Source organism: Colossoma macropomum, unplaced genomic scaffold, assembly GCF_904425465.1.
Source record: "Colossoma macropomum unplaced genomic scaffold, Colossoma_macropomum, whole genome shotgun sequence".
Lineage (NCBI taxonomy): Eukaryota > Metazoa > Chordata > Actinopteri > Characiformes > Serrasalmidae > Colossoma > Colossoma macropomum.
In genome coordinates, this window is record NW_023494789.1 from 21529322 (window position 1) to 22091836 (window position 562515).

Genomic DNA, 562515 nt, shown 5'->3' on the forward strand with positions numbered 1-562515 from the left:
ATGTCAGCTCAGAGTGAATGATAGCTTGCTGTAACAACTTTCCCACTAGTGGATGACCTTGTCCATGCTAATGGTGTGTTACTCTTAAATCCTGAATCAGCACACTGCCTGTAGCCATGATATCCTGCCTTGATTACAGATAAGCCAACTACCCACACAGCTGTTACCCAAAACCTGCCAGAAATTCTCAGATTAATTTACATAGAAGCAGATTCTCACTGACATAACAAAATGCCCAAATCTATAATCTCTAACATGGTAGCTTGATGAGAAAAAATACCAAGACATTTTCCTAACTTCAGTGTACACTACCCTTTACAAGTTTGGAATCACTGTTTTCAATAATATAAAACTAATATGATGACATACAGTGGGGTCCAAAAGTCTGAGAGCACAAGGAAAATCTAGGACTTCTTCATTTAAATCACTAATAGCAGGAGTTTTAGAAAAAATAGAACAGAAAACTTTTGACAGGTAAAATAAAGAAATATTCAAGATTCTCCACTGTTTTTAGGTCATTACTCAATTTGAAGCACATTTGTGAAACTGACCGTACATACTGAGGCCTTTGTACAAAAAGGTACGTTTTTAAGTCTTCTTTCATTGAAGCTCATATTCAGATGACTGTCAGGTGGATTTGATCTACTGAACAGAGACTTCTGCAAAACTTATGGAGTGCATGCCAGCTTAAGGGCACACTGTCATTAAAGCAAGACTGGGACAGATCAAATACTAAGAAATCCTGAAATTCATGTAAACATTCAAAGATTATACTTTTCACGCAAATTGTTAACTTGACAATATCATTTATAATGAAAAACCTTGTATTAAATTAGACAAGAATGAAAAATAGAAGTGTTCTCAGACTTTTGGACCCCACTGTACATGTATAAAATGGTTTTCTTACAATGTTATACTATTCTACAACTCTATAGGTTTCAACTAGTTTGTAGAAAGCTATAAAAAAATGTAGAAATGTTAGATGAATAGAGATGTAGATGGCTTCACAATGACTGAGAAAGCTATATAACACTGAAACATGGAGTAACAAAATGAACATCAATAATGCCTCACATTTAAAAAGTGGTGATCAAATGAGCCCTGGCAACGAAAAATTGTGACATTTTTTTGCAAAAATCATATAAGCATAGCACAGCACTTTTGATGCACAATATTGAAAATAAAAGGGTCACTAAATTGTAAATAATCCATAGTTTGGATGTTTAATGTAAAAGGTTGTACAAAATAAGGTAGAAAACAAAATAACTGATAATTCAACAATACAGGTGGAATGCTTAATATGTTTCTTGTTGGAGGGGCTCAAATCTCAAAGCAGAGAAAAAATGACACTAATTAGATTACAGTATAATGGTATTATTTATTTTCTTATAATCATACGTTAACCTTTGTCATGTTCCCAAAAAAACATCTTAAAATACCTTCTGATTGCTAGCTTATAGTATTTCAGTAAATGCTGTATTATGTACATGATATCATTGAATTAGATAACAACAATGAAACGTAAAAACAGCAGCTGGCATTTTAAAATTAAATTTAGTTTAAAAAAGGTTTTGTTATGATAGGGACAATATGCTAGATGTGGATGTCCAGATAAGCCCTCTCTGTCAGGTGCAGTGAGGAATGTAGGGATATGAAGTGAAAGCAGGCTGTAATGGCATGTTCTTAATACTGTCTCTCTCCTCTGCATGATGGGCAGTTTTTATGCGAGCCCAAGAGTCCCAGGCCCTCTGGGCATTTTTCCCACATTATTGTGCCCAGTTCTTATGCACACACACTGAACAGCACTGTACCTGTCAGCTGGAGAAGGCAGGTATGCAGGCCCTGAGGACAAGCAGCTGCTGATGCTACAAAACCCAGAAGTCATCTGTGGGTGAGTGTGTGTGTGTGTGTGTGCGTGTGTGTGAGCGCGTGTGTGTTTGTGTAAGAGTGTGTGTGTGGGGATGTGTATGTGTGTGGGTGTGTGTGTTTGTGTGGGTGTAGGTGTGTGTGTACCAGGTTTATGCACCATTGTGGGGACCCGTCTATGTACTCACGTTGTGGGGACCTTTCTTCCTTGTGGAGACTATTAAATTTTAAGGTGAAGACATGTTTTAAGGCTGAAAATGAAAGCCTATGTAATGTCCTCAAAATTTACAGAAACAAGCATTATGTATATGAGTGTGTGTATATATGTGTGCATGTAAATGTGTAAATGTGTGCATGTATGTGTGTGTGTGTGTGTGTGTGCACGTGTGTGTCTGTGTGTGTGTGTTTTGTGTGCGTGTGTTGAGGTGGGGGTGTGTTTGGGGGTTCAGGGTTGTTTGTTTGTTGTGTGAATTCCAGAACAGAAGCAAAATATTGCTCACAGCTGCTAAATAGAGATGATGACAAATGAGAGATTTAGGATAAACAGAACCAAAACATAACAGAAGGCTGATTGTTCCATTTGATAAGGATGAGACTTTATTCCGACAGCCAGCTCCTTTTAGTATAACATTTCAGCACAGACTGGTTTGAACATATTGAACTTGTACACAATGTACATGAGCCAACACAGCACAACTGTATAGTTTTTTAACCACTTAAATTTATGTGTAATTAATAATAAATTTAGTAACAGATTAGTTAACTTCTTCAACTGCAGGTTTATACTCTGCTATTAATCTTAAGACTCAGTAATTTATTAATTCAGAAGCTAATATGTTCATAATGACAGTGTGGATCTTTATATGTGCATTTTCAGTGTAAGAGATTAAACAAAGACAATATAATTTGCACATTGAATGCACAGGAATTTTGTTTAACTTGCCTTAAAATCAAAGACTTACTGTATTCAATAGCTTATTATCCAGTAACTACATGGATTACAAGGCAAACTAGCTGAGATATTCTTAAATTACAGGTGTGTGCAACAGTGATTTAAGGGATTAAATTTTTAACTCAAAAGTAGGCTAAATGAAGTTTCTGAATATTTGTATTGTGACTAACTGCAGCTCAAAACTGGCCACAAATTTCACCTTCAAGACTAATCAGAGGAGGAAACAGAAATCTGTCCACTGTGAAAGGCCGTCTGTCTGATTGTAATCCAAATCTAACAGCTGAGCATGGTACTGTATGATAATGATACTTTATCATTTCCTTGCAGTTGTTATGGATGGAATCGACCAGATTCTACATCACCAGATTCCAGAATAAGACTGACAGAGTTGTTCAGTTGCTTCCAGAGGTAAACATCTGGAAATAAGGCTTCCAAGATCATAGCAGTCTACTGATGAACTGATATACTCTACCATTCAAAAGTTTTGATTATTTGTCTGTTATTTTGCTGTTATCTAATTCAATAATGTCATATACAAAATAATACAGCATAGACTGAAATACTGTAAGCTAGCAACCAGAAGGAATTTTAAGATGTTTAAATATAAAAATGTTTTGGGGAATATGATAAAGCTTAACAAAAAAAAATTTTAAAAAATCTGATATACTGTTATTATCTATTATTTATTTATTTAGTTATGTGGGAAATTATCTGTTCCGATATTTTCACTTGTTTTCAAATCTACAACATTCGGAATGTTAATTTTATTACTTCATGTTTTCTTAGTCACCGTGGAATTATCCACAGCTTTGTTCATCTAATATTTCTTAATTTTTGCAGCTTCTCTCAAATTAGTTGAAACCTTCTAAGTGTCCTATTGTGACACAGCCACATGAAAGGTGTTTTATAGGAAATACATATGTAGCACATTAATTCAAAGAAAGGGTTTAAAACTTAAATGCCTTGCAAGGTTAAACTTTCCTGTGTGCTAACATTTAAAATGGGTGAGTTTTGCTATTCGAGGTCAGGTAAAAAGGGGACCAGAATAAAACTGAAGAGGAAAGTTTGTTTGTTTTTGTGTGTTTTGTGAGTACTGAAGGGATTAACAAACAAAAGCCACCAACTTTTCCTCTTATTCCTCTACTTATGAACTGGCAGACCGGTGGACCAAGCATGTTCAAAAAAGGATCAAAAAGACTCTACGAAAAGTGGATTAACCCTCAGGGATCTGGAAGAAGCTTGGGGATAGGCCTGTCATTGCTGGTGAGATCCAGCTGGTTTATGTTTTTTGTTTGTTTTTGCAATGCATTGCTAAGAACTTGAATTTTTGATTAAAACATTTTTTGATTTTTTGCATTTTGGACTTTTTGGAAACTGGGAGAGGGGCATGGAATATTGTTAAAATTAGATGGTGTGAGGGTTCTGTTTGTGCATTATAAATTGTGTATGTTTTGGCAGATACATTTAAATATATAAAGCATTTTTGGGTGGCAGGTTAAACAGTGTCTATTTTGGGTTTTTTGTGTGCATGAGTTTGTTTGTTTGTACTACATTAGCTCTTAATCGTAAGCAGTGTATCCTCGGACTATAAATGTAACCCCTAAACTTATAATAAGTCAAGGTGATTGTTACAGAATGGTGGCCCGTACGGGGAGACATAGGGCTACACAGTATCTTTAATTTGAGTAACAGCAAACTATGGCTGACAGTATGGATCCCTAGACAGAGGAAGGCCAGGCTGACACACTAAACTTCAACTCTAGGCCCTTTGTGACATTCAGGGAACCTGTGGCTGAAATCTCTTCTCGTTTAAGCGAGATGTATTTAAATGAACAGGAAGACTCTGATACTGATGAAGATGTAAATACCACAGGTGAAGGTATCATGGATAGTAGTGGGGTACAAAATATCAAGGACGCTATTAAGGGCTTACAAGATCGGGTAGACTCCTTAGAGGGAGACTTTAGAGCTTCTCTGGAGAGTGCTGTGAATCGAGAGCAAAGTCTTAGAGACTATGTAGATCAGAGGTTTGCAGATGCTTCTCTCTATGCTAAGCCTTCTGTTCACTTAGAATTTCCAACATTTGGTGAATCTCAGGACACTACTGATGTACTCAATTTCATTGTGGGAACTTTTTATCACTGAGGCCAATGACTGATGGTGAACTAACAGCCACTTTGTCAACTGTGTTGAGAGGCCCTGCTAGGAGTTGGTGGATGGCCGAAAAGTCAAGTGTTCACAACTGGACTGAATTTAAGAATGCCTTTTTGAGGTGGAAGAACAATTGCGCATAAAAGTCCAGGCCCCTGACCAATGTCTAAGAGACTTCGTTTATGACTATAGGGCATTGTGTCTGAAATGGAAACTGGAAATGCAGGAAAGTGAACTGGTCAGACGTATAATGAACAACTGCAATCCGGCTTTAGTTAGCAGTTTAAGGGGGACAGTTCACTCTGTGGAACAACTGGTCAAAGTTGGGTCCATGGTGGAGTGGGACTGGGCGGCCAAGAAAGATTACTGGGCCAGAGTGAACAGCCAAGCCTCCCAGGAAAAAGCCAAAAAGAAACCAGCCAGCAAAAGCTCCAGTGGCTACGGTCTGGAAAACAGGGGGAATCAACATGTGGTTTTAACCAAAGCAGAGACTCCAGCCCTGTTGGTGGTTCCAATTGAAACACGGGGACTTGAAGGGGAAGCTGTAGTGGATACAGCCTGCACCTTCAGTTTGATGCAAAAGAGTCTGCGGCAGAAGATAGTCAAGGTTGGGGAAAAACTGAGTACTGGAGATCCTTTGAACTTTGTTTTAGCCGATGGCAAAGCGCACAGGGCGGAAGGAAAAGCGCAACTGGCTTACACCTGGCATGGAGGTGTATGGAGTTTGGACACCTACATCATGGCAGATGATAACCTAGCCTTTCCACTTATTTTGGGGCTAGATTTTTTAATAAAAACACTTCAAATCAACCTAAGGAAACATGTTTATGGGGTGCAAATTCATGGAAGATGGAGTTTTTTTCCATTTTTGAATCGCACCCCAGACAACCTGACCTGGTCACCATCAGAAGAACATAGGAAGAATGTGAATTTGTATGTAGCTATGACTTCTCCTTTACTTTCCTGGTATTCAGACGCAGCTGGTACATCTGAGGCCCATGAGGCTCTCTTGCAAACCCATCCTCCAGAGATGCAGGAACTGTTCTGGGCGTGGCCTTTGGTGTGTTCGCCAAAGATAGGAAGGACCACCATAATACAGCATTACATACAAACATGGGATCAAATCCCAGTTCGATCAAAGGCATATCAGGTGTCACCACTGAAGAAGAACATTATTGAGGATCAGGTAAAGCAGATGCTTGAAGATGAAGTCATAGAGCCATCTCAGTCTGCCTGGGCCTCTCCTGTGGTGCTGGTGAGAAAACCTGATGGATCCTATCGCTTTTGTATTGATTACAGAAGGTTGAACGCTAAGGATGCTTAGCCAATGCCAATAATTCATGACATCCTGGAGTCACTACATGGGGCAGTGTGCTTCAGTACTTTCAGTACTGCGGTCATCACACCCATGGGACTTTACCAATTTAAGGCCATGCCTTTTGGGTTAAGAAATGCCGCAGCGACATTCCAATGTCTGATGGAAAGGGTTTTGGGGGAATTACGAGGACGCTTCTGTTTTGTCTACATTGACGACATCATTGCCTACTCCACCAGTCATGAGCAGCACTCAAAAGATCTCCATGCAGTGTTTTCCAGACTGCATGCTGCAAAACTAACCTTGAACCTGAGAAAATGCTGCTTCTTCAAGAAAGAGATCAGGTTTCTGGGACACATTGTCTCAGAAAAAGGGGTGGAACTTGACCCAGAAAAGACCATAGCAGTGTCTAAATATCCCATCCCAAAAGATATCAAGTCTCTTCAAAGGTTCCTGGGCCTCGTGGGGTGGTATCACAAATTCATACCTCACTTTGCTGACCCCGCTGCTCCTTTAAACAACCTAAAGGGGAAAGTGGTCAAGTGGGAGTGGACAGGTGAATGTCAGAAGAGTTTTGACCATCTGAAGCAGGCCTTGAAATCTCTCCCCATCTCGGCTCAGCCAGACCTAACTTTGGGGCTGAAATATCAATTGGTAGTGCCCAGGGAGCTGACCAATGTTTTCCTCCACTACTTCCACCACAATCCTCTAGGGGCACACTTGGGCAGGCTCAAGACACTGTTGCGGATTTTAGAAGTTGCATGGTGGCCTACGGTCTGGAAGGAGGTGTGGCAACATGTCCAACAGTGTACTATCTGTCAACAGTATAAACCTGACAATCAGAAACCTGCAGGGTGGTTACAGGCAACAGAGGTGGAGGAAGTACTTGGTCCTGTTAATTATAGGCTTAAATGGCAAGACAACTCAGATAAGTTAGACACTAAATGTGGGTAATCTAAAACTTTATTTTGGGGGTTAAGACCCTCAATACCTTCAGTTTGGGGAAACTGGGAGAGGGGCATGGAATATTGTTAAAATTAGATGGTGTGAGGGTTCTGTTTGTGCATTATAAATTGTGTATGTTTTGGCAGATACATTTAAATATATAAAGCATTTTTGGGTGGCAGGTTAAACAGTGTCTATTTTGTTTTTTTTTTGTGTGCATGAGTTTGTTTGCTTGTACTACATTAGCTCTTAATTGTAAGCAGTGTATCCTCAGACTATAAATGTAACCCCTAAACTTATAATAAGTCAAAGTGATTGTTACACTATGGAATCATAATAAAACCATTTTATATATGTATATGCAACAAAATGATGTCATATTATTGAAAACAGTGATTCCAAACTCTTGAATGTTAGTGTATCTCATACGTTCCTAACAAGAGGCATTTAAACCAGGTTTCCTCAATTTGGTTTAACATCCATGAAAGAAAACTTTACACAAAGCTTCCATTCTCAGAACTTGGAACGGGAATTTGAAGATATCACAGGAAGCCTTAAAGTGCCACACCTGTAGAGCTGATGTGCAGATCTCATGTGCTATACAATTAACAAAGGGCTAAAAAGGAATTAAAAAGGCAGCCAAAATTTAATTGCTTCTGACAGGTTTTTCCCATATGGCAGGCAGGACACCTACAGTCAGCCTTGGTGGGAACCCAGCAGGATCCCATAAAATGTATACTGGCAGAGAATCCAGAGGCTCTGAGGCAAACTCCTGCACTTTGAACAATCATCCAGCACTGAGATTCTCACACACCAGTCTAGAGTTGTGTTAGGAGAGAATGTAAGGTGAGTAAGGGACATGTTTTGCTTGTGGTGAGCCCCAAGACCAAAGACTAGAGTCCCAAACATCTCTCAGGCTGGGGGAGGAAGATGAGGTTTCTCTGGTGTGGTGATGAGGATGAGTGGTGTATGAGGACTTGGGCTGCCAGCCATGACGCCCTCCACCAATCTGCCAGTGGCGCCGTCCAACTGGGCCTCAAATAACTGCTGAATGAATCCCATGTCGAGACTTCAAAGCCATCCTTCAAGGAGTGAGGAGGAAGATTAAGACATTTTGGAAATTTCCTGCAGTCTATGCACCATTCATGTATTGGATTTTATGGATCTTGAACATCAGTTTTAAAAGTCGGATCATGTACTAGAGCTTTGTCTTTGTTTAACCCTTAAAATGGCCAGGGCCCACCGGCACGCCCAAGTGTTTTATTACACCATTCTATAACCTAAAACCTAAGAATAGCTAAGCTAGTTTGCATTGAAGTCCCTGTAGTTACTGAATAATAAGCCTTGTACTAAGTCTGGGATTTTAACGGGTTAAAGAAAAAAAAAGAAAAGTGACCTATCCCTGCTCCACCCACATATTCTGTTAAAGTAATGATTGTGAGGTGAGACATCCTTTACACAATGCTAGCAAATATTCCATTCAACACAATAAGAAATCAGTTTTTTTTGTATTTTGTCAAAATACCTCCTTTAAATTGTTGTTTAGTGTGTCAGTCATTTCAAATGGTGTTTATTTTGTATACATGTGAAACACTACCGCAATACAAAGTATTGACGGTATGTGAAATGCCAATAAAAACAAAGTAGTGATTAGTAACTTCGGTTTGACGTACTAAATTGAACATGTACGAAAATATGATATTTTGCATTTTGTATTTTACTTTATGAACATTATTGCTTTTGTTTGTTTGTTTTTTTGTAGATTTGTGCTTATTCCAAATTTGATGCCTGTAAAACATTCCAAAAAAGTTGGGACAGGAGCATCTTTTTGCACTTTCACTTTTCCTAATAATGACACTTTATCATTTGGGCACTGAAGAAACCAACTGATCCAGTTTTGAAAGCAGAATTTTATGCCATTAATGCTGTATGAAAGTCTTCAGCTGCACAAGCATACAGGACCTTTATTTGACATATATTACACTTCATAATGCGCCACATTTTTTCAATAAGAGACGGGTCTGGACTGCAGGCAGGCCAGTCTATCATCCACACTGATTATGCAGCCATGCTGTAACATGTGCAGGAATTGGCTAGGCACTGTCATGTTGAAATTAGCATGGATGTTCCTGAAAAAGACGCTATCTAGAAGGCAGCATATGCTACATATCGCAACAAAACATATATGTATTATTCAGTGTTAATGGTGTCCCTTTACACAAAGAGATTTTTCCAGATTTCTTTAATCTTTTGATGATGTATTCTGTGGAAGGTGAAGTACCTAAAATCCTTGCAATCACTTGTTGAGGAATGATGTTCTTAAACTGCTGGATTATTCACTGGTGCATTTTTTGGTAAAGTGACAAGTCTCAACCCATCCTTGCTCATAAAGGACTCTGCCTTTATTGGAAGCTTCTTTTATACCCATGATTATAAGGCATGATTACATTTCACATACTGTCCAAACGTTTTTTTTTTGGAATTGAGGTTCGTAGAAATGATGTGTTTTTGAAATCGAGCTACAAGGTGTTTCGATGTTTATCCCTACAAACCTTCCATATGCATACAAAATGAACAGCAACAGAAAATAGTAACATGCTGTAAATTTGGGTGTTCAACAAAACACCTACAATTCAAGGTAAATGGAATTTTAGCCAATGTTCCATAAAGCTTGTCAAACCGTACAAAAGTACCTACAAAAGAGCAAATTTGTGTATAGATGGGTGAATTAACTTGGATTTTGTAGCAAAAGAACATTTGCTAGTGGTGATTTCATCAGCCGTTCATAAACAGTCATATTGAGTTTGCTGAATACCTTTGAGTTATAAATATTATGCTGTCAAGAAGGTATGTTTATGGCCTACTGTTTGTGTATATAACAGTATTGCTTTGAGCTCTCTACTTCACAAGTAGTGATTGACAAAATTGCTGAGCTAATAATTAATCATTATTATACATATCTTGTGCTCAAAACTGTCACACCTGAGTCAATCCACACTTTAATGGCTGTGTTTTAGCTGTTCCAGGTGCACACCATTGATCAATACAAATATATGTCTAGTCAGGAACTGAACCACATGCATATGTCCTTCGCAGATGTCATCATGAGGAAATATGATCAGTTTCTTCTTATACATCAATCAAATTACACAGCACCTTTATCTCTAACAAGAGAAATATTGAAGAATATACTAGCCAGAAATACAATTATATAGCCTACCACTTCTCCTTTGAAGGGGTGTTCTGAGAATTAATTCAATTATTAATTCATTATACAAATACAGTGGGGTGCGAAAGTTTGGGCAGCCTTGTTAATTTTCCTGATTTACCTTTATAAATCATTGATTGGATAAAAAAAATCCGTTAAATATATCATATAGGAGACAAACACAGTGATACTTGAGAAGTGAAATGAAGTTTATATGAATTACAGAAAGTGTGCAATAATTGTCTAAACAAAATTAGGCAGGTGCATAAATTTGGGCACCAAAAAAAAAAACCTTAACTCAATATTTAGTAGATCCTCCTTTCGCAGAAATAACAGCCTCTAAACGCTTCCTATAGCTTCTAATGAGAGTCTGGATTGTGGCTGAAGGTATTTTAGACCATTCTTCTTTACAAAACATCTCTAGTTCATTCAGGTTTGATGGTTTCCGAGCATGGACAGCTCTCTTTAAGTGACACCACAGATTTTCAATAATATTCAGGTCTGGGGACTGAGATGGCCATTCCAGAACGTTGTACTTGTTCCTCTGCATGAATACCTTAGTAGATTTTGAGCAGTGTTTAGGGTCGTTGTCTTGTTGGAAGATCCAGCCCCGGCGCAGCTTCAGCTTTGTCACTGATTCCTGGACATTGATCTCCAGAATCTGCTGATATTGATTGGAATCCATGCGTCCCTCAACTTTAACAAGATTCCCAGTCCCTGTACTGGCCACACAGCCCCACAGCATGATGGAACCACCACCAAATTTTACTGTAGGTAGCAGGTGTTTTTCTTGGAGTGCTGTGTTCTTTTTCCTCCATGCATAACGACCCTTATTATGCCCAAATAACTCTATTTTAGTTCCATCAGTCCACAGCACCTTATTCCAAAATGAACCTGGCTTGTCCAAATGTGCTTTAACATACCTCAAGCGGCTTTGTTTGTGATGTGGGCGGAGAAAAGGCTTCCTCTGCATCACTCTCCCATACAGCATCTGCTTGTGTAAAGTGTGCCGAATAGTTGAACGATGCACAGTGACTCCATCAGCAGCAAGATCATGTTGTAGGTCTTTGGTGCTGGTCTGTGGGTTGACTCTGACTGTTCTCAACATCCTTCGCTTCTGTTTATTCGAGATTTTTCTTGGTCTGCCACTTCGAGCCTTGACTTGAACTGTGCCTGTGGTCTTCCATTTTCTCACAATGTTTCTCACAGTGGAGACTGAAAGCTGAAATCTCTGAGATAGCTTTCTGTATCCTTCCCCTAAACCACGACGGTGAACAATCTTTGTTTTCAGGTCATTTGAAAGTTGTTTTGAGACTCCCATGCTGCGACTCTTCAGAGAAGATGCAAAGAGGAGAAAAACTTACAAGTGCCCCCCTTAAATACCCTTTCTCATAATTGGAGTCACCTGTGTATAGAGGTCAAGGGTCACTGAACTTACCAAACCAAATTTGAGTTCCAATAATTAGTTCTAAAGGTTTTGAAATCAATAAAATGACAACAGTGCCCAAATTTATGCACCTGCCTACTTTTGTTTAACCAATTATTGCACCCTTTCTGTAAATCATATAAACTTCATTTCACTTCTCAAATATCACTGTGTTTGTCCCCTATATGATATATTTCACGGAATTTTTTTTATCCAAACAATCAATGATTTATAAAGGTAAATCAGGAAAATTAACAAGGCTGCCCAAACTTTCGCACCCCACTGTACATCATACAACCACTGGGAATCCTTGAGCTGTCAGCCAATCATGACTGCTAGCCTAGCCACTCAGTTATAGGCTAATAAATACAACTAAGCTAGCTTTAATGTAACTCTTGTGTGGGTCATCAAACAAAATTGTAAAGAAAGCAAAGATATTTGTACACCAGAGACAAGTTTTAAAACAATTAACCCCAGAAAAAAGCCAAACTAAGGTAAGGTATTTAGTTAGCCAGGTAGCTGCTTTAACTTTAAGCATATTGTTCCGTCTCATCTGATAAATCATTCCAATCATTTGAGTAATCCATTCTCTCTATTGTAAAGATAATTTTAGGGCAGTTACCCAGTTATACGGTTGCAATACAATATTTGGCTAGCATTAACAGTAGCTCTCTGGCTTCTGCATGCATAATCTAGTGAAAAAAAATAAAAATAAATAAAAAAATGAAACAGCCTACCCCCAAAAATCCACCCTGAAGCAGTTGTAGTTTTTCAAAAGTCACTACTACTTTGAGGTGGTGTTGGTTTAAACTGGAAAATATCACTCTAGAAACATGTATAACAACAGATGTAGTGACAACTTAATTGTCCATTTTGGCCAAAGTGTCCCTTTAAGCCAAGCTAGCAGGTCTCTTTATTACAATGCTATCTATATAGAAAATGTGTCGTATTAAGTACACTACGCTGACAGAGAACATGCGTCTCTTACATATACACATTCGCACCTGAACCACACCTAAAACACTGATGTATTTGAGTACTCACACACCAACTTACTCACTCACTCACTCATGCCAGATGGGGCTGTTGTACATTCCACTGTAGCAATAAGTCTATTTAACTGTCTGGTGTGTACCCCAGGGCTAAGACTACACTGTAGAACACACACATCTACCCTCTGGAACACACATTCTGTGAAATGTATTTCATACTCTTTAGCAAGCACTAGTCAAAGTATAGTGTTATTTTCTATTTACCCTCAGCTTACTGTCATCAACTGCCAAAAAACTGTCAAACATGCTCAGGCATGGCACCTAGTGTGAGTATTAATAAGAGCGAGAAGAAAGTACAAATGTTTAGTATTATGACTACAGGTTGGCAACATGCTAAGCTGCTAATAAAACATGCTAGTGAGCACACAAATACATGATCTTTCATTACAGACAGGTGAGAAATAGGTCAACACAAAGTGTTTAATGAGGCGTTGGGCCGCAACAAGGTGTCAGAACAGATTGATATAAAGTCTCTGGAACTGTAGGGATGAAAATCCATCCAAATGTTTCATCACAAGATAAAGGTGATCATTCTAAATAACTTCGTATTAATTTGCAGTGATTCAGCAAAATGCCCAGTGGTTAAACAACACTGAACACTCAGCAATTGAGCAATTATGAGCAATTATCTTTTTTAATGAGGGTTTTATAGCCACACTACAATTATTATAATATTCCTCCCTGTTGGGGATTGACTGTTCTCATCTGCGCTTGTCTTGCATTGACATTCTCAGTCACCTAAAGAACAGATGCTTTTCTGCTGTTCCTTACATACCGCACTAATGCACAAGCCCATTGAATGTGCGCTTTGACCTCAATTTCAAACCACATTACCAACTTTTTTCCCATACACCTAAATGCAAATGTCACTTTAGTCACTGTTTCTATTGAAACATTGGCCAGTTGAGCAGTCTTTGGAACTAAAGTTCCTGCCACCCATGCCCCAATAATAAAACCTCTTTCAAAGTCATTTAGGTCCCTTTCTCTTGCCTTCCAAGGTCACGGTCAGCTGGGCCTGCTCTGCATTTTTGTACATGCCACAAAACACTAAACACATGCAATAAATACAAACTTTTCCATCAAACACTACAACTTACACACAAGTACACGAGTAAATTCCTTCAAACGCTCACTAAACAATAACAAAATACACTAAATACAGGTTTCAATTTAAGCCTATTCAACCTTCATTAGTGCTGCATGTCTGTGCTGTTCTATCAACTGACATTGTGCTATAAATAATTTTACAATATGCCAAAGTGCAAGAATATCACAATGTAGAATCTATTCAGTGCAACACAGTATATACCACCCAACTCAACACAGAAAGATTTCACCCAAAATATTTAGAAACATTTTTCCTACCTTTTGGGTTTTTTTCCATATTGCTAGAAGACAGGTGAGAGTGGTGGAGGACATCATTGCCCCAAATTATACCAAACCAGAGGCCTGAGCATTTGTCAGCAGAGGGACAGACTGTGTAAGAGGGGCTCAAACAGAAGGGCTTATATGTAGAGCATATTGAACTGAAATTTCAACAACTATAGACAAGATCATCAATCATAGCTTGTCCATGACAGAATAAGAAAGAAGGGTCAAATCTAAGTCAATACACTGCAGTATTCATTGTACAATTTTTATTTCAATAAAATCTGAACAGGTAAGTCTGCAATTGTGTAAATCATCTTTATAAAATAAACTTATCAATTACACATTCTTTACTGACAAACACAGTCTCTGGCCCCCTGTTTGACATTGTTTAGGACAATTTAGCTTTCCACTGTTCTCAATGATTATGGAAAAATGCAAACAGCAGAAACAGATGTTTCTGAATATCTCAGGTGAAATCTTATTGGCTTTTTTTGGGTGGAGGTGGGTGTGTGGTAAATATCGCATTAAGAATGCATTGTCATAGTGTCTTTGGTTGAATCCATTATCTGAATTTTTCTTAAAAGCGAAATCTGTCATTAAGTAAATTAGTTGTATATAAACACAGCCAACTGTCGTCTATTCCTCCTCTAATATAAACTGTGTACAGTCTCCTGTATCCATGCTTACAGTCAGCAGTTGACTGCTGAGTGAGTTTTCCTCAATTGCTTAGATGCATTTCTTGCACTCTCAGTGCAGTTCTTGCCACAGTAGAAGCATTTATCACAACACTGTATCACCTGTGCAAAAGAACCTTAAATATTCCACATATTGGCTACATGCATCAAAGCACAGAAAGTCAGTCAATCACAACACTTTCACCAAATGGAGAGGATCTTTGACCACTGTGCAAATACTGATGTATTAAATGCTGGATGTATGCATCAGAATTGGACTGACTGCATTATGGAGAGAGAGATAGAGAGAGTAAAACCTGTTCCTGCCACAACGTCTAATTTTGTTCAGATTGAATCCTGCCTCATCCACATCCACAAATGTTTGTGGGCTCTCACTTGCCTCTAGCTCCATCACTCTCTGCAAACCTCACAAATACAAGATATTTCACATTAAACCCAAATAGTGTAGGATTCTTTTACTGTCACATCAATATAATGACAGAACACATATATTCTGTATGCTGTTACTTGGTCTGAAAGTGTACTGAAAGGAAGCATGTAAGTAGAAAAGGCCTTACCTGTACATGCAAGTATCTCTGCTCCTTCACTTCTCCATTATTTCTTTCGAAAGGAGCTCTGTACAGTTGATTCATTGATGCTGCATTCCTCTTGAGTAATCTATCTTTGGTGGAGATTCTCACTGAGGTGATGTTATGGAAGATGATATCATCCTGCAACACAGCTCTTTGAATCACTCAAAGTGTGATGGCATTGTTTGCTTATACCATATTGATTATAAAGTCTCGTGTTCTGGTGTGAATACTGGGCTCCGGCCACCAGAATGGGGCAGTGGTCCATATCTAAAAAGTTTAAGATATATTATTTGGCAGTTCATATCATATAATCCTATGATGAAGTTTATATGGATACATTGTAGTATGTGCGATACTCACACACATTTTCATTCCTGAACATTCATATTATTGATGCCACAGAACACTGACTGAGCTGAGGCTGCACCCTTCGACCTGCCTCAGCCATACTTAGGCCATGGTTAACAACATGGTCTATGATAGAGGCCTGGATGGCAGGGGAAATATTCTGCTGTTTTCTTTCCCTCTTACTATACCACCACACATTCAAACACCTTTACCTCTTGCATGGCTAGGTACTTGTCTAGGTCTGTAACCAGCTTCCTGCTGCATTCTCAGCAACTTTGAACTTTGTGCACTGAAACGCTTTTATTATTATATGTACTTGTGGTTCTACTTTAACAACTTATACCTGTGAGATTGGGCCATGAACAGGCATATGTATTTGCTTTTCAGTTGCTTGAAACTTACTGAGTAACTTAGTCACAGGACACACTTGGGACATATTGCCCTTTTTCTTTGGTACAAACATAATGCTTTCTGTACATTGTATTTTGCTAGCCAGTATTTACGCAATGAATCACTGTGACAGTGTGGGTGTAAAATGTACAGTCAATTGACAAGACTGGAATTTGTCATTTAGAGTTTTGCAAAAAGTACTTTTGCATGTCCACTTTGTATGAAAACAGTGAGAAGTGAAATGCTATGGGGTTTGCAGTGGGCTTTTGAGGCATGGTTTAGAGAATGAAGTTAACCCTTGTGCGGTGTTCATGTTTTTGTTTCTCAGTAGGTCTGGTGGACCCATCGTATTATTGTTTTTTAAAATCAATACAGCCATAACAATTTATGTAAAAATACCAGATGTTTAAAATTTCACAAATGGCCGGCGTAGGTTCTCCTTTAGCAGCTGTAGCCAGTCAGCAGCCCTCACATACACATACAAATATATACAAACACATACACACACAGACACACACATACTAACAGCAGGCCATGTAGGAGGAGAACTGAGTGAAGGGACACAGCACCTCCACATTTTTATTCCCTGTGGGTTCACCACAACATCACATGTGTAATATAAATGTGTAGGGTGTGTACAGTGTGAAGTCATTGAAAATGTGTTATTTTATATGTGCTTCACAAAAAATGAGCAAAGGCCAAGAAATCTGAGATTGAAATAATAAAAATCACATTATTTTTACTTTTGTAAATATTGAAAATGGGTCCCACAGACCCCAACCCCACACAAGGGTTAAAGTTTTGGAAAGTGCATCTAAACAACTGAGAAACTGTAATAATTGTGCAATTCATAGTTCACACAGGCGCTGAAGGTAGGTGTAACTATTGGAGTATTTTCTATATGTTTGGTTTCAGACAGTTATCCAATGAACTTTTGTGTTTTTGTGTGAAATGAGATTGTGTGATATGTGTTAATTGTTGAAAAATTGTGTGCAAAATGAGGGAAAGCATTGCTAAGAAAGAGACAATGATGATTAAGTCGACCCCAGTTTCATTAAATGCGTTTTAGCAACTGAGGAAAACTGTAATTGGAAAACTGTAATAGTATCATGCAGCACACCTGTCTGAATACATCTCCACTCATTATGTTTCTGCACTCATTTATTTAATGTTTTAACTTTTTTTTTGTCATTGTGTTAGAAACTCTTTTCCAACATAGTCCAGCTGTCTCTTTTTCAGCATCAGTTAACTGTCATGTGAAATAAATCTACACCACAACAGATAATATTCTACCGAATTTCATGTAAGAATCCTATGGCTAATCCAGTCAGTCCTCTCTTTGATACACTCCAATCCCTGTTATTACAATCTTATTAATGAGCCACAGCTGGACAGGAACAACTGGATGAGAGAGAGGGCATAAAAGCAGCCCAGTGGAGTTTGAAACTGGAGCAGATCGAAATGCAGTTGGAGTACTGTTTGTACATGTTGCATGTCTGCTGTACGGCCTTTCTTTTCCATTACACTGCAGTCACGCATCAGTCCTACACAAAAAGCAGCCAAAGCCAAACAAGCGTGGCGCTGCGTTAGCCGCTAACAAAGCAGAACGCCCTCCATGAGCACACACGTCACGCTCTGGCGCAGGCGCACTCTCCCCTAGGATGCCTTATTTACACAAGCGGCCTGCAGAGCCTGCGAGAGTTCCCTCCCCATCGCTCTCTGTCTTTTTCCTCACACACACACACACACACACACGTTATAAGACCCTGAGGAGTTCTGCTGCACATAAAGCCACTACTGTAACACACATTAAAATGAGTGATATTAGGCTACTGCTAAAGTCTAAAGAATATTTTCAGTTACTGGGGTTTCATGCAGACTTTCTTGGAGACTAAACATAGTGAGTACTATGTCTCTAAACTGTTTTAATTCAAAAGGTATTTAAACCTTTTGAATTAAGCTAGAACTCCATTTGCAAATTTATTCTCTTTAGCCTGACATCCAGCACTGGATAACAACATCTCGAGTTTGTGGTTTGTTTTTGACTGAAGACATCAAGAATGCTGAAAAGTACAAACAAGTTTTAATATGTCATGCAAAACACTATGGAAAACATTTTTTTGGGAAGAAATTCATTGTACGGCAAGATAATGACTCCAGGCATACTATTAAGACATAGTCTTAGAGTATGATTGGGATTACTTGGAACGAGAGAAGCAGAAAATGCAACCAATTTCTAAGTCTGAACTTTGGAGGTGTGGAAAAATATCCCTGCGGATTTCTCTCCTGAAAAGGATGGAAGCTGTAATGGTAGACATATTAATAAAGAGTAATAATATCTAACATGTTCGTAATCGCTTTTTGACTGGAAATTAAAGAAACAAAAGATTGGCCTTTGGCACAGTACTGTGTTTAGGTAAAGAGAGGAAACAGCATTAAAGCACCTATCCATAAATCTTGAGCGACACCTTGAAGATGGGAGCAGAAATCTGTTTGTGTGTGTGTGTGTGTGTGTGTGTGTGCGCGCATAATAACTGAAGATATTCTCAAATTCTCCGCCTGTGAATAAAAGAGTGTGAAGCAGCCGTGTGTGTGTCTAAGCCTCTCACAAGCAATTTCACACCTACTAACTGGATTTATGGGCTGACTGGACTTCACTGCCCCAGGCTTGTAAAGAATTAAGTCAAAAGACACTGATGTGCTTTCCACATGCAGCACTTAAGACACACACACAAACACACACACACAAACCGAATTTCCCTTGGTTTTTGAAATAAAGCAGTTTGAAGTGATGTGTAAAACTGCTAAAGTTTCAAAACATACCATTCACTACATATTAATCTGAATTTCATTTTAAATATATATGTGCACAACTGCACAGAAACTACCTCACATGGAAATAAATATTTCAAATAAATATTTCAAATACAGGGCGGCACGGTGGCGCAGTGGGTAGCGCTGTCGCCTCACAGCAAGAATGGCCTGGGTTTGATTCCCAGCCGGGCGGCCAGGGTCATTTCTGTGTGGAGTTTGCCTGTTCTCCCCGTGTCTGCGTGGGTTTCCTCCGGGTACTCCGGTTTCCTCCCACAGTCCAAAAAAAAACATGAAGTCAGGCTGATTGGACGTGCTAAATTGCCCCTAGGTGTGAGTGTGTGTGTGATTGTGTCTGTCTGTCTGCCCTGCGATGGACTGGCGACCTGTCCAGGGTGTATCCTGCCTTCCGCCCAATGACAGCTGGGATAGGCTCCAGCACCCCACCGTGACCCAGAAGGATAAGCGGTTTAGATGATGTATGTGAAGAGTATGTATGTATGTATGTATATTTCAAATACATTGCAGTCCATAACAGAATCCATTCCAAACACTAAAATGTATTTCAGAATATGCTGTATTAACCAAATATATTTTAAAATACATTTATTTAAAAATATATGGAGAAGCATTACCCATAGAAAGATACCAAAAATAAATGCATGTAAAAATATTTATCAAATACATTTGAAAATGTATAAAAATAGCCAAAATACTGTCTAATGGACTGTTTGCAATACCTTTTAGAATGAATTTGTATTCCAGTATTAGCACATGAACGGTTAAGCATGAAGCATGAAAAGCAAGTGCGGTAGGTGTTGATACACTGTGAAAATGCAGTTTGATGATTTGATATCTTGTTTATTCGAAATACATTTTGTGTGAGCGCTGTCTTATCACATACATACAATGGTTAATGCAAAGTACAGTGCAAAACACAGAGGTCAGTACCATTCATTCAGTTCAGGGAGATTTACTTGAAAGAGGCCCCAAATATTCCGTTGTAACTCCCGTTTGGATAAAGCAATCTGAACCAAAAAATTATGCTGCATACCTCGACGTATGTGTTATCGATTGCATTACATGCAATGCTGGAAGTGATCTCCGTTTTCTGCCGAACACATGAAGGGGTACAGGGGTATGCACTCAGAAGTTGCAAACGGAGGTTAAACGTTGCAACGGCTGTCCAGTGCCTACCTCATCATTCTGATGCAGGGGCATCCTGGCTTGTTTGAAGCTCCATATACTGAGGAGCACATTGCACGTTGTTTCGTTCAGATTGCTTTGTCCTAGCAAGAGTTATTACAGAATATTCAGCGACTCTTTCGAGTGAATCTCCCTGTACATTTAGTTATATCTGTAAGCTTTGTTAAAACTACATACAACTGAAAAAAATATAATAACAAATGAGTTAAAGTGGACATTGCCAAAGCCTCTAAATGTATTGTATACATTCATAAGTATTGGTCAACACACGTATTGTACACATATATAACATGTACATCAATATGATAGGTAAGATAGGGTTAAAGAGCTTGCAATAACTCTTTCACTATTGTTCTCTTGAAACTTCTCTGGTGAGCTTTTTTGACAGGCTCATGTTACAGTGAAAATGGAGATATTATGAACTGCCAACATCACTTTCATATAAAGGCATTAATTCAGTCCAGCCTTGCTTGAGGGATATACCAGCCCCACTATGGGCTCTTTTCCAATGCCTATATTAGAAATTCTGCCATGTGCAGCCCTTTCTAAAACTGTATCAGATACTTCCCTTATGCCTAGCAAGTTACATCCTTTCATCTTAAAGTCACTTCTTTGTGCATTCTGTCTTCTTATGCTTTCTTTTCTTAACATTGCTCTGAGGCAGGCCCCACATCAGGGGGTCATTTAACTTATCAAAAAGATAAATCATCATGCCCCACTAATTTTTGCTTAAGTAATTTAATTACTTTTATTACATTTTAAATATTACAGGAGAACTATTTTACTCCTTTTTTTCTCAGTTTAATATACTTCCCTGTGTTCTTTGAAATACATCTGTAAGGAGCGTTTCAACCTAGAATTTAGTCTGAGTGTTTTAATCTAGAATTTAGAAATGGTTTGTTTTCTACATTGATTCCACATTCAATTGAGGCAGGGGGCAGGTGCTTTGTATAGTTCAAAAATGGCTCCAGTGGACCACAGCATTGTGAGACCGTATGGCGTCAGATATAAACAAGTTTACATGATATTTGTACAATCTACTTGTTTTAATTTAATGAAATTCAACTTTTAAAATCATTCATCACGCTTCAGTTTACAACCTATCCACAAACTTGCTGTTTTTGTGCTGAAAGGAGGGTGGAAAAACAAAGGGACTAGGCTAGTAACATTAGCTGTTACTAGGTGACGAGGTGAAAAACAAAAGGACTTGGCTAGTAACATTAGCTATTAATAGCCCAGACAGCAAGCATATATCGGTCCGCTGGTTTGAAAAGGTCGGTACCCCACTGACTGTTTGCCACTTCTGGTCCACCCTCGGACCACCCAGATTAATTGTCCTGCATATAAGCTCTAACTAGTTTTTAATCTTCTGAAACAGATTTTAAATGCACGGAGACTTTTATTTTAGAAAATAAACTTAGACAAATTTTACAAACAACCGAGAGAAAAAAAAATGACTAGGCCTGACATAAAATGATTTTATAGAAATTGTTGTTGCTAAAGCTGTGCTAGATTAAAATGATTTACTAATCTAATTTACAAAGTGTAACTAAAGAGGAAGGAAGGAAAAATTAGTGAATTGGACAGTGAGTGGAAAATGAGCGGCGATGATAAGTGGACTTTTGTCTAATACTTAACCGCCAGTGGACTGCCTGGAAAATGCTGAGCAAAATGCCAGTGGACTGCCACCTTTGCCATTAGCAGGCCAACAGTGGACCACTGTCCTCTTGCTATCAGGGAGGTGATGAGATGAAAAACAAAAGGACTAGTCTAGTGAGATTAGCTGTTACTAGGTGACAAGGTGAAAAACAGAAGGACTAGGCTAGTAACATTAGCTGTTATTAGGTGACAAGGTGAAAAACATAAGGACTAGGCTAGTTGCATTAACTGTTACTAGGTGACGAGGTGAAAAACATAAGGACTAGGCTAGTAACATTAGCTGTTACTAGGTGAAAAGGTGTAAAACAAAAGGACTTGGCTAGTAACATTAGCTGTTACTAGGTGACAAGGTGAAAAACAGAAGGACTAGGCTAGTAACATTAGCTGTTACTAGGTGAAAAGGTATAAAACAAAAGTACTTGGCTAGTAACATTAGCTGTTACTAGGTGACGAGGTGAAAAACATATGGACTAGGCTATTAACATTAGCTGTTAATAGGTGATGAGGTGAAAAACAGAAGGACTAGGCTATTAGCATTAGCTGTTACTAGGTGATGAGGTGAAAAACAGGACTAGGTTAGTAACATGAGCTGTTACTAGTTGACGAGGTGAAAAACAAGGACTAGGCTAGTAACATTAGCTGTTACTAGGTGACGAGGTGAAAAACAGAAGGACTAGGCTATTAGCATTAGCTGTTACTAGGTGACAAGGTGAAAACAGAAGGACTAGGCTAGTAACATTAGCTGTTACTAGGTGATGAGGTGAAAAACAGAAGGACTTGGCTAGTAACATTAGCTGTTACTAGGTGATGGGTGAAAAACATAAGGACTATTAGCATTAGCTGTTACTAGGTGACGAGGTGAAAAACAAAAGGACTAGGCTATTAGCATTAGCTGTTACTAGGTGATGAGGTGAAAAACATAAGGACTAGGCTAGTAACATTAACTGTTACTAGTTGACGAAGTGAAAAACATAAGGACTAGGCTAGTAACATTAGCTGTTACTAGGTGAAAAGGTGTAAAACAAAAGGACTTGGCTAGTAACATTAGCTGTTACTAGGTGACGAGGTGAAAAACATAAGGACTAGGCTAGTAACATTAGCTGTTACTAGGTGACGAGGTGAAAAACAGAAGGACTAGGCTAGTAACATTAGCTGTTACTAGGTGAAAAGGTTTATTTTTTAAGTTTATTTTAGAAAATAAACTTAGACAAATTTTACAAACAACCGAGAGAAAAAAAAAATGACTAGGCCTGACATAAAATGATTTTATAGAAATTGTTGTTGCTAAAGCTGTGCTAGATTAAAATGATTTACTAATCTAATTTACAAAGTGTAACTAAAGAGGAAGGAAGGAAAAATTAGTGAATTGGACAGTGAGTGGAAAATGAGCGGCGATGATAAGTGGACTTTTGTCTAATACTTAACCGCCAGTGGACTGCCTGGAAAATGCTGAGCAAAATGCCAGTGGACCGCCACCTTTGCCATTAGCAGGCCAACAGTGGACCACTGTCCTCTTGCTATCAGGGAGGTGATGAGATGAAAAACAAAAGGACTAGTCTAGTGAGATTAGCTGTTACTAGGTGACAAGGTGAAAAACAGAAGGACTAGGCTAGTAACATTAGCTGTTATTAGGTGACAAGGTGAAAAACATAAGGACTAGGCTAGTTGCATTAACTGTTACTAGGTGACGAGGTGAAAAACAGAAGGACTAGGCTAGTAACATTAGCTGTTACTAGGTGAAAAGGTGTAAAACAAAAGGACTTGGCTAGTAACATTAGCTGTTACTAGGTGACAAGGTGAAAAACAGAAGGACTAGGCTAGTAACATTAGCTGTTACTAGGTGAAAAGGTATAAAACAAAAGTACTTGGCTAGTAACATTAGCTGTTACTAGGTGACGAGGTGAAAAACATAAGGACTAGGCTATTAACATTAGCTGTTAATAGGTGATGAGGTGAAAAACAGAAGGACTAGGCTATTAGCATTAGCTGTTACTAGGTGATGAGGTGAAAAACAGGACTAGGTTAGTAACATGAGCTGTTACTAGTTGACGAGGTGAAAAACAAGGACTAGGCTAGTAACATTAGCTGTTACTAGGTGACGAGGTGAAAAACAGAAGGACTAGGCTATTAGCATTAGCTGTTACTAGGTGACAAGGTGAAAACAGAAGGACTAGGCTAGTAACATTAGCTGTTACTAGGTGATGAGGTGAAAAACAGAAGGACTTGGCTAGTAACATTAGCTGTTACTAGGTGATGGGTGAAAAACATAAGGACTATTAGCATTAGCTGTTACTAGGTGACGAGGTGAAAAACAAAAGGACTAGGCTAGTAACATTAACTGTTACTAGTTGACGAAGTGAAAAACATAAGGACTAGGCTAGTAACATTAGCTGTTACTAGGTGAAAAGGTGTAAAACAAAAGGACTTGGCTAGTAACATTAGCTGTTACTAGGTGACGAGGTGAAAAACATAAGGACAAGGCTAGTAGCATTAACTGTTACTAGGTGACGAAGTGAAAAACATAAGGACTAGGCTAGTAAGATTAGCTGTTACTAGGTGAAAAGGTGTAAAACAAAAGTACTTGGCTAGTAACATTAGCTGTTACTAGGTGACGACGTGAAAAACATATGGACTAGGCTATTAACATTAGCTGTTACTAGGTGATGAGGTGAAAAACAGAAGGACTATGCTATTAGCATTAGCTGTTACTAGGTGACAAGGTGAAAAACAAAAGGACTAGGCTATTAGCATTAGCTGTTACTAGGTGATGAGGTGAAAAACAGAAGGACTAGGCTATAGCATTAGCTGTTACTAGGTGACAAGGTGAAAAACAGAAGCACTAGGCTAGTAACATTAGCTGTTACTAGGTGAAAAGGTGTAAAACAAAAGGACTTGGCTAGTAACATTAGCTGTTACTAGGTGACGTGGTGAAAAACCGAAGGACTAGGCTAGTAACATTAGCTGTTACTAGGTGACAAGGTGAAAAACATAAGGACTAGGCTAGTAACATTAGCTGTTACTAGGTGAAAAGGTGAAAAACATAAGGACTATTAGCATTAGCTGTTACTAGGTGACGAGGTGAAAAACATAAGGACTAGGCTATTAGCATTAGCTGTTACTAGGTGATGAGGTGAAAAACAGAAGGACTAGGCTAAAGCATTAGCTGTTACTAGGTGACGAGGTGAAAAACAGAAGGACTAGGCTAATAACATTAGCTGTTATTAGGTGACGAGGTGAAAAACGTAAGGACTAGGCTATTAGCATTAACTGTTACTAGGTGATGAGGTGAAAAACAGGACTAGGCTAATAACATTAGCTGTTACTAGGTGACGAGGTGAAAAACAGAAGGACTAGGCTAGTAACATTAGCTGTTACTAGGTGAAAAGGTATAAAACAAAAGTACTTGGCTAGTAACATTAGCTGTTACTAGGTGACGAGGTGAAAAACATAAGGACTAGGCTATTAACATTAGCTGTTAATAGGTGATGAGGTGAAAAACAGAAGGACTAGGCTATTAGCATTAGCTGTTACTAGGTGATGAGGTGAAAAACAGGACTAGGTTAGTAACATGAGCTGTTACTAGTTGACGAGGTGAAAAACAAGGACTAGGCTAGTAACATTAGCTGTTACTAGGTGACGAGGTGAAAAACAGAAGGACTAGGCTATTAGCATTAGCTGTTACTAGGTGACAAGGTGAAAACAGAAGGACTAGGCTAGTAACATTAGCTGTTACTAGGTGATGAGGTGAAAAACAGAAGGACTTGGCTAGTAACATTAGCTGTTACTAGGTGATGGGTGAAAAACATAAGGACTATTAGCATTAGCTGTTACTAGGTGACGAGGTGAAAAACAAAAGGACTAGGCTAGTAACATTAACTGTTACTAGTTGACGAAGTGAAAAACATAAGGACTAGGCTAGTAACATTAGCTGTTACTAGGTGAAAAGGTGTAAAACAAAAGGACTTGGCTAGTAACATTAGCTGTTACTAGGTGACGAGGTGAAAAACATAAGGACTAGGCTAGTAACATTAGCTGTTACTAGGTGACGAGGTGAAAAACAGAAGGACTAGGCTAGTAACATTAGCTGTTACTAGGTGAAAAGGTGTAAAACAAAAGGACTTGGCTAGTAACATTAGCTGTTACTAGGTGACAAGGTGAAAAACAGATGGACTAGGCTAGTAACATTAGATGTTACTAGGTGACAAGGTGAAAAACATAAGGACAAGGCTAGTAGCATTAACTGTTACTAGGTGACGAAGTGAAAAACATAAGGACTAGGCTAGTAAGATTAGCTGTTACTAGGTGAAAAGGTGTAAAACAAAAGTACTTGGCTAGTAACATTAGCTGTTACTAGGTGACGACGTGAAAAACATATGGACTAGGCTATTAACATTAGCTGTTACTAGGTGATGAGGTGAAAAACAGAAGGACTATGCTATTAGCATTAGCTGTTACTAGGTGACAAGGTGAAAAACAAAAGGACTAGGCTATTAGCATTAGCTGTTACTAGGTGATGAGGTGAAAAACAGAAGCACTAGGCTAGTAACATTAGCTGTTACTAGGTGAAAAGGTGTAAAACAAAAGGACTTGGCTAGTAACATTAGCTGTTACTAGGTGACGTGGTGAAAAACCGAAGGACTAGGCTAGTAACATTAGCTGTTACTAGGTGACAAGGTGAAAAACATAAGGACTAGGCTAGTAACATTAGCTGTTACTAGGTGAAAAGGTGAAAAACATAAGGACTATTAGCATTAGCTGTTACTAGGTGACGAGGTGAAAAACATAAGGACTAGGCTATTAGCATTAGCTGTTACTAGGTGATGAGGTGAAAAACAGAAGGACTAGGCTAAAGCATTAGCTGTTACTAGGTGACGAGGTGAAAAACAGAAGGACTAGGCTAATAACATTAGCTGTTATTAGGTGACGAGGTGAAAAACGTAAGGACTAGGCTATTAGCATTAACTGTTACTAGGTGATGAGGTGAAAAACAGGACTAGGCTAATAACATTAGCTGTTACTAGGTGACGAGGTGAAAAACGTAAAGACTAGGCTATTAGCATTAGCTGTTAATAGGTGATGAGGTGAAAAACAGGACTAGGCTAGTAACGTTAGCTATTACTAGGTGACAAGGTGAAAAACAGAAGGACTAGGCTAGTAACATCAGCTGTTAATAGGTGATGAGGTGAAAAACAGAAGGACTAGGCTAGTAACATTAGCTGTTACTAGGTGACGAAGTGAAAAACATAAGGACTAGGCTATTAGCATTAGCTGTTACTAGGTGATGAGGTGAAAAACAGAAGGACTTGGCTAGTAACATTAGCTGTTACTAGGTGATGAGGTGAAAAACATAAGGACTATTAGCATTAGCTGTTACTAGGTGACGAGGTGAAAAACAAAAGGACTAGGCTATTAGCATTAGCTGTTACTAGGTGATGAGGTGAAAAACAGAAGGACTAGGCTAGTAACATTAACTGTTACTAGTTGACGAAGTGAAAAACATAAGGACTAGGCTAGTAACATTAGCTGTTACTAGGTGAAAAGGTGTAAAACAAAAGGACTTGGCTAGTAACATTAGCTGTTACTAGGTGACGAGGTGAAAAACATAAGGACTAGGCTAGTAACATTAGCTGTTACTAGGTGACGAGGTGAAAAACAGAAGGACTAGGCTAGTAACATTAGCTGTTACTAGGTGAAAAGGTGTAAAACAAAAGTACTTGGCTAGTAACATTAGCTGTTACTAGGTGACAAGGTGAAAAACAGATGGACTAGGCTAGTAACATTAGATGTTACTAGGTGACAAGGTGAAAAACATAAGGACAAGGCTAGTAGCATTAACTGTTACTAGGTGACGAAGTGAAAAACATAAGGACTAGGCTAGTAACATTAGCTGTTACTAGGTGAAAAGGTGTAAAACAAAAGTACTTGGCTAGTAACATTAGCTGTTACTAGGTGACGACGTGAAAAACATATGGACTAGGCTATTAACATTAGCTGTTACTAGGTGATGAGGTGAAAAACAGAAGGACTAGGCTAGTAACATTAGCTGTTACTAGGTGACGAGGTGAAAAACAGAAGGACTATGCTATTAGCATTAGCTGTTACTAGGTGACAAGGTGAAAACAAAAGGACTAGGCTATTAGCATTAGCTGTTACTAGGTGATGAGGTGAAAAACAGAAGGACTAGGCTATAGCATTAGCTGTTACTAGGTGACAAGGTGAAAAACAAAGGCACTAGGCTAGTAACATTAGCTGTTACTAGGTGAAAAGGTGTAAAACAAAAGGACTTGGCTAGTAACATTAGCTGTTACTAGGTGACGTGGTGAAAAACCGAAGGACTAGGCTAGTAACATTAGCTGTTACTAGGTGAAAAGGTGAAAAACATAAGGACTATTAGCATTAGCTGTTACTAGGTGATGAGGTGAAAAACAGAAGGACTAGGCTAAAGCATTAGCTGTTACTAGGTGACGAGGTGAAAAACAGAAGGACTAGGCTAATAACATTAGCTGTTACTAGGTGACGAGGTGAAAAACGTAAAGACTAGGCTATTAGCATTAGCTGTTAATAGGTGATGAGGTGAAAAACATAAGGACTAGGCTATTAGCATTAGCTGTTACTAGGTGACGTGGTGAAAAACCGAAGGACTAGGCTAGTAACATTAGCTGTTACTAGGTGACAAGGTGAAAAACAGAAGGACTAGGCTAGTAACATTAGCTGTTACTAGGTGAAAAGGTGAAAAACATAAGGACTATTAGCATTAGCTGTTACTAGGTGACGAGGTGAAAAACATAAGGACTAGGCTATTAGCATTAGCTGTTACTAGGTGATGAGGTGAAAAACAGAAGGACTAGGCTAAAGCATTAGCTGTTACTAGGTGACGAGGTGAAAAAAAGAAGGACTAGGCTAATAACATTAGCTGTTATTAGGTGACGAGGTGAAAAACGTAAGGACTAGGCTATTAGCATTAACTGTTACTAGGTGATGAGGTGAAAAACAAGACTAGGCTAATAACATTAGCTGTTACTAGGTGACAAGGTGAAAAACAGATGGACTAGGCTAGTAACATTAGATGTTACTAGGTGACAAGGTGAAAAACATAAGGACTAGGCTATTAGCATTAGCTGTTACTAGGTGACGAAGTGAAAAACATAAGGACTAGGCTAGTAAGATTAGCTGTTACTAGGTGAAAAGGTGTAAAACAAAAGTACTTGGCTAGTAACATTAGCTGTTACTAGGTGACGACGTAAAAAACATATGGACTAGGCTATTAACATTAGCTGTTACTAGGTGATGAGGTGAAAAACAGAAGGACTAGGCTATTAGCATTAGCTGTTACTAGGTGATGAGGTGAAAAACAAAAGGACTAGGCTATTAGCATTAGCTGTTACTAGGTGATGAGGTGAAAAACAGAAGGACTAGGCTATAGTATTAGCTGTTACTAGGTGAAAAGGTGTAAAACAAAGGCACTAGGCTAGTAACATTAGCTGTTACTAGGTGAAAAGGTGTAAAACAAAAGGACTTGGCTAGTAACATTAGCTGTTACTAGGTGACGTGGTGAAAAACCGAAGGACTAGGCCAGTAACATTAGCTGTTACTAGGTGACAAGGTGAAAAACATAAGGACTAGGCTAGTAACATTAGCTGTTACTAGGTGAAAAGGTGAAAAACATAAGGACTATTAGCATTAGCTGTTACTAGGTGATGAGGTGAAAAACAGAAGGACTAGGCTAAAGCATTAGCTGTTACTAGGTGACGAGGTGAAAAACAGAAGGACTAGGCTATTAACATTAGCTGTTATTAGGTGACGAGGTGAAAAACGTAAAGACTAGGCTATTAGCATTAACTGTTACTAGGTGATGAGGTGAAAAACAGGACTAGGCTAATAACATTAGCTGTTACTAGGTGACGAGGTGAAAAACGTAAAGACTAGGGTATTAGCATTAGCTGTTAATAGGTGATGAGGTGAAAAACATAAGGACTAGGCTATTAGCATTAACTGTTACTAGGTGATGAGGTGAAAAACAGGACTAGGCTAGTAACGTTAGCTATTACTAGGTGACAAGGTGAAAAACAGAAGGACTAGGCTAGTAACATCAGCTGTTAATAGGTGATGAGGTGAAAAACAGAAGGACTAGGCTAGTAACATTAGCTGTTACTAGGTGACGAAGTGAAAAACAAAAGGACTTGGCTAGTAACATTAGCTGTTACTGGGTGACGTCGTGAAAAACCGAAGGACTAGGCTATTAGCATTAGCTGTTACTAGGTGACGAGGTGAAAAACAAAAGGACTAGGCTATTAGCATTAGCTGTTACTAGGTGATGAGGTGAAAAACAGGACTAGGCTAGTGACATTAGCTGTTACTAGGTGACGAGGTGAAAAACAGAAGGACTTGGCTGGTAACATTAGCTGTTACGGTGATGGGTGAAAAACAGAAGGACTAGGCTAGTAACATTAGCTGTTACTAGGTGATGAGGTGTAAAACAAAAGGACTAGGCTATAGCATTAGCTGTTACTAGGTGATGAGGTGAAAAACAGTAGGACTAGGCTATTAGCATTAGCTGTTACTAGGTGACGAGGTGATAAACAGGACTAGGTTAGTAACATTAGCTGTTACTAGGTGACGAGGTGAAAAACAAAAGGACTTGGCTAGTAACATTAGCTGTTACTAGGTGACGAGGTGAAAAACAGAAGGACTAGGCTATTAGCATTAGCTGTTACTAGGTGACGAGGTGAAAAACAAAAGGACTAGGCTATTAGCATTAGCTGTTACTAGGTGATGAGGTGAAAAACAGGACTAGGCTAGTGACATTAGCTGTTACTAGGTGACGAGGTGAAAAACAGAAGGACTTGGCTAGTAACATTAGCTGTTACTAGGTGATGGGTGAAAAACAGAAGGACTAGGCTAGTAACATTAGCTGTTACTAGGTGACGAGGTGAAAAACAGGACTAGGTTAGTAACATGAGCTTTTACTAGGTGACGTGGTGAAAAACCGAAGGACTAGGCTAGTAACATTAGCTGTTACTAGGTGATGAGGTGAAAAACAGAAGGACTAGGCTAGGAACATTAGCTGTTACTAGGTGACGAAGTGAAAAACAAAAGGACTTGGCTAGTAACATTAACTGTTATTAGGTGATGAGGTGAAAAACAGGACTAGGCTAATAACATTAGCTGTTACTAGGTGACGAGGTGAAAAACGTAAAGACTAGGCTATTAGCATTAGCTGTTAATAGGTGATGAGGTGAAAAACAGGACTAGGCTAGTAACATTAGCTATTACTAGGTGACAAGGTGAAAAACAGAAGGACTAGGCTAGTAACATCAGCTGTTAATAGGTGATGAGGTGAAAAACAGAAGGACTAGGCTAGTAACATTAGCTGTTACTAGGTGACGAAGTGAAAAACAAAAGGACTTGGCTAGTAACATTAGCTGTTACTGGGTGACGTCGTGAAAAACCGAAGGACTAGGCTATTAGCATTAGCTGTTACTAGGTGACGAGGTGAAAAACAAAAGGACTAGGCTATTAGCATTAGCTGTTACTAGGTGATGAGGTGAAAAACAGGACTAGGCTAGTGACATTAGCTGTTACTAGGTGACGAGGTGAAAAACAGAAGGACTTGGCTAGTAACATTAGCTGTTACGGTGATGGGTGAAAAACAGAAGGACTAGGCTAGTAACATTAGCTGTTACTAGGTGACAAAGTGAAAAACAGGACTAGGTCAGTAACATGAGCTTTTACTAGGTGACGTGGTGAAAAACCGAAGGACTAGGCTAGTAACATTAGCTGTTACTAGGTGATGAGGTGTAAAACAAAAGGACTAGGCTATAGCATTAGCTGTTACTAGGTGATGAGGTGAAAAACAGTAGGACTAGGCTATTAGCATTAGCTGTTACTAGGTGACGAGGTGATAAACAGGACTAGGTTAGTAACATTAGCTGTTACTAGGTGACGAGGTGAAAAACAAAAGGACTTGGCTAGTAACATTAGCTGTTACTAGGTGATGAGGTGAAAAACCGAAGGACTATGCTAGTAACATTAGCTGTTACTAGGTGACAAGGTGTAAAACAAAAGGACTTGGCTAGTAACGTTAGCTGTTACTAGGTGACGAGGTGAAAAACAGAAGGACTAGGCTATTAGCATTAGCTGTTACTAGGTGACGAGGTGAAAAACAAAAGGACTAGGCTATTAGCATTAGCTGTTAATAGGTGATGAGGTCAAAAACAGGACTAGGTTAGTAACATTAGCTGTTACTAGGTGACGAGGTGAAAAACAGAAGGACTAGGCTAGTAACATTAGCTGTTACTAGGTGACGAAGTGAAAAACAAAAGGACTTGGCTAGTAACATTAGCTGTTACTAGGTGACGTGGTGAAAAACCGAAGGACTAGGCTAGTAACATTAGCTGTTACTATGATGAGGTGTAAAACAAAAGGACTAGGCTATAGCATTAGCTGTTACTAGGTGATGAGGTGAAAAACAAAAGGACTTGGCTAGTAACATGAGCTGTTACTAGATGATGAGGTGAAAAACAGAAGGACTAGGCTATTAGCATTAGCTGTTACTAGGTGATGAGGTGAAAAATAAAAGGACTAGGCTATTAGCATTAGCTGTTACTAGGTGATGAGGTGAAAAACATAAGGACTAGACTAGTAACATTAGCTGTTACTAGGTGAAAAGGTGAAAAATAGAAGGACTAGGCTAGTAACATTAGCTGTTACTAGGTGATGAGGTGAAAAACGTAAGGACTAGGCTATTAGCATTAGCTGATAGTAGGTGATGAGGTGAAAAACAGGACTAGGCTAGTAACATTAGCTATTACTAGGTGACAAGGTGAAAAACAGAAGGACTAGGCTATTAACATTAGCTGTTACTAGGTGATGAGGTGAAAAACAGAAGGACTAGGCTAGTAACATTAGCTGTTACTAGGTGACGAAGTGAAAAACAAAAGGACTTGGCTAGTAACATTAGCTGTTACTAGGTGATGTGGTGAAAAACCGAAGGACTAGATTAGTAACATTAGCTGTTACTAGGTGAAAAGGTGAAAAATAGAAGGACTAGGCTAGTAACATTAGCTGTTACTAGGTGATGAGGTGAAAAACGTAAGGACTAGGCTATTAGCATTAGCTGATAGTAGGTGATGAGGTGAAAAACATAAGGACTAGGCTATTAGCATTAGCTGTTACTAGGTGATGAGGTGAAAAACAGGACTAGGCTAGTAACATTAGCTATTACTAGGTGACAAGGTGAAAAACAGAAGGACTAGGCTATTAACATTAGCTGTTACTAGGTGATGAGGTGAAAAACAGAAGGACTAGGCTAGTAACATTAGCTGTTACTAGGTGACGAAGTGAAAAACAAAAGGACTTGGCTAGTAACATTAGCTGTTACTAGGTGATGTGGTGAAAAACCGAAGGACTAGGCTAGTAACATTAGCTGTTACTAGGTGACGAGGTGAAAAACAGAAGGACTAGGCTAGTAACATTAGCTGTTACTAGGTGACGAGGTGAAAAACAAAAGGACTTGGCTAGTAACATTAGCTGTAAATTGGTGACAAGGTGAAAAACAGAAGGACTAGGCTAGTAGCATTAGCTGTTACTAGGTGATGAGGTGAAAAACAGAAGGGCTAGGCTAGTAACATTAGCTCAGGTAAAATCTGTCTGTTCTTATAAAAGACTAACTGCGTTTCTCTGATATTGGTTTAGTTTAATGTAGTAATGGCAAAATGTGGAAAACTGAAAAACGCAACATTGCTTGGAGTCCCAGGGCACTCAGCGTGTCAGCATGGAGCATTGGCTCCAGTGCACAAATTTTTGGAGGCTGAGAGCATGAATCAGCTTTGTATCAATGCTCTGATTAAGGTCAGAAAACTCAAAGTTGAAACATCACCCATGTAGCCTAGTAATTGCATGATTTTTAAGAGCTTAACAAAGAACTATCACACAATCACAAAGGGATTCATCCAGAGGGCACATCATATTACTACTTAAACTGAAATACAGAAATTAACTAGGTCTTTACTTGCCTATACATTCTAGGGCTTGAAAACATGACTCACTGGACACCTGGCATCCAACAACGACACATTTATTCTTCTTTATATCCAAAATGGTGTTTGCTATGAAATACCATTGAAAAACTTTCCCAAATGGAATATGTAGTGATATAGTGACAAGTAACACGGGCAAACTGGCAAAGACAATGCAGGTTTCTTTACTTAGTCTCCTTTAAATGCAACCTTTTTTAATTTCAATATACACTCAATGATCACTTTATTAGGTACCTTGTATCTACATCATGTGTGTTGCTAGGCCAGTTTTAGTTGCTAAATGTTATTTAGAGCCCCCTCTCCTCCACCCTCAAGTAAATGTACATTACTATTCCAAATCATGTATAGTTTATTGTCCTTCATAAGATACGGTAATAGCAAGGCGCTACCTGGGGCAGGCGCTGCTACTGCTGCTCTAATGCAGCGTTGTCTCTCTGCCACCAGAAATTGACTAACATAACGTTCAGCCAATCATATCAACCTCATACATTGTAAGCAAATCATATCAGACCTGGGGGAAGCTCTCTTGTTATGCGCTGTGAAATAATCGGTAATAGGTAAAAAAAAAAAAGAGGTTAGGCTAACACTAACATTAGAGTCTATTGTTTAACCTTATTTCACAGTGAGTACGAGAGTGTGAACGAACAAGAGGGATAAAAATAACGTTACTGACAACTCTTTATATTCTTCAGTATTTGGAAAGAGTGACAACAGTATTTGCCATATATTGTTGTTTACAGTAAGTTGATGTCAGTGAAAAAGACGGGGCTAAATTTGTCTTCGCCAGATTCTTGTTCAAATTTTCAGTTGCGAGGCTCCAGAACGTAACTGCTGCAGCATTTAAAGTGTTATGGGAAAATTCAAACAGAAGCTACTTCAGCTTTGTGTGAAGGTCATCATAACAGTTTTGCATCCCTCAATTGCTCAACCTATAGATGGAATTTAAAAGGCAGCAGCTCTGTCAAAGGCCAGGCAGATTTTTACCAGTTAAAACAAACAAACAAACAAAAAAATTCAGTTGATTGATCACTATTTCCTTGAGTTTTGTAAATCTGAGTTGAATAAAAATTAATTAGTTACTAAACACAGGAGGGGAGGGAGAGAAAGAAGGTGAAGGAGACTGACAGGGCAGAAGGAAGATGGAGGTTAGTGATCAAGAAGAAAATGAGGGAGAGTTGTATAAGCTTGTGGTTAAATTTGATTCTGAATTCAATTTAAATTAACTGAGAAAATATAATATTTGTCACCATGACCATTCAATTGTTACCTAGCTTATTAAACATGCCTATAGAGAAAATACACACTCTTTCTAAATGCACCAACTAAGACTCAAGTGATCCATAATCTGTGTGTTTAAATAATATATTTATGACCTTGCAGCTTATCAAAGAGAGGAGATAGCATTGCTTGACTTCAGTACCTTTGCTTGATCTGTGTCTGTTGTAATTGGATGGATTTAGTGTTTGTTATACTTGCTCTGTGCTTAATACAAACTATGAAGAGACAGATCTACTGTGTGCCAATTTGCCCAAATAACTATTTTTTGATATACTTACACAGCTGATGGTCTTGACATTTTCTGGCTGTTCCTACTCTAAAAGTGCATTATAAACATTTTGGGCCATTAAAAAAATTCTCTTTGGGACCATGCTCCCAGACCCCCCAGTACAGGGTTGGCCCCCATCCATGAACCTCTAGTGACTGCTGATCCACTCGTACCAGTGCAGCACACACTAAAACGCCGCCACCATGTCAGTGTCACTGCAGTGCCGAGAATGATCCACCACCCCAATAATACCTGCTCTGTGGTGGTCCTCCAGGGGTCCTGAACATTGAAGAACAATGAAAGGGGGGTAACAAAGTATACAGAGAAACAGACAACAGTTAGACAACAATTGTAAATAGATCTAATAACATGGACACTGAATGTAGATAAAAGGCAGGCCTATCTAATAAAGTGCTCAGTGAGTGTATATGCTATAAACATAAAATACACAACCGCCATCTCTGAAATTTATTTATGATCAGGTTTGCACAGTTTTGTTATGGTACCTAAGTTCTCTATGGGTCAGCAGCTTTAATTCTGCTGGTGAATCAAACACAGTAAGGTAACTAGCCATTAGTTCCGCTTATGTGGAAATATTAGATTTTTGATATTTGACCAGTTAATGATCGAGGACTTTGATCCCAACATAACATTCCTAAACCGATTAAAATAAAATCAAAAACAGGTTAATCCCATCCCTTTCACATAGGCTGGATGTCGGCCTTACATAAAATAGTGTGTTGCAAAGTCATTAGCAGTTTTGTTTGTATTTATGAGGACATGTCTTTAGGTCATTTTTTGTGATTTTTGTTTGCTCTAACATAGCTATGAGAAATTATAATCAAAATATACCCAAATGTAATGTTATATGTCTACAGAATTAGCAAATTATCTGTTTAATGCATAGACATGCTAGCTGGCTGTAACAAGTAAACTCAGGCCTTAAAGGTGGATTCCAAATGCAGGTTTATTGCAGGTAAATGGCAAAACACACTAGTATCTCCAGAAGTTCTGTCAATCAAGAGATTGTTCAAACTAAGGCAACCAATGATCAAAAACACATTCTAAAAATGTGAGTCAAATGCACAAACGTGGAAAAGGGAAAAGGTCAAAACCAGGAAAAAACAATGGGAAAGAACATTAAGAATTGCAGTGAATCACAATGCAAGACTTTGTGAAGATAAACTGTGAAGCCTGATTATACAAAGCCTCTAAATGAGCTAGATGGGGAACAGGTGAGGGAAACAGTCAGTATTGAGGTGACAACAAGCTCTGGAGGTGGGGAGGGGAATCCCCAGACATGGATCTGACAGAATTGTCCTCCTGACAGGCGGTTCCTGATGCTGAATAGATCTTATGCCATGGCCGCCCCCAAGGTTAGGGAGCGGGCAAAAGTCCAAAACCTCAACACCGTTCCACTGGGCCATACCCCTAACAGTCCATAAGGTAGAACATACGCTGGCCATGACGCTGGCAATCCAGGAGAGCCCTAACATTGCAGGCTGGGGAGCCATCCATGTCAAGTGGAGGGGGAGGCTACAACTGAGACCTGAGAAGAGGAAGATACAGGTTTAACAAGGGTGGCTGGAAACATAGGATGAACTGAAATGGCATGAGACCAGTCAATTTTCAAGCATATTCAGCCCACCACAAGTAACGGCTCCAGTCCCTCTGAGAATGACTTCAGTAAGAATGTAGGAATCTGCCCAGACCATTCAGTTTGTCTATTGGACTGTGGATGGTAACCAGAAATAAGATCAAATGCCTTCCATACTCATCCCATTCTTATTCAAGATGTCAGGAGATTTCTTCAGCATTGGCCAATAGTCATTGAAGAACTTGGCAGACATGGTCAACATAGTCTTCTAATATGGTAGAATAGGTCAAAATATTGTCTATGTACATGGTTGCCCATCTGTCCAACATGTACCGAAGAACATTGTTAACAAATGCCCAGGAGATAGAGGGGACAACAGAGAGCCCATATGGCATAACAAGGTACTAGTGACCCCTATTGGTAATAAATGTGGTTTTTCCCTTGTTGCATTCACATATTCTAATTAGGTTGTAAAAGCTACACTTTTAAAACAGATGGATCTTCAATGGTTTTTAAATAAAGACAATGGTTCTATATAGAACCATGAACATTCAAAGAACCATTTGCCTGCTTAAAGGGTTCTTGGCATTGTGACATAGTTCTTTAGATAGATGGAAAATGTGTTGTATATGGTTCTATATAGAACCTTTTTTAAAAGGGTTCTATATAGCACCAACAAGGTTCTTCTATTGTTACAAGCTTAACATCAAAACAGTATAAGAATCCTTCTTGGTTCCATATAGAACCCTTTTGAAAAAGGTTCTGCATTGTTTAGACACTGACTGCCCCATTTAACAATGTTTCCTGTACTCCATGATATTACAGGGTCATGCAATGCTAGCCAGGAGTAGCCAAAAAATTAGGACCTATTGGTTTTTCAGGTCTGAAACTAAAAAAGAAATTGTCTCCTCTTTAAGGCAACAGTAGACACCATAACGGTTCCTTCTCGTATTCCTTTATTCCTGAGTAGTGTTTGAACTAGATGGATGCACAGTTAGGAGCCCAGTTCTTTGTCCAGGAAGTCACACTCAGTTTCAGAGTTCATCAGAAAGATCAGTCCTCGAAGACAAAGATGCTCTTAACACCACAAGAGAAACACTTTCATGATCAATTGTCTATTTTCAATAGATAAGAGGGTACTCTTATCTGGTACTCTGGTCTGGAGGGTACTCTGATGCTGTGGAAAAACCAGGACCTTCTGCGCAGGTAGCACACATATGTGATTTATAAGTGAGATTAATACACTGAAATTGATAACTGATCATCACATTGATTTATCAGTCTACTAAGGCTTTAGCAGAGTTCAGTAACACTGAGATTAATAACTGCTCACATTGATTTATCAGTCTACTCAAGCTTTAGCATAGCTCAGTAACACCGAGATTAATAACTGATCATCTAATTGATTTATCAGTCTACTAAGGCTTTAGCAGAGCTCAGTAACACTGAGACAATTAACTGATCATCTAATTGATTTATCAGTCTACTCAAGCCTTAGCATAACTCAGTAACACTGAGTTTAATAACTAAACATCTCATTGATTTGTCAGTCTTCTCAAGCTTTAGCAGAGCTCAGTAACACTGAGATTAATAACTGATCATCACATTGATTTATCAGTCTACTCAGGTTTTAGCAGAGTTCAGTAACACTGAGATTAATAACTGATCATCACATTGATTTATCAGTCTACTCAGGCTTTAGCAGAGTTCAGTAACACTGAGACTAATTACTCATCACATTGTTTTATCACTCTACTCAAGCTTTAGCATAGCTCAGTAACACTGAGATTAATAACTGATCATCTAATTGATTTATCAGTCTACTCAGGCTTTAGCATAGCTCAGTAACACTGAGATTAATAATTGATCATCTCATTGATTTATCAGTGTACTCAGACTTCAGCAGAGCCCAGTAACATGAGATCAATAACTGATCATCACATTGATCTATTTGTCTACTCTTTACATGCAGTGTGCTTATGTTAAAATAATAATAAATAATGAACAGTTATTACTGTTTCTTTTAAAGAACACATTTTTACATTTAGTGGGTAAGTATTCTACAAGTATTCTTGTAAATTTAAGGTAACGGTTTTCTGAAAAACACCTTTACAAAATCTAACTTGAATGTGACTGGACTGAATATAGATATTTAATTTCTGTACTGTGAATACATTGTCCAAATATTTGTATTCTGTTACATGCCAACCCTAATTATACCTCTCTTCTAGCAGGAGGTGTCTTTAGGATCTATACAGAGCCTTGTACAATTCTGCCTGAAGAACTTTGTTTACCAAGTTATTAGGGGCCCTTATAGCCATTTAGTTGTTAAAAATAACCACACAACATAATTTGAAGCTTTCTTAAAAACCCGTTATTGATGCATTATCGGTGGGATTTCTAGCGCTGAGGTGACGTGTACAGTCATGACAGGTCAAGAGATGAAATCTCTACAGGGTTTGGCTAAGCCGTGTAATGGATCCTGAGAAACTGTGTGAGAATAATTCCATCTCAGTGTCTTCACACTGTTAGAGGTACATTGCAGTACCGAATTGAAAGGCTATTTGTGATTCGCAACATACTTGCGAGAGAACTTCTTAATGAGAACCTCATCCCTATGAAAACTTGAAAAAGTAATTTGTGTCCAGAGGGTCTAGTTGTTCTAAGAAATTTGCATGATGAAATTTGTCAGGTTGCGGTTAGGTATGGACTGATGGGGAATCAAAGAGACATTTTAAAAACTTCAACAGACTGGAACAACAAGACTAAAATCAACAATAGCAACTACATCAGAAATCCAGTACTGTCTGAAGTGCGTGATACATTTTTAATAGGATTATGCGTCCAGTCTCTCTCTTTGAAAAATATCTGCAAGGCAACAAAATGGCCTCATGATATAATATGACATAATGACATAATAGTTTCGTTCCACATATGAAAGAAGTGGACGGAGGATGATCTGATTTGTTTGGCATTTCCAAAGCAGTCGTCCCCAGCCTTGGCTTCAACGTAGAGGTTTGTATAAACATGTCTTTCATAAAAGTATCTAAGCTTACCTCATTTACACTCAGACTTCTTTAAAGGGTGAAAAAAGCTCAGATAAAAATGAGTCCCGTGGCAAAGACTGCCTGGCTGTCTTTAATGATCAAGGCGAAGGTGAACCCTCCCGCTCAGCACACAGGAAGCGTCTTAACTGATCTCAGCAATTAAAAACATGTACTTCTTAAGTGGATAAAGGGCATGTTTCATAACTTTCCGGACCTCCAGAGAGAAAGTTTGCGATTAATATCACATTTATTCATTGACTTATTTCTTTCCGTATGGTACTTTGGACTTACATAAAGCATTGACACTTTATAGTAAGGGTACGTCATCTGACAGTAATTAAGGCATTTACTAAGGAATAATTCATCAGAAAGTAATGAGTCATTAATCAGGAACTAATTAATAAGTCATGCCTTAACAACCATAAAATTAAATTACTCAGCATTAACTAATGCATGCACTAATGAATGAAGATGGAGGTAATAAAGGCTTTCTTCAACATCAGGAATTCATGTGTGAATTAAGCAATCAAAAAGCAAGTGAGAACATATGACCACTGTTAGAAGCGCCAATCTGTATGCGCATTTTATACTATTGCCTGTGTCATACTGCAATGTCATACTGCTGCAACATAAATGTGAACCATTGTGTTTATTTAGTTTATTTACCGAAAACAGGCATTTTATTGAATTTAGAAAATTACCTTAGTATATCATTATTATGAAAAATATATACATTTAAAAATTAGAAATGTGTCCCCTTATACATTTGTTATACCCAAAATTTTTAGTAATGTAAACACAAAATTTTGCAACAAAAGTCTTCAGCTGTTTTTTCTTTGCCAGCAGATGAAAATAATTGCGGTAGATAATATATGTCAAGCAGCCATAGAGTATTGAGTGAGTATCTCTACAAAACCAATTTTGTTCAAAAAAGCATTTTTCTTACTTTGACTGGTGAGTTGGTAAAATAACGCATACTCATACTAAATTATAAACAATTTGCATCGCAGAAGTAATGTTTACATGTGGTATTGCCTAGTTGTCTGAGTCTTGTGAGTGTTATGCTAGTGTGTATTTTTGTGCCTCACATCTTTTCAGAGTAAGGTATAAAACATTCAGCTGTGGCAGTGGTGAAACAATGTTTTTCAGATGCTGTTTTTACTTATATATTATAATATTGTACATTAATGTTTGATTTGGTGCTTACTTATTTCAGTAAACCTTTTTGGTTTTAAGAGTAGTAAGAAGTTTGTGGTTCGCAGGTGCATTGTGTAATTTTGTTAACAATGTGGCAATAGTGTACACATCTTGCACCGTGTACACACCTTCTAGACAGACAAGATCTGCAGGTGTAGCAGACTCGAAACAGTAGTTGAGACCAGGCACGCACACCCAGGAAGTGGAGATCTGAAGATTTATTCCTGAATGAAAGTAGCATGGGGCAGTAGTAAGCTCACGCAGCCAGAGCAGCTCTCTCCCACTCCCCGTACAAGCATCCACTATGCTTCTTATCGTGTACACAAACGTGTAATAAATTTGTACAATATATGAAACAAAATGAGGTGGATTCAATTACAATTTAAACACAGTCTAGGATGAATTCAATTTACAATGTTTAAAGTATTGCAGACACTTCAGCTACTCTTAACTGTGCAGCTTGGTTTCAGCACAAATGCTGTACACAATAAGGCCACCAGATGGCGCTCGGGAAACATAGAGCAAAAAAAACGACATTAGTACAACTAAAAAATACATTGTGACCGCATAGCGTCTTAACTAACATATTAGAACCGAACAGATCTCAAAATATTTAATTTAAACCCATTTACAAACACACAAGACACGGACATACCTGAATGAAAGTAGCATGGGGCAGTAGTAAGCTCACGCAGCCAGAGCAGCTCTCTCCCACTCCCTACAGATAGCCAAAACGTGACTGAGCTAAACATCAAAGTTCCATTCAAATTCAGCCTAAAATTACCACACACCGTTTAAACACATTCTGTGTCTCTAAGCTCTACATTTTATGTGCCGTTTAAACAGAATTCATGGCTTTTATAGGCTTATTAAGACACTTTAGGAAGAGAGCTATTCAGCACGTCTTACCCGTACAAGCATCCACTATGCTTCTAACAAACTGGGTAAAACCGCTGCGTGGGTTTACCCTGGGTGTCACAGTAATTGAGGCCCCAGCTACAACACATGGGAGGAACCAAAAACTGTAAGAGAAAATGTCTAGCTATTTAACTATTAACTTTTCATTACACAAAAACATCAATTAGAAAACCAAAATAGAGTTTTAGTGAAGTTCACATTACAAATATTCCTAACATTATTACGGCAAAACAAATAAAACAGGGAAAAGCAAATAATAAAAAAAGCAATAATACCTCAGCTACATACTCCCCCCTGAACTTCACAAAACTTGTCCAGGACAACCAGTAAATTGTTAATATGAGTAAGTTAGTCACCACCTGATATACCATATCTCAATATGCAACTCATGTTACCCACTTCACAGGGCAAGTGACAAAAGAGGGCTGATCAGACCCTCAAATGCCAGCTTGTTCAAGGGGTGCCCTAAACACCACCTAACACTATATTTTAGTGACTGCTACTGGCAACTGGTTACTGAGCTAATGAGCTAAGCATGTTCAGTGTATGTACTACACAAACTGTCCTAGTTACGAAAGTAAAGATTTAGTAAAATTACGAATGGGATTATATGGGTGTACAGTCTTCTGCGTCATATTTTGAATTAACCGGTTTACCGGTCTCACAACTCTACCCACTCTGGTTCTGATTTGAGCTACAGTATTGCTGGGGCTTGGATTTAAATCGCTTGGGGTAACCATACTAATCCCCTCTTCACCAATGACAGGACTGACAGAATCAACATCCCTCAAGAACTCATGAGTAACGTCTGCCCCTCCAGCATCACAGCCCTTTTCACTTGCATCTTCAGCACTGGTGTCGCAACTTAACTGGGGCTTAGTGGCATTTGTGTCTGAGCCTACTTCAGATGGGTCATCTTCTGGGACGAATGAGCTCTGACCCTCCGGACATGAACTGGCTTCAGCTACCCAGCTGGCAGTTCGGTCAATTCTGTAAGAATCAGGCCCTGTCATAGGCTCATCTGTTGGAAGTTCACTCTGTTCATGGCATGATTCTGAGGCATCGTCAAATGACGGTTCTATCACATCTTCTGTCTCGATGGGCAGAAAGCTGGCTTGCAGAAGTAAATTCCTGTGCACTACCTTTTCCTGGCCTGTAGCAGTGTTTCGAATTCGGAATGTGTGGCACCTAGGGTCTGTAGCGACCACAATGTAGGGCGTGGATTCCCACTTGTCAGCCAGTTTCCTACGGCCACGTTCACCTTTATTGGCCAACAAGACCTGGTCCCCCTCCTTGATGTCACAGCCTTTAGCTCTCCGATTATATAGGTCTGCTTGCCATTGCTGACTGATGTCAGCATTGACTTGGGCCAGGTTGAGGGCTTCTTTAAGGTCATCCCTCATCTTCTTCACATACTTGTCATAATCTGCGATGTCATTGTCTCTCTCAATGTTACTGAACATAACATCTACTGGCAGCCTAGGAATCCTTCCGTACATCAAGAAAAATGGAGCATGGCCTGTTGACTCATGAGCTGTGCAGTTGTAAGCGAATGTCAATGTTTGTAACATTTGAGGCCATTTTTGCTTGGATCTGGGTGGTAATGCCCTGATCATGCTACCTAAAGTTCGATTAAATCGCTCGACATGACCATTTCCCATGGGGTGATAGGCTGTCGTTCGAGACTTTTTCACTCCAGCAACCTGCAACAACTCCTAAATCAACAAGCTCTCAAAATTCGCACCCTGGTCTGAATGGATCCTTTCTGGAAACCCATAGACACAGAAATATCTGTCCCACAGCAAACGTGCAACCTGTTTCGCTGACTGGTCGTGACATGGGAAGGCATGAGCCATTTTAGTGAAGTGGTCAGTAATCACTAGTACATCCACACTTCGACCACTGTGATCTTCTGCGGACCAAAAATCGATGCACACCAGCTCCAGAGGACTTGTAGTTTTGATACTCTCAAGCGGCGCTCTTCCCTCAGGTTCGGGTGTTTTACTGACGACACAGCGTTTGCAACACTTAACATGTTCACGAACATCATGTTCCATACCAATCCAAAAAAACCTCTGTCTCGTTAGATATAACGTTCTGCTCTGGCCCTGGTGTCCGGCGTCATCATGAACACCCTGAAGTACAAGCCTGACAAGGGAAGCTGGCACCATATACTGGTGGCGCTTCTTCTTTGTCACTGGGTCCTTACTCACTCTATACAGGATCCCATCCAGTATCTTGAGCTTTTCCCATTGTTTCAATGTTTTTATCACTTTGAATGTCTCCCCAGCTCTCTCTCGTCTGGAAGGCCTTTTTCTCTGTGCTATATAGGAGAAAACCCGAGAGAGCGTGCTATCATCTTGTTGTCTTTCTTGGAGCTCCTTAAGAGAAAAAACAGGCAGCGCACTCTGGCCTGGAGGTGCCAGCTGGTGCACATCCTGTGCAAGCCAAGAAACAGCTCGCTCTATAGCCCCCTTGTCCCATTCTTCTTGTCCCTCTAGGATGGCAGACACTTCATCGCTAGTTAGTGAGCAGCGCTGCAACTGCTCAAATGAAGACGAATGGCTAAGAGTTTGACAGTTAGCACTGAGTCTGAATGCATCTTGAACCATGTTCTCTCCAACTTGCTTGGCCTCCCCCAGCAAAGCGCCATAAGACTCTGACACTAATCTCTGACCAACAGGACTACGAACAAAAGGCTGTCTACTCAAGGCGTCTGCAACTACATTTTTGCTACCTGGGATGTATTGTATGCTGAAGTCGTAGGGTGCTAGCTTGGCCACCCACCGCTGCTCACACGCATCTAGTCTTGGCTTTGTCAGGATATAAGTCAACGGATTATTATCCGTCCACACGGTAAAGGTGTTCCCCTTCAACCAATGACTGAATTTATCACAAACAGCCCATTTCAAAGCCAGAAACTCTAAGCGGTGAGCAGGGTAGTTGCACTGTGCACGAGTAAGAGCCTTACTTGCGAAGGCAATAGGACGTGCCTTGCTCTCACCCTCAGCAACCTGAGCTAGCACAGCACCAAGCCCATCTAATGATGCGTCGGTGGATAAAATGAATGGGCGACTAAAGTCAGGATGAGCAAGAGCAACAGTTTGTAGAAGAGCTGCCTTCAACTGTTCAAAGGAATCACGATGTTCTTTTCTCCAATCATTGGGGCTTAGTTTCCTGAACACAGCAGCACCTCTTGTATGGCCTTTCTTCCCTTTCGGAACAGCAGTCAATGCAAACAGAGGCTTAGCGATGCGGGAACAATTCTGTATGAATCGTTGGTAGTACATAATCATGCCCAAGAATGATTTAATCTTTCTTTGGGATGGGGTGACCCCATCATCCAGCATGAGATCCGCTTCAGACATGCTGGTGATCGCCTTCACTTTATCAGGGTCAGTTGCTACCCCATTCACGTCAACTATGTGGCCCAGGAATCTCACACTCTGCCTGAGCAAGCAGCACTTCTTTGGAGCCAGCTTCAACCCATGCTCACGCAGTCTAGCAAAGACCATTTCAAGCCTTTTTAAGGCTTCTTCTTCATTAGGTGCGAATACCAGGAGATCATCTAGGTAGCAAAGCAATGTCAGAAAGTTCTGGTCACCAAACACATTCATCATGAGGCGCATGAAACTCGCTGGGCTGTTGCATAGCCCTTGCGGTAGCCTATTGAACTCATGAAGGCCCATAGGTGTTGTGAAAGCAGTCAGTTTTTTGTCTTCCTCAGCCATTTCAATGTTATAAAACCCAGATGTTAGGTCCATTGCACTGAATATGGCATTTCCTCCTATGGCGGCCAGACAGTCAGACTGATGGGGTAATGGATGGGCATCCTTAACTGTGCGTGCATTTAACCAGCGATAATCTACGAATATGCGCAGATCTCCTGTTTTTTTCCACACTAGGACGAGAGGAGATGCCCATTCACTGCAGGATTTTCGTATAATCTCTCGTTCCTCCATCTCTGAAAGTGCCTGTCTTAATTTCTGATACTGCCCTGGAGGAACGCGACGATATGGCAGTCTGAATGGCCGAGTATCGGACAGATGGATGCGGTGGACAAAATCCTTGGGCCTGCCACAGTCTAGCTTGTGTTTCGAGAAAACATCTTCGTACTTGCGAACCAGCTGCAATAATTGACCCTTCCAGAAGGATGACACTTCACATGACTCAATGTCTAAGTCACTCAGGCCAAGCTTCCGTAAAGCAACCTGGAAACTTGAATCCGAGCCATTGCTGGCTGCAGCATGTATTGCCTGAGTTTGCACTTTTATCTCCTCATCTGGTATTTGTTCCATACTTGAATCAAGGTCTTCCAGTGCCACACAGGGGAAAACGTCAGCTACTTTGGAATTCTTCTTCAACGTCACGGGCTTGTCAGATGGATTTAAAATCCGCAGGGGGACCCATCTGTCACCAGTCATGGAAGCCACAACCTTTCCTACAACCACATTCTTTTTATGGGTTGAAGACCTTGGTGGTTCAACAAGTATAGTGCTCCCCGTGGAGACAGGAGAACTTACAGGCAATTTTCCCCACACAAGATGCTCACGCTTTGGGAGCAAGGTGACAGCTTGCATTAACTTAACAGCGCCAACATCAGGAATTTTGTCACCCTTCCACCTTTTAAGGCCAGACAGCATATTCAAAAACTGCTCTACTTCCAGCTCATTCGTAGTCTCTGGCTTGCTCATAACACGCCAATATGTGGGGGTCTGCTTAAGTTGACCAATGAGGTACTTAATGACATTTGTGCCAAGTATGAGATGTTCTTGTTGCCCTGGGACAACCAAAGTGGGAACACTGATGACATGACCATACACCTCCATCTTTAGCTTGGGCTGGACTTTGACACCTCTGCAGCCAACGAGCATGATGTCTGTCTTCACTTCCCTAAGCTCAAGTGACAGCACCGCATTTTGTAATTCTTGTTCGGCTGCTTCGCTCATGGTGCATGTCATGGAGCCACTATCAAGTAGCGCTCGTAAAAGCACTTCATCATTTACCAGCACATCAGTATAGAACAGACTGTTTGCTTTTTCTAATTTCGTTATGTTCTGGAACAAAACTACTTGGTCACCAGTGGCAGACCTACAACTCTCTTCATATGCAGACATCACATTTTCATAATTGAGGGTTTGACTCTTCCCACTCACATTGTCCCCTCCCAAATGTGAGTTTATCAGTTTCCCTGATGCTGACTATTGTTTTGATGTGCAACAGGTGCAGAGGTTTTAGAGCATTCTCGTCTTTGGTGTCCAACTTCTAGGCAAGCGAGACAACGCTTTTCTCTCATGCAGTGTGAGTGAGTGGAGTGTGATTTGTCCCCACAGACACAGCAGAGAGAATGTCGCATCCAAGGCACCTCTTGAGGCCTGACTACCACAGGGGTGGACTGGTTTGTACGTTCTAACACTTTCTCCAGCATGTTGAGCACTCGTTCCAAAGGCTTAAGATCTGACACCATCTCATTCGCTTTAGCAAAACTGCTTGGGATACATGTTGCTGTGTTTACACCTGTACACTCCTCTCGGTCAGTTTCAAAAGAATTAGCCATACTGGCTGACTTTTAGTGCACATGTTGTGCTAGGCACACGAGACAATTTTCTAGAATGGCTCTCCCTCTGATGTTCGTCGATTGCCTCTTGGACATCCGTAACTGTCCATTTGCTGATAGGCTTGCACCTGAAGACACTGCAAAGGTCAGGGTCGGGACAGTTCCTGATGAACATCATTGCAATTTCTGAGTTTATATTCTCCATTTTGCTTCCCTGTCTTTGTAAGTGGCTGCCAGCTGCCTCAGCTGCTATGTTTAAACGGACCCAATAGTCTACAGGACTCTCTTTCAGGTTGGGCCGTGTAGCATAGAAATCGGCCAAGGGCAGGCATGACCCAGGACTTTCGCTGAAATAGCGTTTCAAGACATCATAGATTGTCTCAGCGCAAATGTCTGCATAAGTATAGCTGCTTTTCAGCCCCACTTTGACAATACTCTTGGCTCGACCTAGCAGGTGGCTTAAAATCTCATCTACCTGTTGAGCGTTAGTACAACCACGCTTGTGTAAGTATATTTCCATCATTTCTATCCATTCCTGTATGTTGTACTTATCAGTTCCATCACCACGGAACATGGGTGGCTCTTTAACATCAGATTTGACAACTACATTTAGTTTGGATAGGTCAAGGGTGGTGCTGGAAGGCTCAGCTCTAGGTGTTTCTGATGAATGTGACGACAATGAATGTGTCTGGATTACTGGACTGTGACTGGCTAGCAGGCGGTTAACTATAGAGTCACCTATTTGGGTCCCTAACTCTCCAATTAGCTCAAGCAGTTGCTGCGTAGTGTTATCATTACTGGCGGAAGGGGTTGAGGACATAGGCTTAGCAGGTCCCTTATCAGTAGTGCATTCTAGATCTAAGGGTTCATCATAAGCTAGCACTCTGGTCTTATTTTTAATACTCTCAGCTGTGCTAATTAGCCCTCTGCCCCTACCAATGACTGGTGTACAAACATCATACAGTTCATGCTCTTTACCTGCCATGTCATTAACCGTGTGTAAACTTTGCTTATGAAGTAATGAGCAAAATAAAATAAGAAAATAAATCAAAGAAGGTGGGAAAAAAGTAGCTCATAAGTTGTGGGTGCGCATGGAAGAGAGATTGGCAATGTCAATGAGTCATTTATCACTAAACAATCACAGGGTGTATCCACTGGCCTGCCAATAGATATCTCGGCTGTCACGCTGCTGACCCCGGCGATCGGCAGGGGCTGATCAAGGGCAAATCCGGGTCACGGCACCAGAATTATGTAGCAGACTCGAAACAGTAGTTGAGACCAGGCACGCACACCCAGGAAGTGGAGATCTGAAGATTTATTCCTGAATGAAAGTAGCATGGGGCAGTAGTAAGCTCACGCAGCCAGAGCAGCTCTCTCCCACTCCCCGTACAAGCATCCACTATGCTTCTTATCGTGTACACAAACGTGTAATAAATTTGTACAATATATGAAACAAAATGAGGTGGATTCAATTACAATTTAAACACAGTCTAGGATGAATTTCAATTTACAATGTTTAAAGTATTGCAGACACTTCAGCTACTCTTAACTGTGCAGCTTGGTTTCAGCACAAATGCTGTACACAATAAGGCCACCAGATGGCGCTCGGGAAACATAGAGCAAAAAAAACGACATTAGTACAACTAAAAAATACATTGTGACCGCATAGCGTCTTAACTAACATATTAGAACCGAACAGATCTCAAAATATTTAATTTAAACCCATTTACAAACACACAAGACACGGACATACCTGAATGAAAGTAGCATGGGGCAGTAGTAAGCTCACGCAGCCAGAGCAGCTCTCTCCCACTCCCTACAGATAGCCAAAACGTGACTGAGCTAAACATCAAAGTTCCATTCAAATTCAGCCTAAAATTACCACACACCGTTTAAACACATTCTGTGTCTCTAAGCTCTACATTTTATGTGCCGTTTAAACAGAATTCATGGCTTTTATAGGCTTATTAAGACACTTTAGGAAGAGAGCTATTCAGCACGTCTTACCCGTACAAGCATCCACTATGCTTCTAACAAACTGGGTAAAACCGCTGCGTGGGTTTACCCTGGGTGTCACAGTAATTGAGGCCCCAGCTACAACACATGGGAGGAACCAAAAACTGTAAGAGAAAATGTCTAGCTATTTAACTATTAACTTTTCATTACACAAAAACATCAATTAGAAAACCAAAATAGAGTTTTAGTGAAGTTCACATTACAAATATTCCTAACATTATTACGGCAAAACAAATAAAACAGGGAAAAGCAAATAATAAAAAAAAGTAATAATACCTCAGCTACACAGGCGTATGCGTCTATCACTTTGTACTTTCGTTGTCTAGGGTGTAGGCACCCTTAGGCTCGAAATGTACTTCAGGCAAGAATGCCGCTGCAAACTACGCAGGCGGTGTTTTGCTCATAGTATAAAAATGTGTCACGATGCATTTCAACGCAACGCAAGCGCAGGCTGCTTTCTGAGTGTTACAGCAAGAGGCACTATAACAACAGTCAAGTCTGTCCAAGCAGTCTTCTACCACCAGCGTGCCTTTTCTACTGCCATAGCAGATGAGCAGTTAAGTCTTAAAAAAATGATACATTATTGCCTTTCCATTCCAGCAGAAGACGTAAAGCAGCTCACTCTCCCCTACTTGTCCACATTTAGCTTTTGAGGCTGTTGGAATAACAGTAGATCCCTCTCTGATTTGTCCTCTATCACTCCCTTCAGTACTGAGTGTTTTAACCACTACAGCAACATAAGAACGCACGGTGAGTTTGTACAAAAGGGCCAAGTGTTTGTAATGTGTGCTGGCCATACATTACAAACACTTGGCCAGCACACATTACAAACACTTGGCCCTTCTGTACAAACTCACCATGCGTTTGTAATGTATGCTGGCCATGCGCTGTCATTTATGTTTGCGTACTTGTGTTGAGTATGTTTCTGGCCTTATTCTAAAGGGCTTTATATTTGCGGTGGCAGCGTCTCATGGGGCCTAGTAGTAAACAGACTGAGCTAAGACAGCAAGAGGAAGCGCTAACTGCGCAAAGCCAAGCGCTAGCCTTGAGCTGTATTTTCCCCTTTCCTTTTTTAAGCCCTTCTGAGCCGAGTCCTGGACTCAATATTTCACTTGTCTGAGTTCTTTAGGACTCCCCCAACGCTATAATATGAATATCTCTGTGACGTTAATTAGCATTTCTGCCCGTTTTACTAATGTTTGTGGAATGACAGAACCAGTATGTATTGGCTGTTCTTCATTTTGAGTTTGCTACACTTACATTGTTAAATATTATTTTACTTTATTTGCTTTTATTAGCTTTGTAACTTCTCCTTATTAACTTTGTAACTTCTCTTGAACTTCTCTTCTTTTTCCCTTGCCTTTTGTGTTAATCTTGTTTGCATTTTGTATATCTCTCTTGGGTGGGGGCTGTGGAGAGCAGTCCCTTTGTCATGTAACAACCTCCAATGGTTAGCCAATTTTACATCTGGTTATCTATAGCTCCCCAGTCTAGCAATGCCATTTGTTGAAGGGATATCTCAGAGACATCCTGGCTCCTAGATGGGGGAGACTGTAAATTCCTGGAGGGGCCTCAACACCTCTATTTTAATTACAAAGGTAGAGGCAGTCGGCCATCAAGTAGGGGGGTTCTGGGTCGTTTAGACAAAGGGACAACAAGAAGGTGTGGTTTACATGGTTGACTATAAGTTCAGCGTTTTTAAGCTTAGTTAGACTTGCTTGGTACGAAGATGTGCGTTATTAAACTTCTTTTTCCTCTACAAAGTCTCCACTCCTGTTCTTCAAGAAGCCAACGCTTGCCAGCACAAGTCAACAGATTTTTTGGCGTAGTCAGTGGGATCTGAGCTCTGCAAGGTTTTCCAGCTCTTCAGATGTCTGATGCTGTAAACATCTGCTGCAGTCGGACGGAAAACAAGAATCCGGTGACGGTCTGCTGGTGGCTGATCCTGTGTTGTAAAGACGCTGAACCTTCACCTCTTACACTAACGGTGAGTGAAAGAAAACTCAAAACACAGCACACACAGCCAGAGTAGGAGTGTTGTCTGTCTTATATGTAGTTTCCTCCATATGATGTGTATGGAGAGGTTGCATGACTTATTCCTGTTTGTCGGCCGTAAATCTGGTAGAAAGGTGTTTCTTACCGAGGGACAGTTTTAGAGATTCTGTCCTTGTTGTAGATTGTCTCTTCGTTTATCTAGGAAAGGCACAGAAATATATAGAAATATTTTTTGGTCTTTACACAAGCAACAGTGTTTACTTTGAATTAGGTGTGTCCTAGTTCCTTAGTTCCTGATCAGAGTTCAAGGTGGCGTCCTGACTTGGGGAAGAGTTCAGATCTACTTTATTGTTTTGTGTTGTTTTTGTTTGTAATTGTGTAAGTTTAAAGTGTTAGCACTTACAATGCAGAAAGGAAGCTGGTTTCACTCCAAATACTGCAGAATCCACATCTCCCCAATATGCAGACAGAACTGCATTTGAGGCAGATTTAACAAAGATGCTAGACAAGTTTTGTCTAGAAAGAAAGGCTAAGCTGTGTAAAAAGTTTGACATTCCTGAAAGCTCAGAGTGGAGTCAGGATCAGTGTTTCACAGTTCTTGCTAAATGTGTAAAAAAGAAAGATTTTGAGGGGTGTGCTCAGGTTTTCAGACAGTGGCATGCTTTGCTTTTGGGAGAACAACGTTCCAAAATTGACAAATTAAAAGATGAATGTGCTAATCACAAACGTGCCGCTGTAAGTGCACAGAAAACCTGTGAAAATACACAACGCTCACTTGTTCTCCTTGAAGCTTGAAAAGTTGAGGTTCTAGAAAAAGAGAGAGATAACAGAGCAAAACACCAGTTGTATCCATCTTTAGATGAATTTAAAGATAAGACAGGGCAATCTACCATGTCTTCCAGTGACAGTGAGGACGACACTTTTGATCTTTCTGTACTGGAAGCTGCTCCTGTAGTGATAAAACATGTAAAGTTAAAAGATGGACAGGATAAAGTAACTGAAACACAAGCCCCTTTCTCCTGAGCAAATTGATTGCATTGCAAAAGAATTCGGCCATCCAAAAGTGATGTGTTTGGGTCCTTTTCTGATGCTAATGGCACATAAGACAAAGCTGTACTCTTTACATCCATTAGATGTCTCAAATACTGACAGGGGATGAGATGGATAAATTGTAAGAGTCGTATTATGAGAGACATATAGACAAACTTAATTCTGTAAAGGCAGTGAAAGAATGTAATGCAGGGCTGTTAGCGGTTCTGAAAAACATCATGGGTTCTTCTGTGTGTTGGCAGAAGGTAGTAGAGTGTCATCAGAAGAAGGGTGAGCCTGTGAATCAGTACACGCAGCATTTTGCAGAAACATTTATGTTACATGGTGGGCATGATGAGTGTACTTCTGTTGAGGACGTAGTTAATTCTAAGGTTCCTGTTGCACAGTGGGCTGATGGTCTGACTTCAGAGATGAGGAAGGTTTTGCCTTTGTTAAAGTCAACCTGGCGAACAACCACTGCGGTGGAGTTGTCTGAGAGTCTAGCAGCATATGAAAGGGATTCAAGTGTAAAATTTCCTATCTCTGCTGTTTTGCAAAATTCTTCCCATCAGTCCAGGAAAACTCCCAATAGAAATGATAATACATGTCACTACTGTAAGAAAAAGGGACACTGGGAACAATATTGCAAACGGAAGTATTATGATTCTCAGCGTAAAGAGAAGGCAAGTGAGTGTCAGGACAGTTCAGGAGGTGAAACTTTATCACCTGAGGTAGCAGGTCAGTTGCTTAAGCTTATTCAGCAAGCTACTCAGAAGTCTTCTGGTCACACACAGGATTTGGAGCATTTAAACTGAATATCTCCGCTGGGAGATCCTTTTTTACATCCAGTTACACATGAGCAGGACAACAGATGGTATGTTAAAACCACTGTTAATGACAATGAATATGATTTTTTGGTTGATACTGGAGCACAGGCCACATTATTGTCTACATCTATGGCTAAAGCTTTTGGTTTACCTTTGATTAGCACTACGACTGTCATTACTGGAGTCACTGGGGAATCTTATAACACCTATTAAACAGAACCTGCCTGTTTCTTTTGGTCCTAAATCAATTTCTCTGCCAATTTTGTAGCTCCCATTAAGACAACACCACTACTAGGAATGGATGCTATTTCTCAGTTAAGTATGCAATTAGATTTTGAGACTGAGAAACCTAAATTGTCTGTTCTTGCAGCACAGGTTGCAAATCCACTCATCACAAATCATCCTATTTGGTCAAAAGACAAAGATCAATGTGGTTTGTTGGATATTAAACCTGTACGGCTAACAGGCAAACCACCACCAACTACTAAACAGTATCCACTTTCTAGTGAAGCCATTAATGGGATACGGCCAATTATTAAGGAGTTGTGGAATAAGGGGATTTTGATTAAGGCACCAAGTGACTCATTCTCCAGTTTGGCCCGTTAAAAAGGCATCAGGGGCATGGCGCCTATGACTATTGCATTGCTAATACATATATTGATTGCGTTACTCCTTTGGTAGCAGATCCTAGTAGTATCTTTGATGGGGTCCCAAATACACATTCAGTCTTTTCAGTTATTGACATGGCTAATGGGTTTTGGTCTGTTCCTTTACATCCAGATAGTCAGCCTTGGTTAGTATTTCAGTTTGAAGGTGAGCAATTCCAGTGGATGCATCTGCCGCAAGATTTGCATTTGAGTCCAACTTTGTACCATCAGGCATTAAGGCAGCATTTGGCTGAAGCAGAGTGTCCAGTCAGGGTGCCTACCTTAGTGCAGTATATATAGATGATGTTATGCTAGCTTCACCTAATATGGAAGTATACACCACTGAATTGTTGACACATTTGAGCTTGCATGTCCATAAAGCTAACAGGGCTAAAGCACAGTTAGCTTTACCTTCAGTCCAGTTTTTAGGTCAGTTGGTAACAGCAGGACAGAGGTCTATCCTCCTAGATCGAGCTGCAGTGATACGCTCAGTTTCCAAACCTTCTACAGTAAGGGGATTACAATCTTTCATGGGGCTATGTAATTATTGTTGGCCATGGATAGAAAACTATGCCCAAATAGCTCAGCCATTGTATGATTTGCTAAAAGGATCATTCAAAAGCACAGACAGGGTTCAGTTCAGAGATGCTGCTGAAAGGGCTTTTAAGGAGTTGAAATCTGAAGGGTTCATGACTGCTTGTTTGATGCAGGACCATGGTGATCGGCTACGTGCTGTGTATTATTATTCAGCTAAGTTAGATGTTATTTCCACTGTTTTTGGTCCATTATTGCATGCTGTACAAGCTACATATCTAGCTGTATCTGCTTGTACCCATGTAGTGATGTCACAACCTCTCACAGTGCATTGTCCACATGCTGTTGTGTCTTTGTTATCTTCCACTCGTGTTACTTCAGTGACCGCTCAGAGATGGGGTAACTGGGTGACCACTCTCACAGCTCCTAATATTTGCCTCCAAAGGGCACAGATCACCAATCCCTCATCTTTAATGATGACAGCATTGTCTGAAGGTTGTGATGAGGGTGAAAGTGATGACCATGACTGTGTATTGTTAACACACACACCTCCTTCGGGTATTTCTGAGGTTCCTTTAGAAAACCCTGATATGATTTTGTTTTGTGATGGTTCTACTCAGGTTTTGAATGGATGCAGACGAGGAGGGTGGGCTGTTTGCTCGCCTCATGCAGTTGTAGCTCAGGGCCGTCTTCCTGACCATTTCTCAGCTCAAGCTGCTGAAGTAGTGGCTCTTACCGAAGCATGTGTTTTGACATCTGGTCTTACTGCAACTATATATACAGACTCAATGTATTGTTTTGGAATTTTGCACAGTTTTGGACAAATCTGGCATCCCCGTGGGTTTCTAACAGCTGCAGCAACCCCTACTAAGCATGCTGCTTTAGTTTATGATCTCATGTCAGCTAGTGAGCTTCCAGAAAAACTTGAAGTGTTTAAAGTTAAAGCCCATGGTTCCTCTAACTCGATAAAAACAAAAGGCAATTGTATGACTGATGCTGCAGCCAAGGCAGCAGCAAAATTTGCAACAATCTCCAAACCACCAGAGTGGGGACATGCAATTGTACCAGGTCAGTGGGCCATGATCAAAAATCATGTTGCTGGTCCACTAGAGGAAAAATGGAAGGGTCCATTTCAGGTATTACTGATCACAGATGCAGCAGTTCTATGGACCTTAGGACCCAAAAGGTGAGGTAGGGTCAGACTGGTGGCAGAGAATACAATGTTAGAGCAAACATCCACAAATATGTTCCAAGTAGTTTGTACTGTGATAACAAGATACTGCTGATGGTATTTTTGTGTTTTACAGCTACCAGAAGCGGAAAGACCTCCAAGAACCACACAACCTGAACCAGCCAAAAATACTTCCGGTTCTACTAACAGATGACCATCTGAGTGTTCTACAGAGACAATATCATCAGTCATCAAGACATCAAAGCCAGAAACTCGCAGATGACCAAGATGATCAAAATAAATCCGAACTTTGTTTTCAGGACTGTCGTTTTGTTCACTATGTACACACCATTCCTGGGTAGTCCTGTCTCTAATGTAGACAGTGACAACACATTTCAATCTTTATTCAATCTAACAAGACAAATGTTGTTTCCAGGACAAAATGTTTGTATCCCGCACCCGATAAATGTATCCGCAGGACTAGCATGGTCTAGGCATGCTATTTCTGACTGCGATACATGTGCCGTGTTACATACTAATGTTCCATTTTTCAATGTTAGTTCATGCCACAACGTAACTCGGCCAAAGAGCACTCAGTGTTGTACACCTGGTATGCCATTTTGTGACCAAACATATGCTCCATCATATAATATTACAGATATTATAACTCCATTTAAATTGCCCTGGTGTGTTGAAAAACATTCGGTTACATCACCATTTCTAGGGGAAATCTAGGGGCATTAGGTGGTTTTGTGATGCAGCTTAATCAGTTAAGTCATAGTCATGCCTCCCAAAATCAACCACATTTTACGGCAAAAACAATACAAGACTGCATTTATGAGAATGGTCCATGGATTAATTGGCTGTCAGTAAATGAATTTAGCCGCACCCGGTAAGTGTATCCGCAGGACTAGCATGGTCTGGACATGCTATTTCTGACTGCGATACATGTGCCGTGTTACATACTAATGTTCCAATTTTCAATGTCAGTTCATGCCACAACGTAACCCGGCCAAAGACCACTCAGTGTTGTACACCTGGTATGCCATTTTGTGACCAAACATATGCTCCATCATATAATATTACAGATATTATAACTCCATTTAAATTGCCCTGGCGTGTTGAAAAACATTCTGTTACATCACCATTTCTAGAGGAAATCTAGAGGCATTATGTTTTTTTGTGATACAGCTTAATCAGATAAGTCATAGTCATACCTCCCAAAATCAACCACATTTTACGGCAAAAACGATACAAGACTGCATTTATGAGAATGGTGCATGGATTAATTGGCTGTCCGTAAATGAATTTTGCCGAATCCCTGCACCATCAGGGACATATTGGTTATGTGGTAGTACTTCTTTCAGTGAATTACCTGTTAGATTTAATGGTTGATGTTCATTATTTATTAACAGCAATGAGACCACAAAATTTCATTTTTTAAACGATGCAACATTTACTCTTGAAGTAAATGGAGAGCAATGTCCAACCAAATATCAAGTTCATACACATGCAAAGGGTTTGACACATGCTCTTCAACCTTTCTTTTCGTCAGCAACCAGTGATCCAAATCCATGCATCGAACATTTTACTTGCACTCAAATGTTCTGGTCTCGATTTTTAGGTGCACTCATTCCATATTATGGAGTCATGATTGCTTTAGATCAAATAAAGGAAGTATCTCATGCAATTGAGAAGTTAGCGAATGATACTGCTCACTCTTTAGGTATTATTTCTAACACCCTTCAGTCTCATAGAATCATGATTTTACAAAATAAATTTGCATTGGCCTATGTTTTGGCTCAACAAGGAGGTGTTTGTGTGATAGTTGGTCCTGAATGTTGCTCTGATGTTATTGACCCCACTGCAGATCTTAATGGGTATGTCAATGATCTAAATGATCTACGTAATCGTGTCACCCACATGGATCAAAACAGAGGAGATTGGCCAAGTGTTTGGTTGGGTTCGTGGTGGCTGTACTATCATGAAATTTACTGATAATTTATTCCATGATACGTTGTTGTATCTGTACAGCTAGGAATATGCAGTATGCAGCACCAACAGATGTAGAACTTACCATAATAAGGGATATTTCTGTCGAGACAAATGATTTTCATTAAGTTTGTAACTTCTCCTTATTAACTTTGTAACTTCTCTTGAAATTTCTTCTTTTTCTCTTGCCTTTTGTGTTAATCTCGTTTGCATTTTGTATATCTCTCTTGGGTGGGGGCTGTGGAGAGCAGTCCCTTTGTCATGTAACAACCTCCAATGGTTAGCCAATTTTACATCTGGTTATCTATAGCTCCCCAATCTAGCAATGCCATTTGTTGAAGGGATATCTCGGAGACATCCTGGCTCCTAGATGGGGGAGACTGTAAATTCCTGGAGGGGCCTCAACACCTCTATTTCAATTACAAAGGTAGAGGCAGTCACCCATCAAGTAGGTGGGTTCTGGGTCGTTTAGATAAAGGGACAACAAGAAGGTGTGGTTTACATGGTTGAATATAATAAGTTCATAATTTTGTAAGCTTAGTTAGACTTGCTTGGTACGAAGACGCGTTATTAAACTTTTTCTTTTTACAAAGTCTCCACTCCTGTTCTTCAAGAAACCAAGAAGTCAACAACATCAAGTGTATTATACAGGCTCAGCTTAATGTTATTGCTTACCCTCTGATAACGTAATTTACAGGGTCAAAATATCCTACCTATAGTTTTAAATCTGGTAACATGTTCTGATAAGGTGATTTAGGCTGTCAACAAAATATTTACAACAAAATTTTTATCGATTGTCAAAAAAAGTATGTCCATTTTTGTCGCTTTTTGTTTTTCATTTGCATCATTTGAACACAGTGGCTGTCGTCTACATTGGGTGAAAATTGGTGAATAGACCAATAGAAATGTCTTAACATCACTTGGAATAAAACATTTTTATATTAACTTACATTAAAAATTAGAAGAAGAAGAATTTTGTGCCTTCTCTCATAAAGTTATTATTTTGGAAATACACGTTTTTCCTTGGACAGCAACGATCTCCCACCTGTAGTTCTATATAGGGAACTACTTATACGTATGCGTTTATAGGACATTTTGACAAGGTAGGACAATTCATCAGAACATCGGTTCTCTATGTTTCTCACACATATAAATGCAAGAACGCCCTTGTAAACTGTAAATGACACAGCCAAGTCTACATTTGTACACAGGGCTAAAAACAGAGAAAATACAGTTACAAGTTGGGATGGGCTGCTGTGTATCATGTAATTCCTGGTCTTAAAACAAGCCCCATTTCTCAGAGAAATGAGAATCATCTTAAATCAAACTTTTGTTCCTCTTCCACTCAAGTCAAAGGGCTTGTATCAAAGTGAGGCCAAATTGGTCTGTGTAGGTACACAGAAACATGGTGGCTACAGAATGATTGGCAGTGCTTGACTAGTAAAAATAAATTGATGTGAAAAAGGGTGTAGGAGATATCGAGTTTCTGCTGAATGTGAGTCTCAGCCTTGGTTACATGTACAGTAGTAACCAGTGTTATGAAATCAAACCAAGCATTAATGCACGTTCCTGGCCCCAGGTTCGCTGTGTACTGATTAAGACAACATTCAAACAGCCAGCTGACTCAGCCACACAATAATATGAATTTAACCCTTAAAAGCCAGGAGTTAATGCTTTCATTTTGCTAAAATTTAATGGCATAATTAAATAGTTAATTATGTAGAGAGTTACACAGTAAACACTGTGCATTGTCAGACTCAATGATTTTACTTACCAAAAACTAAATGTACACACAACAATAAGTGTTCACCAAATTGAAACCATAATAAAACATCAGCTTTTCTACTCACAAACTTGATTTTCTGACAGAATTGTTTCAGTGAGCTGCAAGTGAGAAATAATTACACATTTTTTTTGTTATTGCCAGGAATAACTGCAACCTCTGTTGGTTAAAAAGGAAAGGGAGCAAGTAAAGCTGCATGATTTGTCTTTTTCTGTCACTGCCCTGTTGTTTTACTTGGAAGACCATGGAGGAAAGTGGCATGCTGTGGACGTCAACCAAAGCAGGCCAGGTCCAACTTGTTTAATGTGAAGTGGGTCAAATGGAAGGCAGCGTGTGCAAAGCTCCCTCTTGAGAATTGCATTTAGTCTATATTTCACCAGACTGAAGCTTTACAGCAGTGACAAACTTGAATTGACCTGTAAACACCCAAGCAAGGACAGAAAGCTGAGGAAATCCTGGCGCGTTCCGTCCCATGTGTATTGTATTATGCGATTGCATAGCGCTTGCATCATAAAAGGGGGATATGGGATCTTCACATGGTAACACTTATAGGAGGAGGCCATACATGCATGTGTTTTGAATCGCAGATCAGAGGGGCCAGACAGTTTAGTAAATGGGGGACACTCTTCCTCTCAGTGACCTCGCTCTGTTCCTCACACACCCATGCTGGCCCTGCACTGCTGTCAAAACTGGCTGGCTTAGCTGCTCCATTCAGCCTGGAGCTACCCACTGGCTTTGCACTCCAACAGCTGCCTCGATCTGGATCTGGATCTCCTCTGAGTCTGTGTTTGGGTTGGTTCCTCTGGAAGAACTGACCATCTGAAACTTTCTATTTAAGCCCGCAGACCTCTCACACAAACTTAGTGAAAAGGGTACTAACAGGTACACCCAGTGTCACTGATGCAAAGCACCACAAGCTGTCGGGGTACTAACTGAATTTTGTTGGGGAAAATCTTCACCAGTTAAATGTGAGTTAGCGAGTGAGTGAGTGAGTTAGTAAGTGAGGTGCATCGCCACTGAAAAAGGGTTTTATGACTTGTAACATATTCGTCTTTGGTATTATATAGGACCATTTTTTAAAAGTTCTCCTAAAACTATGCTCAACAGTAGGTTAAATGTTCATTCTCTCTCTATATATATATATATATATATATTAGGGGTGGGAATCTCTAGGCACCTCACGATTCGAATCGATTACGATTCAGAGGGCTGCGATGCGATTATAAAACGATTATCGATGCATCTTTTTTTTCTATACAGCGTTTATATTGAAAACTTGGTAGTTTTAAAACAAAGTATTTGTAATGATCCTTAATGAATTTACTTCCAATATATTTTATTAATAAATCAAATGGAAGTGATGTGGCAAGTGAACTAGAAGGCTCTCATTCACTGCTCTTGTTCAGAGCACATGAGACGCGATAAAATGCGCAGTTACGGTGAAATAAGATCCAGTGGTAATGGATGACCACGCAGCACATTACAGCCGTCCTACCCGTTTAATTCAGTGCCCTGTTTCGCAACGTGCAGACTGCAGGTCACATAGCAACGATGCGTTATTCGCATTTATAAGCAGCGCAGTTGGTTTCCTGGTATGTTAAATCTGCAGCGACAGACGGTCAAACACTAAAAAGTTGCGAAGATGAAGTCAGCTTCTCTTTCGAATTTTCCTGTTCCACCTTAAATGGTGCTGCATTTAGGTTACATTCGGCGCTTTAGTCAGAATTTAAGGTGGAACGGGTAAATTCGAACGAGAAGCTGGAGAATGAGAAGAGACTTCAGCCTTGGAAAACAGTCGAACGATGAGAGACATTTTAGAAGAAACTATTGAACTTTTGAGGAAAAGTTTCCTGATGGAAATGGGAGGAAAGCGGCTATAGCTGAAGCTTAAAGCAGAGCGAAGTAAATTGTTTAGCCTATACGAGCACATCAGCACATATTGAGACATACTGGACATTAAATGTTGCGGCTCCGAAGGTGTTTGATTTTTGTTGAAAGGACAAAATGTCTCTTTTTAACATTTGTGTTGTGACCTAACCTGGCTTTTAATGCAGAGGGAGCCGGTCGGATTTCTCGCTCATCCATGTGTGTTTTTGTTACGTGCCACCACAGACTGTTCGGGCGCTGCCCTTACCCACTTCCAAGTTCCGCCTTTTACGTTCTGTCAACATTACGTTATAAATTAAATATTTAGAAAATCGATTTTTTCCCACACCCCTAATATATATATAGTGACATTTGCATTTGTATCTAAGGAAAGACAGTAAATCACTAAATAGAGTGGGAAATTGTAGTTAACATTTTATGACCCTGATGCTCATGCATTAGTATGATATTTAAGGAAAAACAGAAGAGCAACTGTTCCTTAGGTGACTGAGAACATCAACGCAGGACATTCATCCACATAATCATAGAGAGGGATATTATAGTAGGATTGGAGAGCATAAACCCCTCATAACAAAGACATATGCACATTTGACAGTTCAGTGATATAAAAACCATCAACATTGCTCTACAGAGATGTAGAAAAAAGCTGATATGGTCAGATGAGTCATCGTCCACCATATTCTCCACTAGTGGGTGAGTTATTTAGATGTGTGATGCTGTTATGCTGTGTGGGGGTGTTTTTCTGGCATGATTTGGGCCCAATTGTCCCTCTAGAGGGAGGGGTCACTACAAATCCCTTTAAAGTTTTTCTGATTGGAGTGGTCTCGTCCAGGGTAACAATGCCCTATCCACAGGGCATGAGGTAACACTGAACGGTTGGATGAGTATAAAAATGATGAAAATGATTAAAAGTTTCAACTCAGTTAAACACCAATGGAAGATTTTGGACTGACATGTTAAACAGAGCTCCTCAACACCATCATCAAAGCTCCAGTTGAGGAGCAGCATAATCTGAATGGCGCAAAGAATAAGAGCTTCAAAGAGTCATGTAAGCATTTAAATGGTTCTTTAAATTATCATTGTTCTGTATATAGACATTACTTTTATGTAAGAACCCTAGAAGAACAGCTATTTTATAAGTGTACAACAAACAGTTAAAATTCCAAATGCTAAAATACAATCCTCCATTCCAAAAAAGCCTGGACAGTGTGTGAAATGCCAATAAAAACAGAAAGTAGTTATTAGTAAATACCGTTTGGCCTGTATTTGATTGAAAACAGTGCAAAAACAAAATATTTGATGTTGTAGCTTTCAACTTTATTTTTGTGTATATATGCTAATTCTAAGTTTGATGCCTGCAGTACATTCCAAAAAGTTGAGACAGGAGCATGTGTACCACTGTGCTAAATCACCTTTCACTTAATCGTTCAGAAACTAAAGACAACAATTATTTTGAAAGCATTTTTTGGAAAGAATTTTTTGACGTGTTTCTGTTATACAAGTCTTCAGCTGCATAATGGCAATACTATGGAGCCTTCAATGTTATTCTTGATGGGAGGTATGTTTAGATTTAGGCAGGCAAGTCTAGCACCCACACCGTCCAAATATGTAACCATGCTGTTGTAACACATGCTAAATGTGGCTTGTCGTGTTGAAATGAGCATGGATGTCCCTGATAAAAGCTGGTCAGACTCTTGAACTTTCGAACTTTACACTGGTAACAATCTGAATGTTCCTTTTCTTCCTCCTACTTTTTATTGAACACAGCATTCATTATTCCCATGAAAGTTGACTCGTGAGACCACAGTACACATTTGCACGGTGATCAAGCCCAGAAACATTTCTGGATGTTGTTCATGTATGACTTTTGCTGTGCATAGTATAGTCTTAATTTGCATTTGTAGATTTTAAGTGGTGTTTATTGATAACAATTTGTCAAAACATTCCATCACAGAAGCCTGCCAGATTTTAATGCAATGCTGTCTGAGGGGTCAAAGGTCACAGGCATGCAGTTGTGGTTTTTGGCCTTGCCCTTTACGATTACTCTGGATTTACTGACTCTGTTGATGTACTCACACAATTTCTGCAATTGCTTGTTGAGGAACATTGTTCTTGGTATGAATTGTTTACTTATGCATTTTTTGGCAAAGTGGCAAGCCTCGACCCATTCTTGCTCATAAAGGACAAGGCCTTCTGGGTGCCGCTTTTATACCCAAGCCCCACCTGTTTAACCCCTTAAATTGCCACTCTTACACACTTCTCTAACCTAAGAACAACTCAACCAGTTTGCAGTTTGAAATTCCTGTAGTTACTGAATAATAAGCTATAGCATGTAGTAAGCCTGGGATTTTAAGGGGTTAAGATGATTTTCACAACCTTCTAGGTCTTTGTAGGAATGTGATAAAGGCATATATTTCAGAATGAGCATGTAATTGCAAAATTTATGAGGTAAAACATTAAATATCTTGCCTTTGTCCTGTTTTTGTTTAAATACAGGTCTTACAAACCGCTTTCTTATTTTATTTGCATTCATTTGCATGTCACATGCTTTTTAGGAACCTTTTTAGTTTGTATGATATTTTACTTCCACAGCTAAATGTGCTGGAATGTTCTTTTCCATTGCCAAAAAAAACCCATCATTCAGTGTACCCAGGCCTACAGGTTTTAGGAAGCCATTGTTGTCTTATAACAGATGAGTTTCCTACGTTATTCTTCCCATACAAGCCATCAACCCCACTGTGAACTTATTCCACCATTTATTTACAGTTTATTTCTCTCTCTGTCTCTCTCTCTCTCTCTCTCTCTCTCTATCTCTCTCTCTCTCTCCCTCACACACACACACACACACACACATTTCTGTGTTAAAGGATACTAAAATGATGGGAATAAAATCTGTGGCGTCCTAGTGTTTAAACACAGTTGACCCTTACTTAAACTGCTCTGCACACCTGCTAACTGCCCTGCAAATATGATTCATACTGGAGCTGGGAAATTTCCTCTCTCTCTTTCTTACTTTCCCTCTCTCTCTCTCCGAGTCCCTCAACTGTGCTCCAGAATAAATAGTCAAGATTGACGGCCCTGTTGTGCTCTAGCAACTGTGAGCCAATTCCCGCCTCCCACCCCACCTCCCATCTCAAGAAGACCCACACATGCCTAAGCACACACTACACTCGTGACTCGCTCAAGGTGAAGTACCATTATCATACATCACTGAGATGTATTAAGGTTTTTGCCACAAGAGAATCTGATTCATGACACAAAATAGCACTCAAAGATTGCACACAGACAGTTGGCCGACAAAGCTGGAGAGCTATGGCCTGCTCGGAAATCACAAGAAACAGGCATGGAGATGGAAGCGGCTTGGAGGACGCCCGTAGGGTCTCGCAATGGTGCTTGAGTTGTGACAGGAGCATTGAATGTGCAGGAGTCGCGCTGTGTTGGGCTGATTATGGCCCTATAGAGCTGCTTGTTTGCACTTCGGTGCTGCTTGGGGACATTGGGGCTCATGTGTAATAATGCACTCACATGTTTGGAATCACAGTTCAAAAGTTCAGAATTAGGGATTACCATTTTAACCACTTATGCCACAACACAGCAACAACATACAATATAATACAATGTTCAAAGAATAATTCAATTTAATATTAACAATAACCACAACAGCAATTATTCCACCAAGATATGTAGTTTATGTGTTGACAGTAGACTATGGATGTTAAGAAATCATAAACGGTGAAATTCGATAACTATTTTTTACATAGGACTACAAACTTTCAGTCTTTACATATTCCAGTCAAATTATGAACTTTTGAATAATAATAATATATGTAGAAACCTTTCCTTTTCCAAGTAGCATTTTTGGTATATTACCACCTCTACTACAATGCTAATTTTCACTTTGTACCTCTATGGGATTTGCATTGTTGTGATAGCACAAAGCTAACTATGGCATGTGGTGCTACTTCAGTCAATTTTTCAGCTTAAAGCCTAAATCTGAATAGGAGTAAAGATTTTTAGCCAATGCAAAAGAAGTTTCTAACATATAGAAGCAAAGAGTCATATTGTCCTATCATTTGCTGCACTCTTAAATAGGGCTTTATTGTTTTTTTAGTAAAGGTTTAATAGTTTAATGTAAAACCTTACACTTTTTACTGTGGGAATTGGAATAGGATGTTGTGTTAACACTATGCTAACAAAAGCGCAATTTTTAATGCACAATTAGTGTTTCTTTGCTGAATTTAACATGTTGGGGAAAAAAAACCCATAAAATTTGCCCTTTGCAAAAGCATGTTTTATATTTTTTTTATTTTTTCCAATTTGTAATTAGCACATAAATAGAAATTACACACTAAAATGACCAGACAAATAACGTATTTAAGTTTGTTCCCTGTACAGCATGTATTAACTTATTTACATTTAGAAAATCAACAAAGCATGTAATTTGACCAGGGGTGTTGTTTTTTCTTTTGCATACATAGTACAGCTTCAGGCTGATTACTTCATATACATGCTGATTCCTGAACCCACCTATCAATACCATGCAAGCAACATAATGGTGAAAGTTTTTCCATGAACAGCATAATGCATTTAAGGGCACATTAATACAGAACTCAGATGATGTATATATATAGAATATATTGCAATGTCCTAGAACAAGACTCAGCCAATCAGATTTTAAAACCAGAACTGTTCCTCTATATTGGGTAAACAATTATTATGTGTAGAAGTAACAGATATGATTTGTGTAAAAACTGATTTCAAACTTGATTGTAAGTTTATCAGATTGAGACAGGAAGAGACAGAGGTTTGAAAGAGAGAAAGACAAAAAGACAAAAGACAGACAATAGAGTAGGCCTGAAGAAAAAACAAAAGGTGTATGAATCAGAGACGACATGCTGATGTAATGTGCTATCTCATGTTTCCACCTATAAACTCCACATAAATCTATGCAACTGCCTTTTTAATTTCACACTGCAGAAAGTAATCTACTTCCTTGGCTGTTATACCCTGAGTTTAAATGACTTTCTATTAATCAGTGACAGTCGCTAGCTTTGTCTTCGGTACGCCCAGAGAACCATTAACCTCTGTTACACGAACATGCCGTAAGACAAGCAGACGCTATTTTCCACAGGACATTGTTAGCACTCCATAAGGATACACAAATATACAATCCGTGCAACTAAAAATAGCTGGGATTTAGCTGGGCATGACGAATGGAAGGGCGCAACGGAGGCATGGTGTCAGCAACGAAAGGCAATTGTTTTCCAGTCCCTTTCCTCCATGCATAAACACAGCTGTCCTCCGATCTCCTGATACTTCAGCCATCTGTGGAGAATGACCCCTCACCTACTGTATGTGGGAAAAAAAGAGCTCTGACGTGGATGCAAGACGAGTGTATGGCCCGACATATATACCACGCCACAGATTGGGAATAATGGACCTTAGTTAAAGACCAGGTCAAGCCCGGTTTCATGATGTGACATGTGACATTATGCTCACTAAAAGAGCATCAGCTTGACCCTTATGAGCCTGAAGAAATATGCACCAGTTCATTTTGCGTTTCATCGCTTTGTTTGTCTTCAAGTGTTATTGCAGAGCTTTTATAGGCTGGTGGTTGGGGGGTGGGGGTAGGGGGATGGGGATGGGGATGGGGGTGTAGGATTCTCCTGCCAAGTTCCCACACCCTGCCTGGTGGTCCTTCTCAGGGGTCCTGGTCTGACAAACTGTTTCTTTTTCTCTCTTTCTCATAAACAAAATGTGTATTACTACTTTAAAGGAAAATTCAACCAATTTTCCAAAACATCTTCAAGTTAAGCAGTCATTCAGGGTGTTTTGATGTGAGATAACTCACTGTAGAGAAATTTACAGACTCTTCACAAAAGTGGTGATAGAAACCAGGGGTCACAGTGTTTAAAATGCAAATATAGCCATTTTATGTACCATCCAAAATGACAGTGAACCTATGTGTGTCTTTTGTGTTTGTTGTATGTTATGTTAATAAAGGTAAATTAGTGGAAAAAAAACACAAAAAAGGCCTGTGACTGCCAGGGCCTTCGGGAAGCCTCAGACCAAAAGGCCTGAGGTGGTTAAAAGACTAGAGGCAGTCCACTGCAGATGCAAAACAACAAAACAAGCCCAGGGTAGCTCTGCCTTCCTACAGTCTGCAGTTTGCACTTGTTAGGGTGAGTAGGTTTGATTCTAAAATCTGATTGGCTGGGACATGCTCAAAGTCATTGTAAAATAATTTGCTTGCATTAAAAGTTGGACATAGTCAGATTGTTAGCATGTCATTATATGGGGAAATCAGAAACAGAAATGTTTTAATTTGCTTCATAAGAATCTTTTATTATGTTAGTGCCATGCATATAAAGCATATTTAGGGAAAATTTCTTTTCAATTTATAATTAATAATTTGTATATTTATGTTCTTTAATAGCTGCAGCTGGAAACAAATGTGGTGCTATTGATAGGCGTTACTTTTGTAGCCCACCCATCCAAAATTATTACCAGTATCAGCAAAAATATGCAGGTATATTCAAGAAATAATAGGCTGTTGGAGACTTATTGATAATTGAGCATTTTACCTAAAATAAGTGAGTTGCCTGCAAGGATAAAAATGCCCCAAACCCACAGGACTAAACAAAAGCACTGACCAGAAAGCCCCCAGATGTATATCTGCAGTAATGAGCTCCACAGCCCTGGCTTAACTGTGGATCTAAATCACTGAAAGAGGATGCATACTAGCAGACAGAAACTCTTGAGCCTTGATTATTGGGTCTGGCAATAATTTATGAGAGCACTAACTAATAAGGAGTAATGATAAAACAGCATGAGTTGAATATTAAATAGTGTTAACAGTGATTTGAATGAATAATGATTGATGTTCAAGCATTACCTTAAAAAGTGCTAAAGCAGGGGTACCTGAACACTCAGGAAGGGACCTGAGGTTTGGACAGAGCTTTAACTGTCAACCAAACGTCGGCAAGACCCATTCGTTTTCATAACAAAATTAAAAAACATCCACCACTTCTCCGAAAAGTACATCCATCTTGACTTAGGCTGCCAAGGCCATTTTGTGTTTCATTTCAAAATAGTCTCTCGCTTTCTCAGCATATTCTGCCCTAAATTCTTCCCAAGCATGTTAAAAGTTGATCTATGCACTAGTGACAGCTTCTCAACAAGGTTTTCCAATGTCTATCAAGCATCAGCATTTGACAGGACAGGCATGCGTGGAATTCAAAGTGTGCACTATGAAGTGTGTGTTTCCTGGCTTCTTCTTCCATGATCTGGCACCTTTACAGTGGGCTCAGGTTGCATTGGGAATGGATGGGTTCTGCACTATTTTAGAATTATGCTGTTTGTTCCATATTACCATTGAAACGCTGTTTGTATGCCTCTCAAAGTAGGCAAGAAAAATATGATATCGGAAAAGTAGAATAATTCCCGGTGGGCCAGTAGCGTTTTGGGCCAGTTACTGTGAGCTAATGTCTACAGTCACACCTCAAGACCCCCACCTCAAGTAGTAAAGTCTCATTTTGCTGGATGTATCTGAGCCTCATACAGTGGGCAGAGATAAGATGAAACTGAATTTAGCTTCTTATTGTCATTTGCCTTTCCACCTGAAATGATGTACCAGTTGAGATTAGCAAATCAAATTTAGCACAAAGACAAGACAGGCTCTGTACTAAATTATGTGGTGTGCAATATTAAATGTTTCTCGAAGCACAGTTGTGCTAGAGAAAGAATCCATGCGTTTTTAAAAAAAGAATCTTACAATTTACAAAATGCCTATAAATTGTTTAGTATCAAATGTGTGGATCTGGTACTGGCTGACACAACAGGGAGTGCTCTACAGAGTTCATTGTTTGTTTTTGCATTACTGGGATAGCATTCTTCATATGTGAATCATGTAAAGAGAGACAAAAGCTTCAAAAAACCAAGGTGACACCTAGGATACAAGAATGAAAAAGCTCATTAAGGAGAATGAGGACTTATCTGAGCAGGTGAGCAGTGACAAATGCTGACCATCACTTACTTAGCTAGCATTAGTTTATAGCATATTGACTTTCTTTATTATGTCACATTTAGGTCAAAATCTTTTGCCAGTTTTCATTTTATTACTAGCGTGCCACCTTGATTATATGTATATCACATAAATAACAAATAGGGCCCACTCTGGCCCTCTTCAGACCACGTACGATTGGATAGAGCAAAATTCATTGAAGATTGAATAGAGAATGGCTGAAGGTGTTACTAGAGAGAGCATGGTAGCAAACATATTCTTAATGATTGGCTTGCATGTAGCATGTAAAAATAAAGTTTTTTTTTAGATTCCACAGAAGAACCACTTTTCATTCCTTAATGAACCTTTCAATGGATGGTTCTTCAAAGAACTAGTTTTGTAAATAATATGGCTGGGATGATAAGCAATTTTGAATTACTGATATCGGTACAATTTTTATGTATATATTTAATTATTTAAAACCATGGACACATATTAAGTAAATCTAGGACAGTTTCCATTTGCGCTGGAGGAGACAACAAGGTCAGTTTTACAGACACAAAAAAGGCTCACATTAAAACTAACTGCTGTGTATCCAGTTGAAGTAAAATCAGTTAATTAAGTCCAAGTATTTATGCAAGTTTGTTGTCAGTTTTTCAAAGTCACTTATTTGTGAGCTATTGTAACTATGTGGTGTGCAATATTGAATGTTTCTTGACTGCTCAGGTGCACTTTTGTGAACTGTTATGTAGGTTAGGTTCTATTGTTTACAGTAGCTGTAGTCCTTCAGGTAATACAATCACTACAGAATAAATCCAGTTGTTTGTAAGCAAAGAATCTCACAATTTACAAAATGCCCAAAAGTCATTTAGTTTGGGACTGTATTGTCATATTTAAAGCAAGCAAGTTTAAAAGTTTACGGTCTGCTGAAAGGGGTCTCTAAATACAGAGGCACCCCCTGCTGTGACTATTGTTTTTGCATTCTTCAGCCTATATACTGTCTTTAGCTAGTTCTGTAGAATTAACTGATTAAATTAAAATTTATCTTTAAACAATAGACCATTTTGTTTAGTAATTTATGACTCAAACTATATGGCATTACTGCTGGTGTGGTTTCTTGAGTTTTGATAGAGCCCCCTTATAGTAAATCACACCTGTAGTTTTTGACAATTTGTTCCACTTATTCCACTGATGCTTTTTAGAATCATTTTGTTACTGCTAAAACAAATTAATTTGTCCTACAACACTTGCAACTAGCATCAGTGCTAAATGCACAAAATGGTTATGTACAGACCTGTCATGCACACAAAATGGGAAAAAAAGATCAATTCTAGTTTCATGTTCAACAATAACTCAGAAAGTGGTCCCACCCTTGTAAATATATGAGGGTGTGAAGAACATTTTTAATATTGAAATATAAAATAACGTAACTTAATGTAAAGGTTCTTTTAGGGTTGTGCAGGTACTTGGTTAACTATTTGATGTGCCAGTATTTGAATATTGAAATCAGGTATTCTTTTCATTTTATGATGAAAAGTATATTATGTTACACTCTGCTACAATGCCTTAATGTGAGCCTGTTGTGAAAGATACGTTGTTAACAATGTGACTAAGAAGGCAAAGAGAGCACAGCTGTGTATTGGCATTGCTATTTCACTAACTAAATTACTTTAGCTGATGTTAGCTAGGTCCAGAAACAGTGACAGTATATTTCTCTGACAAACTCCCATATTGGCATGTCATCCACCTGTAAGAACACAACGAGTCCTCAACAGCATCCAGTGCTGTACAAGTTTAGCTCTGTTAGCTCATTAGCTCATTTAAAGAGTGGCTTCCATTACTCACTCGATGTGAAAACTTTCTGATTTCCCTCAGCTGATTTTGAACAGTTAAACACATTTTAAACCACTTAAAGGTGAGCTTGCAGCCCTAAGTTAACATCAATCAAAATAATTTTGTTTCTTGTTAGCCGCTTATCTGTTCATTATCTTTTACTGATACTTAAATATCAAAATTAGTTGAAATGCACGTCCTTGATCGAACAGATTTCTTTCCCTAGAACCATACACCCAACCCAAGAACTATTTAGGAGCCTTGTTAAACAGTGTACAGCATTTCCTCACTGGGATTTTAAGCTAAGAAAATGAGATCATGAAACTTTGGAAAGGCTTTTAGTCTGAAGTGCTTTGAATGGCTAGAACAGCAACCGAATGCCAACCTAAAATGAATCCCTACAGCTTAGATCTAGTGCAGACATTCATTCCAAAGTTTTGGCACAAAATCAATCAGCCATTCAACAGCACAAATACTTTAGGTGAGGAACAGGAACAAATAAATATTGAATAATGCCTCAGAACCACACTGATGGAGAAGAACCACCCACCCATGTTATACTTTAATAGTCATGTGCCATGTGCAGGATTGATGTTGATGTTATGGTTGGTATCGTATACCTCCTTAATTAATAGCTTAGTTTGTTTTCTCTCTGTTCCCTTCCAGATGCCTGCACACTGAAAGCCGACACATTAGGTGTGCAGCAGCCATCCAGGCTTGTTTGTGTTGGAAACCAGGGTGAGGAGATATTATTACGTCCAGAGGATGTGCAAATGGTCTGGATAGATTCAGATTTTTTTTGTAAATCTTTGAACAACTTGTCAAGTTGTTTAAGCTGCCACAGTGAAGTGGACAAGCTCTCCAGAATTTCTGCTGCGTCGTTTTTCACAAGAACGGCTGCTTGGTCTTCATGGAAAAAAAACAAAACAAAACAAAAAAACAATATAAATCAGCCCACCCAAGTTTTGGTGTATGCGGAATTACAAGAAGAGGGCTGTTGAGTTTGCAGGGGATTTTGTTTAAGGTGTTTATATCATTTTGTCTATCGAAAGGAAAGGAAAACAAAGGTTTTCACTGGCGAGAAAGACAAGCTCAACATCATTACGATATCCATAGATGAATTTGACATTTTATGAGAAAGATTGCCATGTTCTGCAACAACAGGCTCTTTTTTCACATTTCTGTTCAAACATTACTGGGATTTCCACCCTATTTGTGGACAAGTATGAGTGAGCTGGACTGTCTTCTAAAGGCTGGCTTGACGGTGGCCTGGCTCTCTTGCCCTTTTGATACGGATAAATGCAGTCTCAGTGTGATCTTGGCGGAGTCAGTTCATTTGGCTGTGCGAGCGAGAAGCCAGGTGCAGACCATTAGCCACCATCTGGATAGCATGAGCGTGTGTCCACAGGGAATGATCTAATTTTCTAATAAAGGCCATTAACTTTACGAGGTGACTTACCCCTCCCAGATACCAAACCCCATCCCAAATTTAACACCCTTCAGGCACCCTTAAAGTCTTCTTTTTCTTCCATTGTTTTAGACAAAATCATGTGTCTAAGTACCCTCATTCTAGCATTCTTTTCCAAAGACTTTCAGAGTAATGTGTCTCTGAGGTAACATTCCTGTAAGTAATTGATTTATCTATAGTAGTTATCATTTCATGGTACTGTTTTTAGTAAAAAGGATATTAAAGCATGTAGCTTTTACATACTGTATAAAAAGGTCAAGCCAGGTTGAGAATGTGAAGTATAGTATGAGTCAAATGTTTGGATAGACCTAGCCTTATTTTTAAATACAAATTATTCATTGTTTTCAGCTTGAGGCAAAATCTGTATATTTTGCCTTTATTACAGCTTCTGTTCTTATCAAAGCACTCCTAGAAGTTGGTTGCATTTTCTGCTTCTCATGATTCAAGTAATCCCAATTAGAGGTTTAGACTTAGCAGTTCAAAAACCTTCATACCCAGCTGTCACTGTGTCTTAAGATGTCTTGACAGTATTTATAAGATGTCTTGAGACATTTTCTTATGCCTAGACATCTCAAGAATGTCTTAAGACGTATGAGTGAAGACACTGTCTTTGTCTTGAGACATGAAAGTTTCTTAAGACAAATGTCTTAAGACAAAGAATTATTTTGTGTGTCTTGAAGATGGGGCATGACGTAAGACATCACTTTGTCCTAAGACACAGAGATGTTGTGTCTTAAGACAGTTCAGTTGAGACCAAAGAGTGGTCCATTACGAAAAGTCCTGTGGTATGAGTGTGGTATTCCTGTGGTACTGCCAAACTGAAAATTACAACTGAGGATTACCAGGATTACCACAGCACTGCCTAATGTAAAATATAATAAGAATATAACAAGTATGTCCTCAAGAAACAGCCATAATGTTATAGTTTTGTGTGACATTACTAAAAGAACATTCACTAAGTTTTTACTTGCTGTACTTTTGTGATTCTTTTTTTTGTATGTTTAGTTTTTTGATTATTGCAGAAATGTGTTTACAGTAGCAAAAGAGCAAAAGAAAAAATCAATTTTTAAACCATTTACTTACCTTACTTTACCTTAAAATGTTTAAACTCGTTTCCTTATATCACTGAAGTTAATGGCAGAATAACTTTTAATTTATCTCCACTGGTAAATGTTACAATCACAGTCAGTCACAGCCTTTTGCTCATTTGCAGAAAACATGCTATGATTAACACAACATTGATCTATTTTCAAATGTACAATTGTAACCAGAGACAACAAACTAGGAACCAAGATAAAACAACTTTGAACTAACAGGAAGTAAATGTACTTAACAGCTAACCTGTGTACTTTAGAGATCACACACCGCCAAAACTTAATGCAAAAAAGCACTTGGTTCACTCTCTTCAACCTCTACATTTCTATTTATTTTCTTAAGTAGATTATGGCTGCCCAAAGTTAGACCATTAGGACTTTAATTTGGCCCAACAGAAAGAGAGAACAAACTTTTTATATACCATGTATAACTTTCAACATTATTATCTCCAGGTATTTGGAAAACACAAACAATAATAAACAAATATATTTGAGTAGTAATATAAAGACCTATATTGTTTCACCACGTAAAATTACATGATAAACAGATTTATGTTTAAATGTCCAACTTCAGCGGTTTTGAAGCGCGAGCGCTCTCCGCCGGTCCTCCTTTTAAAGCCAAACGCGACCGTTACGAGCCGTTTACAATGAGTGACTCACTCGCGTCGCTAACGCGGGGAGTTTTATCGAGTTTGTTTAGCAGGTGTTAAACCTCGATAAGAGTCTTTTACATTCCTTACTAAGACAGCGCCGCCTGCCGGGTGACGTTTTCAGCTCCCAAAAACGAGGATTTTCAGCTGCGTAGCTAACTGACGTTAACTGACTGGATCGAGTGGAGTGGCGACTGGAGTTACGACGGCAACGGTCCGAATCTGCTTAGCGGCTAAGCGGCTTGTCTGTTGATGCCTCGCGTCTGCGTCAGATGTCGCTTAGCCAGCGCACTGTAACCATACCGCCCAGCTTCAGCTCTGTACAGCTGTCTGATCCCAGCAGCGCAGCCATGGACGCTCATAAGGTTTGGAGGATGGACAGGTGAAATATTATGCTAGTGTGCAGCAGAATCAGTCAGCTGAAGCATTTACTAGGTAGCTGGAACAAATGAAAGGCTGCCTCAGAATTAAATCTAAGACTGATCACAGTGCAGCAGGGTTAGCACACTGAACAATACAACAGTGAAACTGAACATAGTCCGTCAGTCTGTGTAGTTCAGAGAGGGTAGTAATAATTTTAATTTGCTTAGTTACATTTACTCTAGTAACATCTTGGTGGATTTGTACTTTCCAGAATATTTTTAAAAGATATTATTTGTGCTTTAGATTAATAATCTATGTTTTACTCGGCTACATTTTAGTCAGTAATATATAATAACCAGTTCGTTTTGTGTTTACGTTCATTGTTATGCCCTGCTGTTATTGTTTTGCTGCATTTACATCATGTGTCTGTTTTGTTTTAGATGTTTCTCATCAGAAATCATCTGAAGCTGAGCAACTGGTGAGACTCAAGTTTTAATTTTTTGAATAAAACTATATGAATGTCAGACAGATGTTTAGATTTGGTGGGTATTCCAAACAAATATATTTCATGAAGTATTTATTGTAATACAGAAGAGCAGAATGTTTAGGTAAAGCTGGGTTAGAGTACTCAAATATCTGCGCTTTGTTCATTCAATTTATTAATATGTTATTTGCCATTACAGCTGTGTTCAATATATCGATATGGCAATATCACCAACACTGTATCAATATAAATTTACTTTTTCATGGTACTTTAATGTGTAATACTGCAAGTCTCAGAGCGCTACAATTTATAGCATACAGCATGTGGTACTAAATGCCTGAGTTGACTTTAGATGAGTAAATGTATGTATACTGTACATTATATTCTACTTATAAAGGGAATATATAATGCTTTCCCTTTCATTTATTGTGTTATGTAGCTTTTTGTTGCATGTAAGATACAAAGCTGAAAGTATATGCCAGAGGGAGAAACTCTTTCCCACAGAAACCACTTTTCTCAGCTGCCTGAGGGCTGGAGTTCCCCAGACCTTTTCCTTTGTTACAAGATGATGTAATCCCATAACACAATCCTTATTGCCCACCCACCAGCGAGCTTGGCATGCCCTCACACAACGCAACGCATCTGCCGGAGGCCGTGTATTGGCGGAACCGCTCTGGCCCTTAATCAGTCAGAACCAAGTGATGGACAGAATGGACAGAAACACCTGTGGATTCTTTAGATCTAAAGCAAGAGTGGAGCTTGATTTTGAAATCCAGTTTTGAAAACTCCTTTTCTTTTTCCTTTTCTTATGCAAGTAGATTATCTAACATTTAATCTTCTCAGAAATATCTTCTATATCCATTTTAGATGCACGTGAGAAGGAAATCTAAAAGGCAGCTAATGTGAGTTTATGTAGTTGTCTGTGTGAATGTTGGTGTCTATTTGATGGGGAACACTCCTTTGGAATCCAAGGCTTATTATTTACTAACTACAGGAACTTCAGTGCAAACTTCAGTGCTGTTCTAAGGTTATAGAAGTGTGAAATAAAACTTTGGGCCCACAGGTGGGCCCATGGCCATTTCAGGGGTTAAAATTGGAAGAATGGAAGAGTTACAGTGACAGCAGTGTCCTCAAAGGTAGTTTTCTGACACAACCTTGGGCAAAATGTGTGGCAGTAAACATGCTTCCGTTCTTTTTTCTATCTGATGGATTGTACGGATAGGGAAATCCAAGAGCACAAGCTTTTCTTGGCATGGCATACTGAATGTTGAAAATAATGCCATAAATATCATCAGAAACACACTAAGATCCATTTATCCACTAGTGAACAGGCTACAGGATTTAATAGCTGAGCCTAGCTTGTGCAATAGTCGATATGAATATGGAAACAGAGATGAAAACAAGTTCCCCTTAGGCCTCTTATGCTTGATATTATACTAAAATTTGATGATTTATGCAAACAGGAGTTGTGGCAGAGGGTGATTGTCCATTGGACTTTTGCACAGCAAGCTTCAAATATCAAATCCCAACTGTTAGAGCGCATAGTTTGAGATAACTATTGCCTATTGAAAATCTTTTGGCTTGGACCGGACTATATTCCAGCTTAGAGCCTCACTCTATCTGTTGTGGCTTACCAGTACATCCTGATTTATATGCTATTGGTGGCTTGTTTTTTGGGTTTCATTTTTATGGAACTTTTTCACCTCCCTTAGTTTCATACATTTTCAGTTGGCAAAAAGCTTACCCCCAAAAGCTTGGAAAGGCCTGAGAAAAAGAGGACCAAAATGTTTTGAATGGCAAACTCCGGAGTATAAATTGCTTTGACCCCTTATTAAAAATCTATATCAAACACTGGCTTGCACCTATTATGTGAATGTTTGTTTGAAATTGAAAAGCAGAGTTTAGCCACACGGCTTAGCTGCCAGGCTAACATAATTCCGTTGAGTAGCCAATGATCACATTATATTTTGTTCAAAAGTCTCCAAACCACGCAGCTTAGATACGCATTCATTTCATGGTAATGGGTTCATGTAGTACTAAACGTGGCACTGAAGACATTTGTGGAGAGGACTGCGCTGCAAATAAAGATTCTCATCACAAGATTGTTGTAAGAATGTTATAAGATTGTGAAGACTTGTTTTAGGTCATTTATTGGCAGATAATGTTGTTTCAAGCATTATTTCTTTAAACAAGCAATTTACTCTCAAAAAAAGAACACCTATCAGGGCACAAAAGCTGTCACAGGGGTACATCTTCTGTACCTTTAGTTAGGGAACCTGATTGTACCATATTCCATTGTAATTACATACTTTTTAAATTGCATTGCTTCCATATACCACTCCAGGCTTATTCTTTTATTTTTCTACTTTAAAAATGTATGAAAACATGTAATTTTCTCCTGGGAAAGTAAATGTAGTCACTTTAGGTACACAATTGGACCTTAAGGGCCATGTTGTACCTTTGAGGACACTTTTAGATTGTTTGTTACTCACGGGACAAAAATCTACATGTACACATATCTTTTTTTTCTGGCAGTGCAGAAACAGGACAATTTCACTAGATAATATCCCTTAAAACTTCTAGAAATACGTTGAATAATCTTATAATATTCTGTAACACGATAGTATAGGGGTACATTATAATGCCTTGCTCTTATTAAGCTAGTAGCTAGTAATGAAGTAGCTCGTCATTACTACCATATTAAACATAGTAAACAGAGGTAAATTGAAACTTTCTTAGTTGTAAATGTTAGGTGTAGAAGTGCTCAATTCCCCTAATGCTTATTATCCATTAACAGCTTAGCTAATGGTTAATAAAGTAGTAATAATCAGCTAGTTAGTTGCCAGCTATTGGTTTGTTAAGGCTTAGTACGAGAATCATAATGTGCCCCTAAACTTAAGTGTTATCTAATATTCTTACTACTACATATTAATGAGAAATATGAATTGACTTTTTGGAGTCTGAGATGTTTGAAAGTTTCACATTTTTGAATGTTTACATCACTTTATTAGTGGTCAGTAGAAGAGGACTAGACGTGTCTATGTCCTCCTCCCGCAACTTTTTATAGATTTTACCTTTCAAACCCCCTAACGCAACTTTGGTTCATCACCTACTGAACATAATCATTTTTAAATGCAACATTCTACCAAAATATGTCATCCAAATCAACCAAACAAGGCAAGGGAAAGAAGTGAATGCCAAGGTTGACCTTGCTGAAGCTACAAGCAGTGACCTCAACAAGTCACTGACTTTAGCCAGCCCTCTAGAGGAACACCAAAAGCCCTCTCTGTTAGCCCAGCTTTGAAAGTGTTAACTTTCTTAGTTGTCACAAGCATGTGCAAAATGTAAATAAAAACAAAATGCAATCATGTACAAATCATTTAAACCCTATATTTTATGGAAAATAGTACAAAGACAACATAGCAAATGTTACAACTGAGAAATTTTATTGTAAATGCCCATTTTGAATTTGATGCCAACATGTTCCAAAAAAGTTGGGACGTGGGCAAAAAAAGGCTGGTAAGGTTGTGTAGTGTTAAAAAAACACCTGGTGGTTAATTGGCAACAAGGCAGTAACATGAGTGGGTATAAAAAAGCACCCCAGAGAGGCTGAGTCTTTCAGAAGTAAAGATGAGGAGGGGTTCACCATTCTGTGAAAGACTGCATGATCAAATAGTGCAAAAATTCAAGAATAACATTTCTCAACATAAAATAGCAAAAAACTTTTGCTTTTCATAATCTACAGTACATAATAACATTAAAAGATTCAGAGAATCTGGAGAAATCTCTGTATGCAAGGGACATGGCCAAAAAACAGTATTTGCTGGCCATGATCTTTGTGCCCTCAGGTGGCACTGCATTAAAAACAGATATGATTCTGTAGTGGAAATCACAGCATGGGCTCAGGAACACTTATGAAAACCACTGTCTGTGAAAACAGTTTGGTGCTGCATCCACAAATGCTAATTAAAATGCTTAAACGCAAAGAAGAAACCATATACAAACAGGATCTGGGAATGTTACCACCTTCTCTGGGCCTGAGCTCATTTAAAATGGAGGTGAAGTGGAAAAGTGTCCTGTGGTCCGACAAATCAACATTTGAATTTTTGGAAATCATGGACACTATGTCCTCCGGGCTAAAGACCACTCAACTTGTTATCAGTGCACAGTTCAAAAGCCAGTATTCATGATGGTACAGGGGTGCATTAGTACACATAGCATGGGTGACTGGCACATCTGTGAAGGCACCATTAATGCTGAATGATATATACATGTTTTGACAACATATACTGCTATCCAGACAACGTCTTTTTCAAGGAAGGCCTTGATTATTTCAGCAAGACAATGTAAAACCACATTCTGCATGTATTACAGCAGCATGGCTTCATTTAAAAAAGAATCCAGGTGCTAAACCTGACCGGTCACCACTGAAAACATTTGGCGCATTATGAAACTGTTGAGCAGCTGAAATCCTATATTAAGCAAAAATGGGAGAACATTTCACTTTCAAAACTACAGCAATTGCTTTCCTCAGTTCACAAATGCTTACAGTGTTGTTAAAAGAAGAGGTGAAAAAACACAGTGGTAAACATGCCCCCCTCTCAACTTTTTTGGAACGTGTTGTTGGCATCAAATTCAAAAAGGGGCATATATTTTTATACAGTTTCAACATTTAATACGTTGTCTTTGCGCTATTTTCAACGAAATATAGGGTTTAAATGATTTGCACATCATTAAATTTTGTTTTTATTTACATTTTGCACAGCATCCCAACCTTTTTTTTGGAAATGGGGTTGTATTATTATTCTATTTTCTTTTTTCCAACACTGGATACAAGACGTTTTCTTTGTTAACGCAACTATCATTTCACTGTTTTGGCCCACACCTTAGCATTGACGCTTCACGCATGAGGACTGTTCTGCCTAAGTATAAGCCATCACAAATACTTTAAGTATAGGTTAGCTCAGCTTTGAAAGTGTTAACTTTCTTAGTTGTCACAAGCATGTATTTTGCTCTCTTTTGCTTCGTTTAACAAAGTGCTTATGTCTTTACCCTTCAAATAAAGTGCTAACATACATCTCCTGTGAGTTTGTTTTGGCAAAGCCACTCATGTAGCAATCTTGTTCACTACAGCTGTGTTTCTTCCTCAGGCTACAAAGACATTAATCTTTCAGGGTGATGTCAGAGAAAACAGGACTCCCTATCTCACGGGACATTAAGGAAAGAGAGGTGCACACATTAAGTTGTCAGTACAGTTTAAAGGAATGTTCTAGGCATTGTGGATTCCTCAAGCTTGTTTACCTGTCAGGCTTGTTGCAACCTTGCTAACTGATCATATTTTTACATACTAAAACTGCACCACTCTCTTCATGTTCTTGTGAATCATCATCTTTAAAAAGCTGATGTTTGTTTGCTTTCAGCACATACTTTAGAAAAATGGCAGAAATGTCTCTTAAAAGTTATATTCTCTGCTGTATTAATACACTGTTGTTCAGCTTTTGGTGGATGGGCAAAAATGCTGCTCAGTATAACATGTAAATCTCAATTTTTGCATATCTAACTATATAAGCATACAGCTTAAAGAGTAAATCCATTGTTTTTTTTTTTCAAAATGTCTGCATAAGTAAATCATTACATTGTAAAATTAAATAATTCCAAGTGGTTTAATGTGAAATGCACCATTCTAGAGAAGCTTACTGAGTTAGAATTGTTCACAGTGTGGGTGATAGGAACCAGACATCTGAAGTGTATAATGCCTCTAAAGCTACCTTGCAAAAAATTATTATGGGAAGTTGTTACGAATACATTTTATGATAGTTTTTGCCAAAAAATATTTTTAAATCTGTTTGTGGTGGGGAGGTGCATAAAGGGCTTTATATGGCAAAATAGTATGCAAAGAAAGTTTTAAATTTACCACCACTTTCAACCATTATCAACATTACATATAAAAACTCATAAGACGTGAAGGTTCAGTGGTCATTGTGAATGGTAAATAAAATGGCTATATTTGCATTTCTGTCACTAAAACTGTAAATACATCCAGATAAGCTTCTACAATTTCATATCAAACTGCTCTGAATGACTCTATTTACATCTCAGTAATTGGATTATGCAGAAATGTTGTTAATGGTAAGCTTATCTATGAGCTTATAGGCACTATCCACTACATAGTATGCACAGCTTAAATAAAATATTGTGCGTGCATTGTAAAAATGTCAGTGGTCTATTAAAGACCATTTCATAGAATTGACATTCGCAAAACTTCCAGATCAACGTCCTCTTATAAGAAATCGATTCACGATTGTAAAAAGAAATCCTGTGATGTCATATTTTCTCTGAAATGGTCGTAATGGCCTTTTCCCCCCACATAAAATGCATATCATCACTCGTGCCGAGTGCACTCCCCCGTATGAAAGATACAGCTGCAAGAAATGGACAGGCATGACTCCACATGGCCTTGGCCAGACGGAGTGCTATTTGTCGGGTCACCATGCAACACATCTACAGGGGCTGGGGGGGCCACAGGGGAACACAACAAGTGCGCTTCCCATCTGTACAGTTTGCTGGCCTGTTCGCACACAGGAAGAGGAGAGGTGGAGAAATGGGAGTGAGAGAGAGGGAGGGAGGAAGGAGGGAGTGCACTGTCAGCGACTTGATAGATGAGGCCTTTTCGCTGAACGGAGCCACAAAACACGGGAATCTGACCCAAGCCGCCTATCGGATGGCCAACTGGAATTACGCAAGACCACCACATTGAGTCGGAATAGTGGCCAGAGCTGCTCCAGAGGCCAAGGTGCTGTGAGAAAAGGCTGAAAGGCAGGCTGAGCTGTATTGCGCATGGTTATTGTCATGGGTCAGGATCACAGCTTCAGGACATTGATTACATTTGCCCTGTTCGCCCCATATCAACTGCTTTGAAGAAGTGCCTCTGTCAATATAGAAGGATCAAATGCATATTACATGAACATTTGATGCCTGCAAAAGAGACTAACTATGTGGTTAGCTTGGGTTTATTTAGAAAGGAAATCATCCAACTGCTCTGTGGAGTCTGTATTTGAACGAAACAAAAGAAAAAGATCTGCTGCCCATTCATGCCAAGGGCAATATAATTTCTAAATAAAATCTATGAACTGATTTTGTTGAAATCGCTTTGGACTTAGTTTGTATGCTTCCAAAGACTACGTCATGACGCTCTTGATTTTGCAATCACATCCTAAGAAATGGTCTTCAGGAAAAAGATGATGTCCTCAGGCAACATAAATCATAATAAATGACTTTAGCAAAAGACAACTCAGTAATGCCATAGGTGTTGTTTGGAGAACAACAAAGCGATAGTTTCCCGCAACTTACTGTCAAGGCAGACTCTGTGTGGCCATCCACAAGCTGTCATTTTGTGACCCATACATCAATTTACAACAAAATGTTCTGTTAGAGCACTCATTTACTTGCGAAGTTCAAAAATCTTTATAAACCTGACATTTTAATGTTGTGCTTGAAATCACCAGCAGGGCCACTCTGGAAATAAGGCCGTGGAGAACAATGTGATACAGGGAATCAAATTCAATTGTTTGTCAGCCTGGGAGCTGCCATCAGTCTGTATTTCATCTGCTTTAAGTACAACAGCTGTTGAAATTACAGGAACCCGCATGACCATGTCGAGCGCATTAGTGTCTGAAACTCTTATACATGCTAGCCTGGAAAAGGCACGACAGCTTGATGGCTCTCAGTGCCTTTCATTCTCCAATAAGATCTTGTCGTCATTGCTAACAGATGATGTAATGTTTGGGGGATCTCAGTGGAGGAGGTTAGACAAACAAGAAACAGCTCTTCCACAGTCTCCCTCACCATATATGCGTTGACTTTTTCAACTATTGCATTCAATACTTGCACTAATGTTTTAGACTCTCTGGGTCGGATGAATGTACAGGTGCAGGCACAGCACAAAATGTGCCTTAAAGTGACCGCAGTATGCCCTCACACTGCACCTGAGTTTAATATTTGCACAATAGGTTTAGCCTCCGCTTGACAGAATGGGACACTTCACAGTTCCTTGTCTGGTGCAAACCAACAGCAACAGTGGAATTGCCTAGACTGGTGGTCACCAAGGTTGGTCCTACAAATCTAGTTCCAGCCACACCCACTCCACCTAATTAACTTCGTCAAAAGTTCCTGATTGGCTGGATCAGATGCATTAGTGTTAGATAAGGGGAGTAGCATGTTAGATACAAGTTGTAACTAAACTCCACAAGAGGGATTGGTGACCAATTTCTTCTGCTCCTGGGAACCCACTGTCCTGCACCATTCCCTGCCATTAACTGATTGTCATTGTACCTTCATAAGCAGGTGTGTTGAAGCAGGGTGTGTGTAGTGCAGAAACACTGGTCTATATCATCTAGGGCCTGATTTTACACCTAACTACAATGCCTCTTAGTAAAACTATATATAGACTATGAACTTGCTCTTAGTCAACAAAGTGTAGTTCAACACTATGAGCCTAGAAGTTTGAGGCTGTTGTCTTTGTTGGTCAATCATATACCCGAATAAACTACACTATATGTCAGTATCCCTGTATCCATTGTAATAACTAGGAATGCATTGATACCATTTTTCTTCAGACTGAGTACAAGTACATATTTTTTAGTACTTGCCAATACCGAGTCTGATACCATACTGAGTAACCTACTTAGAGTGAAGTAGTTGTTAGTGTAAATGAGTGCAATGTACCATAATAGTTAAATAATTAAAATCTAGCTGATTTAAAATAAAGTGCATTAGCGCGGAGAGGAACGGGTTTTATTCCAAATCAGAAAAGCACTTCTGTACAGCTATAGTTTTGCTCCTCATCTGTGTCTTTTAACAACAGTCTCTGTAGCTCAGTGGCAACAGGAATCACATCCAGGGCTAATACTTTTCAGGAGCTTATGTTGAGTTAATGTTTTCTCTGAGTCTTTTGTTTGGCTGGTTGAGCTGCAGGACCTAATAGCCGTATTGGTATCAATGCATCCCTACTAGTTAGTGCGTTCAGCTTCTTTAACCTCATTGGAAAACCATGGGAAAGCAAAGCCAATAGATGGGATGCTGAATATGAGCCAAAAATCACCATGTCCAATGCCTGTAGGGGTATAAATCTCCTCAGTATTGGGCTGTGGAGCTTTAAAACTGTGTTCTCTCTAGTGCTGGAGCACCATTAAATACCTTTGGGATCATTGGAATGTGTTTGTGATCCAGAACTAATCATTCAACATCAGTACCTGACTTCACTAATGCTCTCGTGGCTGAATGCAATTAAATCCTCACCGCAGTTTTCCAACATCTAGTGTAAAGCCTTCCCAGAAGAGAGGAGGCTGTTACTAGGAGGAAGAAACAGGTGTCCTCAAACTGTTGGATTTACAGCATATATCTTATGCCAGGCTACAGGATTTTACAAAGTTCCTGAGGAACCTCTTTAGTACAAAACTGTGTTCTAACACACCAAACAAGCACACTGATTTCTTCTTTATCCTGCCCTATGTTTTAAAGCATGGATCATCAAATGAATGTGATGGCTTTTACTCTGATGTCCTGTTGCTTCACTTTTTCTCTTCACATTCACATCTGTATCATTGGCAGTATCAGTGGAGGATCAAGGCCTGTTCACCTCCTGGTGTATGTCTGAGGTTCTCAGACGTGCTGTTCGTTTTTCTGTTTACGCATTTTGGATGAAAGAGGGGATTCTCTTTCTAATGACGTGTCCCTTACAGGACCTGTTAAAGTCGGTGTTGTTTGAGGAGTGGTTGGTTTGTCTGGGACGAGAGCAAACCTTGCCTCATTTGATTTACTGTCAGACAGGAGGACCAAGAGAGCAACTAAACCCAACCCAAAACACATGTACAAGATGAGAGGTTCGAGAGAGTGGAAGAATGGGCTTTAATGAGGATTAATCACTGGGCAGCAACCGCTAACTTGAAAATATGATGTTTTTTTTTTTCCATTAGCTTAGAAATGTACATGTCTTGAAAGTTGAACAAGGGAGCTCAGAAAGAGATGATCCTTACAGAAGGTGACAATCAATGCCATTTGACAAAATGCAAAATGGCACTGCATACAGATGTTTATAAGACCTATTTTTTATACAATTTGAAGACTTTAAGAATACATTTAGTTACATTTAGGGTTGCCACCTCAGCCCTGTAAAATTCCTGGATACTCACTCAGTGGCTTGATTTTTTACTAAATTCGATGGATGAGTAGCTTTGCTCACAAGGCAGTCTTTGGTAGATAGATGTCACCAACATTTCACCAACAGTGCAACAGTTCCCAAACAAATGTCCCAAATGTTGATTTGAACTATAATCACACCTACTTTTTGTATACAAATGGTTTAACTGGATGAAAATAAATAGTTTAAACATACTACGAAATACTAACATATGAAAATGCTTGGATTCCTTGATATTTTGCGTCCAAGAATGGAATTATTTTTTATTTTCCTGGGCAGGCAACAAAAACCTGGAAATCCAGTGAAATCTTGGATGGGTGGCAACCCTAGTTATGTTATATTAGGAAGCTGGCCAAGGAGCTTATGAAGGGAACAGTGTGGGAAGTACATACTTCCATCACTTCAGTAAAAGTAGGAATAACATTTAACTTTTAAAAAGTTAAAGTATTACCAAAGTATCAAGAGTTATGCTTTGCATATGGTGCTAATCACCTTCTGAATGGTTTCTTTCAGGGCTTTTTCTGTTAAAATTTATATATATATATATATATATATATATATATATATATATATATATATATATATATATATATATATATATTTCTTACCTAAAGGGAAAAACATCATATTTTCATTAAAACACAATAAAATGTGCTTCAGTACTAGCAAACATAACAATTACATTCTAATTTGTTGATAAAATCAAATGTTTAAGTTTACATTTAGTGTATCCACCCTTTATTGCCTTTTTTACAGTTTCCAATATTTTTAAGAGGGTTTCTTTCAGTTTTTCAGTGAAATTTGACAGCTACACATCTTGACAGCTACATCTTGACAGCTACACATCCTTTCATACCCATAGAGTTGAGTTGTCTTTCACAGTGGAAGTGGAATGGACTGAAACGTCTCTGGTTTTTTTTTCAGATCTGAAGCAAGACTGGAGCTTGATTTTCTCTCTTAAAGATGAAAGCCTTATGTACTGTTCGTCTGATGGTGACAATTTTGGTGGTCTGCCAGGGCTTGCACAGTTCTTAGGAGTCCCATTTTCTCTACACCCTCAAATCAGTTGTTGAACTCCAGTTTTTTATATTTAATCTCTTCAGAAATATCTCCTGAAATATAAATAACTTGTACTTAATGGCAGTTTTGACTGGAAATAAAAATAAATGAAGGTTGGTGTCTGACTTTTTTTGCATAGTTCTGTATGAAATGATTTATCATGCTTAAGAAAGGAACAATTATACTTAAAGTTACCAAAACATATCCAAAGTAAATGGTATAAAATTAGCAGTTCCTGAAGTTCATTACAATGTTCACAAAATAGTACATAATCAGGTCCACATACTCTATAATGGTGCTTAAGTACAGTAATGGAGGATTTGTATTCTCTGCTATTGTCAGTAATAAACATCCATTTCAAATGGATATCACATGGGCACTCTCACACAATTGTGGCACACGCAGCGGTGGGTCTTAACTGTAAACTCCTCATTTAAGCATTTGTCGTCCCACACAGCAGCACAGAAGTGACACTGCTCTGAATGGTTTGTCTTCAGCTCCCAGTTTAGATTTGATGATGCCAGTAAAGGCTTTGTTGCTAGCATTTGTGGTAATTGCATCACACAGGCTCTGCATTAGGAAAGTTTCAGCCCTGGTTTTTCATTTAGCAAGAATTGGAAGTGCAGCCCAAATGGTAGTTAGGTCATCATAAGGCTAATCCCTTACAACTGCAAAATCACAACTTAGTGCTCGAGGAGCTCAGCTGGACGTGCGCGCTGAAAGTGTGAATAATGGAACAGGCTAGTATTATGAATGCTACAGATGCAGCAATTATGTGAGAAACAACCTGTTAGCAACCTCTTTTCCCATAGGCTAGCACCTTGGGTATTTCTCATTTCCTCAGATGCAACATCTGCCTCACTCTGTCATTTATCTCACTTTACTTTCTCTCCAAATACAGTGCTTTTGTTTCCCTTCATGAAATTTGTCAAATAAATGGATGTGTTTGGTTACGTTTTCCAGTTTCAGAACGCATTATGCAGTCCCTTCCAGCAGTCCACCATTGATGACCTCATGGGGAGTACCCTAGACAGACTCAATTTAGATTTATGCCTGTACGTGCCGTGGTATAATTTATCTAACTGCGAGAACCGGGATGGAAGGATTCATTTTCAGCACAGGTGTGCAGTCCACGTTTCCTTATCACAGCGAGCCAAATACAAATACAAAATTACCTCTTTCAATTTAGGAACTCTCTGGTGTGATCTGTCACTTTTTAACATGTCAAAGTCAAAGTCAAAGTCAAAGTTTATTTATATAGCGCTTTTTACAACAGGTGTTGTCACAAAGCAGCTTTACTGAAAAATCATTTTCCAAGCCTCCAAGAGCTAGCCAATGGCGACAATGGCAAGGAAAAACTCCCTAAGTGCAAGAGGAAGAAACCTTGAGAGGAACCAAGACTCGAAAGAGGAACCCATCCTCCTCTGGTCGACACCGGATAGCAAACAGCATTAGTATAAAATATTGTAATACAAAATGGGGAAAACAGGCAGAGCAATGGTTAATTAGATTAGTTTTAGTTTATGCAGCAGCAGCAGCATCAGGAGGGTCAGTTCATGAGGGTGAGGTTTGCACAGCGTTGTACAGCATGAAGCTCAGTAGTGGTCAAACCGGTCCAGAAGGCTTTTATCTAACAGGGAAAACTAATTACCAAAGGCTTGACTAAGCAAGTAAGATTTTGGCCTAGACTTGTCAAACTGATGCTGATGTCAAACTGATGCTGAGGTCAATCATTCCAACTAGCAAACTTCACCATCTTGCTACTCAAATTCAAACAGGCAAAACGTTCCTCAGTACCAGATGACCAGATTTCCACAAGATATTTTTCAATTCTGCTTTGAAAATGAATATGATGATTTCTAAATGAGACATATTTGTCTGTTTACCAGCAGACTAATCTTGATCTACTCAGTATGGCCCACATAGTTATGTTATGAATTAGGCAGTTGTTTACCAAGCCGCATAAAGCCCATCTCCTTTTTTGACCACACCTTATGTGACCTTGATTTGCTGCAAAGAAAAATGGCCGACATAACCCAAGGAGAAGGCCTGATTCAAAAGCAGTGGTTCTATGGATACAAGCAAGATTGAATGGCATGAGATTCAAGGCCACCTCACCACTAAGCTCGCCAGCTCCATACCCGCAGCACACAAGGCCATCTTCAGCACACTATAAAATGTTTGCATCATATCTGACTAGTCTGGAGGAGAAAGGCAGCTAATTCTCCATGTTAACACCTAACTAAGAGCACCGAGATTGTTGAGAGAGTCAGATAATATCTGGACTTTGTACTGAATTCTACAATATATTAACATGACTGAGCATGGATGGTTGGTTTAATCTGTATCAATGAATGCTTGAGTGTTCCCAATGCAAATCTGTATAAGAACAGAGTGTTAGAGGCACTCAGACCCATGCACAGACATATTGGAGTGCAGGAGCTCAAAGGAAAAAAGGGCAATGTAACCACGAAACATATATATTTTTAATTTTCAACACATGCCAAGCATTTATATTCAGAAGGTTTCAGAAGAAGGCAAATGCAGTTTTAGGAGTCTTACCCAAAGACTTTTATTGGCAGCCTAAAATAACACTGTTTCATATTGATATGAGACCGTTCAAACTAAAGCAGGACACAGAACCAGTAATCTTCTGTTTTCAAAACAGTTGTGTTATTCACTACTCATTCGATTGCCATAAAATGTGAGAAACTGAGTTACAATTACAACAATTACAACAATGCAAGGCAATGAAAGACTTGGTTTAGCAAGTTATTAGTGCTGCTTACTGCCAACGTTATGTTTGGTTGTTTAAAATGACCACACTTTGGGAATGTGGTCATTTTAAATATGTATGTTGAACAATTCACATACCAACTAAGAAGATACTTCTAGAGTCTAAGGGCAAAACAGGCATTTACTGTAGAAATGTCCTACCAACCAATCATGCTTCACTAAACCCTAAAAAAATGTGTACATGCTTCAATATAGCTGGCAGGCAGCTATAAAACAATCAAAGTGAAAACTTTCCATATGTGCCTGGTACAAAAGAACACATTAATTAACCTAGGAGGATTTGCATGCATCTTTTCGTATCGCCTGCATTTTAGGGATGCGCTGTACATTGTGCAAAGACAAATCAGCAGACAGATTTTCTAAATGGATAGATCTTTGGTGATTTGCTATAGATTTCTTGTCCTGTATTTTGGTTACAGTTTTAATTCCTTCAGCATGGATGCGCTGCATGTGCCCCTGTGGTTTTCGGATGCCCTACTTTTGATTTAGTTCTGGGTTACAGATTATCCCAGGACCCAATCTTAACACCTATTTGATGTTATTTGCTGACATGCTAGCACAATACCTTTCCCAAGTCTTAGGCTCATCTCATGCATTTGAAGGATTTCTGTGTTATATTGCTTATTATATTTTCCTCCCACAAAGCACTATATTGATTGTGTTTATAAAGGATTAATTACCTTGTCCATTGTGAGGGACACAATGAGATACAATATCAAAGCAGTCCATACGTTCAGGCTGTAATTTTAATCAGTTTGCAGGACTTTTGAAAGGTCTTTCATTATCTGACAAGATATCCTGAGCCAAGTATTACTGCTCTCAGGCATCTTGTAGTTGCATGAAACATTTAGTGGCAAAAAAAATCCTACTGTTTGTGAGGAAAAGTAATGATATTAGAAATCTCCTCGTAATTTACGACTGAGGTAGGAATGGCTATTGGTTTCTTTTTTTTCAATGTGAAGATTAAAAACCAACAAAAATGTCTGTTGACCCTCAGCATGGAAGAAGATATGGCCTTTTCCTGGAAAGAGCAATTTGAAATGTTTATGGAGTTCCCTTCATAATTAGAGGCAACCATTCCAGTAACTGAAAATGTATGCAAGAGCAATTTGAGGCTGCACCAGCTCAGTGTGAAACTGGCTAACAGACCCTAAGACCTACATGCTTCCAGTAGTGCCTTCAGCAAGACAGATATGTGCATTATTGAACAGAATTATACAAAAAGCTGAGCGCACATGGCCTGTGGGGTATTGCCTTTCCCAGGCTAGCCTACACTCATTATGGAGCAATGCTTTTCCTTGCATTTGCTACAGCAAGAAAAGTTCTCTGTCCCGTTCTTTGTAGTGTAGCAGGCAGCACTCTAATCCTTGCAGTGTGGTGCCGATATGCTCTGTTCCAGCCCTGGTACATGGCAGGCCTTGGCACCAAAGAGCTCTCCATAGGCTGGCTCGGCTCCAGGACCAGACACAGTCCTCCACGATGGCATGGACAACTGGGAGAATTTCACATTTTCATTCAAGCCCTCTCTTATAACAAATACAGTCATAAAGAACCATGACATGGTATATGCTTGTGCTACTTCATTTAGTTGACTTATTATGCGCATGGTTTATGCTACATCTCTCTACGAGGTGGATTTTGAACAGATAGGGTGTTGGTGAAAATTTATACAAGATGTTTGGACATTATAACAGAGTATTTTCTGCTGGGTACAAGCCCTGTGAGTACTTATCATGACAGCATTGTGATATATACAAACAGAACCTAGGCTATATTTTCTAGCTGCATTGGTTTGTTAGCTTTACCCTTGACACGCTGGGGCCAGACATCCTTTCTATTCATCCTCTCTGCATGATATAATAGCTCAGACCACAATTAGGCCTTAGCTCCTTGTGTTGGATAGTCTGTGTTGGAATACATCAGTATGTTTGCATTTCTCTATTCAAAACGAATTTGCATAACCGCACACCTCAGGAACGTCTTAAATTGCTGCTTTACTAGTATCATATGAACCATGATGTGTGACCAATGCAGACCAACCAAAATTTATTTACCAATACCCTCCTGTGACTCCGCACCCTCACATGAGGACATCACATTTCAGCTTCCCTTGCCCCACACACTATTGTATACACTTAAAATTTAAACTTCACTTACAGAAAAACATGAATTTCACATGTGAATAAACGTGTGTTGTTTTTAAAAGTGTGTGATCACATGTGAGAAAACGTGGTAATATGTGAAAAATGTATTGTCACATATGAAAACATATCCACATGTAAAAAACTTGTGATTACATGTGAAACAATGTGTAATTACATGTGAAAATGTATTCACATGAAATAACATGATCACGTGAAAAACATGATCACAAGGGGAAAATTCACATATTCACATATGTTCACATATGACATATTCAGCTGTTGTCTAGTGTCAATAGTATCAAATTTGCTACAGTGCTCAAAAAAGATGTTGCCTATCTTGGTACATTTAACTTAATAATAATAATAAAAATTAATAATAATGATAATAATACATTTAATTTCTATAGCACCTGTCACATACTCAAGGCCACTTTCTCTTTTGGGAGAAGCTCATTCAAAAATATACATTGTACTAAACTAACATCATGTTTTGATACTGAAATTATTTTATTTATAGGTTTTAAGGTTAGTAGTTTGGTCTGATGCTTTTAAGTGATATTTATTAGCCAGCATGACAATAAACATGTAGTACTCATACAAAAACAGTGAACTGTGGACATGTTATAGTAAAGCTGATGCACAATAATAGCCTTGCGAACACATACTAGCCTAATATACCACATATTTCGATCACACAACATCAGCTTGTTTATGTATTTTAAGTTATTTTATTTTGCATAAAATGATTTTTACAGTATGCATTTGCTGTATGAAATGAAATAAAGTGCCATTCTTGTGTTAGCAAAGTGAATGGAACTCTTTATAGCATTTCACACCAACTAAAGAACTGTAGAATGGTAACAACTGTTATCTTATTTTGAATGTATTTTTATTTTGTAAGCTATACTGAGTTCTGTATAGTGTAGAGAAATATGAATAAGCTACATTATTCTGACCAAAATATATGCCTTCTAGTTCATTCTAAACAGATATAAATATAATACGAATAGGTGGGACTTTTTTAATTAGTATGCACAGGACCCTCTGTGGGAAACTGCAGGAAACAACTTGCAGTGTAGTTGTATTTTATACTCATGCCAGCTACATGCTTTTTAAAATGTTACAAGAAAATAAACCCATCGGTTTTGTATGAGAACACAGTTGTTTTCTCCACAAACTATTTCCTTTTGTTAATTTTACATAGTTATCAGGTACTTCTTGTTGCAAACAATCAAAAGTGCACTTCATTCTTAAAAGTAAGGGTACCAGAAAGAGTTCTTCGCATGATTCTATAGAAGATCCATTTTTGATTTTGCTAAAGAACCTTTCAGTTTTTGTAAATGAGAACCTTTTTAAAATTTAAAGAACCTCCACATAAGTCAAGGGTCATAAGGAGAACTCTTAAACTGGTAAAGAACCTTGTTATTTGAAGTTTCTTTTGCTTTTAAAATGTCCTTCACACTCACACATCTCATTTACGTTCATATGCAAAAGTTTGAATGCCCCCTGGTCAAATGGCATGCTTTGTTGATTTTCTAAGTGAAAACAAGTTAATATTTCCTCTACAGGGAAAACCTTAAATATGCCATTAAATGCTGCAATATACTGCAGATTTTAGGGCACACTTTCTATTTTTTTCTGAGTTTGGGGAAAAATAAAACTACAACCCCAATTCAAAAAAAGCTGGGACGCTGTGTAAAATGTAAATAAATGTAAATAACAACAGAATGCAATGATTTGCAAATCTCATAGACCCATATTTTATTCACAATAGAACATACAACATATATCAGATGTTGAAAGTGAGACATTTTACCATTTCATGAAAAACATTAACTCATTTAGAACTCGATGGCAGCAACACATCTCAAAAAAGTTGGGACAGGGCCATGTCTACCATTGTGTAGCATCCCCTCTTCTTTTAGAGAGTCTCTCAGAAACAAAGATGGGCAGAGGTTCACCAATCTGTGAAATAATGCCATTCTATTTTTATTTACATTTATTTGAATTTTACACAGCATCCCAACTTTTTTGGAATTGGGGTTGTAAACTGTGGCCTAACTTTTGCACAGGCCATATTTTACAACTTATCCTCCCACCAAAAAAAAAATTAAATTCTGCAATAAAACATTCATTTTGCACTAAATGTACAGAAGTCTGTTCTCTGTAGGGATGTGATTTATTTTCACTCAGAAAATCAACAAAACATTTGACCAGAGGTGCCTAAACTTTCGCATATGACAGTACAAAATTCTTTAGGGTACTAGAAAGTTTCTTCTTTGGCATACCTCAAAGAATCCTTTGTGGGACTTCTTTTTTTAAGAGTTCTGTGTCTCAGCAGTTAACATACATGATGACCAGGAACAATGTTACGCAATTGTGTTTGTTTAAAAGACTAAAGTCTAAGGGGCTTTATTCTATACAGAACCATTTATTTTCATGAGGCTTTGGTGACACAGGCATGTTTGAAGCCATGTCTATCGTTCAGGCTGGGAATTTCCATTCTGAAATGAAAATGGTCTTTGCTCATTGAGGACTCAACATTGTCTATTGAATAAATACGTTGTTTGGTTTCATTGGAGCAGCCAGCAAAGCCAATCCACCCTGTGATCTGTCTTTCTCTTTCTTTCTTTCTTTCTTCAGGAGAGGACGAGGCAACAGCATCCAGAATAGGGGCTAATAGAAAAAGTTCAAGTGAAATGCAAACCCCCTGATTCAGAACATCAGAGGAAGCAGAGTATGTTCACATCCAAGAGAAGTTCAAGGGAGCTAGCTGGTTCAAAAGTTCACCTTCCTCCTCATTCTTTATTCTTATGCCTTGGCTTGTCCCACATTGTGATGAATGGGGTGGGTGGGTAGATGCTCTTCTCATAAGCAATTAATTACTCACTTGCACTCGGCCACGTGAACTGTGACCTTGTCACCTTTGCTAATCAACACACTAGGCTATTAGCCTTGTTAGTAATCATCATTCGACCCAAGGGAAGCAGTCAGCTGAGAAAGCACTGCATAGGAAGCGGCTGTTTAGCATCATGCATCAGTAGTGTGGTTCATGTGTGCAACAAAACATTGGCTTACACAGCTGTGCCGCTCCCGTCTGTACAGTGGCCACTATCTTCGGGTCGTATCTGCGCCTCCACGCCCAGAGATACTCTATTCTGTCTCTCTCAGCAAACCTGATAACAATCTGCTCTATCTGTGGAAAATCAGCCCTCACATGCCCGACTCATATTACTGCTTATTTGAGAAGTTGCATATTTTCTCTTTCTATCTTTCAAACTTTTCCACTACCAGGAAGGCAAGGTCATACAGGTACATGTCTTCAAGGTGATCACAAAGACAACAAATCAACTGTTGAAACCGAGAAATTTTATTGTTTTTTGAAAAATTTTCCCCTTTTTGAATTTGATGCCAACAACAAAAAAGTTGGGACGGTGGCATGTTTACCACTGTGTTTCATCACCTCTTCTTTTAACAACAATCTGTAAGTGTTTGGGAACTGAGGAGACCAATTGCTGTAGTTTTGAAAGTGAAATGTTTTCCCATTTTTGCTTAACATAGGATTTCAGCTGCTCATCAGTTCGGGGTCTCCTTTGTCATATTTTTCATTTCATAATGCGCCAAATGTTTTTAGTGGTCAGAGGTCTGGACTGCAGGCAGGTCAGTTTAGCACCTGGACTCTTTTAATAAGGAGCAGTGCTGCTGTAATACAGAATGTGGTTTGACATTGTCTTGCTGAAATATGCAAGGCCTTCCTTGAAAAAGATGTCACCTGGATGGCAGCATATGTTGCCAAAACATGTATATATCGTTCAGCATTAATGGTGCCTTCACAGATGTGCGTGTCACCCATGCTAAGTGCACTAACACCCCCCCCATTCCATCATGAATACAAGCATTTGAATTGTGCACTGATAACAAGCTGATTGGTTTTTAGCCCATGGGACACAGTGTCCATGATTTCCAAAAGAATTTCAAATGTTGATTCGTCAGACCACAGGACACTTTTCCACTTCGCCTCCATTTTAAATGAGCTCAGGCCCAGAGAAGGCGGTGGTGTTTCTGGGTCCTGTTTATGTACGCTTTCTTCTTTGCGTTTAAGAGTTTTAATTAGCATTTGTGGATGCAGCGCCGACTGTTTTCATAGATAGCATTTTTCTGGAGTTTTTCTGAGCCCATGCAGTGATTTCCATTATAGAATCATGTCTGTTTTTAATGCAGTGCCATCTAAAGGCCCAAAGATCATAGCCAGCAAATATTCGTTTTTGGCCTTGTCCCTTGCATACAGAGATTTCTCCAGATTCTCTTAATCTTTTAATGTGCTCTAAATGACAAAAAGCAAAAATTCTTTGCTATTTTATGTTGAGAAATGTTATTCTTGAATTGTTGCACTATTTGCTCATGCAGTCTTTCACAAAGTGGTCAACCCCTCCTGAACTTTACCAGCTATTTGTTGCCGCCATCCCAGCATTTTTGGAATGTGTTGCTGGCATCAAATTCAAAATGGGCATTTTCTCAGTTGCAACATGTGATATGTTGTCTTTGAAGCATTTTCAATGAAATATAGGGTTTCATGGATTTGCATATTGTTGCATTTTGTTTTTATTTACATTTTTACAGCGTCACAATTTTTTGGAAATAAAGGTTGTATATATATAGGACATCAGGTACTTTCAAATATGTCAAAAACTGAAACACAACAACATTGGAGATATGAGGTTATGTTCCAACAGCAGCAATATATGTAATTTCCAGTCAAAACAGAAATTTTCCATGATATATTTCTGAGATATTTCTAGATATAAGATAATCCACTTGCATAAGGAAAGGAAAGTCAAAGCAAAATATCTGAAAAAACAGGAATTTCAAAAACTGATTAAATTATGTGCAGAAAATGGGACTCCTAACAATCGTGCAATAACTGGTAGACTGCCAAAATTGTCACCATCAGAGAAATGAACTTGAAGTTTTCATCTTTGAGAGGGAGGAGCTCCACTCTTGCTTCTGATCTGAAAGAATCCACAGCTGTTTCTGTCTACAACTCAACAATATGGATCTGAAAGTATGTGTAGCTGCCAAGAGGCCATTACTGAGAAAAGAAAATAGACAAAAAAGATGACAATTTGCAAATTAAACAAAGAAGCTGCTGGTGTTCTCAGAACAATGAACCGTCCAGACCTCAACATCAGTGAATGTGTTTGGGATTACTTGGATTGTGAGAAGCAAAAAATGCAATCAACTTCTAAGACTGAACTATGAGGAAATGGCTAAATATCCTTGCAGATTTGAAAGCAGGTCTCCGGAAAAGAATGGAAGCTGTAATGTATGCAAATAATAGACACACTAAATACTGAAAAAAATCAGAAATATCATCATTTTTGTGACTTTTGAGGTGTTGTTTTCTGTGGAATATATGTTTTCCGCTGAAAAATGCATGTATTGTACCGTATGGCTATTTTGACTGGAAATTAAATAATTGAGTTGTCTGTGGCTTTTGCACAGTGCTGTATATAAACATGTATTTCTCTATTTAAACTAAAAAGCATTGCTGGGGATGTTCAGGGAGAACACAGAGCGTAAATATAGTACATGTCATGAAAGTATTTTTGCATTTATTTTTGACCACCAGATCCAACCAATCTAAACTGACTCTGTGCATTTATTTTTGACCACCACATCCATTCAATCTAAACTGATGCTGTGTCACAACATAGACTTTAAAGTAAAGATGGCCAAAAGGACCCTAGAAGAATCACTTGGTTGACCAAAGAACCATTCAACTCTGATGATTTTTAAAAAAACAAAAATCTCTTTTCGCCATGTTTATTTTGAAAAATGTACTTTTAGGTTGGATTATCGCATATCTCATCTTATTCTGAAAGATTCTTTGGTTTTGATTCCCAGATGAACATCTCTAGGCTTTATAAATATTGTAGATTTTATGTGTTGTCATAAACCAAACAGAGCCTTCTCTATGCTCTCATTTGTGAAACAAAGGAGAGATTTAGAATTTTATTGCTGCTATAACTGTTGAGGGGCCGATTGAACGCTGCCCAATTTTTTCATTTGCTCCACTTTTTTTAGGATAGCTCAGGTTAACTGAGAGATGGAGGGGAGATAAGAGAGCTGAAACTCATGAAATTGCACTGGCAAATGAGAACCGTGAGAAAGTCATGCTGCACTGTCATTTCACTGGCACAAGAACATCACTAACGGCACCTAATCCAGAGAATTGTAGCATGTGCTCATTTGTCAGCATGTCACGAAACACTATACCCACAATGCGATATGTTTAGTAGATTGTGGGGTGTGAGTTTGTTTTAGGAATTATAGGCGTGTTTGGATTACTGTTAAACCCAATTATGGGTAGCTATTAAATAGATGCACTCCTGCCTCCGTGATGGTAACATTGTGTGTTATCTCAGGCTGCGAGAGTTTGGACCAAGGTGAAAGAGCATTCTTCTGATTTTACACAATGCTCCTGGGTTTGCTGCCTCTTCCAGCGCATAACAGAAAGGCCAATAAACTATTGTAATATGTGATTTCCTCAGGAAAACGTCTGACATATAAAGAAATAAACAAATCATTCCAAATGAATAGTACAGATTTACAAGAGTTCACAGTGACACATTTACTGCCATGATTGCCAGGTTGTTAATTTTTTGTGCGTGAAGGCCTGACAAAGTAAAAGCTGAAGTATTTGGCATGAACTGTATGTGTATGTGAAGAGCAGGCGTCGTCCTTTTGTTCGACATACTGTGGGAGGTAGGGATGGGTGACACCATGAATTATCTTTTTGATATGATACCATGTAATACCAAGGCTTATATCCTGATGTAAATACTCATACTGATTATTTTAAAACAGGGGATTCTTTGTGATTTCTACAGTGAAATCCAGTAAAAAGTGGCCATTAAAAATTACGTTTGAAATCTTTTGCATTAAATATCTGCCATTATGGAGTATTCACTGTGTCTCATGGCCGTCTTTGCAAGGAAAAGTAGTTTCTATCCTACACTATCATAAAAAAGTTTCTGTGCAGGTACATTTTTCATTCATCAAGGTACAAACAATGTAAGCGTACCCTCAAAGGTACAACAGTAGTTTTAAGGTTCAGCTGCGTACCTTCCCAGTGTCTTTTCCCAGAGAAAAGGTACATATTTGGACCTTTTTCTTAACCTAACATTTTAAAACAGAGCAATACAGTAAAAAGGCTGGAGATAAGATGAGTGTATGGAGTCAATACAACTTTAAAAATTAAATTTCAATGGAATTTGGTACAACTATGTTTCTAACTAAAGGTACCAAATATGAACCCTTGAGGGTTCCGCCCCAGTGACAAGAAGGGTACCACCCCAGTGGCAGTTTAGTACCTTTTTTCTGAAAGTGTACATATTTATTTGCTAAGATAGTTTTTTTGAATGTCTTTTCCTCACTATCACTTTCATAATACACTCTTAAAAAAGATGGTTCTCCAAGGGCTGTTTAGTAAAGGGGATTTATTTCTATTCTATTTAGTAAACTATATAGAACCATGAACGATTTGCATGCTTGAAGGGTTTTTTGCATGGCAAAATGGTTCTTCAGATTGATGGAGAATATGTTGTCTTTTTTAAAAGAGTTGTTTTTTTGAAAAGAGTTCTATATAGCACCAAAACGGATTCTTGTGTTGTTATAAGCTTGTCATTGTTACAATTGCAGAATGCTTTTGGGTGCTACATAGAACCCTTTTCAAAAAGGTTCTATATAGAACCATATACAACACATTCTCCATCAATCTGAAGAATAATCTTTGTTAAGCATGTACTGATGCATTTTCAGTTTACTGCTTAAGGAAAACACTTAGTATCTGTGTTGTGATGTGAGGACTGATTCTCAAAAAGAAACAGCAGAATCGGAAGTATTAATATTTCAGTATCATTCTGCCCATCCCTAGTAAAAGGTAGAAGCAGGGGTCAAAAGCAGAAAAGAAAGAGGATATGGAGAAAGAGAGTGGGGGAGAGGAAGAGATTAGGAAAAAGAATGAAGAATGGAGTTTGATGCAGGCAGGTTCAGTTTAGTGAGGTTGTTGTTCACTAAGAAAGTGGGTCATGTTTCCTTCTGCCTTTTGGCACTCAGTCTCTCCATAAAAATTGTAAGACTGGTTGGCCTGAACTCTTGCTCAGCCCTGTCAACTTTAACTGTTCACCTCTAATGCTGCTGTGGTTTTAGCCGGTCTTTTAGTCTCTCCGTGGGGCTGGACTTGTATGTGGCTTAAGCGGCGCTGTCGGGATGACCCAGACGTTATTGTAATGTCTCCCCATGGGACTGAGCGAGAGATGCTGAGAAAAAGAAAAAAAAACAACTGGATACCCATTGAAGTCAGGTTTCTCCTGAGACTCGCTGCGGTTTTCATACACTGAGACCAACTTAAAAGGAGGATTGTGTTTCAGACGTCCTGTTTACAGTGTGCGTGGGTGCGTGTATGTGTATGCGTACTTTTTTTCATACATTTCCAGGACAGAAAAACAGGGGCCCGAGAAAAACAGGGAGAAACTACAGTGTCAGTGCTTTATTCACAAGGCTCTTTCTTTTTGTTCATCAAGGTTAAGGTTAGGCTTTAAACTTACATATATAAATTACATACTGCATGTGGCCCCAAGTCCTGACAATGTATAAAAACAAGCGTGCATGTGTGCATGCAGGCCTGCATGTGGAACTTCTCTGAATGGTAAGGGGAGATGTCTGACCCAGTTAGAAAACCAGCATCACATATACAGTAAATCTTCCTGCTGGCTGGTGTACAGGCTTAATGTAACGTAGAGCGCAGCGTGTATGCTGGTAGCACCTTCAAATTTTGTTTGTACTATCGCAGCATGCTAACATCATCAAATTTAGTGCGAACATATGCTGGTGCTGGAGCTTTTGTCTCACTGTTTCCTGTCCTCTGCATGTATGCTACACAAATTGCTATTAAAAGCTAAACTCCTCGATGTTATTGTGCTTGATGACTGCGCAGAATATCAAACTGGCTCTTAGCACGAGCATGGCTGCACAGACTGGGGGACTTATCAAAAGCAAAGCATCAGTGCTGTTATCATTTAGAATTAGCAAAAACAACTGCTGTTTATTTGCACTCCAAAAGATGTCATCATTCCACACCGCAAAGAGACAGATTCTGGGAAATATCTCCGCAAATGCCCTATCACTCAGCACACTCACAATGCAGCAGCCAACGAGAGAACACGCAGGCCAAGGAACAGCTTGACCCTATCTGCTTCATGTGGGCTCTATTTTCTCTTCATTTCACCCCTCCCTCTTTCTCCCTTGCCTGTAAGAAGAGTTCACTGAGCCATCAAAATCACGCACGGAGAGGATTTAAAGTGCTACGGCCTCAAAAACAAAATGAATTATGAATGTCACTTTGTGCACTGCACTCCGTGATGCCCTGAAGCCAAAACTTAGATAATCAACCAGCAATTCTGGGTCATTTGAGTCTTCACTGTAATGCTGGTATCCTTATTTGAGTGTGCTCACTCCCTCCTTTGCTTCCCATCCCCCTCCAAATCTACATGAAACATGCCTCATGACTTAGTGTAAGCACTTATTTTTGCCACGACAGGCTAGCTGAGAATTCTTCCCTGACAAATGGCTAGATTTGCACCTCTCAGACCTCTTGCAAAGGATCTGCGCGTAACCAATCAGAGGCTGCGGTCGTCCTCATGCATCCTTTGGCGATTCATCAAGCCTTCTCTGATTAGATTAGCCTGGCCGTCTCCGGACTTGGCTTGAAAAGCCATAGAGGAGAACTCAGAATCAAGCTGGCACTCTTTTCTCTTTCACACCAGCGATAGGCACCAACCTTCCCTCCATCTGAATCCTGGCAGGCATAATTGGGGCTGTACGGTATGAAAATTGCTCAAAGCCCTGAGGGAGGACAGATCTGAGGTTAAGGTTAGTGTGTGGTATGAGGTGAAAACTCTTAAAAAGATTCTACAAAATTACAACACGCACTCTTTAAAGAACCACCCTTATAGTTCTTTGGGAACCAAAGTGGTCCTTCTATTGGACCACTCAAAAAAAACGTTTCAGCATCTATATTATTAATAGAGTACCAGTGTGGTTCCCCTTGCAGAGCAGGCTCCCAATGACATCATCCGACTTAGGCTATGACATACTGTTTAGCTACTGCAGTAATAACCTCTTGGTTTAATACCAGCTTATTTAACACCTGACTTTATTCAGGACCTTATTTCATAGAGTGATTGTACCAAACTACCAAGCAAGTTAGCTATTAGCTTTTTGTGTTTCGCTAACATACTCTCATGAAAGCCTCTCTCTGTCATCTTATTTAATGTCAGCAACTACAGTTATATGTAATAGTGCTATATGAAATAATTGCACACACGAAGTACCTGTTAAGCTAACTTTTACCCCAACCCTTGAAATGAAATAGACCTGAGGCTGCTATAATCTTCATATAAAACACTAACTGGGTTTCCATTTAAACGTTTTGCAAAAACAAGTCAATTAAGGTTTGATTTATTAGTTATGTGTATATATTGTCATCTCTTGCCTCATTACAGCATGTTTCAACACATTTAATGTAAATTATCAAAAAAATGTTTTTAAATGCAAATCATTCTGCTTAATATTAGTGTTCAAGTAACATATACGCTGCTTAAAATTTCAGCACCTCTAAAACCCTTTCCCACATCCCACAGCTGTATGTTATTTTCAATCAAAATCCGTTTTTGCTTTTTCCAGTGTTTTTTGTTTGTTTGTTTGTTTGTTTGTTTGTTTGTTTTCCTTTTCAGCAGTTAACCAGATATCTGTTCACGTCCTCTAAAGGATACTTGAATATAAGGATATCGAATCTTATGAATACTCAAAATTAGTTGGAATCACATCCCTACTCTTGATAGAGCAGTTTTAACAGTCGTCTGTCAGGTGTACTTAGCTGTTTCTCCAAAAGAATTTAGACATTTTTGTCAAATTTCTGGCTTTCACATCCAGTCATTTTGAAATGATTTTCAAAGAAGAGGTGGATGGAAAACCCACAAATGTTAGGTAGCTAGTTAATGCTGCTATCTCTGAACTATGTTTGCCTTAGTCCCCACCAATAGCTAATATTTGATAGCAGCTAATACTGCATTTTATTAATAGCAACACTTTGGTGAACACACACACGAAAAAACACTTTGTTAGTCATAATTAAAAATGTTTTTCGGTCCACTTCATCTGACGTTCATGTGAGCAATGTAAGTAACCAGGCGGGTGATTTTAGCCAACAGAACCACATCTGTGGTGCCAGGAGGACTGGCACTGTCACCACTCTGTATTTCTCTTCACACTCTTTTGTTTGTCAGAAGATAAAGTTGAAGATGGAGGAGCACAAAAGACTAGAACAGTAACTGCAGCTTGTAAGGCTTTATTAAACAGCTGTATTTCATGTTTGGAGCCAATAAATGTGTCTTACTGCACCTAAAGTTCGACTAAATACCTGGGTATACTAATTTGATGTTGGCCGTGAAATATGACAGGAGAGGTCAAGCGAAGACGTAAACACTGGAATAGTTCCGTGAAGTCCTCATCAATGCCAGGAAGCCATTTCGAGGAGGCCCAGTTAAAAGGGAAACGCCAGACCTTTCGCTTTAGCTGAGATGGCCGGATTTTATTAGGTTGCTATACATTAAATTAAATGTATTCTTGCTGACACGAGAAATGTGCTCACATGCAGAAAACCATCCCAACCATACATCTGATCCAGCCCTAAATGTCTGAACTCTAGCTTTGAGATGTGGAAGAATATTGCGATTCTGCCAAATCCAGTGTTTCTTCCCACATCCAAAAACACTAAATAAATCAGTTTATGTGTGCTTTCACTGATTCTTAATACAACCTCATTTTCATAAAAGTTGGGACATTGTGCAGAATGTAAATAAAAATAGAATGCAATAAAATGCAAATCATGTAAACCATATTTTTGAAGGAAAATACTACAAAGACAACATATCAAATGTTGAAACTATAAAATTGTATTGTTTTTTGAAAAATATATGCCCATTTTGAATTTGATGCCAGTAACACATTCCGAAAAGGTTGGAACAGGGGCATATTTACCACTGTATTTCATCACCTCTTCTTTTAACAACTCTCTGTAAGTGTTTGGGAACTGAGGAGACCAACTGCTGTAATTTTGAAAGTGAAATGTTTTCCCATTTTTGTTTGATACAGAATTTCAGCTGCTCAACAGTTCAAGGTCTGCTTTGTCAGATTTTTCATTTCATAATGCACCAAATGTTATCAGTGGCAACAGGTCTGGACTGCAGGCAGGCAAGATTAGCACCTGGACGCTTTTAATATGGAGAAATGCTGTTGTAATACATGTAGAATGTGGTTTAGCATTGTCTTGCTGAAATATGCAAGGCTTTCCCTGAAAAAGACATCATCTGGATGGCAGCATATGTTGCCAAAACATGGATATATCATTCAGTATTAATGGTGCCTTCACAGATGCACGTCACCCATGCCATGTGCACTAATACACCCCTATACCATCATGAATACTGGCTTTTGAACTGTGCACTGATAACAAGCTGAGTGGTCTTTGGCCTGGAGGACACAGCATCCATGATTTCCAAAATAAACTTTAAATGTTGATTCATCAGACCACGGGACACTTTTCCACTTCCCCTCGGTCCATTCTAAATGAGCTCAGGCCCAGAGAAGGTGGCAGCATTTCTGGATCCTGTATATATATGATTTCTTCTTTGCATTTTAGAGTTTTAACTTGTATTTGTGGATGCAGTGATGAACTGTGTTCACAGACAGTGGTTTTCAGAAGTGTTCCTGAGCCCATGCAGTGATTTCCACTACTGAATCATATCTGTTTTTAATACAGTGCCGCCTGAGGGCCCAAAGATCATAGCCAGCAAATATTGGTTTTTGGTCAGAGATTTCTCCAGATTCTCTGAATCATTTAATGTTATTATGTACGGTAGATGATGAAAAGCTAAAGGTCTCTGCTATTTTACGTTGAGAAACATTATTCTTGAATTGTTCCAAATTGTTGGAACGTGTTGTTGGCATCAAATTCAAAATGGGCATATATTTTTCAATAAACAATAAAATTTTTCAGTTTCAACATTTGATATGTTGTCTTCATACTGTTTTCAATTAAATATAGGGTTTAAATGATTTGCACATCATTGCATTTTATTTTATTTACATTTTGCACAGCATCCCAACTTTTTTTGGAAATGGGGTTGTAGAAGAAACAAAATCTTTGGGAAAAAAATTATTTGTTCTACACCCATTGGTAAGATACCAGATGCATACACCTCACAGGCTTGCTCCTGAATGGCCTTCTTTGTTTCAAAGAGAGACAGTCATCTAGCCAGATGAAGGGTCACAGAGGCAAGTGACTTTGACCTCTTGACATAAGTGTGATGCGGTCTGAATCGATTTTTGTAGTAGGCTGCTTGTCGAAACCAGATGCGTGTGTCGATAGGACTCTGCTGTGACTTCAGCTGTGATGGGCTACAGGACGCATCTTGTCATGTTGAGGACGAGTGAGGTGAAAAGATCATAAGCAAAGGTCAGTTCATCCTGCCTCGTGAAAGACAGTAGTACTCTGTTCCTTGTGATTTAGTTAAAGTGAAGGACTACCCATAATGTGGGCATTCAATCCAAGTCTGCCAAGGTTTTGTCTTCTTCTGTGACTATTAATTACACCACAATTTGTCCTAATTATAAGAGATGCTTTAACATGGTAGACAAATGCCTTTAAGCATATGCAGTAACAAACTATGATTATTTAAAGAGGAATTACATAAGTTGTTCACATTTTTTGCATAATGAAATTATCATGAAGATGTAAACAAAGTAATTCAGTGTGGTTTGATCTGAAATGCGCTGTTCTATAGAAACTTAGTCAGAAGTCAGAAGTGTTCGCAGTGGTGGTGATAGGAACCATATGTCCAAAGTGTTTAATGCCACTAAAAGCTACAGCGCAGAAAGATATTACATGAAACAGTGAGTTTCTGCCGCACATTGAAATATACCTCAAAACTGTTAAAAACATCCAGTGTCCAATTACTTTTACTTTAGATCAGTTGATATCATATTATATTTAGATACCTAGATAGCTTGTAGTGAATGGCTAACATTAACAATATTCACTGATGCCTGACATGCTATTTTACAATAGTTATGATAATGTTTTGGCCTAAAACATATTTTTAAAATTCATTCATGGTGTAGAGCTATGGGCAGGATGTTGTAAGGCAAAATACTCTACAAAGATTTGCCACTATTTAGGATATCCGTTTAGGACAGTAATAAAAAAGGCTATATTTATGTACACATTGTGACCCCTGGTTCTTATAACTACCACTGTAAAGAAATCTGAGTCAGGACGTTTTTCTACAATGAACTATTTCATATCAAACAACTCTGAATGACTTTGTTTACATTTCAACAATAAATTTATACAAAAATCACAATAATTGGTGGAATTCACCCTTAAGATTGTTCACAAATGTAGCCTACAGTTTCTTAATTCTAACCTTACTGTTGTGTACAGAAACCCTCTTTCTTGTCTTCTATATAAAGCACAGAAAGGTTAGCAATTAATATTGACTTTCACATCATATTGTACACCCACCTCCCCCATTTCTTAATCGATACACCATAAAAGCACAATTTACAGGACCTCATCTCCAGCTGCAGACCGTATTGACGTTTGAAAAAAGACTTTTGGCTTCCGTCTCAAAACAGAACTCACCTCAGCCAAACCCCGCTCCTGAGGTAGGGGGGATTTTTGGAGGAAGCCTCCCTCAGCTGATTTGAGAAATACATTCAGGGCACTGTATGGGAATCTCAGATTTATTGCTAATGTAAAACAACTGGCAGTAAGCTAGAGCAACTGTTGAGCAAGAGAGTGGAGCGTCTGTCATCTCTTTCCCAGAGCCAAACCAAGCAGCTCCCACACCGACTTCGAATCTGATAGCTCACAGTAATCGGGCCCCTGGCTCTGAAATTTGCGGTCGACCGTTCTCTGATGGTGTTTTTTGGGCACAGCTCCCACTTACTGACAGCAAGGGAAAAAACATGGCTCCAGCTCACTTGGCTTCAGAAAAAGTCATGTGTCAAGCCATGTCACGTCACGAGATGGCTGTGTAAAGTTCTGGGCACATATTTTGCTACTGTTCTGTACTGCTCTGAAACAGCAAAAAAGAATAAGCTGTTAGATCCTTCCAGCTGAACGACACATTAACTGCATGGAAAGCATATCAGTTTCGAGTAATGCTTCTTTCCATTCAGTATGCCTAAAGAGTTTAATGACTGTCGCTAAGGGGTGACCTGCAGTGAACCCAACTTAAAAATATGCATGTATTCCAATCATGTCTTAAAAATAAAGGTGCCAATAAGGCTTATGTGAAACACTGCCATAGAAGAACCACACTGGGTTGTTTTTCAATGGATAGTTTTTCATAGAACCATTTTTGTAAACGAGTTATGTGAATGTGAAGAACCTTTGAAAGTTTAAAGAACCGCCACATAATGTAAAAATTCTATACCACTTAAAGATTTTTACCATGAAAAAACATCCAATGCTATATCCATTTAGAAACATTTAAGGGAAATTCCACAAGATTTCTCCAAATTCGCTGACATAAACAAAGTCATTCAGAGTGGTTTGATGTGAGGTGAATCATTGTAGAGGACCTTTCTCTACAGTGGTAGTGGTGATAGGAACCAGAGGTTGCCATGCCTTTAACCCAAATATTGCCCTTTTATTTATTCTATTCAAAATGATCAGTGAACCTACACAGTTTTATATGTAATGCTGATAAGGGTAAAACACTGTTATATCAAAAATGTATGTCTTTTGGGGACTATTTTGCCTCACAACATCCTGTGTGTACCCCCTGCCATTAATAGACTTAAAATGTTTTAGACCGAAATCTTAACTACCACAAAACAATGTCTCAATGTTTCATCAGGCAATGCACTTATAGCAATTTCATGTAAAAACCTTCTGTGTAGTAACTTTCAGAAACATAAAAAGCTTCAGACTTTTGACTCAATAAGTTTCTCTAGAATAGAGCAATTCACATCAAACCACTCTGCATGACTTTATTTACATCTTAATGATTTAATTATGGCGAAACAATCAGTGGAATTGCTCTTTAAGAATGCATCTTCTCTAAATTGGTCTAGTAAGCTGAAGAATTCTTGTTATACTGATGTCTTTGCCTGGAAATGGTCCTCACCTCTGGCAGTCAACTGTTCTTTCAAGAAGCCCAGCCAAGTGGCCATTGGATTCAATGTTGTTAACAGTGTAAAACATAAAAGGAACAAATCCATGCTTCAAATTTGATTCTATCTTTGAAACAAAGCATATATACATTTGTTTTGAAAACAACCTAGATACCAGTAATAAGAGATAAATTCATTAAAGATCACACTTAGAGACCACATCAGTGGTTCCAACCTTCAAGAACTGAAACAGGTAATCTGCAAAGCAGCCTAAACACATTGCTTTTCAGTGAAAAATTTGTAGACTTACTGCTTCATTTCTTACCTCTTTGATAAGCAGATTGTAATCAACAACTGAAGCGTTTCATGCAGAACCAGCTCAACTTAATAAGTGACATATACAGCCGCTTAGGGCCCCATGCCCACCAGAGGGCCCCCGAAAACAACTTTTGGGTTATTACTGTATCAGCATGTCATCTAAGATTCTCAAGTAGGGGGAAAAAAGCAATTAGCTTATCATGTCTCAAAATGTAAGTACCCATCTGGAGCTAAAAAGAAGTAAGAGAAGTGAATTAGTAGATAGGGAATTAGTAGATATGTTTTCTTTTCTTGTAGTGTTAACATTATGCCATTTGTTTTGTTTTGTAGTTGGCCAATAAGAAGTAGTGGATCTGAGGTCTATTTAATGAAGCAGGTTTAAATTAGACATGCTTCCTGACTGACCTTCACAGCCACAGTTAATTACAACAGCAGTAAATATGATTTAATTAATCAATGAATTAATGTTTAGATACTCAGACTGTGATAAATCTAGGTTTAGATACTCAGACTGTGATTAATCCAAATTTAGATTCTCTCACAGTGATTAATCCAGGTTTACATACTCAGGCTGTGATTAATCCAAGTTTAGATACTCAGGCTGTGATTAATCCAGGTTTAGATACTCAGGCTGTGATTAATCAAGGTTTAGACACTCAGGCTGTGATTAATCCAAGTTTAGATATGCAGGCTGTGATTAATCCAGGTTTACATACTCAGATTGTGATTAATCCAGGTTTAGATACTCAGGCTGTGATTAATCCAGGTTTACATACTCAGGCTGTGATTAATCACGATCTAGATACTCAGGCTGTGATTAATCTAGATATAGATACTCAGGCTGTGATTAATTGAGGTTTACATTCTCAGACTGTGATTAATCCAGTTTTAGATACTCAGGCTGTGATTAATCCAGGTTTAGATACTCAGACTGTGATTAATCCAGGTTCAGATACTCAGGCTGTGATTAAACCAGGTCTAGATACTCAGGCTATAATTAACGTTTGTGCATGTGCACATGAAAGTGTGAAGCTTCTGACAAACAGCCAGTTGCGTGAAACATCAGGAGAAATCATGCTACCTAAATATGTAGAAAGGAAAACATTTATGATGGCAAAAAGCAGTGCTGTCTCCACTGCTACCGGGGTTGCATTGAACTAATCTTAAAGTTAGCTAGGAAAGAAAAAAATACTGCATGCTGGAGCAGACCCCTGAATCCAGAATTCAGTCTCTTACAATGTAACTTGTTAGAACCAATCATCAGCAAGACACAATAAGCCAGTTATAAATGTATATAATTCAGACAGTTCGTGGTAGTCATTGTTGTTAGTTAGCCTTCCATTTTACAGCACATCAACTTGCAAGACTAGTGGCCCCAAACAAATCCTGTTTAGGGGCCCTAAAATGCTCGAGCTGGCCCTTATTTGTGTACAACTACCCTTTCACATCCAGTATTTTTGAACCTCCAGTGTTGTGTTTGTGTATTAGAGTGCTGCGCTACTTCAGGGTCCGCCCCAAACACTTTTAAAGTGTAGCTTTAAATGAAGGGAATCCCCCTCAGCCCCCCCCCCACACACACACACCACATGTGCTCGGTGCTCGGCCGGTTTGCTGACAGTTTGCTAGAGCCCAAGCGAGTCTGCGTGCTCTAGGAAACAGGAGGAAGCAGCAGCGCGCTGTTGCTCTCGCGGAGAGGATTAGTGGAGAGCGAGCGCCGCGCGCAGACGCTCAACTTCAACTTGTGGCGTGTTTGACTTCGAGCCGCGGGCTTTTTGTTTAGACGTGAGAATAAGGGCGCGAGAGGCTGGTCAGTTTTCCTCCAGCGCCGGCACTGTGCCATCCAGCTTCTCCAAAACGCCGGACGCGCAGCCGCTGACCGGAACCGCGCAAGCTCGAGCGTCGCCAGCCGCTGCCTTTGCTGCTTTTGCGTCAGGGGACGGATCATGCTCGTGCGCCTGTGCGCGTGGCTGGCGCTCGCGCTCTCGTGCGGCGCTCCCCGACGCCTCCTGCTGCTGGCCTCGTACGTGCCGTGCGAGCCGTGCGACCAGAAGGCGCTCTCCATGTGCCCGCCCGTGCCCGTGGGCTGCCAAGTGGTCAAGGAGCCCGGCTGCGGCTGCTGCAAGACGTGCGCGCTCGCCGAGGGCCACGCGTGCGGCGTCTACACTGGCACGTGCAGCCGCGGGCTGCGCTGTCTGCCGCGCGCCGGCGAGGAGAAGCCGCTGCACGCGCTGCTGCACGGCAAGGGAGTGTGCACCAACGAGAAGGCGTACAAGTCAGCGCACACCGCGCGCGGTGAGTGTCCGGCAGGAGGGAGGGTTGGGGGTGGAGAGGGGGGCTACGCATGGAGAGATGCGGAGACGAGGTTAGTTCACGGATGCACGTGCGCCACGGCTCACGCGCTTCAAGCCTTAGCCTGTGTCAAAGTAGCAAAGAGTGGATGTAAATTCATATCGCTGATAAAGTCTTTCATGAACAAATCCAGCTGAGTTAAAGTAGTGATGCAGTGGAAGTAAGCTAAGATGCGAGTAAAAGCACTGCACTCTTAAAATTGTTCTTCAAGTGTTCTTTAGTAAAAGGAATGGTTCTGTTTCGAACCATGAGTTTTATATATATATAGAACCATTTCATGCTTAAATGGGTTTTTCCATGGTTCTTCAGGGTCCTTCAGATTGATGGGGAATGTGCTGTATATGGTTCTGTTGAACCATATACAGCACATTATGTTGAACCTTTTTGAAAAAGGTTCTGTACAGCGCCAAAAAGGGTTCTTTTGTTTTTACAAGCTTGATGTTATAACAATAACAGACCCCTTTTGGAGGGTTCTTCTATTAACTAGTACTCTAAAGAACCATTTAAGCATGAAATGGTTCTGCATAGAGCTCAAGGTTCTAAACAAATCCGTTCCCTTTACTAAACAACCCTTGAAGAACCATCTTTTTAAAGAGTGCAGTTAAGGGTTACGGTGGTATAGTTAAAGTATGCAAGTACTAGTTAAAGTGTTAAAGTACTAGTTTAAATATTAATGCAGTAGCCAAGGTATTAGTGAAATAAAAGCAGAACAGTTCCAGTATTACAGTATTAATGTACTAAACTGAGCATACTAGTAAAGGGTGAAAGCACATTTAAAAGCAATAAAGGACTAATTAAGTATTAAAGAACTAGTTAAAGTTAAACAACTAGTGAAGGGTGACAGCCCTTCAAAAAAAGTGCTAGTTAAAGTATGAAAGAACTAGTTAAAGTGTTTAAGTACTTGTTAAAGCATTAAATTATACATCAAAGTGTGAAGTAATGAAGTGATGGTTAAAGTACTAGTTAGCATATTAATGTATTCATTACAGTATAAAGTAATAGAATGATAGCCAAAGCATTAAAGTTCAAGTTAACAATAATAAAGTGCTCATTAAATGTAAGGTAACAGAGTGATAGAGCATTAAGGTACTAGTTAAAGTGTTAAAGTACTAGCCTAGTCAGACAGCCGGAATGTTAAATAGTATTATGGTGTGCTGCGTGAGCTTTCAGTTTTTTTCACAATGAAACAGCACAGGCTGAGCTTTAATGGTTTTGAAGCTTACTGCCTCCTCTTCCTTGTAGGGACAAAGTCCACAGTCAAGCATTTGCTGCAATTAACTCTTATAAGGCAGTATGAACTGAATAGTGTGTAGTCATGGTGGCTGTGCTTCCTAATGATTTAAGATCATCATATTTCTGCCTCTGTAATTGGCCTTAGAAGCAGTGTTAGTCAAACATTTTCAGTTCTTCCTTCGAATTCTCTCTCTCTCTCTCTCTCTCTCTCTCTCTCTCTCTCTCTCTCTCTCTTTCTCTCTTTGCACGTATGCAAGGTTGATATTTGCTGTGTGGTGAGGCTCTGTGTGCTGTAAGAGGCTCTGTGTGTTCTACTCAACATGCTTTAAGACGGATGAACTCTTCTTCAGAAAGGCAATCCTTCCTTCCTGCTCTACCCGCAGACTGCGAGAGAGAGAGAGAGAGAGAGAGAGAGAGAGAGAGAGAGAGAGAGAGAGCGAGAGAGCGTCCAAGAGTGCGAGAAGAGAGAAGATTTGGTAGGGGACAAAAAAGAAGGGAAATATGTGATAGAGAAGAAGTACACAGAAAACGGTGTTATTTTAAAAAAATGGTAGAGAGAGGTTTTCTGTGAAAGAAAAAGGCATTAGGATGACCACCATCCTTCACAAATAAGAGAGGAGACAAGAAAGGAAGCCAGAGAGCAAAGAAGGTGCATGCAAAAGATCAAGGTCATGTACAAGTGCTCTCTGGGCATTGCAGAGCTCAGATTAGCATAAATTCCCAGAAGACTACTCCCAGATTAGGAGCTCCACCCTCTCACTGGTGACATCCCTCAAGAACAACAAAAAAAGGAATCATCGTAAAATAATGAGAAAAAAACTTGCCAGATGATACAGCGGCAGATTAAGGAAGAAAGGCGGAAGCCCCCAGCTGATTTATTGCATTGGTTTCTCCGGAATCAGTGTCAGAGGAATAGTCGTGGCTGATTTGCTAGTGATGGCGTCAGGAAGGGCTTGGGAGATTTGCTCATCTGGTGTGACCCTGTTTCCCCAGCCGCTTAGCTCCTCTGCAGTGGACGGGGGAGAAGAGAGGAGGGGGTCAGGCCCTGGGACCTGATTACTCACGCTATACAGCTGGACACCGCACTGACGTGGGAGGCTTGAGTTGCCTGGAGAAATTAAAGTGGGCATCTGTCATTTTCAGCACTCAATTAAAAGGCTTGCACTATATCACTTGCTGGCAGTTTAGGGCCTTGCCTTAATTCAAGGAAGTGGAAAAAGTTGACAGATTACAAATCGTGACACGGCAGTGAAACTCCGGCTTTTCCACAAGACCAGACGACTTTTCTGGGGTGTGTTTATGTTCATGTCATGCAGAAAAGCAGTACGCCAAATGAAACATGCATGTCGACTGTTTCTCTGGCAGGCTTGAGTGATCTCTCCTAATAAAGTTTTACAGCAAGTCTTACAGCTTGCATTTGGCGCTCACTCATGGAGAAAGTGCGTAGCAGCTGGAGGAAAGAAAGAAAGAATGCAAAATAATGTCTGAGTCATATTACTACAAATACATAGTATAATAAACGTGCAGTAAAACTCCTCTTTCATATAAGATCTTATGCTGTTTGCACATAGAAGCTTTGTTTCGTCCATATTTATGCTTAATTTTATAAAATCATTAACCTATTACTATGCCTTATGATAAACCCCTAACATTTATTAAAGAAATGTTGGAAGAATTGCCTAAATATGGAGCCCTGCTGGTGACATCTCCCCACATCTTACTAAGTTGTGGCCATAACTTCATTATCTCATTCCTATGCCTTACTAAGTCGCATTATTTTTATTTATATGGGATGTCACCAGCAGGGCTCCATACTTAAATAACATTGTGACACGAAGTTCATTGTGAAATTTGTCAAACAAAGTAATAAGTTATAATTTTATTGTGTTGTGAAATGGACTGCTGAGCTTGGTGTAATAGGGGAATCAATCATATGATGGATAGAGGAACTACCATTTATTATTTATTTGTTTTGTTTTTATAGAGTCATGTTTCACTATATGAAAGGATCTAAAAATGTAAAACTTGTTCATAGTTACTACACGCTCATCACAATTGAATTGATTACAGTCAAGACGCTTATAAAGTTTTCATTAATATTTTTTTTTCATTCAGAGATGATTACAAAACAAGCTTCTTCAGTGCCTTCCAGTATTGCTGTCTTCTGAGGTATAATGAACATACACCGAAAATGTGAAGGAGGGCTAAGCTTTCAGTTTTTGAAGTAAAAATGACATTGGCACCCCTAGAAATTTTTATGAACAATCTGATATGATATATTTTCATTCAGATAATATAAATGATGTAAGATATAACAAGCATCTGAAGTTAAGGTAAATCTGCCTGGCAGTGGACAGAAGTGTATGTGGTTGCTATGTACAGTATGGGTTGAGAGGCAAAATGTTGCCTGATTGCCTGAGCAGGCTGCAACACAATGAAGGAAGGATAACTTTTCTGGGGTCACTGGTCTTACAGAACTACAATAAGATGCCACCTCCATGCCAAAAACTATTTGGAAGTCTTGACTGAAGAACAGCCCTACTGTCATGAAACACTGATGTAAGCATGTGGGGTTTGGTAAACATCAACTGATTCTATGGTCAAAACATAGAATCTGGGAACAAACACTAGAAGTGGGTTTGGTGTAAAAAGACTCGCACTGACAAGATCCCAGATACACAATGCGAAGTATGGTAGTGGATCAGTGGGACTGTGGGAATGTTTTCCTTCCAAAGGCCTGGGAATCTTATTATGATACGTGACAACAAGGACTCCTTCAAAACCAGATTTTAGATCAAAATCTGCCTGCATTGTCAGGTTGAGGTTGGAATTTCCAGCAGGATGATGGTTCACTGGTCACACAATCAATCTTTTGCAGTGCCCCCCTGTGGGGTGAGCTGAGGAGGACAGTCCACAAGCAGCAATGAAGCACTGCGAAGGATCTGGAGAGTTGTTGTCTCGGATGCCTTTAGTTGTGTTCTCCAGCCTTATCCAGGATTATAAGAGAACACTCAGTACTGTTATCCTGGAAAAGGGAAGGGTGTATAAAATACAATGAACCAGTGCCAATATTTGTTACATGTTTTTTTGAGAAGATATGCTGCACATAGAGATGGATAGTTGTAGGATTATGCATCCTTTGCCATGGTTGTGATTGGCTGTAGTTTACTTCATTGAAAGATTAAGTTCCTTCCTACTTAATAGACAAAGACATTATCTATTGCCTTTTTGCTTGTCTTTACCAGGGAGACCAATAGTTAGGGAGGGTACAATATCATAGTTCCTTCTACCTTTGCACCAAACGCAGTTCTTATTAATAATTATTCTCCATTTATTTACCTTTTGACCAACTGTCTTCCACTTTGGGCAACCGAGAGACAAAGCCTGACAGATACAGAGAGTGGTAGGAAGAAAAGAGTGATCTACACATGACTAAGCACTGTTGGCGACTTTCCAGAGCCCTGGCTGGCTGTCAGATGCTGAACATTAGTCTTTCTAAGCCTCCTTTACAAGGGGGGGCCCTGCATATGGAAAAACTGAGCAGCAGCATCCACTGAGTAGAGGAAGGCCAGTGCTGTGAACGAGGGTGGCAAAAGTGACTGGAATCAACAGACTCAAAAGGCAGAAATCTGACATGTGGTGCAAGATTGATGGCAGGCAGGCAGCCAGAGTGTAGAACATCCTGGTTGTCCTCCTTCGTTTATGCAGCTGGGATTGATAGAGCCTGCCTGGGTTTTAAAGCTATCATTCGTTAACTCCTGAACGCTTAACTAGTTTTTTGCAGCTGCAAGTTTCACGGCTACCTTACAGGCTACAGTCAAGCAGCTAGGCTTATGCTTGCTCAAGGAAACTAGCATAAAGCAGCTTCCAGGCATAGGGCTGGGGTGATGATTATTTTCGGAATCACTGGCAGATCTTTTTTTTAAAAATTACAGTATATCCCTGATATTAACGTTCATATATATCAAATATATAAGATCTGCATTTTGTAATTCAGCTATACATGGTGACAATGAACAGTACTGAGCATATATTTGAAAGAAAATATCTCCACTCTGTGAAAACTATCCTCCTTTGCAATGAATCCTTTGATTACGTTTGCACTTTCATTCTAACTCTCGTGTCTGCACTAGGTAGGTTGATCAAAATCTCAGTCATGGACAGCTTCTTTTATCCTTTTAAAAATTACACAATTAAGAGGCAAAGTTACTCATCACTGTGTCAACACAAGGATAATACTGATGGTCAGGAACACTGAAACTGAGACTTTTGAAGTTTAAACAAGTTCACTTCATGTTCTGCTGTTCCTAATTCACAGATCATGAGTCGCATGAGCTGGTGATTTCGGAGGTGGCGGAGGATTTGCTTCCACATGTCAAGGTGCCTTTGTTTCCCCGAGACCACATCAACAATAAGAAGGCCCACGCCGTTCGCAAGGACAAGAAGCGAATACAGTCCAAGCTCAAGACTGTAGGCCACTTGGACTACTCCACCTTCAGCATAGACAAACATCAGTCTGAAATTGTAGGTCCTACAGATCATGCTAACCAGCTAGCAAAGCTTCCTGCCTTATTGGTGCATACATAGGAAAAAAGGAATTAACGTGCTAAAATCCTATTTGATCACTTCTTTCTCTGTTAGTGAGACCCCAGCTTAAAAAAGATAAACTGAGCATGTTTTTTAGTATGGTTGTTTTCTGCTAACTGCAGGGACCATGTCGAAGAAAGCTGGATGGAATTATCCAGAAGATGAAGGATGCCCCCCGAATCTTGGCTCTGTCTCTCTATCTGCCCAACTGTGACAGGAAGGGCTTCTTCAAACGCAAACAGGTGTCAAGTCATACATAACCTTAGTCTGTGCATAACTGTCCTTAATGTGCTGCACATAGAGACACAACATGTAATATGTCCTTTTCCAAAAATGTATGTGGTTGGCTGAAGACCTCGTAAAGCAGGGGTGTCAAACTGGGTTCCTTGCAGGCCACAGCTCTGCACAGACGCTCTTCTAACATTCTGAATTCAACTAATGAAGGCCTTGCTAAGGCTGAAGGGTTAAATTGGCTGGGTTTGATGAGGTAGAACTAGAGCAGTGCCCCAGTAGGAACTAGAGGTGTGCGTTCTGACAAATTTTGATATTTGAGTATCTGTAATAGTTAGTGAACGAATATCAGGTTAACCACAGAGAAGAAAAAAGTAACAACAGAAAAGGAAAAAAAACGTAGCATAGTGATTTTTACCTTTTAAATGATAGCACTGGTGTTAGGAGGCTAAAATTGGAAAAGATGTTATTAATATAGCCAAAGAAAATTGTGCCAGAGGAGTGCAGCTTCAGAGGAGCTAATGAGCTAACAGAGCTACCTTATCCTGCACTACTGATGAGGACCTGTCATCTTCTACAGGTATTTTCTTCTCAGTGGACTGTGTGCTAACTTGTTAGTTTTCAGAGAAATATATTTTCAGCTAACATCAGCTACAGTATTAAGCCTAGTTAGCAACAAAGCTGTGTGATCTCTGCCTCAATAACAATGCGTCTTTGGCGGTGCACTAAAGCTAAGGCACTTGTTTCATGTTAGAAAAGTCAATCAGCAAATGAGCCAAATTTCACAGTCCTGCTTTGAAAAAAAAGCACTGAAACTTGTTTGACACCAGGAATGTGCACGAGTACTTGAGTAGTAATAGTAAGTAATAGTAATAGTAACTGTGAACGCGCTGCCAAGGATACGTTACAGACATGGTTGTGTCATTTTTTTGTGATTATTATGCTTTTTTGTGATTGTTTTAGCCTCTTGACACCAGAACTATCATAAAAGAGTAAGTCTCTGGCCAATTTCTCCAGCTAATTTCAGCCAAAGTACTCTTTTTCTTACCTGTGGTTAACTAGTTATCCAGTTATTTGAATATCAAATAAGTTGCAATGCCTGTCCCTAGTTGACACCCCTAATGTATGATCTAACTCAAAATTCTTTCCCCATCTTTGATCATATTACAGTGTAAGCCCTCCAGGGGACGCAAGCGGGGCATTTGCTGGTGTGTGGATAAGTATGGGGTAATAATGCCAGGCACTGACTACAGCGGAGGTGACGTCCAATGCAAAGACCTGGAGAGCAACAGCAACAACAATGAGTGAGGGGTCTCTGCCCCCCCTTCCCCATCTTCTGCCATATTTCATCCACTGCCAATCACTTAAATAATCCTAGTTTGTAAGAGCCTGTCCTTAACCTCAGAACAGTTAAAAGTAGACATTAGATTTGTACGCACTTAATTCATATCTTTTGACAGCTCCTGTGAACCCTGTTCTCCTCTGGAACTCGAATGTCAGTCATCTCAGTAACATTTTATATTCATAAGCCTACTTAGCGCACTAAGATATTGCATATCATATCAGAACAACAATGGAGTTGGGTAAGTTTTCACTACTAGTGGTATAAAAGCAATATTAGCAACTATGACGAGGTCTGTATGCTCGTGAGGGGTGGTTCAATTCCATTGTGTTTGTCCACTGTGGAGCACTTGTCCACAGACACTTTCTTTTTGTACTACGAATTTGTTTTTCATTTCTCGGTCAATGTGCAATGTGAATGACTGTCAGTGCTGGTATTATGTCAGTCCCACACTTTCTCCTATAGTGACTGTCAGCAGTAGCTGATTACAGGAAGTAAGCTTATCGTGTTGAAATGCCTTCTGGTTTTTCGAACTCAGTTTAAACCCGAGAGCATAGCACCAGTTTGTAACCTAGTTAATTGTGAAGTGGCATACATATTTTCTCCATCTCAATTAAAGCTGGCACAATCTCTTGAAATAAGCTTCAACTTTAAAATATGCAAATGTGCGGTATATTCCAATGGCTCACCGTACTATAAGGAGACTTAGCTGTTTGAATACAGGATGGAACAAAAACCCATCTAGCCATTTCTCTCTCCCTGGTGGCTGCTCCTGGGGTCTTTGGGTTCTCATGGAAATCTCAGTGCCTTTTTCAACGCATTTGAATTCTGATTTACATCAAGACCACAGAGGAAAAACACTCACTCAAAGCAAACCTCTGCTCTTCATGAGTTCATTCAAATTGAGGAGGATGGCAGCGAGAGAGTACTAGTATGATGGATGACTGGAGAGTGGTACCAAGAACACACTGAGCTTTTATTTTATAGAAGGCATATTTTGTGTTCAATTCTTTGCGCTTTCCCGACATCTTGCTTTGCAAGTATGACATTGTGTTAGCAAGCTGATAACATTGTGCAAAAAACTCAGTTCTCTGATTGTAAATAAGGCTTTAAGATGACCCGAGTTTTTTTTCTATTAAGCCGCTGTCCTTAAAGATTCTGGCACTTTAAGAAGTTCAAATGTGATTTCCGATAAATGCAATCCCTCTATTGTTCATGTTATAATGCAGGACAATTCCACTCAATGTGAGGGAAGCTCACTGTAGCGGGAGATCTGTAGCATGTATAGTAATCTTTATTCTGCCGACCAGTGTGACAGGGTTTATGTGGTACCTATTTTAGAATAAAACAATAACATTTTAGGCCAAATATTAGACCAAATCAAGCATTTTCTTGAAACCATCTATGCACATGTACTGTGCAAGGTTCATGATAATATAAAACAGATCTATATGGAAATATAAGCTTTTGATTTATTTCTTATTACTTCTTTGAGATATTCTGTCAAAGAATTGCTCATTTTCTCCATGTGACCTTGAAAAATGTTGAGAGTCGTAACCAAGTGTGATAAAAGGTTGAATTTCTGCATACGACATCAAAATATTAGTGTGTGGTATTTATTCACTGTGTAATTTATGTACTCTTACCTGTGTCTCTTTTGTAATGAAAAAAAACATTTATTTAAATATAGTTATATACACAATTATGAGAATAAAAATCATGTGGTTATTTCTGTTCCTTGTGTGAACTGCATTTTATATAACTGGGTCAGAATGTCCCAATGTAAACGCTGAAAGAAATTCTGCAAACCGAGAACCAGTTTGACTGCACTTGGAGAGTATTCAAACACATGCAAAGTTGAGCAGTAGGTGTTCTAGGTCATCTGCACTGTCCAAAGACCTGAATAACCATCTTGGAAAATCATACACCTGCAGTGAATTGTGTAATCAGTTTTTCTTATTTATTTAGCTACACGTCTATCTGAAAGAAGGTACATGCAGTGATGTGCGAAAGTCAGATACCACCCTTTATTTAATTTCAGTCAAAACAGCTATTAAGCACACGTTTTTGAGTTTTCAGTATCAGGAAAAGAAGCAGAAAGCTTCAACAACTAAATATGATATCGATTTTTTCACCTGTAGGGCCTATTTAGTGCATCCAGACTTTGTCTTTATTACAGCTTCCATTCTTTTTTTGCTTTCAGTTTTTCAAAGAAATCTGCAGGGATATTGTTCCACACCTCTAAAGTTCAGTCTTAGAAGATGGTTGCGTTTTCTTCTTCTCACAATCCAAGTAATCCCAAACACATTCTATGATGTTGAGGCCTGGGCTCTGGGGTGGCAAGTTGTTCCATTGTTCTGAGAACACCAGCTGCCAATCCATTGTTCTGAGAACAAATGATGTGCAACAGCTACACATCCTTTTAGACCCACAGTGTTCAGCTGTCTTCTTACAGTATAAGAATAGACAGAGACAACTGTGGATTTCAGAGCTGAAGCAAGAGTAGAGCTTGATGATGACAGTTTTGGTGGTATATCAGGTCTTGCAGACCAGTTATTATGAGTGGATCTGTTTCTAACTTTAAAAATTCCTGTTTTTCACTTTTTTTCTCTGACTCTTCTCTTCCTTATGCAAGTAAATGACTTAATCTCTTAAGAAATGTCTCCTACAAATGACTTGTACTTAGTTGCCATTTTGACTTTAAACTAATAAAATTAATAAATGAAAAGAGGTCTCTGATTTTTGTACAGGACTGTAAATGTGTCTGTTATATAGACCTCTTCTGTTATTCATGCATTTGACTGTACCAGAACAACTCTGAGATCATTTTCTCTGTAGTAAAAACTAGACAACTGTCCAGAGAACTGACAGAATTGTGATTTTTTAGCAGTCAGATTCTCTTTAGGCTCTCATTTGATCTAATGTATCCTGACATTTTGACTGTTCTTGTATGTATATTACTTTTGGCTACTCATATTTATATAATATTTACAACTATTAACTAGGCATAATTTAAACACTATGGAGAAATATGCTAAAGACTAATAAGACATCTTGATGCTAATGTCTCAGTTTCTATGACATTATTTCTCTCGAAAGTGTGTTACTACTTATTACATGCAGTATGAATAAAGTCTTGGGAAATTAAGCAGGTTTAGTAAAATGATTTATCTAGTACTGGTCAAACATGATCACTTCATTACAATTTGTTACTTCTTTCACTTCATCACAATGGTCGCTAACATGAATATGCCATATTGTGGTTATAGAGTTTGACCTATTTTATTTTATCTTGCAGAAAGAAAGTAGATAACAACAAAGTCACCTCCATCTAAAACTGTATGTTTGTGTTTTTCCGGCAGATCTAAAACTGAATGTTTGTGGTTTTCCAGCAGATCTAATACTGCATAGTTGTGCTTTTCCAGCAGATCTAAAACTGCATGTTCACCAGATTTCAGCAGATTTACTTTCAGATGACAGGTTTGAATAGCTGTGCATTTTGCAGGGGCCTGGCTTTTTTTAAACCCTGTTGGCTTGAATGAGAAGGCAGTGGACTGGAAGAAATATTACTTAAGTGTTGATTTAAACAGGAGAGAATTCTGGCTTTTCAATGGCATACAAAAACTGAACACAGCGAATCAGGTAACGCTGCTTCTGCTAAAACAATGACAGTAACACTTATCTCAGTTTTAATGGTTTGTCAGCTGGGTTTGTGCAATTAGCAAAGGGATTAAGCGAGTGTTTAGCAAGGAGTAGATGTTTGTTCACTGGAGCCTGTGGTTGTGGGCAGCAGTAACAGTAGCAGTAATGCTAGCGTCCTACTGCCCAAAACCCGTTTGCTGTAGAAAAAAGGAAATATACAGGTATGTGCTTTTTTAGTAAAATACATACTTCTACTTTCTAAAATTAAAGAAAAGTTCTGGGCAAGTGATTAGAAACTATTTTAACTTTTCGTTTTTAGCTGATGAGCTCCATTTACTCCCATTCATTGAGGACTGACTCGCAGGAGCCCTCTTGCGTTTTACAGTCATGTTTTTGATATAACGGGGGAAATAGGAAGTGACCAGGCTCCTCATAAACCAGCTCTGGTTACATGAGGTAGCTAAAGAAAAGGGATAGGCTATTTAACATTAGCCACTATTTTAGTGTAAGCATGAATTTTAAGAAGCCAGAAAGTGAGAGTGTAAACGAGTGAAAGAGACAGAAATTATGTTCTTGACAGCTCTTTATATTCTTTGTTTTCATAGTTCTCTTCAGTATTTGAAGCAATCGCACAAGTAGTAGCCACAGCCTGTTGTTAAGATAAAGTCAGTGAAATGGTCACACAGTGGTAAACATAATGAGAGTTTATATACCTCAGTTCTTCAACCTGTAGATGGATATATGGGGTGATAGCCCTGCTGAAGGCCAGTCAGGTGAGAAGATTTTTCTAGTTAAAATAAAAAAAAAATGAATGGATTAATGTCTCATTAAGCCATGACTTCTTATAAATCTGATTTGTAATCTGAAAAATAATGTGACACAGGCAAGGAAAAGGAAAGAAAGAAGCTGAAGGAGATAGATGGGAGCAGGTCTGATCTGTTTTCTGTATATTTTAATAACATGTTTAGGACTTGCAGTTTTAAGAGAGAGGAGATAGTATTGCTTGACTTTAGTACCGTTGCTTGATCTGTGCCTGTTGTAAGTGAATGGACATTATTTAAGTCATATTAGATCCATGCCTAATACAACAAACTATGAAGAGACAGATCTTCTGTCTTCTGAGTGTCACCAAATAGTCATAATTTTTTATCAACAAATGTTTGCCTGTTGCTAGTCTAAAAGTTCATGGATGAAAAGATATTTTGGAGCCATAAAAGTCTCCTAGTGAAAGTTTAGCCCCCCCTATCCATTAATCTCTAAAATGTGAAAATATAGTATGTTAGTAAAAAAAAATGCTAATCAGTTATATGAGCTACTAAGTTGAGGATCAACAAAAAAAATTCAACTGAGAACTCAAGCCAACTGAATTTATATCAAACTAAAGACAAAGTAAAAGGAAGGTAGAAAACTTTTCCACAGCTAAATAGCTTCTTCGGTATTATCCATTAGCTGTAGTTAGCAATGATGAAAGGATGCATTTGTACTTCCTGCAGAAGGTGGCCCTATCAGACTGTCTGTCAGTTACTGGTGTAGAGAAAATATTTGATGATGTCAAAAGTTGATGCATTAAGCTTCAACTTGTATGTGCAGAGGTTTGTGCAGTGTACATATGACTAAACTTGCATAAAAAGCTGATACTCGCCTATATTGTGGTGCAGCTAAACATGTTTTGTTTAGGCTGGAGAGGACATTATCCTATTAAAAGAATTTAGTCAGCTGACGTGGGACCAAAAAAACCCACTTAATTAACTTTTTTACTGTTTACATTCTGAATGGTGACCAACCTTGAGAATTGCTGTGACATGACTGTATCATTCATCTATCCAACTAGGATAGATTCCTTCCCATTCACAAAGGGAAAAAACAAAGGGAAATCTTTTTATCACTGTGGGTTAAATCAGCACATGAGCTGGTGCTAAAGCTTACAGTTTACAAGAGGTAAATAATTTTCTGTTCAGTGATGTGAAAACATGTTGGCTTGTCAAGGTTGTACATCTCATTGGCCATTTCATCTTCATCAAAGCTGTTAAGGGACTCTTCAAAGACTCTGGAGGCAATTTCTTCACTTTAAATGACAAAGAAATTAAAGCAGGCTATACAGAACATCCAAACATCAACCCTCTGCCCAGCTAGTTAATGACTAAAAACAATTCTACGAATTTCCACCTTTAATCAGGAGAGCAGATTACACCCGTATTGAGGAAAGCAGATTCCACCACCTGTACCAGGAGAGCAGATTACACCTGCATTGAGGTCAGAGCCGTCACTAACCTTTCACCGCAGAGGCGGGAACTGCGCGCCTAGGGCCGGTTTTGGAAACTTCGGAAGGATTCAGAACGCGTTTGGTGAATAAATTATTGGTTTATTTGACGTAGCAATAGTTTTCAATTGGATGTTTATTCAAACCTATTCCTAGAATTTGTGAATGCTGAACTTTACATACATCAAACCGAAAATAAGCACTACTTGCTAAGAGTTAAGTTAGCTGGCTAACGTTAGCTAGCTAGCCATCATATAAAATGTTGGTAACCTCTTTAAGATGACTGTTTGCTCTCTCAAAAAAATTGAGAAATGTGCGTTTTTAAATTACATTTTTAAAGTGGGACTTTCTGATGTAATAAACTGGTGTGTACACTTGTTAGTTGCTAGCTAACGCTAGCGAAATAGCCTAACTAGCATAGTTACGTACGCGCGAGCTTAGGCTAAGTTAATATCTCTGCTGGACGACCGGTTCCCTCTGGCTAACCTGTGGTAACCCATGATGAATACGGGCTCAAATATGAATTGGAGACGTCGAGTGACTGGTGTTGGAGTGACAGAGAAGTAGAAACTAGCTAGCTAGCTGTGCTCTGTGGTGTGTGGGGCTGTTAGCTTGGTGGCCAGCAGGCTAATGGGCTCACACACAATAGAGCAAATTTGATGCTTCACTCACACGAGTTTGGAGAATAAAAACAGCAATCTGAGGAAGAGACGTCGATTGACTAGTACAGTTTAAACAGTAACATTAGGTTAACAAGGTCAACTGAGCTGCGATTCGGTAGTTAACTAACGCTAGCTCTCAAGTGATTTTACATGCTAGTTAACTATCCTGTATCAGGCTAAAGTTTGTAAAATCTGTTCTTTCTTCTTATGTCACTGTTTTCAGGCTTATCCACATCTATTCTTCTTGCTATTACCTACACGTTTTCTACATCTACCACCAGTATTTATAAGATGTGGAAGCAACTTTTATTTACCTCTCTCTTTCTGACATGTTGCTGGTTTGTTTACACTCATTTTTCTAGTTGTAATCACTAAAAATGAATATGTCTGTCTTTCACTGAAGTCAGTGTTTTAAACTTAATAGTTACTAATATGTCTGTGTTTCTCATGACTGACTGTTGACTGACTGTAAAGAACAGTTTTGTGATGTTTTTTAATGTTTTCTCATGAAGTGTGTGTGTGTGCATATATCTGCTTCCTTTGTATACAAACAAACTTTAGTCCTTTTTCAGGGTATCTTTTTGTTCTACTTCTAGCCCCCCTACCTACTCCCCACGTTTGTAGCTTCAGGAGCCATTTTGCCAGGAATAAACAAAGTACAAAACTTCTGAACTTGAGTAAAAGTAGAAATGTACTCTATTAAATATAAAAGTCTATTTGTCTTAACTTACAAAAGTTCTTGTTTATAAAGTAAACTTTGGCCAGAAATTGTAATGCATCAGAACAATACTTTTGGTTATTTTGTATTTTATTTTTTTTTTACAAAAGTCATTACACTTCAAGATAAAATAAAGAATTTTAAAATAAAATAAGAATTTTGTCCAATATATACACACAAAAAAGATAAACATGAACCAGAAAGCCAAAATTCCACTTTGATTTCAGGTTGACTTTAAATGTACTTTATTAAAAGTGTCATAAGTAAAAGTAGTACAGAGTGTTATTGCAGTTGTGTAATTTTGGTGAATACTTTCTCTTAAGGAGTAATGGTATTTAACCCAGAGCATTTCTGCTTTTACTCAAGTTACGAACACCTCTCTTACACAACAACTAAGAAGTTGTGTACTTTGTCCACCCTGCTCCTCGCTGACCACCTACTCCAGAGGAAGCCAGAAAAAATATCTCTAAGGTATGAAAGCAACCTGTTTACTAGATTTGAGAGGCTTGAATGCTTATACAAATGCAGTAAGTCAACATAAATGTGCTTGTATCCATTTCAGTTGTTGAAGCTAGTTTTTTTTAAACCTTTACCAAATGTTTATCTTTTTACAGCCATCCATCTGCTGTTTCTGATTCTCGACTGAAAAGGAATTGTCCCAGGTACTTTGATTTATAGTATCTTTATGGTATTGCTCTTTGTAATTTTAGTATGTTACGCTAAATATTTTATTACGTCTTTTAGCACAAGGCATTGCCAGTATTATGTATTTGGCTTACCTGCTATGCCTTTTCTTATTTTGCAAAACGGTTCTATGAAAGTAATATGACTTTGAAGGTTGTGTGCTATTGTGAAAGACGTAGTACAATGTTATTCACAGTAACCTGCTCTTTCTTGTATTGTTTTGCATATACCTTTGCTTTTTCTTGTCACTTTGTAGATTTATTTTGATACTGTTTACTATTTGTTCAGGATTCTTTATCCTTATGTTTTGTGTGTTGAGTGTTTTGTTACTAATTTTGCTCACTTATTTCTTCATTTTAGATGCAGTCATGAGGAATCCATCTCCACAAACTGCAAGTGACAAAGAAATTGACCAGAGACCTTCACATCTGTTAAAAGCTGAGTATATTTAGCAGGTAGGATTTTGATTTTTATTTACTTGCTGTCTCTCCCTTTCCATACATACTGTACATATATGCTTACTGGCCATTTTTGCAATGTTTCTAATTTATAGACTTTAGTCCATCTGCCTCTCTGTATACATTGTTACCCCCTGTTTTTCCTGTTTTTACCTCAGGGCCACCACAGAGCAGGTATTATTAATGGATCATGCTCAGCACTGCAGTGACACTGATGTGGTTTTAGTGCGTTAGTGTGTGTTGCACCGGTATAGTGGATCAGACAGTGCTGCTGGAGTTTTTAAACACTGTGTCCACTCACTGTCCACGCTATTAGACACTCCTACTTTGTTGGTCCACCTTGTAGATGTAAAGTCAGAGACGATAGCTCATCTGCTATGGCACAGTTTGTGGTGGTCATCCTATAGTCCTTCATCAGTGGACTATTCTCAGGCCAGCAGTGGCACTCAAGTGATTATAACTTTGCTGTATCTGATACACTAGTACCAATACCACACACATGTCACTGCAGTGCTGAGAATTAACCAGTAATACCTGCTTTGTGGTGGTATTGGTGGGTCTTGATCATTGATGATATGCTGAGAAAAAGATCAACTACAATTTGCAATTGCAGAACTACAAAGTGCACATATATATTTAATGGACCTGATTCAATAGAAAAGTAAGTAAATACAGGGCAGCATTACCTAATAAAGTGGCCAGAAAGTGTATACATAGTGATGTAATTAGGGTCCAAGCACGCAGTGCGTAGGACCCTATTGCTTTTGCTAGGATTTTTCTTCTTCTTCTTCTTCTTCTTATTAGGGTTCAAGCATGCAATGCATTGAACCCTATTGAAATTGTCAAGATTTTTCTTATTATTAGGGTCCAAGCACGCAAGTGCGTAGGACCCTATTGTTTTTGTTAGAGTTTTTCTTATTATTCTTCTTATTATTATTATTATTAGGGTTCAAGCATGCAATGCATTGAACCCTATTGGAATTGTCAAGATTTTTCTTATTAGGATTCAAGCATGCAATGCATTGAACCCTATTGGAATTGTCAAGTTTTTTCTTATTAGGGTCCAAGCACGCAAGTGCGTAGGACCCTATTGTTTTTGTTAGAGTTTTTCTTATTAGGGTTCAAGCACAAAGTGCGTAGAACCCTATTGGAATTGTGCGGATTTTTATTATTATTATTATTAGGGTTCAAGCATGCAATGCATTGAACCCTATTGGAATTGTGAGGATTTTTCTTATTAGGGTTCAAGCATGCAATGCATTGAACCCTATTGGAATTGTGAGAATTTTTCTTCTTATTATTAGGGTTCAAGCATGCAATGCATTGAACCCTATTGGAATTGTGAGGATTTTTCTTATTATTATTATTATTATTTTTCTGCCCTGAAACGGAACGCACAGCCCAAACCGTAAGTCCTAGAGACACCAAACTTAGTCAATAGGTAGTAGTCCCTCCCGCTACTCAGGCGCAAGGAATTAGCCCAGTTGGCCATAAGGGGGCGCTACAGCGCAGGCCAACGCGTTTGGGTCTATATCTCCTAAACCAGATTTTTGCCAGACAAGGCATATTTTTTTCCTGGTTCTATGGGTCCAAATAAACCTTTTGGCTATTTTGATTATTTAGCTCCGCCCACTTAGATTTTTTGCAATACTGCAAAATGTGCGAAACCTACTTTTGTGTACTAGTCCTCCAATCTTTGCCCAATCCTCATGCGTTTGGTGTCAAAAAATTCAGAAGAGTGTCCTGGTCAATAATCATCAAAAACATTTCAAGTTTTCCATACAACATGGCTGTCATATGCAAATGAATCCTTCTGGATAAATTCAAAATAATTCAGAATTAATTGAAAAATCTGTAACTCAAGAATCCTTCAGTCAAAAAATTTCAAACTTCACAGGCCATGTCAGTAGCCCATTCTGAGGTAGCCATTCGATTTTTGTGCGCATAAGTAATTAGGGGGCGGAGCAACAAAAACAGGGCATTTTCTCTGCCTCTGAACATCCGATCAAGCTGAAACTTTGCATCCAGCATTCTCTCGCCAATCTACAAGTGTGCATTTAAGGACAATTGAATACATTGAAATTTGTGGTCGCCATCGGCCAATAAGCATTCAGCAGGCCATTTGACAGGCTTAACATTGACCAATCATGACGAAACTTGACTAGTGTCTATATATAGCCACTTTCTAACAACCAGTCGCGTTTCAAAAGATTTGACCACTGGGGGGCGCTATTTCAAAAAATTACACATTATTACATGTTATTACAATATTATTACAATTTTCGCCTAAAAGCTATTGTATTACCATGTGACAAACAATTTTGCCTATACATGTTTATTAAAAATCTGTATCCTTTTTTTGTAAGAGATAAATGTTTCAAAACCCTATTTTTTGAACTAGTCTCTGGATTTTGATCCAATCTTTTCAAAATTGGTCTAGAACAATTCTTTGGCCTCTCTAGGTACATAATTATCAAAAACATTTTGACTTTTCTACTCAGGGTCATGTGGATCAATCAATTATTTCCTGCATACGTGGCATTGTTAGCTCGATTAGCTATAACTCACCAGTCATTGGTCAGATCATGTCCAACCTTTGAGGATTTATACATATTGAGATTCTAATAGAGTATGCCAAGTTTGGTCCAGATTGGCCTTTGGGTGTGCCTTAGCACTCAAAAACACTGAAAAATCAATTAAAATGCTATTACAATGTTATTACAAGGTCCACATATAAACAATTGGTGTCATGTGACTCAGTCCCCTACGATGAACAACTTTCTAATTACATGTTATGTCAAAAATTGCACTGCTTGTCTTTTATTTAGGCTTATTCATTCAAAGATTTCACTATACAAAGATTTACTATACAAAGGCTTGAGGCCTGTTTAGGCCTAATATAATAGAAGGCTTAAAGCCTTTTTAGGCCTAATGGGCTAAACCAAAAGCTTGAGGCCTTTTTAGGCCTAAAGGCCTAAACCAGAAGCTTGAGGCCTTTTTAGGCCTAATGGGCTAAACCTGCAGAAGGTCCCGTACTGCTGTTGCATGCTTGAACCCGCTCATTGCCGCTCGCGGCTATATTTAGGGTTCAAGCATGCAATGCATTGAACCCTATTGGAATTGTGAGAATTTTTCTTATTATTATTATTATTATTTTTCTGCCCTGAAACGGAACGCACAGCCCAAACCGTAAGTCCTAGAGACACCAAACTTGGTCTACTGGTAGTAGTCCCTCCCGCTACTCAGGCGCAAGAAACCAGCCCTGTCGGCCACAAGGGGGCGCTACAGCGAAGGCCAACGCGTTAGGGTCTATATCTCCTAAACTAGATTTTTGCCAGACAAGCCATATTTTTTTCCTGGTTCTATGGGTCCAAATAAACCTTTTGGCTATTTTGATTATTTAGCTCCGCCCACTTAGATTTTTTGCAATACTGCAAAATGTGGGAAACCTACTTTTGTGTACTAGTCCTCCAATCTTTGCCCAATCCTCATGTGTTTGGTGTCAAAAAATTCAGAAGAGTGTCCTGGTCAATAATCATCAAAAACATTTCAAGTTTTCCGTACAACATGGCTGCCATATGCAAATGAACCCTTCTGGATAAATTCAAAATAATTCAGAATTAATTGAAAAATCTGTAACTCAAGAATCCTTCAGTCAAAAAATTTCAAACTTCACAGGCCATGTCACTAGCCCATTCTGAGGTAGCCATTCGATTTTTGTGCGCATAAGTAATTAGGGGCGGAGCAACAAAAACAGGGCATTTTCTCTGCCTCTGAACATCCGATCAAGCTGAAACTTTGCATCCAGCATTCTCTCTCCAGTCTACAAGTGTGCATTGAAGGACAATTGAATACATCGAAATTTGTGGTCGCCATCGGCCAATAAGCATTCAGCAGGCCATTTGACAGGCTTAACATTGACCAATCATGACGAAACTTGACTGGTGTCTATATATAGCCAGTTTCTAACAACCAGTCGAGTTTCAAAAGATTTGACCACTGGGGGGCGCTATTTCAAAAAATTTCATATTATTACATGTTATTACAATATTATTACAATTTTCACCAAGAGCCTATTGTACTACAGTGGGACAAACAATTTTGCCAATACATATTTATTACAAATCTGTATCCTTTTTTTCGTAATCGATAAATGTTTTAAAACCCTACTTTTCGAACTAGTCTCTGGATTTTGATCCAATCTTGTCAAACTTGGTCTAGAACAATTCTTTGGCATCTCTAGGTAAATAATTATCAAAAACATTTTGACTTTTCTACTCAGGGTCATGTGGATTAATCACTAAATTCCTGCATACGTGGCATTGTTAGCTTGGTTAGCTATAACTCATCAGTCATTGGTCAGATCATGTTCAAACTTTGAGTATTTATACAAATTGAGATTCTAATGGAGCACACCAAGTTTGGTCCAGATTGGCCTTTGGGGGTGCTTCAGCACTCAAAAACACTGAAAAATCAATAAAAATGCTATTACAATGTTATTACAAGGCCCACATATAAACAAATGGTGCCATGTGACTCAGTCCACTAAGATGAACCACTTTCTAATTACATGTTATGTCAAAAATTGCACTGCTTGTCTTTTATTTTGGCTTATTCATTCAAAGATTTCACTATACAAAGACTTACTATACAAAGGCTTGAGGCTTTTCTAGGCCTAATATAATAAAAGCTTGAGGCCTTTTTAGGCCTAATGGGCGAAACCAAAAGCTTGAGGCCTTTTTAGGCCTAATGGCCTAAACCAGAAGCTTGAGGCCTTTTTAGGCCTAATGGGCTAAACCTGCAGAAGGGCCCATACTGCTGTTGCGTGCTTGAACCCGCTCATTGCCGCTCGCGGCTATATTTATTATTATTATTATTTTTCCGCCCTGAAACGGAATGCACAGCCCAAACCGTAAGTCCTAGAGACACCAAACTTGGTCAATAGGTAGTAGTCCCTCCCGCTACTCAGGCGCAAGAAACCAGCCCTGTCGGCCACAAGGGGGCGCTACAGCGAAGGCCAACGCGTTAGGGTCTATATCTCCTAAACTAGATTTTTGCCAGACAAGCCATATTTTTTTCCTGGTTCTATGGGTCCAAATAAACCTTTTGGCTATTTTGATTATTTAGCTCCGCCCACTTAGATTTTTCGCAATACTGCAAAATGTGCGAAACCTACTTTTGTGTACTAGTCCTCCAATCTTTGCCCAATCCTCATGTGTTTGGTGTCAAAAAATTCAGAAGAGTGTCCTGGTCAATAATTATCAAAAACATTTCAAGTTTTCCGTACAACATGGCTGCCATATGCAAATGAACCCTTCTGGATAAATTCAAAATAATTCAGAATTAATTGAAAAATCTGTAACTCAAGAATCCTTCAGCCAAAAAATTTTAAACTACATATGGCATGTCCGTAGCCCATTCTGAGGTAGCCATTCGATTTTTGTATGCATAAGCAATTAGGGGGCGGAGCAACAAAAACAGGGCATTTTCTCTGCCTCTGAACATCCGATCAAGCTGAAACTTTGCATCCAGCATTCTCTCCCCAGTGTACAAGTGTGCATTGAAGGACATTTGGATACATCGAAATTTGTGGTCGCCATCGGCCAATAAGCATTCAGCAGGCCATTTGACAGGCTTACCATTGACCAATCATGACGAAACTTGACTGGTGTCTATATGTAGCCACTTTCTAACAACCAGTCGAGTTTCAAAAGATTTGACCACTGGGGGGCGCTATTTCAAAAAATTACACATTATTACATGTTATTACAATATTATTACAATTTTCGCCTACAACCTATTGTACTACCATGTGACAAACAATTTTGCCTATACATGTTTATTAAAAATCTGTATCCTTTTTTTGTAATAGATAAATGTTTCAAAACCCTACTTTTTGAACTAGTCTCTGGATTTTGATCCAATCTTTTCAAAATTGGTCTAGAACAATTCTTTGGCCTCTCTACGTAAATAATTATCAAAAACATTTTCACTTTTCTACTCAGGGTCATGTGGATCAATCAATTATTTCCTGCATACGTGGCATTGTTAGCTCGATTAGCTATAACTCACCAGTCATTGGTCAGATCATGTCCAAACTTTGAGTATTTATACAAATTGAGATTCTAATGGAGCATGCCAAGTTTGGTCCAGATTGGCCTTTGGGGGTCCTTCAGCACTCAAAAACACTGAAAAATCAATAAAAATGCTATTACAATGTTATTACAAGGCCCACATATAAACAATTGGTGCCATGTGACTCAGTCCACTAAGAGGAACAACTGTCTAATTGCATGTTATGTCAAAAATTGCACTGCTTGTCTTTTATTTTGGCTTATTCATTCAAAGATTTCACTATACAAAGACTTGAGCCCTTTCTAGGCCTAATATAATAAAAGGCTTGAGGCCTTTTTAGGCCTAATGGCCTAAACCAGAAGCTTGAGGCCTTTTTAGGCCTAATGGGCTAAACCTGCAGAAGGGCCCATACTGCTGTTGCGTGCTTGAACCCGCTCATTGCCGCTCGCGGCTATATTTATTATTATTATTATTTTTCCGCCCTGAAACGGAATGCACAGCCCAAACCGTAAGTCCTAGAGACACCAAACTTGGTCAACAGGTAGTAGTCCCTCCCGCTACTCAGGCGCAAGAAATCAGCCCTGTCGGCCACAAGGGGGCGCTACAGCGAGAGCCAACGCGTTTGGGTCTATATCTCCTAAACCAGATTTTTGCCAGACAAGCCATATTTTTTTCCTGGTTCTATGGGTCCAATAAACCTTTTAGCTATTTTGATTATTTAGCTCCGCCCACTTAGATTTTTCGCAATACTGCAAAATTTGCAAAACCTACTTTTGCGAACTAGTCCTACAATTTTTTCCCAATCCTCATTCATTTGGTGTCAAAAAATTCAGAAGAGTTTCCTGGTCAATAATTATCAAAAACATTTTAAGTTTTCCATACAGCATGGCTGCCATATGCAAATGAACCCCTCTGGATAAATTCAAAATAATTCAGAATTAATTGAAAAATACGTAACTCAAGAATTCTTCAGCCAAAAAATTTCAAACTTCACAGGCCATGTCAGTAGCCCATTCTGAGGTAGCCATTCGATTTTTGTGCGCATAAGTAATTAGGGGGTGGAGCAACAAAAACAGGGCATTTTCTCTGCCTCTGAACATCCTATCAAGCTGAAACTTTGCATCCAGCATCCTCTCGCCAGTCTACAAGTGTGCATTTAAAGACGTTTGGATACATCAAAATTTGTGATCGCCATCGGCCAATAAGCATTCAGCAGGCCATTTGACAGGCTTAACATTGACCAATCATGACGAAACTTGAATGATGTCTATATGTAGCCACTTTCTAACAACCAGTCGAGTTTCAAAAGATTTGACCACTGGGGGGCGCTATTTCAAAAAATTTCACATTATTACATGTTATTACAATATTATTACAATTTTCACCTACAGCCTATTGTACTACCATGTGACAAACAATTTTGCGTATACATGTTTATTAAAAATCTGTATCCTTTTTTTGTAATAGATAAATGTTTCAAAACCCTACTTTTTGAACTAGTCTCTGGATTTTGATCCAATCTTGTCAAAGTTGGTCTAGAACAATTCGTTGGCATCTCTAGGTACATAACTATCAAAAACATTTTGACTTTTCTTCTCAGGGTCATGTGGATTAATCACTAAATTCCTGCGTACGTGGTATTGTTAGCTTGATTAGCTATAACTCACCAGCCATTGGTCAGATCATGTCCAAACTTTGAGGATTTATACATATTTGGACTCTAATGGTGTCTGCCAATTTTGGTCCACATTGGCCTTTGGGTGTGCCTTAGCACTCAAAAACACTGAAAAATCTATTAAAATGCTATTACAATGTTATTAAAAGGTCCACATATAAACAATTGGTGTCATGTGACTCAGTCCCCTACGATGAACAACTTTCTAATTACATGTTATGTCAAAAATTGCACTGCTTGTCTTTTATTTAGGCTTATTCTTTCAAAGATTTCACTATACAAAGACTTACTATACAAAGGCTTGAGGCCTGTTTAGGCCTAATATAATAAAAGGCTTGAGGCCTTTTTAGGCCTAATGGGCTAAACCAAAAGCTTGAGGCCTTTTTAGGCCTAATGGCCTAAACCAGAAGCTTGAGGCTTTTTTAGGCCTAATGGGCTAAACCTGCAGAAGGGCCCGTACTGCTGTTGCGTGCTTGAACCCGCTCATTGCCGCTTGCGGCTATATTTAGGGTTCAAGCATGCAATGCATTGAACCCTATTGGAATTGTGCGGATTTTTCTTATTAGGGTTCAAGCATGCAATGCATTGAACCCTATTGGAATTGTGAGGATTTTTCTTATTATTATTATTATTATTTTTCTGCCCTGAAACGGAACGCACAGCCCAAACCGTCAGTCCTAGAGACACCAAACTTAGTCAATACGTAGTAGTCCCTCCCGCTACTCAGGCGCTAGGAATTAGCCCAGTTGGCCACAAGGGGGCGCTACAGCGAAGGCCAACGCGTTTGGGTCTATATCTCCTAAACCAGATTTTTGCCAGACAAGGCATATTTTTTTCCTGGTTCTATGGGTCCAAATAAACCTTTTGGCTATTTTGATTATTTAGCTCCGCCCACTTAGATTTTTCGCAATACTGCAAAATGTGCGAAACCTACTTTTGTGTACTAGTCCTCCAATCTTTGCCCAATCCTCATGTGTTTGGTGTCAAAAAATTCAGAAGAGTGTCCTGGTCAATAATTATCAAAAACATTTCAAGTTTTCCATACAACATGGCTGCTATATGCAAATGAACCCTTCTGGATAAATTCAAAATAATTCAGAATTAATTGAAAAATCTGTAACTCAAGAATCCTTCAGCCAAAAAATTTCAAACTTCACAGGCCATGTCAGTAGCCCATTCTGAGGTAGCCATTCGATTTTTGTGCGCATAAGTAATTAGGGGGTGGAGCAACAAAAACAGGGCATTTTCTCTGCCTCTGAACATCCTATCAAGCTGAAACTTTGCATCCAGCATCCTCTCGCCAGTCTACAAGTGTGCATTTAAAGACGTTTGGATACATCAAAATTTGTGATCGCCATCGGCCAATAAGCATTCAGCAGGCCATTTGACAGGCTTAACATTGACCAATCATGACGAAACTTGAATGATGTCTATATGTAGCCACTTTCTAACAACCAGTCGAGTTTCAAAAGATTTGACCACTGGGGGGCGCTATTTCAAAAAATTTCACATTATTACATGTTATTACAATATTATTACAATTTTCACCTACAGCCTATTGTACTACCATGTGACAAACAATTTTGCGTATACATGTTTATTAAAAATCTGTATCCTTTTTTTGTAATAGATAAATGTTTCAAAACCCTACTTTTTGAACTAGTCTCTGGATTTTGATCCAATCTTGTCAAAGTTGGTCTAGAACAATTCGTTGGCATCTCTAGGTACATAACTATCAAAAACATTTTGACTTTTCTTCTCAGGGTCATGTGGATTAATCACTAAATTCCTGCGTACGTGGTATTGTTAGCTTGATTAGCTATAACTCACCAGCCATTGGTCAGATCATGTCCAAACTTTGAGGATTTATACATATTTGGACTCTAATGGTGTCTGCCAATTTTGGTCCACATTGGCCTTTGGGTGTGCCTTAGCACTCAAAAACACTGAAAAATCTATTAAAATGCTATTACAATGTTATTAAAAGGTCCACATATAAACAATTGGTGTCATGTGACTCAGTCCCCTACGATGAACAACTTTCTAATTACATGTTATGTCAAAAATTGCACTGCTTGTCTTTTATTTAGGCTTATTCTTTCAAAGATTTCACTATACAAAGACTTACTATACAAAGGCTTGAGGCCTTTCTAGGCCTAATATAATAAAAGGCTTGAGGCCTTTTTAGGCCTAATGGGCGAAACCAAAAGCTTGAGGCCTTTTTAGGCCTAATGGCCTAAACCAGAAGCTTGAGGCCTTTTTAGGCTTAATGGGCTAAACCTGCAGAAGGGCCCGTACTGCTGTTGCGTGCTTGAACCCGCTCATTGCCGCTCGCGGCTATATTGGTGATTATAATCGCTCGAGTATAATCACAAATTTCTCCGTAGAGCCCAAACCATAAGTCCCAGGTCCACCAAACTTGGAGTTTATGTTCATGAGGAGACTCTGACCTCCTATAACAACAATCACCCCAGTTGGCCAATGGGTGGCGCTACAGCATATATACAAACTTTTACCCATATTTTGAACACATTATTGCCTGTAACTTTTGAACAAAGTGACATAGAAACAAAATTCTTTTTTCTCCTGATTCCTTGGGACCTGCTGAACAAGTCTACCCTGGGTCACTTTTAGCTCCGCCCACTTAGTTTTTGAGCTAATTTGCATAATTTGAAAAACCTATTCTTGCGAACTAGTCTCTGGATTTTTGGCCAATTTTCATCAATTTGGTACCAAACGATTCAGAAGACAATGCCCCTTAATAATTATCAAAAAAACTTTGACATTTGTAAACAATTTGGCCGCCATAAGTCAACAAACTCTTCTGATGTAGAACATAATTTACTTACAGGACTGGAACTCATAAATGCTTTTTCTGATTCTCACAATCCTTCATACACATTTGTAAGAGAATGTAAAGCACCCCACAACATGAAAAAAAAAATTCTTCCAGTTGTCCATAGGGGGGCGCAATTCCAAATGGTTTAAGTTTTCAACACGTTTTTTGCTATAAATTAAGATCAAAGTGGCCTACACATGAAATTCTTTTTTTTGTCTTATTCTTTGGGACATTCTTAACATGTCAGACCATAAAGAACTTTCATTGCTTATTCATATGTTTAGCTAATTTGCATAATGTGCAATCCCTACTCTTGCAAACTAGTCTCTGAATTTTTCACTGATCCTCATACAATTACTGTCACATTATTCAGAAGAGAGCCTTCTGCAATAATTATCCAAAACATTTGGATATCCTTATATAATATGGCCTCAACAAGCTAACAAATCCTTCTGGACTGGAGATGAACTTAAACAGCTCAAACTGACCAATGTTAAGCCTCATTCTCTCATTCTCATGGACAACCTTGACAAACTGTGAACTTTTTCTAAACTCTGACTTGCCTTGCTTGTTTCCTTTCTATTAACAACTTTTGCACATAGTTGCCAGTTAGGCCTGCTTGGGCTGTTGCGTGCTTGGACCCGCTCATTGCCGCTTGCGGCTATATTTAGGGTTCAAGCATGCAATGCATTGAACCCTATTGGAACTGTGAGAATTTTTCTTCTTCTTATTATTATTATTTTTCTGCCCTGAAACAGAACGCACAGCCCAAACCGTAAGTCCTAGAGACACCAAACTTGGTCTACTGGTAGTAGTCCCTCCCGCTACTCAGGCGCAAGGAATCAGCCCTGTCGGCCACAAGGGGGCGCTACAGCGCAGGTCAACGCGTTTGGGTCTATATCTCCTAAACTAGATTTTTGCCAGACAAGCCATATTTTTTTCCTGGTTCTATGGGTCCAAATAAACCTTTTGGCTATTTTGATTATTTAGCTCCGCCCACTTAGATTTTTCGCAATACTGCAAAATGTGCGAAACCTACTTTTGTGTACTAGTCCTCCAATCTTTGCCCAATCCTCATGTGTTTGGTGTCAAAAAATTCAGAATAGTGTCCTGGTCAATAATTATCAAAAACATTTTGAGTTTTCTATACAACATGTCTGCCATATGCAAATGAACCCTTCTGGATAAATTCAAAATAATTCAGAATTAATTGAAAAATCTGTAACTCAAGAATCCTTCAGCCAAAAAATTTCAAACTTCACAGGCCATGTCAGTAGCCCATTCTGAGGTAGCCATTCGATTTTTGTGCGCATAAGTAATTAGGGGGCGGAGCAACAAAAACAGGGCATTTTCTCTGCCTCTGAACATCCGATCAAGCTGAAACTTTGCATCCAGCATCCTCTCGCCAGTCTACAAGTGTGCATTGAAGGACGTTTGGATACATCGAAATTTGTGGTCGCCATCGACCAATAAGCATTCAGCAGGCCATTTGACAGGCTTAACATTGACCAATCATGACGAAACTTGACTGGTGTCTATATGTAGCCACTTTCTAACAACCAGTCGAGTTTCAAAAGATTTGACCACTGGGGGGCGCAATTTCAAAAATGTACATATTATTACATGTTATTACAATATTATTACAATTTCCACCTACAGCCTATTGTAGTACAGTGTGACAAACAATTTTGCCTATACATGTTTATTAAAAATCTGTATAGTTTTTTTGTAATCGATAAATGTTTGAAAACCCTACTTTTCGAACTAGTCTCTGGATTTTGATCCAATCTTATCAAAGTTGGTCTAGAACAATTCTTTGGCATCTGTAGGTAAATAATTATCAAAAACATTTTGACTTTTCTACTCAGGGTCATGTGAATTAATCACCAAATTCCTGCATATGTGGCATTGTTAGCTTGGTTAGCTATAACTCAACATTCATTGGTCAGATCATGTTCAAACTTTGAGTATTTATACAAATTGAGATTCTAATGGAGTATGCCAAGTTTGGTCCAGATTGGCCTTTGGGGGTCCTTCAGCACTCAAAAACACTGAAAAATCAATAAAAATGCTATTACAATGTTATTACAAGGCCCACATATAAACAAATGGTGTCATGTGACTCAGTCCACTAAGATGAACAACTTTCTAATTACATGTTATGTCAAAAATTGCACTGCTTGTCTTTTATTTTGGCTTATTCATTCAAAGATTTCACTATACAAAGACTTACTATACAAAGGCTTGAGGCTTTTCTAGGCCTATTATAATAAAAGGCTTGAGGCCTTTTTAGGCCTAATGGGCGAAACCAAAAGCTTGAGGCCTTTTTAGGCCTAATGGCCTAAACCAGAAGCTTGAGGCCTTTTTAGGCCTAATGGGCTAAACCTGCAGGAGGGCCCGTACTGCTGTTGCGTGCTTGAACCCGCTCATTGCCGCTTGCGGCTATATTTATTATTATTATTCTGTTTCTTCCCTGAAACGGAACGCACAGCCCAAACCGTAAGTCCTAGAGACACCAAACTTGGTCAATAGGTAGTAGTCCCTCCCGCTACTCAGGCGCAAGAAATCAGCCCAGTCGACCACAAGGGGGCGCTACAGCGAAGGCCAACGCGTCAGGGTCTATATCTCCTAAACCAGATTTTTGCCAGACAAGCCATATTTTTTTCCTGGTTCTATGGGTCCAAATAAACCTTTTGGCTATTTTGATTATTTAGCTCCGCCCACTTAGATTTTTCGCAATACTGCAAAATTTGCAAAACCTACTTTTGCGAACTAGTCCTACAATTTTTTCCCAATCCTCATTCATTTGGTGTCAAAAAATTCAGAAGAGTTTCCTGGTCAATAATTATCAAAAACATTTTAAGTTTTCCATACAGCATGGCTGCCATATGCAAATGAACCCCTCTGGATAAATTCAAAATAATTCAGAATTAATTGAAAAATACGTAACTCAAGAATTCTTCAGCCAAAAAATTTCAAACTTCACAGGCCATGTCAGTAGCCCATTCTGAGGTAGCCATTCGATTTTTGTGCGCATAAGTAATTAGGGGGCGGAGCAACAAAAACAGGGCATTTTCTCTGCCTCTGAACATCCGATCAAGCTGAAACTTGGCATGCAGCATCCTCTCGCCAGTCTACAAGTGTGCATTGAAGGACGTTTGAATACATCGAAATTTGTGGTCACCATCAGCCAATAAGCATTCAGCAGGCCATTTGACAGGCTTAACATTGACCAATCATGACGAAACTTGACTGGTGTCTATATGTAGCCACTTTCTAACAACCAGTCGAGTTTCAAAAGATTTGACCACTGGGGGGCGCAATTTCAAAAATGTACATATTATTACATGTTATTACAATATTATTACAATTTCCACCTACAGCCTATTGTAGTACAGTGTGACAAACAATTTTGCCTATACATGTTTATTAAAAATCTGTATAGTTTTTTTGTAATCGATAAATGTTTGAAAACCCTACTTTTCGAACTAGTCTCTGGATTTTGATCCAATCTTATCAAAGTTGGTCTAGAACAATTCTTTGGCATCTGTAGGTAAATAATTATCAAAAACATTTTGACTTTTCTACTCAGGGTCATGTGAATTAATCACCAAATTCCTGCATATGTGGCATTGTTAGCTTGGTTAGCTATAACTCAACATTCATTGGTCAGATCATGTTCAAACTTTGAGTATTTATACAAATTGAGATTCTAATGGAGTATGCCAAGTTTGGTCCAGATTGGCCTTTGGATGCGCTTCAGCACTCAAAAACACTGAAAAATCAATTAAAATGCTATTACAATGTTATTACAAGGTCCACATATGAACACATGGTGCCATATAACTCAGTTCACTAACCTGAACAACTTTCTAATTACATGTTATGTCAAAAATTGCACTGCTTGTTTTTTATTTTGACTTATTCATTCAAAGATTTCACTATACAAAGACTTACTATACAAAGGCTTGAGGCCTGTTTAGGCCTAATATAATAAAAGGCTTGAGGCCTTTTTAGGCCTAATGGGCGAAACCAAAAGCTTGAGGCCTTTTTAGGCCTAATGGCCTAAACCAACAGCTTGAGGCCTTTTTAGGCCTAATGGGCTAAACCTGCAGGAGGGCCCGTACTGCTGTTGCGTGCTTGAACCCGCTCATTGCCGCTTGCGGCTATATTTAGGGTTCAAGCACGAAGTGCGTAGAACCCTATTGGAATTGTGCGGATTTTTCTTATTATTAGGGTTCAAGCATGCAATGCATTGAACCCTATTGAAATTGTCAAGATTTTTCTTATTATTAGGGTCCAAGCACGCAAGTGCGTAGGACCTTATTGTTTTTGTTAGAGTTTTTCTTATTATTATTATTATTATTATTAGGGTTCAAGCATGCAATGCATTGAACCCTATTGGAATTGTCAAGATTTTTCTTATTATTATCAGGGTTCAAGCACGAAGTGCGTAGAACCCTATTGGAATTGTGCGGATTTTTCTTCTTCTTATTAGGGTTCAAGCACGAAGTGCGTAGAACCCTATTGGAATTGTGCGGATTTTTCTTCTTCTTATTATTATTATTGTTATTATTATTATTTTTCTGCCCTGAAACGGAACGCACAGCCCAAACCGTAAGTCCTAGAGACACCAAACTTGGTCAATAGGTAGTAGTCCCTCCCGCTACTCAGGCGCAAGGAATCAGCCCAGTCGGCCACAAGGGGGCGCTACAGCGCAGGTCAACGCGTTTGGGTCTATATCTCCTAAACCAGATTTTTGCCAGACAAGGCATATTTTTTTCCTGGTTCTATGGGTCCAAATAAACCTTTTGGCTATTTTGATTATTTAGCTCCGCCCACTTAGATTTTTCGCAATACTGCAAAATGTGCGAAACCTACTTTTGTGTACTAGTCCTCCAATCTTTGCCCAATCCTCATTCATTTGGTGTCAAAAAATTCCGAAGAGTGTCCTGGTCAATAATTATCAAAAACATTTCAAGTTTTCCATACAACATGGCTGCTATATGCAAATGAACCCTTCTGGATAAATTCAAAATAATTCAGAATTAATTGAAAAATCTGTAACTCAAGAATCCTTCAGCCAAAAAATTTCAAACTTCACAGGCCATGTCAGTAGCCCATTCTGAGGTAGCCATTCGAATTTTGTGTGCATAAGTAATTAGGGGGCGGAGCAACAAAAACAGGGCATTTTCTCTGCCTCTGAACATCCGATCAAGCTGAAACTTGGCATGCAGCATCCTCTCGCCAGTCTACAAGTGTGCATTGAAGGACGTTTGAATACATCGAAATTTGTGGTCACCATCAGCCAATAAGCATTCAGCAGGCCATTTGACAGGCTTAACATTGACCAATCATGACGAAACTTGACTGGTGTCTATATGTAGCCACTTTCTAACAACCAGTCGAGTTTCAAAAGATTTGACCACTGGGGGGCGCTATTTCAAAAAATTACATATTATTACATGTAATTACAATATTATTACAGTTTTTGCCGAAAGCCAATTGTAGTACATTGGGACAAACAATTTGGCCTATACATGTTTATTAAAAATCTGTATCGTTTTTTTGTAATAGATAAATGTTTCAAAACCCTATTTTTTGAACTAGTCTCTGGATATTGATCCAATCTTGTCAAACTTGGTCTAGAACAATTCTTTGGCATCTGTAGGTACATAATTATCAAAAACATTTTGACTTTTCTTCTCAGGGTCATGTGGATTAATCACTAAATTCCTGCGTACGTGGTATTGTTAACTTGATTAGCTATAACTCACCAGCCATTGGTCAGATCATGTCCAAACTTTGAGTATTTATACATATTTTGACTCTAATGGTGTCTGCCAATTTTGGTCCACATTGGCCTTTGGGTGTGCCTTAGCACTCAAAAACACTGAAAAATCAATTAAAATGCTATTACAATGTTATTAAAAGGTCCACATATGAACTATTGGTGTCATATGACTCAGTCCACTAAGATGAACAACTTTCTAATTACATGTTATGTCAAAAATTGCACTGCTTGTCTTTTATTTTGGCTTATTCATTCAAAGATTTCATTACACAAAGACTTACTATACAAAGGCTTGAGGCTTTTCTAGGCCTAATATAATAAAAGCTTGAGGCCTTTTTAGGCCTAATGGGCGAAACCAAAACCTTGAGGCCTTTTTAGGCCTAATGGCCTAAACCAGAAGCTTGAGGCCTTTTTAGGCCTAATGGGCTAAACCTGCAGAAGGGTCCGTACTGCTGTTGCGTGCTTGAACCCGCTCATTGCCGCTCGCGGCTATATTTATTATTATTATTATTCTTTTTCTCCGATAAAACGAATCGCCCAGACCAAACCGTAAGTCCTAGAGACATGAAACTTGGTCAATAGGTAGTAGTCCCTCCCGCTACTCAGGTTCGCGAAATGAGCCCAATCGGCCTAAAGGTGGCGCTATTGCGCAACACAACGCGTTTGGCTCTATAATTCCTTCCCCAGATTTTTGACAGACATCAGTTATTTTTTTCCTGATTCCTTTGTTCCAACAAAACAACTTTGTAATTTGGACCATTAAGCTCCGCCCACTTAGATTTTGAGCTAATTTGCATAATATGCAAAAACTACTTTTGCGAACTAGTCCTACAGTTTTCATCCAATCCTCATGTTTTTGGTGTCAAAAAATTCAGCATAGCCTAAGACTCAATGATTATCCAGCACATTTTCAATTTTGTCACCAAAATGGCTGCCATATGCAAATTAATCCTTCTGGAAAAATCAAAATAATTCTTATTTAATTGAAAAATCTGTAACTCAAAAATCCTTCACCCAAAAAATTTGAAACTTGACAGGCTTGTTCCTAAAGAGACTCTGAGGTAGCCTATCCATTTTTGTGCACATTGGTCATTAGGGGGCGCTGTAAATGCTTAATGTGCCTTAATAGCTGTTTCTCAGCATCTGTACATCCGATCAAGTTGAAACTTTGCAAGTATCATCTACTAGTAAGACTTTAAGTGATTCTTTAAGGACACTTTGATATATTGAAATTTATGGCCGCCATCGGCCAATAAGCTTTCAGCAGCCATTTTTGACAGGCTTAGCCTTGGCCAATCCTCATGATACTTGACAGCTATCCCTATCTCACCACCTTCTAACAACCTGCGACGTTTCAAAACATTTGGCCACTGGGGGGCGCTATAACTGAAAATCAAGTATATCTTGTACAGATTGTCATTTTTGGTCAAATAACTTAGATGCCCTCATGCAGTGCAGTGTTCCAAACACTTTTGTCATTACAAGTCTATTAAAAATGTGCATACTTTTTTTTCAATCGTTAATTGTTTGAAATTAGCACTCTTCGAACTAGTCCGTGGAATTTGAAGCTACCTTCTCAAAACTGGTCTAGAAATACTCTGTAGCCTCTCTAGGTAAATAATTATCCAGCACATTTTCCATTTTTTGCTCATTGTGGTCTCCCTCCATCACTAAATAATTGCGGCCATGGCATTGCTAGCTTAAATTGCTATAGCTCATCAGTCATTGGTCCAATCATCTCAAAATTATATGTATGTTTATAAATTGAGTCTCTTTGATCCTGATTGGCCAATAGGAAGAGCTCTAGCACTCAAAAACACCTAAAATCTTTAAAAATGTTGTTACAACAATACTACAAAGTCTACAGATAAATAACAGGTGTCTTTTGATTCAGTTCACTGATCTGAATCACTTTGTAATTACATGTTTTGTCATAAATTGTACTCCTTCTCTGGTATTTTGAATTATTCATTTAAAGACTACAGCTTATAATACCAAGGTCAAAAGGTCAATCTGAACAAAACTCGGTGAACATCTTTGACAAAGGTCCCTGATCAATATTCATAACATTTGAAGACCTTTGGACCAATTTGACCCACTTTCACTGAGGTCCTTTATGTTTAAAGGGCCCTTATGGGTCCATTGGGTCTGTTTATGTCTTGCTTATCAAAGCCTTTAACATGGAGAAACAAAATACTTTGCCAAGCAACAAAGACAGAAATTTTTACCATTACTCAAATGTGTCTTCAAACCTTTGTAGATCAGTAAATTGAAATGTAAACATATATTAGGTTTAAAGCCCCCTGCTCCTAGTTTATGACAAATGAAGGCCTGTTAAGGAACTCAGACCTTTTTTCAGCCTCTCTGCCTCAAAGTCCCAAATTGCATTAGGCCTCATTAGGCCTTTTGGCTCCCGCTGCTAAAGTTCGCAAAATGAGCCCAATCGGCCTAAAGGTGGCGCTATTGCGCAACACAACGCGTTTGGCTCTATAATTCCTTCCCCAGATTTTTGACAGACAAGCCACATTTTTTTCCTGATTCCTTGGGTCCAACAAAACAACTTGTAATTTGGACAATTAAGCTCCGCCCACTTAGATTTTGAGCTAATTTGCATAATATGCAAAAACTACTTTTGTGTACTAGTCCTACAGTTTTCATCCAATCCTCATGTTTCTGGTGTCACAAAATTCAGCATAGCCTAACCATCAACAACTATCCAGCACATTTTTAATTTTGGAAACAATATGGGTGCCACATGCTAATTAATCCTTCTGGAAAATTCAAAATAATTCTTATTGAATAAAAAAATCTGTAACTCGAGAATCCTTCACCCAAAAAATGTGAAACTTGACAGGCCTATCCCGAATGAGACTCTGACGTAGCATATCAATTTTTGTGTACATAGGTCATTAGGGGGCGCTGTAAATGCTTACTATGCCTAAATAGCTGTTTCTCAGCATGTGTACATCAGATCAAGTTGAAACTTTGTAAACACCATCTACTAGTAAGACTATAAGTAAATTGTTAAGGACGTTTCAATATATTTAAATTTATGGCCACCATCGGCCAATAAGCTTTCAGCAGCCATTTGACAGGATTACTATTGGCCAATCCTCATGATACTTGACAGCTATCTCTATCTCACCACCTTCTAACAACCTGTGAAGTTTCAAAATATTTGGCCTCTGGGCGGCGCTATTATTGAAAATCAAGTACATCTCGTACAGAGTCTCATTTTTGGTCAAATAACATAGATGTAGCTTTAATTGCTATAGCTCATCTGTCATTGGTCTGATCATCTAAAAATTTTTAAAGCATCTATAAATTGAGACTTTGATGTGGCTTGCATAATTTGATCCTGATTGGCCCATAGGGGACGTTTTAGCACTCAAAAACTCCTAAAATCTTTGAAAGTGTTATTTTAATGATAGTGCAAAGTCTACAGATAAATAAGAGGTGTCATTTGATTCAGGTCACTCATCTAAATAACTTTGTAATTACATGTTATGTCATAAAGTGTACTTCTTCTCTGGTATTTTTATTATTCATTTAAAGAATACAGCTTATTATATCAAGGTCAAAAGGTCAATCTGACCAAAACTCAGTGAACATCTTTGATGGAGGTCTTTGATCAATTTTCATAACATATGGAGACCTTTGGACCAATTCTGACCCACTTTCACTGAGGTCCTTTATGCTAAATGAGCTCTTCTGAGTGCACTGGTTCTTTTATGTCATGCTTATCAAAGGCTTTAACATGGAGAAAGAAAACAATTTGCAAACGCAACTAAGACATTTTACCACTCCTCATGTATTTTTGACATCTATGTTTATAATCTTTTAAATGTTCTACAAACCTTTGTCGATCAGTAAATTGAAATGTAAACATATATTATGTTTAAAGCCCCCTTCTGATTGTTCATGACAAATGAAGGCCTGTTGATGAACTCAGATGTCTTTTCAGCCTCTCTGCCTAGAAGGCCCAAGCTGCATTAGGCCTTATTAGGCCTATTTAGCCCAAAGTGCATGAGAGTTTCTTGTAGGTTGACATCTATGTTGACAATCTGTTGCATTTTCAACAAAACTGAATCGTTCCGTACATATAAAATGAAGCACATTTCATGTTTAAAGAGTGCCCATCATTTATGGCAAATAAAGGGCTGTTCATAAACTCTAAGTTTTTAGGTTTTACCTCTTTGCCTTGGAGCAAATAGCATTATATTTTGGTAGGCCTAATTGCCTGAAACTGCACAAGCACTCATTTTGCTGATGTGGACCTCTCTATGAAAATATTGCAAACTTTGATCCAAACTTATTGAAATTTGTTTTGAAATACTGCCTTGTTGCTCTTCAAAAAATGTTCAGAGTCTAAGGACATTTGCAGATTCTGATACAGATTGGCCTGCAGGGGGTGCCCTGGCGCTCACAAGCACTTAAAATGATCAAAAATGCTATTGCAATGTTATTATGCAATATACAGACGGACAATTGGTGCTATTTCATTCTATTCTGTGGCGTAAATAACTTTGCAAATGAAAGTCATATAAAATATTGGACTCTTTGCCTGGTATTTATACAAATTCATTCAGAGACTACAGCTTATTATTCGAAGGTGAGAAGGTCAATCTGAATAAAACTCAGTTTTCAATCTGATCAAAACTTATATTTTTGTTTAAGGCTCCTAATCAAAAAGCATAATATATTGTGACCTTATGACAAATTGTGAGCACCTTTCACTTAGTACTTGTATGACAAAAAGGTTCTGTTTAGGTGCATTGGGCTTCATTATGGCATACACAATAATAGGTTAAACTTTGAAAACAAGTCAGCTTTGCAAATACAATTATATCAGAAATTGTGTAACAAATGGAGTATTTTGACATCAATGTTGACATTTTTTTACATGCTATATAAAGCTCAAAAGATCCGCTAATATGAATTTTCATATACAGGCTCTTGATTCATGGAATATTAGCTTCTTTTGGTTTCTTTTGTGTTAATATAGAAATTATTAAAAGTCCCTTAGAATTGTAATTGCAAATACCTTGAAACAGGTAGGTGTATGAGGATCTTAATGGCAATGCATTGAAGCAATTTATATGCAGCATGTTTTTCAAAATCATTATCTGTACAACCTTGAATACTGCTTTCTCCCATTTTATGTGTTTAATTTTTACACAAGTGTCAGTATCAGGCATTGATCAATTTTAAGACAGTGCGTGTGTGTAATATTTTATGAAATGTTATGACTAAGTTTTTCCTAAATTTAAATGCTTAAAGGCTTAGTTCAAACAGATTTTCAGTTTTCACAGATTTCAAATTTTTGTTTGAGTACTTCTAATAAAAGAGTTCTTATAGTATTATATCACCATCCAGCAAAGAAATAACATTAGAGCACAGATATATAGAAACTTGTTAGCGTCTCTGTTCTGGTAATGTTTTCATTTCATGAAATAGCATTGCCGATGAAATTATATTTATATCCCACAAAGACACACACAATATGCATACTTTCAATGAATAATGTACTTTATTAATGCATTGATAGATATTTCCTTTCCATAATAGTTAATTACAAAAACACCAAAGGTGGGATGTGTAGGGATAATAGAAATATCAGTGATGAATGCAGCATCAACGTTTGATTTAATTTACAATTAAATGACACAAGTAATTGAATATTGAATATTGCTGTACACTATGGCAACCCATACTCAGAGGGTTGTTTTACAGTACTTTTAGTACAAGATATTACTGGTCACTACATTGTCTGTGGAAAAAGGCTGCACACATATTCTGCACAGAAACCAAGCCAATGATTTGGTGGGTAAGTTACTTCATATTTTAATAACTTTTTTGTTGAACTTATAGACACATTGAAGATTATATATATATATATATATATATATATATATATATATATTTCTAACTGTATAACACAAATACATAAAGGTATACACACTTATTTAATAAAATTTGGTCTGTTTGTACAGAGGAGTGGCTAGTGCTGATGTCACTCTGCCTTAGGTTGTCCCTGGCCAGGGGATCTTACCCCTCATCAAGCTGACACCAATGCACCAGTTTGAAATTTCATAATTTTTTCATGTAGCCCCAAAATTGGCATTATTTTGCCAAAAGCAAACAGTTTTTTCAACGTTTTCTGCAGTTCCGAACATTATGACATTCAGTTGAAGCAGAAATGTTAATGATATATTGTGCTTTCATTCATACCAGTGCCAATGCCACTCTGCCTTAGGTTGTCTCCGGCCGCGAGATCTTACCCGTCATTGAGCTGACATCACATTACTGGTGGGGCTACTAAATTTGCTATGTTCTGTGTATAACATAAATACATAAAGTATACACATTATTATGTGATAATATCTGGTCTGTTTGTACAGAGGAGTGGTTAGTGCCGATGTCGCTCTGCCTTAGGTTGTCCCTGGCCAGGGGATCTTACCCGTCATTAAGCTGACATCGATGCACCAGTTTGGAATCTCATATTTTTTCATGTAGCCCCAAGATGGACATTATTTTGCCATAGGCAAAAAGTTTTTTCAAGGTTTACTGCACTTCCTACCATTATGACATTCAGTTAAAGCACAAATGTTAATGATATATTGTGCTTTCATTCATTCCAGTGCCAATGCCACTCTGCCTTAGGTTGTCTCAGGCCACGAGATCTTACCCGTCATTGAGCTGACATCACATCACTGGAGGGGCTACCAAAGTTGCTATGTTTGTAAGAACAGTTTTGGTCACATGTGTACACTTTCTTGATTAATAAATATGATTTTCATATATAAGAACTGAATAAACACATATATTTGAAACATAGTTATGTAATAACTAAAAATGTAGTTATGTAATAAGTGTAACCTCTCCACTATTTATTGCTTCCTGCAGAAAATATAAAGGTAGCTTAGCTGATGTGCACTGAAGAAAATGTGCAGTCTTTTTTCACAAAGTTCAAACACTGCAAAAGAGATGTAAGCATTACATTATTGAATACTTTTTACAACTGAATGGTGTTTTAAAAGAACAATATTTGGACCAATTCATTACAAAAATCTTTAAAATAAGGAACATAATGGATATCCCACACATACACCATATGAACAAAAGTATTAGGGCACCTACATATCACACCAACGAGAGGTTTTATGAACCCCTTTTAAATCAATAGGCATTAATATGGAGTTGGCACGCCTTTGCAGCTCTAACAGCTTCCACTCTTCTGCGAACCTTTCTGCAAGATTTTGGAGAGTGTAGCTGTGGGAATTTTTGCCCATCAATCCAGAAGAGCATTTGTAAGGTCTGACACTGAAGTTGGATGAGAGGGCCTGGCTCACAATCTCTGTTTCAGTTTATTCCAAAGGTGTTCAGTGGGGCTGAGGTGAGGGCTCTGTGTTCCAAGGTATTGTCCCAATACTTTTGTCCATATAGTGTTGCTCATTTTAAAAAGTTTTACTTAATAAGAAATAGAGATGTCCTGTTAACTGGTTCACAGCACAGAAGCTCCTAGTACAGAAATAAGAGGCTTTTGTAAACAAAATGTTCTATTCCAAGCAGCCACTATGCAAGAAATAGTCTCAGAAATAAAGGGATGAAACTGTCACTGGGGCAGTTCCCTTCTTGTCACTGGGGTGGTACTCTTAAGGGTACATCTCAGTACCTTTAGTCAGGGAACATAATTGTACCATAATCCATTAAAATTATATTTTCTAAGTTGTACTGACTCCACACACCCTGTCTCGCCTCCAGGCTTTTTATTTTATTGTACTGTTTTACAACATTAGGTTGTGAACTGTTATTGTACTGTTTTACAACATTAGGTTGTGAAACCCTCTTGTCACTGGGGCAGTTCCCCTCTTGTCACTGGGGTGGTACTCCTAAGGGTACATCTCAGTACCTTTAGTCAGGGAACATAACTGTACCATAATCCACTGAAATGATATTTTCTAAGCTGTACTGACTCCACACACCCCGTCTCGTCTCCAGGATTTTTATTTAATTGTATTGTTTAAAAACATTTGGTTGTGAAAAGATACAAATACAAACCTTTTCACCTGGAAAAACTTTTTCAAGGTACACAGTTAGACCTTAAAACCACTGTTGTACCTTTGAGGCAACATTTACATTGTTTGCACCTTGATGAACGGAAAATGTACCTGCACAGAACCTTTATTTCTAACAGTGTACTGTCAGATCTTCCTTGAACAAAGTGAGTCTTTGTGGCTGTGAACCAGTTAACAGGACATCTCTCCTATATATCTATACCCACAGGGGCCGTCCAGGCTTCTGCAGTACCCCTGTATCCCCCCCAACACGAGCAATGGACGTTTCCCATTTTCTGTACTACATAATTACGTATTAGTGAAGCATATTTAGTACTACGCATTCGTGGTAGCTGAAATATACTGGCATAATGGAAATACTCATGTTGTTGCTGCTGATGTCTTTGATATAAACATGATCAATCAAAGTGCCACTTTCAGTAGTTGCTTCTTTTACAACTTGAGAAAATCCACAATTCTGCATCATTTCATTCAAAGCACTTGCTACAAAAAGATTTTCATTAAAATCTCCCATAATAATTTTTCCTCCAGAAAAATTGTCCATGTACGTAATCAGATCAGTGACTCTGTCCAGAAAAGCTTTCAGATTGTAGGAGGGTGGTCTGTATACAACTGCTGCTGTTGTATTTAAATGAGGTATGATGAATGACAGAAATTCAATGTTCTTACATGGTAGATCATGAACAATACACTTAATTTGCTCTTTATTATATACACCAATACCACCATGTTGTTGCTCCTTTAGATCAGCAAACATTGTGTCACTTTGGTCATACGCAAGACATCTGGGTTTGCTATGAAATGAAAATCCAGGTAATTTTACATCATCAGTGGAATGGATTGATTTTAACCAAGTTTCTGTCACACAAATTATATCAGCTTCCATGTACCTTCTGTCATGTTTTAGATCTTCAAGGTGACATGTTAGTCCTTGTATATTGTGCAGAAGAATCTTGCATGATGGTAGAGATGGAACTGTTTCTTTCACTGTCTCAATAAATGCTGGCATGCTTTGCATGAAAGTATCAATTTCTTCTTTCGCATATATAGAATTCTCTTTGAAATCTTCTATTATGAGTCCTTCAAGAGAAGTAACACGGCTTAAAGCTACATATGCTTGTCCTGCAGCAAATATCTTTTTCAGTGATACGACAGCCTTTTCCACAGTTAGTCCTTGTACTTTGTGGATCGTGCAAGCCCAAGCTAATTTCAGAGGAAATTGATGCCGTATGCCCCCATTTCTTGTCACAGTCTCTTCTTCAGGTTTTATTGGTGTTGCTTTGTCCAGTCCAGGTTTCAAGCAGGGATTTTTGGCTCTTAATGCTTTACCAGCTTTTTCATTGTCAAATGTCACATATATTTGTGATGGAAATTCCTCATCAGTATCAAAACATACTTCATTAACTGTACCAAATGCACCATTTATAAGTCCATCTGAAACATCAGTGTTTTTAAGCAACATCACACGTGCATTGACACCTACTTGCAAAGCTTGCGTCAGACATGTGTTGCGAACATTGGCATGATGTCCATCTTTTTGTTCCAGCCGACCAGTTTTAGCAACTCTTTCAAAATCCTTTGCCCGAATGACAGTAATGTCAGAGGATGTTTTATACAACATGCGCCTGTTGTGATCGTCAACTTCCTCGTTCGTTGCATAAATATGTAGGTCAGCACTGTTCTCTCCTTCACCTGTTTCACGTTCTTTCAGCGTATTGATATCTTGTTCTAGCATTGCATTTCTTTTTTTCCGTTTCCTTAACCGATTGAGTAGCTGTGCAAACTCTGTGTCTTTTTGTCTCATTATATCTGTCAGTTCTACCACAGTAAAATGATTCTGCCACAAATTCACTCCAACAGGCTCTGCAAACAGAGGTTTTCCTTTTACAGGACCAAGCTGATAGAAGTCTCCAACTGCAATTATGGAAACTTTTCCAAAAGCAGAATAATCTCCAGTTTGTTTGATCTGTCTCAGTCTGCCATGAACATAAGCAAGGAGTTTGTGATCGACCATTGAAATTTCATCAATAATTAGTATCTGGAGATTGCCCAACTTAGATCTCAGTGAATTTATTTTTTCATCTCCCAGTGGTTGATATGGCAACTTTATGTCTGTTCCGATGGAGAAGGAAGAGTGGATTGTTGCAGCATCAATGTTGTAAGCGCTAACACCAGTTGGAGCAGTTAATAACACGTGTGTCTCATCTGGATTATCTGACAACTGAGATAAAATGCGACGTGACTCATAATGTATTGCTTTTATCAACACAGACTTTCCTACACCTCCAGGGCCTGATATAAAGACGTAAAATGGCTCAGGATTCTCACCACGTATCTTTTGTAAACACCAATGACGAATTTTATAAAAGATCAGAGATTGTTTTTCATTCAGTGAACGAAGTAAAGCCATTGCTTCTTGCTTTGGCATACAGTGAGGATTATCTTGTATTTTATATGTTTCTTTCGGTAGCAGATCTGGTATAACATCACTGTGTTGTTCTGTTTCTTTTGATTGATCAGATTTGCTGGCAAGACATTCTAAACGTTCATGTTCAGTTTCTGGACATATTTGAGCCCATGCATCTTCCATTGGACCATGTGCCTCTAGGTCTTCTTGTGCTTTTTCTATGGAGTCAGCCTCTTTCTCAAACACTGCCATGTTTGTGTCCACCGTTAATTTTACTGAATGTAGTTCATCATCAGAAAATTTCACAAAGCCAGTGTCATAAAATTCCTTATAAGAGTTGAAATTGCAGGGTTTCAATTGACTGTTTGAATAATGAGGCAAAAACAGCTGCAAAATGCTTTGATAATATTTCTCTGGATCCTTTGTTGATGAAAAGCGAGGATATCGAATGATAGCAGCGTCTGTACGTGACCTTTTCTTTACAAAACCTAATCCTTTGGCCAACTTCACACTGTTAGTGGACGAACTTTCAGATTTGGCCAATATTCTATACTCAGATGCAAAACTTGCTAAGCACATTTCAGCAAATTCTTCTGTTTTAGGTCTCCCTTGATATCTTTCAGTGATACTAGTCATCCAAATGTTCTGACTGTCTTCATCGGCACATTCAGCTCTCTTTTGAATCACATTGAGTGGAAGACTCATCCTAATTACATTTCCAGTTGGGACAAACTGCACTTTCCGAGATCCTTCTTTCAGCTTCATATTAGTAAGGCGATAAACACTTTCCTGAGCCGAAACTTCACGATTATGCAGAAAAACACTGCCAAGTTTGCGTAAAGCTTGCTTAGCATCAACATTGCCTTGTTCTGAAGCCTCTTTCTGAGCTTGTGACAATAGCAATCCCATTTTTCTCTCTGCTTTAGATATGTAGGAGATGATGTAGACAATACAGGAATATGCATCAACCACAAACTGGATATCTAAATTTGCATTCCAAGCTTTTAAAAGATCTCTATTATACTGATTCACCCAGACATCTTGTGGCTTTCTCTTCAAAAGTACATTCGTTTTTCGTGTCATTCTTTTGTAAGCTGCTTCAAATATTTCTTGATTTATATCAACAGAAGTAAACAAAGTATCAGCAGAATCAAAGTTGGTCTGAGTATTCAACAAAGCATCTCTTACTTTTTTAAGTATGATCTCTGCTAAATCTGGATCCATTCGAGGGTTGATACAGTTTGCAGAATCTTTTTCCGATTTCGTATCATCATCTTTTTCACCTTCTTCAGTTTTATATCTTGTGATAAATGTTCTGTTACTTGGGGGACGTGGAAAGTTAAATCTGCATGCTGTTCCCTTTTTTTTGCAGGTTTTTGAATGCCTCTTGCTGTGTTGTTGAACACTTGACACAATATCATGCATTTCTGTGTCATCATCTGGTGGCATTTCACATGTTACATAGCGATCAACAAATGCTGTAACTTCAGCATCATCATCTTTATCAATCTGTGGTGCATCTGCCACCCAGAACAAGCAGTGAGTGTGAGGTGAGCCACGCTGCTGAAATTTAACTCTGTAAAAGTAATCTATTATTTTGCCAATGGGTTTTGCTTCTGACATAATGACATCTTTAAGAAAGCAATGGAATCGATGGTTGAATATTCTAGCAGCTGTCACAGGGTTAGTTTTTAACAGGGCACATCGTTCTGACCAATCAAGTTCATCAGCGGCTATCTCTTTTCCTTCTTGTTTCAGGATTCTTTGTAAGAGCTCTGGCCATCGCAAGTCAGCAGATGAAAATGAGCAAAACCAAGTAGGAATACCCGACTGTCTAACCATTGCAAACAAGTCTTTCTGGACACTTTGCCAGAACACAGGAGTTCCTCTTATGGGCCTCAAAAATGTGTAGCCTTCATCAAAATTCAAAATCCTGTGCAAGGACTCTTTGTTTGTCAACATCTCTGAAGTAATATCAATTTTGTGGTGAGACTCATATCCTTTCCTCATGGCAATTGATACATTTGATATAATTTGATTTAGCTCTGACACGTATTGTGCAAAGAAAATGAAATCCAAGTCTTTTGCAAATCGTCCTTCTGCATTGAGTATTCTTGTATTAAGATATCTACACAGTGTTAGTTTCTCTGGTCTGTTATCATGAAAGGTACCTCTACCATTTGGAAAAAGAACTGGAAAACATTTAGCTTCATTTGACTCATCAGTTAGTAATCTGACTGGGTTGTTCTGTTCTGCAGGGGCCACAGAAAGGATGCTATCAAAGTGTTGATCCAGAATCTCCTGAGCGATATCAACAGGTTGTAGACAAGTATCCATAAACATACCATGTTGCTGTCTGTCATGCAAAGTTTCATCAATGTTCTCATCTCCAAAATTGTTATCAGTATTTTCCACATCGCCGTATTCTTGACATACATCATCTTCAGAGTTAATTTTACTTAATGGATTGGTCCAATCAGTGTTAAAGCGCACAACGCAGTAAAATTTGTTATGCTCTTTCAGATACATCAAAGCATTCTTAATCTTTCTGGATGTACAAATTCATATTCATAGTGTCCTTTATAAGTTAATTTCCTCCTCAGTTTCACACGAATCATGAAGTCAGTATTTTCTGATCTTGGTAGAGCTTCAACAACATCTGTAATGTTAGAAGGAACACATGTGACAGGACCATGAACACCATTTTGCCCTCCTTTTGGTAAAGACACAACTTTCATAAATGGGATATGCAATGCAATGAGATGTTTCTCCAGTGAATTCAGCATCTGCAGCTCAGGAGGAATTGGCTCCAGGGAAAGATTGTTTGTAACACTCTCTTCTGGCATTTTTCCATTAAGAATCTTTCTATGACAAGTGTAGCAGATCCACAGACAACCAGCATGGCCAGATTTCAATTTGCAATCATCATTGCAGACATCAGAGCATGTATGTAAATATGTGTCTGTAATACACTTTTCTGCCAAAATTTTAATCATGTGTGCTCTTCTGACATATTCATCTTTTTACATTTGATTACCTGGTGTTTGAATAATGTATGATGACAAACAGCACATACGTATTCAGGACCCGTGCTTACTTTTTCTCTGAACTGTTCAATTACATAATCAATATCTTTCCTTTGTTCTTTTTCTCTTTTCCTTTTTTCTGCACTTCTGCATTTAGTTATCATAGCATAACTTCTGTCCGTTTTATACCGCTCCATACTGGCTTGTTTTTTAGCAGTTTGGTGAACTTCATCATTGTGGTATAATTCAAAACTCTTCTCTTTAACAGTTTCTCTGTAACTTTCATTTGTGGAATATTTCTGTATGCTCAGTTCCTTCACGTGCTGCCTATGTTCTAGATTTGTGGAATATTTCTGTACGCTCCGTTCCTTCACGTGCTGCCTATGTTCTGGATTTGTGGAATATTTCTGTACGCTCAGCTCCTTCACGTGCTGCTTATGTTCTGGATTTGTGGAATATTTCTGTACGCTCAGCTCCTTCACATCCTGCCTATGTTCTGGATTTGTGGAATATTTCTGTATGCTCCGTTCCTTCACGTGCTGCCTATGTTCTGGATTTGTGGAATATTTCTGTATGCTCCGTTCCTTCACGTGCTGCCTATGTTCTGGATTTGTGGAATATTTCTGTATGCTCCGTTCCTTCACGTGTTGCCTATGTTCTGGATTTGTGGAATATTTCTGTACGCTCAGCTCCTTCACGTGCTGCCTATGTTCTGGATTTGTGGAATATTTCTGTACGCTCAGCTCCTTCATGTGCTGCCTATGTTCTGGATTTGTGGAATATTTCTGTACGCTCAGTTCCTTCATGTGTTGCCTATGTTCCAGATTTACAGAATATTTATTCAAGCTCATTTGCTTCTTTTCTTCCTTATATTCTGCATTTGATTTATATTTATCAGCTTGCTGTTTCTTAATATACTCTCTATAAACCTCATCCTCATGATACCGTTTCATGTTTTTCTGAACTTTATCATCCCTAAATTCTTTATTTGTGTCATAATGTCTTTTCCGACATTCAAGTTCACGTCTACTCGATGCAGTTGTGGATACTCTGTTTCCAATATTGTGAGGACACACCTCAGCACATTCACTTGTACTAGTTCTGACACAGGTGACTACTTCATAATGAGAATCATTACAATGTTTCAAATAAATTCCTGCTTCATTATTGAAACGACTACTGGAACGAGAACATGGTGAATACTTTAACCATTTGTTCTGGGTGTAAGTAAATATGTCCACACCAAATACGTCAGCAGAAGCTTGAATTTCAACCTCTGTGGCCCAGGTTCCGACATACTTAATTCTTGTTTCAGAAATATATTCTGCAACAGTCTGGTGACGTTCTCTGAGATACTTCACATAAACTGTTTAATTTCTCTGCATGTGTGTAACAACAGCCCGTCTAATTTTTCTGTGCTCTTTTTCACTCCCACTAACTGCAAATGCCAACGATCTAAAAAAGCAATTTCCATCTCCTGTGACACTCTGCGTTTGACATGGTTCACCCACTGACACTGGTGTACTCAGAGCCAACTGTTCATGATCATAGTGTACAATGTTCAGTTTCGTACAAATGCTCTTTTGCTGCTGCTCTGCCAAAGGATTGAATTGAAAGGAAGCAGTACATGTTTCACTGATGAAGTCAACTTCATTTCCACTTTCATGGTTTGACCAATTGATAGCAGTATTTGGTATAGTTTCAACACCTGTCTTACTGTGTATTTCTGCTTTGCAAGTTTCTATAGACATTTGCGGACAGCTGTTGCACAAAGATGGAGTAATGGACCTTCACATTTCCAGTAGCCATGGTATGTGATGACTGAGTATTGCTAGGAATTCTTTTTGATTCTTGGCTAGACAATACTTGGGATTTTCTGTTAGTTGAGATATTAGATTGTTGGTCCCTGGTACACTGCTCATAACTGCTTTTTGGCATTGTGGTGTAGTCTGAGTGAACATCACTGTGTTCATGTTGATTTCTGACACTTGCATGTGCTACAACTCCAACGACTTCAAACTGTTTATCAACTCCTCTTACTGACACGCCTAGAGTGGTTACATGTTCCAATAATGACTCAATGTTGGCATGGTAAACTACTAGGCTTCTACCCAAGTCCTCATCAGCAAATGAACCATCGACATTTCGGGAATGTGAATCAATCAATATGTACCAATCTCTCTCTTTAACAATGGCACACGTATTCACAGCAACTGTAAATAAGCAAGCATTGTAATTTGCAAATACTCTCTTTACTGCTTCATCACATGACATGATAACATCTGGAGCATGTCCAAACTGACCGTCATCACCAAAAACTCCAACAAAAGAATTATCCTCATATCTCATACTGAATTCATAATCACACAGCGTATGCATTGTTGGCAAATCACTGATGTACAAATAACCTGAACGATCATGAACTTTGCCTTGAGCTCTCAAACAGTTGTACAATGCATCACCATGCACCAAGATAGCATCCAGATCTTCTTTTGACCAGCTGAGCACATTCTTAACTTGGCACATCATTATGGCAGTCACACTGTTTACTGTTTCTACTAACAGTTTCAAATCGTGCATCACCTTGATGAAAGGAACCTCTTATACTGGACATCTGAGGCAAGTCTGCACACAAGTTTACAGACACATTTTCAGAACGTGTTTCAACCTGCAATGGGAACCGTGTTTGTGAGACTTTGCTTGGCGAGACTTTGGGTTGCGAGAATATGGGTTGCGAGAGTTTGTTAGGAGAGTTTATTTGGGTGTCATTCTGAGCAGTTAGACAGTCACAATCGTCCTCTGACAGTGCCTTTATTTTAAAAGGCGGCACACCTTTATCCGTCTGACTAGCCTGCAAGGCTAGTCTCCTCTTTGCTGCTTCAGACCTCCTTGAAGCTTTAGTACGTGGCATCTGAAAATCACACACAGATCATGCATCATAAATGTAAAACCTGAATATGTATCAGAAAAAAAAAAAACATTACAACAGCATCAAAAAATAAACTTGATAAATAGCAAAACCAGAGATCTATGTAATATTACTGTAAATCAAAAAAAGCATTGTGTTACCACACATAGAGAACATATATATTTATAATATTAGAAATATACCATATAAAATACCTTTGCAAATACAGCTCTTAAGTGCACAAAATAAACAGGTAAAAAATATGACAACATTCTTTATTATAACCATAAGATTAGATATTACAAAGATCACATGATAAACGTTCAATATTCACTTATTTACTGTCCATATTATTTATATTTCACCACAAAACACAAGGACAGTGACATTAACTTTGTAAAATAATAAAACGTCATTTCAGTCTGTGTTCTAACTGAAATGAATCTTGAATTTACATCCTATATCACACACACAAGCAGAACCTATTTACAAACTAACAAATAACAGTAAATAAATCAGTTTATTAAATACTGTATAATTGAATACATAAATCATCAAATAAATCTGAGTTTGTTTTTCTCATACTCTTTTACTAAAATGACTTTTTATTGACCTAATGTATTTTTATAATTTCTGTCACAAACTTTTCATATGTTATTTTACCATTTCACACAAACAGTATTTTAGAAAATCATTTTTAGAAAATCTTTTATTTGCAGCCTGATGTCATCTTTATTCTATGACTTGCATAATTGTATACAGTTCATAATGCCATATTTATAATTTATGTGTCGTAGTTAATTCATAGATAAAAATCAGCCTTGGCCAGTCTAGAAGCAAGTTATACTACTGAAACACTAAGTAATAATTGCTCCAATCATTTCTTCATGTGGAGTGAGGAACAATATCAGTACTGTTTTACACTGATTACACACGCAAATGATTAAAACTGAGTCATCAGTGTAATGTACAGGCAAAATACTGTCTCTGCAGAAACATTAAATCCGGAACAAAGAACTCTGTGGACTGTGTAATACAGGAGTCTATTTGAGTTCGTTTCCTTACCAGCCTGTAAAAAAACGCTGCTGGCTGCTGTGAAAACTCAACCTTTCTACAAAAACCTTTTCAATATGGCCCGCACGGCTCCACAGTCCCGGTTCCATGCAGTAAAAAAACATTATAAACCAACGAGGAACTAAAATCAATCGAAAGGAACTAATATTTCTCACAAACCGCTGTGGAAAAGAGGATGAAGTTGACCTCTGCCAGCCTCTTTAAGCTGTGGCCCGCTAGGCTAAGCTAACACGAGTGCACGATTCCTCCCACCGCTATGAGGGCTCAGTTCTAGCGAACGGATAATTGAACACACCCGTTTAGAGGATAAGGACGCTTATCTGAGAGCACTAACTCAAACGGCTGCTGTTTAAGTGACAGAAATATAGCTGTAAATAACTGTTCTATGTGCTTTGGGCTGTACCCTGCCGGGCGATGCTAATGCTAATGTAGTTTATCAGCTACAAGTAAAACCCACCGCAGTACAGTCTTTACAGTCACTTTCAGTAACAGATGCTCAAAAACCACCCGTTTAGAGGATAAGGACATGCGAATCACCGACAGACGGAATCAAACGTGTTTCGGGGTGGGTGGTATGTGAGCGGCCATTCCTTTGTGTAGTTTCCTCGATTATTTCAGGGTTCTGATTTAGCTACAGACGGAAAGACGGAAACAGACGGAAAGAGAAAAGTACGGCGGGCCCGAGACCGTTTAGCTGGGCAGGGCGAAAGCGGCCATTTTCTCACGGTGCATCACTACAGGTTTGTCACCACTGAAAAGAATCCAACGACATCTCCGTAAGAAACTCACACCAGTAACACTTTATACCCAGCACGGTTCGACATTACTACCAACAACCTGAATCCGCGTTTATTAAAACAAACCTTAGATTCGCCTCGTGTTACTCCGCTCAAACAGTGTGGCTCAGTGAGAAATTCAAGCGCTTTCCAGTACTTCTCAGGAAATGCTGACGTCTTTGATTTAAAATCATTTCAAAATAAAAGCACGGCTAAGGCATAGACTGTTCTGGAACTTCAAAGGGCGTCTTTCACCAAACGTTATTAAATCTCTTCCTAAAAACTACTTTTTCACTAATTTTCACTGAGATTCTGACCTTCACTAATCTATAAAACAGACACGACTTTATGTACATTAAAGATACATGCTTTCAGCAAAAAGTAAGGTTTGCCATTTATTAAACCTTATTGTTAGAAATTGTGTAAATGTTACATCTCTGCAACCATGACTTTTACACCTCTGTAGAAATAAAACAGTGATGCATTCACTCTGTTCAGAAACAAAAAAGGCAAACTAAGACATTTCCAACCACATTACACAGACAAGAATATCTTTACAAAGTTAAATTTCTGTATTACAATAAAAAAACATTTTACAAATTCAGTTTTAAAAATTAAAGCTTTTAAATAATATCAAACGGTACATCAATGTTTTTCTTAAATAACAGCACACATGGGGAGTGTTTCCACAGTAATCAAACGCTCTAAATTGTAAAAACTCTGTAACCTCTCTACGTAAATAAGCATAAATTTTTTTTTACCTTTTTGCTCATTGTGGTCTCCCTCCATCACATGATCATTGCAGCTATTACTACTTTAAAGTGCTATAACTCATCAGTCATTGGTCCAATCATCTCTAAATTGTAAAGCTGTCTATATATGGAGATTCTGGTGTGGTTTGCTTCATCCAGATTGGCCCATAGGGGGCGTTTTAGAACTCAAAAACTCCCAAAATCTTTGAAAATGTTGTTACAACAATACTACAAAGTCTACAGATAAATAACAGGTGTCTTTTGATTCAGGTCATTCATCTGAATAACTTTGTAATTACATGTTATGTCATGAATTGTACTCCTTTTCTGGTATTTTGAATTATTCATTTAAAGACTACAGCTTAGTGCTTGGACCCGCTCATTGCCGCTTGCGGCTATATTTTAATTTGTAATTTTTTGTAAACACCATTGTAACTGTTTAGATACTTAAGTACCTGCTGTTCCACTCAATCTGTGAATTGTGTGTAAGATTTACATATTTTGTTTGGGCAGTTAATGCAATTGTTTCTAAAGGATTTGTGGTGTAACCGATTCATGTATGCTTACCTGTGAACACAGGTGAGCTTTAAGAATTGTTAACTTTTCAAGACATGATACAATATGTAGTGGCTTTATATATGATAATGCATATATCACTTTCTTAGAACAGTGGCAGATTATTGATTCGTCAGCTGTGTTCACCTGTGTTGTACTTCTTCTCCGCTTTGCTCGAGACTAGTTGTACCTAGTACAACAAACATTCTTATGTTAGCTCAACTAAATATTTTAGTGCTGACAGATATCAGGCATTAAAACTAGTGATTGACGGATGTTGAGCGAACAAGAGAAATCTGTATATGTATACTAAGATGTAACAATTGGCTGCTGGGGTGTTTCTAGGTTATTGCTAAGGCGAAGTAATTGGTTACCAGATAGTGCCAGGTGGTCATTTGGGTGGATTAGTTGGTTGCTAAGGTGTCTGGTTGACTGGAGGCATCTGCACGTTTAAGCTACAAGTTGATGGATGTCCTGTTCTACCTTTCACACCCAAACTTTATCAATTATAAACGTGACCGGCAAAACTGTATTGCAAAATTTAGGTTTCTCCTATATATATTTTGGAGCTCAGTTTAACAACAGAAGGCCTTGCATTTATCTTTGTGTGGGCATCATGCTCAAGCACTGCATCAATCTATCTTTGCTTTGTTTCTGTTTTCTGGCTACAGAGAGGGTCATGCTGGTCCATAGTGAACACCTCATGGTCAACGACATACAGAACTGGTGACAGTACATACTGTGTTCCAGTCATCATCCAACATCATGTCCGTGTGAGACTCTATCCCATGTTGAGCCCCTTCTTTGGTCAAGTCTGGACTCATTATGCTTGATCAACCAGGGCAAGTGGCTATTTCTTATGTATGTTTATTTATTTTATTAATGTTTATTAATTCCACCATGGATTATTCTTTAGATATATAGTCAAATGCTGTTTTTTCAACATCTCAGCACTTCTTTGTGAGTATCCTGGGCAAGTTATTGGATCATGCAAGAAAAGTTTCTTAAAGTTGATCAAAATATTCTGTACCTATATGTTATTTATGTATTATTTGTGTTATTTTTTTGTTTCCTTTGTGATTTATCATTAGCTGTTATTGACTGTTAAATCTATGCACACTAATTGTAATTCCTTATGTGTTGTACCGTATTTTTTGCAATGAAACTCTGGCAACCACAGCTGCCGGTAATTTACTGTAAAGTTGAACTTTGCAATAAAATACTGTGAAGAGTCATACGGTTGTACTGTGTTTTATCATTGATAGACTGTAAATATGTTAACAGTATATCTGTTGTTTTTAATGTAATTTACTGTATACAGATTTACAGTATATGCTTTTTTTCACAGTAATTAATCGTAAATGAACAACAGTTCTCAACAGTGAATTTTACGGTTGCCAAAAAAGCATACTGTCTTATACATTGTCACTATATTTTTTACGGTGAAATTCTGGCAACCACAGCTGCCAGTATTATACCATAAATTTCACTACAGTGTAGTATTTAATTATTGTCACGCATTCGGTGAACTCTCTGAAAGAAACGGACTTCATCTCCCAGAATCCTCTGGGAGATCACATGACTCGGCAACTTCCCTCGGACTCCGACACGGACTCCATTGCCCACAATTCTATGGGAGATCACGTGACTTCTGACACTAGCTTACGTTCCAATCAGCGCTCCAAATCACCTGAATATTAACTGGCAGCACCTGTGTAGTTTACTTTATAAGCCCGGGCTTTAGTCTAATTCAGTGCGAGGTATTGTTTCCTGTTGAACTACCGAGCGTTTGTATGCTGACTGCCATTATCCCGTGTTTGAACCTTTGCTTTGTGTTTATCGACTCTGCCTTTTTGTCTTTTCCCTTTTGTGCTTTTGCCTCTACGGACTGATCTGTGTTTTGGAACTTTTTGCCTGTATTTTTGACTTCGTCTTTTGCTCTGCCCTTTTTCGGTTTGTTCGCCTAGTATTATTAAACGCCAGCATCTTTTACTTCCGCGAGCGTCTGGTTTCTGTTGACACGTCACAATTATGTACATGTCATATAATATTTTCCTCTTTTTATTTATTTGCTTGTTTCTCAACTTGTTGCTAACCCTGATAAAAAAAAAAAATATAGAAACCATGAAAAGTTTCTGTTGGTTCCTGGTGGTGTCCAGTAGTCCGTAATAATAATTTGTGTTTCGTGATGAGTTGATATCACAATGTAAAACAATTCTAATGACTTTACAGGTGTTCTGGGACTGATTCCAGATGCTTTTGATCCAAAGGTGTTATACAGGAAACTAGTGGTCTCTAATGGCCATGCCTCCTGCACTCCCACTGCAATATTTATTAAACATAAATAATAATAAATACAAAAACCATATGAATGAAATGGCCTTAATGAGGGGCTGATTAGCCAATTTAGATACTGGATGTTAACTACAAATAATACTGAGCTGCCACAAGAAGAGATCTAGCAATGGTTCAGTGAACCTTACTAGCATACATGGTATGACCACCATTTCTTTGTAGCAACATGATACATTTTTAGGAAAAAAATTGTCCTTAAAATCATTTATCAAACTGCTGCAAATTGGGAGCAAAACCAAAAGCTGGTCTAAAATGTATCTTGCCAAATAGATAAAATAACATTTTAAATGTATGACAATACTAATTAGCAATTTAATCTCAACCTATTTAATGTTTACACTAATTTATTGAGAAAAGACAAAAATAAGTGGATTGGCTGTTGTCTAAAGCCAACACAAGTTGGCAGTATAAGCAAAAATGACAAATGAAATTAGTGTAGTTGAGAAGCAGCATCCAATTTGCTTTGGTGAGTATTGTATGATTTCGTTGAGTATAGTATGCAGGTGAGAAGGGTGCAACTACAGCTGTGCCTCATGGGCAAACCAATGACAGACAAAGAATACTTTGTGCATATGTTTTGCAGAAATCCTTTGTGTTATTTCATGTGATGTGGACTAATACAATAAAAAACTAACATTAGCTCCTACTGTAAATTATTAAACAGAATATAAACAAGATAGATTTTCACATCACACAAAGGGTTATTTATAAAGGGCCTAGAATTTGTTAAATATTAATTAATTGTATACATATCATATAATATTCTCTTCCTTTTTATTTGTCTGCTTGTTCATGTTAACTAACTAGCTTGTTGCGTATTGATATTTGCAAAGATCTCTGCTGCTCCAGCTTATGCTAGCTTGGCAATACTGCATGTAAAGCACTCTACCCTGTTATTTCATCTGACGTGGAGTAGCACAACAAAAGCTCCAACATTAGCCCACTGTAACATTTATTAACCAAAAAACAAGCAAGCTAGATTTCCAATTCTATTTCCAATTCAATTATTTAACAGGTGTTAAACCATAAAAGCCATCGACAGTGTAACAGTGCTTGCAAGAACAGTAGAGTGGAGCTGGTGGTACATAGCTCACAGCTTCACACACAATATAGCAGACAATTTTAGAGGATAGCTAAACTAGTGCTAGTGTGGCAGCAGGCTAACAGCTCCACAGACCATATCAGACAACTATATTGAATCGATAACCTGTTAGCCCCCTAGCTAAGCTAGTGCTAATTGGGTGGATTTGGCATTTTTCGGATCCCAAGCAAAGTTATGTCCAAGGGCCCTAATCAAAGGCATTTTGTTGCCAAAGGCGGGAGGCCCCACGCATTTGCATGGATTGTGTGGTTGTAAAGACTACCACTGGTGCTAATGTGACAGCAGGCTAACAGCTCCACAGACCATATTAGATAATTTTATTGGGTAGATGGAACTGGGATGGTTGCAGAAAGACCCCAAGCTCAGACCCGTGCTGAAAAAACAGCATAGACCAGCATACTTTCCTGCTTGTTACAGTAGACCAACCAGCATCCAACAAACAATACATGCTGGTTTTGCTAGTGATCAGCATATTAACATCCATTGCTGCTGAGTGTACCAGCATCCAAAAAACAGCATATACTGGTTTTGCTGTTGACCAGCTATGTTGGTCTGTGCTAGTTTTTTTTAGCAGGGACATCTCTCATAGGGTCAGGACTGATCTAGGCCCCACTACACTCTCAGTCCATTCTATCACTCTGATGCCCACCAGGATGTATGCAAAAGAGAGACTATGGAGACTGAAAGATGGCAATGATTTTAACATCTATTTAAAGTCTCTTTTTCTATGTTTTATGTTTCAAAACAAAGTTTTTTGGTTATTAGCTAATCTTAACTAACTTTACCTTATTTATCATGCAATATTTACCATATTAACCAATTAAGCATGAAATGGTTCTATGTAGAACTCAAGATTCTAAATAGTACCATTGCCCTTACTAAAGAACCCTTGAAGAACCATCTTTTTTAAGTAAGTAGCTTTGTTTTCAATATAACACAAATTGTGCTGATTGTGTCACTTGGAATCTTGTAAACACTGTAAATTATGAAGTTTCTCTTAATTTATGTAGGTGATTTGTACTTTGCTCTTGCTGCTGTACTGTAACTTAGTGCCGTAATAATGTTCTATTTATCTCTCCAACATTAAGCTACTTTTATCTGATATGACGTATGTTTGGTTGGCTAGTTGGCTAATATTTTCCTAGTATTACCTAACCTGTTGTTAGGTATCTAAATGAACTCATTCATAAATAGACGTTCAACAGTTTTGTGTTGTGTATTGTTTGCCATGGCATTTAAAGCAGCTTATACTTTATCATGAGCATGTTCTTCTGCCACATGACGATCAGAGAGTGAAGCAATGCATAGTGTTTTATTACTACAACAGTTCATCTTGATTCATTCATATTGTTGAATGATACTTATGGCATGTTACATTAAGATACGTTGGGGCATTTCTTACTGCTGTTGCTGTGTTGTAAGGGGAAAAACATCTACTATGGGAGCATTTTGGCCTTTTTGCCTTTTGGCCTTGTTTTTTCCAACAAAAGAAATAGTATTTAGTGTCATTGGCCCTTACACATTAAAGTTGCTTATGGTCAAATCTGATCATAATGAGCCCATGCAAATATCACTGTTAGTTTTGTTATTCATCAGTTTCATCTGTGGCCTGTCTATACAATCAAACTCATATCTGATAAAAATGTGTGTAAATTGTTAGTGTATTATGTTAACAGCCTGAAAATGCCTGCAGGTAAATAATCAAAATTATTGTCAATAACATCAAAAACATCATCGATCACACAAATAAAACATAAAATATAGCTTACCTAGCACAGTAGAAGCCACCACGTAAACTGCAATATTATCACTCAAGCACCCAGTGTTTATGAAAATAATTACACTACAGTCTCATCACTCTACCATTTTGAAACAAAAGCTACAACATTTTGTTAATTTTACATTTTATTCGATTCAGTTGCAATTTTAACACTATATAGCTACTTAAGCTTTGAATTGTGCTATTTAAGCATGAATTAGGGCATGCTTCATATAAATGATATGTATATGAGGGCAAATTAAAGTGTGTCCATTGCAAATGACATTAAAAAAGGTTACTACTGCACGAGTGCTAATTTGCACGCACTAAAGCTGATTCGTCAGTTCCTCAAATCACTGCTTGTTTCTTCGTCAGACAACAGTTTCCTGAATCAGACACGGAGTAGTTTGTACATCATTTAGCAGTTAAATCTGCACTCTTTTCTACACAACTTCTGTGAATTAGGACCATTGTACTGTAGCCTCATATATGTAGACCATAATATCTTTTTTTTCCTAAAAGTAAAAGTACTTACCAGCAAAATGGTCACCACAGAAAACATCCTCAAAATGTCACTGAGAGATGCACAATATGTTTTGTTGTCACGCTCCTGTGGATGGTCCTCAATCAAAATTTGCAGTTTTGATTCATTTGCAGTGAACAATAACATTTAAGTAACAAATAGCTGTATTGGTTAAAATAATTTGTCTTTTTGTAATTTCTCTTGGGATTAAAATGTTCATATCCCTTAAAATGCTTTTCTGCCGATTAACTGATGCCACTCCCAGAAACCAGGAGCCTGTAAGAAATATCTTAAATGTGCCTTTAATTCTTAACTACATATTAGAAAGGTCAAGCTCAAAATAAGTTAAGCTAACTTATTCTTCAAAAATGTTCTTAACTTTTAAAAACTTAAATATTTTCTTAACCTTAAAACAGTCTAATACTTGTAAGACTTGACAAGGTAAATCTCTTAAAGTGTAACTTCTAATGAATTTCACAACATGTAATTGTTAAGGGGGATTTTTCCTGTTGGCTGTTCCCTCCACCATCACTGGTTGTTCTTGTTTACAATCCTTTTGATGTACCTTCATTTTGCTGTCCTCGGGCGCTGATGTGATTAAACAGAATAACCGGCCAATGGAAGTTTCTAGTAATCTGTAGAATGTAACACAATAGTCTACATGACAAATAACTTATAGCCTATATACAAACACAATAAAGATAATAACTTAAGACTTTCGTAAGGGAATATTTGTGGACTTCCTAAGTTTGTTTAATAAGAATAGCATTTAAGAACATTACTATGAACTTCTTAGTGTTCATAAGACTTTTTTCTTAGGATTTTCTGAAAAATCTTTTTTTTTTTTTAAGCTTTTTTCTTAAGAAAGCTTTCAAAAATTCAAACCCAAGTGTCAGCAATACTAATGTACATGTGTAGTAATGTAGGTGTAACAATAATACAACCCCAATTCCAAAAAAGTTGGGATGCTATGTAAAATGTAAATAAATGTAAATAAAACAGAATGCAATGATTTGCTAATCTCATGGACCCATATTTTATTCACAATAGAACATAAAACACATATCAGATGTTGAAAGTGAAAAACATTACCTCATTTAGAACTTGATGGCAACAACGCATCTCAAGGAAGTTGGAACAGGGGCAACGAAAGGCTGGAAAAGTAAGTGGTACGAATAAAAAAACAGCTGAAGGAGTAATTTGCAACTAACTCACATGACTGGGTATAAAAAGAGCATTTTACAGAGGCAGAGTCTCTCAGAAGCAAAGATGGGCAGAGGTTCACCAACCTGTGAAAAACTGCATCTAAAAATTATTAAACAATTTCAGAAAAATGTTCCTCAATGTAGAATTGCAAAGACTTTGGATATCCTACCATGTACAGTACATAATATCATCAAAAGATTCAGAGAATCTGGAGAAATCCCTGTACACAAGGGACAAGGCTGGTCAATATTGGATGCTCATGATTATCGGGCCCTCAGATGGCACTGCATTGAAAACAGGCATGATTCTGTACTGGAAATCATTGTATGGGCTCAGGAACACTTCCAGAAATCATTGTATATAAACACAGTTCACCATGCAATCCAGGAACACAAGTTAAAGCTGTATCATGCAAAGAAGAAATCATATATAAACAGTGTCCAGAAACGCTGCCAACTTCTCTGGGCCAAAGCTTATTTAAGATGGACTGAGGCGAAGTGGAAAAGTGTCCTGTGGTCCAATGAATAAAAATTTAAAACTCTTTTTGGAAACCATGGGCACTGCATCCTCCACGCTAAAGACCTCCCAGCTTGTTATTAGCAAACAGTTCAAAACCCAGCATCTATGATGGTATGGTGGAGCATTAGTGCACATGGCATAGGTAACATGCACATCTGTGAAGGCACCATCAATGCTGAACGAAATATACAGGTTTTGGCAACATATGCTGCCATCCAGACAGTGTCTTTTTCAAAGAAGACCTTGTGTATTTCAGCAAGACAATGCTAAACTACACTAGCATCCACCACAACAGCATGGCTTTGCAGAAGAAGAGTCCAGGTGCTGAACAGACCTGCCTGTAGTCTAGACCTTTCACCAATAGGAAACATTTGGTGCACCATGAAATGAAAAATCCGGCAAAGTACACCCAGGACTGTTGAGCAGCTAGAATCCTACATCAGACAAGAATGGGAGAACGTTCCTCTCCCAAAACTCCAGCAATTGGTCTCCTCACTTCCCAGATTTTTACAGGCTGTTGTTAAAAGAAGAGGCGATGCTACACAATGGTAAACATGGCCCTGTCCCAACTTTTTTGAGATGCGTTGTTGCCATCAAGTTATAAATGAATTTAAATTTATCATGAAATGGTAAAATGTCTCACTTTCAACATCTGATATGTGTTCCATGTTCTATTGTGAATAAAATATGGGTCTGTGAGATTTGCAAATCATCACATTCTGTTTTATTTACATTTATTTACATTTTACACAGTGTCCCAACTTTTTTGGAATTGGGGTTGTACAATTTTAAGTGACACAGTGCAAATACCACACTTGTACTACATTTTATTATTGCCACATCGAGAGTGGTAATGTAGTACTATAATACCAGATCATATTTTAGTACTGCAGTACAAATGTAGTAAAATTTAATACTAAAATAAATTAATACTACATTAAATATATACATTAAAATAATACTACATTAAAATTAGTACATTGCAACTGCAATAGTACTAGAGTGTTAAAAACTGCAGTACAGTGCGCAGTGCTACTGAAGTATTTAGTACTGCAGTACTAGTGCAGTTTGTAGTTCTGTAGTTCTTCTGCATGTTTTAGTGCTGCAGAGCAAATGCAGAATTAAGTACTGCTAGAGTTTTTACTTCTGCAGTACAAATTCCACATTACTTTGCTTTTATTGTCCATTCTCTTCATCTGTCATGTGAGCGAGTTATGCGCTCCAATGACTTGAAGACTGGCTTCCACCTGCAATAGCACAATGTTAGGAAGCAAGCAAGTGAAAAAAAAACAACTAGCCTGCCCTCATGTGGTTGTTGTCCTTAAAAAGGATAAATCATCTGAAGGAGGTTTTCCTATTATTCAGCCTGGGAAATCTCACTGAGACTTCTGTACCATTGCTGCAAAAGATGCATCACTGGGTTTCAATGTTATAAATAAATCTGTTTTCTCACAATTTCATATGAAAGGTAGACCTATACAGTTGCATGCAAAAGTATCCCCACCCAGATTACATATTTTGTTGATTTTTGAAGTGACAGGAAGTAAACACAACCTGTGCAGCAAGCAGTTTTTTTTAAAACATAACATTTTCTGCAGATGCACTTTTCTCCAAAATGCCTCCGGCTAATCAAAATGTTGTTTTGCATACTGTGGATGCTGACTTTGTTATGAGGTTGCAGGTAAGGTTTCCTTCTGATGACTCTTCCATGTAGATCATGTTTGTGCAAGCAACATTGCACAGAAGAATGGTGTGCCATCACTCCTGTCTCAGCTAAGCCTTCCTGAAGTCCTTTGATGGGGTTTTGCTTTATCTCTTTGACCAGCATAGATGTAGTTCTATCTCAAGTGTTTTACTGGTCTTCCAGATCTTGCCTTGATTTCCACAATTCTCCTTGACTGCAATTTCTTAATGACATTTGGACAGTGGAAATTGTGAGGTGGAAGCACTTTGATATCTTTTATAGCCTTCACCTGCTTTGTAGATGCCATTTAGCTTGTTTTCAAATCTTCAGCCAGCTGTTTAAGGAGCGAGTGGTTGTTGAGTGTTTGCACAGAGTTTGAAGAGTCAAAAAATTTATTACACTCTGGAATTATCGTCAGCTGACAGTTCTCAATGACAATTCTTGACCTGCCTAACCAGTCTTTACAAGTTAGTTAAGGCCTAACAGGTTAATTACGCACTGAGACTTTACAATTGGAAGGGTGTCCAAACTTTTGCACATCATGCCACAATTTTCTATTTTTTAGGTTAATCAGATGTTTTTGCAGAAAGAAAAATAAAATAGTTTGCTGCAAATGTTGTGTTCAATCAAAAATAAACAAAATATGTAATTTGGCCAGAGATTTCCAAACTGTAAATGTGTATATTATTATTATTATTATTATTATTATTATTATTATATTATTATTATATAATTAAATTTAAATAATGTGCATAATCATATGCATTATGGTATACGATAGCTCTCTACAATATATGTTAAATATTAGAAACTGCTGGTCACTGTGGCACATATTCTCCTGTATATTAAAAGTGACAAAAATCCATATGTTGTATAATATATTGATATTATTTTGTAAATGTATGTCCGCTGTCATAGTACATTTTACAGTGCCTTAATATTACATTTTGAATGTTACCTTGAATGTTATTGGTGTGCTTTTCTGTTTCAATTATGACCACAACGGATTAAATAGTACTGTAAAACATAAAAAAGCTTAATAGAAATAAAATATTGGATACTGGTCAGTATGGTCATATATTGCCTTTGTATCAACACAAATTCTCAATCATTACAACAGACATGTTTAACCCTGAAAATATGATACAACAAGCTAAAAACCAGAATAGAAAGGTTAATATCCATTTTAATGTCACATTGCAAATGATACCATGCTCTTAAAATACTGAACACTGTTCCTTTTGTATACTTGTACATTCAAAACACAGGATCTGTAAAAGCTTGTGAAAATGGTAGATCAGAAGCAGAAGAAATATGAGCATGAAAGTGCACCTATACTTCACAACGCAGACCTACGACAGTTAGTGAGCAAGCCTAGCTGTCTCTATTAGTTGTGCATTTTAGCGAAAGACAATTGAAGTCTTGATGACCCATTTCAAATCATAATATCTATTAGGTTTTCTCTCCTTGGAAACAACCACCATCTGTCAGGTGCATTTAGGTGGTCATCCTTAACTCAGGAGGATGTTAAATATTGTATATATATGCTTATTTCATAACATTTTTTAGAAAGCATCTTTGCACCATTTGAGTTCTCAAGAACTGTACGTCTGATGTAATCTAAAATGGGGCAGATGTGCTCAGCATGTTTACAACAAAGAAGTTGAAAACCTACTGCATACGGTATCCTACTACACACACTTTTATAAAGCCAAGTGGTTCTCAGATTTGGCGCCGCAGCCCCATAGGGTTGGAAAGGATACTAAATATCAAATCAGAGAGCACCATCTTAATCATTCGGTAAGGCACTATGTCAGAGAGTTATTTATGATCTGACTGCAGAACAGCATAGACTGTGTACAAGCACTGTAATGCTTGTATGTAGGACTGCACAATATTTTGTTTCCGTTTTATAGTCACACAGTATTGGCCTTTGCTGTAGTTGCATCACATATGGCTACAATATGAAAATGAGATACTGAGTAAAACTGCTAAAATTGATCACTGTGTTGTGCTACACTCCTAACCTATTATTTCTGATGGGTGGCTGGACCACTCATAGCTTCTCTGTAATGATACAAACATGTTTTTTGAGAAAATAATGCAAGCCAATGTTCGGTTAAGTCATTAAGCAGGGGAGAGCAGGGTACAAAGTAACATGGGGTAAAATGTAACACTGATTTGTTTGGTCATGTTCTTGTATTCTGTAGCATTGTTATATGCAAATTTTAACAGTAGACAGACATTTCTTAAGAATCATCCAGACCATGTTTTTGTACTACAAAATTAACTTTTTTCCATTGTAAGTGCTTTTTTTATTTGTTGATGCGTGTAAGTCACAGAATTCACACTATTATTATTTTAATCATCACTTTCTTCATGGCTGTAATATAGCACTGATTTGAGACCTGTAAACAACTCACAGTAAGAGCTAGCCAGGCTAAAGTACACCAGGCTCAAAGACACCAATGAGAGAAATCCAGACTTACAACTGAATATAACATAATGTTTCTTAGTATTTACTGTGTCCATCTTTTGCCTTTATTTCAGCATCTTTTCATGAGACTCGCTTTCAGTTTTCCAAAGAAATCTACTGGGATATTTTTCCACACCTCCAAAGTTCAGTCTTAGAAGTTGGTTTCATTTTCTGTTTCTCACAATCCAAGCAATCTCAAACACATTTAGTGATGTTGAGCTCTGGACTCTGTGGAGAAGGCCAGCAACTTCTTTTATTTGATTTGCAAGTTTTTTCTTTTTGGTCTTTCTTTTTCTCATCTCCGATATCAAGCTCGACTCTTGGTCTAGTGCAAGTGTGGAGCTTGATATTCTTCTATTTCTCAAAAACTGAAAGCTTCAAGTACTTTCTGATGGTTCAAGTACAGTTTTGTGGTCTAACTTGTCTGGCATGGTTGGTAGGAGTCCTATTTTTATTTACTCCAGTTTTGGAAACTCCAGTTTTTATTCGTATTTTACTTTGACTTCACTCTTCCTTATTCAAGTGCTTTATCTTATATCTTATCACCTCACAAATACACTATACGGACAAAAGAATTAGGACATCTTATTATGCACATTACACCTACAGGAGCTTTTATGACATCCCATTCTAAATCCATAGGCATTAATATGGAGTTGGTCCCCCTCTGCAGGTATAACAGCTTCCACTCTTCTGGGAAGCTTTCTATGAGATTTTGGAGTGTGTCTGGAGGAATTTTTGCCCTTTCATTCAAAAGAGTATTTGTGAGGTCAGACACTGATGTTGGATGAGAGGGCCTGGCTCACTATCTCCTTTCTAGTTCATCCCAAAAGTGTTCAGTGGGGTTGAGGTCAGGGCTCTGTGTGTGCCGGTCAAGTTCTTTCACATCAGACTCACCCAGCCATGTCTTTATGAACCTTGCTTTGTGCACTGGGGCACAGTCATGCTAGAACAGTAATGAGCCTTCCCCAAACTGTTCCCACAAAGTTGGGAGCATATGGTTGTGCAAAATGTCTTGGTATGCTGAATCTTTAAGACTTCCCTTCACTGGAACTAAGGGGCCTAGGCCAACCCCTGAAAAACAGCCCCATAGCATTATCCCTCCCCTACCAAACTTTACAGCTGGCACAATGCAGACAGGCAGGTAATGTTCTCAGACCCATCAATCAGACTGTCGGATAGAGAAGCGTGATTCATCACTCCACAGAATACGTTTCCACTGCTCCAGAGTCCAGTGGTGGCATGCTTCACTTGGCATTGTGCTTGGTGATGTAAGGTTTGCATGCAGCTGCTTGGCCATGGAAACCCATGCCATGAAGCTCCCAGTGCAGTTTTTGTGCTGATGTTGATACCAGAGGAGATTTGGAACTCTGCAGTTATTGACTTAGCAGAGCGTTGGCAACTTTTATGCACTATGCGCCTCAGCACTCGGCGACCCCGCTCTGTAACTTTACATGGTCTGACACTTTTCAATAATACCACTCTAATGCCACAATTGATCGTGGAATATCTAGGAGGGAAGAATTCCATTGCAACAGTGGCATCCTATTACAGTCCTCTGCTCAAATTCACTGAGCTCTTTAGAACGACCCATTCTTTCACAAAAGTATGTAAAGGCAGGCTGCCTGGCTAGATGCTTTATTTTATACACCTGTGGCAATGGGACTGAATGAAACACCTGAATTTAATGTTTAAGAGGTGTGTCCCAATACTTTTGTCCATATAGTGTATCTCCTGAAAAATGAATAATTGTACTTAATGGCCTTGTTGATTGGAAATTAAATAATTGAAGGGTGGTCTCTGACTTTTGCACAGTACTGTATATTTGTATCTTCCTGTTTCAAACAACTTTAAACAGTACTGAATGCATGGTGTTTGCATCAATTTACCAGGCTTTTCTAGTGACTTGCCCCTCAGTTTATTACAATTAACCCCATCTATGGGGTCAGTTCTAACACTGGATCTTATGCCACTTCGAGCTGCAATGTTCACAAATGGTAGGTAATTGAAATAAAGTTTACATTGTCATTTGTAGTAGAGATGTGTACGTTCCCTGTGTAAAAAAAATAATCATGCTGAAATGTTTTTTTTAATTATTTAGCCAAAACCAAAATTTGTTGTGTCTTGCTCTCCCCATATTCACTCACTGTACTGTAATTGTAAAAAGTAGCAATATTATTGCATTATATTTTGTCCATAACTTGCAGCCCTACTTGAATATACTGTAAATACCCTTTTCTTAGCATTTCCAGTAGAGTCATTATGGCAGGTGAATGTTTTAAAATATGAAGAATAGCACCAAAGAGAGAGAACTACACATTCTAACACATCAAGTTTGCCCGTAGTTCATTCAAAGATGTGGAGGAGAGCTGACTGTAACTTTATAGTCCCATGGAATCAACATTTAAAACCTGGAATGATAAAAAACAGCTTCCATGCATGTTTGTATCAAGTCTTCTGTAACACCCATAGTAACCTCCCATCATATGCTGGGATTCATTCGACACTGATGCTGCTTACATTGCATTCTATGCCAATTCTACAAATAATAATAAAAAAAATCACAAACACACACATACATACACTCAAAGTATATTGGTAGCTTGTTTAAGGGGTTAAAAACACTGACTCTTCAGGGTCCTTTTGGACCTCGGCTCTTGGCGTAGGTATTGCGGTGGGTGTTCGGGATTCAGGGCTGGTTTAGTTTTGGGGTACCGGTGGGGGCTCCACCTCTAGGGTATCAAGGTACTGGCTGCAGTTGGGGTCCCCTCTCACCAGCGGGGAGGTGGGGATAGGTCTGCCTGTGTGAGGGTTCACACACCAGCACTCACCTCGGTGTCCGTTCACTGACATCTTGCACTGAAACACAGTAGACAATCCACAATGGCAACAATCAGTTAATGCGTTTAACTTGAATTCGGTTCATTTCAGGCAGTGAATCAACAATAACAACAATAAGACAGAATATCTGAAAACACTGTAGCTGTTAACATAAGCTTTCCTAAATGTTTATGCATGTTATGGGTGTATTCTTCAATGTTTTACGACTTTGATTGTGCATATGCCCAGCGCAAATGCAGAGAAGAGCCAAGCAAAGCACCTAAACCTGCTAATATGAAACTGACAGAAAGTAAATAAAGAATTCTTTTGCTGAAGAAGACAGTGTTTCAACCTAGACCTAAATAGATCTGACTCAGTTGACTCAGATTTTACATTTTATTCATGAAAAATGTTTAGAGGTAGCTGTTTTTGGACTATTTCAACTGATTAGTTTTTGGGTTTTGACAAATTTAGTCAGTGATAATTTTAATCATCAGAACTGGTTCTGTTTTGTGTCAAAGCCAGGAAGAGTGACAGTATTTTTAAAATGATGTTTACTGTGATTGGCTACTTTTTCTAATCTAAATAAAGTACTGAAAGGGCTACTATGTTTTCTTGTGTCCTTTAAAGTTGGTACAAATATGTATGGGTTTTACACAGGGTATTAATTGTGAGAGAGGTCTTGGGAGCCCCAGTGAAAAAGTCTGTATGAGGTGACCTATGTACTAATAAATGTTTTTACAGCATATTTTGTGAAGTTTACACTTCTAGTTTCATAAGTATTACTAGGCAGGAGTCTTTCAAATGGCCAAGATTAAACCAGCGGGTACAAAATTTTACTATACACTTCTATAACCTAAGAATAACTCAGCCAGTTTGCACTGTAGTCCATGTAGTTACTGAATAGTAAGCCTTGGTTTGTAATAAGCCTGAGATTTTAAGGGGTTCATTTCATATCTGCATCAGGATAAATCATCTTTACACTTGAGGCCACCACCACACACAAATGGGTAAAATTCTGGTCCTATGCTGTTTGTTGTGCAATAAAAGCCCATGCAGACTAATGTGAATGTTACCATTGCATGTTCTCCAACAGCCTAAAATGAAAACAAATTGCTACATGTTTGGTACTTATGGCTGCAATTGCATTTATTTTTTCTGTGTTTTCATGGCTTTTCTTAACTTAAAGACTAAGTTATCTAAAGTATCTCAGCAGTTTAAGATGCGCTTGTGCTTTATGATTCTTCAGTTTTAAACCAGAGCATTATGGCTCTATGCACATCACTGTACAGTTACAAATTTAGGCTGGGCAAGTTTACAGTTTATCCAGGAGAAGGAGTCTAATGTTGAATGTAATGAAAAAATAGAAAAGAAAACAGTCCCCCAGCCCCCCTCTCAAACACCCTCCAATTTAAGCCCTGGTTTTACAGAGTAATGTAAAGTCATGAACAGTGAAAAGTAAAATGTAATCCCACTATAGTTTCAGAGAAGTAATTATTATTGATTTGTAATGCAATACTTTTTTGAGTGACTACCCCATTATGCCTGAAAGGTGCAGCCTCAAAGAGAAAAGTACCTGTTTTGGGTTGTACTGCCCCTTCTTGTCACAGTTAGGTATGTGCAGAGAGTAGAGGTCCTCTAGAGGGCCACGATTATCTCTGAAGGGCATTTTGGTGATCCTCTCCAGCACCTGGTCCAGCTCCTGCTGACACTGACTCTAAAACACAAAAAAGAAATGAGTGTAGTCATACTTTTTCACAAGGGATGGCCTGGCATTTAATGCAAGCTTTTATGTTCATCAAGAGGAATAAACTAATGTATTTCTACTTTGATGCAGTTTGAAGATGTCAGGAGCAGTTAGCTTAGCATAGCATGAGAAAGAGGCCTACAGGTACAATCAGCTAGTTCCTCTTAAAAGGTGGGGGGTTGTTTTGAATTGCTGTCCTTGCAGTCTTGTCAAGAACCTCAAATTACATGGAGGAGAATGATGATCAAGCTATCACACGACCATGTAGACAGAAGTGGGGAAGATCCAAAATTTAGCAAAGGCTCTATCCCTCCCATTCAAAACATGGCACAATCAATGCATCACTGTGAATGGATGAGCATCTACTTCCACTTACACTGTATGGCCAAAAGTATGTGGACACCTGACCACCACACCTATATGAGCTTGTTGGATATCCTATTCCAAACCATGGGCATTAAAATGGATTTGACCCCTCCTTCCCCCTTTGCAGTTGTAACAGCCTCCACTCTTCTGGGAAGGCTTTCCACAAGCTTTTGGAGTGTGTCTGTGAGAATTTGTGCCTATTCAGCATTTTGGACTGATGTTGTACTGATGCTTCCTTCACACCAAACTCATCAACTAATGTTTTTATGGACTTCACTTTGTGCACAGGGGCTCAGTCATGCTGGAACAAGAAAGGTCTTCCCTAAACTGCTAACACAAAGTTGGAAGCATAGAATTGTCTAACATGTCTTTGTATGCTGTAGCATTAACATTACCCTTCACTGAAACTAAGGGGCCTAGACCAATCCCTGAAGAATTGTTCCACATCATTATCCTTCCTTCACCAGACTTTACTGATGGCACTATGCATTCCTGTAAGTAGAGCTCTCCTGGTAGCCGCCAAATCCAGATTCATCCATCACATTGCCAGAGTGAAACATGACTCATGTGTCTATTGGCTGGCATGCTTTACTCCAGCCAACTCTTGGCATTGCACATACTGATCTTAGGCTTCTGTGCAGCTGCTTGGTCATGGAAACCTATTTCATGAATCTTTTGACGCATAGTTCTTGTGTTGATGTTGCTTCTAGAGGCAGTTTGGAACTCTGTAGTGAGTGAGGGGCATTTTTTTTAAGTGTCATATGGTATCTCTGTGAGTTTTGCATGGTTGCTAAGCAGTTGCCCCTAGATGTTTCCATTTCCACCAGGGCAGCTCTAGCAGGGCAGTAATTTCACAATCTGACTTATGGCAAAGCTGGCATCCTATGACAGTGCTGTGTTTAAAGTCACTTACATCTTCAGCATGGTCGATTCTACTGCCAGTGTTTGTCATGGAGATCACATGGCTATATGCTTTATTTTCTACACCTGTTAGCAATGAGTATGGCTAAAACACCTGAATTCAATAATTAGGAGAGTCCATATACTTTTGTCCATGTAATGTATCTCTCAGAGAAATTTCATTTGGTTTGTCATTTCCTACTTTCTCAAGGAATATGTGATCCAGCACAGAATGCTAAAGATGCCAATATTGTTTTATGCTGAGTTAATGCAGGAGAAAATGACAGGCACCCAAGAGCTTACTACTGATCTTTGGAATATCCCACCACAATCTCCCAAAACAAGCCTCTACCATAAGAGAAATGGAAAAGGCCTATGGTGCTTGTTGTGAATGCAGTGATTTAGTGAACATTAAAATGAAGTGTCTCATCTCTTCATTAAATCAAATCTCTTTATTACGGACCACAGCTGAGGTACCAAGTCTGCAACCTGGGTGTGTGTATGTGTGTGGAGTGATTCAAAGAGTTGGACATGTCCTTGCCTGCAGATATCAACAGCCTCTCTCAAAGGGGAATTCCACTGATATTTTCAAATTTTCTGCATAATTTAATCACTGAGATCTAAACAAAGTCATTCTGAGTGCTTCCATGCAAAATGGTTCCTTGTTTAGAAATTTACAGACTCACGTTTCTTTATAATGGTAGTGATAGAAACCGGGAATGCAAGATCCCCCTTGCAAATTTAGCCATTACATTTTTTACTAGTGAACCTGCATGTCTTTTGAGTTTTTATATGTAATGCGGACAAGTTGGTATTGTGATTAGCAAGTCAAAAAAAAAGAGATTCCTTTGAGTGCTGTCCTAAAACACTCTGCATGTACCTCTCTGCCATGAATGGATTTAAAAAAATACATTTTAGGCCTCAAAGCTATCAAAAACAATGTCTCATATTATTCATAACCATTTCATACAATTGTATGCAAAAGTTTAAGCACCTCTGGTCAAATTACAGTCTACAGGCTTAAATATGACATTGTTCTGCAAATTTCACTGCACATCTTTTATTTATTTACTATTTATTAACATATGTGACAAAAAAACATAAAATGTAAAATGTTTTGCACAGGTCATATTTTATGTTTAATTTTTCCATGACATAATAAATTCAGCAAATGCACAATACTTGTGCATTAAAAGGTGCAAAGTGTGTTTTCTGTAGAGGATGTGTTAACTTAGAAAATAAGGGGTGTCCAAACTTTTGCTGTATAAATAAGGTTGCTTTTAGAGGCATTACGTGCTTCAGATGTCTGGTTTGTATCATTACATAGAAAACAGTTCTGTCTTGAAAAATTTCTCTGGAATGCAGCATTTCACATCAAACCACTCTGAATGCCTTTGTTAACATCCTAACGGTTTCATTATGCAGAATTTTGGAAAAATTCCCTGTTAATGGCTTGTTCTAATGGATCTAAACTCTTGGGCCAGCAAACGCAACCATACAGGGCAACTAACATTAAACACTATATCACATTCAGGGCATTCATCCAAGCTCATAAAACCAGGACACTTAGCACGGTCAGTGACAGCTTTATATTAAGATGATATTTATCAAGGTAACCTTCTGTTAAACAGAGGTGAAACATATTTGAATCTTATTTTTTCAATGATTTTAGTGAATACTGCACAAAAGCATATAGATCCTACATTTTACATAATAAAACTGCTGTGCAGATGTGGCCACTAGAGGTCAGTGTTGTATAAGGGTTTAAATGCCACCCAACAGAGAATGTGCTAGGCCACTAAAATTAAAGCCTTTGAAACAAAATGCACTCATTTTACCGTGCTATGCTACACCTACAAACAATCAATTTATTATGACTAATATTGTGAATAAACCACTAAGGACAATTCATTATAGTTATAGAGTACAGATTTGTTTCTGTTGCTCAAAATAACCAGATGTTGCCTCTCAGCTTCTCAATGAATCCCCTCCACAAACTTTATGAATTGTGTTTTGGATGTTTGTCATCTCTTACCGGCTTGGCACGCGGCACTTTAGGCTCGTCCCCTTTGTACTTCATCTTGGTTTTTAGCTGCTGGCGGTGATGAATGACAGCGCTCTCCTTAGGCCCGATCCAGTGGCTGTCCTTTGTGGGCTTCCTTATCGGAGGCACCTCAGTCTGGCCCACTTCCACAGGCTCCACCACCTCACCTGTACCTCGGAGAGCCCAAAGGAGCACTTTTAGAGGCCAGAAAGTGACTCAAGAGATGACGACTCTCAACAGAAAGCAAACAAAGGCCTACAAAATGAAACACTTTTGTCAAAGCCCCTGTTTGCAAGCCATCCAAGAAGACGTCAGAATCTTGGCTTAGGTCTGCTGCTTTCATTAAACAGACACGTGCGTACGGCTCTGTCCCTGTCAGTGTCTGTTTAATGGAAGCCCCAGACCTAGGCCAAGATTCTGACATCTTCTCCAAGATCCCCCCTCTGCCTCAGTGCAGCAAAACCGCTCAAACAAACAGAACGGCCGGCTGGAGCTGCTGACCCATCATGAACGTCATGGAGGAAAAAACAGGACCGGCCACAGCAGGCGCAAAGTTGGCGGGCACAAGGTTTTTTTTCTGCGTTACACAAGAGCAGAACGGGGGGGAGGGGGAGAAAAATGGGGGCAAGGGGTGAAAGTTTGCTCCATGCACCCACAGAGAGAAACTCCGATCTAACACATGCATACCACTGCGGCACAAACACTTTCCTCCCATTCTCCTGCGAGATGGAGAGCTACCCATGTGCTGAGAGATTTACCGGCAGTGAAAACACGCAGGGGAAGGATGCTGGGGTCAGATAGGGACTCATGGGCTTTGTTTTAAAGGGAAGCAGGTAAGAGGGGAAAGAGCTATTATTGTAAAAGCTAAACAGGACCTCGGCTATGCATTTAGTACTCATTCACCTACATCAGCGCACTGCCACCAAACCACTCGGCGGGGGAATGCAGAGAATTTAGGGAATTGTGTGTCTCCTGTGAAACGTGAGAGCCGTCTGATTTATCCACACTGTGAAAGTTGGCATCTTCTGCATCCATTTTTTGGCCTGCATTACACAGAGAGAGGATGTGGCCTTTAATCATTTATGAATCTGCAGCTGCTCGTAGATGGGGTTTGAGACTATCTCTCCCAGTAGAATATCTCTGTCCTTCTGACTGCCTTTTCTTTTTAAACGCTTCTCAGAGCTTCATTGTTTTTTTTTTTTTCAAACTACTCCTTTGAATTCCAAAATCATGTTTTCATCAGCAGTTATTGCTTTTCATTTGCATCACAGTAAATTGCTCTGATATTTGCAAATCTTTCATGAGTCATCATTGCCAGTCATTCAATAATCATTAGGTTACAATCCTGGTATTTGTTATTGTGAGAACAGGAGTAAATAATGCATCTCTGCTTCGCTTCTGTCTTTCTAGCATTTTGCTTTAACTGCGGCAAACAGAGCATTCCAAGATGGAGGATTTCAGCAAGAGGTATGATTGAAAAGAAAGACAGTGAGGGAGGCTGTGAAACAAAAATTCAATTGCACCAAACACTGTCTACAATAGCTGACCAAAGGCTACAGGCCAGGACATCTATAAAAGCATTTTGTTTAATATTATGTAGCAATACAGACCTGTGCACAGTTTAACTGGAACCAACAGAAAGGGGCTGGTATGAATAAACTTGAACTGAGTGTTCTAGATTTCAAGGTAAATCCTTGCTCTTGATCCTAATAATATAGTAAAGATCTAACTGATAACGTTCAAAAATCAATAGAACTGCACAAGGGATAAGGAAGAAAAAAAACAAAAAACACATGTTCATTCTTCCATAGTTTTACATTAACACTAAATTACATGCAACAGCACATTGAACTCGAACATAAGACTCAGACTAAAATGTTTCTGACGTATTCCAAATGTCTGAGACTGCTTGGATGTCATACCAGTAGGAAGAAAAGGGGAAGTTAGTTTTTTTGGCCAAATCATGTACTGTTTAAACAAGACACAGACTCCAGTGGTAGCACAGCACCTCTTCATGTTCCCACAATCTTGGTACAACGTTCTAATCAGAACTCCCAGCAAACTGTGCATGATAGGCTTTGAATAATGACTGTTTTTACACAGGAAAACAGCTAATCTTTTAACCACTGTTTCTCTGACTGGCCTAGCTTGCGCTTGCCTTTGAAATACAGCCCTGAAACAGTGCATGTAATGCATTGACATTTTTCTCATGCACAATCACCATAAACCGATCTAGGAACTGATCCCAAGCTTAGCAATGTGCTGTAGGTAAGTATGAACCATAAAAAGCTGCTCTCTGTTTGATCACGCATTTCTGAACACTTGAGCCCTCAGAGATTTCTATGGTCTGGCCTCCTTAAAGTGGCATCGGGGTGGGGTGTGCTCTTTGAAGTCAGCATCCCAGCAGGTCCTACAGAAGTCAAATGAAATCAGGTGTGCGCAAGAGACGGGTCACAGAGCTTTTTGTTTTGCCTCTATTACATAATCTCTTTTCCACTCCAGAGGTGGCGCATTCCTGCCTCCCCAGAGAGAAACCTGAGACAGAGGGTGTCTCAGTACAAAAGACGGAGACCAGCGAAAGGGGGCAAAGGGCCACCAGGTCTGCACACTGTGTGTGCCCTTTCAAATACTGGAGAACACCTTTGTGTCTGGTTGACTCTGCAGTATCAGAACACTGACATACCATTTGTTTTTAACATGAAATGTTATTAGCATTTTTTTTGCCATCCTGGATAGTTGTGTAATCTGTTGTCGCTGGATTTTTTCCCACTCCATTGCTTACCTTTTTAACCGCAGAAACATGGTTTACCATCGTACATAGAAACCACATCATATTGTTCTAATTATCACAATGCAGCCTGTGTATTCCAGTTTCTCACAGCAAATTTCTGATCTAAGATCAGCTTTCCATATAAAAATGATGAGGGGAGTGTAATCCTAGGCCATTGCTCTTATGCTGAGATGCTACAGGCCTTGGAGAGTAGTTGAACACTGATATTGTGTTCTAAAATGCTTCAGCCAGGCTCCTGTCACATATCAGGTACAGATGACTCTCTGATATTAGCAACTCCACATTTAAATTCATCAAAAAAGAACAGTCCGACTGGCCTTGTCTTTTAGTTTTTTGCTCAGATGTGCTTTGTCATGAGCTAACTTTACATGTGTAAGTGTTTTTAAGCCACTTTCCAACTTGTCCTTTGACAATTACGTAGGCTGTCAACTTTTGACACTTTGGTAATGCTGTTCATGACCTAAAGAAAGATGTAGCACAATTGCTGCTTGGAGCAGTACAGCAGAGAATGATGTCCAAGGCTGTAATGCAGGGCCTCAGAACTGTAGAAAATGGTTACCTGTTTGAGAACCACAGGTGGTCCATCTTTTCATTACATCGATTTTTCCATTACCTCCACGTCCACTGAGAAGAAATAACACCACAAATGCCCTCATGAATTCTCTCTCTGCTCTGCAAAGAAAGACTTGGAGCCATGGGCTCTAACATGGGGCCATGCCCACAACCTTAATCACAACCAGCTTATCTGGCGCCATTCTGCGCAACCTCCTCTCTGGAACCCTGGCATAACCGGCATTGGCTTAATAGAGGACATAGTGAACAAAAGTTTCCTCTCTCTCTCTCGCTCTCTGTCTGAAATCAAAGTTCTAATCCCCGTCCTGTTGGCTGCAACCAAGCCGGCAGCGGAATCGAGCCTGAGATTTATTCTATTGACTCAGCACTGATTGAGTATTCAGGCAAGGATGATGTCTGTGCTTCATTCAGGAGAAGAGAACGCTAAAGATATTGTCTTTGGCAGTGGTGCATGCACTGCAGAGAACTAGCCTTCTGGGCTTGTTCTTACATGAAAGTTATGACACAAAAGGTCTTTCTATGGGAATTAAGAGCTTTGGTAGGACCAGTGAAGAAAAACGAATGAGGACCACAGGCAATCTGTGACATACTGCACTCTATATTATGCCACTGGGGTACTGGATCAGACAAGATGAGCTATTGATCATTTGTCAATGTTTATAAGTAGAGTCTATTGTACTTGAATGTAAACAGTGTTGTACAGTTCTGTATGTGTGCATATGAAGATGCCATTTCCAGGTAAATTAATGCGTTGCTGTTTCTGGTTCCATCCTTTTTCCTGAAAAATAAGTAAATGTGACTTAAAGGGACAGACCGGCCAAAACGAAAAGACTTTGACTACCTCCTTCTGATAATGTATCTTGAAGGTGGTAGGAATGTTTGAAAAACTACAACTGCTTGATTTATAAATCGGACAGTTTTGAAAAGTTTTTTCTCTCTCCACTCTGGCGAATGCAGGAGAAAGGCCGATAACTAATGTTACTGCTAGGAAGCCAAATATCTTATTGTAGCTGTATAACTAGTAATCATCTGCAAAACATAATTACAATTAAGAATATAGATTATTCAAACAAATGACTCAGATGAGGAGTACAACAAGCTAAAAGCTAAAGTTAGCAAGGCACTTGGCTATTTAGATACCTTGTTTCAGTTTGGCTTGTTTTCTCTGACTGAAAGGGTTAAAAACTTGTCTCTGGCATCTATTTTGTGCTGAATAAAGAAAGCATCATTATTTTTCTTATGATTCTATTTGACAAACAAGATAAGAGTTCAATTAAGGTTAGCTTGGTTGCATTTATTGGCCTATAGATAAGTGGCTAGGCTAGCAGTCAAGATTGGTTGACACCACAGGGATGCCCAGTGGTTGTGTTATGTACTTGTGTAACATATGCTTGTAGTGAGAGAACATTGATGAACGAAAACATGAAAATGATATAAAACGATAAAAATGTGTCAAACCAATGAGGCTGAGAACATGACAATTAACATATTAAAGTCCAGTTTAATAGAGAAAGCCTCTATAAAGCTTAAAAACTATAAGATTTTTTCTTAAAATTGAGATAGGTAGTAAATAATTTTTGTGTCTGGAAAAAAAATAACATTCAAATATGGTGTCCGTGCGCTGCAACGAGTCACCCTGTAAAGCCTTACTTAGTAATATAGAAATCACAGGTGTCAGGTCAGATTTCTCAAGAGTCTTTTGGACCATTTCACATGTCTAAAGACTAAGTAAAGTTATTATTATTAACATCACATGCACAGGTTCAGAAAGGAGGTCCGGCTCAATGTTAAGGTCTCAAATATAAAATCAACATTGTACTGATGAAGATATGATGAAAACAGTACATTATTCACTCACATCCTTGGAAGACATGTCCTTCACTAAGTTTTGAAGTTCTCTTTGAATACTCTTTCGCCCAAGCAATCATCAGATTCATCCGCTTTGGGAAGGGGTTCAAAGCACAGCCCATGTTACAAAATGTTCTCCACACATTATTTGCAATTACACATTTCCACCAGTGAGGTCTTCAAATCCCCTGAACTTACATAGTGTACCTCTAAGATTCTAATTCATTCTGACAGGTGCAGAAAAATATGATGATCGTTGCCTAACCTCTGCATAAGTCCAGACCAAAATACTCTTTAAATAAATGCCTATAAGGTAATGCTAAATTACCATTCTTCAGAGCCTTCGATGTCTTCACTGAGTTTCATTAGTTTTTTTAGTATGCTGATGATACAGGCTTGCTAGTGTTATGTGCTTTTAGGAGTTCAACAGTACATTAGATGTTATGTCAAGATTACAGTCCAGACTTCTAGAAAGCAGGATGAAGGCCTGCACCAAACACGCTTATTTCCTTTATTGGACGAACATGTGAACATCTTCACGTCTCAAGCCTGGCCCTGAAAATCCCCATGCGAGGGGATCACGCAAAAAAAGACCACCTCCGCAAATTCTGTTGAGCTCTTAAGACCATCGCCTACTAACCCCACCCCCCCCATGCTCTATGCTCCCACACTCCCTCCTCCTCCCCACCCCCAGCTTCACTCAGCTCAATAACATTTCTGACATTGTTTGTGTTATCTCCAAGCTGCTGGAGGGAGCTTGAGAGTTTATTCTGGAGCCCGACACGGTAAGATTCTTGGCATCCGTGTTGCCGAGCCGCCCTGGGGGGATGGCAGCCATACCCGCTCTTGCAGAAAGCAGGGGGATTATTTTGGTCTATTTCGGTCCGGCGGGCACCGTTTCCCTTTAGCCCTGTACGTATAGCTCATAAGCGGGCCATTTATTTTCAAGCCCTTCTGCCAGGTGAGGGGCTTTGTGAGGCCTAGGAGGTTTTCTTTTTTGGAACCAGTGCAAAAGAGGACAGCATCACCCTCAGTTTCCCTCTAGGTAAAGATGGGTGTAGAAACCTACATCAGCAGTTCTGTCCACATTTCCTGCTCTGGCGTACACAACAGGGCTCTGAACCAGTTTGAGGAACAAAAACAAAAACTGGAAATGAACAGTATTTTCTAAAAACAAAAAAATCCAATCGAGAATCATTCTTAATTGTTCTGAAACAGAAATGTTAATTTCAGATTAATTCTGATTAATGTAACTTAACGCTTAATAACATAGAATGTCTTACCTACATGTAATCAGCATGACATCAAACATGATTTCATTCACTGTACGTGCTAATCACACATTAATGTATGTGCTAATCCGCCTAAACTCTTAAACACTCCTTTCTACACTTTCTGTGAGCAATTCCATAGAAAACACACTTTTGGTTCCCTTAAGAACCATGTTTGAAAAAGAGATTTTTTAATGCAGTGAACCTTCACAGATAAATGCTCTCTATCAGTTTAAGAGTTTTTCCTAGAACTTTTATGTTATATGGAGGTTCTTTAAACTTTAAAAAGTTTCTACGCACTCCCATATCTCTCAAATGACTCACCCATTGAAAGGTTCTTTAGGGAACCAAAAGCCAGTACGTGGACATACCTTATCAATATAAACACAACGGCTGGTTCTAATAGCTTTCCAAACCTACTATTTCAATCAGATTTTGGATAAACAAGTCAACACAACTGTGTCCTCTTAGAAAAAAAAATAGGTACAGGTCTTCTATTATATCTTATGTGCAATGTGAATAGGAGAAATAAAATATAGAAAAAAAAAAAAAACAGCAACCAGAACAAGGCCAAGCATTGCGAAACTGGAGCAAATGACATTGTAATGTCATCGGTCACTCTGTCCTTATTTTTCACCACAGTGTGCTTCATAGCTCTGCTTTTTGGTCCAAAAATAGGTGTTTGTTGTTTTTTGTCAGGAACTCTTGCAGCTCAGTGATATAATAAAATAAAAATTCAAGTTACTGAACAGCGATCAAGTACACTCTTAAAAATAACGGTGCAAAAAAGGGTTCTTTGAAGGAATGTTATATAGAAGATAGAAGAACAAGTTATGGTTCCCTAAAGAACATTTCAGTGGATGGTTCTTTAAGTTCTTTAAGTGTGACCTTTTTAAAGTTTGAAAAACCTCCATATGCAACAATGGTTCAACAGCAATTAAACGTTTTTCATTGAATTATTCATTCTTCATTCTTATTTTTAAGAATGAACATGGCATCTGAGGAGAACTAGCTGCTTTCACAACCCTCTAGCTGTGTTTCATGGGTGGCAGGAACTTTAAATTTAAGGACTTAATTTGAAGGGCAAACAAGGCACAGAGAGCAACAGCAGCAAAAACAAAGCACAATATGTCAGATATGTGTGTTCAGGGCACATCAACAAGTCAAAAGCTTAACAGGCCAAAAAGCTCACACTATGTTAACAACATTGTCACAAAAATGTTTCATTGTTATTATAAGGGCACGGTTATAGTGCAAGCGGCCCAGTTTGTCATTCACAGGAAGTGTGGATTTTCCTGTCTCTCGCTCTCCAACGTGCCCTCCACTCAACAGGAGCTGTAGAGCATTTCAATAGGGATTCCACCAAATGAGCTCAGGCCCATCCTTTGACACATGCTGTGAAAAATTTACAATGAGACAGGGTCAGAGTGCAAAGTCCACTTTGCTAATCATGGGTGCGTTCCAATAATCTTCCTGGTTTTCTTCTAGAATAAGCGAGAGCACTCTGAAAAGAGAGCCAGCCCTGAAAAGATTTTAAAGACAAACCACAGCAGGCTAGACTGAAGTGTGCATACATTTCTGGCAACGCTACAAACACAAGTGCTTCCTTTAAGGTGCCGAGACTGCCTCAGCTGCTGAACGTGCCTTGCATAAAAACGGCCGGGACATGTAGGTCAAATCAATGCTCTGCTTATCAGCAGCCTTTTAACTGAAGACTGCTCTGTTGACATGGTCAGTTTTTCAGTCTTGGTCAGAAATGAAGTGCAAATGCTCAATACAAACTATCAGCAAAAGCGTTCCTGCTAAAACCGCATTGCTTTTGATAAGCAATGTAGTTGTTTCTACAAGGAGAAACAATTCTGGCCTGGCTATACTTAATAAGGCCTACCTTATACTATATATACACTATAGTCTGTTTCTGGCATCATTTTGCAGTCCATTTCAAGGGTCATCACCAGCATACCACCAAAACATGATGACAACACATGTCACTAATGTCAACAAGAAGCCAAGCATGAGCATGAGCAGAGCGGATTTGTGCATTATGGTACATCAGGTTACAGGACAGATTATTAAACTTATGTTTATTCAAGTTTAAGCTGATACTAGTGTATTTGTTCCAAATGCACAAGGAGAAGATGTATGTATTGTAGATGCATTACAGGCCTCCCTGAATCAAAGAATGGCTTTATCATTCTGGATCTAGGACATGTGTGTCCTGTAATACCATATATCCCACTGTCCCTTATTAACCTACACACCCATATTACCATATATCCCACTGTCCCTTATTAACCTACACTCCCATGTTACCATGTATCAAACTGTTCAGTTTATTATTTGCCAATTGTAAGTATAGGACTTCAGCTGCACTGCTGAGTCTACCATAATAGCATGTTTGACAGGACAAGATATTACAATATGGTATTACGACACATAACATGCTATCCCATGATATAACACTGTTCCTTGATACCAAATGGAACAGTGTGTTAAATGGTATCAATGCATATTATTATAATGCACCACCCTATATTACACACTAAAAAAGATGGTTCTTCAAGGGTTCTTTAGTACAGGTAATGGTTCCATATACTTTGTATAACGTTTTTGAAAATTGTTATATATAGCACCAAAAACGTTATGCTATGGTTACAATGTCATGCTTGCAGCAACACAAGAACCCTTTTTGGTGCTGTACAGAACCAAATCCAACGCATCCTCCATCAGTCTGAAGAACCATTTCACCATGCAAAGAACCAATTAAGCATGAAATGGTTCTACATAGAACTCATTGAACCTTTACTAAAGAACTCATGAAGAACCATCTTTTTTAAGCGTGCACCATATGGCACAATGTGTCAGCTGTTGTTATGACAGTGCTCCAATGATATAACATGCGAAAGCTTCTATCATGTGCCTTATTACCACAGAGCACGCTGTCCCTTCTCACGCTTACCGCTCAGCTCGGCGCTCCCCGCGGGCTCTGCGTCCACCTTGCGCGCGCACCGCCCGCGTCCCTGCACGAGTTGCTCGAGCGGCAGCTCTGAATCGGGCGGCGGATAGCAGCGTAGTCCGCTAGAGCAGCGCGGCGTGTACACCCCGCACGGCTCGCCCTGCTGCCGCGCGCACACCGGGCAACAGCCGCAGCCCGGCTCGCGCACCATCTCAGCGCAGGGCTCTGCGAGCGCGGGACACGCCGCCTGGCGCTCAGCGCTGCAGCTCGGGCAGCGGAACGCCGGCTCGGCGCGAGCGGCCGGCGCGAGCAACAGTAGCACTAACGGCAGCAGGGCGCGCGTAATCATCCTCGAGAGAGAAATATAGAGATAGAGACAGAAAGGTCCTCACAGGTACACGCGGAGGAACGGGACGCGCACGCGGAACAGGTGAAAGCGGGGGGACTGTGTGTGTCTGGGGTGTAGAGGGGGGCTGCTGCAGGGCCCTATCAGCGCTCAGGTCGCGCTGACATCACCGGGGCGCGAGAGCTCTACGACTGCGTTGCATATGTCATGTTTATGAAGCCTGCACGCACTCACCGGCCACTTTATTAAAAACGCCTACCTTGTATTTCTAACAACTGGCTACTCTACAAGGATCTACCTTATAGCTTCACTGTATGGACGAATAATCGCAGACTGTCCAGGTGAATGGAATGTCTCACAGGGTAGAAAACACCACTTGCTGAGGGATGGCGTTGAAGGTTTATGTTCCAATCAAGATGCGGTAGCTAGAATAAACATGTTTTAAATTGAAAAATAGATACACTTACCAGCTACTTTATTAAAAACACCTACTGTTTACTTCCACTCAGTGAGCTCCACTTACCATTTAAGTCCACTATACAGATCATCAGTTATGAACTGTAACCGATCTATTTCAGCTACCCTCTATTCCGTTTGTAATTGGTCAGTTTCTGACCACTGTGGACCACATATTATTAAGGCGGTCGTCCATCAGCACAGCAGTGGCACTGACATGGTACTGTGTGCAGTTGGTACGAGTGTATCAGGCACAGCAGTGTTGCTGGAGTTTTTACACCCATCTGTGTCACTGCTAATTTGAGAGCAATTCACTGCTCATAAAAATTAAGCCAAGAGTGGTCAAAAACTGACCACTGATGAAGGGCTCGACAATGGCTAAAGCAAATTGTGCTTGGCAAGTGACTGTCTCCGCACACTAGTAAGGTGTTTCTCATAAAGTCTCCAGAGGCTTCTTTAGTACTGCATTAAAGCTACATGTATATTTAAATAGGACTAAAGAAGCCACTGGAACACACACACATCATCTAAACCACCTATCCTTCTGAGTTGCGGTGGGGTGCTGGAGCCTATCCCAGCTGTCACTGGGCGGAAGGCAGGATACACCCTGGACAGGTCGCCAGTCCATCGCAGGGCACCACTGGAACAATATATAAGAAATACCTTGCTGGTGTAGAGAAGAAGAAGAACTTAGATGCTGTTGCTCTTGCTTTTATGATTCTTTCCAACAACAAGAGACATTGCCTCCTTGTGTGACCATTGTGACATTGTTCTTCAAACTCCACTTTTCACCTGAACTAAGCCACTGTGAGTTGGCTAATTAAAACTGATTAGCCCAGTAAAACAAACGGCACCCCTGGAAACCACTCAGGTCTCACATACTGCACGTTTCTGTTCATGCCATTCCCTCTTTCCACGTCAAGAAGAAGGCATGAGGGTAAGGATAAACAAACAAACAAGCCAGGGCCTCCAAAGGGGCGTTCTGTGTTGTTATGGACCTTGCCAGCCCCCACGTGTCGAAACACGGTTAGGCCGGTACGACTACAGCCTGAATGTTGTTCTCGTCTCTCAGTTGCCTATTGATTACGAAGAGGCCGGGAGCCGAGGTGTCATGCCTGCCGACCAAACAAGCTCCCATTAACCTGTCTGGAGGCTGGGCTTCGGTTGGCCCGGAGACTAATCGTTGTTTATTTAAGGGGTACAGAAATAGCCACCCCCCAAGCGAGACCTTCGCCTGCAGTGGCTGTCCGGGATGCATAGACGGGGATTGTTTGCGCTTTGTGGGTACCCTCTGATTTCATGGCATTTTACGTATTTTTTACTTGGCAGGCCTCCGCTCTCGCCTTGGAGAGTTTTGATGGAGAGAAGGGGACTTTTGAAATGCCAGGCCTTTTGGGGGTAGAGGTGTGGGGGCATGAGGAGGGGTGGAGGGCAGGGGCCTCACGATGAAGCTGGGAGTATTTTTGCAGAACCTCATATGTCACTTTCGAAAAAAGAAACCAGCTGGAGGCCAGGCCCACAGGCTTATAACCGGAGGCCTGTATGCTTGGAGTTTGTACAGCGTCTGGGGGCCTTCTGGGTGAGGTGGCCAAGAAGCCGCAGTATCTCCACTCGGTTAAGAGCAATTCCTATCAAGGACATTTCTCCGTAAACAAGTGAGATAAATTACACCTCAGCGCCGATGCCCCGCGGCACCAACATACTGTATACGCCACTGTACAGACCTGGAGCATACCTGTTAAAGAGGCCTTTTTCTTCATTAGGAGACCATGCCTCCATTAGGATTAGCCAAACATTTACAGTACATAGTGATTCATTCTGTTCCAGTCAAAACGGGCCTGTTAATCAGCCACGGTCGCGCCACACAATGCCGTAACGTAATCGGAGTGCAATAAAACGTGGCTGTGGTTTGATGCTGCTTAATATGACTTGCATGCGATTTCCCCTTCAAAGCTGTACTCTCAGCTACGAGTCATACCACCTATTCTCCATACACTGCAATAATGAGCCATTTGGTTTGCTTTAGCTTGATTTATTTGTGCTACTTGTGTTTAAGGCATTCAAAATAAACTGATCAAGAGGAAAGCAAGTGACTCAAGATAATCTGTTTCCAAACCTCATGGGAGTAAACTGAACTGTTTTGCATTTATAGTGACCTTACAAAGGCCTAGTTTTTTAAAACCCTCAGACTTATAAATACATCCCAGTCTAATGCATTATGGTTCAACTGGCTTTTTTCACTTATTCATTCTTACTTTGTCTCTCTTTGTTCCAAAGGCTAGGCTGGAAAGTGGACTGGGCACTCCATAAACATTATTACTGACTATCTGCCTTCACTTGCCCACAATGCTTTTAATTGTGAAAGCAATATATTCTTTTTAAGAGATCAGAGATAATGGAAATAAGAGGGCTTATTTTCTGGCCTTACTCATCTGTGGGTTTTCCAATCCGGTTGCACAAAAGGGAGGGATTCCCAGGAGCAAACAAAAAGGCATTCACTTGTTTTTGGAAGTGGAAACGAATACCTCTGATTTTCAAACAACACATTTGAGAATACAATGTTGGACTGTTCTATGTACAAGGCTACCATCTAAACCATAAACATTGTAAATATTGTTATTGTTGTTGCTGTTGTTATTATTAGTCATAGTAATAGTAGTAGATATTGTTTTTATTCATGTAATGTTTGTTTTTGTGATTTTGTTGTTTTGGATGTGGTCATAGTTATGAATGCATCCTAGCTATAAAAGGAAGAGTATAGGAAGAGGATATCAGCAGCCTGAAGGAAAATTTCTAGAAACTAAGAAAATATTTTTTTTTATTTTGAATGATGTTCATAATATTTTTGTGAGTCATGTATATGAGTCTTACATGATCCAGTTTAACATACACACAGTATTAATTAATTGATTTATTAATCAGTTAATTTATTTGCAAATCATTGACTCTGTGTTTCCTTATTCCACACTGCACTTCACTTTGCAAGTAGTTTGCAGTTGTTTTGAGAAGATACTTGACAGAGCTTTTGGGAAATAAGGTAATCAAAATAAGTACAACAAAATACTAAAAAACTAAAATAAGTTGGGGGAAACTTTCTTCTTCCTTCCTTAACCATTTGCAAAATTCTGACAAGTACTGTAATGTCCATCACACTTTCAGCTCAGTGTCCTGGTAGCATCCGTACACTTATGCTAACAGACTAAAAAGCAGCATGAAGAACAATGCAGATGCACACAGAGGAATACATTAGAAAACATTTTATTATTCAAATATAAACTTGATTTACATGTCTAACAGTTGAGAATAGGAAGTGATCCCTTCAGATGAGCTAAGACTATATCTAACACCAAGCGCTGAAGGGCATTCTGAGGAGAACTCGGTGTGTTGCAGCTGAGGTCTTTAAGCAAACTTTAAGAAAGCAATGCAAAGGATGGCATGCATATCACTACATTAATGTCTTTTTTAAAACCAAATGTTTTCTAATCACAAATATGAACGTTACACAGCCCATGTTTAATCTCTAAAGCTTAGTTAGCGAACCGGAGTCATTAATTCATATAGTTTGTTCATACATTTTTTCAGGTTCATAGGCCATTATAAGGCTGTATAAGGCTGGCATGTTTTGTCCATACATTTTGAACAATTAACATCAATAATTCTGTGGTATCAGATTTTTTCTCTTTGTTTTACTAAATTTTCTGGCCTAAGTGAAGTGCTCAAACTTTAGGTTATTGGGGGGGAGCATAGACATACTGATTTGTGCAAAATTTTGTCACTGTGACAGGGGCATGTTTACCACTGTGTTTCATCACCTCTTCTTTTCACAACACTCTGTAAGCATTTGGAAACTTAGGCGACCAGTTGCTGTAGTTTTGAAAGTGAAATGTTTTTCCATTCATGCTTGATATAGGATTTCAGCTGCTCAACAGTTTGACGTCTCCTTTTTCATACATTTTTATGTGTCATAATCCACCAAATGCTTTCAGGTCTGGATTGCAAGCAGGCCAGTAGCACCTGGACTCTTTTACTATGGAGCCAGGCTGTTGTTGTACGTGCAAAGTATGATTTTGTATTGTCTTGCTGAAATAAGCATGGCCTACACTGAAAAAGATGTCATCTGGACGGCAGCATATGTTGGTCCAAAACCAGTATATATTGTCCATTAATGGTGCCTTCACAGATTTGTGAGTCACCCATGACAAGCACTAATGCACCTCCATACCATCAGGGATGCTGGCTGTTGAACTGTGCACTCATAACAAGCTAGATGGTCTCACTCCTCTTTAGCTCCTGATTTCCAAAAAGAATTTCAAATTTTGATTCATCGGACCACAGTACACTTTGCCACTTCGCCTCAGTCCATCTTAAATGAGCTTGGGCTCAGAGAAGGTGGCCACGTTTCTGGATCCTGTTTGTACATGGTTTTTTCTTTGCATTTTTTACTTGCATTTGTGGATGAAGTGACAAACTGTGTTCAAGGGCAATGGTTTTTGGAAGTGTTCCTGAGCCCATGCAATGATTTACACTATAGAATCGTGCCTGTTTTCAATTCTGTGCTGCCTGAGGGCCCGAAGATCATGGCCAGCAAATACTGGTTTTCGGCCATGTCCCTTGCATACAGAGATTTCTCCAGATTCTCTGAATTTTTTAATGTTATTATGTACCCTAGATGATGAAATCCCCAAGTTCTTTGCTATTTACACTGAGAAATGTTATTCTTGAATTGTTGCACTATTTGCCTGTGCAGTCTTTCACAGAGTGGTAAACCCCACCCCATCTTAATTTCTGAAAGACTCAGCCTCTCTGGGATGCTCTTTTTATACCCAGTCATGTTACTGATTAATTTAATTAGTTGTGACATGTTCCCCTAGATGTTTTATAGCATTCCACAACTTTTGTTGTCTTTCGTTGAAAACTTTTTTGGAACGTGTTGCTGGCATGAAATTCAAAATGTGCATGTATTTTCCAAAAAACAATACAATTTCTCAGTTTCAACATTTGATATATGATTGTCTTTGTACTATTTTCAAATAAATATAATGTTTAAATGATTGGCACATCATTGCATTCTGTTTTCATTTACATTTTGCACAGCGTCCCAACTTTTTTGGAAACAGGGTTGTACTTAAATGTATAACAGAAAATTATGAGATCTTACACTTTGCTTATATTAATATTATTAAGCACAGAATAAGATTAATCCATATAGATCAGCATAATAGTGTAAGCATTGTTCCTCAGGAGCCGAGTTTCAGAAATCTCAGAAATAGGACAAAAGTTTCATACTTAACCATGTGTAGTAAAGCTAAATAAGATTAAGAAGAGATATTATTTAGAATATTATTTTTTTCCATTGGGGATGCTCTCTGAGAGCCTGTTTAGCAATTAGAGTAAAAATAAGCTTCTGATTTAGTATGAAAAATAATACTAAAACTGGTTCAATTGCAGGTGTCGTTGATTATTTTAATGCTGGAGATGTTTGTAAAGATGTCAGTGAAATTATACAGCTTAAAAGCTGTGAAATTTCTGTGGATGCATATGGCTAGCTAACTGATCTTAATATTGTTCTGTAACATTATTTGTAGTCAGACATCACATTAAAATGAGTGTTAACAACACAGTAACACAGACAAATTTAAGCTAAGCAAATGTAGGTATGCTATAAGCCAGTGGTCATCAAACCTCCTAATTTGCTTCCACTGTCCTTTTTATTCCAGGTTTGTTCTGAGTTCTATCAGCCTGATGAAGTATTGCTTTGAGATGTTTGCTAAGCATTTGCTGGCTGACTGTTAATTATCATTTCACAAACAAAATCAATTAAGTGTGTGACCACATGACACTTTTGAAGTCACATAGAAGTGATGTTAGTTAGTGATAGTGATGTTTCTCTAAAAATCTGGAAGTGCGAACTATTCAAAGTACAAGCATTAAAAGACAGAAAGATCGAGAGAGGAGGGAGAGAGAGAGAGAGAGAGAGAGAGAGAGAGAGAGAGAGAGAGAGAGAGAGAGAGGCTCCACCTGTTGGCCACTGCGCAACATTATTTTTTGGCTGATCATTTTTGGGCTGCTCCATTACCCATATTAGCCTACTGTATTGGTCATACAGTCAATACTTTATTTTATACTATAGTTTTTAGATAGAAAGTAAAAATAAAAAGAATCCTAAATATTTTCTTGGAATATTTGAGTTTTTGTAGTACGGTAAAAAATAGCAGGTGCACAAAATCCATGCCCAGCATGGCATACATATTACTGCAATGCTTCTTCATCCCAATAAATCACATTATAGACAGAAACTTGGTCTTATTTTCTAAATGGACAATTGCACATCATCCAGTAACAGCAGCATGCTATCTCTTTAAGGAGGCTACATCAAGAATATGCATTTAATGAAACATTTTCTAAAAGGAACTTCTGAATATTGGAATACTGACTCTCTAAATAACTCCAAACAAGCCCGTGTCCATTAAAAGCATACACGCATCACTGATGAGCTATAGACATTTAGCAGCTTAAAAATGCAACTTTTAACTTTTCTCATGACTGTATACAGAAATGCAAACGCAAATATGTTTGGCATTTGAATTTGAATCACCCTCATGGTTACTCTTGTTATGTCTGGTAAACTATTGAGTGCGATATATCAACTGTGGAGTTTTTTCATTGCAGAGGTAGTCAATGAAAAAAATTCTAATAAAGTTGATCTTTGAATCAAAACATCCAAGATTTTTGACAGGTATAATTAGTGCAGCCTTCTACATTGTTTAATCCAGATCCTACACTCCCGACAAGCGTGTTCTTATCGTAAAAATCAGCCAGAGAATTTATACTGAGGAGAACTGCCACAAACTGCTGGTTTAGTCAGGCACTGGAGGGTTCTTTTGCGAGAATCCAGAATGAATGGGTTTCTGTAGAGCTTTTCTGCAAAATCTTAATTTCTATAATGGTAAATAAAGTCTTTTGATACACACAAATGCACTCATTTACTAAAAATGAACAGCTTAAAATATTTCAACACTGCTGTCATATTTGAAGTCAATTTGAATCAGAAATCATAAAGCATTTTCCCTTTTATTCGCACCACAACGTATTTCTGAGTGAAATACGTTTCAGAGAGGGTCTCTTAGCTAGCTGAGCATTTTTTCTCAATGATAGGTGGGATGGTCGGGGGTTCAAACATAATATAAATGATAAATATTATTGAAGCATGTTCAAGCAGTGTTTTGGCATGTTAGTTTTAGTATAGCATCTAGCATTTATTGCACTTGGTTTGTTTGCTATGGAGTCCTATTGTGAAGGGTGGGGCTGGGGTGTGTGTGTGTGAGCAGAGAGAGTGTCAAAGATGCAAGCTGAGAAAGAGCAAACTGTTAGAGAAAACTCTGCTTATTTACGACCTGGCTGTGCCTGACAACAGGTGGAAAATAAAACACCAGGATTTGTACAAAAGCAGTGTCTCTTTTAATAGTGGTGAGCACTACATTATTTTTCCCTGGCCTCAAGTGCATGATGACGCAGAAGATATTTTTTAGAAGTTGGTAAAAACGAGTAGTAACTAGGCGAGATCCGAGTTTGAATCACAGTGTACATAACTCATTCCATGTAAGATTTTTAATGTCTAAAACTGTCTAAAAGTCAAGTGGATAAGCATTTGTGTGAATATAGAAATTACTTATTCTACCAGTGCTTTTTCTCTTTTATATTGACTGAACCTAAAAGTGATCTGCAAAGATTTGCATTATTTTCAGATAAACATGAAGACAGTGAGAGCTAGCCTGGCCTGAGGACGGTGTTTTTCCTTAAAGCTGAATTATGGACCGACATTCTGATATCAGATTTTCTCCTGAAAATCCCCAACCTACAACATTACAAGGCCAACATTTCATAGCTTTGAGATATGCAGAGTTTTAAACAAGTTGAACACACAACTTCGTAAAGTGTACTGGGCCCACTAGAGCAGGGGTGCACAACTCCGGTCCTGGAGGGCCGGTGTCCAGCACAGCTGGGAGCTTTTCACTTTTCTTTACAGAAGTGATGATAGGAACCAGGGGTCACAATGTCTACTACATAAATATAACCATTGTATTAACTATTCAAAACCATCAGTGAATCTACAAGTGTCTTTTGAGATCGTATATGTAATGTTGATGATGGTCAGTTTGAAAAAAAATAAGTTTATTTTGCTTTACAACACCCTTTGTATACTTTTCTGTCAAAAATGGATTAAAATAAATTGATTAAAATACATTTGAATCCAAAAATTAATCTCAAAATTATCATACTACAGTGTGACAATCAGGCAGCACATATCTGACCATTTCATGTCATAACTTTCTGTAAGGCAGGTTTCAGAGCCATTAAATTCTTCAGACGTCTGGTTCCTATCACCATCACTGTGAACAATTCTGACGAGTTTCTCTAAAATGGAGCATTTCACATCAAACCACTCTAAATGACTTTGTTTACATCTTAACCATTTAAAAAAATCAAAAAAAAATCGGTGGAGTTCCCGCCTAACCATCATTAGCATAATAGCCTACCAACGCTACTGAGGAAGTCAATTTAAACTGTAAATAAGATGGTCTAGTATTCCATTAAAATTAATAATTCCTCACAGGTGACCTTTTAAAAAAGTAATGTGGACGAAGCAGGGCACTTTAAAACGTGGTGGTGACTGCCATCCTCGGCACGAAAGCTCCGCATTGAGTAATGTATGAATGGGCTGCAACAAAGTCGCTGTGGAGAAGTCGAACCCGATTGGGCCAGCGAGCACCAGGGGGCGCTTCAATACCAATGTTCACCAGTTTGGCCTGTGAGGGCCGCCGTCCGTTTATCTTACATCACAGCCGTGATAGCGAGCGTCCAAATGTCAACAATGTGAGAGGAAGCAGAAAAGAAGCACAAGAACCAAAACAATGGTTTCTAATATTGTAGTTACCGTCCCTAAACAGTTGTTTCGTTGTGTCAACGGGTCGCATTTTGTTTGATACATAAGGTAGTTAAACTAGGCTGTCATTTCAATAACCAGTATTCGCGAAGTAAGTTAATTTAGAATTTGCTTCTGTATAATTTGCTGAGGTTTGTTACCTTTGTACTAGCCACCCTAGCCAGAATTACGGCGTGTATTTATGTAGTTATCCAGTTTAAGCTGTTTGTTTACTACCTAAACACTTAATAGAATTATAACGTTAATTATTTTCTACAGGAACAAATTAGCTAACTAGCTCGCTAACACCAGTCTCCGGCAACAAAAATGACACGCTTGTCTAGTTTAAATGTATCAGACTGCCTTAGCATATCTGGCTGACTGTTTTCTGTTTAAAGTGTTCTGTTTATTTATTGTTGTCTTTCGTGTTTTGTTGCCATATTTTTTATAAGTAAAAACCAACTACGTGGTTTTGTTGACAAGTAGGAAATAAAACGCGTACGGCAGCTAGCTAGGTTATATACGGAATACACGTTTGGTTAACAGCAGTAGAGCAGCCTTGCTGACGAGGAAGCTTTAGCAGTTCTCGTTACCTTGTTATAGCTTGCGTGTCCACTTTAAAGGGAAATTCCACCGATTGTTCAAAACTTTTGATAATTCCGTCGTTGCGATGTAAGCAGTCATACATCATGGTTTGATGTAAAATGTTTCGTTGTAGAGAAGGTTACAGACTCAGATTTCTTTACAGTGGTGGTGCTAGGAAGCAGGGGTTGCGATGTCTACAGCACAAGTGTATCTATTTTATTAATTATCTGAACCCTACTAGAGAACCTACACGTGTCTTCTACGTTTTGTATATAATGTTTATGATGGTTAAAAAGTGGAAAATCTGAAAAGATTTTGGGGGCATTATTGTGCCTTACAACACCTTGCATGTACCCGTCAGTCATGATTGGATTAACAAGAAATTTTATCACAATTATTTTAAGGTTTTATCACAAAACTATGACAAAAGTCTCAGGAATCAGGCATTTGTGTAATACCTTTTGTGAGGGAGATTTTATAGGCAGTTAACTCTTCAGGCTTTTGGTTCCTATCACCACTGGTGTGAACAGTTCTGACTCTGTAAGCTTCTCTAGAATAAAGCATTTCTCATCAAACCACTCTGAATGACTGTTTCCATCTTAACCATTTAATTATGCAGAAACATAGAAAAATTGGTGGAGTTTCCTTTTAAGTTGCACATATTTCAGTCAGACAAAACAGCTGCTCACTATAACCAAGTAGAATATGCCTTTCCCAACTATCACCAACCTACACAGACTTGGCAGACAAGTATTTACACAGTGCATCTCTTTGAACTGTATTTTGAGATGGTTGAGAGATATTTCCCCATATTTGACAGCGATCAATCTGCTTTTTCCTTGTCTTAGGATGCCAGCCACCCGGGGTGGTCAGTCCACTCTTGTGCACAGCCTTGCTACACTGTTACGGAATAATGGTACTGCCCTCCTATTTCAATTTAACCCATCCTGCCTATGCTTTGTGTATGTGTTCGGTGGTGGCCATAATCCACACTGCTTACTTTTAACCATGTTCTGGGCTTTTTCTCTAGGTGACTCGGTTTTGGATGGCTCAAGCACACTCACTCTGCAGGTGGATTGTGTGCAGCATCTGACACGTCTCTTTGAGCAGTACCTCTTATCGCACACACACCAGCATGGCTTCCTGGCACTTCCCTCCCACCCAGCCGACACAACCTCTCTGTTACAGGTGCAGTTCCTTTTCGACGTGCTGCAGAAAACCATCTCACTCAAGGTAAAATCTTTGCTGAAACTCTGTTGATGTCTTTCCATTGCAGCAAACCAGCACATCATTTGGGGATTATAATATCTCACTTTCATGAAACTCTTAGTTTGTGTTTATTGTAATTTTAACAGCAGTTTTATTCTCACATTTAAGGTATTTCCAGCTTAGAATGCACATTAGGTCACTGAGTCTTGATTTTGCTAAATGGTAATTTATGAGAACATCCAAATGGAGCTTTTGTTAACGTTGAAATTATGCCCTGCTGTGAAATGTAGCTCATCAGTCCACCTGGCACACGACTGCAGTCTGTCGTGAAAATCTTTCCCTTCAAGTCGCTCAAGAACTTAGAGGTAGGTCGTCTTCAGTCTTCATAAATAATTTTGCCATTCATTCATTTAGACAATATGTGCCCATATCATTTTTGTCCCCTCTATGCCACTGGCTGAATGATGACTTTGAATTTTGTGTGTATGGATCCAGCTGAAACGAATTCCTCCTCATTGTCTGGAAGGTCTGCGAGGTGTCTACTCCCAGTTGGAGGTCTTCACCTGCTCCAAGAGCCTCAACTCGCTGGAGGTACTACTTTTTTGACAGTAGCACAAATTACAGTTTTGAAGATTGCTTAGATCAGGGGTGTTTAGTTTCAATCCTGAAGGAACATAGCACATTTTGGTGATCTCTCTGCACAAGCACACCTGCTTTAACTCATTTGTTAATTGCCAGGTTTAGTAGGAAATGGAATCACCAAACTGTACTGGACACCAGCCCACCAGGACTGAAGGTGAACACCAGTGGCTTAGATGCATTTTTTTTAAAACATTAGCCTCATTCTCAGAACTCTCAGTGCAGGGGGGGTGTATTTCACAAAGCAGGATTTCTCAGTTTAGACAGGAAATTGAAGACCAAAGTCAAGCCCATCTAATAAGTGAGCATGTGGCATTCCTATAGGACAGTCGTTAACTTTGGGCTTAAATACCTGCTTTGTGAATTACACCCAGTTCTCAAAACAGTAAAAGCATTTCTGACAACACTGTTCCACCAACAGAAAAGAACCTCAAACGGACAAAACATCAGCCACATACAGTCTCAAACTTCATCTCCTGCCGTCCATGGCACAGAGGGAAAAGCCTTCTTGCATGTTGCATCCATCTGCAGTGCTCAGAACTGGCATACAAAGCCTCATCTGGCTAATGGGGCTGGAGATTGTATACCTTCCACCTAATAACTACTCAATAGGGTTAAATAAGGGTAAATAGGGTGGTAGGAGCTCTATCGACGTTCAGCATACAGGGATACAGTATGGTAATACGGTAATATTTTGTACAGTACGTTAAAGTGCAGCACTGGGTGATGTGATGAGTTGTAAATTACACACGCCTGCGTCCATTCCTGAATGTCTGTATTGATGCCACGGAAGACCAGTTGAGCTGATGTTGTGCACTTCGACCAGCCTCAGACATACTTAGGCCCTGGTTCACTACATGGAGTTTTGTAGTGGCCTCAAAGTTATTTTAAATTTTCAGTCACCTTTGCCTTCCCCTGCTTATTCCCCATTCTCACCCTCTTACCATAGCACCACACATTCAGACAGATCTCTGGCCAGGTACTTTTTCCCTGTGTTGTATATAGTATACTACAAGAATTTACACGTTTACAACATAAGGAGGGTGCCAGGTAGTCCCTGTAACTCCTACAAGTGAAACTTAAATTTTAACACCTTTTTTAGCATTCAATTTTAGAAAACATGCTTTTAACCATTCAAATGAGTAAAATGTTGATTTAGCATAGAATTAGCAAATACACAAGATTTTTTAACTAGCATCCATGGCATGATGACATTAAGGACATTGTAATGACTTAAAATTACTTAAATTGTATTTTATAATAAACAATTTACTTTCACTCTATAATTTAGGAAACAGAGTGGAACTTTGAAAGTGACCTTGTCATTCAGTATCACAATAAAACTGAAAACAAAGAAAAAAAAAATAAAAATGTACTTTTTTCCCCTTTAGAAAATTTTAATAATGCAAATTGTTGAACATGTGACTTGTGGAACATTCCAGATATTTCACTGGTGTTAGAAATTTGGCAGGAGGAGTCAGGAGACTGGAGCTTCGGCATTGACTGGAGTTTATTTCCACATACAGAGTAGGGGTACAGCTTGGTCAATCGACGGTCAATCAGCAATATCAGGAGTCTAGTCTTATTCATGTGCGAAAACAACATATATTGAGAATATTTTCTCTCAATTCCCCCTTTGATTCTCCCTAATGGAGAATCACAAAACTGTATTATGACTACAAGTACAAATCATATGTACAATGAGGAGACAAGAAACAACAATTAAAATGGCTATAACTGTACAGAATAGGATAGTGCTTATCTCCATAGGATTATGCCAAAAAAAATGTCCAAAAAGTGAAAAATGCAGCCAATGGTTGGAGCTGTTTAATGCTGCTACTTTGCAATGGAAATATTCTTGAAGAATATTGGAGATGTCTTTAGGATCTTGAAACTTGAACAGTTTGCTTCAACACCATGATGTTGCATTGCAAGTTGAATTCCACAGCAGCAGTTGCTTGGGCAGATCATCCTGGAAGTCCACTTTGAATAGCAGGTATTCAGTTCTTCCTAGCTTAGGTGTGCAGTGTCAAGACATTTGTGTCATGCTGGGCAGGAACATGGGCTCCAGTTTATCTGTAACACACAAAAAGAAATATTTGCGCAGTAAACTGTTCATCAATGTTGAGAAGTTATTCATTCATAATTAGGTTATCTGCTCTCCCCACTATGTGTCCCTCAGAGGGGGCTGGTATGGTTCCACACAGTGTGTTGAAATCTTCACCTACAGGAGTGGCCCCCAATGGCCTAAAAACCATGGTTCTTTCCTGAGGCTCTGTGCTTCACCCACCCCGTCTCCAGCTGTCCCTATATTCAGTTCTGGGGTGCAGACACAACCTTACAATGGGAAACATGTGTTTGTGTTTTCTCCTTTTACACTTAATGCCTGTGTCAGCTATAAGCAGAACCTTAATATGGAGCTTCTCATCTAGATTCTAAAGACTGCTTGCCATGTTTCCTCACCATGACTCATTAGCCTGAAACTATCATACAGATACCTTCAGCACTGAGTTAGTAGTACTGTTTGGAAAAACTGCTTTTACTTACTTCTCAAAATTAGAATTCCAACATGAAAAACTAATTCACATTTTTATACCCCTGTGTGACCCAAGGGATGTGTTTGTGTCACGAGGCAAAGAAAGCAATGCTTCAAATTCAAGTTTTCCCCCTTTGGTCCAAACACCATCCGGAGCAACTTTTGCATCTGAATTCAGCCATGTCCAGTTCCCAGTCTGGACTGTAGCTGAGTTACCAGCAGATCGTATAGTGGTTTTTAAAATGGTAACATAAGAATTCAAGGCCTACTGTAGTTACATAGACTACAAAAAACACAAGGCCCAAAGTTGTTGTGGGCATTAATGTGAGGGCTTCTATCAGGCAAAATTGAACCACTTAGTAGTCAATTTCCCTAATTACTGTACACCAGCACAACAATTCAACTATTTTGCCCTAATATCCATTGCTTACAAACAAAAAAATCAAAAAAATGGTTTTACATCTGGTTTAAGTAATAGTTCAACACCCAGATAAGATAGTTCAACACCCAGATAAGCTGAAGCATCAGAATAATTAGTTAAAAGCAGGAGCAGACGAAACTATGACTCCTTCTATCACCTTCATTACCAAAGACAACTGCTCTGTGACTCCCTGCATGGTTCTGATTATCAAAGATAACTGCTCCTTTGAAATTCCCTGAAAAAGCTTTCCTGCTGGGCTTCCCTGTGAAATTCCCACAATGGGATTTCTTGCTGGGGTCCCGTTCACCCTCTCACCTTTTTTGTGTATTCCTGCCTGCTTTTTATGACAGTGTCTGGCCTGATGACCAAATTTATGGCAGTAGTGACATTCAGATAACTTATCCTTCTTATTGGAAGTAAAGTTCTGCTTGGAGCTTGGGTTAGAGCTACTCTCTGTGAGTACATGTATAGATGCAGGGACATTGCAGAAATCCAAATCACAGTCTAGGCGATCAAGCTTATCTTTAAGGCTCCCCCATTTAGCTTTACGCCAGTTTGGAACAGCAGTCACTAGTGCTTGCCTAAGGTCTGATCGCAGTGACTCAACAAGTTGTCCAAAATGAGGACCATCGGTTGTAGAATCATTGTTATTGTATTTATCAATACCGGAGTAACTGCTCACAGAAATCTGCAGCTGACTCTCCCCTTTTCTGTCTGCGTTTGGTTATTTGCCCCCAGTCAGTAGTTTTGCGACATTTATAGCTGATCCAGTCATTGAAAGCTTTCCATCCCCTTTCAACGTCAATGTCCCGGCCTTTGTCACCCAATGCATCCAGTAGCTTATTAGCAAGCTGTCTACTATCTGTTATGTCAAGTTCTTGGCTTTCTATGGCAACAGCATCATTGGGATGCAATAAGTAGATGGTCCTTTTCTTTTGCATGAGATCAACAAAGTCAAGCCCCATTTCCCTAGGAGGTTTAAATTCTTTGGACAGCTTGTCCAAGGTGGCTGCATCTGAGGGAACATGACCAACTTCTACTCTGGCTTCCTTGACTTCACCTCCCTTATTAAGGACCTCAGAAGATCTAATAGTGATTGGTCTCATCTGAACTGCCTTATCACTAGTAGGTTCAGAATCCTCTTCAGAGGAGGAGGTTTCTGATCCAATGGAATTAATTGCATCCATTTCTGGATACAGCATAGCCAACAGCAGGGGATCTTCCTCCTCTGTGTAGCATGGCTGATCCGGAGGAGGGCCTACAGGTAGAGATTGGCACTGACACTTTGACTTAGATGTACAATTGGCCTGTTGATGTTCAACCCTGGTCAGTTGTTTGTTCTCTGGGCATTCATGGCAGCTATTTTATGCTTTTTACAGTCGCTGGTTAGCTCTAGGATCTTTCCCTCAGCTTCCTCTAGATTACCCTCCATGTATCTAAGCTTATACTTCCAGTACTGCTTTATTACAAAAAGACATTCCTTAACTCAATTATACTTAATACCATAACCCAAAGCTGTTTTACATTCCTGAAGAGTCCATTCTCTATGAGCAGAAAAACCTTTGGATAAAAAGTACTGAGTTGTCTTTTGCTCATGAATGTGTTTCCCTATTGTGTCATCCATTACCTTTTCAAATGCAAATTCAGTCCATTCAGACATTTCAGTTCCTCCCTTAACTAGTGTACTCTTTCTGAAGTTAAGAGGTTTCCAAGAGTCTTTCTCAAGATTCTGTAGTTTTAGGCCTGTACTAGTCGTGGTGAGACAAAAGAACAACAACACAACCAATCTTCCCTCACTGCCTGAGAGGATAACCCATATAAACTACCAGCCTTCACGCTACAGGGTTTCCCTCACTATCTGAGAGGATAAGTTACAAAATCACTGGCCTTCCCAAATGCCAGTCTTCCCACGCTACCTGATAGGATAAGTTACAAGAAACGCTAGGCTTCTACCAGTGACAAAAGTAACAGTGACAGGAGTAACCTTCCCTCAGAACAGAGGGGATAACAGCCACAAAAAAACCCACTAGGTTTCTTTACCAGTGACGATAAGTAACTGTCCTTCAGAACAGAGGGGATAACAGCCACAAAAAAACACTAGGTTTCTTTACCAGTGACGATAAGTAACCTTCCCTCAGAACAGAGGGGATAAGAGCCACAAAAAAACACTAGGTTTCTTTACCAGTGATGATAAGTAACCTTCCCTCAGAACAGAGGGGATAAGAGCCACAAAAAACACTAGCTTTCTTTACCAGTGACGATAAGTAAACTTCTCTTGTTTCAGAGAGTATAACCTTTACTGACTCCACTATCTTATAAAGCCAGAATTTCTCTTCAGTTCAAAAATGGCGTTTTTACTCACGTAGGTTTCAGTAAGCCATCCACGGCATGGCACCAAGTTGTTAGAAATTTGGCAGGAAGAGTCAGGAGACTGGAGCTTCAGCGTTGACTGGAGTTTTTTTCCACATACGGAGTATGGGTACAGCGTGGTCGATCAACAGTCAATCAGCAGTATCAGGGGTCTAGTCTTATTCATGTGCATGCAGACAATCATGCACGGGCACAGCTTGGTAATCAGTGTGTCACCAGTCTAGTCTGGTGACCAGTCCATTCTAGTCTAGCCTGGTCAGCAGTCCAGTCTCCAGTCCAGTCTGACAAGAATATTTTGGAAGGACCTTATATACATTGAAAACTAAGGGGGAGGAAGGAGGAGGAAAAGGAGTTTGAAGAGTGTTTGAGTTTGAGGGAGAATATGAATATAGATGTAGGGAGTAGAGATAAGGAGGGGTGATTGTTATCATCTTAAGTTTGGGAGACAAAGGGTCATCTCAGTACAAACAAAGGAGTGAGTTGACAAGGTTAGAGTGTTATCACCTTTCACCTCATCCCTTTCTGCAAAGGGCGGGGGACAAGTATTACTTTTCTACAACAAAAGGCCATTTGCTAAAACTCTACAGTAAACACGAAAATAACATATAATGGAAAACAACATATATTGAGAATATTTTCTCTCACTGGGCATTAGATGTTAAATGGATTCACACATTAATGCAAAAAATAATAAGATTTTTGAAATGGTTTTAATGTGTAGTTATGTTGAGTTAAGGCATGCAAAATACTGTCTTTTAAGTGCTGTAGATAGGTCATATTTATGTTCAGAGTTATTTATCTGAAGCATACATGTTGTTGCGTCAGGGTTACTACAGGTCAGTAAAGTCTTAAAGAGTTTAAAATCCAAGAACCTAAATTTTAGGCCTTAAAATGTTTTAAATGTGGTTTTGATATGTCTTAAAGATTGATTGGATTGTGAAGGTAACATTACCTTTGTAAAGTTGTATTAATTCTTGCTTTTAAATGTGTTTTTGGGGAAAAAATTTGTGTTGATCACACTGTAACAAAACTACAAAACAAAACCAACATGGAATCAATAAGCACTAATGCAGCCTGTGTAGCTTGGCCGGATGTGGTGTGGTGTGTGGGTTATCGTGACGTCTCCTCTCATCAAAAAAATAGCTAGTTCTAGAACTAATAAGTTAAAATAGTTTCTGTTAAGATTGCTTTCATCTTATTTGGGTAAGTGCAAGTTCAGCAAGATCTGGCTCTAGAACAGCGCATTTAGTGCTTGGTTGAAGCCTGTTAAAAATAAGGAATTTGAAGCCCGCTGCACCTTGTGCAAGAAAAATCTCAAATTAGGACCTTTAGGTATAGGCATTATAGTTGCATAAAAAAAAAAACCCACCATAAAAAGCGACCAGCAGACGCCTGCCATTACCCAATATTGTTCTGTATTCACATCGAGAGCATTACCAAAGTCTGGCCCCAGCATGACCCACTCTGTACTAACAACGTTAACTTCTGCAACTCCAGTAAGACACCTCTAGACAACGCTTGGATCTACACCAACATTAAACGCGGAGGTGCTCTGGACTTCACAAACAGTAGCTACACATCAGTCTGTGGAGAAAGGCTTTTCTGTAAACAAGGAAGTGAAGACTTGCAACATGTTGTTGCACACAGGCTTGTGTGTGATTGTCACTCTACATGGGGGGTTACCAGTGTTCCCGTCACAGAAGAGCTCCTGACTTCTGCGGCATCTGTCAGATCCAGGCACCATGTCCGCCTTGATCAAGAGAGAAGGAAGCAGGAGTCAGATGCACAGGGCTGGAGGAGAAAGGCTACAGAGGATTACAGTGTAGAACTAAAAAAAAAGAAAAGAAGACCCAGACCCTGAGAGGTTTCTGAAAGTCTGGTCAGAGACAGGTTCACAGAAGAGTCTGAGGGCAAGGCTGGCAGTTGGATGGCCAAGCTCATACCAAAGTCAAATGCTCTGAGGAGGGGCTGCAAGGAAAAGTAAGCTGAGCTCAAGAACATTGAGAAGGAGATTGCAGCCAAGGGAGAAGAGCTAAGATTAATGTAGCCTAGTTCATGTATACACATGCATGCACACGGACACACACACACATTAGTCTTGCGTACATACAGTTCTGTGTGGTCGTGTTCAGTTGAATGTTCATGTTGAATGTGAATAAATTAACTTACTTTGTAAGTAATTCTGGGACTCCATGTTTTCCTTTATGTCCTTTGTACTTGCTTTGCCAGTACGGAAGTGAAATAAGTATTAAATTGTGTTCATAATAGTCTTGAAAAAGGTCTTAAAAAGTCTTAAATTTACATTGTTGAATCCTGCAGAAACCCTGTGTGACGTACACTTATGTTTTATGTTTTACTTTAAATACATATTTGTGAATGTAGCTTAAGTGGGACAGAAATGGTACCCCAATTGTGGAATCACCCAGGATTCATTTTACAAACTGTAGTGTAGCATTTTGCGTTTGTTGTTGACACAAGTTTTGGAAAGTGCATCCAAATGAAAGTAAATGAAAAACATATAACCAATACTTATGCAGATATGTAAAGTTTATGGTGTGGTGTATGTATGCGTGGTGTAACAGGAGCTGCTGTCACTCTGTGGAGGAGATCTCAGCTCTGCTCTGCCCTGGCTAGAACTTCACACCCTCAACTTTAACTACAACTCTATTTCCTGTCTTGACGAATCCCTTGTAAGGCACTTTCTCTCTTTCTCTCAGCCAGCTGTATTATTGTCACCATTCATATGAGATGAGCTAAATAGTTTTTTGCCATGTATTATGTCCTTTTTGACTCTTTTATTTAAACATTTTCAGAGTTTATTGAATGTTTTGAAGTCACTTGACTTGAGCCACAACAAGATCCAGGACTGTGCTGAGTTCTTGAAGGTACATTTTACTTATTCATTTTATTTATTATAAAAGAATTTACTACGGATAAATCGTCTTATACATGAAGCATGGCAGTGTTGGTTAATTTCTTCTTTGTCTGCAGCCACTTAGTGAGCTGGAACATCTCAACCTAGCCTACAACAACCTACAGAGGGTGCCAGTGCTGGGCCTGAATGCCAGAGCAAAGCTGATCACTTTAGTACTCAGGAACAATGAACTGGAAACAATTAATGGTGAGAGCAGTGGACAAGAAATATAAAATGTTTTGGTTTGGTTTATTTTTGAAGTTTGGAAGCTATGGCACTGTCAGCTCCGCTGTTCTAAAGATAGCCAGAGCTTTCTTAGAGACAGACAATTTGTCAAGATTATGTTCTTCTACCAGAAGTCAAGGGCGCATTATCGAGTTCGGCTGCTTTGGTAGTCCATATTTGGCCATGGGATGCCCTCTGGGCAGGCTTTCTGTTTGTGTAATCCCCAGCAGGACCACTGTTGCTGTTGGACAGCTCAACACAGGAACTGGAACGCGAGTTGACTGTCAGGGCAACTGTTGCACCTTTTAAACACTGTGGAGCTCTCCCAGTAAGCCTTATTTGGGCTGATTTGTTGCTGATGGCATTGCACTATATGAAATTCCTCATCTTGCTCATATGGATGCTGTTCAGAATGTACTGTGTCTCTGTCCAGGCACTGTGTTGTGTTTTTAACAGTGATCTTTTTAGAAAGTATTCTGCACCAGACTGTTTTTAGATCATTTAGCATTTAGGTTTAGTGTTACTTTCTGTTTATATGAGCATGTGCGCAACTGCATATACAGTGGCCTCCTAGTGTTAAATTACTTAAGAAAACTGAAAAACAGACTGAGAATTGTCCAAGCAAACTGTGTGGTATTTTCCACTGACTTTAAACGTCTCTCACACAGCCATGCAATACATATATATATAATACTAACTGTAATACATGCATGTAATACTAACTTATGTTTTATGAGATCCCATAACAACTGCCACAGATACTCACACATACATTTGTTGCTCAAATTCTGTTTGCCCTGTGTGTTAGGTTACATAACTAGTAGTTGATCTACTGTTTCATGTCTAACGCAGGAGTGGAGCAGTTGTCTTCTCTACAGCATCTTGATTTGGCCTACAACCTTTTAATGGAGCATTCTCAGCTAGCCCCACTGTCCCTCCTTCACAACCTCAATACGGTAAGAAAGACTTGTTAGTGACTCCTTTTGATCTGCATTGGTTTTTCTGTTTAGGCTTCTACTCTTTGATATAAGGCAGTAGAGGGCAGTATGGACAAAATTTATTTCATAGTATTATTAAGATTACTGATGGTTTCGGTATATCATTGTTTACTCTCTTTTTTCAAATAAAACCATTTTGGATGCTTTAGTAAGCTAAACCTTTTTTGTAGATTAACCATGCCATATTATTCTATGTCCTTTCACATTTAATAAGAACCATATTTAACATCTGAAGTAAATTAAAAAATATTGTGGCATCAGTATAGGCCTGGGTTTTGACTGAGTTCCAAAAACCAACACATTGTTTTCTAAAAAAGAATGCGTTGGTTTTTGCTATGACGGTAACTTCACATAGTCTGGTTCGTACTGGCACGTACTGATTCTGTCCAAAAATAGTAAGTAGTATGCAGTATGTGACCAACATGAATTTCTCTAGTACACCACATGTACCCGGATGACGCACTGCTCAGGCAAATTTTTCCAGCACGCAGCCAGAGCCAGAGAACTTGTACAGAGGAAAATTACCACTCCATAATGTCTTTCAGGTTTCTCAAACGCTAGAGAGCGTTCCCGAGCGAGTCCAAAACAAATGGGTTAAGATAGAGCATTTGAGCAAAATCATAGTTTGTAAATGTTTAAATATCTTTATATAGAGGAATACATTTCCTGATCCCAGAACAGCATTAAACATTTTAACATGGCTGTTATATTTTTGAGTGCTTTGAACTCAAGTTATAGGAGTTTAAAACGGCGCTTCATTTATGCTCATGATGTCAGTGAGCATGAACAGCCAATGACCAGTATAGACATACAAAAATAATAAATATGAATGTATATTATAATTCCTTTTTATTATGAAGATTTGGCTAGTAGTTAGAGTTTTGAAGTTGTGAGTGCAGATTAGAGATGAAACGATATTAAAATTTCATATCACGATTATCATGACCAAAATTATCACGATTATCGGTATTATCGCGATATTGTTCAAATGTGTTGAAAAGTAAAATTAATAAAAAAAATAAATACTGATACACAAACTGAAACCCGTTTCACCAACTTTTATATTAACACAAATAGAATTGGCAGCAATATGCACTTTTTGTTTGCATAAACATTAAAAAATAAGGTCAATACAATTTTAGTATTACTTTTGTATTACTTACAATACTTGTAATACTCTGTAAACAAAAGAATAGCAAATGTATTATTATTACTGTTATTATTATTATTATTACTATTACTATTCTTATTCTTCTTATTATTATTATTACTGTTGTAATTATTATTATTATTATTAGTAGTAGTAGTAGTAGTAATAATTACAATAATTAGGGATTAAATCTCGACCAACTCTGAGATGGGTCTTAATGGAAAATGACTACTTCTAAGAAGTGCTGCACTTGGGGGATTTCTGTCCTAACTGCATTTGCAGCATTGTTGTGCCGTTGTGGCGCTGAACCCCTAATCAATACAGTGCACCAGGAAAAAGCCAAAATCACAGAGGAATTGCATGACCGCGCTGTGAGCTGCAGACAGTGTAGAACTCACACAGCGTGTCTTCACCTGTGGAGCTGCTTCTCTAAAAGCATTTTAAAACTAAAACATAACTTAAAATTAACGCGCATCTGAGCTGCGGCAGCAACACTCCTAAAGTTTAATCTCTGAAACTCTGCTTTTCCTAAAAGCGGCACACAGCGTTTACTCGCGAGGTCCCGTCTCAAAGCACACTATCTTCCCTACGCAGTGCACTTCGTGGATCATGAAATAGCAAATCCTTCACCCAAAGAGTGCGTGAAATGTTCGAGTCAGTCATCTATAATCAACATTAACAACAGGTTACAAACTCCTTGTTTAAAACTCAGCTGCTTGTTAATGATGATCGTGTTTGTTTGAAAAGTAGCGCACTACGTAGGGGACATTGAGTGATTTGAGACGGTGTTATTCTCCTCTCAGACAGTAAACACTGCACGCGAGACGAGAAAGGGGATCTGTGCAGATTGAACTTTTGCAGCGTCTCGTTCCGGAGCTTGTGTGACTGTTAACTCAGAGCTCATTTTGGAGACTCTGCTCCACAGAAATGTGTGTTACAAGCTTTAGTTTCAATTCACAGCTGATTCACCGATTGTTCTTTTTTTTGACGCTAAAAGCTTCATTTGACATTATTAACGAACCATAAGAAAAAGTTAAAACACACAAACCGTGACATTTCTTCTATTTCGAAGTCCCCACAGACCCCTACGTTAAAGTTAACCTTGCATTCTCTAAAAAGTAGCGGGTGGTGGTCGCGAAATGACTCGTAAGGTTTGATGTGTTGCCCCCTTTCGCCACTATTTTCTTTCGGCCTGTTCTGCAGACAGGGTGGTCATCTTCAATTAACTTTCCTTCTGCATTCTTATAAAACCCAAAATATGACCAAACGTCAGACTTGGTCTTCTTAGAAGGCTGAAATATCTCCGAATCTCCGAGTTTTTCACACCACGGTAATCGACCGCGGTTTTAACGATACTGTAAAGTTCAAACGGTACTATTAACCGTCATTAATTTTACCGCGGTTTACCGTGAAACCGGTAACCGTTTCATCTCTAGTGCAGATGTTTTGTTGAATAGTTAAGTCACTCTCCACACAGGAGAGCAGCATTCAAGCCCGGCACAGGGAAGCACTTGCTTCCAAGGTGTGAAATACAGGGTGTCTTGTGGGGTCCAAATTAACCTCTTGGACCCCCTAAAAGTCTCAAAATCAAAATTCTAAAGGGGTTCCTGAAAACAAACTTACTATGATGTTATGCTTTTTGTCAGGTTAAAATTGACACTCAAATACAGATTCAGGGAAAGGTAATTGCTTAGCTGCTTCACCCACAATCAGTGTGCTTTTGTCTTTGGTGTTCTTAACTAACTATAGCTGCAGCACTGGTCTGCCTCAAGGTGGTGTTCTAGTAAATTCTGTTGTTTTGTAGCCTAGCAAGAGTAACTATGCCCAGGCTGCCACTGATGAACTTTACAATATACCATTGCATGTTGATTGTTCCTACCGATGTAACTGTGTCATTTTGGTGCTGCGTGTCTGAGGGTAATTTGATCTGTTCTATGATCGCAGCCCTTAATGACATGTTTCTTACAGAAACCCATATCGCGATAATGATATAATGATAAAGCGATTAATTGTGCAGCCTTACTTACTGCTCAGATAATTGGTTAACAACTTTAATTTTCTCAGATGGCCTAAGACCTATATATTAAGTACTAAGGCCATGCTTAACTGAATTCTTTAAACTTGTTTTATCTTTGTTCAGAATCTATTTTGGCATGTTTTTGATGCCTGGTTTAATTTGTGGGCTTGGCGAGATTTAGTAGCTTTGGGGTAGCAAGTCTTTAAAGTGTTTAAAGCATGTGTTTTTTTCAGGCAACACACAGCTATACCAAGTGAGAGGTTCTTTCAACCTCATTTTTCTCTCTCACCAAACAAAGCTACATAATTTATTGGTGATTTTGCTTAAACATAGTTTCCTGATATTTGTATATATGATTTTTTTTTTTTACAGTTGACTCTGGAAGGCAACCCATTGTACTTCAGAGCTACACACAGAACCACAACTGTCTGCCACCTCTCACCACGAGCTGCTTTCCGAGGAGTAAGTCACTGTGTGTGTCTGTGTGCTTGTGTGTTAAATGTAGTTTATGTGCTGTATGTTTTGCTGCTGTTTTCTCCAGACATGTACAATGCAGACAATTATTTAGACAGTGATACTTTTTGTCACTTTAGCTCTGTACTCCAGCTCACTACATTTGACATTAAACAAAGACTATGGTATTAAAGTGCAGAATGTTTGTTTATATTCAAGAATATTTGCATTTACAGTGGAAAAACTTTGTTAGAATTATAATCTGTATAGTTGACGCATACAGTAATGCACCCATTTCCGGGGCATGCGCAATTTGTATAAATTATCTCACATAAACAATCTTGTATAAAATGATCATGTTTAGTGGGCAGTTTGATTGCAAATCTTGTGCAGTCTGCAACCCATACACTTCAGGGAATGCTGTGTATCTTGCCTAGTGATGCTTTGCCACTGCTGTAATGCAAACATTTTCAGGTCCTGCTTGTTTTAGGGACTTTTTGTCTTTCATCATGTCTTCAGCAGGCGAAATACATGCTCAGTTGGGTTCTAGCATATCACCGTGTTTCGTGAATGAGTTGATCACTTTTTATAATGAGCAGATCATTTTTATTTCTCATTTTGTTACTCTGGTACAGGTCAAACTTCATCTCAAGTTTTTAGTAAACTGTAACTTGCGTCATCTTGAGATCACAGATGCTATATCTGGAATCAACTCTAAACCTTTTGTCTCTTGTGCTGGGTGGCACTGTGTATAAATAGGATTGTTATTTTTGTATGGTTTCGTCGAATATATATCATTGCTGTCAGAACAAAACCTTTTGTCTCCAGAATGTTAACAGGTGAAGGAAAAGTGTCTTAACATTTAATGGAATTTAATGAAGCAAGATTTTTTTAAGGTGTATGTTTAACACTCAAGCAATGTAAAGGATAGCTAGCATTTTCAAGTGATTCACAAAATTACAAACATCAAAAATGGGGAGACAAAGCTTTGACCTGACAAAAATGATATGTAAGTCTCAAATTAAATCTGATAATCTGCACTATAACCTCACAATCATTGTTAAATTCAAATGTAGTGAGCCTTATTCATCCAGGTTTGCAAACTCTGATTCACATTTGCAAAATACCTGTTGACAGTGTTCACACAGAATTACCTAGAGGGACAGGGATTCATGTGTGTGCAATTACTATTATCATTATTATTTTGTATTTGTATTGTTTTTACTTATTGTTGAAGAATTTGGATGATTTGAGACTACGCAACTTTAGTAACCCATGACCTGATTAGTGACTTTAAACATTCACACAGTGAAACAGCCAGTTCATGAAATTTTTGCCCTGCTAGATCTGTCCTGGTCAACTGTAAGTGCTATTTTTAGTGAAATGGAAGCATCTAATGGCAGAATCAGCCCACAAAGTGGAAGTCCATGCAAACTCATATAGTGGGGCCAGTAAGTGCTGAAGTGCATTGTGTGTAAATATCATCTGTGCTCTGTTGCATCACTAACTAAAGAGTTCCAAACTGCCTCTGGAAGCACATTCAGCACAAGAACAGCACTTTGGGAGCTTCATGAAATGGGTTTCCATGGCCGAGCAGCTGCACACAGGCCTAAGATCACTGTGTGCAATCCCAAACATTGACTGGAGTGCCACTGACCTCTGTAGCAGTGGAAATGTGTCCATCCTCTGCAGTGATAAACCACACTTCACGTCTAATGGATGAATCTGGGTTTGATGGTTTTGCCGGGAGAATACTACCTACTAGAATGCTTAGTGCCAACAGTAACGTTTGGTGGAGGAGGGAAAATAATCTGGGGCTGTTTTTCAGGGTTTGGTCTAGGCCACTTAGTTCCGCTAAAGGGTAATGTTAATGCAACAGCATACAAATATATTTTAGACAATTATATGCTTCCAACTTTGTGGCAATAGTTAGGGGAAGGCCCAGAGCCCTGACCTTAACCCCACTGAACGCTTTTGGGATGAACTGAGTTGATTGTAAGTCAAGCCTTCTTGTCCAACATTAGTGCCTGACCTCTGGGTACAAATTGTAACTCACACGCTCCAAAATCTTGTGGAAAACTTTCCCAGGAGAGGCCAGGGGGCCAACTCCTTATATGTCTATGGTTTTGGAATAGGATGTCCAACTACCTCATATAGGTGTGGTGGTCAGATGTACACATACTTTTGGTAATATAGTGTATGATACAGGTTATTGTCATATAGTGTGTGTTACAGATTATTGTCAGTCAAGCCAGTTGTCAGCTTTGCTCAACCTTGATGAAAACGTTTTCAATCAGGTCATAGGTTTTGTTTTGTTTTTATTTGTTTTTCTCCTAGCTACAATTGGATGGTTCCGTATTGTCTTCTTCTGAGCTTGCGGTGAGTATTCATCCTTATTTTGCTCTTTTATACCTGTTCACAGTTTCTTTGAAGGCCAGCCATGCAGTGACTTGAATACATCTGTTTGCACTTCTTAAAGTATACACCTTTAGGCCAAGAAAGTAATATAGGAAAATGAGAGTGTTTAACATTATAAATTTAACATTGTCCAAACCATTTGGAGAAATGTTGGAACAGTAGGTAAAAAGCAAATAAAAACAGAAAGCAGTGAAGAAAATAGTACCAAGACAGGATATGTACCTTATCAGCATCATTGTTTGTTTTGGTAAATATACATTCATTTTGAAACAGTTCTAAAGTAGTTGGGATGGGGCGATTTAATACTAGAGCTCAGTTTCTGTTCTTTATTTTTTAACTTGCCCTCATCTACTTCGACTCACCACTTGAATGCGTGTCATACTTTTTCAAGAAAACTCACTTGTCCTTGGTAGGTTAGCATCAGTAAGCTAAATGGCTGGCAAACTTTACAATGCCAAACGGTTTTTAATACCTTTGAGCATTACATATGTAACATGTAATTGCTTTATCTGGCTTTCAATGTGGAGTAGAACAGTGGTGAAATGCCTTTCTTTTTGTGCTTGTTAACTGTGTAGCCTCTAATGTGCTAACTAGCCAGTTAGCAGAGTAGAGTCATGAAGTTGTATCAGCAGGCATGTATTTAGATGGAGTAAGTTGTTACTTAAAGCCCAGTAAATTGAATGTTATAGTTTCGAAACGTTAAGCAAGTAGTTTTTCCCTCAGCTTAGAAACAGCTTTGTCTGCCATTGTTTTCGGGTTTGAAAAATGTTTTTCTGTACATAGTATACATAGTAATATTTTCTGGGTTAGATTCACTCGATTCCTCATCTAGCACCCTTTACTTGAGCTAATAAAGTAATGGCTCTAGGGGTTTTCTCAGAGGGGAAATGATGAGGCTCAGTTGATGAGGGCTTGTTAAAACAGTTGTTGAAATGGGGTAGTAACATTGTGACATGTTCAAAAACCTCTTGAACAGGTGATGCAATCATGCTTTATATTACAATCATGTGATGCAATCATGCTTTATATTACTATATATACTATGTATAGAAAACTACTGAGCACCCAGGAAAGGTCCTTCATGAACAAGGATGTTCAAGGCTCGATTACAGAAGCATGCCGATTTTGCCTATTATCTCCATTACAGAAGCATGCCATTTTTTTATGCAGTGCGGTCTGAGGGGTTGAATCACAAGCATTTATTTGTGGTCTTTGACACACAGAGATTTCTCCTGCTTCCTTGAATATTTGGACAATACAGTGCACTCTAGAGGGTGAAATACCTAAAAGCCTTGCAATCCCTGACCAAGGAAAAAGCCCACATGGCTGCATAATCAGAGAGTGCAGGTGCTAAAATAGATTGCCAGAGTCCAGACCTGTCTCACATTGAAAACACATCTTATTAAGCTCAAAATACAAGAACAAAGACCCTGTTCAGTTGTACAACTGAAAACCTATATAGCAGAAGAATGGCAACAACAATACACTTTCAAAACTAGATCAGTTTGTGTCTTCACTCCCCAAACAGTTATTAAGTGTTGCTAACGGTAAAGGTGATGTCACACAGTGCTAAACGTGCTCCTGTCTCAACTTTTTTGGAATGTGTTGCGGCATCAAATTTAGAATAGGAGTATATTTGCAAAAAACAAAGAAGTTCATGAGGTAAAAAGGTTTCACAACTTTTTTGGAATTGGGTTTGTAGATTACATTCTAACAGATATGTTACTATACATACAAGAGTAGTGTAGGTTATATGTCCAATTGACATCTTGACAGAAACTCCTTCAATGGTAGACATATAGGACATTGATCATTTCAGTCTGTAAGTATAGGTTTTTCGAGTGGCTGTGTTTTTTTAAAAAGGGAACTATACGTGTTTAAGTGGAATGTTCTAAAAAACACGGTAATTCCCCCGTTGCCCTGAGGTTTTATCTTTATATTTGGGTATCACTCTGCAGGTCTTGCCAAAACCTGGGCAACTGATGGGTCAGACATCCCTGATGCAACAAGTCACCACAACACCTGACCAGACTGTACAGGAAGTGTCAAGCGGAGGTGGGGAGTTGAGTGACAGCCTGTCTGTTGGCGATTCGGGAGTAACCAGAGTCATGAGGAAGAAATCCAGGGTGAGACTGTGTCCTAAAAGCCGTCAGTGCACTCTTGTTGCACTGTACTATTTCTAAATTTTTTTATGACACAATGTGGCAGTTCTAGGGAGTAAACAAACAATAGTCCTATGTGTTCTCCCTAGTTCATCACTTCTAAAAATTCTCTGGCAACATCGCTTACAGCAGCTTATAACGCTGTTCATTACTAAAGTAGGTTATCCACAAAGCTGACTAATGCTGTGTTTATTAGTGGAAAACAGCTAAGGTTAATGAGTGGTTGAACTATAGCATTTATCTAATTAATGAAGTCAGCTTTTTGTTCAAATTTTCCTGTTCCACTTTAGATGCTCCAGCAGTTACATTCTGGCGCCTCACGCTACGTTATCTTTTCCAAAATGGACAGTAGCCGTGTCACTGTTTACATGGTCTGTGAGGAATGAAGGAGATCTTATTGCACTTGAAGCCACTGGGCTCGTTTCTGCTTCGTCTCATGTGGAGCTGCATCTCCAAATTCACCTCAGACTTGAGTTACGGAGATCTGAGCCACGAGTGAAAGTTTTAGCTCCTTAAATGAGGTGGAGAAATTCTCTGTTCTCCTTTCACTTTTCCAAAGTGAAAAGCATCCTACACAAATTCAGAGTTTGCCCATTTTGAGAGAAGTATAGGACTCAAAGATATTCTGCCAGTTTTTTGATGAAACAATTTGACGAAATTCCCAACATTTGATGCGAATATTTCATGTTTTCGTGTCGTTTTTTGTGCCATGTTTAGCATGTAACAGCATTGACACACAATGTTCAGATGATTAATCTGCTTAATCATTAAATTCTTTAAACTATAATATGATGGATGTTGCTGTTCATAACACGAAAGTGTATATTCCCAAAGTTGCAAGCTTATGTTTTTTTAAACTGCATTATGACATGTTATCTTGGAGAGGACTCTAACTACACATAAAAGTGTTAGGGAAAATCATAATAATATTGGCTGCTATATCAGATGTTGAAATCCTCAATCATCGAAATCACTATCAGTGTTACAAATCCTACATCGGTCAGGTTTTAGTTTTCACCTGTCAAAACGGACCAAACTAGTTTGATAGGTTGATAGATCTGCACTTTACAAGATATATATAAAAAAAGCACTTACAGTCTGTATGTTCTGAGTCTTTTCATAATGAAGAGTCATGATTTCAATCTGCACATTTGAATACTGACAGCTCAAATGGTTAACCAAGTGCTTGAGTACTCATGAAAATCCTAGATAAAACATTAATGGTATTTATGAAAATCAAACATTTTTATATTGATGTGTAGAAAATTCGGAAAATTCCTACTTCAGCAGTTTGCATTTTACTTGCTGGCCGTGATGCTTTGATGAAATCTAACCATCCACTTGTATTGGCATAAGGATAGGAAAGGAGAGGTAGCTAGCTAGCTTTTGAAATTACGGAAAGTTTGAGAAAGTATTAACCTGCAATTATATGGGGGAAAACATATCATGATGAGGCCTTTGACCATATTGGCAGGCTTCATTTAATTATTTTGTCTCATGTAGGCTCATATCTGTTCGCAGAATAAGGTAAAGGTGAGGAGGGCTAGTATCTCAGAGCCCAGCGATACAGACCATGAATCTAGACCAACTGCTTTACGAGGTAAGTATTGAAGATGTGCCATTTGGGCCATGTGTGATTGGATATTTCTGTTCATGTTTCTTCTCTTTTCCCTAGATATTGTTCTGCACCATCAGAAGGACATTGAGAGGATGGACAGCTTTCGGGAGCAAATGGGGGAGGACTGGCTGCGCTACCAGCATCATCTTGATGGGTCGCCGACGCCTGTGACTGGCCCAAGAGTGGAAAGAGTCACAGCGCAGGTGATCGCCAACAACTGCTGTACCACTTCCCCCACTGCACTCAGAGGCAGTTCTCCCTCACTGAGGCTAGAGTCCCTACCTGCACCACTGCTCTCCTCAGAGCTCAAAGGGGAAGAAGAGGAGATGGAGAGTACAGACCTCCAACCTGAGACTGAGTCTACCCTGCAGTGGACAGGTCATAGCCCTTTGAATACAGAGTCTACACTGGAGACAAGTATAGGAGACCCCCAGGCTCCAGATAAGGCATTGGCTGACCCTTCACCTCCAGAAGAGGAAGAGGAAGACCTTGGAGGTCTGTCTGACATTTAATCATAATTATTGTTTTCTTGTTTGTCAAAGTATTATTTAAACATCTATAATGCTGCAACAAATATTCAGTTGTAAAATTTAGAATTAAAATAATCAAAAATTAAAAAGCCATTCAAATAACAGCCGTAAGCGATTAAGATGCTGTTTCTGCTCTCTGCCAGCACTCCCTGCTGTTCAGAATCAAATCAGGGTTCATGCAGTAGTGCCGAACTGTAATAATTAAACCAACAATAAAATTACAAAAAAATCTGTTCAGTTATATCTGTTCTTATTGTTAGAGAATATTAAAAATAATATTTAATAGCATATTCAAAAATTATAATATTCGATAGTTGCAGAAAAAGATCTGTCCGTTTCTGTAGTTTTAAGATACAAATTAGAAAAATTCAGTCATGTTTTATCATCGCAAGTGTCTATTAAACATTGCTGTAATTCTGCAGTAGAAGTCCTGTGAAAGTCATGTGTTGGGCTTTAGATGGCAGTATTGAATTTTTTTTTACCTGTTTCTTCTATCTGCTCCCATAGTGGACCTCTGTAGGCCTATGCTGGTAGGGGTGCTATCTGGGGATGAGGAGCCTGCCAGGAGGAAGGCCTCGGAGCCGTTCTTCTTGCGAGTCCGCCAGGGTCACATTCTGGAGGTGGACATGCACCAGGGCCGAGTCAGGAACCGTTTGGAGCTGGACAGCCTGCGGCAGGTCACTGCCTCGCAGGCCACCTGGATGGAGAAGGTCAGATCTCGGCTCGCCTGGACAGCGGTCACATCCTCCTCAGTAGCGTGATTCTCAGTTCATTTAACAGATCATCTCTTTATTCCAATGTCAGAACAGCCTAATTTTATCTCTCAGCCTCAGTCTTTTTCTCTCCATTCTTGTGTTCCTTAGTTTACTCATAGCAGTACTACACTGCCAAAGCATTGAAATTGCATTGTAGCATTACATCTCTCTTTCTCTCTCTCTTTCTCTGTCTCTCTCTTTCTCGCTTTGTTAGGAAGAAGAGAGGTCTCACCCAGCTCTAGAGTTGCACTTCAGCTACATCAGTCGGGAAAGACAGAAACGGCGGTACATCATGTTGGATGATGACCCCCAGCAAGCTTTGCAGGTCTGTTTAAGTCTTTTACACATCACTCAAGCTCCCCACCGTCCCTTCCATGATTATAGCAGCAGACCAAGCTATGTTAGATCTATTGTACATTATTATTATCATTATTATTACTATTATTATTTTGTTTGTTTGTTTTCTTCTTTCTTTAATAGGTTAATATGTTAATAGGTTAAGGTTAGTATAGCCAATATAATGACCAGTGCCATTATTTTTATTATTATTTTTATAAGACTTTTTAAGGGTAATGCCAAGACAACCATTTTATTGATATAATTTCACAAAAGGTCATCCTGGGACATCTAATTTGTATATTAACAATGGCAAAAACAACAAAAAGACAAGAGCAGATACATAAAAAGATGAACACAAAGCTCATAAGAACTAAACCTTCTGGTCAGAATTAAAGGCATTTAAGACATCCATCAAACATAATAAGTGTAATGTTATAAAAATGGAAAAAACAAACATAAAATATTCTGCACATTATAATTAAGAAAGATTTCAATATTATTAAATAAATATTAAATGTAAATAGTATATATTCAATAGTAAAAAGCATATATGAGAAAACACTATTACAACAACTTAGGCATTAGAAAGACTTTGACTGAATTACTTTGCAAATAGCTGACAGTAATAATGTAAAAATAAAGAGTTCTTAAGCATCAGAGTAGTCCTGTCCAGTAGTCCAGGGGCCTGATGCTGTTATTAATGGGTTGTTTTTCTCAGGCTCTGGCCGAGGTGCTCTCGAGGGTAGTGGAGGAGAACAAGCGGCAGGTGGAAGAGGGAAAGCCGCAGGGCATGCGACTGCAGTGTCTGAAGTGCCGGGCCGAGTTCTCCCAGCCTGCAGTTGAAAGCCTGGCCAGTACTTTGTCTCAGGGACATCAAGATGAAATAGGGTCAGAGAGAGAACGCAGTCCAGGTAAGAAGAAAGACAGTTTACCGTATCCATGCCCTGTGGTAGAGGGTGTGGACTGTCCTTCACATGCATTCCAGGGACAAATGCAAACATGTTTGCCCTTCTAAAGCAAGGCTGATCAGCAATGCAGGAATAAGCATGTGGTTCTGACCTCCATCTCCAAAAACGCTGCCAGAATTTTATCCCAAGGTGCCATATTTCCTACAGAGGTACAATTTGCCATCATGCTGTGGCAGGGCTAGGCGCATAAAGATATGAATCATACTATTCTTGTTGAAACATGACAGCAGCTCCATTTGATCTGCTTGTAAGGAACATTGTGCACTGAAGTCATGGGGAATACACACAGTCATGTTATAAACAGTTTTCTGCACTTTATTTGTATTTATGTATAATATACAGTACTTTGCAAAAGTCAGAGACCAACCTTCTATTCAATTTCAAGTCAGAACATACAAGTTATTTATATTTCACTGTCTGGAAATAAAGCAGAAAACACAGAAGCCTCAGCAAATAAGTGTATGTTTTTTTAAGTGTTTAGTTTGTCCACACTCTCCCTGTATTAGTTTCCGTTCTCTTTGGGAGACTTGCTTTTAGTTCTTCAAAGAAATCTGCAGGGATGCTTTTACATTTCTTCTTCTCCAGATCCAAGCATTGCATTCAGTAATGTAGACACTCTGGTGGCATGTCCCAAAGGGTATTGCACGATGTATTAAAACTTTTTTTATACATCCTCAGACTTGTGCTGATCCTCTACCATATTTGACTGATGCTGGTACACATGATTTGAAGAGTCCTTCATTCAGCAGCATGCATACCTCCACCTGTTACTTCCAAAGGTCTCAAATTTAGACTCACCAGTCTTTAAAACCTTTTTTTTGTCCATATTCTTTTTTTCAGTAATGGCATCTTCATAGCTACAAATTCTTTCAGACATAGCGTTATCTTCTTACTGTGGAAGGCTGGACAGAAACAGCTGTGGATTTTTTCATATCTGAATCAAGAGTGGAGCTTGATTTTCTCCTCTCTCTCAAAGATGAAAGTACAGTTTTTCTGATAGTGACAGTTTTGGTGGTCTACAAGGTCACGCATGGTTGTTGAGTCCAATTTTCTCTATGTCTTGCAATCACTTTTTGCACTACAGTTTTTGAAATTCCACTTTTTTCACTTGCCTTCTTTGCCCTTACTTATGCAAGTGGATTATCTTCTAAATGATCTCAGAAATATCTCCTTCAGCCATTTTAGATGCACATTATAGAGAAATTTGCAGGGCAGCTAATGGGAATTTGGGTAGTTTAGGCAGAAGGGTGCACAGTAAAGAGAGGACAGATGCTGATTTGATATACTCAGTATTGGAAGCTTCTTCTTTTTTTTATTTTTTTTTTCTGACACTGAACAATAAATAACATGTACTTACTGGACATTCTTTGCCTGTAAATAAAAGGGTGGTCTCTGATTTGTAGCATACAGATCTTTGTCCTGCTCAAAAGTTATTAAAATATGCATTAAAATGTGCTTTGAGATGCATGTCAGGGGATTCGTAAGCCATTTATTCAGCTGTATTGTGCCTGTTTATTTGACTTCCAGCTGCTGTCTTTGGCCAAACGCATACCTTTTCCTGCATGGGGCAGGGATGAGCGAGATTGTTTGTTATCAGAGCTTTAGAGGCTTAAAGGCCCAGTGGAGACTATACATGTTCCTGTAGAGGTTGTGAGCATGAAGGGCTCTGAGATATCACAAGGCATAGCTGTTAGTTCTTTTGATGTCTTTTTGATCTCAGAGTGTAGAATATCAACAGCAACCTTATCCTCATTTCAGACACATGTGGATGACTTTTAACATTCTTTTTTGTTTTCGCCAGGAGCTGAAAAGATTTGGATAGAATTGTCAGTGGTAACCTGTAATCATCATTAAGGAAGTTTATAATAAGTGTAATAAAATGTATGAAAAGCCAGATGAGTGCTGCCTAAGATGTCACTTTTTTTTTGTCTTGAGGAGATGGCGTTTTCTGCCCCGAATGCAACAGTGATCACGTGGTCCAGCTGGCTAATCAAGCAGTTCCCTCCACTAGTACACCAGTCCACTGTGGCTTTGGCGAGAATGGCAACAGATGCTTCAACTTTGATGACACAGACACACCTGTTCTTCCTCATCTACCCCCCAATGTAAATTAACACAGATTAGAGAAATGACAATGCATGTTCAATGCTTTTGTTTGTGACATACATTACTTTTGGTATTTGCATGGCCATGCTTACCAGTACCTATTCCACTTCCAGTCTCTGAGCCAGGATGAAGCTTTGTTGTCTCATGACAGCCCCCTGTATGTGACCCAGGCCTCCACACTGCATGACGTGGCCACAGACACTTTCTTCACTGCCCAAAGTGGTCTCTCCAACATCACTACCAGTCAGAACGAGGTTTGGGTCAGTCAGTCCTTCAGCTCAGCTGAAAACCAGGCACAGCGTGACCCGGAAGGCCAAGAGAGTGAGCTGGCAGGAAGTGGCAATGTCCCCCAGAGCACACAAGCATCCAGCCATGGTGGGTACTGGGGAATGATATAGCTGGGGTATGGTTACAGTGGGCAAACAGCAGGAGGTATTTACTGAGACTAAAATCTGCTAGCATTAGAAGATGGATCTTTCCTTTGATTAGTAATGACTGTTTAAGATGGAATGTTGTGGCACATAAGAGGCCAGTAAACGACACAATGATGAGCAGACTGAGAAAATTACAGACCTTACTGTCATCTCTCCTCCCTATCATTATGGCAGCCATGTCAAGGGAATGTTAGACCACATTGTCTGGCTGAGTTTCAGGGGTGTCTTAGTGTTACCAAGAAATTGAATCACATTTTTTTCATTACAGCGAAGTCTTTGTCATACACAGATGGGCATCATTTCCATCCATTAAAAAGTTGGACTTGAAAAAGACAAGTTTGTTTAACCTTTACAGGCAGATAGCTGCAAGACATGCAGTTATTGTTTGGGGCAAACAAAATGAGCATACCATCTTTGAACTCACTGATCTTCGCTGGGTGCTATGTAAACAGTCAAAATGATAGGGAAGTTGCATTATTATTATTATTATTATCATTATTAATATGGAGGAAAATTGTGAAAACAAGTGTAAATGTACAATAAAAAACAGTGTATGGGATAAAACAGTAAAAACTCATTTAGTCACATTCTGAAAGTTACCACCACAGCACACTGTGCTACATACTCTCATGGATTTTGGTGCACCATAATAGGCCTAGTCTGAGTATTTTGTAACCATATTAAGTACACACCATTAAAACAGCATCTTATGTGGTTTTACTCGCAGGATGTGTCTAAGGGATGGTGATATAAAAATAAATCAGTAAATAAATAGTTTTGTGTGTTTTGGTTATGGTCATTGTCCCAGTGGCATCAAATGAGATCTTTGTATGTTTCAGCTCCTTTTGACCTGTTATCGGAAGATTTTGAGGCTGTGGACCACCGGCTGAAACTCTTCTTGGATGTAGAAGTGTTTGAAGGAGAAGAAGAGATTCACTGCTTCCTAAAAGTGAGTAGACTGACTCCTTACATATACAGCAGGGGTGGGCATTATAAACTGAAATTTATATGATATCATTTTTCAATTATTTACCTCTCTGTAACGTAAAGTTACAGTGATGTGCATAAATCAGAGACCACCTTTCAGTTATTTCAATCAAAACTGCCATTATGTACAAGTTTTGTGCACGTCTTTCTCAAATGCATCTAAATTGGCTAAAGTAGATATTTCTGAATAGACTAAATATTAAATAATCTGTTTGTATAAAGGTGAAAGTAAAAAGAAAATAAGTGAATTAACAGAACTTTCCAAAAACTAATGTTTCGAAAAAAGGGGGTGTCTAACAACCATGCAAGACCTGGTAGACCACCAAAACTGCCAACTTCAGATAAATAGTCCTTGAAGCTTTCATCTCTGTGAGAGAAGGAAAATGGACAAAAAATACTTACAGAACTAAGAAGGGTTGCAAAAACCTAAGAATAATTTGCAACATGTATTTATTTAAACAGTTGTTGCTGAATTATTTGCAATAGTATATATATATATATATATATATACTATTGCAAATAATTCAGCAACAACTGTTTAAATAAATACATGTTGCATATATATATATATATATATATATATATTTACCCAAACAAAGAATCTTCCTTTTTCAAAAGTTCATATCTCCACTAGTTTTCACTTTCTTGCAACCAGATTTTGATTCTGTGAAGTGTTAATATAGTTTTATCACATCTAAAAGTTATTTGGTCCTGAGTGCCACAAATATTGCTAAATATAGCTTCCAAGCTGAATCCCACTTTTTAGGATATTTTGACCATATTTACCCAAGAAGGATCATTTGAATGCCGCTCACAGACTGCTTATAGACGTGAATTAATCTGTATTACGTGAAGAGGCCTGTTGTTGCAAGATATTTTGGAATTTGGTATGCTGGCATACTTTGACATACTTTTACAAGATGTTCTGCATTTTGGCATACCAAGAGCCTGCATCAGCAGGGCATGGGTATAGCTAAAGAGGCCATGCTTAAAGCCACCTAAACCTATGGGGCATAGGTATGGCTGAAAATGGCATGCTTAGAGGCCCCAGTAATAGGCCTACGTATAGCTGAAGAACCCAGATGGACTGGCATTCAGATATGCTTGTTGTGGGGAAGTCTGTCAGTAATGCTTAGACATATCTTGAGGTGTATCTGTTGTTGTCTCTGATATTGACATATGTCCTAACCCATGATAAGAATGGAGGGGGTCGGTCTTTGACGCCAGACACCACTGCTGAGTCTTCTGGAGGTGTCATGGGCTTAATTCCCTGAGACACTGACAAAGGCAGGTGCATACTTGACTTTGTTGTTGTTGTTGTTGTTGTTGTTGTTAGTATTGTCCAGTACCCATGTAATGGCCATAGTGCACCCTGTTGTTTTATACCTAGGCTAGGTTGTTAGGTAAGAGTACTTGCATCTGTGAGTTAACGTAATTTTATAGCCAGCTGAAAAGTATTAAAAATTATTTTTTAAAAAATTATGAAATGATGGAGTAATTTAATTTTTTATGTGTCTGCAATGAATATTAATACCTTCCCATAAAAAAGTTTAAAGCACATTCAAATAATCCTTCTTGGGAAAATATCTTAAAAAGTGGGGGTTCATCTCGGAAGCTACATTTAGGAAGATATGTAGCACTTCATTTTTTGTGCAGGACCAAATAACTTCTAGATGTGACAGAACTATTTGGTTGCAAGAAAATGAAAACTAACGGAAATATTATTTTTTGAAAATTGAAGATTCTTCGTTGGGGTAAAAAATATTTATTTTTTAAATCTAAATACCGTGAAACATTCAGCAACCACTATTTACATGAATACATGTTGCAAATTAGGCTTTCTTGTATGTTAAATACAAGTTTCAGCCCAATCCAGCAAAAAATCAGCAATTGGTGAGGCTTAAAGTGCACATACAAAAAATCACAAACATTATGGAATAGGGCCAAACTTCAAAAATGTATTACTAAAAAAAAATCCTTCAAGTGGAGCTATTGGTTTTTGCATGGGCCCATGAATTTGACAAAAGTTTTCGCATTTTTTTAAGGAAATCCATGACATGAACTAGGAGGGCTGGGTGAGTTGGTATGGATTGACTCCACTGCAAGAAAGAGGGTGTTTTTAATGATTATTTTAATGATTGAATAACATTTTTTTATTTGTTTATTTTTTATTTGTATCGTTATTCATTATTGTTACTATTACGGTTATAATTTTTATTAGTGGTGTTTGTTATTTTTATTGTTTATTGTTAATTAGATTGTTTTTGCATGATTGCTGTTAATTTATAAGTTATAAGAAAATTTTTTAGTGACTTATTTTCATTGAGCGAGGGGGTGGCTATTTCCATGACATGAACTAGGAGCGCTGGGTGAGTTGGTATGGATTGACTCCACTGCAAGCAAGAGGGTGTGAGGTGAATGTGCTTAGAAGCCTTTTGTAATTTAGTGTTGATCCTACCTGAGTCTTGCTGGGCCTTCACCTTTGAGGAAAAAAAGCGGCCTTATCTACACAGCCCCCTCCTGGCTACTCACCGCTGGGAGAGGTGTATTAGTTTCCCCTAGAGCCAACTGGCTTTATCCAGAGAACTAGTCAAGTAATAAATTCCACAGCAGAAAGTGAGCTTTCATTCAGTTGAAGGACTCTGCTCTCTACTAGCCTTAACTTATCTGGAAGCCTTTTAAAGCTTCACATAGCCCTGTCCTACACTTTCACATGCATCTTTCTTTCTTCTAACAGTCATATAAAGTAGTAAGTACACTCTTGCTTTTTAGACCTAGGCCTGATGATACCACACACTCCAGTAACAAAGAACAAACCACACCAGATATCTGAGGTTTAAATAAGTCAGGTTCCTCCTAGATATTCTCTAACAATGTACTAGCCATTAGTTCCTGTTTGGGTGCAACTAATACCAATTTGGAGTCCTGATATATATGTACTTACTTTGTGTTTCTTTTATTTCAGGTATATAAAGGAAAACAAAGTTGTTCCTTTTAAGTGTCACATGTTAAATTATATCACCTTTATTTATCAGCATCATAAGACCATATCTGTTTGTCCAAATAGGTTGAAACTAAACTTTTCTTGGAGTGTACTTACTTCTTTCTTTGCATTATAAACATACACTGGTGTTCGAAACTTTGTAAATAAAATACAGTGGTTATCTGTTCACACATTTATTTTTGTCATGTTATCTGATCGATTTTTGATCACATTTGAAATACGTTCTCAATGTTCATTTTGTTAAAACTTCATTTTACCAGATTAGAATAATTGTGTACGTTTGTCTGTAACCAATTTGGTTTAATAGTGTTGAAAACATTAAAAAAGTGATTTGAAACTTTTGAACAATGATTCTGTGCTCGGATTGTTGTTTCAATTTATGTTTCTCTTTATGTACAGGAGCAACTACATATATGCTAATTTTCTAGCTTCTCTTGCATTCCAGATGTCTGCTGTGAAGTTTGGAGATCCAACAGAGTTCCCATCTCTCATGGTTGTAACTGACCAACGTATCTACATCCTAGAAATGACCTGTCAGTCAGAGTAAGCTGCTACTGTGATGCCACATATCCAAAATATAACAAATTAAAGTGATTGAAACAAATATTTCACTGCAGAATAGAAGCATGTATAGTTCACCAAAGTACTGATCTGATCTATACCAAAGCCTCACACAAACATTTCCAAACTCACTGCACCATGGGTTTTTTCACTGTCAGCAGAACAGATTTACTGGAATAATTCATGAAAACCAGCTATTCTGTAATTTTGGAGCATGTAATTCACAAAAGCAGTTTGGGTTCGATAAGTAAGTGAGACGTCAAGAGGCAGAAGAATGCGGTTTTTCCTCCCTCACATCTGGCTCTGCCTAGACATTTCCAAGCACTATCAACTCTGATCTCTTCTTGGATTTTGCCACATTTACATTACATTTATGGCATTTAGCGAAAGCTTTCATCCAGAGCGACTTACAGAAATCCTTTACTGTCCTATGCTAGCTAATACCAATAGGTTCAAATTTTACCACATTGACACATTACCTTGTGCTTGACTGCTGAATATGAGGCACTCTCTGTTTAACAATATAAGAATATTTCACTGAATAATAATAATGTTATACCCATGCAGGTGCTAAACTCAGCTGTAATAATCTTATTAAGCTCAGTGCAGTTAAAATTTTCTTTCTGCTCCAAGAAAGATGGTTTGCTTGCACACTTTTGTTTACTTTTCTGAAATAAATGCAGTGGAGAACAGCTAGCTAGCAATACAGGGCAGTAGGAAAAGCATTTGCATTGCACACTGCACTGTGTTCTTATACAGACAGTTACGAGCGGAGTCTAGACAGCCCTAACTCTAAAAACTGCCAAACTGTCATTGTAGCTATGACAGGAAAGCACCAGTTTACTGACATGAAAAAAGTATCATCCTAAATCGCTGTGTTTTTGTGACATGCAAGCTGATTATCTTGCTTTCTTTAAATGAGCAGCTGAGAGCTATAAGAGCAACTGTAAGAGGTGATAAACAAGAACCAAAAAGTAAACCATTTTGGGTAGCTTCAGAGCTACAATATATTATTTAAGACTGTGAGTTTTTGTTGTGTAGTTCAGTTTAAGAAGTATGATAATTGGGAACTGGCAGTCATATTTGTATCATAGCATATCTAAAGTGCTGTTTTACTAAAACTATTGAGGTATAAAATTACACTCTGTAATATAAGTATAAAATTACAAAGGCCAATCATATTAGTTACAACATTTTTATCACAAATTTTTCATATTGGTCTGGCCCTAGTATCCCGGGCCTGATCTCATTATTTGTACAGACCACATGACCAGGGTCACTTGTAATGAATTGGAAAAAAATGAAAAAGGTTTTGCGCAGGTGGGGCAGGCCTCAAGTTTTGCTGTTTCCAGTAACACCTTATTCATGCGGTGTTCTGATTAAGGTTTATAGCTGTTGGTTAGTGAACTGTCATTAATGCATTCTGAAATGTTTGTCTCTTATATTACGGCTTTGTCAGTGTGACAGAGCAGAGACGGCTAAAGGCATGAAGTGTTGCGCACACACAATATTACATAATCACATTTCTATTAGCCAGTGCGGTTGCTCACTAGCAGGGCATACAATAGAAAGATTTTCTTAAAAACAGTAAATGTTTTAATTACGTTTTTACTGAGTGCATTCATACTTTGTATTAACACAAAGGTAAAGACTCATTACCAAATGTCTTCTGCCTCGTCTCTCCATGTCTTGCTGCAGTGGGCAGCCCTCAGACTGGCTGCAGAAGAGGTACAGCCATCAGTTATGTGAGCTGAGATACCTGGATGTGGGCCTTGGGTCTCAGACTATCCACATGGAGTTTGATGAGGGTTCTGCTGCATACACATTGTTGGTTCGAGACAGCGCCCGATGCAAACGCTTCTTTAGCCGATTAACAGGCAAGAGCTCGTACACGTGCACGCGATGAATACATTTACACATTCTTACATGCATCACCATCAGTACCTATATAAATGTATGTGTGTGTGTGTGTGTGTGTGCGCGTGTGTTTGAAACATCTCAGATATGTAAGCATAGTGATACTTATCCATATAACACTAGTTGACAATAGGGCATCGCAAACCCTCAAAACTTTGTTGTAGTTACTGCTAGCAGTGGATGAAGGGGGAACACCTGAAATAAGTGCCAGAGGAGATTTTCTAATGTAACTCTATAACTCCCGGCAAACTGCAGAATCCAGGATTCTCTACAACCAGCTGTTTATTAGAAGTTGTAAATTACCACATTACCATTGGACCGTCCTCATCTTTGGGCTTAGGTTTTCTGACTAACTGAGAAATCCTGCTTTGTGGATTACCCCCCAGGTGTTACTATGGGAATCCGATACTCCCACAATGCCGTTGCGGAAGTCCACTGTCAGAGTTCAGTCTACCACTCGTTGTCCTTCATTGTCGTTCTCGACTGGGAAACCGAAGTGTTCCCAAACAGGAGTTCATGTTGCTATTCCTCATCATTTCAAGCAGCTTGGCTATTCAACCATCCAAGGTAGACAAAGTTGAAGTTAGCTTCTTATTTGAATTTTCTTCTGGCAGTGGAAGAATTTGGAAATACCTCCCAGTATTTAAAGCCTGTAAATTACTGTTCAGGCCAGCTCTATTACCTATTAATATAAAAAGAATTGGTTTAATATTAACCGGTATATTAAATGTACCAATTTTTTGTTAAATTAGGTTAGGAACTTTGGTACACGTGAGTGAACGTCTAGTCATGAAAACCTTAGAAATGATCTCCCATGTCTGTATCCACAAGATTGAGACTGTGCCTCCACGTCACATATTAAAACAGAATTTACAGTGTTATAAACGATTGAATGAGTGTTCAAGAAGGACAGATTAGATTGACTGTGCTATCAGTGTTCCTCTCTGAGCTGACCAGATTGTACATCCAGTGACATTATGCTATCTGACTGTTTAGATCTATTCATTGAGATGTTCTGCACAGTAGATTACTGTTGCACACATGCATTTTTGCTGATATTGTGTTTTCATAACAAGCTACTAGATTCTATAATTATGACTCTATGCAGTGCACAGCACATTATTGCTATGTATTGTATTCTACAGTGAGCATTTTTACCAGGAAGGTGCCTAGAGTTTGTCCATTGCCTCAGTTAGGGATGGGCAATATGGCAGTACTCAGTTACATGCAAGAGTTCAAACACTCCTGGTGAAATGACATGTTGATTTTCGAAGTGAAAATTAGTTTACACATCCTGTACAGAGAGCATACTTCTGCACATCTTAATGCACATTTGTTTACTTGCTGAATTTAACATATTTGAAAACAAAATAAAATGTTATGTGGCCTTTGCAAAAAAAAAAGTGTGGTTTTATTTTTTCCCAGTATGTTAAACTTAACAAATAAACTGTGTGCATTAAATTTCGCAGGAAAAAATCCATATTTAAGTTTGTTCCATGTAGAGTGTTAAGTGTTAACTTCACTTAGAAAGTCAACAAAACATGTAATTTGACCTGGGGTGTTCAAACTTTTGCATACAACTGTACTATCATAATCATAAATAATTACATCACTATATATGCTTTTCTGACTATATCATATGTCATTTTCATGCATGTGTACTCCTGTTTTGTTGGATTTAGTGCAGTACAATATATAAAACCATTGTACTCCTAGTTGATACTCCTTTGTTAATTACAACACTACTGGTGTATTTTGCCTGATCCAACTCATCAAACCTCTGAAAAAATCAAATATTTGTCATGCACATTATGGATCGTGAAAATGTGGTGTGATATTATATTTTTGCCTTATTGCCCACCTTTAGCCTCAATACCCAAACTGTTCCTTGCATCAGAACAGTCATACAGCATAACTCAGATAAGGTGTAACCACCAAAGAGTATATCAAGCTGTTAAGATTTGTGTTAGTACAGTGAAATACATACTTATACATAACAGAATTTCTGTTAAGAACTTCTAGAACAGTTTGGTTAAATGTCTTGCGAGGCTAGTATAATCAATCCTTGTGTTAGAACACACCACAACAGTGGTTTTGTGGTTCCGAAGTGGAACTTCAAGCCTCAGAACAATTTAACCACAACAAATCAAACCTTTTCCAGTACTCTTGCATGAATTCACATCTATTGGTTCACTTTTCCCCACTGGAACAATTAAGAATGTCTTAAAATATCCCTTTTCCTTGTGGGAAGGAGAGGTATGAAAGCTGCAGGATTACATGATACTTTGCCTTATGTGTTATAGACAAACTATGAATTGTTGGGTGCAAACTGCCTTTACCATTTCCCAGATACCTTGCTGTCAGGGAAAGAAACCAGAAACAAGTGGCTTCTCCTTGGTATGCACAGATTAAGCACAGTTTGCAAACTTCAAGCTGCTTATCATGTGTAAATTAGTGGAAAAAAATGGTGTTTATTTAGTTCTTCTGGACAGCTGTAAAAATATTTGTCTCAGTGAAGAACTGAAGGATACCTTTACCATAACAAAGCCCATTCCTCAAACCATACAGACCAAACGCTGTTGAGCAAATGGAAGGCCAGCTGAGCGCTGCTTCGCATGCTGGAGCCATCCAGGGTGCAGGGGCTGCTGAAAGGCCCCTAGGTTGTGGTTTTCCACCGAATGGGAAATGGTATTGGAGCCAGTTGGCAATGTTCACAGTCAGCTGTGGTTTTGCAGCGCTGTAAAATGACCTACTGCTGTAAAAAGGGAGATCTGCTCGCGGTAAATCCCCTTTTTTGCTCTGTGTAAGTCATTTAGGGTCAAGACTACACCAAGCTGAATGGTGACTCAGGATTTTTTGGCCCCTCTGTAAAGTAGCAACTGTTTCAAACCTTGAAGTCTGTTTTTACTTAGAGTAAATCAATATCATCTTTGTTTTATCTTATTATTTAGAGTATCACACGAATAGATGCATGTTTGTTTCCATAGCAATAAAAGGCATGTCTGAAGAAGAAAAGGTCATTTTGAAGCAAGTGGCAAATCTTACCCTGTTACCATGTTTGGAATGACGCAAATTGCCTACCCTCAAGGAGAGGGTGGCTCTGGTGTTTTCTTGAGGATTCAGTAAGTGAGCCAGCCGCTGCCAGGCTCGTGGCCAGGTGTGAGTGTTTTTACCTTTCATTCATGTTTCATCCTGTAGGTGGATTAAGTGTACATTATGTGCCTTGCTTCACTGGCATAGTCCTTTAAAACTGGACCTTAATGTGGAAGACTGTCCAAATATTATGAAAGATTGACTTAGATGCTCCTTTCATCTTTAAAAAAAAGTCCTAATGGAGACTTGGAGGGTGTTAACCTTCACCAAATTTCACCTGGATCCATGTATATCTTAAAAAAAATAATAAATAGGACCTCAAAGCCTTTAGCAGGACTGCTGTGATTTCACATGCTGATAGTTCTCTACCCCAGTCCTAACCTGTGAGGACTGGATGAGACTGGCCTGAGCCCAAGGAAACACAGATCCTTTAAACTGAAGTGGTGGTTACATTACACCACATACTGTGATTTAGCCAGAGTGATGTGAGTCTCAAAGGTCAAGTGGACAAGAAGACAACACAGTTCGTACAGTGCTCAAAAGTAATCTTGGGACACCTCTATCATTACGTGTTCTTTTAGAATGATTTGATTTGTTAAAGTATCATGCAGAGTGTTCTTTGTCATATTGAAAAGTACATAATTTCAGCAATTTTACAAGTTCTCACTGAATACACTAAGTCCAACTGAACAATAGCCAACTAAAACAACTTTTATATAACCCCGCATTTTACTTACAAAAATGTTGGGACACTAATCCAAATGCAGACACATGTCATATTCAATCCAGAGATCTCCAACATTATTCCTGGAAAGCCACCATCCAACACACCTGACTCAAAGTTTTGTTAACATTCTGAAAGATTTTGCTTTAGATTTGAATATTGAGTTAATTTGTCAAAAACATTGTCTTTTGTTAATGAAATGTCTTTGGTAAAAAATTGCAGATACATTGTAAATTCCAAAATCACGTTTGAAAAATTAACTGAAGTCTTGGAAAGAAACAGGGAGACTTCAACACCTGCCACACTCTGGCCATCCAAAAGAGAAAATCCAACAAGTCTGTTTGAGCATCAGTTTTGCAAACTGATGCAGTCCATGTTTAGAAGACCATTCAAAAGAAGGCATATACAAAACTAAATAAAGAATGTACTACACTAAATAAGATACTAAATAGTAATAATAATCTTTATTTATAGCACCACTCCTGCCAGTGGCAGCTCAAAGTGCTTTACAGACATGTGATAAAGCTTAACAGCAATAGAAGAAATTATGATCATATGAGAAATCATATGAGACAATGACAGATCAAATTAAAAAGATAAATAGCAAGAGACATTTTAATTAAATGCTAAGTTAAAGAGATGTGTTTTAAATGTTTCTTTAAAGTGTGCACTGACTGTCTAATAAAAGGTGGAATTAAGTTCCACAGTTTAGAAACATAATAACTAAGAGGCCTCTCTATGTTTTCTGTATTGTGCTAGGTCATTTAGAGTCTTAAAACTAGTAGCAGAACTTTAAAATCTATTCTGCAAGATACAGATAGCCAGTGTATTTCTTTCAAAGCAGGAGCGAAATTAGCTCTCTTTTTTTGTTTTTGTTAGTATACGTGCTGCTGCATATAGTATTGAGTTGTAGAGGAAGTATTGTTTTTTTAGGAAGCCAGGTAGAGGAGCATTACAATAATAACTCATTACAATAATAAAGCATTACTATAATAAAATAAATTTTGTGACTTCCACTGAGGAATATCTGACACAGTTGGTAAGCCTGTCTAGAGAGTCTTGATTATCAGAAAGATTTGAAAAGTATAATTGTGTGTCGTCAGCATAGCTATGAAAATTTGTGTTGTTTCCTAATGACATTACCTACAGATTACATGTACAAAGAGAAAAGCAAAGGCCCTAAAACTGAACCTTGTGGGACTCCACAAAAAATGTTACTTTTTTTTTTTTTTGAAGGGCCTACCAGTATTCAAGACTATAGGAATAGAATCTTGTGATCAACAGTATCAAAAGCTGCACTAAGATCCAATAAGACCAGAATAGAAAGATTTTGTGCATCAGCGCTAAGCCTGAGGTCATTAACAACATGAACCATTGCTGCCTCAGTACTATGGTTAGAACGAAAATCTGATTGAAACTTCTCATATAACTTGTTTGTTATTAGATACGCATTTTATTGTTTTAAAACAGCTTTTTTTTAAGATTTCACTTAAAATCTGAAGTAAATACTGAAGTAAGTACTAATCTACATAAAGTAACAGGGACACCTGAAACAAACATTAGTGTCACCTCAGGGACGCTAATATTCATCTATCTATTATCTTATTAATGTTTGGGTACTTTTACTTGCTTTACTTAGGTTTTCAATTATTACCAGGATTATTTTGAGTTTCAGTTCAAACCTGGTCATTATTTCTGGTTGTCAAAAAAAAATAGTAAAATAACATAAAATAAAAAATAAACCAGAAAATTGTTGTATTTAGAGACTGTCCCACGACTACTTCTGATTACTGTACTATACTTTCTTAATCTTATGAAGACAATGCCGGGCTATAGTGTTCTAGACCTATTTCCTCTGTAGGGTAATGAATGCAGATGAAAGATGATCTTTCTGTGTCAGGTGAATGCTCTCTAGTCAGAGATTACCTGTTCTGTTTTACAGCAGCTGTAGTGCTATCCTTAGTGCTATCCTTAACAAAGTGTCTTTTTTTCAAGGTATCCTAGAACTACAACATGCTAGTTGTTTTAAAACTACAACCCTAATCTGATATGGAATGTTTCATGCTTTTTCATGCCATTTCCTGAAATTCTATTCAGGAATATTCATTTCTTTGTCATACCAACAATGCTTCAGTGGTGATTTTCTACTACATGCGTGTCAGAATGATTCTTTACAAAGAGAAACAAAAGCAGGTAGAATCATGTAATGCAAATAAAAATGACCTCGACTGTAATTGTATTCCTTCTCTATTGTTAGGAATCTCTGTGTTCTGAAAAACTGTGGCCAAAAAAGAGATCAGTTACCTTTTTTTTTGAGTTTGTCACGTTATCAGTTTTGTTTGGGGATGACTCTTTGCCGATTGTGGCACGAATCAGGCAGTTTTGAACAGTATATCTCTGTTGAATAAACAATGTTCTGTGTCTGAGTGCCATGTACTGCCCACACAGGTTTTTCTTGGGATATTTAAGCCAGCAAGTATTATTTTACAACAGCAAATGTTATTTCACTGAAGTTTCATTTCACCAGTGGTGGAAAGAGTCCTGAAAAACCCTATAGTAGTGATAATACACTTCAGTAAAAGCATTTATAATGAAAATTAGTCAAGTAAGTCTAAATAAGTTACTTATTGAAAAACTTTACAGAAGTTAAAAAAAATAATAAGAAGAAAACATATAAGCAACAGCTTTAGGTTTAATAAAGAGCTTCTGTGCTTGTTTTTGTAAAATGACAAGTAATAAAAGACCACGGTAGTTATTTAGCTTTAAGATTAGCCAGCCAGCTAATTACTTCATCAGGTTGGAAGCTGAGCTGTGAAAAGTGAAGTTTTTACTATGATTAGTTAATAATTAGTTAATAAATTAGTTAATAAAGTTAAAACACTTGGATCCCTTTATTAGAAACTCAGTCAAAAGTAAATTATAGCAGTTTGTATCTACTCAAGGCACGTTGTTATGGGGAAAATTTAGTCAAGTACCATAACGAGAGTAGTTACTTTCCGTCTCTGTATTTCACCCTAATGAAACCAGTCTTATTGACAATAGGGTCCTGAAAACATCATACAAATAAAATGCAGAGTGCACTATCAGATTCATTTCTAAAATCCATTCAAAACTAGAAGTGCCTAAAAAAAATAATTGCTTAAAATAAGTCATTTTTCTAACTGTCAACCATAATGAAATATAAGGCAGGAGTTTTGTTGAAGGGTCATAGTGATGAATCATGGGTCTATGGGTAATAGAGAACCCATTGAAGAGGTCTGTAATTTGCCTTCATCAATTATTCTCTTTCTTCCCATAAAGGAATAGCAAGGGAACTGGCCCCAAAATCTGACAGTAAACTTAAGGGCATCTCAACCACACGGCTAAATCCCAAACACCATCTTTGGTACGTAAAAGAAATCTCTTAGTTTTTGTCCTCTCTATCATGTCTCTCTCCCTCTTTCTCCCTTTTTCCCCTTTTTCCCTGTTACCCTTTCTCTCTTTCCCATCACCTTGTGCCTTTTAACCTTTTAATTGCACACATCTGGAATCACAGATGAAACATGTGTATGAGGGGCAATAAAAACTTCGCCCCATTTGTTTCAGCACTGTAGTCCCTCATTTGCTAAATTGCTTGGTTGAACCACATGGTAATGTATTTCGTCTGTTGGGTACTAATGAGTGTCAGATGAATGCTCTCTGTTCAAAGATCACAGGCCACTGCTCTCTTTCACAACCACCACACTTTATGGCCAAAAGTATGTTGAACACCTGACTAAAATACCTGCATGTTCCAGTTGAGAATTTCTGCTTTTGAATGCTGACTTTGGCCAACAGTATAACATAACTTTGTCATGGGTAGGGTTCCTGGGTTAACTAAGAAAGTAAAATATTTTTCTGCCTAGTGTCATGTATAAACATCTTGTATAGGAGTGGTCACTTCTGGCGTGGTACTGGTTTCATTGAGTAGTTACTGAATGTCAAAAAATGATAGAAAACATTGCCCTCTCTGGCATCAAACCAAAATTAACCTGAAGACAGTTTTTGGCACAATCCAAGTAGCCAGCGAGAGTGTCCAACACCACCAAAAACAACTTACCAGACACCATTCTTGGCAGCAGTATTCTTTCCTCTGTCTCTGAATGGCTGCACTGGAGTTCTTAACGAACCCACCATGCTATCATCAGATGAATTTCGGTGTCTGTGGGCAGTGTTTTATGGTTCACACTGGCTCAGCAAGTCATTCAGTGAGCACTCATGTCCTCTTAATGGAAAACAGTAGAAGAGATGATTATTGTTAGGATAGAAATTTAGCCGTTGTCAATTTGCAGCAGCTAGCTACATTATATGGTCAATATTATGTGGACACTTCACCATCATACCCATATAAGCTTGTCCCATTCCAAAAGTATAGGCATTAATATGGAGTTGCTGCCCCTGCTACCTCTAGTGGTTATTAGTGTCTCTACTCTTCTTTAAAGGTTTGCCACAAGGTTTTGGAGTGTGCCTGAATTTCTGCCCCTTTAAGTCAAGAGAGCATTTGTGAGGTACTGTTGGCACTGATGTTGGGTGAGAAGGCCTGGCTCACAGTCAGTCTAACACAAGGTGTAAAGTAGGGTTGAGGTCAGGGCTCTTTGCAGTCCAGTTCCTTCACACCAAACTCATCAAACCATGTCTGTATGGACCTCACTTTGTGTGGAGGGGATAATAAACATTAGCATTACCCTTCGCTGGAAGTAAGGGCATAGCCCAAACCGTGGTAAACCCCAGAGCCCCAGACCATTATCCCTCCTCCTCCAAACTATGCATTCTGGTAGGTAGTGTTCTCCTGGCATAGTGATTTAGGGTTGTGGGCAGTTACTTGGCCATGGAAAACTATTTCTTGAAGCTCCCGAAACACAGTTCTTGTGTTGATGTTGCTTCCAGTTTGATGTTGCTGCAGTCAGTTTGGAACTCTCTAGTGAGTGATGCAACAGAGGACAGGTGATTTTTAAGCTCTGTGTGCTTCAGCAGTGTGCAGTCCCACTCTGTAAGTTTGCATGGTCTGCCCTTTTGTGTCTGGGCTCTCTATAGAAATTGCATCACTATGTGATTGACTTTATACACCTGTTAGCAATGGGTGTGGCTGAAACACAACTCAGTAGTTTTGAGGGGTGTCCACATACTTTTGGCCATATAGTGTGTTGTGCTATCTTTAACTTGCCTTTTGCTGCAAGGTTTTTTTGTTTTTTTTTTATCCTAGGTATAGAATTTGTCAGTAGTTTTAAAGCTACAACCGTACCCTGACTTGGAAGGTTTCATACAGCTGTGTAGATATTGACCTGTGCTATATTTTTTTCCAGTCTTTTTTAATATATGTAGTCCTGCATTCATTTATTGCTGAATCAAGCTTCTTCACTGATGCTCATTTTTATGTGTTTGTAATCTCTTTCTGGGCATCTGACAGGCCTCTGGTTTGTGAGGGTAGCGAACCGTTCTCAGAGGAAGACAGCCATCCACCATTCTTTTACCTGCTGGCATTCCTCCAGCTAGGTGAGTGTTCATGACCAAAATGTGAGGACTATATGCTTTTGCCAGCATCTGGAGTAAAACTGAGCTTTCTTATAAATCGGAGGAAACAGCATTGAAGAATGTAGACTATGGTAATTGCAGCATGTAGTGACTCGCCTCTGGCAAGTTGCAGCTGAAAGAGTTGCAGTCTCCAAGTAGAAGGCTTAACAGTAGGACTGGACAATATTTTGGAAAAGTCACATTGTGATATTTTGCTTTTGTGATAAATATTGCAGTATTTGAATATTTGAATACTATTGCTCTCAGCAGTGGTGCTAATTATTGTGATCTATGCCTTTTTCTATGTCTTTGATATTCCCTGTACACCATGCTTAGAGTGACTTATGGACAGAACGTCTGGCAAAGTGTAAAAAGACAATACCCTCACATAGAGTCATATAAATACACACATAAATTGCAAATAATTTTCATTGTTGGGATGCTTGAATCCTTTTGCACCAGTGTTTGGAAACCTGGGAACTACTTTAATCAGAGGATTCTATTTTTAGCCTACCCTAATTGCACTAATAAAAAAATTCACTTAAACGTTTGAATTGTGTGTACACTGACAGCCAAAACCACAAAGTGCACGCCATGACTTAGCAATGTTTAAGAAAGAAGTGTAGAAATTAGGGCTGGGCAGTAAAATGATAACAATAATTAACGTGATATAACTTTCCTCGATAAAAATATAAGAAATGTTCGATAAATGTTCAATATAATATACCATTCTCCTATGTCAGCGTTCTAGCGTCAACCCTTGTGGTAACGCACTTCCAAGTTTTTTGACATGATTCAACGAGGGAGGTTGTGGGAACTAAAATGGGTCACCAAGTATACTTAGGCGCAAGTGTCTGAAATGTGGGGTTATGCCTTCCCTGTTTGAGTGGAGCAACTGGTGGTCTGTTTTCCTGTTGCCAAGTGTGAGTGATAAAACGAGTGGCATACAACTGTACTTGCCTAGAGCAAACTCACTTCTGTCCTAACATCCTAACAAGCAAGTAGTGATGAAACAAGACAAAAAAGATGGACCTTAGTGGCATTAACTGCAATGTGATTCTCTCACACCAAACAGCATCCTCCTTTTAGGTACAACGTTGTTTGTCTGGTGCGAGAGAATCGCAATGCAGGTAGTGCCAGCAAGTCTTTCACACAGCAAGCGTCAGACATATTGCAGTTCCTCCACCCCTTAAACTACTACGACAGCATAGAGAAATCCAAATGTCTGCTAGCTTGTGTTTGAATACTGTGATATGCTCTGACATGGATGCGGTAGGAGTGATGGCAGTAGGGCGTTGTGATTCATCATTGATGTACCAAGCCAGCTAATGTTTGCAGTACGTACTAAGCTGACATTGTTGAGAAACTAAAGAGTTTAGCACCTGTAACCAGATAGCCTAACAAAAAAATAATCTGTTTTCTTTTTAAATTATGAATATTACAAAAATCACGGTCGTGCTGTGAGTGTGAGAGTGCTGCTTCAACCACCTGGTTAAAACAGCTAATCTGAGAAATGTTTTCCTGTTAGCCCATGACAGATTTGCAAAATTGTTCTCTGTTTGGCAAGTGTTTGTCATGTTCTGAACCTAAAGAATAGTTTAAAACTATAATTAACCACCTGGTTTCTTCAACTTTCACTCAGGTGCGAAAATCAGCCTTTAAACTTAATAATGATTTGACATTTATTGTGATAATTATCGATATCGACTGAAATGAATTTTTTATTGTTAATGACATGTTTAGCCATATCACCCAGCCCTAGTAGAAATGCATTAAATCACTGAGGTTTAACCTAAAAAGCACTATGGTAAGACTTATTTCTGCTAGTGACCCTTGTATTTTCACCATAGAGTGTTTAACCAAGGGTTAGCTCACCGCTGTTTGGATTTTGATGTCAGCTGTAGTTTAAATACAGACAGTTTAAGCTTATAATAGACATGAAAAATGACAGAATTTACTTTGCAAGTTTCAGTATTACGTTTAGTTCCATCTTTAAAGGGTTGAGCTCAAAGTCTGTCTTTTTTGGTTGCATTAGCCTCTTAGCTGGTTAGTGTTTTGGTGAGCTGCTCAGCCTACTCTAGTGAAAGCAGTCTGTGTCTAGTCATAAAGAGAACATATGGGTAAATCACTTATGTTAAACTGGCAAGTCATGATGTGGTTGGATTATATAGGCGTAGATTGCAACAATAACAACTGGGCTATTTCGTGGAGTCATTATGAAGCCGCAGTGTCATTTTTTGGTCTTTCTAAAGAGGTTTATCACTCAGCTGTAGTGACAGCTACAAACTGCACGTTGTCACTGAATATCTCAGAAACTTTTAATAGCACATAGGATGGTAAGTAGGTAACTTAAAGAGTAAGCACACTTTTTTTTTTTACTTTACTAAAAACAGTAGTGAACGACTTTTCCCTTCCCTCACGGATATTTTGGCCATAATGAAAAATGTGTTGGATATTAAACACATAAGTAGGGATAATATAGTGAACACATCCTTTACGGGGAACAAACATGACATATTTCAAAAATATGACATTTTTATGCTAAATTGGGTTCACATTTTTCTATGTATTTGTTGAGTTTAACAAATTTTAAAAATTGGATATAAAATACTTTGCCTGTGCATTTTGCACAGGCCAATTTTATGTTCTTTTATTTTACCCCAGTATGTCAACAAAATCATCATCTGAAGAGCATTTGTGTTTGGGCTCATTTGCATGTTGCATACTTTTATAATCAATACTGTGACAACAGATGCTGCTGTAAAGACTTTTTTCATATCTCGTTTGATTTTGTTGTTCTCAGAAGCTAAAATGAAACTAATTCCCTACCACATGGATTCATTACCTGCTGTTATACCCAACCACTGTGGGAACCAGCAGTACTTTAGGTGAACAGAACCCGTGTCCTCTAAACAGCAGAGGTGGTGTTCAACCCTGAGGGCACGCTTTTATTCCAGTCCAGTTGATTTCTTTGGAACGGGACACCCAGATCTGCATGGAGGAAGAGGCTCACAGTAAACAAAAAGCTCTATCTGACTCTTCCTGAGAGGGTGCTCTCACTGTGAAAAAGTGGCTCAGCTTTCAATTGGCCTGACGCCCCATGGACACCCGTCCTTCCCCCCAGCCGCCCGCCAGGCAGGCCTGGGAGTGGGCCGCAGGCATCAAGTCCTGAGCCTTCAGCGTCTGAGAGCAAGCCCAGCCAGAAACCTCCCACTGTGTTCGAAAAGAGACACAAGAACATCTCTCTCCCCCTGTCAAACCCTCCCTCTCACCCACTGCTTGGCTTTTTTCTCTCACTCATTTGTGGACACGTACTCTCACTCTGTCTCTTTCAGTCTCTTCCAATTTCTGTTCTGTTTCTGGCCTTAGATGTGGAAATAAAAAACTGTAAGGGAAAATGTTTTTCAACTTAAATACTTTTCAGGATGGTTTTTAAATGACCTTTTTTCATTCTAAAACATCAGAACCAAAGTACCAAAGAATGCCTGCATTTGTTAAGTGTTTTAAAACAACTAAACACAAAGTAGTTTTCTTATAATGGAGGGTGGGAAGCAACTAACATGATTCTACAGTGGCTACCTGCATTAGCCTATGAATGCAGCACACTGATTTTTTTAGGTGCACCTAACTTGTACCCACATTATTTGGCTGTATAATCAAGTACACCTATAGGTGCACTTGGTAGGTATACAGTTATTGCCTGTAGCACATGTTGCTATGCATCTATAAACGGTGGTCCTTTCTCAGCACAGCACTGACATCAACATGGAGGTGCCTGTACAAGTACCACTTTGCTAGTATACTTAGTAGCTGCTCTGTTAGGCACACCTACTTTTTTTTGTTAAAGGTTGTTTATGTACAGTACTGTGCAAAAGTCAGAGACCACTCTTTACTCATTTCATTTACATTTAAAAATGGCTAGTAAGTACAGGTTATTTTTATTTATTTATTTATTTTATACAGGAAATGTTACTGAAAGTCACCACCAAATAAACAGTACTTTCATCTGTGAGAGATATGAGAAAATCAGGCTCCACTCTTGCTTCAGATCTGAAAAAATCCAGTTTCCAAGTGTTTCTATCTATGCTTCCACCGTGAAAACTCAACTCAACTCAGTGGGTCTGAAAGGATGTATAGCTGTTGTTGAGGATTCTGTGTGACGTTTCTGTTAAATATGTTTTCTGCTCTTTTTCTCTGATGCTGAAACATTAGTAACTTGTACTTTATGGCTGTTTTGACTGAAAATTAAATAAATGAAGGATGGTCTCTGACTTGCACAGTACTGTATCATGTTGGTGTTACCACTGTGCCGAGAGTGGTCTCTCACCTAGATAATATCTGGTCAGTGGTGGTCCTACATTGGTTCATTCCATTAGTAAATTTGGTACAGTTTGGCTGACAAATTGTGCAAATTGTACAGTTGCTGATGGTAGCCCATCTGGTATGCAACAAATATCAACCTTCAGTAACTATATACCTACAGCATGCACTATATGGTAGGTGTAGTTAATAAAATGAGACAATGAGAGGAGCCACCTAAACTCACTGTATATCACAAACAGATTCAAATACAAAGAAGCTCTTGTAACACAGCAAGTGATGTAAGAGAGAGTGCTTTCCTGTGCATTTCTCTCAGGTGATGGTTTGACCTCTGTGACTGTACTGGCCACTCGAGAAATGCTGTGTCTCCTGGATGAAGACCACCAATGGAGCAAGAGCAACTCGGAGCCGACAGGCAGCAAGGAGGGACACATGTGCAGTGGGCGGGTCACAGTTCGCGAAATGCAGCCAATCAGTTGTGTCAGCTCCATCCGTCTGTTCTCATCTGATCCATGCCTGATGGAGATAAAACTTTATGATGAGGTGAGTTTGTGTTTCCTAAAACCAGAGGTTTCTGACTTCAGTTGGGCTGCATTTGCATTACCAGGCTGTGTAGACACGCAAATCTAAACATTTCAAATCAGATCTGAGCCACTTTCATATGTGATCCTAGACCAGATACATATACGATCAGTGGCCATGTGACCCTATTGAGAACAGTCAGATTGAAATTCATGTTCTTTCACTGCACAGACACATAGACACACCCTTTTCGCACTTCCATATTCGACACTGCAGAAGTCGTCATAGTAGGGAAAACATTACAGCAGCGGCAGCACTTGCAAATAAGAATATAGAGATAGTCCCGCTTTATATGTCTCTGATGTAGAGGACTCACTTATTTTAATGTCCATATTTCGGAATGTATCTAATTTTTCTACAAAGGTGTAATTCGTTTGGTGCAGCAGTTTTCATTTTCAGAGATGTGTAAGATTGACAAGGGCTACATGCTTTACCTTCAGAGAATTATCTGCTTGACCATGAAGGCATGTTAAGGACCTCATAAGTTACCCAGTGAGGTTAGCTAAAATTAGCTGTCTAATGTTTACTAGAATATAGTCATATACTGTTGTTCAGGTTGGTATTAAAGTTAGCGCAGTCAATTATACCTCATTGTCTGTTGGTTGTATTTTGTAATTTACCTTCACATTTTTACATTTTCCATTGTTTAATGTTAATGCTGTTTTTTTACAGTGTTCAGGGTTGTAAATGACCAGGTCACTGTTCCTTGGTAAGCTAACTGATATGATAATGTTCAATTACTTCCTTGTTTGAGCAGTGATATCGCTAATGCTAGGATGCTGATGTTAGCTTCTCATTTAAATTTTCTGTTCCACTTTAAACGGTGCAGCATTTAGGCACCAGATTGTAAATGTTTGAATTTGAAGGTGGAATAGAAATTCGCTGACACCAGAATACTGCACAATTTAAGGTGGAACAGAAACTTCATCCTCATACTTCGTCCTCATACTAGCCCTGTTTACTGTGCAGAAGCCTTAAAACATACCGATCGACACAATCGCCACACAGAACCCTGCAGCCAGTCCACACAGTTCACTGGATAATCTACATAACGTTGGATAAGGAAGGTAAAACCACTAATTTTTATTCTCCTGATCACAGACAGGTTTATACCTTCTTTAAATCTGTACCACTCACCTGTCCAGCACTGAAAAAGCATTAGTAGTAGTCAGTAGAAGTCAGTCTATTTTTAAAGAAGAACTTGTCAAGCTTGTTCATCTCTGAAAATGAAAACTACTCCACCTAACGAACGTTTTTTGTTGACAAATTAGGTAAAGTCCTTAGTAAGGATGTAAAAATGTGCAGGACATGTTCATTCTCATTTGTTTCATGCTCATTTATAAATGCCACATAAAAGAGGTCTATTTAAGTAGGGTGTGCACATGGGGGCTGTTTCAGGGCACAGGCTTGTGCACATTAACAATAGATTTGAGTCACTTAGACTACATTAATATCACAAGCCTCATTGCTCAATTCAGATTTTTGCACATATCTGATCTTTCTAATATGATGGTTCACATTCATGTAGGTGACTTAATGTGAATAAAGCTGTGTCGTGAAATGACTCGCATGCACACATCCTAGGCAGTAACGTCATATGAATGAACCACATGCGTCATTAACTTGCTTGTAACGTGAACATAGCCTAAGGCCTAAGACCACAATCCATGAGTCAGTTGAGAAAAGTTCAGACGCTTTCTAAAGCTTGCCGAACCTGATGTACAATCTAATGAAAACAAATGACATACGTATTTTGTTTTGTGTATTTGTGGTTGACAGATGGCTAAAGAGGAGCGGACCTGGCCTTTGAGAGCAGTGGCTGGCCAGGAGATACAAGGTTTAGTTGACTGGGTCAGAAGTCAGTGGGAGGCCATGTTTGGGGTCAAGCTGATTACTGCTATTCAGTAGTACCTCAGCTTATCCACTGTTGAACAATATTGCACTGCTGTCAATGCTTGCACATCAGTTTGTGTGTGCTCAGTCCATGTGGGTTTTCCGTAAGACTTTCAGTTTTTATCTATGCATATCTTATCAGCTGTTCATATTCTGTTTAGTAATGCTGCTTATTGTTATGTTAATTCACATTATTAGGAATGTTGTGGTAGTGTAGTGACCAAGTGCCTTATGTTGCCTTGTTGTCTGTGTGCGGAAGTTAAAGTGTTTTTTTAATTTCTCAGGGTGGAAAATCCTTTGTGCTTGTGATGTGTTTAAATAAGTTTACTTTTTGAGGGTGTTGACGCCAAGTTAAATGTAACATATCAAGACGCACAAATCATGTCACTAGATATCATTTTTGTGAATTCTTTTTACATGTTGGGCCTCTATATATGCAAATATACACCCGCCTTGTGTATGCCATATTTGCAGAATTAATCCTCGTAATGGAATGTGTAAGTTAAGGACCCCTGAGTGTTGAGTGTGTCCAGTACTTGTTTGTGTATATGATTTCAAGGACATGGTAAGAAAACCAGTAACTGCACTGCATCATGTTATTGTTTGGCTGATGACCAACTCATAGACTTTTTTTCCTATGACAGGACGCGCGTTGATCAAGATGCATCGTATATGTCATGTGCCATGTATATTTCTACGCTCATTCATCCTAACTGCACCTTTAAAAGCTTGTATTATTTCTGGATATGCACAGAGTTTGCTTGTTTTTATGAATGGAAAAATAGTATATGTTAAATACTGTCAAAATAAAAGTGTTTTTGGATGTGCTAGAAAGTCATAATGTACAGGCCTATTTATTAATTTATGTACCAGCTTTTTTGAAGGGAATCATGCAAAAAATGGCTTTTTATTTTTGCTATCTAAATAAACAATACCTATCTTGATCCAGTGTCTATATAGTCTTTCACTGTTTTGCAAATTTACTCATGGAAGAATTAATGGAGCTGAATGAGTAAGCCAGTGCAAGCCAGAACAAGCGCTTCTTCCATGAACGTGTCTCATTGTTCACAACACTTGGCCAACTTACAGTTTAACTCAACTATTGTTAATTCAATGTCTTATCAATAGGATCTTAACAATACAGTTATGCCTCATTGTGTTTTGCAACATTTCTCTTTCCTTTTTGTGTTTCCAATTGTATGTTCACAATGTTCTTCCTTCAGGTGTGTGGAACGTGTTGCTGACATTTGTTGTGCTGTGATGTTGCACTGAAATGTGCTTATAATGTTTTACCTTCAAACAGATGTAAGCTTCCTGTGCCTATATGAATCTTCATGGTCCATTAACCCAGCTTCTAACTAATAGTGAGACCTCTCAAAAAGCATCTGTATAGAGTGAAATATATGGACCAAATTTAGTGTAAATCTATCTTGTTTGGTATTCTAAATGAAAAAGTGCACAATATGCATCATGATATTTAGTTTTTCTTAACTTGTAATAAAAGTTAATGTAACATTTTTTTTTCTTCCAAATACTTTTGGACCATTTCTATTGGTCTGTTTATTAAAATTGAAATTTTAACACAATGCAAAGAGTAACTGGAGTTTTCAAATGCAGAATAAAAAAAACACAATAATGGACTATACAATTATACATATATACAGTGGTGCTTGAAAGTTTCAGAGTTTCTATGTGACCTAAATATGATCAGATCTACATGTAACTCATAACAATAGATAAGGAGAACTCAAATAACACAAAAAATATGTAGTTTTTCATTTATTTACTGAATTAATTTAATCTAACTTGTAAGTAACTTTAAATGTCTTTGTTGGCAAAAGTATGTGAACTTCTGCTTTCAGTAACTGGTTTGACCCCCCTTGAGCAGCAATGACTTCACCAAGTAGTCTGTGTAACTGTTGATCAGCCCTGCACACTGACTTGGAGGAATTTTGGCCCATTCCTCTTTACAGAACTGCTTCAACTGTGTTATGTTGGTGGGCTTTCTTGCATGAATTTCTTGATACAATCCAGACCTGATAGGTCCATCAAATGATGGCAAGTTGTCTGGGTCTATTAGCAGCAAAACAGCCCCAAACTGTGATGTTGCCACCACTGTGTTTCACAGTTAGCATGGGGTTCTTAAGCTAAAATGCAGTGTTAAGTTTTGCTAAACATAACATCTCTTATTTAGGCCATAAAGATACATTTTTGCCTCATCTGTTCTCATAACATTATTTCAGTACTCTTCTGGCTTATCCAAATGGTCTTCAGGAAAATGTAAATAAGCAGAAATGTTCTTCCTGGAGAGTAGGGGCTTTTTCCATGTTATCATGCCCATGCATACTGTTTTTGTTCAGTGTTTGCCTGATTATGGACTCATGAACACTGACATCAGCCAATATAAGAGAGGCTTGCAGATCCTTAGATGTTACCCTGGGTTTTTTGTGACCTCCCAGTATATTTTACACCTTAGTTTTCAAGTCATTTTTTTTTGGATGAGCGCTCCTAAGAAGTGTAACAGTGGTGTTGAATGTCCTCCATTTGTACATTTGTAGTGGATCGTTGAAGTCAGAAATAGCAAATAATTTTCGGAGAGCCTTAGAAATCTCATTTGACTGAGATATGGTATGCACTAACTAATGATGTTTCTAAATAGGGTACACCCTTAAAAAGATGGTTCTTCAAGGTTTCTTAGTAAAGACAATGGTGCTACATTCCTGAACATTCAAAGACCATTTACATGCTTAAAGGGTTCTTTGCACTGTGAAATGGTTCTTCAGATGTAACACCAAAAAGGGTTCTTCTATTGTTACAAGCTTGACAATGAAACAATAGCAGAACCCTTTGTGCTATATAGAACCTGTGTAGAAATTTAAAAATATTTGAACACATCAGTAAAATCACATTAATGATGTATTAACCTACTGATACAGGCAACTACCACAACAAATGGAAGCGCATAAGTAAACAAAGAGTAAAGCAGTAAATTGACCTTGACTTTGAGAAATGCACCATATCAATGAAACAAAGATACTGGAGGGTTGGGAAATAACTCACTGTAGACCTCTGCCCTTCACACAGTTTGCCTTGTCTTAGAACTCTCTGTACCCCAAGGTCAGGCTCAGATAATGTATCTTAAGTATCCTATTGTACCTTTTGCTGAGTAGATCTACAGTAGTTAAGGGGACATTCAGAGATGCATTTCAGAGAAAGCTGCTCATTTAATAGTTTGTTAAAGCATCACTGAAAAATGTATTATTGTACCATGCATATACATACATTCTTTGTGTGTTCTTTTTATTGTTGCAGATGTAGATGGATGATATCCTCCTCCGTTATTGTAGGCTTCAACATATAAGTCTCAAAGTTCCTGTCCTGTCCCTGCAAGCAAACATCTTTTTCCACATATACAGCCAACTCCAAAAGTATTGGCACCCCTCAAGAAACTGAGCGAAAACAATTACATAAAATAAAAAGCACATATGATGAGTTGAACGTTCCTCAAAATTGTTTGGAGAAATTGCTTATTTTACTTTAAGAATAGTGTATCCTTTCAAAATATATTTTATTGCTCATAGTCTCCGGGAATTCCATTGTGGTCTATGACCATTTTTTCCTAGGATAGATTTGAGGTCACACATATGAAAAATCCCTCTGTCATCCATCAACATGGTTAGAGATCCATCAATATCATTTACAAGTACAAGTACATCATCTACAAGTTCTTTGGTACTTGCCAATACCAACACCATAATGAATAATTAACTTAGAATACAGTAATTGTTAGTGTAGGTGTTAGTGTAAATGAGTGTAATGTACCAGCTAAATCATTAAAATCTTAATTTTAAATAAAGTAAATTAGCTAATGTAAACTACCTTGGATTGATTAGCATTGCAGTGGAGAAGTGTGGGTTTTGTTCCACATCAGTAAGATGCTTCTGTAAAACTGTAAGTAAAGTACATTTCATAGTTTTGATCCTCATCAGTCTTTTTCATTGAACATCTGAACAGCCTCCGAAGACAGCTCTGTCTATGGACAATTTTCAATAAAGTTATTTTATTCAAAACAACACGGTTTCCCTCGAGTACTGAGAAAACATGCTGAGAAACATATCTATAGCAGCTTTGCTAACTTGTGTCACACTGTGCACTGAAATTAAAACCAGGCGGTGATGTACATAGGTAGGACAGTATGATCTTTCTACAGCCTGTTGTACAAAGGTAATTTTAAAAGATCAACATATTAATGTTTATACCTCACAATTCTATTCAGTCAAACTGCGTCCACTTGAAAACTAAAATCACAGTACAGGGTGATTTTAAAAGAATTATCTGATTTCAAAATTATTTATTTCACTTGTAAATCATTACAGAAAAATGCAGTACATTGTAAATGGTTTAAGTGAGCATAAAGTTTATTATGTAATTTTACAAGTGCTCAATATGACCTGCTCCAGCTGTACAGACAACATCAACACCATAGTCAAATTCATCCCATACTCGATAGAGCAAGTCGGGTGTCACTGTACTCACGGCTCTTTCAGTGTGATTTCAGAGATCATCCAGTGTTGTGGAACCAACGACGAATGCTCTGAGCTGTTGGAGGTTCACTGGCGACAAATATCATGTTGCACAGCTATGATGGATTCACTCTTATTGAAGTGGAGAACGCAAAACACTTCCTGCACCTCGCAGAGTGAAGGGAGCCATTTTGAAAAGCATGAAACAGTTGAAATCTTTGCCAGGAAGAAGATGTGTAACCATACTGCCCCTACGTACAGTGAGAAGGATGGAAAAAGAGGACCCCAAAGATGATATAATGGTATAATGAATGCAAGATAATGACACCAAACACACATCAAAATCCACACTATTGGTTGCTGGAGCACAAAATCAAACTTTTGCAATGGCCCTCTCAATCTCCAGATTTGTGCCTAATTGAAAACCTGTGGTGTATTTTGAAGTGGGCAGCACACAAGTAAGGCCTCAAGAATATCAAGCAACTGGAAGTGTTCTGCATGAAGGAGTGGTCCAAGATCCCTCAACAAGTGTCCTCCAACCTTGTTAAGCAGTACAGAAATGGGCTCAGTTCTGTTATGTCTCACCAGGGAATATTGCCAACATTTTTTTTTTCAAAATAAAAAGTGCTACCAAAAAGAAAATTATTTGGTTCCAAAACACAGTGTAAAAATAAAACAAATATGCAGTTTAACCATTTGTTCAAGCCCGAGATATCACTCATAACATGTCTGCTTTATTACATATATAGATTTTAGCGCATTTAATGCCAAGAATTCTAGAGTTGACTGTAAAGGAAAAGAATTAATAGTGCAGGTTAAGATGGCATATCGGTGTCAATGAATTTCAGTATCAGGCCAATTTCAGCAGAAAATGTTTGTTTGGGTATTGGAAGGGAAAAACAGACATAATAGAAAACATTATTTTTCTAATAAAATCAGTATTAATCATAATATAGCACTGATATTTCTTGTATGTATAAAGCCCACTCCCAACAATGTATAAAAAAAACATTCTTGGATGCAGTCTAGACTGCATTTTAGAATGAAACCCTTCAAATCTATAGTTAATAGATACTAACTCACATTGTGTGGTGTGATGTGATGTTGTTAGCTGCGAATTTCTACGTTATGGTAGGTCGTGCTGTCCCGGCATCTGCAAACAAAGATTCATCCATCAGACTGCCAGATATTGAAACATGATTCATCACTTCAGAGAATGTTTCCAAGTCCAGTTGCAACATGCTTTATACTCTCCAGCCAACACTTGGCATTGCGCATAGTGCCCTTAGGCTTTTGTGCAGCTGCTCAGCATTGGAAACTCATTTCATGAAGCTCACGACATGCAGTTCTTGTGCTGATGTTGCTTCCAGAGACAGTTTGTAACTCTGTAGTAAAAGATGCAACAGAGGACAGGCAATTTTTTGCACTACATGCATCAGCACTTCAGCTCTACCTGCTCTGTGAGTTTGCATGGTGTAACCCTGGCCCTAGCTGTTGTTGCTTCTAGATGGTTCCATTTAACAATAAAAGCACTTACAGTTGATTGGGGCAGATTTAGCAGGGCAGAAATTTTCTAAACAGACTTGGCAATGGTGGCATCCTATGACACTGCCACATTTAAAGTGTCTCTTCACTATGACCCATGCTACTTCCAGTGTTTGTCTATTGAGACTGCATGGCTGTGTACTTGATTTTACACACCTGTTACACACCTGCAATGAGTGTGGCTGAAACACCTGAACTCCACAGCCTAATTAGGAGCAATGTCGACATACTTTTTCGCCATACAGCATAGATGTGCCCCATTACACAGTGCTACAAAGCAGAAAGATTGAGGTTAGCACATGCTTCTTCTGAATCACATGAAACCATTTAATTTTTTGAACTGCCAGACAGCTTAACATGCTAGGAGGAGAATGCTAAGTGCCCAATTTTCTTACATAAGCTAACAGATTCTGGCGATTTGCTAGCATCGTGTTGAATGATAGAGGAAGCAAGGCCATCATTCCCACTCACAAAGAGGAGTGGCAGTTATACTCTCTTGGACTCTCAGTTATGGATGGCTGTGCTATCACCAGGGCTTGAACTCAAATGTTCCGATGATGGGGCAAAATAGGGCAGTGTTTCTTGGGGCCTGGCTAAAAGTCCACACTTGCAGTTTGTGTTCACGTATTTTCAAATTTAGCAGAAGTTCAAAAGCATTGTGAGTACAAGTGTGCGAATATGTATGTATCTTTGTGGGACAAGTAGTTGAAGACATTCTCACAATGTTAACATTCTTCAGTGTGATCAATGCATTGAACTGAGGACATATACACAGACATATGCAAAAGTTTATATATATGTAGTTTATATATATATATATGTATATATATATATATATATATATTCAATGTGTTTAACTCAGCAAATAAATAGAAAATGAGCTAAAACTTGCAGAAAAATGCAGAATTTAAGCTTGTTCATAGTGAAGAGCCTGTTAACCTCTAAACTATGTAATGTGGCTGGGGGTGTTCAAACTTCTGTATACAACTCTACATAGCCCAATACCACTTCATTGTGCTTTTGTCTGTTTCAGAAATGGGACAAGCTGGAATGCTTATGAACATATCACATTAGCACATAAACATACACACAACTACATAAAACTGCAAGTGTGATCTTTGGAACAGGGAGGTTAAGTGGTAGTGGTGGTGGTGATGGGGTTCAGCTATTCACTGCTTCACCAGTTCATCACAAAATAATCAAGCCCTTGATGAGATGGATCAGGTGTGTTAAAACAGTGGACCACAAAGAAAGCCAATCAGAGTAGTCTGATGGGAAATTGTGCATTGTAAAGGATATTGCCGAGTCAGAATTGCTCACCAGTGTTGGTAATAGTTACCAGACTTCTAAAGGCTATCCCACAGAAAACTACCATATGAAATGATCACAAATACACTGCAATCTTAGCCTGAAATATCTTTTTTGCAGTGCATGGCTGAGGGGTACATTTAGGGTGTTTTAAGGCAACAAAACTTGTTTGGATTTAGGACTGAATTTACATTATCAGCATTACATATAAAAACACGTAGGTTCACTGACGGCTGATTGTATGAGATCACGTTGCGCTCAGCTACACTATAAGGAGCTGTACTACTCTGATTATTCTTCAGGTTTACGTTTCTCTTTTCCCCCAGAAGCCACATGAATCTAAAGCAGGCACTTACAGTAAGCCTAGGCTCTCAGCTCTTCGACAGTTCAGCCAATGCATACTTCTTTGACATCTTTAGTGCCAATAAATCAGGATGTTGGCTCTAATGAGGCTGTTATTAGGTTAATATAGTATCATCGTTTTGTTGGGGTCTGGCTGGTTTGGCTTCCGTTCCTGGGGGGTGAAATTTGATAATCTTGTAGTGGGTCTACTGTGCACTGTAATATTTGTTGGCCCTCACAAGAAACACTAAAGGGAGCAATCAGCTGAAACCCTCCAGTTTTCTTGCTTTGCCTTTACTGCAGCTACTATTACTCAATTAAGATTTGATCATTTGATTTAAAAATTACTTAATAAAATGTACCTTCTCAAAGAACTGGCAATGATTAGATGGGAGTCGGCATGGTGACGATGGAGCACATTTTAAATGTTCCACTGGTCTCTCCTACAGTAAGAAACAGAGTCTGACAAACATGTATTTACCTGCCACACAGTGTATTTAATGATTTATTTATTTATTTTTAAAGTTTTCTAGTTCATCTTTTTCCAGTAAAGTATTTTGGAGTTTTTGTATGGTGTGCATTGTTTGTTATTTTTCAGTTAAAGATGATTTCAAAGATTTTTCAAAGGTTCTGCATAATCAAATCTTTAAGATATGAAGAAAGTCATTCAGAGTGGTTTGATGCGAAATGCTCTATTCTAGAGAAACCTACTGAATCAGAATTGCTCACAGTGGTGGTGACGGGAACCAGACGTCTGAAGAGTCTTATGGCAACTTAAGATTAATTGTTCTATTTTATTGTTCTCTCAGGACTCTTTTGAAGCTCATGACACTTAAACAATTTATTCAATAATGTCCAAATTGATGCCAACCAGTTCCTCAGTATTGTCCAGACAGAGACAGTAAGCAGGCCCTGTTTTTCCTCCAGATGTCCTTATTGATTCGACAAATAAGGTACAGGTCTGTTTGGGCACCGCTCTTCCAAAGAACAGTCTACAGGCTTGGGAAAAGTATTTTCACACTTTGCATGGAATTATGAAACACAGTACACTCGTCTGGTGGAACCCCGAGCTTTCTAAGGCAGTTTGATAAAGTACATGGACTTCTGAGTGCAGTAGGCAATGTTCTTTAGAGCCATCCAGCATTACTGGCAGCCTTGAATAATTTCACCTCACGGAAGGGGTGCATTTCTCGCATATTTTTTCAGCGTAAGCTCAAGCTCATAAACAAGACATTTTTTTCATGGCCATCTTGCTCATATATCTACCTGCCTGCTCCTGTTTTGCTTTATTTCACTGAGACAAATCACTTCCAAGTGGGTGGAAGTCATCCGACACAAGCGCATATGGTAAACATTTCTGCCTTTGGCACCTAAGCCACTTTCCGGGCCTCCCCTCTCTAACAATAGCAGACTGTTTACAACTGAAGTCAACTGTGATACAAAGGTGGTTGCATAAGAGTCTTCATAAGCAGGTGTAAACAGTAAGCACAGAATAAGCTTCCTATTCACTCACAGCTTATAGTAATTTTTCTGAAGCTTAACATCACACAAGTTTGGTTTTAAGCAATGATGTCAGGCTTTTCATACCTTTAAATGACATAAATACTGTCATATATTACACAGATCAGCAGCTAAATGTTTTCTGCTGCTGTGTGAATTACACTATGGCAGCAGAAAAGATCAGCTTCATCACTAATATAAGGTTTATTATAATGTTCCAAAATGATGAAAATGGTTCATTTGGAATTAATTATTAATTGCATTAAAGATAAATTCTAAATGTCTGCATAACCAAATCATTCACATGTAAACAAAGTCTTTGAGTGATTTGAAATGAAATGCTCCATTCTAGAAAAAACTGAGAATCTGTCAGAGTATCTTCACAGCGGTTGTGATAGGAACCAGACAGTGCCCAGTGCTTTTAAAAACAAGTTATTACATGAAAACGCTATCAACACACTACCTGATGCCTGTGATTCCACTTATCCTTAGACTACTATTTATTGATATAAATTAAGATAGTTCACATAATGTCACTTGTTTGCCTTTAAGTTGTATAGTGTGACATTGTGAAACCTTATTTTAAAATAAGGTTTAAGTTCAGAAAATATTTTTCAAAAGTCTTTCATGGTGGAAAGGTACATGCAGGGTGTTCTAAGGCAAAATACACTATATGGACAAAAGTACTGGGACACCCCTCCCATTGAGTTCACGTGTTTCAGTCACACTCATTGCTAACAGGTGGATTAAATTAAGCACATAGCTTTGCAGTCTCGACAGACACTGGCAGTAAAATGACTTGTACTGATGAGCTCAGTGACTTTTGGCACTTACATAGGATGCCACCTTCGCCATAAGTCAGTTTGTGAAAGTTCTGTCTGGCTAGATCTTCCCCTGTCAACTGTAAGTGCTATTATTGTGTAATGGAAACTAAGTAGCAGATCATGCAGACTCAAAGGGCTGCTGAGTGCTAGTGCACAGTGCATATCCTCTGTTGAATTACTCACTAAAGAGTTCAAAATTTCTTCTGGAGGCAACATCAGCAAAAGAACTGCATGTTAGGAGCTTCACAAAATGGGTTTCCATGTCCGAACAGCTACACACAAGCCTAAGATCAAAATGCATAATGCCAAGCGTCGGATGGAGTGGTGTAAAGCACACTACCACTGGACTCTGGAGCAATAGAAACATATTCTGTGGAATGATGAATCACTCTTCTCTATCTGGCAGTCTAATAGACTAGCCTGGGTTGGTGAATGCCAGGAGAATGTTACCTGCTTGACTGCATTGTGCCAACTGTAAAGTTTTGTAAAGGAGGAATAATGCTATGGGGCTGTTTTTCAGGGGTTGGGCTAGGCCCCTTAGTTCCAGTGAAGGGAAATCTTAATGCTTCCGCATACCAAGACATTTTGAACAATTTTATGATTCCAACTTGCACAGAGATTGCTAGCCAGGCCCTCTCACCCAACATCAGTGTCTGACCTCACAAATGCTCTTCTGGGTGAATGAGCAAAAATTCTCACAGACACACTCCAAAATCTTGTAGAAAGCTTCCCAGAAGAGTGGAAGCTGTTATAGCTGCAAAGTGGGGACCAACTCCATATTAATGCCTATGGATTTAGAATGGGATGTCATAAAAGCTCCTGTGGGCGTAATGTGTGTAATAAGGTGTCCCAATGCTTTTGTCCATATAGTGTAGTATCGAGAGAGCATTTGTTTCATACTTTCATACTACTGTTTTACCATCATCAATATTACCTATAAAAATCAGAAAACACGTCTAGGTTCACTGGCTCTTTAAGATGGCAAATTAAATACCTAGATTGTCTAGACATTCCAACCCATGGTTCCTCTCAGCACCACAGTAAAGAATTCTGAATCAGTAGTCTATGTTTATCTAGAATGCATCATTTCACATGAAACCACTCTCAGTGTTTTACGTCTAAATGATCTAATTATGTAGAAATTTTGCAACATTGATGGAATCATCCTTTAATAGCATTTAAAGTGTCAGTTCTAAAATTAGCACTACAGAAACATAGCAGCCACTACAGAAATGCAATGCAATCATTAGGTACCAACTAATGGATTCCTGTAGCCACTTCTCGCTTTTGTAGGTCAGAAGTGCACAGCAACCTGAACACTGTTCCAGCCTTACACAGCATGACTTAAAATATAATTTACAGTGTAAAAAAAAAACAACAACAGAAAATCCTGCGGAGAGATTTTGAGTTTAAAGCACTAGCAGAACTGCTAGCCTCGGAGCTGTGTTACGTCGGGGAGGGGGAGGAGAAGGAGGAGGAGGAGGACGGCTGGAGGAATTTGGGGAAGGTTGCCCCTTCTTCTCTGTCTCTCATATACCGACGAGGATGGAGAGGTCACATGATTCAACTTCAACACACCGACTGGGTTATTAGAGAAAGGGGGGCAGATGGTGAGAAACGAGCAAACGTTATACCACCGGGATATTTTGTAAAGCGCCGAAGAGTCTCACCTTGGCTAACCGCAGAGAGCAGGACACGTTAGTGGCTTTCTAAGGTAGGTAGGTAGGTAGGTAGGTTTGTCTGCGGTGAGCGCTTTTAAACCGTAAACACAGAGTGTGTGTGTGTGTGTGTGTGTGTGTGTGTGTGTGTGTGTGTGTGTGTGTGTGTGTCTGTCTGTCTGTCTGTCTGTCTGTCTGTCTGTCTGTCTGTCTCTGTATGTGTAAGTCTGTTTAGACCGGACTCACACTGCGGTTTTCAAGCAAATTGTTCCCGTGGCAAAGTGCTGAGGGGCCTTACAAACTCAGAGGTAAAGTTCGTTGAGAATTACGACTAGAAAGTGAGCTGCCATATGTTGTCAGTGAATTCACATTTGGCTAACAGCTCACCGGCGTTTCTTGCTAAAGTTCATGTTAGGTGTTGCATGATGTCAATTTCTGTCGAATATTTGCCAAAGGCACAGAAAAAGTGTTTTCTGATTGGATTTAGCTTTAACTACCGCCTTAAACTAGCTACACTTAGGTCACTTTACAGAAGAGACATTTTTTTTGAGATTGAGACTAAATTATGTTAAGTCATAAATTATTTTTTCTTATTTTTTTATCTACGTAACTAGTCAATTTTAGCTTGTTTATTTATTTATTTTTTTTTGAGGACTTTTATCGCAGAGCAGCTAGCCGTCACAGAGTAACTACCTTTTGTAGTCTCTCAGGCTTGTTCAGGTAGACTAACGCCTTTGTCATTACACTAATTCATTTACAATATTTATTCATGTAAATTAATATTGATCATATAGCTGATGTCACTTGTGTACTTTTACGTTGACAGTGTGATATTATGACAACGCTTTTGCGGAGCATTCCTTGCCAAAATCTCTGGTTTTCTCCATCACTGATAACAGATTCTGGACACTATTTAAGGTGGTATAAATTAATGTTGCTTTTTTCCCAAAAATATTCATATACTGCAAAGAAAAATACATTTATAATACTACCCAGTATTAAACTCAACAGCATGTGGTGTGTTTTCAGTATTACCATACATTTTACAGGCCCTGTTAAACGTAAATAAATACATACAGTAACCGATACAGTAACTTCAGCTTCTGTTGAGAAATGAAAAGACCCCATATAACTCATATAACCAGTGAAATAGACCACTTCTTTCATGATCCAGGCCCGTTCAACATTCAAGATCCATAATATGACCAGAAACTTTTTTCAAGTTTTTCAAGAAGCAGTCCCTAGAGATCTGCAACTGATAGCAAGTGTCACACCCTGCATTGAAGCTGAAGTTTCCAGTATTTAACTGCTTGTATTGTCCAAGCTGTCTGTGGGAGCCTATTTTTTTCTGACTTTGCAGATCTTGTGGTGATTAGTAATTTAGTTTTACCAGATTCATTTGTCTTTCACCTGTTTTTCATGATGTGGCAAAAGGGTTTAGGTTTCAGTAAATCCAAACGCATGTTGGGTAATGCTTGTAACATCACATTCCAAATCCCAGGTTGTAACTGAGCTGAAGAATGACTGTCTGACCGTGACTGATACTTTCTTTTGAATTTGCTAAAACCTGTATAGTCTGAATAAAACACAAACCTGATATGGCAGGTTTTGGTCTCATGTTTGTGGTTTTTTTTTATGTACATGTCCGCTCACATGTTTTCTGCACTGAGACACTGGGTTCTTGAGACATTTGCCTCCCTTATCCACGATTATGGTTACTGGATCTGGGGGTCATGGTGAGCCTATGTGGCTGCAGCAGTAACCCTGGGTTACCTGTTTGCACAGCAGTTTACGAAGAGTTTGTTGGAACTGAGTCTTTAGAATGAATTTCCTCACTTCTCTCACCACACTGTGAAATATTTATGTGTTAACTCGTTTAGTGAGCTTCACCCTTTCTTGAGCACAGAGTCTTCTCCGTCTTCTCCATTTCTGCTCTGTGTTAGCGGCCTGCCATGACTTGCCGGCCCTGTCTTTGAAGCTGCTGTCTGCTCACAAAGTAACTGATGTTGACCTCGGGGGTGGGGTTGGAAGGGGCCTGTTAAAAGTAGCTTCTCCTCAGCACTTCAACCCCAGGACATACCTGACAGCACTCATTTGCCGCTTTATAGCTGCGTCCTTTTTCTCCAGTATACATAAATGCGAGCTATCTGTTCCCAGTTTCCTAGAGTTACTGGAAAACAGTTGCTGTCATGAGTTGGTCACATTTCTAGTTTGCAGTAGTAAATCTTGGCCTGGAATGTATTTTTGTTTTTCCTTTTATTTATTTTTGTGCACTGTTGTTACAAATCATGTATTCTTAATTTGCATCCATATTTGGGTGATATTCTTCTTTTTTTTAATTTCCTAATAGATGATATTATCATTCATATTAAAATAAAAAACAGATGTTATAAAGGCCTAATTTGACTCCTGAATTTACAGTTTGGCCACAACTATTTTTTTTACAGGGTCTGCTGACAGACAGTTGTGCCTCAAGCATCAAGTATCTTCACTTTTGTCATTTTTCAGCTTTTATCATAATTTGAAAATGCCTGTTGACCTTTTACATTATGTAGAAAGTACCAAAAGTGGCCCAAAAATGACCTGGGAAAAAAGTCTCCATTGAGTTCCATTGACTTATATTAAAAGTAAAGTAAGTTTTTTCCTTCTCCTGTCAAGTTACTATTTTGGAGATTCAATGTTTTGTTCTGACAACAGCTATTTGTTTAAATATCTTGGAAAGCAGCGTTCTCCACTATGCAAAACCTTACCATATCCTATGCAGTGAATCACCTGCATGCTGTGAAGAAGCAGCATTGCCGATCACAGTTATGTTGCAAATGCAGTCTCCTTGGACAAAAGTGATGTTGCATCACACCCAAGCCTATTTCAAGAAAGGTTGAGTGTTTATCCCTGCTTCAGAGCAACAGTCAAAACCACTGTTAGAACTGTAAGAAGTCATACAGGTGCAGTGAATTGAGTAGATATTATTTTATGGAAGTGTGACCTGAGTTTGTACTAAAGCAGAATACCAGGGACGTACTCTTACTCTCTTTGTGACTCATGGTATTTATTGTATTTATTTATATATACTATATATGGTATTTATTTATTGTCTTTAACCTCCTGTGGTTGGAGGCGTTTTTGTAGGCTCTGAAGGGGTGGCTTTCTGACACGTTTCAGACAGATTGCAGAATTGCATGATAACAATCAAAGTAGTTTGCTTTTACTATCACAGAAATGCTCCAGCAGAGGTTTTCTGTATGCTTGTCAAGGCACTGGCTTGTTTGATGTGTGCTGAAAACTGGATGTTGTGACATGTCTCTTTCCAGCATGTTGCAGTGTGGCCAGTTGTTTTCTGAGTTGGAACATTCCAGCAGGCACCTGCTCAGGAGATAATCATATTTAATGAGCAAATTGATATGCCAGGCCACAATCTGCGCTTTCTGTCTGGATTTTAAAGATAAACATTGGAAAGGAGCTACAGACAGAATTTGATAAGTGAATGTTGCTGAGACATGCATATTTTGGTTTAGGGCTGGGTATAAGGCTAGACATAGGGGTGTCATAGAGTTCAGACATCTTTAGCTTTGCAGTATGGGCTGGTTTGAAGGACAAAAATTAGGCTCGGACTAAACACCAGTGTCAGTGGGGAAACCAGCCATATGTGTCCAAAAGTTTCTAGACATCTGCTTATCTAATGTTTTCTCTGAAATCTAAGGTATCAATAGGGAGTCCCCCCCCCCTCCCCCTCCCCCAGTAACAGCCTCTACTCTTCTGCGAAGGCTTTACGTTGGATAATTAGTTTTGGATCATAGATGTCACTCCATCTCGTCCCTAAGGTATTAATGATGGTGTTTCGTCACTCTGGAGAATGCAATTTCATTGCTCCACGACCCAGTACTGGGGGGATTTGTATCCCTCTTGTTGATGCTTGGCATTGGTGAAGTTCATGTGCAGCTGATCCAGAGCATCTCATTCTATTGGCAGTGCTTTTTTATGGAGGTATACATGTGTGTGTGCATGTGAATCCCTGCGTCAGCAATAGATGCACTGGATATTTTTGTAAATGGTGCATGTAAAATCCATAAAAGCTGTGATAGGAAAATACTGCTCTTGTCACTGTGGATAACTTTAGAGAGGTGTGTGCAGTAACAATCACCTGGCCAGTGAAATGAACCACATGAGTCCCATTGCTTTTGTGTTGCTGCAATGCCATCTAATGGTCAGATGAGTCATTATTTGTTAAGGTCTTGTAACTATTTGCACATTTGAATTATTAGCTGCATGTTACTGGTTTTGAAATACGTTTGGAATAAGGTGTGACCTCCAGCCACTCAAGGAAGAAAAAAAGGCATTGTGGCTGCTTAGTCTGCACAAGAAACCTTCGCTACTTGCTTTGAAAGTAATTGTAAAGTTGCTTTGTCTTAATGAAGTCAGAGTTTAATGGAAAAAAAACTTTTATCTAGCGACATCATTCTTGGAGACCTCCCACCCACCCCGATCATATTATTATCAGAAAAAGTGTAATAAATGCTATGGTGCTAAGTGCTAAATGCTAAGACAATAAATCGATAAAAGACTATAGAGAAAATGTATTATTATTATTATTATTATTATTATTAGTAGTAGTAGTAGTAGTAGTAGTAGTAGTAGTAGTATTACAAATTATATTAGACTGTATGTGAAAATAAAATAAATAAATAAATTCTACATGCTCATGGGTTGGCTTGGGAGCCCTAAGCAACTGTTTATATGACCTATAGCAAGAAATAGTCCTGTAAATTGTTTATAGCTCTCATTTGAATGATTAGGTATTCATTATCTTCATGGATATCCATTGTGAGACAGATTTTAGGGTATACGTGTGTGTGTGTGTGTGTGTGTGTGTGTGTGTGTGTGTGTGTGTGTATATACATAATTTTACAAGTGCTCAATATGACCTCCTCCAGACAACATCAATGCGATAGTCAAATTCAACCCATACTCGATTGAGCATTGTCACTGTACTCACGGCTCTTTCAATGTGATTTCGGAGATCATCCAGTGTTGTTGGGAGTGGTGGCACATAAACCGAATCCTTAACGTACCCCCACAAAAAAAGTCACACGGCGTGAGATCTGGTGATGCTGGTGACCTTTTTCTTGGAACTGTTGGTACCAGTGACGCATGCTCTGAGCTGTTGGATGTTCACTGCCATACTGACAGTCAAAAACTCTATGACCCCTTCTTTCAATTGGTATGTGATTAGTTCCTAGGTTGTAAAAATATGGCATTTTGAAATCGGATGAATCTTTCTGAATCACGCTGTGTATAATTCCACACTGCATGGGCAAAAGTATTGGGACAATTACACATTACACATATTTATAAAAAAAAACAATGAAGTTCATAAGGTAAAGCATCAAATATTGTGTATTTGTACCATTTTAATATGGTCAAAGAGAATTTACTAATAAATGCTTTGTGTTTTTGTTAAGATTTTACATACTGTCCCAACGTTTTTGGAACTGGGTTTGTAAAAGGCATTCTTTAGACTATAATGCTTTATTTGTGGTATGTCTCACTGATTTTTCTTATGCTCTCATGCTTTTCTTTTCACTTTTTCTCAGAGCTGACTGGTCCCTGGTCACAGTGGCAGCATGAGTTGGAGCTTTTTAACACGCCTGTTAGATGAGATCTCTGACCATTCCACCTTTGTGGGGAAGATCTGGCTCACGCTCCTCATCGTCTTCCGGATTGTTCTGACGGTGGTGGGTGGTGAAACCATCTACCATGATGAGCAGAGTAAATTCGTATGTAACACTGCGCAGCCTGGGTGTGAGAATGTGTGCTACGATGCCTTCGCACCACTCTCCCATGTTCGATTCTGGGTCTTCCAAATCATCATGATCACCACACCCTCCATCATGTATCTAGGCTTCGCCATGCACAAGATCGCTCGCATGAATGATGATGACTACCTGCCACGGAAGCGCAAACGGATACCCTTGGTGCACCGTGGTGCTAACCATGACTATGAAGAGGCAGATGAGGTGGGTGAGGAGGTGCCCATGATAACGGAGGAGATCGAGCCACCTGAGAAGGACAAGAAGGTAGGGTTGGGATGTGAATATTGATATTAAAATCGAAATGGTGAATCACAAATAGCCCAAATTGGTTTGTCTTTGTAGGTTCTGAGCTTCAGCAAAGAAGTAACATAATGCAGAGAGTGGTAAAAACATTAGTAAGCGTTTTCTCATCCTCAAAACATGTATATACAGGTAGGGCTGAGAGATTAATCATTTTTACATTGAAATTGCAATTTGAAAGACTGCAGTTCCTCAAAATAGCCACGTTTACATGAAGCCTAATAATCTGTTAATAATCTGACTAATAGCTCGATCGGAATGGAATACGTCAATGTATACACTTCAATCGGAATAGTCTTGTCCGATTGAGGCCATTCGGAATACAATTTCTATCCGATTGAACGAGATGGGTAATCCTGTAAACAATCCGCTAAATAGAAGAATAATAACTATGTAAACGCCTGTATCCGATTACATTTGCAGTCGTAACGTGTAAGTACGTTCTGTGCATGTTAGTTCGTGTCATAACAAAAGTTTATAACGTTCAATATGGCGGGAGCGGAAACTGGTCTGCAGAGGAGACGAAGTTAATGCTTTAAACTTTAAAAGATGGCGGTGAGACGGGCGTCCAGCTTATGTGCCTCAGAACACAATGTCTTCCGCTTGCCGCTTCCTTAATAAGTACATGTGAGGTACTTTTTCTGAGTCTGACAAATTTTTAAAACAATTAAAAACACAAACGCGCCAACTAAAAACTCATCTCACTCTGATTGGACTCACGCGATGTTCGCTGTTATGTTAACATTTACTTTAAGTGGTACTCCACGCATGCGTGTCATTTTGGATCGGATTACTTGTAATGCATATTTAAATGAAGATTTTCTATCAGATCGTTGAATGGAGTGAACATATAAACACCTCAGTCTTAATCTAATCGGAATGTATTCAATCAAATTGGCAAAAATCTTTGCATGTAAACATAGAACTGCAATTTTTATTATAGCTTACATTACATTACAGTATTGCCTTAGCAAGTTTTAAGTGGAGCAATGTAACCTAATAACACAGAGCTTGTGAACTTGTTGATTAATTAGACCAAATAGGAGCAACTGAACAGCTATATGATGTGTACATGACAGCACATTTGCAACTAACTGGCATTCTGGTAAAATACGTTCATTGTTCCAGCCTTAAGCCAGAAAACATGGATTTGCTGGTATTCATGGCCAAAAACAGGCCTGCACCTAATTTATAGGAAATAACCATTTAAATCGCAGTCACAGTATTGGTCAGAAAAATTGCAATTAGATATTTTATATGTGCAGTAATAGGAAGGAGCTGCTAGACTGTGTGCAACTGTTTGCACAAAACAGAAAAAAGTAACCTTTCCAGTTGAAGAGTTTCATTTTAAAATGCTGTTTATCAGTTTGTAACAGTTTTGGATATAACGAGTTTTTGAAAAGCCAATGTCACAGTTTGGTAATTCCCCTACTCCAGCACAATCCTGGAAATGTACCACACTGGAAAGTTCAGATCAAGCACACCTGGCCCTAATATTCAGATGCCCCTAAAGGCCTTCATTACCATTACCGATCAGATGTGTTAGAGGTTAGGGTTGGTGCTAAACTCTGCAGGGTTGTAGATCACCAGGATTGGGCACCCCTGCCCTTCTCAAACCTGGCAATTAACAGATGAGTTAAATCAACTGTGTTTGAGCAGGGAAAGCACCAAACTGTGCCGGACACCAGCCCTCTAGGACCAAAGTTGAATACCCCTGTTGTATTTTGTGGTGCAAAAATTGGATAATGATTATAAATTTGTGTTCATATCAATTACCCCTACAAGGCAACAGCTGAGTCCTGCAGCACCCCTGTGAAGCATGACGGGCGGAGGCGCATCCAGAGAGACGGCCTGATGAAAGTGTATGTGCTGCAGCTGGTGTCACGCGTTGCCTTCGAAGTGGCATTCCTCTTCGGACAGTACATTCTATATGGCTTCGAGGTAGCTCCCTCATACGTCTGCACCCGCAGCCCATGCCCACACACCGTGGACTGCTTTGTCTCACGGCCCACAGAGAAGACCATCTTCTTAATCATCATGTACGTGGTCAGCATGCTCTGCCTGCTGCTGACCATGCTGGAGATTCTGCATCTTGGCATCGGTGGCCTGAGGGACACATGCCGTGAGCAAGCCGCCCAGAGGCGCTCATTGTCTGGGCCTCCGCACACCACTGCCCTGTGCCACCGGCTGACCAGCGCCCCTCCGGGCTACCACACTACCCTGAAGAAGGACACCTCAAGCAGGCTGAAGGGAGAGTTCTGTGACTTGGGCGACTCGGGACGTGAGTCGCTGGGTGATCAGGCAGCCAGTCGGGACCTGGACCGTCTGCGGAGGCACCTGAAGATAGCGCAGCAGCACCTGGACCAGGCCTACCACAATGAAGAAGGGGGAGCATCGCGCAACAGCAGCCCAGAGTCTAACAGCACAGCGGCGGAGCAGAACCGACTCAACCTGGCCCAGGAGAAGCACGTCAGCGCTGCGGAGAAAGGTGCGTAGGACATAGGATCAGGCCTAGAACACCTGCTGGGTCATGTGAAAGAGGCCATTTAATGAAAAACCATTTGAAACAAAAAAATTCTCTGTACTGTGTAAACATTGTTAAAGGTCGATGTTCATATAGTCCATGTATGGAAACAAAGCTGAAAAAACAATTCTGAAATCCTTAATTGCAATGTTACAGCCATGAACAGTTTCCCCTTACTTCAAAAGTATTTAGTTAGCCAATACATGTTTGGTGTCCAAAACGTCTTTCGTTTCGCTCTGGAGCTATGAGGCTAATGTAGCTAACAATTAATGGAAGCTACTTATATCCTTAAGACTGTATAAACTACATGCTTAAAACAGTCTTAAAGCTACAGGAACAAAAACAGCCTGTTTTATTTCTAAGGGAATAAAAAAAAAAACTGGGAACATGGCCATGTAAAAATTAATATTGACTGGTTTGGTGCATAAAACCTCATGAAAGTTATGAAGAAAAAACATCAAACACAAGAAGTATGTGTATGGTGTTGTTTGACTATATTTTCAGTAACCTAAGTTGATCTTTTCTAGAGCTAAAGGACAATAGTTTGTTTTTTTTACTCTCATTTTGTAATTCAAATGTATTTGTAATATTTGTTTTATTTCCACTTTGCTTCCAAAGGGGTCCATGCTTGAAGCAAGTGCATTGCTGTTGTCTTGCCTCTCAGTCAATCAAAATGGCCTTCTATGGGACGGACTGCACATATCGGAGGGCAGTCATTGACACAAGTGATACTGAAGATGCGTGTGTGTGCGTGTGAATGCGCATGTGTTTGTATGTTTAGGAGAAAAATGTGCCTTTCAGTATTAAAGGGAGACTCCACTACTTCACACTGTCACGTTTATGTCTCATCTGCTCAGCGCAGGTGAATACTGCTTTATATGCTCTTTAGCAAAATGGTCCAAAGACCTCACTGAGACGCAATGGGGCAAAAATGGCATCAGTCAAGCAAAGAGAAGGTGCTTGAGTTTAAAACCGTTACCTGTTAAGATACTGGTTTTAACATGCCCTTGTCCACTTGACCTCTCCAGTCTACAATGTCACCTCTAGGGCAGTTCCATCATGCTCAAGTGTGCTGTGTTAGATTAACCCTCAGCTGGGCAAGGGACTGAGTGAATGTGTCAACCTCAGCAGCAGAACTCGCCCCAGAAATCATGGCAACCTGACGCATTTCCTATTTTTCAAACCCAAAAAATGGCACACAAAGCTGTTTACAAGCCAAATACTATAAAATGCTTAATATTCAAAACCATGACATTTGATTTGCTGAGCTTGGGGTTACAAACTACTCCATCTGTTACACTGCAAACTACTCTAGATAACAGCGAAAAAAGAAAGGTAATACACCACAGTAATACATCACAGTTAAACTTACAGCCAGACAAATTATTCACAAATGTATGTACACTATGCTTTGCATTGCAAAGTTTGCTTTGCTAGCCATTTAGGGCACTAAGGATAACCTAAAAACCGCTCTTTACTGTCCTTTTCTTCCTCCTATTGTAATGTAGGAGTGATGAATTAAAGTTAGCAGGGGCATGATTAAACTGGCTCATGATAATGCAAATAGGATTGGGTGTTATACATTTAGAATTTCCTGTGTCAAATAATAAATATGCTGTAGTCACATTCTTTGCCATGACAGAGAAGTAGTGGAATATCCTTTCAATGTTGTTTTCCAAGTTGCGATACAGACATGGATGCCATATTCTGTCAAAATGAGGCTGGTTTGTTTCTCAGCACATTGCCATAAGCCAAAACTTACCAAGTCTTCCACTTCATCATTCCAATATATGAAAGCTCTATTGGTGTAAATACTTAGCAAACAAGATCTGTAGTTTGTGGTTTGTAGTGTTTGTGTAAGGCTTTGTAATGTGTGCATGCGTGTATGAGAGGTAACTGTTCATTCCTCTTCTTTGTGGTACTTCACATCTTCCCAGGTTTGATGCTGGGTCATATCAGTGCCTTATGATCTTACAACAGTGACTGCACAGTAGGCTTCTGATCACGCTGTCTTTGTATGTGTTAACAATGAAACTAATAAGAATGCACATTTGAATAACATTACTGCCATTGACCAGATTTGGACAGTACTAAAAACCTGGAGAATGCTTGAATAATGTAAATTAAAATCTTTCATGCTGTTTAACTTTTGACCTAAAAGGTCTATTTTACATTCATCTGAATACATTGAACCAGTTGTTACATTCTATTCCATTTGTAATAAATTCTATACCTTAGTATCTGTTTTGGCTGTAGTACAAGTAGGAGAAGTATACTTTGAATGTGTTAATTTTGTAATTTAAATGATATAAATTAAAGAATAGAAATGAATGCATTTGTGCTGTTTTGATCTAATTGTCGCATTTGGTGAGTTGTCAGTTGTGACAACTCATCAAATCAGCTGTGACTTAACATGTTGTGCCTTAGCGTTTGTCTTTTTTGAAATCCATTTACTTCTAATATTGTCTTGGAATGAACGTACTAACATTTTTCAAACTCTGTGTCTTCAGTTCTGATTGTTTGGATGGATCTGCTCATCAGCACATTTTTCATCGTGGTAAAACTGGATTCAAAAAGATTACTGCATCTGAAAGGTTCAGCTGTGTAATTGTGGCATCTTTGTCATTTGTTCTGTGCCATTGTAGAAATGTGCTTTCAACTGGAAGATGTTCAGTCCTTCATGATTTTTATTTTTTTGCTTTATTGGTGACATGGTACAAAGTCAAAATCATTTCTGTACCATTTAGACAGATTCCTGTGCATTGATACATTTTGTAGTTATTGTCCTTGTTGTTTGCTTGCATTGAAAAATAAAATTGCATATTGATAACCAGTTGAGTAGTTTTTGTTTTTGCCTAAGTTAAAGGGTAACTTGGATGAACAATAATAATAATAATAATAATAATAATAATAATAATAATCAATACATTTGCACAGTATGTAATTAGTATAATCATAATGAATTGTCTTAGTTTATTGGAATGTAGTGGAATCAGAATCAAATTCCTACAAAATTTGTGTGGAGATGTCATTCAGAGTGGTTTGATGTGAAATGGTTCATATGGAGAAAAATACAGACTCTGATTTCTTAACAGTAGTGGTGATAGGAACCAGGGATTATGATCTACAAAATATAGCCATTTTATTTACTATCCAAACCACCAGTGAACCTACACAACATCTTGCATCATCATCTTTTACAAGTTAAACTCACCCAGGGATATAACTTCGCTTTACAGTAAATGGTCTTTTTTTTTTTAAGTGTCTGTAACTTCTGTACCTACTGCATTTAAAAATTAATCACTAAAGAAAATTAGTCAGTACTTCCAAGAATACTGACTAGCCAACTGTCAGTCTGAGTGAAATTCTTTTTTACTGACCTTAAGAGGTAGAACGTTGCTCTCTAGCCATGAAAAGGACAACAACATAGTTTCCATCTCTTTTAATGAAGTCTAAACCCAAAGCATCTTCAAATCTACAGTTTTCATGTAGGCAATCTTTACTGATTGGAAATGAATATGTCAAATGAGAAGATCAAATACCATCAAAATACAAGCTGACTGTATGAGAGGATCAAAAGCAGTTGCACTCCTCAGGAATGATGTTGGGCAGGGTTTCATACTTGAAGGAGAAGCCTCCGTCAGAAGTGGTGGTGAAACGGAGTGACTTCATGCTCTCGGGCACCGGTGCACAGCACTGGTTTATCCCCAGCAAAGTGGTGGTGCGCTCCAGGCTGGAGCAGTTACCATGACAGTAGTGGAAGTTGAATACCTTTGGGTGCACGATCCAGTTATCCCAACCTAACTCTTGGAAGGATATCTCAATCTGCTCCCTCTTGCAGTCGATGTTGATGCCTTCAGATGAAGGCCTCTGGAGCTTCTCAATGGCGCTCGGTGACCAGGGGATGCTCGGGGCCCTGCGGGCTCGGTCAGGCGCATGTGGCCTGGTATGAAGGTGCAGGAAGGGGGTCTTGTCCTCCTCCGAGCTGTAACATCCGCAGGCTGGGCATCGGACCTAATGCGAGACAGGAGAAGCAAAATTTGCCCACAACATTGCCCTGTTTTAGCAACTTGCCATATAGAGCTTTGGAATGAGATAACACAGTGTCTTAAGAGTGATACACCGTTATGGCAGGGTTAGTCGGTCTAGGCTGATGCAGTATAGTTATGAATCTTCCTTTTTTAATTTTTGTTCCTTCATTTTGGCTGATCTTGAGCCCATGGACTCACGGAGTATTCACAGAGCTGACTACCATGTGGATCTGACTACCACCAAAGATCAGAGTAAAATCAAGGAAAGAAGAGAGAGAAGGAAGGTTTATTCAGCTCTTATGGTTAAACAGCACACCGGAAGCATCACTGTGAGAGGTGTGAATAAACAAGTTCCTTTGTTTTTTAAATCTAGCTATGTAGTTTTTACTGAATAAAACTTTCAACATAATTTAGTGGATTCATCACGTCTGTAATCAGCTAACTCTTCCAAAATGCGTCATAAGCACCGGAAGGTAACTGCTGCATCATTTACAGTGGGAAAGACAAAAACAAATAAGAAGCTGGATAACAAAAGCATCCGCTTCGTGGTGAGGTATGCAATGATGCGACCATTTTGTATGGCTCCACGCTGTCATAAGTCTCATTTTAACATTATATAAACATCTGGCATCCCTCTGGAGTTGGTTAAGATGCATTTCCTATTTATTTAATTCAATTTTAAGCATGAGAAGCCCGAACAACTGCAATAAACAGCAATCTCTTTAAGCTCTCACAGTGTATGTGCATATTTGCAGCATGTAAACAAAGAATGAACCCTGCCAATATGTTGGAATGATCCTATAATGCAGTGCGATGTGAAAGTATGTTGCCCCGAGCTATATCAGTAAATCATTAAGTGCAATGGAGTTCAGTTCAGTCCTCGAATGAATGCTACATTTTGAAACTTTTACGGTGTTTATGTATTACGTCATTTTTATAAAATTTTTATTAAAATTTGCACACTGTTAGAAATAAAGGTTCTGTGCAGGTAAATTTTTGTTCAGCAAAGTACAAACAATATAAATTTTCCCCTTAAAGGTACAACAGTGGTTTTAAGGCCCAGTTGTGTATCTTAAGTAAGTTTTTTTCCAAGGTGAAAAGTACATATTTGTACCTCTTCATAATCTAATGTATTAAAACAGAACAATTAAATAAAAAGCCTGGAGATGAGACAAGGTATGTGGAGTCAATACTACTTAGAAAATATCATTCCAATGGGTTATGGTACAATTAGATTAAAGGAGGGGTAAAACAGCTGAAACCAGAAAACATTCTGTCAAGCTTATCTGTCAGAAATGTATCCCTAAAAACTTGATTACACGTTGATTACACCTGTTCATCACTAAATCAGACCTGCAGCATGAACGGCCCATCTGCCATAGCAGCGTGGAGATGGCGGTCCAGTCGATAGGTGGTCCAGCCATCAGGACTGCTCTTTGCCGGTGTTTTGGCCACCTCTAGCAGCTCCTGGCGCGATGTGAGGATGTAGAGGGGGGCAGGGATAGCATCTCCTGCAATGGCCTCACCAGCGTAGAACCAGAAGTGGGCAGAGGTGATGACGGACTCCTGGTTGTCCAGAGACAGCTGGAAGTAATAGGTGAAGTGGCTGGAGGCCTCTGAGGTGGACAAATTTGACGTATGCAGACAGGTAGAGTCTATGAAGATAGGATGAAAGTACAAAAGATGTCAGGGCTTGCCTAACCATTTAGAAGGTTCCACTTAGTCTACGCACAACATGCTCTGTCCTGACACGATACAGGTATTTATGAACTTAATCATCAAACAGCACCGTTACATCAGTTCTGCTTTCTCTGACAGCCAGAAACTCTTGCTTCCAACAAGTTCTTTACCATCTTATACTTATTGAAGGACTGGGAGCACCTTGTCTTCTTTTGAAATGTCTGATTTTCTGTTACTTTTCAATTAAAATGAATTGAAATCAATTAAAAGTAAAAAAAACAACAATATTTTGTTGACAAACATGTTAGGTAAAGTACAACATCTTTTAAAGTTATTGTGGTTTATTATAATCATTTATTATCGCACTTTTTGGGAGCTATTATGTCACAACCACTATGAGACATACACTATACAGACAAAAGTATTGGGACACCTACACATTACACCTACAGGAGCTTTTATCCCATTCTAAATCCATAGGCATTGCTATGGAGTTGGTCCCTCCTTTGCAGCTATTACAACTTCCACTCTTCTGGGAAGCTTTCTACATGATTTTGTAGTGTGTCTGTGGGAATTTTGCCCATTCATCCAGAAGAGCATTTGTGAGGTCAGACACTGACGTTGGACGAGAGGGTCTGGCTCACAATCTCCATTCTAGTTCATCCCAAAGGTGTTTGATGGTGTTGAGGTCAGGGCTCTGTGTGGGCCAGTCAAGATCTTCCTCACCAAACTCACCCAGTCATGCCATTATGAACGTTGCTTTGTGCACTGGGCCACATTCATGCTGGAACAGAAATAGCCCTTCCCCAAACTGTTCCCAAAAAGTTGGAGGCACACAAAAAATGTCCATAATATCTTGGTATGTTGAAGCATTAAGATTTCTCTTCACTGGAACTAAGCAGACTAGGCCAACCCCTGAAAAACAACCCCATTATCCCTCCCCTACCAAACTTTACTTCACTTAGCACAATGCAGTCAGGTCCTGGCATTCGCCAAACCCAGACTCGTCCATCAGACTACCAGATAGAGAAGTGTGATTCATTACTCCACAGAAAGCGTTTTCACTGCTCCAGAGTCCAGTGCCAGCGTGCTTTACACCACTCCATCCGACGCTTGGTATTGTGCTTGGTGATGTAAGGCTTGTATGCACCTGCTTGGCCATAGAAACCCATGCCATGAATCTTCCGGTGCACAGTTTTTGTCCAGTTGTTAATACCAAAGGAGGTTTGGAACTCCGCAGTTACTGAGTTGGCAAAGCATTGGCGACTTTTATGCACTACGTGCCTTAGTGCTTGGTGACCCGCTCTGTAACTTTATGTGGTCTGTCACTTCATGACTCAGTTCAGGTGGTTCCTAAAAGCTTCCACTTTTCAAAAATATCACTCACAGCTGCTCATGGAATATCTAGGAGGGAAGGAATTTTGCAAACTGACTTGTTTCAACATTGGCATCCTATTACAGTACCACGTTCAAATTCAGTGAGCTCTGTAAAACAAGTCATACTTACACAAATGAAGGGGAAGACTGCATGGCTAGGTGCTTGATTTTGTACACCTGTGGCAATGGAGCTGAATGCAACGTCGGAATACAATGTGTCCCAATTGTATTCCCAATACTTTTGTCGATATAGTGTAAGTTAACAGTGTTTCTAAGGCAGGATATTTCATAAGAAGCCTAATTATATGTATTAGTACTTACATTAGGCTGCTAATGGTAGCATAGCTTATTGATGCCTGATGTGTGGTGTAGAGTCTACAGGCTTTATATTAATTAGCTATTGTGTGGAATCATGTAACATTCAACACAATACAAACATTGAATTACGTTGGGCAAAAAAATGCTCTTAAAAGGGAATTCCACCAATTTGTCAAAATGTCTCAATAATTCAATCACTGAGATGTATTCAAACTCATTCAGAGTTGTTTGATGTGAAATGATACATTGTAAAGAAATTTACTGTCATGGATTTTCTTTACAGTGGTAGTGATAGAAACCAGGGGTCACAATGTCTACAATGCAAATATTGCCATTTTTATTGACCAGTGAACATACATGCAGCTTCTGAATTTTTAAATGTAATGTTGATATTAGTGAAATTGTGGTAAATCTGAAAAAAGTTATCTTGGCCTTACAATGCACTACACATACAGTCCCATGGTAAAGTATTTGCCCATTCTCAGTTCTTTCTGTTTTTATATATTTGTCACACTTCAGTGATCATCAAATTACTTTTAAGATAACCCAGAGAAAAGAAAAAATGCTGTTTTTAAGTCATAATTTCAGTTATTGAAGGAAAAATGCTGTTCAGCCCTACCTGGCCCTGTGGGAATAATTAATTGCCGTCTTAGTTACTAAATCAATCAGTTAATCAAATACAATTGAGTACTGGGTTCAATTGCACTAGCCACATCCAGGCACGATTACTGTCTGACTTGTTAAATCTAAACATCAATTAAATAAAACCTGTCTGCTGATGTGAATCAGGGTAGGTCTTTAAAAGCAGCACATAATGCCACATTCTAAAGAGATTCAAATACAGATGCGAAACATCTGAAATCTACCAGTCTGGAAAGAGTTACAAAGCCATTGCTAAGGCTCTGGGATGAATTTCTAAAGAACTACAGGCCTCACTTGCCTCAGTTAATGTCAATGTACACGATTCCACAGTAAGAAAGACATGGGGCAAAAATGGCATCCATGGGAGAGCTGCAGTGTGCAAACCACTGCTGATCGAAGAAAAAACAAAGCCTCATCTTGGATTTCCCAAAAATCATCTACATGACCCCCAAGACTTTTGGGATAATATTCTGCAGACTGATGAGTCAAAGGTAGAACTTTTTGGAAGACATGTGTCCCTTTACATCGGGTGTAAAGCTAACAATGCATCCCACCATAAAAAACATCATACCAACAGTCAAACATGGTGGTGGGAGTGTGATAGTCTGGTGCTGCTTTGCTTCTGCAGAACTTGGATGACTTATCATAATTGATGGAACCATGAATTCTGCTCTCTATCAGAAAATCCTACAGGGGATTCAAAGCACACAAGTAAGTCCAGCTCTGAACGGATGAAAAGGAACAAAATTAAGGTTTTGAAGCTGCCAAGTCAAAGCCTGACTTGAATTGAGTCATTGAGATGCTATGGCAAGACCTTCAAAAATCAAAAAACAATATCTCAGACATCACGCAGAATATTCATAACCATTTCATGTAATAACTTTCTGTGAGATGCCTAGAGGTTCAGAGGCATTCAACTCTTTGGATATCTGGTTCCTATCACCATTGCTAAGAAAAATTCTCATTCTCTATAATGGAGAGTTTCATTTTAAACCACTCTGAATGACTTTGTTTACATCTTAACAATGTAATAATGGAGAAAAATTGAAAAATCAGTGGAATTCCCCTTTGACCCAAAACAGTCAGGACAGAGAGACAAAAAACAGCATAAAGGTAGAGGGATGAAACTTGGAGATAGATCAATGGAAGAAGATTTCTGGTTAGGGATTGGGGGAATTGTAGTCTTCTGAGGACTGTAAGTCCGTGAGAGAAAAGAACATTGAAGAATACAGAAAGCAGACAATCATAGAGAAAGCCAGACAGTTCCTTACCAGTGCATGAAACATGCAGAAGTCTATCCACCTTGTTTTTAAAAATAAGCCAGTTCAGAATATCAAAATGTGCTAAAGTGCTTTGTTGCTGTACATAGGATTTTGCTGTACTTATGCATTATGTGTTTGAAGGACTGTCCTGCTTTTGCACATACACTGTCCCACTTCACCTGAAAATAAAACAGCGGAAGTATCAAAACAGTGCCTAACTGTGTTCCAGGGTCTATAATATTCAAATAAAAACTATATTCAATACAGCCTTAAAGGCCTAATTTTCTATTTTTTTAAGTAATAAAAGTTTGATGTAGTATGTATACATTGTTAAAATTTCAAACAGGAACAAATCACTCCCCTGGACATGCAGCGTAATATGTAGAAACCACACTGGAAAAAAAATAAACGGATAATGGTGACATTCAGCAGTAAGAGTAAATGTTCAAATTTGCCAGTGACAGTACAGCAAACCTCTCTCCAAGTAGATTTTACTGAAACTTCCATCTGTGTAATTTTGACACATGGTACGATCGTTCTGAACTATTATAAAATTGTCTTTGTGTTGTATTTAACGTATTTTGTTTCATTTCTTGCTATGAATGGCATAAGCAGTTGCTTGGGGTGCCACCAGGGGCCCAGAGTAGGTCATTTTTGCATTTATACAATATATGTTGCAGAAAAAGTGCAGTGAGTCCAAAGACTTTATTTTCAAAATTACCCTAACAATTCATTTTCTATTCTCACTTACAAAAGAATATTTTTTGGATGGGGTAGCCCCCATGTAGGGTGCTGCTTAGTGCCCCCACGTTAAAAACTTTCAGATATAATTCTGAGAATTCACTTCTCGTCTGAACGAAGTTCCAAAATTCTCAATTTTTTTGTTGCTCTCTTCATCTGTCCACTTCAGTCCACTGCTGCTCTCACAATTCCCCTGAGCAAGATGGCCCATCTCATTGAGCAAACAATTTGACATATCCCAATAACAAAATCTCACAAATGTGATTATAAAGTGGGTAGCTATGTGATTTTCTGTTCATTTTAGTTTCTGTATGTCACAATGCAATTATTATAATGCTCAGTAACACTGATATTAATAACTGGCTTATCAGTCTACTCAGGCTTCAGCAGAGCTTAGTTACATTGAGATTAATAACTGATCATCACATTAAATTACCAGTCAGGTTTCACCAGAGCTCAGTTTGGTGATATTATTAATATATGAGATAAATTCCGTGTATGTTATCGTGAAAAACACCAAACAGTGCTGGACTGCTGCCCTCTAGGACAGGAGATGAGTATCTCGAACCAACAGAAACCCAACTGGACCAACTAACCGGAGCTGGGGAACAGGATAACTTGCGAGGTCTCCTGATGCTGCCTTTGCTCCACTCTGGTCGCCCTGCTCACTCGTGACGCTCCGTGTTGGGCTGCCCTGTCCACCCTCTCGCCAAGCGGCCTCTGCAGTGTGAGCAAAGGGGGCTCATCTAGCCCAAGCCCCTCCAGGATACGTTGCTTCAACCATAGCAGCACCACTTCCCGAGGCACATGTTCTCCTGGGCAGGCCTGGGACTGACGGTCAGTCAGCACTGCCAACATGATCAGAGTACAGGTGAGCAGAGCAGGACACATGGTGTAGATCCCCATTCTTCTCCTCAAGAACCAGAAGACAGAAGAGAGGGAAGATAATCTCCAAGCTAATAAAAAAAAAAATACAACTGAAATACAACTTTTGCTTGACTAGCCTCTGCAGATTGTTACATATGGGACAACGGGAACAGATTTCTCTAACACAACTGCGTGCTACTTGTCCTCTGTCTGTTCTCTCAGTTCTATCTCTGTTTTCTTCGCTTCCTGTGGTTCCTCCTACGAGTGCACTGCATGTTTGACGCCAGTATTTGGGTTTACGCTATCATTGTGGGCAGCAGGGAAGAGGCCAGTGAGATAGACCAGTCTGGGGAACTGTTATAATACCTTGTTCTTGACCTTGGAAGGCCTGTAATGCCACAATGTATAAAGAGCTCCGTGTCTCAAAACATTTGCCTTTCTCACAAAAGTGTACAGCAAGTTGCATTCAACTGGTGCCTTAAAAAAATCAATCACCATAGCAAATGTTTTTAATTATTGCAGCTGTAATGTATATATTGTTCTTTTCTAAAATTGGCAACAATAGCCTAAGATAATTTGGCTAGCTGTAATTAAAAAACCATGAAACTTCAGCACTAATACGTTTGTCTGAAACTATTTTGAAGATTAATAACTGAAAGCATTAAAAAATCTACAGCACTTAGAAAACAGCATTTTGTAGTTAATAGCATTAACTACACTTTACCTTGAAACATAATCATGAAAATACGTAATAAGTTATATTTTTGTTGCATTAGTGTGTGAATCCCTTTATCTCAACCTTGAAACGTCCTTTTTCATGAGCCATTCATTATAGATTATAAAAATGGTATATTTTAGGGTGTGTTAGGGTGTGGGTTAATTTGCGCCCATGAGGCAGAATTTTTCAATATTTTTTTTCATTGAATAGTAGTTTTGCAACTCTGAGCCCATTACATAAAATCAATAAAACTGTAAGGCCAAACTGAGTTATTATTTCATGTCAAGTGAAAGAAAGTACATTAGTCAGATGCAGATAGTGTAACCGCCTGTTGCCAGTCTTATGATTATGAGTGGCGTATCTAACAAGCATCATCAGTAATGAAAGACAGGCTCTCTGTGGACTATGGCGAGATATTAGTCTTAATCTTATTCACAATGTGTGAATCACAGTCCATCAGTATCACAGCAGGTTACATAAAGGCCATGTAGCACCACAGTGGCAGCAAACTAACCAGTGTTGAATGCATGTCACCATTATTTTTTTAATTTTCATTTCATTTTTTCAAGAATGTTTTTGATGTTTAGACCAAACTGCAAAGTTTGCGGCTAAGAAACTAAACTATCAAACTAAAATAAAAAAACAATAGCGGGATTACGCACACATTAACAAGAACACAGGTTAACATAAACCCAACAGCCAATGTACTGCTTACTAAATGATTAAACATACTAAATGAAATGCCTCTGCTCTCACAACGTTCACCTCGATGACAACAACATACATTTCAACTGGACAGCTGAGATAAACATAACAACATTTTTTCATTTATGTGCTGTTGCAAGTTAAGAAAAAAAACTGTAAAAGTGAGATGTAACGCTGGTTGGAAGAAAAGAGGAATTGTTTTTAAGGGGTTTTATAGTTTTCCAAAAGTTTTGAGTGTTTGTAGAACTGGTAATCAGGCTGAGATAATAATCTGATTTGGCCTTTCTAACTGCAGAGGTACATTTATTACTCAGTTGTCTGAACGTAAGCCAGTGATCTCTCTCCCCTGTGCGTCTGGCATTGGACCAAGCTTTATTTCTGGCTTTAAACAATGAGGAAACTTAGTAGTGAACCAGGGACTTGATCTGTCTTTTATTCTTTGCTGTGAAGTGGACGTTGAAGAAAGACAGTACCAGGATTATGATCGGCTGCAAAACAATGACAGTTTAAAATTAGTTCATTTTTTGCTGTACTGCTAAAAAAGATCTCACTGCAAATCAAAATATCTGTTTAGATTTTGTTGTAATATTTAGTAGAGGCCCCCTCTTAGCCTGGGCCCCTGGGCACACAGCCATAAAATGATGGGCCTGGCCATTTGTACAATTAGATGTATATTTGTAAACAGTATTGGGGTAGCTACTTCAATCCATCACAAATTACAATTACATTCACAATCAAAATCATCCAGTAACATAGGTAGCACATGTGCACACAAATTACACAGATAATCTATACAGAGGAATAGAGGAATATTATGTTTTAAATTAATCTTTTATTATATTCATTATAGGGTGTGTGATTTCTGCTTTTGTTGCTTCTCCTGGCCATTGTCTGGCAACTTTGCATTATATAGATCCAGTCTGTCACTGTAACACTGTTAATAATCATCCATTTTTCATTTGGATTTTTATTAGGATTTAGAGTCTCATTTTACAGTAGCTCTTTGCTTCCAGCACCAGTTTCGCCACAATGCATATTGGAAATGTGAGTAAGACAAACAACACTTTCAACATCATATTTCTCTATTTCTCTCTCTCTCTGTGTTTGTGTGTGGGCACGCTTGGCAGGGTGACAAGGTTCAGATAAGCTGTGTCACAATAGAGAAGAGCCACAAGCAAGCATGTACAGCTTTATTTGAAATCTTTAGCCTAAATGCTACAAAATATCAGATGATACAGCAGCTTTTGGTTTTAACAATATATTTACATGAAGCATTTCACACATTTAAGTTTAGCTGCTTTTGTAATCTGTGGAGACGAACAGTCTTGTCCACGACATATAAACACATTGACACATTAGCTCTCTCGGGTTCATGTCACTGTGGAGGTTTGGAGCTGTGCCAGCGATACCCAGCTGTATTCTGGGAATGCACTCCGCATGGCAACAGCCCATATACTTTCATACAAAAAAGATCTTCATTGAATAATTAAATAACATCCTTATTTTGACTAAATTATGATTAAAATTATACAAACATTCCAAAGTTGAAGTTAAAGGGTTTTGTGTAGTTGTAGTTGGAGTGGTATTATTTAAAATGGCCAGCAGGAGGGGTGAATTAACTGGTTTTTGCAGTGAATACTTTGGTACATGCTGCCTTGATGTAAATGTTTTGGCAGTCATCAAAGCAGTATGCTAAGAACATTAGTTTTGACAAAGTGAAATGATAGAAGAGGTTCAAGACAAAAAGGTCAACGCATCACTCTTGCTCAATCCCAAAAAAGATAAATTATTATATCTTAATCAAAAGAATTAACTGAAAAGAGCAAGTAATGTTAAGCACAACATGACTTGAGCTACATTTAGTACCTTAATAATTCACTAGTTGGAACTAATAATTGAATGCAAGCTAAATATTTCACTACAGCCTCATTGTAGCGTATTGTTTAGTTAGATCACATGTCTCCGATACCTCATGTTCCTTGTAGGCTACTATCTTTGATGGATGAATCAGACAACATTCATTCAGTGGCACTTCCTTACGCACACAGGCTGTGTACACACACAAACAGCGTAGTTATTTGGTTGGTTACAACGACCCACTTACATGGTTAGTCAAGGTGGGGGGAGCTACAGAAGCACAGGGGCCGCCCAAAAAATGCAGCCTATTCTGGCTCCAGCTGTCACTTCAAGGCTAGTGCTGCTCGACTATCACCTCCATGGGGAGTCGGTCAGGGTTAAAGGGCACGAGCAGGAAAAGGACACTTAGAAGTGAGGGAGAGCCCAACTTCAGAGAGGACAGGAAGCTTAGACAGAGCTCGACAAGGAGTAGCCTGCTGGCTTGGGCCCTCTTTGACATTGTCAGAGTTGGTAGAGCGCAGAGAGAGAGGAAGAGAGAGAGAGAGAGAGAGAGAGAGAGAGAGAGAGAGAGAGAGAGCAAGGGTCCGCCTCACCTCACTGGTGTAAACAGAGCTCCTGCTAATGCTGTTTGATCCTTAGAGGGCTTAGTGCAGTGGCCATGCTGGATGGGGGCTCAACGATATGCTCTGCTCTCTTAATTGGCCAAAGGTAAAGACTTTCTCTTTTCAGAGTCTTATTATGTTAATTTGACATTTTCAAGACTGAGGCAGCATGTTTCTCAGTGATGTTTAGTTAGAACTAATTTCTGAGCTATTCTGGTGCTAAATAGATCGATACATTTTACTAATTTGTCTACTATGTCACTGTACAATAGATACACTGCGCATTCAAAATGTTTTAGCATTTTTTCCTTTTCAGTTTGCAGTATTAATCCAATTCACCAAATAGGTTTCTATGAGCTTGTACAATATTTGTATATACTACCCATGGAAATTTTGGAGACGTATCTTTTCAAGCTACACATGGTATCTGATCCATATTCTGGTCAGCTTTCAGAATTTTTTATACTCATATTACAGTTTCTTGTACATCTTACATGCAATAATGATAACTTTCATTCTGTCACTGTTGGATTATTTTGATGAAACAGATCACAGTAAGACTGTAATTCTGAAATATTCATGTTAAATGTCCAGAGATAAGCTCGAAGAAGAACTTTGAGAGAAGCTGGCTTTCTTAGGTCAGTGGAAATGATATCATCCAGCCAAGCTGAAGCTACCTCAGATCAGCATGGCACCCCTGCCCCGCCTGTCTTCCTGCGCAAGCTGAGACGGGCTGCTGTAGCAACAGGATGCGATGTCCGATTAAGGGTTACTGTTGGGGGTCACCCACAGCCCACCCTTCATTGGTACCGCAACGATGACCTACTGCCCTCTGATGACCAGGACTACGGAGGACTGCAGATCTGGGACTGCCACCAAGCCGATGGTGGACTCTACACCTGTGTGGCCATTAACCCCCTGGGGGAAGCCAGGACTAGTGCAGTGCTTGCCGTGTTGGACCTTGGCGAAGGTAAGGTGAAAAAGAATGAATAACAGAAAGGAACACACTAAGCGGGGGGACTGAAGAAGCTGAATTTACTGCCGTGACTTCATTAGCTGTGCATGCTACCAATAAGATCCGCACCACTTAGTGGTATCCAAAAAAGGACTTTAGGACTAAGCAGTTTTTGTCTTTGTGGTAAACAAAAATGTTCCAAAGCTGACTTTTTTGATATAGATTTTATGCATGCTTAGTCAGAGAAGGGGGCTACAGAAAACTGATACAGTTTTCTCCCTGATGTTTCTTGGTCCTCTGAACTACGACGTTGTAAAGTAGTCTAAAATTATTGCTAAATTCATGCTGAAAACAAGATAATTCTCCTGCACATTTAATTGGTGTAATTAAATTACAACAAGTTGCTACTCTAACAATACACATCGTCGATGCTATTATTTAATAGGGCTGCAACAAACGACAAATTTGATAGTTGAATAATCCATCGATTACTGAAACAGATAATCGATTGTTCGGATTGTGAATCACTGCATTTCCAAATAACTCTTTGGTAGCTATCAGCTTTTAAATTTGGCTTTTTTATTTTTATGTATTTGTTAGCTAACAAAGAAGACAATAAAGATGAGTAACTTATTTAAAAATTCACTGTTTTAATTAACTTTCCTGCCAGTACAAAAGATAAACAAAACTCCAGTATCTTTTTCCCATCAAAATTTAAAACCAGTGTGCAAAGTAGCAGCAGAAAACCCCAAAACTAAATCAGCTTTCCCTTAATCAAGTAAATACAAAAATCAATCTCAATTTACATTTAAATGTAAACTGTGCTTTGTGCATTCTGCTGTCCGTCCACACTCTGTTGCAACTTAATTCTACAATCACAGGTCTTAATTGAAAAGGAGGAAAGTCAGTGTCTCTACATGCTCCTGTAAGAGGCCTGATCTCCTCAGAGAGCAGATAAACACCGCTGATGTGCTCTGATGGAGCGGAGGGGAAAGTGGTGAACGTTTGTGGCAAACTTGTTCTCTATGAACAGTTAAATGAGTGATTTCGTGTAAACATTTCATTTCAACGGTAAACCTTCGTCCAACTGCCTGAGAACTACTAAGATATTGAGACAAAGATGCAGTGTTTAAAAGTGTAAACATTATTGCATTTTGAAACAGAAAATGTTAACTGTTACAGCTCATAACATAGAGTAAGATGGCCTTTAACACCAACATTAGCTAACTAGCTCGCTAGCACAAGTATTGCCGTGTCCCAAACCACACATCTTTTGTACTTCTGCACTTCACATACTACACTAATGAGTGCACTTCTAATGGTATATGCGCTATTTTTACACACTATTTAGAGTGCTTGTACGCGGTTTGGGACAGGGTGTATCTTACCAAGATTAATCTTCTACACCCAGTGAGCCGACGAGTTTCCTTCTCAGATGCTCCGACATGGAGGATGTGTTCCCATGCCAGTTGAGGTCGGCTTTACAAATAGCTGACAACCTTTTTTCGGAGTTTAGCGTGAAAAGCTCCCACACTTTCGAGCATTTTGTTCTTGAGACTGACATTTTTTGTCAACTCTCCAGTAAATGGTAATGTCAAAACATTCCTAGTGAGTGGGAGAAAGACGCGTGATGACATCGCCAACTAATCAATCATTAAATTAGTTGCCAACTAATTTGGTTGTTGATTTTAGTCAACTAAGTCGAACAATCGTTGCACCCCTATTGTATAAGACCAACTTCTATTTGAACTCACCTATTTGTGGCCTATAGTGCCTAGAAGTGTTAGCTTGCGTGTATTAATATTCCTGAATGTTTGAAAATGCCATTAATTAATGAATTAATTCACTCACACATTTATTAATGTTTTCACTGATTTCTTAAGGTTAATATAATAAGGACTCTCTGTTCCTAAAAAAATGAATTTAGTTTGAGGGTAACAATATTCTAAGCCAACTATGTTCTTGTTGTGTTGTCAAACAGTTAGAGGAGCACATAAAAATCACACATACATACACCCCCTCACACACACTGAGCCTGGTGAAAGTCAGCTCTGTGTCAGTCGGCTGCCGTGACTATGCAGGGCCTTCAGCTGTCAGAACACTCAGCACCTCTCTTTCTGTCTTTGGTCTCTCTCTTTCTCTCTCACTCCTCCCCCTCTGTGACTGAGGTTATTTACAGCGTGGAATGTGCCATGTCTCGAGTTACAGCTCTACTGTCACTCTGCCACACATCATCCACAATTATAGCTCCTACGCTGCTGAGCTGCCGTTGTGCTTATGGAGTCTACATCAGTGACAAGAGTGGAACATGTGCACAAGCGGGGAGAACGGGCACAACTCAGGCCAATTGATTTTAGGCAAAATCTATTCCCGTACAGCCAAATGAAAACATGGTTAATCAAAAAACACCATGCACTGCATCTTGGTTTAGCTGCAAAGTGAGATGACCATTGATTTTGCATCACAGAGAATAATCTCACTTAGTGTATTTCCTCAACTTGCAAGCCATATGTCACTCCTGAAAGAGTTTATGGATTATAAAATCATGCATAAGCAATGGAATTTCTTTCTAAAAGAAAGAAAAGCAAGCATGTGAAATGTGAGGTGGTTTGCCACCACAGCTGTGTACTAATGTTTTTCACATGGTTTGACATCCATGTCTCTCACTCTTGAAATCATAACACGTTTTCCTTTAGTACTGTGATGTATTTTTGAGTGAAACACAATATCAAGGGGGATCTCTGAGCTCAGAGGGTGTTTTTTGCTTGATGATAGGTGGATGATGGGAGTAGGATATGAAAAATTATATTATTGGTTAACATTGGTTTTGCCAAAGAAACTTTTAAATTATATGATGTAGAGAACCATGCTTAATATGACTGCAAACATTAACTAACAATATAAAAAAAGGTCAGGTTTTTTATGTTGACTGTAAAATGCTGGCATTAGCAGTGATTAGGAGAAATAGCAGTAAAACTGGGGGAAATAAACAGGATGCTGCATGGATGTTAGAGCAGCTTGAAGTATTAGTGTATTCATGACACTATAAAAAGGTAATTTTACATTTTTTTATTAAAAAAGACAACAGTTCAGACTGTACACAGTTATACACGTATCAAAAAAGTGATTTTACTGCAGCATTTTAGAGTAGGTTAGGTTAAATACACTGTAAAATGGTCATTTGACAGAAAATACGTCATACAATCTAAATTTATCAGTTCGGAGTGTCACATTGCGCACATACTAAAAATGTAGTGATTTTACTGTAGCATTAATTGAAGGCACACATAGTATCGATGCATAGTCAACTTTAAAGTATGCAGACAGGAACAGGGGACCAAAAACAGGAGTGTGAAATCCCTAGTGTGTGCTGTTGCACATTAGTGACAAGTGCAACAAACCTTTGAACCCCAGGCTTATTCACTTATTAATCTTAAGACTTAATCAGTAACTACTATGAATTATTTGACAACTACTGTGAAAACTATAACATTTTTGTATGAACTCAGAAAATCTTTGTTCATGCTAGTTTCTAAAGTGTTTCACTGAAGGGCAGTACTAAAGATCAAGTGATCCTCTGCCATAATCTTCTGGTATTAGTGAAAGCAAGGCCTGAGTGGGGTTCACTGGGGTGTATTATGAACCACTCAAAATAGACCACTGGGCTCACCCGTCAGCAAGGAGAGTTGTGGGGTATCTAGCAGATATCCACAATGGGGCAAGAAAGCCACTAGGGAAGGGAAGAATTTTACCAGTTTAGTCAATGGGAAAGCTCACTCATCTCTAAAAAATATACATGACTTGAGGATAAGATAGGCAGATGGGTAGCCATGATTCGGAAAGAACTGTTGGATGCTCAGAAGGCATTGAGAAGTGTAAGGAGGGAAAGAACGGATGCCTCCAGCAAGAAGAAACACAGGGGTGAGTTGTGTTTCTGCAACGCCATCCATGCAAAACTCAGAATCACCAGAAAGTGTGTAACCAAGCTATATGAGCAAACCATGCATGATCATGGATTTTCTACCTGTTTTTAGCTGACACTTGGTACTGTTTAGTAGGGTTTAGGGTAAATGAGTAGTGAAGCACCATTCATAGCTTTTCTTCCTACAAAAAAATTAGTCATTTTAAATTTCCTATGCTATAGGACACAGAATTGCTAAAGTACGTACAAAATTTCTTACGGTATATTGAATGTCACCAGAGATTATATGAATTTATCAAGAATTACAAAGTGTGTATGAATGAGGATTTGATGAAGATTTGGACTAGGAGAATTTTTATCTTGAACTTTTATCACATATCATCACTGACATATTATCCTTGTCACTCCAATTTTTCGTAATTTTCTCTAATTTGAAATGAACAGATCCCCTGTATGTTCTGTGAACTTTTCACAAGGAATGGACAAATAGAAATTACTGTTGTTTTAATGCACATTCAATTGAACACCACTTTTTTTGCTTCTCCTATAACGGTACCATTTTATGAGATTTTGTTATGACAGAAACGATAATATAACCTTCTTTCCTGCTGCAACACAGCACAAAGAACTTTGTGGTATGCAAGGAAGCTCTGTAGCATGAAACTATTAAAAGTGGTAAGAAATCTACTTGGACAAGTGTTCCCAAAACATTCACTCACAAATCTGGACTTTCAGTATTATGTAAATACTGTTCAAGTAGCAGACTCAAGAAAGCAGAGAACAAGAAATTCTTGCAGTGTTTCGGAAATTAATGCACACCAATTTCATTAGGTCTAATAATTTAAGTATCCATCTTGTAATCCACTGTGGTTTCTGTGATTGCTGACCCCAGCACTAATTCAGGATTGTTCCTGCATAGAAGCTGAGCGTATAATGAACCTTGAGTAATGCAAAAATGTGTCACAGTGATGCTGAAATGAATAGGAGAGGATTTCAAATGTCTTAGATGACCTGTTTAGCTAATGCTGGCTCTGTTATCCTCTAGTGTAAATGGGCTATCATTCATTTAGACTTAGCTTTTATTTGAAAGAAACAATATTTCAACATTTCACAGTTAATGATGTATTTTTGTTCTTGAGATGTGTACAACTATGGATAAAAATGCTGCTGATAAAAAGTGTTAGAATGTTATAAGCTTAATGTACTTGGATTGGGTTGTTTTTAATAGACCTTGTAAGATACACTGTTCTGGAATGATTAAAGTTGATAGTGAAAGCCATTTGTGGCCACTGTATTCATCCAACTGCACTGCAGACTGTGAAGCATATTGCTTGATAATACTGTTAAATTCTCTAGCTAATTTGCAGTTAATGCAGTTATCTAAAGTTTTCTAAAGCATGTGAAAATATTGTAACTGTCATTACGGAACTACCAGTGTAGTATTTTAATTGTAATTCATAAAGCCTCAGTAGGTTCCTGATTACAAAGCACCCACTGCTTAACTTTAAAGTCAACCTGAAATCAAAATGCATCTTTTATATCTTTTTAGTTCATGTCACTGATCATGTAGAGCATGGTTCATTATTTCATATTGTTTAAAACACAACAATTTTCTGTAATCTTGCATCAAAATGTATTAACTTTTGCTTGTCTCTAAAATATATTCTGATTTTTGGTTACGCCACCAGTGCACCAGTGGGCAAGGAAAAATAATAATATTTCACCCGGAAATATGTCACGGTATTAACTGATGTTAATTCTGTTATGATTCACATTAAGAAACAGATAGACATTTATTGTCCGCAATATGGAATTTTGTTTTTAGAATTAAAACAATGCATAACAAGACATAAAAATAGACATGGCAAACATCCAACCATCTGAAAGTGAATGAAAATACATTAGAAATTCATAATTATCCATAATTATAAGTGCACAGGTGTCATGTGGCATAAATACATTAATAAATAAATAAATAAAACACTGAACTCTGGGGAAGAAAATGTTATTACCTTGTCATGCCCCTACTTTGTTGGTCATTTAAACTCAAACCTAACATTAACATATTATAATTCAAATAAGCAGGATGCAAAGTTCACAATATTTATTCTAGTTTCTGCTATGAAACAGATTTCTAGAACAATACTCTTTTACCATAATATTATATTGTTATCAAAAAGGATTATGCAAGAATCAAGAGATTCAAGAGTTTATGTTTGGGCGCCCTAGCTAATTAAATTACTGTCTGTAGCCTTATGCTAACAAGGGTAATGTTCACCACATAACTTACAAGAAGAGTCCCATAGCTGAGGTTTATTACATGGTGAGGCACATGCAGTCTTGTTGTCAGCATGTTTATGCATGTGTTCTATTCTAAATGTCACCTGGGCTCATGAGTCTGGTAGGGATTAGTGGCTCTTATACTGTTTCACAGCACTGCTTGCCCTGCTTTCCGATCACACTAGCAGGAGCTTCAGTCCTCTCGTCTCATGTTTCAAACATCCATGTCTCGACTCATAAATGGCAAAACTGAACAAATAAAAAAAATAACAGAGAATTGTATTTGAGTTGGATTTTCTTTGCTGTTACCTAGTGAGGTACTGTGATTTAAGCAGTGATGTGTTTGGGGATGGACCATTGAAATAAACAAGTGATACTCTACTATGGAAGGGCTAGAGGGCTATAAACCTTCCCAGAAAAACTGGGCTATGAAACAGTAAAATTCTGTTTTGAATATCTTTTTAATGAGTTGCAATGACATTTGTTATCCAGAACTAACCATGTTCTTGTGGCTAATTGCAATCAAATCCCCACAATAACATTCCATTATCTTGTGTAAAGCCCAACAGAGTAGAGATTGTTCAGGAACCAGATGTGAGCAGATGTCTACAAACTTTCCACTATACTTCTATGTGTATATTTGATCTTTATGTTAATATTTTGTGCTTTCTCACATGAATACTTGTATTAGTTCTAACTCAGATCCTCAGTGTCAATACACACTTCTGACAAAACGTCATATCATAGGAACCTAAAACAGAGAGGAATAGCATGCAGCTCCTGAGTCGAGCCTTTTTTGTTGAGTAGGCTCCTTTTATTGATTGCCGTCTATTAGAGAGAAACCGTGGGTGATGTCGAGCTGTGGGTGGGTTTTGCGTTTGCTGACTGTGAAAGCTTACGTGCTGAAATGCATTGGTAGCTTGCTGCTGTCAATCAAAGGGTTCATTAATAAGGTTTTTTTGCCATATTTGATGGAAATGTGCCATTAGCGATACACGATGAAAGTGATCTGACAACAATTATTCTTGATTATTCACGTCCAAAATGGACTGCTTATGTTTCCCTTGTTCTCATATCATATTGTTGCTCGTTCTCACAAAGGCAGATACTTGGCATTTGAATAGAGCATGTGTAGTGCTGCTAACAGCTTGAGATGGATTGACGTCGAGTGGAGCAGATGAAAGGAAAGTTGTTACCGCTCACTATGTCAGCTTTCTCTTTCTTTTCCTTAGCCCGGCAGCAGCGGCATCGACCTGGGATTAGTGTGACGTCACTGCCACAGCCAGACAGAATATATAATTGATGCTTTTTGCTGAGAGCCACGCTCCCTCTCTCCTCGCAGTCAGCATCAGAGACAAAGGGAGAGGAGGAAACTGGGAAGAGAAGAACCAGAGACGGAGAGCGAGAGAGAGAGGGAAGGAGCGCCAATACAGCAAAAAATCTTGTTTTAGTTTAGATTGCCCTCAGCTCAGCCACCGTCTTTCTCTCAGTCTTTTTCAGATTTTTTTCTCTCTCTGTTCCTCAGCACTGTTTTTTTTCCACCTCTCTTGTCTCTCCTCTCCCTTCTTTACTCCTTTTAATTGGATTTGGAGAGGAGAAGTGGGTGGCTACAAGCCGAGAAGGTTTTTTATTACTTTTATTCCGAACAGGGGCTAGCTGACCTCCACCTCTTGCAGTGCCTGGAATATCTGGATTCTTTACAGAAGCGTTGTGTGTTTTCTAAGATCCAGTGGATTGTAATTTTTTACGTTGCTGGTGGGCTGCCCCTGTACTTTTGCATGAAGAATATGGGTGGATATTGGTAGCATCCCCCTCCTCTCTTTAGAATCGAAGATATCAACAAGAATATTACTCAGAATTTCCAGCAAAGTAGCAAGCCTTACAGATCCAAACCGCAGGCGCTTTCAGAGACTAAGTTAACTCAGAGACGAGCTCTAAATTAGGTTCCACTGTTCTGCTCTTTGTCCTCAACACATGTAGGTTAATGGGGAGTCGCTCGCACTTTAGAGCAGATTTAGTTCACCTGGGGTCATGAAGAAAATCTGGTCCAAGAAAAGGTTCCAGGTAAGTCGTCTACAGTCTAGGTTCATCGTCTGTCAGAATGAAACCAATCACTGATGTTATTGTGATGTTCTGAGGCTTTATCTTCACACTTTTTTTTTTGCTCTCTACAAGTATCCCTAGCAGTTGCATTTTATTCATTGGTATATTGGATGCTAATCGTGCTATTATGTTCGTTGAGTCATCTAACCTTTATTTAACCTTAACATCTTGTGGAATAAACAACTTCCTCAGTGATTCCGGCAAGCTTGTTTTGATTTCAGTGATGGTGGTTTTCTTCTTAACCAAGCTGTGGAATCACAAAATGATTTAATTATGTTAGGATTAGAGCCAATAATGCTGTAAAAAACTGTTGGGTAATGCAGCCTGTTTGAAGAATAAACATTTTCTCTGGCAGACCGGAAACTGATGGAGCAAGAGAGAGTGATGCCCACAGGGACAATTATAATTACCCTGTTGCCTTGGTAGCAAGATGGGAGGGTGTTTAAAATACTGCAAACCAGCATGACAATTGACAAAGCAAAAACTGATTCCGAGGCAATGTAGCAATCTAAAGTCTTTTTAAATAGAGTCCTTTGTTTCATTATCATATGATCCGTTTTCATAGTTTGACAGTATGCGTTTTATGTTGGTGCCATTTTATGATGTTTGTATTGTGATATGCCTGAGGAGATGAAGCTTTAGATAGCATCAAAATATTGCGCACCCACATATTTACAGCTAACCCGCATTCCTAATACCTCAATTTGTTGTTGTTCTTTCCAGAGAGCTGGACACTCTAGCTGGATGTTTGGAAGACTCACTCATGGTGTGTTTAGTTCTATGAAACAATTATTGCTAAAGATTAAATGTAGTTGTGTGATGTAAGTGGCTTACCTATATGAGGACATGCATGTGTTTTGCAGCTGGTTAAAATGTAGATAGAAATAAAAATGGACATATTAGCTTGAATGCTTGAATGCTTGGCAAACAGCAAAGCCATTAGTGATGAGTTAATATTTTTAATACTTTGCTTTTTTTCTTATTCTAGAATTACTCATTATGCCAATGGATTTTGGAGCACTTTTGATTATGCAAAGATTGTTAGATTAGTGTGTGATGATGAAATGCCATTGAAATTGTGTCTGTGTGTGCGTGTGTGTGTGTCATCTGTGCACCAGCACATGCCTGCAGATAGACATTTGTTTCTATAGTAACAGTGCTCTTTTGTCCACCTCTCTTTTCTGCCGCTATGGAAGTGAAGTTTTTCGCTTGTGCAGGAAGCAAAGCAATGGTAATTGTTGCTTTACTTTTTCATCTCTTCCACGGTTCAGTAGACTTGTGGAGTAATGTTCCAGGTGATATTTATTTACAGGGAGTAAAGGGATCACTGGATTTTGAAAGATGATGCAGTGTCATTACAGAACATCCACAACATGCAGTGTTTTGGTATTGTATTGGCCTGTAGTGTTGGCTTGTAGTATTTATGATCTGTCATTACACATCATGCAGCACTTTGGCTTGTAGTTAAAAAAAAATAATGCTGGCATTATTTATATCATTGTACTTTATATGTACATGCAAGTACCAAATTTAAGGAAACTAGCACTGGTTAAAGCTTTAGTCTTTTGACAAGCCCTCCTTTGTTTCTCTGCAGACTCAGAAAACACAGATGATGAGAACGGGGAGTCCCAGGTCTCCATGGAAACGAAAGAAAGGTCCAGGGCTCAAGCTGTTGGCAGTCAGCTGAAAGGTAAAAAAAGTCTTTAATGCCTTTTCTTACAGTCATTTTACTCATAACTTACAGTATACTTGTTCATAAAGCATACAATACAGCAGGTGTAACCATTCCTGGAAGGCTGGGGTCACAGTTTGGTGATTTCCCTGCACGAACACACCTGATTCAACTTGTCAATTAATTTTAATTACCAGGTATAGTTGGTGTGTTTAAGCAGTGAATTTGGCAAGCTGTGCTGGACTCTAGCCCTACTGTACTGGAAACTGATGACCCCAGCACTGTATGCATAATGTGCTTTTTGCCTCTGTGTTAATACAGCATATTATCCATTCAGGTGGTGGAAAGACAACCGTTGCCCATATTCCCACTCCATGTGATGGCCCCATAGTGGAGAGAGAGATGATGGCCCTGGGCTCAAGAGCCCCAGGTCTACAAGACCCCCTCCAGCCTGGCAGGCAAGCAAATGCTGGGTGTGTTGAGAGCCCCCCTGTAAGACACCTGGGAGTGGAAGCCCTTGTGCGGGCCTCTCAGATCAGTGTGTACTACCCAGCAGTGGGGTCCGAGGAAAGTATGTCCTTAGCCAGTGACTACTATGGCAGCGTGTTCAGCCTCTATCGACAAAGGACGTTTTCCATATACAGTGTTCAGGAGTAAATACTGGCTCTCATGATGACACAGCACAAGGCTTTGTGGTTTAAATGGGCACAAACCAAATTTATGAGAATTTTTTTTCATCTTTTCAATTTTACCATTAATTCTTATTTGTCACAGTCTTTTAAGTTATCCTTTAAGTTCTCCCTTATATATTTTTTCACTTTTTAAAATTATTACCTTCCTTTGACTCCACTTGCTTTGTTAACCTTCGTTGGTGTTTCTGTGTTAGCATGCATCAATGTTTGTCACTACTTGCGTCTTTGCTTTCATGCATCGCTTGGTTTTCTGTTGTAGATCATGGTATTTATAGTACATTTTATTGTATTTGCTTTATTTGTTACTCTAGACTGTTGCAGTTTGACATATCACACCCTTTTGTTTCACTCCAAGACTTCAGTGTAAGACTTCAAAAGTGTTCTACCATTTCATTCTTTCTTTATCATAACATTACATTTCCCTCAATCACCCTATTCCAGGAGGCAGTTGGACTCTTTTACAGGGGAAGTATCCCCACTTGTCTCAAGTCAACCTTCAGAAAATGCCCAGAGCCCCATATCTCCCTCACACTTCATTAGTGGGGCAGAAATAACAACAGCCCACAATGGTAACAAAAAGGTAGTAGATGAAGAACTCCCAGGAAAAATCAAATCCTCCAAATCCTCCACCTCATCTCAGAGTAGTGGTTCCCAAGACCCAGCCTTGCTCCAGACACCCAAACTCCCTCGATCAGGTCCCAAAATCTTTGATAAGGTAAGAGCCTTTGAGGAACGCAGGCACAGCATTGATGCACCACAAGTGACTTTGTCAGGGTGTCCGACGGTTGGTTTCAGCCAAAGTACATCCAGCGGTTCTGAAGATGGGAGTAAAGCGTTTAAGGTCTGTGACAACCCCATGAGCGACGTGGCACTCAGAAGGTCAGTCTTCAAACAAAGAGCCTCCTCGCTGGAGGAACAGCCCGGCTATGCCCAAAAGGTCCAAAACTTTCAAAGCAAGTTCTCAGAGGAACTTCAACGTATTAAAAAACTTGTTGGGAGACCTAATATCAAGGAAGCTTTCTCAACTGAGCATCTCACCCAGACTGACAGGCAGCCAATGGGCAAGGCTGAACTACTTGATAGACTTAATGATGCAGATGAGAAAAAAATTAACAATGCAGAAGTATCTCAAGAGGACCTACCAAACCTACCAACAAAAGAACTGTTGCAGCAAACAAAAGCAGAGCTGTTCTATGAAGCACCAAAATGTGAAGGCATATTGAAAATAGAACCCCAAGTAGAACCTACTGATGAGTTACAGCTCAACCATTTAGTAGAGAGCATGGGCACCTTTGAAAAAGTCAGTGTCCAGAAAGTGTCAGAACAGTGTTCACCAAGGATTACCAGAAAAACCTTGGGAAGTAGATTACCATCCCCTACAAAAGAGGTACCATCTCCAGAGGCTGAACAGGCATTGCCCAAGAAGGATCGAAAGTCTTCAAGCCCTGTGGCCAAAAGAGCACAGTCCTCCCTCCAAGAAGAAGCAACCCGAGCACCTCCAAAGCCCCCAAGGCTTCTTGGTTCAGCTTCCACATTTCCAAGATCATTTAAGGGAAGAGAAGAGAAGAAGTCCCGATCACTCCTGCCTAAACTGACCATACCTACCATTGTAGTTGAAAGTGAGCCTATGGAGGAAGACGAGCAGGTGACAGTGTGTAGCCAGAAAATAATAAAAAGAACTGAGGAGAAGAAAAGAGATGGAAGAAGTAAACAGATGCAACCAATGTCCCCAGAGCAAGGTGAGAAAACCAGTTTAGATACAATATGAAGTGTGATGGAGAACAGGATGTCTCAAGGTTGAGCTAAAAATATTCATGTGGTGTTCTCTTGTAAGTGTAAAAGAACGCACACAGAATATAATGTGTTCTGATAGAGACATTTATTTCTGTGAAAGGGCAGGAATGAAAGTGTTTAAAAATGAAAGATTAGAGAATTTCTTTACTTTTTGTTTGACTTTTTGATTGTCAGTAACTATACAGGTGTTATGATACATGTGACATAAATCGACTCTTATGGGCCTCCTTACAAAAAAATTTGTTTAGTAAATGTTCAAAAATGTTGCAAAATAATGTTCCTGCTATTGCTGTGTCTCAACCAGTATACTTCAGCCACTAGCCTACACCAACTACATTAACTGAAGCTCTTATGTAGGCTAATGGTTGAATGATACTATAAATTTATTGTAGATACCAGTAAGTCATGGGTATAAAATTGCATGAGTATAGATAGAAGAGGTCCAGTAAAGAAATTAGCTATGGGCCCCAGTGCACTGCTGGCACCAATGAATACATATACAGATGACACACTACACTATGACACCATTCTGCCAGACACCGAAGATAATGAGGTTGTTGCTGGCTGGTATGATGCTGTGATTGTCAGTGGATTGTTAACAACCAAAACCTGTGCTTGGCTTTCCCAGAGGACTCCTCTGATGATTCCTACATGTCTGCAGAAGAGGATCCAGAAGGGCTTTCTGCATTTAAACTTCCTCTTAAGGATGCTGTGGTTGCCCCTGGCTCAGAGGTGACGCTGGAGTGCATCATCACAGGAAACCCTTACCAAGGCAAGACTGTTTAAACTTCTTCTTTTGGCCACGGTACATTGCCATGATCTTGAGGCAATGTAAATTGCTAATGTTATGTGCAGCAGCAATGGGAAATGGCAAATGCATGAATATGTGAGGGATAGTAGACAATAAGAACCAAATACATGGGGTAATATCTAAAAATTGCCTCAGAAACCTCCCAGTGTGTCACAGTCTTTTTCTAGAGCTGCCAGATATGGAGTTATAATCAGAAATTTGGTATTAGATAAACACCTTCAATAGCTTCAAAAGCTATTAGATTGTAGCTTTTGACATAACCCTTAGAAGTTTAGTTATTAATGACATTTGACTATGTTGTCTAAATGCAACTGCACAATCAAATAATTAACTGCATAGTTGGTTACATTTACATTGGACTGTCTGCTTCAACAGGTTGAGCCAAGTGCATACTAAATGATTAACCATGATTTTCCAGTCACACACAAATTTTTGAGATCTACGAGGAACCCACTCTCTTTGAGTAAAATATCATGTAATGTGTGAGCCTCCTCTGCAGTCTCTTGTGTAGTGTGTACACAACTACGTAGACAAACAACTGGTTGAAAGGGATAAATATTGTATAGTGTGAGCAGTACAGTGATTCTGAGACTCTGAAAATGTAGTGTCTTGGTATTGGAGTCTTCAACAGGTTTAAGTGTTTACTGTTTGTGTTATTGTCAAGAAAAGCAAAAGCACAAAACAAGACTGCAATAACCAGACAATAACTGTTCAAACAATAGTAACATTTACACAAGTTCACAAACGCGGTATTGATTGAAAGTGTATAATCTGCCTTTTTGAGTGTAAGAAACAATTAATATAATATTAAACCATAATTTCAGATTAATGTTGTTACTGTTGACAATAATTTTTTTCTACTGAAGTTTTGCTCTCTCAGGCTTTAAGGATATGTGAATTAAGAATAAAATTGTTATTTTACTGGGACTAACATTGTAGTTAAAATGGCCTACACATGCAGTGCTCCAGTCACAGCGCGTTTCTGAATCATGACTGGTCTTTGGCAGTGACGTGGGGGAAGGGTGACATGCAGCTAAAGGTTGGTGCGGGGTATGAGGTGAAAGTAAAGGGAGGGCAGCACACTCTCCACATCTGCCAGATGAGACCCAGTGACGCAGGCACCTACTCTGTTATTGCCACCAGCAAATTGGGACGGGTTTCCAGCAGGGCCACACTTTTCATCCAGTCAGGTGAATGGAATGTCCAGAGTTTTTTGCCCTCACAGTTTGACTACCCATTATACTGGAACAAAATGAGCATTCAATATGCTTGAATGCGTAACTGTACTTTGGAGCCTTTTCTCCTTCCCTAAGCACGTGTTCCCTTTTTCATACTAGAGACCATCTCAAATGACGGGCCTTTGAAAGTGCAGCTTAAGCTCCTCACTGGTTGCCATGGCGATTGATAAAAAAAGAGCTCTCTGTCCTAAATCTGAATGATGAAATTATCATTTTTTGTCATTTGTTGGCCTTCATTCTGCTAATGATAAGAGACTTTTCCATTTGCTGTCTTCTTTTTTCGCTCACAAAATGATAAGGGATTCACCTTTAGTCCAAAATGTGCTTATTTGAATCACGTAGTAAACTAGCAGGCATTTCAATAGATTGGTAAAATTTCGAAGATTGAATAATCATGGTTTTAACTTCAAGTAATCTTAGTACTTGGATAAGACTCTAAAAGATTTGAGAAGCAAAATTAGTCCTGCTATTGTTAACTTCAGCTTTTTTGAGCACATTCTAAGCACACATTTTCTGGATGCAGTGGATTAACTGAATGTGCCACGTTCCTCTCCAGTAAAGCTGCAGCTATTTCTCTAAGTGCTTCTGCTATCTGGGGCTAGCTCAGAAGCCAGGCCTGTGTTTCCTTATTAGGCCACTAAGTACACAGTGTATTTATAGTGTCCCTTGTTCCTTGAAGTAATTGCAGCCTGTTTTCATTTCCCACTGCAAGATTAATGCGCCTTTATAGCCAGGAAATTCGACCATGGGTCAGACTGAACAAGATATTGCGCTCCCAACTGCTGCGTACTTGTGAATTTCATGAAACGCACAGGGGAAACTTCAGACAACATGCATGGGACCAAATTAATAATGACAGTGGAGCTGATTGGTTTTGGGTCATAAACAAATTCAGAGTGGCTAGTGATTGTGAGAGGTAGCAAGGGATTGTAGAAGGAGAAATAGAGACAGAAGGAGGGAGGAAGGGAGACAGAAGGTGAGATTGCAAATGCAGATTGGGAGAACAGTAAGTTATAGTTATTAAATAAACCATGACAGGCTGGCATACTGAAGATGCTGCAAGCCTTTGTGTTTCGCTCAGAGACAGCGAGTATCACCTTACATGCTAACTGTAACATTCTCTGCTTTTTTAATCTCTTGCGTGTTACTATAAACACAGAATGCTCCTTTTGCTTCTAGTGTTTATTTATTCTTTTTTTTATTTTGATTCTTATGTTTATATATTATAGTCTGGTTAATACTGAAAGAGAACTATCTATCTGCAATGTGAATTAAAATAAAAACACAAGCTAATTCGTACAATATAGTACAGGGCAATACAGTACAATATATCTGTAATATGTTGTGTTTATCATTGTGTATCAGTCAGTGTTAGAGGTAGTACAGTACAAAATACCATTGCAGTAATGTCATTACTTTGTATATAATGTGTGCATGTGCGTGCTACCTGTATCAGCTGACTGCGTGAATCTGATTCTTAAAAAGAGCAGTGCGAGCGCAGTAAGTAGTGTAAACTCAGCAAACAATCTGTCAAAGCATCTAATGGATAGAAATCGCTGTGTTGAAGAGGACAGAGCCCCAAACCTCACCTAAACAGGCAAGACTTGATTTTTTTCAGACACTGCTCTATAAGTTGTTAGGTACAGTGAGTGTGTTTCTTTTTCACCTCTTTTTGATTCAGAGATCTGGACGATATTAATAACAAGTTTATTTAAGCAAGTCTTTCCTGCCCCTGTTGACACAAGCTGCCATAACAGGGCACATCAGGCGTAATAAGTGCATTGTTGTGTAGGCTACAGTCAGACCTCTCAAAAGAAGTATTTCTGGAATTTTCCGCTCACATAGAGTGTGCACTGCCTCGGTCCTTCCTCCTATGAGTGGAAACATTTTGATTGGGTCAGAGACTGAAGGATTAATCAATTTTGTCTCCAGCTGTGGTCAGTTAGAACTCACTCTCACTACCATCTGCTTCTGCTCATACACCACGACCCTCTATAATCTCTCTCCTTGGTTGCCAAGCTCTGCGGTACCATGGCAACATCCATCCTGGTAATAAAATCAAATACAGTGGCAGTGTAGGCTACATTTATGCTACTGAGAATGCTATCTGTCTGTCTGTCCATCTGTCTATCTATCTTTCTATCTGTCTTGTAATAATTGTCGGGTTAACTGTGACGATCGCATTGTATCTGTTTGTCTTTTCTATCTATATATCTGCCTGTGTTAGGCCTAGAGATATATTTCCTGTTTGCTATACATTAATGTACATTAAACAATTATTGAAATGTGTTTACATTATTTTATAATAAATTACAGTTGGTTAAATCATTTAAATTCAGTTTACAGAATTTCCATTTAATTTCCATTCCATTTATGTTATTTACATTCTGTTTATCAACAGATTTGAGTCTGCATTTCCAGCTTTTTCCTGTTTGTTTTGGAAAGGCGTTGAAAAAATACATTTTTCTGCAAAACAAGAATGAATACGCAGCAATTACTTTTATCTAATTAAAATCATAATAAAATATCTCCTGTTCAACTTACAAGCTCAAATGTGGCATTAATTGAAAGTTCATCCACACTTTTGACAGAATCTCTCTGCTTGTTTTTTTGAGCTACATATGCCATTTCAAGCCATTTCAAGGTGTATGAACCTTGAGGCACATAGGAGAGTTAATTCTTTGTTGTATTGTGTTGTTGTATTGTAATTGCATTGTGTTTAAATTTTTTTTGTATTGAGGGCTCCTTATGACAGTTATAACGTCACAACAGCCATATAACTATCTATGGGTTCCCGTTTTAGAGCCTGTACAGGTGAGAGGTGGAACTTTGAGCTTGCCGCTGGAGCAGACTTGTAGTCCAGTGGCCTCTGATGAGGAGTTTCTGAGCCCCATGGAGGAAGTTGTGGATTTTGAGGTGCTCAACAGGACTGAGACAAGGTCACAGTTAAAAGAACCTCCCAAATTTCAGGTGTCATGTTTTTTCTTCCTTCTCTCAAATGGTCTTGACTAATTTGATCTGAACTTATGTTTGTTACAGTTAATGGATTCATCATACAAATAGCTTTTGTGTCAGCTGATGTCAATATCTGCATGTCTGCTGATGCAAATATTAATTCGTCTTGTCAGGTTGCCCTGGGTGATCAGGTAGTGACCGAGAGAGAAGAAGTCATTATGTGTGTCCAGGTGTCTGGGCAGCCGAAGCCAGTGATCCACTGGTGGGAGATTACATTTTCTATTTTCTATGAATCAGAATTCCGTCTGATCATGAATTACTGTACTTTTACTGTTGAACCACAGTGTATTTAAAATGGATGGAGTGGATGAACTGTGACAGATAATGCAACTGTATTTCTAGGCTTAAGGACAGAGTGAATATCAGAACAGATGGCCGGCACGAGCTCCGTGAAGTGGACAATGGGAAATGTGAGCTGAGAATCAAGTCGGCTGAAAAATCAGATGCTGGAGTTTACGTGTGCAAGATTATTAATGAATATGGCACCAAACAGACTGAATGCCGACTGGAGGTGAAAGGTGAGAGCGAGAAAGAGAGACAGACGTAGACATATCTATCTCATACAAGAGGTAGACATAGTGATACAGATTAGTTATGGAGTGTTTGAATCCTTGAATCCACAGCACTGTGCCAGGCTTGTAATATCCATGGCAACCCATTTGTTTCTCAGCTCCTCCTCCACTGGAGGTTTTGGCCATTACCAGCCCTGTGCAGGATGTGAGGGTCCGCGCTGGCAAAACAGCCCTGTTCGAGTGTCATGTGACTGGTCCGCAGGACATAGATGTGGACTGGCTGGCCAGTGGGAAGCTGATACAGCCAGCCCTACTGGACTGTAAAATGCAGTTTGATGGGAAGAGGTGCCGCCTGTTGCTCAGATCCGTCCATGAGGATGACAGTGGCTGCTATACCTGCAAACTCAGCACAGCAAAAGGTGAGCCTACTGAGTGACTAATAACTCTTCTTTAATGAAAATGAACAGTTCAACTTATAAAATGATATATTAATTAATTTTTAAAAACTGTTTACAATAGTGCTGCAAACCAGTATGTATTTTGCATATATTTATATTTGCATGTATTTAATATCTAATATAGTGGTTTCTAAATCAAACTGCTTGTACAGTAACAACTTATTTTAGTTATTATGTTAATAATAATTTCAATAAAAATCAAAACAACAATGTATCAAGTGTTTGTTGTTATATAAAGCAGAGGTTTAGTATATGTATTGTTTAGTATATGTATTGTATAGTGTATGTATATGTATATTTTTTCATATGTGATGGTCAGAGGAGCTCATTACCAGCGCCAAGCTCACAGTCATCCCATCAAAGGAACCCCTCTTTACACGAAAGCTAGAGGCACTGGAAGTTATTGAAGGTCGATCTGCACGTTTTGACTGTAAAGTCAGTGGCACACCACCACCTGAAGTAACATGGATACACTGTGGTGAGAAAAATCCCACTAAGCCGATTTCATTGTTTTTACTCCAGATCCACAAAATAAAACATTTGGAAAGAGCAGGGTACAACCATACACATTTGGTATATACCTTTAAATATATTTGTGCATGATTTATATACATTTTTTATACAAGCAATCTACATATTTCAACTACAAATAAAAAGCAAAAACTTCAGTTTCTGGTATGTACTGTTCATAAACCATTCAGCTGAAAGTGGCAGGAGTTTTACAAATTACTGCAGACACAATTAAGTCAATGCAGTGTGATGTTTGAACCAGATGAGCTTTCAAACCTAAATACATAAAAATATATTTGTTAAATTAAATATGATTATTGAAAAGAGGAATTTATAATTGAGGATATGAACTTTTCTCATTATTTTAGTTGTAACAGTGTTACAACTAAGCCTACCTTGTGCAGGATGTACTTTAGCTTGGTCAGCTCATATTGTGAATTGGTTACATGTGTCAAAATGGTACAATATTACAGCTACAAAGATAATGATTAAAAAATTGTAAGTGTGACTTCTGTGACTTATTATATCTTAGTAATCAACAAACGCTTATGATGAAAAAAATGACTTGTATGGTACAAAAACGTTTATTGTTTATAGGCTGAATCTCGAGGAATATGTTTGCTGTGAAATTGTGCTGATGACGTTGCTATGGGAAAATGAGATAAAAGTGTTCTACTTGACTCTGTTTAACTACATAAAATGTCCATGTTACATTTAACCCTGCATTAGTTTGTGCCCTGCTCTCCCCTACTTCTCCCAAAAGTCCTGACATGGCTAACTGGGCAAGCTAGGAGTAACTTATTATGATGATTATTTTTGTACAATGCAATAGAGCCTTACTTTAATACCTTAATTTTTTTTGAGAGTTTCATTAAGGAAATGTCTGTTCTTTCCCCTCATTAGAACAACCAGTAGTGGAGAATGAAAATATTCACATTTTCACAGAGGGTCGACATTCCCTGGCCATCTCTCATGCTACCAAGCAGAATGAGGGGTTTTACTCGGCTATTGCTCGAAACACTCATGGTCAAGCCGAAACCTCAGCTGAACTCTATGTGCAGGAACCTCGGCCAGTCATATCATCTCACATGTAAGACATGTTGTCAGTATTCTAGATCAGCGGTTATCCAGCTCTAGCTCTGTACTGCATATTTGGGGGGTTGTTCCTGCTCTTACATATCTGGGGTCTCATTTATCAAATATGTACATGCACAGTTTTGTGCATAAACTGTGCCCATGCACATTTCTACACATTTGATTTAAGAGTTTTTTTCTTATCAGTGAGACTCTGCATATATTTAGAAGTACTTGTAACCATACATATGCAGAAAAATCTAGTGGTAGAAAAGTGTAACCACATGAGACACAAACTTCCAATTCTTGTCAACCATTTCAGCGTAATTGATGATGCTCATATACAGTCGTATGGAGAAGTTTGGGCGCCCCTGGTCAGATTATGTTTTTGTTAGTGTTCTAAGTGAAAATAAGTTAACACATCCTCTACACAGAAAACATTTTAATGCTCAATTACTGTTTATTTTGGGGAAGAAATGTGGCATATACAAAGGTTATGGTACATTTGGTATGTTATGTTTTTTATTTTCCATGAAAATAGAAATTGTGCTCTAAAATTAGCAAAAATTGTCATATTTAAATCTGCTTAGTGTAGTGGATGTTCTAAAATGTTTTCACTTGGAAGATAAGCAAAACATCTAATTTGTCCAGAGATGTTCAGTGTTTTGCATAAAAGCATAGATGAAGCACTGACAGGTGACAATAAAATCAAATAGAAGTAAAAACTGATTATGGTGCAGACAGTAACTAATCTTGCCTTGCTTGAAACTTTGCCATGTGGTTGTTCGGGGAGTATGTTTTATGGCAAGCCAATTTAGTCTTGCTTTTAAATCTGTTGAAATCAGAAGTGCAATGTGAACAAATAATAATGTTAATACTAGTAGAGATGAAGAAGAATTTTGAATTTGAACTAGTAGAATTTTGAAAAAAAAATAATTATAACATCAAAATTAAACTATGGCTACTAGAAGTTATTTTCTAGGGTGTATGAATTCAGTGAGTACTAGTAAAAATTCATTGCAGTTTATTTTAATGGGAGGAACAATGTGGTAATTCAAATGACAAATGCAAAAATTAGATTTAGATTTAGGCATAAAGCAACAGGAAATGAAGCTATTTGAGCATATTAAAGGGAAGTTATTTGCCATATATAGCCATTTGGGTGTTGTGGAGGATTTATCATAATTATTTGTGTAGAAGTGCATACATTATGCAGCGGTACAGTGGGCCCATGGTTTAGTATGTATCACGTTTTTTGAGACAAGGCAACAGTACAGTTTCGGTATCTTTATATTTAAGAAAAAAAACACGTTTTAAACAATTAACTGTTTATTTTACCTATAGACAAATAAACAACAACATGAGTTACTAGGTCTGGTTTCTGTCTCTAGTGTATGAAATCAAGAGGAGGAAAACATTAAAGCTTAACTTCTCTCTGTCTCGCTAGCGTTTGCCATTGTCACGTTAATGCTAAGAGAATGTTTTTAGTTCCCCCTTTCTCCTCCATCTCATATTTGCACACAGAGGGCCGAGAGATGTTCTGTGGATCTGCATGTACAATGTGCATGTAGTCTGCAGCGCAAAAAGCAAGTTTTAGAAATTATAGGAAAAAAACAGGCATATCATAATACAGTGGTTCATGTGCACATATTGAACCGTAGGGGTGTAACAAACGGTTCAACAATATACTGTGTACCATTGCATCCATAGCTTATTTATGTTTGATTAATGCAAAATCTTTATAACATATTATATGCACAATAAATAAGGCCCCTGACTGATCTAACTTTAATTTTACAGAAGAATAACCAATAAAACATATATTTGCTGTGTTTGTTTCAGGTCAAGATTGGAGAAAATGCCTTCCATACCAGAGGAGCCAGAGGTGCTGGAGGGAGAGATGGAGCATAGGACGATGCCAGACTTTGTGAAGCCTGTTACCGACCTCGAAGTGGTAGAGGGGAAAGAGGCATTACTGAAGTGTAGAGTGACAGGCATGCCATACCCCACCATTGCCTGGTACCATAATGGCCAAAAGATAGAAAGTACTGAAGACAGGAAAATGACACAGTGTAAGTCAGCCTTATGACCTCAACTCCAAGCATTCTGGATGTTCGTTCTGTAATCATTCATACATATTTGAACATGAACTGTATCTACACTGAAGAAAAGAATGCACTAAATTCCTTTTATTCAAATGGGTACATTACAATCACATGATTAAAGTATATTGTATGAGCATAGTTATTGCCAAAAGAAAGTAAACTGAGAGAAAAAAGTGTGTTTATGTAATAGATTGGTGCTGTCACATCTTCAAAGTGGTAAAATGGAAATAATGTTCTTGACACTTAATGGAAGTTAATGGGATTTTATTGAGATTGTATTCTATGTCATTTTGGAGCACCTCTATTGGTCCATTCATCGTGAAATTTTGTCACATTTTAAAGACCAGCTGGCATTTCCAAATTCTGTGAAAAAAAATAAAATATGGAAATACAAGATTTTGTTTTAACAACAGCAATATTTTACTAAAGTGGAAGTGATGTCCACATTAAGTAAATTCAGTGCATTACTTTTTTCAGTGTATTTTATACTGTGCTGGTGATGTTACCGATTCTTCTGCAGTAATAGGGTGGATGCCACAACTTTGCATCATGAAATATCAGTGACTGACAATATGTTAGTGTATTTGTTTTTTAGGTGTTTTTTCAACATAAAAACGTATTGAAGTATAAAATACTGTGCAAGACTTTCTCTAGCAGTTAAGAGGTGCATTGCACCAAAATCTTCAAAGCTGCTTCATCTCACTGTCCTTTACTTTGTTCCAGGTATGCAGCAGTTTTATAATTAACTACATTGCTTACTTTCTCTTCTTTGGTCTCTAGACGGAGATGTCCACAGTCTGGTTATTCGGTCAGTGTGTCATGGCCACAGTGGTGTGTATAAAAGCGTCATCTCCAATAAGGTGGGGAAGGCCGCTTGCTATGCTCATCTGTATGTGACAGGTAAGAGACTATCATGGCTGAGGTATGGCTATATATCCACATGTAAATGTTCAGTATTCTTCCTAGAGAAGCTGTTACAGAAGCTGTTTTCTCTCAACAGACATCATACCTGAACCACTAGATGGGCCTCCAGTAGTTGAGTCCATAACTGGAAGAACCATCACGATAAGCTGGAAAAGACCAAAGAATCTTGATCCATCCATTGGTAAATACCCTTTTTGCGTATTATTGCTTGATAGTGCTTTTTGTGTAATTTCCCCATGCATCTGTAATAAGCTCCTGTATTTATAGCATTATAGCCTATAACTGCTTTTAAAGCACATTTTAAAACCTTGTTGATTGAAAAGTTTGATTTATGGCTTTGCCTCTATGCATCCTTGTTTTTAATATACTGGTTTACTATTTAAAGAGGTTTTATTGACTCTTTACTTTTTAATAGAGCTCCACAAATCATTACATAAGCAGATGCTTGCAGTACAGGCAAAAACTTATTTTAAGCATATACATTATTCAAGCACAATCACTCTTTCTCTTATGAATAATGTTTAAAAAGGAGACAGCCATGTTGTCATACAGTATTTTTCACAAATGTACCAAGAGAGATGTTCCAGCTAGAGCTTTGGAAGAAAAAAGTGTTTCCTTAAAGCAGTGCTTCAATCAAAAGTCATTTTATATAGGTGTCCATGTTTTAAATACTGCTTTGTGCCAAATGGACATATTTGATTTTTTGTATATCAAGAAATCAAATCATTTTTCATCCTCCATAGATTCAGTTACATTTCGCTTTTGCCAGAAAACTAATTTTCTCTCATCAGTTACCAAGTTTTATACTTTTGTGCAAAATAACAATGAGACGTCCAGCACCACACTTAACTTGTGATTTTTCAGGCTAAATTGACTGCACCGCTGCTTGTTTTGATGAATTACATTACTTAATTATCAGATATCTGCAGAAAATTATTTTTTGTCAGTACTTTGATCAACATGTTTACATGCACTTAATGAGATAATATAATTGCATAATGAGAAAACTCCAGGTCTGCATAAGTCAGGCAATATTTGGATTTCTGCTTTGCAACCTGCCAGTAAACTCACAGAAGAATAAGGATGTGATATAAAAGTCAGACTATACATAATGAATGGAATGTTTTATTCTTTTTACAAATGGAGTAACTTAACCAGCAAATATGAATATATATGATCTTGTACATAGATGGCACTTTCCATGAATAGAGTTTATTTTAAGCCTTAAAAACTTTTCAATAATGTACTTTTTTCTTTGGTGTTTTTTGGCAAAGCAGTAATCAAAGTAAGAGCTTAAACTTCAGAAAATGTTATGTGTCCACCTCAGGCTGTCAAATCAGATACTGTATGTAGATGCTGTTTTTCTCAAATGTACAGCATTTTTTGCATCCCTTTTACCAATGATTAGGGGCATGTATAAATGACATTTAAAATTCATTATTTTCTAACAAGACATACATATATTTATGAAATGCTTTTTTAAGTTTTAAATTAAATAATAAATATTATAAATATATTATGTTTTCTATATTTCTGATATATATTACTTCAAAACACTTAAGGTTTTTGCTTTCTGTAAATGTAGTACAGCCTTTCTTAGCAATTTTAATTAATAATTGTTGTTCCCATATTGATGCTATTGGTAACATAATCTGTTAAATTAAAATGTTTTACTGTGCCCAACCACATTTTTCATACATTGTTTTGATAAATTTGTCAGGAAAGACGCTCTAGCTAGAGAAATGCATTTTCTGATACTATGAGATGAGTGTAAAAGCTCAATCTGGTTAATGAGAATTGTAATGTAACTGTAAATGTAATTGTAACTGATACATGAGCACTCATTACATAAATTTTAAATGCAGAGGTCTTCCTGTAGCTGTAATATTGCTGGTTTTCTTATGTGCCTTTTTTAACAGACCCTAGTTCCCTCATGTATGCTGTACAGCGGCAGTCTTTGGGCTCCATCCAGTGGACGATCATAGCGTCCAGTCTGAGGGAGACTTCTTACACTGTGACCTCCCTTTCAAAAGGAGTCCGATATGCCTTCAGGGTCCTCTGCAGTACTGGCAAAGCCTTCAGCAAACCCTCTCAGCCTACGGATCTGGTTCAGCTCATTGATAAAGGTACAGAATATCTGTAGATTACTAATTACTAGTCAGTTTCAGCCAGGAAACATTCAAATTATGGAACTTGCTGTTAGGGATGAGATATGCTAAGTATTGCAATATGAAATATTGTGGTTAATTACTTTCGACTGCAAGTTATTTTTTATCCAAAAGAAAACTTTGTTTTCTGTCTTATGAAAGTCTAATTTATTAAGTTAAACAAAATTGTGAAGTAGACAAATCATGTTAAAAAACATTAGGCTCATTTACCAATATCTTTTCAAGTTTTTAATTAAATTTGTTCTTGAGAAAGGTCCTAAGAAAAAGTCTACATCAGATTCATGACATGTTCTTAAACTGCAGAACAGTTCTCACCTTTGTGCTCTTTTATTCAGAACAATTTACAGTGGCAGGTACATGCCATTTGTGAAAGCATTTTTGCTTTCACAAATCAGGATGTTATGTTTTTGCCATGTCACGTACCTTGTAGAAACCTGTTTCTACAGAAGAAACCTATATGGTCAAGTTTTAATAAGCATTCAGATGTCATTGGAGGCTGACATCTTTTGTGTTTTGTGGTGTTGTGGATGACATTTTCAGCTATATCCATTTATAATAAACGCTAGAGTGCTGGTATTTACTCTAAAACATCCAAGGCCAAGCACTTGCAACTACATATATCTGTATACACTGAACAACTGCATGCGTCATAAAAAAGAACAATATACACCAATTATAGAGAATGTGTAAAACTACAACGTAAGTGTAGTAGCCGCGTAAACTGCATAGAAATACATAGCTGGTGGCTGATTCAAAGTGGTACTACCGTTTTGCTCATTCCATTTTGTTCATTCCAACTTGTTTGCATACTTTAAAAGCTAAATCTGTTTATGCATGTTATATATATATATTAGAATGTATTGAAGTAATGTAACATGTTTTTTTCTGTGACACCCAGCCTGTATAAACCATTTTCTACAGAAGAAACCTTTGTGACTAAGCATATGCATTAAATGTCTGTTGTGGACACAGTAAAGACTGTTTTTTTATGTTTTTTTGTTTTTTTTTTTGTGTTGTGGGTAGGGCTGGGTGATTAATCGAAAAGTAATCGAAACCGACATTCAGAACATCTAACCAACGTAATCTTCCCCACTCTGTGTTTTCATGTACTGTCCCCTTAAAAATTACCGCGCGTGTAGTCACGCGTGTGTCCACTCTGCGACATGGAAGCTAAGGCTATGTTTGCACAGCAGGTAGAAATGGATTTTTTTTGTTTGGCTGTTCACAATATCTTTTAAATGTGACCTGTATGCGACATCGGTCTGAACAGACCACGCCCCGCATGCACAAAAAAACAATGCTTCCCGTTGCTTCAGGTGGCTCATCCAGAGGTAAACAATCTTAACTATGAACGAATGCCAGTCGCTCCCGGAGCTTTCAGTTTCGTCTTCGCCAGCATCACCGGAGCCATCATGAAGCTTCACTGACCGACAGCTGGGCTCATCACCCAGAATGTGTTCGAGCACGGAGGGGTTTTGGATGAGTCTCTTCTAATTTTTGTAGAGAAATATCACCCCAAATGTTTATTAGGTCTCAGCAGCGCGAAATTATGACGAATGTCGAGTTGGATTGAAGTAAAAGTCGCGTGAATTACGATCTGGCTGTTGAGACAATTTAAATTAAGATATGCAGAGCATATTTACAGTACAAACCTTGTCAGTGAACTATGAGGGCAAAAAAACAAACAAAAAAACCCCAAAAAATAACCGTTCATTAATCGTAATCGAGGTAAAACATTCAGTTAATCGTGATATTGATTTGAGGTCATATCGCCCAGCACTAGTTGTGGGTGACATTTTCAGCTATGTCCAGGAGTCACAACTATAGATTTGGCTTACAATTATGTAGAATCTCCAGCAGTGACAATTCTGTTTAAATGTTGCAAAGCTGAAGTGCATGCCGGAAATGCAAGGCTGACTGTTTTAATGTACAGAGTGACTTTTACCTTTTGATTTCAGGGCAGTACCTACGCAAAGCACCAGTCATCCTGGACAAGCCTGATATTGTGTATGCAGTAGAAAACCAGCCTGTTGTCATTGCAGTAACCCTAAACCATGTACAAGCAACGGTCACTTGGAAAAGGTAAGAGTGCAGTTCAAAACTATAGAATTTTTATTTGCATATTTAGTTTGTTTAATACTCAGCAAACCCTGGTTTCACAGGAGGGGCGTGGCACTTGTGAATAAGCCTGGTACATATGAGATGCTTATGCCAGATGATGACCAGCATGCTTTGAAGATTTCCAGGGTGAAGGGAACTGACATTGGGCAGCTGATTTGTATGGCAAACAACCAGTACGGCTGTGACCTTTGCACTATTCAGCTAGCAATGGCAGGTGAATGTCCCTTTCTTTGGAGCTCATCTCTCACAGACTTTCAAAGTTACATAAACACACCCTTGTTTGTCTGGTACTTACCTTAAAACATCCACCACTGAGCACTCCCAGCTCCATTTATTATCCATCTGCACTGAACTTTGTGGTAGACAGTAGCACTGGGATTTTGTACCTTTTAGCACCTCCTGCTTTTGAGACCATCATGGAGGACTTGGATGTGTGTGTTGGTGAAACGCCTCGTTTTCCTGTGGTTGTTGGTGGGAAACCTGATCCTGACATTTTATGGTACAAGGTGAGCTATAAACTATGAACTGTCACAGTTCAGCTTCCATCAATAATTTTATCTTCTGTCGTTTTCTACATAGCAAAGTTTTGTTGCCTTTATCTTATAACCTGACATTAGTGATATGTGAATTATATTTGTTTATTTCAGGACAATGTACTGCTTGCAGAGAGCAGTCATTTCACTTTTGTGTATGATGACCAAGAGTGCTCCCTTATGGTCCTCAGTGCACACCCTGAAGATTCAGGAGTGTACACTTGCACAGCTAAGAACCTGGCAGGAGAAATCTCGTGCAAGGCTGAGCTCACTGTCCATGCTGGTAAAACATAAACCGGAAAGAAACAGTGGCTACTTGCAAACATTTGAATCACACTTAATATATTATTAATTTTTATTATGTTCAGTTTTTATTTAACCACTTTAATGGCCAGGAGATTCTGGTGGGTCCAGGCTTTCTTTTCTCACTGTTATAATGTAATGTCCAGGTTTCACTATTTTCTATGTATTTACTGTCTAATAAGTCTTAGGATGCAGAATGCCTGGGATTTTTAGCAATTAAAGGTTAATTTGGCTAAATAGCCCTGAATTAAAAACAGCTTGTCCTTCAGAGCTTCATGCACTGAATATAATGAAGACACAGACATAGGCTCTGGATAATTTATGTATATTTTTAGCTTCCAGTGAAGTCATTTGTCCATATTTTTATTCACATTGGAGTAGGAGATTTAGCCAGTGATGTGTCTTAAGGGGGTTATTGTGGATACTGGATATAAGCTATAATTTCATGTAAATAAATTTCATAATCTTAAAAATTTTAGTCTAAATTTTTGTTCACTACCACAGCAAAACTGGTGGAGAAGGAGGAGGAGCAAATAGAGGATGAAGGGACCATTCTAAGGCGCATGCGCAGGTTAACAGATTACTATGACATCCACAAGGAAATTGGCAGGTCTGTCAGAAGGCTTTCATGTTTGGCATGCAGTTATAAAAATTATCTGACCTTGAATCTGTTTTTAAAAGCTTCTTAAAATGTTTGTTTTTGCAGGGGAGCTTTCTCATACGTTAAACGGGTGGCCCGGAAAGGAGAAAAGCTTGAATATGCTGCAAAGTTCATATCAGCTCGGGCCGAAAGGAAAGCCTCTGCTCTAAGAGAGATGGAGCTACTGGCTGAGTTAGACCATGAGAGGATCCTCTATTTTCATGATGCATTTGAGAAGAAAAACGTTGTGGTTATCATCACAGAACTGTATCCTTTCTCTGTGGATGTACAGGGTTTTCTTTAGCCAGTAGTTCCTCTTAATGTCAGTGTGAATTGAAAATCCTAATACATTTTCCTTCTGTTAACGGTGTTAGGGTGGGTTTCTGAGCTAGCTGAGCATTTTTTCCTTGATGATTGGTGGTGGTGGTGGAAAGGGGAGGTGAAACATGACATTATTGGTTAATATTAATTTTCCCCACCCACTAGTGGATGGTGACATTACCAAAAATCTAAAGATGTTTTAGAGGCAAAAGTCATTACATTTTGCTAGAAGATTACAGGAAAACAAAAATACAACTTTTTAAATTGTATCATAGGATGAATCATGCTTAATATGATTAGGGACATGAACCTAAAAGGTACGTTTAGGATGACTTAAAAGAGCAGTGGTTCATTGCTTTATTATTCTTTACTGCTTAATGAAGATGTCATGAGGAGCTTTTGGAAAGACTGACGAAGAAGACCACCGTCTTGGAGTCTGAGGTTGGTTCACTTATTCTGTATTCAGAGAACTTGAAAAAACTGAGATGATTACACTTGTGAAAGCAGTTATTGGTGTGTCTTACAGATTCGGTCTTGCCTAAGGCAGATAATAGAGGGCATCTCCTACCTACATCAGAATGATATCATCCATTTGGATATAAAGGTACAGATATTTTCAGGATAATACCATACTATATAATTTATTGTACTTGATTACTGGAGAAGATTGCAACTGTTTGTGTATTTCAGCCTGAAAACATCCTCATGGCAGACCGCAAGAGTGACCAGATTAGAATTTGTGATTTCGGCAATGCTCTGAAGCTTACCTCAAACGAAGCACAGTACTGTAAATATGGGACACCTGAATTCATTGCCCCTGAAATTGTTAACCAAACACCTGTCTCTAAAGCAACTGACATCTGGTATAAAGTCATGCTTGTCACATTACTAATTTCTTTAATCTTATTTAACATTTCTTCGATCTATCTATTTTTCCTAAATTGAATTAATTTCTTATCTAGGCCTGTGGGAGTGATCACGTACTTGTGGTAAGTCAATGTGTACTTAATTATAAGTTAATTTAATTAACATTAAATTAGTTTATTTAATGTTCACTGAGTGATGTGTCTGGCGCAAAATTGACAAACATTAGTAAAAAATTTGGTCATAACAGATTGAGTCAACGGATTTGTTTATTACAGCCTCACTGGAGTGTCTCCTTTTGCTGGTGAAAATGATCGAGACACATTGCTCAACATCAGGAATTCTAATGTGGCATTTGAAGAGAGTATGTTTGCTGACCTGTGCAGAGAGGCAAAGGGATTTGTCATTAAGCTTCTTGTAGCAGACAGACTGTGAGTGCTTACCTTCCAGAACCTTGAAATATCCTATACATATTTTATACAGTTAATGAAATGATAGATTTTCATGTTTTAAATAAACAAATGGCATTTTGTTGTTGAGTTGCATCATGAAACCACAGTTCATATATTTGTGCTATAATTGTGCCCAGGAGACCTGATGCCACTGAATGTCTTCGACATCCATGGTTCAAGGTAAGCAAGATTATCCTGTGAGTGCTTAGATTCTTACATTAGAAGTTCTTTTCTTGACATGAAAATCATCATAATGTTTCTTTTCAAAGACTCTAACAAAGGGAAAGAGCATCAGCACAACAGCGCACAAGCAAGTGTTGGCTAGGCGGAAATGGCAGGTAAGCAGTAAGCCTCTATAATTAAAAATAAGTTTGGAAATCTCACTGAAAAATTTGCTGATTGTCCTCCCTGTCTGTTTTAGCGTTCACTCATCAGCTACAAGTCTAAAATGGTGATGAGGTCCATCCCAGACCTGCTTGATGACTCCTCTTGTTACGTGTCCCTTGCTGTGCCCAGGAACCTCAAAGAGGGCTCACCACCACCCTCATCCTCGTCTGACTCTGATGAGGACATTGATGAGCTACCCTTCATACCCATGCCTCTCACAATGATGTTTTCTGGCTCCCGTATGTCTCTGACTGAGATTCATGAGGATGACGAAGTTGCTGGAACACCCACTGGCACCTACCAAAACCTTCATCAGAATAAAGATGTTATGGAATGTGAGTCATCTGATTGTATGCAGAATGTAGACCACACAGAAACCCTAGAACGGACTGAGGCACCAGAGCTGCCAGTGGGATCGAGTTTGGAGGCAGAGCAAGCCTCAGCCAAGCCCAGAAGGAGAGTGTTGCGAAGAGGAAGTTCTGCTGACAGTGCCCTTCTTCTCCACATCACACCTGAAGAAGGTGCTACGGAAGAGGCTTCAGAGGAAAGCAAGAAGAGCATCAAAAAAGCAGTGTCCATGGAGCTGCCACATAGGAGTAACAGTCCTAGTCTGGGTAAATTGAGCCAGGAAGACTATGCGCTGAAACTGGAACTCATGAGGCAAAAACTTCTCAGAGGAGGCTCTATGGATAAGAAGTTGAGTGGGCTTCGTGGTCCCCTGTTTGAGACTCTGGGTGTTGACGATGAAAGGAGGACTGCTTCTTTAGACCGCAACTTGCGGAGAGCTAGAATGGGTGGCCTGACCCGGGCCACCACTGCTTGTCACAGTCCTGGAGAGAGCCCACCCAAGACAAAAGTGTTTCGGAAGAGTGCTTCCTTTACTCATGGTGAATCAGAGCCCATGCCCCTGCATAGGAGATCTGGCGCTCCACTTGAGATTCCATCAGCTCAGTTTGAAGAGAGCAAACTGCAAGAAGCAAAATCCATGTCTGGGCTCACAGAGCAAACCAATTTAGAGCCTCAGTCTGTGCCTCCAAGGGAAATTTCTTCCAAGCCACCGACTCCAGACTTAAAAGCTAAAGAAATCACAGAGGAGGAAGAGAGAAATAGCACAGAGCAGAGTGAGCCTTTGTTGCAGCCTTTAGTACAGAACAATAATCAGAAAATGGAGAAGACAGAGGAGTGTGTGTCTCCTTCAGATTTACAGATGAAAGAAAGTAGTGAAAATCTCCCACATGACATAGCTGTGACAAATTTTAGCACAATGCAGCCAAATGGGAAGTATGGTGCTCCAGACAAACCTTCACCGGTCCTGAAGATCTCAGAGCCAGAAACTTCATCCAGCATTGAATACCCAGCTGTCTTTGCAAAAGTGGCATTTTCTTCTCCGGCGCAGCAACCAACTCTTAGATCTGATATCAAAGACATTGACTCAGAGGAAGTCTTTGAAGCTAGGTTTAAGAAGCGAGAATCCTCTTTAACACGTGGCTTGAAGCACCTCACAAGGACAATAACTGAGGAAAAATCTCCTATTCTTTCACAAAAGTCAGGTGAAGAGGTTTATCGACCAGGGCCAACAGGCGCACCGCTGGAGTTTGTGTCAAGAGTATTGCAGGAAAAGTCCAAGTCATTGCAAGACTTTAGGGAGGTGGACAGGGATCCTGGTCTCGGAGTAATTGGCAGGCTGTCTTTGCGTGCAAAAAAGACTCATGCTACTGACAGAAAAGAGGGAAATACAAAAGAGGACAATCCAGACTCTGTTTCCAGACGAAGAGTGACCTGGGCGCTGGGGCATAGTAAATCTCTGGACAAGAAAGCAGGTGATGCCGGGGACTCTATCCGCGAGAAAGGCGCAGAGAGAGAAAGAGGCCGCAAGAAGCTGTCAGACTCGCCAGTTTTCTCAATGCGACGGAAATTTGAGTCTAAGGTTTCAAGTATATCTGACAGAATGCGTAGTAAGTCACAGGAAAGAAAAGAGAATAAGGAAACACATCCTGAAGTGAATACTAAGTTCACAAACAATACTAAGGAGAAACAAGACATCAAGAAGGTCAGTGATTCACCAGTGTTAGCAATGCGCAAGAAGTTTGAATCAATTTCTGTATCTTTAAGAAACCGAAGTCACTCTGAAGAGAGATGTGGAGAGGAAGACACCAAAAAAGAGGGAAACCGAACACCTCTGCTTGCACGACTCCGCCATTCGCAGTCTGAAGGTGTCAATTTAAAGAAGATGGACATTCCTGAGAACCAATTAGCTTCACAAACTGCCTGTGCAGTGTCCAAAGAGTCACTAGACTCCACATCAAGCGCCCAGTCTATAAAATCATCTCAAAGTATGTGATGCCTTTGTTTCTATGTTCACATGCAGTACATTCAGTCATTTTATATACATAGTACAGTACATAAACTCCTCAATTTTTTTGCAGTATTTATCACTATACAACACAGATATAGATGCATAGATATATTTTGTAATGATGTTTTCTAGTAGTATTTGGTGTTCTTGTCAGAAATCTGGAAACTTTTGCACCAAACGTGGTTTAAATACCTGAAAAGTTCATAAGGTGAAAAGTTGATGAGTGCTGATGGATGTGGTATATCATTACAAAGAAAAATGGCAAGATCTAAACTGCTTTCTGTGTAATATATTATTACAAACTGCCAAAGGAAACATTCTCATTTATTTAAAAGATTTTGAACAGATAAATTTACCCAAACTTTCAAATGGCAGTAAAAGTGGTCTTTAATGTGTTGCTTGGTTCAGATGTTTCTGTTGAGAAAGCATTATTTTTATTTTTTTTCACCTTAGTTTGATATTTTCTTTATAGCCCCTGAAAGTGACCGCAGGTCTCGATGGGACAGTTGGGGGTTGTCCAGAACAAAGAGAGATAGGACACCTTCTCTGTCAAGCATTCCCTCAACCCGTTCAGAAGATGATAGTCAGACCTCACATCGATATACCCGATCTGTCTCTGGTATGTCAGCATTACTGTCAAATGCATTTCTTGTATTACTTGCTATAAAGAACACAGATGTAAAAGTCATTATATTTTTTAGATTTCCCTCCACTTTTCCATATTAAATTGAAGGACCACATTCTTCTGGAGGGAGATCCAGTCACCCTGAGTTGCCTCCCTGCTGGCAGCCCCCAACCAAAAATTGTCTGGTTGAAAGGTAAGATTTAATTGAACTCTCCTTATTTGTCCTTGGTAACAAATTTCAGACTCTGTAATTGTTCAGCTATGTCTCCCTATGCCTTTAGATAAGAAACCTTTAGAGATTGATGACAGAATGAACTTGATGTCTAGTCCGGATGGAAGACAGCTACTGATGATAATGAAGACCGGCAAGAAAGATGCTGGACTTTATGAGTGCGTGGCAACAAATAACCTGGCCTCTGCAACCAGCTCCTGTACCTTGTCTTTAGCTAGTAAGTTCATGCACATTATTCCATCCACGTCAACAATTCATCGGTTATTAAATTAAAGACAGTACAAGTTAAAGCTCTGGACACTCCTATTCATTTGATTTGCCTAGGAAAACTGAGGCCATGAAAACTATGAAAGAATACATATGGAATTATGCAGTGAGATATTGAGAAACATACATTCGGTCAGATGTGACTGGTGCTGTATGTGTAGACCTATTATATTTAGAAGGTCTTGCACCTAATGTGATTATCCTCATTAAGCTTCTTTGTTTTTTTTCTGTTCATACTGTTCTCATACTGTTTTGCTCCCTTGTGTGACATTGTCTGTTTTTTGTCTCCAGGTATTCCAAAACGCCCAGGGACGCCTGAGATTCCTCAGACATACAACAATACAGCCCTGGTGCTATGGAAACCAGCGGACAACAATGCCCCGTGTACATACGCACTTGAGAGGAAAACTGACGGTAAGGTCATTTTTTATGTAATCATAAAGGGTAGTCTTCTACTAAGGTGAACGTTCCCTTTTCTATAAACCCAAAAACATATATATGACATTTAATTTTTCACCAGGTGATTCCAACTGGCTGACTGTGGCTGCAGGAATTGCCGATTGTTATTGCAATGTCACGGACCTTCCATCTGGTGTAAACTTTCGTTTCCGTGTGGCATGTGTGAACAAAGCAGGCCAGGGCCCATACAGCAATGTCTCCAAGAGAGTTGGCATCGGTATTCAAAGTACAAGACATACAGTAGCATCATACTTTAAATGTTCATTATGAACAATTTTAGTAGTCATTTTAAAGAAATGGTTTAGCCAAAAATCAGCTTTCCTAACCCTGATGCCATAGCCATCTGTCCTTTTTTAAAATGTCATTCAGTTCCAGAAACACAAGCAAGTTCATTTGAGATTACTAGGGGAAATCATGCACAATTCAATTATTGGGATGTAAACAAAGTCATTCAAAGTCGTTGGATGTGAAAAAATAACCGCCTCAATTTTTTTTTTACAATAGTACAATAGTAATCAGAACCAGGGGTTGCAATGTCTGCCACACAGATATAGCCATTCTATTTATTATGTAAAACAGCCAGTGAAGCTATATGTCTTTGAGCTTTCATATGTTAAATAAAGTTAAATGTTAAAAAAGGAAAAACAGTGGTAAATCTGAAAAAAATAGTTAGACCTGCATGTACCTAGAAGCATTACACACTTCAAATGTGTAATTCCTATCTCTGCAAATTTTTGAAGTTTGCTTAGAATGATTGCATTTTACATTAAATCACTAAATCTAAACCATGGAATTTTGCAGAAATTTTCAAAAATCGATAGAAATGCCCTTTAAAGCAAGTGTGTGGTGAGCATGATGCTAACTACTACGTGTAAGCATACATTAACCTAATATTTCCAATGCAACACTAAAAAAAACTTGAGATACCAAATATGTCTTGGCTGATTGACTTTCAGGGTAAGAAGAATTGCATTACCTAACACAATTGCTCTGTGTAGTCCATTATGGGAGCACTGTAACATTGGTCTGTTCGGTTGTCTTTCTTATTTACTTGACCAATGTTGTGTTTTACGCTCCATCTGTTTGGCAGTGGCTTCAATCCCCCAGCCTGCTATAGTGAAGACAGTTCCATCAGCTTGTCCTCCTGTGATCACAGCTGCTGTTACATCTGCACAGCCAGCAGCTCCCCTGTCCTCTTATGCAGCTCCACAGACTCTCACCTCCGCTGCCCCTTGGAGAGTTACTGGCACTACACCAGCCTCACCTTCCTCCACATCTAAGCCTTCTACTCCTCAGCCTGTGGTCTCATCACTATCAGCAGCTAATGTTACTCCCATCATTACAGAGCCTAAGGAACAGGCTGATGTTATAAACACTGCCCACACAGTTGCTGTCAACCAGTTGCCCCCAAAGGTGAAATCTGCCCCACCCTTTGTCCCCCCCAAACCAAACAGCCCTGTAAACATGGTTCCCCCCATCACACAAATACAGTCTGTGAGCCAAAGGCCATACACTGCTCCATCTTCAGTGGGTCAGCCAATTTCTCCAGTCCCTACATATGTCCCAGCCTCCACTGCTCCAGTGGCTCCTACCCCAATCACTCCTCCTGTGGTTCTAGCAAGCAGTATCAGTCCTATTGGGGATGGAGCTGTTTCCACTTTGACAGAAACACCCATGGGAAGGGCGATCCCTGCAACCAAAAGTGACACAACTTTGAGGCAGGGAGTTCCACAGAAACCATACATATTTCTGGATGAAAGAGCCAGGTGAGAGGCTATGTGTTGTGTGTGGGTTAGTGATGTAAAAATGTACATGGTGATTCAGCTGCACTGATTTTGTAACGTGACGATCGTTTTCATTTTAATTGAATCAATGAAGTGCATGTTAAAAAAAATTGATTCACGAAAGTAGTTTATTCTTTGTTCTCTTTTTTTCCGCAGGGGTCGATTTGGTGTGATACGGGACTGTCGGGAGAATGCCACTGGGAGAATGTTCATGGCAAAGATTGTGTGCTATGACCAAGAGAACAAGCAGACCGTGATACAGGAGTATGAGATCTTGAAATCCCTTCATAATGAGAGAATCATGGCTTTACATGAGGCTTACGTCACACCCCGCTACCTGGTCCTCATCACAGAGTGCTGCATGGGCAAAGAGATTCTGTACAGCCTTACTGACAGGTAAATGTGTATGTTTCTTCTTGTGTCTTTGTGTCTGTCCATGTAATCGTGCTTATGCAAACTAAAATTGTCAGAGATTATTTAGTCTGCCTATATGATAAATGTATTTTTTCATTCTAGGTTTCGTTACTCTGAGGACGATGTGGTGGGTTACATAGTCCAGATCCTGCAGGGTTTGGAGTATTTGCACAACCACCGGATCCTTCATCTAGACATCAAGCCAGATAACATCATGGTTACCAACCTCAGTGTCATTAAGATCATAGACTTTGGCAGTGCACAAAACTTCAACCCCCTTTTCCTTAAACACTACAGTAGAGATTTAGGAACTTTGGAATACATGGGTAGGTACAACGCATTCGTTGTTTTGGTACATCGTGACAGTAAATACAGTACTGTACATAAGTCAAAGGCCATCTTTTATTTATTTTCCAGTCAAAACAACCATTAAGTACTAGTTATTCATTTTTCATTGTTAGGAAAAAAATCTGAAAATTACACTGAAGCCTCAACAACTAAATATATTATTTTTTCAGTGTGTCAGCCATTTGCCTGTATTACAACTTTGATTCTTTTAGGGAAACATGTTTCAGATTGTTTTATAGAAATCTGCAGGGATATTTTTCCATATTTCTCATGTTCGGTCTTAGAAGTGGGTTGCATTTTCTGCTTCACACAGTCCAAGTGATCCTAAACACATTCAGTGATGTTGAGGTCTGAACTCTGTGGTGACTAGTCCATTGTTCTGAAAAAACAGTAGCTTCTGTGTTTGATTTGCAGATGTTCTTCATTTTTGTCTTTCCTTTTATCAGTAACAGCTTCTTGACAGCTACACATCCTTTCGGACTCATAGCGTTGGGTTGTCTTCTTACAGTGGAAGGATGGACAGAAACACATGGCTTTTTTAAGATCTGAAGCAAGAGTGGAGCTTGATTTTCTTTCAGCTCTCAAAGATGAAAGCTGTTTATCTGTTAGTGACAGTTTTTGTGGTCCACCAGGTCTTGCAGAGTTATTAGGAGACCCATTTTTTTCCTTTTAATAATCACAAGTCCTTTTTCTTCTTTTAATAATTTTCTGAGCTCTTTTTGGAAACTCCTGATTTTCAATTATAAAAATATCTCCTGAAAAACTAATAATTGTAATTAATGGCAGTTATGACTGAAAATGAAATAAATGAAGGGTTATCTCTGACTTTTGCACAGTGTTGTAGGAGTTAGAGTTTGAATGTCTATTCAAAACCTCACCTAATGATCAGTATGGTTGTGAAGATAAATGCTTTACCCTGTTGTGGATTTATCAACTACAGCAGTTGCGCATAAACCATGATTTGGCCAAACTCTTAAGTCTGATGTGTGTCTGCATTAGAAATGTAGAACAGAAACTTATGTGTTTCTACTCACTCTTATGGCTAAAGCACCAGAGATGCTTAAAGGGGATGCTGTGGGGCCTGCAGCAGATATATGGAGTTTGGGAGTTCTTACATACGTTATGTAAGTATGACTTAATCAACTTTACTTCCACTTGTGTGAGCAGTTTAAAAATAACAGGACATTTATCATTTATCATTTAATGTTAATGCTACAGGGTTGTCTGTTCTAAGTAGCATGCCTTTTCTCATACATTTGTCAATTCTGTGTATCTGACTGGTTTTCGTTGTGCATGCAGGCTAAGTGGCAGGCTTCCGTTCCAAGAGAATGACCGGCAGCAGACAGAGACCAAAATACACGCAGCAAAGTTCGACTCGACTAAGCTGTACCCAAATGTTTCCCAAAGTGCCTTGGCTTTCCTCAAAAAATTGCTAAATGGCTATCAGTGGTGAGTGTACAACCACAAATCCTGCAAATCTCTTCACTCTCAAAGGTTTTGTTGTTTTTTTCTGTTTGGAGATCGTCATGCAAAGGGTCTAACTCACGTGTCTTGATTACTTCATTTATCATTTACTGGTTATTTTAATTTTTAAGTAATACTGGTTATATAATTTTTCTTTTTTTCAAATTTTTAGTCACCGTATGACTCTGAGTGTGGCATGTCTGCCTAGATGACAGCTGATACACCACTGGCTAAAGATTTCTGCATGAATGACTGACATGCTTGTGATTGTTGTGTTAACACACACAACTTCATCCTAAAAGAGCATCCTAAAACAGATCATTGTCCAGTGCACATTGTCCAGTGCACTATTCTGTCCTCCCAGAGATGACTGGATGGTGTTAGTCTGGAGCCTTACTGTTTTATTATTGAATTGATGCCTTAGTATGGTCTTAATTTACTACAGTGTACTTAACATCACTGATGTGTACCTCTTTTCCAAGAGACGTTCTGTTTTCCAACATGTAGCCTAACATTACTTTTACTGGCCTGACATTAACCACTTAGGTCAGGTAGTTAAGTAATTACTCACTATCAGCAGGAACAGAAAATGAGTTGCGCCTCGGGTGCTTAACTTGCATTGTCATGCTGCTGTAAAATGGCACCACTTTGCATATCATGCATTGCACACAGTGACGTTTGTGGGTCTTTTGTGGTAGTGAAAGAATTTACACACATATAAATATTATAGGGTACTTTTTAAAAAAAAGTAAATGCAACTAGACCAGTACAGTTTTAATAACTGAAATAGGCAATTAATTAAAGCTTTGATAATACTAATTATGTAGATATAAAATGCACATAGATAGAAATGCAAATATATATGCATATATTAAAGTTATGAAAATGTATATTATGTCCTTGCTGATAAGATGTTTAAAAATGATCATTTTGAATTATTTTGTTTTTTAAATTATTTTTTCATCTTATTTGTCATTGACCCATATGCAGATCTTACTGGCTTGTCAAGTAGAATAAACCTCTGGTTTATATCAATTTGCCCAGGACCCGACCCACCACTAAAGACTGCTTCAGCAACGCTTGGCTGCAGGATTCTTACCTGATGAAGCTACGACGGCAGACCCTGACCTTCACCACCACACGACTGAAGGAGTTTCTTGGAGATCACCAGCACCGACGGGCTGAGTCAGCCACCAAACACAAGGTCCTCTTGCGGGCCTACCAGAGTGGGCCTCAGTCGCCAGCCTCACCTACAGCACCCAGCCTATCCAGCACACCTGGCACCTAATAAAAACCTTCACTCCACGCAGAGCTCTAGATTACCAGAAGGCTGAGAGGCCCCACTCTCTTCTAACCAACTACTAAGGACAGGAGTGGAAGAAGCGAAGTGGATTCTTTATCCCAAGTTGAAAAGCATTAAATGTTAATGAATACTGTTGATGTGTACTACTAGTAGGTAAGTAATAACAGGTTGAACTGTGGTAGTTTGAAGATCATGGCACAAATGTAATTTTAAAAGGTATGGTATACAGAGCAATACGAAACTCCATGTGTTTGGCCTTTGGCTGAGGAATGTAGTAACTGTTCATGTTTTTTTTCTAATTTCAGCATACCCCAACAGAATTTCTCATATTAAACTATTAGGCACTGCAGAAAGACAGGACACACTGGCCTGTATATGAAGCAGATTACAACAACTCAGCTTTCTTAACACTATCAAAGTTTCATATTTGCTAGTGTTTTTTTATTTTTCTGATGTTCTATTTTCAGTTGCACCTGACTGTTGCTAAAATATTTTATCTGTCGGAATGATTGTAAATGTATCAAACAGTTAAGGATAATGATCTGTACTCTGTATATTGGCTTAAATACAGTGTTTGCTCAGAAAGGACACAGAGAGTGGCTGTGAAAAGAGTTTTGCTGCACTGAATGATCGCTGGTCGTCCTCCTGGAAATCAGCCTTAATGCTAATGCTCTACAGATTTGATCCAAATCTAACCAGCTTGATCCAGCAAATCAGTTTCTTTTGAAGGGCCCATATTCTGTTCTGTATTCTTCTCATATTTTTTCTTGAGGTCAGTTTATAATGTATTTTATTGTAATCTTTTTATGTGCATTACCATCACAGTGGTTTTCCAACCTCTTTTTATCCCATTGAAAAGCTGCTTTTGTAGTTGTGCCTTTAAGATCTCGCCATATAAATGATCCCTGTTCTGATTGGCTGACCCCTTCACAAGTGCCCTGTGTTGTGCCTACTGCAAAAAGCAGTCTGGGCTGAAATGTGCATCAGTGAGTTGGATAAACTGCGCTAGGCTAAATATGTGGTTTTATGTAAATATGTTTGTGGTTGTGACATTACAAACATGAATTCAAAAAGGGCTGTTTTTGCAACATATTTGCCAAATATGGACTGGGGTGTGAACAGCACATCTTGAAACTTATCAATTTGCATAGTACATTAAACTTGTATATATTTCAAAAATGCAAACAAATTTTGTTTTTCTGTGATTATGGGCCCTTTAAAGACTGCAAGTTGGAACCAACTCTACTGGAAAGTAGAAATCCAGGAGAAGGCCAGTGTCCATGGATATATAGGAAATGTTGCACAGTGTTCATTGAAAGTATGATCATGAATGTATGTATGTGTGGTAGATGTGTCAGTACTCCTAGATGTCAAATAGCTCAATGTTACTTCATTGCAGCTGTGTAAAGTTCTATTTATTTATGTATTTATTTCTCAGTGGTTGCATCCATGTATATTATTCTTGGTCTGGCATGCATTCACAGAGCACTTTTTCAAACAAGACAGTAGTAAACGTGGATTCAACTCGGTCATAATTCAGTTCGTATTTCTGCTGGGGTTTTTGTAAAATACAATGGGAACTGTAATGCTGTGTAAATATGTTCACAAGTTTTTGTTTGTACTTCTGGAAATCATTTTGAATTTTTTTTGCAATGTGTAATTTGAATTACTGAAGTGTTCACTGAATAAAAAAAAACTTGCATTGTATTGTTTAATATAAATGTTTATTCATCCTTATTGCTTTGGGAACATTGTAGGCAAATCCTTTATATGACGCAAACACAATCAAGAGCTTCTCAAAGCAGTAACGAAAGATTTTCCCTGAAACTGGCAGGTGATTCATTAAATCAATGCAGCATATTTTAATCTCGGAAACATATAAAACACACCAAATATTTTACCCACTTTCAGTGATTTTTTTTTTAAATGACCAATTTTCCTTTCATTTTATATACTGATAATTACTACAAAAAGTGTTTCATACAAATCAAAGTGATTTCTAGTTATTTTCTTCATTCCATAGACTTCTGAAAAAAAAGGTTACCCATATAAGACTTATTATATATTCCACACCAGTACACTGTGCAGCTTAAATGTGTATGGCTTTACGTGTTGATCTTATGCTGTGCATTCTTACATCCGTCTTCCAATGCATTCCTTCACTTTCATCATGGTTTCCATTATTAATAATCTGGGTATTCCATCAGTGTAAGCTAAAGTATGAAAACCTTACAGCATCTTAAGGCCAGTGCACATTGTAATGAAAATGCTATAACTCGATGACTTTTTACAGGAATCTCATTAGGGGCTCAAGGTGCAAAGATGCAGGCTTACACCTAACAAAAGGAAGGTGTATTCCATTATTTCCTGAAGCCAATCAAAATGACAGATTTCTTCTCCTGCTTTAGAAGAGCAGTGACATTTTTAAATTAAAAAGCTAAATGAAAACACAAATTATTGCTATTTGCCTTTGCATTTAAACGTGTTGATTGAAATGCCATCACACTGAAGCCCTCATACTTTAAATCACTTTGACGGTTACTCAGCAATTGATGGGAAGATGATATAAAATATGGCTACTTGTTTTTGTTGCTTCACAAGGTTGAGGAGGATGGGATCGAAAGACCATTAATCATTGTAATGCTGCTACTTTAGCATATATCGCTACCCTCTCTACCTACTTAACTAGATTCACCTCTGACTTGCTCTCTACAGCACTCTCAGTTTAGCACTGCTTTTGGCTTTCCCTGTAGTGAACTTTACTGTCCCACTCATATCTGAGCTGGTGTTTTTGAAGGTGAGACTATAGAGGGTCCCTTTGTTCTCCAGACGGATGTCGGGCCCTGGCTGAATGGTTTCTCCATTCAGGGTCCAGACGGGGTGTTTGATAAGGGGTACAGACACTTTGCACTGGAACCGCGCTGGGTCTGGAGCGTTCACCTCGACATCTTCCAGCTCCTTCACCAACATGATGGATTGGGCTGGGTGGACAAATCGTACATGCTCAGTTAGCCTGAGTTATTTGGCCCAACTACAATTTTAACTCCATAAGCATTTTAGTTGTAAAACATCCTGTTTTTTGTTACTTGTTGATCTCAATGGTATATCATTATCTCTATGACTGATACAAACATTCATGAGCCATCCTTTACTATATTCTCAACAAGTGGGCCAGTGCATGTGCGGCGAACACCAAGAGAACAGTACAGGGCTAAATGCTTGACCTCTACAGAAAGGCGTCTGGTGGCTCTATTATGCTATGAGGGACATTTTGCATGGTTTGGATCCACTGAAACATTTCTATCCTATGAGAGTAGTCTCTTTCTGTCCCCATTCACAGGACATGAGGGGTCACTAATGGGGTTTTGATGAGTCTAAAAAAGGGGTATAAGTGAAATGTTATGGCCTTCACAGTCACCAGATCTCAACCCAACTGAACAACAAATTTAAGATTTTGGTCTGAAGTGCTTGATTCCACTATCTACCACCACCATCCAGTGCAGGAATGTCTTTTGGAAGAATGTGGCTCCAAAAACAGCTAGACATTGTAACAATACAAGAATCTTTGATGCTATATAGAACTCTTTTCAAAAACACTCTCCATCAATGTGAAGAACCATTTAACGATGCAAAGAATCCTTGAATCATGCAAAGGTTTCTTTGAATGTTCATAGTAAAGAACTCTTGAAAACCATCAATTTTAAGAGTGCATAAATGCATACTGTGTTGTTTGATGGGTGCATAGAATTAATCAAAAGTGTGTTAATTATGCTTCAGCATGTGCACTGTGATATTATTATCACTATAGACCTAAAATGATTACCTCTATAGCCTGTCAGTAAAAGAAAACAATAAAATCTGATAATGAACACAAAAGTAGAGGCCCCATGTTAATGTCACTGGGGCTTCATCTATTAATAAACCCCCTCTAGCCAAGGACCCCAGACTTCACTTCACTTCTCTTACCTTCCACCATAAGCTTGGCTGTGGACGAGTGCTCGCCCACCTCAATGTTGTAAGTACCCTCATCCTCTACCGCCACCTGGTGGATGACCAGTTTGTGGTAGCAGCCCTCGCTGAAGATCTCCATGCGCTCGGAGGACTCCAGCTCCTCATCGCCTTTGTACCAGGTGACCTCACAGTGAGGGGAGGACACAGTGCACTCCAGGATCACCCGATGCTTCTCCAACGCTGTGCGGTCCCTAAGTGGACGCACAATGCTCACAGGTAGTTCTGTCCAAAGAAGCAGAAGAAGGGGTTTGTGTACCTTAGAGGTGGTACTGAAGTTTGGAACCATGATGTTTACCATAGTTATTATTTACAAACAAATGTTTATTACATAAACAATTGAATATATACAGTACCTTGAACCTCAAGGTATGCAACCGATTCAACTTGTTTGGACACAAATTTAATCTCGCCAGCATCCTCTGTTGTAACGTTGCATATTAGAAGGAAGTGCTTTGTACCTGTTAAGAAAAAGGAAAAATGTTTGACCAGTTGGAAAACACTTGCTGTCCTTTACACTGTCTGAACATTTCGTGATGAATGAACCAACAGAAATGGTCCAACATAAGTTGAAATAAAATACTATTACCATGAACATACAATTAAAATGAAAAATATTTTTCCTTCCTCTATAAAGATTTTGAAGAGGTTTTTTTACTACATTGATGATATGTAAGAGATGTGTAATGTTGAAATGATGGAAGTTTTGTACTAGGAGCGTCTCAATGACTAAATGCATGACATGCTGACCCTCTCGGCGAGTCTTGATGGTACTGCTGGGCCGGATTCTATGGCCATTCTTGTACCACTCTCCAGGCATGTCCTCCATGGACACCTCACACATGAAGACAGCATTCTGGTCCTCCTTAATGTACAAATCCTCCAACTCAGTGATGATCTCCAACTCCCGCTCTGAAACCCACAGCAGAGAAAACAGAAGAGGTTAGCATCTGAGATGCAAAATTTATATGTTGGAATTTATGAATATATTGAATAACATCTAAAAATCTGAGAACAAAGATTTTTTTTCATTTATACCTGGAAATAAACAACAGAATTTAGAAAAATTTAAAGCAAAGAAAAGTCAAGATTCTGAACTCTTCTAGGTCACTATTCAAATATATACATTTATGACACTGAGCATAATATAGCCTTTGTACAAAAAGGTCAGATTTTCTTTTGAGTCTTATCCCTTCCATTGAAACACATGCGCAGATGACTCTCAGCTGGATTTGATCTACTGCTCGAGTGCATGCTGTGATTAAAGCAAAAGGGGCGTTTCTAATACTAAAAAATTCTACCATTCATTATATTTCAAACATTCTACTTTCTGCTCAGATTGTTAGGCTGATAATATAATTTGTAATGAAAAACATTTTGCTACATTAAAAAACAATGCAACACAGAAGCATTTTTACTAGGGATCTTAGACTTTTGGATAAGTGTAAACATTGTCTTCATTTTTACTATATACTACATTTTAGAATAATACTGAAGACATCAACACCATGAATCAACACATTTGGAATTACTATAAAAATACTGACCTATAATCAAAAAAGCCTGGATCTTCTGATAGGGCACCCTCTGATAGGTCCACCCTCTCAGTACAATAAACAGTGATAGGTATTAGGAAAGATGTTTTATGACAAAACCCATACCATAGATTTCAAGCTTGCAGAATGTGCAGAGGTCACCGATTTCGCAGGTGTAGAGGCCAGAGTCACTGACGCTACTCTGCATGATCTGCAGACAGCGCTTACGACCCATTGAGTAGATCCTCAAGCCTTTATCTGACTTAAGCTCCACTCCATTCTGCCATTAGAAATGTACACAGCGCACATGTATCAGAGAACAGATACATAATACATACACAGGTTTTCTTTTAGTGAGCTCTTGAGTGGCAATACCTTCAGCCATCGGACTTCCACATTTTGCCTGGACAGCTCACACTCCAGCATGACAGGTGAGCCTTCCTCCAGCCGGATATCAGACAACTTCTTTATGATTGCGACTGGAGTCTCTGCAAATAAAGGAAAGACAATTGTCTATTGTTTCACCTTCTGCAACTGAAGAAAGCCAAATAAAAATGCACTTTTAAATATTTCCTTGGGATGGATCAATGACATGATGTGCTTTTTGGTGCCCATTATTTTCCTACAATGTATACTTTATATACATTTTTGAAACATCAAAATATGCATAAAATTCACTTAAAAGAATGTCAGGTGGTGCGACCATTCAACCATGTGTGAAGATTAAGGAAACCATTAAAAATAAGTCTAAATCAAATAGTTTAACACGAATCTCAAGTTTGAAACCCTTAAAACCATAGCAGTGTGAAAAATAGGGCAGCTTCAAATGTACTCCAACTCATTGAAAAACATTTGTCTGGAAATTCTGATTTCTCCAAATGTCACACAGACTAACAACAATGGACTTTTATTCTGACATGCTTTTAGGAAAAAGTGGCATTTCACCATGAAGAAGACCCCAAGTGACCTGTACGGTGCAACAGCAAGGACAGCAGCCCTTTCAAAAATGTTGAAAAAGTGGTCTTTTTTGGGGCATAATTCAGTTTACAAAGTCAGGCCACGTGACCTCATGAAAATCAAAATATTTATTTATTTATTTTAAATATATGTGTATGAGTGTCCAAGTACAAAGACTAGTTTACACACATTTTTAGTAACGGTACATATCTTTAAAATACATTTTTTTATTAAAGTGTGGTAACGCCACCTGAAATATTTAAGGTGGTAAAATTAAAACATGTATGTAGTTATAATTTATACTATTATAAAAGCTATGAAACAAATATTAACACATTTATTTTTTTTATTTTTATTTTGAAAGCCTTATTTGTCACTGTCTTGGACAAACTGTTTATTTAGTTGTCAGTCTCAGTACATGACAATTACAATATATATATATATATATTATATATATATATATAAAGATGTATCTCCATTATTGTATAGTATTGTATAGTATTGTATAGTATAGCTTTACAGTACTAATAGAAATCACTTGTAACAAACCCTTTTTACATTGACTTACATTTTAGTAAGTTACTGTTTTGGAGATGTTTTTCTTTTGATAGTAAGGATATTTATTCAATTTTATTTTTACTCTTATATAGTAAGTACTCATTATTCATTTTTCAAGGAAATAAGATAATCCACTTGCATTTTTGAGTTTCAAAAATGGTTAAAAGACAGAGAGAAATTGGCATTCCTAACAACCATGCAAGAGCTTCTTGACCACCAAAAGCTTTGAGAGATGATTTTGAGAGATCTTGCTTCACATTTGAAAGGGTATGAAAGGATGTGTCAACGTCAAAGAAGCCATTACTGAGAAAAAGGAAATGGAAAAAACCAAGAACATTTACAATTCAAACAGGAAGCTGCTAGTGTTCTCAGAACAAAGGGCTTGAATTAACCAACAATTTCTAAGAAGATTATGACATTCACCAATGTTTTCATATTTAGGATTTGTTCTTAGGTACGAACAGAATCTACACACAATCAAATGCACAAAGGTGTGAACAGTTCTGCACTTTAAGAACACGTCATGAATACAACGTAGACTTTTTCTTAGGACCTTTCTCAAGAACAAATTTAAGAAAAACTTAGGAAGATATTGGTAAATGAGGCCCAATGAGTCCATCCCAATAGTCCAGACCCCAACATCACTGAATGTGTTTGTAATTACTTGAACCAAAAGAAGCAGGAAATGAAATCAACTTCTGAGACTGAACTTTGGCGGTCTGCAACAATATCACTTCAGGTTTCTTTAAAAAAAAACTGAAAGAAAGTCTCTTGGAAAGAATGGCAATGAATGGTGATTGCAAATTCTAAATGGTGCATATGGCATCATAATATAGGCCAACACTAACGAAAGTTTAAAAGGTTGGTGTAAGATGCTCACCTTTTACCACAAGCCGTGCTGAGGTCCGGAGCCCATCTGCAGAGAAGGCGATGGTGCCTGTGTCCTCCAGGGTGAGGTTGGTGAGCGTGAGGCTATGCACACATCCATTGGCACTGACCCAGATGGTGTTGTTGGGTTTGACCCTCAGTCCGTCCTTCTGCCACACGCCCTCCACGTCCGCATGGGACAGCTCCAACTCAAATGAGGCTGTTTCTCTCTCAAATGTCTCGATGTCCATCAGCCCCTTGCATATGGTGATCTTCCTGGCTTTAAAAGTCAACAGGTTCTGTTCAATCATCCCATCAATAGTTGATTGTGCTTTTTACACAAAGGACACAACCTCTCTAACTGATTATTCTAGTGTTATTTTTCACTTTGCTCCTGTCACAGCAGTGCTATTATGTAGCGTTCTATCTGTACAACAAGAACAGCAGAAGCAATAACGCCCCTCACGCCACAATGATCATGTAATCATTCTAAAGCTTTATAGAGCTCTTTTGCTTTTAAAGGACAATGATATAGTGACATTTTTTGTGTCCAAGTTTTCTACAAAAAAGGAACAAATACATGACATGTATCACATAATTCTAAAGTACTGCTTTATGTGCATATATTTTTGGGGCAAAAAAAAAAAAGTCTAAAAATGCTAAGTGGTGTGACCCTTGAACTATACATGCAGATTAAGTAGGTATATAAAATTCTAAATAAAATAGTTTGCCATGACTTCATGCTTGACACTTAAAATCATAACATGTTTTTAAACATGATAGATTTAAAAGTATTCAACTTACTGAAAAACTTTTGTCATGTCATGTGGCACAGTCAACATTGAAAGACTTTTATTGACATGCCTTGAGCGTATTTGAGTGGCTAAATACAAAGCCTAGTTTATACATTTTTTCAGTAGTCATAAACAACATAATAACTGCATAATAATATAAATAACATAAAATATAAGTATATTTTTTATTAATATGCAGGCATGCCACCTGATACTGATTATCCTGTTTAATAATGTATAAAAATACACAAGTACAAAAATACACAACACATCCTCTTTAATTAGAATTGTTTTAATTATTATTTTGATAGCTTTTCTGTAACTGACCTTTAATAAACAACGCACTGACATTTTTCTATAATCAATGTCATCAATGACTAACTGCACTTCCACAACACTCTCTCTGAACACTGTTCAGAATACTCAGTCCACTTCTCTAAACCCTGTTCACTCACGACTGAGCTGCATGACTCAGGTTAGCTGACGACACTACAGTCATGGGCCTCGTCACCGACAATGATGAAACAGCCTGTAGAGATAAGGTGAAACGCTTCATAGCACGCTGCCTGAACAAAAACCTGTCCCTTCGCTTAGCCATGCAGTTTGTGTGATGTTGATTGGGTCTAATAAGCTTCCAGTAATTGTCAGCTACATAAGCATTATAGCTCCAGCGCAAAACTGAAGTAGCAAATGTTCAATACCATTCATATCTTGGCTGACTCACCACATCTGGGGTAAGGGGAAAATTGTGTACTTTTTTTCCTGACGCACTTTGATCACATTAATCTTGTATATGCAGCATTTTTACTGAATTAGTTCAAACTCAGGTCCCACAGTAAAAGAAAAAAAAAACCTATTCAGACTTTAGAAATGTACACAGAGTATGTTATGATCTATTGAAATCCCACTAATTGAGACAGTTATAAGCTAAATATACAATTTCATCATTTATAGGGTACTCTGTATTGGGAGGTGTCTGTCCCAAATCCTAACCCCTAAATTTGTACTTGTGAAAATAATATTTACATTGTTTTAATATTTTTTCAAATTTTTCAAATTACCTATTTGATTTATTTTAAAGTGAAGTTGAACGATTTAGATCTCTCCTGAGTTCAATTAAAAAAAAAAAATGCTGTCCCACATTTTCATGTCACTACCAAAACACAAAGAGTTTAATCTTTAGACAGAGCCTTGTTTTAGCCACACCCCTGTATTTTAGAGCTGGAAGTGAGACTGCATCTCTGTCCCTCATGGCCACAGAATGAGCTGTTAGATCCCACTGTTGTGTCCCAAAAAATGTGTCCCAACATCTGAAAATCAGTGTGTAACATTAAAAATGGTCAGTACCAAAATACATATTTTCTGTAATTAAGTAAACTTTCTTGTGTTTTAATGAAAAATATTATTGTTTTATGTGTGTACAACTGTTAAAAGCTGTATTTGCTAGGTGTTTACTGGCTAACGTTTTTGAGTTCTGCTTAAAATTAACTAATATTGTCACTGCCGAAACAGTCACTACTGAAACATCTGGTAAAGTTTTAGTGGTGTTATGTAGTGTTTTTGTCTAAAGCCAGTTAAAAAAGTTCAAAAAGTATTATTCATTAAAAGTATTTTAAACTCTGACTTTAAACCAATTCATTAGAACAATCCATAGATACCCAGTGATCAGCATACTGACCTGCTACTACCCGACAGACCACTATGGAACCTCACTATCACTGACCACAAGGCACTACAGCAGGTGGTAACCTTCCCAGTTTAATACTGGAGCTTCATTGCTAAATATACAGGGCGTTTGCAATAAGCCAGTGAGGTCAGGTCAAAGCTCTGCTTGAACCAATACATTCCAAACCTTGGATACAGTAGATGCCTACATAAAGTTTGAGTTATTAATTGTTAGTTGAGCATTTTACTTAAGATGGTTGTCTATGGTAGTAGGCAACCACACTCAAACTGCTTAAAGGGCCTTATTTTGGAACACTACATTTTCCTTACTTTCTAGAAATAAATGAGTTTGATGTAGTATGTAAACACTGTTAAAGTTTTAAAAATGTAGTGTTCACTCCCTGGTCGATACACTCCATGGACCATGCTTGGAAACTATGCTGCAAAAACAGCTCATTGTAAATTCACTTTCTGTTTCTGTGATGTCACAAATGCTAATATATTTACATATATTTGACCTACAGCAGTTTAGCCACGCCCATTCACACTGAAGTTATGAAGAGTGTTTCAGCCTGGACTGCTTATTGAACAAGGCACAATATAAGGCAGCCAATCAGAACAGAGCTCATTTACATATATCAGTCCTATAGGTACAGCAACAACAAAAGCCTGTTTAGTTCTATGGGATAAAGAGAGGTCAGAAAATGGTCATTTTAACTGCATTATGACTTATGAATTATGATATTATTTGGGGGTTGGACAAGACAAAAGTAGTATACAACAACATGACTTTCACACAGGTGAAATTTTCTTTTTTCAGGTGAAAAGGCTAGATTACATCAGAAAGGATTTGTTTTTCTCGTCTCATATCCAGTCCAGCATTTTGGCCGGAAATAGATACTGAGTATCGGATCGGTCCCACCTCTAGTATCATCATCATCAGACGGGTTTAGCACATCTCCAACAGCAGCGGTAGCTGCACCCTGCCCTTTCTGAAATGACATACCGATGTTTCATCAGTCTCCTCTCACACAAACAGGCTTTATCCAGCCAGCAGGATGAGTTTATTTTTGTATGTGATAGCATTGTGCCACATACCAATAGCAGTGGTCAGGCAGCAGAAGTACACTGTAAAATTGGTTTCAGTGGTTACTCAAAAACTTTAAGGTCACATTGATCAAAGTTTCTTTAATATCTAGCCTGTCTTAGCTGAAAATAAAATTTCTTAGCCCAGTAAATTAAGCTTAGTACTGTAGATGTCCTAAAATGCCCAGTAGACACAACGCTGCTAACTAAACAGACCTGGTTAATCATTCACACCTCACTACATATATAGAAACTAAGCTGAAGTGTGACAAAAACCAAAACATTTACATATATGTGTCTGTTCTGCCTACAGCAGTTTAGCCACCACCCATTCACACTGATGTTGTATGGAGTGTTTCAGCCCAGACTGCTTTTTGAATGAGGCACAACACAGGGCAGCCAATCAGAACAGTGCTACATATATCTTAAAGGCACAGTGACAATTCTAATTCATTCTAAGATATAACAAGAGAGGTTGGATAATTGTCATGTAAAAATGAATAATGGCAAATAAACCCATAAAAAGGACCAAATCGGAAAAAAATAAAATGCAAGAAAACAGTAGGATATGGGCCCTTTGACACACATCCTTGATTGGTTAGATGTTTGACTCATAAGCACTGTCCACCCTGACAAAGATTAATCTTCAAAAGTTTGATATCACTTGTCATATTAATAATTTAAATATTATTAACTAGACACCAAAATGTATTTTATTATATATTTTTTAGTAGTTACTGAATAATAAGCTTTAGTATGTAATAAGCCTGAGATTTTAAGGGGTTAACATTGTTATGACTTCATATCAACTAAGTCTTAATGTTTTCACCTCTACATTTGGAAACTGACTCGATTCCTTAGTCACACTGCACAACACATGCTATTTATAACCATTGTTGAAAACAGAGAAATTGACACCAGATCCACCATCATAATCGGAGCATAAGTAGGCTGAGGGTGAATCATCATAACACCCTGTTCTTCCAGCGCATTAACCCTCAGAAGTCTGGACATATTTCGCTACAGTCATTGCTGTACAACTGCAAAGTGCATGCATAATACTAGAATGATTATATAGTTTGTTATATAGTTCTGTAATGAATTACATATATATTAAAATCAGATTTTGTACTGTCAGGTTTCATTGCCCACTTCTGACTGTTTTCATTTTTTTTAATGTCGAGCATAAATGGAAGGTAGAGATAGGAATTTATAGGCTAGGTATAGTGCCCCCCCCATTTCAGTTATTCTATAATTCCATTAAGTGCATATCTTCTATAGAGAACAAATCTCTTCATATTTTAGTGCATAATTACTGTTTATTTGATGAATTCAGCCTATTGGAAAAAAAGATAAACCATCAAATGTGGCATGTTCAAAATGTATGGCACATTGTATATTTAATGTGTTCCAATATTTTAAAGTCAGCAAACACATAGCAATGATGCATTAAACATTGCAGAACATTTTTTACATATTACACAAATATTTACAATTGCACAAATATTTACAATTGTTCCCTGTGGTGTTAACTCGCATAGAAAATCAATAAAACACGTAATTTAACTGAGGTTCAAACTTTTGCATATAATTGAATCTTCTCCTATAATTACAAACACAAATGTGATATAGATTGAAAATTTTGAATTCACAGTTTCTCTGAAATTTTGAATTCACACTTACGCTCCACGTTGAGTTTGACCTGTGTGCGATCGTGGAGGGTCTCGCAGCGGTAGGTTCCACGGTCAGACAGGCTGAGATTGGTGATCTTGAGGCTTCTCTTGCGGCCGCTCTGGGTCAGAGTGTGTCGTGGTCCCGGCTGGATGACCACACCCTGTCGCATCCACTGCACCTCCCCTGATTCCAAACTGACCTCTGTCTCCAGCGTAGCCTCTCCGAACTCTTCAGCCATCACCACTTCCATCTTCTTAGTGAACAACACCTGAGCCTCTGCAAAACAGCCCAGATGTCAATCTATCACTATAAAGAGAGAACTCTTTTTTTATTGTTTTTCTCAGTGCCTCATGGAATACCATACCTTTTATGTTTAATTGTTTCTCACATATAAGTCATTGAAAGAAGAAGCAAAATGTGGACGAAAGTGTGAATTCTAAACTTCCAATAGACTATAGAGTGTAATATTAAGAATCTTCGGTTATAATACCTTAAGAAATTGTTCAGTGCATCTTAAAACATCACATTTCACCAGTAAATTTATGATTTTGATACGAAAAATACACTAAATACAGAAACAGGGCAGTAATTATTTACACTGTATACAAACAATGAAAACATACCGCACTTCTACAATTTGTATGGTTGAAAATAACCTGGAAATTTTATATTGGCTTCATAGAACTTAACACTTATTTTACTGAATATTTTTATATTGCATGATTCTCTAATTTAATACAAAAAATGTCATTACAAATTATATTATGAGCATACCAATTTGAGTGAAAAGTAGAATTTTGGAATTTCTTAGTGTTTACTCTGTCCCCTTTTTGCTTTACTTACAGTGTGGAAGTTGAACAATGACTAAGTTCATTAACTTGAACAAGGGTTTGATAAATAGATCAAATCCAAATGAAAATGATCTGAACACATGCTTAAATGGGACAGGGCTCAACAACAATCTGGTCTTTTTGTACAAAGGCCTGAACATGGTCTGTGTCACAAATTTGCTAAAATTTGAATTGTGACCTAGAATTAGTGCAGAATCTTAAATATTTCATTTTCATTTTATTGTCTTAACTTATGTTGTTGTCATGTTTTTAATTCTAAAACGTTTTGTTTATTTACAGGTTTAAATGGAAAAACTCAAACATTTTCAGTTTAGAACCCATTGTACATGTATGATCATCAGTGAAGCTGAAGAAAAGTTGAGTGACTAGAATATTTTGACACAATGTGTAAACTGAAAATAAATGTAATTAATTAGATAAATATGCTATTATGCTCTTAGGTATGAACAATTACAGAAATCAATGTAATTCAAAACTGCAGCTAAACAACTATCACAGCTTTATACTTCAGGAGCTTTACTGACCGTGTGATTCGACTTTGATGTTAGCAATTTGTAACCGAAATAGTGTAAACACATACATCAGTGTCCTTCAGAAATGCAGTCATCATAAATCATGTTTAGTGTATGTACCTAAGAAACCCTGCTTTCATAAATCACACTGCCTCCACTCACCCTGGACCTTCAGGCTGGCTTTTGAGATGACTCCCTCAGCCTCTGCTGTGATCCTGGAGGAGTCCAGGAGCTGGACACTACGGATGATCAGCGTGTGACACAGGCCATTCTGCTCGATGATAAAACGCTCACTGGGTTTGATGATCTCTCCATCCATGAACCAGACCATCTGAACATCGTCAGGAGACACCACACACTTAAAGGTGGCCTCTTCACCTTCCATCACTGTAGTGTTGTGGAGCTCAGTGAGAAACTCCACCACACGGGGCACTGCAGGAAGACAGCAGACAGAAGGGGTTTAAATGTAATGTGCCTTATTCTTGCCAGAACACAACACAGAGTCCAGACACACTGTGAAAAAAGGCACCGTGTAGGCACATTTTTGTTTATCAAGGTACAAAAAATGTAAATGGTACAACAGTGGCATTAAGGTCCATCTACCTTAAATGAATTTCAAAGGTACACTATGTTCACTTGCCCAGGAGAAAGGTGTACATTTGTACATTTTCATAACCTAATGTTTTAAAAACAGAAAAATAAAATAATAAGTTTGGAATTAGGACAGCATGTATGGAGTCAATACAACTTAACATCATAATTTCAATGAAACATGGTACAACTATGTTCCCTAACTAAAGGTACGGAGTATGAACCCTTTGAGTGTACCACCTCAGTGACATGAGGGATACAACCCCAGTGACAGTTTAGTAACTTTTTTTGAGTGCACAGCACAATCACAGCTCATCAGTAACTGAAATTTACTTAAAGGGCCCATATCATGGAAAAAAAATGAAATTGTCTTGCTTTTTTTAAATAAAACAGTTTAGTTTAATAGTTAATAATTTAGTATGTAAACACTATTGCAAAATATACCATTCAATCCCCATACATACAGACCATGTATGAAAACCAAGCTGCAAATTTTTTGTGAAGTTAATCATGACATTTTAATCATGTTTGTCTTATTTGCTTAATTTGACCCTTAAGAGAGAATGTTGTAGCTGTATAATTGTAGGCTTCATTAGAATGTACTTATTACTTTAAATAATTCAATTCAATAATTCAATAACATTATGTTCTTCATGTGAATGCAGGGTTCACATAAACCTGAATGTTTAAATCACATTATTTCCACAGAGTGACCGTGAAAATAAAGTGTAATTTCCATTATACAGCCAATGGGTGATTATATCTCTCCTGCTTGTGTTCATACAGCTTATGGATCCTTGATGGAGGCCCTTATAGGACCTGTAGATCCACATTGCTATTGCTTTTGTTATTTTGCTGTTTGTTAATTTATTCATAGCTCTCCTGCGAATGCTGATATTACTGGCATCAGCGGTGTGTTTTGCTTGAAAATTATACTACGGTAATAAATACACTGCCATTTAAAAGATGTATTTGAATGAGAGGGCTTCACTCTTAAAAAGATTGATGGAGAATATGCTGTAGATGGTTCTATATAGAACCATATAAAACAGATTCTGAAGAACCTTCTAATGCAAAGAACCCTTTAATTATACAAAGGGTTCTTTGAGTGTTCATGGTTCTATAAAGAACCATTTTCTTTACTAAAGAACCCTTGTAGAACCATCTTTTTTAAGAGGGTACAGTTTCAGAGTCATAGCAACAGCAGGCAAGCAGCCAGACTTCAGCCTGCACTACTATGGATGGTTCGGCAGATCAAAGTAGGAAAATGTGTTAACGACAATAAAAAAGTGGCATTAATAGTTTGTGTTATTGTATTATTCACATGTTAACTACTCAAATAGAGTATAACATGTGGACTTTGCTTTGTTGTGTGCTTTCTGACTTTTTTAGGTGGATTGTACTAATGCTAATTTGTGGCATAGACTTCCATTAATTGATAGCTAAATTAGCTTTGTAGCACCTGTGTAATACCAAAGACACCAAACATGTCTTGGCTAATCAACTAAATCTGGGGTAAGGGGGTATTTGTTCAACTTGATTTCACACCAATCCATAGCTTTTATGTTTATACAAAAATGATTCAGATCAGAGTGTGTGCGGCTTGTATCCTGGAAGCCTTTCAATGATAATGTTTCTGGTCCATGTAAATAGTGAACTGTGAACTCTTACATTAGCACCCCTAGTGCTAACCAACATGCTGTTCCAACTTACTCTCCACCTTGATCTTTGCACTGGTGTAATCATCCCTGGATTCGCAAGCGTACTCTCCTGCGTCCTCTTTGGTGATGCGGTGGATGGTGAGACTTCTCTCCGTGCCATCAGCCCGGATGGAGAAACGGCGGCTGGGGATTATCTCAACACCGTCCTTTAACCACTGCACATCAGCTTTGGGCTTACAGACCTCACAGCGCAGAGTAATCATGCCATCCTTATGGGCCACAGTGTCAAACAGCGGTTTCACAAACTTGATGCGCATTTCTGAACAGACACAGTACACACAGAAACACAAAGAACTGAGTACAGTTTGGTCAGCTAAAAGTCTCATGTACAAATATTCCTTTCAGTATTACTCTTTGTGGTGTAAAATCAAGCATTTTTAAATTTGCAAAGCTCCTGACCTTTGACCAGCAGACTGAAGCGTAGCTCATCTGTGTTGGCATCACATGTGTACTCTCCGCTATCTGACCTCTTAAGAGGGTTGATGGAGAGAGTGCGGGTCAGGCCTTGACTGTCTGCGTGAAAGCGTTCCCCACTGACTGACGTCCAGTCCTTGAGCCAGCGCACTGGGGCATTGTGTCTGGACACCATGGCTGTCAGAGTGATGCTCTCTGCCTCATAACCCGTAACCATGATCACATCTTCTTTGTCAAGGAACTCAACAGGAGGCTCTGTAGAAGGCAAAGATTCAACAAGAGTTATGCGCTTGCACTATTCTGTGCTGTAAGAGTAGTACTAGCTGTTTTCACCACATTCCAGTCTACATCCCTTCTCTGTTGTCTTACCTTGCTGTTAAAAGTCAGATGTATTTTTTCTTCAGATCAGATCATGATCATGAAGTAAAATGATAATATTCTATCCCTGTCTGGCTTCACGCTGGCTCCTCCTGTCTATCCTATCTTAAAGGGGAATTCCTCAGATTTTCAAAATTTCTGCATCATGAAATGGTTAAGATGTGAATAAAGTCATTCAAAGTGGTTGGATGTGAAATGCTCCATTTTAGAGAAACTTACCAGTAAGTCTCAATAAGCCTAAATTGTTTATGAGGTAACAGGAATCAGACGTATGAAGAGTTTAATGTCTCTAAAAGCTCCCTTCCAGAATGTTATTCCATTAAATGGTTATGAATGCTGATGCTGAGACATTGTTTTATGGTAGTTTTGACATAAACTTTTGGGCTACATTGTACTTCGTTTTGATCCATTTATGGTGGAGAGGTACGTGCAGTCCTGAGAAATCTTTTTTGTTTTTCAGATTTATCGCTATTTTCCCAATATCAACATTACATATAAATTTTAAAAAAGTATAAAAAAGACACGTAGATTCACCGGTGGTTTTACATCTTAACCCCTTAACAGGCCATGGGTCTGCCAACAGACTCAAAGTTTTATTACACACTTCTATTACCTAAGAATAGCTCAACCAGTTTGCATTGAAGTCCCTGTAGTCTGAGAAGTTAGAGGGTTAAAGAAAATGGCTATATTTATGTTGTAGACATTGTGACCTTTGGCTTCTATCACCACCACTTCAAAGAAACCACTCTAAACGGCTTTATTTGCATCTCAATGACTAAATTATGAATAAATGAAACACTCCCCTTTAATGACTGTAACATGTCTTGTTTAGTTGTTTTTTAGCCTTTGTCATTGCAAAGGCTTTGCATTGTTTCTTGTGTTCCTTTTCCCTTTTGCTTGCATCTTAGTTTTTTTTGTTTGTATTTTATTGTAAACATCTTTCGTATTTGTCTACCTATCATAAGGCCCCGGCTGAGGAATTGCCCAAATGGATTTTTGGAGAGAAGCCTTTATGAATCAACTCAGCACTTACACCTGCAGCCTTTACTTTTAAGGAGGTATCAGCCTTTTGTAGTTTGCTATTAGCATCCAGTTTTTGTCTAGGAGGAAAAATAAATGGCAATTTTTGAAAAATCACCCCTATAGCTTGCTGTGATTAACTAAGAAGTTCCAAGGTCTATATGTTTTTTTTTCCTACATACATTTTTGAAATAGGAGTATTACTACATAGATGCTCCTTGCAAACTAACACTCCTGCACATTCAACTGACATTTAAAGACCGGTAATCTCACTAGAATACACTGTTCAAACCGGCAAGCAAACCCTCAAGTATGGTAGTCAAGTGGCTTATGGTAGAGTCAAGTGTTGTGTACATTCATATGTAAGAGTTTGAACTCCCCTGGTCAAATGAAATGTTTTCTAAGTGAAAATAATATATCATCCACAGGGAACTTAAATAAGGCATTTATCTGCAAATTGTAGTGCACAATTTATCAATTTAATTGGTGCACAGTTTAACAGATTGCAAAAAAATAAAACATAAAATGAACCGTAACTTTTGTACAGGCAACAGTAATTCAGTAAATGTGCAGAAGCGTGTTCTCTAATAAATTATTTTCACTTACAAAATCAACAAAACATGTAATTTGATGAGGGGTGGCCAAACTGTTCTGTACAATTGTAGAATTAAAAGAGTGGTGACATCAGTTAAATGCACAGAAGTGTTAGCTTGCTTGTTTGTTTTTTCACTATTTATCACTTGTACTTCGACTACTCAAAGTATATAGGACAAAAGAGATTAGCTTTAAAACACTGTAGTTTACCTCAGCGTGCGACAGGGGCGCCATTCATTTTTTCCACAGACAAAAATAGCTTATTTGGGCATGTTATCAATTACAAAATGATGTACAACCTAAGCTCTATACAGCTGGAATGTCTTTTCTGTATAAAAGTATTTGTAGCGAGGGATTTTCATACCCTGAACTTTAACTAAAGTCATCATTTTGTCATCAACAGCGTCACACGTGTATTTTCCGGAGTTAGAGGGCTGGATATTAGATATTATGAGTTTGCGTAGTGTGCCATAGCTCTCGATGTACGTGCGGGAGTCAGGAAGCAGAGGTTTCTCGTTAAAGAGCCACTGAACAGGTGCATTCGCTCGTGACACCTCACATGCCAGGACCAGATCATCACCTTCCACCATTTCCTGGACATCAGACTGACCAGAGTTTCCTAGAACCTTCACAGGAGGCTCTGATGGACAAAAATAGACATAACAATATTCAAGTACTCAGAATATGCATGTACACAAATAGCAAATATACAAAGGAATACACTTCTAAAGAGTTTCATACCTTGCACAGTGACATGAAAGGAAATGCTGTCATCTTTTGCATCAAGGATATATTCCCCAGAATCCTCCAGCTCTGCACAGAGGATGACCAGGGATCTGAAAGCACCTTCCTCCTCAAAGCAGAAGCGCTCGTTTTCCTCAATATGATCATTGTTTTTGTACCATTTCACTTCCCCATTTGGCCTTGACAGCTCACATTCCAGCACAACGTCATCAGACAGCTGAGCCTTATACTCTGTATTAACCTCATCTTTTTTCAGGATTTTCAGTGGTGCCTCTGACAGTAGAAGAAAAGAGATCAAATAAGGTCAATTAGAGCTGCACTGATATGAAATTGCCCAAGTGTAAAAAACTTTGAAAATGTTAATAGGGCTACATCTATTGCTATGTAGTTCACAACTTCTTGCCTTTTCAGATCTGTGTCATACATATTGTCATCCTCCAATGTCATGTGTGGACATCTGGATCATGTACAGGTTGTTATCGATTAAGAAAATGCTCGTGTGCAGGTTCTTTGAGGGCAGATGTGTGTTCCTACTTATCACAGATATGGGTCACTTACAAAGACGAATGTGAAGCCAGAAATATCAGATCTGAGCAAAAATCAACCATAAAGGCTAACTGGTCTCAACCTCAGTAGGCAGTAAACCTTATAATCACAACCCCAAACTGTATAAACTCCGATACCTGTTAGAAACATTCTACTATTAAATTCATTAACAACAGAAAGCTATGCAGTTTAGATGTTCTCTACTCTGATATATTCCTCTGATAATCATATTAAATACTTTATACACAATCACAGAAGAGTTTAGGAGCAATAATAGCTCAGCCACTAAGTAACAGACTGCAAACTCACAGAGTGGGGTTGTTAAGTGCTGAAGCACGTAGTGCATAAAAACATCTATTCTCTGTTGCCTCAGTCACTAATTGCACTGCACTCCAAACTGCCTCCAGAAGCAACATCAGCACAAGAACTGTGCATCAAGAACTTATAATGGAGTTTTCACATCTGAGTAGCAGCACACAAGCCTAAGATCACTATGCGCAATGCCAAGAGTAGGGTGGAGTGGTGTAAAGCACAATGCAACTGGACTCTGAAGTAGTTTTTAATGTGTTCTTGAGTAATGAATCACGCTTCACTATCTGGCACAAATCTGGGTTGCCAAGAAAACCTACTGGCATGCATAGTATCATCAGTAAAGTTTGGTAGAGGAGGGATAATGGTCTGGGGTTGTCTTTCAGGGTTTGATCTAGGCCCCTTAGTTTAGTGAAGGGTAATGTTAATGTTACAGCATAGAAAGATATTTTTAGACAAATATATGTTTCATGAATGTGCATGAATGTGCCTCTGTGCACAAAGTGAGGTCCATAAAGACAGAGTTTGATGAGTTTGGTCTGGAGGAACTCCAGTGGCCTGCAAAGAGCCCTGACCTCAACCTCAGTGAACACCTTTGGGAAGAATTGTAATGTTGATTGTGAACCAGCCCTTTGTGTCTAACATCAGTGCCTGAACTCACAAATGCTCTTTTGACTTAATGGGCACAAATTCCCACAGACACACTCCAAAGTCTCATGAAAGGCCTTCCTGAAGAGTGGCTATAGATGTTATAGCCACAAAGGCGGGGCAACTCCACATTAATGTCCATAGTTTTGGAATGTGATGGCCATAGAGTGTACAGTTTAAGGCAGGAAGACAGGGAGAGAATGAAAGTCAAATCAACAAAAAAGTGATGTAGCATCATTTGCAAAGTAAGATTGTAAGTGGGCAACTGTATCTTTGTCTTTTTGTGCCACATTTGTTGTGCTATATATTGTGAAATCTGTTTCATTCATTAAAGCGACAAAATATTTTCACCAAAATTGGTATAAATATGCTCTCACCCTAGCACCTGCAGTCTGATCATATGACTTTTTACACTAGTAAGTCCAAATGGAATGTGAGAAACAAACAGAATATGACAGAACTGTTGATGTTAACTGGCCAAAGTTTATGGAGACGACTGCATTAGAGTAGTTTTTCTGTTTCTCTGCCTTACATGGCCATACAGCTTCCAAATTTTTAATGAAAACATATTTTATACAAGCCAACGGCATGGGCTGAGACCTATGGATGCTTTGCCCAAACATTTTTTCCGTCATGAGAGTAGCTAGGTTTGAACAAGCTTTATACAATGTTGGTAAATAATTCTGTAATTCAACATGCTGAATTTAGGTAGGAGTTTAGATTTGCTACATAACGCTGAGTGCACAATTTAAAATACTATGATACGAAGCTGGCCTATGTTTTTTGCAGCTAATCAAAACTAGGTGGACAAAAACACAACAAATTTGTCACCATGCTAACAGTGGCCTGACAAAAATAAGACAATCTATCCTAACAGTGTCACCTTTCACTCACAAAATAAATATTTGTTAACACTTGAACACTGCTACATAACGTTGACATGACTACGCCATAAAATTATCATAGCAGATGTCATGCTTATGTTCAGCATTATAACAGTGTCATGTCATCATTACCGGTAACCGGCCATTACATATATCATAATGCTTGATGTCATGATGGCTAACTAAAGTCCATTAGCAAAAATTAGCATGTTACATAAACTGTTATGATATGACAGTGTGATGGTAACTGAACAAAATCTATCACCACAAGTAATGACAGCATATAACATTTCCATGGCATGTTTATGGTGTGGTTATGTCAATGCTATGTAGCAGGTTTCAAGTAAAATGTTAACAAGTATTTTTAAAAACACACCCGAATTCAGGTAATTTGACAGAAACTAATTTGTGAGAAATAATTTCTCTGAATGCAATTTTTTCCAGTGTTCTGTACAGCAGGTCCACCCTGGCAAAAGCTGCTATGAATGACTGCAGTTGTGGGCTGAGCGTGGATACATCAACTGAGCAGTGAGGCTGGTAATGTGAACATAGCATTTATGAGCATACCACTAATTTTGACTTGGAAATCCATTGTGTCATCTATAGCGTTGCAGGTATAGAGGCCAGAGTCTGCGAGTGTTGGGGAGTGGATGATTAGTTTGCGAATTAGGCCATCCATGTGGATGGTGATATTGCTGCTCTCCTCCATCTTCACTCCATCCTTCATCCAGCACACTTCTGCATTTTCACGAGACACCTCCAGCTCCAGGACCACAGCATCCCCCGCGAAATTCTGAATAATGTCATCTGTCTTTTTAGAGGTGGAGAGTTTTACAGGGGGCTCTGAGAACAACAACATACAGAAAGGATAGATTTACAGTCCAGAACAATCCATCTTTTCAGTGGTAAACTGTTCTTAATAAACCATGCCATGTACCAGTGGACGTCACCTGTATGAACAGCTCAAAGTTATTTGGACAAAAAAGGTTGTTCACTGATTCTGAAGAGGGTAGATGAATACCATTTACTTGGACTCTATTAGAGTATTTAGATATTTATCACATAAGACAACCCTACTAGATCCCCTGTTAATACAAAATGTAAAGTGAATGTGAAATTAATTAATTATATGACTTGGTTTATTATTAAAGTGTATTTATGTAATTTGAAATAATAATGAAGAAATGTAAAATGAATGTATAGCAAAAAGACAGCAATAATTGCAGACATCCAAGCATTAATATACCTTCTATTTTCACCCAGAAGGTCACAGAATCATTGGCAGTTTCACACACATACTCTGCCGAATCATCTATGGTGGTACGAGGTATGATCAGCCTGCGGTGAACCCCATCCTCCTCCAGTATGAGCTCTTCACTCTCCTCTACCTCCATGCCATCACAGTACCAGCAGACATCTGCTTCTGCCTTGGAGATCTCACAGCTCAGCACCAGCCTTTCTGAAGCCAGCAGGAGCACCTCCACTTCAGATTTGCTCGGGGATACAATGCGCACTGGAGCCTCTAATTGATCATGATCAGAAAGATTTCATAAAGTGGTTACAATGAGCCATCATGTCAATTCAGAATGAAACACTAGTTTCTCACCAGCAGCACACAGCTGCCAGCACTACACAAAGGCACAATCTGTGAGACTCTTGCAATTCCAAGTGACATTATCAGTTTTGACTCCAAGTTCTAGCTAGCTAGCAGATGCGTTTATGAAGAGCTGAGAATAAACGAGATCCTGCTGCTATCTAGCTGTAGGAAAATTATTCAGACTGCACAGATCATCAAAGCCAGCAGTTTTGAGTGACTTCATCACCACCCCATTCACAGATAAAAATGTTTCTTTTTATAGACATTAACAAGATGCAATTTCTGTTCCCCTTCACTGCTGTTCAAAGCCAGTTCAGGGTTGCCAGATAAACAGTAATGTTTTTTCATTTCCTTCAAGTATTTTAATTGTTTTATTGAAAAGCAAAATACATGTAATAAATATAATATAATTAATGCAATAATGCAAAATATTTGAGCATTCAAGACTATATTAAATTGAAAATTCAATAACAAGAATATTCAACAGATGCAGCCCTAGTTAGGAGTCTTGCCTAAGCACTCCTATTGGTATATTATGGAGCACTTTCCCAGGCAGGGAATCTAATTCCAGTCTGCGACATGATACCCACTACAATATATCAACTGCTGCTTTTTTACTGTCCTCTACTTGATGGAGTTAAAACAAAGTAAAATAAAAGTGTGCTCTAATCTAATGATGAATCAAATTACCTTTTCATTTTTATAGCCAATTTTATTTTAGCTATTCCTCTCTCAAACACTTCCAGTCATACGTTTAAACACACCTGGTTGAAGATATGTTTTTAATAATCCTAAAGACAATTTAATCAGCATGCTTATGTGTAAGTGCTCGCAAGGTTGTTGCGTTAACCAACATCAGTAATGCAGGTCAAAAAAAGGGGCTACTTTTAACCCTTTTAGCCCTTTTTTTTTTGGGGAAAGATTCTGTAAAAAAATGCAAATTCTAAACTTTGACATTTATGTTCATAAGAGAAACACTGTATTATGAGAAGAATTTGATGAAAACTTACTGTTTTGTATACAAATTATACTTCTTTGTCCATGTTTAAATAGTACATAAAAAGCCAATAATAACTCAAAACTTCTACAGGTTCCACTGACAGAGCTTCTTGGTTCAGTAGTTCTCACCTGTCACATTGAGCTGGAAGAAAACAGAGTCAGCTCCTGTGTCGCACACATACTCTCCCGAGTCCCTCCTGGAGGCACACAGAATGGTCAGCCTCCTGTATGGACCCTCAGCGCTCAGCTGAATGTTTTCACTCTCCTGGACTTTCAGGCCATCCTTAAACCAGCACGCTTGTCCATTTGAGCGAGAGAGCTCACAGTTCAGAATGATCTCCTCTGAGACATAGTGATCCATATGAACATCGTCTTTCGGGTCCACAATCATGACTGGTTGCTCTGTTTAATGACAATAATAGCAACAAGGCCTTAAATACAGAACGAGCTACTGGGACAAGAATAACAACAACCAAACCAACACTATGGGTGCGAAAACTGAACTTTATGATTCATTTTCTTAAATTGTGACTCCACAATCAGATGCACTCTGTTGAGGTTTGATCAACATGCATTTAGTCTTTTTCATGTATTTGCTCCACCCACAGATAAGTTCTGTTGTAGCTACTGGATAATCTTTATGGAATATGGAATTTTAGAGTGTAAATTTAGAGATATTTTGCATTATTAATGTCAAATTATGTTAATTTTGTATGTATGCGAAAAAGATTACACTGTTAGCATAAAGACCACTTTGGTTGGCGAAGCAGAAACATTCCTGGCTTCTGCTGCTTTAATATTGCTAACTAGCTGAACTAATGTCGTAGCCTTCACCACTAACTATTGTAGCTGAAGTAACACAACAAAAACTACACATACATACACATACAAAAATATATAAAATTTGTATTGCACTCTAATTTCCCACATTTTGAAAAAAAGAGATTTTTGCAAGTGCTCTGTAAACCTAGTCCAACAGTAGCTGCGGTATGCAAACATTTAAATATCTCCAGTCAAATTATTTTTTTACACGTAAATTACACGTTTGTTGATTTTCTAAGTGAAAATAAGCCAAAACATCCTCTACAGTGAACACACTTAAATATGACATTATTGCAATATTTATTTTCCTAAATTAACTAACTAAATTCAGACACATTAAAATGTCAGAAGTATGTTCTCTTTAGAGGGTGTGTCCTTATTTACACCCAAATTTTTACACATCACTATATGAAAGAATGTATTTATGGGCAAAGCATGAGCAGGTCAGCTCTAGACTGCCTTTGGGAATCTAGGTCATGTGCTTGACTGCATATATATCAAAATTCCATGCTGCGCTCTATCAGCATTAACCTTTAACGTTGACAGTGAAGGACATGGTGTTGTCTCCTGCTTGGCATGTGTAGGCGCCGGCGTCACTCAGCTGTGCTGAGCGGATGATGAGCCTGCGCATGTTGCCCTCTGCCTGGATGGTGACATTGTCACTCTGAAGAACCTCAACTCCATCTTTGATCCAGCGGGCGGTGGCGTCAGGCCTGGAGAGCTCACAGTGCAGCACCACAGGGTCCAGCTCTATAACACTCTTCTGCCTCTCCTCTGCTGGAATTTCCTTAAACGACACTGGGGTACCTGGCAGAATCAGAGAGGAAAATCATACCATCAGCATGGGCAGATATGACCAACTGTTGTGTGTAAGAATGATTCAAACATTAGTAACTAATGAGATTTTTGTTGTGAAGGAGTAAAAATGAGTATAAATGATGTTAACCCCTTAAACCACTGGCTGATTATTGAGGCATTCACACAATATCATCCAACAACAAAAATATTATGATAAAGAAATGCCAAAACAAGTGAATTTGTGTAGTTACAGTCATAAGCAAAAGTATATGCACCCCTGGTCAAATGAGATGTTTTGTTGATTTTCTAAGTGAGACACATCCTCTGCAGAGAACACACTTCTGCACATTTTAACCTCTCATTCTCCAGGGTATATTTTGGTTTTTCTATCTGAATTTACATGACCAAATCGTAAGGCAAAATATTCAGTAACTGCATGAAATAAATGTAAATTTTTATTTTATTTATTTATTTTTTTTGTAAAAGCTCCCATCAAATTAACAGAACATGTGTTTTATGATCATACACATATTACTATATACAATTTACCGCTGAAAGCCAAAAATCTTAGACACTCTTTGTAGTATTTTATAAAAATAATTTGTACAGAGCAGATCACTGAAGAGACACCATCTGTTTATAGTTTATAGCCCAGATTTGTGGAAAATGGGCCAACTTTCAATAGAGTTCAGCTTCTTTTATCATAAGGGTTTAAAATTATATTACCCATCTCTTTGACTGGAAAGAAGACAGTTACAGCTCTCATATTACACCCACTTTTTGAATGTAGCTGTAGTGAAATATGACGAAGTGCGTTTTGGAACCACCGGTGCTCTGAAGGAGTTGAGAGTTTATTTGCTGAAGTTAACATATCAGAAAAAAATATTAGAACATAAAATGTGAACTGTGCAAAATTATGCACACTTTTCATATTTTATGTTTATTTTTTCCGATATGTAAAACTCAGCAAATATATATTCAAACTTTTGCATACCACTCTATAGTTTGAATTTAACATTCAAGAGTGCCCATTTGAATTTTAGGTTTACATGTAACTCATACTTTTATTCAAAATCAAATGCAATTTTTTTATTGTAATTTTGTAATTTAATATGATAAATTACAGTTGTGTGTTGTGATATGATAAAATATGCTCGTATTGCAATTAATTCCTCTGCCTGAAGCAGAACAATGTCATTGTCCAATTGTCTACTCTGTAATTTGTCCACTATCAAGCATAACTGCATAGAAATTCATCATAGTCCACAGTCATCACTGATGTATTAGCAGTGTTTCAAAAACAAGGCAAGAGTAACTGAACACACTGCTTTCTCTATGATTAACACATGTAGGTTTAGTCTTTCTTCTTTGCGTACTGGTGGAAGTCTAGTAATCTATAAATAAATAATGTAGAATTATGTAAATGCATAAATCAATAAAATGCATTTATTTATTTATTTATGGTTTTATGTCCCAAATTTATGTATTTATATTTTTCTGCTATTTATTTATTCATTTACTTACTTACTTATTTTTTTATTATTTTGGCACATTTCATCCTACATAGATTACTGTACATTTTTCCAAATAAATTTTTAAATAAAGTTAAACTAAGTTAAGTTATGAGAGTGAGAAGTGTGATATGTTTATGTGCATCTTCACAGAAGAATAAATCAGCTTTTAGTTATGGTTTCTTTTCCATCCATGCAATTAGACAAATTTGATCATCTATGAATGAAATACGCAAGGTTTACTTCAGTGTGCACTGTATGCTGTATCAAAGATGGAGGAAAAAAATGAAAGAGGAAAGAGTTAGGTAGGAAATATTAGTAAAAGGTACACTGTGAGTTCTGCATTTCAAAAGCATTCACCGTAGTATACAATGTGCTCAATCCATGCTTGTGAAAATGACAGGGATAGACAGTGGAGGTTAAGGGAAAGAATTAAAAGGCCAAAGGTTTGCAGAAGTACAAGCTAAAAGCCCTCCATGTCACCTGTAATGTCCACCTCAAACACAGCAACATCATCAGCAGACCAACAAGTGTATGTGCCAGAGTGGTAGAAATCAGCTGACTCGATGACCAGCGTCTTAGTGTTCCCGTTAGTCTGCATGTCTATTCCACTTTGGGGACAGATCGGTTCCCCATCCTTTAGCCAGCAAACCTCTGTGTCTGGGTCAGATAACTCGCAGCGGAGGACTAACGGATGTCCAGTATCAACAGACCTGTTCCTCTCTGCCTCGGTCAAACTCTGGAACGTGGCCCGTGGTGCTGAGGGTGTTTGGTTAGTTAACGTTAGAGAGAATAGGTTTTCAGTCCAATTCAACAAATTCAGTCCTGTTGTAAGGCCTGACACACAACCTTCTGTACCTCGTGAGCAATTATGAGGCACTTATGTTACAGCTGTGCAAATTCATATATATTACTGCCAAAAGTATGTGGACACCTAACTATTTTACCTATACAAGCTTGTTGAATATCCCATTCCAAACCCATGAGCATTAATGTGGAGTTGTACTCCCCTTTGTGACTATAATAGCCTCCACTCTTCTAGGAACACTTTCCACAAGATTGTTTTCAGAGTGTGTCTGTAGGAATTTGTGGCCATTTAGTCCAAAGAGCATTTGAGGTCAGGCCTTAGTGTTGGTTGAGAAGACCTTGATGTTCCAAATTCATCCCAAACGTTTTTAGTAGGGTTGAAGTTAGGGCTCTGTGCAGGTCACTAGTTTTGCACAGGGGCACAGTCATGCTGGAACAGGAAAGGGCCTTCCCAAAACTGTTGCCACAACGCTGGAAGTATATATGGTCTAAAATGCCATATAAGATACTTTTTAATCATATAGCGTAACAACATACTTTCTTGCACTAAAAAAATTACTTACAACATTATACATAATGAATGAAATTTGACAAAATTTACACAATTTTCCCCTTACGATAAATGTTCAAGACATGTTCAGTGTCCAAATTGTGCTTTTTTTAGCTTTGCACTGGAGCAACAAGGCTTATGCAAATAAAATAATGAAAGTTTATAGACATTAATTAACATTATGCAAACCGCATGTCTAAATATTCAACAGTTACCACAAATACTCTCAAATAGACTTTCATAACACTGTAGGACATACTGTTATCTATAAAAATGGACAAAAATATGTTGTAGAGCTAAAACAGTAACAGCAGTTATTGTAGTCCCAATTTTATCTGTACTTCTGCTGAGTCTTGTCCCTCTCAACTATGTGCTGAAGGTGTGCTCTAAAATGATTGAGTACATTTAAAACTAAGGGAGAATTGATTGAGTTAGATTTTTTTGCTTTAGTATGAATGCTTCAGAAACTACAAAACCTACAAACTGGTATTTACCTTTAATATCCACATTGAAGGTGATGACATCATCATTTGATTGGCAGGTGTACACTCCAGAGTGGGAATACTCTGGTGATTGGATAACAATTCTTCTCATGTTGCCATCTGATTGGATATTCAGCCCCTCCTCTCGGTGAAGTTCTTGCCCATCTTTGAACCAGCGCACATCCGCTACAGGGTTAGAGATCTCACAGTACAGCACAATCGGATTTCCAGACTCGACTTTCTTATTCTTATCCGCCTCTGCCAGAGGGATAAACTTTGCCACAGCAGCTGAAAAACACAGCAAACTTTCATCATTATTCATTATTTCACCACAAAAGTACATTATGAAAAAACACAGTTAAGACCGAGAAACCAATTTAAAGTATCAATCAAATATGCAGGCATGCGCAAAAGTGTACTCCTGGTCAAATTATGTTTTGCTGACTTTGAAGTGAAAATAAGTGAACGCATCCTCTAAAGTGAACAAGCTCAAATGTGTTGTCTTTTTGCAAGTTTTGTGTAATTTCTATTTATTTGCTTAGTTTATTTTAACATGTTGTAAAAAAAACATGAAATACAAAATGTGCCATAACTTTTGTAGTGACCACATTTTATGTTTAACTATTTTTTTCCCTAATATGTAAAATTCTGAAAATAAACAGTACTTGTGCACTGAAATATGCAGAAGTACACTCTATGTAGAGGCTTTAACTTATTTCACTTACAAAATCAGCAAAAGAACAGAGCCACCCAAATCTTTGCATATGACTGTACACCAACATTCACATTCAACATTTGTTATGTTAATAACTTCTGTATATAACAAACTAAACACCAAAAGTGTCTTTGTGTACTGCAATTAGATTTGATCAGCACTTTTCACTTTTATTTTGATTCAACAAAATGGAAATTCTGAAAGCAAAACAAAAACAGTATTTTTAATCAATATTTACCTACCAAGTCTTTTATTTTGACATTGTACACATATTTAATCTTTTTTTTTTTTTCAGACAAAACTTATTTCTATTCTGAAATTTTCCCACCAAAAATTTTAGTCAAAACAAAAAAAAAAAAATAATTATTTCCAGTGCCCTACATCACTCTCAAATAGTACTGAATCATCTTAATCTTGATTTGTCAATAAAATTGTTTAAAGCTTCACCTAGACATTATGCAAAATATGTAAATTTAAATATATATAAGATTTTTATAGTACACATATTACTGAAAACAGTAATTCAAACGACAGTGTACATGTAGTACAGTTCTGTATAGGCTATTCTTAGTTACTTGAGGCAGTTCTGCTTGTCTAATCAGATTGTAAAACTATGGTACATGTAACATATAAACCATGGCAGTAAGCTCCAAAGCTCCGTACCTTGTACCTGCAGCACTGCTGAGTCACGGACTCCAGCGGCAATAAACGTGATCTCGGCTCCATTGTACACATTCGGCACGTTGTGAAAGCGCAGAGTGTGTAGGGTTTTTGATTGGCTGATGCTAAAGCGCTCGCTGGCCTGCAGCTGAGTGCTGTTGAGGAACCAGGTGCCAATCATAGGGGCTGAGAGCTCGATGGAGAACACTGCATCCTCCCCCTCAGTCACCACTGCATTCTTTAGCGAGGTTTTGATCTTCGGACCGGGGGCTGTGGATATGAGGATATAGAAGACATTATAAATGTATTTAATATTCTCGGACTATGTATATTATACATGTGACAGACAAACAGAACACATACAGAAATGTTTAGTCCTCAGACCTTCAGCTCCTGCAGCTTTGTTTTATGTGAATAAGAACCTGAGCTAAGCTCTGATACTATAATTTGATGGAAATGTAAATAATTACTAAAGCAGTCATTGTGAAATCCACTGCTCTGTGTATTAAACTACTTTGACAGAGAACATAGGCTTTTGCAATGCCTCCTACAGTCAGTTTTCATAATCATGCAAGCACATTTTCAATCTGTCCTTATGTTTCATTTAAAAATATACATTTGAAAAACTCATCGTCCTCAGTCTTTAAGTAGCCTAGAACTGTTCTACAGACTTTTCTTAAAGTAGACATGCATTCATATAGTAGGCCTTTTTAAGGCAATTGAATTTTTAATTACAGTGCTGTGAAAAACTATTTTGCCCTTCTGATTTCCTATTTTTTTTTTTAATATTTGTCACACTTAATTGTTTTAGATCATTAATCTATCCATAATCAACCGGCCTGCAGATAAGATTCAATTTCAGTTTGCTTTTGGAAGCACATGCCAAAATACATCGTTTCATTTTCCTTTTGTCTCTTAGCTTAGAGGCTTTCATTAGCTTTGTAGCATGTAAAGGCTCTTGATTTGAAGCTAACTATGCCTCACATATCCTCCATCTTTCATTTCATTATTTATTCTCTTACATGTCTGCCCGGCAGACACATTACATAATTGTATACATATAACAAAAACTAATTGTGTTAAATACAGTCAAGATCTTTCTCTGACCAACTCAGACTTGGTTTGAGTGATCCAATCGAATGCAATGTTTACACCTGTTTTTTTTAATGCATTCAAGTGAAGTCCGCACATGATCTGATCACCTAAGACGCATATTAACTTAAGGTGTATGTAGGCCCAGAGACTCATCGCTTTCTTACCCAAATGCACCACTTTGGGGAACTCCACATGGCCGCTCCTGCCATACTTATTTATACAGCAGATACGGAAGCGGTAGTCACCCTCATATGGCACAATGTCTCCCAGAATCTCCGCTGAGGTGCCCGTCTCTGTGGTCACACAGCGCTGCCACTCCTGGGAGCCCACCTCCTGGAACTCCACCACATATACAGACTTAGTGGAATTCTGCAGGTTAGGAGAGGGCGACCAGGACAGAACGACACCATTCGGGCACTCTGTGTTCATTTGGACTCCCACGGGACAGATGGGAGGACAGTGTCTAATTGCTGAAAAGAAAGATAAGCAGATCCGACACCATGACTGACTGCGGAAAACTAATGAAAAGAAATGTTACTGTCTGTGTTAAAGGTAGGGGTGTAACAGATCTGAAACAGAGACCGAATCTGCAATACTAACCATAGTCTTCCCCGCTGGTAAACCCTTATTACTTATGTAACAAATTTCATTTTTCCTACAACACATCTAAATCATTAAATTATCATTCTATTTAACATTAGGGCAAGATGTTAAAATTAATTTTTTGCTCTTTTAAACTTACTCCACTACCATCAGCTGTGCATAAAAATCCATATGTTTCTTCTTAGAAGCAATTTATAAATGCGCTATAATCTTTTAAAGTAGTCCTTGAGTAGATATCTTTAAAAAAGTGTCTCCAAAATCAGTGTTTTGCATGATCTCTTGCCTTTGACTCGCAGTTTGGAGCTTGTCTTAGATCTGCCTGCCACAAATGTAACCATGCCGGAGTCTTGGTAAGAGCAGTTGACAAAGACCAGGATGTGGGTTTTCCCAAAGGATTTGATGATGGTCTGGTGCGTCTCCCGCAACTGTAGGCCATCTTTAAACCAGAACACCTCCATCTCCTCCTCCTCGACCTCCACACAGAATGCTGCATTCTCTCCCTCCAGCACCTCCAGCCTCCGAGGAAGCTTCTTCACAATTGTACCTGGAAGACCAAATTCAATTTCTTGTGCACTAAAATTTGCAGAAAAATGACAGGGAACAAACTTAAATATGGCATTTTTGCTGCAAATTTTAGTGCACAATATCTAATTACTTGCTGAGTTTTACATATTTGAAAAAAACAAAACATATAAAATAAAAAATGCACCAGTCACATTTTATTTTTTTTATTGCTGTTGTCAGAAGAAAACCTTGTATCTCCAAAATGGTAACTTTATGGGAGAAGGAAAAAACCTTCTTTACTTCTCATGTAAGTCAATGGAACCACATTTCCACATTGTTATGGGCTGTTTGCTTTAGTTTATTCTTCATGAAATTTACACACAATGTAAAGGGCAACAGGTATTTTCAAATTATGTCAAAAACTGAAAAATGACAAAAATGGAAATATGAGGTTTTCTTCTGACAGCAGCGTTACGATAAATAAACAATGATGAGGACCCCTGGTAAACATGAGCAAAATAGGCTGTAAAAGATGTTCTTTATTGCTTATCCTTTTAATCTTTCATTCAAAATATTAACAAAAATCTAACCTTTATTTGAAGTACAATGATTAAAATGTGCAGAAATGTGTTCTCTGTAGAGGATGTATTAACATATTTTCATTTAGAGAATACACTAAATGTAATTTGGCCAGAGGTGTCCAAACTTTCTTGCATACATTCTTTAGTTGTTGCTTCGATACAGTTAGCTAGAGGTGTAACGACACACATTTTCTTTCAGGCTCAATAAGATTTTCAGTTCTGAGGTCAAGATTTGATTTTCAGTATTTTGTAAAATGTATTGTTAAAAATGTTTTATTCTATTGTATTTTGTTAAAAATGTATTAATTCAACAGAGCTATAATTATATATCACACAGACAGGTCTTGGTGAGATAAATAAAGCTCTCAAAAAGAACCTTTTCGATGCCTACCGTATCAGCCCTCTAATCAAAATATTCCCCAAAAATCACAACCCTTTGAACTTGTGTGCTTTTTTTCTTACCTACATACTTGTGTTGAGATAAATTATTTTTAATTATTTCACATAATCAATTGTTAAAATAAACCAAGGAGGATTTTCTTCCCTTGTCTTCCATGTGCTGGTAAATACGGTATAATTTCTGGTAATCTGTACAATGTAACATTATGTTGATACTCTATGTAACAAATAACCTAAATCCTACATACCAAAACAAGAAATAAGGACTTTCTTAAAAGAACATTTAATAAATTCTTACATTTTTTATGAACACTGGGCCTCATTCACCATCTGGCCCTAAGGAGAAATTTCTTCTTAAATCTTTTCACAAAGTTTTCACAACAGTTCGGGAAGATTTGACATTCATCAATGTTCTCTTATTTGGGATTTGTTCTTGGGAATTGTGTGCCGCAATTGTTGGCACCCCTGAGGCCTTTGGAAGAAAACAGTCTGACAGCATCACAGATCCACCATCATACTTCACAGTAGGGATGAGATACTTTTCCGGATGGCTATCTTTGTGTCAAAAAGCTCTATTTTTGGTCTAATCTGACTACAGAACATGATCCCACTGAGTTCCAATAACATCTGGGAAACTGCGGGCGCCTGAGTTTGTTGGTCCTTGACAGCAGAAGCTTTCTTCTGGTTACTCTCCCAAACAACTTGTGGTTATGTAGGTGGCGTTTAATTGTAATCTGGGAGATGTTCAGACCCCAGGAACTAACTAATGTCTACAATTTCCCAGCTTTATCCTTGGAGATTCTTTGGCCACTCAAACCATCCTTTTCACTCTGTGTGGGGTCAATGTAGACATACGTCTTCTTCCTGGCAGATTCTCAACATCTCCAGTTGCTTTAAACTTCTTAATTAGTGTTCCTAATCACTCAGGTAAAAATTAAAACATAAAACATGAACAGGAATATACTTTAATTAGATTTTCACTTATAAGAATGTCTATGGGTGCCAACAATTGTGGAGCAAAAAGATTTGGGAAAACTATTATTTCATAATAAGGTTTAGGTTTTTTTTTTTTCAATAATTGTACTTCAGTTTAGATTCTTTATAATATTTTGAATGAAAGATCAAAAGGATAAGCAATAAAGAATGTTTTTTACAGCCTGTGTTGCTCAAGTTTACCAGGGTGCCAATATTTGTGGGGGACACTGTAGTTACTGTTGGCTTTATCTAGTTTCAGTAGCTTTGCACATCATCCGGACTTTCTTGTTTGCACCAATATACTGACTGAAACGACAAGCTCCGCCCCGAGAACAACACTGTCAAGTAAATAATCTTCACTCACCTTTCACAGCCAGCTCTGCTATGCTCTTTCCTCCATTAGGCATCTCACACAGGTAAACTCCATCATCATCTGCTCCCACGTCTCGTATAGTGAGCAGCCGTCTTGTGCCCTTCTGCTCCATGCCATATTTGCTCCCTGGCTGAAGCCTCTGATCCTCCAGGTACCATGCTGTGGGGATGGATTCTTCCGGAACCTCACACTCCAGAACAGCAACATCCCTCTCCCTCACTTCCACATCCTGCAGGGCCCGCTTGAACCGCACCAGCGGCCCTGCCAAAGAAAAACAACCTTTCATCTGGCACTTCTTTGATGGTTATCAGTATGTTTTAAAGTGAAGGCTGCGCACTAGGGAATGTGTCTGTCAGAGACTGCAAACATTATCTGTAGTGCAGATTGCGCATAATATCCTGCATTTCCCAGCATAGCCAAGTCTTGTACAGGAGTGACATTTACTCACAGGACAGCTGGTTAAAAAATAAGTACGCTGCATTATTTAGACAGCAGGAGAGAATATCAGAAACCTAGCCGGCAAATCCCACAGGCTCACCGGCCCTTACAGAGTGATGGTGAAGGGGAGTCACTCTGGACAGTTGATAGGTTCTTAGTGATCCTGTCTCATCGGTATGCATGGACACAAGCATTGTGTGGTGGTTACCATTCACTGAGCACATAGCTCGGCATATGAGTTGAAGGTTAAATATAGTGATATATGAAGGCAGGAGGCTATATGGCTTTGCAGTGACCCTGAATAAGTTCACAGTCATACTGAACATGTCTCATGAACATGCAGAAGCCTAGCACTATCATGTAAACCACAGAAATCTTCAGAACACAGATATTTCCATATATGGACCACTGTACTGATTATTAGCTCAAACTATTTAAAAAACAATTAAGTATTCAGACCTTATGTATTTACAAGGTTTCTGTTATGATCTATTTGAACACAAGGCATTAATTGAGATAGTAATAACCTAAATATATACAAATTCCTAATTTAAAGAGATCTTTCTGTTGGGAGGTGTCTGTCCCAAAGTCTAACCTCTAAATTTCAACTTATAAAAATAATACTTAATTGTTTAATATTTTTTTCAATTTCATTAATATTTTCCATTTCCTTTAAAGTTAAAATATTTAGACTTATCAGGAGTTAAAAATAAAATAAAGTTTAAATAAAAAAAAAACTGTCAAAAAATGCCGTCCCACATTTTCACAAAGAGTTTTAGTTAATAGGCGGAACCTTACTTTAGCCACACCCCTGCATTTTAGAGCAGAAAGTGATAATGCATCCCTGCCCCTCATGGCCACATGGTAAGCATTGTTTTGATGTAAATGTGTCCCAAAGTCTAAAAATCAGTGTGTAACATTAAGAATTGTCACTAATGAAACACATATTTTCTACACTTAAGTGACCTTTTTATGTTTTAAGGAAAATATTACGATTTTATGTGTGTACATCTGTTCAAATTTGTCATGTACTGGCTAGCGTTCTGCTCAAAATTAGTAGTTGCTCAAAAAAGTAGTTTATTAACGGTTTTATATATAAAACCTAATGTTAATTAAGTTGATAAAGAAGCCATTCACATGGTGCTGCATTATACTTGTGAATATTTCTGGTGACAGGGACATTGATAGTAATGTGAAGTGTTCAAGGTAAGAATGTTGTACATATTAAATAAACTTTTAACAGCGTAATGCTAATAATTAGTGTAAAAGACTTATAATATGATGTGATGTATGTTCACATCCTGAGGCTTGTTGTTCACTAACTACATGAAAAACAATGTTAAAAGATTGAGGTTTTTCAGTTATAAGAGGGAGGAATGGCAGTCTGGACCCACCTACAAGTCTGGGATGGATAAGGTTTTAACTATGGTAGAACAAACTTTATACAACATCAAACTCTATAAAGCAAACTATTTAAAAGAAATAAAATTAAACCGTATTTTAATCATACCTTTTACAGAGAGATGCACAGCGCTCAGTGTGTTCCCCAGAGCATTTGATGCCGCACAGATGTAGAGACCAGTGTCTTGCTGCTTGCAGTAAAGGACTTTCAAAGTGTAGTACCCCTCCCTGTCCTCAAACAGTAGATGGCGCCGCCCGGGCACAATGGGCTCTCCGTCTTTCTTCCACACAATCTCTGGTTTGGGTTTACCTGTGACGTAGCAACGAAATTTGGCATGTTTACCCTCTGTGACGGTGAACTTCTTGGCCTTGGCGACATTTAGCTGAGGTTCTTTGGAGTGTCTCACTCTTGGGTACTTGTCCTTGTTCTGGTGTGGGGACCAGTGTCCATTGGTATATCCATTCTGATAACTCTCCCCTCTTTGTTCTGGGATGGGTTCAACCAACAGCACAGCTCCAGCCACAGCCTCCCCGAGACTGTTGACCGCCTTGCAGGTGTACACTCCTCCATCTGGGGCTCGCGTCCGGAAGATCTTCAGCTGGAACCACCCTCCGTCTTGCTGGCCAATGTGAAAGTGTGAGCTCTCATAGATCTCTTTGAGCTGCTTGCCATCCTTCTCCCACACAACCTCAGGCAAGGGGTCACCCCACAGCTTGCAAGAAAAAGCGGCATCTTCACCTCTGTCCACTCGCAAAGATAACGGTTTGATGAGGAATCGAGGCTTATTGTCCTGAGACAGATCTTCCTCCTTCTGTGATTGTGGCTGTGGTTGTTGTGGCTGTTTAAGAGTCTTGATTTCTTGTTCAGGTGGAATGACCTTAACTTCCTCCTGTTCTTGAGTGGGCTGTATCAGCTGAACCTCTTGTGCTTGCTCTTCTACTTTGAGAGTAGCAGCCGTGTAAGTCTCCCCGATGCTGTTCTTAGCTCTGCAGATATACTGTCCAGCATCTGCCAGAGTTATGCCAGAGATGAAGAGGGTATAAACTTTTCCATCCTGGGCAATGCGGTAGCGACCATCTGGGACAATAGGTTCATTCTTTCTCTCCCATACCACGTCAGGTTGGGGGTCTCCACCAATCTGACATTTGAGAACCGCATCTGAGCCGCTTTTCACCAGAACTGGACGTGGGTACCCAAGCACACGGGGAGCGCCACCAAACACATCCATAGCTACTTAGCTAAGTTGGGTAATTACTTGCAAAATGCGGTTTTTAAAATGTGTTTCTTTATTGAAAGGAAGCAACCCCAGCTTCCTTTTCTACATTCCAAACTGTGGGAAAATAAACAGAAATTTACATCAGCAACAATAATGTGTCAACTGTTCTGATATCATCATTTAAAAACAAAGACATTTGTCTGGATAGACATGAATTTAAACACAAAAAAAATTGCTGGCACCATGGAAAAATCTACAAAAACCTCTAACCATTATTACAGAAAACAATCTTTTTTTGAAGTAAGAGCTTGGTGTGGTCTGTAAATACGATTTTATTATTTTTATTATTATTATATTATATAGAAGCTGCAAAAACAGTCAGTTTTAAATGAATTGTTTCTATAACATCACAAAAACCTGTATAAATACATATGTATGTATATGACAGTTTGCCCCACCTACTCTTATTTATTAATGTTATAAGGAATATTTCAGCCTGCACAGAGTAACCAATCTGCAAAGCTCATTTACATTTCTATCAGTCAGTAACAAGAAATGTCTGTTTTATTCTAAAGGATAAAATCTGATTGGAAAATGATCATGTAAAAAATTAATTATTTGATGCATATTTGGTACATAAAATTACATAAACATTGTATGTGGCCATCTAAATACGGAAAATACAAAAAGATTGTAGGATATGGGCTTAATGATCAATACATAATATTTACATCACATTTCCCTGATGAGGGACGTCTTTGCCAGAATGCATGAAATCCCTCCCCTTTTCCTCCTTAGCCTCAACAGCTGGTGCTGTATATCAAGAGGAAGTATTTAAAATAGGCTGTCCAAATAAAGATGGGGGAGATGAGTGGGCCATGTGGTGGACAAGACAAAGCATGCACACATCATACAACTGCACTGATCAACCCTGCTTCATAACAGTATTCACAGTACACTGTCAGCTCATCATGATATAAGCATAACTTTGCATCAGTATGCCACTTCATCTTGACGTAACTCCAATTTCAGCATGACTAAACAATATATCAGTGTTTTATTGTCTAATACCCTTAATATCCAATGAGTAATAGACAGAGTAATAACTGGAGTATGGGCTTTAAACATTTACTTATTTCATCTTGATGCATGTCACCCAATCAGCTTTGGCACTGATTGTTTCATCTCCCTATAAATTTCAATTCCAGCTGAATTAGTCTAATAAGTCTAATTCAGAGGGACAGAAAGCTATCATATATTCTATAATTGCATAATTTTTGCTGCCTAATTTCCTAATGAAGTACATATAGGCAACAAAAACTGTCTTTTTCAATTATCTTAGCTGGCCCTTCATGAGATTAATGTAAGTAATTTATGTTTTTTTTCTTATATTCTTGACAAACATTAGTGTACAGTATGTAATAGACTCAAATCTGAAAAGCCAAACATGGAATGGTGAAGCCCCACTTGTACTCTGTTTTAGTAAAAGAAAAGACTTAGCTGCTTAAAGTCAGTTCCATATTGACACCGGTATGACACCGATGAAACTAATCTTGTTAAACCACAGTGAAATAAATCAAAAACCTACCTATGAAAATTGAGTTTTGCCAGTCTTTGAGGTTGAGACCCTGCCAAAATGCTGCTGTTCAAGACTTCAAAAGGATATTGACCCAAACGTCAGCTTGCTTTCTTCAATCGAGTTGACCTTTGACTCCTGCTATGGTTCACAAGATTTGCACTGATGCCGATGTAGGAGCAAAAGCTGTCGGTGAGTTTCAACAGTGCAAGAGGTGCAGTCGATCCAGTATGTCCAACAGCAGTGCAATTCCCCCAGGATGACTCTGTGATCAGAAGGGGTGTCCTGTCTTTTCACCAGTGTGCTCTGGTGTTAACCTCTTGTGTATGTGAAAATGCACGCTTGGAGCTCATCTGTGCTTCATTGTGTACTTGGACTCTCCTCTTGGTTTGTATCCCTCACAATGTCTGCGTCACTCAGTCCTGGAGCACCCTGGGTGTCAGCATGAGCCAAGGGCCAATAAATGCTTCCACAGCTGCCCCTTCACCCTCCTAAAAATAGCCCCGACCATGTCAGGGGGGCAAGATAAGGTCCAAGCCTCAATTCAGTGGGCTGCAGGAGCTAAATTTAGACTGACAGATCATTTGAGTCCTTCCGTTGTGACACAGAAAGAAGGACTGCAGTAATCATGCTAATGTGCATGCTAACCATCTGTCTGCTATCTCCCTGTGGGGTATTGGGCAGGCCTGCTGCTAAGGGGGCGCTGATAATGATAAGAGGTGTCAGGAGAGAGTGCTGTCAGGCCTCATTAGCATTTGGTGCTTATGTGTGTTATGCTGATGTTATTTTGAGAGAAACGAAGAGTTTGGTTACACCAGTGGCCAGATGTCTGCACAACAGAAGATGGGCAAGCACTCAATATTAGCATAGCTGTTCTTGTGGAGAAACAGTGAGGAGATAAATACAGGAATGTACAAGAATAAATGCTAATTCAAACTATTATTTATGATATTTTCATTGACTGCTTGTCATCCCTGTTTCATGAGCTCCTGTCTGTAGTGGAGATGGCAAGACTAAGCTGAACTGGCAGGTTGACACCCTGTAGGTAAATATCTGAAGAGTTTACTGTGATTGCTGCGAGATCCAGACCAGGCTTGCCTGCAAGTGTGAACAAGAATTTATGACCTAATGAAAATGCAGCAAGCACAGTTGTTGACTGCTGTGAGGGCAAATTCTTAAATCCCACTCCCAGAAAATCTCTAGAAGATGATCTCTAACTCTTTGTGGCATGTGGAATGATTTGATGGATTTAAGCTTTAAAGAAACAGAAAAACATAAAAAAATATATATATAAAAGTATTTTAAAGCATAACTGTGTAATATGCTAAATAGGATAAAGCATTTATGGGAAAATATTAATATTTTCAGATTTGATACCATCTTGCAACTTGGCCATTTCAATATCGACTTGTTAGGGCGCTCTCTGCTGGCAAATCAGTCGCATTACATGCCGTTATCTATCTCATAGGGATACCCCGCTAAAAAAAAGAATTAGAACTATTAGGATTGAAACCTGATGGTATTACTTTTTAAAGGGGATTGGCTTAATCTGTTCCCATTAGAGACCACAAGTTTCCTGTTGGACACCTTTAGATTCCATTAGGAAACCATCAAATCCATCTGGAACCAGTCCCAGAACACCTGTTACACCACTAGAATCTTTACACTGTGAAATCATCACAATATGCCATCAGTGACTACTGGACACCAAAAAGCATCAACAGAATCTTTTAATGTCTTCTGTGATTTTTTTTTTTTTTTCAGCAGGATACTCTGGTCAAGAGCCTGCTTCTTAGTGTCCTATGCTAACATGTCTTGACAGTTACCTCAGGATTACCTAGGTAGAAATATTTTTTCCATTACATTAGCCTACTGTACATTTTAGTGGAACTGTTTTTCTCAGCCCCTAGAAGCAGGCTAATGCTTTGTTGGTCTTTACATTTGTAGAAGTGGGCTAATGTTAAAGAGTATACAGTTAAACATTTCATTAATTGTGAAACTACCAATGTTCTCTACAGACTGGGATGCCCACAATGTCAAGTTTTTTATATTAGTAGAACTAAACTAAGACGTGTCTGCAAGATCTCTTGGCAGAACACAAATACATACCCAGCTGTCACTGTGTCTTAAGATGTCTTGACAGTATTTATAAGATGTCTTGAGACATTTTCTTATGCCAAGACATCTCAAGAACGTCTTAAGACATATGAGTGAAGACACGATTTTTGTCTTGAGACACGAAAGTTAACGTCTTAAGACAAAGAAGTAATTAATTTGTGTGTCTTGAAGATGGGGCATGACTTAAGACATCACTTTGTCTTAAGACATAGAGATGTTGTGTCTTAAGACAGTTCAGTTGAGTCCAAAGAGTAGTCCATTACAAAAAGCCCTGTGGTATGAATGTGGTATTCCTGTGGTACTGCCAAACTTACAATACAAAATTACAATTAAGGATTACCAGGATTCCCACAGCACTGCCTAATGTAAAATATAATGAGAATATAACAAGTATGTCCTCAAGAAACAGCCTGCTATAATCTTATGGTTTTTGTGTGATATTACTAAAAGAACATTCACTAAGGTTTTTCTTGATGTACTTTTGTGATTCTGTATGTTTTGTTTTTTGATTATTGCAGAAATGTGTTTATAGTAGCAAAACAGCAAAAGAAAAAATCAATTCTTAAACCATTTACCTTACCTTAAAATGTTTAAACTCATTTCCTTATATCATTGAAGTTCATGGTAGAATAACTTTTAATTCGTAACATTTACCAATGGAGATAATCACAGTCAGTCACAGCCTTTTGCTCATTTGCAGAAAACATGCTATGATTAAAATAACATTGATCTATTTTCAAACGTAGAATTGTAACCAGAGACAACAAGCTAGGAACCAAGATAAAACAACTTTGAACTACTAGAAAGTAAGTGTACTTAACAGCTAACCTGTGTACTTCAGAGATTACATACCACCAAAACTTAATGCAGAAAAAGCACTTGGTTCACTCTCTTCCACATCTACACTTCTATTTATTTTCTTAAGAAGATCAGGGCTGCCCAAAGTTAGACCATTAGGATTTTTAATTTGGCCCAACAGAAAATATATACTGTGTATAACTTTCCAAATTATTATCTCCAGATATTTGGAAAACACAAACAATAATAAACAAATGTATTTGAGTAGTAATATAAAGACCTATATTGTTTCACCACGTAAAATTACATAATAAACTTGATTTTTGTTTGTCCAACTTCATACTTTGACTTTAATATATGAAGACATGGCCTCCAGTGATGCTTTGTAAAATAATGCTGTACAGCTGTCTCATGTATTTCAAGAGTTTGCAGTTTTCTATTTTGTGTCTAGATTAAAACAACAAACAAACAAAAACAAAACCGCACAGTTCATTCAGTAGAGCAGGGCGGTGCGAACCAGAAAAAAAGCTCTATGGGAGGACAAACAAAGGACTGGCGGGAGTTTCAGACCAATTAGAGCACGAGACTCCGCCGCTTGGACGTTCGGTTTAGAAGCGCGAGCGCTCTCCGCCGTTCCTCCTTTTAAAGCCAAGCGCGACCATTACAACCGTTTACAGTGACTGACTCAGTCACGTCGCTAACGCGGGCAGTTTTATCGAGTTTGTTTAGCGAGTGTTAAACTTCGATAAGACAGTCTCTTACATTCCTTATTAAGACAGCGCCGCCTGCCGGATGACGCTTTCAGCTCCCAAAAAAGGAGGATTTTCAGCTGCGTAGTTAACTTAGCTAAGTAGCTGACTGGGTCGAGTGGAGTGGCGACTGCAACGGTCAGAATCTGCTTGTAAAAGGTGAGTAGTGACAAAATGAGATGAGCAGCCTCACTAACAGTCAGCTGGAGTACACTTTTATTTCTGTATTTCTGGGTTGATCTGCCGAGTGAAGACACCAGCGTTAGGTTAGCGTATGTAGCTAGCTAGCTAGCGGCTAAGCGGCTTGTCTGTTTATGCCTCGCGGCTGTGTCAGATGTTGCTTAGCACCCGCTCCAAATGAAAGGCTGCTTCAGAAATAAATCTAAGATTGATCACAGTGCAGCAAGGTTAGCACACTGAGCAATACAACAATGAAACTGAACATAGTCCGTCAGTCTGTGTAGTTCAGAGAGGGTGGTAATGATTTTTATTTGCTCAGTTACATTTACTCAAGTAACATCTTGGTGGATTTGTACTTTCTAGAGTATTTTTAAAATGTATTATTTGTGCTTTATATTAATAATCTATGTTTTATTCGGCTACATTTATTAGTAATATATAATGACCAGTTTGTTTTGTGTTTTTCATTGTTATGCCTGGCTGTTATTGTTTTGATGCATTTACCTCATGTGTCTCTTTTGTTTTAGGTGTTTCTCATCAGAAATCATTTGAAGCTGAGCAACTGGTGAGACTCAAGTTTTAATTTTTTAAATAAAACTATATGAATGTCAGACAGATGTTTAGATTTGGTGGGTATTTCAAATATATTTCATGAAGTATTTATTGTAATACAGAAGAGCAGAATGTTTAGGTAAAGCTGGGTTGCAGTATTCAAATATCTGCACTTTGTTCATTCAATTTATTAATATGTTATTTGCCATTACAGCTGTGTTCAAAATATCGATATGGCAATATCACCAACACTGTATCAATATTTATGAATTTACTCCTTCACAGTGCTTTAATGTGTAATACTGCAAGTCTCAGAGCCCTACAGTTTATAGCATAAAGCATGTGGTAAACATACTCTAATAGAGTTTAGCTCTTATTAATAATCATTTCATGTAATAGTTCTCTGTGAGAGAGATTAGAGACATTGAACTCTTCAAACGTCTGGTTCTTGTCACTGCCACTATGAACAACTCTGACTCTGTAAGTTTTTCCACAATGGAACATTTTGTATCAAACTACTTTTTTGCATCTTAATGATGAAATTGTGCTTAAAAATCGTGTAATTCTCTTTTAACACAGCTTTTAACAGATATAGATATCAGTACTAAGCTCACACCTGCCTCAGCTGCAAATGATCATTTCTGTTGCATGTTGACTTTGGCATGTTAGAGGATGAAAACAATATAATTGTGAATTATCTAATCAACTTTGTTGTTTTCAATCCTTCCAAAGGAACATCCTCTCTTTGGGCCTCATCCAGTATGGTGGCAGTCCATATCATTCTCAACACTCAACTGTGCTCTTACCCAAGTGGCCTCATCTTGATGCTTCTTTCATTACACTGAACATCATTGTCTGAACATCAGCTATGCGTGTGAGCTGGGTGCCATGCTGGAGTTCATGCATAGGTATTATTTAAAGCCTTGTCACATTTCTTTGTGTACTAAATGCCTGAGATGATTTTAGATGAGTAAAATTATGTATACTGTACATTATATTCTACTTACAAAGGGAATATATAATCCTTTCCCTTTTATTTACTGTGTTATGTAGCTTTTTGTGTGTGTAAGATACAAAGCTGAAAGTATATGCCAGAGGGAGAAACTCTTTCCCACAGAAACCACTTTTCTCAGCTGCCTGTTACAAGATGATGTAATCCCATAACACAGTCCTTATTGCTCACCTACCAGCGAGCTTGGCATGACCTCACACAACGCAACGCATCTACCGGAGGCCGTGTATTGGCGGAACCGCTCTGGCGCTTGATCAGTCAGAGCCAAGTGAGCGAGCTAACTAATCTGAGTGTACTGGGCTCATCAGGAAGGAGGGGCTTAAAGACACAGGAGCTCTAACAGAGCATTTCAGACAGAGGGTGAGTAAACAATTACAGTATGAGAAAAATAATGTGTTTCTGGAACACTGAAGCATGTAAATGTATTATAGTAGACCCCAAAAATAAATTTATGAACATTGGAAATTAGCATAACAGGTCCCCTTTAAATTCAGCCTGCTTGTGTATGCAGATCCAAAAGTAATTTCAAATTTATTGTCTTAAAATTTATTTTTTAACAGATGCATTTTCCTCATATCTCTGACAAAGAAGACCAACACTGAGAAAAACAGAGGAAGAAGCGATGGGCTGTGAATCTGACAGTTCTCTCACTCATCATGGATTTAACTCTAAAAGGAGATATCGGTAACAGCATTAGCAGTGTGATATGTTAGTGTTCAGGCATTATGGCTTGGACATATGCACATCGAGTTATCTGTGTCCTGTTTCCTGTGTCCATGTATGTCCACATAAAATGTCCACAGCTTGGCTCTATTCCAGCTCCTAGCACATCTGAGTCTGGTATTAATTGTTTGACAGCTGATCATTATCTGGCTCAGGTATGTTATGAGTGCTGCTGGGGTTCAGACCTCTGTATTACTCTGTTGGTCAGTTTTTTTTTTTTTAGTCCATATGAATTTGTCTTAAAATTGTTTCCCATCATTTAGAATTGTTCGTAGTACTATATTGCTAATAACTTATATACGGAGTAACAGCAGACCTTAAATCAGATTCATTGGTCGGAACTGTGTTTTTATTGCAGTATATTTCAAATTTCTACACAAAGTCAGTTAACATGTTTTTCTCCGTCTGTAGAACATATCAAGTGTGATGACGCTATTGTACTATGCATATACACAGTAGTAAAAACAATAAACAATAACTGTAATCTATATTTTTTGAAAGCTATGTGGGTGCTTTTTCATGGGCTATGCTTTGGATTGCAGAGTAAATTATTTGAATGAAGAAGTGTTCTGAATTTTTAACAGATTAACAAGGAAATACAAAACTGTAAAATAGTGATTTTTCCATACCCCTTTAAATTACATTACTGTAATTTATGCATACTTATTATTGTTCTTTGTTCTCCTTCTTATTATTATTTTAAAAGTTGATAAAATGATACCTTCATTAAAAAATGAAGCAACTGTAAAATATTAATTGTAAAAAAATGTATTTTTAACACATTTTAAAAACATTAAGGTTAATTACTATAAAAAGGAGGGCGGCACGGTGGCGCAGTGGGTAGCGCTGTTGCCTCACAGCGAGAATGGCCTGGGTTCGATTCCCAGTCGGGCGACCAGGGTCATTTCTGTGTGGAGTTTGCATGTTCTCCCCGTGTCTGCGTGGGTTTCCTCCCACAGTCCAAAAACATGCAGTCAGGCCAATTGGACATGGTAAATTGCCCCTAGGTGTGAATGTGTGTGTGAGTGAATGTGTATGTCTGTCTGTCTGCCCTGCGATAGACTGGCGACCTGTCCAGGGTGTATCCTGCCTTCCGCCCAATGACAGCTGGGATAGGCTCCAGCACCCCACCGCGACCCAGAAGGATAAGTGGTTTAGATGATGTATGTATGAATTAGATTTTTAAATTTTGCAGTCTTCCCTCATACTACCATCATGTTGAAGGCATGGTCTGAACTCACAAATTAATTTTCACTGATTCCATAAGCTTTTCTAATGCAACAGAAACATTTAAAGGCGAATTCCACTTTTTTTTGTACACTTGATTCTGTCCTTGCGATGTAAACAAAGTCATTTAGTGGTTTCATATAAAATGGCTTATTGTAGAGAAAGTTACAGACTGGGAACCATGTGCTTATTATTATTATTATTACTTTTGTTGTTAAATTTGTTCTGAAATGTATAAATGTAGTATGTACTAATGTATGTAATGTTTGTATGTTTATAAAATAATATACTATATATATATTAAAATAAGTGATACCATTATGCATCCTACATAGAACAAACAAATTAAATAATGAAAAAAAATTAATCACTAGAATTTTTGCTATAAATAATGTTGCGTTTTAAAATTCCTTTAAAAATATTTAAAAGTAAAATTTAAAAATACGTATTATGCATCCTACATCTTGAGACATCTTGGGATGTTATTATTGCCAAGACATCTTAAGATCCGTGTCTATACACGTCTTAAAGACGTCTTCATTTCTTTAGACATGCCTTAAGATGTCCTAAGACGTCTTCATAATGTGTCTTTAGACATGTCTTAAGACATCCCAAGACATGGTAATGGCTGGGTATGTATGCGATCATGAAAGGTAATTAGGAGTAGAGGAGAGCAGGCACAACCTAACACGTTTTGGTTTTTGTTGAATAACTTTAAAAATATCTAAGTTGCAATAATCATGTTTTTATACAAGCAACATATACATCTCTGCTACAAAGCAACACCTGAACATTATTTCTAGCACCTACCGTTCATGTGCAATTCTACCGAAAATGATGGGAAGCACAATGTTACAATTTACCCCACGGGAAACAAGATGGCGACTGAAGTAATATTGGATTTTGTAATTTACACAAACAGCTTAGTAACCGAAAAAACCTTGTGTTGAACAAAAAATATACTTACATGCACTGAGAACACTCTTTGGCACATGTCTCTTTAAAACGCTGACGTATCGCTCTGAATGTTCGCGGGAAACCGTGGCTAGGAAATGTGGCCAGAAGCACACGCTGCTAGCTTCTTTAATAGCGTAGGAAGTCTGCATTGCTTTGTGCCCCGCGCTCATCTACTCTATGGCCAGACATTTTTATTTAAAACATCTTAATAATGATTAAAATATATGGTATTGATCATATTCCAGATACATGTAGTAAAGGGAATAGAGAACAGAAACTGAACCAAAGGGAGACTTTTTAAATTTATAAATAACTACTTTCTTCCTGGGTGAAATAAAGATCTTCGGTTTTTAACCGCAGTAAATTGGCTTGTGGTTAGCAATTCAGACTCTATCAGCTAAGAACCCAGCTTGTGAAACACTCGGACATCCAAAGTCATGTGACTGCATAACTGAGGTTGTTTAGAGCACTTGCGTACATTGTGACTCTAAAGAAGACACAAGCCCAAACGTGTTGGGTGATTTTTTTTGCCCATATTAGTTATAATAAAGGCTTTTATTTAATGAAGAGTCCCAGCAGTTCTTGCCAGCTCGTGACACACAAAACAAAACTATAATAGCCTGTTACCGTCAGGTTCTTACATTGGTCATGTCCATAGCTGATCTACACTTACACATGAATGAGGCAGCATTAGAGTCGCTAAGCCTCAGAACTTAGCTGGAAACTTGTGATTTAATGTGAGAACTGATTTGGGGTATTTACCTCTCTACTCTTGTCCGTTTTAGTAAGAGCCTTTGTTAAAGCTCACTGAATAGCTCAGCTGCTGTGTTTGCTGTGTTCACACGGACTGCAAGCCACGCCAGGAGGAGTCTTGACATGGATTAGCCGTGTGGAATGCATCAAGAGAAGCCGTGTTGACAGCACAGATGCTCCTGGCGTGTTAAGACATGAATATTGCCATCCATTTTTTGGACATAATCCCCCAAAATGACGAGGGGGAAAGCAATGGGGCATCAGTATATATATTACCCTATCAGATTATACAGCATGCAGGTCCATTTACATTATGATGCCCCTCTCTCTGCATTGAAACTGATAGTGTATTAGATATTTTAAGATTGTTTCACTCTTTTGTCACTTATCAGACTGGTTCCTTTGGCATAAATGGGAAAACAAATACTATGTCCTTAGCTGGCAATCCTTCCTCTGGTTAAATATAAGTCATTAATGTAACGTTGGGTCATTTTAACGAGGCGTTAGGACCCTGGGGAGGATCTGTTTGATTGAGTAGTTGTACAGTCTGCTGTTCCCTACTGTACAGTTAGTATGGTGTGGAGTGCGCTCTCACTCTGGATTCCCCTGAGGGCTCCAGACCATGCGCTCAGAAATTACAGTACACTCGTGCCCGACTTTGTACCTGCTTTATAAATCTGACATACAGATTCTCTTCTGTGTTACAAAAGTGGTAGGTTAAAGCAAAAAAGAGAGTGGTGAAGATGCCGGTTTTGTGGTCCACAGTGGAGTTATACCTAGTGCTGGTGCTGAGTGGGATGCTGACGGAGGCGCAGGGCTCAGGTAGGCCAATATATGTACATATATCATATATGTGTATATGGACGTATATCATAAATATGCATAATCATATGTCGTATGCTCCTGTGCTATCATATATTGTAAAATATATATAATGTCACATATATGTCACATACTCCATGATGTAAGGAAAATCCATAGATGATAATATGTCATATATTTGAAACCCATATATTACCATCTACAGATTTCTGCATGGGTAAAACATGCACTCTTTTCTCATCAGACTTATAAATGTTATGCATTTGAGACAACTCTGTTAGCTGGAGTGAGATCAGTTTTAAAGGACAGTTTCTTAAGTAGCAGGCTAAACTGTACGATTTCAGATAGTGGTACATATAAGATTTTGATTGTACTATTTTTTCTAGTTAAATCTAAAATTTAAGCTGTAAGACTGAACACATTCCATTAGCCTGTATCACCATATTTTTCAAAGTGTATGCGGGAAATGAGTGTAATGTAACAGCTTTGGTACTTTTTGCTTTTTAAGGTAAAAAAAGAAAGAAAGAATGTCTTAATTTTGTTGTACCATGACCCTTTTTCCATATTCAGAAGTCATGAGTTGTGTTTTATTTTGGTAAAACAGTTAATTATTCCAATATTCTAATATCCCACCCTGTATACTGTTACATACTACTTCAGCTGGATTCAAGCATGTACTAACTCCACTGCATGCTGTCAGACAGTAAGCGTGTTTTAGAGTTATATATCTTTTAAATTTTCTCAAACATAAATACGAATACACTTCCACTCTAAAATATGGAACAGTTTGTCATATTAATCATTTTTGCTAATTTTTTAAATTCATTAACCAGAACCAGAAGCCAACCAACAGGTTGTATTCATTCTCATTCTTATTCTCATTGGATTTGTGTTATTTTTGAATCATCTACAGCTCTGTTCATCTTTCTGGACACATCTACAATTTACTAGTTTTAATTTGAAACCTAAGAAATTGATTTGTTGTATCTGTAACAAAATTGCTTTTATATAATTGAAAACAGATTCTAAGGTCTTCAGTGGTGTTGTGTATTCAGTTTCATACAAAGAGCCTCTAGCTAAATTCATAAATTCTCGTTATATAACTGCATGAAAGACTAATCTGTCATATGTTTACATGCAGTAGCTGCAATCTTATCAGAATATATAAGTATTGTAGAAACTTCTGTGTCCAGAATTTAACAGGAGGAAACAGATGGCAGTTGTGTTTCTCAGCCCGTCTCTCTCAAGTTTCCACTCACTGTTTGTTCTGGAGCGCTATACAGATGGCATTTTCTCTGATCCAAACTTTCCACACATGAGCAGTCAGGGCAACAACTGTGTTTTGACCAGTGCTGCTGACAAGTATGAGTAGTTTCAGACCAAGTTCCTCACATCCTTCCTTTAGATTAAAAGGTTAAAAGCCTTATTCAATCTTTCTTTTATTGTACTGCAGTCTTGAGTCCAGTACACTATTGCAAGTAGGCATGTTCTGTTAAAATCCCTACAGAATGCAATCTTCCAGCCTGCAGAGCTTTTAGTGTGATGTAATGAGTGATGAATGCTCATGCAGGCTGATGTATGTACCCAATTCCATTTTTCTTGATGGAAAACAGCATTCAGATTGCACTGTTTAGGCTCATCAGTCTTGTCCATTTGCCAAGATTCATAAGTCTATGTGAATGCCCATGCATTAAGCTCTTCATCGAAAGAGTCTTCTACTATTATTGAGGACATCAGCAAATGCGTTATTAGAAGATCTCAGCCTGTCATGGTACTCTCTAATTTCATGTCAAAACACATCTAGACTTTTCCCACCTTACACATCTGTTGTCAGGGCTTATATGAATGGTATGATCACTGTCAAAGATGGATGTCAAATACCTGTGAAACAAACAGTGTACCTAAGGGATCAGGGACACTGGACGCTCCACATTTTTGCTCCAGCTCAACTTGCAACCCATAGGGATGAAAAAAAATGTGGACTGTCTGGAGGGCCCTGAGGACCAGGTTAGGGACCACTGAGGTGTATTGCCGCTGTGGGAACCACTGAGGTCTATCCACTTTTGTCATTTTCCAGTTGTTGACATAATTTGAAAGTACCTGTTACCCTTACATTGTGTGTAAATTTCAGGATGAATGGCTTAAAAGAAATGGCCCAAAATTACTTGGAAAAAAGTCTAGTAACACATTTGGTTAAGCATGCAGTTGCCTTAATAACAGCACCAATTCTGTCAGGTAAGGATTTTACCAATCTCTTTCCACCAATGTATTTCATGTCCAAGTAAACCAACCACTGACATGCCAACATTGCAGAATGACTGTAGTGTGTCTGTAGGATTCAGCATACATAATGAAACACTGGGACAGTTTGACTGACCAAAATCACCAGACCTCAAGCCAAATTCTCAATTTGGAACAGTAGGTGAAATGCTCAAATGGGCACACACGAACCTCAGCTGAATTGTGCACCCAGTTTGTGGAAGAGTGGACTAGAATGACAGGATTTTAACCAAGTGACAATTTTCTTTTTTTCTGGTGAGTAATCTCCATAGAAAAGCACTGCCAATAGAATGGGACACTCTGCAGCAGCCGCACATTATCTTAAGGTCCAGAACTAATCATCCAACATCAGTAGCTGACCTCACTAATGCTCTTGTGGCTGCATGCAATCAAATCCTCACTGCAATGTTTTGACATCCAGTGTTAGGCCTTCTGAGAAGAATAGAGGCTGCAGCAAACAGGGACTCTAAAAGCATTTTGGACCTGCAGTATATGACTTTTGTTTTGTGTGAGTGTTATGACTGAATTACATCATTTCTTGGAGACAAACCACGAAGCTCAAATTGGATGTAAATTACTTTTTACAAAACTCACCATACTTCTTCAGGATCCCCACATTTTTACATTTGTTAACCAGCAAAAAAACTGCACACTCCCATGGTTCGCTCTTTTTGGAGCCACTGCGCAAATTAACTTTTGTCTGGCTCAAGGCAGTTCTGAACAACTGAAAACCCGAACAAGTGTTATAAAGCCAGGGGGTTTCCTCTTAACAAAGGAACAGGATTAGCATAGCCTGTCAATAAATCTTGTCTGAGACTCGGTCATAGAGGACACAATCATGCTCTTCTTCCAGGCCCTGGTTGAATACCACATGCTGTCCACAAAGGGCAAGTGGTGTATAGAAAGAGACTTCACAATTCATGTTCTTCATGCAGACAAGCTGGCATCCAGCCACTTTGCAAGACATGCAGGAGGAGGCTGGCAAATTGTGCCACTGAAAAGGGCTTTTTGAGCAGAATGGAGCATTGTGGACTGGATTTTGTTCCTCTTTGTCCTTTTGGGTTTTGCGCTCATTTGAAAGAATGGTATTTGTTTTTTTCATTCTTTGATTTAAAAGAGAATGAAACGCAGGGATGTGCACCAGTTTTGGTATTCAAGTATCCACAACAGTTAAAGGAAAAAAAAAATACTTTGGCCAAAATGTACATATGGCTGGCGGCTTCCTCTTCTAGGTGACAGCTCTGGTGTTAAGGGGCTAGATACTAAATGCATGCATGACCACAGTGCTATGTGCAAACAGTCAGAGCCAAGTTGAGCCAAAGTGTTAAATAAATCGATCATCAGTGGAGCGGTCTACTGAGGAGGTCTTAGTAAACTGCAGTTAGTGAACTAATTCATAATAAACAGTTGGGGTGATCTTGTTTCCAATATTATTATGTTCAAGATTCCTTTTAGTGGAATGTCAATGTGATCTGAAACATTAAAAAAGTGGTTCAAAAGGCTTTCAAAACTGATATTACCTGGCTACTTGCTCGATGTAATGTAGCCAAGTAGCCAATGCAGGCGAGCTACTAGTAATGGTGGTTTGTTTACAACAGCAGGAAAATGTATGAAACAGATAAGACTCAAGCTCTTCAAAGGTAACATGGTTTAAGACATGACTGAATGCTGCAGCTTTTTCTGTTTTGTTTTTTTTCTGTTTTTCTGTTTTTGCTGTTCAGTTTTTGACATAACCTGAAAATGCCTGTTGCCCTTTACAGATGTATACACAGTGATCCCTTGGATATAGTGATCTGAGAGTGGCTGATGTGAAGCTACAGATGGGTGGACCTTCAATATATACACAATTTGACATTGTACAGAAGAAGAGTCAGATGAGGCCATAATCTCTGTTTGAAAAATGCTCTTTATTGAGAGCAAGGGAAAGCAATGCCACTTGAAAAGCAACTGAAAATGCACTCTATCTAACCCCAAGCTGGGCACAAAATAACACAATAAACACATACACACACTGTAACTAAAGAACAACAATGTAACAACATTAAATAACAAAGTAAACAGTCTGTTTAGCAGGAGGGGGAAGGCCAAGGCTACAGCACAGACTATGCATACCGCACCCCAAAAGTGCCTCTCTTTCTGAACAGAGCATTTTATAATTTATAGTATTCATTTTTGTTTATCTCAATGTTTGATCCATATATTTCGATGTTCATTCAATACATATCAATCTTCATTCTGCATATGGCAATCTTTATTCCATTGATTTATATTGAATAAGTATATGATATATATGGAATGAACACTGATATATATGGAAGAGGGCATTTATTAAGTCAAGCACTGATGTCGGGCAAGAAGGCCTGGCTTGCAATCCACACCAAACTAATCAAACATGTCTTTTTGGACTTCCCAAACTGTTGCCACAAGGAAGCATATACTTGTCTAAAATGTCTTTGTATGCTGTACTAGAAACGTTACTAGAAACCCTTTACTGAAACTAAGGAGCCTGGAACAAACCCTGAAAAACAGACCCAGACCATTATCCCTCCTCCCCCAAATGTTACTGTTGGCACTATGCATTCCGGTAGCTAGCGTGATTCTTCAGGCATCCATCAAAATTGGATTCGTCCATGAGAATGCTAAATAGTGAAGCATTATTCATCAGTCACTCCAGAGAACACATTTCCACTACTCCAGAGTCCAGTGGCGGTGTGCTTTACACTGTTGCAGCTGATCTTAGGCTTGTGTACAACTGATTGAATGATGCACAGTTCATGTGCTGATGTTGCTTCCAGAGGTAGTTGAATGCAACAGAGGATATGCAATTTTTACGTGCTGTGTGCTTCAGCACTTGGTGGCCCCACTCTGTGAGTTTGCATGGTCTGCTGCTTTGTGGCTGAGCTGTTGTTGCTCCTAGATGCTTCCATTTTGCAATACAGTTGAGCAGGGCAGATTTAGCAGGGCATGGCATTACAGCACCACATTTAAAGTCACTGAGCTCTTCGATATGATTCTACTGCTAGTGGTTTTCTATGGAGATTGCATGGCTATGTGTATGATTGCATACATCTGTTGGCAATGGGTGTTACTGAAACACCTGAATTCAATAATAATTGTATAATAATAAGTATCCACATACTTTTGGCCATCTAAAAAAACAACACTTCTGGTGTATCTAAAACTGTGTACAGTGTGAGTTTATTTTTGCCTGTAAAGACTGTATAACATTGTAGTATTGTGAATGAGCTTGTAAGACAACGAAATTGCTGCTTCACCAGATGCTAGCTTGGTTTGGCTCAATATAGCTCTGGCTGTTCGTGCAATATGTTGTGGGCATGCATGTCCAGCGGGCATGTTTAGGATGTTCTGTTGTTTTTTGGGTTAGATTAGTAATGGAGGCTGCCTCCTGTGAGCTAAAGCTACAGCTGACTGGTACAACAGTGGATGCGAATGATACCTTTTTTTAGGGATGATGCACCCACATGTTAGTTTGTCAGAGAAATATATTTCCGCTGTTTCAGCTAGACTAGTTAGCCTAGTTAGAAATAAAGCCACACTTTCATCGTTTCTTAATCACGTCCTTGACAACATATCCTTGGTAGCTGCAGAATAGGTGGGTCTTAAAGTGCAGGAATATATGATGCATTCTGATCATGGAAAGCTCCTATATTCCCTTCAGCAGTGCAAGTTTCTCTTTATATGGATGCCAGTATACCAAGAAGCATGTCATAAGTCTCAGAATGGATGAATTTTGCTAAACAATTTGTCACCCATACACTCCTCACTGCTTCCATTTTGATGGATGACTGTAACCACAAATGAGGGATTGTGCTTCATTAGTTGACTGTTCTGTTTGGCTGGTTTGTTAAAATGTGGTAAGGGTTGCGAACACTCACTGATTCCACTGTGCCCAGAGTAAATTCTGCAGTCATTGCTTTATTTCATCTGTTGTTAGCAACAGTGTAAGCTTTAGAGTAAACTACACAAAATGCAAAAAAAATGTATAGTCTTGTCCTATAGGAGGTGTTTGCTTTTGCAACTCCTGGACCACAAAAACAACCAAAATCTTCTGTGTCACACATACATATTTGAATTTTTTACTCGCCTGGTGAGTAAAATGATGTTATTTGGCATCTGCCGAGTTCTGGATATCAGGCTGAAGACAAGAACATTGCAAATAGAGTTCTGGCTTAATTCGACAAATTTAGTTCTAGACATTCACTGCATTTAGTCTAGAAGTGACAGCATAACTTGTTTGGCTTCATAGCCTCATTTAACAAGTGTTCTGAGTAAACGACAGTTACTCGTTTTTCTTCTCTGCTGTATTTTCTTCATTTCTGTTATTCTTGGTGTTCTCAGTTTTCTCAGACTAAGATAGAGTGGCCACCTGTAGATGGCCAAGCTTTGGGATCCAGGTCCTTCTACATAATTCCCAGTGATTGAAAAGAGGGTCGTAGCTAGAAATTAGGATTTTATTGGATAAAGAGAAACTAAATAATATAACATTAATAAAATTGGCATTTAGGCCAAACACCAAACTCCCTGAAACCCTTGACAAAATGACAATCTTCTCTAACCAGTTTAAAGATAATTACACCAGTGTTTGTATTATTATTCAATGAGGTCAGTGACAAATGCATTTTTTTTATTTACATCAAGAAATCACATTTTATGTCTTCTAAAGCTTAAATTACGTTTCCCCACCTAAGTGGGAGTATTTGTTTTCTTGTGCTAAATAACACTGAAAATTACAACTCCATTACAAGTTCAATTCAAATGTGACATTGTTACAAGCTTTTAAACATAGCTCCACTAAAGGATTAAATGATGTCACTTACCTTTCAGTGTGTAATTTAATATAACATTTAAAACTCAAGGACACAGATAAATTGTTATTTTTTCTTAATTGTTTTTATATTAAATTGATATCAGAAGTTATTATACAGAAACATATACAGCTGTACACAAACACCCCCAGACAAATTACGTTTTGTTAATTTTCTAAGTGTAAATAAGTTGACATATCCTCTATAGAAAACCTGCTTAAATGTGGCGTTTTTCAACAGATTCACAGTTAGAAATAAAGGCAATCAAGGTACAAACAATGCAAATGTGCCTTCAAAGGTACTACAGTGGTTTTAAGGTCTAATTGTGCACCTTAAATAAGTTTTTCCTAGAGAAAAGGTGCATATTTGTACTTTTCCTAACCTAATGTTTTAAAACAGAACAATAAAATAAAAAGATGGTGCTGTTATTAAGATGAGATGAGGGTGTGTGGGGTCAGTACTACATAGAAAATATGATTTCAATGGATTATGGTACAATTATGTTTCCTGACTAAAGGTACTGAGATGTACCCTTGAGCGTACCACCCAAGTTACAAGAGGGGTACTGCCCCAGTGACAGTTTAGTAACGTTTTTTCTGAGAGTGTATAAGTGCACAATTTATATTTTTTGTTATGTATTACATGTTGAAAAAAAACCCATAAATTATTCAATGCGCCATAACTTTTGCACAGGCCACATTTTATGAGATGAGCTAGCTATCAAAAATTAGGTAAGGCTAGTTTATGTATATATCACCTTTCATACACTTTGGTCAAGTGCTCTAATTAATCAGCTATGACAATTTATCATGCTAACTGTTAACGTCTATAGCTTGTCGAAATGTGTTTTTTTTTTAAAGCTAATGTGTGATGAAAAAAGTTATGCATTGAATTTACTTGATTTAACCAGTGTTGACCTTCGCTTCACTGTTCAAAATAAAGTTAATGAGGTTAAAGTGTAAGTTATATTACAGCAGAACAGTCTGTGGGGACTTGCTAAATCGTGCTAAGTAAGTCTCTGTTGTGGAATGTGTGTAATTGTCGGTGTCATAAATGGAGGCTGAAGTGTAAAGCCTCAGGCAACGTAGCAGAGACCAAACAAATCTGGCTTAGTTTAGCATTTAAAAGTGTTTTTCCGCACAAGAACACGGGGTGGCTCTGCTTCATTAGCAAGTTCGCGCATGGATTCAGCACTATACATCATTTGTATCTCGTACAACATGGGTCCTGATCAATATCGAAATATGAAGAACTCTCTTAAATATTCCTCTGTAACAGCATCATTTATAGATGTAGCTTATTAATGACAGGCCACTGGAGGTGGGCGGCAAGAAAGCATGGTTTCTGGAGAATTCCCTGAGAAGAAACCATGATTACTGCTGGACTGTGCTTCCTGTGGAGATCCCCTGATACGGAAAAATAGAAAAAAAGAAAGTCTCTGGGGTAAGACTTCTCTAATGGGCCTCAGAGGGCCAGATGATTTATGTAAAGAATAATGTATTCGATATTTTGGCTGAAGTGAATGTTAATGAGTGATAATAGCTACTAGAGAATACTGGGTAGGCTGAATCAGTTTACTGTTTCTTATTGCACTTTCTCACTTGACTTGATTTCAGACATGAAAACAAACTTGCAGATGTTACTAAGAACAGGTTTAGAGCTTATTACGCACATATTTAAACTGCATAATACTTAAACTATTGAGGAAGCAGACACATTTTTCAGCTCATGGAACTTATATTGTTTACTTCCATCATGCAGTGTAATCTAGTCAATGTAATTAAACACTGAAAATTAATCACAACTCAATATTTACATGAGTGATTACTTAAATGTTTTGATTGCCTTAGAAGATACAGGGCATGAATGGACACAACTGCGTACTCAAACCATTGAAACTACATGGACTTCTGTGTTTTAATTTAAAAATTTGACTGATAACAGCATTACATTAATACTGGCATCAAAGAACACTTATTTCATTGGTTTGGTATACTCGTGCCAGTCTGAATCAGAAGCAGATTAAAGTTTGGCTACAAGCAATTGTCTAATTTGCAGTAACACAGGCCGACTGTTAAGCCTGAACACATCGTTGTGGTGGTTAGACAACAAAAATATCCTACCTTTAGCATGAAGATATGCTATAATTAACTTTATTAGGAGTTAGCAGAGTCCAGAGTCCAGACCTCAACATCACTGAATGTGCTTGGGACTGCTTGGACTGTGAGAAGCAGAAAATGCCACCAACTTCTAAGACTAAACTTTTGAGGTGTGGACAAATATACCTGCAGATTTCTTTGAAAAACTCAAAGCAAGTCTACTGAAAACTCTACTAAATCTGTTTAAAATGTTTACTACTAAAATGTTTATGAATGTAAAAGAAAGAAAAAATATTGAACACTCTTGATTTGTTTTTTTAGAATAACTGTTGAATAAGATTTAAGGTTTCTTTACTTAAATCAAATTCTTTCAGCAATGCATTTCTACTATATTGACACGCATACTTCCCATATTAGTACTATTACACATGCATATGAATGTGTTACTTGTAAGGGAAAATGCAGTACCTCTGTCAGCAGAATACAATTAGCCATAGACAACAAATCATTAAAAGCCATTAAGTATAATTAGACCACCCAATGCATGTCATATAGACTTCCACACAGAGACAAGGCCTGGTTTCATTCCAGTTCGCACAGAATGGCAGATGCACTAGAAGGTTTCAAAACACACAAACGCTGTTTTTTTTCCAGAGAGTTGTGACCAAATTCAAATGCCAGTGTTAATCCGTACTCGAAGCAAAACTTGTCAACTTTAGCAGGCGGTGCTAACCACTGTCTGCATGTGTGGTCTTTCAGTACTCTCCTTGAATCTGGAATCTGAGCGAAACAGTGCAGTTGGTCAGGAAACAGACATTAAGCCCTGTAAATGCAGTGCCACCAAAGACAGCTGCAGATGGTGCTCTTTGGGCTGTTTCAAGAGGGCGTACTTCTTTTATATTTTTGCTGGGGCTAAAGGCAGTTATGCCTCTCACTCTCCTGTGGCTTTCCCAGAATCAGTAGACCTGACACAAACAGCTGTTGGTCATTCCGTTCAGGCAAATCACATTGAGAAAGCCTGCTGAGCTCCATTTAACATTTTTGTTTATTTAATTTTTTTTTTACCCCACCCCCCCATTCTATGTACAAACACAATCTGACATCTAAACCCTGTTTTTATTTTGTTTATGTCAAAAACACTTTTAGCAGCCAAACATATTAATAGGATTATACTTCACAATTAGTCACATTTTATTGTTACTCTGATGAAACAGTCTATCCATGTTATTACTGCGGCCTATGATGCTTTGAGTGACTTATGGATATAACTTCTGGTAAACAGGCAATATGTTAAATTCTATAAATACTCTGACATGAAACACATAAACATGATAGAAATATGTAAATAAATCAAAATGTAAATAATCGTCGCTGCTAGATGCTAGTGTACAGATGTTTGTGATCAAACTGTCAGCATAAATCTGAATCTGCATGAGAGAAATGCTTTAGTCAGAAGATTCTACTTATAGCCTACACAAATTACTTTTACCACTAAACTCATTCCAACTTTTTCATTTCTTTTACACCATAAAGTGTGTGCTATCACAGAAATGGTGAATATGGAAATGTATTAATTCACTTAAAAAGCGCTATGATAATAATATGATAATTTCTGCTGGTTACCCTGGAATGTTCATCATGATATGTTACCAAATAGCTAGTGAGGTTAGCTTGGCGCTGTATTGGGTTTTTGGTGCCAACTGGCAATTCATCATCTGGTTGGATTTTATGGCCACAGACAACATCAACAACAGCACCTACTACTAGGCCTTTTCGGCCATTATGAATCCTTGTCTTCTGAAGCTTTGTGCTTTCTTGAGAGTTTTTTGCTTGTAAGATCCTGTTCTTGCCATCTTGCCTAACAGTCAGCTCACTGAGGCTTCACCTTTTTTGCATGCTGAGTAGTTAGCTATTGTTAATCTTGTTCTATAGTACTGTCAGAGACTAATGTTAGCTTCACAAGCAAACTAAAACAGTTTCATACACTACAATGCAGTTTCGATATCTGCTAGTTTAGAAGATAAAGATTAAAATTTTGTGAGTGAGATTGAGTGACTGGTGTTGGAGTAACAGATAGAATATGTTCTGTGGTGTGTTCAGGGCTGGAGTGGGGCTTGTTTTCAAGCTGGGAGTTACATGATGCAGACCAGCCCACCCCAAACTCTAACTGTAATTCTAACCAAAAAAACTCACACACACGCACACACACACACACACACACACACACACACACACACACACACACACACACATTGCCTGTTTTCATCTTCATTTCTTACTTTTACTATTTATATGCTAGTCTGAAATAACTAGACTAGCATTAAAATAAAAACTAGCGAAAGCTTTATCTTAAACGTGACATAATAAAGCCAGTCTATATGCTACAAACTAATGCTAGCTAAGTAAGTTAAGGCAGAGACGTTATAAAAGAGGAGACTGGTTACTGGCTTTAAAGTAAAAAGGGGAAATCTCATAACGCTGAACAAAGCTGAAAGCCTGAAAAGTGGAGATCTGTGCAAGCATACACACTTTTTGTGTGTTATTAGAGCCAAACACTAAAACTGTTTATTATTTTTTTGTCAGCGTTGGCCCTATCATCAGGAGATCGCGGGTTCGAGCCCTGGTGATGCTACAGCCATCCGTAGCCGGGAGTCCAAGAGAGCACAATTGGCCTCGCTCTCCCCGGGTGGGCAGGATGGCCCCTCCCTCTCCCCCCATCATCCAACGCGATGCTAGTCAGCGCAGGCGTCTGTTAGCTAACATAACAGATCTGGCGGTTGGTGCTTTCCTCCGAGTGCGTTCAGCTGTCCAATGACGTTGCGTGAGCGGTAGTTCGAAAAGAAGCGGTGGCTGGTTTCACAGGTCTCGGAGGAAGCCTGTGTTAGCCTTTGCCCTCCTAGCGTTGATAGTATCAATTCCACTAGCGGGTGGAATTGGCGACGACTAAATTGGGGAGAAACAAACAGTGAAACAGAGAAAAAAACAACAACAGTAATTTGGTTATCAGTTTCGAGTTTTTAGGTCTCTCTACACTCAACGAAATAGGACTTTGGTTATGTGCAATTGGAAATAGCTGCCTGAATGGCTGCTTAGTGGACAGACTTTCCTTTAAGGACATTGGTTAAGGTCAGCATTTCTCACTGCCCACCTGCTTGGTTATGTCCTCATCCTCCTTAATTAGCTTTTTCACTCTTGTCTTCTCAGTGCCACCTTGTTTTTTGCAGTTTTTGTTTTCAAGTATGAAAATGGCTACATTGGTAATGAAAAATAAAAAGTAATGAACTCTGTAGAGCACAGCCTGTTGTGTTTGCCAGTACCAGTTTCATGTCATCACGCTGAATTTCATACGCCGAAATTCTCGATGCTGATGTTAGCTTCTTATTTGAATTTCCTTTCCACCTTAAATAGTGCAGCAGTTACACGCTAGGGCCCGTACAGGCATGTGAATGTCATTGCTACATAATTTCAGGTGGAACTGGAAAAGAAAATAAGAAGTTAACATCAGATTCGTCAAATCTGTATCCACTGTACGGGGCTCAGCTACAATCAGCAAGCCAGCGGTGGGGGGCGCTGGTTCAACCCCTAAATTACTATAGAGACACACTCGGATTTATAGTTTGTCTGAGCATTCTTGTGCTTATATGTTTGAGTTTATACGTTAGCTCACAGTAACCAGCCCAAAATGCTACCAGCCCACTGTGAATTCCCCTGACTCTCCACATTATCCACTCTGGCATTGGGTATGTTGGGCTAAGTTATTAGCCTGCTAAGCTAGTGCAAGCATCATTGGCTCTACTCTGCTTTCCTTAGCACTGTTCAACACTTACTAATAGTTGTTCAACTCATGTTTTAACATTCGATGATCTGATGATTTGAATACTTCACTAGCTTATTTTCTCATTCCTAATGTTACTGCTGTCTCTGTGGTGCTCTGTCATCTGCTCAGTCTCATTGAATATACACTCAAAAAAGGGTTTTGAGTAGTTTTTGGTTTTACATAAAGAAAACATGTTTGTATGACACATATCACTTACATTTTTCATCTAAAAACAACTGCACAGTGTTTCTTTAACTCAAACCAATAAGCCATTCACTATATTTATTTTTTTCTTGTAGACCTAGCTTAGCTCACTTGCTTTCCCTGTTGAAACTACACAATGCAATTAGTTTGTCAGGTGAAGTCAGCAGAATATGGCGCACTGGAAATTGCGCAACATTCCAACGCGACGGCAGCTTCTCCATGGATGGAGTTTCAGGTAATGTGATGTTTTACAAAATCCACTTTCATTTGTGTAAAATTACACGCTACTCAAGATGTTTAACTTATTGTATTGTTCTGTCTTTCTCTTTTGCTGATTAATATTAACGTTTATTCTTGTGCACACTTGTTTGTTTAATAAATATATCGTGCTAATGCTAACGACAGGTCTGCTCGCAGTTAGATATATTTATTGACGTTTTCCAGGGTTTCTGTGCTTTTTTAAAAAGTCATAAATAGACTAGGAATTTCATTTAAGGGTGTCCGAGGCATATTTTAACGGATTGCCGCCGGCTGACGTCTGGATGCGTTGTATGTGGTAATGTACTGCCCTGGTGCTGCTAGCTAGTGCTACGCTAGCTATATTGAGCAGCCAGTTTTCTTAACCTGTAGCAGTAGTAAGAGTCTTTCTCGAAAGTTAGGGGAAAAAATGTCGCCAGTGCTAAACCGTTTACGAAGAAGTTAGAAAATGAAAACGTGCTATATATGCAGTGCCAGTGCGTTCTATCAAGCATGGTCAGGTAATGTAGCTATGCTAACCTAGCTGGCTAAGATGTGAGCATGCAGCTAGCATAAAGCCTCAGCCTCATCATGCTTGTCGTTTTGGCGCGCACTGGGGTTGCCAACCATCCCGTGAAACACGGAGTCGTACCTTATTTGTAAACTAAAAGTCGTGTTTGGTGTTGAACTGAAATGCACTTTGTTCTGTGTTTTTGAGAATCAGTTCAGTGTGAATGTGTGTGAGAGAAATTCTGCAGATTAGCGTGAGACGGTGAATAGTATCAGACAGAAGGAAACCTTTCTGCTGTTCCCTCAGCTTGTCTGTCATGTTCTGTTACAGCACTCGGTGAATATGCGTGAAGTTAGCTTTGTGTTCCAGTCCACCTTAAATGTTGAGGCAATCGCAGTGCGCCCGTGCAGAATGTAACACTATGAGAACAGTATAAGATGGCAAATAAATTTATAATTTAAAAGTCTACACTTTAGAATGAATTTGTGTTTAATAATTTACAACAAAACAGTTGCTCATTTCTTGTTTCTTTTTCTGTTTACAGGTGATTGAGGGTGTTTAGGTACGTTGGACTGACACATTTCACTGGTAAATTTTTCTTTGAGATTTTATCATATATTTCAACCTAAATTGAAGAATTAGATAAAGATTGAATAAAAATATTTTTTTTACTGAACACCTAAAGGGGTGTTTTTTTTTGGGGTAAAGATTGTGGAGTTGTCTCCACCAGATCTCAATTACTGAAACATTACAAACTGCAGCACAGGCATTATGGTCATAGCCAGCGTTATCCTTGCACTTATTTTAGTTGTCCATGCACTTTTAAGACATGGAACGCTCTTTTGATTCATTTAAGTCGGATGCATACAACACACTCTGGTCCAGAGCAAGTTCAGTTGACAACTTTTAGTTGTCATTTGTGCGCATGTACGGAGCTTTCATCTGAGAGGGATTATTTTGTTTATATCAATTCCCATCTAAAGAGAAATGAGTAATTTTCAGTCAAATGTGTATGGGACTTTTAAGTCCCACAAAAACAGAAAGCACAACCCGCATTCATTAAGTGATTTTAAATCGGATGTAGTTGCCATCTTTCAACAAGCACAGGAGTCTGACATTGCCATTGAAGAGAGGCAAGAGGATGTTTCTGAGGCTGAGGATGCACATTTACACACTGACAAAATTGATGACTTGATTGGAAATATTGTGGAGAACTTAGCTTCAATGTTATTGAAACTGGAGCATTTTGTTCATGTTCCAGCTACAGCAGTAGATGAGTTTCTAGAGGAGTTGCATTATCTGTTAACTTCTGCTTCTGCACCTCTCTTAGAAAATCGGTTAAAAGAAGTGTTTCAGAAATATGATCTTGTTGTTGAGGAGTCAGTCCTTAAAGAAATTGCCAGTGGGGGTGCATTACACACAGCTATAGGGAAAGGTGGACCTCGAAGCACTGCATATCAACGTAAGAAATTTTATAAAGATCATTTCAATGTTGTTGAACCTGTTGAATACATTCTTGACTCAAAAAAGGGAAAAACTTTTCAGTATGTTCCTATACTGCAATCCCTACAACAGCTCTTGGCTAGGCAAGACATTGTTGACAAAGTAGTTGAAAACCACAGAGCACAGACAAACAGTGCAGTGGATGGCAAACAGCTTTACACATTCTATAAGGACAGTGGTCACTATAAAGAAAACAGCTTCTTTTCAGGTGAAGACATTCAAATTTCATTAACTTTATATGTAGACAACTTTGAAGTATGTAACCCTCTAGGTACTTCACGCAGGAAACATAAGCTTTGCGCTGTGTACTGGATTTTGAGCAGCTTACCCCCAGGGTCTCATTCATTATTGTCCTCAATCTACTTGGCTGTGTTGGGCAAAAGTGATGATGTTAAGTGTTATGGATATGATAAAGTGTTGGACCCTCTTTTGCACGACCTTTCAACTCTAGAACAAAATGGCGTGTTTGTTCCTCTGCTTGGACAGTCTGTGAAGGGTACAGTGCAAGCTGTGGTGGCAGACAACTTGGGTGCTCATGGTATCGGTGGTTTTGTCGAGAGTTTCTCTGGGGAGTATTTTTGCAGATTTTGTTTGGGGAAAAAGTTTGGACATACAGTCGAACGAGGTTAGATCAGGTGCGTTCATATATAGAAGTAAAGACGTTCATGAAACCCATCTTAAATTTGCTGAGGAAAATGGTACCAGCTGTTATGGTGTAATAAAAAACCATGAGCTTTTACTAAGAGACTTGAACATTATCATGTTCTCTCTGGTTATCCCCCAGACGTTGTGCATGACCTGTTTGAAGGTATCGTGCCAGTAGAACTTGCCCAGTGCTTAGCTTTACTCATAGATTAGAAGTATTTCACACTTCAGAGTCTTAATGAGTCTATACAGCATTTCCCTTACAAGGGGGCAGATAAGACCAATAAGCCTCATGTACTCCTCTGTTAATTTGCAAGCCAGAAAACAGTTGGCGGTAATGCACATGAAAACTGGAGTTTAGGGTTGCTTCCATTTTTAATAGGACACACAGTACCAGAAGATGAGCCAGCATGGCAGGTGCTTATGGACCTGAAGGATATTGTTGAACTGAGGAATCTGTAGCTTACCTAGAAAGCAAGATTTCTGAACATAGGCAGAAGTACCAACACCTGCTAAGAGTGTTTTTAGCAAGGGTTTGTCCTTCAGAAAAGGTATGATCCTTGTGCATGGATCTACAGGTGGCTTACCTGACTTTGGTGAAATAGTCCAGATTTGTATTGTTCAGAAAAGCTTGTGTTTCATAGCAAAAAGGCTAAGCGGTTGGTACAGAGAACACTTCAGGGCTTTTGAGTTAAGTGCATCACCAACCATGGATGTTTTCTTTGTTGAGTTAGGTCATTTAGTTGATGAGTATCCATTGGAAGAGTACATGGTTGGTCCCCTCCATATGGTGACTTTGAAAAGATACATTGATGCATAGATGGTAAAGATTTATATTCTGGCATACATTAAAAAAAATTCAGATGATGTTTTGTGTGTGTAGCATTTACTGTGTATTATATTATGTAAGTATAAGTTTGGTTGTAATAATGAGAAACTGCAAAGAATAATTTCTTTACTATTTTCACAGGTTTATCGAAATAGCAATGGCTTCTTTAATCAGGCTAAGAGTTATCCTTGGAGAGAAAAGTTGCCAGCGGGTAATTCTTCAGGATGGTATGCCTAGTTCCGTGATGGACCTTTTAGGTGAAGTTCAGAGGCAGTGTGATTTGTCTGGAAATTTTAGGCTGCAATTCATGGAGGTTAAGGTTATTTTTTTGCCAGAGTCTTCCCAATCTACTCATATGGTTGCACTGTGCCAAGATGCTCCCCCATATTTGGATGCTTCCTACAGCAGAAACATATCGCCAGGTCTCTCTCCCTCACTGTCTTCTAGTGAAACAGTCATATTGTCATCTCCTGCATCTACATCAGGGTCAGCTTCTGAGTCGTCACTTGGGTCTTTCCCAGACACACCCATCAGCCTGAAGTCGTCACCATGGCCTTCTATCTTCTTTGTGCCCAGGTTCTCCTATGATGCAGAACTCAAGTTGCAACAAGCAAATACAGCCTTCAGAGAAAATGGCACATTACTTAGCCCTGACCCAAAACTGAAATCTTCGATTTTAGATGGACTTGCAGAAGAAATTGTGAAGTACAAAGTTTATCCAACAGATTGAGACTTTGATGAAGTGGCTAAGGCACTTATTAAGCATCCTTGTTTGAAAGAGCAAGGTTCAGTTAGTGGTTGCAGTGGATGGAAGGTGAGCTTGAAATATAAACTTGGCAACTACAGAACAAAGCTGAGGAATGCTGGCTGTATGGAGGTCACGGTGAATTCTATCAAACAGAAGCCAAAAGGTAAATCTAGCCCAGCATATGATATCAAGAAACCCCGCAAAGCAGAAGTGAACTACTGTCCCTGTTAGCCAAGTGGTGAAACCCCCGAGAGTCTTGAGAGAGTGAGAGTGGCCCTTCTTTCAGAGGTTAAAAAGAAAGACAATGACCAGACCTTGAAAGTGCTAATGGACCAGACCTTTGCTTTGAGAAGACAAGAGGTTATCCGGGAATCACCCCTTATTGCTGACTTCAAAACAAGATGGCCCGCTCTTTTCAGGACAAATGAGGTAAGTGAATCCAGTTGTCAGGGAATGTTTGTTTGTTTATTCACCACATTCCAAACCAAAATATTTTTTGTAACTTCTGTGCTTTTAAATGTTTGAAGGTGAGTGCAGAATTTGAATGGATTACAACGGTCTCTCTGCTGTCACGGTTCTTTTCCAAGCTGGATCTACACTCTGCAAAACTTCTGAAAGTGTTTGCCAGAAAAGGAGGTGTCCAAGGCAGAAGGATTAAGAACCTTTTGGTGGCCATGACACAGGTATGCACAGTTGTACACAATTAATAAGAAATTGTACATGAAAAAAGGAGTCGTGTTGAAGATAATAGAAAGAAATTTGTTCTGAGGTGGGAGGAGGGTGTAGGTAAGAGAACTCAAGCTGCAACAAATAGAGAAAAGAATGTGTGGAGAGTAGAGGTGTAATGGTTCTCCAAATCTGTGATTTTTGGGTTTCGCTAAAATACTAACAATTTTGAACACTAAAGAGAAGAGCACTGAAGAACATCATAGATCAGTGGTTTCCAACCTCTTGGAACTTGTGGTCCTCTTAACCCACCACAAATTGTTCCGCTGCCCACACCAAAATTGCGAGATGTGCGCCACGATAAACATTGACAATAACAGACCTCGACAAGCCCTACACTGTAAGCTGTAATTGAATACATTTTGAGTGTTTTTATTGATTGCAAAATATAAACCAACTTGTGGATTTTTTTTTTATAATTCTGTCAACGTTGGATGCATACCTAACTATGTACAGTAGTTAAAGTTAAGCCAATTATCCTGAGAACAAAAGCCCACTACTCTAAATACTTACTGCTTTTGATTAATTAAGTTAGCGTATTATTTACCTTATTCTAATTTGATGCACTAAATTAACACCTTAAACATACGTATGTGTGTGTGTGTGTGTGTGTATATATGTATGTATGTGTGTGTGCATATATATATATATATATATATATATATATATATATATATATATAAATTTGCAGAAATAAAAAACAACCCTAAAAGTGAAATGATGGATGCTTATGGTTTGACAAAAGTGCATTGTTTTTTTTGTTTTTTTTGTTTTTTGTGATACCAAAAAACTAATTCATTGCTATTCCTATCCATAGAATGACAACATCGAGGTTAAAAGAGAATGTATCCTCAGAGCCCTGTTTCTCTACTTGAATGAAGAGCCGGATGATCTCATTCGGGAGTATGTGGTCAGTAAATTTTAATATCAGAAGTAACATTTACATTTCACATAAATAAACTAGTTAGTAAATGTAGACTTGCATATTTCTATCGGAGCAAGATGTGTTTCCCATGCACACTAGGAAGAGGATCATGAAGACAACTTGTATTACAGCGATCTATATGGTAATCTATTCTCACATGTCTATAGTAGCCTTAAACCTTTAGATTCCATCACTCTGAGTTTCATCACTGGAGACCCAGTGATTCTATTCCTAAAATGTTCAGTTTTCTAATTGTTTATTTGGTTATTTTACTTTTAAGTAAACTGTTTTATTTGAGCTTTATTTCAGCAATGGATGTTCATACTATTATTGTTCTCTATGAATCTGTTGATTTTGATTTATTATTAGATTGATAAACATGTTGAAATCCTTGAAGTGTTAGATATAATCTAAGTCTTAAGTAGAGATTTGTATACTGTGAAGTTTAAAAAGTATTTTTTTTTCTTTTACCTGTTCTCCTCTGTAGGATACTGATGTTGCTGCAGCTGAACAGGGGATTAACGAGACTGTTCTGGGGATCTATGTGACCAAAGTTGAGGGAGCTGAAGCCATGGACCTCCCTGCAGATACTGTTGTGGTATTAGAAGGGGCAGTGGTTCTAGAAGACTTGGGCAGTGTGTCCCTTGCCTTTGCCATGTTGCTTGGGCTGATTTATGCCCTGAACCTGAGTTACCCTCTTAAATTCAGGTACACTTTTGAGGTGCTCCAAAAACTCTTTCTGGAACTTGATGCTAACAAACTGTCTCATAAAGCTCAAGCACTGAAAACCAAGTTGTTTAGTGAGTTGTAGGGGTGGTTCATACTGGGTGGATGCTGATTGATCTTAAAAATTTTACCCTTGTTGCCTTTTGTTTACTACATGCTACTGCTTTTCCACTTGGGCAAACTTCAGTCTTAGTGCTGACCTCTTTTGTATATAATTCTCATTCTCCATGCTCATGTTTTGAAAGCATTTCACTCAAGTTTATGCTGCATTGTTAAATATTTTGCATTGTAAAATGAATACTGATTATGGTACACATTTAAAATGGAGATTTACATTTTGGAAGCATTCAGAAGTATTGTGATTCTTATGGCATACATTGCAAAAATTGACAAGATAGTTTGGAAGTGTAGCACTTAATGTATGCTGATTTTGTTTTAAGAAATAATTAATTTTATGGCACACATTGTAAAAAAAATTGAATTTGGATGTGTAGCACTTAAAGTATGCTGATTGGTTTTAAGAAAGAATTTCAATACTTATGGCGTATGTTGTAAATAGCAGTTTGTAAGTTTAGCACGTTTTATATATGCTGTGTTGTTTAAATTTGGAAAAGATTTGAATTGTTACTGGATTCTTGCTAGAGCTGATCAATTCGGTAAAAATTATATTCAGGTGAAAATCCGGTCCCATACTTATCAAACTTAAGACAAGAAGTGCTGATCTGGTACTTCTCTCATTTTCTGTCACTGTAGTGACAGGAACAGATTCTAGATCAGCCCTTCGACCCAGAAGTTTGATAATACAAGCCTAGACTTTTTTTCCTTGTCTTTTTTTGTAAAAATGATCAGCATATCCAATTTACTGATTTGTGGCTTGAACATTGCGAGCTAGATAGCCAATTAATTGTGCTTGTACTGTCTCACACAGCACATGTATATTTGGTTGCTTTTGATTGGTCAGATTCCTCTACAAGTACAGTTTGACTGTTTCAGCTGTATATTCAAATTTAGCAGGTATTTTGGAAATATAGGACTTGCTGTGGGGAAAATTAAGTTTTAAAAGAGATGTTAAGTAGTGAGCAAAAAGACTTGTTTTGAAAGTACTGCACATACTGAATGGTAAAACATTGTTTTGAAAAGTGTTGCATTTACAGTATTGATTATTGAAGTTTGTCAACTTAAGGGGACATGTTCACTTTTACCAGCAGGTCTTTTGAAAAATGTCAGTCACTGTGTTGGCATATTTTCAAGTTTAAAGTATTGCACTTACTCTATATGTATATTCTGTATGTGTTCTACAAATACAGCTTTTGTGCATTTGTTACATGCAAGCTCCATTTATTTCTCAGCACCATCACACTGCTGAGGCTTAACAGGGGCTTTATGTTAATGTGTATTTATCGTTTAGTATTTTATGATGTAGTAACTTAATCAAATTGGATGGAACCACTGTCCACAATCTCATTTTGTAGCTCCAACAAAAAACATAAAGTTGTATAAACACAAGTAAAACACATTAAGCATCGCCAATATATATATATATGTTCAAACAGTCTAGTTTATGCAAGTTACTTTGAAGTAATTCTATTGTTTTACATGAACATTTGTACTTTTAGTTAAATTTTCCTAATTTAGTTGTGTTTTTGTCACAGGATGGTTTTGTGTAGATCTAACAAGATATTTTAATGTTGGAAAAACACAATTCATGATTAAATTAAGTTTGTTTAAAGAATTATTTTTTTGAGTGTAGAGGGCTGTATTCCTCAGTCGGCAAATTTAAAAAGCACATTGTCCCAAGTGGAAAGGAAAGGGGAGGGGTTTGGGAACCGGGAAGCAAGGGATGTTTACAATTTGCACAATCCTGCATATTCGTAAGTCTTTGCATTTGTAATGAGTATTAAGGTTCAGGGATGTTCCTATGAAAATTTTAGTACTTTTCTGTTTTCTTAATTGCAATTCTTTGTATGTATTTATTTCATAATTAATTGTCAGCTGAAATGACTTGTCCAGGGTGTTTCCTGCCTTTTGGCCAATGACCGCTGGGATGGACGGACTCCGGCATCCCCGTGACCCAGAAGGATGAGCGGTTTAGAAAATGTGTGTCCAATTTAGCAGCTTATCTGATAAGAACTTCCAAGCGCGTCTTAATAACATATGGACTGCACTGTATAGACATGTGTTTGACTCACATGCTTTTTGTATAGAAGCCTGTTTCTGCCAGGTGACCAGTATCCCAATACGCACACTATAGCAGTAAATAGTGTGTAAAATTGTGCACCACGGTTAGAAGAGTGTTTGTTAGTGGCTTGGAACACAACCAAGACTTTTTTTTTTTTTATCATTCTCTGATTCTGTTTCATTAGGTCAAAATTAGGTTAAATTATTGACATATTGTCTTAAGATTTTGATTTAGTAAGTCAAAACAATGACTAATAGCTAAATCATAAGTTACTGCTCTTTGAGAAAGTGTGTGATTATTTCTACATCATACTTCAGTATTGTGAGAGATTAAGATATTATTGCGATATAATTAAGAAGCTTTTATATATAATAAAGATATAATAATTAAGAAGTTATAAGTAATTATTTAGACTTTCTGTTAAAAACAAGTTCGTTCAGTTACAAAAGTTTGTATAAATGTGTGTGATGAAATCTCTCTCAGCAACAACGGCAGCCATGTTTGTGGCAAAAATAAGATGAGCTTTTCTCAGGCGTTAATCGTTTATCTTAGTAAATAGGAATAAGTGCTTCATTATAATAATCTCCTGACAGTGTTTTGCGCTTTGAGAGGGAAACTTCTATAAATGCATATGCAGTGAGGCAGAAATGCAAAGAAACAGCTCTGCCTCTTTCATCTTATTACAAGAGCTAAAGAACCGTTGCCGCTTTTTAGTAAATCACCACAGCCACTTTTTAACAACAAAGCAAGGTTTGTGATGGTGCAAAACATCAGTAAGTCTTTGAATGTATTGTCAGTGACACGATAGGTAAGATAGGGTTACATAAATGACAGGGTTAAATTTACACCACAGTTCAGCTGCACTCAGATGCACGTTCAGTCCACTCTTGTGATTTTATTGTGTATACACAGATGTGGAGAGTTGCTCTATCTCAGATACATGCAGCGTCAAGGTGAAGCATGCAGCTGTCATGCCAGGACATGTAGCACATGTTCAGCTTTGTTATATAGCCAGCAGAGGCCCAGAACATAGACCCACTCTGCCTCTATAAACACCGACATCTTCATGAAGCGGCCTCCATGGGGAAGAAAGCACTGCTGCAGGTTGTGTCTCTTGCCACCCTGTGGGTGTTTATATGCCCAGCGGATGCCCCTTTTCATATGCTAGCACCACCAGTGTGCTCTCTTCCACTTTTGAGAGAAGTAGAGGAAGATAGTGGGGGTAGGATGTTCAATGGAAAACAAATAGCACAGATGCTAAAGGCTTCTACTAAAAAGAGACAGTTGTAAGTAAACTCCAGGGAGATGTTTTTTAAATAACACGGTTTCCTCCCATTGTCATGTCGTCACATTGCACCTACGAAAATAAACTTTATTTGGTATGAACAAAAATGCGGTGAAAGTTCCCTAGACCTTGAAATTCCTGCTGAATGCCTTCCAGTGATTTTAGTATTATTTTAAAAAAACTGAAGTTTTTAAATCACATACCTCTGTGAATAAACATGCAGTACTTTGCAAAAGTCGGAGACCACCCTTTACTTATTCAATTTTCAGTCCAAATGCCAAAGTTATTCTTTTTTCAGGAGGAAAAGATTAGATACAGTTGTACAAGGAAAGTCTGAAAGGATGTGTAGTTGTCAAGGAGCCATTACTGAGAAAAGTAAAAAGACAGAAAAGAAGAATATTTGCACATCAAACAATGAAGCTGCTGCTGTTCTCAGAACAATAAACCGATCACCCCAGACCTCATCTTCAGTGAATGTGTTCGGGATTATTTCATGATCATGAAAAGCAGAAAATGCAACCAACTTCTAAGACTGAACTTTAGAGGTGTGGAAAAACATCCCTGCAGATTTATTTCTCTGAAATGCATAAAAAGAAGTTGCTGAATTACAAAATGACATCCTTTAAACATGATGTATATTAATGTGGTTGATATACAACTGCATTGCAAAAGGGTTAAATGTCATTTCCATGTAATTCTTGTGTGTAAATACTAAATACCCCACAATTATATGTTCTTACCGCAACACTGACCGAATGAAGACAAAAATACAAGCATTTTTTCAAAACTAACCTACTTTTGATGTAAACAGACATTTACCAAAAAGCACATGGACAAAACTGTGGGAAACCTAATGTAGGTGTCTCTGGATTTACAGAAATGCAAAGCAAGTATCATCTTTTCTTATAAAGTATATTCTGCAATTACCAGCCAGCCAGTAACTTACATATTTAATGACGTTTAAGACATTTAGATATATACGAGGATCATGTTATGATCTATTTAAAGCCAAGACATTAATTGAGATAATAATAAGCTGCATATATACACAGAGTTTTAGTCCATAGGTGATGACTGTATCCCTGTCCCTCATTGCCACATGGTGAGCAGTTAGATTCCATTGTTTTTGAGCAAACGTGTCCCAAAGTCTGAAAATCAGTGTGTGACATTAAGAATTGTCATTACCGAAACACATATTGTGTACATTTTTTGTGTTTTCATGAAAAATTTTATGATTTTATGTGTGTACAGCTGTTCAAATCTGTGTTTGCTAGTCATGTTCTGGCTAGTGTTTTTGAGTTCTGCTCAAAATGAGCTAAAATTGTCACTGCTGAAACAGTCTCTACCCAAACATTTGGTAAAGTTTTTGTAGTGTTATGACTGTTTTGGTAGTGACAAAATGGAATGTTTAATCAGCTATTTTAATAGAACACACAAAATTAAGGTATAGAACAACTCAAAGCAAAAAAATGTTAGTCCAAGTCAATTAAAAATCTGAAGTGGGTTTTGAACTACTTCAGCAGAATGATCCATATACTCAAAAGCAGAGAAACAGACTTTCAATTGTGTTGTGGTAAATGTCACAGTAAACTAGGACTGGGAAATCTGGCAATATATTGTCGTTATCATGATAAGTTATGTCACAGTGTGCTTTTCTGGGCATATTGTGGATATCATACTTAAAGATTAAGACAAATTGGACCTAGTGCAGTGCAGTTTCTAAGACATTGAATAAAAAACATTATAGTTGTAGGTTTATTATTATTATTATTATTATTATTATTATTACTATGCTAATGCATTTTTAGAGGTGAGGACTCGAGTCATATGACTCACGAATTTGATAGCTTCAAAATCAAGAAAGACTTGCAACTCGATTTTGACTTCTACAAAAGTGACTTGAAATTTGACTTGAACTTGAGCTTCATGATTTAATTTGCCTCCGTAAGCTGGAGACAAGCAAAGCATCAATAAGCCCTCATTCAGTGTTTAAACTCCAGTCTTATAGGAGAAACGTACCAGACGAAATGACCATTTTCCTCATGGTAGTAAAACAAAAGAACAAAGAGCCAATTTGTTACAAATTTTTACAGCTTCTGCAGCTAAAACAAGCACAACATCATCAGAAGGCTAAAGTTTTTATTTGCCATCTTCATATTTATTAATATTATTTGTAAGGGTGAAAAATGTATAAAAAATGTATATGCAGCTATACCCTACTAACATGCTGTCATTAAAAGGCTGTTACCATCATTTTTGATGTTCAGTGTTGAAATGGCCTTAAATTAGCCAAAGAATGCAGACTGACTTATTTAGCACTTGGAACTCAACTTGAGACTCACCTGTACTGACTCGAGATTTGATTTGAGACTCGACTGCCTTGACTTGGGACTTGACTCGGGACTCGAGTGTCAAGAGTACAGACTTAGTTACTTGCAACTTAGTGACTTGTTCCCACCTCTGTGTGGCACAACAGGTTCTATTTCATCTGTTCTAACTTAAGTCTTAGAAAAACTAAACTAAATATCATGATGCATATTGTTTATCATGAAAATGTCTTGAAGCATCATGATATGTTTTTGCCATATTGCCTGCCCCTACAGTAAACACAGTTTCTTAGTAGTTCCTGCATAATAAGTGTTAAGTTAAATAACTGAAGAACAGGTCTAGGGTTTAAGGGATTAACGTCTTCACTGGTTACAAATTTATTGTTCAAAACAACTTCCTTTTGAAATGTGGGCCTCACAGTTTGGATCAGTCCTGTCATTCTATAATATCAGCTTGTGCTCTGTGGTCAGTGAGGCTGGGAGTAGGGGTCAGGCTGAGGTTGTGTGGGGGGAAAACAGAGTTATCTGCCCGTAAACCACAGCTGGTTACTCCCTGGCCTCTGGTGTCATGTGGGAGTATGAGCATGTATATGTGCATACATGCGTGTGCAAAACATATTTGTGCCTCAGTTAGGGTGGACAGTGAGTAATTGTCAGAAAGCTGGACTAACCCACTGGATTGGGCACAGAGAAGTGGCAGCTGGACGGAGCATTTGAGGAAGGGGATTTTCCACTGTGTTGTGTTCGTGCATGGTCCAAATCGGTTGGTGGGAATTCTATCCTTCTGCAATTAGATGCTTTGCCCTGATGAGGTCATGAGCTGCTGTAGAGATGTGGGTCGAAATGTTCACCAGATCAGATGGACTACTTTATCAGCTGCTGTGTGTCTGTCATTCAGAACAATGCCAAGCAGCGTCTTTTGCATGAATAGATGTTTTGTTTGTAATTCTTACATCCACCCAGAATCATAGAAAAGCTATGAGGGTTGTCCTTTTGTTTTCTCAAATGACTGCAAATCTGATATTGCTGTAGGAGGATGCTGCAGTGTAATACTGTTGTGTTCACTGTGAGTTCCTGCAAGTGAAGACCCTATGCATTATTGTGCCCTATAGCAGTGTGTTAGAAATTCAGCAAAAAGAGTAAGGAGACTGGAGCTTCGGCGTTGACTGGAATTTATTTCCACATACAGAGTATGGGTACAGCATGGTCGATCAACAGTCAATCAGCAGTATCAGGAGTCTGGTCTTATTCACGTGCATGCAGGCAATCATGCACGGGCACAGCTTGGTCATCAGTGTGTCACCAGTCTAGTCTGGTCACCAGTCTGATCAGCAGTCCAGTCTCCAGTCCAGTCTGACAAGAATATTTTGGAAGGACCTTATATACATTGAAAACTAAGGGGGAGAAAGGAGGAGGAAAAGGAGTTTGAGGAGGGATAAGGAGGGGTTGTAGAAGGAGAAAATGAATAGAGATAATGGGGGGTGGTTGTTATCATCTTAAGGTCATGAGACAAAGGGTCATACTTTACTAAAAAAAAGGGGTGAAATATAAGCAATGACATAAAAGTAGAAAACACATGATTATATATAATATAATGTATTATATATAATATAATGATTATAATGAATAATCATTATCGGCAAGTCAAGAGGTTCTTTTTACATTAACTTTCACAGCAGCTTCTGAGGGTATGAGTGTTTGTTTTACAGTCATTCATGCAGAGCACTATGCTTATTTGTAGTAGTAAGTTTAACTAGTGTTGGCAGCAGCGAAGTTGTGGCCCCAGTGATTAATATTATACTAGGCCTAAATTCCCAAGAGAGTGGTGGGATCAGACACTTCCCATGATTCTACTTTCTAGTGGTGCACAATATGTTGTTTGTAAACCTTTTATTCGCCTCTGGAGTATTCATATCACTGCAGCCTCAATATCCAAATGAGCGCACAAATCAAAATATTTTTATTTTGTGCTTTACATCAGATTAACCGGTCTTGGATGGTCCAAAAAAGTTATTTATTACCTGTTGATAAAGTATGTGAGCATTAGTAAGTTATTATTTTTGAGTAAATAAGACATTTTGACATAGTAAGAAAAAGAAAAAGTAGCCTAATTATTCTGACTATCTATTTCAAAACATGTTCATTTTCAGGCTGAATTAATGCATTGAATGTGAGTTCTGTACCTACGACACTTTGATGAGTGTTGTAAAATATGCCCAGAGTTTTAGGAAATAGTAGTTTAAAGCATTGTTTTACTAAAAGTAAGAATGTGCCCTGTCAGGCAAATGTTTTTTTTTTTCATCAAAAAGAAATCTGTTTGAAAAACTCCCGTTTTTCTTTGTTGTTGAGCTCCAACAATGGAAGCCATGCTAGTGCCAAAAATATGACAAGCTTTTCTCAGGTGTTAAATAATGCACAGTCAGTATTTATTATCAGTCCTAGTAAATCTGAATAAGTGCTTCATTATAAAAATTTCTTCATTATAAAAATATTTTGTGCTTTGAGATGGAAACTCCCAAGCAATATGGCAAAAGCACAAAAGAGCAGCAACCACCCCTTTCATTTTATTATGGGCACTAAATGGCCATTGTGTCTATTTAATACATTGTGGCAGTCACATTTTAATGCCTAAATAGGATTTGGGACAGCGTAAAACATTAGTAACTCTGACCCTAATGCTGTGTTCACATGTAGATGGTAAACCAGATATTCCATTGCAATGGAGCTGCAATGGAATTTCCACCACTTGCAGCAGCGATCTGCTGACCGTAGCTGTAAGCAGAGTGTTCTGTCAATATTTCAGTTTTTCAAACTTTTGCCATTGGCTGTAATGGCAAAATAAACTACATGTGGCCCTTTCCGGAAACATGGTCACTGAATGCTTGTTTTTGATACCCAGGCGTACCTGTTCATGTACATCAAAACTTTCAATGAAAACACACGATTACAAATATTAACATGTATTCAAATCACTTTTAGGATAAAGTAATAAAATACTGATATCACTATGGCCACACATTCTCACAGTCACAATATATAGCAACATAAATATACAAAATTGACCTGTACATATAAAATTTGCTTTATTCTGTGCAACCTTACTAAATTATTTCATCTTTCCTTAGAACCTGTTTAGCTGGGGTGCTGTCAAAGAGCATTTGCAAAGTAGGTTTTTGTATGTTTTGGTAAAGATTTTGATGTTTATTAATTCCATTAATCATTAATTGCAAATTATATTCAGCTTGTCTCTCTTGCCAGGTTAATTAATAAATTCAGCTAATTGTGATTGAATGGTGGACCCTTGCATGAAGTATAGGAGGATAATTTACTTAGATAGAACCATATAGCCTGTAGTGCAGCTTATTTGCACCAGGATCAGTCTGTCGTTCAGTCAAGAATAGAAATCAAAGGTTGTGTTCGGTAAATTGCTTTGTTTTGCTAACAACAAGTAAGAGTAATGGTTTACAGCTGTGGCAGTTCCCAGTACTAAGTTGTTTACTTCATTGTACAAGATATATAAAGTTGCTTAAGTAAAAATGCCAAGCGGCAAAGTGAATGACTCGTGGGAGATTTAACTTCGAAAATATTTGCAAATGCTCTGCCAGGAGGAAGCGTTTGGAAGGTCTGCAGGAGACTATGCACATCTGTGTTCTCAGTGCAGACTCAGTCTATAGGGACATACTCATCAACTCAGTGACACAGCCCAGCATTTGGAGGAGTGATACGTGGAGGGTGGGAACTGGGCACTAAGTCCGCCTTCTTCCTCCTCTCTCTCTCTTTCTCATTGTTGAGGGGAGAGAAGATCAGCATTTCCACAGCCATTGTAGGTTTCGAGGTTGCATAGAGCTCCTGCAAACAGGTTCTGAATGACTTACATGCTGAAAGGACTGGTGCAGAATCAGAGATGAGAGTGTGGAAGGGCTTGGCCCTCCTTTTGCTATATGTGGCTCCCCTCAATGCTTGGTTTTGGATACCCAATCCCCCCACTACAGAGCCCCCACAGGTGGAAAAAGAGGGTAATACCAGTGGAAAAGCCTTGAAGGAAGAGGACATATCTGAAGTTGGGGCAGAGATCCTCAATGTTGCCAATGGGATTCGGACGTTTGTGGAGAACTGGGACCAGGACCCGACTGTTAATGCAACCACAGTTGCCACAGAGACCACAGCTGGAATCCCTACGACGCAGAGCAATGTCAGCATGGGTAATGCCAAGTCTTTATTGGAGACATTAGATTCTGATTCAGGTAGCAGAGAATCCTCAGGTAATGGTACTCAATCATGGTTAGGCACAGAGTCCACTATGGATGTGGATCAGGAAAGAACAACAAAGCCAATACCAGTGGACTCCCCTAAGTGCTTGTCAAGGGGTTCTGATTGGCCCTTCTGCTCTTCTGGTGGCACTGGGGGTTTCTTTTTGCCCAACTTTCTGAATCACACCAGGTCAGAGGAGGTCATAGCTGTGCTGCACGAATGGGCATGGTTTCTGCGGTCAGGCTGCCACCATGGGGTGGAATGGTTTTTTTGCCTGCTGCTGACGCCACAGTGCCACCATCCCTTGGACAAGGCCTTGGTGGCCCCGTTACCCTGCCGCAGCTTCTGTGAAGTTCTGATGGACAGCTGCTGGACAGCCTTACAGGAGATGGGCCTGCCTGTGGCCTGCCACACCCTCCCTGAGGGAGAAAACCTTGGCCAGCCATGCGTGGTTGTTAGCAACCTCAAAGGTAAAACAGGGTCTTAGTTGAAATGCATCCATGAGCCAAGATGCATTTTGAACTGTTGACGCCTGTCTCGTTGGTGTGTGTTGTTTGTTAAGGTGCCTGTTGCTGCTGCAAGAGGCCCAGCTGTTGCTCTGCTCTGCCTATGCTTTGCCAGGGCTCAGACTGACATGCACCAGAACAGAGACACAGGCAAGGAGTTTGGTCATGCACCACTGCATGTGCTGTGGCATGAGGTCTATGCATGCATGGCTCTTGTAGTTCAGTCAAAAATGATTTGCTTGCATGCTACATTGTCTCGCTAAACATGTTTTCAGCTTGATCACAAAATGTTCTAATCATACATTTTTAGAAGAGATATTCAAAGCAGTATCTTAAATGGGCCACTGTCTACTATTTCTGTGCTGATGTAAATGCTCTGAAGTGTAGTACACCAACTTAAAGCAATGAAAAGCACCTGGAAAAATGAACAAATCATAGCACGTCATAAATTTAGTCTGTGCCTGAATTCACCACGCCAGAATGCTTAGGGGGTTAACCTTATTGATATTGATTTAGGTGCATGACATTTGAGAGTAGGCTATTGTAGTTGTCAGGCTTTGGAAAACCTGAACGTAGTAGGTAAATCATAGAATAGACAGCAATCAGGGGAAGGGGCCTTGTTTCCTTTGCCGAAGTGCCATTTCCGTTCCTCTGCTATGATATATCATCTGAAGACATGTTATCTCTTTTAACATGAGTTTCCCACAATAATCATTTTCCCCCAAGAGGACAAGCATGTTTTAGTGTCAGATAAAAGACTGACATCATATTGTATGTTACATGAACTGGTGCACCAGGCTGGAATTAGCCTTTCACCTGACTCAAACTTCTTTTTTGGTCTGTAGGCTATCTGAACAGAAGCATATAAGGTTGTTTCAGGGCAGGCCAACCCACACTTGATGTGATGCTGTGCACCTAGTGCACTGTGAGGGGATCTGGGCAGTTTGAGTCATGGCAACATTCTTGTCATGCACAGCCATCAGCTCATTCATTGAATGTGTTTCATATGTGGGAATCTGTTGTCACTTGTCTTCATTCCTCTGGCAAGAATTCGTCGCTTTTCCTGAGAGGGAGTGAGTGGATGTGAACAATGGAGTAGTCTGGGATGCTGTGAAGACCACTGGCCTGTGTGCTGAAGAGTCGGAGTGGGCACTCAGAAAAGGCTGCTTATTGTGCCCCTTGTCAGGGAAAAAAGGGCAAGAGGCTTCAGTGCATGCTGGGAGCAACAAGGCCTTCTCTTAGAGTGACCAGACAAGGGAGCAGAAAGGGGTTCAGAGAGCGCCTACATACTTGACACAGAAGAGCTTTTTTCCCTTCTTGATGATGAGCAGTAAAATGATGAATTACATTTTGCAGACATGCTCATGAAGAAAGAGTACATTGTTAGGTGACAGCTGGTAATGTCAGTTTTGCAGGGATTCACACTGTCCAGAGTTTCAGTTGTGTGTGGTTTTACAATATTTCATATTAATGATTGGCTTTGAAGCTAGCACGATGAAAATATAAGATAGGCTGGCCTTGATCTAGTGCTGTGGTCCACACATCATATAAAAAGTACCCACATTACCAAAGGGTTCCAATTATGGGAAAAGTTCTCTGTAACACAAGCTCTTGCTAGGCATAGCAGAATGTGAGGTATTTTGCATGACTAATCCTGTTGCCTGGCCCAGATAGTGAAGCATTTTGCTGTAGATTTTGAGCGTGAAGAATCAAACACAGTAAGGGAAATATACACCCATAGACTCCACCGTCAAGCACAGGGGGGCCAAACTATTTGTCTCCTCTCTCTCTCTCTCTCTCTCTCAAAAATGAAAGCTCCCATTTTTCATTCCTTTGATTTTTCCCCCTCCTTATGCAACTGTGTCTAATTTTATATCTAATCTCTTCACAAATATCTACTATACATAGGATGCACAGAACTATACACAGAAACACTCTAAAACTGCAGAACACTAAGCTGCATGTCTAGAAAAGCAGACATATTGTGAATATTCCTGTAATGGCATCCAAGATTTTTTGGCTTTGAAGTGTTACTGAGCTGGTGCAAGGGGGTGGAGCAGCTTCAATCCCCCCAAAAGCACAAAAGAGGCACTTCTACTGCAAAAACAAAAACCATGTGGGCAGTCATATCATAAAACCATCAGGCCTTTCCTGTCATGCTTAATTCACAGCAACACCTCATTGTCGCTCACTGACTGACTATATGGTGGTGTGTTGCGTTTCAGCTGCACCCCAGACTGCATTTAACAGACTAGAAGCTTTCTGATTTGGTTGCTGCTGAATGAATGCATTCAGCTGTGACAGCTGGCTCAAGCTGGTCATCTCTTTGGGTAACTTCTGGTCGTATCTCTTGAAAAGCATTGAACTTCAGCCTGTCTCAGAAGGGTCATATTATCTTAATAGGGTCTCTTGAGGGTCCTGAGAGGTATTGGATCACAAGAGCTTCCGATTACCTCCTCAGACAAGAATTTTAACCACAATTACCTGACCAACTGGATATGCTCTTGAACAATAACAGAGCTCATTCCAACGACATTCTTTTTTCTCCCTGGCAGCGCAGTTTGGTGCCTTCTCTTATGCATTTCATTTGAAAGCAAATAACATTTTCATGTTTAGGAAATCTCCAAATAAGGAGAAATAAACAATAGCCATGATGTCAAGTACTTTTTTGGAATAACTTAAGTCAGTTTGCTTCTGACATAATAACTGTGGATTGCTGCAATGTTTGCTGCAACATATTAGACTGGTTATATTTATTAATTTTTACTTTTCTGTCCAAAATCTTAGGCAAACATCATTGTAAAACAGTACAATGTCTGGCATGTAGTCAAAAATATTTTTACAATTATTGAAATGCTAATAATATTTGATCTAACAAGACATAACAGACTACAGACTTTTTTTTTTTTTTGTAGCGTTCATTAAGCAAACATTGCACGCTAATATCTATGGTGTTAAAGGACTGTTTATACAATGCTGAAGGTCTTCTACTTGTTTGGCTGAGATATTGTCTGAATTCCCTCCACTTGTGGGAGTATTGGGGACAAATAATCAAACTAATTAATTCACCTCATCATTGTATGGAACATTTTCCATGGAGAGGACAGGCAATTATAACACGAGAACAGGTTGTATCTTGTATGGTTCATGGATGTCCAGTAGGTTTTCCAACCTGTTCAGCTAATTTCGGCATAGTACGCGGTTGAGCATGTTGTAGGATATTTCTGAAATGGACTTTATTAAGCATCCCTATGATGGACTCTTGCTCTCTCTTCCTAGCTATCAGTGGACGGGGATACACATTCCAGTTGCTCTGCTTCCACTGTGCTCTTCCAGGTGGTGGGCCTTCAGGGACTGTGTGCAAGTGTATGTGGGGAGGTAGCATAAGCACGAGTGGACACATCTGGAGTAAATAATGGGAGACTTGTATTCTCGTAATCCCTCGTGTCCGAAACAGTGTGAAGTCCTGTGACAGCAGAGCACAGGAACGTAGCGAATGTTGGCCAAGTGAATGAAGGATTGGATAGCCATGGCGAATGGAGGATCATGTCACACTGCGGAAAAGCTGCCGAGTTGCCGCTGCAGTTAGAAATACAATGATGGAACTGGACTTCCCGTTCCCACAGTCAGTTAGGCTGCTAAGCACTGGTTCACTTGGGACCCCATTACTGCCAGCTGATGTGCATCCCTAGCTTCTCTGCATGCAAGCACAAAATAGGGAATTTGGGGTTTGTTTAAGCAGGCAGTAGAATTAAGTTTTTAGCAGGTTTGATTTAGGCAGGATAGAATTTCTTCATTCTGAAATATGACTTTTTTAATCAGATTGAAGCCCTATTCATATGAGGTTTAAAATCTGGTTGAACAGGTCCACCTGATCAGATCAGTCATGTGACACAGTTTGATGTCTCAGTTTGGACTTTTGCTTTATTCAGTGTCAAAATCATAGGCCACATTGGTTGTCATAGCAAGAACACAAGTGTGCATATGTTGACAAGGCTAGTACAACAAAAGTATGTGCAGAGAATTTGTAGTGAGGAGAATTGCCTCTCAGTAATGTCTTTGGGGTTTGTCAGATGCTAGAGGGCGCTTCTGAGTCTGAAATAAAAGGGCTGTTTATAAATGCTTAATCATTTTTTTACACAGAAAATGGTACTTGTTTTACTGAACAAAGAACAGCATAATATATTTCAATGCTGTGGATATATTTTGAGCACTTTTGAATTCCAGTTATGGGTCTTTCTAACGGTGTTTTATGTACATTCATGATGCTAGCAAGCAGGAACCGCTTCATTTAGCCAATGAGCTGATCAGCACAGCACTCAGTAGCAGTAATGCTAGCAGCCTACTGCCCAAAACCTGTTTACTGTAGAAAAAAGGAAAGATACTGAAACTAAAGTTTTTTAAAATTATTTTTACTGGAATTCATCTTTCTATTTTAAAGAAACTAAATGTTTAATTTTTCAGTTTTAGCAGTTTAGCAGTTCCTTCATTCCCGTTCAATAAGAACTTGATCACGGGTTCCCGGTAGCATTTTGCAATCATGTTTTTGATATAACAGGAAAAATAGCTAAGGAAGTTAAACTGGATCTGGCTTCTACCAGCAGTACACAGTTTTGGATGCAGCCATACTTTTGGCTTGCCCCAGCCTAGACAGCTTACATACGCCTGTGTCATTACCATGACAACCAAAATGGTTATGTAAGCAAATGCAATCATAAATCGGATTTGCTCTGCTAAGTGAACAAAGTGTTAGTGATCCTAATGTTTAAGACAAATTCAAGTCTCTGTGGATGGCGATAAGTCAACTCTGTAAGAGCTAAAATCAAACAATGTCGCACTCTGTTGAACTCTAGTAATGGTGTGCAGTGGTGGTTTACACAGAAATCTTTTCTGTGGCAGTGAAACAACTGCAGTATAAAAGGCCAGCTGTGAGTGAAGTTCCATCAGATTGTAAGAGCCAGATGCATAACTCAGTCTCTTTATAGTCAGTTTATAGTCTGCTGAGATAAATTGTGTTGTTCCCACATCCTAGTACCAATTAAAATTTTGTTTTCACTTCATGCTCACACACAGCCGCAGACTGTATAAACCCAGCAAAATTTCACATAATCAGCCTGCTAATATTAGCCTGGACCTCTTGGGACATACACTTTACAGCCTTTTCTGAGCCGCAGCTCACTATTCGTCTTATGCTTTTTGTGGAAATGGAAATAATCCTTAATAAATCTTGTGTCAATTTCAATCCTCAGAGGCAGTGGAATGTTTATGTATGTTCTGTCATATGTCCCCATGAGGTGCCTGGTCATTTTTTTTTTTTTAGACCATGCAGCTATCCTTTTTTTCCCACAGCATTGAGTGGTGGCAGAATAGACCTTGGGAACTTGTTTGGGCCATTCTCTGTCAAATAACTGGGGCTTACCCTTTGCAGTTCTTAGAGCCTAACGACATACAAAGTGATGTGTAAATGCCCTGTTTTAGCTTTATTGGCAAATTTTTCCTTGACTATGATGAGAAATGGCTTTGATAGATAAATCTTATAAGGGCAGGTTTTAATATGTTATTGGTGGTGTTACATAGTATTCTGTAACGAAGCATTATAACCTTCTGTCTTATTAATGATTTTATATTATCATATGTCATTCATCAGTCTTATCTCACTTCAGTACCCAGCATGCATTTTGCAAATACATCACACAACGCAAATCCCTTGGTATCACTACCTGATCTGCGCCCCCTGCCCAGTTTGCACCACGCATGCATGCCACTGTCATACATGTGTACATTGCATTATGTTTGACAAAACTGCTGGATGTGTACCCTGCAAGCATATATTTTTATGACTTCATATTTGTAGATTAGCTCGGTGTGTTTAATGCTGAAACCACTCACTGTCTTTCTTAGATCAGTACTACTTAGTATTAAGTTTCTTTCTATGGGTGAAGCCATTCAGTTTAGAGACAAAATAGGTACAGACAAAATACTGCCCTGTTATCATTTGAATCTCTTTTGGCTTCCTTACTCCCTATACTGTGCTGCACAGGACATGAAATCATGGCTTATAAATCCAATAATGCCCTGACTGTTAGATAGGATGTTGTGCAGCTGTGACTGAATTTAAATTATTTTGACATTTAATGCAAGTAGTAAGCAATCGAGATTGAGCCTATATTTTACCCAGCTTTGTTCATGCTATTGTTACTGTAGTGCAGATACAGGCTACAAATGCCACCTTACACTTGTTTTGGATTCTGCTAAACCAGCAGCAGACCTATAAACCAGAATAGACCAGCATGGGATTCATACTGGTACATGCTGAGAACTGAAAAGGGATGAGTGCAAAACACACACGCAATTACTACTGAAGAGTATGGGCGTTTGTTACGTCTCAACTACAGTTTTAAACTGCCATAAAATGCTTAGATATGCACAGGTAGTGCTGGTAAGAATAATATTCTCTTATAATCTTGGATATAGAAGGTCTCATGAATAATTTCTACTGAAGCACTAACAAAGCAAACTGAATTGAATGCAGTGTCTATTGTGTTGACAGTATCTGAATTATGTTTGTAGCAGTGATGTTCATGTTATAAGTCTTTCTGAACTGTTTTAACTGCTCATTGTTAACTTAGTGATTGCCTGTGTTGTCTACGTTTGCAGAGGAATATGGAGTGTCTTTGCTGCAGTTAATTGGAAGCCCACCATCCAAAGACATCACGCGTGTAGATGGCCCTGATGGCAACCCTGCTTACCTGTTCGGAGAAGAATCCAGCACTGGACAGCTTGCACGAACCCACCTGCCCAGCCACTTCTACCGGGACTTCTCCCTGATCTTCCAGCTCAAGCCCACATCACAAGATGCAGGGGTCCTCTTTGCCATCACAGACTCCGACCAGAAGCTCATGTATGTGGGGGTGAAGTTGTCGGCTGTTGAGGGCAGCACCAGGAAGGTTAAGTTCTACTACACTGAACCAGGTGCAGATGAATCAGTAGAAGTTGCCAGCTTTGCCGTGCCCTATAATCCTGATGACTGGAGTCGCTTCTCCTTAGCTGTAAACCTCAACCAGGTATCTTTCTATGAGGAGTGTTACTCAGAACCCAAAGTGGTGACCTTTGAGCGCTCCTCAGATGACATAGAGCTGGACTTAGGTGCTGGAATCTTTGTTGGACATGGTGGAACTGCTGACCCAGACAAGTACAAGGTTAGTTCTGCACTCTTTCATATAACTGCTGACCTTTTTTGTCCAAGTTTATTCTTAAAGAAGTAGTTCAGCCAAAAATTTTGGCCCTGCACAGAGCTTTGAACATCTGACTTTACAAATGCAAATAATTTTGGTCAAAATAAAGTTATGTTACAGTTATAATTTAACCAAATATCTCATTTGATCTAATTAAATGTTCCTATTTCTCCAGATGTATATAACCAGTGAAGATATGTTTGGTGTCTGAAGTATACTTCTTTAATTTTGTTCTAGAGCTGTGAGGCTAAAGTAGCTGATAATTAATGGAAGCTTATTCTTCAGCGAATCATTAAATAGTCTCAAAAAGTGGCTCATGACACTATATGGCACACTGTTATCTATAAAAATGGACAAAAGTTTGTATAAAATTTGAGCATCAAGATGACTGCAACTTCTATGTACATCTGCCCATCTTTAACATAACAACAGTGTGAAATGAAAGTGTTTATATTGTGTTCAAATGCTATTTTTATCGTGACAGTTGTACATGATTTTTTGGTATTAAGAAAGCGACAGTTGTGCTGTCCGTTTAAACTTGACCCATCTTTATGGAGAGGTGTGAATTGCTTTCACAGCAGAGGGTTCTCTCAGTTCACTCCTCATTGCTCACTAGCAGCTCAACACAGTCACACCATTTCACACACAGAGACAACAGTGTCTTAGTTAATCTGATAACAGGGGTACAGGGACATATTCACATCAATTTTCATTGTGCTGGTGGAATAGGGGGCCTGCAGAAAGAAGTTAAATGCAGTTATCTGCATACTTCTTTTTCCACACAGTGTACGCTGTGCACTGAGTAGTGCATAAAAATATTTACACTGCTCCCTAATCTCTGTTTCCTAATTATACTTATTTGATGTTGCACATGATAGTAGTTGTTGTAAATCATAATCCACCTTATATTGCATATTCATGAACCGTAAAATGAAACTTCAGCAATGTCATTTATAAGACTATATAAGTATGTCAGTTACATACAAATATTAACAACACTAAGACATTTTCACTTAGTCTTAATTAATGTCTAATGTCTTTTTGCCATTCATAATTGTGATATACCCTAAAAACTAAAATGAGAAGACCACTCATTGGACTTCAAAAGTAAAATAGATTATAAAATTTCATATTAAAAATGTTTTTCAGGATTACAGGAACGTGAAGAAGGAAACATAATTAAAAGCATGGACAAAAATCCAGAAAAATAATTTCGACAAGTTAACATGTTCACACAAACACACATAACCTCACGCGAAGGCTGAACCCAGACAAAAGCTTAAAGAAAATCAGCAGGCTAAAACTCAAAGAAGAGAGAGAGAGAGAGAGAGAGAGAGTGTGTGTGTGTGGTGGGGGTGAGAGTGCCTGCAGGTGTCTTTCCCCTATAAAACAGACTTGGTCAAAGCAGTTATAGCTTTATGCAAATTACATATAAGTTAGACAAGCAATATATACAATTGCTGATTCATTATATTAAAAATCACAACTATTATAATGCAGACTTTGGTTGGTTCAGAGACAAAACACTGTGTCATTGGTGAGATTCAGTCAGCAAAGATAGTGTCCTTCATGTGCGTCTTAATGACATCAGCAAGAGTCGCTCTCAGTCAGGCCTGAGGCCTTGAAGGTTACCAAATGGTTGCCTTTCACCCAGTTATACAATGATAGAAATACCCAGTTCTGGTAGGATATATTTGAGATGAGCATAAACAAGCCTTATCTCCTCTCACAGAAAGGCCAAAGAACTATTATTCCTAGGGGGGGAAAAAAATATATCCTTACGCAAAATATTATATATTAAAAACATTCAAATTTGATTACAGGAGATAATGTGCATCCCTTCAGTAGTTACATGTAGTAACTAACTAACTTTATGGAAGTGCTGCTGTTGCTGCTGGCTCTCCTGCTGTCTCCTTCACTCTCTCTCAATCTCCCACTGTCTCCTTCACTCTTTCTCGCTCTCCCACTGTCTTTTTCAATCTCTCTCGAAATCTTCCCCTCCCCCATCCTTAGCTGCATTTGTTTAGCGGTAGTTGTGTTTTTTGGGATTAATAAAAATGCTTAACATTTTTTAAATGGATCAGAATAAACTTAAATGGGGGTCCATATACTTGGGCGCTCTGTCAAAGTATAACCTATGTGTGGGGAAACTCTGGAAACTTGAAGCTGCTTGAGGCAAGTCTGTGGTGATGTAGGCATGTAGTTTGCACAATGTCCACCACCGGTCACCAGCCCTGGTCTTGATATTTACCTTCCAGCAGAGTCTAGCCCCAACCACATTCTGCCACATGTGCTCCAGCTAATTAACTTCTTGAATCAAAGTCTTTGATTGACTGGATCAGATACGTCAGTGTGAGGAAAGGAGGAGGCTGCGTTTTCGATGTAGGTTGGAACTAAATCCTCCAGGAAACTCCATCTCCAGGAGCTGGTGACCACTGATATATACAATGTCCAATTAGTTTTGTGCAGTTTGCAGCATATAGGCTTCTATTACTTGTTAGGCTTCTATTACTTCTCCAGCAAAACTAAAAAAGCTTCAGACACCCAACAGGTTAAGATAAAATTTTGCAAATGTATTTTTTTGGCTACATCATCACTTTAAATGCACTGTATTGTCATTAAAAAGATCTTGTGTGTGTGTGTGTGTTTCTTAGGGCATAATCTCAGAACTGAGAGTTGTGGGAAACCCAAGGGCAGCTGAACACCGTTGTCATGAACCCGAAGATGACGACGAGGATTATGTAAGGAATATATTTGACAACAATGTTTCCATGTATTCCTTAATATAATGAATGTACTCCAGTTTCAGTTTAGGTCGTTTGGGAAATTTTGGATGTGTTTGCTTAAGTTATATATTCCTTTCAGCATTCTAAAGGTACCACTTCTAGTTGTTGTTCTTAAATGCACATGATTAAAATGCAATGACTGAATTCTTGTTTATTTCTTTCTTCATTTTGACTCCAGAATTCAGGGAGTGGGAGTGGGTTGCATCCAGATATAGATAGAACTAGAGTAAGTAATCCTGAACAAAACCTATTTTAGGTTACTCTTTAATTCTAATAATCTAAACTTATTTATACTCTTAAATAATGAGCTACACAATGTACCACAATAATTAAAATATCTACTCCTATAAGTCAACTACTAACCTTCATTGTGCATTCATTTTAGGAGCCTTCCTTCATGCTTCCACCTCTGCCCCTACCTTCGGTTTTCACATCTGGAAAATCCCAGTTGGACACCTATGATATTATGGAAGGAACAGGTGAGATCATTTACACTAAGGGTCACAAGCCTTATTCACCAAGGGTCACCAATCTTATCCGCCAAGCATCAGTGTGGCTGTAAGTTTTCATTCCAAACAAGCAGGAGCACACCTCATATAAGTAATCAGTTGTTTTGAAGACCAGCTGATTAAACAAGTGGACACACATGTATTTCAAGTGTGAATAGAAACCTGCAACCCCACCAGCTTTTTGTGTGTACATCTGGCAAACCCTGACTTACACTACAGTAGTGCTCATCAACCCTCCTCCTAGACATTTACTTTCCTGCCGAGTTCAGTTTCAATCTGCATCTGTGTGCTATGCCTTCCCACCCACATCCCACCCCACTTAACATAAAAGCCTCTAATCCAGCCAATCAAGAACTTCTGAAGTTAATAAGATGGAGTGCACTCTTAGCAAAAAGGGTTCTATATAGTAACAGAAAGGGTTCTTTGGCCTTTAACAATAGTGGAACCCTTTCTGGTGCTATACAGAACCCAGCATATTGTCCATCTATCTGAAGAACCCTTTCATGAGGCAAATAACCCTTCAATCATGCAAAGGGTTCTTTGAGTGTTCAGGGTTCTATATAGAACCATCTTCTTTGACTAAAGAACCCTTGAAGAACCATCTTTTTTAAGAGTGTAGGTATGGCAGATTGTGGTTGGAGCTGGACTCTGCAGGTAGGTAGATCTCCAGGACCAGAGCTAGTGACCACTGCACCTCAGAAGAAAGAGCCTTATCCACGAAGGGCTGTTGTGGCTGCAGGTTTTTATTCCAATCAAGCAGAAGCACATCTGATTTCAGATGGCATCTTCAAACAATTGATTACTTATTTGGTTACTTGGTTGGAATGGCATTTTGCAGATACGCATCATCCCTGGTCCCCCAGAACTTGGTTTGTTTTCAGTATATGTAGCTTTAAGGGTTCTTTTTTATTTTATCAGTTTTTCTAAATTGATTTGTTGTTGTTATTTTGTTGTCAATTGTTAATGGGTGCTGATTTCTGAAATGCTATCACTACGTTTAAGTTGAAGTCATCAGATGTGGTGCTAAAATCTAGAAATTTAGAAACAAAACACTGCTTTTGAGCTAAATTTAGTGACTTTTGACAGTAGACAGTAGACTAGGATGCTGATCTGACTGCTGTCTAACAGGGCATTACACAGGGAACTGTTGCCCTCTTGTGGACAGTGGTTGTACTTGTATGTGCATTATTTATTTATTTTATTTTATTTATATATGAACCATTGTACTAAATTAGTTCAAACTGTGATCCCACAGTAAAAAAAAGTATATATATATATCAGACTTTAGATATTTACAAATATTATGTTATGATGTATTGAAACCCAAGACATTAATAGAGAAAGTGAAAAGCTGAATACATACAAATTTGTCATTTATAGGATTCTTTCTATTGGGAGGTGGCTGTCATAAACCCTAAACCCTAAATATCAAAACTTTGTTTTTTGTAATTTTTTGAAAATGTTATTTCTAAAAATATCTTTTTGATTTCTTTAAAAGGGATTTGGATTTATCATAAGTATAATTTATAATTTATTTTGTGTTTTAATGAAAAATATGTTCAAAGCTGTGTTTGCTATTCATGTTATGGCTAGTGTTTTTTGTTATGTTCAAAAGTTTTGGTAGCAATATGATTGTTTTTGGTAGTGATAAAATGGCATGTTTAATGATATATTTGAATAAAATAAACATAAGGTACAGAATCACTCAAAGCAGCAGGATTGTAGTCTAAAGTCAGTTAAAAATTCAGAACATGTTTTCAGCTCTGACTTTGAACTAATTTGGTAGAATGATTCATTTACACATTCATTTACACATATAGTTAATTAATGTTTTATTTTGTTCATTTTTGCATTCACGAAACTTTTTTCTTGATCAAAATTAATTAAATATTCTATTCTTGCATACAAAATAAAATAATTGGGGTTGGTGGGATGGCTAAGCACCACCAAATATTCAGAAGCAGCCCGCCTTTGTATATAGTGCAGTCTAAATGGTGAGATATTTTGTTTGATATAATTGTTATTATTTTTTCAATATCATTTATGTTTATTCAGTTTATTACAGTAATATTTTCAATGACTGAATGTGAAAATGAAAATTCCTTCCAGAATCTTTGATATGCTGCATTTTCAAACCATTTTGCTTAGGAGACAAGCATAACCAGAGCTCAGCGGAACCCACACCTGGCACACAAGATCCTAAAGGTCAGTTTACTTTTAATGCACACTTGGCTGATCACTCAGGTTTAGTGTGATGTCCTCCTGTAGTGGTTCACTGAGGTGAAGAGTTTAAGAGGTGTGCATGTCTGATTCAGATGCTTGTTACACTCTTAAATGTTGCTTTTCTTGGTTTTTGTTCTGAAGAGAAACTTTTTGTCCTGGATACTCTTAGCATGTGTTTATACTTGTAGTTTGGTTCCTTTGGTCCAAACCAAAGCAAAAAATTATACATTGTTGAATTTTAGTTTTGGTTTGCTTAGTGTTTGCACTGATATATTTAACATTGAACCAGAAGCCTTAAACAGAAATCATATAAGGTCACTGATTAAGCAGATTTTGTGACATGCAATTACTGCAATGATGTCTACCGAACTTTCTGAATCATGCTGTTTTCTGTTCTATCTGGGCTTGTTGGTTTTAGTTATGTCTTGTTTCATCTGTCTTCCTGTGTTACCATGGTTTTGCTCGATGTGAAGCAGGATGAAATCACTGTAACAGCCTCGAGGGGCTTACTGCTTTTACAGACAAACCTTGAACCCTTATAAAATAATGTAGTTTAAAAATGCAGTAGCATAGTCAAATATTTTACTTTCCTGTTGTTCCTTTGTCTGTTGTTCCTTTTGGCTTATGTGTGTATAAAAAAACGTAACATGTCAAAACGAAAGAAGTGCGAAGCGAGCACACCAATCAGGCTACAGCACGCACTTTGCTATGAGCTTGTTTTGACCTGTTGGACATGTTGCTACCCAATGCAAGCATATGGTTCAACAACAGTGTAACAGCATAAAAGTTTTGGAGTGCCTATTCCTATATAAATGATGGAAAAAACTCCTGACTCTAACCAAACTTTGTGAGAGACCTACAGATGCAATGTAGTAAAGGAAAACTCATTTGTGAACCTGTGTTAGCTTGCTTGTAAAGCAAGTTTTTATTCACTTTAAACTTAAGCAATTTTTATTTAAACTAAGTTACAAATAAATCTTAAACCGAAACTTTGCTTGTTCACAAAAGGTTATTTCATAGCCACTTGGTTCTAACTAATGAAAATTGTTTGCCTTCAGTGTTTTGTGTTGTTGATAATTTTAATAAACAACGGCGTCAGACTAATTAATGACATTCTATTAAAATATTGGTGTTACAAGAGTGACACTAGAGTATTTTCACCTAAAATACGTCGATAAGGCAAGAGTCTTGTTACAAAAATAGGACATTAGAGCCATAATTAATCTTTTAGTACTTTTACTTTACTTAAGTACATTTGAAGCCAAATACTTTTGTACTTTTACTCAAGTGGAGGTCTAAAGGGAGGACTTCTATTTTAACTGGAGTAATTTTTTACCTTGGGTATCTCTACTTTAACTCAAGTACAAAGTTTGTGTACTTTGTCCACCACTGTACATTACACACTCACACAGAAATGTCTAATCCTGAAAGTTGAAATAATCTTATTCTGTTGGCTAATATTCTTTCAGTACCTGTTAGAGACTCATGCCTCCGTTTAGCCACAATTTCTGCTGCCATTGTTAAAGGATGTATCCCAATGACATGCTTTTGAGACAAAACTGCAATAAAGATATAGAAAACCTTCATGAAACAGGCTGCTAAAAAAAAATACATCCTCTGCTGGGAACAGACTTAAATATGGCATTTGTCTGCACTGTAAAAAGTGGCTTGTCAGATCTACCTAAAAAAGTTACTTCACGTTACTACACATTATTCAACCTAAATAAATACTCTGAATGAACAATTCTTTCAATCAGTGTAGTTCTTTAAGTTGAATAAAACTAGTTCAATTGCTTGTTACTACATGAAGTCATTTTTTAGGTAGATCTAACAAGCCACTTTTTACAGTGTGCATATTGTAGCGCATAGTTTCTATTTATTGGCTGTATTGAAAAATTAAATTTTTTCTCAGAATCTATGATATGCTGCATTTTTAAATCATTTTGCTTAGGAGACAAGGAAAACCAGAGCTCAGTGGAACCCACACCTGGCACACAGGGTCCTGAAGGTCAGTTTACTTATAATGCAAACACATAATGATTCTTTCAATCAATGTAATTTTTTGAGTTGAATAAAAGTAGTTCAATTGCGTGTTACTACATGAGGTAATATTTTTAAGTAGATCTGATGAGCTGCTTTTTACAGTGTAGACTTTTGACAGGCAGTTTATATCTTACCTCTAAATTGCTATTAAGTGCACTGTAATTTTTGTCCCATACTTATGATGATTGCTTAGCTATGCTAAATAATATATTGAGATATTTCTGTTTTCTCCAGGTGTCAAAGGAATGAAGGGAGATAGAGGAGAAAAGGGAGACCAAGGAGCCATGGGCCCAACGGGGCCAAAGGGTGACTCTGGACCTCCAGATATATCATTTACATCTCAGGATGGAATCAGTGGAGTTAAGGTACATGATGATTTGTCTATAGAGACAAAAATGAATGACTGAATGTACTGATGGTTTGAAGGGTTACAATACAAGAAAATAGACTTACAATTGTATGCAAACATTTGAACACCCCTGGTCAAATTATGTGTTTTGTTGATTTTCTAAGTGAAAATGCGTTAACGCACCCTCTACACAGAACCATGAATGTATGGCATTTTCTACAAATTTAATGCACAGTTTCTATTTATTTGTTTAACATATTAGAAAGTTTAACACATTGGAAAATAATATACATATAAAATGTGCCATGGATTTTTAAACTTTCTTTCGATATGTTAAATTCAGCAAATAAACAGTAATTGTGCATTAAAAGAGGGCCGACATCCAGCAGAGTTTGGTGATTTACCTGCTCAAACACACCTGATTACACTCATCTGTTTAGTGGGTGTGTTTGAGTAGAGAAGCTACCAAACTGTGCTGGACACTGGCCCTCCAGGACCGGAGTTGTGCACCCTTGTCCTACATTTTTCTCGTAGTTTATTTTTTCTTGGAGGTCCACTTATAACAGTTGCTTGGTTTTATGTACCAAAAATGGTCATATTTAAGTTTTACTTGAAGATTTTCCAACTTCACTTAGACCTGAAACACTGCTTAATACTTCATTGTGAATGGGTGGAGCTAAACTGCTGCGGGCTGAATAAGTGGATATATGAAAACAAGTCGCTTCCCGTAATGTCACAGAAACAGTGAATTCAAAGCAAGCTGTTTTGCAGCTTGGTTTCCATATAAGGACTGTATGGACTGGGGAATAAATAGCATGTTTTGAAACTTTGAGGCCCTTTAATAGCTAAAGTAGACTTTAGTACTGCCGTGTACTATCCATTAAATGCTGACTGGACCCAGGCACATATGATAGGAGGCTGTCCAATGTTTCATGATTTATTTCTCTTATTATCTCTCTTGTGTCCTCAGGGTGACAAAGGAGACAAAGGAATGAAGGTAAATCATACCTAAATATCAGTTTATGCAATCAAGAGATTTTCATCGATGCACTCTCTTTCTGTAAGCTTTGGCTGCATAAAAGAATCTGAATCACACATAAATAATGAAAAATGATTTTATAAAGAATTCATTAATGTTCAGTCCTTAGTTGTGGGTTTCACATTCAGCTAATATGGTTAATACCCCAAACACTCACACAGGGTAGTCCTGGCTCAGGTTATCCAGGTCCTAAAGGTGATCGTGGGCCTCCTGGTCTGCCAGGACCACCTGGTCCTCAAGGTCCAGCTGCAGAGTTGATCAACATCGGGGAGGGAAAAATGGTTGAGAGGGTGGTGGGACCAGTGGGCCCACAGGGACTGCCAGGCCCTCCAGGTCCACCAGGGCCTCCTGGACCTGAGGGGGATACAGTGAGTGATCTTATGATTCCTTTTAACAGTTAGGCAAAATAGTTTGATTTATTTATGTATTTATTTTTTGTTAAAATTGAAAGATTGCTGGGCATTACTGAGTCAAGGGAAAAAAACTTGCTAAAATGTGGTGTGTGCATGCTGTTGTGAGTCACCCTAAAATAGTAAGGTAAAAGTCAAATGTGTCGGGTTGGGTTTTGCGTGAGTTCAAGACCAAGTCATACATTTTTTATGTATTACTGTCACATGCACAGGCTAAAAAAGGTCTGGCTTGTTGTGTAGGACTCAATTGCAAAATTAACATAATGCTGATGAGGATATGATGACAGTTGTAGAGATAAAACTCATTCTTTAAAATGTACAAATTCTCTAAAACTATAAAATGTACTTTTTATAGATAAAAAAGGCTAAAAAAAGGTTTGAGGCTAACTGACAGACTGTGAGCTTTTATTACTACTATATTACTATACTGCTTCTATACTTATACTACTTGGCTACACAAGACTTAAATAACCAAAAAATAGAGTGAAAGGGGAACTGTCTGAAGCCAATATCGAGTATTTTTCAAGTATGTATCTGGTGATACCGATGCTGATACATAAACATTCATAAAATGTAGAAATTGAGACAAAATGTTCCTGGATTAACATTACACAGAACAAAAACATATATTTGTGTAGAGTTACAAATTCAGTAAAATAGTAAAATTAATAAAATGAAGACATTGTAGCACAGTTGCCCGTCATTACCTAAACATTCTGCTCTTCTGGAGTAAAACAAACACACCATCGAATAGACATTTGAAGTATCGGTCAAATCTAAGCTTCTGTCCCATTATTTTTGTAAATATATGCTGATACCAGTATGATTCCTATATCATCATGCATCTCTAGCCTTGAAGTTCCAGTGCAGAACTAAAGAAGCAAACTTTGGCTTATCAATTTGTCAGCTAACAGTTACAACATGGTCCTTTTAAAAAGGCTGCCGGGCAGTTATTTCCAGTCATACAAGAATTCCTTTGAAAGGTGAGAGACCTAAAAACATTAAAAAAATGAATGCAAAATTACTGTTTCAAAAACATATTTGAAATCTGACCAAAAAACTCATCGATAGTTTTAACATTTGGCTCAAGTAATGCATTTTTTGTGTTGTTCTAGCTACTATGCTTGTGCAGATCTCCACAACTAAGGCAAGGTTTTCTGGCTCTTGGTTTTACATGAAAGCCGATTGGCTCTTTTTAGTGAAGGCGGGACTTTCCTCATAAACAGAAGCCAGGTTGAGCTTTCCCATTCATTTTTCATTCAGTGACCTGTCTTCTCCTTCATAACGCCTCTGACAGTGTGTAGAACTGTAGATGGAGAATCCTGCATCGGTGCTAGAATTAGAATTAGAATTCAGAACCTTTAGCCAACTATGTTTTTGCACACAGAGGAATTAGATCTCCACATTTAACCCATCTGTGCAGTGAAACACCCACATACATGCACACTAGTGAACACACACACTAGGGGGCAGTGAGCACACTTGCCCGGAGCGGCCGGCAGCCCTATCCAAGGCGCCCGGGGAGCAGTTGTGGGTTAGGTGCCTTGCTCAAGGGCATTTCAGTCACGTACTGTTGGCTGAGGGGTTCAAACTGGCACCCTTCGGTCACAAGGCTGGTTCCCTAACCTCCAGACCATGACTGCCCCTAGTAGAGCCCTTGGTGTGTAAAATTCAAAAATCCTTTTCTATTTCTATTTTGTTTGACAGGGTGATCCAGGAGAAGATGGCAAATTGGTAAGAATATGTATAACATACTATGCACAGTTGCATTACATAAACAGTAAAATAGCGAACATTAATTAATTAATCATCTACTCCATGCTTCCATTTAGGGTCCTGAAGGGCCCCGTGGCTTTCCAGGAGTACCTGGTAACCCCGGAGCTAAAGGCCAGAAGGTAACTTTTTAGGAAAAAATGTACACTAGAATCCACATAATATAACACTCCATAAATTGCATAAATTTTATGGCTCATGTGATTCTCCTCATTGCTCTTCAGGGAGAGAAAGGTGAAGGGAAGCCAGGTCCCAGGGGCAAGACTGGGCCTCCAGGACCACCTGGACCTTCAAGCATAGACTGGGCAGTAAGTAATAACAGCAACAGTGTGTTTCCAGTCAATGCCACTCTATTGCTTTAATGTTCAAGACCCAACATGAGTTGCATGACTTTCTCATGTCTCCTCTGCAGACTTTTGTGGACATGGAGGGTTCTGGATTTCATGATGTGGAGAGGTGGCGGGTATGAGTCTTTTGGCATCTTTCTGAATCTGAAACTGATGGTTTTATATGTTTTCTTTTTTTTTCTTCACTCATAGAATTTGGTTTAGTTTGTCCTTCTCGTCTGTTTTCTCAGGGGCTTCGTGGTCCTCCTGGTCCACCAGGACCCCCTGGGCTTCCAGGGCCTTCAGGGCCTTCAAGGCCAAACATCACAGGAGAAGGAATAGGATTTGGCCCCCCAGGGCCTCCCGGACAGGATGGGGCCCCAGGCCAGCCTGTACATAGATTGTGCTTTTATCACTTGTTGCATTGATTCTTTGTTCTATCTTGATCAGTGGTCCACACAATATTCTTACCTCCTCATCCAGTGAGCAAAGGGCTTTTATTAATACTTCAAATTATTTTTAATAGCCAATAATCTATTTGTTTTATTTTACTTTCTATTATGAATGTTTGCAGTGATTTGCTACAAATATTTGCCAATTTTGCTTGAACAAAATCACTTAACATTGCGTTTTATGAGCCAACAGCGCTAACATTTATAAGCATACATTGTTGATGATTTTATCTGATATTATGAAATCTTGCTGTGCAAAACAAAATAACTCCATTGAGACTGGTCTGATGTCATGTTGCTTTTACTTAGCACTGTCAACCATCAGCTGAAACTAACTTGACTGATTTAACTTTCTAGCTATGCTAAAACATGCCACAAAAAAAAGTTTTGATAGGATTGTGCAGAACTGAAGAGCATATGTCACATATTTATGGACCACTCTTCTAGACAGTATTGAACTGTATGCAACCATAAGAGAGTATGTAAAAACAGCTGTAATTTGCTACTATCTTCTCTTGTTTATATAGGGGCCACCTGGTCAACCTGGAATCTCTGGTCTGCCAGGGCCACCAGGACCCCCCGGCCAGAAGGTATATGATGTGATTATGAGGTAGAGAGTTTATAATATATGAGGTTGTTCTTGCCTACTATGTGCTTTTCTTCTGTGTGTCTTTTTAGGGTGACTGTGGTGAACTGGGGCTTCCTGGGGCAGTTGGGGAGAAGGTAACACATAGTGCCTATGCAATGGCTCTTTGATAAGGACTGTGGTAATCCTGCACATATATAATGAAATTCAAATTTAAGATTTTGAATCAGGAATGATGGGAAATGGTTTTGTCATTATATCAGTATTGACTGAAATCAATATTAAACTATTCAGTATTCAGGACTGAAGTTGACTTGACCGGAATTGAAGCTGAAATTGTCTTAGACACCTTGTTGTGTGTGTGTGTGTGTGTGTGTGTGCTTTAAACCCTTTATTATTTTGTGAATTTCTACATAAATGTGACCTAAAGTATGATCTCAGCTTTATTTAAGTCAAAAAAAAGATAAAGAGAACCCAATAAAACAAACATGTAAAAGTATGTGAACCTCTAGAATTTTCAGTTTCAGGGATATTTAGTCTTCAGCATCAAAGTCTGATCTTTACCAGACACATGTTTGTGCATGACATGACTCAATTGAGATTTCAATTGAGAAGGACCTTATTAAAGAAGTCCAACAAAAATGATTCCAAGAATAAGTCGTAGAATATACTGGGAGATCACAAAAATGCCTGGGGTAGCATCTAAGGATCTGCAGGCCTCTCTTATACTGGCTAATGTCAGTGTTCATGAGTCCATAATCAGGCAAACACTGAACAAGAACAGTATGCATGGTATGATAGAAAAAGCCACCACTCTTCAGTAAGAACATTTCTGCCTGTTTAACATTTCCTAAAGTTCACCTGGATGAGTCAGAAGACTACTGAAATATTGTTATGTGGACAGATAAGAAAAAATGGATCTTTATGCCTTAAATGAGAAACGTTATATTTGACAAAACCTAACACTGCATTCCAACATAAGAACATCATGTTAACTTTAAAACATGATGGTGGCAGTATCACAGTTTGGGGCTGTTTTGCTGCTATTGGACCAGGACAGCTTTCCTTTACTTGATGGAGCTATGAAAGTTAGGGCCTCCATCCATGAGCTGAACCTCAAGTGAAGGTGGGGCCTGCAGAATAACAAAGTCTACAAAGAATAGCTAAACAGAAGAAATGTTATATATTGTGATGGATGAATCAGAGGTAAAGCAGTTCTGTAAGGAGGAATTGGCCAAGATACCTTCAAGTCAATGAGCAGGGCTAAACAACAGTTTCAGGAACTGTTTGGTTGAATTGCTGCTCAAGGTAGTTACACCAGTTACTGTTACTATCCACTCGAATGAAGATCTGATCATATTTTAGGTCACATTTTTGTAGAAATTCACTTTCAAGCAGCAATGTGTGTGTGTGTGTGTGTATATATATATATATATATATATATATATATATATATATATATATATATATATATATATGGGCAGTATATATAATAGCTGTTTAAATTTTTTGATATATATATATATATATATGTGTGTGTGTGTGTGTGTGTGTATATATATATATATATATATATATATATATATATATATGTATATATATATATATATGGGCAGTATATATAATAGCAGTATATATAATAGCTGTTTAAAAACATTATAAGTAGTGATGTGAGTATGTATGTCAGTGTGTTTCTTTAGCTATTTCTAAAACTCAGGGCAAATCAAGTTTTCTTTAATGTCAGTCTTCAATATAACTTATATACACTGAATGAAAGGTTGTTCTCCGGGCCCTTGTGGCAGCCCAGTATTACTTGTAGTTATTATCCAGTACCTAATTTGGTTAATCAAACCCTAAATTATATCTGGTGTGCTGGTGATGGAACTTAACAAATCCATGTAATGGCTGAGGTTTCAAGGAGAAATCTGGAACTATTTTTTTTCAAGCAAGTTCAAAAGACATTAACTACTTTTTTGGAAATAGGAATTTCTTGTTCTTTTTTACTTTATTTATGTTTAATTGTCTTTAGTCTTATATAGTGTTTTTCGAAGAAAAACACATCGCTGAATGAAATGGTTTTAAACAATTTGCTTAGGTGACTTTAGGCTATTGCACAATACTGTTTATTATTGGTCTCAGTCCAGAATTTCTATATCAGTGTATTACTAATCAGAATCTTTGTTCTATTCAACATTCAGTATGAAGTCGTATTTCACATGAAGTCTAACTGTGCCTTCAGTACAAATCTGATCTGTATGAATTAATATTATTGAATGAAGCACTGATACCGGAGTTTGTCTTGTGCTGGGATGCCAAGCTTTTCCTTTATGCTTCTCTCCTTCTAGCAAGACTCCTCCTTTTCCTCTTTTTTCTCCTGGTTCAGTAAACCCTGGGGAACTAGTGAGGTATCTGGTGCTATGCATGTCTTTTTAATTCCTGCATCTTGCTTTCAGTCTAACCAGAACATTAATGAAAACTAACTTCATCGTGAAACCAAATACCACTGAAGACTTAGGGGCAGATTTACTAACATTTTGCATTGTTATTGTGATTTACTAAACAGGAGCAGTGGCACTTCAGAGCCTATAAAACAGATGAAAGGGGTGGAGCTGCTCTTTTGCGCTTTTGCTTTATTGCATGTGCATTTAAAGGAGTTTCCCTCTCAAAGCGCAAAACACTGGGGGGAGATTATTATAATGAAGCTTTTGTTATGATTCACCAAGACAGATAGTAGATACTAACTGTGCATTATTTAACACCTGAGAAAAGCTTGTTTTATTTTTGTCACTAATGTGGCTGCCATTGTGCTCAGAGAAAAAAGAGTTTATCAAACACGTTTATTCTTGATGGGAAAAAACACTTGTAAATATATTCATTTGATGAAGGAAATGAAAACCAAACCAAATAGTTTTAGAAAAAAATTATGTTTTAAACTGCTGTTTCCTAATACAGTATCCTAAAATATTAGCACTCCTGGTAAACATGAACAAAAAGGCTATAAAAAGCATTTTTTATTGCTTATCCATTTGATCTTTCTTTCAAAATATCAACAAAAATCTAACTTTTATTTTGAGGTACAATGATTAAAAGAAAAAAAAAACAATCTTAAACAACAAATAAATAAATATGAAATAAATATTTTTCTCAAATCTGTGTGTGCCAGTTGTTGGCATGCCTTCATTTAATACTTTGTTCAGCCTCCCTTTACAAAGATAACAGCTCTGAGTCTTCTCCTGTAATGCTTAATGACACTGGAGAACAAAGGATCTGAGACCATTCAAGATCCTTAGATTCTGAGGTCCATGCTTCATCCTAAAGGTTTCTTATGGTGTTCACGTCAGGGGACTGGGATGGTCATGGCAAACCCTTGATTCTGTTGTCAGGTGGCCATTTTTGTGTAGATTTTGAGGTGTGCTTTAGATCATGGTCGTGCTGGAAGATCCAACAATGGCCCAGTTTACGCTTCCTGGCTGAGGCAGTCAGATTTTGATCTGCTGGTAATCGATGAAGTCCATGATAACATTTATCAGAACAAGTTCTTTAGGGCCTTATGAAGAAAAACAGCCCCACAACATCAGAGATCCACCACCATACTTCACAGTGGGGATCAATTACTTTTCTGCAAAACTATCTTTGTGTTAAGTCAGGTCAAATTTATTTGTATAGTGCTTTTTACAACTGATGTTGTCACAAAGCAGCTTCACAGAAATCCATTAAGGACAAAGTTTTAACATGAAATGTAAATCCTCCAAGTGAGCAAGCCAGGGGCGACAGTGGCAAGGAAAAACTCCCTCAGAGCTGAGGAAGAAACCTTGGGAGGAACCAAGGCTCACATGGGGGGACCCATCCTCCTCTGGTCAAACTACCTACAAAATTATTATACTACTAATATTAATAGTAGTAGTAGTAGTAGTAGTAGTAGTAGTAGTGTCTATGCTAAACCCACTTCTGGTGTTGCCAAAAAGCTCTATTTCTGGTCTCATCTGACCATAGTATACAGTCCCACTGTAAGTTCCAGTAGCATCTGGCAAAAGGGAGCTTGAATTTGTTGCTCCTTGACAACAGAGGCTTTCTTCTGGCAACCCTTCCAAACAACTTGTGGTTATGTAGGTTGTTTCTGATTGCAGTTTCGGACAAGTTTTGACCCCAAGACCTCTCTAATGTCTGCAGTTCCCCATTTTTTTATTCTTGGAGATTCTTTGGCCACTCAAACTATCATTTTCACTCTGCCTGGGGTCAATTTAGACATACGTCTTCATGCCGGCAAATTCTTAACATCTTCAGCTGCTTTAAACTGCCATTCAATGGTTTAGCTTTTTTCTCGTAGCCATTTCCTGATTTGTGCAGCTCAACAATCTTTTGTTACACACTAATGCTGTATTAAGGGGTCTTTCTTCATAGTGATGGATGGCTGAGGGAATTTGGCCTGTGTCACTTCTGTGTTTATACCACAGTATAACAGAAAGCCAAGGCTGACCATTTCATTGTTCCTTATCACTCAAATGAACTTTAAAGCATAAAATATGAAGGGGAATATATTTCAGTTAAATTTCTAAAATATTCTTTTCATGATAAGATTTATTTTTTTTATTCAATCGTTGTATTTCAAACAAATGTTGTTCGTTAATACTTTGAATGAAGTATCAAAAAGGTAAGCAATTAAAAATCTGTTGTTTTGCTCATGTTACCAGGGGTGCCAGTATTTGTGGAGGGCACTGTATTTTGGATATATTTTACACTATCAAAGAGCAGGTTTTGTCTAAAAAACGATTTGACAGTTTTCTTTCTTAAACAATTAACCGGTAAAAGCACACATCGGAAATCTTTCGCTTTACAATCCCTGCTTTGCTACTTTTTACTGTGTTATTCCCGCACTGTGGCTTCTATAGGCTGTGGTTTATTTATGTGTGTGCATGTCAGAAATGTCACATTCTTTGATGTACTGCATGTAGCTTAGAGATTATCCTTAAAATCATATAATTCCCAAATGTCCTGAGTGCGCTGAGTGACCTGAGGGAAATTAAACAGGGGTTTTTACATCAGACGGTTTCCAAATGCAGTCAGCTCATCCCAGTTCAGTTCATCCCACCAGCCGAAAATGAATGTATTTCAAAACGGAAAGTGAAAAATAATACTTATTTTTCTTGAATTTCTGATGAATTAATGTCTTACTTTCTCAAAACAATTACTCTTGTTGAAATAATTACATATTTTCTCTGTAAATAATATATTGTTTTGCGAGTTTGTTATTATTCTGATTTACAAGTCCCAATATTGAGAAAAGAAGTCATTATTTCAACTAATTAGTTGATTTGAACCTGAAACAAAGAATGATTAAATAACACATGGTTATACTGCACTGATCATGTTAACTACGAAGTTGTGTGAAGTTGTGTTTGCCTGCAAGTGCTTAGTAGATAACTCACTAAAGTGGCTACCCCCAGTGCAAGTTGTTGGTAAACTGTTGAAAATTAGTGCCTCTCTTAGTAAATCTGCCCCTTAATGCTTAACACAACTGAATGCTTTAGTGATGCACAAAATAGCCTGCATTTGGATTGGAAAAAATTTGATCTGGCTAAGGTGAGTTGATATATGGACAAAAGAACATGGTAAAAGAGTTGGGGTTTTGGATCAGGTTTGAGTAATGATTTTAATTATTCCAAGAAATTGGCTTAAATTTCCCAGAACTCTCTAGACAGTGTTGCCAGATCGGGTCAGTTCCTGCCAAATTGGCCAGACTTTGGTTGGATTTGCCTTGGGCAAAAGGTGCTTTGGTGGGTGGACAAAATTTGGGCTGGTCTGCCATTGTTTTGGTGGGTCTAAAATTAATAAACTGAATTACTTGCAGCGGAAATTTGAATAGACCTAATTTATCCCCAGATCCAGTCAATTCTGAAAGCTTTGATCGACATACATTTTAGTCACTCTGTTGAGAGGCAGCTGTTGCTCCCACTCACCTGTCTCTTTTGCAGTCCACTTCAGCGATTACCCAGTGTATTGTTGATGTAATGGACATGCTTTCAGAGCCTAACATAGCATGGATTATCCAGTTCACTCTATGTTACTGTTTGTACATAGTTCTGCAATAGTAGGAAATTGTATTGGCCCGTGATCCATTCAGCACAGCCTATGAAGGTAAGCCAGTTTTAAAAAGGCATATGAGAAATCGTTATGCTTGCAATATTATTGCTATTAATTTGAGCTCTGCAAGTTGCCAAAACAAGATACACTTACAAATCAAATAATTTAATACTTTTATTAAAATAGTTATAGTTTCTTTGTCCAGGCATTTCTTAGATGTTTGACAGGGATACTTAAAAATTATGTAAAAAGCTTTTAGTTTTTTGTAGCAGTGATAAACACATTCTTTTAAATGATCAACAGTGCCATCTAGCTACAAAAGCAAAACATCAAGAGAAAGCATACCCAGAATTTATTATTGATGTCTTGTTGGTTAAATGCCTTATTATTTCATGCCATGGTTAAAACGACCTTTTTGGGTAGATTTTTGGACATTTTTTAGCTGGACGTAATCTGGCAACCCTGTCAGTGGTCTGATGTGGGTAAAGAAAACATGCAATGTGTCACTAGTGTGCATTTGTTTTGAGAAGTTCTGAAACTTAAAAAGCAAAAATTGAGATGCAAATCTATCATTGCTGTGATACCAAAACCTCCTAACTCCAATTTTTTGTGTTAGACCAGAGGTGCACAACTGCAGTCTTGGAGAGCATAGTTTTGTAAAAGGGACTAGTCACATTGTCAAATAGCCTCAAATTTCCAGCCCTTTTAATAAACATTCAGAACAAAAATCACAATATTTGTGGTATCCTCTAAAGATATTGAGAACCTATAAAGCTTGATTCCTGTGTTTCCCAGAGTTCATGTGGACAGCTACAGCTGGTGGGGACGTGGCTATATTAGCACTGAATAGCATGAATACACCCCTTCAGCTACTGTGGGTCATGTAGCCTCACGATTTTTAAAGATTTATGATTTCTGTGGAATTAATAAATGTTTTTATTCAGTCAGTTTGATTAGTCAGTTAATAATGCGAACAGGTGCTGCTGAAGGGTGTACATGGAAAAAGTCAGTCTTTATGACTTTATGACGGTTTTTAAATAACAAATTTCCTTTTGAACAGCATCAGCTCCATACTGAGCTCTTTTTGTGGTCAAAGATGAACTTGTTGTTCATTAAAAGCTGAGCTTCAGAATCAACTCCAGAGACGTAAATGCGTTGCTAGACTTTGGTATTCCCGGTTGCTGAAACTTTCTTTTCTGTTGAGTTTGAAGACGGTGTATTAGTGGATGGTTATGGTTGTGGATGTCTGTTGTGAGTGAGTGAATGGGAGAGTCATGCTTTGGTGATTCTTGGAAGATGAGTCCTCTTTCTATTTGAAACATGCCCAAAGCCACCACACCAAGTTTTGAAGTGGCTTTCAAAGCAAAGACATGTTTTTTCTGACTTTTGGCATGACACAGCACCTCCTGACTGTAAAAAATAGCCATATGTGATTGATCAGTTTTAATTGATGGTTCAGTATGTGTCTTTGAGTACCAAACTGTGCTGGACACTAGCCCTCAAGAACTGGAGTTGTGCACTCTTGTTGTAGTGTCATTGTCAATGTTGTATTCATTGTTGCATGTTCTTAACCTAAAAGATATGATGCCTCAGAGCATGCTTGTGTTCACTTAACACTATAGTTTGGGCCCCTCTATATTAGTCTGGGCCCCTCTGGTAAAATGACATGTTTTGTTGATTTTCCAAATATAAAATAAGTTAACTCATCCTCTACAGAGAACATTCTGCTGCACATTTTAATACATAATTACTGTTTATTTGCTGAAAATGGAATATAAAATCCAGCCTATGCAAAAGTTATGGAACATATTATATTTTCTGTTTTATTTTTTCCAAAATGTTAAACTCAGAAAATAAGTAGAAATTGTGCATGAGAATGCAGTGCCTTATTTAAATTTGACCCTTATAAAGTACATTTGTACTTATTTTCATTTAGAAAATCAAGACATGTCATAAAGACCAGCCTTGCAGTGCAGAAATGTTTCCATGAACAGGAGGTGGAGGTGTTGGGGGTCTTTCGCAATTCTAGTCCTTAAATACACCTGATGGAGTTTACACATGATTACACACAAGAATAACTTGATATTTGGCTGCTAAGCTGAATTGAACATATTCGAGCAGGAAAACACCAAACTGCATTTCAGGTGTACTTCAGCTCTGTGCCTAAAGTCATGTACTTTGTGCTTACCTAAATTGACTATAACCTAACATGCCCAGTTACCATTCTAACATTTTATAATCCTGCGTATCACAATTAGCTTAATGCAAAGAGCGTCATTGTAAAAAAAAAATACATTTCTTGAAGGACAAATACATTTTACTTTTGGAATTCTGAAAGTTTCAAACCAGGGCTCTGATGGCCCCTCCCCTTTTGCTATATTGAAGTGACCAATGTTCCACACTTCAGTTAGTACACAGAAGAAGTTGTTTTGACTTGATTTGAGGCACAGAGCAGGACTGGGGTTGTAAAACAGATTTCACAGATTTCATAAAGAGTTCAGAGTGGTTGTAAGGGAGTTTTTAAAAGCATAAAACTCTTCAGACATCTGATTCCTATCACTGCCACTGTGAGCAATCCTGACTGGCTATGTTTCTCCATCAAACCACTCTAAATGATTGTGTTTACATCTTAACCATTTAATTATTCAGATATTTAAAAAAAAAAATCTGTGGAATTCCCCTTTAAGAGTCTACATTTCCACCTGCAGGGAGCAGAGGGCACAGCAGGGCAACCAGGTGACCCTGGACAGGTAGGCCGGGCTGGGCTGCCTGGACCTATGGGCCCTATGGGACCACAGGGGCCTCCAGGTCTCCCTGGACCTCCTGGACCAGTCATCAGAATCGATAGTGTATGTCACTGTAAACTGCCTTTGAAACTACATTACCTTTTAGTACTCTTTCACACTACCCGTCGTTTCAGATACCTAAAAGTATATGTATATTGATTTTTTTTTGCCCTAATGGTGGCTTACACAGCTGAAAGGTTTGGGTCAGTGCTTATGCGCACTGACATCATAACGGTATGAAGTGTATGGAATTTGGCATGATACCCAAGACAGTGCTGGTATATTGTTTTCCTCAAAATTAACTTGGTTAGTCTTTAATAAGTTCTAATTGAAAACTGACATCAAATTTTTGATAGCCAGGGTATGTTTGATTGCAACATGTTTTAAAAGTAAATTTCTAAAACCCCCTTTGTAACTTTACTTAATGTTTATATTTAGAAAGAAGAGATGTCAGAAGTTCCTCTTCAGTATATTCCAGGAGTATTGGGGCCACCAGGTCCACAGGTAAGCTTGTCTAAGCTTGTCTTTTTTTGCATATGGTAGTCTTTAAATCTGCTTACATCATCCCAATTCTTTGTAAGTTCACTGTAATGGGTAACAAGTTCAGCCAAACAAAATTTAGATACCTATTTGCTATTTTTAGCCTCCAAGTGATGCTGTAAGTTGTTGGGTTTCAAATCTACATTTGAAAAGACCTTTGAGTGTACAGCCAGGAATGTTACTTGTTACCTGTTTTCAATTCTCTTGAATGTGAAGGCCAAAGCTACATATTCACTGCTGTATTTTCTTAGTTTCGGTGATGCTTACACCGAAATTATAAACAGAACTAGCTAACATTTTGCCAGAGCAAGCGTTTTTGTAAATAATCAAGAATATTTGTCATATTTAAAATTATGTTTGGTTAAATGTTCATATTATAGCAATTGTTTTGTAGTTAAAAAACAAACTGATGGTCAATGGTCCACTAGCGGTACCACCACAGGCCACTGGAGGTCTGCAGCCCACAGGTTGAAAACAACTGCTTTACATAAAATCTGTTCACTGCCTTATTAATCCTTTCCACAATGTCTTAACTGAGTATTATTTTTTTGTTGATGTTCATTGGTTCCAAAATTAAATATTAATAAAAAAATAATAAAAATGGAGGTTGTTTATGTTCAGTTGACTTTAGATTTTAGGACTAGTGATTCTAAAATTTTAGAGAAGAAGAGACAGAGAATAACCATATCATTGCTCCCAGTTACAATGTGAAGACTATAATATAATAATAATAATTAATAATGTTTTAGGCTATGTATTAATGTTATAATTAAAAAAACATATAAAATAAATAATTATATATTTATCTGTGATGTATAATATAATAATTTTCTGGATTTTAAATATTAATATGGAGTTGGTCCTCCTTTTGTGGCTGTAACTGCCTCTGCTTTTCTGGGAAGGCTTTCCATGAGATTTTGAAGTGTGTATGTGGGATATTTGTGCCCCTTCAGGCAAAACAGCATTTGTTAAGTCAAGCACTGATGCTGGATGAGAAGGCCTGGCTCGCAATCTCAGTTCTAGTTCATCCCAAAAGTGTTTACTGATGTTGCTTCTGTAAAGCAACCTTGTTTTAAAAATCATTCTTTTACTCTTGACAGTAAGTGTGTTTTTCTTTACAGGGACCACAAGGAATTCCTGGATTGCCGGTGAGTTGCTGCACCAGCACTACGGCTGTCAAAATAAAACTTGACATTCAAATATTTATCAAATTCAAAGAAAAAGGTACATTCAAATAGAAAGAGTAGAAAATGTCCATTCAAATGTGTAAAGCTACTCTCTGCTGTGTCTGCTATGTATTCCAGGCCAGTTACTAACTTACAAAAATGGCCACATGTTTGCTGTAATCTTTAAGAGAAAAAATATAATCACTAAAGTTTGGTAAAATTGGCAGAATTTCCCATTGGTGTGAATTGGGGGGGCTTGAGTCTCTGTTGTCCACTCTGAACCAAACAGAGTGTGCTTTTGAGAATGATTGATAATTTATGTTGAGCATGGAAGTAAGAGACATAACATTGACTTGGAAATCTGGCATTTACTGCAGTTATTTACCTTCTTCCTTATTTTCTTTGCAAAATAATGTGTGGTTAATAAAATAATATATTGAAAAAATGTAAAATATTTGAGCATTTGGCAAACAAAGAAGGGGAAATTTAAAATTTCATTACTGCTCTCATCTGACAGCTCTAATGCGCCTGTGATTCTGAATGCAATTAAAAGAAATAGAACCACTTCAACAATAAGCTCCAGTCTTATCCTTTCCAACATCAACCACTCAGGGCAAGACAGGTTTGCCTGGAATCCCAGGGCAGAAAGGCAGTGAAGGCCCGAGGGGACGAGATGGAAGTCCTGGACTTGATGGTTTCCGTGGACTAGAGGTGGGTCACTCTAAGCAGTTCCAGTAGTGTGTCAATTCACTGCAGCATTATAATTATTGAAGAAATACTTCTGAAGGTACAAGTTTCTTCATTCTTGTCTCAAACTTTTTTTACAGGGTTCAAAAGGTGAAAGAGGGAACAAAGGCGACAAAGTAAATGATACTTCATGCTTTGTAAAAAAAAATGGGTTTGGAAGCATTTTGTTTATCCTGGTGTCTGATGTGTATATATGTTTTTAGGGTGAACCAGGACAACCTGGGGGTCCACCAGGGCCTCCAGGACCTCCTGGCCCTCCAGGATCAGTGGTATGTGTTTCAAGCACTGTAAGTCTAGACAGTGTCATTGATCACAGAAGTCACTCCCATACATGTTAAACTAACCCATACTTTAAAGGGCCCATATTGTGAAACAAAGTTAGTATGTAAACATTCATAAAGTGTGCACTTCACTCCTCAGTCCATATAGTCCATATATGGATGCCTAGCTGCAAAAACAGCCCATTTTGAATTCATTGTCTTTGTGATGAAATGACAACCAGTGCCTATTTAGCCTGCAGCAGTGAGCATGAGTTGGACTGAACATACTTTGTTTGGATTCAACTTAAGACTAACTTAAATATCAGGTAGCATGAATCCAACTTCATTCTATGAACAGGGCCACCCACCCACCCTAATTATACTGTTTTGTATTGAAAAAATTAAAAAAAGAATAATTCATTTTGATCAAAAAGTTTAGTAAATGCTAAAGTAAAGACAATAAATCAACAAATAAGTATACAAGAGATATACAGTATATATTAATTTGTATCTAGAAAAATAAATAAGATAGAAATATAAAATAAACAAATAAATACCACATGCTGGTGGCTACATTATGTTATACAATAGATTAAATTGTATGCGAAAATAAAATAAATAAACAAAATCATGCATAAAATAAATAATAAATATGACATGCTCGCAACTTAGCAATAATCTGTTTTCTCTACAGTGACTTTACCGCATTTATATTATACTAAAGTGTTTAAAGACTTAAGGTCTCACTGGCCAAAAAGAATAGGTAAAAATAATCATTTGTGCCCTCTGCTGTGACCATTCTGAAAAAGGACATAATAAGTAACTCCCCCACATAGTCTACGTGTATTGCTGCTCTGTTTTAAGTATCTATGTATCTTTATGTGCCAGATTGCCAAAGACAAATTTTTATTTAATGCAAATTTAATGGACAATAAATTGTTCTTATCTTTAGACCAGATGTGTTGTATTAACATGTTTTTCATCTATTGCACAACAATTATTTTATTTTTACTTTTGTAGGGTCCAATGGGACCTAAAGGTGATACGGGGCCAACAGGGCTACCAGGAACATCCATTAAGGTATGCTTTTCATCTCATGCACAAAAGCATAGAGAATAATCATGATTTACTATGAGAATTGTGTTATAATTACTTTCTCATCTCTTTCAAGGGTGAGCTAGGACTTCCAGGGCCAGTGGGACCACCAGTGAGTTTTGTCTTTGTCTTTAAGACAACTTAACAAGGAAAATATATAGTGTGTAGTATATACATAGTTATATACATAGATTTATATAGCAAATATTGGCTGTAAAAAGTCCAGCTCAGAGTGATGGTTTGGCCAAAAATCAAATTTATGTAATTCCCCCCTTATTCCTTTATTCTAGATGTTGTTGTTCAGCAAAGACAGTTCTTTCCTCTGTACCCTTCCCATTTGAGCCCTTGGCCATGTGCTTGTTTGTTTTGGGTTTTCATCTCTACCCCTTGTCTCCGCCCCTCTTGGTTGCTTCCAGTCTAGTTTTCGAGCCAGGTGTCTGTGTTTTGGTTCCTTGGCTCCTCCCTGCTCTACCCTCTTGTTATGCTCCTCACCTAATGTCTGTTTGTTTCTCCTCCCACTCATCATTTGCTCCAGCCTTGGCTTGATCCTGTTTGGTATTTGTACGGCTGTGTTTCAGTCTTGTCCTTGTCATGCATTGTGTTTGCTACCTTTTTGTCTTTTGAGGTTTCCACTTATTTTTCCTTGCTCCTGGATTCTTCATATCAGTTCCTGCTCCAGGTCTACAGTTTCCTGGTTTGTTGTCTAGTTTCTAGTCTTAGTAATTTTTGTTTTCTTTGGTTTATTTTCTTGCTGTTTTTCCAAAATAGACAGTAAATAATACATTGCTTGCAACTGCCACTCCATTTGTTAACACTGTCAGACTGGACTTGATAGCAAATAGGTTCCATGTCTCCACCATTACAGAGGCTGTTTTACAGTGCTCAAAAGTAATCTTGGGACACACCTCTAGCATTTTTTTTAGAATGATTTAATTTGTTAATGTACTACGAAGACTTTACTCAAAAGAGCATAATTTCAGGTATATTATACCTTATCAATCAATACTATGGGTACAACTGAACAATAGCAAACTAGAAAACCTTCACCCAACCCTCCCATTTTACCTAAAAAAAAATGGTGGGACACACATCATGTCAACGTTAATTTCTATAACATTATGAAAGATTTTGCTTTAGAGAACTTGAATTATTGAGTTGAATTAATTTATGAAAAAAATGTTTCTTGGTAACAAAAATCTGTGAGAACAATTGAAAATTGCAAATCCAAATTAAATGTTAAATGAAATACGAGAAGTGTACGTAAAAAAAACAGGAAGAGTTCAAAACCTGCCAAAGAGAAAATCTAACAAGCATGACTGAGCATCAGTTGTGCAAACTTCTGCACTCCGTGCCTCGAAGACTTCAAGCTGTCATCCAGAACATGATATATACTAACCTAAATAAAATACTAAAATACCTAAATAAAATACTAAAAAATGAATAATAATCGATTAATTACCTGGATCATTTTAAGTTATTTTTCTGATGGATAGGAATGAATAAATGATAACTGTAGCTTGGAAAGTAACAAATAAACATGACATAAATTGTATTCAGAGTATCCCAAAACTGCTTTTGAGCACTGTATTGCTTATGAAATACTGTTATCTAAAAATAAAAACAGTACAAAATTCAGGTTTCAAAATGACTGCTACTACTGTTCATAGCTATGCAACATGCCTTTGTATAATTTTTTATTTTTAAATACAGTGTGTCATACTAGCTTGAGGCAAGAGTGTGATGTTTAGCCAATGCAATCTGCACAGTGGAACACTGGTGGCTATAAGCATCCATTACTTGTTAGCAAGATTAGCATTGGAATTCCGGTGCAAAATTACATAAGCAAACTTCAGACACAAAACATATCCTTGGCTAATGAACTACACTTGGGGTCAGGATAGTGTGTATAGTGTTGTTGTTTAATTTTATTTCCACGACATACAACACCATTATGTATTTACTCTTTTTCTTTAGGGTCCACAAGGGCCTCCGGGGCCCAAAGGAGAAATAGGACTCCCAGGAAGGCCAGTGAGTACTTCAGCACATAAAGCCTGAAATGTTTTTCGGAATACATATTAGGGTACTATGATTGCTATGTTGTAAAGTTGTTTTTCTTTCTTTTTTCAAATGATCACTAATGGCTTTTCTACTGTTGTTGATTCCAGGGTCGTGCGGGTGTGAATGGGAGGAAAGGGGAAAAGGGAGATTCAGGAGGTTTTGGGCCAGGTGGATATGGATATGGTTATCCGGTAAGGGATGAGTACCTACAGTATGACTTCAGGCTAACATTCTAAATTAAACTGGTTTAGATCTGATATGTTTTTATGGATTCTTTTCAGGGACCTCCTGGACCGCCAGGCCCCCCTGGACCTCCTGGACCTATAGCATCTGTAGATAGGGTAAGTATGACATACATAGGGACATTTTCAAATGACTGCCTTTGCATGTGGAATTGGCCATAAATGCTATAGAAGCTTTAATAAGCTGCATGTTTTGGCTACACATTGATAATGTGTTGGCAATATTTACACAAGGAGGATAACTGAACATTTGCTGCTGCTGTTATAAGATAACTCATGTCTTTTTAGGGCAGCTCCAGCTTTTACTATGGTGAGTCTGACTGTCTTATTTATTATCACATAATGTGTATTAAAACAAAATGCTACTTTAGGCATGATGCAAAGCTGCAACATAATACAATATGACAACATATGATAATATTCAATAGATAATTGAATTTCAACAAACAGTTCTTCTGCCAAGCAATGTAATTTGTTAATACAGTTGCCAAGCAACTTAACACTCAAAGATTATTCCATTTACAACACAATATATTTGAATCATTTGCCAAATTAATGTAAAATTCACTTGATATGTGTAGTTATGTGTACATCAGGTGCTTTACAACTATGAACAGTACAAAAACACTTAATTTCTGCAACATGTTCCAAAAAATCTGGGACAGAAGCATGTTTATCATATTATCACTTTCCTTTTAACACTTGATAATCTTCTTTAACTGTAACCACAAAAGCAGAAATCTTTGCCAGTCTTAAGCTGGACAACAGTACAGGGCCTGCATTGTCGTATCTTCTGCTTTATAATGTGCCATATATGTTTAGTGGGAGTCTGGACTGCACATAAACCCGTCTAACACCTCCGATCATTAAACAGCCATGCTGTCGTATCATGTGTGGAATGCGGCTTGGCGTTGTAATGTTGAAATAAGCATCAAAAAAACATCCTTGTCTAGAAGACAGCATATGTTGCTTCAAAATGTGTATCATTCATCATTAATAGTGCCTTCACAGATGTGCTAATATATCCCCCATACAATGACAGAAAATGATCATTACGTTTCCACGTTTCCACTCTGCACGTCCATTTCAGAAGAAATGTAGGTGGCATTTCTGAACATTAACAAATGGTGTTTATTGACAACGCTTTGTCAAAGTATTACAGAGTCCCTGTAATGATATTCATCACAAAAGCATGTCAGTTTTTATTTCACTTTTTTTGAAGAAGAGCTCAATTTTGTCTGCCTCAGCCAAAAGGGGGGTAAATTAAGAGGCATCAGTTCACATTAAGAGACTATACCCACAATCCAAATGAATGTAGAGAATGTAGGTATTAAAGGCACTAATGAAAGGAACCTGCCAACATGGTAATAGCTGTATTTTCAAGCACTATGCATAGGAAGCAGCACAAGTGCAGATGAGACTCACTGCCGTAACATTCACACAGCTCTTTACCAACCTTTACCAATTTTAAACAGGATGCTATACAATCACTACGACTAGCTAGTGTGCCAGAAGGCTAAACAGCTGCCCTGAGGGGTGGCTGGGAACTTTAGCTGGTACTAGCCAGATCAAGCTGTCTTGCAAAGCAAACAATTTTTATATTTCTCAAATGCACTTAAGTGCATATTACTAATTGCATTTCATTTTCACAAAAGAAATGAAAAGGGGATTGATGTTCTGCTAACCATTTCAGCAACACACTGTTCATCAGCTTTTTAGCACTGAGTGCTGTGTGTGTCTCTACCCGAACCAATTTCATCCTGATTTTTTGTGGTGTGATCTATGACATAATTAGAAGAATATAATTGACAACATAATACAAAATGACTGTAATTTCATATTAGAAAAATAATAGTAATAAATAAAATAAAAAAAAAATACAGATATCACAAATCTGTTGGGGTATATGCATCCTCAGACCGCAGCTTTAAATATCTTTGCACTATTTTCGTTTAAATACAGATCAAATTAGATTTATTAATCACTGCTCTGTTTTTATTTGCATTTCTCATACTTTCTCAAATTTTCAGCTTTTTGGGAATTTTAGTTTTGTAGTTCAAACGTGCATGAGCCAATCAGATTTTAGAACCAGAACTATTTGTTTTATAGGTGAATACGTTTAACACTAATTCTTCCTCCTTGCAGCCAAAGGAGAAAAGGGAGAACGAGGATCCCCAGGCATTCCTGGTTTGCCAGGTACTGATTTCTAAATTAGACAGTAACTACAAAAAATACTAAAATTGGTGGCCAACCAAGTGAGTTGTCCATTAACAGTAATATTATTTTAGTGGTAACTGGGTAACCAATATGCTTTCAGTCAAAATCCAAATCAGTGAGTATTTTCTGCGAGTTATATTTTATTTTTAATTAATTAATTTGTTTGTCACAGGTCTCACTGGCAACTTTGATATTTATGCACTGAAGGTAAGTGAATCCCTACCTCACTAAGTGTCATATATATATATACTGCTGGATAATGCTAACACATTTGTCACTGTAGAATGAACTAAGGGGTGAACAAGGCACTAAGGGAGAGAAGGGAGAACCAGGAGGTGGCTACTCCGATCCTCGCTATAGTGGAGGACAGGGTCAAACTGGAAGGCCAGGACCTCCGGTAAGAGCTCATTTACTGAGTAGCCAGTTTATTAGGTAGCTCCTGACCCTCACATGCCGTGCCAGTTCTACCCAATAACAGCCAATTACATGAAGCATGAGAGTCACCAAAGAAGGAAAAATCATACTACTGAATATGTAGACATTAGCCAAGTATAAATTTGTATAGTTTAGATAGCTTGTGGTAGTCATTGTTTTTATTTAGCCTCTAATTTTACAATACATCAGCTAAAAAAATCCTGCTTAGGGCCCCCGAAAAGTTAGAGCTGACCCTGTTCACACAAACTCTCCATTCCAACAAGTCAAATGTCAAGTGACTGCTGTAATTAGTGCAAATCAGGCAGACTAGCGTGTCTAGCATCAGTTAGTGTTAAAATGACCAGGGAAATGAGCAGAAGAGTGAGCTTCATTACTTTCAGTGAGGCATCATTGTTAATTTATTCTTTTAATTTTGTTTAACCTTTGTTTATGGTAGTCACATTGTTTTGGGTTGATTACTGTGGTCTGATCTCTAAACCCACACATGCAAACAAAAATAACACGCAACTGTAAATGTCACATCCAGATCTGTAGTAATTTTGTAGGTAAATTAGTGGCCCCCTCCTTAAATGGTACAGTCCTGCCTTGTCTATTGTAGAGTGAGTACAAATTAGCCAAGGGGTTCCCAATCTCAGGCCTGTTGACCCCACACTATGTACACTTTTTGCACCTGATTCAACTAGTGACTCATTAATCATTGGTCTGGCTCAGGTGTGTAGAGCAGTGAAAATGCAAAAATGTACAGTGCATCCATGAGTCAAGGCAAAAAGCGGTGGCATAGAGGAGACGAGAAAATACTAGATTTTAGAAAAAAAGTTAATTTGATCACAGTGGTTAAATAGCCAAACTAATCTACTTTCCCTAGGTCAGAGGGTTCGCAGGCCTGATCACCCCACACTGTGTACATTTTTGTCACATCTGTCATACCTAATTTAACTCATTAGCTAATGAACAAGCTTCTGGTGGGCTAAGTGAAGTGTGAAAACACAAAAATGTGCAGATTATGGGGTCATCGAGAAAAAAGTTGTCTGGCAGAATGGGTCTATATTCCGTTTGCATCATGTTGATGGAAAGATCAGAAATAAGTGAAAGCAGCCTAAGTCAACAGTAGAGTCCAGGGAAGAGGTGTGGAATTTTTTGGAACATATTAGGACCCCAGACACCAATTGAAGAACATCTGAATGGCATGGTGTATGTAAACATTGTTGCTGACCAAGATCGTCCTTTCATGGCTACAGTTCATCCACTCTTGAATGGACCCTTCCAGTATGATAATCCTCAGATGACTTGTATCACGAGGCACATATGATCACCAAATGGTCCCAGGAACAAGACATCAACTTATTATTGCTTCTGTAGCAGGATGAGGTGGAAAGGGCTGTTCATTGTAAGACTATGCAGCCATCCAATTTGGAGGAACTGCACAACGTATAGCACAACATTTCTGCACAATGCAACTTGTATCTTGTAGAATCCATGCTCATGTTCATGCTGTTATAGAGGCCAATAAAGGAGAAACATGCTACTAGGTATGTGCACTTAATAAACTGGCTTTTCAGTGTATATGAAACCGTGAAACAAGTGGTAGAGTGTTCCACGCTGATTTCCTCTTGACAGGCATATACTCAGTCAATTTATCTGCTGTGCTAAATAGGGCCCAAGAGGAGAATCTGTTGTTGGACCTCCAGGGCCTCCAGGACTTCCAGGAATTGGCTATCCTGGTCGACCAGGAAATCCAGGTGCACCAGGACTGCCAGGACCACCAGGACCACCAGGATCAGCAGGACCAGCATTAGCAGGGGCATACAGACCCTTACAAAGTAAGAAGCACCAAAACATTGCCAGTAGTTTGAATTCTTACATCCTGCCACCTATGCCCACCATATCTGTATTTAGAATATGTCATATGTTATACTAACACTTAATTACTATTTAGCCATCAATATTCCTGGACCACCTGGACCTCCTGGTCCCCCTGGAATTCCTGGACAATCATCTGGGGTAAGCTTAATCTCTCTTTACCACCGGTATTTCCCTGGATTGAATTTATATTATCTTCTCCTATCAGTTTTTTATACTTTAAATTTGTCACTTCAGGTGATGGTTATGAGATCTTTTGACACAATGGCTGCCATGACTCGACAGCATCCAGAAGGCACATTGGTGTACGTCATAGACAACACAGACTTCTATATCAGAGTGCGGGACGGTGTCCGGAAAATCATGGTAGAACATGAAAAGATAAGCCTATGCCTATGCCTATGAGATTAGCCAACTACAGCTGTTTTACTGTCAACATGCACATATCATGGCTAACTCTGTTTATATTGATTTATTTTAGCTGGGAGAATATACACCATTTCCAAAACATTTGGTAAGTTTAACACAAATATTTGAATCGTTTAATTCTTGCAACTTTTGACCTGGAATATCAAGGCTAGGGTGACCAGACATGTCTACTAGGACACTCCCATATTCCAGCATCATTCAAAGTGCCCTGGCTTTTTCTCAAAAACTGTTTATCTGTCCCATATTTTAGATGATTTTTTAAATTACTGGACCATTGCACAAAATATGCACAAATGCAAACACAGAGAGTATAGATGTCAACACCAAACATATCAACTCTTTGTAATGTGTGTAATTGGAGGTCACTGGTGAGACCAAATCTAGCCAGTTGTATGCCCTGACAGGACCACGAAAGAAATTTCTGCATAATTTAATTGAGATGTAAATAAAGTAATTGAGAGTGCTTTAATGTGAAATTGGTTGGTCATTGTAGAGAAACTTACTGATTCAGATTTCTTTACAGTGGTAGTTATAGGCACCAAGAGTCACAATGTCTGCAATCCAAATGTAACCATATATTTACTATCAAAATATACTTACTATCTAAAACAACCAGTAAACTTACATGTGAGTTCTGAGTTTTTATATCTAATGCTGATGATGGTAAAATAGAGATAAATCTGGAAAAAAGTTTTTCTGTGTGGCTTCACAGTGCACTGCATGTACATCTCTGCTGTAAGTGGGGTTAAAATATGTATTTTAGGCCAAAACTTTATCTCAAAACTATCACAAAGCAATAGAAACAAAGAAATGTGTATGATTTACAAAACCAGAAGCAAACTAGATTTCCTTCCTACTAGATAGCCTTCATAGGTGAGAAAGCAAGTCAATAGTTTTAAAAGTGTCTTTTTATTGTGTTTAAATGCTATTTTTCATTGTGGTAGTTGTACACAGTTTTTTAAATCAAGGATGTTGCAGTTGTGCTGTATGTTTTATCCCAGCATGGGCCCATTGTTGGAGAGTAGTGGATTGGTTTCACAGCAGCTGGTTCTCATCTTTTTTATCCCTTATTGCCCGAAAGTAGCTTAACACAGAGACACATTTCACACAGCAGTGTCCCAGTTTATCTTATAGAAGAGTTAGAGGGAAAAAATTATTTTACTCGATTATATTAATTAGTAATATCAGAGATTTTTATTTTCGTGGTCCTGCATAAAAGCTACATGCTTTCTATTAGTAGTTGACATGTCAAGGCAGTGCCCTTGCTACTGCAGTCATTATATGACCATGTTTAAAATAATGTATTGTTTTCTTTTAGGTGAAAGAAATATGTCAGATGTGTACTGGATGGTGGGACATCTGGTCACTTTAATATACATTTTTCTGCAGCACAACGTGGCCAAATTCATAAGCATATCTCTCGTTCTCTTTATCCATCTGTAGGACAGTGATGTAGCAGCAGTGGAGCCCCCTCCTGTGGTGCTGTACTCTCCAGAGTCTCGTGTGATGGACCCTTCCCCCAGAGTTCCCACACTGTCTGAAGTATCTAAGACAGCACAGCCTGATACTGAACGCCAACCTCCGTATGACCCACGCTACACTACTGTCCCTAAATACTCACCACCAACTGCTCCACGATACTCAGACCCCCGATATTTGGACCCACGATACTTAGGTCCATGGTACTCTGCTCCAACTGACACGCATTATCAACCTGAACTGGACGCCAGACACCATCCCCACCAGCCTGACAGCAGATACCCACATCACTCAGGGTCTGAGTACCATGTTACATCAGTGCGCAGGCCCAGCCCATCAGAACCCCACCGTCCTGCCCACGCACACACCTCTGGTCCTGCGGTCAGCACCTTGAACTACTTTAAGATGGAACAGCTTTCTCTTTACAAGTCAGACATGCTCAAACATTAGAAAATGTTCATGCACCAGAACTACATGATGTCTGGGCAAGTAAATGCCTTTTAATATTTCACATTATGAGATCTAAGAAGACGTGTACTCATTTTAAGTAATATTATCAAGTGAAATTATCTTACTACACTGTCAGATAATTTTGTTTTAAGGGGGCCATAACCTGTAAATTATAGGTCCACTGATGATATTTCTGTGTTTATGTACCAAAATCAGCCAAATTCTATCTACACATGACCAATTTCCAACCTCTTTATATCACTTAGAATTGAGCAGTCTGTTTTGTTTCTGTCCTTTAAAAAAACAGAATATTTTTCCATGTTAGTTTACATTTGTGGACTGTATGGACTGGGGAGTGAACTGTATGTTTGAAACTTTTAACAATGTTTAAATACATCATTAGGTTTTTATTTCAGAAAAAAGAGGAAAAAATTCTTTAATAAAATGCTTGAAAGAAGGAAAATTATCTACTAATACAGTGAGATGCTTTCGCTTGATAAAATGATTTACTGTATATGAAGGTTAAATAATTTTGAGGTATTTTAACGGTCTCATAATGAGAGATATTACGTATATTGCGTACAATTAAGATGCTTTATCTTGCTAAGATTTTTGCAATTTTTGCAATGTGGAAAGAAAATGAACTACAAAAAAGACAGATCTCCAATATGTGTGTATATAAATACACCTCCTTGTTTCTACACTCATTTTCCATTTTATCAGTTCCACTTACCATGTAGTTACAGTTCTACAATTGCAGAATATAGTATAATCTGTTTCTCTGCATACTTTATCCCCTTTTACCCTGTTCTTCAATGTTCAGGACCCCCACAAGACCACCACAGAGCAGGTATTATTTGGGTGATGAAACATTCTTAGCACTGCAGTGACACTGATGTGGTTGTAGTGTGTTAATGTGTGTTGGGCTGGTTCGACTGGAGTTTTTAAACCCTGTGTTTTAACACTCAGTTTAAACACTGTGGGGGTCCTGACCTTTGAAGAACAGAGTGAAAGTGGGCCTAAAATGTATGCATAGAAATAGATGAACTACAGTCTATAATGTAGAACTAAAAGGAAGTGTACTTATGAGGTGGTTAATCGTTGCTCATGTTTTATTTATGACCTGTGATGTTTTTTTTTTTGTAGTTGCACCTAATTGCCCTCAACTTACCTAAAGAGGGTGACATTCAGGGTATTAAAGGAGCAGACCATCAGTGTTTCCTCCAGGCTCAAGCTATTGGACTCAAAGGTACATTCAGAGCCTTCCTTTCATCACGACTCCAGGACCTATACAGTATAGTGCGCAGAGGTGACCGGGATCAGATTCCTATTGTTAACCTAAAAGTAAGTGGAATTTTTCACAATGACTATCACCTAAAGTACAAATCTTTTACTAAGCCTACATTTACAGTAAAAGCCTTTTTGCTCAGTTCCATTTATTTACACAGATCCAATCTTTCTGCTTTGATGTTTCACTTTTGTATCTGTCCGTAGTGTAAACTAACTTAAAACTGTGTGTGCCCTGAAACCTGCATGTGTTCATCCAAATCAGCAATGATATATACATGATACAAACGCATCATGATGAACAATAACAACAAATTAACTTTAAAGGACAATTTCACAGATTTTTCAAAATTTCTGCATTATTTTGTTGAGATGTGAACAAAGTCATCCAGGGCGGTTTGATGTGAAATGCTCCATTCTAGAGAAAAGTACACACTCAGAATTTTGTTTACTATCCAAAACCACCAGTGAACCTTCAGGCATCTTCTAAATTTTTAATGTGTTAAGCTGATCATTGTAAAATAGAGGTACATCTGAAAAAAAAAAAATAATAATAATAATTTCTTTGGGTACTATTTTGCCTACATCACCCTCTGTGTACCCTTCTGCCATGAATGGATTAAACAATACATACTTTTTAGGCCAAAACATTTTCAAAGCTTGTGTATACAATGTCTCAGGCATCAGGCAATATGTTTGTATCCATTTTTAGCAATAACGTTCTGTGAGGGAGCTTTTAAATGCATTAAACTCTTCAGACGTCTGGTTCCTATCATCCCCACTGTGAACAATTCAGACTTTTGAATTCCCCTTTATGTTAGCTGCTGCTGCCACCCTACCAACACTGGATGATAACAGTAATATGTAGTGCCTGAATAACATATCAGTTGGCTTATACTAGCAGATTATATTGATGGTCTGTTTTTTATCAGTGCTGGAAAATTATTGCTAATTATTAAAAAACTTTTAGGGTCATGAAATTGGTGAAATGCAAACTTGGAACTAATTATGAGACATTACCTAATTAGTTATATGACAACACTACAGGTTGAACGGATAAATCTAAACACCATCATTGTTATAATAGTAAACATGAAAAAGTATCCAAACATGCTTTTTTAGCACGAGAATAACACAAAACAAAATAACTATTTTACGAAGAGAACCTCCACAACATTGATTTTATTTAAAACTGTGTTTCTGCTGTTTATTTGACTTCAATACATGTGACAGTAGAGAATGGACAGTCATATTTGTCAACCATTGTTTAAAACTATTGGAGTATAAAAGTGAAATAGAAATATAACATTATATTGGCTGATATTACCTGAATTTTTATCCCTTTAAAATGTGTATTGACGACAAAATTTTAGGCCATAGTAATATATGCATGTGCAGTGGGAAAAAAGTGCTGCCAAATCAGTAACGTTTCTGTCAATGTTTCCATCAGGATGAGGAGTTATTCAGCAGCTGGGAGTCTATCTTCCGTGATGAGGGGAAAATGAGAGAAAACCTACGCATCTACTCATTTGATGGCAGAGATGTCCTCGATGACGATGCATGGTAAATTGAAATCTTCAGTCTCTCATTTCTTAGTTTAAACCAAATTCCAAAAAAGACAAAACAGTAGGCAAAATGTAAATAAAAAGAGTGTTTTAACTAATTAACTCTCTTGGAACAGGGCATGTTTGCCACAGTGTTACATCAACAGTGTTCAGTAATCCTTTCTGAACTGAGGACATCAATTGTTTGTGTGGTTTTGAAAGTGGACTTTTTTCCATTCTTGTATGAAATTTTTTTTGATTGCCATGTTCTGATACTGGTGAACCTCAGGGCTGTGTTTTGTCCCCTTTGTTGTTCTCTAAATATACACGAGGTAACAGCAGTGATCCTACTCTTATTAAGTAAGTAGATGATATGGCCCTTATTTCCTGCCAGCATGAGGCCCATTGTTCTTAAACTGTTGGACTATTTGCGCACGCAGTTTTTCACAAAGTGGTGACTGAGCCCTTTGTAAATGTTCCTTTTATACCCCATCATAATAGAATCACCCATTATCTATTCACCTGTTCACTCCTTGGAAGTTCCAAACCAGGTGTATTTGATCATTCCAACTTCACACTCTTACATTTCCCCTGTCCCAGCTTGTTTGGAATGTGCTACAGGCATCAGGTTTGGAAATAGAATATATTTACAAAAATTAATAAAGTTGATAAGGTAAAATAATAAATATCTTTGTGCTGTTTTCCACTAAATAATTGTAAAAGACAGTTTACAAATCACTGTTTTCAGTTTTTCTTTGCATTTTACTTAGTGTTCCAACTTTTCTGGAACTGGGTTTTACAGTTGTCATTTCGTGCTCTGTACAAGGACTGATTTTCTTATGTTTTCTCTCCCAGGCCAGAAAAGATGGTGTGGCATGGTTCGAGCACTGCAGGACACCGGCAGACAGACAGCTACTGTGAAACATGGCGTACCAACAACCACGCAGTTACAGGCTTGGCCTCCTCCCTCCAGGATGGCCTCCTCCTGCAGCAGACGCCACGCAGCTGCTCCAGATCCTCTATTGTGCTGTGTATTGAAAACAGCTACATTGCCAATTGAGGCCATGTTTGTATTAGATCAGCTTTTACAGCTGCCTCAGAAGAAAAATGGGGGGGGGAATAAATAGTCACTCTAGAACACATCCAAACAGTGTTGAAAGGCAAGGTATTCTGATGTACACCACTTTTGATTAAAAAAATTGGAACAGTGAAATTAAAACGATTTGTAATGTGTACTCAAACACTTTGGATTAAAGATGAAATATGAATATGCAGAATAATTTTTTTTATCTGGATATTTCTGCGAATGTGTCAAATGGTTCAGAATAGAAGCACAATATGTGATTCACAGTCCCATTTACTTTTACCTCATATTCTAAAATGCCTGAGTATACGGTAAAACAGAAAAAAAGTCTTTAACCTCAGTGCCTCAATACTTATGTAGGGTAAATCCACCTCAAATCACCACATTGCAGAAAAAGTTCCCAACTTACAATTTCAGATCTGCTTAATACTTTCAGGAAATAATGTCATTGTGCTTAATATACAGATAGAATTTTAGGCATGTATGGTCATTCTTTCTGACATATAAGCTTTAAAAGTGGCATGGCCTTCTTTTTTTCCTTTAAGTGGAAATCAAATAAATTTTTTCGAAATGTCTGCAGCTGAACAAAAAAGCTGTTAAATTCCCTTTTAAAATGAGTGCTGCCAAAAATGATATACACCAATCAGGCATAACATTATGACCACCTCCTTGTTTCTACGCTCATTGTCCATTTTATCAGCTCCACTTACTATATAGGTGCACTTTGTAGTTCTACAATTACAGACTGTAGTCCATTTGTTTCTCTGCATACTTTGTTAGCCCCCCATTACCCTGTTCTTCAGTGGTCAGGACCCCCATGCACTGCAGTAACGCTGATGTGGTGGTGGTGGTGGTGTGTTAGTGTGTGCTGCACTGGTACGAGTGGATCAGACACAGCACGTCAGTGTTACTACAATGCTGAGAATGATCCACCACCCAAATAGTACCTGCTCTGTGAGGGTCCATGACCACTGAAGAACAGGGTAAAAGGGGGCTAACAAAGTATGCAGAGAAACAGATGGACTACAGTCTGTAAATGTAGAACTACAAAGTGCACCTATATAGTAAGTGGAGCTGATAAAATGGACAATGAGCGTAGAAACAAGGAGGTGGTCATAATGTTATGCCAGATCGGTGTAAATGCTCAGTAGACAGTAGGTAGAGCATTTAAAAGTAAAATGTTTTTTTTTATGATGGAATTTTTGAAGTGCCTTCACAAATCAAAACCAAAGACTCAAGGCCACCGAAGGTCAGTAGTTTTACTCAATATTTAGCTCATTGCAAGTTCACCAGAGAATGGTCTCTACCTACCTACCCAAGTGTGAAATAGGTTCCATGTTACTTAACGCTTTTTTGTATTTGCATTGAAATTCTTTTGAACATAGCCATGTAACATTTCTACACTTTTATATGTTACTACTCAAATAATGCTTTTTTGTTTTATATTTATTTTGTACATGAGCTTAACATTGGCACTCAAAACAGACTAAAGTTCACTGGTCATCTGTTTTTCTCTTTTAGTCTGCTGTACTACAGTGTCTTCTTTTAATGGATCATCTGACCACTACAGACCTGAGAGCCATTTGTATATCATGTGTACTGTAATTTCAATGACACAGTAATAAACAATCATGATCTCTAAAACATGTAATTTTTTATTTATTGTACTCAAACAACATGCAATAATTACCCTTGTTATATGAATTTGTCAGCACATTAAGTATATTTCTTGACTGCTCATCAAACAGTCTTATTCAATCTGACTACTGCTTCACAAGTGCTACAGCCTCCTGAGAGCCTGTTTCTTGTTCTAAGAATCATTCATTACAAATTTAGGGCTGCGCAATATATCGTTTGTTAATCGTTATCGCTGTTCTGGCTTTTGCAATATTGATACTGCAAGACAATGTAATATACAAATGAGCAGCTTAATCAATCACAATGTTTTCAATTGTTTGCTGAGAGTATCTTGACCAGGTGAGTTTAGATGAATCTAGGTATTAATTTACTCCAAAAATAATCAAAATAATGCAGGCTATACTGAAAAGTGTAACACAATCCTGATATGTAGCACTACAATTGTAAGACTAGTATTTTGTCATTACTGTGCAGCCCCATCACAAAACATTAGAAATTTACATCTACAAAATGCGATTTTCAGTGTATGATTTTACAGCAACAGTTGTTCACAGTTTATAAACTGTACCTGTATATATTTACTGATTTAAAATATAGATTAAAAAAAAAAAACAAACACAATCGCATGTGGTACATGTAACCAACATGTACTGGATAATCTAACACTGTGTAAAAAACAAAACAAACAAACAAAAAAAAAAAAAACAACAAAAAAGTGAAGGAATTATGAAGTCTCAGTTGTATTTACAGGCCATTCTTCTCCTGAAGCCCGTCTCACAAAGCATGTTTGACACAAAGCATGTGTTCCTGACTAAGATTCAGCAGCCCAAATGTTAACTCAATTTAACCCATCAGATAACAGCTTTCTCTGTTAAGCCAGGTTTAGATACACAAGCTAGACTGATGCACGTGGAAGTGTGACGTTTATGACAATTACGTGAAACAAGAGGAGTTGAGTGGCTTATTTTCCAAATACTACATAAATACGCAGAAAGTAAAACATGTTTAATGTTAAAAACAACGCTCTTGCCACTGCCACTGTGTTGCCACTTACTGCAGTAGTAAAAACTTAATATGCTTGATATCTATGTAGTATAAGTTGATTCCTATGCTAAATAAACAATACTTCTCCTCCCACTGATGTGACAAATGTCTCCAAAAAAAAAAGCGACCTGAAAAAGACCAGAGGGATCCCCCTCCATTAGAAGCCTGGCCTTATTGGTCTAAAAGCTGTTTATCATCCAAAATCTCTTATGCTGCACATTTAACTGCCTCCAGGCCAGGCCTGGTTAAGCTGCCATGGTGATATAGCCTGGTAAAAAGTGATCCACTGTTGTGAAACAGAAAATCCAGAGTTAGATCTAAGCTTAAAGTTAGCTGGCTAAGCAAGAAACCCTGCTTGGTGAGACAGGCCTCAGCTCATTTTACCAAAAATCTATGAAGAACCGTAAATGTTACATCAGTGTTTGTATTTAAAACCTAGAACATACATGACACTAATTGTCATTTTTATAACTAGGACTGCTATGTAGTTATGACCAAATATGGGCATTACTGTTCAAAAATACAACATTTACAACCAAAGGGAAAAACTGTATGAATGATGTAAATCATGTTAGACACTGTTGCTACCCGTTTTGCGGCACCTGCTCGATTTACTTCACACACGTGCACCACTGTGACATATGTGTATGCTGCATTATGTTTTATGACACTGCTCGATCTGTACCCACCATGCCCATCTTTTTATGACATCTTATTAGCGCATTAGCTTAACATATTTCATTTATTTATTAGCAAATCATGAACATTCAGCAACCAGGCATATCACTATAAAGCAGTGTTTAATGCTGAACCCACAATGAGGTTAGAGCACAGTGAGATGAAAGGGGTACAAACAAAACCTGCTGGTACTACCATTCTGGTTTAACATGAGAACATGTGTATGACTGAATCTCAAATGACTAGTTACTCCCTACACAGTGCACTGCAAAGGTCATGAAGTTATAGCTTCTACTCCTAAATAGTGCACTAAATGTTAGATCAAATGTCGATCAGCTTTGACTGAATGTAAATGTCCTTTAATAAGATAGATAAATGTTTGTGTGTAGAAGCTGTTATATAATGACCTCTATAGTGCGCACTACATAGGAAGCACAAACACAGAGCAAAACCTTAAAGCTCTGTGTTTTCACTGACAAAGTATGATAGCTTGCCAACAGAGCACAGAAGACAGCAAAACACACACATAATTACTATTAGGGAATATAATCATTTTGTTACAGCTGAACTACAGCTGTAAAATTCTGACACTTGCGGTACAAATATGATATAGCCGGTAAAAATATCATGCTCTATGCATGCATGCAGTGGTGCGCATGCACAGTGCAAACCAGCCAGGGGATATAGATTCAGTAGCGACACACACCCACATAAAATGTTAGCAATCTCAGCATCAGCCTACCATGGATATAAGATCCAAGTATGTTAGAAGTAGATGCTGAAATACTTGTTCAATTCTGTATGAGTGCTCTGAATATTATAGTATGACTCAGGCAGTGTACAATTATTAACTGTAATTTTTAAGGCAGTGTTACACCAGACTTGATGGACCTACAAAGAGAATCCTGATTACTTAACAAGCTAATTCTCTTGTCTGTCATAAATTTAAAAATATAAGTGAGTTTAAGCTGAATTTCTTACAAAATATCTTGAAATATCTTGAGAAAAATTTAACTTTAATTTGCTAATGAGGAAAAGTCATCCAACTGTACAGGCCTGATAGGTTTTTCCATATTTAAGAGTTGCTCAATACTTCAATTAGTTATGGATTTCTAGGAAGTTCAAAAAACTAGTTCACTTCAGAAAAACTAATACTATAATAGATAAACAAACAGTACACCACTTTGCCTTTGATTAACCTTACATTAAAGTCTTTCTTTTTTCTTATTGTTCATCAGTAACCCCATGTATACTCCAGGGACTGATTAATACATAATCATATTCCATTTTTTACATCATAATCCTTATGAAACTTTCACTTGCAAATGTACCACAAACTAGCTCAAAAGCTTTACAAATAAGTCTTTAAAATTATTTAAACAGTTTCACATTATGAAATGACAAAAATATCACTGGCAGTTACTTAATTGTTTCATAAATGTTTCTAAATACATATCACTGAAGGTACTAACATACATGAATACAATCTGTGCCGTTCTGTAGGAGGTAAGATGTGATGTTACACTCAGGTTAGTATATTTGTTATAAAAGAGATTATTAAAAATGTTAAAAATATCTGCCTTCTAAAAAATGAAAGCAAAGAACCGAAACATCACTTTACTTATCCAATTTTTTTTGTACAACTCATCTCAGCATATTCTTGAATAAAACCCAGAGAATTAAAGTGTGGCTTACAAACAAATTTTTTTTTTTTGCCAAAACTGGTTATTTTTGTCATTTTTCATGTGGGGAATAGAGGATACAACATAAGACTTATGCACAACAGAGAAATGTGCAAGCTTTTTTAAACTGTAAGGCACTTTTGCTTTGTTGTAAAAAGCGCTATACAAATACATTCTGAACTGATGCTGCAGTCTGAGCTGCAGTCTTTTGAAGAGCACACAACACACAGATGACAAGCTCAAACAAGTAATTTCTGTACTGAATTTGAGAGTCATACACTAACTGGCCACTTCATTAAGTACATTTTCTTTTATCTACACTTAATGCACTTAATGTCCTCACAGAAAACTTATAAAAGAAGGACTGACAGGGAGAAATCAAATAATACCAAGTGAGAAAGAGTTCTCACAAATCTCACAATTCTCAGGTCTTGACACTATTTCCATTTGCGAGAGGGTCTGTCTCAGAGGCAGGCATTTCCACAGTACCAAGTTCAACAGGTGTAGTGACTTCTGTTGGCATCTGCTCTTGCCACTTACTGCGGTAATGATGCACGATGACCCAGATGGCACAGCCCAAATACACCACCGTCAGCAGAGTGAAGTAAAAGAAGTATACAAAAAACTGAAAAAGAAATTTTACAGAAGATTAACAAACCTACAATTCACTAAACTTTTAAGTGATTTTTCTAAACTTCTGCATGATGCAGTGGTAGAAATTTAACCAAAGTCATTTAGAGTGGTTGGATGTGTAGTGGCTCATTGGGGAGAAAGTTCATTCATTTATTTTTCCAAAACATCCAGGGAACCTACATGTGTCTTAAAGTTTTTATATGTAATGTTGAAAATGGTAAAACAGTGGTAAATCTGGGGGGAACTATAATGCCTTATAACATCCTGCATGTACCTCTCCACCAAGGATTTAATTAAATACACTTTATAACCATGGTAAAGCAATGTCTCTGGCAAATTGATAATCATTCATAAAATGTTCATTCATATGTAATCATTCATATGGAATAATTTTCTTTGAGGAAGCTTTCAGAGGCATTAAACTCTTCAGATGTCTGGTTCCTGTCACTAAAACTGTGAACAATTCTGACTCACTAAATTTGTCTAGAATGGCATATTTCACAGCAAAAAACTTTGAATGACTTTGTTTACATCTTAACCATTTAATTATGCTTAAACTTTGAAAGATTTGGAGACTATTTTGTTATTTAGAATCTGCACTAAGTTGAAAATTGTTGTTGAAAATTAAATGATATATTTATATAGATCTATTTATGCTATATATAGATAAATTGTTAATTTTGGAATTTAAAATTATAAATGTGATTGAATGAAGAGCTGTTTTGGAGCCGAGAGTCAGTTTTTCTTGGTGAGCTGAGCTCACTGATTTGACTTGCTGAAAAGAGCCGGAATGGCCATCACAAATTATGTAAGTGTGCAGCTGCTTTCCACTGCATTTGAATGTAAAACTTCACAGCACTCCTAAAACTACATAAAACACATTTTCCCCTAGTTCTAACTTCTCAATGCACTTAAATGAAATGCTCCATTCAGTGGCATAAGAAGGCTCCTCTTCAGTGCTCACTCATTTACCACTGAGACAGCCTGAACGAGCTGTACCAACACGTCACGGCTTACTGACATAAGCAACACAACAAAACATTGAATTAACATTTACACTTCATTACATCTCATAATCTCTAGTGCCCAAGCACCTTGCTACTTGTAGTTGTTTCTGACGTTTTCAAGTCGTTTTGCCATTCATGAAGGATTATGTGTGACTGAAGATCTCGAATGATACACCGGTTAAGGCCTTCTCTCAAATGAAGGATGCATTTCTCAGCTGCATTTGAAGGATCGTACAAAACAGAACAACCTTCAGTTACTTAACAGCTAAGAAATGCAGCCTTCCTTGATGGCGTCCTTAACTTTGAGACAGTGCTTGTGAATCCACTGTGCAACGCAAAGTAAAAAAAACTTTTAAGATTAAAATTTACTGCCGTGAGATCGCAGCAAAGACAGAAGATATGAGTCCTACAGTAACCTGCAGTTCTTAACTAAATTGTGAGACTTGACATCTATGCAGGATAGGTATTTAGCAGGTTTGTTAGACTTCTTGCGACAAGCGAGAGATTTACTTTTCAATCCCTGTAAATATATTAACATACAAGGCCAGTGGCACATGCAATCTGCACATCTGTAGTAACACATCATACATCGGCATAATGAAGCAGTAGGCTATGTGGGGCCAAATCTGATTTTGCATGAGTACTTCAAAATTTAAATTCTGTATGAATTTCTAGAAATAAATGGAACAAATGTGAGCATTTTGCTCACACAGTAGAACTCTGTGATGTGCTCAAGCATGTTGTCAAACAAAAATGTGAACTGTCTGGGGTGCCCTGAGGAATGGTTTGGAAAATACTGGTTTAAGCAATGAACAGTATTTTTGCTTTATTACGAAGTGTTAGATTGCGCTTTCCTAAAAAAATGTTTCTTACCTGGGAGTGCACAGGCAGAGCCAAGCCTCTCTTATCTGCCACAATTAGAGTAACAATGGTCTTCAAGATTGTTCCCAAGAAAGTGTTTACTCCAAACACTAGAGCACATAACTCTTTAGTGAGAGAGGAGGCAATCTGAAAACTGAGAGAAAAAGAAGCAAATTAAGCTTTTTGAATTCTATGTATGAAAGTTTGTTTGCTATCATTATCTGGTTAGCCCTTCAGGTGGCTCACCACAAGTTGACCATGTTTTTACAGATGAAGCACAGCATGCTTACTGTTATGTAAAAGGGGACTATTTGTGTCCTAATGCAGCGTTTCCCCAATACCAATCCTGTCAGACCCAATTCTGTGCACAGTTTTTGCACTTTGTCTTATCGAGAACACCTGGCTCAACTCATCAACTAATTAACAAGCATTTTGTTAAGCGTCAGGTGTGTAGAGTGAGAAAATCACAAAAATGTGCAGAAGAAAGGGTCGCCATGACTGTGATTGGGAACCCTTGTCCTAATGTACTAGATACTCGTTCAATCACAGGACAAGGGCAAAATTTGTTACAAACGCAAAAGATGAAGCATCATTTGGAATACTACCGGAGTCACTCACGTAGCAATAGGAACCAGGAATTGGTAGAAGCCTCTGAAGAGTGCATAGGCCACGTAGCACACCCAGATATTGTCAGTGGTGCCCATAAGAAGCAGCAAAGCGGCCTGTGCTGCAGTGATCACGCCAATCACCAGCTCAGACCATACCTTCCATCGGATCTTCACAAAGCCTGCCACAAATGATGTGATTGCACCTGGAGAAGGGGCACTAAAGCATTAGTCATGATCCCATTAAAGGCATAGAGCCAAAATCACAGGCAACTACTCCATTAGATATCAGAACATTTGACAACTGATGGAATGTTGGCAGACACTACAAGAATAACAACAATTTACAAAAGGATTTCACTGAATAGTAGCTAAGCAAAGTCAATACTCAAGAGCTACAGGATTTGAACTGTGTCCATGGAGTTACGATATGAAGTGAACCTGAAGTAAGAGCCTTTGTTACATCATGATCTTTCAGTCCAATCAGCTTCTTTGTCATTTTGACCAGTCAAATGCAGCTGGAAGTTTCGAACACAATCATAAACTTACATTCTTTCCACATGACCTGAGAAGGCCCTACTCGAGGACTCACATTTAAGGTCACTGACATTAGATTAAGTATTAAACACATTTCATCTGATGTTTAAACACTGAGACAAGCATTATCCTTGTCAAATGATTAAACATAAATCACAATTTGCTGCAAAAAACCCATCTGTTTGTTCAAAAATGTCTAATTGATTAAAAGACCTGTGTTAGTAACAGAATTATTATACTGGGATAACGTAGAAAAAAAAAAGTAGCAATGAGCATTTTGGCAAATTCTTTTGACTAAGCATTAGTCTGCGACTAATCCTTAACAAAAACTTAAAATCTAAATTTAAATATGGGTGGGAGCGCAGCCTTATTAGGTTGGGTACAAACTGAGTGTGAAATGTCTAAACCAATCCAGTGACTCGTGAAGGCAGCGCTCGAAGTAGCAAGCGAGGTGGCTTCAGACTATCCATAGAGAAGATAAAAATGGTTAACTATGGGACCCAACCAGTTAATACATGTATGTCTGTGGCAAACATGTCATCACAGGTCAGTTATTGATTTTGATGTCAACAGTTGTCAAGATGTCAAAATGTCAAAAGTATTGAATGTTGATGCTGCATTGAAAGGGCAAAACATAGAGCACAGTGAAGTCTTAATTTAAATGTTATCCTGTAACAACACATTCTGATTCTGAGTTAACTAACAGTAGGCTTGCTAGCACTAGCTGCACCCTGCTGGTTTTTCCCCTGGTTTGTTGATAGGTGCAGAGTAAAACAGGTTCACCTGCCTGTTCCCTGAAGTAATTTTTATGCCATTCAAATTGTGTCTAAATGCTACATTAATGCAATGATGATAAAACTATAGGGAATCGAATCATAAATATGACACCTCATGCCACCTGGTCAGGTCATTCATCCACTTTGATGGAGGCAGACTGAAACTGAGACTCATCAACCCTATTTCTTTTCTGTATTTTTTTTCTATAAAATAACACTGATGGTTAAACGGCAAAGATGTGACATCATTGTTTGCCTGACTGGACATTTTGTGCTATCAAATTGACAAAGACCTTGGAATTTGGTATTTACCACCAGTCAAACAGGAGGGGCTGCTTTTACCCAAAAAGGGATGGGGGCATTATGCAAGTGCAAAGTACCCAGATGTGTTACTCTCATCTATCCAGCACCAAATTTTAAAAGGCTGCCCCTGGTTAAGAGATCACATCTGCCCTGCAAGATGAGAGCAGGACCAAACAAAGTGATAGCACACGAGTTGATGCTTGGCCTTGTTTGATTAAAGAACAAAACAACACACTTCAGTAAATGTTGTTGTTGTAGTTTGTCATTTTTAACCAAGCATGTTTAAAGGTTCAGTTATGTTCACATATGGAAATGCTAGAGGCTTGGTATGATTTGCGTAAATTAAGTAAATATATGAACAATATTTTTACAACAGACAGTGAATTACTTTTTAATCATCACTGTGAGTTGTTGCTATGGTAACTTAGTTAACTGTCACTGGGCACAAGCCTACTGAACACAAAAGAAAAGATCTAACTGAACTGGGGTTGGTCTAATAAAACTTCAGTCTAAAAGTGTGTTCCTTTACCATGGCAAAAAGGTTTTGTACGTTTCGTCCATACACATTTAATCGTCTTTGCTGTCCTGGAACTGCACTGCAAGCAAAGTTCCCATTTGTTGAACTTTGACCCATGCTACGCTGACCTTGTAATGTGCAGCCAATGAATGGAGGCTATACGCTCTTGCTGTAGAATCCTTTGTAGAAAAGGATGTAATATGTATTTCACATTTTTCTTGAATCATAAAATAATGTGTTACAAACATACATTTAGATGTTTGTTTGAAATCCTTTGATAGGTGATTTGCCACTTTGAGCGAGGACCTAATCAAACCTTGCCACTGCAAAGGGCAGCAGGCAACAAGTATTTGCCACGATAGTGTGAACGTACCTTAAGTGTTAAGAAGTGATGGTACTTACGATCACAGAGGAACATTTTAACCGACAGCTTTAAAACACCAGGGACACAGGAACTTTTATGTATAAAGAGAAAAAATGGAGACAGGATTTTATACAACAGCTGCAATTTCTCACTTATTGCAATTACTCACCAAGCAAAGTAGAAGCAGCTTCCACTCCTCCATTATAGACATGCTTTTGTTCTGTGGCAGGGTACACTTTGTTCCATAGTATGTGCACATAGAACACCACCAAGTAATAGCCAGTGGAGTTGAACACCCACCACAGGCTCCAAAGTCTTAGGTTGTGCACCTTCACTACATTTCTCAATTCCTTCAGCATCTGAATGAACACTGAGTTTGTCCAGGAGGCAGTGCAACTACTGTTGCCGGAACTTGGTAAAGCTTTAACTGGCTTGTCATCTGATTTGATTTTGTCCAATTCTGACTGAGCAGCAGTCCTCCTCTCTTCCTCCAGGCGACTCTGGTTAAAGAACAAACTCCTCTTGGGCCATGGCAAGCAGCTGGACAACAAGAGTCCAAAAGAGACAAAGCCTAATGAGATTGCACTCAGAGTGCCATACGTTATGCCACCCAGCGATATGCACAACTGACCCATCACAGAGCTAGTGAACACTCCTAGCAGCACGGAGGAGCGAGAATAGCTGGCAACCTGCTGATACACAGATGCTGGGACCAGAGAGAAGATGTAGGAGGAGTAGGCCACTCTGGCAGCCATTGTAATACCGTAGAAGAACTCCATGAACTGCATCTCCAGTAAGGAGGTGCCCAGCAGCAGTAGGAGCCAGATGGAGACATGGCTCATGCTCTGGAGAACCAAAACAGGTTTGTAGCGTAGATAGTCTGTCAGCAGGAAAACAGGCACCAGCACTGCCATGTAGGAGTAAGAGAGCACGGGGTTGATCTCATTAGTGACCTGGAATAAAAGCAGGTTTAACACAAAGCAGTAAGCAACCATGAAACAAGGGAACTAAATATCATTACTGGGGGAATCAATGAATGAGCGAATGAATGAATGTTCCACCACATCTCACAGTGGAGTGGTCAAAAAAGAAAAATGCAATTATCTCTGCATCTGTTGTAAACACACGTACTCCCCTACAGCAGTACCGCTGAAGTGTCTTGGGCAAGATTTTCCAGTTTAAAGACTAGGGAAACCCTCTTCTGTTGATGTATCTTAAAGGGGGAAGGGGGGGGGGAGACTTCTGAAAAACTACAGGCATTTCAGGGTGGATACTTGAGCGTGTGCAGTTTGAAATGTTTTTTTCATCTATATTTATTCACCTCCACATCAGTGGCCATATTAGCAGTCAGGATTGATTGCATGATATATTTGTAGTGGTACTGTAATGAGAGAACACTGACAGACAAAAAACACAAGGATACAAATTAATGAATTCTGTCAGACAGAATACATTAAAGAAAACAGTTACATAACATTACAAATTATATATTAAATGCTAGTTACAGGCCAGAATGGCACTTTAATTTTTGTTCTATAGAGCACTAAGGCTATATGATATATACAGAATTTTCTATTGCAGTTATACTGATATGTATTGTGACACGTCAAGTGATAAAAACATATTGGTGAATGCTTAATGTTCACGACAGGCTTGCACTATGACCCAATTTATTTGCATTTGTAGATAAGTAAAGCCATTTATCTAATCTTTTAAAACACCTACAGCACACTCCATCAGGAACATCTGAGACTGATCTGATAATGCAAATCATGCAATAAAAATGTAAATTGTGGTCTGCACAAAAATTGCTGCATACTGAAGTTGCAACAATAAGAATACTACAGAGGACAATATTGTGATATGATGAACAATGTATTATGCAACAACAATGCTTAACCTTTTCTTAATCTATCAAACCATTTATTAGCTATCACTGCATTTATTAAATAATCTAAAAGATATTATTATTTGCACTGACGCAAATTATACTTTTTGTGCAACTGAAGCACTGTTCAAGGACACAATTTGCTACATGTAGCCCACTAATGTAACGCGAGAACAGTTAGTCAACTTGAGCATTAGGCATTCTGTTGAGCAATAATAAGAAAGCATACACTATATGGACAAAAGTATTGGGACACATTACACCTACAGGAGCTTTTATGACATCTCCTTTCTAAATCCATAGGCATTAATATGCAGTTGGTCCCCGTTTTGCAGCTCTCTTCCACTCTTCTGGGAAGCTTTCTACAAGGTTTTGAAGTGTGTCTGCAGGAACTTTTGCCCATTCATCCAGAAGAGCATTTGTGAGGTCAGAAACTGATGTTAGACGAGAGGGCCTGGCTTGCAATCTCTGTTCTTGTTCATCCCAAAGGTGTTTGATGGGGTTGAGGTCAGGGCTCTGTAAAGGGTAGTCAAGATCTTCCACACCAAACTCACCCAACCATGGCTTTATGGACTTTGTTTTGTGCAGTGGGGCACAATCATGCTGAAACAGAAAAGGGCCTTCCCCAAACTGCTCCCAGTAAGATAGAAGCATACAACTGTCCAAAAATTTTGTGGTATGCTGATGAATTGAAATCTCCCTTCACTGGAACTAAGAGGCCTAGGCCAACCCCTGAAAAACAACCTATAGCATTATCTCTCCTCCATCAGACTTTACCGTTGGCACAATGCAGTCAGGCAGGTAATGTTCTCCTGGCATTCTTCAAACCCAGACTCCTCCATCAGACTGCCAGATAAAGAAGCGTGGATCATTACTCCACAGAATACATTTCCACTGCTCCAGAGTCCAGTGCCGGCATGCTTTACACTACTCCTTTCAATGCTTTGCATTGTGCTTGGTGATGTAAGGCTTGCATGCAGCTGCTCAGCCATGGAAATCCATGCCATGAAGCTCCTGGCGCAGTTTTTGTGCTAATGCCAGAGGAGGTTTGGAACTCTGCAGTTACTGAGTCAGCAGAGCATTGGTGACTTTTATGCACTATGCGCCTCATCACTCTGTAACTTTACATGGTGTGACATTTTGTGGCTCAGTTGCTGTGGTACCTAAACGCTTCCACTTTCAATAATATCACTCACAGTTGATCGAGGAGATATCTAGAAGGGAAGAAATTTCATGAACTGACTTGTTGCAGCGATGGCATCCCATTACTGTACTCAAATTCAGTGAGCACTCTTTCACAAATGTTTGTAAAAGCTGGCAGCATTGCTAGGTGTTTGATTGTATACACCTGTGGCAATAAGACTGAATGAAACACATGAATTCAATGATTAAGAGGTGTGTCTCAATACTTCTGTCCATATATATATATATATATATATACACACACACACACACACACACACACACATTACCTCAAGTGAACGATTCTTGTTTATAGTTGATAAAACATGTCACATATGCGGCATTATAATGGCAGCTTTTTTTAGGGTTCAGGCTAGAAAACCTCCATTCAGGTATGGTCCTGAAGGAGAATTCCAAGCACATTACATTTTACTATTTACTATTACATTACATTTTATCATTTACTATTATTACTATTATTTTCTTTTCCAGTACAGGTACTGAAACCTTGAGTATTGATTATAATACCAATGTTTCTTTTTTAAAACTACTAAGCGTCTTTTAAAACTATGACTATGAGTAAATGCAATTGCAAATCTGTGATTGTTATTCCTTTTTAAATGTCAGTCATACCAATAAGACAACCAAAATGAAATGTAAAAAGTACTTTGCTTTTCCGTATTATATATTGCCAGCCATTATACATACAAATGCAAATACACACTTTGCATTTGAATTAAGACTATGTCTTAAATAATATACACTCACATTAGAAATGCAGTTGAAAACGCACAATTTAATTGACATTTTTAAATTTGCATTTGAATTTGAAAAAAGTTCAGAACATGCTGTCATACCCTGGCCAACTTTGATCTGAAACATGACTCATGTTTGCTACTGCAAAGTTAATGATATCCTTTTGCGAAAGAACAGCTCTACCAACTACTACTTAAGAGCTTAATTTCTCCAGTTCTCAGACTGCAAGTCCGCTGTGACACACAAGCACACACACACGTGCATACACATCTACCTTGTAAATACAAGTGGCTCAGTGCAATTTGCCTGCAGAGGGATTTAAAGTCTAATGGATTTGGCAACCTTGCAGTCTACCTGACCCATTTAAAAGGAATGTGAACTTTGACCAACTCTGACCACATCTCCATGAGTTGCCAGCCTCTAGAGCTCAGTACGGGGGCCAAATGTGACACTGCAGTTCTGGCAGTGCTTTTAGAGGGACATCTAATCCAAATAAATAAGCAGAACACTAAACAAAAAGAGAGTAACAACTTTTTCCTAAAACAAAGTCACAAAATTCCAGTGGAAGGAATGGGATTATCAGTACAGGATTCTACTCAAACAAAAAGTTTTGGGACACAATAACTTCTTTTTTGCCCAATTATTTAAGAAAAACACCAGGTAACATTTTATAATGCTCAGCTTTATGTTTATTAATGTACCTTCTTTGGAGTGAATAAAGATTTTAGAGTTTTCCTCTCCAGACTATTGTTAAAAACATGCATTAAAAATCTGTCCAAAAGGGGGTTTAAACACCAACATTTTGAGTGCTGACATCACAGCACACAAGTCTAAAAAAATTTATGAAAAAGGAAAAAACAAAAAGTCAAGATCTAAACAAACTTTGCATTTAACTTATTACAAAGCGACAAAGACAACATGTTTATTAAAAACATCTTTCAAAACTAGGTGTCCCAAACCTTTTCATGGGCAGTGAACATTTCAAAAACAAATTACACTTGAGGCTGTCACTTTGTATTTTGACTCTGAAATGTTCACCAAGTTAAACACTCACCTGTTCTCTAGTGAAGTTTTTCTCCATGCTAAGCAAGTGTGGCGTGATAAAAGGCTCCCCAGGCTTCAGCTGAACCATGAAGCCATAGAAACAGAGGAAGATGACTGACCACTTCCAGGCCTGTGGTTTATGGGGCTCATCCTGCGGGTCTGCCTTGGTACCGAGCACGTTTGGAGGGGGTTCCTCAACTTCATTTGCATGTTCATTCTCATCTGTCCTTGGTTGCTCCTTAAGCTCCTCTTTGCCCTCACCACATGCCATGGAATCAACCATAATCTACAGTAGTTTACCTACACCACCACTTTAGATGGTTTTAATAAGTCACTCCCTATAATTCCACACAAAGGATTTAAGATAATACTGAAATGCTAAAATAACCTTAAAGAAGCACTGAAATATTATAAAAATGTTCTGGTTGTAATACCCTCAAAGCTGTTGACTCTACACTGCAAGCACATCTCAGAAAAGGGTCTCCACACAGAAACTATTTTAAAACTCCTTAAAGTAAAGTGATCCTTTTCATAAAAAGCTGGGCTTACGAGCTAACATCTTCTACCTGCGAATAACTTACCGTGTTAAGCTAACCTCTGTCCAGCTTCCAAGTCTGACAATGATTGTAAAATGCTACCTAACATAGTTGCCCATGATGACTCTGTAAAAGAAAACACAAAACAAGATTAGGCAGTTAGTTTGAAGTTCCACAAGTCGTGTTGCAAGGTGTGAATTTTTTTTGTTGTTTTTTGCAAGAGTATAAAGTAGACTGTCGAGGACAATGGACAGTGAATGCAAATTGCCAGTTATTGCTAAGCTGTGGTAATACAGAGCAGCACAGAATGAATGGGTTCATATATAGGGCCTGTCCTGTCATGCTGTCCAAGTTATTTACACTGTAACCATAGCTCACAATGGCTGGTGCACATTAGCTGTTCAAAAATTCCTCAAATTCAGCATAACTTAGAGTGATGCTAAATTCCTATTTTACCACATTCTGGCCATTGTCAGCAAGCTAATAATTTTACTTTAATTTTAAAGCTCAAGAAAGAAAACACAGGGGTACTCTACTGCTATTATAGAATTCCGTGTGCCTTTGTGCAGCCTTCCTTTAGCTCAATTTAGTGTTAGATGTTGGTGTTTTAAAGTTGAGATGTGTAAACATTTTGGTTGCGCTTTTTGTTGTCTTCTTGGCGAATTTAGTGTGTGTTCACCCTCTTTGTGTTAAGTCTGCCTTTGGGTGACCTGTGTCTCATTTGGCCCCTGGCTTAGTTCCTTTTGCTGCCTGTTTTATATAAAGAGTATTTTCCTTGAAGAGAAAATGGCAGACTCAGAGTCAACTTGTGTGCGGACGCTACAATACTTTTTCCCCTCAAGTACATTTGTGTACGTTTTGTTTAAGTTCATGTTATACTGGTAACAGCAGCTGTAATATGATGATAACGTTATGCTTTATTACTGATCGCACCTCCGACTTTCGGGGTTTATCATTTTATTCATTTAGACCAAGAGTGGCAGAAAGAGAAGAATATAGTCCAACACACTTCACTTCCTCCTATGCTAACAGCAGCTGTATGTATTAAAAACGTTCCACTGACCTGGTACTGTTTGTTGCACTTCTAGCAAGTTTTATTTATTTATTAATTTTCATAAAAAGTACTTTTACTTTTATCATTATTTCACAGAAGTATCAATTCTTTTAGCTGAGCATGTATTTTGACCACTCTACCCTTCAACTGGTTATTACGGCTGGTTATGAAACCGCACCACTGCATAAACTTTTTGCTTAACGTTATATATTTACGTCTTAGGACGTCTTACGGCTATCTCACACAAGTAACGTTACCAAAGGATGTTAAAGCTGTTTCTTGTGTAACACTCTAACACAGCTCGTCAGTCGTATTGTTTACAAAGCAATGTTGGCGAAATCTGCCGAGTGGGGATCTGAGCCTCTCTCAGTAACCCAGTCATTTGCACTGCCCAGACTAGCCTCCACTCACACACACTCGGACACATGCAGGGCGAACGGGTCAGCTGCAGCGCCTAAAAGTGCTGAAAGTCTCCGTTGGCTGGTGAAAAAGAGAGAGGTACAAGACCGTAGAAAGCAATATTTCTTACTTACCAAAAACCTTCAGTGGACTTAATTAGCTAGATTTCTCAGGCTCTGCTGACCAGTCCTAAAGACTAGCAAGCCGGCTAGCTTAGCTAGCTGTAAATCCGCGGGTTCTGCTGTCTGTGCAGCGATGCATCCCGCCAACGTGGTTTATTTGTCGACACTCGATATTTCCCCGAAACAAAAATGTTGCCAACAAGAAAGAGCACAGCTCCAGCAGAACAGTCTGTTCCTTCAAAGTCCTCTGGTACACTGCAGAGAAGCATAAACCCGCGCACGTGTGAAAAACAAGCAGGGGTGGGCCGACACAGAACCTCCGATCTAAACATCATCTACAACTTCGTGTATATCATGTACATCCGGGGGAAGTACATTTCAGATCTGCAGGAAATCTGCACTTTCTCGAACGCGTCAAGAAAAAAGGAATGTTGGAATGTATTTATATGTACCTCGAGAAAATTTACTAAGGAGGCTGGGAGTGTTTTAATGTTTTAAACTATCCTTTATGGACGGAACATGACAAACACTCGCCAAACAGTGGAACATTTCACAAATCTGTCATGGGAGAGTGGGAGAAAGCGTCTGTTAAGATGTTTATCAGCTGGAAAAGCATGGCTATTTTGTAATAGTCATAATTTAAGAAAGAAAACAGATTATTTTTAGCTGGTGAAATGACATCACAGTATTCAGACACCAGCTAGTGACGACTGGATTTCTCTATACTATCGTAGTAGTAAGTGGTGAACCGCAAAATATCAACACCAGACAAACGGAGTCGTCCTTTTAGGTATAAACTGAAAGCGGTGCTTTTGTGTCTTCTTTGAGCTATCATCAATTCACTGTGTTGTGTGAGTGACGGAGCGCTGCTTCAAGTTAGCCAGCTGCTAAAAACAGCTAGCCTGGAAAGCTAGCGCTCTCCCGCTCTCCAATGCCTCACAGCTTCCTCAGTTTACTTTCGTTTAAATCAGGGCTGTAATTTACATGAACCCACTTCTTTCTTTCACTTTCGTTGCTTGGGAATGCACTAATACTTAAATATGACTGTCCGAGCGCTGTAGTTGTGAGGATTGTGATTTAACGCTGCTAAAGCTGGTTAGGATGTTAGGAAAGAGGTGAGTTCACTGTTGGACAGTGTAGTTACACCACTGACCTCGTCACTCACTCTCGGTCACAGGAGAACAGATCGCCCGTCGCTCCACTCAAACAGGGAATGTATAACTCCGCGTTTCAGCCGTTGCTAAAGACTCATCTTACTCGTGGCCCCCTCCTTCTCTAATCATGTAGAAAAACCCTCTCCTGGCGACAGCAGAGTAGTGTCGCTTTCCTTGCAGTAGAAAACGCCACCAAGGCTTTCGCTAGAACGTGGAAGTATGAGAATGGTGTATTTTATCGAACATGTCGTATTGCTCTATCGAGGAAAAGTTATATCGCGGTAATTATCGTTGTCGTTTTATCGCCCAGCCCTAAGCAGAGGCTAGGAAACAAATCCTGTCTGCATAAACAGGTATTTCTCAGGTTTGGAAACAATGTCTTGGCTGGATTTGGGAGCCTTGTCTGCTTATACAAATGGAGTTAGTCAACATAAACATGGCTGTGTCTGTTTGTTATTAAATTTAGTATTTTAAACTTTGATTAAATGTGTCCTCTTCCTACAGTCATCCATCTGCTGCTTCTAGTTCTCGACTGTTAAGGACTTACAGCTTGTCCCAGGTACTTTTATTTATAGTAATATTATAGTGTAGCTCTTTGTAATGTTAGTGTATGTTTCTTTACGCATTGCTGTTATATAAATGCAATAGGACTTTGAATGTTAAGTGTCATTGTGAAAACCAGCACATTGTTATTTACAGAAACACTCTCCTTCTTACATGCTATTGCATCCACAACCCCTTTTTTCTTGTTTCTTTGTAGATTTTTTTTCTCACAATGCCTGCTGTCTACTATCTGGTGAGGGTTTTACTCATCTTGCTTACTTTTTTCTTCATTTTAGATGCAGCCATGAAGAATCCACAGTAACAATCACGCTGCAGGTGACAAAGAAATTGACCAGAGACCTCCACATCTGTTAAGAGCCGAGTACATTTAACATTATTGGGTAGGGATCAGATGTTCATTTCCTGTCTGCCTCTCTCTCTTCCACACATGCTCTATATAGACATTCACTGACCACTTTATGTACACCTTACTTAAGCCTGTTTGCAAATTACATTACGTCACTGCGTTGCTGTGGCACATACTGGAGGGCAGGAAGTGATTTTCCTAGAAGGCACTGTCACAGGTTCTCAAAATGCCTATGGTTCACGTAGTGTATGGTTGCTAAATTAGTTCTAACTGAGAAACTACAAGGAGCTTTTATCAGGTACCAAAGCTCGTTGTTCATTGGGGGAAAATTGCAAGAAATTGACCAAAAACGCCAGTAAAAATATATTTTGCACAGTTCATCTGTGGGTGTGCACAGGTGATAGATTTAAAAGATACAAGCACTTGCACTAAAATCAGGGTTAACAGTTAAACAAAAGACGGGTGAACAAACAAGTTGCTTACATCTGCTGCCTCAATAGCAGGGAGGTCTTTTAATTCAGTTGGAAATAAACACTCCTCTTGAAAACATAAGGATCAACATAAGTTGTAATTTTCTCTCATAATATAGTCTAAACTAGCATAGTATGGGCTTGCCTCCATCTTGTTTTTCGCTTTACACTTCCTGCCCTCCATCTGGAATTTGCATGTCATTCGAACCATATGACTTTAGAGATTGTATTAGAGATTGTAGTCCATCTGTTTCTCTGCATAATTTGTTTACCCTTTTACCCTGTTCTTCAATGGTCAAGACCCCATAGGACCCCCCAAACCATGTATTTTTTGGGTGTTGGATCATTTTCAGCACTGCAGTAACACTGACGTGATGGTGGTGTGTTAGTGTTTGTTGTGCTGGTCTGAGTGGATCAGACACAGCAGTCAGTGTCCATTCACTGTCCACTCTATTAGACACTCCTACCTTGTCAGTGCACCTTGTAGATGTAAAGTCAGAGACGATAGCTCATCTGCTGCTGCACAGTTTGTGTTGGTCATCCTCTAGTCCTTCATCAGTGGTCGCAGGACGCTGCCCACAAGACGCTGTTGGCTGGATGTTTTTGGTTGGTGGACTATTCTCAGTCCAGCAGTGACACTGAGGTGTTTAAAACTCCAGCAGCACTGCTGTGTCTGATCCACTCAGACCAGCACAACACACACTAACACACCACCACCATGTCAGTGGGATCCGCCACCCAAATAGTACCTGCTCTGTGAGGGTCCATGGGGGTCCTGACCACTGAAGAACAGGGTAAAAGGGGGCTAACAATGTATGTAGAGAGATAGATGGACTACAGTCTGTAATTGTAAATCTACAAAGTACTCCCATATTGGTGAAACTGATTAAATGGAAAATGAGTGAAAATGATAAAGTGGCTGTGTGTGTGTGTATGCGTGTGTGTGTGTGCGCAAAACAAAGCACAGTGGTGTACTGCACATTTCAGTTTCATGTGTATTTTTCTTTAACACCTGTTTATTGGTATATGTTGTTACCTTTATGCACTGACTATTCCATTTTGTTTGTGTTGTAGGCATGTACTGTATATTTATGTAAGGCAATTAAAAGCAGTTGTTTCCAAATGATTTCTAGTGTTGTGATTGAAATTCATGCATGCACACAGGTGAAAACAGGTGAGTTTTAGGATTGTGTTACAAGGCATGATACAGTACACACTAGCTTAATAGATGATGATGCACATTAAAACTGTGGCAGACTATTGATTGTTCAGCTGTGTTCACCTGTGCTGTACTGTATTCACTGGGGATTATTGTCTGGATTCTGTTATGCTATTTCAGAATAAAAGTGAATGTTAATCTACATCTGAGCAAATGCCATGCTTTTGGTTGAGGTACATGTAGTTATAGAGATTCAGATTTACGCAGAAACTATATGGAAGTAAATTGAGTATATTTTGCTAGCTGGGAGTGTTAGTAGCACAACGTATCTGGATGTGAGCCGAGCATTTAGGCCAGAATTGGGCCGAGATACAAACTGAAGTCTTGGCCAACGAGGTTTAAGCTTGGTATGCAGTATTCAGCCTAGATGTGGCCCAACTGATTTTTGCTATCTGGGAGACTCAATGTTGAAAGGTAAGACGGAGAAATTTGAAGCTGCTAATTTTCTCCACAATACACCATTTCACGTCAAAACGCCCTGAATGACTTTATTTACATCTCGACAACTGAATTATGCAGAAATTCTGAAAAATTGGTGGAATTCCCCTTCAAACTAGCTGTCATACAAATAATCACCAGATAAAAGTCCCAAGCATGAGATCTGGTAGAAATACAAGTGTCACACACATCAGTAAACCCATCAATGTGTGAATCATTTCTTTACGATAAAATAGCATAGTTTTGGACAGTATGTTTCTTAAACTGTTGCTCTGTAATTGTACAGAATGCAATCTGCCCAAGATGGCAGCACCACTGACATACCTGGCTGATTCCAATGCAACATCTATGTATGTATATCTATATGTCTATGAGCAAGATGATACAGCAAACGCAAAGCATCTGGTAGAATCTATTTCCTTGCCAATTTGCTAATTTTGAAATGAAAAAAATTTTTTTGGATGGATCAGCCAAGACTCCTAAGACTCTTTGCAGTGTTTTGAATGGAAAAATTGGCAGCATGGAACACCACTTTGCAGATGTATTAATAACTGTAGAACTGTAACAATTGTAACAGTTATATTAACTGTTGCAAGTGTACTTTAATCACTTAATATAATGTACATTTGTAAACTGCTCAGTTAGCCCCTAATCCCTGGGGCCACACTACACAACCAGGCTGATCCTGAGACTTTCTACCATCTACCATAGCTGATTCAATCTATTAATTAATTAACAAGCTCTTAATGTGATAGGTAAAATGTGCTAGAGTATGACAAAAAAGATGTGCACTGCATTGGATCCCCAGGACTGACTTTGAGAACCATTCTTCATTTACACAAAAATCATGTGAAGAGCCAAGCAAAGTTTACATTTTCTTGAGAGAGAGTGTAAAAATATTAACAAAATCTTACTACAAATTCTACTGCACTCTTACATTTTACTGATAACAATGGCAATGACATGAACAACAACAAATGACTCATTTTGTACTGGGAGTGTGGCACATTCCGAGAGACACTTTGCCTTACCACACCCCCCTAAGCTCCCCACAGCACTGCGGCCCATGGCGGATGCCACAGTATACTCAACACCTCTAAATGTTATTGCACCTGATAAGGCCACTGTACACCGGATATACTGCGCCACACAACATCAAAAATTTCTAAACTATTGTATTTAATGAAGCTGCATGTGCTGATGCATGCTATTGCTCATCAACTTCCAGCACTGCTCAATTTCTTTGAACATCACAGCACGCCACTCAGCATTTACCTATTAACCCCAGAAAGAGATCACAAAAGCCATGTGGCCAAAGTTACACTGAGAAAAGCCAACACATCATAGCCTTTTCCACCTAGTACTTTTTAGTTCAAAAATAAGTCAAATAGTTTGTGAAGAGTGTGTTAGCTAATACCAAACATGATAAGTGTTGTTGAAAGTTTTAGTCTATGTGTAGAGTGTCTGTATTTGTTGCATGTAGTTAAATGAAAGGAAAATGACATCAAAGTGCATTCCTATTCCAGCTAGTTGGTATTCTTGCTTGAATGAGCTAGCTGAATATAGAATGCAGAAAAGGCAAATCTTTTTAAAACAGCAAAAAATGCAGTCTTTACACAACATTATAGTAGTCCTCCATAAATCAAGTACAAATTTAAATTTTGGGCCTCTTTCTTTAATTTTTTGGCCTGGAAGATGAAAATAGTGTAGACTAGTTACTTGGTGTTGGTTGCAACACAAAAGAGGGAAAAAGAAAATATAGCAGATTGTCAAATAGGTCTTTCATCTGGTATGTGTGTAACTTTTGATTGGAATACCATAAGCTTGAGTAGCATGTCATGCAGGGGAATTTTTGTTTCGTTTTACGTTATGTGCGTAAGGCGTGATTAGTCAGACAGGTTCAAGGGAAAGCTGAAGTGCAGCCAGAAAGATGGCTATTTCCTCTTGCAAAAACATAAATAAATAAAATAAAAAGTCTAGTTCTCAATGCATTAAGAATGTCAACCAATGGACGCTTTTTGTCAGGGAAATGTACATGCACTTCTTAGGTTTCTTTAGAGCAGCAACAATAAAAGCTGAATAATATGACATTATTTTTCCATAGTGATGTGCAGAATACATGCCAAACTGAAAAGCTGAACATCCATTACATTGTTTTCATGTTTTCATTTCAATCACTTGACTCTTTACTGAAAAACAATGCATGAGGATTTGAATTTACAAAACAAAATGCTGAATTCATGTCAGAATTAATTACAATCCAACTTGCACAGTTACATTGCTTTCCTCTGTGTGGTACCTCAAACATATATGGCTCACTGAAATGCAAACAGTACAGAAAGTGAAATGCAATGCATATTTGAACAATTCAAACAATGACATGCAGAAAACATACCAAAATACGGCCCATTACAGTGATTTAATGTTATTTGAAGTACTGCACAGTGGAAAGCAATATAGTTTTGCACTGATTACATTTTAAGGTGGATTGTATTTGATTCTGACATGAATTCAGCATTTTGTGTTTATATTCAAATCTTCATGTATTGTTTTTCAGTAAAGAGGTCAAGTGACATGAAAACAATGTAAGAAATGTTTTGTTTTTCATTTTGTGTGTGTATGCTTTTTCACTGTAGTGACTGCTTTTCATTTTGGAACTAATTCCTCTCCGCAGTATAAAACATTAGAGATATTTCTTTTTGAATATGTGACAAAACAGCTATTTGAAGGCAAATTGATCCGGAGCAGAGAGGAGGAACATGTCTGAATGCATTTTCTGCCACAGAGAATATAGCTTTCATGATCTTTAATTTGAAAGCTTCAAACAAACAAAAGCTGCTATAAAAACTCTGTTACAACATGGTGGAATCCAGCACTCATTTAAATATATAGATCATTTTACCGGACTGGTTCAAAGTCAGAGTTGAAAACAAATTTTAGACTTTTAACTGACTTTAGACTAAAGTCTTTTTTGATTTGAGTGACCTTATACCTTAATTATGTTTAAAACAAATGATTGAACATTCTGTTTTTTCAATACCAAAACAATAAAAACACTACCAAAACTTTACAGAATGTTTCAGTAGTGACTGTTTTGGTAGTGGCAATTTTAGCTAATTGGAGCGGAACTCAAAAATGCTAGCCAGAAGAGTAATTTGACATGTTCAGATTTTAATTACATACCTGGATTGAGTTTACCGCAAGCAGTTTCAGCTTTTAGTCATATTTTTCAATTTATGATGGATTTTACAAACAAATGTACAAATTACACATGTGAAAAAGACATTTTTACTAATAAAAATGTATTTCCTTCAATAAAAACTGAAATAATATTTACTAGTGGAATTTAAATGTCTCATGTGCAAATGTAATTCCTTATATCAAGAATTAAATATTTACAAGTTGAAATTTTCACATATGTAAACTGAATTCTTCCAGAAAAATAAGAAATCGAAGCTGAAACATCTTGACTTGCCATAGACTTAGCCTTTCAGCATGTCAGCTTAAAGTTAAAAGCATCTTTACCAAACAATTTAATATTAATCCAGGACTTCTTCCCTTACAATTCGTAGCTCTTCTTTCTCAAAATGTTTTTTTTGTTTGTTTCTTTTTTTATTTTTTATTTTGTACCCACTTTTACAGCCATCTGAAGCTTTACTTGGTGGTTCTTAATATGCATGAGCTCATTTACATGTGGATTTTGACTGTCTCTTGCCTAGGACACCGGTGAAAATACCAAAGCCTTAAAAGACTCCAGCGCGCTAATCACTGCCATATGAATATGTCTTATTTACTGTGTTGCACATTTTGTGTACCATAAAACTGTTATGCTTTATGAAATGCTGGGTTTTATGAATCTGACCCATTGTGTTTCAGTAGTGACATGAAAATGTGTGACAGCATTTTTTGAATATAGTTTGTTGTATAAAAATTTAACTTATGATAGACATAAGTCTTTTAACTCCACTTTAAAAGAAAAAAAAAAAACATTGAAATTTAGGGTTTAGGGTTTGGGACTGCCATCCCCCAATACAAAGTACCCTATAAATGATGATGTTGTATATTTTTGGCTTATTACTATCTCTATTAATTCTTTGGGTTTAAATAGATCATAACATAATCCTTGTACATATCTTCTTAGGTCTGAATACTCAAGTGGTGGGACCATGGTTTGTATTAATTCAGTAAAATGGCCCATACACATTCATCAAAGTAAAATGATGTTCAGGCTTAAATATGTATTCCTCCAACAAATGTGCTTGGCACTATTGCACTCATTCACTCCACAAAACCAGTGCTATTCCAGGGCTACCAGACATCCCATGTAAAACAGTCTATTTATATTGATTTCAGCTCGGAGGCATCTCAGAATCCATTATGGAGCCCATTGACAACAGCATCAAATAAGGTCAGGCATTTTCCATTGTGCAGATGTATGAACGTCCAGGCCCAACTAAAATGGTTTTATGAGAAACAGAGAGGCGCACACTGACGCCTTTTGTTCCTCTGTCAGAAGAGTGCACTATGCCTGCTGGCTACTGAGATGAAAACTTGAGTCACTGTTGTCACTGCAAGGATGCACTGAGTCTTGAGATATTTCAGCTTCAGGAACTTATAAAAACACTGAAAGCATTTCTGAGCTTGCTGATGAGTTTACTGCTATATAAGCTTATTGGTTCAATTATGACTGAAAACTAAGAGGAAGACAAAACTGTACTGCATAATCAACAGTAATTTATGCAGTTTTCAAAACTGGCCTTTTCTGGTGCAGTTGTCTCACGGTGTTTGAGACCAGCCCCTGTACTGTATATTGAGTTAGCTTGGGTTGGCTCTCTCCTTCACGCCTCTCTGGGCTCATTAAATCATTGTCATGGCGGTTTTCTAAGGCCTGTCGATGGCTGGGACTATGCTGGTCACCTTGCTGATGGCAGTGCAAACTAGCTTAGTGCTAGCATAGAGCTAGAGCAGACCCACGCAGGTTGCCAAGACCTCAGGGGCATTTGCTACAGATCTATATGCAAAACTCTTCAACTAATTCCTTCCTTCTTTATAAAAATAGATTCTAATAGTGCTGTGTAGTGACACAAATTAGTAGCACAATATTTTCCATACATTACACCATCATGTTTGATAAGCTTGCATTAAGTTACTGAACTTCTGCTGAACAGCTACTTTATTTGATAAAAAAAACCTTATAAACCTGATATGGCTTGTTTTTATTGTATTGTGTTCTACTTCTCTTAAAATTACATTAAAGTGATTATGTAATATTGTAAACCAAATATAGGGAAACATACTACAACCCCATTTCTAAAGTTGGGACGCTGTGCAAAATGTAAATAAAAACAAAATGCAATGATGTGCAAATCATTTAAACCCTGTATTTCATTGAATCAAATAGTACAAAGACAACATATTAAATGCTGAAACTGAGAAATTTTATTGTTTTTTGAAAAATATTTGCCCATTTTGAATTTGATGCCAACAACACATTCCAAAAAAGTTGGGACGGGAGCAACAAAAACCTGGTAAAGTTGGGTTATGCTAAAAAACACCTGGTGGTTGATTGGCAACAGGTCAGTAACATGATTGGGTACAAAAAGAGCATCCAATAGAGGCTTTCAGAAGTAAAGATGAGGAGGGGTTCACTGCTCTGTGAAAGACTGCATGGGCAAATACTGCAACAATTCAAGAATAACGTTTCTCAACATAAAACAGCAAAGAACTTTTGCTTTTCTTCATCTACAGTACATAAAAACATTAAAAGATTCAGAGAATCTGGAAAAATCTCAGCATACAAAGAACAAGGCCAAAAAACAGTATTTTCTGGCTCTGATCTTTGGACCCTCAGGCGCCACTGTATTAAAAACAGATATGATTCTGTAGTGGAAGTCACTGCATGGGCTCAGAAACACTTCCGGGCGCTCCCGGGTGGCGCAACCGAAGCCAAAGTGTTGGCCCTATCATCAGGAGATCGCGAGTTCGATCCCTGGTGATGCTACAGCCATCTGTAGCCGGGAGTCCAAGAGAGCACAATTGGCCTCGCTCTCTGGGTGGGTAGGATGGCCCCTCTCTCTCCCCCATCACTCAACGCGATGCTAGTCAGCGCAGGCGTCTGTTAGCTGACATAACAGATCTGGTGGTTGGCGCTTTCCTCCGAGCACGTTCAGCTGGCCAATGACGTTGCATGAGCGGCAGTTCGAGAAGAAGCGGTGGCTGGCTTCACAGGTCTCGGAGGAAGCCTGTGTTAGCCTTCGCCTTCCTAGCGTTGATAGTATCGTCCTAACTAGCGGGTGGAATTGGCAATGACTAAATTGGGGAGATAATTGGGTTATAATAATAATAATAATAAAAAAAAGAAACACTTCTGAAAACCACTGTCTGTGAACACAGGTTGGCGCTGCATCCACAAATGCAAGTTAAATCTCTAAAACGCAAACAGTTCCAGCAATGCAACCGCCTTCTCTGGGCTTGAGCTCATTTAAAATGAACTGAGGGAAAGTGGGAGTGTCCTGTGGTCCGACAAATCAACATTTGAAATTCTTTTTGGAAATCATGAACACTGTGTCCTCCGGGCTAAAGACCACTCAGCTTGTTATCAGTCACAGTTCAAAAGCTTGTATTCATGATGGTATAGGGGTGCATTAGTGCACATGGCATGGGTGACTTGCACATCTGTGAAGGCACCATTAATGCTGAATGATATATACATGTTTTAGCAAGATATGCTGCCGTCCAGAAGCCATCTTTTTCAGGGAAAGCCTTACTTATATCAGCAAGACAATACCAAACCACATTCTGCATGTATTACAACAGCATTGCGCCGTATTAAAAGAGTTCAGGTGCTAAACTGGCCTGCCTGCAGTCCAAACCTGTCACCCACTGATAACATTTGGCGCATTATTAAATGAAAAATACAACAAATGAACTCCCGAACTGCGGAGCAGCTGAAATCCTATGTTAAGCAAGAATGGGAAAACATTTCACTTTCAAAACTACAACAACTGGCCTCCTCAGGTCCCAAACACTTAGAGTTTGTTAAAAGGAGAGGTGATGAAACACAGTGGTAAACATACCCCTGTCCCAACTTTTTTGGAACGTGTTGTTGGCATTAAATTTAAAATGGGTGTATAATTTTCAAAAAACAATACATTTTCCCAGTTTCAACATTTGATATGTTGTCTTTATAGTATTTTCCTTCAAAAATATGGTTCATATGATTTGCATATTATTGCATTTTATTTTTATTTACATTCTGCACAGCATCCCAACTTTTATGGATATGGGGTTTTATTTATTTATATTTTATTGTACTTTTTCATTCAAAATTATCTGAAGCATCCAGCAACTAACATTACAGTTATCTGTGTTTTGTTACAACGCACATTTGTTATGACCCACAGTTTTATTGGTGTCAGCAAAAAAGTTGCCTATAATTAGTTCACTAGGAACTCAGAATCCTCCAACAACAAGACTGTGCCACTGGCACCACCTGTACAAAAGTCAGAGACCAGCCTTTCATTTATGTAATGTTCATCTAGGAAAACAAGCAGAAAACATATATTTAACACAAAATTACACAGAAGCCTTAACAACTGAATATACATTTTATCAGTATAACTGTGTCCACACTTTGCCTTTATTACAGCTTGCATATTTTTTTTCACACCTCCAAAGTTCAGTCTTAGAAGTTGGTTGCATTTTCTGCTTCACATGATCCAAATAATCCCAAACACATTCAGGCGTGTTAAGGTCTGGACTTTGGGGTGGCCAGTCCATTGTTCTGAGAAAATTTGTAAGTACATTCTAATCTTCTCAGCAGTGTGCTTGGGGTTGTTATTTTGCTGATGGATCTTGCTTATCACAGAGTTATCATAGAGTTGTCCTTTCACAGTGGAAGAATGGAAAGCTTTAAGTATTGTTTATCTGATGGTAACAGTTTTGGGGGTCTAAGAATCTTCTTGCATGATTTTTAGGAGCCCCATTTTCTCTGTATCTTTTAATATATATATTTTTTTAATTCTAGTTCTGGAAATTGCTGTTTTTTTTTACTTAATTTCCCCTTCCTTGTGCAAGTAGATGTCTAATCTCCTCAAAAATATTGCCTATAGCCATTTAAATGCACATGAGAAAGAAATCTGTAAGGAAGCTTAGGTGTGTTTGGGTAGTTGCTTGTGTGAATGTTAGTGTCTCTTTAAAGGGGAACAGAATGTCAGCTTTGGGGATGGCTCTTGTTGGGAGGACACAGCTATAACTTGCTGGCTTTAATACTAGAAGGATGGAACAGTTAAAGTGGCAGTAGTAGAAGTTCACAAAAGTAAAAACAAATTAAATGCTGACATGTTTGATATTATACTCAGTGTTGGAGGCTTTTGTGCAATTTTCTTTTGTATATTTTGTCACTTCAGAACAAAAACTTCTATCTTTATTTTTTAAATAATCTTAAAAAGCCAGCTGCCATCTATACTAAGTCAAAATTTCACAATGCATGGACCAAGAGAAACGGTCCAAACTGACTTAGAATAAAATCCTATTACATTAACTAACATTGAAAATTAAGAATGTAGCCCAAAGACATAGGTGGAGCATCTCTACCAAACATGCAGCTCTATTATTGGTCTGCCCAAATGAAACGTATGTGTTGGTTTCAGAATAGACAAGATTCCTTACGGACTGGTATCGAATCCTTTGCATGCCAACTGAAATTATTGGTCAAATTTATTCAAGACTTTCAAAAGATACAATCCATATCTGACAACTCTGTTGTCATTGGTGTGGAGAGCAGTGAGGAAATACCTAAATATTCCAAACAGTCTATCTCTAAGGTCCCCTCTTGCTTTTAATCCAGACCTTCCCCACAGATTAGGAACACTGGCTTCCTAGAGTCCTAGTGTTTAAAGGAGTTACAGATTTTTCACAGTTGTTTATCAATGATTCCTTTAGATCATCTGACCAAATTAAAGATATCTTTTATGTATCATGTAACGATTTTTACAGTGTTTTACATTTGGAGCTTACAAACATTGAGGTGCAGCTGGTATCTCCTGGAAGATTGAAGGGCAAGATCTTGGTTCTGTACAGAATTCTGTCAAGTCCAGGCATTTCATTTTATGATGAGGGTTTCATGAGAGTGATTTAGCATAATCTTTTAGTGAGGTAATATATATGTTCTGTGACTGAGAGAAAGAGAGAGAAAGAGAGAGACAGAGACAGAAAGAGAGATACACTTTTTCCTGTTCCAATATTCCTGTATGTGGATTCTTTGTGAAATAATTTGGTGAGCAGTGATTTTATTGTAACCCTGTACAAACCAAATAAAAAAGAATAAAATAAAACAAAATATGTAATTTGACTTAACTTTGCGCTGTTAGATATGAGTCTTTATTTTCTGAATGGGTGTTTTTTAAACAGCAGTTAGTTGGAACCAATCCTGTAATGTGTGGTGTGTAGCACTTTTGGCCTGCTAACTATGCTAATGTTAGCCTAATGTTCCAAACTCCACAGAACAGGTTCAGTTTCGGCTTTTTGTCAATCCAACACCAGTCACTCCATTTTGCTTTCTTAGGCATAAATTGTTAATCTACACTTGTGTCAGTTAGTCAAAATTAAACTTGTACATGGGTGTGTGGCACTGACTGGATTTGTAGCCTGCTCACTAAGCTAATGCCAGGTGAATTAGTAGGCCACAGATCCAAACACCATAGAGCAGGTTTAATTTCACAAGTTAAAACAGCTCAAAGCCATTGTTTTTACTCCAGCAATTAATAATTTTTCTAATATTTACAACCTTTAAAATTTTTAAATTTACAACTTTTCTTTCACATCTCAAGATGATGTGAACAGGGAAATGTAACTCCCTAAAGAATCAAAATCTCTGTAAGGAGGGACAGCAATTTTCTCTCTAAACACTCTATCTAAACATTTAGATGATCTTACCTCCTATGATGCATTAGGGAAACTGTTCATACCTCAGTATCCTACACTGTTAGAAATAAAGGTACAGTGCAGGTACATTTCTCGTACTTCAAGGTACAAACAATGTAAATGTTCCCTCAAAGGTACAACAGTGGTTTTAAGGTCCAATTGTGACCCTTAAATAAGTTTTTCCAGGTGAAAAGTATGTATTTGTACCTTTTCATAAACTGATGTTTTAAAACAGAAGAGTAAAATAAAAAGCCTGGAGATGAGACAGGGTGTGTGGAGTCAGTACTTAGAAAATATAAATTCAATGGATTATGGTTCAATTATGTTCCCTGACTGAATGTACCCTTGAGGGTACCACCCCAGTGACAAGGGGGGTACCGCCCCAGTGACAGTTTCGAACCTTTTTTTCTAAGAGTGTAAATTAAACATAATAAGGATAGCTTTGAGGCCTTTTTGGTCTGTTTAGGAAAGAATTGCCCAAATCTGTGTTACTGTGGGATCCTGACATGCTGCAGAATCTATTCATAATGTCTCAACTGGATTTCACAGATTGTCTATTTGTGGTTGGGGCAGGGGATAATTAAGCTTTGTATGTCTGTGTTACAACCTGTTCCAGAAAGCAAGCTGACAGTATTGTGCGAATATGAACTCCATTTTCCCTGATCGAGCATACTCTGTCTGAGCAGCACTCCTGTTTTAATGTGGAACAAATTTAATGCTCTATTTGTGTTATCTTCCCAGGAGCTATTCAATAGTCATCAGGGTGTGGATTACCCTCTGTTTTGGTTGCAGCAGCGACCAAAGAGACGGTTTGTCTAAGGTGTTCTTTCAAAGCAGAGGCATCGAAAAGAAGCTTGAATTTTTGAAGGTTTAGACTTCTGAAAGGAAAAGCTATTCGGTCAAATTATTACAGGGTTGATTAGGAGCAATTAGACTGAAGTGGGACGCAAAAACACCCCACATTGTTTGTAGTTTCTCTAATCTGGGTCCCCCTCCCGTGGGTACCTCAAGCCTGTAAGTGTGTATGTAAACGATTTGAGCTCTAACGGAGGGACTTCAGCATTAATAACAAGAGCCTAATCCCCCCCACAACTGTCCCAACATCTGACATAGCTGTGGATTTGCTCGGGTTTGCTTAATCCACAGAGGATGCAGCCAAAGCTCAGAGTAATTCTGGGATGGCTGGGTCACAAAATTGAAAGTATGGCAGAATATTTCAGGCTGAGAGCTTACCCAACATCATGAACACTATTGCATAGCAAGTCTTGGACATTTGTGTTTAGCTATCAACGTAGTGGCGACATCAAGAAAAGGACTTCCTGCCATGATGTATCTTCACCATTTTGTGCATCCATATCTAGCGACACTTTGTTTGGTGAAGTCGAGAAGGTTGCTAGTTAGGAGGCATCTGTACGCTGTCTGTCTATTGTACTAAAAAATATGTACCATCAGATAGCAGGGGCTGAAAAAGACACCCTTAGGCAAAAGGACTGGAAAGACAGCGGTGACGCATTGGCCAATGGTCATACTCCGCTGGCACTGTGCCTCATTGGGTAGCTTTGAACACCCCACAGGAGGGGGCACCCCGATGCCCGGGCACCCATACACCCCTGACCCGCTTTCGGTATTTGCAACATTGTCCAAAGCTCAAGATTGCACCCCAATATCACTGTGATCCAAATGCATTTTCCAATCTTTCCAATTTTTTTGGCGAGAAAGTCACGTGTTGTGACATCTAGCTCACATGACTGCGTCTTCCAGCCAATCAAATGTTAGTGTTCGATCTGAGTTGAGCGAAAGGATAGGGGGAAAAAATCATTTTCCTGTCTGTCGTTCTTTTTTTAATAATCTTTTCGCAAACGCCGAAAGTGGTGGCCATCTGTTTCCAGTAGCACCTAAGGTAAAGCCTCTTTCTAATCTTCTATCTTCTAGATTTGCTCTTTTAGTCATTTTGTTCCCAATATTTATAAATATTAAAAATTGTAAATTATAGAATGAACCTTTGTGCTATTGACAATCACCATTTTAGTTGCTTGTGTGTACTCTTTTGAATGCAAATGAAGGAAGTGTATTCCTCTCACTAAGGTACTATCTTATATTATTACATCATGCTGTATATAACTGTACATATACAGTACTATTTGAACAAAGGTACTGTCTGTACGTATTTCTGCATACTTGGCTTCGGTAACGGTCTCCAATCCTAAGCCAGTCATAGGTCAAATTCATTATTAAATCATAACGAGGTAGTACTATCCCTTAAACCTTGCTGAACATTGTCTGTAAAGGGTTTGATTTGATTGTTGAGGACATGCATTAATGAGTCATTATGCCTAATTACACAAATACAAAAGGACAGCGAATGTGCGGAAAAAATGTGTTCCATCTCTCAAGAGACTTGGTCAATGATCTTCTCTTTATTGTCGCTTCTACACTGTCTACAGAACATTGCATACATTTGTGTTGAGAAATAATGTAGGCTAATTGAATGGCTGGGCCATTATCTCTGGTTAGTTCATACATATCCACTGTAGCTTTGAAGTTTGATCAATAGGGCATAAAACAGACCATGAAAGTGACAGGGTTTGAAGCACTGAAAATATCACTTAGGAGTCTCGTTTTCTTGATAATATCTGAAATGACAGTGTTTTTTTTTGTCATCATGCTCTCTATTTGAAGTGATGGAGAGTCAACAGCCAGATTTATTCATTAACACTGATTATTAACAAACCAACTGTAAGCTTATACTAGTGGGCATTATTACCAGACGTTATTGTTGTTGTGATAAATCACATCATCGTATGCTTTTCTGAGCATATCCTGGATTTTGCCAGTACCTAATGAACACTGACCGACTGTATGTTTTATCAAAGAGAGCCTAATTAGTGGTGCATTGTGTCTGTTGTGTACTGATCAAACCCCATAAAAACAAAATATTCTGATTCATATTGTGAAAATGTGTTAAAATATCGTGATATTCTATTTTTGCCATATTGCCCATCCCTATACTATAAACATGCAAAGTAAAAAATTAGACCATGACAAATTCAGTGCTCATCAATCATAGCACAAATCCTCAGGGCAGCATTTAGCAGTTTCCCCTTTTGGTAAATGCATATATACATCAAATTATGTATGTGATGCAATATACATCAAAAAGCAAATTACTGATCAATTGTTGAAAAGCTCACAGTGGTTCATCTGACAGTTTATGAATTAAAGCATTTATTTCTCAGTTAAATTTTCCACTAATGACAATCTGTGATCTTCAATGACATTGAGGCAATGAGTGACTGAGAGATTACAGTCCAATATCAGATGCCATGATAAACATATGAACTTGATAAGCATGCTTAAAGAGAGACATGCTTGGTCTCTCTTTACTGCAGAGATAACATGATACAACCTTTTTTCTTTTCCAATACTAATACCAACACGGAAACCTTCAGCATTAGCTGATGCCAATCCAATACTTAGTTTTAAAAACTACTAAGGTTTAAAATGCATCTAAAAGCATCTAAAAGTAGGCTATCATGCTCAGTGAAGGACATGGTGAGGAGATAACTGTCCTCCTTAACATGTATGTTAATTCTCCCAAAACCACAATGTTCAACAAAGGAATGTATGGATTTAATGTAAAGACTACTCAATATTAGATCACACTGGTTCTGGATCTTGTTCGTGTGTTTATCAGCTGGACATGTGCTATACTTCTGTATGAGAGCTATAGTTACAATCCTGTTAAGAAAAGTCCACTTTTACAGTAGAATTGACAAAATATTGACTCTGGGCCTCATTATAAGGACACTCATTTTAAAGTACATGGATAAAAACATCTGACCATGGTGAGCTACATCAGCACTGTACCGCAGTTTCATTGCCTTGCTTTCACTGGTGATTGAACAAAATCAACCCCAAATGGGGATGTTCACAGTCAATGTCTTCCAGTCTAGCCATCCCCATATCCATGTGCCTCTGTGTGGTTCACCCTGCTCCTTCACGTTGCAGATCTTTCCAAAGATGATAAAATTGCTTCACCGAACTAATGAAACAGACACACGCTTGCTGTCGACATTGGCCACGAAGACCTCTGTGTCGTTTTTGAGAGATTTTTATTTTACTGTTTACATCGTGATTTACGCCTCAGTGAGCTCACATAAGAGGGCTTCGTCTTTGATTGTTAGAAGGACTAAAGCTACAAGCGCACAGCAGAGAGCAAGGCTCTCCTACTGATACATTTCCACAGAACCCAACACAGAAGAGCGCCATGGAAAAAAAAGAGGGGGGTAGAAGAGAACGTTTTTTCCGAGCATTGCTCAGCCGAGCGTGAAGCGTGCTTAATTCGATAGCTGCTACCGAGGAGGAGGCCAGAAGCTCTTTAGCGGAAAGCTTGACCCACTTTTCCTGTCAGATGTCATGAGAAATGCTGCTGCTTCTCCCGCACTAGCGACCGCACGGCACTTCCACCGCAATTAGCAGAAGTGCTAATGGTTAACACACATCAAACGATGATGAACCTGGGTTCAGCCCTGTTAAAACACGAGTCTTGCACTCGTCATCAAATGAGTGAATTTGTGTATGTGTGATTGTGTATGTGTTAAGTGCTTAGTGGGGAGAAATTTCCATTTAATAACATGAAAACTCGAACCTTTTTGTCACTGTGGGGCCATCTAGTACCCACAAGCATTTGTTTTGTAGCTTTTGATTGCTTTTTGGCCTATATTTGAAAAAGTAAAAAGAGATAAAAGATTTCCCTTGTGGTTACTGAGGTTACATTTAGGGTGTAGGCATTATTTAACTGCAATCAAAGGCCTACCACTTAGTTGAAAAAACTCACAAAGATAGGAATACAATTGTCTGTGTGTGTGTGTGTGTGATGCAGATGGAGCGAGCGGGAGAGGCTTGTTAGGTTAAAGAACACGTACCTTCAAAGGTGCCATATGTGGCCATTTTGTTCCCTCTCTGGCCTTATAATAGCAACTCAAAACACAAAACCCTAATCAAGTGTGACAAGGCAGAGGAAGAAACTAAGCTCAGTTTTCAATATAAATATACTTGTTATGTACAGTACTGTGCAAAAGTCAGAGACCATCTTTCATTTCTTTAATTTTCTTTCCAAAACGCCCATAAAAGTAGAAAACATGCCTTTACCTTTATTGCAGCTTCCATACTTTTCAGGAGACTTGTTTTCAGTTTTTCAAAAAAATCTGCAGGGATATTTCTACACACCTCTATAGTTCAGCCTTTGAAGTTGGTTGCATTTTCTTCTTCTCATGATCCATTAATTATGTAATTAAGTAATCTCAAACAAACTGTTAAAATGTTAAGGTCTGGACACTACTGTGACCAGTCCATTGTTCTGAGAACACCATCAGCTTCTTTGTTTGATTTGGAAATTTTCTATTTCTCAATAACAGCTACACATGCTTTCAGACCTATAACGTTGAGGTCCTCACAGTGGATGAAAGGACAGATTTTTGCCCATCTGAAGTAAGATTGGAGCTCTTCTCTTAAAGATGAAAGCTTTACATACTGTTTATCTGACGGTGACAGATTTGGTCTACCAGGTCTTGTGTGGATGTTAGGAAGCCCATTTTCTTTGTATCTTTTAATAATTTTTTAATTCCTGTTTTTTCACTTATCTTAATTTCACTTTTTCCTTATAGCAGTGGATTAACATATATCTTATCTCCTCATAAATATCTCCTGAAAAATGAATACATTGTACATAATAGCCATTTTGAATAATATTAACAATATTAAAATTAACAAAGGGTCTCTGTCTTTTGTGCAGTACTGTATGTATTAGATTAATAATAATTATTATAATTATTATTCATTGATTGAGAAATATCAAAAGTGATTTTTGAAATTCATTCCTTCGCTCTGCTCTATCTCTTAGTGAAAAACTCATCTGTTTTTTCATGGAAATATGCTATCTGTTCTGGACAATTCCACCAGATTGGCTTTTATGCAATTGTATGATATTAATCTCTTTACAATTAATGGGGGTATTCCTTTGAGTCTATCGCAAATGTTTTACTCTTAAGAAAATCTCATAAAAATGTTTGCTTTTATGCCTTTGGCACCCAAAGGTATTTTGGTAGTGCATCTGTCAAACATTCCTTCCTCATTTGGGTTTATATAATTGCATTTTTTCTTCTCTTTTTTGTCTACTTACACTTGCAAGTTTGGCATTGATCATGGTTGCTTTCTGTAGGCTAGATTATTTTTGCTCTCTGGCAGCACCACTCTCCAACCCCTGGATGCCGCCAGTAATCTGGATTAAAGCCTTTATGTAATCTGGCATACTGTGGGAGATTGTAGGACATCTGGCTGCAGACCTCCATTCCTCCCTAATCGTCCCAGCTTCTTTAGTTCCCTCTGGTCTGCTAGGTGCTGAATTGAAAGCATTCAAGTGATAAGGAACTTTTCATCACTGCAAGAGACTAATAGAAGGTGAAGCATAAGGTGTTTTCACAATTAATTAGTATTTCTCCAGCAGTTGCAAGGTTGTAATTGTAAAAAACATTCTACTGCCTGTGTTATCACTGAATATTTGCACATTTGTTGTACAGATGGACAGTCAGTTACAAAATGTAGAGTGTTATGCTATGGCTTTTTGTACTGTCATCTTTAGCCATTGACCACTGGCCACAATCACACAACTGTGGAATGAGTGGTAATATTCTCACTATTGTACATGATCTTGAGCTCCCTCCTGTGGTTCAAATCTGTAGACCTGCTTTTCCTTCTCTTTTTCTATCATACTTCTATTGAATTACCTTTTATCATCTTTTTTGTTTGTTTAGAAGCCTTTAGAAGCCACAGTCATTGCCTGCAATAAAAAGCATGTTGTAGTTTTACATGAATTATTTCATAGCTCATAGCAGAGAAATTCTGTTTGAAGTGTGAATTCTGATCAGTTAATAAATGAAAAAGAGATTTTATTCTTATTTGAATTCAATGAACAGTTTTGTGCATATAATCTTGTTTCATCCATTGTGGAAAGAAAAACTTGGGGATGAACAGTGTAAACTGAATGTAAATGAATTAAATGCACAAGTTGCTATATAATTTAAATACCTTATATTTGAATGGTAAAAACTTTCAGCAACAATTTCTATGAGTGAAAAGAAATACATCAAGAGGTTAATTTAACTTATTTGTAAGTTTGTTTTATTCCTTAAACTACACCAGCCTTCACAAAGCTTTTAGAAAAACACAACCCAAAGCCCAACGTTTTAGAAAATACTTTGTATTATATTAAGATAATAGCTTTTTTACTGGTATTGTACTTCTTCACAGGTGTTGGACTGGTAGCTCCTCTACTCCTAAACTCTCCCGAAGGTTAACAGATCTAGTCCCTGTATCTTCACACCAGCCATGGAGCCTACCAAAGTCCAGTCTGAGGGGGGGCTCAATGTCACTCTCACCATCAGACTGCTCATGCATGGCAAGGTAACAGATATCTACATATATATTATGAATGCAAAATACACACACACACACACACACACACATCATCTAAACCGCTTGTCCTTCTGGGTTGCGGTGGGAGCTGGAGCCTATCCTGGCTGTCATTGGGCGGAAGGCTGAATGCAAAATAAAAGTGGTAAATTGTGAATTTCTTACATGCAGTAGTACAATCATCCTTAACGCAGAATCATCTGTTTGCTTTCTAGGAGGTTGGTAGCATAATTGGAAAGGTAAGAAAATCGTCTGCAAACAAATTACATATGTATAGTTTGAACCCCTTGGTCAAATATATGATTTGTTGATTTGTTGATAATTTAACACTTCCTCTACATCTTAAATATGACATTTTTCTGCTATGTCATTATGCTATTTTTTTTTTCTGCTATTTTTGTGCACAAATTCAATTTATTTGCATAGTTTAACATATTAGAAAATAAAACATATACTATAAAACTTTTGCACATGCCATATTTTAGTTTTTTTTTCCCACAGTATCTTAATTTAAGCAAATAAACAGTAATAGTACCTTAAAATGTGCAGAAATGTGTTCTCTGTAGAGGATGTGTTAACTTATTTTCACTTAGAAAATCAACTAAACACGTAATCTGACCAGGGTGCTCAAACTTTTGCATACAGCTGAGTATATATATGGTTATATTTTTTACATACATATTCAACTGTTTGTCTTCCACAAACATAATTTGCTTCTTTTCAGAAAGGGGAAACAGTCAAAAAAATGCGTGAGGAGGTAGGTGTGGTTGGTAGTTTTGACATCCTTTTGGTTAAGTCCCTTTGGTCTCTTGTACACATAGCTAATGTGTTAGTTACTGTATTATCTGTCCTCGGTTTACAGAGTAGTGCTCGTATAAACATTTCAGAAGGAAACTGCCCAGAGAGGATAGTCACCATCACAGGCCCTACAGATGCCATATTCAAGGCTTTTGCCATGATTGCGTACAAGTTTGAAGAGGTATCTTCAGAGTCAAAGTCATGTTGATAAAATGCTACCATCCCTAAACATTATTTTACATTAAAGTACACTAAAATTGAGTCTTTTGTGTTCTCTCAGGATATCATCAACTCCATGAGCAACAGCCAGGCTACCAGTAAGCCTCCAGTGACCCTGCGTTTGGTGGTACCAGCCAGCCAGTGTGGTTCTCTGATTGGGAAGGGTGGCTCTAAGATCAAGGAGATGAGGGAGGTAAGACATCCTCCAATGATCACAGCTGGGGATTAGCTAACATTAGTGGGGACTTGGGGTCAGAACGTCTCCCAAACTACAATGAAACACCACCTACATAACTATAAGTTGTTTGGAAGCGTTGCCAGAAAAAACCTCTGTTGTTAAGAACTAACTAAATCAAGTGCCTACAGTTTGCCAGATGTTACTGCAACGTTCAGTGGGAGCGTGTTCTGTGGTCAGATCAGAACAAAATACAGCTTTTTGGCAATTTTTGGTGTAGCACAAAGATAGCCATGCAGAAAATTACTTCATTCCTACCGTGAAGAGTGATGGATGTGTGATGTTGTGGGGCTCTTCCAAAGGCCCTGAAAAACTTGTTCAGATTCATGGCAACATGGTCTCCATCAAGCACTAGCAGATATTGCATCAAAACCTGACTGCCTCAGGCAGGAATTTAAACTGGGCCATGGTTAGATCTTACAAAAGGATGATGATTCAAAGCACACCACAAAATCATTACAAAAATTGCTCACTGACCACAGAATCAATGTTTTGCCATGACCATCCCAGTCCCCTGACCTGAGCCCCATAGAAAATATGTGGGATGAGCTGAAAAGATAGGTCCACAAGCATGGACCTCAGAATATGAAGGCACAAAGTACTAAATGAAGGCGTGCCAACAATTGTGGAAAAATATTTGAGAAAAATATTTCATTATGAAAAGTTTTAGTTTTTTTTGTTCAATAATTGTACTTCAAATAAAGGTTAGATTTTTGTCAATGTTTTGAATGAAAGCTCAAAAAGATAAGCAATAAGTACTGTATTTTACCAGGGGTGCCAGTATTTGTGGAGGGCACTGTATTACACTTATCAAGAGTATTTTTTCATTGTTAGTTTTAGAAATTGTTTGATTAGCAGTCATAACCCTGCCTAGAACTGCATGTTCAAGTCAAGAACCATGCAGGAACCTATATTCATAAGAGTGTACTGTGAAAACTACTGAATTAATAGAGTCCACTCTATTTAAACCAAACCATAAACTTAAATATTCCATTAATCAATTTTCTTGTCATATTTGTATATCAGAGACCCCAAATAAAGCTTTGTGCTGCTGTGTACATGTTCTTTCTTACCCTTCTAAAGGTGCCTCATCTATTTTTTTTCAGTCTACAGGAGCTCAGGTGCAGGTAGCAGGGGATATGCTGCCCAACTCCACCGAGCGGGCCGTCACCATCTCGGGTACTCCGGACGCCATTATCCAGTGTGTGAAGCAGATCTGTGTGGTGATGCTGGAGGTAAGGGAGAGGATCACATAAGGATCACATGATGCATTTCAAAGTTATGCAATGCTCTTAGCACTTCACTTTAGGGTTATTTGTTTTGCTATGACTCAGAATAAAAAAGAGTACACTTGTGCCTTTCAGGCTCTTCTTATGTCATTGTGTATAAAACACAACATATGCAACAGAGATGCTGCTCATCTTTGGCCTCCAAGTCTGCTGACTATTCCTATTCTTATCTCTCTGTCTGAAGTTATCTTGAACCATTTCTTTTTTTTCCCCTCCGACTTCTCTTCCACTTGTTTTACCATTTGATTCTCTGCCATTTCCATTTGTCCTTATCTTTCCTTACTTCCTTCTCCTTCCTTCTTGACGTGCCAGTCCCCACCCAAAGGTGCTACGATCCCATACCGACCCAAGCCTGCCTCTGCTCCAGTGATTTTCTCAGGGGCACAAGTGAGAGCGGACCCATTGGCAGCCCCCTCAACAGCCAACCTCAGCCTGCTGCTACAGCACCAGCCTCTGCCTGTGAGCACTTAATGTATTTATGTTTACACACTCACTAACACACGAGAGTGGGTCACAACTTGGGCTAAACAAGGGCTAAAACATAATGTGGATGTTTTATGTATTTTAACAGGTTCATGTAAAACATGCTTTTACTTGAATGTTCTCAAGAGAATCTCTGATAAAGTGTGGGAATGGGATCCAAATGTATGGCCACAACTCTTTTCCACGCTTTACTAAGTCATGATCACGACTTAACTATTAAAACCAAATATCTTGTTCTCCCGCTTTACTAAGTTGTTTCCACAACTTAATTGTGTCATGACCATGACTTAGTAAGTCATGGCTACAAGTTAACTATCAACGATGAACTATTGTCTCATTCCCATGCCTTACTAAGTCATGTCCATGAATGAACTACCTTGTCCCCATGCCTTACTAAGCTGTGGTCATGACTTAACTGTCATCTATTAACTATTATCTCGCTTCCATGCCTTACCAAGTGGTGGCCTCTGGGATAACTATCAAAACTTTATTATCTCATATCCACACCTTACTAAGCTGTGGTCATGACTTAACTATCTTGTTCTTATGCCATAGTAAGTCTTTGTCATGCATTAAGATCCTATTCCCACACCTTAGTAAGCTGTGACCATTTTTAGTAGGAAGGAATGTCAGTGGGGATCCCATAGTGACTCGCTCTCCCCTACAACAAAACAGTGTCTGATGGTAATATAGAATTTAGAACTAAAACATCAGCCCACTCAGTGGTGTAATTACTGGGGGAAGCGAAGGGCAAGCACACTGGGAATCATGTCTTTACCATTGAAATCTTAATTGGGCCTCTTATATAGATAATGACACAATTGTACACCCATGACTCACAAAAAGATCCAACTTCTTACCAACATACCTCACCTGTTAGATTCCATCAACACTACACAGACAACACTGATGTCTATCTCTCTCTTATATATAACATATAATGCATCGCATCCATAGTAACCGTTTTCAAATAGATCCTTCACAACCTGCAACATGATATATTCACTATTTATAATCCTAAAATCTTAAAGGATAAAACTATTGGGCATGGTAACTAAATAAGAAAAATGATTACTGTGATCCAAATAGTCTAAGATAAACATTTAGGTTTTTATTTAGTCTAATGTTGGATGCTAGTGGGTAGAGTAGCATGCCTTGAGAGCATCAGCTTGTTTGAGACATAACAATAGCAAATAAACAAGCAGACTGCATTGTTATTTATTATTATTAATTTTCGTATTGTGGTGGGGTGGGGGGGCATTAATTTTTTGCACCAGGGCCCAGAAGATTGTAGTTTTGCAGGTGAGCCCATACAAAAAAGGCTGATGGTATCGCATTGATGTCATTTGATGTATTAATGTTCAAATCAGGTCTGACACCCAAGAAAACATTTTTCTTGCTGTTTTTTTTGTGTCTATGTATATGTGTCTATATCATTCTCGTTCTCTGTCTCTCTCTTCTAGACCTACACCATTCAGGGACAGTATGCCATCCCTCATCCTGATGTGAGTAGAAAGACCCCTTTTATCTTTCTCTTCATCTCTGTTCAGTCTTCTAACTACCTTTGCTTCTTCTTTTTATCTCCCTATAATATTATTTGCGTTATTAATAGCTTATTCCTTAACAACGTAACCTGAATTCACGACTAGTCTAATTAAAATTCAGCTCTTTCTTCCTGTGTTTATAAATCCCCCTTAATAGTCTTGTATCAGCTTACATGTTTAGATGAGTTTATGGAGGTTCTAAGCAGGACTCCTGTGTTGTGACGATAACCTCTTAGTTGTACTGTCCCTCCTCCCTTCCCCAGCAGTTGACCAAGCTCCATCAGCTGGCTATGCAGCAAACCCCCTTTACCTCCCTTGGGCAGACCACCCCCGCTTTCCCTGGTACGTACCCGTCCACCCCACCCGCTGCACATCCTTCACTCTGTACCCATAGTGCTTCTTTTACTCTTTTCTTTCATTCTTTTCCCTTTGAGAGTTAGGTCAACTTAGTGAAGACTTCACATAAATTACTGAATCCTAATCATTAGTTAGCACAGCAATTCCTACACAGGTACACTGGTAACAGTCATCCAGCTATGACAACATACTAAAGGACTGCTTGTAACATCCTTTAGAAAATAAAGTACATCCTCTAGAACTGTATATCCATTTCTCATAAAAACAACATCCAAATGGAAAAGGCTTGTCATGCTATGAGTCGGTTGTGATGATAGATTGGACCCATGGGAGCTGACAGCTCTAAAAAAGCATAACCCCCATGTCTTCTTTCTACCTGTCTGTTTCTCCATCCTTTCACTGTTCTACAGGTGTGGATGCCAGTTCACAGGCCAGTACTCATGAGCTCACCATTCCAAATGATGTGAGTGCTGACTTTATTTATCTACCTGAGAGCAAACAGCTGAAGATTCACGGTAGGGGTGGGTCATACGACAAGAACATTATATCACAATACTTCAGGACATATTTATAATATATGATATGCATCATGATATTTAGTTTTTCTGAGTTTTAATACATTTGAACAGATAAATATTATATAATAATTATAATAATACAGTAATACTTTTTCCTTTTATTATCATATTTTTATTTAATGTTTTACAAACTGCACTGCACTAAATCCAATTAAAGAGGCCTATTTGTGCTCACTTTGTAATGAAACATGCAGTTAGTCAGTGTTCTTTAAGTACTGATGATATTCACAATATGCTCAGAAAAGGGTATTGTGACATAATTCATCATAATGATAAACAAATATCGTCATATTGCCCACCCCTAAGTCACAGTTATTGCCAAAAAAATACATTTTCCATCGCCATATCAGCCAGTTTGTTTCTGTACTGCAGTCTTTCTAGCATTAGTAAAGCTAAAGCAGTTTAGCTTTTTCCCCTTAAAATGCATCATCTACTTAACCTGTGCTATCTTTTTCCAGCTAATAGGCTGCATAATTGGGCGCCAGGGCACAAAAATCAATGAGATTCGTCAGATGTCTGGGGCTCAGATCAAAATCGCTAATGCCATGGAGGGGTCGTCAGACCGTCAGATCACCATCACGGGTACACCTGCCAACATCAGCCTGGCACAGTATCTCATTAATGCCAGGTGAGCGTCATAACCAACTTTGGCATACAGTTAAACAACACATGCATTAACATAATAAAGTATGCTAATAAATCACAGTATTAATAGCCATAAGGCACTTATAGTATGTTATGTTCATCTGCAAACTTTTAAGAGACCACAGTTTTAATACCGGTTTGTCAGCTTGGCCTTGCCACCCCGATGTCATCTTAAGGACCATTACATTACTTTATTAGCTCAAGTGAAGTATGTTAGTTGAGCCCTCAGAGGTGCGAGGGACTGATTCTGGAAACAGAAGTGTTGACTTCAGCAGCAGAACTTGCCCAGAAATCATTGCTATGTGACGCATTTCCCTTTATAAACCCCAAAGCTGTTTATAATTCATAGCAGTACACTACTTTAAAATGCTTAATATTTAAAAACTATAACTTTAGATTTGCTGGGTTTTAGCCTGTAAATTACTCCATCTCTCTTACATGATTGTGAATACAACTTCAGCACTTTAATCTGCTAGCTTTCTAGTTAGCTAGCATGTTAAAAGCTACAACTACAAAAAGAAAGGCATTACATCACAGCTCTGTACTGAATTTTATAGCCAGACAAAGCAATTATTCACAATTTTATGTACATCATCTTAAAACCTCTCAAAAATATGCCGCATTGCAAAGTTTGCACAGCTAGCCGATTAACTCAATGAGGCTAACCTAGGTGAGGGCGAGTGCACTCCTCACTGTCCCTTCCTTTTGCCCTGAGTAGCCACTTGAGGAACGCTGGTTAATGCACATCCAAGTGGTGAGTCGAAGTAGTTGAAGTTATGTTAAAAGCAGTATTGAGATAGTCCTGTGCACTGGAGAGCTAACAGGTTGGGGAACAACCCACTCTTGAACTCACCACCTATTGCTAACTAAATATAACCAATGGATTGAGAAATTGCAAAAATGTAAAGAAAGGAGGCCCCTCTCTTGTGGCTTTATCCTGGTCATGTCACACAAATCAACACGGGGGATTTTGATGTACATTCAACCATCATTTATGCATGGCACGCATTTAACAAGTTTAATCAGGACTATAACATCTCTGTTGTGGGCAGGTTCCGAGATGTGGCAGCCATGTGGACTGACCCTTCTACTATGACGACCTCTTGAAGCCCCCATGCTCTTCTCATCTGAAACTCAACAAAATCATCTTGTTCTTTTGCTTTATTTTTTGGACTTCATAAGCTTCCATACCAATCTCGACAGTTGCTTAGAAGTCTGCTTCTGAGGAAGTTTGAATGGAATTGAAAGAAAATCTTCCATCTGTAAATGATTTCTTTCATTAAAAAAAAGAAATGGACTTGGCATAACGACTGTGCTAGCGTAAGGCCCCAACTACAAGTTATATTAAACCTATCTATGGCTATACAGCCAATTGTTTAGTTCTTATTCTAATGTAATTTACCAAGCAATTGTTGAGTACTTAGGTCATTTGTAATGAATGGTAATGGAATTGTGTCTGTGTAAAAGCATATGTTATATTTTCTTGTCAATTTAACTTTAGTTATATATAGGGTTTTAGCACAGAATCTTAGCATGCTGAATGTCTAGAATCAGTTGTGCTCTTATTTCACTTCTGCTTTTGTTGTGAATACACATACATGCATAAAGTTTATTCAAGCAATCATACATGTGATGCAAGCAATAATTCTCAAACGTGTCTGTTTAAAAGTCTTGGAAGATCCAAAGGTTGTACATTAAGAAGGCATGTTGTTTCTAATATTACATTTTTGCTTAAGGTAATTTGTCTTAAGGTGATCCATGATTGTTTAGTGCAGTATACTTGACTTTTACTACAATCTACATATTGCATCATAATGTATAAATGATAACCTGTCTGGTCAGAGAAGTTCCTGTTTGGAAAGACCTTCAGCAGTCTTCATAGACCATTTCATAAGGTAACCAGAAGATTCTTTCAGCCTTGCTCAACAAGTTGATTGTTTGATTTGCATTGAATCTATTGCTTTATTGTTGTCTACTAGTTTAATGGGTTATGATAGCATATTTGCAATGTACTGAAACTTCATGATAAATGCCATGTTTGTGCATTGTATGCAATAATGTGACTATTTTTTGCTCTTTATGACAGCATGAGAAACATACATTAGTAGAGACATAGATTCTGTTGATGGGTTTTTGTCTTGTAATTCATTAGTAGAGTTTTACTGTTGATTTTGACTATACAGATCTGATTATGAGGGGAGGTTACTGGTAATTGCATTTGAATGTAATGATGTGAACTTTTTAGCAAGTCATTTGCAATGTAGCGGTTTTGTGCTATCCCCAGATTAAGGCTGCCCAAGTGGAGGAAACTACATAACCTTTTCAACATCTGGGCCTTTTAAGTTTATTTTCAGTTTTATTTTCAAATAGGATAGTGATTACTCTTAAATATGACCAGTTATCTTTTTGGAATGTTTATTGTTTATATCAAAGTGGGCTTTGATGAGTTTAAATGTAATTTAAGATGATGCCATGTATGAATTCTGTGTTGTCATTATGTGAATGAAATGAAAATGGAAATTGCTTATATTATTGCACTCTAATTGTTCTTTACAGGAGTTCATTGAGATCATGTGAAAGATGACCAATGTCACCTAACGCTCAATATTTGAGACACATAAAAGAGTCAGAATAATAAACTAATCCCATTAAATATGGAGAGAACAAAAAAGGTGTTAAATAATTACAAACTCCTTTATTTTAGAATCTCATAAAAAATTAGCTTTGGAAATAATTTTCTACGTACGCATTTGCTTTAAAAATATTCAAGCCTTTAGATCACAATGTCTTTATCACAATGAAAAATGCATTAAAATAGGTCTCCAAACGTTTGGTCAGTAGTGTATTTTATAGGTGCAAACAGATCCCCACATGTAATTTAATAGCATTTGAACTGTAATGCATGGTGGGGAATGAGAATAGTTATTTCGAGGGACTCAAAAGATGTGCTACATACTTAGCTACACAACAGGCAATCATAATAGACCTAAAATAAAATAAAATCGGTTTTATATGATATCTTGTAATGTATCAATTTAAATGTACAGCCTCCACAGTAAAATTACCACAGGATAAAATTAGTGTAGTGCAGACCACATAACACTCTCTAAGACATTATTTTACACTGGTAAATGTATGCTGTATGTTACCAAAATTCACAGGGTTTTACTACCCGACCGATAAATTGTTGCACCGTTATTGTCAGCCAACATGAGCGAACTGCAGATAGTCAGATAAATCAGTATCAGCGATAAACTATGCACTAGGTAGTTCTACAATTACAAACTGTAGTTCATCAGTTTCTCTGTTTGTTAGCCTCCTTTCACCCTTTTCTTCAATGGCCAAGACCCTCACAGGCAGAGGTGGATTTAGTCAATCTGGGGCTCTAGGCAAAAGACAGGAATGGTACTATGGAAGGCAAATCCTGCCAAAAAAGAAACTAAAATAAAATAAAATAAAAATGTAAACGCAAACCTCTTTTTGCCATTTCTTTTTCCAAACATCTGTGCAAATATCCTGCCAAAATTGACAATGAAATGAAATACCTACATTTGCAATTTAGTTTTTCACATGAGCATAAATAATTCGTGACAAAAATAAAAATAAATTTAAAACAGCTATTTGTCATGTCTTTATCTGGTGAAACTGAACATCAGACCAAACGGCCTCAGAAAAAACTGTGAAAATGTTATACTGGCATTTATATTGAGACACACAATAGAAAAGTAACTCTCTAGCAGGTGGCGTCGATGTTCGTTTGCATTTGTCTTTTCGTTCTGACACTTTCATTCTGACAGACTTTGGTCTGATGTTCAGTTTCACCAGATAGAGACATGACGGTGGTTATACCATATGGTGGTATATTTTAACATATATTTGCATGTTGGTCAGTTAGAAAACGAAAAAGCAAAGTGTGAAATGAAAAGTAAATCTCCAGCAGGTGGTCTCAATGTTCGTTTGCATTTGCCTTTTCATTCTGACAGTTAAAGCGTGTCCATGCCGAAAACTGAATCACAATTTTCATTTTCATTTTTGTCAGATATGCAGCCTATTGCTATGAAAAAGAAATAAGAACGTAAACATTGCATTTTGATTTTAGTTTTGACACATATTCTGCATTTCATGAAGAAAAGCCAAAGCCAAAGTGAAGCTTGTATTTTCTTTTCTCTATTAGCTTTTTCATTTCAGATATGGTCATGAAAAACCAGAATAACGACTAAAATGAAATGACAAATAGCTGTTATTTTTGTTAAAAAATTATTCGTGCTTATGTGAAAAATGAAATTGCAAATGTATGTATTTCATTTCATTTTCAATTTTGGCAGGATATTTGCACAGATGTTTGGAAAAAGAAATGGCAAAAAGAGGTTTGCATTTACATTTTACTGTTTTTCATTTTAATTTCTTTTTTGGCTGGATTTGCCTTCCATACCATTTAAGGTGGAACAGGACAATTCGAGCGAGAAGCTGGAGAATGAGAAGCGACTTCAGCCTTGTAAAAAGTCGAACACTGAGAGACATTTTACAAGAAACTCGCGGAAAAGTTTCCTGAGGTGCGAGGAAAGCGGCTATAGCTGAGCTAAAGGATAAGCAGAACAAAGTAAGTCTGTGTTTTCGTTTATTAAATTTTTAGCCTGAAATAGCACATCAGCACAAACTGAGACATATTTACAGCTAAGACGGTAAAACGGATATAAAATGTTGTGCCTCCCAAGGTGGTTTCATTTTTGTTGCAATGTCTCTTCTTAACATTTGGGATGCGACTCCTGAGTTAAGCCTACTAGTAAGGGGTGATCAGCGCGTGGGGAGAGCGCGTGCCCGTTTGCTCGAACTGTCCCCGGCTCAGTCAGGATTGCACAGTCATCACCAGCCGAGATAACAACCGTGTTCTATGGTTCAGATTTTGTGCGGATTGCCTGAAGTCTGTAGCGAAATTGTAGCGAAAATTATCGCTATAGCTATACAAAAATTTGTAGGCGCTACAGCTATTAGCTACATTTCATAAAGCTGTAGCAGCTTCAGCTATTAGCTACAAAAATTTGTAGTTAACTACAAAAAGTAGCGCGCTACTTAGCTACTCCCCCATCCCTGTGTTAGTGTATGTTGGTGCAGCAGTGATCTATGGCCTAATTTTACTAACGTTACTCCACTGAAAAAAAGATGCATATAATATACTTGATTCAAATGTTTACATAATTCCTTCATAAACAACTAAACTACATCAACTCGGTTTTGTCTTTCAGTTTACTTTCAGTGAACAATGAATTCAAATCAGGCTGTTTTTTAATTTATCTTAGTTTCCATGTATGACCCGTATGGACAGGGAAGCAAATGGTATGGGAAGCAAATGATATGTTTAGAAACTTTAACAGTGTTTACATTATTAAATTTCTCTTTTATTTAAAAAAACAAGGAAAAGTTAGTTTTCCTTGATAAGGGCCCTTTAACTTATTTGTAGATATTTTTACTTGCTTTAAGTAATATTATTAAGTGTAGTTATATACATTTCCTTATGATGTGCATAAATACTAAATAATCTAAAAATAAAAACAAAGAAAACTGCAAAGAACAGCTATATTTAAAATGTACATATATTTCAGAATAGGCTGTTTTAACATCAACATATACAGTATATCTAGTTTATATTTTTGTGGGGTCCCTTGGCTCATGGGGGGCCCTAGGTGGCTGCCCTACTTTTGCCTAGTACAAAGACCTACCTGCATATAAACTTGATTTCATTTGCTGAAGGCAGCGTCAATGTTAGCTAATGTTAGCTGGTTGGCTAACCAAAAAAAAGAATATGAGTCAGACTTCTATTTTAAATCAGTCTATGTCGCATTCATTTACATTTTTCCCACAAGGGGGCAGTTGTGCCTCAGCACTGACCAACACTTCTCATGACATTTCACCCTGAATAGAAAAGTACATGTGAAATCCAAACATGCTAAAAAAGAAAAAAGAAAGGGAAAAATTAGGAAAGACAGAGATCACAGGAAGAAAACTGTAAAGACAGCTGCACAGGTCTAGTGTTAAAGGGCAGTTCCACCAATTAAATAAGAATTTGCATAGTTCAGTCATTAAGCTGTAAACAAAGCCAGAGTGGTTTGATGTAAAATGTTCAGTTCTAGAGGAACTTGCTGAGTCAGAATCATTCACAGTGCTGGTGATAAGAACCAGACATCTGAAGAGTTTAATGCCTCTAAAAGCTTCCTCACAGGGAGTTATGATGTGAAATGGTTATGAATACACTGCCTGATATTTGAGACATTGTTTTACAGTAGGTTTGCAATGGTTTTGGCCTAAAATGTATTTACAAAAATACATTCATGGTGCAGGGGTACATGAAGGATGTTTTAAGATAAAATAATCCACAAAGAAAACTTATTTTTTCAGGTTTTACCATTTTACCATTATCAACATTACAAATAAAAACTCCTGTGTAGGTTCACTAGTCATTTTGATAGCAAATAAAATGACAATATTTACATTATGGCTTTATTTGACATCATGTCCCCTGGTTTGCATAACAACCACTGTAATGAAATCCAAGGTGGTAAAGTTTCCCTACAATGGCCCATGTCAGGTCAAAACACTCTCAATGACTTTGTGTACATCCCAATGTCTAAATCATGTTAAATGTTTGAGAAATCAGTGGAATTTTTAATGCAAAGATCTTCTCATGTCCAGGCTAATGAGAAGGGATACATAACATGCTGAACTAATCCAAAAGCTGAACAGCTAAAATAACAAGTAATCAGTCAAGGGAAGGGTGAATGACATTTTGGATAAGCTTGTTCCTTAAGCATCTCAGGATAGACTAAGGCACAATCCCATTTCACCCCTTGCCCCTACCACTGTTTTACGCATTCACACCTAAGGGTAGGGTGTCCCAATTTTTGTTGAGGGGAAGGGCATAAATGTTAGGGCTACATGGTCCTCCAAATGGAGGTTTTTCAGGGGCACACCAACTCTCCAAGCAGAGAGTTATGAGAAAAAAGAAAACCCAGCAAGATGGCTGCACAAGCAACCAAAGAAACCCACATATGTAAATATTTTCTCAGTTAAAAAAATACCATAACCATTGTATTATCTTAAATCTTTAATGATGTTTTTATATATTATGGTCCTTTTCATAACAAGCAAAAATTTGCTAGTAGTATGGTGATGAGTTGGTAGCTTGCTAGCTAAATTTCCTGTTCTACCTTAAGTGGTAAGGCACCAGAATGTAACTGCTGCACCAAGGTGGAACAGGAAAATTTGAACAAGAAGCTAGTGAATAGCTTCATATCACCACAGAATTAGATGCTTTTTTAAGGCATATGATTCCCTAAATTTAACTAAAGACCAGCAGCAAGGTTGCTGAACTTTACTGCTCCTCTGCTGTCACTGCAGACTGGCAGGGTCGCCTACAGAGCACCGCTAGAAGCTTGTAAATGAAGTAATATTCTTTTTATTTGAGGGTTGTCCCATTTCATAAGGGAAGATTTCATCAGCTACCTCTTGTAACTCAGTTTCTAAGGGCAAGGTGACACTCGAAAATAAGGGGTAGGGGTAAAAATAAGAAATGGGATTGGGCCTAACTCTGTAAGGCAGTATGACCTTATTCCTGCAGACTTCCTTCAGACACAGCAGAAAGAGTATGCTATAAAATGCAAAGATGGACGATGATTAAAGAAAAATAAACCTTCTCACAGCTGGCATCAAAACTAATCCTAGTGGCTATAATCCATGTTTCTGTGTGGTTGTGTGGCTAATTGGGCAGAGATCAATTGACTTCTGTGCAGGTGAATTGAGCACACTGGGGTGTAGTATTACTGGATGACAGCCTGCCTGGGAAGGCATGTTGGTGGTCATGTTGTGTTGCTAAATTACCAATTGCCTCTCTCCCTTTGCTCAGTCCATTACCAAAGTCTCGTAACAAAGGGACTGAAGAAATCAGTCATGGATTTGTAACAATTGATTTCCACCACGTCACTGTCTTTGGCCTCCTCATCCTTTTTTTTCCATCATTCATTTAATCTACGCTTGAAGTCTATACAGGGACAACAGCTTCTTTTTAGTAGAAGCTTGCCAATTTGTCATGACAGTCAGATAGATGATGATGACAATGCAGCTCCATTGTTAAGGAAATGGGGTAGCGGTGTAACACTACATCAAGACACAATATGCATGATGCAAATAATACGACAATATGCCTTGTGGCAAGTGCATTCTTCAGAAGTGTTTCACCATAAGGCCCAACTCAGTATTACTGGAGGAGCCTGTACTGCACTCTAACGTAGGTACATCCAGCATGGTTTAGATTTTTACCTTTCTATACACTTAATTTGTGACTGAAAACATACAGTATGTGCATTTGTGAGATCTTGGTAGTGTGGGTCGACGCCAGTTACTTCTATTTCAAAGATGCACACAAAACATGTCAGTATAGCTACCCCTTTATATAGAGACTTCAGCTTGCAGTTTAATTAAGGTGATACAATTAAATTTTTTCTTCATTCAAAATATTAGAATATCAAATCACAAATGCAGTAATGGAAATCAAAACAAATGGCAAACTGAGTGTATTATTCACTGGGGGTAGCTAGTTACAGGGGAGGCTGACCACCGCATTTTCTTCCCAGTTTTAATAAAATGTTAATTTAATTATTTCCTGGTCTTCCATTCAGGAATTTCCTTTAATTCCGTAAAGTATGGATTGCGTTAAAAAATCAGTGAAAACTTAACTTACCTTTCTGTTGTTGTACAGCACACAGGTTTTAGACAGCATTATGATGCTAGCATTACGGCTACTGGGTGCTGGCTAGTCAGCATTACAGATATAGAATGCTAAGTCATTGGCATTACAGCTACTGAATGCTGATTGGTTGGCAAACTGATCAGCTTTTTACCTGAGTAAAGCAATTCTCACTCATTGATGCCATAAATATACGCAAGATGCTGTTGGAAAGTCTTATAAATAGAGCTGAAAGTGTCCAAAAATAGCAGTGTTGAAATGCTTCATGCTGTTCAGAAAATGAGCGCATTTGTCTGTGTATAAAGGACTTACCATTTATACATTACAGTTTTGCATAACAGCTCAACAGGCACACATACACATTTTGAACTCACACAGGAGCGCACTCTAGCGTCTGACCTACCAGACAAACATTATTAAGTATCAGTTCTCCTCATTAAAAGTTCTCTGGATATACTTCTGCATCAGTGATAAGCGAGGAGCAAGAGAAATATGTACTACTGCACTCAGTGATGTTTTCCTCCTGTCTTTTCAACAACAGTCCCTTGCATAGGTGTGGGTATGGTTGGAACAATGAATTTTAAACTACAGATAAGGGTATGTGCTTGCATCTAGCTGTGTTTGTCAAGGAACATCTTCAAAGCTCAAGCTCTCTGCAGGATAGTGGCGCGGATCTGAAGAGCTGACTCAGAGATCTTAATGAGCAGGTTCACTGTCTGCGTCTTGGCTTCTCCTCTCTCATACAGTAATGGCAATCAAGGCTCAACCGAGACTGTTTAACCGCAGACCTAAACACTCAAATCGACAATAAAAAACAAAGTCATTGAAAAGGAAGAGAAAAGTACATATTCACATGCTGCTTCACATAATGTTGAAGTGAAAAGAGAAAAGTGCCAAATGTTGTTGCATTGTGCAGGAGAGGCCAATTTGCTTCTTAAAACATGCTCTTTTATTTTTAACGGGGCAGAAAAGCCACTTGCCTAACACCCAAAATAGCTGAGAAGGTCACCTTCAGTCATTAAATTCCACTCTACAATCGCCATTTAACTTGGCTAACTAACAGAGGTGTTTGCAGGGCATGTAAAGATCCAGGGCTTAGCCCAGTTCATTGGTGAACTGTTTTGGAATATCGTGCCTCAAAATTTTTTTCATTAACATGCAAAATACGCAGCTGATTCACACATCAACAAATGTGTAGCGATTCAGCAATGTTGACTGAATCTTATAAACAAAATCATTATTAAAAAACATTATGAAAGTTCTCTGCACATTCCTTCTTTCTTCACATAGAAAAGAAAAGTTTAAAAGTATATATTTTAAAAGCTCATTCATGTATTTTGTAAAAGTCATTCAGGAAAACTCTTCTTGCTTAAAACATGAAACAATATTTTAAATATGAAAGATCATGCTAACGCAAACTATCCCTCCCGGGTCATTTTGTGTCCTTATAAACACTATTAGAGGTCTGCGGTCTGTCCGGGTCTACAATGGGATAGGCTGATTTTTTTATGTACAATGTAAAGACTATTTTGGAGTTTTAACTTAAATAACTAAGCAACCTGGCTGCCTTAAAACTGGTTGCCTTAAAACTGTTAGGTTACAGTTAAATGTTTAGTGAACTTGAAATTTTAAAACAGAGAGTTTACTTACTTTTATAAGTTAAAATGAGTGTCTTTCAGTGGAGTAGATATGCCTTTTTTTACACACTGAAAAAAACGTTGCGTACAGGTTTCTTTAAATTTACTTGATACAAATGTATACATCGGCTCCATGTGAATGAAATATGTTACATCAACATAATTAACTATGTGTAAGTACTTACAATGATGTAATATATTCCATTTAACTGGTGTGTAACTGGTGCTCACACCACTTTTTTCAGTGCAGAGATCTCAGGCATTTTATCCCTTGCACTCTCTCTCTTGCACGCTCTCTATCTCTCTCTCTCTCTCTCTCTCTCTCTCTCTCTCTTTCTAAATTTTAAGAGTGAATTAACGTGCCTCTGAATAAAACCAAGGATGTTGAGAGTGATATGTGATCAAGTCGGGGTAAAACATGTGACATGTTAATACAGGGTGTACCAAAAAAACTGACATCATTTCGTAGTCTAATAACAGGGAATTCTCCCTCAAATGATCTGAAAATTTTAACAAAATGTGTAAAAGATAACTACGTTTAATTTTTAATGTTTTTTTTTTCAGGTTGAAGAATGGCGTTCACTAGAAATGAAAAGGCATTTTGTGTGTTAGAATATGCTCAAACACAGTCAAACAAGAGTGTGCAGCGTGCATTTTTGAGAAAATTCAATAAAAATGCACCAATTGGAAAGCAGATTTAGACATGGCACAAAAAATTCAAAGAGGAAGGCTGTCTGTGCTGGGCAAAGGGATCTGGACGACCACCAGTATCGGAAGATATTACATTTGTGAAGCTTTGTGAAATTGGTAATAAAATCTACATCCTGGGATCGTAAGGGTTTAAAAATATTTATGGTTATAGCCCTGGAAACCCAGGCCAGGTGACGTCTCTGGCACATAAACAACCTCCTTGCACATAAACACGCAGTAAACACATGAACACATCTCAAACTAACAAACAACAATAACAACAGAACAGCAGTCCCTTTTACTGAGGGTGTGCAACCTCTCACGAGCCTCTGCTCATGGACCTTTTTGCATGCAGCCTTGCAAGTTTCAATAGCAGTGCAGCCAGTGACAGAACACCATAATATAATATGAGGTCAATACAGAAGGTATGTTCTTTATTCAGATGTGAAGGAGACTTTATAAAAAGCAATCAATGCTTGTATATTTGGCCTAATGGCATTTGGGAAACAAAACCACTGATGTCATTTCAGTTGACTGGCTTTATTACTTTGAACTTTTGAAGTGAAACCGATTTTGCCATCATATATTCTTCTGCATTCCTGACCATTATGACCTGTGAAGAGCTGTGATACAAAAAGATATCTTAACATCACTAATGTATATCATATCATTTAACACCTATGTTACAATAATGGGTTTCAGGTAACTGATTAAGAAAAATACTTGTGTCTAATGTCAACATTTCTGCATAACTAAATTGTCAAGATATAGGCAGAAGCAAGTAATTCAGAATGGTTTGATGTGAAACAAGCCATTCTAGAGACACTTACAGAGTCAGAATTGTTCACAGTGGTGGTGATATGAAATGTTATCACAGAAAGTTATTACATCAAACGGATATGATGATGCCTCAGACATTGTTTTGCTATAGTTTTGAGATTTGGCCTGATTTTTTATTGTCTGTTCATGGTGGAGAGACACATGCAAGGTGTTGTAAGGCAAAATAATCCCCAAACAAAACGTAGCCTGTTGTGGTGGCTGCTGCTTGCACTAGTTTGCAGAAGGGGCTCTGGAAGCATGGTGCGCTGCACACCCTGTCCCCCTCTGCAAAAGGGACATTAAATATTATTTAATGTTATTAATGTCACTGTTCATTAGTTAAAGGTGTGTTTATGTGTTTTTTGTGTGATTATGTGTTGTACTGTGGGGTAGTTAGTGTGGGGTTGTTCTTAGAGAAGAAGTGTATGGCCTGTCTGCTATTCTAGTTGCTTTGTATGTGCCTTTGTATGTGCTCCTTTTGTTAATAAAGAGTGCTTCTTGTAGCAGAAATCATTGGGTTGTGTTTGCAAAAGTATACTGTGTACTGTATATTGCATACTGCTCCATTTTATACTGTATACTGCAGGGGTGCAGCAACATCTGGAGGGCCAATGTACACCAAAGTTGATTTACTGGACACTGGCCCTCCAGGACTGAAGTTGTGCACTGCTGGTATACTGCATGCTACGCTTCATCACTAAGTTTGAGTCCTGGGCTTCATTTATGAAGACTGCAAAGAGTTGTCTATGGGAGAAAAGCAAGCAATTTTGAAGCTAAGAAAAAAGAGAACATCAGTCAACACCACTGAGCAAGCACTGAGCAGAGCCAATACAACAATTTAGAATGTCCTGCAAAAGAAAAAGAACACCAGACATCGAACAGGTCAGCCAAGGAAAACAACAGCAGTTGATAACAGAAACATTGTGAGAGTTGTGAAGAAAAATCGCAAAACAGTGAGAACAGTGATGATATCACCAACATCACCAACAACAATAAATGACATCTCCAACCTCCATGGACTTGCATGGCTGCTTCTAGAACAGGCTCACTAATCTTTATTGACGTAACTCATGATGGTAGCAGCAGAATGAATCCAGAAGTCTACATACACATTTTGTCTGCCAGGTTACTAATTGGGAGGAACTTCATCATGCAGCTAGACTAGTGTTGGTCTTGCTGCTCCAACACTACCAGAGAAGACTGTACATGTTTTTTAATTTTCTGAAAGTGAAAATAAGTGCACATCCTCTACACAGAACACACTTCTGCATGTGTTAAATTCAGTTTATTTGCTAAATTTAATGTACTGAAAAAATAAAACATAAAATGTAGCCTGTACAAAAGTTGGAAAGTAAGAAAGTGTTTTCATTAAATCATGTGATTTGCTCTTATGCTCTTGGCTTTACACATGCTGTTTACAGATAAGCTGACGTTGAATGTGGATTTAAAACGGGGCCAGCTTAGGGATCATGTTTAGAACATCCATTTAGGACAAAATCTTTTTTTCTCTCAGAAATCCCTTTTTGTATTAGGGTTTTAATTATATCTACTCATTTGTGTCGAGGTATTATGGTACATCTAACACATGCATATTCTCTCTTATTAACATGCAGTCTTTAATTACTTCGTCTTACAGTCTATTGCAAGCTTCAAGAATTCAGAAAAACAAACCAAGTTTCAGAGACGTTTTTATAATTGCAGTAACTTAATTAATGCAGAATTATTTACCCTCAGCAGCAGTGATGGTTACTTCTTTTGTTATTGTATGAAATACAGAGAAACCCCCTAATTGATTCTTTTATGTTGGAGGTCTACAGGCTGACATTTGTTGCTTCACTTGATGTATAGCTTAGCTGAAGCACAACTGCACAGAGGCTGGAACAACCTGTACACACATTTTTACACAGTGAGACCCTTAATGGAGCCACCTGTCTAACTCAGAACTACAATCACTGGCAAAAGTTTTGGCACCATAGTCAAATGACATGTTTTGTTGATTTTCTAAGTGAAAATAAATTAACATGTCCTCTACAGAGAACAGACTTCTGCCCATTTTACCGCACTGTTACTGTTTGTTTATTTTGATGTAGAGGAAAAAATAAAACATAAAACATGGCCTGTACAAAAGTTGTGGCAAATTTTGTGTTGAATTTTTTCCAATATTTTACACTTAGCAAATAAAAAGAAATTCTCCACTAAAATTGGCAGAAAATTGGCATGTTTATATCCTGAACAGGATGTTGTTACCTATTTTCACTTAGAAAATCAATAAAAATTGTTATTTGAATGTAACTGTTCAAACTTGTGTACATAACTGTAATTTGAACAAAAGTTTCGATATTCATATATCAGTTTTGTGGCACCTCTCTACAAAAAATAAGGAACTGGTATTCAGGTAGACATCACTTTATGTTGTGACATTTCTATGAATCATGCCATTTAATAGCATCTGGCATTTAGGCTATCTCTCACTTCAGAAATGGGACCAGAAATGGCAATGGCATTTTATTCATTCTTCAGTTTTGTTCTGATATTTAGCATCACCCTTACCACAAAACATCTGAGCACCACTACACAAGACATTTCCCTCAAATGCAATTATGCTGTGGCCACCTTTATTTCATGGCAGCAGTCTGAAATGACAAACAATCCGTCAAAACGAGAATAGGTGATGCTTTGATGCAGTTTAATGTAGTGTACAAACAACAGTTCTTGCATAAGTAGTTGACACTCCTGGCACTACCTTGTGGAGCACTGCATACAGAAAGGTTCCATTTAGCTATAGGAGAACAAGCGCAACCATCTAAGGAATTTAGCTGATATGGAAAAAAATAACTTCTCTTTTAGTTTCTAACATTTATAATAGTGACCATTGTGAGATGAAACAGCAAAGATCCTACACCGTTAAAAAAGTTGACCCTTCAAGGGTTTTTTAGTTTGAACACCCCTGGTCAAATTATGTGTTTTATTTATTTTCTAAGTGAAAATAAGTAAACACATCCTCTACAGAAAATAAACTTAAATACGGCATTTTTTCTGCACAGTTTCTCAATTTTCTCTATCTGTTTTTGTTTAAGTTTAAAATATTACAATATAAAATGTGCCATACAGGCCACATTTTATGTTTTTTTTTCCACTATGTCAAACTCAACAAACAAACAGTAACAGTGCTTTAAAATGAGCAGTGTGTTCTCTATAGAGGATGTGTTAGCTTATTGTTACTTAGGAAATTTACAAAACATGTCATGACTTTTTTTTGCAAACTTTACTGCAAAATTTCCATGTATTTGCTGAGTTTAACATATTGGTAAAAATAAATATAAAATGTGCCATAATTTTTGCACAAGCCACATTTTATGTTTTATTTAGTTGTTTTTCCAGTATGATAGATTCAGCAAATAAACATTAATTTTGCATTAAAGTGTGTATTCTCTGTAGAGGATGTGCACTTATTTTCACTTATAATGAGCATTTTGGGTGAAAAAATAGATTGAAGATTAATGAATCACTCACATCTGAATTGTGGACTTCTTATTCACTTTACATTTATGGCATTTGACAGACGCTCCTATCCAGAGTGACTTACAGTGTGATCATTTTACACAGGTAGGCAAAGGTGGTGTTAGGAGTCTTTCCCAAGGTCACTTATTGGTATAGTGTAGGGTGCTTACCAAGGCAGGGATTGAACCCCAGTCTACAGCATAGAAGGCAGAGGTGTTAGCTCTTTGGCTGAATTGAACAATGATTGAAATATAAAACCACCTTTCCAAGTTTGTATGTTGTCAGCTTTCAATGCTGATAGTTACAGGTTTTTGGAGAACACTGACTGCTAACTAACCTTAGAGAAAATAATCATTGTCAGTTGTGATCCATTCATATAACTGTACTCTCAAAAATAAAGGCACAGAGGCATCACTAGAGGTTTATAGATAGGGGAGTGAAGCCTGTATTAGGGTGGTCCATGGACATGCTCCTTAAGGACGTCCACCATAGAAGATCCAACATGGTTCTTTAAGGATGGTCGCCTTGTAAAGACTGAAATAAAGTTATCCTTGGACATCCTTGAAAGACACGTCCTTCACCAAGTTTTGACTGAGTTCTCTTTGAATACTCACTTTCATATGTGTTCGTAATCATCAGATTCATCCGCTCAGGGAAGGGGTCCGAAGCACAAACCACATTACAAAATGTTCATCCATACATTGCATGCAATTATACATTTCCACCAGAGAGGTCCCCAAAACTTGTGCAGCTTTATTATTTTACAAGACACATGAACTAACCCAGTAAAATGTCAACTCATTTTAGATTGAAAAAATGTTATTAAAACGCTCCAGAAAATGAATATGTTCTATACCAATTTAAAAATGTTTTTCTAAAACCACAAACTAAGAGCCATTTAGGGGCCTCCATTTTTACTTTTACTCTTTCCACACCAGTAAAGAAAGGATTTTCAGAACTACATATCCAAACCAACAAAATAAAGATTTTTGTTTCAACTAGTAACCAGATACAAATACACAGTAAAATTCATAGTGTTAAAATCACAGTGTAAACATTTTTTGACTCCCTGGGAGTTACCTTAACAATCATCAGTGTTAAAATGTCCATAGCGTTGGAATTATTTGTCAGAGTTAACAAACCCAGATTAGTTTTAACTCCTTTTAGTGTATTCTGTCTAACAAACTCCGCCTCCAACTTTTGCTTTCATTAGAGTTCGTTAGGTGCTAGCTATATTCTTTGCGATTCATCAATTTCAACAGGTGTGCCTATTTTGCTCCTACTCTTGAATCTGAAAGGTACTAACATAAAATGTGTAAAAAAAATATGTTTTTCTTTTGTTTATTTCTAAACATATTTCAACTACATTGTAATTTATCCTGTGGTAGCTAAGCTAGCTATCTTTCATGGCCCCCATTTTTCCACAGCCTGTTCTCCTGCACCCGCCATTTTCATTTTATGCCGTTCTCAGACGAAGGAAAGTTAACTTAAATGTCAAGTTCAGGACCGTTACGAGTAAATGTTAAATGGTGCTGGTGTAATTTTATTTAATATATTGGTTAACAAAAGGCAGCAGCAGCTAGCTAGCTAAACGTCGTTTCTTAAGGGTGGTGGTAAATGGCTAGCTAAGCTAGCTAACCTGCTAAGGAGATTGGTTTTGGGCGCCATTTGTCGTGGTACTAATTCGCAGATTGCAGTTTTGTTCGGGCTTAGCCCAAGGAGAATTCGCTTATTTATTTTTTTCACATATTTTGTCGCGTGTTTAAAAAAAAATGCTTAACAATTTTATTCATCTTTTTCCAAACATAGTAACAGCTAAAGCTCTTTGGCCGCTCCTGCAGGGGTTCAGTCCTAAAGTGGCATGTGGCAGCAGGAAGTGGCAACTCCGCCGTCCGGAAATGGCACGTACTGGCATGTGCCACTTAGCGAATGGCACCTGACACCGATAACTGGTAACGAGTGGCACATGCCGCTCGTGCCACTCGCCACACAAAAACGGCGTGTGCCTCTCAAAACAGGCACATACCAACAGCTCCTGTGAGTAAAACAAAGACTCTGGACAGCGGCTACTCGGCTCGGCTAACTAGCAGCATACGAGCATCATAACTCCACCTCCTGCTGCCAGATGCCACTTCGGGACTGAACCCCCTCTCGGCCGCTCCATACGTGCTGCTGAGGGACGAGGCAGAAGCTGGCTTATTCACCAGATTCTTGTTAGAAATTTCCCGTTCCACCTTAAATGGTGCAGCAGTTACACTCTGATGCCTCAGACGCCAGAATGTAATTGCTGCACCATTTAAGGTGGAACGGGAATTTTCGAAGAAGAAGCCAACATAAGCTTCGTACTTAGCTGAGGGAGAGGGGAGTATGATAGAGTGAAGAAGACGGCGGGAGAATGAGCAAAACGAGCGAGTCACATTCATTTGAATAATGTTAGTTAGCTAGCTGGTCACTACAGATGTCTAGCAGAGTTGTAATGCCTGAATTTCGCTTTTTCTTATTTAGAAGGAATGTCTGATTAGACTAGTGGTTCATCTATCGTTTCCTCAATAGAGTAATATTAAATAGTATTTTGACTAAAGAAAGTGGCAGGCGAGGAGGATGAGACTCGTAACCTAGCACAGGTAGCTAGCTAACCTAGCTAGCTAGTTAACTCCCCAAATGTGTGCAAATTCACGGTGTTAGAGAAGCACTTGTGGCCGTAGGGATAGCTTAAATCTTGCTAAAATACAGTCGGAAGAAATTGCGGTAGGTGTACATTTTCAGCGGATGGTGTTCAAGTCTAGCTCGCGTCTTCGTTTTCGTTGTGTTTAACGTTAACCTACCAATTACGGTTTGTCCTGTTTTACAACCTACACCTGAATTCACCTGTTACCCTCCCAGAATACATTAGTGATTTGTTAGCGTTTTGTTGGTCAGTTGGGCATAGTCTTGTCAATAATCACGGCAGTAGCTAAGTTAGTTGAAGGTCGGGCTGTCGAAACTGCCTGTTTCAGCGCTCTAATTTGAGGCGAAGTGACTAGCTAACCTAGCTTGCTAAGTTAGCTTTCTAATTGGCAGCTCCTAACGTTAGTTCTTTTTCGTGTTACACTAAATGGTGCAGCAGTTACATTCTTGGACCTGCACCATTTAAGGTGGAACGGAAAACTTTGGATAAGACATGGCTGTAATGTCGGTTTTAGTTGCACGGTTTAGTCCAAATGTGTTTTCTTACTGCTCTGAATTGCTGGCTAGTTTGCTCTCCAGTACGTGCATTTTCGAGAATACATGAAAGCTGGTCGAGATCATGTTCAGTGTGTTGCTTGCTCTTCTGTTCAAGAAACATCTTTGTGCTAGGTTGCTTTTGTGTAACCCATCTCTGGTTAGCTAACTAGCTGGTCGTCAGGAGCAGAGTTTAGTACATGTTCGGGTTATAAAGTGATTTAAACGGCTTAAAAAACATGGGCAGCTCCCTTGCTTACTGACAAGAGTTTACCAAAAAGCTGTTAAAACTGGTTTAGTGTGTGTGAAATGTTTGTGCGTGTGCGCATGTGCATATGCACAAACTGAATGTGAAAAGAAGCAGTGGTGTGGTGCTTTTTTCTCTTAATGGTATGTTAATTTTATGTTTTATGTCATGGTGAATGTTCTTAATCTGAGTTTATCTGTCTCTAGGATGTTGGTGAAGGTCAAGTACAAAACCGAACAGAAATACGTGAAGATCATTGATTTGACGTTACAGAACTTTCTGAAGTTAGGTATGATTTTTGTATTTTTTATGTGAGATAATGTTCATCTAATTTGATTTATAAGCTGCTTGTCACTGAAATTTTGCTTAATTAGTATCCTTAGATTAGTGGTTCTCAGTTTGGTTCTCAGTCTGGTCCTCAGGGTTGGATGGTTCAACCCAACATGCAATGCTTAGGGTTAGAGCAGAAATGTGAACCGTGTGGGTATGTTTACCAGTGTGAGAACCACTACCATAAATGATTCATTATGATAGGTTGCACCAAATTTTAACATTTAAGGAAGACCTCCAGAAGAACCTCAGAGTTAATGATGAGTCTGGAACTGAAATTGAAGATGTATTTGAAGGTTTGCTAAATGATCCAAGTTGTGGCATATTATAGTTGGTGTCAAAAGATGAAATACGTAAGTCTTCATTTTTTTCCCCTTTTTCTTTCTTTCTTTCCCTTTGAAAGATTTTTTACATGCTGAATCACTTGTCCTACACTGAGTTTGCAACTCAAGTCCCGGGAACCCACTAACCTGAACAGTTTCAAGTATTCCCTGTTCTAGCACGCTTAAATTCGTGAAAGCTGTGAAAATTAGCAGAAGTGTTGAATTAGGTGTGCTAGAGGGGCAACCTGAGATCATATATAATTGGATGGCTTTTTGGCAAGAGTCATTAAAAAGCTTAAGTCTGCTTTTCATGTATACACATTATTTTTAAAGACATTCTCTCTGTCAACAGAGATCTCTCCAGATGCATCACAGCTCCTCAGCTGACCTGTCGTCATGTGACTCAGATGACACAGTCATCCTGCCACCTAATAAACGACAGAGAGAAGATTGTGAAGCTGAACATGTAAGTAGCTTTATCTGCATTAAAAATCTTTAGATTTTTTAGATCTTTAGATTTTTAGATGCACTGATTGTTAATGACTTTAATATGCAGTGTTTCTCCATAGTTATTTTTAGGATGGTTTCAGAACTGTTATTCATGTACACAGAAATGATAACCAATTTCTGACAAACACATGCGTGCATTAGGGAGATCTGCATGTTTTATCCTCTTTCAAGCTGCGTCAAAGTATGCATCATCAGTAAGTCTTCGGCTATATAAGAGTGTCTTACAGTATGGCAAATGTGAAGTCTACATAAATTTGATTCAGAATGTTTCCTGGGAGAATCATGGCTACACATGGTTTTCCACCCATACTTTCTACCCATTGACCATTTTATCAGGTATACCTACCTTTCTACATGTATTTTACAGTGAAACCATCACAGACTGTTGCCCCTCTGTTGCTGCACAATGTATTAGCCCTTCTCTACCCTGTTTGTGAACAGACAACCATAGGACCACTGCTGATCAAATATTGGATGGTTTGGGTGATTTGCATGGTGGGCTTTTCTCAGCATAGTCCATTAAGATACAAAAGTCACATTATGTCGTTGTCACTTCTCTGCTGAGAATGGAACTGGTGCTGTTGTAAATTGTACAAAAACAGGTGGACTACAGTAAATAATAAACCTTTAAACACCTATTGTAGTTGTATCTGATAATGGTCAGTGAGTGCAGGTAGAGGGAAGGTAAAGCGGATACAGTGGCAAATCAGTGTATTTTGCAATACACAAATGTCTGGCTTCTGTATGATTTTGAGATTTATTGACTGTGCTAATTAACTGTCTAAGTTTGATTAATGTTGACATTTTGACTGGCAAAATTTACTTCCTTTGTAGCTGATTGAAAGCATACTGTTGAAGAACCCTGGAGGGGATAGGGTAATTAAAGAATACACACGGACGAAGACTTTCACTGACACAACCAGAAGACAAATGGTCTATATATTGACTGCAGAAATGACAGAGACTCATGGGGAGGTTGTTCTTACGAATTTTCTTATGAGAGGAGGGTCAAATTGCAGCACCATATGAGGGCGTTTCTGTGATGCAGACACGCCACGCCACTCACAAAACTTGTGGAAAATAAGCACATGGTCGCTTGATAGTCAGCAATACTCAACCTTGCCAGAGTTATATTGTGCAAGCTGGCAGCACCACGGTAACCCCTGCTGAATAAAGACCATTAGGATTAAAAAAAATTGTTTTTGCCTCCTAATGGTTACCATTAGAGACCACTAGTTTCCAAGTAGAATTAGAAATGGATCTGGAATCAGTCACTAGGTCACCTGCTAAATCGTTCCTTTACATTATCAACCCATCAAGAAAAGCCAAAACGCATTACAAACCCCCATGAACCAACAGAAACTCTTAATGCTTTCTGTGTTCTCATTAGGGACATTAATATTATAATACATTATTACACAATCTAAATAACGGCTGGTATGGAGCAGATTGCCTAGTACTGCTAAAACACTGCTGATTGCTACCGTTACGATGGGCATTCAGACCGCAAGGTCAAGTCGGGGATCACAAAACCGCGAGACAGAACTCTACAAATCACCAGAGGCTACAGATTTATGCATATTTGTTTTTAAATGCCAAATGCTCATTATGTAAACATGTAGAAACAACATTAATTTAGTATTAGTAACGTCTTTACAAATATTGATGTATTTTCCCGTTGAGTTTTATCCACCAATGAGAGAAGCCATTTTGCAGACATATCAGCCAATGAATGATAAGTGGGCGTTCCTGATGTGGGCGTTCTTGTTTTACGGAAACGCCTTTCATTGCAATTCGACTCTATTGTGCAGAGATGACACTGGGAGAAAACCAGGATGAAATGGATCTGTTTGGTATGCTTCCCATTTATATGTAAATATATTATATATCTTCATAAAACTAGTGTGTAGTCAGAGGTGAGAAGTGTGTCCAGGCCATGCAAAATGTTTCGCTAGTAATTAGTATTATTTGTTATTTGCTGGTATCTTCCTCAGTTCTGCCATAATTTCACACCCCTATTTGTGTATATTGCTTAAGGATGGGACAGTGACTTTGCTTCGCTCGTACTGCTGCTTCATTTACTTCCACCTCCTGCGCAAGGCCAAAAAAAGCCAGCTAAGATGTCAGCTACCCAAGCCACAGGGTATCTCATTGTGTTTAGAAAGGTTTGTATAACTTTTTTTGGTTTGTTTGTTTTTTCTTTCAGTAATTTTATCTTGTGGAGGACTTGCAGCATTGCAGAAGGTTATTTACATATTTATCTATTGTTTTAACCAATTTGTTTCAAGGAGCGGTGCCTTGAGCAGTTACTGAGGTCCTGGGTGTTCGTATTTATTTATTTATTTATTTATTTATTTATTTATTTTTCTTTAGACAGGAACCAGCATTCAAGAACATCTTGACTCCATCAGTGAAAGCCACCAGCCCTACCTTCTTGCATGCAGTTGGTACAAGAAGTCACATTCATGCATTCTACATCATAGTGGACAAGATTGCAATTCCATGCAAGGCAGCTGGTTCTCTTTGTGCTTTTGATGAATTGTTTAAAGCACATTTTGTTTTTGGTACTGCCTACTGTGAGAGCCTGCATAACATGTACACATTTATTCAGATGACAGTTTATAACATAGACATTGGGAAAGTCAAGGAAAGCCCAAGAGTGGCTGAGTTGAGGGCTAGATTTGTACAGTAAATGCAGATTTTGTAAAGGCATGCTGAGATGACTTGTTTCATATGTCAGTCAAATCACTTAAATGCCAATTTGCTTGTTAGACACTTCAAGGTAATTCATGGGCTATGCCCTGGTAAAACACTTAGATTGAAATGTGGGGAAGTAGGATGTTCCCTGTGTCAGGCACATGGTTTTAGAAAACATGTAAAAAGAGCACATGAAGATGAAAATGCAAGTGTGTTTAATGAGGAAATGGCTACTGAAGGGGGAAAAAGGTGGTACTGATGTTGTGCAGGAGGATTTTGATGACTTGACTCCAAACACCCTTTCTGTTCCAGAAGTGTCTAACAAGAATATTCTGGATATGTGTGCCTCAGCTGTTGCACAGGTTCAGGCTGCAGGAGTTGGACAGGGCATAATGAACAGTTTCGTTTGTTCTCTGGAAGAAGTTGTGCATGAAATACAAAATCAAGTTAAAGAGACAGCTCTCAAACACTTGCCTTCAGAAGATACAGAATGTGTCAGTCAAGTCAAGCAGTCTTTAAGTAAAATTGAAAATGCTTTCACACAATTAAATTCTGAGGCAAACCGAAGCAATTATTTTTCTCAGAAATGGAGCATTGTTAGTCCTGTGGAGAAAGTACTTGGTGTCAGATTTGATAAAAGGAGAAAGAAAACCACTGGAACGTATGACCAGGTTATTGTAAGTGACAAGTTTGCCTATATACGTATCTTGGAAGCAATACAGTCTATATTTAAACATCCAACCATTAGTGATAAGTTAAGGCCAACATATTTACCTAGTGATCCTGTATATAGTGATTTACAGGATGCATCATACTGGAAGAGCCATCTGCTTTTTTGTAAAGAAAGAAATGCTTTGCAGATTGAGTTCTTTTTATGATGATTTTGAAACTGCAAATCCGGTAGGATCTAAATTGGGGGCTATTTATTTTACTTTAAGAAACTTTTCACCAAAGTACAATTCTTGTTTGGTCAGCATACACTTGTGTGCGCTTTTCCATTCTCAGGATGTTAAGACGTGTGGGTTTAGCTCGATTTTGGAACCTCTTGTGAGAGATCTTAAATTCTTTGAAAGTGAAGGTATTGATGTCCCAGTTTTGGGTGGGCACTTACATGGAACTGTTGTTCAAGTAACAGGTGATAACCTAGGTCTCCACAGATTGTTTGGCTTCGTTCAGTCATTTAGTGCAAAACACTGTTGTCGCTTTTGCCTCACAGATAGGGATGATTTTCAGACTGTGTTTTCTGAAGACGAAAGAGTATCTTTGAGAACTGAAGAGCTGTATGCAGAACACTGTCGGTCCATGGAGTGCGATCCTGACCAGTCAAATGTGTATGGTGTGAAAAGTGACTGTTTAATAAATTCTCTTCAATACTTCCACACCATTGATAATTTTTCAGTGGATGTTATGTATGATATACTGGAAGGGGTTGCACAGTTTGAGGTAAAGCTTGTGTTGAAGTATATTGCTGAAAACTTCCTTTCTTATGAAGAAATAAATGGTAGAATACAGTCTTTCAACTATGGATATGTGGAAAGGAGGAACCAGATGATGGGAGCAATGATTTGGGCCTCAATGCAATACCGTCATGGTGTCTTTTGCATAACACTACTGTTTGGTGATCTGGTAGGAGTAAATAACCATTACTGGCATCTGTTGTTGCTGCTGTTACAGATAGTTAACAGTTTTTGCACCACTATTGACTGAGGGTATCACTGTCTATTTGAAGCATTTGATTGTTGAGCATCATTGCCTTTTCAAAAACCTGTTTCTTGAGAAAAATCTTTTACCCATACACCATTTCATGATTCTCTATCTCCGTTGCATGTGAAACATTGGTCCATTATTCATATGTGGTGTATGCGGTTTGAAGTAAAACACATTTTTTTTAAGAGACAACAGAAAAGCTTCAAAAATATCACATTGAGCTTGGCAAGGAAACACCAGCATCACGTGTCCTACAACTGGGAATATTTTAGCCAGAATAAGTTGACATTTGGTCCAGGAAAAGAAACTTTGTCTAATTTCACTGCAGGTAGAGCTCTAGCTCTCAAATTGAATCGCTCAACACCAGTGTGCTATCTGTCAATTGGGTAAAGGACCATGGTGATAAATATCGTCCTAACTTTGTTGTTTGTACTGACGTTGTTCAAGAAATGCCTGTTTTCCAGAAAATAGACTGTATTGTAGTGCAAGATCAGCAAGTATTTTTAGTTGTTACAGTGCCTGAAACCTTATGTTTTGAGGAGTATTTTCATGCATTTCAGGTTGCTTTCCCCAAAAAAGAGTTCTGTGTTATTGATGTCAAGGAGCTTGTGTACCACATACCGTTTGATGTACAAATGGCTTATAAAATGGATGATTACAGCTGGTTTGTTTTACCATACTGCCATTTTCTATGATTTCAGTATTTGAATTGGTGGCCTCTGGCTCAGTTACAGACAGCAATTGGTTTTACATGTTCATTTTTGTAATTTTTTTTGTTTTAATTACTTTCTTATTCTTTTTCATGTTATTTAAATGTTTTATTTATTTATTTTTTTACATATTGCCATTAATTGTGGCCTTAGAAGGTGCAGTGCAGCAAAATGTCTGCCACTTTGGATGAAAGAAAAGTTAAAATAAAGCTTTTGTGATGAACTTTAATACCTGCTGCATGTTTCTTCTGTGTTCCATAGATACGGTCTTATAGTTTTGGGAAAAGTAACAGTGAGTTAGATAACAGTGAATCAAAAAAATACAAGAGTAAATTAAAATTAACACTAGGTACTAAATGTAATGTAGCACTGAGTTGCAAGAATAAAAAGTGTTATTTTGAATTAACACTTTGAGACTCCTGAAGGTGTTGAATTTACTCTCAAATTTTAACTCTTGTGGTAGAGTTATTTTTTACACTGTAGCGAATGGGATCATATGTTATCTGAGACAGTGTTAAATTCAACTCTAAGAGTTAATTTAACACTTTCAATTTCACTGTCTATGATTTATCAGAGAAATGTTCTCTCTTTGTGGCAGAAAGTCATTTTTTAGCAATGGTGGGTCAGTCAGTGGGCGAGTAATGAGTCAGTAAGACTACTGACTACTCTTGGCCAAGCAGTGTAGAATGCCATTAGCTTGGAAAGCATTACACTAGACTGCACACCTGGACTAGAACCAGTCGTCATTTAACCAAAGCTGTAGCCACTCTCCAGTCTGGATGCTATTTTGGAAAATGTTCTACTTTCAGGTGTTGGATAAACTCCCTCCAGTTAGAGAGAACACAACAGCGTTGGCCAATAGATCATTCAAAGCTGCAACAAGTGTGCGATGATACCGCGTTATTTTATGTTTCGTACCTGTACTCGTACGCACCCCGTCTCCTGCGCGAGGATTGGCTCGGATGATCCCTCCTTGTGCGCCAAGATTGGCTAGTAGTGCACTACTAAACACAACTAAACACATAAACACAACTAGCCAATCGCAGCGCAGGAGGCAGGGTTGCTCGGAAAACGGGTGGGCAGAAGAATACGGGGACGACACCGTGCGGATACTCGCTCAGGAGGTATGACGGCTGTGGACTGTGGAGTTTTGAATTCACCTGAAGATACAGCCAAAAGACATTCGCTAAACTTATACAACTCTCAGAGGTAAAACTTTTCGTTTTTTTACTCTTTACAGTTTATTAAACGTACCAAAGCTCAACAATACTGTTTTTAAAACTGAACGCGAGCAGTGATTGTTCCATCTGTTCAGCAGCAGACTCCGTTTATGAATAGAAACAAGCGTAGACATCTACTGCACACCTGACCTCATTTAAGAGCAGTGTGTAGATACAGCACGTGCTAGAGTGAGAGTGAAGCTGAAGCATCACTGATCACACTTAAAAAAGATGGTTCTTCAAGGGCTCTTTAGTGAAGGCAATGGTTTATTTAGAGCCATTTCGTGCTTACATGGTTCTTTGCCAGGTGAAATGGTTCTTCATATTGATTGGAAATGTATTGTATTTGGATTTATATAGAACCTTTTTTTTAAAAATAAAAAAGGTGCTTTATAGCACCAAAAAAAGGTTCAACATATACAACATACTCTCCATCAACATGAAGAACGATTTCATCACGCAAAGAAGCATTTAAGCATGAAATCTCATGATTCTTAATAGAACCATTGCCTTCACTAAAGAACCCTTGAAGAACCATTGTTTTAAGTGTGTAGTTGGTCTTTTATAAGGCATGATGCTGTGGAGCAACACCTTTAAAACACTTCAGAAGGCAAAACGTAAACGTCAGAGTGAGAAGTGTGTGTGTGTGTGTCTGTATGTGTGTGAGATGCATGATGATATGGGAATCATATTAGTATCAGCAGATATTTGCTTTAAAAAATATCAGCACCTGACAGCTGTTTAGATTGGACTGATATTTCAAACTAATATTAAGATTAAGTTTTTATTGTACTGAATAATTAGGTAATGCTGGACTATTGTGCTAAAATATCTATTTTATTCATTTTAGTGATACTTTAGTGATATTTTAGATGTACTTTGTTTATCCATTATTACATTTTAATTGCTGTATGCAAGCTGTACCCTACTGACGTTGGTCCCTTTACTTGTTAGACCAAATTTGCACCAAAATTGTGTGTGTGTGTGTGTGTGTGTGTGTGTGTGTGCGGTTACTTAAGTAAGGTTAGGGATGTATAGTGATGTTGGAATCTGTGTGTCATGATAATTAAATGGTTGAGATGTAAACAAAGTCATTTAGAGTGGTTTGGTGTGAAATGCTCCGTTCTAGAGAAAGTCAGTATTGTTCACAGTGGTGAGTAGTGGTGATGATAGGAACCAGACATCCACCTCCAAAAGCCCCCTCACAGAAAGTTATTACATGAAATGGGTTATAAATACATTGAGACATTGTTTTATGATAGTTTTGAGATTTTTACTTCAAAAATATGTTTTTCAAAATCCTTCCGGGTACATGCAGAGTGGTTTAAAGAACTGTAAAGAAATTGGAAACCGTAAGTTTCGCTGTAATGCACCACTTCACGTTAAGCCACTTTGAATGACTATAAATTACGCAGAAAATGTGAAAAATCACTGAAATTCCCCAATACCTTTTATACTCCACTATGAATGTGGTGTAAACGTACAATTGTAACCTCTCTGGCCAAGAGACTGTGATATGGTATATTTCATTTATGTTCCATTTGATACTTATGTCTAACACACAGTTATATGCAAAAAAACTTCAATATGTAAATTATAATGCACTATTTCTATTTATTTGCTAAGTTTAAAAATAGAACATAAAACATAAAAAGTACCATAACATTTGTACAGGCCACATTTTATGTTTGATTTTTTTTCCCCCAATATGATAAAATCAGGGAATAAACCATAATTCTTATTAAAATGTGCAGAAATGTGTTTTGTGTGCAGGATGTGTTAACTTATTTTCACTTAGAAAATCAACAAAACATAATTTGACCAGGGGTGTTCAAACTTTTGCATTTGACTGTAGTTACAACAACCTCGTTTCCAAAAAAGTTGAGATGTAATAAAAACAGAATTCAGTGTAAATAAAAACAGAATTCTTGTGTGACTTGCACATTTGTAAAGGCACCAATAAGGCTGAATGATTATACAGATTTTGGCAACATACACTGTCATCTAGATGACATTTATTTTCAGGAAAGGTCTTGTTTATTTCAGCAAGACAGTGTCAAACCACATTCTGCATGTATTACAACAGCATGGCTTCATAGAAAAAGAGTCTGGGTGCTAAACTTGCCTGCCTGCAGTTCTGACCTGTCACCGCTGAAAACATTTGGCACATCATGAAATGAAAAATACGACAAAGGAGACCCTGAAACGCTTACAGTGTTGTTAAAAGAAGAGGGATGTTAAAAGAAGAGCTGAGGCGACACAGTGGTAAACATGCCCCTGTTCCAACTTTTTTGGAATGTCTTTTATATTTTACTTTTAAGGCTATTGTTATATTTGATATGTTGTCTTTGTACTATGCTCAACTAAATATGGGGTTTATATGATTTGCATATAATTGCACTCAGTTTTTATTTACATTTTGTACAGCGTCCCAACTTCTTTGAAAATGGGGTTGTACTGAGATTTGCTTGTGTAATGCATATACAGCACATTCTTCTTACTTCAGTTAAATTACTGATATATAAATCAGTTAATTTGAGGTATTTTGACTACAGAAAACTATAGCAGTCACATTCATGAAAGTTCTATTGCAGCTTTTAAAGATTATATTTTACTGGAATTCAGTGGCTGTTTGAATGTTTTATATTCATGCCCAAAGCTAGATAGGAAACAGTCCTGGTTGATATGTGATTCACCCCTGATTACACATGCACAGTTACCCTCACACTATAGTATTCCCTCAAAAAAAGGCTACATAATATATGTAGATCCCGTAATGCTATACGTTATTGCAGGAAAAATGCATATTGATGATATTAATTACCATTTGATCACATTACTAGTCTTGTTTTGTTAGACTAGGTTGTTTAGAGTAGGTAAAACTAAAAGTATAAAACTATACAGTACATGCTTCTTAAATCTTATGTACCTAATTATGCAACTTGAGGTATACACCTTTTTAGTGTATGGTTTATTCAAGGGGAAAGTGGCAGGCAGCAGTGAGAGGGAGTGCTAATACAGCCTGCAGGTCAATTTCTCTGGAGCACCATGAAAGAATTGAACTCATACCTCATACTCAACCTTGCACTTATGCATACCTACCATGTACCATGACACTGCTGCCACCTCAGACCAAAGCTTGTGGAACATGTATATATGTAATTCAAGTAGTATTTCACTGTATTTCATTCATAGTTAAAACATTACATATAGGCTAAATCTTAAATAGCCCATTAAAAATGTTATTTAAAATAAAGTGATTACTTATCCAAAAGCCATATGTTCATATGTTATCATAGAAAATGACATTTTACTTGTTAAGTAATCAGCTTTCTTTCCACTCAGGAAATAATGTAAATAAAAGGAAATTAGAATAACACAATAATAAGCATCATTTGGATAAGTTTTATATCAGTATGTGGGCACTAAATAGAAAGTAAATGGAACAGAATCTAGTCAGAATGCATCAGTGAGATCTTACACTCTCTAACTTAGTGTAATATAATATGGTCATGTTAAAATGTTGCATATGCACAATGCTATAAAAACACAGTGATGTTTAATTATGGAATTTTTTATTTTATTTTGCTTGGCATCGCCTACTGTTAACCAAGAACATTGCTTGGTAAATTTGTTATTAAGCTTAATCATTTCTTAAGCATTGATGTATCTTATCATATTGTATATTTGTCAGTGTGTGTTACAGGGGTATACTTTATTGCCATTTGTTGCAGTGATTTTACCATGATTAAAGGGATTTTAGGCACTCCCCTCCACACTGGGCCTTATTTATCAAAGTTGCGTATGGTCATAACTGATCATAAAATGAGCACACACAAATTTCACTGGCAGATTCGTTATTCATCAGTTTCATCTTTTGTGTATATGTACAATCAAACTCACGTCTGGTAGAAGTGCGCGTCACTGGCTCATGAGCCTGCTAAATACTTTTATTTTAGTGGCTCACTACTGAAAGATCTGCATGAGTTAGGGCATGCTTGCTGTAAATTATATGTATATGAAAGCAAATTGGGGTGTGTCCATTGCAAATGATATGTGAATGTGGTACTAGTGTGTGGGCACTTATTTTCACACACTGAAGCTGATTCATCAGTTATACTCAAGTCACTGCTTATTTCATCATCCAACAACAGTTACCTGAATTAGAAGCAGTGTACTTCATACATTGTGATGGTCAAATATACACTTTCTCACTTTCTCCACTCAGCTTTGATGAATAAGGGCTGTTGTGCTCAACAGTGCCCCCTAACCATGGCAAAATCACTGTAACACATAGCAACAAAATAGTCATTGTAATGCATGGCAACAAAATACAGTCACTGTAAAGCATGGCCTCTGTTGCTTTATTTACTAATACTTTGCATATATTTTGCTGATTCATGTTGATTGAAATGTCTTCCTTGGTATGAAGTATGTTTTGCCTAAATAAGAATTTGACAGTTTTATTTTTTATGCTATTATTAAAAGCACATATTGAAAATGATTTGGGTTAAAGATGGTTCAAACACCTTGACGATTTGAGTGCTGATGAGCGCTGACATGACAACAATACAATGTGTTGGGTATGGCATTATTCTCTACTTAGTTATTGGCATAAATATTCTCATAAATATTTTTACATGTGATATTGTTTTCCTCTAATTAACCTGGATAGTCTTCCATAGGCTAATTTGTTGCAAAGTGACAAAGAAAACTTCCTTATTTGCTTTAAATTAAAAGCTATGTGTCTCCATGGCCCTCTTTCTTTACTTTTCTTTCCTTTTATATAAGTTAATGTAAAGAGGATTTATTCTAGTGTTTTACACAAGTGTTTCTGAAGCATTTTTCTTGGTCCATTCATCATGAAATTGTCACACAATGTGAAGGACAGCTGTTGTGTTGAAATAATGTAGAATAATCAAAATCGACAAAAATGGAGATACATGTTTTTTTTTTTTTTGGATAGCGACATTATATAAAGTTTCCTATGTTGTTGGTGAAGAAAAACTACTTCTAAATTTGAGACAGTATGTTGTTTCCAAGACAAAAAAGCATTTTTCAATGCATAGTGAAAAATCAGTACAGTACAAGCAATCCAGAAATACAGATTTGAAAGAATCAGCCATTGGGCAAATCAGCGTTATGTCACAACAGATAGGAACTTGCTTTCAGTTGGATGACACAGGTAGCGCTGCATTGATACAACAGGATTTTGTACTAATTTGAAGAGTAACTGAGATATTGATAAAACAGAAAGCTTTTTTAAGCTGATCTTCCCAGGTTAATAAATTCATGACTTTATGTGCTTCTTTTTGGCCATATAATTATGAACATATACCAGCCACCCACTTCATTGCAGGGTTTAATATAGAAGCATTTACGTTATAAAGGTGTTTTCCCAGTGCAAATGCAAAAAAACAAGAACTGACCCAAATATGAACCAACAGAACTTTTCCACCTGCTCAAGAGACAGCTGGACCATTACGAAAACCATGATTAATGATTTAATGGTCTTTTGGGTAATTTTGTGCCCCTGTAAAGGGTCTAATTTGGCTAATTAGCCATGTTTGCTTGCTAGTCAGCTCATCTTATTGGCTGATATAAAACAATATGCTGCACTATTCTGCGCATTCACACAAATGTCTGCATTCACACAGAATGATGTGTGGAACGCAGCAAAGTTTATATTTTTGGCTGTCAAGTTCAAATATCAGCAAAACACTTGTTTTGTGGCTGCTAGCATAAATGCTAATAGTGTTAGCATCTAAACTAGCTTATCACCTTTTATCAAATTCTCTACAAAGTAATAATTCTTAAAATAGCAATTGATACATGAACATACCATCCAGTTTTACATTCTGGTGTACCTCTTGGTCACATCATAGTGCTTGGCCTCTTCATCTTCATCTGAAAGAGTAAATTAATTGCTAAATTGTGGTTACCTTCAGTAGAATCCATTACGTATTTGGGTACATTTGACATTGCAACCATTGTCAATGTTTTATCTGTTCTGTTTGCATTTACTGTAAATATTATGCTAACTGGATGCAAGTTATCTACTCAGACGTATAGCCAATCTTTATGTTTACAAACATTCTGACTTGGTCTAAAGAGTTAACTTTAAATTGAGTTTGCTTTTAAATCTCTCATTCCTTTGCAGCTCATCAGCCAGGAAGGTGGGTTAAACCATGGTACGACCTAAATGGAATGATATCAGCTACCTCACATTAAAGACTTCTTTGCCATTTTTGAGAGACCTATACTCACTATGTCTGGATATAGGATTCCTGCCTTGACTAAATGAGTGTTAATAACAGTTTGTCCTCTAAACGTCTTTGCCCCTGGGTCTTTGCTATTTGGATCTGTATTTACCTCCAGCTGAATAAAATAATCCCTGGACCCTAGAATTGGTTGGCAGACTACTCTGCTCACAGTAAGACCTTCCCTGCACAGAGATTAAGCTCAACTCAATTGTACTGAAGATGGCTTGTGAGATAAAAGTTGCAGAAGTGGGGGTGGATATCATCCTCCCAGATTCTGACCATCATTGATTAATGCAGCTGAGTTATCAGGTGGGTATTTGTGGCCTGGAATGCTTAGTGGTGGACCACCTGAGAAGTTTTGCAGATGTTTGCAAAATGGGTCTGAAGCTGCTGAACAGTGTAAGGGGGGCTGTGCTTTTGGTTTTTTCAGTTAGCACTGTGCTGACTTGTCCAAAGAACTGCCACTGCACAGAGAGGAATGGACTCAAGATAGTCCAGTGCACATCACGTGACCTTGAGAAAATTCCGGCTAACATTCCAGAGGACACAGTTTCTCTTCAGCTAGCTTCTAACCGTATCACCCGTATCCCCAGCCAGGCCTTCAAGGGTTTGCGTCGACTTCAGGAGCTGGATATCTCCAACAATGCCATTGAGGTGGTGGAGGAAGGTGCTTTCCATGGTATGTCTGAGGGCCTTCGTGCCCTGGACTTGTCAAACAACCTGCTGCAAGCGGTCCCTAGAGAGACCTTTGCACGGCTGCATGCTAAGATCAGCCTGGCCGGAAATCCCTGGCATTGTGAATGCACCCTCCAGGAGGTGCTGAGGGAGCTGCAGCTGGATCCCGACACAGTGAACCAGGTGAACTGCCAGACGGCTGTGCGTGATGAATACGCAGGCAAGTCTGTCATCCAGGTGCTTGACTCCGGGGTCAACTTCTGCAGCTTTCAGCGCAAAACCACGGATGTGGCCATGTTCATCACCATGTTTGCCTGGTTTACCATGGTGATAGCCTACGTGGTGTACTATGTGAGGCAAAACCGGGAGGATGCCCGTAGACATCTAAAGTACCTCAAGGCCCTACCCAACAGCCCCAGGGACAGCAAGAATTCGGGCACAATTAGCACAGTGCTATAGCACAGCACACTCTACGGCCAGTGACTTCTCAGATTCCTCATGAATATAGGGGAATTCCAGTGTTTTCTCAAATTCCTGCATAATAAAATGTGTAAAAAGGGTCATTCAAGTGATTGTTAAATGCTTCATTCTAGAAAAACTTGTAGCCAGAATCAATCACAGCGATGGTGACAGGAGCCAGGTGTCTGAAGGGTTAATTGCCTCTAAAAGCTACCTCACACAAAGTAATTACATGAAATGGTTATGAACATGCTGCCTGATGCCTGAGACAATTATTTTATGATACGCTATTGGCCTGAAATGTCTTTTCAAATACATTTGTAGTGAATAGGTACAGGTGAGGCCAAAGAAACTTTTTTTCAGATTTACCACTATTGTACCATTTTCAACATATAAATGATTCTTTGAGTGATGCCATAGAAGAATGACTTTTGGTTTCCAAAAAGTCTTAGTTGAACAGAGGTCTATGAGAGTGAAGGACTTCTTTAAAAGCTTAAAGAATCTTCACGTAACATAAAAGTTATTTACCCACTTAAGAGTTCTTCAAAGAACTTTGCGTTATGTGGAATTTCTTTAAAAGCTTTTTTTACAGCCACACATCTCATTTACAAAAATGGCTTTTAAAAATATCCATTGAAACATTCTATAGGGAACTAAAAATGTTCTCTGGCATCATGCAAAGAATCCTTTCTGGCACCTTGATTTTAAAAGTGTAGGTTCACTGGTAAAGTTCTATTTGTGTTGTACACATTGCGACCCCTGGTTCCTATCACCACCACATTAAAGACATCTGAGTTGGTAAGTTTCACATAAAAACACTCTGTACAGCTTTATTTACATCTCAAGGGTTGAATTATGCAGAACTGTGGAAAAATTGGTAGAGTTTCCTTTTAAAATCTCCGTAACAACAAATCACATTAGGGAATAAGAGATTTATTCCTTTTTTTCCCTCTAAGACTACATTTATAACTGTTAAACATTAATAGATTTTTTTTTTTTACCTGAATCAAAAATATAGCACAGGATTTATATATTTCCAATAATATTTCCAATAATCATGTGATGGTGTATATTTTTGGTTGTTGCTGATGAATTCTGAAGTGCCTATATTTTATACCAGAGCACATGAAAGGGCTGTGATGAGGTTCTTTTTTTACTTCAGATTCAGCAAAACAGCGCAAATCAGTGGTTACAACTGGATTGGATATGTGTTGTACTGTATATGTGTTGTGCTGTAAAAGGAAATATCACATTGTGATAGCTCACAATAGAGAGGTTTTAAAACTTAATCTCATTAGAAAAAGCTGTACATTTCTACATTTTCAGAGGTCAAGCTTACTTGACTATCTCTATGGACCATTCTGCCAAATTAGTTCAAACTGCAGTCCCATAGTAAAAAAATCGAGATAATAATAAGATAAATATATACGAAATCGTCATTTATAGGGTACTTTCTATAGGGAGGTGTCTGTCCCAAACCCTAACCCCTAAATTTGTTATACTATATAAAATTATAAAAGTATAAAAAAGTATAAAAAAGTATAAAAATTATAAGTATTATAAAATAATACTTTTTTTTTTGTTTTGCATTTTTTTTAAAAAAAAAAAAGATCATTATATTTATAATGAATTTAGTTTTTAAATAAATTCCTGCATTTTAGAGCAGGACGTGAGACTGCATCCCTGTTCCTCATGGCCACATGGTGAGCATTTAGAACTCACTATTGTGAAGTAAATGTGTTCCAAAGTCTGAAAATCAGTGTGTAACATTTAAAATTGTCAGTACTGCAACACTTATTTTCTGCAAGTAATTTTTTTTTTGTATTTTAATGAAAAATATTATGATGTTGTGCATGCACAACTGTTCATTGCTGTGTTTTTACATTTGGTAAAGTTTCAATAGTGTTACAATTGTTTTAGTAGTGACAAAATGGAATGTTCAATCATTTTAATACAATAAACATAATTAAGTTATAGATTCACTCAAAGCAAAAGGATTCTAATCTAAAGTCCAAGTCAGTTAAAAGTACGAAACAGCTCTGACTTCGAACCGGTTTAATAGAATGATCCATATATTTGTTGTCATTTTACACAGGCATAATGTTGAGTTTAGTTGAAGAGGAGATATGTCGCAGGCTCCCAGGGCACTGACCCCTTTTCCCTCGCCTAGCGTCTTATGTCAGCAAGCTGTGTTGTGATGTATGGTGTGGAAGGAACACAGTCTCAAAGTCGCCCTCATTTATTCTCTTAGCCAGATTCAGCAAGAGAACCAGATCCAGTAACAGCAACAGCAGGAATTTCCTACTGAAATCCACAAGCACTAACTTATCAAGGATTACTTAACAGTGAACACTGAATAAATGTATTTACATTTTTTTTATATAGTTCATTAAAAATGAATTAGTACTGCATTACCGAAAAACTGAATTACGTCTCTGTGTAATGTTACATACTCTGTGTTTGTAATTTACATGATTAATGTGTTCTCACAGAATAAAACGGTCATTTCAGAACAGTGATTGTATTGTATTTGAAGATTCTTTGTCCACTGTTCATTCTGTGGATTCGGTTTCCAGCCATAGGGCACTGCTCTTACATTAACAAATCTGTATGTAAGACATTTTAAGCATAGCTAAAGTGTCCTTCACAACAACCTATGCGCATGTTTCTGGTAAATAATTTAAGACATCAAAAAACCTACAGTGGTATGCAAAAGTGTGGGTGCCCTGGTCAAACTGATTTTGAAGTGAAAAGAAGTTCTCTACAGAGAACAGACATCTGCACATTTTAATGCTAAATTAAGCTTGTGCAAAAGTTATAGCACATTTTGTATTGTATGTTTTTTTTCCTCCAATAGATTACACTTAGGAAATAAATGGAAACGGTGCAATAAAATTTTATTATTTGTGTGTTCACTGTAAAGGATGTGTAACATATGTTCAGTAAGAAAATTAAAAAAACAAATAACTTGCCGGGTGGTGTTTAAACCTTTGCATATGACTGTATCTACAGCCCAGTATTTTTACCTGACCCAGCCCAACATGACTACATTTTTCCTTTTCTTGATATTTTATTATTTTTGCATTAATGTATAATTCTATTTAACATCTCATGCTTGAAACATCCATGTACGTTTTAGTTCATTCATACAACCTTGTCACCTCAACACATTTAATCCTATGAAGTATCTGTAACACTCCACATTTCACATACTCAACAGTACATTACATCATCAAGTCCTGAAGATCATGGGAAGAAGAAAAGTATGTTTTCTCATTCTTTTTTCTTTATTTTCGAGTACTTTTGTGATATTGACCAGGTTGACATTGAAAGTATCTAAATTATACACGGCAAGTAAATTATTCATATTAAAAATATAAGTAAACTTAATGTCTTAATGTCATTAAACACAATTTGTGTTTTTGGTAATTCTGTTAAAAATCTCTTACATTTTGTGTTAAAAGTGATAATAATTCAATTTATTTCATTTTTAAATAAAAAAACAACAACTTTATTCCAAAAATGCTGCCCCATTTTTTCATGTCACTGCAGAAACACAAAGAGTTTTACTCTTTTTTTAGCCACACCCCTGCATTTTAGAGCAGGAAGTGAGACTGCATTCCTGTCCCTCATGACCACATGGTGAGCAGTCAGAACTCATTGTTTTGAAGTAAATTTCTGAAAATCACTGTGTAAAATTGCGAATTGTCACTACGAAACACGTTTTCTGCAATTAAATAAACCTCTTTTTGTTTTGATGAAAACTATTAGAATTATATGTCTACAACCGTTCAAAGCTGTGTTTGCTAGTCACGTAGCAATGTGTTTTTGAGTTCTGCTCAAAATTAGATAAAATAGTCACTACCGAAACATTTAGAGGTGTTATTACTATATGGGTAGTCACAAAATGGAATGTTCAATCATTTACTTTAATAAAATAACTTTGAACTAATTGGTAAAATGATCCATATACACTGCAATAGTGCACACATACAGTGACTGTAAACACACACGTGCTGTGGTGTCTGGTGCCTTTTTAGGGGGCCCCGCCAACACGTGTGCATCTGTCTACACACTGTACACACACACCATTTTCCCATATAACCTAAACTTAAGGACCTAAATCTGGGGTTGTGTGGATATCAGTCTGGCCTTAATACAGTAATACATACACAGCAATTCTGTAACAAGTTAGCAGAATCCAGACCCTTGCGGATAAAACGTAAAAAGATTGGGTTTATTATCACAAGGCAAAAACGTGGTCACAGAACAGGCGTGGGTCAATACCAAAAACCACAGAAGGATCACAATGGTGATCATAACACCATGGCGAACAATAACAAAAGGGCTAGGCAAAGGACGTGGTCGAAAAAGCAGGCAAAAAGGTTCAAAAACACAGATCTGATATCAAAGGCAACAGTACGAAAGGGTCAAGCAAAAAGTCAGGGAAACAAGGCAATGGTCAAAAATCGGGAAAATGCAATCAGAATAAACACTAAGTAAGTTCACTAGGAAGCAATACTTCTCACTGAAGCTAACTAAAGCCCGGGCTTACATACTAAGCTGTTCTATTCAAAATGACAATGAAACACAGGTGAGACCACTTTGTATTCGGGAGACGGTGATCTCTGATGGGTGTGCCCATAATACAACGGGGAATCATGTGATTCCCCGTTGTATTATGGGCAGTGGAGTCCATCTCAGATTCCGAGTCAGAGGGAAGTTGCGCTGTCACATGATCTCCCAGAGGAGTCTGGGAAATGAAGTCCGTCTTAGTCAGAGAGCTCGTCAGATGCGTGACAAATTAAAACATCTGGTTATTTTGCAGGAGTGTACTGCCTGGACATAATGAGTTCTGTATACAGTGAAGTAGTTTACTCAGAGAAGGGAAACAAAGGAGCTTTTATTTCACACAGGTAAAAACACATGACAGAAACAAAAGAACCTAAATCTTTTATTTAACGTTCAGCTTGGAGTGGAATTAGAAACATAGAAAATCAAAACAATAAGAGGCAAAAGAGACAAGGATGTTTGGAGTGTTGTTTGTTAAAATGTTTTTTTTTTTTTTCGCATAAACCAAAGCCACATGAACTGACCCACCTAAATTTCAGATTTTATTGTTCTTTTCAGGGAGCTAAGCCCCCCTACCCTCTTCCTCAAACCCCACCTACAAGTTCCTGTGTTGTTTTCAAGAGTGAATGGCATAATCTACTCATTCTTGAAATATGTGTGGGCGTGTGTGTTTGTGTGTATATGAATGCTTTCATCATGTCATCTGAAGCAGAAACCCAGCTGGAGGAATATGCATTTTAGACACATAATGAATCGACTTGTTTGCATGCTAAGGTCCCTTGAATAGACTGCCTACTTAGAAGATAAATAATATTTTGTTTATGTTTGTGGACAGGGAATTGGATTTGATGCTACACAGGGGGTCTTTATCCTCTTTGTGGCTCTAGCTCACCGTGACATTTCTTAATCAGCTCTCCTGACTCAGTAAGTGAGGAAAAAAAATCTGCATTTTTGGATGACATTTCTGAATTTAGCATGAAACTAACAGGGTTGATTAGCTTCCCTAAATAATAATACACACTGAATTAAAGATTATATTTATCTGCTAGATTGGTACGTTTATGAATTTTGGCAGGCCCTCACAGTGTTGTGTAAGCACTGGTCTTGCTCCAGGGCAAAATGCGGCTAACCCCTTAAATGCCCAGGAGCCGCTTGGGGGACCAGACTTCCATTTCTCACTCCAAGCTTTAAGGGAATTCCACTGATTTTTCAAAATTTGTACATAATTAAATGGATAAGATGTAAACAAGTCATTTAGAGCAGTTTGATTGCAAAAAAAAATGTACTGTATGGGAATTGTTGAAAGGGGGTGGTAAATAGAGGCCAGATGTCCGAAGAGTTTAATGCCTCTAAAAGTTCCTTCGCAGAAAGTTACTACATGGATTGGTTATAAATAGGCTGCATGAAGTACAGCAATGTATTGTTTTATGACAATTTTGAGATAAGATTTTGGAATAATTGATTTTTGTAAATCCATAGTTATAAGGCAAAAGAGTATTCAAAGAAAATGATGTGATGTTAAGATGCTAAGATATTACTGGTTAGTATTTTTTTTCCTTGCTGCTGGAGTACGGTGACACAGCCAAACGTCAGAAACAGGGTTGGGATAGCTACTGAAAAATTACTAGTTAGCTACTTTCCCAAAATTTGTAGCTAGCTACAATTTTTCCAGAAAAAGTAGTGGCTACTTTTTAGCTACTTTTTGAAAAGTAGTGCAATACTTTTTAGCTACTTTCAAAGCGCGATTGTCAGAATGTTTGTAAATCTCCACCTGACACACCAAACAAGCCCAACTGATAGTGAACAAGACACTGCATTTAATCAAGAAACATACAATTGAAAACATGCAAATATACAAAAAGATCACCAAAAAGTAAGTTTAAGTGTAACCAACAATCAAACGTACACAACCAAAGGCGTAATATCCAACAAAAATTTAGACTAAAGGCAAAGTCAATCATTCCAGCTTTTTCCTAACAAAAATCAACAAAAATAACCATACAAACCAAACAACTTTGTGCAAAGAATTGTAAACTGCTTCAATTTAAACATTTCAGCAAGATACGTACAGACATGACATTCAGAGTAGTTTGTTAAACTTCAGCAACACTTTAGCCTCAAAATTCTCATCAGTGACCCTGGCTCTGTTAGGGTGAGAATCAGGCCTGCGCAGCTGAATAATCTCTCCACTGCTGCAGAGCTGTTGCGGCTTCAAAGCAGAACTAGATGTTTAGGTAAAATAACATAATCCTCTTTTGCTGTAAAAGCAGGATAAAAACACACAGTTCTAACACAGTCTAACACAGTCTTAATGCTGGAGTTAGTGCACAACTGCTAATTCACCAATCTTTAATGCTGAACACTGATGCGCAGAGTGCTGGTCACACAGCAACGCAGATAACGAAAAGGCAAAGAGAAAGATTCAAGACGAACATCGATAATTTGGAGATGAACGGACTTATTTGCATTTATAATCACTCAGCTGGTTTCCTCATATGTTTAATCTGCAACAACTCGCGAAGCTGAAGTCAGTTTGAGTAAACGCGCACACGCTAGCCCCATGCACTGATCACCCCTGAGTTAAGCCTACTAGTAAGGGGTGATAAGTGCATGGGGCTAGCGCGTGCCCGTTTACTCAAACTGTCCGCAGCTCAGTCAGGATTGCACCCAGTTAACGTCTGCGTTCTATGGTTCAGATTTTGAGCGGATTGCCTGGAGCCTGCAGTGAAATTGTAGTGAAAATTATCACTATAGCTACACAAAAATTTGTAGGCTCTACAGCTATTAGCTACATTTCATAAAGCTGTAGCGGCTACAGCTATTAGCTACAAAAATTTGTAGTTAACTACAAAAAGTAGCACGCTAATTAGCTACACCCCCATCCCTGGTCATAAGTCATTTAGAGGCGGGTAAAAGTTTTTTGTCTTTTGAATGATATGACACAATGGATTGTGCTTAATATGACCAAGGACTAACAAGTTAAAAAAGGTCTGTTTTGATTTGACTGTAGGCCTGGAGCTTTGCAGTTGCAGTGGCTTGGAGCTCAGGCCAGAACCTGCTGTACTATTGCAGTGTGACCTCAGCTTTTCTGTTACCACATTGACTTCATATACTGTTTCTGTCATGTCATCTTTTTTCCCTCCATTTCTATATAAGATTTGAAAACATCTGCAGTCCTTTACATTTTGTTTTATTCAACTCAGATATATATTTTATTAATGTTAAATTACATTTTATGAAATACATAAATTTAATAATTAAATTGTCCATGTCAGAGATATGAGGTTATTACAAGTGTAAAAATTCAAATACTACAGAAAGAGTCACACTACACTTTTATTTATGAATTAAAGGGCCTATATCATCAGAAAATTTCCTCACATTTTTGAACGAAATAATAAGAGTTAGTGTAGTATGTTCTTACTGTTAAAGTTTCAAAAAATACTGTTCTGTTCTCAGTCCATATATAGAAACTGAGCTACAATAACAGCTTAGTTTCTGTTTTGAATTCACTGTTTTCATGATGTCACAAAAAGCAATTCAATTACATATACCCTCCAATTTAGCCTACAACAATTAAGCTCCGCCCATTCACACTGAAGTTATAAGGAGTGTTTTAACCTGGACTTTTTTTTGAGTAAGGTACAAAACATGGCAGCTAGGAACAAAAACAACATGTTTAATCCTAAAATTTGTCTTACAATTTCCATCCACTGTTCTATAGGAGGTTCAATCTTAGTGTATTTGCTTATTTGCTGGCTATCAGATGTATTCTTGTTAAATATTTGTCATTATTTATAGTGTGTTATAAATGTATAATTATATACATTTTCTCAACAAGAGTACAATTTATTACATTTTCAAAAGATGTGTGTATGAATGGCTTCCTTATTCCCATACATTCTCCTGTTGATGACCAGTTTGTTTACTGACTTTTTCAGGTGTTATAAAATAGTGGGTCAAATTTTTCCATCCAAATTCTTTCCATATCCTTTTTTTAGTCCACCTTTTCTCTGTAATATCAATGCTTAGCTCTCTCTCCCATTTTACTTTAATGTACAGATTGGAGGAAGCTTGACATTCCCTCAGGCTGCGGTAAAGCTGGGACGTCACCTTAAATTTTGTCCCACTGTATGTCTTCAGCATCAACTGCTGCATTTAAAAGCTTGAAGGTTTGTGTGTTTTGCATTTCAGTTGTAAGATAATCCCTTAGTTGTAAACATCAATCTCCTACTCCAAAATTCTCTTTTAATTCCTGTCCATTCTTGACATTTCTACATACTGAAGTGATTCCCTTTGTTCCCCATGATCTGAAACTCTGGTCAGTCAGGCTTGGTTTAAATCTCTCATTATAAACAAACCAACTTATATGTATTCTAAGTATAAAGTACTTTATTCTTGCCTTCCTAAAATTCTATATAAATCTAGAAATCATCTTATCCCAAATTTTAAATCTTTCTTGTATTTTAATATGGAGAGATTGGAATAAGTATAAAATTCTTGGAACAACATTACAAACAAATTAATATTTTGTTGAATCAAAAGTCATCACGGATGTTGCACTTTATTATTCATAGTCAGTTATTCATGAGCTGTTCTAACTGTGTGCTGTGTGCAATATGAAACATATGAAACATTTTCCCATTGCCCAAGTTGAATTCTGCAGCTTCAACACATCCTGAGAAATGTCAATTTCTATTTATGTGCTGAGTTTAGTATATTGGAAATAAAACATAAAATGTGCCATAACTTTTACATACATTGTATTATTTTTTCCCCAGTATGTTAACGTCAATAAATAAACAGTAATTGTGTGTTAAAATGTGCAGAAATGTGTTCCCTGTAGAGCATGTGTTAACTTAGTCTCACTTGGAAAATCAACAAAACATCTCAAACTTTGCATACAACAGTATATTGCATCCTTTTGATTAAAACAGACAAAAATAATATTTGATCTTTCCCAGTATAGAGGAAAATAAATAGAGAAATCCTGTGTTAAACACATTCTGACAGCACATGTCAAGTGTTAATTCCCTTGATTTCCCTCAGGTGCAGTTTTGAGAAACTGAAAGAGACAGAGAGGTGGATATTTTTGGAAATGTAGCAACTCTATTTCAGATTAAATGTGCCCCTTAGCTAGATGGGCTAAAATGTTCAGCTAAATTCAAATTAAATTACCCCATTCCTCCAATCAGACACTGTGGGAATGGGCAATTAATTTGGGCTTTAGATGGCCTTGGATTTAGTGTTAATGTGCCTGCCAAAACCGAAAGAAAGAAACGTTAACATGATTTCCAGGGGCATGTACCCCTCATGGATTCAAAATGACATATGGTTTGAATTAACCCCTCAAAGGCAGAAACGTCTAAAATGTTGTTTTCAATCTAATAACCATATCAGCAGATGGTTGTGAACAGAAAGATTGTTAAAGCAAGGTCTTGGCATGGCAAGGAGTTATTCCTTGCTATTGCATTTGGAAATGTGCAATATACATTTATTTAATTAATATTCAGATTGAGAATTTGAGCAACAGAGAGAACGTGTGCTCTCAGTCCATGTCAATCAAATTTGCATTTGATTAATCTCTCTCCCTCTCTCTCTCTCTGCTGGCTTCAGAGCAAAACAATGAAATAATCAATTATCACTCTCTAAAAGGAACTAAATGAGTGCATGAACCCACAAAATGCAAAATTTAATTACTTGAATAATTGCAGAACTAAAATGTAACAGCAAATATGTATGAAACGTAAATACAGTAAATTAGGATCAGTGTGTTCTATCAAAACAGAGACAACTTAGTCTTTGCTTTATGTTTGTAGCTCTTCAGAAAGCTCTGAAGAGAGTTCTCTAGTGAAAAAACATACAATTAGCCAGAGCAGAACATGCACAACTACTATGTAAGGCTTTTGCTGGAGAATTGCTACTGCTGTTAATGAGAAATTGGAAACAGTGTCAGCACAGCATATATTCCAACATATATTAAACATACTTAAACATACAGTGTTGCTTTGCTAGACAGGGATTAAATCTAGTCCTTAGATTGTCTTTTGAAAGCAAAATATAGTCCAAAGACTAGGCTTAATCCCTGTTCAGAAAGCCAAGCCATAATGTATAAAGAAATTGGCACACATTATTACAGCCTTATGATGCATTATTTGAGTCTATAATTATGTTACAAAGCATTATTATGGAGATACAAAAATGTAAATCCACTGCTTTCTGTTTTGCATTAGTCCAGAGTTGTAACTAAAGAGATTAGATGATTGTTGTTTTAAGTTTCATTTTGTGCATGCACATGTAAGCACATGTTATGGTTTTAGTGTTCTTGTAGTTCACCTTCTTAACCATTAGAAGTTTACGTATCTCCATTTTTGACTGATGAGTTTTTAATTTTGTTGCCACACATGTTCAAGCTGAAAAACAGCTAACCATGGGGGTACTTCACAAAGCAGAATTTCTAAGTTTGCCAGATCACTTATACCCAAAGTTGAGGATTGTCCAACAGGAGTATCCCTCAGCTCTTTTCCTATTGCACAGGCTCAATTTTAGGCTTAAGTTACTTGGCAAATTTGAGAAATCCTGCATTGTGAAGTACCCCTAGGTCGCTGAGGGTCATCAATTTTGATTTTGACTAGTTTTGAATACATAGGCCTTCTTGCAATAAGTATGAGTTTATTTAGATGCCTGCCTGTATACACTCACCACCTACTCTATTAGAAACACAACCCATTTTCTACCAATCACTGCTCACTCTGTGAGCTCCACTTCTATAGGTTTACTATAGAGATAATTACAGACTGCCAGTGCTGGAGTAGGTAATCAGGAGGGGTGTGAGAGTTCACGGTGGACCAGACCTATTTTGAGCCAGTTACTGTGAGCTAATGCATAACCTCACACATATAAAAACAAGAACGCTCTGACAAACTATAAATGTTACATTTAAGTGTGTATCTGTAGTAATTTATGGATAAAACCAGTGTCCCTCACCTCAAGTGGTACAACCACAGTTTGTTGATTGTAACTGAGTCTCTCACAGTGGATGGAGATTAGATGAAACTGAAGTTAGCTTCTTTTTCTTATTTTCTGTTCCAGCTTACACACAATTAGATTCAGTTTCATTCAGACACTGGCTGCACTTCCACAAGGTGGAACAAAAATTCAAATGAGAAGCTAACATCATCCTTGAGAGATTAGCGTATCAAATTCAGCATGACAGTGTGATTCTGGTATGTGAACCAAGTGAGGATGGACAGCAGTGGCAAGAATAGCAAAAAATCAAGGTGGCACAAAGAAAACAGGAGTGATGAAGCTACTTAAGATGAGGACATATCTGAGCAATTGGGCAGTGTGAAATGCTGACCTTAACTTACTTGGCTCACATTAGTTTGTAGCATATTGACTATCAATATTATGACACATTCAAGCTAAATGTTTTTGACAAATTTCATTTAATCACTAGAGAACCACCTTGGTTGTCTCAGTATAGCATATAAATAATAAATAAGAGTAAGAAATAAAGAACATGGAAATGTGCAGATTAAAAAAGTTGTTTGTGTGTGTGTGTGTGTCTGTGTGTGTGCATGTGTTTGTGCAGCAGGAACAACCTATACCAAACCAACAGTTTGGTATAGGTGGGTATATCAGCATCATGTAACTCTCAGTCTGAAAACAAATCTCACTCAGGCCCTGCAGACTGTAATAATAATAATAATAATAATAATAATAATAATAATTTACAGAGGGATACAGAGGAAAGTAAAAAGACTGAAAAAAGACACAATTTAGTACAATATAAGATGCAGAAGAAAATTACAATAAAATGTAACAAAATAAAAAAAACAAGAAAATGTCTAATGTATAAGACAGTAAAAAATAAAAGATAACAAACCATATTTCCAGGAATACAGTGACTCTAAATAAATGCAACATTAAAGAAGTGTTGAAATATGCTTTTTAAAATTGCTAAGGATGCTGCTCACTGTAGCCCTTGTCATGCACTTTACCGCATACATTCATCATTAGTCAGTCTCTGTCCGTATATAATTTAGGTGGTGGATCATTTTCAGTGCAGCAGTGACACTGACATGGTAGTGACATGGTAGTGTGTGTGATGCTGGTATAAGTGTATCAGGCACAGCAGTGCTTCTGTGGTTTTGCACATGTCAATGTCACTGCTAGGCTGAGAGTGGTCCACCACCCGAAAATATCCAGCTCTGTGGCCAGAAACCATTTGTGGACTAGAGAACGGCTAACACAAATCATACAAGACAATGAATATGCTACAGTCTGCAACTGTAGACAGCAAGATGAACCTTAAGTGTAGGTGTTTTCAATAATGTGGCCGGTACAGACATACAGGTTTTAAAGGTGAAGAGCAGTTAACCACAAGAAATCATCTGTTCTAAAGAAACTAGGTCTGGAACATGCAGATATGTACATAATAAGGTCAAAAACAGAGTTAAACGCAAATTCCATGCTTTTTGTAATTGCCGTTTATTAGAACTGCACTCATCAAATTAGCCCTAGGAAGCCGACAAAGAATGGTGAAGCCGCATTAATTAATTAAAAGTGATTATAAATTGGCCCTATTCGTCAGAGGTCATCTTGTCTTCTGTATTTGAGGTTACTGTTGAAGAATGGTCCACCATTAGCACAGAAGGAATGTTACGGCTAGGCTGCAGCTAGATTAAGATGGGGGGAGTTAGGAGAGAATCAATACATCAGCCCAGCTAAAACAGGAACACATCTAGACGCATGAAGCACGCTGCTGCACAGACTCCACATGTAGCTGAATTCCAGAGAGATTCTTTTGATCATCATCTTTATATACATTGAGGCTATGGTTTTGATTCAGGGTTCCATTATACTGATACTGTCTACATCTAAATAGCAAAAGAAAAAGCACCACTAAAAAAGACATCTATAGAACTGAAATAAAACTCACCCAAATGATTCACTGTACCCCTGAGTCTAGTAATTGGGTCGGCTGTGCATTGAGATACTGAAGTCTCAATGGGACTGAGGAGCACATAGTTAGTTTGTTCAGACATAACCACAGAGAAAAAGCAAAATATGTTTATCAAACAGTAGTTATGGGCTATGAAACCGGATACAAGCAAGGTTTCAACATAAAAACTGATAGGAAAAAAATATTTTAAAAAAGAGATCTCCTTAACATCTCAGTAGTTCTCCTGCTGCTCAGATATTTCTCCTGAGCAAAAGAGCTCAGTAATTCCATGCATCTCCTCTTGAGTTTTAGTAGAGATCTCAGTAAAGTCACAAATTGTGCTCAGATTTGCTGAGATAATAACACTCATGCTTATCTGCAACTAAACTTTATCTCTCCTGTATCTTATGTCTCTTTTTTGTCTGTTGCTATTTCTTTTAAGGAATTTTAGGAGAAGCACCATTAAGTCTCCTGAGCCATCCAAGAGTAACATTTGAGCAATACATTTTCCTCTGGGTAGCAGCACTGACAGGAATCAGTGGGTCTTCTAAGCCTTCATATATAGCCTCATGATTTCTGGTAACCAAAACATATATGCTTGTATTGCATCATAGTGCTTGTTGTATTTAAAACTGCGCTTTGCACAATTCAGGGATTTCGAGTCCTCTTTGGTGGAAACGTGTGATTTTGTAGTGTCGATTGCGCGTGTAACTCCCACTTGTGGATGAATCTGACATTTGCAAGCATGTTGAAACAGAGTTGGATGAGAACTTGGTCAAAACTTGGTGAAGGAAATGTCTTCCGAAGATGTAAATGAATCATCTACTATTGTCATCATATCTTCATCAGTATAATGTTGATTTTGCATTTGAGACCTAAACATTGAGACAGAGCTTCTTTTTGAGCCTGTGCATGTGAAGTTAACACACAAATACGTAGGACGTGGTCTGAAAAACTCTAGTTAAATCCAACCACAGTGGCGCAGACACACCATATTTTGGAGTGGGTTTTTTTTCTAAGCCAGTTATTCTACTTCTTCAAATTTTAACAAAAAACGCTGCAAGTATAGTAGTAATAATCTTATTTAATTGTGAAGTTTTGGTTAGAAATGAAAGAGTTAAGATCTTTAAACACCCAAAGGAAAAAACTGTCCAATCATATTTTTTTCCCCTGTGGTATCTTGGTAGATATAGCCATAGTAGCTCTCCCACTGGTTAGGACTTCAGGAGCTGGACAGAAGTCTTTACACGTAAGATAGATCATCATTAGGAAGTGACAGTGGAATTGACTAATTGTGTTTTGATTTACAATTGGTGGGGGTTTAAATTTGTGAGAAAATATGTCACTCTAGGCCTCTGAAAGTCTTAGACACTTCACTGACCTGCTATACGAGCAGTTGTCTTATCAATGCCTTGTCTCAACGTCCACACTTGTGGTGTGTGGTTTTGCTTAAATGCACTCTTACACTCTTGCGATGTAAATGTTCGTCTCTGTTATTTCGTGTTAGAACATCACCAGTGCAATGTACTATAAGATGCATAATGACTGGCCAATTCATTATAACCACCTTCTTATTTCTAAGCTCTATTTAACGTATAGGTGCACTTTGTAGCTCTAAAATTACAGACAGTAGTTCATCTGTTTCTCTATATACTTTGTTAGCCCTTTCACCCTGTTCTTCAATGGTCAGGACCCCCACATGGCCAGGGGTGAAATTTTCACTAGGCAAAGGTAGGCAGCTGTCTTAGGGCCCCCATGAGCCAAAAGCCCATTGAAAATACCAACTAGATATACTGTATGCGTTGATGTTCAATAACCTGTACCAAAGTGTATATATATTTCGAAAATAGCTGTAGTGATTATTTTCAAGAATGGAAATGCAGCTTTTGATCCCAAATATCCAGAATACTACATTCTGTTAAATGATCAACCAATTCAAATCTGTAGAAATACATTAAAGTGAGCGTGGTGACATACCTGCATCTATGAAGAAAGAAACCTAGGAAAAAATGTCTAAATGAGAAGGTTAAAAACTCCAGCAGCACTGCTGTGTGTGATTCACACATACCAGCGCAACACACACTAACACACCACCACCACATCAGTGTCACTGCAGTGCTGAGAATGATCCACCACCCAAATAATACATGCCCCTGTTTTCCTGTGGGGGTCCTGACCATTGAAGAACAGGATGAAAAGTATGCAGAGAAACTGGTGGGCTACAGTCTACGATTGTAGAACTAGAAAGTGCATCTATATGGTAAGTGGAGCTGATAAAATGGACAAAGATTTTAGCTACAATAAGGTGGTTTTAATGAAGTGGCCAGTTGGTGTATTTTTAGCCCGATACTGCTACTGTGCTTTTGGGCCACACTCTAATGGTTACCTGAAACCACATGAATAAGCACAGAAAACCACAAGTTTGAACTTTGGGACAGGCTGCAAGTTTCAGTCAGTTGTTAGAAATGGGAAACACCAGGGACAGCTCTATGCTAATGTTCTTTACTGAGTCACTATATAACTGCAACATTAATGTTAATGTCTGTTACAAACTTCAGATAAAATATATGGATTGCCTTTTACAAACTTCAAATATCTGTGTTTAATCTTGAATAACAAGAAAATGTTAATGTGCAGCAGCATTAGCTTAGAGGAACCAAGACTCCTCTGGTCAACTCCGGATAGCAAACAATAACAGCAGGAAATGAGATTCAACCATTAATATAAGATACGGCAAGAAAGGAAAAGCAGGAGTAATGATGTCTGTGATTAAAAAAAATGCAGCAGTATCATCAGGAGGGTCAGTTCATGCAGGTGAGGATTGCACAGCGTTGTACAAGAGGAAGCCATAAAACAGTTCCATAAAAACATTCTAGAAAACTCCTGTTTAATTTATGTCATCATGCGAAATTTCAATAATGTCCTCCACATAATTGTTTAGCTTCCCCAAGACATTCTAAAACACATCTTAAGTAGAGTGTATCTGCTTACAGAATGCCTGACTGAGATTTGAGCTGGGCATAAATGCAGAGAATGCTAACAATAATATTTTATTTAAAATATTCCATTTTACTAATTACAGATTAATAAACTCCTATAAAAGCTTAATTTATTGAAGGGGAAAACTGTTCATAACTGAAAATTTGAAGCACAGTTTTGAAAATGGTTGCTTGAATTAAACAGAATGAATGAAAAAAATAGGACATGAAAATGTGTAAAAACAGCATATTATCAACTACATTTGTTGACGGAACCAAACACCCATACGCCAGGTTTCACAATCATATCCAGTGATGCATCATAGTCAATGGATTATTGATTTATCTTCTTCAGTCCGTCTCCAGTCCTCTCTCTCAATCAGTCTCCCTGTATCTTCTCCACCTCCACTTGAGAGCAAAAACAAACCTGTCCCAGGCAATAACCACAGAGAACATAATGTTTTGAAAGCAGAAGAGGAGTGCAAGAGAAGAGTCTCACAATAACAAGAACCATGTTCCCTGTGGCTATAATTATCACAAAGGAGTCATGCGGCTCTCTCACTGTTCTAATTGCATACATATCTGTATCCATTCCCACCATGTTTTTGATGGCTGCAATGTTTAACGAAAAATTGGCAGAATTCAGGGCATTGACATATTTGAGTTTGTGTTCTGAGTGGACCTAAAAAGACAATTTTTTCTCCCCTGAGCCATTAAATTTGTCTGAATTGTGCACCCTGTGTGACCATTGAAAGCACTTAGTTCCATTTTCCTCTGCATATGAACTAATGTAATAAGCGGTGCTGACACTTCATTACTGGTCATGATACATGGGCACCCATTGTCATGACAAGGACAATTTTTTCTTGATCTTTTGTTGATGGAGACAACGGACGTTAAAGAGGCCATACAGAAACCTCCTGGGACCTGTTAGTGACCATGCACCTGCAACGTTTACCTTCACTACACTCTGTCAAAAGAGTTCTTTGGACTATTGCTATAGAAGAACCAGTTTTGATTCCCCAAGGAACCTTTCAATAGATTTTTGTAAATGAAACGTGAGAGTGCAAAAAAAACTCCATATTATGTAAAAGTTCTATACCTATATCCTATAATTAAATGTTATTTTCCTGGATCCATACATCCAAACCAAGAACCATGCAGGACCATTTTGGTGGGAATTTTTACTCAGTATTGTCCCCAGTTTAATCATGGTCAACTCTACATGCTAGGTAGGTGCCCCTGTGTTACACAAACCTACAAAGTTGAAATGGTGAAGACTAGCATGTGTTTTATCCAATCACTGCATCCTTTGAACTGCTGCTAACACACAATCATTAGACAGCTCAGCACGCTTTGTGGAAAACACTATTTGCCAATTCTGTTATGGAAGCTGACAGACACGTGGGTTAGCTAGCATTGCACTGTGAGAGATGAGGAGGAAGGGTGGGCATTGCACTGTGAGTGATGGGGAGGAAGGGTGGGCACTGCACTGTGAGTGATGGGCACAGACAGTGGGCATTGCACCGTGAGTGTTGGAGAGGGAGGGTGGGCATTGCACTGTGAATGATGGGGAGGCTGACATTTGTCTGGTTTTTGCAGTGTTCTCCTGAATTGTGTGGGGAAATTAAAAAATGTTTATCACTTTTGTCCCTCCCACCCCACTGGCAATTTTGGGCCCATGTTGTTTAGCATTACTGGTGTTTTTCTTTTAACAGTGTCTGTCTACAATGAAGAAGTGCCTAAAAAACGGCAAAAGAAGGAATATTCAAAAGGAATCACTACTGCCCTCTCCAAGAAGAATGCCTTCTAAGTGATTACCAAAGATCCAAATGATTCAACGTCTGCACAATGTAGAAAATGTCATTTCTTCTTTATCGTCAAACATGATGCTGTTTCTTCTGTTAGAGCCCAACAAACTTCATATCGACATAAATAGAACTGGCATTCTCAACAAATCGATGCTGGATGAAATTCTTTCTCAATAAAAACATAGCCAAAGAATCACATTAGTGTATGAAACTAACATTAGTGCATGCAGAATAGTACTTATTACTTATTTCAGGTACACTCTTAAAAAACATGGCTCTTCAAGGGTTCTTTAGTAAAAAACAACGGTTCTATAGAACGATGAACACTCTTACTCTCATTTACGTGATGAAATTGTTCTTCAGATTAATGGACAATGTGTTGTAGATGGTTCTGCATAGAACCTTTTTGAGAAGGGTTCTATATAGCTACAAACAGGGTTCTTTTATTGTTACAAGTTTGACATTGTAACAAAATGAGAAAAAAAATAAAAGAACAGAACTTTTAAATAGTTTGAGCAAAGACCCAAGCGTGCTGTGTTAGTCATATCTGCATCATGATACGTCTGTTTCAGGTTATCCAAACTATTCAAAAGGTAAATAAATAAATAGGGCCCAATTCATAAAACTCGTTGGTAACAGCACCACTCAAAATGTGCTGCACAGTATATAGGATGAGTGTTACTGTTGCTACAAATTAACTTTTTATACCAGGAATATACTTTTGAAGGAATGATTGCTAATGGCCTGAAAAAAAACACACTAAATATCCTTTAGTTATTTCTGTACATACTTCCCTTCAGTTCTCATGAAATTTAATGAGGACAACAGACTCATTCATTTAAGGTGAATTCTGCCATAGCAACAGGACCCTGAAAGCTAAGTATAAACTCTGGTCATAACAGGTTGTAGACCCTGGTCTCCTAATGAACACATGATAATTCCTTACATTCCCCTCTTTCGGGTGCTTATTATAAAGCACATGAGAAACTGGGGGATCTGGCCTTAGAGAGAATGAAAGGTAATTGTTGAAGCCTGTGTGTGTTCTCCCCATACATGAATGCCTATAATACACTCACACCAAGAATAACAGGTTACGTGGAGGGTTACTATGGCAAGCTGTCAGGCTACACGTTCAGCGTAATTTAAGCGCAGAATTGTATGCAAAGTAATATGGCTGGTTTGTGTCTTGCACTAACATACATCATACAGTGCAGTTTGAACTCATTCATGGTAATTCAGTCAGTAAATACATCCCAAAACAAACATGGATTTGTCATCTGTGGGTAGAACTGTTAGGAAGCTACTGAGCAAGGTACCTAAATGTACTCTTATTAATTATTATGCTCATTTAGCTCTGTTACATGCAAGCATTTGCAGCTTTCATGACTTAATTTTGTATGAGAACTGTGTTTACTGATCATGTTTAGTTTACTGACCAAGTCAGTTATTTACCTTTTCTTTTTCACTCATTTCCCATCTGTTTGCTGTGTGCTTAGTGAAGGTTTACCAATCTACCAATCTACAACAGATGTGGACTGGCAATGACTGACTATCTAGCGTGCTCTCCTTCACTTGCATTCATGTAAACTGCTGATGCCAGCCTGTAGTGTTTTAAATCATTGAAAGCTGGAGCACTAAGCAGTAGAAGGAAACTTCTATGCATTCATAAGTGGGTCATTTTGAGGGAGACATGAAAATGTGAGAAATGTGGAGTGTGGCATCAGAGTGTGAGATTTGACCTTTAAATACGTGAGTCTTACGGCCAATGAGTGAGAGTTGGCAGCCCTGGACACAACACATAACACCGGATTTACATGAATGTGTTATTCTTAAAAAGTATTGAAAAAAAAAAAATTGGCTGGAAACGTACCTAGATTATCACCTATGCAATATATAAAGATAAAATACAATTTGTATTGTGCTTAATTAAATGTTATGGAGAAAAATTTGTGTCCAATTGAAAATTAATCACTACAGTGGAAAAACCTGAAATGCAATGCACACATGACATTACTGTTCCATAGTGTCATGCAGAATAAGTGCCAAAATGAAAAACAAACCCTTTATTACATTGTTTTCAGGTCACTTGACTTCTTTATTGACAAACAATACATATGGATTTGCATTTTAAAAATGAAGTGTTGAATTCATGTCAGAATAAATTTAAAGAAGGCACAGCTATAGTGCTTTCCACTGTTCAGTCACTGATTTTGCTCATTAATGCAATCATTTCACTGCAACAGTGAAAACAAAGTACAATGCACGACATTACTTCACCAGGTGACATGCGGAATATGTGTCAAAACGAAAACAAAACCTCTATATGTTGTTCTCATGTTGCTTGATCTCTTTTTTGTACTTCAGATGGACAATCCCATTTCCAAAAAAAGTTGGGACACAGAATGTAAATAAAAAAGAATGCAGTGATATGCAAATCATTTAAACCCTATATTTAAATGAAAATACCACACAACAACAAATCAAATGTTGAACCTAAGAAATTTTATTGTTTTTTGAAAAATATATGCCCATTTTGAATTTGATGCCAACAACACGTTCCAAAAAAGTTTTGACGGAGGCCTGTTTACTACTGTGTTTCAGTACCTCTTCTTTTAACAACACTCTGTAAGCATTTGGGAAATGAGGAGACCAATTGCTGTAGTTTTGAAAGTGAAATGTTTTCCCATTCTTGCTTAACATATGATTTCAGCTGCTCAACAGTTTGGGGTTTCCTTTGTCATATTTCTCATTTCATAATACGACAAATGTTTTCAGTGGGTCACAAGTGGTCAGACAGGTCAGTTTAGCACCCAGAGTCTTTTAATACAGAGCCATGCTGTTGTAATACATGCAGAATGTTTGACATTGTCTTGCTGAAATAAGTAAAGTATTCCCTGAAAAAGACGTTGTCAGGATGGCAGCATATGTTGCCAAAACATGTATATATCATTCAGCATTTATGGTGCCTTCCCCTGATGCACCCCTATACCATCATGAATACTGTTTTTTGAGCTGTGCACTGATAAAAAAAGCTGAGTGTTCCTCTATATATGGTTTCTTCCTTGCCTTTTAGAGTTTTAACTTGCATTTGTGGATGCAGCGCCGAACTGTTTTCACAGAAAGTGGTTTTCATAAGTGTTCCTGAGCCCATGCAGTGATTTCCTCTACAAAATCATGCCTGTTTTTAATGCAGTGCCGTCTGAGGGCCCAAAGATCACAGCCAGCAAATACTGGTTTTCAGCCTTGTCCCTTGCATACAGAGATTTCTCCAGATTGTCTGAATCTTTTAATGATATTATGTACCGTAGATTATGAAAAGCAAAAGTTCTTTGCTGTTTTCTGTTGAGAAACGTTATTCTTGAATTGTTGCACTGTTTGCCTGTACAGTCTTTCACAGAGTGGTGAACCCCTCCCCATCTTTACTTCTGAAAGACTCAACCTCTCTGGGATGCTCTTTTTATGTCCAATCATGTTACTGATCTGTTGCCAATTAACCACCAGGTGTAGCATTACACAACTTTAACAGCCTTTTGTTGTCCTGTCCCAACTTTTTGTAACATGTTGTTGGCATCAAATTCAAAATGGGCATAATTTTCAAAAAACAATTTCTCAGTTTCAATATTTGACATGTTGTCTTTGTACTATTTACAATTATATATAGGGGTTACATGATTTGCATATCATTGCATTTTGTTTTTATTTACATTTTGCACAGCGTCCCAAGTTTTTTGGAAATGGGGTTGTGTTTACTTCATTGAAATGCAGCCAAAACAGTGAAATGCAAAGCACACGAGAGATTGCATTTAAACACTAACATGCAGAAAATGTGCCAAAATAAAAAAAGAAGTAAAAGATTCATTTAACATTGAAGTACTGCATGGTGGAAAGCAATGTAGTCATGCCTTTATTACATTCAAGGCAATTGTTTTCAATTCTGATATGAATTCAGTACTTTGTTTTTAAAATGCAAATCCCCATTTGTTGTTCTTCAGTAAATAGGTCAAATGACATGAAAACAGTGTAATAGAGGTTTTGTTCTTCATTTTGTCACGTATTTTGCATTTCAATATGGAAAAGTTATGTTGTGTGCATTGCATTTCAGGTTTTTCCACTATAGTGATTGCCTTTCACTATGGCACAAATTGTATGTAGATGCAACTGAATGCTTAAAATGCATTTTTACTCAATTGGTGTTCGAAGCAGTGGGGAGCTTATTCCATTCTTTAATGGCTTTAAATAAGAATGCACTCATGTAAAGGTAGAACCTTACATAGAAATGCAACACCCCTCCCACCTCCTTAAGGTTGAACTCATACATGTTATCTGAGCGGAGCTGAAAGAAACCCCTCAGGGATAAGGTGTGTGTGGGGCAGAATAATGAATTATCTTCAACACATCAAAAATTTTAATGGCTTGTTTGTAGAGTGACCCAGCTGGTTGCAAGGCTGCTTTGCTTGCTTTTCACAGAACAATACATCATCCATGTCTAAACACCTACCTTGTCATTATCACAAGCCATTTAATGAGGTCTGCCTTCTTTAGAGGTCCTTGAGTCTATCAGGCACAGCCCCACTGCCAGTGTTTTTACACACATCAGTGTCATGGCTTGCTTGAGATCACCACTAGAAAACTCAGGAGCAGCTCTTGTTCAGAAACCAACCACGGATGGAGAGCTGGAGGTTGGCTAACCTAACCATCAACAGATAGGCATGTTGGACCTACACATTTTAATGAAGCACCCAGAGAATGTATAATTCTGTACTGTGAAGCTAGTCAGGAGTGATTCAGTCAACATGCCCCAGTTTGGACAAAAGGAGCTGGAAGTTTATGAGTGATCATGTGACTTGGTTAGGTCAGGATAACAATGTGAATGTTGCTCCTAAAAAAAATATGATACATAAAATCTTAGAATTGTAGAAAAAAAAAACGTTTTAACTAAACATTTTAGTAATTATTCAGTTAAATCCTCCCTCACCTAACATTAATGTATATGATCAAGCTAATCAAGGACTTCTGAAGAAGTTAATTAGCTGGAGCAGATGTGGCAGATTGTGGGTGGAACTACACACTGCAGGAAGGTAGATCTCCAAGACCAGGGTTGGTTACCACTGCTCTACAGAAACAGCGGTAGTCTTTTTATATATTGTTCTAGTAGCATTAGACGTCCGTATTATCAGAACGTCCAACTGAATATAACTATTAGAACCTACATTGTATGGTTGTTTGAAGCCTTTCTCTGCCATGCCTCTGCAATTGTAGTCTTTTTAACTAAAACAGCTAACTCAACAGGCTAAAGATGTCAGATGTACTGTTGGTTTCCACACTGCATAATGAGAGAACTAGCAGCAAAGGGCAAGTCAGACTGAGTGTTTTCAAATGTTTTTGGAACATTCAACAAAACATTACTAGCAACAATATACTAATTATCTCATATGAGAGATAAAACCATGTGCACTAGCATTCATACATTTGGAATCACTGTTTCCATTAATAGAAAAACAGCATAAACTCATGTATAAATGATTCTGCTAAAGGGGAATTCCACCTGTTTTTTTTTTTAAATTTCATCATATTAAAATTGTTGAGATGGAAACAAAGTCACTCACAAGTTTGATATGAAATGACTAATTGTAGAGAAAATGACTGACTCTTACTGATTCCTCCACAGTGGTGGTGATAGGAACCAGAGGTAAGAAAGTCTCTATTTAGTGTGCCTAAACCTCTGTTTTGAGCTCGATTTTTGTGTGACCCTATTTGGATTCATTCACCTGACTGTAAATAATCTGTAAATAATCTGCACATTTGTAAATCCTGTCATAGCGCACACTGTGGGTAGTTGTTAAGTATTTGTGTTGATAAGGATTTGTGTTTATATTTACTTTTTCACTGGTTATCACTAGTTAGGGAGTCAAAGAAAGTTTGTGTGACTTTTATTTCACTTTGGTTTCAGTAAGGTTAAGTTTTTTTTTACCTTTGCCTTTTTTCTTTAGCTAGTTTCATGGTTTGTTTGCTGTTTTGGCCTTGTTGGCTCCCGGAGTTCAGTCCTGCTGCTCAACAAATATACAAATATAACTCTTTTCTTTTGTGGTCAGACCATAGACTCAGCCATAACAACAAATATAGCCATTTTACACTGTCCAAAATGGCCAGTGAAACATGTGTCTTCTGACTTTTTATATGCAATGTTGATATAGGCAAAATAGAAGTAAATCTGAAATGTAAAAAAAAAAAGTTTTCTTTAGGCACTATTTTACTATGCATATAAAAATTTTACTGCCCTGAGTGTATTAAAAAAAATGCTTCCACATTAGGGTATCATAAATTAATTGGAAAAAAAAAATATCTCAGGCATCAGCTAGAGTATCCGTAAACATGTCGTGTAATAACTTTCTGTGATGCGGCTACTAAAGGCATTAAACTCTTCAGATGTCTGGTTCCTATCACCATCACTGTGAACAAATTCTCTAGAATGACACATTTCACATCAAACCAATTTGAATGACTTTGTTTACCATTATAATGATTTCATTTTGCAGGAATTAAAAAAAAATCTTTGGCATTCCACTTTGAGATGCGTATACTGTACAACTTCATAGGTTTGTGGTAAACTGTTAAGAAATAATGAAATGTTAGATGTGTACAGAATGATGAACTGTGGCTGGTTGCACCAGCTGTGCATAAGTTCAAAGGTAGGCTAGTTGTAAGGTAAGTGTTTACTAAGTTCAGGTTTATGCATTACTAAATCAGAATGGGTTGCATCACACAAACTAGTTTTAACGTTGAGCATAGTAATTACTAAATATTCAGACATCCCCCTGAGCAGGTGTAAGTGGTGGGGAAACCATCAGAAACCACATAGAAAGCACAAAAAAAGACTAAAATCATGACTTTTTTGGTTAACTAAGTCAAAAATTCTAAACACTATATGCTGTTATTTTACCTACAGCTGTAATCATCGACCTAGTTTAAAGTCGGAACATAAGGCTAAACACACACAGCTCCAGCTCAGTAAGACTCAGCAGCTGCCCAAACATCTAAACTGAAGCTGCTGCTGTGTTGGTTATCCATAAATATTTAAAAATCTGTATATTTGGTTTTCTCAGGGAAATATTAAATAATAAAGACAGTGGTTATAGATAATTTATAGTTTTATTCAGTTTAACTTGTACACATCGTTCTCTTCTATGCTGGATATTTTTTCTATTGAAAAAGCTCAGCTACAAAGCGGTGAACCATGCAAACTCACAGAGCGGGGCCGCCGCTATCAGCTATCAGTTATTATTGATTAAAATTTTTAAACAGTTCTCTCATCTCATTGTCAAGATACCTTTTCTTTCTTTTCTCTGCACCTGACAGCTTGGATGGAATACTGAATTATGGCTCCAGATGCATGATAGGAAAAACAAAACAGTAATTTTATTAGATTTGTCACACTTTGATATGCCCAGTCACAGTTTTGGTTCACGAGAGGTCTATGCTCTTTAGAAATGTATTAGGCCTTTAACAAGCTAAGCAAGGTCAATAATAAATAACAGTAAATTTCATGATGTCATTTTTGGCATGGGGAAGGGAGCTGTGCAACTTATGTTCTGTGTAACAACAAAGCTAACAAAATGCTGGATTTTGACCTCAAGATTAGAAAAGTTGCTTTGTGCCCTCTCAGAAAAGTGGACAAACCTTTTCAGACATTCCATTGCCGCTAATGACACTGTCTTTAAAATCTCATTTGTTCCACCACACAGACTCCATTTTAAATTATGCCTCATATTCACGTCAGTCGAAATCTAATGGACATTAGCACGCTAGATGACAGTGTGGTCAAAAAGCTGAAAACGACTTCTCTCCGGACGTCTCTTGGCTTTTTCACCCTCCTCTGTTTTGTTCCAGCCAAGCAATTGCTTTGAACCTTGACGTGTTAGTATACTCCATTGTCTTCAGTCTTATTGCCCCCACAAGAGAGAGCATGTCACAGCTTCTGCTGCAAATGCGGCTAGCCTGTTTGTCAGGCCAAACCCATCAAACTGGATGAATGGTCTTGGTGGGGTAGAACACCAAAGACATAATGCTGTGTAATAATGGCAATTTCTGTTGTTCCAGCTATTGGTGAATAGCATGGTCACTCTGTGCATCACATTCGCATCCTTGCTGGACACTTTGTCTCTAGTATTGTTAACAGGAGTCCATATGGCCTTCAGTCTAAAGAATGAAAGCTTATTCAGTCATTCTGGTTTCAATAAATACAGACAGAAACAGACTATGTGACTTACAAGTGTCTGCTGTTTGAAAAATGACTACAATTACTGCTGTATGAAGATCATGATGCATATGTCTACATATAAATGCATCTGTGGTCAACAGTTTTCAGCTCATCGCTGGATCACTGCGTAACTGCTCATTGTATTTTGGGAGCAGTTCACTCCATAGAGCATCAGCATCATCACTCATGGGTGGATAAATTTGTTATCTTTCATTAAATGATGGACAAATTGAGATGCTCTGAGAATGATGTTTCATGACACATCATTATGTTGCTGTCTGCAAAATTTTTTTATTCACCCAACAGGGTGAACCTGCCCTCAGTGTAACATATATTTATTTGATGGACGTGGAAAGTATTAAAACCTAGAATTGCCACCCATCCAGGATTTCCCTGGATTGTCTACGTTTAGGATGCCTGTCCAGGAACAAATGAACTCTACTTCTGGACACAAAATGTCCAGGTATCCAAGCATTTTCACATGTTACAAGCTACTGATCAAGTGTCCTTGAGCTTATATTGCTATGCTGAAGTGGCAATCCTATTAAAATCTCACACTTTTTTCATTGCTTTTTTTCCCCACCAAAAATGACCGATGTGTTTTACATAGACCTCTTTTGTTTTGCATCATTCCATAATTGGTGCTGTTAGGACCTCTGAGTCTAAGGAGATTTCCCTATGGAAAAAATTTATACCGTTGTTGAAAAGCGCTGGCACGCTATGGTCAGCAAAAATGTTCCATCCAGATACACTTTGTCCTGTGTACACACTCCCACCCCCACGCCCAGCCTCTAAATTACGAGGCTGTTAAGGAGTTGAAATTTAAATAATGCTACATACATGCTACAAGCAAGCTAACACTTCTGTGAATTGAAATGACCTTGTATGAAAATAAGTGTACTTTTCATTTTTAACGCTACACCAATATCAGCTACTCAAACTGTAGTGTACCACCCCCAAAGCAGCTTAACCACCACATTTGACATTTGACAAAGCTTGTTGGTTTGTTTGTGGAATGTTGGTGAGGTTCCTCAAAGAACACGACAATCATCTTTGTTCCTACACACCACGCAAAACTTCTTTGCTAAAAGAGAAGCACAGAGATGTGCATATAAAATGCACATGAGCACTGACAGACTGAACACTTTGGAACAATGTTCTCTGGTCAGCTATAGAACGTTTTGGCAGTAATTCAGCTTGTCATGTTTGGAGAAAGAATAGTTGTGCATGTAATCCCAAGAACACCATACCTACAGTGAAGTATGGGGGTGGGAGAATCATGTCATCATGAGGCAGGGCATTACACATCACTGAAGGAACTGAATGGAGTGATATACAGAGACATATTAGAGGATTAAACTTGAGGTTTTGTCAAAACAACAACTCCAAATATACAACTCAAGGCTGGTTACAAGGAAGGTGAAGGTGCGTGCTAGGTACAGCCAATCTTCTCACTTGAATCCCCCTGAAAATTTATGGAGGATTTTGAAATTGTGAGCCCATAAGAGGGACCCTCATAATCTTGAGGACCCGAAGACGGTTTACCAAAAGGAATGTGCCAAACTTGAACCACAGTGCTGCAAAAAATGAATGAATTCATACTGTAGATGTCTCAAAGGTGTAATTGCCAACATCTACTTTGCAACAATGTTCTAATGTTATTCATGTCTGGTCTCTTTTTTCCAAAATTTCATTTTTCAAACATGTCATCATTTATACTTATGAATGCATACTTTTTGTTCATATTTATAAGTACAAAATAAAAAAGACATTATCTTCTCACTGCATGAACCAAGGAGTACCCAACGGTACACTAAAACATCAAGACCAGGGCTATATAAATGAGAAAAAAAGGAAAGAAGTCCAGTTCTTTTTAGCTCTTTAAAGCCATAAAGGTTGAATATGGCAGCACGGTCATCATAGCTTTGAGGTTTTGCAAATAGTGTATTGAGGTTTTTTTTTATGACAGTGACCATGGGATTTGACTGGTGTGCTTACTGTGCATTTGAGTAAAGTAGACTAGATTCAGTACAGTAGAAGCTTTTAATCCTTCAAGATTAACAAATCATAAACTAAACCCATATAAGAAAATGGCTTCAGTTCCAAGACAGACAGAACAGCACGCCGGCTGTCAAACTGTCAGAGCGACCAGACCGACCACCTGAAACGATCCCGCCATCTTGTGGACCTTAGAGAAAATACAGTTTTTAATCTGTATTTTTTCAGCGTCACTGAAAAATATCGTACAAATAATATCAGAAGAAAAAACGATGCACTTTAAATAACCATGAAAAGGTATGACGAGCAATCAAATTAACGAGACTTGTAAACGTAGTTTTGCTTTACAGTAAGAATATAATGAATGAAAGTGAATTGAATTGTTGAAGAAATACAGAAAAGAGAGGACAGGTACTAAAATATACACACATATACACAGCATTCGTCTTCAGGGAACTCTTTTGAAAATGTTTATTTTTCATAAGGTATGATAAATGCGTTTATTTTAGTAAAAGCGCGAGCTTCTTAGCTATAAAAATGACCAAATAAGACATTCTTCGGCCTTCCAAACCGCAGCCACTCAGTGTCGCCCTACAGCAGCTTCGTTGTAAGAGCAGGTAGTTCATCCACCAATCACCACAAGCTTAAGACATACGAGCGCCGTGATTGGATATATTGGTGTCACGTATTCTGCTAAAAGAGCCAATGAAACGAATGAGCATGGACACGCTGTCTGAGCGGCCAATGGTGTTTGGCCAGACACTGTGGAGCACGCTGTGATTGGTCCGTTGCGCAGAAACCACGTGCTCTGTCTGTCCTTACTCTAGTCAAGGGCTGAATGATGGCAGCGTTTAGGAAGTTAAAGATTTCACTGTTTGTGTTTTATTCTCTGTACGCGCATCTTGTGAATTCTGCGGATGATATTTTGGTTGGCTGCGGTGGGTTTGTCAAGTCAGATGTGGAAATCGACTATTCTCTTATCGAGGTGAGAGTGAGACCGTGTGGTGTCATAACGACAGATAGCTAGCTAGTTAGTTAGCCTGCTGTGCAGCTAACCTAATTCAGTTCCGGGCAGGTCTGCGCAGTTCAGCAGATTTCAACACCATCTGGCTCGACTCGGAGGCTCCGGCTCGATGCACATCGTATAATCCCTGCTGTTTAAATTGTGTTCAGCGCAACCGGCCATCCTAGCAGCTAGCAGGCTAACGCTATTGATTTAGCAGCCTAGTAAGCAGGTTCAGCATTACACACAGTGAAATAAGCATGTGCTTATTAGCTAGATTTAAGTTTCAGCAGTTGGCTTTCTTCTTATCGAGTAGTTTGATCTTAAACTGGTTGATAAGTACAGAGCAAGGACTCTGGACTCTCAAGCCCTATTAGGCTGAAACGGTAATATTAGCAGGTGTTCCTAACTGATTGTTTAGCTAACGTTAGCCATTTAAATGAGCTAAAATGTGTGATGGGCAAACACATTTGCAGACAACAGTAAGTAAGCCTGTTTCCGCCAATAGAA

The 562515-nt window shown here is 38.3% G+C and overlaps 12 protein-coding genes and 4 long non-coding RNA genes across 38 annotated transcripts in view; 11 read left to right on the top strand and 5 right to left on the bottom strand.

Annotated features, from left to right (window-relative positions):
* Nucleotides 1-51492: 51492 nt before the first annotated feature.
* On the top strand, nt 51493-56415 carry LOC118807527. The gene is made up of 3 exons (XR_005007229.1): nt 51493-51545; nt 51648-51870; nt 56223-56415. It is a non-coding gene; the product is annotated as an uncharacterized LOC118807527 (long non-coding RNA).
* Nucleotides 56416-110345: 53930 nt separating this feature from the next.
* igfbp5a (insulin-like growth factor binding protein 5a) lies at nt 110346-119877 on the top strand. The gene is made up of 4 exons (XM_036570548.1): nt 110346-110694; nt 116303-116508; nt 116694-116813; nt 117973-119877. The coding sequence occupies exons 1-4, from the start codon at nt 110346-110348 to the stop codon at nt 118108-118110; spliced, it is 813 nt and encodes a 270-aa protein (XP_036426441.1). The 3' UTR covers nt 118111-119877.
* Nucleotides 119878-158695: 38818 nt separating this feature from the next.
* On the bottom strand, nt 158696-161409 carry LOC118808115. Its single transcript, XR_005007258.1, has 2 exons — nt 161308-161409; nt 158696-159373 (listed from the first exon to the last, which is right to left on the bottom strand). It is a non-coding gene; the product is annotated as an uncharacterized LOC118808115 (long non-coding RNA).
* Nucleotides 161410-176731: 15322 nt separating this feature from the next.
* On the bottom strand, nt 176732-191935 carry igfbp2a (insulin-like growth factor binding protein 2a). The gene is made up of 4 exons (XM_036570550.1): nt 191471-191935; nt 182020-182195; nt 178548-178688; nt 176732-177010 (listed from the first exon to the last, which is right to left on the bottom strand). Exons 1-4 carry the CDS (start codon nt 191814-191816, stop codon nt 176852-176854), a joined length of 822 nt encoding a protein of 273 aa, XP_036426443.1. The 5' UTR covers nt 191817-191935; the 3' UTR covers nt 176732-176851.
* Nucleotides 191936-201115: 9180 nt separating this feature from the next.
* Nucleotides 201116-251593, top strand: LOC118808117 (serine/threonine kinase 11 interacting protein). Of its 6 annotated transcripts, XR_005007259.1 has the most exons (28): nt 201116-201261; nt 202626-202693; nt 202808-203010; nt 203277-203351; nt 203482-203577; nt 211535-211642; nt 211766-211837; nt 211944-212073; nt 212944-213047; nt 216629-216718; nt 219047-219088; nt 221086-221253; nt 222811-222889; nt 222965-223402; nt 223945-224147; nt 224407-224517; nt 225250-225442; nt 227435-227604; nt 227719-227980; nt 228879-228988; nt 232476-232573; nt 234290-234468; nt 241626-241710; nt 243751-243836; nt 248491-248717; nt 249429-249465; nt 249726-249823; nt 250536-250699. XR_005007259.1 is itself a non-coding variant. In XM_036570552.1 (26 exons), exons 2-26 carry the CDS (start codon nt 202627-202629, stop codon nt 250662-250664), a joined length of 3525 nt encoding a protein of 1174 aa, XP_036426445.1. In that variant the 5' UTR covers nt 201116-201304; nt 202626; the 3' UTR covers nt 250665-251593. The 6 variants fall into 6 exon arrangements, 4 of the variants coding, with proteins under 4 accessions (XP_036426445.1, XP_036426444.1, XP_036426448.1 ...); XR_005007260.1 differs by lacking the exon at nt 249429-249465; XM_036570552.1 differs by lacking the exons at nt 249429-249465; nt 249726-249823 and having other exon boundaries at nt 201116-201304; nt 250536-251593.
* Nucleotides 251594-262176: 10583 nt separating this feature from the next.
* On the top strand, nt 262177-273816 carry LOC118808118 (gap junction gamma-1 protein-like). Its single transcript, XM_036570556.1, has 4 exons — nt 262177-262405; nt 267941-268423; nt 270245-270947; nt 271602-273816. Exons 2-4 carry the CDS (start codon nt 267971-267973, stop codon nt 271613-271615), a joined length of 1170 nt encoding a protein of 389 aa, XP_036426449.1. The 5' UTR covers nt 262177-262405; nt 267941-267970; the 3' UTR covers nt 271616-273816.
* A 740-nt stretch (nt 273817-274556) lies between these two features.
* On the bottom strand, nt 274557-281940 carry inha (inhibin subunit alpha). Its single transcript, XM_036569461.1, has 3 exons — nt 281631-281940; nt 276368-276669; nt 274557-274997 (listed from the first exon to the last, which is right to left on the bottom strand). Exons 1-3 carry the CDS (start codon nt 281938-281940, stop codon nt 274557-274559), a joined length of 1053 nt encoding a protein of 350 aa, XP_036425354.1.
* A 3607-nt stretch (nt 281941-285547) lies between these two features.
* On the top strand, nt 285548-328583 carry spega (striated muscle enriched protein kinase a). Of its 5 annotated transcripts, none has more exons than XM_036570557.1 (41): nt 285548-285889; nt 286378-286753; nt 296638-296733; nt 297053-297188; nt 297849-299146; nt 299830-299973; nt 304054-304220; nt 304379-304467; nt 304608-304783; nt 304936-305196; nt 305555-305713; nt 306649-306835; nt 308662-308891; nt 309705-309824; nt 309925-310029; nt 311768-311974; nt 313975-314098; nt 314179-314351; nt 314531-314643; nt 314785-314953; nt 315478-315583; nt 315680-315880; nt 316318-316375; nt 316461-316538; nt 316625-316797; nt 316897-316923; nt 317077-317229; nt 317388-317430; nt 317520-317588; nt 317672-319970; nt 320466-320612; nt 320695-320811; nt 320900-321067; nt 321409-321531; nt 321638-321793; nt 322667-323342; nt 323517-323756; nt 323877-324100; nt 325171-325246; nt 325422-325571; nt 326631-328583. In XM_036570557.1, the coding sequence occupies exons 2-41, from the start codon at nt 286432-286434 to the stop codon at nt 326872-326874; spliced, it is 9804 nt and encodes a 3267-aa protein (XP_036426450.1). In that variant the 5' UTR covers nt 285548-285889; nt 286378-286431; the 3' UTR covers nt 326875-328583. The 5 variants fall into 5 exon arrangements, with proteins under 5 accessions (XP_036426450.1, XP_036426451.1, XP_036426452.1 ...); XM_036570558.1 differs by having other exon boundaries at nt 297053-297173; XM_036570560.1 differs by lacking the exons at nt 285548-285889; nt 286378-286753 and adding exons at nt 293228-295004; nt 295767-295809.
* A 256-nt stretch (nt 328584-328839) lies between these two features.
* obsl1a (obscurin like cytoskeletal adaptor 1a) lies at nt 328840-367473 on the bottom strand. Of its 2 annotated transcripts, XM_036570563.1 has the most exons (25): nt 367361-367473; nt 364665-365886; nt 362708-362977; nt 360168-360428; nt 359446-359751; nt 358190-358456; nt 356824-357099; nt 355456-355731; nt 353195-353470; nt 351971-352243; nt 350492-350767; nt 349813-350088; nt 346856-347131; nt 346479-346754; nt 344108-344377; nt 343701-343967; nt 341559-341828; nt 340043-340309; nt 334828-335094; nt 332808-332920; nt 332559-332712; nt 331648-331809; nt 331254-331358; nt 330856-331122; nt 328840-329870 (listed from the first exon to the last, which is right to left on the bottom strand). In XM_036570563.1, exons 2-25 carry the CDS (start codon nt 365782-365784, stop codon nt 329599-329601), a joined length of 6843 nt encoding a protein of 2280 aa, XP_036426456.1. In that variant the 5' UTR covers nt 365785-365886; nt 367361-367473; the 3' UTR covers nt 328840-329598. The 2 variants fall into 2 exon arrangements, with proteins under 2 accessions (XP_036426456.1, XP_036426457.1); XM_036570564.1 differs by lacking the exon at nt 355456-355731.
* Nucleotides 367474-370899: 3426 nt separating this feature from the next.
* Nucleotides 370900-372742, top strand: LOC118807529. Its single transcript, XR_005007230.1, has 3 exons — nt 370900-371172; nt 371721-371758; nt 372478-372742. It is a non-coding gene; the product is annotated as an uncharacterized LOC118807529 (long non-coding RNA).
* A 4245-nt stretch (nt 372743-376987) lies between these two features.
* col18a1b (collagen type XVIII alpha 1 chain b) lies at nt 376988-454011 on the top strand. 6 transcript variants are annotated; one of them, XM_036570570.1, is made up of 41 exons: nt 376988-377239; nt 414521-415062; nt 417753-417839; nt 418063-418110; nt 418270-418363; nt 420542-420598; nt 422568-422624; nt 422894-423024; nt 423979-424005; nt 424209-424415; nt 426165-426191; nt 426290-426352; nt 426455-426538; nt 426643-426693; nt 426808-426948; nt 427536-427598; nt 427687-427731; nt 429940-429999; nt 436384-436524; nt 436900-436965; nt 438123-438149; nt 438780-438878; nt 438995-439030; nt 439118-439201; nt 440195-440254; nt 440346-440381; nt 442244-442297; nt 442435-442518; nt 442609-442668; nt 442858-442879; nt 444715-444765; nt 444959-444993; nt 445070-445183; nt 446876-447041; nt 447158-447222; nt 447319-447447; nt 447563-447595; nt 448954-449370; nt 450586-450783; nt 452177-452289; nt 453126-454011. In XM_036570570.1, exons 1-41 carry the CDS (start codon nt 377161-377163, stop codon nt 453328-453330), a joined length of 4158 nt encoding a protein of 1385 aa, XP_036426463.1. In that variant the 5' UTR covers nt 376988-377160; the 3' UTR covers nt 453331-454011. The 6 variants fall into 6 exon arrangements, with proteins under 6 accessions (XP_036426463.1, XP_036426462.1, XP_036426458.1 ...); XM_036570569.1 differs by lacking the exon at nt 376988-377239 and adding an exon at nt 406828-407308 and having other exon boundaries at nt 453126-454010; XM_036570565.1 differs by lacking the exon at nt 376988-377239 and adding an exon at nt 407406-407827.
* Nucleotides 454012-454604: 593 nt separating this feature from the next.
* Nucleotides 454605-471303, bottom strand: slc19a1 (solute carrier family 19 member 1). Its single transcript, XM_036570571.1, has 6 exons — nt 470993-471303; nt 468880-469531; nt 464169-464952; nt 461516-461708; nt 460910-461051; nt 454605-459021 (listed from the first exon to the last, which is right to left on the bottom strand). The coding sequence occupies exons 2-6, from the start codon at nt 469150-469152 to the stop codon at nt 458821-458823; spliced, it is 1593 nt and encodes a 530-aa protein (XP_036426464.1). The 5' UTR covers nt 469153-469531; nt 470993-471303; the 3' UTR covers nt 454605-458820.
* LOC118808124 lies at nt 470860-473781 on the top strand. Its single transcript, XR_005007261.1, has 3 exons — nt 470860-470957; nt 472639-472693; nt 472974-473781. It is a non-coding gene; the product is annotated as an uncharacterized LOC118808124 (long non-coding RNA).
* Nucleotides 473782-492481: 18700 nt separating this feature from the next.
* Nucleotides 492482-498700, top strand: LOC118807530 (poly(rC)-binding protein 3-like). Of its 8 annotated transcripts, none has more exons than XM_036569546.1 (11): nt 492482-492556; nt 492781-492804; nt 493290-493322; nt 493428-493544; nt 493644-493775; nt 494924-495052; nt 495419-495565; nt 497053-497094; nt 497397-497479; nt 497842-497953; nt 498527-498700. In XM_036569546.1, exons 1-11 carry the CDS (start codon nt 492482-492484, stop codon nt 498698-498700), a joined length of 1068 nt encoding a protein of 355 aa, XP_036425439.1. The 8 variants fall into 8 exon arrangements, with proteins under 8 accessions (XP_036425439.1, XP_036425440.1, XP_036425441.1 ...); XM_036569547.1 differs by having other exon boundaries at nt 497400-497479; XM_036569548.1 differs by having other exon boundaries at nt 497400-497475; nt 497901-497953.
* Nucleotides 498701-531680: 32980 nt separating this feature from the next.
* On the top strand, nt 531681-532439 carry LOC118807450 (leucine-rich repeat-containing protein 3-like). Its single transcript, XM_036569462.1, has one exon. The coding sequence runs from the start codon at nt 531681-531683 to the stop codon at nt 532437-532439; it is 759 nt and encodes a 252-aa protein (XP_036425355.1).
* A 29375-nt stretch (nt 532440-561814) lies between these two features.
* nomo (nodal modulator) overlaps nt 561815-562515 on the top strand; it is a 30044-nt gene continuing 29343 nt past the window's right edge. The window contains exon 1 of the mRNA XM_036570572.1: nt 561815-561987. Coding sequence (XP_036426465.1) covers nt 561841-561987 — 147 coding nt within the window. The 5' untranslated portion in view covers nt 561815-561840. The remainder of the gene's footprint in view (nt 561988-562515) is intronic.

Bases quoted from the DNA above. Each gene is read 5' to 3' on its own strand.
- igfbp5a (XM_036570548.1), top strand. From the start codon at position 110,346: ATGCTCGTGCGCCTGTGCGCGTGGCTGGCGCTCGCGCTCTCGTGCGGC. The intron at 116,509-116,693 runs GTAGGTCCTACA...TGCTAACTGCAG, and splicing joins ACAAACATCAGTCTGAAATT to GGACCATGTCGAAGAAAGCT. The intron at 116,814-117,972 runs GTGTCAAGTCAT...ATCATATTACAG, and splicing joins GCTTCTTCAAACGCAAACAG to TGTAAGCCCTCCAGGGGACG.
- igfbp2a (XM_036570550.1), bottom strand. From the start codon at position 191,816: ATGATTACGCGCGCCCTGCTGCCGTTAGTGCTACTGTTGCTCGCGCCG. The intron at 182,196-191,470 runs GTAAGCGTGAGA...TCCGAGGTACAG, and splicing joins GGGGAGCGCCGAGCTGAGCG to GTGAGGTGGTGGAGCCTGTG. The intron at 178,689-182,019 runs GTAAGAGATGAC...TTTGTGTTTTAG, and splicing joins AAGTGCCGCGTGCCAAGCCG to AGTCAGTGTCAGCAGGAGCT.
- LOC118808117 (XM_036570552.1), top strand. From the start codon at position 202,627: ATGCCAGCCACCCGGGGTGGTCAGTCCACTCTTGTGCACAGCCTTGCT. The intron at 203,578-211,534 runs GTACTACTTTTT...GTGGTGTAACAG, and splicing joins AGAGCCTCAACTCGCTGGAG to GAGCTGCTGTCACTCTGTGG. The intron at 212,074-212,943 runs GTGAGAGCAGTG...TGTCTAACGCAG, and splicing joins TGAACTGGAAACAATTAATG to GAGTGGAGCAGTTGTCTTCT.
- LOC118808118 (XM_036570556.1), top strand. From the start codon at position 267,971: ATGAGTTGGAGCTTTTTAACACGCCTGTTAGATGAGATCTCTGACCAT. The intron at 268,424-270,244 runs GTAGGGTTGGGA...TACCCCTACAAG, and splicing joins CACCTGAGAAGGACAAGAAG to GCAACAGCTGAGTCCTGCAG.
- inha (XM_036569461.1), bottom strand. From the start codon at position 281,940: ATGGGGATCTACACCATGTGTCCTGCTCTGCTCACCTGTACTCTGATC. The intron at 276,670-281,630 runs GTTAGTTGGTCC...CTATCTTCATAG, and splicing joins TATCCTGTTCCCCAGCTCCG to ACTCTACCTGTCTGCATACG. The intron at 274,998-276,367 runs GTCTGATTTAGT...GTCTCGCATTAG, and splicing joins ATGGGCCGTTCATGCTGCAG to GTCCGATGCCCAGCCTGCGG.
- spega (XM_036570557.1), top strand. From the start codon at position 286,432: ATGATATCATCCAGCCAAGCTGAAGCTACCTCAGATCAGCATGGCACC. The intron at 316,924-317,076 runs GTAAGTCAATGT...TGTTTATTACAG, and splicing joins GGAGTGATCACGTACTTGTG to CCTCACTGGAGTGTCTCCTT. The intron at 323,343-323,516 runs GTGAGAGGCTAT...TTTTTTCCGCAG, and splicing joins TTTCTGGATGAAAGAGCCAG to GGGTCGATTTGGTGTGATAC.
- obsl1a (XM_036570563.1), bottom strand. From the start codon at position 365,784: ATGGATGTGTTTGGTGGCGCTCCCCGTGTGCTTGGGTACCCACGTCCA. The intron at 362,978-364,664 runs GTATGATTAAAA...TTTCTTTGGCAG, and splicing joins TGTGCATCTCTCTGTAAAAG to GGCCGCTGGTGCGGTTCAAG. The intron at 343,968-344,107 runs GTCAGGAGCTTT...GTGTCTGTTCAG, and splicing joins CTTCAGTCTGCTGGTCAAAG to AAATGCGCATCAAGTTTGTG.
- col18a1b (XM_036570565.1), top strand. From the start codon at position 407,407: ATGGATGTGGATCAGGAAAGAACAACAAAGCCAATACCAGTGGACTCC. The intron at 422,625-422,893 runs GTCAGTTTACTT...TGTTTTCTCCAG, and splicing joins TGGCACACAGGGTCCTGAAG to GTGTCAAAGGAATGAAGGGA. The intron at 447,042-447,157 runs GTAAGAAGCACC...ATTACTATTTAG, and splicing joins GGCATACAGACCCTTACAAA to CCATCAATATTCCTGGACCA.
- slc19a1 (XM_036570571.1), bottom strand. From the start codon at position 469,152: ATGGTTGATTCCATGGCATGTGGTGAGGGCAAAGAGGAGCTTAAGGAG. The intron at 461,709-464,168 runs GTGAGTAATTGC...CCCCTTCTCCAG, and splicing joins AGCTGCTTCTACTTTGCTTG to GTGCAATCACATCATTTGTG. The intron at 459,022-460,909 runs GTAAGAAACATT...TTTCTTTTTCAG, and splicing joins CTCTGCCTGTGCACTCCCAG to TTTTTTGTATACTTCTTTTA.
- LOC118807530 (XM_036569546.1), top strand. From the start codon at position 492,482: ATGGAGCCTACCAAAGTCCAGTCTGAGGGGGGGCTCAATGTCACTCTC. The intron at 492,557-492,780 runs GTAACAGATATC...TTTGCTTTCTAG, and splicing joins GACTGCTCATGCATGGCAAG to GAGGTTGGTAGCATAATTGG. The intron at 492,805-493,289 runs GTAAGAAAATCG...GCTTCTTTTCAG, and splicing joins TTGGTAGCATAATTGGAAAG to AAAGGGGAAACAGTCAAAAA.
- LOC118807450 (XM_036569462.1), top strand. From the start codon at position 531,681: ATGGGTCTGAAGCTGCTGAACAGTGTAAGGGGGGCTGTGCTTTTGGTT.